General features: G+C 44.6%; 5 protein-coding genes, 1 long non-coding RNA gene and 1 pseudogene across 6 annotated transcripts; 3 read left to right on the forward strand and 4 right to left on the reverse strand.

Annotated features, from left to right (window-relative positions):
- The first annotated feature begins 61,452 nt into the window (after positions 1-61,452).
- On the forward strand, positions 61,453-279,578 carry ILDR2 (immunoglobulin like domain containing receptor 2). Its single transcript, XM_040421741.1, has 9 exons — positions 61,453-61,561; positions 151,859-152,179; positions 161,960-162,079; positions 245,547-245,603; positions 269,035-269,181; positions 273,228-273,398; positions 273,772-273,885; positions 276,248-276,443; positions 278,194-279,578. Exons 1-9 carry the CDS (start codon positions 61,516-61,518, stop codon positions 278,597-278,599), a joined length of 1,578 nt encoding a protein of 525 aa, XP_040277675.1. The 5' UTR covers positions 61,453-61,515; the 3' UTR covers positions 278,600-279,578.
- A 137,760-nt stretch (positions 279,579-417,338) lies between these two features.
- LOC120993541 (gastrula zinc finger protein XlCGF17.1-like) lies at positions 417,339-418,271 on the reverse strand. The gene has a single exon (XM_040422023.1). The coding sequence runs from the start codon at positions 418,269-418,271 to the stop codon at positions 417,339-417,341; it is 933 nt and encodes a 310-aa protein (XP_040277957.1).
- A 60-nt stretch (positions 418,272-418,331) lies between these two features.
- Positions 418,332-441,024, reverse strand: LOC120993542 (oocyte zinc finger protein XlCOF19-like). Its single transcript, XM_040422024.1, has 2 exons — positions 440,541-441,024; positions 418,332-418,378 (listed from the first exon to the last, which is right to left on the reverse strand). The coding sequence occupies exons 1-2, from the start codon at positions 441,022-441,024 to the stop codon at positions 418,332-418,334; spliced, it is 531 nt and encodes a 176-aa protein (XP_040277958.1).
- A 15,252-nt stretch (positions 441,025-456,276) lies between these two features.
- Positions 456,277-459,324, reverse strand: LOC120993544 (gastrula zinc finger protein XlCGF52.1-like). The gene is made up of 2 exons (XM_040422025.1): positions 458,241-459,324; positions 456,277-456,515 (listed from the first exon to the last, which is right to left on the reverse strand). Exons 1-2 carry the CDS (start codon positions 459,322-459,324, stop codon positions 456,277-456,279), a joined length of 1,323 nt encoding a protein of 440 aa, XP_040277959.1.
- Positions 459,325-475,716: 16,392 nt separating this feature from the next.
- LOC120996721 lies at positions 475,717-475,814 on the forward strand (annotated as a pseudogene).
- A 43,034-nt stretch (positions 475,815-518,848) lies between these two features.
- LOC120993179 lies at positions 518,849-535,010 on the forward strand. The gene is made up of 3 exons (XR_005777153.1): positions 518,849-518,983; positions 534,754-534,761; positions 534,999-535,010. It is a non-coding gene; the product is annotated as an uncharacterized LOC120993179 (long non-coding RNA).
- Positions 535,011-567,929: 32,919 nt separating this feature from the next.
- Positions 567,930-569,030, reverse strand: LOC120993545 (gastrula zinc finger protein XlCGF17.1-like). The gene has a single exon (XM_040422026.1). The coding sequence runs from the start codon at positions 569,028-569,030 to the stop codon at positions 567,930-567,932; it is 1,101 nt and encodes a 366-aa protein (XP_040277960.1).
- Positions 569,031-576,716: the final 7,686 nt, after the last annotated feature.

Below are 576,716 nucleotides of genomic sequence, written 5' to 3' on the forward strand. Positions count from 1 at the left end.
AAACCAAACCTCGACAGGGCCCGCGACATATAATGCCATCCGACCCTGTCGAAGGCCTTCTCTGCGTCCGTGCTCAACAAGGCCAAAGGTGTGGATGAGCTTCTAGCCCAATCCATAAGATGGAGAAAACGTATCGTGTTTTCACAGCCCTGTCTGCCCCGCACAAATCCCACTTGCTCGCTATCAATAAGACCCGGCAGGATCAGCTGAATACGCTGCGCTAATATTTTGGCCCACCACTTGACATCCGCATTTAGCAGTGAGATAGGGCGATAACTGCCACATTGGAGGGGGTCTTTGTTCTCTTTGTGGATTATAGTTATGTGAGCTTCTAATGTTTGGGGGGGGTAGAGATCCTCCAGACAGGAGAAAGTTACAGAGTGTCTGAAAATGAGGGGTCAAAATGTCTCTGAAGGTCTTATAATATGATATGGGAAGTCCATCTGGACCTGGACTCTTACCTGATGGTATGGAGGATAGGACCTTGTCAATCTCTTCTCTTGACACAGGGGCGACTAGCTGAGAGGCCTGGAGGGGGCTAATGGAGGGGAGCTGTAGAGTTGATAGGAACTCATCTGTGGCCTGCTCAACTGAAGTGGAACCAGGACAGTCTGGGGTGGGAAGGTTATAAAGATCAGCGTAAAAAGCGCTGAAAGCTTTTGCTATGTCATGGGTCGATTTATGCTTGTTGCCTTTTGCATCTAAAATTGCAGGGATAAATGAATCCGCGTGGCGTTGCTTAGCCATGGCAGACATCAGTTTATACCCTTTGTTCCCATGGGCATAAGCTTTAAACTTGTAGCGGAATATAAGCTTCGCAGATTTGGCATTAAACAGGTTTTTCAGTTCCGTCCTGGCCACCACCAATCCAGCAGCCACAGCCTGAGCCTGGGTTTGCTTATGAGTAGAGTTGAGCGAACACCTGGATGTTCGGGTTCGAGAAGTTCGGCCGAACTTCCCGGAAATGTTCGGGTTCGGGATCCGAACCCGACCCGAACTTCGTCCCGAACCCGAACCCCATTGAAGTCAATGGGGACCCGAACTTTTCGGCACTAAAAAGGCTGTAAAACAGCCCAGGAAAGAGCTAGAGGGCTGCAAAAGGAAGCAACATGTATGTAAATCCCCTGCAAACAAATGTGGTTAGGGAAATGAATTAAAATAAAAATAAAATAAATTAAAATTAACCAATATCAATTGGAGAGAGGTCCCATGGCAGAGAATCTGGCTTCACGTCACCCACCACTGTAACAGTCCATTGTCATATATTTAGGCCCCGGCACCCAGGCAGAGGAGAGAGGTCCCGTAACAGAGAATCTGGCTTCATGTCAGCAGAGAATCAGTCTGCATGTCATAGCAGAGAATCATGCTTTACGTCCCCCAACACTGGAACAGTCCATTGTCAGATATTTAGGCCCAGGCACCCAGGCAGAGGAGAGAGGTCCCGTAACAGAGAATCTGGCATCATGTCAGCAGAGAATCAGTCTGCATGTCATAGCAGAGAATCATGCTTTACGTCACCCAACACTGGAACAGTCCATTGTCAGATATTTTTAGGCCCTGACACCCAGACAGAGGAGAGAGGTCCCATAACAGAGATTCAGGCTTCATGTCAGCAGAGAATCAGTCTTCATGTCATAGCAGAGAATCAGGCTTCACGTCACCCACCACTGGAACAGTCCATTGTCACATATTTAGGCCCAGGCACCCAGGCAGAGGAGAGAGGTCCCATAACAGAGATTCAGGCTTCATGTCAGCAGAGATTCAGTCTTCATGTCATAGCAGAGAATCAGGCTTCACGTCACCCACCACTGGAACAGGCCACTGTCACATATTTAGGCCCAGGCACCCAGGCAGAGGAGAGAGGTCCCATAACAGAGATTCAGGCTTCATGTCAGCAGAGAATCAGTCTTCATGTCATAGCAGAGAATCAGGCTTCATGTCACCCACCACTGGAACAGTCCATTGTCAGATATTTAGGCCCAGGCACCCAGGCAGAGGAGAGAGGTCCCGTAACAGAGAATCTGGCATCATGTCAGCAGAGAATCAGTCTGCATGTCATAGCAGAGAATCATGCTTTACGTCACCCAACACTGGAACAGTCCATTGTCAGATATTTTTAGGCCCTGACACCCAGACAGAGGAGAGAGGTCCCATAACAGAGATTCAGGCTTCATGTCAGCAGAGAATCAGTCTTCATGTCATAGCAGAGAATCAGGCTTCACGTCACCCACCACTGGAACAGTCCATTGTCACATATTTAGGCCCAGGCACCCAGGCAGAGGAGAGAGGTCCCATAACAGAGATTCAGGCTTCATGTCAGCAGAGATTCAGTCTTCATGTCATAGCAGAGAATCAGGCTTCACGTCACCCACCACTGGAACAGGCCACTGTCACATATTTAGGCCCAGGCACCCAGGCAGAGGAGAGAGGTCCCATAACAGAGATTCAGGCTTCATGTCAGCAGAGAATCAGTCTTCATGTCATAGCAGAGAATCAGGCTTCATGTCACCCACCACTGGAACAGTCCATTGTCAGATATTTAGGACCAGGCACCCAGGCAGAGGAGAGAGGTCCCATAACAGAGATTCAGGCTTCATGTCAGCAGAGAATCAGTCTTCATATCATAGCAGAGAATCAGGCTTCATGTCACCCACCACTGGAACAGTCCATTGTCAGATATTTAGGCCCAGGCACCCAGGTAGAGGAGAGAGGTACCATAACAGAGATTTAGGCTTCATGTCAGCAGAGAATCAGTCTTCATGTCATAGCAGAGAATCAGGCTTCACGTCACCCACCACTGGAACAGTCCATTGTCACATATTTAGGCCCAGGCACCCAGGCAGAGGAGAGAGATCCCGTAACAGAGATTCAGGCTTTATGTCAGCAGAGAATCAGTCTTCATGTCATAGCAGAGAATCAGGCTTCACGTCACCCACCACTGGAACAGGCCACTGTCACATATTTAGGCCCAGGCACCCAGGCAGAGGAGAGAGGTCCCCTAACAGAGATTCAGGCTTCATGTCAGCAGAGAATCAGTCTTCATGTCATAGCAGAGAATCAGGCTTCACGTCACCCACCACTGGAACAGGCCACTGTCAGATATTTTTAGGCCCTGACACCCAGACAGAGGAGAGAGGTCCCATAACAGAGATTCAGGCTTCATGTCAGCAGAGAATCAGTCTTCATGTCATAGCAGAGAATCAGGCTTCACGTCACCCACCACTGGAACAGTCCATTGTCACATATTTAGGCCCAGGCACCCAGGCAGAGGAGAGAGGTCCCATAACAGAGATTCAGGCTTCATGTCAGCAGAGAATCAGTCTTCATGTCATAGCAGAGAATCAGGCTTCACGTCACCCACCACTGGAACAGGCCACTGTCACATATTTAGGCCCAGGCACCCAGGCAGAGGAGAGAGGTCCCATAACAGAGATTCAGGCTTCATGTCAGCAGAGAATCAGTCTTCATGTCATAGCAGAGAATCAGGCTTCATGTCACCCACCACTGGAACAGTCCATTGTCAGATATTTAGGACCAGGCACCCAGGCAGAGGAGAGAGGTCCCATAACAGAGATTCAGGCTTCATGTCAGCAGAGAATCAGTCTTCATATCATAGCAGAGAATCAGGCTTCATGTCACCCACCACTGGAACAGTCCATTGTCAGATATTTAGGCCCAGGCACCCAGGCAGAGGAGAGAGGTACCATAACAGAGATTTAGGCTTCATGTCAGCAGAGAATCAGTCTTCATGTCATAGCAGAGAATCAGGCTTCATGTCACCCACCACTGGAACAGTCCATTGTCAGATATTTAGGACCAGGCACTCAGGCAGAGGAGAGAGGTCCCATAACAGAGATTCAGGCTTCATGTCAGCAGAGAATCAGTCTTCATATCATAGCAGAGAATCAGGCTTCATGTCACCCACCACTGGAACAGTCCATTGTCAGATATTTAGGCCCAGGCACCCAGGCAGAGGAGAGAGGTACCATAACAGAGATTTAGGCTTCATGTCAGCAGAGAATCAGTCTTCATGTCATAGCAGAGAATCAGGCTTCACGTCACCCACCACTGGAACAGGCCACTGTCACATATTTAGGCCCCGGCACCCAGGCAGAGGAGAGAGGTCCCATAACAGAGATTCAGGCTTCATGTCAGCAGAGAATCAGTCTTTATGTCACCCACCACTGGAACAGGCCACTGTCAGATATTTTTAGGCCCCGGCACCCAGACAGAGGAGAGGTTCATTCAACTTTGGGTTGCCCCGCAATATAATGGTAAAATGAAAATAAAAATAGGATTGAATGAGGAAGTGCCCTGGAGTACAATAATATATGGTTAAGGGGAGGTAGTTAATGTTTAATCTGCACAAGGGATGGACAGGTCCTGTGGGATCCATGCCTGGTTCATTTTTATGAACGTCAGCTTGTCCACATTGGCTGTAGACAGGCGGCTGCGTTTGTCTGTAATGACGCCCCCTGCCGTGCTGAATACACGTTCAGACAAAACGCTGGCCGCCGGGCAGGCCAGCACCTCCAAGGCATAAAAGGCTAGCTCTGGCCACGTGGACAATTTGGAGACCCAGAAGTTGAATGGGGCCGAACCATCAGTCAGTACGTGGAGGGGTGTGCACAGGTACTGTTCCACCATGTTATTGAAATGTTGCCTCCTGCTAACACGTTCCGTATCAGGTGGTGGTGCAGTTAGCTGTGGCGTGGTGACAAAACTTTTCCACATCTCTGCCATGCTAACCGTGCCCTCAGAGGAGCTGGCCGTGACACAGCTGCGTTGGCGACCTCTTGCTCCTCCTCTGCCTTCGCCTTGGGCTTCCACTGGTTCCCCTGTGACATTTGGGAATGCTCTCAGTAGCGCGTCTACCAACGTGCGCTTGTACTCGCGCATCTTACTATCACGCTCCAGTGCATGAAGTAAGGTGGGCACATTGTCTTTGTACCGTGGATCCAGCAGGGTTTCAACCCAGTAGTCCGCACACGTTAAAATGTGGGCAACTCTGCTGTCGTTGCGCAGGCACTGCAGCATGTAGTCGCTCATGTGTGCCAGGCTGCCCAGAGGTAAGGACAAGCTGTCCTCTGTGGGAGGCGTATCGTCATCGTCCTGCGTTTCCCCCCAGCCACGCACCAGTGATGGGCCCGAGCTGCGTTGGGTGCCAGCCCGCTGTGAACCTGCTTCATCCTCATCCTCCTCCACCTCCTCCTCGTCCTCCAGTAGTGGGCCCTGTCTGGCCACATTTGTACCTGGCCTCTGCTGTTGCAAAAAACCTCCCTCTGAGTCACTTCGAAGAGACTGGCCTAAAAGTGCTAAAAATTACCCCTCTTCCTCCTCCTCCTCCTGGGCCACCTCCTCTTCCATCATCGCCCTAAGTGTTTTCTCAAGGAGACATAGAAGTGGTATTGTAACGCTGATAACGGCGTCATCGCCACTGGCCATGTTAGTGGAGTACTCAAAACAGCGCAACAGGGCGCACAGGTCTCGCATGGAGGCCCAGTCATTGGTGGTGAAGTGGGGCTGTTCCGCAGTGCGACTGACCCGTGCGTGCTGCAGCTGAAACTCCACTATGGCCTGCTGCTGCTCGCACAGTCTGTCCAGCATGTGCAAGGTGGAGTTCCACCTGGTGGGCACGTCGCATATGAGGCGGTGAGCGGGAAGGCCGAAGTTACGCTGTAGCGCAGACAGGCGAGCAGCGGCAGGGTGTGAACGCCGGAAGCGCGAACAGACGGCCCGCACTTTATGCAGCAGCTCTGACATGTCGGGGTAGTTGCGAATGAACTTCTGCACCACCAAATTCAGCACATGCGCTGTTAGGAGTTATACATGTTAACATGTTTACTGCCACCTGTAGGCTATATAGATATGACAGTTGTTAACCTTTGTCATATTGTTTGTGTCTGAATAAAGTTTATTGAATTACCTCACATCGCCTCAGGAAACATGGTGTCAGAAGTGGAGAGGGCTTTGGTGTTTTAGAAACCACTAAAGTCCTAATATCAGAACAAGAATAGTTTCTCTGGTAATTTATTAATAAGAGACACACCGTGTTACAGAAAATGGCTGCAAACAACTTCCCTGTGCCGTCTCCCATGGACTGTAAAGGGGACCTGGCAGTTAACTGGACATATTTCAAATCCCAGTGGGAAGATTATGATGTGGCAACTGAACTTGATAAGAAAGACCCCAAGGTAAGGACAGCGACACTGCGCTCAGTGATGGGGAGAGACGGTCTGCGTATTCATCAGCACCTCTCACTCTCTGATGCCGACAAGCAGGACATAGAGAAAACTCTGGATGCATTACAGAGCCATTTTATGCCTTCACGTAACATCATTTATGAGAGGTACATATTCAATACCACAAACCAAGGCCCATTGGAAACTATAGATCAGTATGTGACTAGGCTGAGGCAGCTAGCCGCTACATGTGAGTTTGGAGCATTACATGATGAACTTATCAGAGACAGAATAGTTCTGGGATCAAAAGACATTAATGCTAGAAAGAGAATGCTCAGAGTACCAGACCTGAACCTACAGAGAGCCATGGACATGTGGAGAAGCCATGAACTTACAGAAATGCAAATACAAGCAATGCAAGAAAGCAAAAGTGAAACTGAAGCTGTACATTATACTGCTAAAACATATAAAAAGCCCATGAAAGAAAGCAAAGTAAAAACAATCAGATGTAGATACTGTGGAAACAACCACCCCTGGGGCAGAGACCACTGTCCTGCATATGGAGAAACCTGCAGTAAATGCAAAAAGCAAAACCATTTTTCTAGAGTCTGCAGGCAGAAAGCACATGGCAGAATACATATGGCTGCACAGATCGAGAGAAGCAGCTCAGAAGAATCCGTATTCACTATTATTCATCAAATAGGAGCAGTAAGCAGTCCGGGGTCACAGTGGTTTGTACCACTAGAACTCAGCACTGACAGAGAAGCAGGGGAAAGGTTACACTGTCAGTTAGACTGTGGGGCCACCTGCAACCTTATGACATACAAAGACTATTGCAAAATTGTTAAAGAAGGAAAGCCAACATTACAGAAGAGTAATGTCAAATTAAAATGGTACAATGATACCTATATGATACCTATGGGCCAATGTAATCTAAATTGTACATATAAAGATAAAACATATACACCGCAATTCCAAGTTGTCCAAGGTAAACACAAACCACTTCTCTCAGCAGAAACATGTCAGAAAATGGGCCTCCTTACACTGAATGTAGAACATAATGTATTATTACATGATGACCAGCAAACAACTACAACTTCACCCTTTTCTTATGAAATGATCACAACTGAATATAGAGACATTTTCAAAGGACTAGGGTGTCTACCTGGAGAGTATCACCTAGAAATAGATGAAGCAATACCTTCTGTTCAACACCAACCACGTAGAGTGCCGGCTCCACTTAAAGCAGACTTAAAGGCGAAAATAGAGAGATTAGAGACACTGGGAGTGATAAAAAAGGTCATAGAACCTACGACATGGATAAGTAATATGGTTGCTGTTAAGAAACCAGGCAAGCTGCGAATATGCATTGATCCCAAAGACTTAAATAAAGCACTAAAACGCTCACATTATCCAATGCCCACTATAGAGGAAATCCTACCAAGTTTAACAAATGCAAAAGTATTTTCTGTCTTAGATGCTAAGGATGGCTTCTGGCAAGTAAAACTGGACACTAAAAGCAGTTATCTCACTACATTCTGGACTCCCTTTGGGCGTTACCGATGGCTACGCATGCCTTTTGGGATTGCTACTGCACCAGAAGAATATCAACGTAGACAACATGAAGCAGTAGAAGACCTGCCCGGAGTGGAAGTTATTGCAGATGATATATTGGTGTATGGCTGTGGTGACACTACAGAGGAGGCCACAAAGGATCATGACAAGAATTTGATTGGACTCTTAGAGAGAGCACGAAAGTTGAACCTAAAATTCAATAAAAAGAAGCTGAGATTGAGGCTATCGTCGGTACCATACATGGGACATTTACTCACAGCAGAAGGCCTGCGTCCTGATCCAGAAAAAGTCAGAGCAATTTTAGAGGTACCAAAGCCTGACAATGTACAAGCAGTTCAGAGACTGCTAGGGTTTGTAAACTACCTTTCAAAATTCTTACCACATCTTTCGGATGTATGTGAACCACTACGCAGACTGACAGACAAAGACAGCTTGTGGGCCTGGCAATCCAGCCATGATGAAGCCCTCAAGCAAATTAAAGATATTGTTACTAAACATCCAGTTTTGAGATACTACAATGTCAATGAAGAAGTAACAGTCCAATGTGATGCCAGTGAAAAAGGTCTTGGAGCAACACTTTTGCAAGGAGGTCAGCCAGTGACATTTGCATCACGTACACTGTCTTCAACAGAACAAAGATATGCCCAGATTGAAAAGGAATGTCTTGCCATTGTATATGCATGCCAGAAGTTTAATCAGTACTTACATGGAAAAAATATTATTAACATTGAGACTGATCATAAGCCTCTAGAGAGCATTGTTAAAAAACCTCTCCTAGTAGCACCAAAACGTCTACAGCGCATGATGCTACAGTTGCAAAAATACAACCTTAATGTGGTTTACAAAAAAGGATCAGAAATGTATATTGCAGACTTCTTATCAAGAGCAGCATTACCTCACAGAACAATGGACAAGGACACCCCAGATTATGAGATTTTCTTGATGCAATCAGAGGATGCCTTTTCTAAGGAACTGGAAGAGATAAACTTTGCAGAATATCTACGAGTGTCTGATTTGCGCCTACAACAAATTCAGAAGTTCACAGAACAAGATGAAGTCTTGCAAGCATTAAAAACTACTGTTCTTACAGGATGGCCAGACCAGAAAGAAAAAATACCGATTTGTATCAGGGACTACTGGGGCTTTAGAGATGAGATAAGCATACAAAATGGAATTCTGTATAAAGGACACAGAGTCATCATACCAAAAAACATGCGCCCAGAAATGATTGCGAGGACTCATTCTAGCCACTTAGGAATAGAAGCATGCCTTCGCAAGGCCAAGGATGTCATCTTTTGGCCACACATGGGCCCAGAGATTATAGAGGCAATAAAAAACTGTAATACTTGCAATGAGTATATGCGTAAACAAACAAAAGAACCTCTGATGACTCACAAATTGCCCACTCTACCCTCGAGCAAACTAGGCATGGACTTATTTTCCTTAACAGGACAAGATTACTTAATAATTGTTGATTATTATTCAGATTTCTGGGAAATTGATTTAGTTTCTGATACCACCTCTAAAACAATTATAGATTGTTGCAAAGCACATTTTAGCAGACATGGAATCCCTGATTCTGTAATTACAGATAACGGACCACAGTTTGTCAGCTCAGAGTTTGCACGATTTTGTAGAGAATGGGAATTTGAACATCTTACCTCATCCCCATATCACAGTCAGTCCAACGGTAAAGCTGAAGCTACTGTAAAAATAGCACGTACTAGAACTAGGGTTATTAGAACACCAACAAGATATAAGGATTTTGTATGCTAGATGCATTATAAAAAAACATTGTCACCTTTGGAATGTATTGTGGTATCCAATCATCTTATGTTATATATTACTTGATTTCACAAGAAAGGGAGGATGTTAGGAGTTATACATGTTAACATGTTTACTGCCACCTGTAGGCTATATAGATATGACAGTTGTTAACCTTTGTCATATTGTTTGTGTCTGAATAAAGTTTATTGAATTACCTCACATCGCCTCAGGAAACATGCGCCAGGCAAGGGATGTGCGTCAAACCGGCTAGTCCCAGAGCTGCAACGAGATTTCGCCCATTATCGCACACCACCAGGCCGGGCTTGAGGCTCACCGGCAGCAACCACTCGTCGGTCTGTTGTTCTATACCCCCCCACAACTCCTGTGCGGTGTGGGGCCTGTCCCCCAAACATATGAGTTTCAGAACGGCCTGCTGACGTTTACCCCGGGCTGTGCTGAAGTTGGTGGTGAAGGTGTGTGGCTGACTGGATGAGCAGGTGGAAGAAGAGGAGGAGGAAGCTGAGTAGGAGGAGGAGGAGACAGGAGGCAAAGAATGGTGCCCTGCGATCCTTGGCGGCGGAAGGACGTGCGCCAAACAGCTCTCCGCCTGGGGCCCAGCCGCCACTACATTTACCCAGTGTGCAGTTAGGGAGATATAGCGTCCCTGGCTGTGCTTACTGGTCCACGTATCTGTGGTTAGGTGGACCTTGCCACACATGGCGTTGCGCAGTGCACACTTGATTTTATCGGATACTTGGTTGTGCAGGGAAGGCACGGCTCTCTTGGAGAAGTAGTGCCGGCTGGGAACAACATACTGTGGGACAGCAAGCGACATGAGCTGTTTGAAGCTGTGTGTGTCCACCAGCCTAAATGACAGCATTTCATAGGCCAGTAGTTTAGAAATGCTGGCATTCAGGGCCAGGGATCGAGGGTGGCTAGGTGGGAATTTACGCTTTCTCTCAAATGTTTGTAAGATGGAGAGCTGAACGCTGCCGTGTGACATGGTTGAGATGCTTGGTGACGCAGGTGGTGGTGTTGGTGGACATCCCATGTTTGCTGGGCGGCAGGTGCCAACGTTCCTCCAGAGGCAGAGGAAGAGGCCGAGGCGGCGGCAGCAGCAGCAGAAGAGGCCGAGGCAGCAGCAGAAGAGGCCGAGGCGGCAGCAGCAGAAGAGGTAGCAGGGGGAGCCTGAGTGACTTCCTTGTTTTTAAGGTGTTTACTCCACTGCAGTTCATGCTTTGCATGCAGGTGCCTGGTCATGCAGGTTGTGCTAAGGTTCAGAACGTTAATGCCTCGCTTCAGGCTCTGATGGCACAGCGTGCAAACCACTCGGGTCTTGTCGTCAGCACATTGTTTGAAGAAGTGCCATGCCAGGGAACTCCTTGAAGCTGCCTTTGGGGTGCTCGGTCCCAGATGGCGGCGGTCAGTAGCAGGCGGAGTCTCTTGGCGGCGGGTGTTCTGCTTTTGCCCACTGCTCCCTCTTTGTCTTTTGCTACGCTGTTGGCTCGGTCTCACCACTGCCTCTTCCTCCGAACTGTGAAAGTCAGTGGCACGACCTTCATTCCATGTGGGGTTGTTAAAGATGTGTGAATTTTATTCTATATTTTGTATATCTAGGACTGTAATGAGTTAAACTTTTTCTTCTTCAAGTGCCTCCCACCCCTCTCTTTGTTTCAAGACTGTAGAAGAGAGGGGGGGGGCAAAGTGCTGCGGGCAGTGTCTGATTTCTCATCTTTTTACAGGTGTCCCATAGAGTGTGGTGGAGATGCGTAAGCCAATCATATGGCTTGATGATATATATTATTCACTGCCTATAGAGAAGCACCTCTTTGAAGTGTCACATATGACGTATGCAGTATTATTGTTAGATTGTCAGCCATTACAAAATGGTGATGGTAACGAGATGTTTGCATTAGTTCACATTCCAAAGTGGTATTCTCTGCGCAGATGCAGGTGTATTATCGCCTCTCTCTTATCTCTTCTTCCTTTTTGACCAATGAAACAATGTTTAAGCCTCAGAGAGGACTGCCCTCTTCTGAAGATGTATAATACGGCTTACCTGATTTAAATAAAGTTAGAGATTGCTTTGACCAACTTCTGTGTCAGTGTTCAGTCTCTCAGCCACGCGTGGATATTAACCCCTGGGGGGGTACATTGATCTGGAACACCAGAGTGTATCTAAAATGCCCTAATTTAGGGCTGCTTTAACAGGGTCTAGGACCTCATCGTCCCCTGAATCGTCTTCCACCCAGTCTTGATCCCTGACCTCCTGTTCAGTCTGCACACTGCAGAAAGACGCAGCAGTTGGCACCTGTGTTTTGTCATCATCAGAGACGTGCTGAGGTGGTATTCCCATGTCCTCATCATCAGGAAACATAAGTGGTTGTGCGTTAGTGCATTCTATCTCTTCCACCTCTGGGGAAGGGCTAGGTGGATGCCCTTGGGAAACCCTGCCAGCAGAGTCTTCAAACAGCATAAGAGACTGCTGCATAACTTGAGGCTCAGACAGTTTCCCTGATATGCATGGGGGTGATGTGACAGACTGATGGGCTTGGTTTTCATGCGCCATCTGTGCGCTTTCTGCAGAAGACTGGGTGGGAGATAATGTGAACGTGCTGGATGCACTGTCGGCCACCCAATTGACTAATGCCTGTACCTGCTCAGGCCTTACCATCCTTAGAACGGCATTGGGCCCCACCAAATATCCCTGTAAATTCTGGCGGCTACTGGGACCTGAGGTAGTTGGTACACTAGGACGTGTGGCTGTGGCAGAACGGCCACGTCCTCTCCAAGCACCAGAGGGTCCACTAACACCACCACGACCATGTCCGCGTCCCTTACTAGATGTTTTCCTCATTGTTACCGTTCACCACAATAAGAAAAATATTATTCGGGCCAATGTATTGAATTCAAATTCAGGCCTTTTTTTAAAGACACCTAACACTATCTGGCTATCTATTTAGGTACCGTATTACACTAATACAGGCACACCAGTAATGACAGATTTAGCTGAATACAAATTTGAGGCCTATTATTTAGGCGCTGGGTGACAGGTATACGTTTGCAGACAGAATTAGACTTGGATCTGCACTGTAGCGTGTGTGTGAAGTTCTTGAGAATGAGCCTATCAGCACCTTGAATCTAATATACCCTTTTAGGGATAGATTTAAAGTAGGCCTGATACAGCAGAAACCACTAATTTTGAGAATTGCAAAAAGAATTGGGAATTGTTTTTCAACCCAGAACAAAAACTGTGCTTTGACGGACACTAAATGTGAAGCCTATTTTTTAGGCGCTGGGTGACAGGCTCAACTTGCCCCTGATGTAGTATATGGCCAAAAAATAACCACACTATTGATGGTTAAATGCACTTGATGACAGCTTGACCCTGATGTAGGATATAGCAAAAAATAACCACACTATTGATGGTTAAATGGACTTGGTGATAGCTTGTGCTGGCGCACCACAAGCCACAAAATGGCCGCCGATCACCCCAGAAAAAAGTGACTGAAAAACGCTCTGGGCAGCCTAAAAACACTGAGCAATTGAATAGCAGCAGTTCAATGATCCACAGCTGTAGATCGATCACTGAATGAAGTCTTTTGGAGGAGTTAATCTGCCTAATCTCGCCCTAACGTCGCAGCTGCAACCTCTCCCTACGCTTGTATCAGCAGAGTGACGTGCAGCGCTACGTGACCCAAGCTTATATAGAGGCTGGGTCACATGCTGCACTGGCCAATCACAGCCATGCCAATAGTAGGCAAAGCTGTGATGGCCTCTTGGGGCAAGTAGTATGACGCTTGTTGATTGGCTGCTTTGCAGCCTTTCAAAAAGCGCCAAGAAAGCGCCGAACACCGAACTCGAACCCAAACTTTTATGAAAATGTTCGGGTTCGGGTCCGTGTCACGGACACCCCAAAATTCGGTACGAACCCGAACTATACAGTTCGGGTTCGCTCATCCCTACTTATGAGTCAATTCTAGACTTGCTATGCAGGACAACATGTCGTCCACAGCCTTGGAGCGCAGTCTTTTAACATGCGAGCCCAGGGCTATTAGTTCTCCTCTAACTACTGCTTTATGGGTTTCCCACAGAATGGAGGGAGAGGGAGGGGGGTCGCCCGCCGTATTAAGAGAGAAGAATTCAGACATAATCTGGGAGATTTTAGTTGCATTAGCGGGGTCAGAGATCAAGGTGTCATTAAGACGCCATATTCTTTCCCTTTTAGGAAGAGCGGTCATAGACACCCGGAGAAATACTGGAGCGTGGTCAGATAGCGTGATGTTCCCAATCCTCGTATCTACCACCTGAGAAATATGGGGGAAGGATAGAAATATGTAATCCAACCTATGGAAGGACTTTTTTGCATTGGAATAGAACGTGTAATCCCGACTAGAGGGATGCATAGTGCGCCAAACATCTATAACCCGCAGTTTCTTCAGCGCAGTCTTCAGACGACGTAGAAGTTTGTGGGATAACTCAGATCTCTGGGAGGACGAGTCAAGGTCAGGCTCCAGGGTCACATTAAAGTCACCTCCTAGTATAAGCATACCCTCACTAAAAGCTGATAATTGAGCAAGAGTCCGAACGAGCCAGGGGATCTGACCCCTATTAGGGGCGTATATGTTAGCCAGGGTGACAGGTGTGTCAGCGATGTGCCCTTTCACAAACAAGAAGCGACCGTCTGTATCCGCAAGTACAGCGGAGTGTTTAAAGGGCAGTCGCTTGTGGATGGCCACGCTGACACCCCTGCAAGCTGAGGCATATGAGCTGTGAAACCATTGTGAGAATACTTTTGGGGACAGTTTCGGGAGTTTTCCCGTCTTAAAATGAGTTTATTGAAGAAATGCAATCGAAACATCATCTTTCTGTAACAATGAGAGCACCTGAGACCGCTTACATGGCTCGTTCAGACCCTTGGCATTCAATGAGGCAACTACAATAGAGGCCATAGTAAAGACTGAGGAGGCCAGTCGGCCCACAGCAGAAGGACATCTAGTCTGGAAAGCAACGGACGGAGTAAGGAGAAGGAGGAGGGGGAAGGAGATTAAAGGGAAAGTCAAAGGAAAAATACAAGACATAACAGATAAGACATAGACACTATACATGTAACAAGGCATGTCTCCCCATGGACGGGGAGCTCGTGGTCCCACCCAGCATCTGATATGATGGAGATACTTTTTCATAGCGGCGGACAGCCGGGATCTATCAGAAGGGGGCTCCTGTGGGGCCACTAGGGGGTTTAAGGAGGGGTGTGGGGTAGAGGGATTAATCAGTAACATTACCGACATAAAGGCAAACATATAACCCCAGCAAAGTTATCAGTGCTAACAACCACAACCTGTATCTTGTGCAGGAAAGTTAGCGATAAAAAGGGGCAAATCCCAAAGCCCATGGAAACGGGGCAGTGGGCTAAGACCCTGATCAAGGCCACAAATAGGTAACAAACAGGCAATAAACAGCTCGGACAGAGCAAACAGAGATCCTTCAGCCTGAAACTCAGAAATGTCCCAGGACAATGGACTCAGTAGTGAACAGACATAAGAGACTTCAGCTTCTCACAGAGCAGAGTCACGTGACAGCAACTTGAGAACGGCCTTTTCCTCGCTTCTCTGGTCTGGATGGCGAGACTTGCTGCCACGAATCCACACCCGGAGGGGAGGGCAGGGGATCCCCTTGATCAGCTGGCATCCAAGAGGGAACTGCGATGGGTGCAATCCCAAGAGGGCCCCATATAGCTTTAAGGTCTCCCGGGGTCCGCACCGTGTACTGCCTTCCATTTTTCAAGATGGCCAAGCCGAAGGGATAGAGCCACCGGAATGGCGTGGCTGTGGCTTTAAGGGCCTCCAGGAGTGGCCTTGTGATGCGCCTCTTGGCCAAGGTGGAGGGGGCCAGATCTTGAAAGAATAGGATGGGGGTCTCCCCATACATGATGCGGTCAGCCTCTCTTCCTGCCCTAAGCAGTGCCGCAGTATCCACGTAGCTGAGGATGCCACATACTACATCCCGCGGCGGCTCACCAGGTTTAGGCTTGGGCCTCAAAGCCCTGTGAATGCGCTCAATTACAATCGGAGCTGCTCTTTCAGCACCTAGCAGGGAGGAGAAAATTTCGCATGCTTCCGAATTAAGCGCATCGATCGCGATATTTTCGGGAAGACCGCGGATGCGAATATTTTGCCGCCGGCTCCGATTTGCTCCGATTTTCTTGCTCTTCAATGCGCAATAGTGCATCATTTAGCAAGTCTCTGTGAGTTTGCAGGGCCGCGCTCGTCTTACCCTCATGCACCAGGATGGCTTCCTGTGCGAGCTCCAGGGACTCCACTCGGTTTTCAATGTGTCGCAGGTCTCCTTTTATTTCTTCCAAATCCTTCTTCAGAGGTGCAAGTGCAGACTCCAGGACATCCCTGAGGACTGCTTTGGAGAGTGAGGAGCTTTTTCGCATAGGTCTGCGATTTGATACATCGGAGGCACTTCCTGCCTCTGAACCTTCTTCTGCATCAGAGAGCTGCCGCGCCATCTTGGACACTTCAGCAGCAGGGGTCCTGGATTGTTTCCTGAGATATTTATCCATCTCAGGCTGTCTGGAGCGAGCCCCTGTCGGCTCTGGTGTCTCAGGGTGACGATCTTTACCTGGTTTCCCCATTTGCACAATGTAAGTAGCCAGTAAAAAGGGTTATAATAGCTGCCAGGGAGAGGAGCTCAAGAACAAGCAGCCATTCAGCTCCAAGGTCAGGCTCCGCCCCATAGTAGTTATATTCTTGTACATAGGAGCAGTATTATAGTAGTTATATTTTTGTACATAGGAGGCAGTATTATAGTAGTCATATTCTTGTATATATGAGCAGTATTATAGTAGTTATATTCTTGTACATAGGAGCAGTATTATAGTAGTTATATTCTTGTACATAGGAGCAGTATTATAGTAGTTATATTCTTGTACATAGGAGGCAGTATTATAGTAGTTATATTCTTGTACATAGGAGGCAGTATTATAGTAGTTATATTCTTGTACATAGGAGGCAGTATTATAGTAGTTATATTCTTGTACATAGGAGCAGTATTATAGTAGTTATATTCTTGTACATAGGAGCAGTATTATAGTAGTTATATTCTTGTACATAGGAGCAGTATTATAGTAGTTATATTCTTGTACATAGGAGCAGTATTATAGTAGTTATATTCTTGTACATAGGAGCAGTATTATAGTAGTTATATTCTTGTACATAGGAGGCAGTATTATAGTAGTTATATTCTTGTACATAGGAGCCGTATTATAGTAGTTATATTCTTGTACATAGGAGCAGTATTATAGTAGTTATATGCTTGTACATAGGAGGCAGTATTATAGTAGTTATATTCTTGTACATAGGAGGCAGTATTATAGTAGTTATATTCTTGTACATAGGAGACAGTATTATAGTAGTTATATTCTTGTACATAGGAGCAGTATTATAGTAGTTATATTCCTGTACATAGGAGCAGTATTATAGTAGTTATATTCTTAATCAAATTTATTTTTATTGAAGAAAACGCAAATAGTCATGTGACAATTCAATCACTTAAATACCAGGCGCAGCTGGACAAATGCTTATTCACTAAGCGCATCAATTCAAGTGCAGTGGCGACATGACTCAATAACACATTAACATGTGCATAAAAGTAATTAATACGGAAAAGTAAAGACAAGACATGGGAAGAGGGGAGGGGGAAAAGGAGGTAAGGGGGGGGGGTAATAGATGTCTATCATATGCTTCGTGTGAATCTAGAAGTTACGATAAAGCTTCCAAGGGGACCATGTTTTGATAAACTTTGCTCTAGAGTGAGTCTCCCAGTGTGCAAGCTCTTCAAACCGGTAAAGCTGATCCACCTTCTCGGTCCACATCAAGAGGGATGGAGGAGAATCATTTCTCCATAACAATGGAATCAATAGGCGAGCTGCTGTTATAAGCATAGTCGGTAGATTTAACCTTGAGGGGGTCAGCGTGTCATTAGGACACCATAACATTAGGAGTTTTGCGTCTATTCTAACCTGGTTTTTACAGGTCTTATTTATAATAGTTTCGATCTGTATCCAGAAAGGCCGGATCTTTTCACAATTCCACCATATATGAGAAAGAGAACCAACATCTCCCCCGCACCTCCAGCAACGGTCGGGGATATCAGAATTGATCTTATGAAGATATTCTGGTGTTTTATACCATCTTGTGAGCAATTTGTAGGAGTTAGCTTGTATCTTAATGCAACGGTTGAATCCGTGTGAGTGTGTGAGGATAAAAGCTTTCTCAGGTTCTGACAAAGTTATGGATAACTCCTTCTCCCAAGCTGAGAGAAACCATAGATCTGGAGGGGCGGAGGAGAGCAGCTCCTTGTATAATGTGGAGAGAGGCTTCCGCGGGCGTTGGCCTACTGAAATCTTCCCCTCCATCCATGAGGGATCATTTGTGGGTCGTGGGACCTTTTCAATAAGCTTTAGGTCCTTTTTAAAGGCCATAACTGCCAAAAAGGAAGCCTTTTGGACCTTTGGAAGAGCGAAAACATCACTCCAATTTAAAGCACCAGACTCAGATATAATATCTTGTAACCTTAAGCTAGATAGTAGGGCCCAAATTCCTGATGGTGCAGTGGTGGCGGGATGAATATGGGCCTGAAGCAGGTGCAGGGGGATATATAGTAGTTATATTCTTGTACATAGGAGCAGTATTATAGTAGTTATATTCTTGTACATAGGAGCAGTATTATAGTAGTTATATTTCTGTACATAGGAGCAGTATTATAGTAGTTATATTCTTGTACATAGGAGCAGTATTATATTAGTTATATTCTTGTACATAGGAGGCAGTATTATAGTAGTTATATTCTTGTACATAGGAGGCAGTATTATAGTAGTTATATTCTTGTACATAGGAGTAGTATTATAGTAGTTATATTCTTGTACATAGGAGCAGTATTATAGTAGTTATATTCTTGCACATAGGAGGCAGTATTATAGTAGTTATATTCTTGTACATAGGTGTAAGGGTCAGCCCCTAGAATACTGTTTTTCATGGATATCTGCGATATTGTGCTACATAGACTGTAATGACTTATTTCAGCCACTAAAGGCCACTGTGGCTCTGAGAATGAGGAAGCTGAACTGTTTCTGAGATGCACAAGAGGTAGGAGGAGCCAGAAGTTCCCAGGGTTGGAGTCCTGTCTGGAGGTGTGTGTGTGCCCGGAGAGCTGTGAGTGGATGGCTGCCATGTTATGAGCCAAGTAAAGGCTAGTGATGTGACATGGAGCCTGACTGATGGAGTCCTGAGAAGCTGGCTGTGCTGGAGACTGGCCAATATACAGTAGACGCTGAACTGAAGTGCTGCAGCTGTGACTCAGAGAAAGAGACTGTACTGTGTGTTCCAGAGGAGTGGACCGTGTGTCATAGACCAGTACAAGCCGGATCCTTCCTGCCAGAGCTGAAGAAGATCTGCATCTGCTGTAACCAGAGAGAGAAAGACAGACAAGCAAGCGACCGGACCTGGAGCCAGACTGCTTCTTATTGGATCAAGGAGAATCTGTAGAACTGTGAGTGGCACCGGTGCTTATCTGTGATAGGTTCTAGAGTCAGGGAATTAGTCAGTGCGCTGTAGAAGCGTCCCCTGGGTAGCAGGGCTAGATAAGAGTATATTATCTGAGTGTAGCCTGCACTCTGATGTGTTTGCTGTGGAACGCAGTTATTCTAACTCTTGTTCAAGTATCCTGTGTAAACCTGTTTATACTGTTAATCCGATTTTCCGGCAGTTACATCTTGTTCTTTAATAAAGCCGGTTTATCTTCAGTCTCCTTGTCTGCTGTACTGTACTTGAATCCGGCCTTGCGGTCTCTCCCTCCCCTGACTGCTACATAGGAGCAGTATTATAGCAGTTATATTCTTGTACATAGGAGGCAGTATTATAGTAGTTATATTCTTGTATATATGAGCAGTATTATAGTAGTTATATTCTTGTATATATGAGCAGTATTATAGATAAAATGCACAGGTATCAGCATTTCCAATGCAAGTTGTGCCCTAACAATCATGATTGCAGGATAACCCTATGAGCTTTGGAAAGCTCTAATGCGGTTACTGTAAAAATGTCAGTGATAACGCCCCTTTCTGTTCATACATTGGTTATTGTGGCACATAAAGGGCCACAACAACACAGCACAAACAAAATTTTTTTTTCTAGTTTGCTTCAATTATGAAGCCCTGAAAATGTTGTTTACTCCAGAATGTTAACCTGCAAACCTGATCTCCTGGATTATATTTTTACTCCGTCAATCAGTAATTCAGCAGAGACTGTGGAACCAATTAGCACAGTGGCTGCTGGCGTCATGTTAGAAGATGTTGTCATTCACATTCTATTCCTTTGTGCGGAGCAGAGGGCAGAGTCGGTTGTCAGAAACTCAATTATGACATTTCTTATGGTTGGCATTCAAGTGAAAATTACTATGTCAGACTGAGAGGAAATTCTGTTACCGTATTGCGCCAAATATGACAGCCGCTCACTCATCTTTCGTTCAGGGTGTATTTAATTTCCACCTGTTTTCTATGAGAAAGGTGATCTAGAATGTATAGTGTTACAAATATCCCTTTCTTATCAACGTTCTTCAGTCTTGAATTCTGCTCTTAAATGGCATACATTATATTACTTATCCTGTACTGATCCTGAGTTACATCCTGTATTATATCCCAGAGCTGCACTCACTATTCTGCTGGTGCAGTCACTGTGTACATACATTACATTACTTATCCTGTACTGATCCTGAGTTACATCCTGTATTATACTCCAGAGCTGCACTCACTATTCTGCTGGTGCAGTTACTGTGTACATACATTACTTATCCTGTACTGATCCTGAGTTACATCCTGTATTATATCCCAGAGCTGCACTCACTATTCTGCTGGTGCAGTCACTGTGTACATACATTACATTACTTATCCTGTACTGATCCTGAGTTACATCCTGTATTATACTCCAGAGCTGCACTCACTATTCTGCTGGTGCAGTCACTGTGTACATACATTACTTATCCTGTACTGATCCTGAGTTACATCCTGTATTATACTCCAGAGCTGCACTCACTATTCTGCTGGAGAAGTCACTGTGTACATACATTACATTACTTATCCTGTTCTGATCCTGAGTTACATCCAGTATTATACTCTAGAGCTGCACTCACTGTTTTGCTGGTGGCGTCACTGGGATTACCAAGGGAGGGGTTGCAGGAAGCTATTGGGAGTTGAGTTTTAGAGTCTAAAGGGACCAGACATGGTGCAGTAAGTGGAGCATTTCGCCTTCTTGCTGCAGGAGTCTACCAGGGAGAGCAGCTTGGAGAGCACCCTGACTCCTTGCAGTTCATAAACTGAGTATTACAAGGGGGTCAACAGCCAAGGCTCAATGGTACAAGAACTACTAGAAAGTCCAGTAACCAGACTGAAGCCAGGGATTAGCACAGCAGAGACAGAGAAAGCAAAGTATTGAAGCTTGCCTGCCACATCACCACTCGGCATTCCTAAAAACTGGGACTCGATCGCCGCAAATGGCGTTACGAACAGGATATTTACTTCTGTGCCTTACTTATGATGGCCACAACGTCTGTAAAACCCCTACAAGTTACTTTATTGCATTTACTTGCTGCTGAAGAGTGTGAATCTGAATCAGTTGCAGCACTGTGGCAAAATAAGAGTTAATCAGCCATCTTGGATTTGTGCCTGATGTATTGAGGGAAAAGACTGTTCCACTAAGCACAGGGGCAGGAAACAAACAGCCCGCTTCCACAGAGGAACCATCCTTACAGCAGGAGTGCTTAGTTCAAGTTCCCAGGGGGGACAAAGAAACTAGCTGTACCCCTACAGGAAGTAGAGGCAGCAGCCATCTTGGAAAAAGGAGTGCAGAGCTGCAATACAGTTCCAGCTTCACCGGACCTTGAGATTCCACGCCCAAAGAGGTCTGAGTTAGTACTGCTGCGGAAACTAACCCTGCTAGAGACTGTTTAGGGCCATAATCTGTCTTACAGAGCACCATACTCCCCTATATTGGTCTGTCGTTGCAACTCTTAAAGGGGCCACACACCTTTTCTGCTGGCGTTGGCCAAAGCAACATCCTCCCAAATTGCTATATTGCCTTCCGTTGACCTAACTAGTTGGGAGGAGCCTCAGCTCGGATTGGAGAGCCTTTATGTGTGGCGACGAACCTGAAGTGCTCCTCAAGGTGAGAGAAATACAGACTGCCAGGGAGAATCCACAGCTCCCAGCTACTTCATCGCGCCCTTCACCAGGCTGTGCGGTGGACATAGCTGGAGCTCCTGCACTGCAGCACCAATGGACGTAGGCCAGGATCTAAGAATCTCTGCATGTGTGTTGGTCTATACTGATGACCCCTGACACTACAAGACCTCTCTGCTATCATTTCTGGAGCTAGAGATACTCTTTACTCAAGCTCCAGAAGAATTATCTGGGTCATGTGTGTCCTCTTTATTAGATCAAGCAGTTCCAAGTGTAGTGTCCCACTAGTAAGGGTGGGCACTACACACAGGGTTAACATGTCTATTGCATTAATGTGATGTTTAATGTTCATTTCCCTGTGTTATCTGGGTGTCAGGCCTGTTAGGGTGTAGTTCAGCCTCTTAGACGTTAGAGGGAGCTAGAGAGCCCTGAGTATATATAGGTAGGCCCAAACAGGGGGAGAGTTAGTGTAGTCCAGGTGGCTAGAAGTGCAACCTAGTCAGCCTGAAGTTCCTGAGTCTAAGCTTAGCTCAGAAGAAGTCACCCCAGTAGAAGAGAATTTGACTCCTGGGAGAAACCTGCAGTACCCTCAAGCCAAGCAGGGCCAGTGTATCCAGCTAAGACAAGTAAGCTGATGGGCAGAAGAATTATAAAGTTAGTGCAAGGATAAATACGGGAGGAAGATCATTTGCCAAGGATAAAAGCCAGCATTTAGGCATACGGGCCTTGGGATACCAGGGATCTCAAGTCTCCCGGAGGTTCAGGGAGTCTCCTGCTATTAGATAGCGGCTCCCTGACACCCGCATGTGAGACAATATATCCCGGAAAGGTTTACTGATAGCAGAACAGAGAGATAAGAGAAGTGACAGATGACACAGAGTTTAGATTACAGGTTGAATTAACCCTTTAGGGTCAAATTGGCTTCTCGAGGAGATATCTATGTTAAAGGCATCCCTTCCTCTGTCTCATTCAGTAGCTATAGAACTATTGAGAGAGATGTATTTTTTAAAATACATTTACACATTTAACCCTCCATTTTAATTATACTATTTACCCCAGTGTTAAATTCACACCCCCTGGATGCTTGTTTTTTTCCTACAGTGGGGTAGATAATTACACACAGGGTTTTAAAGAATAAACTTCCTGACTCAGACCAAGAGCCGACTCAGCGACTCAGCAAGTGAATCGAAGCATCTGCGCATGCGCATTGCGCAACCTAAGCTTCGGTTCACTTGCTTCTTGTCAGCTCAGCGAATGAACCGATTCATGTGAAAGATCCGAACTTCCCATCTCTAGTTTACTCGCAGTAAACCTTTCCGGCAACCTGTAGCAGTGTCCCCTTCTCGGCGCTTGCGCACAGTGCAAGAAGAAGCCGATGCCAGCAGTCCGCAATGCCGCATCAGGCTGAGCCTGTGCGCACGCGCGGGATCTCAAAGCGGGGGGAGGGAGAGGCGGCACTGAGGAGTAGAAGGCGGCGCTGGGCACGAATGGCGATGCGTGCGGCCGGGCACCATGCATCCACAGACCTCCCCTGCTTGGGCACCTTAATTCAATGATTGACAGGTTAGTAAACCTGTTTTTCCGCAGAATAAAGCCACAAATAGCTTTTATAAGGCCACCTTAGAAATCAGAATGCTACCCTGGACATGAGCAGATGTTTAGCTCACAGGGCTTATAGGTGGTGACAGAATCCCTTTAATCATATACATAAATATGATAATTTGGGGCAGGGTAATGAGCCCAGTCCTCCACACCATAGAGCAAAGTGTGCAGATACTGCATATGTATGGAAAATGTCATAAAAGGTTTGTGAAAGAAAAAAAAATGAAAACCTCCCTGGAATGAGTTTTTGCAGGTTGGGATGTCTGGGATACAGCCAGCCAGAATATCTGTGAAGTAGTGCAGCCTGGTCTGAGAAGCATTGGTCGTTTATCCTCTGAGTATCTTACAAGGAATATACCTGCCATTGTTGATGTAAGCCTGCTTGTGAAGCACTTGATGCAAGGGACTGTATTATCATCTTATTGTACAAAGTTGGACAGTTATCCAGTAAAGCAAAGTTTGGTTCACCATACCATCTGTGTACCTCACTTATTACTGCTATAAATCGTTACAGGCACTGGCGTCACGATTCTTAAAGGGACCTTGCCTCAGGCACTCAAAACACCTGCAACATCCAGGGCACCTCATCCACCATCAGGCCTGGTCCCTACATACAGAGTGTGCCCCAGAGGAACTTTGTGTCAGCCTCTCCTTCACTGTCGCATGCCTGCCCAGGGTTCTCCTATGAACAGTGAGTAACCCTCGATTGCCCATAACCGTGACCTCACTTCGCAATACCCTGCAGGTCCGGCGTGCTGCACAAGTTCCACCACAAGAGGAACACAGATGAAATTTCTACTGGAATTGCAGCTGCAGAGAGCACCATAGCCAGAAATGAACATTTCACATCTCCGGATCCAGTTGCTGCAAAAGAGGCCATGGCTCTAACCGGGCCTGAAGTTCTGCAATAAAGCTGGAAGACCTAGGAGCCAGATGAACTTCAGGAGGGTGAGATACATGAGACTTGTCTGTCTGTCTTAATGTTTGGGCCCTCCACAGCCACCCTCCTGCCTCTTACCTACAAAAGGGACTCCCTTTGTCTATTTCAAGTTGGCGTTTATTGCGCTTTATCTTCTCAGGTTAACCAAAGAAGACCCACCTGGGATCTGTTATGCAACCTTAGATGCCAGCACCCAAAGAATGGACTCAAACGAGTACCTGAGCTCTTTGTTACCTCAACTGTGACTTTACGTTTTTGCAACGTTCAAGCACTTTAGCCCATTGTATGGACTCTTTTTGATTGGAGCAACAATGTGATTTTTGATGCACTTTTTGAATGGACTTGGGTGAAATAGCGCTGTTAGCGAGATAGTTAGCTGCCCCTTGCTCCATTGCTCTTATGGACTGCCTCTGAGGACTCAGAAGTATAAAATGGTCATTTTGTCCTGTTTTAGTTTAGAAAGCCTCGGTATTGCACTGTGTTTGCATATGTGCAACAGACCATGTCCTACCAGGGGTCCCTTAAAGTGAAAGAGTCCCTGGCCTGTCGTGTAGTGGACGGTTGACAGCGTCTGGGGTATCCCTTGCCCCTTAGGAGGTTTCTACGAAATATGTCCTTCTTATAGAGCAAGTAAGTGTGACGCCAGCTGCGTTAATCAGCGGAAGCACAGGGCTCCCTTTTGTAGATGGTAATGTTGGTAACCAGGGTAGGATTGCTAGAGTTGTGCAGGGTGGCCTACAGTCTCTGTAGATGTTATGTACATGTGTCATGGTGTTCCTACCTGGATATCCTTGGATCCCAGACGTGAGGGAAATTACATTATAGGAGGGGAAGATAGTGCAGATAGAGACCGGGGGCAGGTAGTGGGACTGATGGAGGAATGGAAGGAGGGACTAGAACAGTCCAGAAGGAGAGGTGTAGGGTAAAAAATATACATAAACCTCTCAAATGTATGTATACTAATGCCAGAAGCCTGACTAATAAACCGGGGAGCTGGAATTAGTGATGTGTGAGGAGGACTATGACATAGTGGGAATAACTGAGGCATGGCTGGATGATAGCTATGACAGTGGGAATAACTGAGACATGGCTGGATGATAGCTATGACAGTGGGAATAACTGAGCCATGGCTGGATGATAGCTAGGACAGTGGGAATAACTGAGGCATGGCTGGATGATAGCTATGACAGTGGGAATAACTGAGACATGGCTGGATGATAGCTATGACAGTGGGAATAACTGAGACATGGCTGGATGATAGCTATGACAGTGGGAATAACTGAGACATGGCTGGATGATAGCTAGGACAGTGGGAATAACTGAGGCATGGCTGGATGATAGCTATGACAGTGGGAATAACTGAGACATGGCTGGATGATAGCTATGACAGTGGGAATAACTGAGACATGGCTGGATGATAGCTATGACAGTGGGAATAACTGAGACATGGCTGGATGATAGCTATGACAGTGGGAATAACTGAGACATGGCTGGATGATAGCTATGACAGTGGGAATAACTGAGACATGGCTGGATGATAGCTATGACAGTGGGAATAACTGAGACATGGCTGGATGATAGCTATGACAGTGGGAATAACTGAGACAGGGCTGGATGATAGCTATGACAGTGGGAATAACTGAGACATGGCTGGATGATAGCTATGACAGTGGGAATAACTGAGACATGGCTGGATGATAGCTATGACAGTGGGAATAACTGAGACATGGCTGGATGATAGCTATGACAGTGGGAATAACTGAGACATGGCTGGATGATAGCTATGACAGTGGGAATAACTGAGACATGGCTGGATGATAGCTATGACAGTGGGAATAACTGAGACATGGCTGGATGATAGCTATGACTGGGCAGTTAATGTACAAGGTTACAGTCTGTTTAGAAAGGATCGTCAAAACCGGAGAGGGGGAGGGGTCTGCTTTTATGTAAAGTCCTGTCTAAAGCCCACACTCCGTGAATATATAAGTGAGGGACATGAACATGTGGAGTCTCTGGGTAGAGATACATGGAGCTAAAAACAATAAATTACTAATAGGAGTTTACTATAAAACCACCTAATATACCAGAGTCCACAGAAAATCTACTACTAAACGAGATAGACGAGGCGGCAAATAATAAATGAGGTGGTTATTATGGGGGACTTCAACTACCCAGATATAGACTGGGAAACCTGGGAGACCTGTACATCTCATAAAGGAAACAGATTCTTGGCAATAACCAGAGACAATTAACTTTCCCAACTGGTTCAGGACCCGACTAGAGGGACGGCCATACTGGACTTAGTATTAACCAATAGACCTGACAGAACAACAGACGTGCAGGTCGGGGGACACCGGGGAAATAGTGACCATAAAGTAATAACCTTCCAATTATCATTCAAAAGAGCGTTTCTACAGGGAGGAACAAAAATACCAAACTTCAAAAAAGCTAAATTTAGCCAACTAAGAGAGGCCATAGGCCTAACTAACTGCGACAAAGTCCTCAAAAATAAAAATACAGCCACAAAATGGGATATCTTTAAAAACATCCTAAAATCTCATTGTGAGAGGTACATACCGTATGGGAATAAAAGGTTAAGGAACAAAAAGAAACCAATGTGGATAAACAGAACTGTAAAGAAAGCGATAAATGACAAAAAGAAAGCATATAAATCACTAAAACAGGAGGGTAGCACGGAAGCACTGAAAAACCATAAGGAAAAAAATAGAACATGTAAAAAACTAATAAAAGCGGCCAAACTAGAGACCGAGAGATTAATTGCCAAAGATAGTAAAACTAACCCTAAAATGTTCTTGAATTATATAAATGTTAAAAAGTATAAATCTGAAGGTGTCGGCCCTCTACAGAGTAATGAGGGGGGAGTCGCAGAGAGCGACGAGGAGAAAGCAAAGCTGTTAAATATTTTTTTCTCCAATGTATTCACTGAGGAAAATAAACTGTCAGATGAAATGCTGAATGTAAAAATAAATTCCCCATTAAAAGTGTCCTGTCTGACCCAGGAAGAAGTACAACAGCGACTTAAAAAGATTAAAATAGACAAATCGCCAGGACCAGATGGCATACACCCCGTATCCTAAGGGATATAAGTAATGTCATAGCCAGACTCTTATTTCTGATATTTGCGGACTCTATACTGACAGGGAATGTCCCACAGGATTGGCGCAGAGCAAATGTGGTGCCAATATTCAAAAAGAGTCCAAAAACAGAGCCGGAAACTATAGGCCGGTAAGTTTCACATCTGTTGTGGGTAAACTGTTTGAAGGTTTTCTGAGAGATGCTATCTTAGAGCATCTCAACGGAAATAAGCAAATAACGCCATATCAGCATGGCTTCGTGAGGGATCGGTCATGTCAAACTAATATAATCAGTTTCTATGAGGAGGTAAGTTCTAGACTTGACAGCGGCGAATCAATGGATGTCGTATATCTGGACTTCTCCAAAGCATTTGACACTGTACCACATAAAAGGTCAGTATATAAAATGAGAATGCTCGGACTGGGAGAAAACGTCTGTAAGTGGGTAAGTAACTGGCTGAGGGATAGAAAACAGGGTGGTTATTAACGGTACACACTCAGATTGGGTCACTGTCACTAGTGGAGTACCTCAGGGGTCAGTATTGGGCCCTATTCTCTTCAATATATTTATTAATGATCTTGTAGAAGGCTTGCATAGTAAAGTATCAATTTTCGCAGATGACACTAAACTGTGTAAAGTAATTAACACTGAAGAGGACAGTATACTGTATATATACTACAGAGGACAGTATACTGTATATATACTACAGAGGACAGTATACTGTATATATACTACAGAGGACAGTATACTGTATATATACTACAGAGGACAGTATACTGTATATATACTACAGAGGACAGTATACTGTATATATACTACAGAGGACAGTATACTGTATATACACTACAGAGGACAGTATACTGTATATATACACTACAGAGGACAGTATACTGTATATATACACTACAGAGGACAGTATACTGTATATATACTACAGAGGACAGTATACTGTATATATACTACAGAGGACAGTATACTGTATATATACACACTACAGAGGACAGTATACTGTGTATATACACACTACAGAGGACAGTATACTGTGTATATACTACAGAGGACAGTATACTGTATATATATACTACAGAGGACAGTATACTGTATATACTACAGAGAACAGTATACTGTATATATACTACAGAGGACAGTATACTGTATATATACTAAAGAGGACAGTAGACTATATATACATACACACTACAAAGGACAGTATACTGTATATACACTACAGAGGACAGTATACTGTATATACTACAGAGGACAGTATACTGTGCATATACTACAGAGGACAGTATACTGTGCATATACTACAAAGGACAGTATACTGTATATACACTACAGAGGACAGTATACTGTATATACTACAGAGGACAGTATACTGTACATATACTACAGAGGACAGTATACTGTATATATACTACAGAGGACAGTATACTGTATATACTACAGAGGACAGTATACTGTATATATACTACAGAGGACAGTATACTACTACAGAGGGATCTGGATAGATTGGAGGCTTGGGCAGATAAGTGGCAGATGAGGTTTAACACTGATAAATGTAAAGTTATGCACATGGGAAGGAATAATGCAAGTCACCCGTACATACTAAATGGTAAAACACTCGGTAACACTGACATGGAAAAGGATCTAGGAATTTTAATAAACAGCAAATTAAGCTGCAAAAACCAGTGTCAGGCAGCTGCTGCCAAGGCTAATAAGATAATGGGTTACATCAGAAGGGGCATAGATGCCGGTGATGAGAACATAGTCCTAACACTTTACAAATCGCTAGTCAGACCACACATGGAGCACTGTGTACAGTTCTGGGCTCCTGTAAACAAGGCAGACATAGCAGAGCTGGAGAGGGTCCAGAGGAGGGCAACTAAAGTAATAACTGGAAAGGGGCAACTACAGTACCCTGAAAGATTATCAAAATTTAAGGTTATTTACTTTAGAAAAAAGACGACTGAGGGGAGATCTAATTACTATGTATAAATATATCAGGGGTCAGTACAGAGATCTATCCCATCATCTATTTATCCCCAGGACTGTGACTGTGACGAGGGGACATCCTCTGCGTCTGGAGGAAATAAGGTTTGTAAACAAACATAGAAAAGGGTTCTTTACGGTAAGAGCAGTGAGACTATGGAGCTCTCTGCCTGAGGAGGTGGTGATGGTGAGTACAATAAAGGAATTCAAGAGGGGCCTGGATGTGTTTCTGGAGCGTAATAATATTACAGGCTATAGCTACTAGAGAGGGGTCGTTGAACCAGGGAGTTATTCTGATTGCCTGATTGGAGTCGGGAAGGAATTTTTTATTCCCCTAAAGTGGGGAAAATTGGCTTCTACCTCACAGTTGTTTTCTTTTTGCCTTCCTCTGGATCAACTTGCAGGATGACAGGCCGAACTGGATGGACAAATGTCTTTTTTCGGCCTTATGTACTATGTTACTATGTTACTATGATGTGGTCCGAGGCAGTGCAAAAGGGGTAGGTGAACTTGGATGATGAGTAGGTGGAATAAATGGAGTCCAGACTTTGTAGTAACGCTGAACAGTTGCTTTTACTTGGCATAAATTGGTAATCCAAACAGCTTTCAAACGGTATCTTGGTCATCAGCAGGTATTGGCTTAACTTTGGCAGGCAAATACTTCTCTGCAACAATCTCAGCTCTGCTGTGTGTGGCTGGCTTTAATAGGAACTTTTCTCTTCTACTGGAACTTAGTTTAGCTATAGTCTGTCTCTTACTTATATCCTAGGAACTTCTTGTCCTGGCTTCAAGCTCTGTAAGCTTGGGAGGCAATGCAAGCCCAGGAGGGGACAAGCAACCATGTAGACTTCAGAGGCGGGGCCTCTGGGGCCTAGCAGAGCAGGCAGTGCTCTACTAGCTGACGCACAACCTCTCCCCAAAGAGGGTAGACTAGACACTCCAGCACTAACTAAACTCCTCCCTCTCTAACGAGGGCTGGGAGGAACCAGAAGGTTCCTCTCCAGAGAAACTAACTCTGCCAATGCTGCCGCCATCTGCTGGTGGACCAGGTAATGACATGAACATAAACAGTTTTAGGACTAAATATGCACATTATCAGGAGATGACATGTAGTACATTAGCACATAGGAGATGGTAGCAAGGTGCCAAACAGGAGTGGTAATGGCACTCCGGGACATTACATATGCCCTTAACCGCTTTCTCTCCACAAACTTGGTACGTCTTGTGTCTTTGGGATCATGCGCTGTTGCTACACAGGGAGGACCATGACATAGAGTGGTCCCATAGCTACAAGCAGCACCAGTGCGTTAATACTTTAAAAGATAAGCCTGCTGCCTGAGATATGTGAGTTAAGCTATTTATTACAGAGGCTCAGCCCTCACAGGAGCTAAGGAAGGTGGGCTAGTCCAAGACATCATGCGCCCTCTATAGGCTATCGAAAGGGCATCTGTCTGCAGACTTGCACCCAAGTTCAGTCACTAGAATTACAGGGAGGCATTTATACAGTATGTGAGGCTACATTTACACGGCCATATGTGTTTTGCGGTCCGCAAATTGCAGATCTGTAAAAAAAAACTAATAACGTCCGTATGGCATCCGTTTTTTTTTTTTTTTTGCGGATCTATTGTAACAATGCCTATCCCTGTCCGCAAAACGGACAAGTATAGGACGTGTTCTATTTTTTTTTTTTGCGGAGCTACGGAACGGACATACGGATGCAGATAGCACATAGTGTGCTTTCTGCATTTTTTGAGGACCCATTGAAATTAATGGGTCTGCAGCCTATCGGCAAAAGAAAATGGAACAGACGTGGAAATACAATACGTTCATGTGAATGTAGGCCATAGACTTCTATTATGACGGAATGAAAAACGGAATGCCTCTAAAGGCATTCTGTTATGCATTCCGTCATAGAATTGCGTTATGGTCTGTGGTAACGGAATCCATAACGCAATTCTGCTTTTACCACCAAACGAAGCGTGAACGAATTTCATAACATGAAATTTGCTCATCTCTAGTCTTCAGCCTTAACCCCTTAGTGGCCAGCCTTTTTTGGGCCTTACTGACCAAGCGGTTTTATTCCTTTTTTCACCGTCGTCTTCCAAGAGCTATAACTTTTTTTTTTTTTTTACATTTTACTACTTTTGTGCAATAAACTCCCTTTTTTAAAAAAAAAAAAAGAAGAAAAATTATTTGCATTGCTGCTTCCCAATCTACCCATAACTTTTTTATTTCTTGAGTAATTTATGCTTTTTGTTCACTTGTTATTACGTTTGTTTCGGCGGCAACTAAAAATAAATTAACAATGTCATCTTTTTTTTCTTTTTTTTCTTCTTACGGTGTTCACTGTAGGGGATATTTTATATTTATGTAGTGCGGTGTAGCTGGCCAGCTAAGACCTGTCCTAGGTTGCTAGTATAGCTTATATGTGTATACAGCTAGACCTGCCAATAACCTTAATACAGTTCCTATGTTTATGTGTTAAAGACAAAAGCAGAGTTATTTACAGTGATATCATGTTTTGGATGTCATATTACTGTTATATTTTGTGTTCACAGAAGCAGAAAAAGATAATATGCCTTTAAGATTCATTTTGTAATGTAAGGTAAACTCAGTGACACAGCAGAAACAACAGAAAGCATGGTGTTAATCTGTTGTTGCTGGGCAGAAGTCTAGACCAATCACAGCCAGCTTCTCACACAGCAAGAGTTTTCACCTATCACAGCCAGCCTCACAGACAGCCTGTCTAGGAATTCCCCCAGCTCCTGCTGCTAGAATCATTATTCACCAGAGACAGGAGATGAAGAGACATTCACTCCACTAAGAGCTGAGTTTTATGGGAACAAGAGGCCAATATAGGTATTTAAAACAGTTATATAATGTTCATATTGTTAGTATTGTGTTTATAACTGTATACTGAACTAGATATATATGTGTTGTAAGGGGTTACACTCTCAGGTAGGGCGGCGATGACAGATTATTTTGCAGATCACAGGGTTAAAGTCCAAATGTTGCTTTATTTATCACACCCCGGCAATACAGGCACCCCAGTTATAATTCACTGGGTAAGCTGAAGGTCCAGCACCACAAAACATAAACCAAAATAAACACCTGCCCGTCTGGCCTCTGGCTAATACAGTGAAGTTCCTAACTCACCTATTGAACACAGTTCACACAGAGAACTCGGCTTCTCTAGCCAGCAGGGCAGCCAGCTTCCCAGATTTTCTCCAGGCCTCACTCTCCTAGACTGACAGCCTGGACTATGCTTTATTTCCCCTTGACGATCCCAGCTGGCTTCAGCTGGGGATCCCTCAGGCTAGGGGAAAACCTGTCCCGGAATGGGGTGGACTGGGGAGGTCCCTCTACCAATCCTACCTTCTCCCAGTCCAATAAAATCCAGCCCATAAACTTAACAAAACTGTCTCAGCAACCTACACATTGCTGAGACCATTTTAACCTTCTGGATTTTATTTACCTCACCCAGTTGAGGAAGCTGGGTGGGATATACACCCCTTCCAGGACTCTACCATACACTTTTCTGTTCACCTTACCACATATCCCCCCCCCCTCTTCTCCAGACCGGCCAACAAGCAGTGTATCCTGGACAAAGCATCTGCGTTCCCCTGTAATTTCCCCGGCCTATGTTCAACCTTGAAATTAAAATTTTGCAGGGAGAGAAACCACCTGGTCACTCTTGCGTTTTTCTCCCTGTTTTGTTTCATCCAAGTTAAAGGAGCGTGATCTGTTACCAACTGAAATTTCCTACCCAGCAGGTAATATTTAGGTGACTCCAGAGCCCATTTAATGGCCAGACACTCTCGTTCTACTATGGCATAATTTTTTTCTGCCGGGGTCAACTTCCTACTTAGGTACATCACTGGGTGCTCCTCCCCATTTATCACTTGTGACAGGACCGCTCCCAAGCCTGTCTCAGATGCATCAGTCTGGACCAGAAACTCTTTTCTGAAATCCGGGGAAATGAGCACCGGCTGTTGACAGAGAGCGGACTTTAGGCTTTGAAAGGCCTTTTCTGCCTCTGGGGTCCACTTCACCATTACTGACTTAGGGTTATTCGTTAAGTCAGTCAATGGTGCTGCCATCGAGGCAAAATTCGGTACAAACCGGCGGTAGTACCCTGTTATGCCAAGGAAGGCCCTGACTTGTTTCTTCGTTAAGGGCCTAGGCCAGTCTTGTATCGCCTCTACTTTATTGATTTGGGGTTTAACTAGCCCTTTACCAATAATGTAGCCCAGATATTTAGCTTCCTCCAGACCCACTGCACATTTCTCAGGGTTTATGGTTAGTCCAGCATCACCAATGGAGTCTATAACGGCCTGTACCTTCCAGAGGTGACCTCTCCAATCAGATGAAAAAATTACCCCATCATCAAGGTAAGCGGCTGCATAGTCACGATGTGGCTTCAAGATCAGGTCCATCAACCTCTGAAATGTAGCAGGGGCTCCATGTAACCCGAACGGCATCACTGTGTACTGGAACAGTCCCTCTGGAGTAGAGAATGCTGTCTTTTCTTTTGCATCATCTGATAATGGTATCTGCCAATACCCTTTTGTAAGGTCAAGGGTCGTGATGTACCTTGCTTTCCCAAGCCCTCTCAATTAGTTCATCTACTCTGGGCATGGGGTACACATCAAATTTCGACACCTCATTTAGCTTCCGGAAATCATTACAAAATCTCCAAGTCCCATTAGGCTTCGGGATTAGGACAATAGGGCTTGACCACTCACTGGTAGATTCCTCAATGACCCCTAACTCAAGCATGCGCCTGACCTCAGAGGATACCGCTTTTCTGCGTGCTTCTGGTATCCTGTAGTCAGTGGCGACTCTAGGAACAATATATAGGGGGGGGCCCAAAGATACCACAGTCAAAAATAGGGGGGCAAAAACAAAATAAGTATATATAAATAAGATTACAAAATACAAGAGAATTGCGGTCTGCAGGGATACATTTATAATAAAACAATTTACTTACAAAAGAAGCCATTCAGTCGTCTGCTGTGCCGTCCTCTGCTTGCTTCCGCGGATACTTTCCCCTTCTTTCTGTCTCTTGTCAGTGCGCAGGCCGCAGTGTTATGGTGGATCTGTGGAAGACACACTGTTATGGGGGCATCTGTGGGTGACACTGTTATTATGCCTCTCATTAGCCCTCATTATGCCTCTCATCACTCCCATATCAGCCCCTTATGCCTCTCATTAGCCCCCATATCAGCCCTTATGCCTCATTAGCCCCCAATATTCCTCTTATTAGACCCATTATGCCTCTTATCACCCCCATGCCTCTCATTAGCCCCCATATCAGCCCTGATGCCTCATTAGCCCCCATTATAAGCCATTATGCCTCATTAGCCCACATTATGCCTCTTATTAGCCCCCATATGCCTCATTAACCCCCATATGCCTCATTAGCCCCATTATGCCTCTAATAGTTTAATTAGCCCCCATTATGTCTCTAATTAGCCCCATTATGCCTCTCATTAGCCCCTATTGTGCCCCCAGCAGCCTAATTTTTTATAAAATAAAAAAACACTTACCTCTCCTGCTCCTGGACGCCGCCTGCAATTTTCTTTCTCCTCAGTCGACTGTGCTCTGAACTGGTGCGCACAGCGTGAGGTCACAGAGCGCCCTCACGCTGTGCACAGCCCTGCACAGCCGACAGCCGAGGACCAGGAAGCGGTAAGTACATAGCATTCACCACTTCCTAGTCCTTCGGTACTAATGAGCGCTCATTTGGGAATCAGCGGGGGGCGGGCATCCGGGGGGGGGGGGCAAAGAATAACATAGGGGGGCAATTTCCCCCCCTCGCCCCCCTGTAGCGACGCCACTACCTGTAGGGCTTTAGATTCACCTTACTGTGGGGCTCAGTTCTCACGGAATGTTTTATCAGGTGGGTACGACCTGGTAGGTCAGAAAATCTCTCTCTATTTTTCTGCAGAAACTCCTTTACTTCTTGTTTCTGAGGTAGAGGTGCAGCGTACTCAAGTTGTGTGTAATAGAGTTTCTGGGTGTAGTAGTGCAATAGACACTAACCTGAGACGGCTGACTCTCTGCATAGGCAGGTGATGGTAAGAAATTGTTCGTGACGCCAGTGCCAATTAAACGGTGGCACGCCGTTTGCTGATAGCAGGAATAAATGAGGAACACCGTGATGTTAAAACAGAACTCCAACTTTAGTAGTTTTCATAGAGACATTCACGGAAGCACAGTTCCTTTGCGTACAGTCGATTTTTCAATACGGTTGATGCAGGCAATACAGATTGAGCAAGGTGACTACAGAGTGTTAAACACACAGGACTTGCAGTACAGGAGCTTGCACTCTATCTCTGACTGATCCTGGAACATAGCAAATCTTCTCCAAGGCCCAATACCTTAACTCTGGCGTATATCCTTGGTTTTAGCTTTATAAAGTACCTCCTCTGTTATCTTGAGTACCTCTTGCTTCTCTGGATTTTGCCTCTGTCTCTCTCCCTCTTTCCTCAGACTCTAGAAGCTTCTGAACAGTGGTCTTCCTGCTTCTGCATATATATATATTCAGGAGGGGAACCTTCTCCTTGGATTCGGAACCCGGTTACAGGGACTGCAATACCCTCTCCTGGTCCGCAGGCTTCAGGCCTGGACTTGTCTCGGACATAGTCTAAGCTCCAGCTTCAGACTACAGGCTGCAGCTTTAGACAGACACTTAGACTAGACTCCCTCTCACTTCCTTGACTGGGCCTTATATAAACTAGGGCTCTCTAGCTCCCTCTAGTGACTAGAAGCTGGAATGACACCCCTAGCAGGCCTGTACATGCAAGGATAATAGTAACAGGGAAATACATAGCATTACATTACATGACAATTTATAAAGATGACATATACCAACTTCCCCATAAATAAGGGGGGACGACAGCACACTAAGTGACACTTTTGTAGTGACGGGCATTACAGTCCCCGTACACTACACTGACAATGCCTCACAAATTTTTACCGGAGGAATTGGTGGTGACACCTCCTTACTCATGGTCTGTGCGGCCACCAATGACTCCCGATCTTTCCATGGCTTGATCAGATTTACATGGTAAATCTGGTAGGGTCTTCTCCTTCCTGGTTGGTGCACCTTATAGTTCACCTCGCCCACTTTTTCCACAACCTCGCAGGGACCCTGCCACTTTGCCAGAAACGTACTTTCTACAGTGGGAACTAGAATCAGGACCCTGTCTCCGGGATTAAAGTACCTTACCTTGGCAGACCTGTTATAAATTCTGCTTTGAGACTCCTGGGCATCACTGTCGCTATCCTGTCTTGCATATCAGCCACATGTTCAATGACGCTCTTATAGGGAGTAGCCTCAGCCTCCCAGGTTTCTTTAGCTACATCGAGTAAACCCCTTGGGTGACGGCCATATAGTAACTCAAATGGTGAGAACCCTGTAGAAGCCTGAGGCACCTCCCTAATAGAGAACATAAGGTAGGGTAGGAGGCAGTCCCAGTCCCGACCATCCTTTTCGACCACTTTTTTTAACATCTGTTTCAGCGTCTTGTTAAACCTCTCGACCAACCCATCTGTCTGTGGGTGGTACACCGAGGTACGTATCTGGGTGATTTTGAACAACTTGCACAACTCTTTCATGACCTTCGACATAAAGAGGGTACCCTGGTCCGTGAGAATCTCTTTAGGGATCCCCGTGCGGGAGAACATGAAATATATCCAACACATTTTCCCCAGTTGGGGAAGCTTCATCTTCGCCAGTTAACACCTGCAATGGAAGATTGTCATTATCAGGTACGTCACATAACCCCACATTTTCAGACATTTCAGTTAACAATACATCTTCATTTTGCACCTTATCGGCACCATTGTCTTCAATGGTCTCTTCCATTAAACCATTGGATTCAATGGGCCACTCATAGCAATGATTATTTAAAGGAGACGGCACAGATTCTGCAGGAGTGTTTCTCCTCTCCCACAACTTCCAAAACAAGGGGAAGACCCGGCCCAATATCATATCATGCATAAGTCTTTTGACGACCCCAACTTCATAGGATACAGTCCCAGCTGGAGTCTCCACCTTAACGCAAGCCACCGGGTAGGATTTTGCATCCCCATGGATGCACAACACATTAACTCTTTTGTCCGGCACATAATTCCCAGCCACGAAGCTGGCATGTACTAAGGTGACCAGACTACCAGAGTCCAACAGAGCCCTGACGGAGCAGTCATTTATCACCAGGGTACACATCTGCGGCTCAGTCTCTAGTCCTGTGGAGGCCGCACACACTGGCACCGCATACAGTGACTGTCTCCGGCTCCCGGCACACTCCATGGGCTCTGAGGTCAGAGGGCAATAGGCAGCAACGTGTCCCCACTCACGGCACCTCCAGCACTGGGGCGCCCCGGGTCTCCTAGGTGAGAAGACCTCTCCGGGTCCGAACTGCCCGGGAGACTCAGCCTTATGCCCACGCCCAACCTCTAGAGCCTTATTTTCTCTTGCACCCTTCCACACCCCCCCAACAGCCGGAACTCTCTTACCCACAGAGGACACGGGTCGGGCACTCCGGGGAGGTGTTGGTGTGGTAGGGACATCACTGAGGTAGTCCTCAGTCGACAAGAACCTTTCCACCAGGTTTACGAGCTGATCCGCAGTTTTGGGGTCTCCATGTCCGACCCGCCGTTGCAGCTCCGCTGGGAGGGCTCTAAAGTAGTGATCCACCATTACTTTCTCTACAATCTGGTCTGGTGTAGAAGTCTCAGGTTCCAGCCACTTCCGTACAAGATGGAGGAGGTCAAACATCTGAGATCGGGCAGGCTTGTCCATGGTGTAGCTCCACCCTCAGGGCACGAACCGCTGGTGTAACGCCCAAACGAGCCAGGATCTCCATTTTTAATTTGACATAGTCCCGGAGATCCTGCTCCCTGAGGTCATAGTAGGCCTTTTGTGGTTCGCCGCACAAAAAGGGCGCAAGGATCTCTGCCCACTCTGCTACTGGCAGCCTTTCCCTTTCCGCCACCCTCTCAAATACGGTCAGGTAGGCCTCGATATCATCAAGTGTCAGCTTTTGTAAAGCCCGCTGCACAGCCCTCCTCACATTAAAAGTCTCTGGGGGGCTTACCTCCACACGCGGGGTTGGAGCTACAAAAGTCTCTCTCAATACAGCAATCTGCTCCACCAGTAAACGATTGGTTTCCTGCTGCCGGGCCTGGGCCTCCTCGTGTCTCTTTTTATCCTCAGCATGTCTTTTTCTTTCCTCCAGATTGGCCTGTAAAAACATCTTCTTCATTTCCTCCATGGTATTCGGTAAACTTTGCAAAGCTGCAGCAGCTTTCACCCAGGACATTAAATCATCAACTGTCACGCCGTTGCCCTTAGCAACCTGCTATTGCCTTTTCAGCAGGAACACTTGCTCGCATCCACCACCAATTGTAAGGGGTTACACTCTCAGGTAGGGCGGCGATGACAGATTCTCTTGCAGACCACAGGGTTAAAGTCCAAATGTTGCTTTATTTATTACACTCCGGCAATACAGGCAACCCCAGTTATAATTCACTGGGTAAGCTGAAGCTCCAGCACCACAAAACATAAACCAAAATAAACACCTGCCCGTCTGGGCTCTGGCTAATACAGTGAAGTTCCTAACTCACCTATTGAACACAGTTCACACAGAGAACTCGGCTTCCCAGACTTTCTCCAGGCCTCACTCTCCTAGACTGACAGCCTGGACTATGCTTTATTTCCCCTTGACGATCCCAGCTGGCTTCAGCTGGGGATCCCTCAGGCTAGGGGAAAACCTGTCCCGGAATGGGGTGGACTGGGGAGGTCCCTCTACCAATCCTACCTTCTCCCAGTCCTATAAAATCCAGCCCATAAACTTAACAAAACTGTCTCAGCAACCTACACATTGCTGAGACCATTTTAACCTTCTGGATTTTATTTACCTCACCCAGTTGAGGAAGCTGGGTGGGATATACATCCCTTCCAGGACTCTACCATACACTTTTCTGTTTACCTTACCACAGTGTTTACTTACAGTTCCACCAATTGCATACCACAAAGTTCACAAATTAAATTGCAACCATACAATTGCAAATACAATTGCAACCAATCTGCAAATAGTCACTGCTAACTGCATACTGCAAGTGAACTACTGATTAGACCTCAGATATACATCTCAGAGAGATCATAAAGTGCTTAAATAACTTAAAGTGAGATTACAGATACTCAAGAGAGAAATATATCCACCATTTTATGTTGAATGACAAGATTAAACAGTTGAACCACCATTTTATGCATACCGCCATTTTGTGATATCTTTTCAACATGTGTTTTGTACATGGACTATCTTGAAGTTAATAAAGAAGTTATTTCAAGCATTTGGTGTGCTCTTTAAACCTACTGTTTCCATAGAACGGCGCTAGAGGAATTACAGAGTAATAGACAGTCTGGATAGACTAAAAGTCAGAGATATCAAAATTCTTCTAATGCCACAGCGCAAAAGGCACTTCATAGTGCTGCACCTGCCATATGTGGGTCGTTACAGATGCTGCGCTTAGAGATGGCCTTGGGGTTCACCCGGCGGTCGTTTCAAGGCTAACTTTGCTCGTTCGCGATTCGCCGAATGGGCGAACATATGACAATGTCCGCCAGTGCCATATTCTTTTACATTGTGAAGAACTTTGACCCATGACACATCCATCAGGTGGCACAGGACAGCCAATTGAGACGTTTCAGCACATGGACACACTCCCTACCTTATAAATAAACCTGATCTGGCCGCCATTTTACATTCTGTTTTTTGCTAGTGTAGGGAGAGGTTACTGTGTGGAGCAGGGACAGGCTGTTAGGGACATCAAACGCTGGCTAATAGGGCCACAAAAGTCCTTTTAAGGACTGGTATAGGTGTGCTATCGATAGGTGTGATTTAATGAGTGGTGTGATATACTTACATACTTTCTATGTTAGAAAGTATATTATAATAGTGCATTTGTATTGTGCAGCAGTTGTGTGCGGTTCTGCTGTGATACCGCAGCTACACAGAGTGCCAAACGCTATTGGAGCAAATCATTTCTACAGGTGTGATTTACCTGTTGCCCCCCAAATAAAAAGATTGAAACAGGGGTGTTATATACCAATAATATACTTTCTATATAGTGCATTTAGGTAGTGCAGCAGTTGTGTGAGGTTCTGCTGTGATACCGCAGCTACACAGAGTTACAAACGCTATTGGAACAAATAATTTCTACTGGTGCGATTTATCAGTTGCCCCCCAAAAAAACGGATTGAAGCGGGGGTGTTATGTCCCAATAATATACTTTCTATATAGTGCATTTGTATTGTGCAACATTTGTGTGCAGTTCTGCTGAGATACCGCAGCTATACAGAGGGACAAACGCTATTGGAACAACTAATTGCAACTGTTGTGATTAGAGATGAGCGATTCAAAGCTGACGAAGTCGAATTCGTTCCAAATTTCAGGAAAAATTTGATTCTGAACAAATGCGAATTTCCTCACGCTTCGTGGTAGCGAATCGCATTATTTCCTAAAATGGCGGCTAAAATGGCGGCTACACGTGTGAGGACATGGGGCAAGGAACTCTGGGAAGGTGGGATAACCCATAATGCCATGCATGCAGCCAGTCAGCAAAAAGGAAAGACGCGATTTACTAGTGCAGGAAAAAGGATAAGTGAGATGAATCATTTCACAGTCAGGGAGAGACGTGTGCAGATGCTAGGGAGAGTTATAGTAAAATCCTCATTGCGAAAACAATCGATTTACAAGTGCAAGGAAACATTACATGGGATCCAGATAGTCTCATAATACAGCTCTGTTATTCCAGCAATTAGTTATTGGGGTGCAAGTGCTATGTTGAAAAGCCTTTAGTGGCTTTTATCTGTGGAAAAAGATAAATATATACGCAGGTCACTTTTGCTGTTATTTACGCTAAAATCACTTGCAGTCATTCCTGGTGAAAGAGCATGGGGCGGTATTTCAGTAATACACAAAACATTGAAACGCACTGCACGGTTGCATTCATTTCTGGTGAAAGAGTATAGGGGGTTATTTCATTAAAAAAAAAAATATACATATGCACTGCTGGTGAAAGCGTATAGTGGCCTATTTCAGTCCAAGAAGAAATATATATTTTCAGTTCACTTTTGCAGTTATTTCTCTTGAAAGCGTATAGTGGCCAATTTCAGTAAACGAAGAAAAATATATTCTCAGGTCACTTCTGCAGTTATTTCTGGTGAAAGCGTATAGGGGTGTATTTCTGTACTACAAGAAAAATATATTCTCAGTTCACTGTTATATCTTGTAAAGCCTTTACTGGCGTATTGCAGTATAAAAAGAAATATACATTCGCCATTCGCTGCTGCACTTATATGTCGAAAAACCTTTATTGATATATATCAATAGTAAAAGAATTATACATTCGCCATTCGCTGCTGTACTTATATCTTGAAAAACATTTATTGACGTATATCAGTAGAAAAATATAAATATATTTAGCGTTCACTGTTGCAGTTATATGAGGTAAAGCCTTTAGTGGCGTATTTCTGTACAAAAATCAAGATATATTCAGCGTTCAGCGCTGCAGTTATATGTGGGAAAGTCCTTTTTGCGGTATGGACTGAATTACGTTGTGTTGAAATTTTTTATTTACGTTTCACACAGTGCGCACTTACGTGACGACATCCATAAGAGCGGTGCACCAATACAGGTGAATACACTGTGCACTAACCCTGCACAAAAATGAGAAATAATTCACACCAGCCCGCATCTATCTACGGTATTGCTTACTGGACAGTACGGAGACTTTTCTGCAGCAGAAACCGCACGAGGTCTGCGTCTCGCTCTTCCAGCGAGGACCTACTTTCTCCGCTACGTCCCGTTCACTTCCGAAAAAAATCTTGTATTCTGCGTTAAGCGCTGCACTGATGTGCACTAAAATCTCTTTTTAAATATTTGGGTGGAAAAAAAACTTGTATTCTGCGTTAAGCGCTGCACTGATATGCGCTAAAATCTTTTGTGAATTATTTCGGTGGAAATAAAAATTTCCACCTTCTCCATTAACTTCCTCATCTCTTCTTTAACATCGGACACAATAACTTTACACCCCCCCCCCACCAGCTATATATCTAAGTGGTGCCAGCAGCACCACCTAGGAGCGAATAAAGGTAAATGATACTGCCAGCCTGGTAAAGGGAACTACAGCATGATACCACAATACATTTGATATGACATTTAGCAAGAGTTTACAGTGCCCACATATAGCACATAGTGGCACACTGCATCAAGATGAATCAGGCGTGGATCTGCCAGGATTTCCACACACCAATGCCTGATGCATCAGACTAGATCATCCATGGTGCCGCACCAACATTTTGACAAAAGAGATCGTTTTCTTCTGGCTACCTGCCTCAGCTACTATTCTGATGCTGTTACCCGCCTGATGCCAAACATCTGATGCCAAGTGCTCCTTCTTTCACCCACCATCTTCAGCGAGTACTAGTATTGCCACGCACCTCCACACTATGTCACCTTGCCACTCTGTGGCCTACTAATGCTGCCATGTCCACACTATGTCACCTTGCCACTCTGTGGCCTACTAATGCTGCCATGTCCACACTATGTCACCTTGCCACTCTGTGGCCTACTGATGCTGCCATGTCCACACTATGTCACCTTGCCACTCTGTGGCCTACTGATGCTGCCATGTCCACACTATGTCACCTTGCCACTCTGTGGCCTACTGATTCTGCCATATCCACACTATGCCACTGTAACGGACCGTTTCAGCAGACAAGGGGTTAAAATCCGTTTAGGCGATAAGCCCCTTTCTGAGAGACAGGCACAGCTACTGCACGATACACCAAACTCCCGAACTGGATACAAAATAGCACTCCAAACTGGAACCTCACGAATAGCTGCTAGCAGACGAACAGGGATCAGCTTACACTTCTGGCAATCGGTCTTCTAACAGCATACAGCGGATCCCCCCAATAACGAGACAAGGTTCCGTGTTGAGGGTCAAGCAGTGGTCTGACTGTACTTCACGTACAGCCTCTTTTATTCACAAACCACAAACATAGTACTGCCCACAGGGGTTTGAAATACAACCAATCAGTAATTTACAACACATACAATGTAACTACAGCAACCAATCGTTCACGCCCCCAGAGGACCAGAATGAAGACTGTGACATAGGACAACATATCCCCACAATGCATCATGGTTTCCTCCTCTCTGTCCCGGAGACAACCTGAGGAGCAATCCAATTATCTCTGAGGACAAAGGGAGATCGCCAATACACATGTGAGGACAACAGAACAGACATCACCATTTAAACACACAATGGGACAATGGCACAATAGAAACACACCCAGCATTTTCCTCCCAAGCTGACAAGTTACACTTATTATAAATTGTTACAACTTTGTGAGTTTACATTGGCCATACATATAACTTACATCAATTTAAACAGTATAACTTTGGGACAAACCTATCCAAAATTCACTTGAATAGGTTCAGGGGTTTAAAAGTTAGTATATGGCCCATAATCCAGGGGCAAGAGGCCAGCAGCCAGTCCTCTCCAAAACCCAGTGGCGAGGTTGGTTTCGCCACACATCTCCCCCCCCCAGGGAAGACTAACCAGATACGTGACCTCACGCCGGTCGGTACCTGAGTTAGTCTGGCAGCCCACCCACAACCAAATACTGGACCTGTTGACTTTAGTAGCCTGTCTCTGTCCAGTGAGTCCACCAAGGTTATGTTGGAAGCTGGTACTCCCGGTCTCTGTGTTGCTCCCTGGCTTGGAGTGGAGGTTGCTTTGTGGGCAGGGATCAGCGGTACTCTGCCCTGGTGCCAGCGCTACCACGGAAGAAGCCTGGTTGGAGCCTGGTTGTTGGAGGGGGAGACCGACTGTCTCTACCCCCTGTGCTGTAAGTGCAGAGACCACGGTCCCATCTGCACTGTTGTGGGGCTTACTGTCTTCCCCTGGTGCGTTAAGCTGCCGCTGGGGAGAGGGGGTAACAAGCTCCTCTCCCATACATACTTCCAGCCGCTGGGGAGGGCGACCGACCGTCTCCACTCCCAATACAGTGTCCTGTTGCTGGGGAAAGGAGACTGGGCTCTCTATTCCCTGCTGGACACTCTGCCGCTGGGGGACAGGACCGACTGTCTCTGCCCCCTGTAACTCCGCCTGCCGCTGGGGAAAGGAGACTGGGCTCCCAATTCCCTGTACATCACACGGCCGCTTGGGAATGGAGACTGGGCTCCCAATCCCCAATAATTCATACGGCCGCTGGGGAATGGAGACTGGGCTCCCAATTCCCAAAAAGTCACTCTGCTGCTGGGGGGCAGGAACAACTACCTCTGCCCCCTGTAACTCTGCCTGCCGCTGGGGAGGGAGGACGCTGATCTCCTCTCCCTGCATTTCACACTGCCTTCCCGGCATATCACTCTGCTGCTGGGGGGCAGGAACAACTACCTCTGCCCCCTGTAACTCAGCCTGCCGCTGGGGAGGGAGGACGCTGCTCTCCTCTCCCTGCACTTCACACTGCCGCTGGGGAATGGAGACTGGGTTTGTCACCTTACTGTCCTGCTGAGCCTTCTCACTGGCGTGGAACAGCTGCTGGTAGCCCTGTTCCAGCTCCATCTCCCGGGTCACCAGGTGGACCAGGTCCTGCTCAATCTCATGAGTGTCGTCCCAGTCATACCTGCTCTCCCTCCATTCCAAGAGATCATGGAACCGGGCTTGTGTAGGGCTCCCAAACTCCAGCTCTGAAAAAGTCTCCCATAACAAGCCAGGACCATCAAACTCCTCTCCCTCCGGCTTGTCATGCTCAGCTGTCCTGGGTAGGTACTGTGCCCCATACCACCAGAGCGCCTGGTAGGCATCTTCCAGCCACAGCTCCCGCCATGCTAGGAGTTCCAATTCCTTTACCCATTCCTTCCGGGGCTGCTCTCCCAGGAAGGGCATCCGCAGGGCTACTCGCTTCTGCAACCGCTGGTCTTCCGTGGGGAGTCTCTCGTCCTGCATATACTCCACAATACCCAGTACCTGGTACCAGATGCCTTTGCGGACTGCATCTCGGTCATCCATGACACCCTCATCGTACTCCACTGCTGTTTCCATTCTGGTGCTGTCAGGGTCGCTGTACTGGGACATGCGTTGCCCTCAAATTGTAATTCCAGGGAATGATGTTTCTTTGTAGCTGTCCTTCTGGGCTGTGGGAACGATCCCACTGCTGCCACCAATGTAACGGCATACAAGGGAATGCTCCAAACTCCGAACGGGATACAAAATAGCACTCCAAACTGGAACCTCACGAATAGCTGCTAGCAGACGAACAGGGATCAGCTTACAATTCTGGCAATCGGTCCTCTAACAGCATACAGTGAATCCCCCCAATAACGAGACAAGGCTCCGCGTTGAGGGTCAAGCAGTGGTCTGACTGTACTTCACGTACAGCCTCTTTTATTCACAAGCCACAAACATAGTACTGCCCACAGGGGTTTGAAATACAACCAATCAGTAATTTACAACACATACAATGTAACTACAGCAACCAATCGTCCACGCCCCCAGAGGACCAGAATGAAGACTGTGACATAGGACAGATACAACATATCCCCACAATGCATCATGGTCTCCTCCTCTCTGTCCCGGAGACAACCTGAGGAGCAATCCAATTATCTCTGAGGACAAAGGGAGATCGCCAATACACATGTGAGGACAACAGAACAGACATCACCATTTAAACACACAATGGGACAATGGCACAATAGAAACACACCCAGCATTTTCCTCCCAAGCTGACAAGTTACACTTATTATAAATTGTTACAACTTTGTGAGTTTACATTGGCCATACATATAACTTACATCAATTTAAACAGTATAACTTTGGGACAAACCTATCCAAAATTTACTTGAATAGGTTCAGGGGTTTAAAAGTTAGTATATGGCCCATAATCCAGGGGCAAGAGGCCAGCAGCCAGTCCTCTCCAAAACCCAGTGGCGAGGTTGGTTTCGCCACAGCCACCTTGCCACTCTGGCCTCCTGATGCTGCCATCTCCACACTATGTAACCTGGCCACTCGCTGGCCTCCACATACTGCTGCCAACTACATACTCTGTGATTGTGCCACTCGGTGGCCTCCTCATACTGCTGCCACCTCCACACTGTCATTGTGCCACTCTGTGGCCTCCGGATGCTGCCGCCATCTCCAGACTTTGTCATCGGGCCACTGTGTGGTCTCCTCATGCTGCTTCCACCTCACCACTCTGTCATAGGGCCATTCTGTGGACTTCTAATGCTGTTCCCACCCTCCCCATGACTGGCCCACTATTTTGCCCTTCGGCCTGGCTGACATCATCATTTATTTGACCCTTCTGATCTGTCAGAAGGAAGGAAAAATGAGACGCACAACGGATCCTGTCTGTGTAACAGCTGTAAGGCCTGTATGGTCCCATCAGAATTGGCTTATGATTTGGCAGCCAAAAGCAGGAGTGGGTAGAAAACACAGAAGAGATGAAAATATTCCATTCACATGTCATCTCTGTTTTAGATTCACTCCTGTTTTTTTGGCATTAGCAATACTGATGGATTACTGAGCAAATGCTGACCGAGTGAAGGCGGATGCTCCACAGACAGGATCCGTTTTTTGGCGGATGTTGTTCTAACGGATCAGAGGAAGGGCAAAATAATCAGTGACGTCAACACAAACTTACTGCTGACACCTTCTCCACTCTGTCGGGGGCTCTACTTGTATAAGCGTTTAATAGAACAGGTTCTGTAGACATCTATGTGGAATCAGCTGATGAGGGTGTAAAAGAAGTGTTCTTCTTCTTGGCACTAACATCGACCTGTAAGGTAGAGTTCATACTTGAGTTATTAGGCCAGTTTTGGCAAATTTAAGTATACTTTCTTATAATTTTAATAAAGTTTTGGTTTAATAAAATGAATGTTAAAGTATTTAATACATTTAATAATAAAAATTGGATGTTGCGTAAGACAGGAGAGAATCGGCAAGTCTTCTGTTTATTACCCACCTCAGCCCCCTTAGCTTAAACACCCTGAATGACCAGGCCACTTTTTACACTTCTGACCTACACTACTTTCACCGTTTATTGCTCGGTCATGCAACTTACCACCCAAATGAATTTTACCTCCTTTTCTTCTCACTAATAGAGCTTTCATTTGGTGGTATTTCATTGCTGCTGACATTTTTACTTTTTTTGTTATTAATCGAAATTTAACGATTTTTTTGCAAAAAAATGACATTTTTCACATTCAGTTGTAAAATTTTGCAAAAAAAAACGACATCCATATATAAATTTTTCTCTAAATTTATTGTTCTACATGTCTTTGATAAAAAAAAATGTTTGGGTAAAAAAAAATGGTTTGGGTAAAAGTTATAGCGTTTACAAACTATGGTACAAAAATGTGAATTTCCCCTTTTTGAAGCAGCTCTGACTTTCTGAGCACCTGTCATGTTTCCTGAGGTTCTACAATGGCCAGACAGTACAAACACCCCACAAATGACCCCATTTCGGAAAGTAGACACCCTAAGGTATTCGCTGATGGGCATAGTGAGTTCATAGAACTTTTTATTTTTTGTCACAAGTCAGCGGAAAATGATGATTTTTTATTTATTTTTTTCTGACAAAGTCTCATATTCCACTAACTTGTGACAAAAAATAAAAACTTCCATGAACTCACTATGCCCATCAGCGAATACCTTGGGGTGTCTTCTTTCCAAAATGGGGTCACTTGTGGGGTAGTTATACTGCCCTGGCATTCTAGGGGCCCAAATGTGTGGTAAGTAGTTTGAAATCAAAATCTGTAAAAAATGGCCGGTGAAATCCGAAAGGTGCTCTTTGGAATGTGGGCCCCTTTGCCCACCTAGGCTGCAAAAAAGTGTCACACATATGGTATCTCCGTACTCAGGAGAAGTTGGGAAATGTGTTTTGGGGTGTCATTTTACATATACCCATGCTGGGTGAGATAAATATCTTGGTCAAATGCCAACTTTGTATAAAAAAAATGGGAAAAGTTGTCTTTTGCCAAGATATTTCTCTCACCCAGCATGGGTATATGTAAAATGACACCCCAAAACACATTGCCCAACTTCTCCTGAGTACAGCGATACCACATGTGTGACACTTTTTTGCAGCCTAGGTGGGCAAAGGGGCCCACATTCCAAAGAGCACCTTTCGGATTTCACCAGCCATTTTTTACAGATTTTGATTTCAAACCACTTCTCACGCATTCGGCCCCTAAAATGCCAGGGCAGTATAACTACCCCACAAGTGACCCCATTTTGGAAAGAAGACACCCCAAGGTATTTCGTGATGGGCATAGTGAGTTCATGGAAGTTTTTATTTTTTGTCACAAGTTAGTGGAATATGAGACTTTGTAAGGAAAAAAAAAATAAAAAAATCATCATTTTCCGCTAACTTGTGACAAAAAATATAAAATTCTAGGAACTCACCATGCCCCTCACGGAATACCTTGGGGTGTCTTCTTTCCAAAATGGGGTCACTTGTGGGGTAGTTATACTGCCCTGGCATTTTCCAGGGGCCCTAATGTGTGGTAAGTAGGTAAATGACCTGTGAAATCCTAAAGGTGCTCTTTGGAATGTGGGCCCCTTTGCACACCTAGGCTGCAAAAAAGTGTCACACATGTGGTATCACCGTACTCAGGAGAAGTTGGGCAATGTGTTTTGGGGTGTCTTTCTACATATACTCATGCTGGGTGAGAGAAATATCTCGGCAAAAGACAACTTTTCCCATTTTTTATACAAAGTTGGCATTTGACCAAGATATTTATCTCACCTAGCATGGGTATATGTAAAATGACACCCCAAAACACATTGCCCAACTTCTCCTGAGTACGGCGATACCACATGTGTGACACTTTTTTGCAGCCTAGATGCGCAAAGGGGCCCACATTCATTTTATGAGGGCATTTTTAGACATTTGGATCCCAGACTTCTTCTCACGCTTTAGGGCCCCTAGAATGCCAGGGCAGTATAAATACCCCACATGTGACCCCATTTTGGAAAGAAGACACACCAAGGTATTCAATGAGGGCACAAGTTAGCGGAAATTGATTTTATATTTTTTTTCTCACAAAGTCTCCCTTTCCGCTAACTTTGGACAAAAATTTCAATCTTTCATGGACTCAATATGCCCCTCAGCGAATACCTTGGGGTGTCTTCTTTCCGAAATGGGGTCACATGTGGGGTATTTATACTGCCCTGGCATTCTAGGGGCCCTAAAGCGTGAGAAGAAGTCTGGAATATAAATGTCTAAAAAATTTTACGCATTTGGATTCCGTGAGGGGTATGGTGAGTTCATGTGAGATTTTATTTTTTGACACAAGTTAGTGGAATATGAGACTTTTTAAGAAAAAAAATAATAATTTCCGCTAACTTGGGCCAAAAAAATGTCTGAATGGAGCCTGACAGGGGGGTGATCAATGACAGGGGGGTGATCAATGACAGGGGGGTGATCAGGGAGTCTATATGGGGTGATCACCCCCCTCTCATTGATCACCCCCCTGTAAGGCTCCATTCAGATGTCCGTATGTGTTTTGCGGATCTGATCCATGTATCAGTGGATCCGTAAAAATCATACGGACATCTGAATGCAGCCTTACAGGGGGGTGATCAATGACAGGGGGGTGATCAATGACAGGGGGGTGATCAATGCCAGGGGGGTGATCAGGGAGTCTATATGGGGTGATCACCCCCTGTAAGGCTCCATTCAGATGTCCGTATGTGTTTTGCGGATCCGATCCATGTATCAGTGGATCCGTAAAAATCATACGGACATCTGAATGCAGCCTTACAGGGGGGTGATCAATGACAGGGGGGTGATCAATGACAGGGGGGTGATCAATGACAGGGGGGTGATCAGGGAGTCTATATGGGGTGATCACCCCCCTGTAAGGCTCCATTCAGATGTCCGTATGTGTTTTGCGGATCCGATCCATGTATCAGTGGATCCGTAAAAATCATACGGACATCTGAATGCAGCCTTACAGGGGGGTGATCAATGACAGGGGGGTGATCAATGACAGGGGGGTGATCAGGGAGTCTATATGGGGTGATCACCCCCCTGTCATTGATCACCCCCCTATAAGGCTCCATTCAGATGTCCGTATGTGTTTTGCGGATCCGAACCATGTATCAGTGGATCCGTAAAAATCATACGGACATCTGAATGCAGCCTTACAGGGGGTGATCAATGACAGGGGGGTGATCAATGACAGGGGGGTGATCAGGGAGTCTATATGGGGTGATCACCCCCCTGTAAGGCTCCATTCAGATGTCCGTATGTGTTTTGCGGATCCGATCCATCTATCAGTGGATCCGTAAAAATCATACGGACGTCTGAATGGAGCCTTACAGGGGGGTGATCAATGACAGGGGGGTGATCAATGACAGGGGGGTGATCAGGGAGTCTATATGGGGTGATCACCTCCGTCATTGATCACTCCCCTGTAAGGCTCCATTCAGACGTCCGTACGTGTTTTGTGGATCCGATCCATCTGTGGATCCGTAAAATTTATACGGACCTCTGAATGGAGCCTTACAGGGGGGTGATCAATGACAGGGGGGTGATCAGGGAGTCTATATGGGGTGATCTGGGGTGATCAGTGGTTCATAAGGGGTTAATAAGTGACGGGGGGGTAGTGTAGTGGTGTTTGGTGCTACTTATTACTGAGCTACCTGTGTCCTCTGGTGGTCGATCCAAACAAAAGGGACCACCAGAGGACCAGGTAGCAGGTATATTAGACGCTGTTATCATAACAGCGTCTAATATACCTGTTAGGGGTTAAAAAAACACATCTCCAGCCTGCCAGCGAACGATCGCCGCTGGCAGGCTGGAGATCCACTCTCTTACCTTCCGTTCCTGTGAGCGCGCGCGCCTGTGTGCGCGCGTTCACAGGAAATCTCGCGTCTCGCGAGATGACGCACGGATGCGTCCAGGAGGAATGAATCAACCACCTTCCGGACGCATCCGTGCGTTAGGCGGTCCGGAGGTGGTTAAACAACGTGGTGTTGCGATGGAGAAAGCATTCCAAAAAAAATTACTCTCCACCTGGAGCCGAATCCTGTCAAGATTGATGCAAGTGGGGTATTGGCTGCTCATCCAGCAAGATACTTCTGGGGGAACCTGCATGGCAGGCTTAGGCCTCTACTACCGACAGACAATGAGAAGAAGACAAAGCTTCAAGATTGCTTGGAGCCCGGAAGAGTTGCGAAGTTAATCAAGATTCAAACCAACCAGGGCCCCGGTCTCTTCGTCAGGGGTTCCCAGACATCATGGAATGGAAATTTCATTTTTCCTAACACAGGAGAAGGAGGACATCCTGTGGTGCACGGAGATAGAGATGGTCTTCGGATTCCCACACAGACGTCTCAGAAATGAACTGCGGCTCCCAAAAGCAGCTCCTGGGAAGATCATGGAGCGTCCCGATCATCCGTCATCTATTCGCCCCACTTTATTTTGGAAGTGTGTATTATCCTTCTCTGGAGCCCAGTAACTCCCCCGTACAGTGCCCAGCCCGCCTTCCTTTAGAGCCCAAGCTTGCCTCTTCTAGCATAAGTAACTGCCCACACCCAAACTCTTTGCCGCAGCCACCCCCCTCTGCTATGTGAAATCTCACGCAGGCGCAGTACCGTGGACTGCCTGCGCGATGTAGAAGCTCCTGAGGGCAACAGCTTCAAATGTGTCACTGGGCATGCGCCGAGGGCGGCGGCAAAGAGTGTGGGCAGTTACTTATGCTGGAAGAGGCGTGCTTGGGCTCTAAAGGAAGGCGGGCTGGGCACTGTACGGGGGAGTTACTGGGCTCCAGAGAAGGATAATAACGCCCCTCTGAGCACCTTGGACACTCATTTGCATAACAGAAAAAGTGGATTTTATCGCTAATGAAACCATTAAACAAAAAATTAAGACTACAGCAATAAATAAGGTATTTTATTGTACATGGCAGTAGTAACACTTTAATATGTTCAAACCATGCGACAGATTCCCTTTAATAGTCTCACAAAGGGATTATAACAGGCAACATTCTGATTGATTTTAAAATACAATGAACTTTCCCTATAGTATACTGCTTTACTGACATTGACCAGCAGGATGCGCTAGAGAGGCACAGCCTGCTGGAAAACACTCAAGGCTAGCTTGGGGCCTATATCAGACCCCAGCCAGTCTTTACACCCATCGGCACCCTGCAATTTCATTTGCGAGGTGCCGATGGACTTGAGCAGAGTAAAGTGCTTGATCTGATAACACTGGATCTGTTCATTACATAAGAACATACAAAGATACCATGACAACAGTGGACTGACTGACAAATTATTGTCAGCAAAATTACAACATACCTGGACGGGCCGGCTATATATGCTATTTTTTGGGACAAGTTCTGAATAATCATACTAACAAATATATGTGTGACTACTAATGAACTATTTAACGCATCTCTAATACCATCAATGTATACAATATCAAGACTGAAGTAGTCAGAATCACGACACTTCACATTCAGTCGCTGCATGTACTTTTATTGCTACTCTTTATACTTATTATAGTATATCTCCTAGATTTTTATGTCAAATGGTCCATGTTTTGTTCGATGTTGCATGTTTTTTAATCATCTTTTATGATAGATTATATTCTATGGATTTTTAAGATTATCTTCTATAAATAAACCCAATATATGTATGAAATACAGATGGTGAGTGCCTGCTAATCAATTATACAAGTTTATTATAAGGAAGTGACCAGGTGAACCACTTTTTAGCAGAGCACCATTACCATAGTGACAGGAGGGGTGAGCCACTTTAAACAAAAGTGTTACCAAATGATATTCATGCTCGATTGGGTTGAGATCTGGTGATTGACTCGGCCATTGCAGAATATTCAAATTCTTTGCCTTAAAAAAAACTCCTGCATTGCTTTCATAGTATGTTTTGGGTCACTGTCCATTTGTTCTGTGAAGCGCGGTCCACTCAACCTAGCTGCATTTGGTTGAATTTGAGCAGAAGGTCTATCCCTGTAGACTCCAGAATTCATCCGGCTGTCTTCAGTCACATCATCAATAAACACTAGTGACCCAGTGCCATTGGAAGCCATGCATGCCCATGCCATCACACTGCCACCACCATGTTCTCCAGAGGATGTGGTGTGCTTGGGATCATGAGCCTTTACAAGCCTTCTCCATACTTTCTTCTTCCCATCATTCTAGTACAGGCTGGCTTCTTTAGATGTTTTTTTTTTTGGCAAAGTCTAATCTGGCCTTTCTATTTTTGAGGCTGATGAATAGTTTGCACCTTGTGGTGAACCCTCTGGATTGGCCTTTCATTAAGTCTTCTCTATGGTAGACTTAGATACTGATGCACCTACTTCCTGGAGAGTGTTCTTCACTTGGGTGGATGTTGTGAAGGATTTGTCTTCCGTGGACGTCCATGCCTTTTTGAGTTCCTTAGCTCCCCAGTAAGCTCTCCTTTTTATTTTTTTAACCAGAATGTACCAAACCATTGCTTTGGCCACTCCTAACATTTCCGCTATGTCTCTGATCTATTTCTTCTTCTTTTTTTCATCCTAATGATGGTCTATTTCACTTCTATCGAGTGCTCCTTTGACCGCATTTTGTGGGTTTACAGCAACAGCTTCCAAATGCAAATGCCACACCTGGAATCAGCTCCAGACCTTTTACCTGCTTAATTGATGATGGATTAACAAGGTAATAGCCTATTGAATAGCTTTTGAGATAATTGTCCCTTGAAAAAGAGGCAGCTACATATTAAGGCTGGTTTCAAACGAGCGAGTGTCACGCTCCGGACTTGCAGCGCAGCTCCTATCCTGAACTTCCAGCACTGAGGGGGTCGCATAGCATTATATTGATTTATGATGCTATGTAACCCTTACAGTTCTGGAATGTATTGGATAACACTGATAAATCAATATAATGCTATGTGACCCCGGCAGTGCTGGAAGTTCAGGATGGGTGCTGCGCTGCGAGTCCGGAGCGTGACACTCGCTCATGTGAAACCAGCCTAAAGGGTAGTAATTCCTAAACCCTTCCTCCAATTAGGAGGTGAATATCCTCAAATTAAAGCTGAGATTCTGCACTTTAAGCCCATATTGATTGTATAACTGCAGGGACCACTATTAAAGGGGCAGGCCACTGTGGAGGTCACTGTTAAAGGGGCGGGCACTGTGAAGTTCACTGTTAAGGGGGCAGGGGCCACTATTGAAGGGGCAGGCCGCTGTGGAGGTCACTGTTAAAGGGGCGGGCACTGTGGAGGTCACTGTTAAAGGGGCGGGCACTGTGGAGATTCTGCACTTTAAGCCCATATTGATTGTATAACTGGATCTTGAATATGTTTTGGTTAACAGCTAAAATGCCAAAACTTGTGTCTATATCCAAATATTTCTGGACCTAACTGTATATTATACTTGCCTACTCTCCACAAATGCCCAGGGGTGAAGAGGACTATAAGCTGCGTAAATCAGGAGAGGTAGGTATCTGCAGTGCTCGTCTGATGAGGAGGTTGAGCGAAGTGCGCGCATGCGCACTTCGCTCAATGAGGCTGATTGTAAATGTCCGCACGGGCGCATCAGGCACAGGCCTGTGCGCACGCGCGGGATCTTTGAAAAGGAGGAGGGGGCACTGAGCGAGAGCCGGAGGCGTATTTCATTACATTCAGGCGGCGCTGAAAGCATCAGGGGAGGAGCTGGGCACCAACGGCGGCGGCGGCGGGCGGCAGCTTGAGACCAACAGAAACGCCCTGGGCACCTTATCAAGAAGATTGACAGGTTAGATAAAAGCTCTTTTTATCAAAAGGAGACGGCGAATTTATCTTCTAACAACACCTTTGTAATCACAGGGGCGCCATGGAGATAACAATACTTTTAAAAGGGGGGGTTAGAAAGTGGTGACAGAGTCCCTTTAAGGGGTCTGGTTTGGGGTCTGTATTTTACTAACAATCTGGTCTGAGGACTGTTTTTTTTAAAGGGCTTAGTCTGGAGTTTTAATAGTTTGCGGATTTATGAGATCTGGGGCCTCTATTAGTTTAGGATGTCTGGTATGGGATCTGTATTCATTTAGGGGGTCTGTATTAGTTTAGGGTCTGGTATACGATCTTTATCCAGGGGCGGACTGGCCATAGACCTTACAGGGAAATTTACCGGTGGGCTAATGCCCAAGGGGCCGTCTGAGACTTCCTCATGGCCGGCCAATGGAAGTTTTTGGGGATGTATTTTGCGCTGATGGGGGCAGTATTTTGTGAGGGAATGTGGTATTTGGCTCTGTTGGGGTGGTATAGTATTGCTGGCCCTGCCTTCCATCAATTTGTACCCGACTACAAAACGGGGCCACATTTAGTTCCCAATCCGCCCCTGTGTGTATCCATTTAGAGGTCTGGTCTGGGGTCTGTATTTGACCTATACCCATCTATATACAGTATATAAAGAAGGACGTATGTACAGTATGTTCCGCGATCACTCCAAAATGCAACCATCGATTTCAACGAAACGTGGTATACACATCCCTTGCAACCTGGAAAGAAATCTTGTGGGGGTCACAGCTCTCTAGGACGTACCGTTCCTGAGATATTCCCATAAAATGCATTAGCCAATAGAAGCCTGCAGGTCTTTCTCTTCGTATATCAACTGCCATACACATGGTCACATGTCCCCTATCAGCCAATAGAAGCTCGCAGGCCTTAGTCTCCACATACACACAGTTTTACTGCAGGTTTCCATAACAACCCGGCCATTTTTCTTCACTGCTGTAGGTCAGCTTTAGGCTAGGGCTGCACAACGACAATAAGTCGCACGACACATAGGGCACAACTGCGCTGCTACATGCATCCATCTTGGATGAATTTTTTGCGACTGTCGTGTCGCAGTCGCAGCATGTAGCAAGTGCAACACCATAGCCTATCATTATCAAAATTGTCGTGCGACACATGTCGTCATGTAGCCCTAGCCTTAAAGGTCACTGCTAAGGGGGCAGGAGCCACTATTAAAGGGGCAGGGCGCTGTGGAAGTCACTATTAAAGGGGCAAGCCTCTGTGGAGGTCGCTGTTAAAAGGGCGGGCACTGTGGAGTTCACTGTTAAGGGGGCAGGGGTCACTATTGAAGGGGCAGCTGCTGTGGAGGTCACTGTTGAAGGGGCGGGCACTGTGGAGGTCACTGTTAAAGGGGTGGGCACTGTCGAGGTCACTGTTAAAGGGTTGTTCACTGTGGAGGTCACTGTTAAGGGGGCAGGGGCCACTATTAAAGGGGCAGGGCGCTGTGGAGGACACTGTTACGTTGGAAGGGGCCACTATTAAAGGGGCAGCTGCTATGGAGGTCACTGTAAATGGCGCAGGGGCCACTATTAAAGGGGCAGGCCACTGTGGAGGTCACTGTTAAAGGGGTGGGCACTGTGAAGTTCACTGTTAAGGGGGCAGGGGCCACTATTGAAGGGGCAGGCCGCTGTGGAGGTCACTGTTAAAGGGGCGGGCACTGTGGAGGTCTCTGTTAAAGGGACATTCACTGTGGAGGTCTCTGTTTGGGGGAGGCAGGGAACAGTGGAGGACACAGATAAGGGGATGGTCCCCTATGGAGTTCAGTGTTAAGGGGCGGGGTGCTGTAGAGGTCACTGTTAAGATGGGTTGCTGTGGAGGTCCCATTTTAAGAAGGCTGGGCACTGTGGGGGGGGGTCAGTGTTAAGGGTGGGGGGGGGTACCGTAGATGTCACTGTTATGGGGGATACTGTCGATATCTTTTAACGACACACAAACATTAGGTGAAATAGATGAAACATACCCGTGCGAAGCCGAGTCCTTCTGCTAGTCTTCTATATTGATGGGAGTTTTGATGTTCAGAGGTCTGGGTGAGAACTCTTGCACAGTAAGAGAAGGTTGTCAGTTGTCACCAGCATTTTCAGAAACAGACAATAATGACAATCACTAAGCAGCCACCACTAACACCCTGCTGTCACAGAAGAAGGCATTAGGATTATAAATGGCACATGGTAGGTGAGGCCCAGAGATTTGGCATTTGGGGCCCAGGAAATTCAAGTTACGCCTCTGTATCTGTGGTCATGTTCTGCCTGCACGTAGACCTTGCTGCCACTAGAGGGCTCTACAGCCAAACAGGACAATAGCTGTGCTACTAATAGCCATAAGGTTGACCCCGGACAGGACTATTTGCCCCCTCTCGTTATCATCCTTTCGCTGGGTCACTCAGTGATTTAAACCTACATCTTTTTACAACCTAATTTCCATCGGTTGGAACCAATAAAATTGGGGCAAACACATAGCAAATGTCCTCGACATTTATGAAACATTCGTCTATCGTGGACGATCATTTGGTTAATTTTTTATTTTTTTTAATCAATAAAGGTTAAGGTAGAATAAGGTTTCTTTTCACTGACAGCAAGCAGAAATCATGAAAATGAGTAAAAGTATATTAGAGAGTCTCAGAGCTTTAGGTACACTTGTCAAGAGAAGGGTCCAGATTAGACACGTGGACATCTTTTTCGGGGGGAGGGGGGGGGGGGGCAGGAGCAGACACGCATTAACCAGCTATCTAGTTAGGATTACACCTCTCTAGGGCCCCATTAATCATGCTTTATCATCCCGCTCCAGTCCATTACATAGTGATCTGTCTGTGCTATCAGCGAGAATAAAATCAATGGACTCATATTAAAGTGTGCGGCAGATTACACCGCCACATAACCGCCGGCTCATCCTTTATTTGAAGAAAAAAAAGAGCTATGAGCTGGAAAGGGAGAAGGGAGACAGGACCCCAAAGTTTTAAAAGAGTTCTGCACCTTAGGCCTTATGCACATGACTGGTCTGCAAAAAATGGATCCGCAAAAAATACGGATGACATACGTGTGCATTCTGTATTTTGAGCGACGGAACAGCCGGCCCCTAATAGAACAGTCCTATCCTTGTCCGTAATACGGACGATAATAGGACATGTTCTATTTTTTTGCAGAACTGAAATACGGACATACGGAAACGGAATGCACACGGAGTAACTTCCGTTTTTTTTTTGTGGATGCATTGAAGTGAATGGTTCCTCATACGGTCCGCAAAAAAAAACAGAACGGACACGGAAAGAAAATATGTTTGTGTGCATGAGCCCTAATAATGCAGACTGAGATGGAGGAATGACAAACTGGTTCTTCTTCTTGATTAATGCCAATCCAAGGGGGCGGCTGGGAGAGCGCAGAAAGGAGGCTGGACCCCCAAATTATTTAAGGAGATTCCGCACTTCAAAGTATTCTAATGAGAAATCTGGTTAATAATGCGCTGAGACGAGGGAGTAACTGCTTCTTCTTCTTCACTAATGCGCATACAGCTAGAAACACAGCCATAGAGAAGGGGGGCAGCCGGAGAGCACAGACGGGAGGCAGGACCCCCAAATTGTTTAAAGAGTTTCTATACGTAAAGATATTCTCATGAAAAATCTGGTTAATAATGCAGACTGAGATAGTGGGATAACTATGTCTTCTTCTTCTTCTTCTTCATTAATGCCAATCCAGCTAGGAATGCGGCCATAGAGAAGTGGAGCAGCCGGAGATCACAGACGGGAGGCAGGACCCCCAAATTATTTACAGAGGTTCTACACCTAACAGTATTATAATGGATGCAGACTGAGATAGTGGGATAACTGCATCTTCTTCATTAATACCAATCCAGCTGGGAACTGAGCCGAAGAGAAGAGTTGTAGGTGGAAGAATATAGAAAGGAGGCAGAACCCTGAAATTACTTAAAGGAGTTTTACATCTAAAAGTATAATAATGGAAAATCTGGTTAATAATGCAGACTGAGATAATGGGATAACTATTTCTTCTTCTTCTTCTTCTTCTTCTTCTTCATTAATGCCAATCCAGCTAGGAATGCGGCCATAGAGAAGTGGAGCAGCCGGAGAGCACAGACGGGAGGCAGGACCCCCAAATTATTTACAGAGGTTCTACACCTAACAGTATTATAATGGATGCAGACTGAGATAGTGGGATAACTGGCTCTTCGTCATTAATGCCAATCCAGCTGGGACTGAGCCGAAGAGAAGAGCTGCTGCTCGAGAAGGATAGAAGGGAGGCCGGACCTCCGAATTATTAGAAAATGATCTACACCTAAAAAAGTGTTCTAAAGACAAATCTGGTTACTAATGCAGGAGATGATGGGGGATGATAGCCGGGTGTTTGTCCAGCTGATTATCTCCCTCTTTGATGCCCGCTGGTCCTATGCCCAGCTATAACTGCAGGTAGAGCCATTTGGGACAGACTGGTTGCTATACAAACTCTACCTAGTAACGACAGGGTCCCGCTTCTAGTGCATGTCCTTAGATCCAGAGAAGGGGCGAGAACGCCTTGTGATAGCACTAGTGCAATGTCTTACCGCTGTAGTAATCAGACTTTTCTACATGTCCATGTCCGTGTCCATGACACAATACAGAGGATACAGTCCATACCCAGTGCTCTTGGAGGTCACCGAGTTTATCACTTCGAGGGATTCTGCTCCAAAATGTAGTTATGAAAAATCTGATTACTACAGCAGAGACGAAGCGAGAATCTTAAAGGGGTTGCGTCATGAAGTCCAACTTCAGAAAAACAAGGGGGTCACATCTGGGAGAAGCTCCCCCCTCCCCCCCTTTAGGTGTCATGAGACAATCCCCAATCCTCTTGAGCCTCCCCCATAGTTTACAGGATATGAGCCCACCCAGAATGTCTACACCATCCTCCTAGTGGGGGGTCCCCTCTTCTCGCAGGGGCTCACATGTTGGCAGACCTTGCCCCTCCCCGGAAATAACTGCGGATCTCTGGAAGTTTCAGGGACAGCTACGGTCACTGTGCAAGATCTCTGCTTGGTGTCAGTAAATGGAACCATCCAGAGTCAGAAATTCTGATCAGACCTAATCATTTTCACAGCTGAGGGTTTGTTACAATAGTATCCAGTGCAGACAATCTTCTATGAGCTAAACCCATCAGATGCCTCTCCTGTCTTGATAGATTGTTACAATGTATCAGTGCAGGTAAAATATATTTCCTTTCAATGACAGCAAGCAGAGGTGGCGAGGAATCGCTGCATAACGTATAGCAGAAAGCTGCATAAGGTCCGTTACAATGTATCAGTCTGGAGTCACAGAGGATTTGTTCAGACTGGATACAATTGTAACAAACCTCAGCTGTGAGACCTGTAGAGCAGGTCCTTTCACTGACAGCAAGCAGAGCTATTGAACATGGTGAGGAATTTCTACATAAAGTATAGCAGAAAGCTGAATTGCTCCAGTCGTTACAATGTGTCAGTCTGGTTTGGATACAATTGTAACGAATCTCCTCTGCCAGATCTGTCGAGCAGGCCTCCAACCTTGGTATGGTCCTTTCACCGACAGCAAGCAGAGCTATTGAAAATGCTGAGGAATTGCAAGTAAAGCTGAAAGCTGATAAATTTTATGTGCGTAAAACCCGCTCCAGTCGTTACAATGTATCAGTCTGGAGTCACAGAGGATTTATTCACACTGGATGCAATTGTAACAAACCTCAGCTGTGAGACCTGTAGAGTATGGTCCTTTCACTGACAGCAAGCAGAGATATTGCACATGGTGAAGAATTGCTTCATAAAGTATAGCAGAAAGCTGAAGCACATTACAGGCATAAGCGCCAGTCGTTACAGTGTATCAGTACAGGCACAACGCATCTGCCTGGAGGATTGTTCACATTGTCCTTTCACTGACAGCAAGCAGAGATATTGAAGACGGTGAAGAATTGCTACAGAAATGACATTAGAAAGTTGCAGCCCTGAGGGATGGGCCGAGTCTTCCCTGGCGGGGGGCACTGCCCACCCAGCCTGGCACACACTGTGGGGGGCACAGAGCTGTGACGAGCTGGCACCACGACCCAGCACAGCCGCCTGTACCACCCCGCCGGGGAGGGGAGAGTCTCCCACCTGCTCGCGCACGCTCCGTCCCCCCCTCCTCGCAGCTGCAGTGGTAGAGTCCGCCCTGCTCCTCATTCTTCTGCTGGAGCCCCCGCAGACAGCGGAGCCAGTGCCAGGTGCTGCCCGGGCTGTGCGCCTGCTCTGGATGGAAGCTGCCCCAGGACTGGGCTATGGCTGCCACTATACTGGGCTGCATCGCTCTGCTTTGTGCCACAGGTAAGTGCCGCATGGAACTTTGCTCCCCTGCAGACTGGCATCTGCCCAGGGACACCTGGGGGGATGGGCATTGTCCTGGGTCACCCCCTCCATTGCCCATCATTGAGTCTTCTGTAATGCAGATGGCATAATGAGGCTGCTGACGGAGGGGACAATAAGGCATGGCTGGGGTCTTGTCACTGGCAGGGTTCGGTGGGCAGCGGGGTCATCTGTCCTTTGCTCTGGGCATTGTCATGGGCCTTGTTTGCAGGAATGCCAATCATGTATGGGGGCATGTGCTCACTGTGGGCATGACCTGAGGTCCTGTGACAAATGCCGGAATGTGCCAGCGCTGTATTGTATGGGCACCGCATGTGGTGTGACCGTAGGGATTTCTGATTACTGCTGTGGGCATTTTTATGGGTATGACCCCTGGGGGCTTGTCATGGATCCCTGGGTGTGGGCACAGCATAGTTCATGCAATATGTGTTCTGTAAATCAACAGATTGTTGGCACCGCGTTCCCTGTTATGTGTATCCAAGGTGACAGTGGAGTGTGGGCACAGTGTAGAAAAAATCTGCACATTGCTGTGCCCATGGATCTGGGGGGCTGCACGTACCCATCGTTATCATTGCATTGTGGTCACTGCATGGAGTGGGCACCACTCCTAGTGTCCTGGGTATGATGAGCCATCTAGTGTCACTTCCTGAGATCATTTCGTGTCTTACGTTGGCACCGTAATGAGTACTGGGCATCCCTAAGAAGGTGCCCACACTGGGCACAGGCACTAGAAAGTATTAAAGTTTGTGCTCAGGTGGGCACCCAGGCTGCCAGCATTCCCAGTGAAATCATGGCACCGCTGAGGTTCTTGTGGTTGTGGATTTGGGCTGTTGGCATTGGGTCCCCAGCAGTGACCTGAGAGCGACATGTGGCACCGATCTGCAGCTGTGGATGCCCTGGAACTGAAAAGTTGTATTGTTATAATGTATGATCCGATCGTAAGAAGATGCCACGTACAGCTGGGTAAACCCATACAGTGCGACCATGTGTATGACGGGGTGCCATACAAACAACCATACACACGACTCTGCGCTCGTACCCACAGCACTGTGCCCATACATACGACTCTGCGCCCGTACCCACAGCACTGCGCCCATACATACGACTCTGTGCCCGTACACACAGCACTGCGCCCATACATACGACTCTGCGCCCGTACCCACAGCACTGTGCCCATACATACGACTCTGCGCCCGTACCCACAGCACTGCGCCCATACATACGACTCTGCGCCCGTACCCACAGCACTGTGCCCATACATACGACTCTGCGCCCGTACCCACAGCACTGCGCCCATACATACGACTCTGCGCCCGTACCCACAGCACTGTGCCCATACATACGACTCTGCGCCCGTACCCACAGCACTGCGCCCATACACACAGCACTGCGCCCATACATATGACTCTGTGCCCGTACACACAGCACTGCACCCATACATATGACTCTGCGCCCGTACATACGACACTGTGCCCGTACACACAGCACTGCACCCATACATATGACTCTGCGCCCATACATACGACTCTGCGCCCATACATACGACTCTGCGCCCATACATACGACTCTGCGCCCATACATACGACTCTGCGCCCATACATACGACTCTGCGCCCATACATACGACTCTGCGCCCATACATACGACTCTGCGCCCATACATACGACTCTGCGCCCATACATACGACTCTGCGCCCATACATACGACTCTGCGCCCATACATACGACTCTGCGCCCATACATACGACTCTGCGCCCATACATACGACTCTGCGCCCATACATACGACTCTGCGCCCATACATACGACTCTGCGCCCATACATACGACTCTGCGCCCATACATACGACTCTGCGCCCATACATACGACTCTGCGCCCATACATATGACTCTGCGCCTGTACACACAGCATGGCACCCATACATACGTCTCTGCGCCCATACATACGACTCTGCGCCCGTACACACAGCATGGCACCCATACATATGACCAGGCATCCTCAAACTGCAGCCCTCCAGCTGTTGCAAAACTACAACTCCCAGCATGCCCGAACAGCCTACAGCAGAGCATTGTGGGAGTTGTAGTTTTACAACAGCTGGAGGGCCGCAGTTTGAGGATGCCTGCATATGACTCTGTGCCCGTACACACAGCACTGCGCCCATACATACGACTCTGCGCCCATACACATGACTATGCGTCCGTACACACAGCACTGCGCCGAAACATGCAACACTGCACCCATGCTTACAACTCTGCAGCCATACATACGAGTTGGCACCCATACACACAGCTCTGTACAGATACGTACGACTCGGCACCCTTACACACAGCACTGCACCCATACACATGACTTTGCACCTATACACACATCACTGTGCCCATACATACGACTGTGCACCAGTACACACACAACAGTGCCGATACACGCAACACTGCGCCCATACACACAGCACTGTGCCCGTACACATGACACTGCACCCATACAAATGACACTGCGCTCATACACATGACACTGCACTAATACACATGACACTGCGCCCATACACATGACACTGCGCCCATACACATGACACTGCGCCCATACACATGACACTGCGCCCATACACATGACACTGCACCCATACAAATGACACTGAACCCATACACATGACACTGCACCCATACAAATGACACTGCGCCCATACACATGACACTGCGCCCATACACATGACACTGCGCCCATACACATGGCACTGCACTCATACACATGACACTGCACTGATACACATGACACTGCCCTCATACACATGGCACTGCGCCCATACACATGACACTGCGCCTATACACATTACACTGCACTAATACACATGACACTGCACTCATACACATGGCACTGCACCCATACACATGACACTGCGCCCATACACATGACACTGCACTCATACACATGACACTGCGCCCATACACATGACACTGCGCCCATACACATGACACTGCGCCCATACACATGACACTGCGCCCATACACATGACACTGCACCCATACAAATGACACTGCGCTCATACACATGACACTGCACTAATACACATGACACTGCGCCCATACACATGACACTGCGCCCATACACATGACACTGCGCCCATACACATGACACTGCGCCCATACACGACACTGCGCCCATACACATGACACTGCGCCCATACACATGACACTGCCCCTATACAGTGCACCCATTGACACAACACTGCTCCCATATATAACGGCCCCCTAACAGACAATACAGTGTCCATACATTCACACTGGAGAGCGGCCATAGTGGGTGCAGAGGCTGTACTTGCACTGAGGCCGTAGAACTTAAGGGATCCCAAAGGTACCATGTGGAAACCAGTACCAGGGATGATGCTTCCCAGATGGGGGCCGGTTACAGATTTTACATTGGGGCCCAGGAGTTTTGAGTTTCTCTTCTGCAACTTTACACCCGCAGCTCCCATACACACCGCACTGCAGCCATAAGCACAGCACTGCAGCCATACACACTGAGCCCATACACAGTGCACTGCAGCCATACACACTAAGCCCATACACAGTGCACTGCAGCCATACACACTGAGCCCATACACAGTGCACTGCAGCCATACACACTGAGCCCATACACTGCATCCATACACACTGAGCCCATACACTGCAGCCATACACAGTGAGCCCATACACTGCACTGCAGCCATACACACTGAGCCTATACACTGCACTGCAGCCATACACACTGAGCCCATACACTGCACCCATACACACTGAGCCCATACACTGCACTGCAGCCATACACACTGAGCCCATACACAGTGCACTGCAGCCATACACACTGAGCCCATACACACTGCAGCCATACACACTGAGCCCATACACTGCACTGCAGCCATACACACTGAGCCCATACACTGCACTGCAGCCATACACACTGAGCCCATACACTGCACTGCAGCCATACACACTGAGCCCACACACTGCACTGCAGCCATACACACTGAGCCCACACACTGCACTGCAGCCATACACACTGCACTGCAGCCATACACACTGAGCCCATACACACTGCACTGAGCCCATACACACTGCACTGCAGCCATACACACTGCACGCAGCAGCAGCCACTTTACTCTTGCTTTGTGTTGCAGACTGAAAAGATCTTGTAAAGCAACAGGAGTGGGGTCTGCACAGCTGGGGGAGGAGGGGTGGATGGCGCTGGTTTGGCATGGAGCCTGGCACACCTCTAGGTACAGCCGGCAGTAGTATTATAGCATGTTATGTGCCCGGGTGCCCGCGCTCAGGCTGGCGTGCCCTGTGACGGATCCTCTCTGTGAAGCCTCATAATAAGACAGAGAGATTATTATGCGTGACACCATCCCGCCTGACATCCGCACCTCCAGCCAGCGCCGCGCATCACATTTGTATGTTATCATTCCTGCCTCCCGCTGACCGGAATATTAACCAGGAGGATTGATCCGCGCCCGGAGAAGGCTGTGATTGCTTTATGCAAATATTACATTTCAGATCCCAAAGGGGGTGATTAACGTGCCGGGCGCTGCGTATTGGCAGGAGGCGCGAGTTATCGGGCATTGCACCACTGTGTCCGCTCAGCAGCCCCCGAATCCAGAAGCAGCTTTTCTTGTAACTCTGCATTTCCTCTGCGTTCCTCTCTTATTCCCCCTGGAAATGTATGAATACATTTAGAACTGAGAGTTAACCTTTCCTCTGGTCAGTAGGGGGCGTCCCTACACGGAGTGATGCTGTGATTGGAGAGTGTGGAGAGCGGTAACGCCCTTCTGCATTTCCAGGAGGAGGAAAAGAGGAACAATAACTGCATGCCCTCCACTATGTGACAACCACTGCAGTTCCTACAGGGGGCGCTCACCCAGCATTTCCAGTCTCCTAAATGGCAGACGTGCCGGTCACAGTCAGCAGGGTGGGAGGAGGGGGTCGGGTTTTTTAGGCAGATTTGCAGGGTCTGCAGTTCTGTCCTGTGGGAAAGGTCTCCTCGGGTTATCTGGAGGAGGAGGCTGCCTTGTCTCATTATGTAGCAGATGCAGGGGGTGCAAGAAGCCGTGACCTCCCCCCCCCCCCCCCCGCAGAACAAAGCCCTGCCCTCAATATGGGGATGGAGGGATTTACACGGGCGCTGTTCACACAGGACACAAAAAGACTAAAAAACAGAGGTTATATGGCAGTTATGTGATCACAGTGATTGTTATGGGGGCACTACGTCTGTTATGTGATCACAGTGATTGTTATGGGGGCACTGCGGCTGTTATGTCATCACAGTGATTGTTATGGGGGCGCTGCGGCTGTTATGTGATCACAGTGATTGTTATGGGGGCACTACGGCAGTTATATGATCTCAGTGATTGTTATGGGGGCACTGCGGCTGTTATGTGATCACAGTGATTGTTAAGGGGGCACTGCGGCTGTTATGTCATCACAGTGATTGTTATGGGGGCACTGCGGCTGTTATGTGATCACAGTGATTGTTATGGGGGCACTGCGGCTGTTATGTGATCACAGTGATTGTTATGGGGGCACTGCGGCTGTTATGTAATCACAGTGATTGTTATGGGGGCACTGCGGCAGTTATATGATCACAGTGATTGTTATGGGGGCACTGCAGCAGTTATGTGATCACAGTGATTGTTATGGGGGCACTACGGCTGTTATGTGATCTCAGTGATTGTTATGGGGGCACTGCGGCAGTTATATGATCACAGTGATTGTTATGGGGGCACTGCAGCAGTTATGTGATCACAGTGATTGTTATGGGGGCACTACGGCTGTTATGTGATCACAGTGATTGTTATGGGGGCACTGCGGCTGTTATGTGATCACAGTGATTGTTATGGGGGCACTGCGGCTGTTATGTGATCACAGTGATTGTTATGGGGGCACTGCGGCTGTTATGTAATCACAGTGATTGTTATGGGGGCACTGCGGCAGTTATATGATCACAGTGATTGTTATGGGGGCACTGCAGCAGTTATGTGATCACAGTGATTGTTATGGGGGCACTACGGCTGTTATGTGATCTCAGTGATTGTTATGGGGGCACTGCGGCAGTTATGTGATCACAGTGATTGTTATGGGGGCACTGCGGCTGTTATGTGATCACAGTGATTGTTATGGGGGCACTGCGGCTGTTATGTGATCACAGTGATTGTTATGGGGGCACTGCAGCTGTTATATGATCACAGTGATTGTTATGGGGGCGCTGCGGCAGTTATGTGATCACAGTGATTGTTATGGGGGCACTGCGGCTGTTATGTGATCACAGTGATTGTTATGGGGGCACTGCGGCAGTTATGTGATCACAGTGATTGTTATGGGGGCACTGAGGCTGTTATGTGATCACAGTGATTGTTATGGGGGCACTGCGGCTGTTATATGATCTCAGTGATTGTTATGGGGGCACTGCGGCAGTTATATGATCTCAGTGATTGTTATGGGGGCACTGCGGCTGTTATGTGATCACAGTGATTGTTATGGGGGCGCTGCGGCTGTTTTGGGGGTATCACGACTTTGCAGTGATGCCCTGTTGAGATTTTGGTGAGGACACGGGCACATGGCTCGCTGCCCGCCTGATAATAGGGGCCGTGTGGCACGGCCGAGCGATCACACAGGACAGGACGGTATTTGTAATGTCTCTGTGTAAAGGTCAAGTCTGAGGAAAAGCAAAAAAGTTAGCAAAAGGACAGAAAGCGTTGTGTGGTATCACCCAGCTTTCCTGCAGTCCGGCACGGCACCGGTAGGCAGCAGTATAGGAGAAGACGGTGCGATAGTAACTGTAATGTCAGCCATACTGACCGCCACCAAGTCTTCTCCGAAACAGAGGAAAACAACTGGGGTTTTCAGTGAAGTCAGTAGAAATGAGATGCGGACTGGGAGAACGCCCCCCCCCCCTTCCCGACCAGTACCATGGGAGGTCGGCCTCAGGAGCGGGTGGATCTCTCCTCCGAAGATTTCCAGCCGGGAACATAAACAGGAGTGAAGTGTTGATGATGAGCACTCCCTGAAATTACAGACATAGCTGAGTGTGAGGGGAACACCCCATCCGGAAAAGAGGAGAGATCAGTGATGACTGCCAAGCTATAAATGGATGGGAGGCAGTATTATATCAGTTATATTCTTGTACATAGGAGGCAGTATTATAGTAGTTATATTCTTGTACATAGGAGCAGTATTATAGTAGTTATATTCTTGTACATAGGAGCAGTATTATAGTAGTTATATTCTTGTACATAGGAGGCACTATTATAGTAGTTATATTCTTGTACATAGGAGCAGTATTATAGTAGTTATATTCTTGTACATAGGAGCAGTATTATAGTAGTTATATTCTTGTACATAGGAGGCAGTATTATATCAGTTATATTCTTGTACATAGGAGGCAGTATTATAGTAGTTATATTCTTGTACATAGGAGCAGTATTATAGTAGTTATATTCTTGTACATAGGAGGCACTATTATAGTAGTTATATTCTTGTACATAGGAGCAGTATTATAGTAGTTATATTCTTGTACATAGGAGCAGTATTATAGTAGTTATATTCTTGTACATAGGAGCAGTATTATAGTAGTTATATTCTTGTACATAGGAGCAGTATTATAGTAGTTATATTCTTGTACATAGGAGCAGTATTATAGTAGTTATATTCTTGTACATAGGAGCAGTATTATAGTAGTTATATTCTTGTACATAGGATGCAGTATTATAGTAGTTATATTCTTGTACATAAGAGCAGTATTATAGTAGTTATATTCTTGTACATAGGAGGCAGTATTATAGTAGTTATATTCTTGTACATAGGAGGCAGTATTATATCAGTTATATTCTTGTACATAGGAGCAGTATTATAGTAGTTATATTCTTGTACATAGGATGCAGTATTATAGTAGTTATATTCTTGTACATAAGAGCAGTATTATAGTAGTTATATTCTTGTACATAGGAGGCAGTATTATAGTAGTTATATTCTTGTACATAGGAGCAGTATTATAGTAGTTATATTCTTGTACATAGGATGCAGTATTATAGTAGTTATATTCTTGTACATAAGAGCAGTATTATAGTAGTTATATTCTTGTACATAGGAGGCAGTATTATAGTAGTTATATTCTTGTACATAGGAGGCAGTATTATAGTAGTTATATTCTTGTACATAGGAGCAGTATTATAGTAGTTATATTCTTGTACATAGGAGGCAGTATTATAGTAGTTATATTCTTGTACATAGGAGCAGTATTATAGTAGTTATATTCTTGTACATAGGAGCAGTATTATAGTAGTTATATTCTTGTACATAGGAGCAGTATTATAGTAGTTATATTCTTGTACATAGGAGCAGTATTATAGTAGTTATATTCTTGTACATAGGAGCAGTATTATAGTAGTTATATTCCTGTACATAGGAGCAGTATTATAGTAGTTATATTCTTGTACATAGGAGCAGTATTATAGTAGTTATATTCTTGTACATAGGAGCAGTATTATAGTAGTTATATTCTTGTACATAAGAGCAGTATTATAGTAGTTATATTCTTGTACATAGGAGGCAGTATTATAGTAGTTATATTCTTGTACATAGGAGGCAGTATTATAGTAGTTATATTCTTGTATATAGGAGGCAGTATTATAGTAGTTATATTCTTGTACATAGGAGGCAGTATTATAGTAGTTATATTCTTGTACATAGGAGGCAGTATTATAGTAGTTATATTCTTGTACATAGGAGAAGTATTATAGTAGTTATATTCTTGTACATAGGAGCCGTATTATAGTAGTTATATTCTTGTACATAGGAGCAGAATTATAGTAGTTATATTCTTGTACATAGGAGCAGTATTATAGTAGTTATATTCTTGTACATAGGAGGCAGTATTATAGTAGTTATATTCTTGTACACAGGGGCAGTATTATAGTAGTTATATTCTTGTACATAGGAGCAGTATTATAGTAGTTATATTCTTGTACATAGGAGCCGTATTATAGTAGTTATATTCTTGTACATAAGAGCAGTATTATAGTAGTTATATTCTTGTACATAGGAGCAGTATTATAGTAGTTATATTCTTGTACATAGGAGGCAGTATTATAGTAGTTATATTCTTGTACACAGGAGCAGTATTATAGTAGTTATATTCCTGTACATAGGAGGCAGTATTATAGTAGTTATATTCTTGTACATAGAAGCAGTATTATAGTAGTTATATTCTTGTACATAGGAGCAGTATTATAGTAGTTATATTCTTGTACATAGGAGGCAGTATTATAGTAGTTATATTCTTGTACATAGGAGCAGTATTATAGTAGTTATATTCTTGTACATAGGAGGCAGTATTATAGTAGTTATATTCTTGTACATAGGAGCAGTATTATAGTAGTTATATTCTTGTACATAAGAGCAGTATTATAGTAGTTATATTCTTGTACATAGGAGCAGTATTATAGGAGTTATATTCCTGTACATAGGAGGCAGTATTATAGTAGTTATATTCTTGTACATAGGAGCAGTATTATAGTAGTTATATTCTTGTACATAGGAGCAGTATTATAGTAGTTATATTCCTGTACATAGGAGCAGTATTATAGTAGTTATATTCTTGTACATAGAAGGCAGTATTATAGTAGTTATATTCTTGTACATAGGAGCAGTATTATAGTAGTTATATTCTTGTACATAGGAGCAGTATTATAGTAGTTATATTCTTGTACATAGGAGGCAGTATTATAGTAGGTATATTCTTGTACATAGGAGCAGTATTATAGTAGTTATATTCTTGTACATAGGAGCAGTATTATAGTAGTTATATTCTTGTACATAGGAGCAGTATTATAGTAGTTATATTCTTGTACATAGGAGCAGTATTATAGTAGTTATATTCTTGTACATAGGAGCAGTATTATAGTAGTTATATTCTTGTATTTTTATTTTTTTTAGCTCCAATGGTAATGAGAATTTCAGGTTTGTGGTTCATCCACGGACACATTTGCATTATTTTGCCTGCTCTGTCTATAAATATATATGATATGACTGATATAAGTGTTATTTCCCTTGTTGAGATGTAATTTTTGCCTCTTTAGAATGTATTACATTGTCCTTGTGGAGCTTTTATGACGTGCTTTTGGTTTATATTTGCTATTAGCCTCTGTATGTTGCCGCTGTGTGTACTGTATATGGAGGGAGACAGATTGCAGGTCAGAGATGGTGGACAGGCGCTGCACTTCTAAAGAATTAATGTCTCATAATGTTTTCTAACTCTACGACTTCTTTCACTCTTTTGGTGATGATCTTTGGCATCAATATGCCAATCACAGCAGCTAAGTGGCGTTCATTACTGCCCTGACAGCTAATCCGAGCTGCAGCTGCTGTGACGCATTGTGGGAGATGTCCTCTCTCTAAGGCCTCATGATCGCCACCATATTTTTGGTTTGCATCAGATCCACCTTTTTGGTGGTTTCTGACCCATTCATTTCTATGGGGCTCCAAAAATGCGGACACAACGCCGTGTATTGCCTCGTTGTCCGTATTGCAGAGAAGAATAGGCATTTCTACGATAGTGCGGGGCTTCCAAAACGGGAAAGTGCGGACCGCAAAACGCTTACGTTCATGTGCATGAGGCAAACGTCTTCTACAATGATGAGAGTTCCTGGAGGGGAATATAAGGCACAAAGTCATGTGTTGTGAATGTAACAAGAGGAAATCACTTATGTACGTAGATAACTACAACACCCAATATGCGATGACAGGTGACGATGAATGGCCGCGCTACGAGTTGCAGTATCGCTAAAGCGTTGAAAAGCCAGCGGTTGTAAACCAATGATTGTAATCATCTCCCTACCTGAAGCCTGACGTATTCCCGCTGAAGGTTTGCTACAGTGTACTCTGAGAAAGCAGCCCCCGGTAACTAATCCCAGCAGCAGTACACTCCTCTCTCCGTTCCATGACTCCTACCTGATACCTGTATTGAGCTGCGGAAGCAGGACCGGGTCAGGACAGCAGACAGATCTGTATTGCTGATATTCCGGATGCTGCATCCAGACAACCTTCTGCCAGGATAATACATCAGAAGCACAGACCTCTGTTCTGTTGCCATTTTGTTACAATGTGTCAGTGCAGGTAGAGCTGGGGGATATGGCCTTATACTGTATTAACCTGGCGGTTCCCAATTTTAGTCTCTCTTTTATTTATTTATTTTGGCTAATTGGATACAAGAAATTGAAGCCTACAATGTTCTCTGTGCTCCGCGAGATCACAACTCACATCAGACTGTGGCCCATCTGTGGGAGTATCCTGGCTGTGACTGCGCTGTGTTATGGGGGGAGCCTGATGGTGACTGGTGCACTGTTATGGAGGAGCCTGATGGTGACTGGTGCACTGTTATGGGGGAGCCTGATGGTGACTGGTGCACTGTTATGGGGGAGCCTGATGGTGACTGGTGCACTGGTAAGGGGGAGCCTGATGGTGACTGGTGCACTGTTATGGGGGAGCCTGATGGTGACTGGTGCACTGTTATGGGGGGAGCCTGATGGTGACTGGTGCACTGTTATGGGGGAGCCTGATGGTGACTGGTGCACTGTTATGGGGGGAGCCTGATGGTGACTGGTGCACTGTTATGGGGGAGCCTGATGGTGACTGGTGCACTGTTATGGGGGAGCCTGATGGTGACTGGTGCACTGTTATGGGGGGAGCCTGATGGTGACTGGTGCACTGTTATGGGGGAGCCTGATGGTGACTGGTGCACTGTTATGGGGGAGCCTGATGGTGACTGGTGCACTGTTATGGGGGGAGCCTGATGGTGACTGGTGCACTGTTATGGGGGAGCCTGATGGTGACTGGTGCACTGTTATGGGGGAGCCTGATGGTGACTGGTGCACTGTTATGGGGGAGCCTGATGGTGACTGGTGCACTGTTATGGGGGGAGCCTGATGGTGACTGGTGCACTGTTATGGGGGGAGCCTGATGGTGACTGGTGCACTGTTATGGGGGAGCCTGATGGTGACTGGTGCACTGTTATGGGGGAGTCTGATGGTGACTGGTGCACTGTTATGGGGGTGCCTGTCTAAGGGTCGGCACAGTTTTATAGGGGGAGCCTGGCTGTGGGCCGCGCCCTGTTATGACTGATGGTACATAATATATGATGCACTCACACACTCTTCCTATGGCATGGAGATGCCACCCTGTGCCTAGGGGCATGGACAGGGCGGGCAGCGGCCTCCTCAGCTCCTCTCAGCCTCTGTAGATCTACTGCTTCCACCTGCGGAGGCGCTCTCTCCCATGGTCAGCGGTTGTCTGCAGGACTTTCGAGCTCTGGACCGCCGCTGCCCCCGATGTGGGGCAGAGTTAGCACAAGACACCTCCATTAATCCGTAAACTCGTGCAAAAGTTGGCGAGTCAGGGGAGGGGGGTGGGTTTCGGAAGCCCCATTTTTTAAATATTAAGGACCTGAAGCACAGCTCGTAGTACGTTTACAGGGCTCCGTCAGCGCTCGTTATCTTTTTTGGGGCAGAGATATTCATCACGGAGCTGTCTATTAGAGAGCGCTGCCCCTCCGGGGACCCTCTCCGTGGGGCCGTGTGGTGACGCTTCATTACCATTAATAATTTACACATTACGTGTTTAGACCACGGAGATGGTAGAGACTGCGGGGGGTCCGACCTGGGGTTAGAACCAGCACCCCTGAGTGCCCTGTGTGAATGGAGCGCTTTACATTCTTCTCCCGATGATGTAACGTTTCCTCGCCGAATCTCTTGACTGATGGCGAGGACCGAATGTGTGAATTGCAGATTTCCATATTTTTTTTTAAACAAATGAATTCGTTAATGAAACGCGCGACTCATCCTGCCGGCAGCCGCCGCCGCGGAGAATGCAAATCAGCGCCGGAGGGACGGAAGACAAAATCCCGCCCCGGTGATATCAGGCCGGATCTCCTCCAGCTGTGAGGTCTGCTCCCCGCTCTCATTGTGTGCCATTGGTAATCGACTTTACTTTCAGGAGGGCTTAGTAGAACCAAGTGCCTCTCACAGCTGAGGGTTTGTTACAGTTTCATCCAGTCTAGACAATGCCCTGAGCGCTAAACCGCCTGGACATTTTACCTGCGCTGATACGTTGTAACAAACGCTCAGAACGAACAGGAGAAAGATTTGTGCGTCTGATGTGTTTAACTCGCAGAAGATTGTCTAGACTGGATGCGATGGTAGCAAACTCTCAGCTGCGAGGAGTGAGCAAGAGGTTTCCAATCACTGACAGGAAGCAGAGATCTTTCGAAATGCAGGCGTTGAGCTCGCACAGGATTGTCAAGGCTGGAGGCAAGTGCTGCAAAGCCTCCTCTGTGAGAAGTGTGTGGGGCGTGCTTCCATTCACTGACAGCAAGCAGATACGTTGAAAATGGTAGCGAAGGAAACGGTACGTGTATTAGAAAGTTCCGATTTTTTTTTCGTCATCCGCTTTCTATCATCCAGAACCTGACGCCAGACTAAGGGCTCATGCAGACGAGCGCGTGCGCCCAGTGCCCGTGCTGCGGACCGCTACTTGCGCGGGTGCCGGCCGAGTGCGCGCCATTTGTGAAAAAAGACCAATTCACTTGAATGGGTCCGCGATCCGCAAGAGACTACAAAATAGAACTGGAATCCGTGCGTTCGCATCGTTCCGTATCTTTTGGGGGTATATGCTAGCGATATGCCCCCCAATCTCTGAGGTGAGACAATCCCTTTAATAAATGTGGGTTATAGAGTTCAGTGGTAAATGCAGCCACCACTAGGGGGAGCTGTGTTCTTTGTTCAGATGTGTGCAGTGAGCTCCCTCTAGTGGTGGCCGCAGGAACACACAATGTTATTCTTTATGCAAGTGACTCTTAGGGCATCTTCACCTTCCAGGAGTCAATTTACAGGTCTGTAGTGTATTGTCGGAGCCGCAAATTGCGAATCCGCAATACACCGGGCCGGAACCCTTATAGAAATGCCTATTCTTGTCCGCTATTGCGGACCGGGAAGTACGGAGCCAGGGACCGGAAATGCGGATGCAGAGAGCACAATGTGTGCAGTTCGCATCCTTTCCGTCCCCATTGAGAATGAATGGGTCCGCACCCGTTCCGCAGAATTGCGGACGGGATGCGAACCCATTCTACGGACGTGTGAATGGACCCTTATTCATAGGTTCAGGAATGAGGAAGGGAGGGGGGGGGAGGAAATTTATCAAGACTGATGTTTGGTACGTCTTGTGCGCCAAAGTGAGATCCGTCCAATTTTTTTTTAAGGGGCCCCACAGTGCGCCGGGAAGTGAAAACTATGCCAGAAAGGAGCTGGCAAAGATCGGGACTACTATAAATTATAGGAAATTTGCCGGGTACAAAGGCCTCGCCCCTAAGTGCAGTGAGCAGGGGAATCCATCAAAAAGTAAAAAAACATTTTTTTGCATCCAACAAAATTTTACATTTTTCAAGATGCGCGTGCGCCAGGGAGGGGCGTAGTTCTGGCCCAGACTGGAAACCTGATAAAGGACGTGACGTGGGAGGAAGCCAGATCCCGGGAGGCCGATCCATGCAACTTAGAGGACATTAGAAATAGTTTTTTTCCACTAGCGAGTTATGAGAAATTACGGTGGGATGGCAGATCCATTTGTACCCGAAAAACTCCTCTACAGAAAACAAAAAATTTGATAAAATGTGGCATTGCGCGGACATTTCTAGCCACAGTGCCCGCTGGGATCTTTCTGGGCCAACCTGAAATAAAAATGACAAAAGATCCCGTTCATATCGAGCTGCAGGGCATGTGTTCCATAATAAGGTGAAATGCGTTGTGCGCAGCCACACAACAGCTTCATAAACCTCTCTGTGTGCATTGTACCGTAATATGACAGCGCACAATCCCTTCTCCTGGCCGCCACCTGTCATGTCTGATTAATGGGAGTTCTGCCTCTGTGCACCCGACTCATTTCACATGGAGATGGTTCCGGAAGCTTCCGGGTTTTCTAAAGTTTCTAATTTATTATTGGAAGTTATGCACTGTTTATACCAGTTATATTCTTGTACATAGGAGCAGTATTATAGTAGTTATATTCCTGTACATAGGAGGCAGTATTATAGTAGTTATATTCTTGCACATAGGAGCAGTATTATAGTAGTTATATTCTTGTACATAGGAGCAGTATTATAGTAGTTATATTCTTGTACATAGGAGGCAGTATTATAGTAGTTATATTCTTGTACATAGGAGGCAGTATTATAGTAGTTATATTCTTGTACATAGGTGTCACGGATGGTGTACAGGGAAACAAGACAATACAATATAATCTATGAGTCACTGGATCCACAACTAAGGAACAAAAGGGAGACCCCTGCATGAGACCTGCCACTCTCCCTGACTACTCAGCCTATGCGAACACCCCAAAGGTGGATGGGCGCATATCCACGTACCTCGACTATCTTACAGCTGAAGACCCTACAATAGTGAGGGGACAAGACCACCGGCCCCCTACACAGACACGGAGGGAGCCAGGGTCACCTGGATCCAGCAAACAGAAAATCACAAATACATAAACAGTACTTATCTTGCAGACGACTGGGAACTAGGAAAGGCATGCACACACACTCCAGGAAGTTGTATAAGCCGCAACCTAATGCATCATGGGGAGGAACTTAAAGGGAAGCAATCAGTCCAACTGCATGACAGCTGAGATAGACTAACGAGATGAGAAACTTAAATCAAAACAAAGAAACTCAAGGAGGAGGTTCTGGACGGCTCCTGTCAGAGCTTCTCAGCTGTCTGGTTGTGACAGTACCCCTCCCTCTACGAGTGGACTCCGGACACTCAGAGCCCACCTTCTCAGGATGGGACCTATGGAAAGCCCTGATGAGACGAGTGGCCTTAATGTCCGTCACTGGGACCCACATCCTCTCCTCAGGACCATAACCCTCCCAATGAACGAGGTACTGGAGGGAACTGCGGACAAGACGAGAATCCACAATCCTAGAGTCCTGAAATTCAAGATTTCCATCAACCATAATCGGAGGAGGAGGCAAAGGCGAGGGTACAATAGGTTGAACATAAGGTTTCAATAAGGACTTATGAAAAACATTATGGATCTTCCAAGTCTGAGGAAGATCAAGACGGTAGGCAACAGGATTGATGACAGACAGGATCTTGTAAGGCCCAATAAACCTAGGACCCAACTTCCAGGAGGGAACCTTCAATTTGATATTCTTGGTAGACAACCACACCAGATCACCAACATTCAGGTCCGGACCAGGCACACGTCTCTTATCCGCCACACGCTTATATCTCTCACTCATGCTCTTTAGATTATCCTGAATCTTTTGCCAAATAGATGACAAAGACGAGGAGAATCTGTCCTCATCAGGTAAACCAGAAGACCCCTCTCCCGAGAAAGTCCCAAACTGCGGATGAAACCCATATGCACCAAAAAATGGTGACTTATCAGAGGACTCCTGACGGCGGTTATTTAAAGCAAACTCAGCAAGGGACAAAAACGAACACCAATCCTCCTGATTCTCCGCCACAAAACAGCGCAGATATGTCTCCAGATTCTGATTGACGCGCTCCGTCTGGCCATTCGACTGCGGGTGGAAAGCAGAAGAAATTGACAACCGAACCCCCAAGCGAGAACAGAAAGCCTTCCAGAATCTGGAATCAAACTGCGTGCCCCTATCAGAGACTATGTCTGAAGGGATACCATGCAATTTGACAATGTGGTCAATAAATGCCTGCGCCAGCGTCTTAGCATTGGGCAAACCAGGAAAAGGGATGAAATGCACCATTTTGCTAAAACAGTCCACCACCACCAGAATCACAGTCTTCCCCGAGGAACGAGGCAGGTCTGTTATGAAGTCCATAGACAGATGTGTCCAAGGACGGGAAGGAATGGGTAAGGGAAGGAGAGGACCTGATGGCCAAGAATGAGGGACTTTGGCACGAGCGCAAGTCTCGCAGGCGTCCACAAAACCCTCAACCGACTTACGAAGCGCAGGCCACCAGAATCTCCGAGCGATGAGATCCAGTGTGGCTCTTGCCCCCGGGTGCCCAGCAAGGACCGTATCGTGGTGTTCCTTAAAAATCTTGTGTCTCAAAGCGAGAGGCACAAACAACCTCCCAGGAGGACAAAGATCAGGAGCCTCCGACTGGGCTGCCTGCACCTCTGCCTCCAATTCAGGAAAAAGAGCAGAGACCACCACACCTTCAGCCAAAATGGGACCCGGGTCTTCAAAATTCCCACCTCCCAGAAAACAACGTGACAGGGCATCTGCCTTCACATTCTTAACCCCAGGGCGGAACGTGACAACAAAATTAAACCTTGAAAAGAACAAAGACCATCTGGCCTGTCTCGGGTTTAGACGCTTGGCTGACTCCAAGAAGGCCAGATTCTTATGGTCAGTAAACACGGTAATAGGGTGTCTGGCTCCCTCTAGCCAATGGCGCCATTCCTCAAAAGCTAACTTGATGGCCAACAACTCCCTATCTCCCACATCGTAATTTCTCTCTGCGGAGGAGAGTTTCTTCGAGAAAAAGGCACATGGTCGCCATTTGGCAGGAGAGGAACCCTGAGACAAGACCGCACCCACACCCACCTCAGAAGCATCAACCTCAACTATGAAGGGTAAAGAATTATCAGGTTGTACCAGGACGGGAGCGGAAGCGAAACTCTCCTTGATATTAGAAAAGGCCTTACGCGCCTCTACCGACCAGGAAGAAAAATCTACCCCTTTTCTGGTCATATCAGTGAGTGGTTTAACAACAGAGGAATAATTCAAAATAAATTTCCCGTAATAATTGGCAAAGCCCAAAAACCGCATCAGCGCCTTCTGATTCTCAGGAAGCTCCCACTCAAGCACAGCGCGGACCTTCTCGGGGTCCATGCGAAAACCAGAAGCGGAGAGAAGAAACCCCAGAAATAGAATTTCTGGAACCGCAAACACACATTTTTCCAGTTTCGCGTATAATTTATTCTCCCGCAGGATGAGCAAGACCTGACGTAAATGTTCCTTATGAGTCTTGAAATCAGGAGAAAAAATCAAAATGTCATCCAAATACACTAATACAAATTTTCCCATTAAATGATAAAAAATGCTGTTCACGAAATGCTGAAAAACGGCTGGGGCATTCATCAAACCAAAAGGCATAACCAAATTCTCAAAATGGCTCTCAGGGGTATTGAAAGCCGTCTTCCATTCGTCTCATTCTCTGACCCTGACCAGGTTGTATGCCCCTCTTAGGTCTAATTTGGAAAAGACTTTAGCCCCAACAACCTGGTTAAACAGGTCCGGAATCAGAGGAAGCGGATAAGGGTCACGAATAGTGATACTGTTCAGCTCCCTGAAATCCAGACAAGGTCTTAAAGAACCATCTTTTTTCTTAAAGAAAAAACCAGCGGCAACAGGTGACTTCGAGGGTCGTATGTGTCCTTTTCTCAGACTCTCAGAGATATAAGCACGCATAGCGACCCTCTCAGGTTGGGAAAGATTGTATAAACGAGATTTAGGCAGCTTGGTGCCTGGGATGAGATTAATAGGGCAATCGTACTCCCTGTGCGGAGGCAAATCCTGAACTCCACTCTCAGAAAACTGCCTGAATCTCCTAGAGGGACACACATTTGCCAAATGATTTATACCTCCACAACAAAAACAAACCCTCCCATGCTGGCTGAATCTTCTATTGTCGGAGGCAATCAACCCCAGCTGCATGTGCTCCTGCTCAGAAGGGGCTGACAGCGACTGAGGCCCCTGTGCACAGAATGAGACTGCTGCACTGTCCCGGGACTGAGCATGACAGGAAGGAGAGATCTCTCCTCTCTCTCTAAGACGCCTGTCAATACGAACGGCCTGAGACATAGCAGAATCCAAGGAGGTAGGTCTCTCATGAAAGGCAAATGCATCTTTCAATCCTTCTGAAAGACCATGGCAAAATTGACTTCGGAGTGCAGCATCATTCCAACCAGTATCAGCTGCCCATCTCCGAAATTCTGAGCAGTATATCTCTGCGGATTGTTTACCCTGGCATAACAGACGTAGTCTAGACTCAGCCAGAGAAATACGATCCGGATCATCATATATCTGACCCAGGGCTAAAAAGAATTCATCCACTGAACGGAGGGGCCGTGCCCCCTCCGGCAGCGAAAAGGCCCAGGACTGAGCGTTACCCCTGAGCAGCGATATAATGATCCCCACCCTCCGTTCCTCATCACCAGAGGAATGGGGAAGAAGGCGAAAATGGAGTTTGCAAGCCTCTCTAAAACGCACAAAATTCTCACTACCCCCGGAGAACGTATCCGGGAGCGAGATCTTAGGCTCAGAACAAACTCCATGAACGCAAGCTGAACCGGTCACTTGAAACTGAGAAAAAGTCTTACGGAGATCAGCTACCTCCAATGAAAGACCCTGGAAGCGTTGAGCCAAACGTGAAACCGGATCCATGCTTGAGACGGTTTTGGCGGCTTATAATGTCACGGATGGTGTACAGGGAAACAAGACAATACAATATAATCTATGAGTCACTGGATCCACAACTAAGGAACAAAAGGGAGACCCCTGCATGAGACATGCCACTCTCCCTGACTGCTCAGCCTATGCGAACACCCCAAAGGTGGATGGGCGCATATCCACGTACCTCGACTATCTTACAGCTGAAGACCCTACAATAGTGAGGGGACAAGACCACCGGCCCCCTACACAGACACGGAGGGAGCCAGGGTCACCTGGATCCAGCAAACAGAAAATCACAAATACATAAACAGTACTTATCTTGCAGACGACTGGGAACTAGGAAAGGCATGCACACACACTCCAGGAAGTTGTATAAGCCGCAACCTAATGCATCATGGGGAGGAACTTAAAGGGAAGCAATCAGTCCAACTGCATGACAGCTGAGATAAGCTAACGAGATGAGGAACTGAAATCAAAACAAAGAAACTCAAGGAGGAGGTTCTGGACGGCTCCTGTCAGAGCTTCTCATCTGTCTGGTTGTGACAATAGGAGACAGTATTATAGTAGTTATATTCTTGTACATAGGATTGTACATAGGATCAGTATTATAGCAGTTATATTCTTGTACATAGGAGCAGTATTATAGTAGTTATATTCTTGTACATAGGATCAGTATTATAGTAGTTATATTCTTGTACATAGGAGCAGTATTATAGTAGTTATATTCTTGTATATAGGTAGCAGTATTATAGTAGTTATATTCTTGTATATAGGTGGCAGTATTATAGTAGTTATATTCTTGTACATAGGGGCAGTATTATAGTAGTTATATTCTTGTACATAGGAGCAGTATTATAGTAGTTATATTCTTGTACATAGGAGCTGTATTATAGTAGTTATATTCTTGTACATAGGAGGCAGTATTATAGTAGTTATATTCTTGTACATAGGAGCAGTATTATATTAGTTATATTCTTGTACATAGCAGTATTATAGTAGTTATATTCTTGTACATAGGAGCAGTATTATAGTAGTAATATTCTTGTACATAGGAGGCAGTATTATAGTAGTTATATTCTTGTACATAGGAGCAGTATTATAGTAGTTATATTCCTGTACATAGGAGCAGTATTATAGTAGTTATATTCTTGTACATAGGAGGCAGTATTATAGTAGTTATATTCTTGTACATAGGAGGCAGTATTATAGTAGTTATATTCTTGTACATAGGAGCAGTATTATAGTAGTTATATTCTTGTACATAGGAGGCAGTATTATAGTAGTTATATTCTTGTACATAGGAGCAGTATTATAGTAGTTATATTCTTGTACATAGGAGCAGTATTATAGTAGTTATATTCTGGTACATAGGAGCAGTATTATGGTAGTCATATTCTTGTACATATGAGCAGTATTATAGTAGTTATATTCTTGTACATAGGAGCAGTATTATAGTAGTTATATTCTTATACATAGGAGCAGTATTATAGTATTTATATTCTTGTTTAGTGGTTATATTGATTGGTCCACGTACGTATACTAAGGGACCCTGCAGTGTCACCTTAGGTCTCTAACAGGATACATTGCATTCTGTCTAACAGTGAAGTTTTGTTTAGCTTGCATGTCGTTGCTGTAATGTGTTTTTTTTTTAGATCCTCGAATTGTGTGAGAAATTCATTAAGGAGAAAAGAACAAGTCAGACACCCACAGATTTAAATGGCACTTATGTAATGTGCGTCATGTGGCATCGCGGCCTTGGCTCCTTATATACACACGTGGCCTCTATTTCTGTTTTATTAAGTTCCTGCAAGTTTCATGAGACCATCATCTACTTATCTGTTCTATCTATTTTTCTCATAGCTATCTGTCTGTCTGTCTTTCTGTCTGTCTCATAGCTACCTCTCTGATACCATCTGTCAGGTTAGAACATAAAGTCAATTAGTGAAGCGTGTACAAGACCCTTCTTAGTGTAATAAGTCTGGCGTTTTTTCAGGCTGCATGTAAACAGCTAAGGCTACAGTCACACTCGCATTTGGTGCGGATCCGTTCAGATAATACAACCGTCTGCATCCGTTCAGAACGGATCCGTTTGTATTATCCTTAACCACCTCAGCCCCCAGTGCTTAAACACCCTGAAAGACCAGGACACTTTACACTTCTGACCTACACTACTTTCACCGTTTATTGCGCGGTCATGCAACTTACCACCCAAATGAATTTTACCTCCTTTTCTTCTCACCAATAGAGCTTTCATTTGGTGGTATTTCATTGCTGCTGACATTTTTACTTTTTTTGTTATTAATCGAAATGTAACGATTTTTTTGCAAAAAAATGACATTTTTCACTTTCAGTTGTAAAATTTTGCAAAAAAAACAAGATCCATATATAAATTTTGCTCTAAATTTATTGTTCTACATGTCTTTGATAAAAAAAATGTTTGGGTAAAAAAAAAATGGTTTGGGTAAAAGTTATAGCGTTTACAAACTATGGTACAAAAATGTGAATTTCCGCTTTTTGAAGCAGCTCTGACTTTCTGAGCACCTGTCATGTTTCCTGAGGTTCTACAATGGCCAGACAGTACAAACACCCCACAAATGACCCCATTTCGGAAAGTAGACACCCTAAGGTATTCGCTGATGGGCATAGTGAGTTCATAGAACTTTTTATTTTTTGTCACAAGTTAGCGGAAAATGATGATTTTTTTTTTTTTTTCTTACAAAGTCTCATATTCCACTAACTTGTGACAAAAAATAAAAACTTCCATGAACTCACTATGCCCATCAGCGAATACCTTGGGGTGTCTTCTTTCCAAAATGGGGTCACTTGTGGGGTAGTTATACTGCCCTGGCATTCTAGGGGCCCAAATGTGTGGTAAGTAGTTTGAAATCAAAATCTGTAATAAATGACCTGTGAAATCCGAAAGGTGCTCTTTGGAATGTGGGCCCCTTTGCCCACCTTGGGCTGCAAAAAAGTGTGTCACACATCTGGTATCTCCGTATTCAGGAGAAGTTGGGGAATGTGTTTTGGGGTGTCTTTTTACATATACCCATGCTGGGTGAGATAAATATCTTGGTCAAATGCCAACTTTGTATAAAAAAATGGGAAAAGTTGTCTTTTGCCAAGATATTTCTCTCACCCAGCATGGGTATATGTAAAATGACACCCCAAAACACATTCCCCAACTTCTCCTGAATACGGAGATACCAGATGTGTGACACTTTTTTGCAGCCTAGGTGGGCAAAGGGGCCCATATTCCAAAGAGCACCTTTCGGATTTCACTGGTCATTTTTTACAGAATTTGATTTCAAACTCCTTACCACACATTTGGGCCCCTAGAATGCCAGGGCAGTATAACTACCCCACAAGTGACCCCATTTTGGAAAGAAGACACCCCAAGGTATTCGCTGATGGGCATAGTGAGTTCATGGAAGTTTTTATTTTTTGTCACAAGTTAGTGGAATATGAGACTTTGTAAGGGAAAAAAATAAAAATAAAAAAATCATCATTTTCCGCTAACTTGTGACAAAAAATATAAAATTCTAGGAACTCGCCATGCCCCTCACGGAATACCTTGGGGTGTCTTCTTTCCAAAATGGGGTCACTTGTGGGGTAGTTATACTGCCCTGGCATTTTCTAGGGGCCCTAATGTGTGGTAAGTAGGTAAATGACCTGTGAAATCCTAAAGGTGCTCTTTGGAATGTGGGCCCCTTTGCCCACCTATGCTGCAAATAAGTGTCACACATGTGGTATCGCCGTATTCAGGAGAAGTTGGGCAATGTGTTTTGGGGTGTCTTTTTACATATACTCATGCTGGGTGAGAGAAATATCTCGGCAAAAGACAACTTTTCCCATTTTTTTATACAAATTTGGCATTTGACCAAGATATTTATCTCACCCAGCATGGGTATATGTAAAATGACACCCCAAAACACATTCCCCAACTTCTCCTGAGTACGGCGATACCAGATGTGTGACACTTTTTTGCAGCCTAGATGCGCAAAGGGGCCCACATTCATTTTATGAGGGCATTTTTAGATATTTGGATCCCAGACTTCTTCTCACGCTTTAGGACCCCTAGAATGCCAGGGCAGTATAAATACCCCACATGTGACCCCATTTTGGAAAGAAGACACCCCAAGGTATTCAATGAGGGGCATGGCGAGTTTATAGAATTTTTTTTTTTTTGGCACAAGTTAGCAGAAATTGATATTTTTTTTTTTTCTCACAAAGTCTCCCTTTCCGCTAACTTGGGACAAAAATTTCAATCTTTCATGGACTCAATATGCCCCTCACGGAATACCTTGGGGTGTCTTCTTTCCGAAATGGGGTCACATGTGGGGTATTTATACTGCCCTGGCATTCTAGGGGCCCTAAAGCGTGAGAAGAAGTCTGGAATATAAATGTCTAAAATTTTTTACGCATTTGGATTCCGTGAGGGGTATGGTGAGTTCATGTGAGATTTTATTTTTTGACACAAGTTAGTGGAATATGAGACTTTGTAAGAAAAAAAAAATAATTTCCGCTAACTTGGGCCAAAAAAATGTCTGAATGGAGCCTTACAGGGGGGTGATCAATGACAGGGGGGTGATCAATGACAGGGGGGTGATCAATGACAGGGGGGTGATCAGAGAGTCTATATGGGGTGATCACCTCTGTCATTGATCACCCCCCTGTAAGGCTCCATTCAGATGTCCGTATGTGTTTTGCGGATCCGATCCATGTATCCGTAAAAATCATACGGACATCTGAATGCAGCCTGACAGGGGGGGTGATCAATGACAGGGGGGTGATCAGGGAGTCTATATGGGGTGATCACCCCCCCTGGAAGGCTCCAGGGAGACGCCTGTATGTGTTTTGCGGATTCGATCCATCTATCAGTGGATCCGTAAAAATCATGCGGACGTCTGAATGGACCTTTCACGGGGGTGATCAATGACAGGGGGGTGATCAGGGAGTCTATATGGGGTGATCACCACGGTCATTGATCACACCCCTGTAAGGCTCCATTCAGTTGTCCGTATGCGTTTTGCGGATCCGATCCATCTATCAGTGGATCCGTAAAAATCATGCGGACGTCTGAATGGAGCTTTACAGGGGGGTGATCAATGACAGGGGGGTAATCAATGACAGGGGGGTGATCAGGGAGTCTATATGGGGTGATCACCACAGTCATTGATCACGCCCCTGTAAGGCTCCATTCAGACGTCCGTATGCGTTTTGCGGATCCGATCCATCTATCAGTGGATCCGTAAAAATCATGCGGACATCTGAATGGAGCTTTACAGGGGGGTGATCAATGACAGGGGGGTAATCAATGACAGGGGGGTGATGAGGGAGTCTATATGGGGTGATCACCACAGTCATTGATCACGCCCCTGTAAGGCTCCATTTAGACGTCTGTATGCGTTTTGCGGATCCGATCCATCTATCAGTGGATCCGTAAAAATCATGCGGACGTCTGAATGGAGCTTTACAGGGGGTTATCAATGACAGGGGGGTGATCAATGACAGGGGGGTGATGAGGGAGTCTATATGGGGTGATCACCACAGTCATTGATCACGCCCCTGTAAGGCTCCATTCAGACGTCCGTATGCGTTTTGCGGATCCGATCCATCTATCAGTGGATCCGTAAAAATCATGCGGACATCTGAATGGAGCTTTACAGGGGGGTGATCAGGGAGTCTATATGGGGTGATCACCACAGTCATTGATCACGCCCCTGTAAGCAGGGCCGGGCCGACACAGAGGCTGGGGAGGCTCCAGCCTCAGGGCGCAGGCCAGCTCTCCAGCCTCTGGGCGGCAGGCAGGCCACTGAGTTAGAAGATCCGATTGTATATTCTAACCCCCAGGCGTTCCCATGGTGACAGGGAGCTTGCCTGGGGGTTAGAATATACCATCGGATCTGAGTTTTCACGAGTGTTAAAACTCAAATCCGATGGTATATTCTAACCCCCAGGCGTTCCCATGGTGACAGGGACGCTTGCCTGGGGGTTAGAATATACAGGGTAACGCCGCCCCGAGGAGCACATTTATAAACTAATCATTAACTTTAACTTTATTAAAGTTGCTGATCTCTTTATTAAAGTTGCTGATCTAATCATTGCTGATCTCTTTACTTGAATATCTTACTCTGTCTCAGCTCCGGTAATAGCAGGCAGTGCGGGGGGCGGTGCTCACTCACTGACGTCACGCGCCTGCTCCTCCCACTAGGCGGCGCAGGCACGTGATGTCAGTGAGTGAGCGCCGCCCGCACGTACTTACTGCTGTAACCGGAGCTAAGACAGAGTAAGGTATCCAGTAAAGAGATCAGCAATGATTAAAGTTGAAGTTACTGATTAGTTTATAAATGTACTCCTGGAGGCGTCGGAGAGGGGGATCTGTGGATGGCACTGCTATGGGGAGGGGGATCTGTGTATGGCACTGCTATAAGGAGGGGGATCTGTGTATGGCACTGCTATGGGGAGGGGGATCTGTGTATGGCACTGCTATGGGGAGGGGGATCTGTATATGGCACTTCTATGGGGAGGGGGATCTGTGTATGGCACTGTTTAGGGGAGGGGGATCTGTGGATGGCACTGTTTAGGGGAGGGGGATCTGTGGATGGCACTATTTAGGGGAGGGGGGATCTGTGGATGGCACTGTTTAGGGGAGGGGGATCTGTGGATGGCACTATTTAGAGGAGGGGGATCTGTGGATGGCACTGTTTAGGGGAGGGGGATCTGTGGATGGCACTATTTAGGGGAGGGGGATCTGTGGATGGCACTATTTAGGGGAGGGGGATCTGTGGATGGCACAATTTAGGGGAGGGGGATCTGTGGATGTCACTGTTTAGGGGAGGGGGATCTGTGGATGGCACTGTTTAGGGGAGGGGGATCTGTGGATGGCACTGTATAGGGGAGGGGGATCTGTGGATGGCACTATTTAGGGGAGGGGGATCTGTGGATGGCACTGTTTAGGGGAGGGGGATATGTGGATGGCACTGTTTAGGGGAGGGGAATGTGTGGATGGCACTGTTTAGGGGAGGGGGATCTGTGGATGGCACTGTATAGGGGAGGGGGATCTGTGGATGGCACTATTTAGGGGAGGGGGATATGTGGATGGCACTGTTTAGGGGAGGGGGATATGTTGATGGCACTGTTTAGGGGAGGGGGATCTGTGGATGGCACTATTTAGGGGAGGGGGATCTGTGGATGGCACTATTTAGGGGAGGGGGATCTGTGGATGGCACAGAGGGGGGGGGGATCTGTGGATGGCACTGTTTAGGCGAGGGGGATATGTGGATGGCACTGTTTAGGGGAGGGGGATCTATGGATGGCACTGTATAGGGGAGGGGGATCTGTGGATGGCACTGTTTAGGGGAGGGGGATGTGTGGATGGCACTGTATAGGGGAGGGGGATCTGTGGATGGCACTGTATAGGGGAGGGGGACCTGTGGATGGCACTGTATAGGGGAGGGGGATCTGTGGATGGCACTGTATAGGGGAGGGGGACCTGTGGATGGCACTGTATAGGGGAGGGGGATCTGTGGATGGCACTGTATAGGGGAGAGGGATCTGTGGATGGCACTGTTTAGGGGAGGGGGACCTGTGGATGGCACTGTATAGGGGAGGGGGATCTGTGGATGGCACTGTATAGGGGAGGGGGATCTGTGGATGGCACTGTATAGGGGAGGGGGATCTGTGGATGGCACTGTATAGGGGAGGGGGATCTGTGGATGGCAATGTATAGGGGAGGGGGATCTGTGGATGGCACTGTATAGGGGAGGGGGATCTGTGGATGGCACTGTATAGGGGAGGGGGATCTGTGGATGGGACTGTATAGGGGAGGGGGATCTGTGGATGGCACTATTTAGGGGAGGGGGATCTGTGGATGGCACTGTTTAGGGGAGGGGGATATGTGGATGGCACTGTTTAGGGGAGGGGAATGTGTGGATGGCACTGTTTAGGGGAGGGGGATCTGTGGATGGCACTGTATAGGGGAGGGGGATCTGTGGATGGCACTATTTAGGGGAGGGGGATATGTGGATGGCACTGTTTAGGGGAGGGGGATATGTTGATGGCACTGTTTAGGGGAGGGGGATCTGTGGATGGCACTATTTAGGGGAGGGGGATCTGTGGATGGCACTATTTAGGGGAGGGGGATCTGTGGATGGCACAGAGGGGGGGGGGATCTGTGGATGGCACTGTTTAGGCGAGGGGGATATGTGGATGGCACTGTTTAGGGGAGGGGGATCTATGGATGGCACTGTATAGGGGAGGGGGATCTGTGGATGGCACTGTTTAGGGGAGGGGGATGTGTGGATGGCACTGTATAGGGGAGGGGGATCTGTGGATGGCACTGTATAGGGGAGGGGGACCTGTGGATGGCACTGTATAGGGGAGGGGGATCTGTGGATGGCACTGTATAGGGGAGGGGGACCTGTGGATGGCACTGTATAGGGGAGGGGGATCTGTGGATGGCACTGTATAGGGGAGAGGGATCTGTGGATGGCACTGTTTAGGGGAGGGGGACCTGTGGATGGCACTGTATAGGGGAGGGGGATCTGTGGATGGCACTGTATAGGGGAGGGGGATCTGTGGATGGCACTGTATAGGGGAGGGGGATCTGTGGATGGCACTGTATAGGGGAGGGGGATCTGTGGATGGCACTGTATAGGGGAGGGGGATCTGTGGATGGCACTGTATAGGGGAGGGGGATCTGTGGATGGCACTGTATAGGGGAGGGGGATCTGGATGATAATTAATAATAACAAACATACATATCTAAATGGCGGCGACTGGGAAGGGGCGCACTTGGGCAGCTCAGCCTCTGTTGGTGGTGGACCTTGTCCCAGCCCTGCCTGTAAGGCTTCATTCAGATGTCCGTATGCGTTTTGCGGATCCGATCCATCTATCAGTGGATCCGTAAAAATCATGCGGACATCTGAATGGAGCTTTACAGGGGGGTGATCAATGACAGGGGGGTAATCAATGACAGGGGGGTGATCAGGGAGTCTATATGGGGTGATCAGGGGTGATCAAGGGTGAATAAGGGGTTAATAAGTGACGGGGGGGGGGGTGTAGTGTAGTGGTGCTTGGTGCAACATATTACTGAGCTACCTGTGTCCTCTGGTGGTCGATCCAAACAAAGGGGACCACCAGAGGACCAGGTAGCAGGTATATTAGACGCTGTTATCAAAACAGCGTCTAATATACCTGTTAGGGGTTAAAAAAAATCACATCTCCAGCCTGCCAGCGAACGATCGCCGCTGGCAGGCTGGAGATCCACTCGCTTACCTTCCGATCCTGTGAACGCGCGCGCCTGTGTGCGCGCGTTTATAGGAAATCTCGCGTCTCGCGAGAGGACGCACCGGCGCGTCCACCCAGAAGAGCAGGGCTGCCGCAAAGACGCAATCCTGCGTACAGCGGTCCTGAGGAGGTTAACATAGCCAAGTCGGATCCGTCTTGAACACCATTTAAAGTCAATGGAGGACGGATCCGTTTTCTATCGTGCAAGATTATTTCATGAAAAACGGATCCGTCCCCATTGACTTACATTGTGCGTGAGAACGGATCCGTTTGGCTCAGTTTCGTCAGACGGACGCTGCAAGCAGTGTTTTGGTGTCCGCCTCCAAAGTGGAATGGAGACGGAACGGCTCGTGGGCAGCAGATCGCGTGGTCTAGAGAGCGATCTGCTGCTCAGAACCCGTGATTCTGTATGAGGATGATGGATCGCAGTAGCAATCTCTCGTCCTCATACTTTTATGACCTATCCTAAGGTTACGTTTTCAGTGGGGACAAATGGCGCCGTTTCAGTTTAAAGGGGTTTTCTAGGATTTTGATATTGATGGCGCCTCCTCAGGATCGGTCATTTGTATCTGATCAGTGTGGATCTGACCCCTGGAATCCACTGTCGATCTGCTCCCTGAACGCTCCATCCTTTTCCTAGGCCATGTGATATCACATACGTCGGTCACATGGCCTAGGCACCAATCAGTCCCATTCAAGTGAGTGGAACTGAGCTGCAATACCAAGCACAGCCACTATCCAATGGAGGGCGCTGAGCTGCGAGGAGGCCATGCTGCTCACTGAAGCTCGATGGAGCGCTGCGGCTTCCTCAAACAGCTCGTCGGTGGGGGTGGCAGGAGTCGGACCCCCGCCAATCTTTTCTTAGGAAAATCCCAGAAAACCCCTTTAAGAAAGGGTCTTACAGTTTCACAAATCCAAACCTTATAACAGAATTGAATTAATCGAATCATTCCTGGAGGGAAGGACTCATTGTAACCGGCCGCGGTTATATGGCCTCCCAAATTCACACTATTGGTTCTGGCCGCTGTATTGTGGGGAGGGCGCGTTTTTTACATCTGGACGTTGTCACATCCGCAGCGTCCTCCTAGCAAGACAAAATATATTGTCAGATCCAATATTGTTTTGGAAAGCCCCCACGTCCCCCTGTTCTATAAGGATGTCACGTCCGCAGATATTCATTGAAGGCATCACTGGTGCTTCCGAGCCCAATGAGACTTGACAACCGCGAATCCGTGTGACAATCCGCTTGTTATTGTGCACTCCCAAAGCAACCATTGTCTGACAATGTTATGTTCCGTGCAAAGCCCCCATGGCCTTAACCCATTCAATTCCCATTAAAGGGCTGTTCCCATATCACTAGTTTAAAGGATATGAACACCTTTGGGGGCAATTTTTTTATTGTTACATTGTACCAATTTTGAGCTAAAAATATATATTTTTTAATTGGTCCTTATTAAATATGGAGCCATTTTCTCTTTACAGAGCTGAGATGCTTTAGTAGCAGCCTGTGGATTTTCTGTCTTTTCCGTCAGACCAGGAGCTGACGGCTCCTTATCTCTGCTCTCTGACATTATAAACACTTATTATAGCTCAGTCCTTATTTTAGGGCTCTTTCACACCTGCGTTGTTTTCTTCCGGCATAGAGTTCCGTCGTCGGGGCTCTATGCCGGAAGAATCCTGATCAGTTTTATCCTAATGCATTCTGAATGGAGAGAAATCCGTTCAGGATGCATCAGGATGTCTTCAGTTCTGGAACGGAACGTTTTTTGGCCGGAGAAAATACTGCAGCATGCTGCGCTTTTTGCTCCGGCCAAAAATCCTAAAGACTTGCCGCCAGGCCAGATCCGGAATTAATGCCCATTGAAAGGCATTGATCCGGATCCGGCCTTAAGCTAAACGTCGTTTCGGCGCATTGCCGGATCCGACGTTTAGCTTTTTCTGAATAGTTACCATGGCTGCCGGGACGCTAAAGTCCTGGCAGCCATGGTAAAGTGTAGCGTGGAGCGGGGGAGCAGCATACTTACCGTCCGTGCGGCTCCCGGGGCGCTCCAGAGTGACGTCAGGGCGCCCCAAGCGCATGGATCATGTGATCGCATGGATCACGTGATCCATGCGCATGGGGTGCCCTGACGTCACTCTGGAGCGCCCCGGGAGCCGCATGGACTGTAAGTATACTGCTCCCCCGCTGCCCGCTCCTACTATGGCAACCAGGACGCTATTAAATTATTTAATAGCGTCCTGGCTGCCATAGTAACACTGAACGCATTTTGAAGACGGATCCGTCTTCAAATACTTTCAGTACACTTGCGTTTTTCCGGATCCGGCGTGTAATTCCGGCAAGTGGAGTACACGCCGGATCCGGACAACGCAAGTGTGAAAGAGCCCTTACTGATAAGAATGTGGCTTAAAGGGGTTGTCCGAGTAATGAAAAAAGTATATACACTCACCTAAAGAATTATTAGGAACACCTGTTCTATTTCTCATTAATGCAATTATCTAGCCAACCAATCACGTGGCAGTTGCTTCAATGCATTTAGGGGGGGGGGGGTCCTGGTCAAGACAATCTCCTGAACTCCAAACTGAATGTCCGAATGGGAAAGAAAGGGGATTTAAGCAATTTTGAGCGTGGCATGGTTGTTGGTGCCAGACGGGCCGGTCTGAGTATTTCACAATCTGCTCAGGGACTGGGATTTTCACGCACAACCATTTCTAGGGTTTACAAAGAATGGTGTGAAAAGGGAAAAACATCCAGTATGCGGCAGTCCTGTGGGCAAAAATGCCTTGTGGAGGCTAGAGGTCAGAGGAGAATGGGCCGACTGATTCAAGCTGATAGAAGAGCAACGTTGACTGAAATAACCACTCGTTACAACCGAGGTCTGCAGCAAAGCATTTGTGAAGCCACAACACGCACAACCTTGAGGCGGAGGGGCTACAACAGCAGAAGACCCCACCGGGTACCACTCATCTCCACTACAAATAGGAAAAAGAGGCTACAATTTGCACGAGCTCACCAAAATTGGACTGTTGAAGACTGGAAAAATGTTGCCTGGTCTGATGAGTCTCGATTTCTGTTGAGACATTCAAATGGTAGAGTCCGAATTTGGCGTAAACAGAATGAGAACATGTATCCATCCTCTGATGGCTACTTCCAGCAGGATAATGCACCATGTCACAAAGCTCGAATCATTTCAAATTGGTTTCTTGAACATGACAATGAGTTCACTGTACTAAAATGGCTCCACAGTCACCAGATCTCAACCCAATAGAGCATCTTTGGGATGTGGTGGAACGGGAGCTTCGTGCCCTGGATGTGCATCCCTCAAATCTCCATCAACTGCAAGATGCTATCCTATCAATATGGGTCAACATTTCTAAAGAATGCTATCAGCACCTTGTGGAATCAATGCCACGTAGAATTAAGGCAGTTCTGAAGGCAAAAGGGGGTCCAACACCGTATTAGTATGGTGTTCCTAATAATTCTTTAGGTGAGTGTATATAGCACTGAAAATCTGATGGGCAGCAATATATAACTAAGCTAAGGCTACTTTCACACTGCCGTTTCTGGGTCCGCCTGTGAGATCCGTTTCAAGGCTCTCACAAGCGGTCCAAAATGGATTAGTTCAGCCCCAATTCATTCTAAATGGATAAGGATCCGTTCAGAACGCATCAGTTTGCCTCCGTTCGGCCTCCATTCCGCTCTGGAGGCTGCTTGCAGCGTTTTGATGTCCGTCTGACGAAACTGAGCCAAACGGATCCGTCCTGACTTACAATGTAAGTCAATGGGGACGGATCCGTTTTTACTGACACAATATGGTGCAATTGAAAACGGATCCGCCTCCCATTGACTTTCAATGTAAGTCAAAACGGATCCGTTTGCATTATCCGTTTTTTTTTTTTCATGGTAATGCAAACGGATCCATTCTGAACGGACACAAGCGTTTGCATTATAGGTGCGGATCCGTCTGTGCAGATACAAGACGGATCCGCACCTAAACGCAGGTGTGAAAGTAGCCGAAGCAAGTTTTATGCAAAAAAAATATATATATATTTCCTCATTTCCCTGGTTCTTTTCTGGCCCTTTGTTTACATGCAATAAAAACAATCTCTGCCCCTCCCCCTGCTCTGTGAAGGGAGTGGATACAAGAGCTGCCCTGAGTGACATGTCTGCAGCATGTTGTATGTGTAGAACTATAAGTCCCAGCTGTATAATGACACTGCTAATACACACAGGATCTTCCCCCTACCTTCTTGTGCAATGCTCTCTCTAGTCTGTCAGATCCTGTGCCCAGAATTGTCACTGCTGCAGATACCCAGTGTGTGCAGCTGAAGGGGTTAAGCATCCTAGAGAGAGCAGACGGCAGTGAAGGGGGGCGTGGCCAGCACAGGCTTGTAAGACCTTTATCAGAGCAGGGAGAGAAGCTGACATCACAGGTCATGTGACCCTCAGTGAAATCTGAGAAACCAGCCACCGGAGATAAAGTGAGTTAAATTGGAAAGCTGTTACATTTACCCAGTTAGGAACATAGAAAGAACAAAGAAATGACTCGGATAACCCCTTTAAATAAATGTTTATGACCTCTCAGTAGTTTAGAGATGAGGTTTATTAGATGACCGGCGAAAGTAAAAGTCACACAGCTAGAAAACAGTTAACTTTGTGACAGAACGGCTCAATATTTTCAATAAAGGCCAATTGAAAATAATGCCTACGTTTTGCTGGAGTTGAGGTGGTCCCACCCTTGACACAAGGAGGTGATAGGCATCGTCTCCTGATACAGAAAGAAGCGCGATGGATAATTCGCACGGATGCCATGGGACCCCTAGGTCTAAATGATCGCAACGATCTTAGGGTATTTATTTGAGATGTTACTTGATTGCTGGGAATGATTTGTATTTGAATACGCACACAGGTGATGCCTATTTTCGCGTTTGAGAATCATATACCTCTCATGGGGTTAATCTCGCGCTCCTCCTTAAATAGGCTGGCACACCTGTTGGCGTCACACAGGTAGCCGGAAGAAGCACAATCGCGTGAAACGGCCGTCGCTGCCGTATACCGCTCAGGCGGTTGTTGTTCTAAGTGAATGTTTTGTCGCCTCCGCCCTGATGCTCTTGTGCACGAATTGTAAACTGCAATAAAGAATGGAATGACGATATCCTGCAAGTGGCGAGTGCCGCTGATTTACTTATCCTCTTCACATGTGGATATGGTTTTTAGCCAAACGTGAGTAAAATACAATCATAAACAAAATTTGCCTCGGAGGTGTACATAGCCTTTAAGGCCTGTCCACATGATATGTGTTATCGGTGAGTAGAAGCCACTTTTTCATATTTAGTTTTCCGCTGGATTGCCCTGTTAAAGGGTTGTCCGGGTTCAGTGCTGAACCCGGACATCCCTCCATTTTCGCCCAGGCAGCCCCCCTGACAGGAGCATCGGAGCAGTTCATGCTCCGATGCGCTCCTTTGCCTTGCTCTAAATCGCGCAGGGCAAAGGTATTTTCAGGAGTTCCGGTGACGAACCGGGCTCTCCATGGGGCTGCCAGGAAACCCGGTGACATTACCGGCACTGATGGGCGGGCTTTAGCGCTGCCCTAGCCAGTAAAACAGCAAAAAAAGCCCTTGCCCTGCGTGATCCAGCGCAGGGGCAAGGGAGCGCATCGGAGCACGCGACACTCCGATGCTAACATCAGGGGGGCTGCCTGGGTGAAAATATGGGTATGTCCGGGTTCAGCTTTGAACCCGGACAACCCCTTTAAGCGGACCTTTAGCGGATGCAAAGTGTTTTTTTTTTTTTTTTCTAAAAGGCCCAGAAAGGGTTAAGAATAGAAAATAAATATTATTAACTTTCCCGAATCCCCGCTGATGCTGTTCCAGTGGAGCGGATTGTAAATTATGTCTGAATCTTACCAGGTGAGGGCGGGCACGTAGTTTGAGGTTAGTAGGTAGGGGTGATGGATTTTTTGACCCTTCTATGACCCATTTAAAAGTCTCCCCTGGAAACCCCCTGTGATATGTATGTTTTTTTGGGTGAACCATAGTGACCGGTCCTCATGTCTTAGCGCGGTGGTTTCCCTATAAATAATTTATGTTCCACTTCTTCTTCTGGGTTTTCATCTTTTGAAAATTTGCTTTAGAAATTACAGAAGCGATGCCTTGGCTGTTCTGCGCAGCGTCTTCTAACGCGTCTCACAGTCAATGTATCATATTCCACCTTAAGTAATCTCCTGTTTATTCAGCTGGGAAAGCTGGGTGGCCATAATGGCTGCTACATGGGTTAACCCTCATCATTCCTGGAGTTCTTCACTACGTATTTTCCCAGGTAGGCAATGGCATAGACCAGGGATCAGCAACCTTCGGCACTCCAGCTGTTGTGAAACTACAATTCCCAGCATGCTCCATTCATTTCGATGTGAGTTTTAAGAAGAGCAGAACAAGTTTGCATGCTGGGAGTTGTAGTTTCTCAACAGCTGGAGTGCCGGAGGTTGCCTACCCCTGGCATAGACCATGTTCCCTCAATGCAGCATAACTTAAAGGGCACCATCCACCGTATTAAATCAGGCAAACTGCCTGGTAGGGTTGACCCTGCTGATTAAAATGATATCTGTCTTGTGAAAATCTGTTGCAGCGTTCCCAAGAAAAAATACTTTTATTCTTTAAGCTCATGGAGACTTTAGTGCACAGAGGGGTGTGGCCTGTATGGGAAAGCTAGGCCCCGCCCTTCAGGGGACTGAAGCCCTCATTTGTATGAAGAATAAAAGTCTCTTTTTTTTTAGGAACGCTACATCCGATTTTCACAAGACAGGTAACATTTTATTCAGCAGAATCAACCCTGTCAGGCAGCATGTCTGGTTCAATAGTTTGGATCCTGCTGACAAGTTCCTTTTAATGTATTTTGCTGAGGACTGGGAAAGCTGGGTGATTACTACTTGTAGGACTTTCCTGGAATCCTGAGTTAGAACTCTTCTCATGGGTTAGTTAGTGATCCCTTATCGCCACATTTGGGAAAGTTGGGTGGGAGATGTATTGGTTGTCACTCAGCTTTGCTGGAGTCCTGAACTGCGAATGGTGCCGCAATAGGTAGATTCAGTCACCATTCAGAAGACCGGGAGAGCTGTGTGATGACCTCTGTGTGGGTTGTTGTGGTTTTTAACCAGTTTTTAAGAAACGGAGCCTAATGTTTACCAGAGAAAATGGCGCCATACGGGGTCGCGTCACTGCGCTGACTGCTATCGAGATGATGCGGTTTCTTCCTGCGCACTTGTTATAACAGTTTTTCTGGATGTGTGAAGATGTCCTCGTGTATTAGGAAGAATGTGATTTTTTTTCTTCTTGCAAGTAGCAGTGACTCCCACTTACTGTACGGCTGATGGTGAGTCAGAGGTAACGCCCCCCCCAGGTGAGAACAAGCACCACAATCAGCGGAAGCGCAGTGTCCCCTCTTTCACATGTGATCAGATATGGACCGGTCATCAATAAGTAAGTCCTGGAATAACCCAAATGTACAACTAAAGGGCGTCTAAACCTTAGGCTACATTTGCACAACCGTATGCGTTTTGCGGTTTATGCGTTTTTTGTATTTTTGCAACTCCATTGTAACAATGCCTATACTTGTCCTCAAAACGGAAAAGAATAGGACATGCTCTATATTTTATGGGGGGCTACGGAACGGACATACGGTCTGCTGTCCGCATTATTTGCGGACCCATTAAAATGAATCGATCCACATGCTATCCGGAAAAAAAAAAAACGAACGGACACGGAAACAAAATGCATATACTCTAAGGGCTCTTGCACACGACCGTATGTATTTTGCGGTCCGCAAAAACGGATGCGCAAAAAATTCGGATGACATCCGTGTGCATTCCGTATTTTGCGGAACGGAACAGCCGGCCCCTAATAGAACAGTCCTATCTGTATTGCGGACAATAATAGGACGGACACATACGGAAACAGAATGCACACAGAGTAACTTCCATTTTTTTTTTGCGGACCCATTGAAATTAATGGTTTTGCATACGGCCCGCAAAAAAACGGACACGGAAAGAAAATACATTTGTGAGCCCCAAGGTGTCAAAAAATAGTACGAAGGCTTCTCACCCATCCGACCAAGCACCTGCTGTGTAAGAACCCCCGAAACAGTCGTCTGCGCTACTATGAGCGCTGGTGTCTTCTCAAACAGCTGATCGGTGGGCGCCCCGGGCGTCGGACCCCCCGCCGATCACCTATCCAGGGGATAAGTCATCGGTTACAATATGTCGGAAAATATCCACTAAAACTTCTCACTAGGGCTGGATGCAACTGTAACAAGACCTCAGCTGTGAAGAAGTACGAGGTCAGGACTGTGGATGTTGAAGTAGAAGGTTCCCATTCACTGACTGCAAGCAGAGATCTTGAAAACGCTGAGGGAACCGAACCACAAAGTGTGCAAAATGTTTCATTATAGGAGAATGGATGATAGGCTCTGGGGCCCCTGGAATCTCCACTAATCCGGCATACCGCCTGGCGCTGGATCAGGTCGGGGGGATGGCGGAAGGTCCCGGATCGGGGGGATGGGAGAATGGAAATGAAATCAGAAGTCTTTGGAGAGGATTGGAAAGGACTTCACGGTCTCATCTGCTCCAGTGACGAGGTGCTTTACGCCGCTCCGGCAGCCGCCTGGCATGGAGCATGCCGGTCTTAGGCCTGATTGTCGCTGTGGGTGAACCTATCGGGAGGGGGTCCACATACTTATGGCCACGCGGCGCGTTTTGACATCCACATGGAGGATATCCCTCCTAGATCACTGTATATGCACCTCACGTAGCAACCATAGGAATGTCATCCTGTTCTTCCTGATTCATGAATGGAATGCCAGGACTACAGTCAAGACTGTCACGTCATTGCATTAGGTACTGTGAAGGGTTAGAACATAGAAGGACCTGTCGGTAGCAGTAATATGGCGGTAAAATCGCATCATGTCGCAGTTTCGGTCTCCCCCTGCGGTGTAAGTGACCATTTTACCCATTTTACACCAGGTTGCGGGCGGGTGGTTGTCGCCCAGCGTAGATCTCAGTACAGGATGCTGGTAAATCCGTACCAAGGGTTAAAAAGCGTCCGTCACGTACGAGATCCGGAGAAATGGCAGCCCCAAGCCTTGGCGATGGCAGCGCAGTTAATGAGTCCTTTGTTTAGGAGGGTACCGTGCCAGGCGCTCATTAATTTATGCGCACACACAATTACGAGACGGATGAAGATTTCAGCGCGGCAGAGCGCAGACTAAACACTGCGCAGACACAGGATGGGCACAGTGGCGGGCGGGCGCTGTCAGGGGGCGAACCCTTCATGTACCAAGCCTGTTTTCAGTGGAAAGGACGAGGTTGGCCCAAAGCAACCAATGAGATCGCTGCTCTCATGTTCCCAAGGGCCTCTGAGAAATGAGAGCCAGAAGCTGATTGGCTGCTGTGAACAGTGGCAGTGACAGTAGAGGCACCAGTGACCAGTGTAGACCGTGGTATGTGAGCGCCACTTCCAAACTGTAGGGAGGCACCTTGGGTGGCGAAATTCCTTGCCCCTTACTGTATGGGTCAGACCTCCATCAGTCGTGACAAGTGTTTCCCAAAAAAGAATATAACAGTGCCAGCCAAAAGGCCAACATAAGACTGCCAGCCACAGTGCCCCCTATATTAATGCCAGCCACAGTGCCCCCTATATTAATGCCAGCCTCAGTGCCCTCTATATAACTACCAGCCTCAGTGCCCCCTATATTAATGCCAGCCACAGTGCCCCCTATATTAATGCCAGCCACAGTGCCCCCTATATTAATGCCAGCCACAGTGCCCTCTCTATATTAATGCCAGCCACAGTGCCCCCTGTATAAATGCCAGCCACAGTGCCCCCTATATTAATTCCAGCCACAGTGCCCCCTATGATAATTCCAGCCACAGTGCCCCCTATATAACTACCAGCCTCAGTGCCCCCTATATTAATGCCAGCCACAGTGCCCCCTATATTAATGCCAGCCACAGTGCCCTCTCTATATTAATGCCAGTCACAGTGCCCCCTGTATAAATGCCAGCCACAGTGCCCCCTGTATAAATGCCAGCCACAGTGCCCCCTGTTGTATAAATGTCATCCAGTCCGCCTATATAACTGCCAGCCTCAGTGCCCCTTATATAACTGCCAGCCTCAGTGCCCCTTATATAACTGCCAGCCACAGTGCCCTCTATAAAACTGCCAGCCACAGTGCCCTCTATAAAACTGCCAGCCACAGTGCCCTCTATAAAACTGCCAGCCACAGTGCCCTCTATAAAACTGCCAGCCACAGTGCCTCTTATATAACTGCCAGCCACAGTGCCCTCTATAAAACTGCCAGCCACAGTGCCCTCTATATAACTGCCAGCCACAATGCCCCTTATATAACTGCCAGCCTCAGTGCCTCTTATATAACTGCCAGCCACAGTGCCCTCTATATAACTGCCAGCCTCAGTGCCCCTTATATAACTGCCAGCCACAGTGCCCTCTATAAAACTGCCAGCCACAGTGCCCTCTATAAAACTGCCAGCCACAGTGCCTCTTATATAACTGCCAGCCACAGTGCCCTCTATAAAACTGCCAGCCACAGTGCCCTCTATATAACTGCCAGCCACAATGCCCCTTATATAACTGCCAGCCTCAGTGCCTCTTATATAACTGCCAGCCACAGTGCCCTCTATATAACTGCCAGCCACAATGCCCCTTATATAACTGCCAGCCACAGTGCCCTCTATAAAACTGCCAGCCACAGTGCCTCTTATATAACTGCCAGCCACAGTGCCCTCTATAAAACTGCCAGCCACAGTGCCCTCTATATAACTGCCAGCCACAATGCCCCTTATATAACTGCCAGCCTCAGTGCCTCTTATATAACTGCCAGCCACAGTGTCCCTTATATAACTGCCAGCCACAGTGCCCTCTATATAACTGCCAGCCTCAGTGCCCCTTATATAACTGCCAGCCACAGTGCCCCTTATATAACTGCCAGCCACAGTGCCCTCTATATTAATGCCAGCCACAGTGCCCCTTATATAACAGCCAGCCACAGTGCCCCTTATATAACTGCCTGCCACAGTGCCCCTTATATAACTGCCAGCCACAGTGCTCCTTATATAACTGCCAGCCACAGTGTCCCCTCTATATTAATGCCAGCCACAGTGCCCTCTGTATAACTGCCAGCCACAGTGCCCTCTGTATAACTGCCAGCCACAGTGCCCTCTATATAACTGCCAGTCAGTGTCCCCTCTATATTAATGCCAGCCACAGTGCCCTCTGTATAACTGCCAGCCACAGTGCCCTCTATATAACTGCCAGCCACAGTGCCCCTTATATAACTGCCAGCCACAGTACCCTCTATATAACAGTGCCAGCCACAGTGCCCTCTAAATAACTGCCAGCCTCAGTGCCCCTTATATAACTGCCAGCCACAGTGCCCCTTATATAACTGCCAGCCACAGTGCCCTCTATATAACTGCCAGCCTCAGTGCCCCTTATATAACTGCCAGCCACAGTGCCCCTTATATAACTGCCTGCCACAGTGCCCCTTATATAACTGCCAGCCACAGTGCCCTCTATATTAATGCCAGCCACAGTGCCCCTTATATAACTGCCAGCCACAGTACCCTTTATATAACTGCCAGCCTCAGTGCCCCTTATATAACTGCCTGCCACAGTGTCCCCTCTATATTAATGCCAGCCACAGTGCCCTCTGTATAACTGCCAGCCACAGTGCCCTCTATATAACTGCCAGCCACAGTGCCCTGTATATAACTGCCAGCCAGAGTGCCCTGTATATAACTGCCAGCCACAGTGCCCCTTATATAACTGCCAGCCACAGTGCCCTCTATATAACTGCCAGCCACAGTGCCCTCTATATAACTGCCAGCCACAGTGCCAGAGGGTCCTGGTAAATAAGCAGCTGATGCGTTGTGTCAGTCGTATCTAATAACCAGATTGGTTGTGTCACAGAGAGAGCGCCCCGGACGCCTGCCAGAGACTGATGGAGTGATGCTGTATACCGCCTGCTCCAGAATAAGAATTACCCGTGTGCGGTGCTGAGGGACGCAGGGGGCGGTCAGATTGATTTATGAGAGGGCGAAGTGTAAAAGTAATGAATGAAGAAGAGGTGACGTCATAACTGCAGAGGGGCGATCAATAGCGGAGTCCGAAACGCGTCAGTATCTGACCATGAGAGAATGTACATGTAAAGTATCTATCTATCTCATATCTATCTATCTATTATCTATCTATCTATCTCATATCTATCTATCTATCTATCTATCTATTATCTATCTATCTATCTCATATCTATCTATCTATCTCATATCTATCTATCTATCTCATATCTATCTATCTATTATCTATCTATCTCATCTCTATCTCATATCTATTATCTATCTATCTATCTATCTATCTATCTATTATCTATCTATCTATCTATCTATCTATCTCTCTCATATCTATCTCCTATCTATCTATCTATCTATCTATCTATTATCTATCTATCTATCTATCTATCTATCTATCTATCAATCAGATTATCTATCTATCTCTCATATCTATCTATCTATCTATCTATCTATCTATCTATCTATCTTTCTATCTTTCTATCTATTGATGATTTACTCATCTGAAATACTCCTAAATGTGACTTGTGTCTGACAAATGATGCAACAAAGCTCCCGCAATGCTTTGCTCTCTGCTATCAGCAAACTAACAGACTACATCTTTGGATGTGACTAGAGTAGAAGATATTACGTAATGAAACTCCCACAATACACTGTTTGATAAGCACAAACTGCAAGTGCAGCTCTGGATGTGACTAGAAGATGATGATTTGCTCAGTTCTCGCAGAGCTTTCTTCTTAGGTAATAGAAAACTAACATAATTTGTCTCTGGATGTGACTGGAGCATAATACAAGATGCAGGTAGACTCCCACAATGCACTGCTCTTTGGTTATAGCAAAGCGGTAGAGTTATGAATGCAGCTCTGGTGGTTACTGGAGTAAATGACACAAGGGGGGGGATCATCATGTGCAATATTTTTTAAATGAGTTTTGCTGAAGGGAACATTGCCGTATTTGTGTCACATTTAATAAATGTCACACGATTCTGTGACGGGAAACCTGAGTGCAGCTCTGGTTGTGTCTAGAGTATAAGACATAAAGTGACTAAGCTCACACAATACGCTGCCCTTGTAACAGGAAACCAGCGGTATTCTGAGTGCAGCTCTGGTTGTGTCTAGAGTATAAGACATAAAATGACTATGCTCACACAACGCACTGCACATGTAGCAGGAAACCGGCTGATTTGCAGCTCTGGTTGTAACTAGAGAATAACACATAAAGTGCTTAAGCTAACACCGTGCACTGCCTTTGTAATCAGGAAACCAACAGCCTTTTTTGTGCAGATCTGACTGTGAGTAGAGTTTTAAGACACAGTGTACTGCTCTTATAGCCGAAAAGCAGCAGCATTCTGAGTGCAGCTCTGGTTGTGACTAGAGTTTTAGACATAAATTGACTAAGCTGACAGTGCAGTACCCTTCTAATAGGAAACCAACAGCCTTTTTAGCGCAGCTCTGTCTGTGAGTAGAGTTTTGACAAAGTGACTAAGCTGATACAGTGTAGCAGTAGACCAGCAGCATTCTGAGTGCAGCTCTGGTTGTGACTAGAGCTTTAGACATAAATTGACTAAGCTGACAGTGCAGTACCCTTCTAATAGGAAACCAACAGCCTTTTTAGCGCAGCTCTGTCTGTGAGTAGAGTTTTGACAAAGTGACTAAGCTGATACAGTGTAGCAGGAGACCAGCAGCATCCTGAGTGCAGCTTTGAATGTGACTAGAGTATAAGACATGCATCAGATGCTTTCAGGAAACTAGTCAAATTCTTAGGAACACTTTGTAAAGGAACTGCGTTTTCATGTAATCTTTCCGTTAACTGTGTCCAAAAAAATAGATTGTGAGCTCTGCGGGCAAGTGAACGTGCAGCTGAACATTGGAGAGACAGCGGCAAACACCAAGTGTGTAATTTCTCTGACGAGGTCACTGAGCGATTGCCCGGTAATTACGGGAGAAGACGACTGAAGACGTGGCTTTGTTGTCTTGCGGGCAGCGAAATTACATCTAATCCCCGACGTGCAGGCGGCGGCTCAGAAAGACAGGCGCCGATTATCATTCTTCGTCTGCCAAGCCCGCATTATTTGGGGGCCACTGCACAGCGGGGGGCGCCATCAGTAACCCCGCACATAATCACATTACTGTGGGTAAGTACTGCGGCTGTCACACGAAGGTCCCACAGGCCCTGGACGCTGAGTATTGGCTTCTCCTCTCCAGGTGTCACCCATCTTTCCTGGACTCCTCTACGATTATAGTTACATCCGTCTATAGGAAAGCTGGGTGACAACTAGTTAATTCCTCGTTACAACTGTTATAGGGGTTGTCAGCCTGCTTTCCTGGACTCCTTTGCAATAATAGTTAAAGCCGACCATAGGAAAGCTGGGTGACAACCAACATGGTCGCCATTACAGTTCCTACAGGGTTGTCAGGCAGACTGAATGTCAAGGGGTTTAGAAAGGCTTGGTGACAACCCCTATGATAGTTGAAATGACGACTCTACTAGTTGTCACCCATCTTTCCTGGACTCCTTACAATTATAGTTACATCTTTCTCTGGGAAAGCTGGGTGACAACTAATAAAGTCATCATTACCACTATTATAGGGGTTGTCGGCCTGCTGTCCTGGACTCCTTGACATTTAGGGCTCATGCACACAACCGTATTTTGCGGATGACATCCGCGTGACGTCCAAGTTACATCCTTTTTTTTTGCGTATCCATTGTAACAATGCCTGTCCTTGTCCGCAAAACGGACAAGAGTAGAACATGTTCTATTTTTTTGCGGAATAGACTTGCGGACATACAGATACAGAATGCACACGGAGTCATTTCCGTTTTTTTTTGCAGCCTCATTGAAATGAATGGTTCCGCATACGGGCCGCAAACAGAACGGACACGGACAAAAAATACGTTCGAGTCCTTAGTCTGAGTGACAACCCTGCATGAACTGTAATGGTGGCCATGTTGGTTGTCACCTGGCTTTCTCAGTAACTAAGAGCTAAAAGATTTCTATTTACAGAGGAATTTTATTATTTGGCTTTCGTCCCATTTTTAATTTTCACATGGCACAGAGATGCCTAATGTGTAGCTATGGACAGTGCGTTTTTTAAAGGGGTCCTCCACCTAAATTTGTATTAAAAAATCTGATTACTATGGCCTCCGTGTCCAGTGATCTGTGACAGACTGCCTGACAACCCCATATAAAAGACTGCAGTTGCTAGGTAGCGTGTTCCCTAGTAACCAGAATGTCAGTTCAAATCAGAGACAATCTCGGCAAATGTCCAGTTTTGAAAATGGGTGGGGCTTCTGTGAACCGCGACCCAGATGTGGGCGTTCCACGACAGGGTTATGGCAGCCCAGGCGGTGGGGCTTGAATATGTCCAATTTGCCACCGCAAAAAGGTGAATATACACCTGCGGAGCAGCGGAGATGCTGCAGATAATCGTAAAATATGTCGCCATCATTCAGCCAATCACAGGCTGCGGTGGTCACGTGTGACGACACGTTCTGGCCGGAGGTTTTTCTGAGTGGATTTCCTCCCAGTGAATACTGCCTAGCCACCTCCTACTGGTTCCAGTTGGAAAACCGATTTGTTCCTTCCTGGCCCGAATTTTGCGGGGAAATTTCCGTTGAAATCTCTGCGGATTTGCTACGGAAAATCCGTTAAATGTGAACACGCTCTAACCTTAACAAAAAGACACTGGGGGAGATTAATCAAAAACTGGTGTAAAGGAAAAACTGACTTAGTTGCCCATAGCAACCAATCAGATTCCTCCTTTCAGTTTTCATAGCTCCATTGGAAAATGAAAGGATCAATCTGATTGGTTGCTAGGGGCAACTAAACCAGTTTTCCTTTACCCCAGTTTTGATCAATCCCTCTCCATTATATCAAATGGGATGAGAACTGTCTTTGTTGCCCATAGCAACCAATCACAGCGCAGCTTTCATTTTTCAAGAGCGGAATATCAAATGAAAGCTCTGCTGTGATTGGTTGCTATGGGCAACATAGGCAGTTTTTTTTCTTTCAGACAGTTTTATTAATCTCCTTGATGACATTTTGTGCGTCATTTAGTCAAAGGGTCGCCCAGGCTTCATAGGAAACCATAGTCCCCACTGTCCTCACATTCCCTTCTCCGTTTTCCCATTTTACGCTGTATTTCATCCACTTCCTGATCCTCAGTGCGTTTAATGCCCGTCTTTCTATAAATTAATAGCAGGGTTGTTGCATCAGCGAGGCGAGGTGGAACCGTCCCTTTAAATCTAGGGCATTGAAGGCGCCTATACACATTCACCTTATAGCCGCGGGGCATTGTTATATTAATGACAAATCCGGCTGCTCCATAGAAAGCCTGGGGAGGTTATCTACTAGTATCAGGCACATGGAAGGAGCCCAGGTGCTTAAACGTCTTTGTCACACACACTACTCAGCGCCGTAATCTAGTGTTCACGCCAGCAAGGCGGCAGATGCCGGGCGCACGTGTCCGGAACAATTATTTCGGCTCATTTGTAAAGCGTTCACCGTCCCACTGTGCAGCTTCTCGGCGTTAAACGGATCTCGGAGCGGCGTTATAGAACAGAAAAAAATAACGCTTTATTAAAAGGTTTATTGGAGCAGTGAGATTATAAAACTGGCGGCAGGAGGAGGCGCTGGCCGGCGGCGGAGCAATCTGCCTCTGAGCTTTGATTTCTACGCGCCGTTTGAAAATCGGTCAAGTTTGGCGGCGGTTATTGTTTGTCCCCCTTTGTAGAATGAGAACCATAAATTGCAAATTGTCGTGGAATGGAATATTTAAAAGAAATATACATCCCAGTGTGTCATATAATATACATCCCAGTGTATCATATAATGTACATCCCAGTGTGTCATATAATATACATCCCAGTGTGTCATATAATATACATCCCAGCGTGTCATATAATATACATCCCAGTGTATCATATAATATACATCCCAGTGTATCATATAATATACATCCCAGTGTGTCATATAATGTACATCCCAGTGTATCATATAATATACATCTCAGCGTGTCATATAATATACATCCCAGTGTATCATATAATATACATCCCAGTGTGTCATATAATATACGTCCCAGTTCACCTGCTTCTTCCACCCATTCATAGAGAAGCCTGTGAGACCTACTTCTTCCAAACACTAATAGGAAAAGCCTGTGAGTCCTGCTCCCCCCACTCATAGAGAAAGCCTGTGAGTCCTGGTTCCTCTACCCACTCACAGAGAAAACATGATAGATGAGTCTGAGTCATGCTCCCCTCACTCAGAAAAAGCCTGTGAGTCCTGACCCCCCTCCCCCAAACTCATAGAACAGCCTGTGAGTCCTGGTTCCTCTACCTATTCACAGAGAAAGCATGTGAGTCCTACTTCCCCTCACCCACTGATAGAGAAGCCTGTGAGTCCTGCTTTCCCAACCCAATGATAGAGTTGTCTGTGAGTCATGCTCCCATCACTCAGAAAAAGCCTGTGAGCTCTTACCCACCTCCCCCACACTCATAGAGAAAGCCTGTGAGTCCTGCTCCCCCCACTGATAGAGAAGTCTGTGAGTCCTGCTCCCCCCACTAATAGAGAAGTCTGTGAGTCCTGCTCCCCCCACTAATAGAGAAGCCTGTGAGTCCTGCTCCCCCCACTAATAGAGAAGCCTGTGAGTCCTGCTCCCCCACTGATAGAGAAGCCTGTGAGTCCTGCTCCCCCCACTAATAGAGAAGCCTGTGAGTCCTGCTCCCCCCACTAATAGAGAAGCCTGTGAGTCCTGCTCCCCCACTGATAGAGAAGCCTGTGAGTCCTGCTCCCCCCACTAATAGAGAAGCCTGTGAGTCCTGCTCCCCCACTGATAGAGAAGCCTGTGAGTCCTGCTCCCCCACTGATAGAGAAGCCTGTGAGTCCTGCTCCCCCCACTAATAGAGAAGCCTGTGAGTCCTGTTTCTTCATCACACAGTGGTTGATAGCTCTACACGATATAAACTCCTCCAGGAAGACTCTCAATATGAAGTTGTGTCTCCACTGTCTCACTATATAATTTAGGTCGCTGGCCCCTTTAAGGACAGCGAGTGATTGAGTACGAGGTGACCCCAGCCGGGCCGATGTTGAGTGACAGCCGCTCAGTGTCGCTTGCAGTCATTCAATTTAGTTGTAGGCTCCAGTGTCTTCAGGGCACTGCCTCCCCATTCTCATTTATCTTGAGAGGCACTGTAAATCTCCTGACCCCCATCATATGGCCGGAGATCTGAGGGAATGAAATTATACTGCCGAGAAATCGTCCTCCTGGGGCTTTTATTGGTCTCTTCAGCAATCTTTGAATGATCTTCATCTCTTCTTCAGGCGTCAGATGCTGAGGGACAGTCACCCTTGGCCTCCATTGCAGCGCCTCTACCTTAGGCCTCTTGCGCACGACAGTATGTATTTTGCGGTCCGCAAAAAATACGGATGACGTCCGTGTGCATTCCGTATTTTGCGTAACGGAGCAACTGGCCCTAATAGAACAGTCCTATCCTAGTCCGTAATGCGGACAATAATAGGACCTGTTCTATTTTTTGGCGGAACGGAAATACGGACATACGGAAACGGTACCCTACCTTTGATTTTTTTTCGCTGATCCATTAAAATGATTCCGTATACGGTCCGCAAAAAAAAAATGGAACGGACACAGAAAGAAAATACGTTCGTATGCATGAGCTCTTACTACTCAAGGGAACTGGAGGGGATGCGGTGGGGGCTAATGTCACTTACCTAAAGGCAGTTTAATATGCGCTCTGCTTTACCTCCGCCAGCAAGTACTGTGGTCCATGATAAGTACATGTAGCATACCTCTAAGTATAAGTAATACCGCCATATAAACCCAGTTATCAGCAATATGTACTGGACGGTTAAATACTGATTAGTCAGAAAATGACTCACCGGTGGTGACGGCTCCTCTGATTGTACCTGTCTACATTCCCTGTCTTGGCACTGACTGGCATGAAGGTTTATGCCAGCTTTGACATGCCCCTGCGGATGTTGCTGCCCAGACTCCTCGCTTTTCCACCACATCACAGCCACAGATTGCCCCCGCGACAACCACAGTGTCCATTATGCCAGCCACAACACCCCCATGTCAATATAACGCGGTCAGTGTCCATATGGCAACCATAATTCTATACATGACCCCCTTATGCCAGCCACAATACCCCCATGAGAGCCACAGTGCTCTTATGCCAGCCAGGATGCCTCATGAGAGTCCCGATGCCCCCTCCTCAGTAGCAGCCACACGGTCCCTATGACGGCCTCAATGTCGTCAATGCCAGTCTCAAAACCCCCATGAAATCCACGACTCCCCTAAATGACTCCTATACCAGTCACAGCACCCCCACGGCAGCCCCAATTTTGTCAGTGTCTCTTACGCCTGCCACAACCCCGCTATGCCAGTCACAGTGCCCTCATGTCAGCCATAATGCCCATATCACAGGCAGAATGTGTCACTTGCCTCATACAAGTCACAATGCCCCCGTAGCAGCCACAGTGCCCCTATGACAGTTCCAATGTTGTCGCTGTCCCTTATGCCTGCCACAGTGCCTCTGTGCCAGTCGCAATGCCCTCGTAGCAGCCACAGACTGCACCATACCGGCCACAGTTACCATATAAATGCCACATCTTATCAGTGCCCTTTTTGCCTGCCACAATGCTCCTATGCCACGACACGGACCATACCAGTCACAGTGCCCCCTTAACAGCCACAACGTGCACTATACCAGCCGCGGTGCCTCCTTAACAGCTGCAGTGCCCCTATGAAAGCTAGGGCGGCACGTGTTGCCATCCTGACTGTCCAAACAGATTACATATAACATTCATTATAGCGCTACGTGTGGGCGGGGCCACAGGAACTCTCAAATGATTACAATATTGATACATTGTAACAACCTGTGAGGGCACTGATGTGCTTACGTAGGATTGGCATGCGATGCAATAGAAACAAACCTGCAGCTGTGTGGGCAGGATTAGGTCAGGATGGGTTTTCAGCCTCTAAATGGAAATATCAATGTGCCTGTTCACTGACAGCAAGCAGCGATGGTGAAGAATTGAAACACAATATCATTTAGAGTCTTCGAGAACTTTTGATCGTCTGCAGTCACAGGCATATGTTTCCTTCCAAACCAGAACATAAAGCTCCTGTGCAGATCTGTTTGTCTCCATGGCGACAGACTACAAACCAGCCCTCTGTAGTCTGACTGTGCAGTGATACTGCCATTCATGTATTGTCTCCATGGCGACAGACTACAAACCAGCCCTCTGTAGTCTGACTGTGCAGTGATACTGCCATTCATGTATTGTCTCCATGGCGACAGACTACAAACCAGCCCTCTGTAGTCTGACTGTGCAGTGATACTGCCATTCATGTATTGTCTCCATGGAGACAGACTACAAACCAGCCCTCTGTAGTCTGACTGTGCAGTGATACTGCCATTCATGTATTGTCTCCATGGAGACAGACTACAAACCAGCCCTCTGTAGTCTGACTGTGCAGTGATACTGCCATCCATGTATTGTCTCCATGGCGACAGACTACAAACCAGCCCTCTGTAGTCTGACTGTGCAGTGATACTGCCATTCATGTATTGTCTCCATGGCGACAGACTACAAACCAGCCCTCTGTAGTCTGACTGCGCAGTGATACTGCCATTCATGTATTGTCTCCATGGCGACAGACTACAAACCAGCCCTCTGTAGTCTGACTGCGCAGTGATACTGCCATCCATGTATTGTCTCCATGGCGACAGACTACAAACCAGCCCTCTGTAGTCTGACTGTGCAGTGATACTGCCATTCATGTATTGTCTCCATGGCGACAGACTACAAACCAGCCCTCTGTAGTCTGACTGTGCAGTGATACTGCCATCCATGTATCGCCTATTTCTACATCAGTATGATGGGGGCAGAAGAGGGTTTGTCGTCTGTAACCATGGAGACACATGGGAGTTGTGTACCCAAAACGGTAGGAGATTTGTAAATGAAAAGTAAATATTGCTTCATTTTTCATTTTGGGGAACCATTCAAAGTTGCAAAGCTGGAGTTTCCCTTTAAGTTTTCTTCTGTTAGAGGGCGGCCAGACCCCGGCGATGTGCGGCATTAGGCTTTTTCCTGCGCTGTCAGGTGTGGAGAATCTACTCTCCGACCAGGGACAGAGAACTGCTGAGGCCGGTAATAAAGTTACTCTGGCAGCTGACGCCCTCGCTCAGCAGAATCGGATGATGAATTTTCTATTTGCATTTCTAAATTGAGGTAGAAGGAAATCCAAACTGTCCAGAATCAGAGGGAGCGGCGGCCGCCTCACACCGCTTATAGACTTACCGGATTTCTGCTGTGACAAGAATTAGAAGTCTAAGGCCGAGTTCACACTTCTGTTATTTGATCAGTTATTTTCCATCAGTAAGGGTCCATTCACACGTCCGCAATTCTGTTCCGAATTTTGCGGAACGGAATTGCGGACCCATTCATTTCTATGGGGCCGCACGATGTGCAGCTCCGGATCCGGAAATGTAGACCCGCACTTCCAGGTCCGCACTTCTGTTTCCGAAAAAAATAGAACATGTCCTATTCTTGTCAAGATTAGGCATATTCTATAATAGTGGCGGCGATGTGCGGTCCGCAAAATGCGGAACGCACATTGCCGGTGTCCGTGTTTTGCGGATCCCCAAAACACACATGGATGTGTGAATGGACCCTTATTGTGAGTCAAAACTAGGTGTGGGTCAGGCTACTTTCACGCTGGATCCGTCATGGATCAGCAAAAACGCTTTCGTCACACTCATACAAACAACCGTCTGCATCCGTCATGAACGGATCCGGTTGTATTATCTCTAAAATAGCCATGACGGATCCGTCGTGAACTCCATTAAAAGTCAATAGGGGACGGATCCGTTTTCTATTGTGTCAAAGAAAACGGATCCGTCCCCATTGACTTACATTGTGTGCCAGGACGGATCCGTCTTGCTCCGCACCACATCGTGGACAGAAAAACGCAGCTTGAAGCGTTATTCTGTCCGCGATGGGAGAGCAACCAAGCAGAAGGGATTGCATTATGGTGCTCTCCGTTCAGTTTTGTCCCCATTGAGGGTCCATTCACACGTCCGTTGTTTCTTTCCTGATCTGTTCCGTTTTTTGCGGAACAGATCTGGACCAGATCTGTACCCATTCATTTTCAATGGGTCCTGAAAAAAAATCAGACATTGAGCTGTCCGATTTTTTTCAGGACCCATTGAAAATGAATGGGTACAGATCTGGTCCAGATCTGTTCCGCAAAAAACGGAACAGATCAGGAAAGAAACAACGGACGTGTGAATGGACCCTGACTATGACGGATCTCAATGGCGGAAAGGAAAAGCGCAGATGTAAAAGTAGCCTCAGAAACGCAGAACAGGAGCCGATCTTTCCCTTATCCCTTGTCTCTCAGTAGGCTTCACTACCGGTTGGGTTAGGAATTCCGTTATGGATTCCGTTATAATGGAATTCGTAGACGGAATGCAAAACAGAAGCCTTTAAGAGGCACTCCGCTTTGATCCGTCCTAATAGAAGTCTATGGGCAGCATAACGGATCCGTCCGGTTTCCATTATGCAGGAACGGAAAACAAAGTCCTGTCGACAGGAAACCGGACGGATCCGTTATGCTGCCCATAGACTTCTATTAGGACTGATCAAAGCGGAGTGCCTCTTAAAGGATTCTGTTTTGCATTCCGTCTACGAATTCCGTTATAACGGAATCCATAGCGGAATTCCTAACCCACCCGAGCCTGTAAAGTTTGGGTTGGCTCATCCCCAGTAGGGAGCTCTTTACCAGGGCCCACACATGGTAGAGCATTAAAGGGGTTTTCCATCTTCGGGGGGCATTTTGGGTAGACCCCTTCTCCCATGTGGCTGGACCTGCAGACCTTGTGTCACCTCAATGGGTCGTTGACACGCTGGTGGAGGAGCAACCGAGTCAGAGTATGTTTCCCTCCGCAGGTCCGGACGAGTGTCTGGGGGGGGGGGGTTCTGCCCAAAAGACCTCCAGAGATGGAAAACCCCTTTAATATTTGTTGCAATTCTCCCTTGACTTTGCTGAGAGAAAAAAAAAATCAAAAAAGTAAGAAAACGTTGTAAAAATTGTATGAATTAAAGGGGAGCTCCATGAAAACATTCCACAGCTTCCCGTCACTGACCCTTAGTGATGGCGGCCATCACTGACCCTTAGTGAATGCTTCTTGTCTGTGCTCTTGGATGAAGAGGGTCCCAGATCTTCAGGTCACTGGTTAGCGGCAGAGGGTACGACAATTCTCCTGACTTCCTGTTATGGGGAGCAGTGCATTGTGGGGGCTCAGGTAGTTCAGCTGATAGGTCACATGCCTCACAGGGGGGCGGGGCTAAACTTGTCTGTGGCAGAATTTTGAAAGCAGCTCTGGATGTGACTGGAGAACGGTATGGGGATAGTTTTGCGTGCTTTGTTTGTGGCCACGCTCACACGCCCGCCGCCGCCTCTACGTAAAGACGTGTTTTATTTGGGAAGTGTGATAAATGGGCTCCGTGAAGCTAAATATAAGCTGCTCAGCAGCGCTCCACGCTTTCAATTCCAAAAAGATAATTCCGACATAGAGCCCGGACTCCGTCTCCGAAATTCAATTTGTTTTGTGCTCTTCAGTAAATAGAAGGAGTCAGAAGGAATGATCTGCGGAGTTAACTGTCCTGACCAGAGCGGGGGAGGGGACGGCGCCGTCGGTCTACGGTGCAAAATGCTTATTTTTTTACTGTCGCCCCTGTACGGTTTGTCATAGAGAGGCTTCAGTTCATCCCGGTGCCTGCGCCAGCACCGCCGCTGTGAACAGGACAGACGTGCGCCTCCCCCGCTGCGGTGTTCTCAGACGCATCTAACTTACCGTAAGTGGTGGTAGGTCACACTGCGGTGAAATTACGTGTTTAAGTCAATCATGTGTGATACCGTCTGCTGAGCTGTGTATCTAAGCCTATTGTGTATAATCTGCTCAGCTGGGATACCTGAGACTACCATGTGGGATAATGTTGACTGAGCCACGTATCTAAGCCTGCCGTATCCGATACTGTACGCAGTGTTGGTGTATCTCGGCCTACCGTACGTGACACAGTATGCTGGGGCAATGAAGCCAATATGTCTGACATTGTATGCTGGACCAATGTATCTAAGCCTGTCATGTGAGATACTGTCTGCTGAGCTGTGTATCTAATCGTCATCATGTGTGACATTATCTGCTGAGCTGTGTATCTAAGCCTGTCATGTGAGATACTGTCTGTTGATCTGTGTATCTAAGCCTCTTTCATGTGATAATGTATACTGTGCTGTTGAATGTAAGATTTTCATGATGAGCAATGTATCTAAGCATACCATGTGTGATACTGTCTGCTGACCTATTGTATCTAAGCTTATTGTATGTTTTATGTTATGTTGAGCTGTGTATCGAAGCCGTTCATGTGTGATACAGTCTACTGAGCTGTGTATCTAATCCTATCGTGTGATACTGTCTGCTGATCTTCTGTATCTAATCCTATCATGTGTGATACTGTTTGCTGATCTGTGTATCTAATCCTATCGTGTGTGATACTGTCTGCCGATCTGTGTATCTAAGCATGTCATGTGAGATACTGTCTGCTGAGCTGTGTATCTAAGCATGTCATGTGTGATGCTGTCTGCTGAGCTGTGTATCTAAGCCCATCATGTGTGATACGGTCTGCTGAGCTGTGTATCTAAGTGTGACGCTGTGTGCTGAGCTGTGTATCTAATCCTATCCTGTGTGATACTGTCTGCTGATGTTCTGTATCTAATCCTATCCTGTGTGATACTGTCTGCTGATCTGTGTATCTAAGCATGTCATGTGTGATACTGTCTACTGAGCTGTGTATCTAATCCTATTATATGTGATACTATCTGCTGAGCTGTGTATCTAATCCTATCCTGTGTGATACTGTCTGCTGATCTGTGTATCTAATCCTATCCTGTGTGATACTGTCTGCTGTGCTGTGTATCTAAGCATGTCATGTGTGATACTGTCTGCCGATCTGTGTATCTAAGCCCGTCATGTGTGATGCTGTCTGCTGAGCTGTGTATCTAAGCCCATCATGTGTGATACGGTCTGCTGAGCTGTGTATCTAAGTGTGACGCTGTGTGCTGAGCCGGGTATGTAACTTACTGTCTGCTGGGCTAGTCGCTAGTGAAGCTTTTCATGTGTGGGACGATTGAGCTTGTGTATCTAAGCCCATGGTGTGTGATACAGTCTTAGAAAACCACATGGCTAGAGCCAAATCAAGGGTTTGGACAAAAAGAAATCCTAATTTTTAAAGAGAATTAAAGTAATCCTAATATTAGAATACCGCCCTGCACCAGCATGCTTACGTAATACCACCACGTACCATACAGTCCAAATGTATCTGTGTACTGTCCCTACTTGGTACCTGCTTAGTGCCTATATAATACTGCCATATAGTACTACATGAATGAAAATACAGGTGTTGAGTGCTCTCAGTCACCACTAGGGGGAGCTCACTGCATACAGACCATTGATTTCAATGAGATCTGTGTAATGTGACGGCGCTGCAGATACGCGGGCCCTTTGCTGTTCCCACCACAGATGGTAGAAGGTGCTCGGGGCGCCCTGTGACCAGATTCTCGTCATGGGTTTTGAATTTCCGTTAGAAGTGAATGTAAATTTGCCGCATAAACGGCGGGATGTAAATTTCCTGATCTGTCGTGTTTTCAGGCACCTTCAGTCTATTTGCCTATAGAACGGCTGCATCAATCATCGTCAGTGTCGGAGCCGCTGCCTGTAAGTTATAGCTGCGGAGTGGCGTATTATAGTACGAGAGTGTATAGCATTTTACTGGAGCGGGTTAACCCAGGCTTTATAGGTTCTTATCTGCCGACACATTCTATGTTTCTATAGGTTAAGCATGCATGGGATAGGCATAAGGCCACCCTTCATATAAGATAGGGCCGGGGGCTATCCATAGTATTCAGTATATTGGGCAGACTGGATGGGCCAAATGGTTCTTATCTGCCGACACATTCTATGTTTCTATGTGGATTAATATAGATTTTCAGATAAATTCTGCCCTGCAGTGTAAGTAATGTGTTACTGCCTGGAAACCATCAGCAAGCTGAATTATTCAAAGGAGCAAAGTGTATATATATATATAGGGAAGAAAACGCCTGCGATCACCGGATCACCGAGGGTCCAACTTCAGAACACTCAGGGGAAATGTCCGATTACATGCCAGGATTTTATGTAAATGACTAACCAATTGTTCGCCCCATAAGACGCACTTCCCCCCGCCCCAAAGTGGGGGGAAAATGCCCAAGCGTCTAATGGGGCGATTACTAATGAAGCGCTTCATTAGTACCGGAGGACCAGGAAGCGGTGCAGGCTCTGTACTCACCGCTTCCTGGTCCTTGGCTCGGCTATCGGCTGTTCAGGGCTGCGCACAGCGTGAGGGCGCTCTGTGACCTCACACTGCGCGCCGCGATACACAGCCGACAGCAGGATGAAGAGGATCGCAATGGTGAGGAGCAGTGGCGTCCAGGAGCCAGAGAGGTAAGTGAGGTTTTTTTTAATTTTGTTTGCACTGGGGGCTGATGGCTGAATATATGGGGGCTGATGGCTGACATATAGGGCCTGATGGCTGACATATGGGGGCTGATGGCTGACATATGGGGGCTGATGGCTGACATATGGGGGCTGATGGATGACATATAGGGGCTGATGGCTGACATATGGGGGCTGATGGCTGACATATAGGGGCTGATGGCTGACATATGGGGGCTGATGGCTGACATATTGGGGCTGATGGCTGACATATGGGGGCTGATGGCTGACATATGGGGGCTGATGGCTGACATATGGGGCCTGATGGATGACATATAGGGGCTGATGGCTGACATATGGGGGCTGATGGCTGACATATGGGGGCTGATGGCTGACATATAGGGCCTGATGGCTGACATATGGGGGCTGATGGCAGACATATGGGGGCTGATGGCAGACATATGGGGGCTGATGGCAGACATATGGGGGCTGATGGCTGACATATGGGGGCTGATGGCTGACATATGGGGGCTGATGGCTGACATATGGGGCCTGATGGCAGACATATGGGGGCTGATGGCTGACATATGGGGGCTGATGGCAGACATATGGGGGCTGATGGCAGACATATGGGGCCTGATGGCAGACATATGGGGGCTGATGGCTGAATATATGGGGGCTGATGGCTGACATATAGGGGCTGATGGCTGACATATTGGGGCTGATGGCTGACATATGGGGGCTGATGGCAGACATATTGGGGCTGATGGCTGACATATGGGGGCTGATGGCTGACATATGGGGGCTGATGGCAGACATATGGGGGCTGATGGCAGACATATGGGGGCTGATGGCAGACATATGGGGGCTGATGGCAGACATATGGGGGCTGATGGCTGACATATGGGGGCTGATGGCTGACATATGGGGGCTGATGGCTGAATATATGGGGGCTGATGGCTGACATATAGGGCCTGATGGCTGACATATGGGGGCTGATGGCTGACATATTGGGGCTGATGGCTGACATATGGGGGCTGATGGCTGACATATGGGGGCTGATGGCTGACATATGGGGCCTGATGGATGACATATAGGGGCTGATGGCTGACATATGGGGGCTGATGGCTGACATATAGGGGCTGATGGCTGACATATGGGGGCTGATGGCTGACATATTGGGGCTGATGGCTGACATATGGGGGCTGATGGCTGACATATGGGGGCTGATGGCTGACATATGGGGCCTGATGGATGACATATAGGGGCTGATGGCTGACATATGGGGGCTGATGGCTGACATATGGGGGCTGATGGCTGACATATGGGGGCTGATGGCTGACATATAGGGCCTGATGGCTGACATATGGGGGCTGATGGCAGACATATGGGGGCTGATGGCAGACATATGGGGGCTGATGGCAGACATATGGGGCCTGATGGCTGACATATGGGGGCTGATGGCTGACATATGGGGGCTGATGGCTGACATATGGGGCCTGATGGCAGACATATGGGGGCTGATGGCTGACATATGGGGGCTGATGGCTGACATATGGGGGCTGATGGCAGACATATGGGGGCTGATGGCAGACATATGGGGCCTGATGGCAGACATATGGGGGCTGATGGCTGAATATATGGGGGCTGATGGCTGACATATAGGGGCTGATGGCTGACATATTGGGGCTGATGGCTGACATATGGGGGCTGATGGCAGACATATTGGGGCTGATGGCTGACATATGGGGGCTGATGGCTGACATATGGGGGCTGATGGCAGACATATGGGGGCTGATGGCAGACATATGGGGGCTGATGGCAGACATATGGGGGCTGATGGCTGACATATGGGGGCTGATGGCAGACATATGGGGGCTGATGGCAGACATATGGGGGCTGATGGCTGACATATAGGGCCTGATGGCAGACATATGGGGGCTGATGGCAGACATATGGGGGCTGATGGCAGACATATGGGGGCTGATGGCAGACATATGGGGGCTGATGGCAGACATATGGGGGCTGATGGCAGACATATGGGGGCTGATGGCAGACATATGGGGCCTGATGGCTGACATATGGGGGCTGATGGCTGAAAATATGGGGGCTGATGGCTGACATATGGGGCCTGATGGCAGACATATGGGGGCTGATGGCAGACATATGGGGGCTGATGGCAGACATATGGGGGCTGATGGCAGACATATGGGGGCTGATGGCAGACATATGGGGGCTGATGGCTGACATATGGGGGCTGATGGCTGACATATGGGGGCTGATGGCTGACATATGGGGGCTGATGGCTGACATATAGGGGCTGATGGCTGAATATATGGGGGCTGATGGCTGAATATATGGGGGCTGATGGCAGACATATGGGGGCTGATGGCAGACATATGGGGGCTGATGGCAGACATATGGGGGCTGATGGCAGACATATGGGGGCTGATGGCAGACATATGGGGGCTGATGGCAGACATATGGGGGCTGATGGCAGACATATGGGGGCTGATGGCAGACATATGGGGGCTGATGGCAGACATATGGGGCCTGATGGCTGACATATGGGGGCTGATGGATGACATATGGGGGCTGATGGCTGACATATGGGGGCTGATGGCTGACATATGGGGGCTGATGGCTGACATATGGGGGCTGATGGCTGACATATGGGGGCTGATGGCTGACATATGGGGGCTGATGGCAGACATATGGGGGCTGATGGCAGACATATGGGGGGTGATGGCAGACATATGGGGGCTGATGGCTGACATATGGGGGCTGATGGCTGACATATGGGGGCTGATGGCTGACATATAGGGGCTGATGGCTGACATATGGGGGCTGATGGCTGACATATGGGGGCTGATGGCTGACATATGGGGGCTGATGGCAGACATATGAGGGCTGATGGCTGACATATGGGGGCTGATGGCAGACATATAGGGGCTGATGGCTGACATATGGGGGCTGATGGCTGACATATGAGGGCTGATGGCTGACATATGGGGGCTGATGGCTGACATATGGGGGCTGATGGCTGACATATGGGGGCTGATGGCTGACATATGGGGGCTGATGGCTGACATATGGGGGCTGATGGCTGACATATGGGGGCTGATGGCTGACATATGAGGGCTGATGGCTGACATATGGGGGCTGATGGCAGACATATGGGGGCTGATGGCTGACATATGGGGGCTGATGGCTGACATATGGGGGCTGATGGCTGACATATGGGGGCTGATGGCTGACATATGGGGGCTGATGGCTGACATATGGGGGCTGATGGCAGACATATGAGGGCTGATGGCTGACATATAGGGGCTGATGGCTGACATATGGGGGCTGATGGCTGACATATAGGGGCTGATGGCAGACATATGAGGGCTGATGGCTGACATATGGGGGCTGATGGCAGACATATGGGGGCTGACTGCAGACTTATGGGGGCTGATAGATGGCTGATATATGGGAGTGATAGATGGCTGAAGATTGGGGGTCTGATCTGAGGTCTGATTGACATTGGGGGTCTGTTTGGGGCTGTAAGCTGAGGTCTGATTAACTTTGGGTTTGATTGCTGGTCTGACCTGAGGTGTAATGGAAAATATTTTTTTTCTTATTGTTTTCCTCTAAAACCTAGGTGCGTCTTATGGTCCGGTGCGTCTTATAGGGCGAAAAGTACAATAATAGACAGATGGTCTAGGTCAGATGGGAACCTCTATTACACCTCCTTTCTAGGGCACACGGATGAAGTTTTTTTTACAAAGTGATCCCTTTAAATTGATGCACCACCTTTAATTAACATAGGCTCTTAAATGTAAGAGTAGAATCAGATTCAGGTTCATTTGTAGTGCCCTAGTCCACCAGGGATCCTGACATTGATTCCTCCTGGGAATTATGACTCATTGATGTTGATATTTACCCCTTATGGCCCTAGACCAGCAGAGATCCTGACATTGATTTCTCCTGGGAAGTATGACTCATTGATGCTGATATGTACCCTTTATGGCCTGAGGCCACCAGAGATGCTGACGTTAAGCTCTTACTGCTCTAGACATCAGGGATCCTGACATTGATTCCTCCTGAGAAATATGACTCATTGATGCTGATATGTACCCTTTATGGCCCTAGACCACCAGAGATGCTGAATTTAAGCTCTTACTGCTCTAGACCCTCAGGGATCCTAACATTGATTCTTGGTGGGAAGTATGATTTACTAATGCTGATATTTCCCCTTTATAGCCCTAGGCCACCAGGGATGTTGACATTAAGCCCTCACTGCTGTACACCACCAGGGATCCTGACATTACCCTCTACCCTAAACCACTAGCAGTCCTGTCATTAACACCCTTACTACCATAGTCCAGCAGGGATCCTGGCATCAGTCAAACCACTGGGCATCTTGGCATTAATTCCTTATTTTGGTACTCACTTCAACACATTAGACAATTGTTGATGTTGGTATTGACCAGGTACTGGGTTAATGTGAGCATGAGTGAGACATGCTGCCCACCAGGAGGTAATGTCCTATTCCATGGGGGTCTAGGGCAGTAAGGACATAATGTCACCTTCCTTGGTGGTCTATGGCAGTAATGTCAATGAGCCATGCTTCCCACCAGCTGAGAAGGCTTCTGGGTGCCTGGCTCCTTGGCTTCACTCAGTTACCTTAAGAGGTCACCAGGGATCTTGACATCAACCTTAGGCTGCCCTAGACCACCCTGGATCCTGACATTAACTCCTGACTACCCGGACTTTTGGTGGTGGCTTTAGTACACTAGACAATCCTGGATGTTGGTGTTGACACCTTAACTACGCTAGACCATTAGGTGTGTGGGCATTAACCCTTTCCCTACCGTACACTCTAGGGATGATCAATGACCTCATAGTGTTGCTCTAGTTTTTTTTTAATTTGGCTTAGTTTGGTAGCAAAGGTAGCAGCCCTCCAGGGGTTGTCCCCCACCACTTACTGCCCTCTGAATGCTACGTCTACACTTCTGTGCGGATGTGAGAACATGATCTCCTGCATGTGTGCGCATACATGTATAAACCAGCACCCACGTCTTGTAAGGAGCTGGTTGACTTCTGCATAGAGTTCACCTCCAGTCTGAACGGTTCTAATTATCCCTTCATTTGTACTGTTTCCTGACTATTGACTTCTGGTCACTTTGGTATCTGCAGAGGGTATGATTGATGACGGTGATTCCCGTGCTCAGCTTTCTCCATCTATGAGGGCTCCATCCCAATAATTAACGCGTTCTTCAATATAAGAAGGCGTGACAAGACCAGACTTAATAGCGAGCAGAGCATTTTCCTTGGAGAGAGGTCAGCGAGTGGCCATATTAGACCTAATGAGCTACCGGCTTAAGAGTCACGGAATCTCTTTCCATCCATGTTCTGATGGGCGCGACAAAATATAAAAAGAAAAAAATAATAATATTCGTACATAGCCGTGTCTCGCGAGCAGTTTTTTTTTTGCATGGCTTCTTGTAAAAAAATAAATAAATAAATAAATAAAAAGAATAAAAACGATCTAAATAAATAATAATATAAAATAAATAAATAATGATACAAATAGTAATGCATGATAACTAATAATAATAATATAAAACAATACAGTAATTAAAAATATTAATTAATCACAATAGTAATACATAATTAGTAATAATACTAATAAATAATAATAATAATAATAAAATATTTTAAGATTATGAAGTCTCACAGCACTCCCTGCTTTTTTTTGCGAAAAATTTTATTAGAAGAAAAGAAGGACAGTTATTACCATACAAAAATTAATCAACAACATTATTGCGTTCCCTCTTTCCCCCCCATTTAAATCTTAAACCCCCCTCCCATTGCGATGCGTCTCCTATCCCCTCCATCAACAAGATGGAGCAGGATACCGATGAGGTGAAGGGAGGGAATCTTAAGACTTCCAATTTCCCCCATATCCTATTCCATTTCTTCTCGGTATTCCTTTCCCTATATAAAATATTTTCGTATCTCTTGATCTTATTAATCAAATTTAGCCAAGTAGATATAGTAGGTGTGTTTCGTGAAAACCAGGCCCTTGTAATCAAGAGTCTGGCTATAAACATTAATTTAATTAACAAAATCTTTTTATATACTTATAGCAATTGACCAGGGAAAGATCGCCAAGTATCCAACATTGTTCCGTAAATGGAATCACTACTTTCAATATTTGGGTAATGTAGTTATTAATTGCCCTCCAATATTCTAATAATCCTCTACAGGACCAAAACATATGTAAGTAATCAGCTCCAGGTAAATCACACCGTGGACAATATATATAAATTCTATGTAAAATATTACATTGAACCACCACATGATTGAAATTATGAGACACTAGTCTTTAATTAGCTAATATATTTTCCCACCCACCTAATTGAATCGTTGAACAGTCCACTCCCCAAGCCCTTTGTCCAGGGGAGCGTGTATTATTATATAGTCCTTCCAGTAACAATTTATACAATTGAGAAATCTTGACCTTCTGCCCCAGATTTCCCATCAGATCATTCAAAGGTGTAGAAGTGTCTATCTGAAGCAAAATATTTCCCTGTAAACTAGAAAGTGCCGAACGTTACTGAAAATACCTAAACCATGATAGATATCAATATGTGCCCTTTGTGCAAGTTCCAAGAATGGGAGTGTAACGGATCTCCTAGCACCCCGACCGGGTACCTCCGTCGATAGATGCTCCTAGTGCTTTCCGAGGACTCCAAACACTCCACTTGACACCGTAAGCGCTGCAGACCCCACGAACCGCCGAAGCTTGGTTGAGGTCTCACCGTCTCCTACCCACCCTGGACCTATGACAAGGCTCCAGGCTCCAGTGGGTGAACCTCTCCTTAATCCAGAGAGCAGGAACAGCTCTTACAAGAGCTAGTAGTTATGCCAGGGGAGTATAGCAAATCTTCAGCGTATAGCAATCCCCCAGTGTCGATCAGTTACCCAAACACCAGCCTCAACTTGGTAAAGGGTAAAACAGGAACTCTTTATTGAGGGCTACCCGCCCGTATTTATGCAGGTCCCCATCTGGTGGACACTCCCCTAGGGGACCAGATGGAAGACTGTGACACAGGACAGATATGCAGCAATTCAGGATACACAGACACAAGACATCCCCACAATGCATCATGGTTTCCTCCTCTCTGCCCTGGAGACACCCGAGGAGCAATTAAATTATCTCTCAGTACAAAGGGAAATCGCCAATACACATGTGGGGACAACAGGACAGAAATCACCACCCAAACACACAATGTCACAACCCTTACAGTAAACACAGACATTTAACATATGCCCAGATAGCTCAAGTCTGAGTGCAATTAACTAACACACTGGCATTGTCTGAGACGCAATCCACAAAATACAATTACCAAACGTAATGGGCTAACTTAATCACTCACAGACAGAAAACACAAATTTTTCCCAAAACACAGAAAACACCCCAAAACCCCACATATCCCCATAATGTATACATCCATGGATAGCTCTGATCTGGGTGAACAACATATCCAAAAATCACCCAGATCCGAGCAGGGGTTCCCGAATTCCATGGAAGTCACATTTGGCCGGCCGCAAGCATGGCTTTCCTGCCCAAAACAGTTCCACAGATTTAAGCTGTGCGGCCGGTCTGTCTTCTCCTTCAAAGTTAGTATGGGCCATAATCCTGGGGCAAGAGGCTGGCAACCCGGCCCCTCCAAAACCCAGTGGCGAGGTTGGTTTCGCCACAGGGAGTACCACCCCATTTCCCACCACCTGTGCGAAGATATAGTTTTTTTGCCAATACTTTTCCCCATCTAAATTACTTAGTTCCTGTAGACCGTGATTTTTCCAAAGGGGTGTACAATAAAGAAATCCCTTTATTTCAAACCACCCTTTAATGGTGTTCCACGCTTTAATAAATGGCTTCCTAGACACTCTCTATAATCCTGTTGGATAATGGATAATCGCCCGGACTCTAATAGCGTAAACATATTGTTGTATAATGAATTCCTAACCAAGGTCCGACAGAGTAGACTTTTCCCCCACATAAAAAAAAAAACATAACTGTGCGGCTATAAAGTAGCTTTTAAAATATGGAAGGTTCAAACTTCCCTGTTCAATTAGTTTGTAAAGGTATTCCAACTTTAACCTTACTGTCACGGGGTAGAGTCACGGGTATAAAGATAGAGCGGAGGTGCACCCCCTGAGCTGCCACCCGGTCCCCTGTCCCTGCCTACTTGCACCACCCGCCCTAGGTGACGGGGCGCAACTGGGCGACAGTCCCTGACCTGAGTAAGTGCAAGCAGAGAGATAGAGACAGCAGGGAAGCGGACAGCCAATGAGAGGTAGCACTAGAGCGGACAGAGAGGTAAAACAAGCAAGGTACCACCAAAAACGGAAGGGCAAGGCGGGTCAACTAGCCAGGGTCAGTCCAGGAGGTCACGTCAGTACAAGGGAAGAGGCAAAGAAAAAATCCAAAAGCAAGCCGAGGTCAAAACCCGAGAGGTAGCGTCAAGGTTCAGGGAGCAGGCAGAAGAGGTGTCAGGAAGCAGATCAAGGGTCAAATCCAAAGGTAAGCTAAATAACAATAATAATACACAGCCTAAGGGACCAAAATCACAGGCAACCTGTAGCCAGCAGGTTGCCTGTATTTATAGTGGGGAGTGAGGGTCATGTGACGTGGCCAGCGTCACATGACCAACAGACAAACAAGTCGAGCACCGAGTGATCAGCTCGGCGCTCAAGGCAGACCTAGGAGCAGGGAGCCTCCCAGCTAGCAAAAGCCGCCCTGGGAACGAGGCCGAACACAGATCCTCGCTCCCAAAGCTAAGCAGCCGGTCTGCGGCTGATGGGAGACGGAGTGCGCCTTCGGCGCCCCATTACACTTACCTGCTTTCTTCCCCAAAGTAAATCATTAATAATTCTTTCAATTATTTAGAAAAACTTATCTTCAATCCACATTGGAGAGTCCCTAAGGATAAAGGAGTTGGGGTAATATCACCATCTTCACTAGGGATATTCTGTCAGCTCTAGATAATGGAAGTCAAAGCCATACTGTAACTTTTGACCTCAATTTACTAATCAATGGGATCAAGTTAAGTTGTAAAAAGTCTTCTGTTCAGGACACCACTGCTCCTGAGATCCAGTGCTTTACCTGCACAGAGTAAGGTCACAGAGCGCGCCGATGTCCTTGGGACATCTCAAGGGCCCATCAATAGAATATCCAGGTCTATCTAGCGGCATGAGAGTTGTCTTTGACCAATTAATATCCAGGCCCGAGACAACACCAAAAAGGTTGACTATTCGATTAAGTTCTGGAAGTACAGTATTACTATGATTTATGAAAAACAGTACATCGTCGGCATATAGAGAAATGCGGTCATCTACTCCTGATAGCCCAAACCCTTCAATCCTAGAGTCTTGCCTAATAACCCTAGCAGCAAGAGGTTCAATATAAATATCAAATAGTGATGGAGAGAGTGGACATCCCTGTCGGGTTCCCCTACTCAGAGGGAAACTCTTTGTCAAACTCCCATTAATGTTCAATCTAGCCCTAGGAGACTTCTACAAGAGTTTAAAGAGGACCTTTCACCAGTTTAGCCCTAGTCTAATTATGGTCTTACCTTATAGGGCGGCCCCCACTGATGCCATGACACTTTTTTTTTTTCCGTTCGTTTGCTGTTGGCCGCGTTGATTTTGGCGCCTTATATTATAATGAGCCGACTCAGTTATACTAGGCGGAGACTCGCAGTTTCGCAGGGGGCGGTTCTCTTCTCCCTGGCTGTGAGCGGTGCGCTCTGATTGGATGCGCTCACAGCCAGGGCGAAGAGAGCCGCCCCCCCCCCCCCAGCGTACCAAATCCCATTCTCACTAGAACCCTCCAGAGGAATTCCCACTCCACCCTGTCAAATGCCTTAGAGGCGTCCAGAGACAGAATGGAGAAGACTGTATGTTCGCATATAGCCGACGCAGATTATAATGAGTGCCTTTATTGGGAATAAACCCATTCTGATCGGGATGTAAAATTGAGGGAATAACCCCAGATAACCTAGTGGTCAAAATCCTTGGAAAAAAAGCTTCATATCTGTGTTTAATAGGGAAATTGGCCTATATGATCCCATATCTAAGGGGTCCTTGCCCTTTTTCAATATTAATATTATTACAGCCTCTGTCATTGATTCTGGAAACCTACCCTCCTCCAATGATCCGATAAACACCTCCAAAAGCCGAGGAGAAATCACCTCCCTGTATGTACGGTAATTTTATATGGGAATCCATCGGACCCATCTGTTTCCAGAACATGCCTTCAGAGATGCCTCTAGGGTCAAATCTGCATCTAGGGATTCTCTTTGGATGTCTGTAAGAGCTGGAAGAGAAGTAGAATCCAAAAATAGGTCTATATCTTCGTCTCGAATGGTCTTATCTGAATCGTATTATTCTGAAAAGTGCCTGATGCACACGACTGTTCCGTTTTTTTGTGGTCCGCAAACCGCGGATCCACAAAAAACGGAAGCCGTCCGTGTGCCTTCCGCAATTTGCAGAATGGAACGGGCAATATAAATGCCTATATAAATGCCTATTCTTGTCCGCAAAGCGCGGGAAAGAATAGGACATGTTATATTTTTTTAGCGGGGCCGTGGAACGGAGCGACGGATGCGGACAGCACACGGAGTTCTGTCCGCCTCTTTTGTGCCCCCATTGAAGTGAATGGGTCCGCATCCGAATCACCAAATCCGGCGGCTCGGATGCGGATCCAAACAACGGCCGTGTGCATGAGGCCTAATCTAGATCTCCAGTAATTATACCCTAGGGTGAGCGAATACTAACTATCTCGCCAGAAGTTCACCTGGTCTGCCCGATTCTGAGAAGTATTTTTGTCCCTGGGCCTTTTCCAAGAGAAAATCTGAACACAACTTGCTTGCATTCTGCATAATTTCCCTATTTGCTGTTGTTTTATTCCTAGAAAATTCCTTCATACCATCTAGAGCACAAATAGCACAAAACTATTTGTGATGATTAGTATTTAGGGAAATGTCAGTTTTAGACCCAAAACTGTACGTTTACCTTATATAAGAAGAAATTAAAGGGGGTTCTCCGGGCTACAGATATTGATGTCCTGTCCTCAGGATAGGTCAATATCAGATTGGTGGGTTCCCGTACACTTTATACCGTATTTTCGCCCTATAAGACGCACCTCCCGTAAGACGCACTTAGGTTTTAGAGGAGGAAAATAAGAAAACAATTTTTTTTTAAATCAGCCCTCAAATCAGACCCCCAGCCTGACTCCCAGTGTTAATCATACCGCAGCTCAGACACCCAATGTTAATCAGACCCCCAAACAGACCTCAGATCAAACCCCCAATGTAAATTAAACTGCAGCTCATACCCCCGATCAGACCCTCAAACAGACCTCAGGTCAGACTCCCAATCAGACCTCAGGTTAGACCTCCAATGTAAATTAGACTGCAGCTGAGACCCCTAATTTATATCAGACCTCAGATCAGACAAAAAAAAATAATAATCACCTCACCTCCCCTGTTCAGGACACCACTGCTTTTCCTGCACTGCGATCCGACGTTGCACAGAGTAAGGTCACAGAGCGCGCCGATGTCCTCAGGTCTCAGCACATTGTGTGGCACCGGTAGAAGAAGACCAGGGAGCTCCCTGGTGCTACTGTACTAATCAGCGCTTTCTATAATGTCATTTGCCTTATAAGAAATATCATATTTTTTGCCCCATAAGACCCATTTTTCCCCCAAAAGTGGGGGAAATATGCCCCTGCGTCTTATGGGGCAAATACTAATGAGCTCTTCCATTATGGAAGCGCTCATTAGTATAAGAGGACCAGGAAGCGGTGAAGGCTATGTACTCACCTCTTCCTCGGCTGACGGCTGTGCTGTGGCTGTGCACAGCATGGGGGCGCTCTGTGACCTCACGCTGTGCGCGCCAGTTCACAGGACAGCCGACAGCAGGAGGAGGAAGAAGATCACCGGAGGAGAGGAGCGGCGGCATCCGGAGCAGGAGAGGTGTTTTTTTATAGGGGCTGCTAGGGGCTGATCTGATGCAATGGGGGCTGCTGGGGGCTAACATGACAGGCAATGGGGGCTGTTGGGGGTTAATATGAGAGGCAATGGGGGCTACTGGGGGCTGATATAAGGCAATGGGGTTTGCAGAGGGCCAATATGAGAGGCAATGGAGGCTACTGAGGGCTGATATGAGGCAATGGGGTCTGATATGAGACTGCTGGGGGCTGATGAGAGGCATGGGGCTCTTATCTGAGGTCTTATTGGGGGTCATTCACGTTTGGGTCTGAGCTGAGGTCTGATCTGAGGTCTTGTTGGGGTCTTATTAACATTGGGGGTCTGATTGGGGCTGTTAGCTGAGGTCTGACCTGAGGTCTAATGAAAAATATTTTTTTCTTATTGTCCTCCTCTAAACCCGAAGTGCATCTTAGAGGGTGAAAAATACGGTACTGACATTTTTACCCTTTTGGGGGAAAAAAGTGCTTCTTATTGGGCAAAAAAATGGTGGTAGTTTCCTGCTCCACAGCTGCCCAAAACAGCTGACCGTGGGGATGTCGGGTGTCAAGTCCCCAAAGGCGACCTTTTCTGAGGATAGTTCATCAATATCTGTCACTTGGAGCACTTTAACGTTTCTTCTCCATATCTCATAGGAGTCTACGCTGTTAGGGATGTGTCTGACAACAGCCTTGCTGATAGTGTCCATCCTCAGTAGAATTTTGACAGAGCAATATTTTTGTTGTTATGATTGTAGGAATATCAAATCTGTATATTTAAAAAAAAATATATGAAATACATTTAAAAAAAATTGTGAAAGTTTTTTTTGCATTTCATTTTTTTTAAATAAACACAGTTTTGTGAAAAATATATTTCTTAGCTTTTTTTGCTTTGCAGTTTTTTGATGAATTTTGTTGGAATTTTTTTAAACTTCTTTATCTGTGATTCCTTATTTCTTACATGATACATTTCAGTCTCTTTTATTTCAGTGTATTACACTTACTGAGAGTACCGATTGATTGTAGGAGGGAGGAAGTCAAACACCGACCAGAGATAGAGCTCCCCCTAGTGGCCGATAATATTGTGTCTTTTCACCATAAAGCGTTATTGCTGAAAAGATTCCGACCATAAAGTGTTGTTGCCGAAAAGAACGAGGGGGGAAAGGGGTTTCATAAGGTGAATTCGGAGAACCGGAGAATCGGGATTAACCAGAAGGATTTGCAGAATTATGCTGCTAAAGTGAAAAACTCTATTCTCCCTTTGTGTATGAAATCTTAATAAATTCCTCTTGTTGGGCCGTCATTAGCTGAAGCCTTTCCGTCTAGTAATTATCACTTGCCGCTCATTCTGAATAATTCCTAGCGCTAAAAGGTGTAATTATTGATGTCACCCTGCCTGGCGGTGACTGTCTGCCCTTCATAGAATGGGGAAGAGCAGAAAGGAAGAAGAAAAACTCATCATTGTGCATGCGATGTAGGAGTGCAGCGACGCGGGGGGCACTGGTGCTGGACGGGTTACGGCTAAAGGCGTTCAATCTTGGGAGATCTCAAGAGGTTAATGTGCCAGTCGCAGCTGCCCGACCTTGCCCCTCACAGTGTGCAACCACTTTGTTGTAATCCGCACTGGAGAGTCTGGGCTGCCTGCCATGCACCTGAAACCCATTGAACTAATTAGGTTAAACAGACTTCATTTACATAGGGGGCTGCGATGGAGCGGGAATGTGTGGGGGGGGGGGGCATGAGGGTCATTGTCTGGAGGTGACTTCCCAGGTCTTCAGCGGGTCTTCAGACAGATTACAGACGATGGTTGACCATCACTTTAGAGTTGAAATCTAGGCGGGTAAACCCCGGTCGCCAGGTTGCCATGGCAACTAGGAAAATAGCGCCGATAACCGGTTTTGCTCCCGGCAACTCATGCGTTCCTTGGTTGGATTATATAACCGGGTGCCAAATGCATTGGGGTTGGAGGCCGTCACTCATGGCATCCCACTCCATCTCTCTTGGAAGCAGCCATCACAGACCACTCCTGCCGGGCAGAGAAAGTACAAAGTGGCCATCTACCCCGTAATGTAGTATCGTGACCGTGACCAATGCAGAAGGCAGGTAATAGGCTTGTATGTAGTTTCCTACCAGCAGAGGGCGCATCTTGGGAGCATCGGTGAAGGGAAGAAGACTGCTGTGATTATTAGGGTTGTTCTGACTATTGAGAAATGTACTGCTGTGACTACTGGGTGGAGACTACTGTGACTACTGGGGGGAGACTGCTGTGACTACTGGGGAGAGACTACTGTGACTACTGGGGGGGAGACTACTGTGACTACTGGGGGGGAGACTGCTGTGACTACTGGGGAGAGACTACTGTGACTACTGGGGGGAGGCTACTGTGACTACTGGGGGGAGACTGCTGTGACTACTGGGGGTCAAACTTCATGTTTGGATAAAAAGTGGATTCTGCTATGACTACTAAGGGTATTAAAGAAGGCAGTTGTGACAACTGGCAAAATGGGAATTTGTTCTGAATAATGGCGTAGTGTACTGCTGTGATTTTGGGGGGAGATTGCTATGACTACATTACTGGAAAGATGTGTCCATGGGGTAGGGAAGCCCCCTATGTTAATACTGAGGGGCACTGGGGGCGACTTCTATGACTGCTGGCGAGGTAGGGTGCTATTGTTATTACTAAAGACATTAATGGGCTGCTGTGACAAATCACAAAATGGGGTGTAGTGACCGAAAAAGGAACCTGCTGTGACTGTTGTGGAAGAGAAGGGACTGTGCTGTGACTAGTGGGGAAGCGTAGGGGACTGATGTGACTGGCAACTACTAAGATAGCGGATACAGAGTTGCTTTGCCTACTGGGGAGGTGAGATGATGGAGACTAGATTGAGGACCTGCAGTGACTATTTGGGAAAAGAAGGAGATCTACCGTAGCTGTTGAGACAGTGGAGGAAGCACAGCTATGACTACAGGGAAAGTGGGGGGATACTGACTTTATTAGAGGGTCTATTGTGACTATTAAGTGAAGAGAAGGGAATCTGCTCTGACTAGTAAGGAAGTGTAGGGAACGGCTGTGACTACTGGAGAAGTTCAGGAACTTAGACTAGACCAGAGCCTGATATGACTACTGGGGAACAGAAGGAGGTCTGTCTTAGCTGTTGAGAGAGTGGAAAAAGTGAAGCTATGACTTCTGGGAAAGTGGGGGAATGCTGACTTTTTTAGGGGGTCTGCTGTGACTAGTAGGGGAAAAGAAAGGAGTATTTTCTGACTAGTGGGGAAGTGTAGGGAACGGCTGTGACTACTAGAGAAGTGAGGGAGTTTAGACTAGCTTCAGGCCCGGTGTGACTATTTGGGAGGGGCAGCTGTGACTTCTGGAGAAGTAGGACGATGGTTGCTAGTTTGAGGGGGCCTGCTGTCACTATTGGTGAACAGAAGGGAGTCTTTTCTGACTAGTCGGGAAGCCTAGGGGACATCTGTGACAACTGGGGAAGCGATGCTTGTGGGGGATGTGGATGTCTACAAAAGTAGGGATTGAAAGAGAATTCTGCGTAGGTTCACCTCCTCCGAAGCCACTTCAGAATCTCTGGGCTTTTGGGATTTTATATATACTATATGTGTATATATATATATATATATATATATATATACTTTCCTTGTAATTTCTCCTCTCTGGCAGTTCAGTATAAATGAATGAAGCAATTTCCCAGAGTTCCATAGCTGACATTCTTTCATGGGTTTTGCATTGTATTCCTGCTCCTGACTTCCGCGCTGCTGAATCGGCAGCTTGTACTCAGAGCTTTATTATTGTCCCAAGTACAGAATGTAGCTGATTGAGAGTCGGGGGTGAATCACGTCTACATAGATGCATACCGTACAGTATATTTCACGGTCAGCATCTTCTATTGGTTGTTGCTATCTACAGTGTACTGAGTAAAAGGAGACCTAACTGAACATCTTCTGTAGGGTTTCTTCTATTTCTAGAAAGATCCATCCTTGTTTTTTCCCCCCAGAAAAATCATGTATCAGAATGGAGGAATGGTGGCTCATTGGTTTGTTCTGAGGTCCTGGGTTCGAATTTGGCGAGGGGAAAAAGTTTGCATGTGTTCCAAACCTTGGGCTTCTTCCCAAAACACTTAGATCACCACTGGGTTCTAAGTTTGGTTCAGTAGATGATGGAATTATCTAAACATATTGGATATGAGTGTATAGGTAAAACTACCAAACGATGAAAACAATACATACAGTATAGTAACCTACATAATTATCCGGATAGTCTAAATTATAGACGTAACAATGGACATAGAGTTTGATGACAAAGGGGTTGTAATGGGGTCTAACGCAACCCCACGCTACCACATCCCTCTATCTTTTTGTCTGTGCAGAGGTGAATATACATTTTTTGTGTCTTCAAGTATCCTTAGCTGGTATAGTATGCCACCGTTTCATTATCAATAAGCAGCCATATAAGTTGTGCGGCCTTAGTTGCTGGCAGGTACCAGCAGTCTTCAACATATCCCCAGCACCCTTCAGAAAACCCCAAGCTCCCTTTAACATGCCCCAGCAACCTTCAGCAGAACTCCAGCACCCTTCAACATGTCCCAGCAGTGTTCAGCAGACTACCAGCAAAAGACCCTTTGTACCCTTTAACGTGTTCTTTAGTAGACCCCAGAAACCTTCAGCAGACCACCAGCAACCTTCAGTATGCCCCAGCACTATTCACCAGGCTACTAGGAACAGACTGTCACTACCCCTCAACATAGCCTTCAGAAGACCACTAGCACCATACTTGTACCTCCAGCACTGTTCAGCAGACTACCAGCACCCTTCAGCAGACCCTGAACACTGTTTAACATGCCCCCCAGTAGACCCCCAGCAACCTTTAACATGCTCCCATCACCCTTCAACAGACACCCAACCCCTTTCAACAAACCCCAGCATCTTTCAACAGATATAAGCCCCTTTCACCAAACCCCAACCACCTTTGGCAGATCTCAGACCTCTTCCAGACTTCAGCATCCTTCAACAGGTTTCAGATCTTTGTACCAAAGCTGTAGCATCCTTCAACCGACCCCAAGACTCAAGGAACCTTCAGCAGGCTCGATCATCTTTCAGCAGACCTTATTTCCCACAGAAAGACTTGAAAACTCTGCAGCAGATTCCTGGAACCTTTCAACACACCTCATCCTCCTTCAGCAGACCCGACACCCTTCATAAGATCCTAGCACCCTTCAGCAGACCTCAGCACACATATTGGAACCCTGGTAGTCAGTAGGATTCTGTAGGGTGAGAAGTCAGAGATGGAGAATCAGGAAGCGCTGTAGAATATGTCATAGAATGGCCTTGATTTCCACCAAGGAATCATCTCCAGATGTTCTGAACGTGTAAATGCTCTTCAGATGTCTTTGGCTGAACAATGACGCAATTCTACATCATCGTCTTTGGGACCTTTTTGTCCTTTCTTGTCTATTTCTGTGCTGGTTTTACGATTCTAGACATTTTAATAGTTGTTCTCTGTTTTATCATCCGGATCTTTTATTTTTTTGTTAACGTAAAGCGATGATTCACCGGAGAAACAATGTAAAAGTCACAGCGGCATAGAAAATGTAATGTGTAGACTGGGGCATACATGCATATGGACAGCTGGGGTCCAGATAAAGGGGTTGTCCAGCTTTTTTTTACCTTATGGACTATCCTCAGAATAGGCCATCACTAGCTGATCAGTGGGGCTGGAAGCACCATCAACAGTGGAGGGAGGTCGCTACTACAGCACTGCTCCCACGGACTTCAGTTAGAGCAGCGGTGTAGTAAAGTGCGGCCTCCACTGATGCTGATCAGCAGGGGTGCTGGACCACCGATCTGCTAGTGATGGCCTAACCTGAGGGAAAAAAGACTTTAAAAGGAGATTGTCCTCTTCCCTGGACCACATGGGATCTTTTAATGACCCCATTTTGAACATACTTAGGGAGTTTTACTAGTACATAGAATTACCCAACCAGATGAGTTGAAAGCATTCCGTTAAATTAAATAATTCTCTGTCGCCACTAGGGGGAGCTCACTGTATACAGATTTTGTATTGAACTGTAGGTGAGCGCCATCTAGTGTTAGCTGATGTATAGTAGTGCTTGGCTAAGTTGGCAAAGTGAGTATAGTCCAAGGAATGTTGCCATATCTGTCATTGTCACCAGTGTTTTTTTGGCAATGTCCCCTTAAAAACACCATGTTTGCCCCTGGTGGAGGTGGAGGAGGCCCCATAGTGAAAGAAGAGGATGAAGAAGTGGTGTCTGATGGGGCCCAACTTCATTATCACTATGTGGCCCACTCGTTTCTCTAGATTAACCTGTTGGCTCATTTTACCTCATGGAGATAAGCGGTGACAGATGTTTCTGGCAGCCTCTTTTTAGAACGGCTCCACAAGCTGATCACAAGGTTGCCCCACTGCTGGAATTCTGATGGCAGGGGAACCCAGCATCATAGAAACATAGAAACATAGAAACATAGAATGTGTCGGCAGATAAGAACCATTTGGCCCATCTAGTCTGCCCAATATACTGAATACTATGAATAGCCCCCGGCCCTATCTTATATGAAGGATGGCCTTATGCCTATCCCATGCATGCTTAAACCCCTTCACTGTATTTGCAGCTACCACTTCTGCAGGAAGGCTATTCCATGCATCCACTACTCTCTCAGTAAAGTAATACTTCCTTATATTACTTTTAAACCTTTGCCCCTCTAATTTAAAACTGTGTCCTCTTGTAGCAGTTTTTCTTCTTTTAAATATGCTCTCTTCCTTTACCGAGTTGATTCCCTTTATCAAGTGTTCAGTTCCCCCACACTGCCACCGCAGGATGTCAATGGGCTGTTGGTGTAATGCATGGATATGTCGGGTCCTCCAGTTTGAGAGACGCTCTTTGTAATCGTTCTTTGCTCCAGATTATATATTGTAAAACAGGCTTTCAAGACCAGACATCCCCTTTAATTCAGTTATTCTTCAGTTATCTTTGTTTCTTACATGACAGAGACTAAGGCCTTCAATGAAAGCGCGCATAGGGGCTGTCACTTATGGCACATTGCCTGTTATCAGTCCCCCTGTACTCTCCAGCATTCTGTTCTTCCAGTGTGTCGGTCTTATCTGTCATTCTGGCATTCTATTCTTCCAGAAAGTTGACTAGTGCAGTTCAGATATATTTATACAGTACAGACCAAAAGTTTGGACACACCTTCTCATTCAAAGAGTTTTCTTTATTTTCATGACTATGAAGGCATCAAAACTATGAATTAACACATGTGGAATTATATACATAACAAACAAGTGTGAAACAACTGAAAATATGTCATATTCTAGGTTCTTCAAAGTAGCCACCTTTTGCTTTGATTACTGCTTTGCACACTCTTGGCATTCTCTTGATGAGCTTCAAGAGGTAGTCCTCTGAAATGGTTTTCACTTCACAGGTGTGCCCTGTCAGGTTTAATAAGTGGGATTTCTTGCCTTATAAATGGGGTTGGGACCATCAGTTGCGTTGAGGAGAAGTCAGGTGGATACACAGCTGATAGTCCTACTGAATAGACTGCTAGAATTTGTATTATGGCAAGAAAAAAGCAGCTAAGTAAAGAAAAACGAGTGGCCATCATTACTTTAAGAAATGAAGGTCAGTCAGTCAGCCGAAAAATTGGGAAAACTTTGAAAGTAAGGGCTATTTGACCATGAAGGAGAGTGATGGGTGCTGCGCCAGATGACCTGGCCTCCACAGTCACCGGACCTGAACCCAATCGAGATGGTTTGGGGTGAGCTGGACCGCAGAGTGAAGGCAAAAGGGCCAACAAGTGCTAAGCATCTCTGGGAACTCCTTCAAGACTGTTGGAAGACCATTTCAGGGGACTACCTCTTGAAGCTCATCAAGAGAATGCCAAGAGTGTGCAAAGCAGTAATCAAAGCAAAAGGTGGCTACTTTGAAGAACCTAGAATATGACATATTTTCAGTTGTTTCACACTTGTTTGTTATGTATATAATTCCACATGTGTTAATTCATAGTTTTGATGCCTTCATAGTCATGAAAATAAAGAAAACTCTTTGAATGAGAAGGTGTGTCCAAACTTTTGGTCTGTACTGTATATATAAACTGATGCACATGATAGTAATCAGTAATGCCATTCCGCGTACTCCGTATTACCGCAGGTTTACCCAACTTTTTAGCTTTCTCTGAAAAGCTCTTTTGGCTCCTGGTGAATGGCCTATCTGAGAAATAACAGGCTCCTAGGTGATTCTTTCCAGGCCGCAGCTGTTCTGTTCTGTGGAGATCCCTGGAAGGAACAGATAACACTCGAGGATGGACGCCGCCACTGGAAGTCAATCGGTCAGCACCTTGTGGAAACAGCTTGATAGCAGAGAGTCCTCCGCAGCATGTGAGGGGGGAGAAGTGGGCTCCGAAGGACAGTTATGGAGAAGTAAAAGAGCCTGGTCCGAAGGCGCAGAACCTTATGTCAAGTCTTCAGATATTCTGGTCACATATTATCTCCTACACACACACTGGGTGACAACCTCGCAGCCATTGTGGCGCCCCCTGGGTTGTCATCTAGTTTTCCTTGAAATTCACTTCCTTTCCTTCCATGTGAGATCTGAGGGTTATCTTCCGGTTTTAGTGAAGTACAGAGAAAACCTGCTGCAGACAGTCCGCAAGAGACCCGGGGAGAGCTTACTCTATCTATCTATCTATCTATCTATCTCATATCTATCTATCTATCTATCTATCTATCTATCTATCTATCTATCTATCTCATATCTATCTCATATCTATCTATCTATCTATCTATCTCATATCTATCTATCTATCTATATATCTATCTCATATCTATCTATCTATCTATCTATCTATCTATCTATCTATCTATCTATCTATCTCATATCTATCTATCTATCTATTATCTATCTATCTATCTATCTATCTATCTATCATCTATCTATCTATCTATTATCTATCTATCTATCTATCTATCTATCTATCTATCATCTATCTATCTATCTATCTATCATCTACTATCTATCTATCTATCTATCTATCTCCTATCTATCTATCTATCTATCTATCTATCTATCTATCTCCTATCTATCTATCTATCTATCTATCTATCTATCTATCTATCTATCTATCAATCATCTATTATCTATCTATTTATTATCTATCTATCTATCTATCTATCTATCTATCTATCTATCTATCTATCTCATATCTATCTATCTATCTATTTATTATCTATCTATCTATCTATCTATCTATCTATCTATCTATCTATCTATCTATCTATCTATCTCATATCTATCTATCTATCTATCTATCTATCTATCTATCTATCTATCTAATATCTATTATCTATCTATTATCTATCTATCTATCTATCTATCTATCTATCTATCTATCTATCTCATATCTATCTATCTATCTATCTATCTATCTATCTATCTATCTATCTATCTCATATCTATCTATCTATCTATCTATCTCATATCTATCTATCTATCTCATATCTATCTATCTATCTATCTATCTATTATCTATCTATCTATCTATCATCTATCTATCTATCTATCATCTACTATCTATCTATCTATCTATCTATCTATCTATCTATCTATCTATCTATCTATCTATCTCCTATCTATCTATCTATCTATCTATCTATCTCCTATCTATCTATCTATCTATCAATCATCTATTATCTATCTATTTATTATCTATCTATCTAATTATCTATCTCATATCTATCTATCTATCTATTTATTATCTATCTATCTATCTATCTATCTATCTATCTCATATCTATCTATCTATCTATCTATCTATCTATCTCATATCTATCTATCTATCTATCTATCTCATATCTATCTATCTATCTATCTATCTATCTATCTATCTATCTATCTATCTAATATCTATTATCTATCTATTATCTATCTATCTATCTATCTATCTATCTATCTATCTATCTATCTATCTATCTATCTAATATCTATTATCTATCATCTATCTATCTATCTATCTATCTATCTATCTATCTATCTATCTATTATCTATCTATCTATCTATCTATCTATCTATCTATCTATCTATTATCTATCTATCTATCTATCTATCTATCTATCTATCTATCTATCTATCTATCTATCTAATATCTATTATCTATCATCTATCTATCTATCTATCTATCTATCTATCTATCTTTCTATCTATCTATCTATCTATCTATCTATCTCATATCTATCTATCTATCTATCTCATATCTATCTATCTATCTATCTATCTATCTATCTATCTATCTATCTATCTATCTATCTATCTATCCAGGAGGAATATCTCCTCCGCTCTGGAGGGCGATCACTTGCAGATGTTCTGGCCCCATAGATAATTCTTTCAGATGCACACATCTACGGAATATAAAGTATTCACCCCCCGCTTCCTTTCTGTCTGGCCTGCAGCACAGTTTGACTCGCCCCTGTCAATATGACACATCCATGAACAGTCCGGATGCAGCCGTGGATTTTCATGACAACGTACAGCAGCGTGTGGGACTCCTACGACTGTGTGAAGACTTTGCGGTAGTACGTGTGAAAACCGTACGACTACCGCATCATGGAAAGAGACCCAAGACGGTCATATTACTGCGCACCTTGTCACGGCTTCATCCTAGAACTTAAAATCGAGACCACAGAGGGTTAACAAATTGAAAAGGCCCAGAGGGAGGGGGTGAATAATTATGCAAACTGTAAAAGATGCTAATTGCCTTCCTTAGGTATATAATGGCAGCTTTATATATACTATTTATGACGGTATTTCAAGGTAACGATCCCGACAGTGCGCCGCGTAGAGAGCTCATTAAATTGGCGCAGATTGTGTGGGCTCCGCGCTGCCAATCACATCTTGGCTTTGATCATGGCGGTGATCCGATGCTCGTTAAGCTGCCGTGTGCCCGAGGCCCCATTGTGTCTCCCCGTCCCGTCTGTGACTGAAGGGGTTAACCCAGAGGGAAGGGGGCTTACGCTAAAACCCTTAAGCTAATCGGGACATCACCATGGCTACCTGCGAGGGGGGCGAGAGGGAATTCATCATCTTCGGGTCTTCTTTAGTTACCTGTAATGTATTTTCCTAATGTCTCGTCTTCCTACGACGTATGTGATAATACCGCCACATGGGGACCACCGGCTCGAGCGTCGCCGCTCAATAAAGGTTTGTACAGCGGGAGAAATCGCATGCTCGACAAAAAAATAAAAACAAAAAATGACATAAATTGCAGTTTGCAGCTGGTTATGCTGCCATGCGTTCCCTTAAAGGGGTTGTGTGCTGTGGACTGTTCCTTTAAGGGGTCCCCCACCCCATCAGGGACCTACAGTCAGCCCCATAGCTGGAGGCCATTATGCATGGATGGCAGTGAAGGGGAGGCAGCGCTAAACTGGCACTATGGCCCCTTCGTTCTCAAGTTCAGTGGTTGGAGCCCCGACGATCGTAAAGTGACAGCATGACCCCGCGTTGTGCAACCTCTTTACATTAACCCCTTTAATTAACCAGTGCCCCCCGGGACCACCAGACATCATCTGTGATCTGTGGGAGAATCTGGCAGCAAGTGTTCAGTTTATCTGCAGCACCCCCACAGGAGAGATGAAGTATTACATCCTGGGGGCCGGGTGGTGAGCGGGGTCAATGGAGCCACTCTGTAGGGTTGATTACAATAGGCAGCAGTGCTCACTGTAAACGGGAATACTTCGATTTACTGACAGCAAGCAGAGGTCTTGAAATTGATTAGGAAATGATACACAAAGTACCTTAGAAGGTGCAAGACGCAAGAACAAGAGAGATGTCTGTGATACACTGTCACACACTGTGCAGCGGGGTGAGCAGCATGTTCACAGGGCGGCAGTCAGCCTCAGAGAGTGACTGCTTCCATTCACTGCCAGCAAGCAGACACCTCCAGCACAGTGCAGTTTTGAAACCTTATATAAGAAAGTTGTGAGTTACATTATCTGTTATACTGCAGTTACAGCCAGAGCTGCATTCAGGATTCTGCTGGTGGGAATGCATCTGCGGTCCATCCTGTGACCCGTATCTGCTGCACCTAATGATCCGGTAAAGTCTGGCAGTGGGGAACCAGCAGACATTTGAATGCAGCTTTGGGTGTGACTGGAGCATAACATAGAATTCCATGTTTCTAGGCCATGTACAGTAGATAAGAGAATTCTGGGTGTCTGTGTTTCGTGTTGTGATGCTCCGCTTGTGGGGTAAGGCAGGACCCTTTGCTTCCGGCGCTGTAGGAATGTGGGTTACCCCAGGACAGCTTGTAATACTCTGCTCCGGCTGTCTCCATGTATAATTCCAGGTGGTATGTCTATAAATAAGGCGGTGAATGTGCCTTTAAGGATGGCTCGCTCAATTTAGAAAGTAGGTTATGACGGGGGAGCGGGCCATTAGGAGGAGGCGTAATTATTTCCTAGAGGTTCCTTTGTCTTTTGTGATCCCGGGGGAGAGGGACGCCCCCATGTACCGTGTCCATGTCCTGCCTGGACCACATAGAAATCTCCCCGTGGGCCCATCAGTAATCATGACCCATTTTCCTTCCAGCGACCCAGATCTTTGTAACGTGGACCAGGCTTCAGAGCATCGCTCCTTCCGTCACTAGGCTTATTTTCGGCTTTCTTCCTGCAGTTACTTTACTAGAAAATACAGAAAATCTGATAATCCGGCGATGGATACTGGACTAAAGGAATTTTACCGTATGTACTGTGCATTCCGAAAGTCTTCAGATCCATTCTAATTTTTCACATTTTATGTTGTTCCTTGTGATAAAAAAAACTAAACAAAACATAATTCTACACTCAGTAATCCCCCCTCCCCCCATGAGAAAGTAAAAACAGAATTTTTATTTTTTTTTGCAAATTTATTAAAAAGGAGAAACCAAAATTCCTCCTGAACATAAGTATTTAGACCCTTTGCTATGACACGTGACACTTGGGCTAGGGCTTCACGGCGACAAAAGGGGTACAGCTACATTGCAACATGCGTCGCACCAATGTCACGCAACATTGATTGTAATAATAGTCAGTGGCGACTTGGATTTATGTGCGACTGTCGCCTCGCAGTGTGACACCATTGACTATCATTATAAAAAACGTCGCGCAACAAGAAGTCGCGTGACACCTGCCGCCGTGTAGCCCTAGCCTTAGATCTGGGGCATCCCATTTCTCTCGATCATCATTTCTCTCTGAGATGTTCTACACCCTGATTTGAGTCACCTGTAGTAAATTTAGTTGATTGGACATGATTTGGAAAGACACAGTCTTGTCTATATAAGATCTCACCACTGACAATGCAGATTAAAGCAGAAACCAAGCCATGGGGAGGAAAGAACTGCCTGTAGAGCTCAGAGACAGGATTATGTGGAGGCACAGATCCCGAGAAGGAGACAGAAAAACTCCTGCTGCGCTAAGTAATCGGGGGAGAAGGGCCTTGGTAACAGAGGTGACCAAGAACCCAATAGTCACTTTGGTTGAGCTCCAAAGATCCTGTGTGCAGATGGAAGAAACTTTCAGAAGGTCAACCATCACTGCAGACTGGCAATCTGGGCTTTATGGTAGAGTGGCCAGAAAAAAAACTCTCCTCAGTAAAAGACACATGAAAGCCTCCTGAAAAAAACTGACTGTGAGAAACAAGATTCTCTGGTCTGATGGAACCAAGATTGAACTTTTTCACCTCAATTCTAAGCACTATATCTGGAGGACACCAGGCCCTGCTCATCACCTGCCCAATACCATTCCTACAGTGAAGCATGGTGGTGGCAGCAGGGAGACTAGTCATGGTGGAGGGAAAGCTGAATGTCCACAGATATTCCTAATGAGAACCTGATCCAGATCTTGGACCTCAGACTGGGCTGAAGGTTCACCTTCTAACAAGACAATGAGCCTAAGCACACAGCCAAGACGACACAGGAATGGCTTAGAGACAACTCTGGGAATGTCCTTGGGTGGCACAGATCCTTGAACCCAATTGAACATCTCTAGATAGACCTGAAAATGGCTGTCCACCGACGGCCCCCATTCAACCTAACAGAGCTGGAGAGGATCTGCAGAAAGAAATGGCAGAAAATGCCCAAATCCAGGTGTGCAAACCTTGTGGCATCATCCCTAAGAAGACTGGAGGCTGTGATCACTGCCAAAGGGGCTTCAAGTCAGTCCCAAGTAAAGAGGTTGAAGACTTATGTCAATGTAAGGAGAACATAGCACAAGAAGCAAGAGAACAAACTGAAAAAAGTGAAAGGGTCTGAAGACATTCCAAATACACAGTACGTCTATGTGGTATAGCACTCGTGATCTATGTGACATGCAGCTCATGGGGTGCTATGTGGTATGACAATTATGGGGTGCTATGTGGTATGACAATCATGGGGGGCTATGTGATATGACAGTCATGGGGGGCTATGTGATATGACAGTCATGGGGGGCTATGTGGTATGACAATCATGGGGGCTATGTGGTATGACAATCATGGGGGGCTATGTGGTATGACAGTCATGGGGGGCTATGTGATATGACAGTCATGGGGGGCTATGTGGTATGACAATCATGGGGGCTATGTGGTATGACAATCATGGGGGGCTATGTGGTATGACAATAATCATGGGGGCTATGTGGTATGACAATCATGGGGTGCTATGTCGTATGACAATCATGGGGGACTATGTGGTATGACAGTCATGGGGGCTATGTGGTATGACAATCATGGGGGGCTATGTGGTATGACAATCATGGGGGGGCTATGTGGTATGACAATAATCATGGGGGCTATGTGGTATGACAATCATGGGGTGCTATGTCGTATGACAATCATGGGGGACTATGTGGTATGACAATCATGGGGGCTATGTGGTATGACAATCATGGGGGGCTATGTGGTATGACAATCATGGGGGGCTATGTGGTATGACAATCATGGGGGGGCTAAGTGGTATGACAATAATCATGGGGGCTATGTGCTATGACAATAATCATGGGGGCTATGTGGTATGACAATCATGGGGTGCTATAACAATAATCATGGGGGGCTATGTGGTATGACAATCATGGGGTGCTATGTCGTATGACAATCATGGGGGACTATGTGGTATGACAGTCATGGGGGGCTATGTGGTATGACAATCATGGGGGCTATGTGGTATGACAATCATGGGGGGCTATGTGGTATGACAATCATGGGGGGGCTATGTGGTGTGACAATCATGGGGGGGCTATGTGGTATGACAATCATGGGGGCTATGTGGTATGACAATCATGGGGGGCTATGTGGTATGACAATCATGGGGGGGCTAAGTGGTATGACAATAATCATGGGGGCTATGTGGTATGACAATCATGGGGTGCTATAACAATAATCATGGGGGGCTATGTGGTATGACAATCATGGGGGGCTATGTGCTGTTGCACTCACTGATACTGTGGTGGACACTTATTGGGAAGTCTCTGTAATCATTTATTGGGGTCACAATTCCTTGCCCTGTTGGCTGGCACTGTTTGGGGACACTATGGAATTTGGTGGGCTGTGGCTGCTCCGGAGTAGTAGAATGTGGCACTCTTTTTAGAGTCCAATGTGGAGGTTAGGGGGTTGGGGGTAGCAGTCTTGAAGATCCTCTGTTTTTAAAACGTTCTGACCAGCGAGACAATTGTTGCATGTAATGTGGCCCCACAGTAACGAGGCTGGGCGTCAGTGCACCATCTTGATGAGATGACATGCCCAAGGAGGCTCAAGAAGTCACAACCTCTTACACTGGTTACATGGCATGGAGTGGAACGCAATGGTGTATTGCCACCCTGTGGGCCGGGTCTGCTGGGAAACTAGAAGGAAATATTCGTCTTCTCCTCGTTACTAAGCTCCCAGAGGAAGAATTTCTGATGTTTTATTCAGTCCTGATATTTAATTCATAAAATCTGTTTAGTGAAACGAGTCGAAGCCGAGAACAAGTCATCTCCGAGCCGCAAACAAATACTAATGCTTTAATTGGGAAATCGTTACGAGCCATGAAATTCACAAGCAGTTAGGAGACAAAGTCAGCAACACATGTGACTCCCCACAAGATGCTAACTATTGATCTGACAACTCCGCTGTAACCAGTCCAGGGGTATACCCACCATAGTTACTGACAATGGGTGACTGTATTGAGGCCCTGGTGGGAAGGGACCCGCTAGTGAACTGCTTCCCCTATTTTCCTGGCATAATGGCTACCTGCAGCCAACACTAGAGGGAGCTCATATCATACTGATTTATACAGCTCCCATTGACTTCTGTACTACTTATACACATCTTTATGCATTAAGCTCCCCCTAGTGGTGGCTGCAAGAAGCCAGAATTACATGATTTATCAAACAAAAAATAGAGTTCTATTTGCAGACTGTGATCCAGGCTGAGTTTTTTTTCCCCCATCATTCTGCACTCAATCACGAGAAAGTGAAGACAGAATTTTAGACATTTTTGCAAATTTATTGAAAAGGAAAAACTAAAATTCTGCCTGGACAGAAGTATTCGGACCCTTTGCTATGACAATTGACATTGAGCTCTGCGGCTCTGAGATGTTCTACACCTTGATTGGAGTCACCTGTAGTGGATTGGACATGATTTGGAAAGACGCAGCCCTGTCTATATAAGATCTTACAGCTGACAATGTATATCAGAGCAAAAACCAAGCCATGGGGAGAACTGCCTGTAGAGTTCACAGATCTGAAGAAGGGGACAGACACATTTCTGCTGCACTTAAGTTTCCAAGAACACAGTGGCCTCCATAATTCTTACAAAGAAGAAGTTTGAAACAACCAGGATTCTTCCTAGAGCTGGCCGCCCCTCCAAACTACGTAATCAAGGGAGAAGGGCTTTGGTAACAGAGGTGACCAAGAACTCAGTGGTCATTCTTGCTGAGCTTCAAAGATCCTGTGTGCATATGGGAGAAACTTCCAGAAGGTCAGCCATCACTGCAGACCTCCACCAATCTTGGCTTTATGGCAGGGTGGCCAGAAAGAAGCTTCTCCTCAGTAAAATAAACATAAAAGCTGCCTAAAGTTTATAATAGAGCACCTGAAGGACTCTCAGACTGTGAAAAACAAGATTCTCTGGTCTGATAAAACTAAGATTGAACCTTTTGACCTCAATTCTAAGCATCATGTTTGGAGTAAACCAGGCACCGATCATCACCTGCCCAATACCATCCCTACAGTGAAGCATGGTGGTGGGAGCATCATGCTAGGGGGGACATGGACAGTGGTCAGGGTGGAGGAGAAGCTAAGTACAGAGATATTCTGAAAGAAAACATAATCTAGAGAACTCTAGACTCTCATTCCAACAAGACAATGACCCTAAGCACACGACCAAGACACACAAGAGAGGCTTAGGGACAACTCTGAATGTCCTTGAGTGGACCCAGCCAGAGCCTAGCTTGGAGAGGATCTGCAGAGAAGAATGTGGAAAATCCCCAAGATTCAGGTGTCCAAACCTTGTAACATCACCCCCAAGAAGACTGAAGGCTTTAATCACTACCAAAGAGGCTTCAAGTAAGTCCGTAGTAAATGGTCTGAATACGTATGCCCATGTGAAAGGGGCTGAAGAGTCTGAAGACTTATGTCCCGGGTAAAGGGTCTGAATACTTATGTCAATGCAAGATTTTAGTTTTTCTTTTTTAATAAATTAGCAAAACTGTTTAAGTAACATTCTGTTCTCACTTACCCATTATGGGGGACTGAGGGCAGAATAATGGGGGAGCATAACAAAATGTTAAAAAAGTGGAATGGTCTGAAGACTTTCCGAATGCCTTGTGTGGGATCAGGTCATGTATATGGATAGTTTTATGGAATCTCGACGGTAACACAAGGACGGTAATTAGTTTGCTTTTATTTTTCCAAAATAAACATCAACAACAAAGCATCACTCAGTATGTTTACCCGTATATATCGAGGCCTCGCAGAGAGACTTATTAGGAGCTGGAATCTCATGTACTTCACAAAATTACCCAGAAATACAAACAATGAGCAAGAAAAATAAACAGCTTAATGAGAAAATAATGATCAGACATCTCCCCAGTGATCTGACAAAGCCGCCACATACCGAACACAATCCACTAATGGAGGCTAACACGACACATCGCACCATGAAACCACCAACTGGGGTGTGCTTAACGAAAACAGTCTGTTCACTTCTATATTCCGGTCCATAGGAGGCAGTATTATAGTAGTTATATTCTTGTACAGAGGAGCAGTATTATAGTAGTTATATTCTTGTACATAGGAGCAGTATTATAGTAGTTATATTCTTATACATAGGAGACAGTATTATAGTAGTTATATTCTAGTGCATAGGAGGCAGTATTATAGTAGTTATATTCTTGTACATAGGAGCAGTATTATAGTAGTTATATTCTTGTACATGGGAGCAGTATTATAGTAGTTATATTCTTGTACATAGGAGCAGTATTATAGTAGTTATATTCTTGTACATAGGAGGCGTATTATAGTAGTTATATTCTTGTACATAGGAGCAGTATTATAGTAGTTATATTCTTGTACATAGGAGCAGTATTCTAGTAGTTATATTCTTGTACATAGGAGCAGTATTCTAGTAGTTATATTCTTGTACATAGGAGCAGTATTATAGTAGTTATATTCTTGTACATAGGAGGCAGTATTATAGTAGTTATATTCTTGTACATAGGAGCAGTATTATAGTAGTTATATTCTTGTACATAGGAGCAGTATTATAGTAGTTATATTCTTGTACATAGGAGCAGTATTATAGTAGTTATATTCTTGTACATAGGAGCAGTATTATAGTAGTTATATTCTTGTACATAGGAGCAGTATTATAGTAGTTACATTCTTGTACATAGGAGCAGTATTATAGTAGTTATATTCTTGTACATAGGAGCAGTATTATAGTCGTTATATTCTTGTATATAGGAGCAGTATTATAGTAGTTATATTCTTGTACAGAGGAGCAGTATTATAGTAGTTATATTCTTGTACATAGGAGCAGTATTATAGTAGTTATATTCCTGTACAGAGGAGCAGTATTATAGTAGTTATATTCTTGTACATAGGAGCAGTATTATAGTAGTTATATTCTTGTACATAGGAGCAGTATTATAATAGTTATATTCTTGTACATAGGAGCAGTATTATAGTAGTTATATTCTTGTACATAGGAGCAGTATTATAGTAGTTATATTATTGTACATAGGAGGCAGTATTATAGTAGTTATATTCTTGTACATAGGAGCAGTATTATAGTAGTTATATCCTTGTACATAGGAGCAGTATTATAGTAGTTATATTCTTGTACATAGGAGGCAGTATTATAGTAGTTATATTCTTGTACATAGGAGCAGTATTATAGTAGTTATATTCTTGTACATAGGAGTAGTATTATAGTAGTTATATTCTTGTACATAGGAGCAGTATTATAGCAGTTATATTCTTGCACCTAGGAGCAGTATTATAGTAGTTATATTCCTGTACATAGGAGTAGTATTATAGTAGTTATATTCTTGTACATAGGAGCAGTATTATAGTAGTTATATTCTTGTACATAGGAGGTAGTATTATAGTAGTTATATTCTTGTACATAGGAGGCAGTATTATAGTAGTTACATTCTTGTACATAGGAGGCAGTATTATAGTAGTTATATTCTTGTACATAGGAGCAGTATTATAGTAGTTATATTCCTGTACATAGGAGTAGTATTATAGTAGTTATATCCTTGTACATAGGAGCAGTATTATATTAGTTATATTATTGTACATAGGAGCAATATTATAGTAGTTATATTCTTGTACATAGGAGGCAGTATTATAGCAGTTATATTCTTGTACATAGGAGGCAGTATTATAGCAGTTATATTCTTGCACATAGGAGCAGTATTATAGTAGTTCTATTTTTGTACATATAGAACAAAGGACCGGCACTTCACTGGAGAACAAATTTGTAGCTTTATTGAAGCATGGAGGAAATAGCGCTGATGGCTTTGTCAAGCATGCTTGACAAAGGCATCAGCGCTGTTTCCTCCATGCTTCAATAAAGCTACAGATTTGTTCACCAGTGAAGCGCCGGTCCTTTGTTCTATATTGTGAGTGGGCTTTCATACCCTGGACACGAGCACCACGACCCTGCCAGAGGAGTGCCGACCGTCTTCAATTTTGTATTTTTGTACATAGGAGTCAGTATTATAGTAGTTATATTCTTGTACATAGGAGCAGTATTATAGTAGTTATATTCTTGTACATAGGAGGCAGTATTATAGTAGTTATATTCCTGTACATAGGAGCAGTATTATAGTTGTATATTCCTGTACATAGGAGCAGTATTATAGTAGTTATATTCTTGTACATAGGAGCAGTAATATAGTAGTTATATTCTTGTACATAGGAGCAGTATTATAGTAGTTATATTCTTGTACTAGGAGGCAGTATTATAGTAGTTATATTCTTGTACATAGGAGCAGTATTATAGTAGTTATATTCTTGTACATAGGAGCAGTATTATAGTAGTTATATTCTTGTACATAGGAGGCAGTATTATAGTAGTTATATTCTTGTACATAGGAGCAGTATTATAGTAGTTATATTCTTGTACATAGGGGGCAGTATTATAGTAGTTATATTCTTGTACATAGGATCAGTATTATAGTAGTTATATTCTTGTACATAGGAGCAGTATTATAGTAGTTATATTCTTGTACATTGGAGCAGTATTATAGTAGTTATATACTTGTACATAGGAGGCAGTATTATAGTAGTTATATTCTTGTACATAGGAGCAGTATTATAGTAGTTATATTCTTGTACATAGGAGCAGTATTATATTAGTTATATTCTTGTACATAGGAGCAGTATTATAGTAGATATATTCTTGTACATAGGAGCAGTATTATAGTAGTTATATTCTTGTACATTGGAGCAGTATTATAGTAGTTATATACTTGTACATAGGAGGCAGTATTATAGTAGTTATATTCTTGTACATAGGAGCAGTATTATAGTAGTTATATTCTTGTACATAGGAGCAGTATTATATTAGTTATATTCTTGTACATAGGGGGCAGTATTATAGTAGTTATATTCTTGTACATAGGATCAGTATTATAGTAGTTATATTCTTGTACTAGGAGGCAGTATTATAGTAGTTATATTCTTGTACATAGGAGGCAGTATTATAGTAGTTATATTCTTGTACATAGGTCAGTATTATAGTAGTTATATTCTTGTACATAGGAGGCAGTATTATAGTAGTTATATTCTTGTACATAGGATCAGTATTATAGTAGTTATATTCTTGTACTAGGAGGCAGTATTTTTGTTAGCCTCCATAATGAGCTGACCATTGAGATTGCATAGAGGGCTATTTGTATTTGTAGAGTATTTTGGCTTTCTTGATGGTTTGTATGTTTTATTGGAGATGATTTGCTATATATATGGTAAAGTATTCCCATACACACTGATGTATTCAAGTTTTCTGTCTGGGTAACAATTATTTGTAATAGGCTTTGAACATTAAAACTGTTAAAAAAGAAATGGAGTCATAAATCACCTCCCCAGTCCCCCCCATCAGTCTGTCATTACTGGTCCCCTTTTAAAGTAAGAAATGTCAGCACTTGGCGAGTGATTGGCTGAACAGTCATTTCCCTTGCATCACGAGGAACCCGAAAGGAGAGATGAAGGAGTCCTGGAACAGTTAGGCCCCTTTCACACGGGCGAGTTTTCCGCGTGGGTGCAATGTGTGAGTTGAACGCATTGCACCCGCACTGAATCCGGACCCATTCATTTCTATGGGGCTGTGCACATGAGCGGTGATTTTCACGCATTCCATTGTGCGTTGCTTGAAAATTGCAGCATGCTCTATTTTGTGTGTTTTTCACGCAACGCAGGCCCCATAGAAGTTAATGGGGCTGCGTGAAAATCGCGATTTTCACGCACGGTTGCTAGGAGACGAACGGGATGGGGACCCGATCTTTATTATTTTCCCTTATAACATGGTTATAAGGGAAAATAATAGCATTCTTAATACAGAATTCATAGTACAATAGGGCTGGAGGGGTTAAATAAAAAAAAATAAAAAATTTAACTCATCTTAATCCACTTGATCGCGCAGCCGGCATCTCTTCTGTCTTCTTCTTTGAGGAATAGGACCTTTGATGATGTCACTGCGCTCATCACATGGTCCATCACATTATCTTTTTATCATGGTGATGGATCATGTGATGGACCATGTGATGAGCGTAGTGACGTCATCAAAGGTCCTATTCCTCAAAGAAGAAGACAGAAGAGAAGCCGGCTGCGCGATCAAGTGGATTAAGGTGAGTTAAATTATTTTTAAATTTTTTTTAACCCCTCCAGCCCTGTAAAGAAGTTCGGGTCTGGGTACCACATTCAGTTTTTTATCACGCGCGTGCAAAACGCATTGCACCCGCGCGATAAAAACTGAACAACGGAACGCAATCGCAGTCAAAACTGACTGCAATTGGGTACCTACTCGCGCGGGTTTGCCGCAACGCATCCGGACCTTATCCGGACACGCTCATGTGAAAGAGGCCTTAGGGGATTGTAGATTTCATTATCGCGTCTGTTATTTATTTAACCCATTCTGAATATCCCCTTTAGGTATAATATAATTTTAAGGTGTCTATTAGAGAGAAGCCTGTGAATTGTACTCCTGGCACTAGACTTCGCCCTTTTATACTAGTAATAATGGCGCCTGCTCGATTTTCGTCATTGACCTGGTTTTCTTCTTGTTGTTCCTCAGGACTGTCCCACGCAGTGCAAGTGACGATGCCTGACCACAAGAAAGCCGTCATGCTGTTCCAGTCAACCTTGTTGCGGTGCCATTACGCCACCACCTCGTCTCAGCCTGTCCTCGTCCAGTGGAAATACAAATCGTTCTGCCAGGATCGTACAGAGGAGGCTTTAGGCATCGGGAAAGCTCCCAGCAAGGCCAACATGGGTGGAAACCAGTATCTGGACTGTGCTGACGGTAGCAGGACGGTGCGACCCGTGGCCTCCAAACTGGGAGACAGCGTGACCCTGGGCGACTTCTACAAGGGACGGCCCGTCACCATCGTTAATGGTAAAGTGGTTAGATAGTTTAAAGGATGCAGATTCCTTGCATAGCACAGAGTTAAATCATATATTTCGGATGTCTGAATCCACCACTAGGGGGAGCTTAAGAGCTTTCTGCATTCTGCATATTGTTTTACCATTATTCTTCAATTCATAAGCTGTATGCAGTGAGCTCCCCCTAGTGGTAACTGCAGGTCGAAAGGATTTTACCATTTAGCTCTATTTCTGTGCAGGGGATTTGGTGCTCTGTATCAGAAAAAAGCTTTTCTGGGCCCTGAAAAAATATTTTAAAGGAAAATTTTAGAGGTTAAAAAACTTAGAGTGAATGGACGTTCACTTTAAGCCTCAGAAACTAGGATTGAGTGGTCAGTGATGTCATAGCACCAGCTTTTTTTTTAGCTCTTAAAGGGGTCATTCACTTTTGAAGTCAGTTATTTCCTGTATATCATTTCATACTTGACGGTCGGGTGAGAAATAATGAAATTTTTATTATATTTTTTCATTCTGGAATGTGGACGTTTTGTACATTGTTTCTTTTCATATACTGCACCCGCTTTCTTATAAGTAACGTAGCCAGCCGCGGCCTTGACCCTCGCCGCCAACCAGCCGTAAACCTTCAGAGCTGAAGTCGATGAATGAAACCAAGATAACAAGCTGCTCTGCACAGGCGACTGACCTGAATATTAAATACAAGGCCTTTTGGAAGTGTCAACCAGATTTCTTCTAAGGCAAATATACCGTACGGGGGAGCAGGAGAGGTGTCCCAGCATAACTTTGGTATGGGTGTAAGATCAGGTTCAGATGTAGCAGAGCTGTTGTTGTCATTCACCACTTTAGTTATACATTGTTTTATATTATGCTGATACAATGTAATATGATTACCCGTTGCCTGGTAGGAAACACCCTAGTACCAGGATAAACACATTACTGCTACATCAGCCAATTAGTCAGGAACCATTACAGTTCTACAGGTTTTCTCCCAGATTTCTCAAAGACAGATGTGCCTTTTATATACAGTATTTCTTACTGTAGTATCAGATAGGAACTGTTATTAAGATATAGGACCTGCCGTATATAAAGCTCCAGAGAACACACCTTGGTACCATGGTAAACACAGCTACATCCGACCAAACACAGCGCTGCTACATCCGACCAAACACAGCGCTGCTACATCCGACCAAATACAGCGCTGCTACATCCGACCAAACACAGCACTGCTACATCCGACCAAACACAGCGCTGCTACATCCGACCAAACACAGCTCTGCTACATCCGACCAAACACAGCGCTGCTACATCCGACCAAACACAGCGCTGCAACATCCGACCAAACACAGCGCTGCTACATCCGACCAAACACAGCGCTGCAACATCCGACCAAACACAGCGCTGCTACATCCGACCAAACACAGCTCTGCTACATCCGACCAAACACAGCGCTGCTACATCCGACCAAACACAGCTCTGCTACATCCGACCAAACACAGCTCTGCTACATCCGACCAAACACAGCGCTGCAACATCCGACCAAACACAGCTCTGCTACATCCGACCAAACACAGCGCTGCAACATCCGACCAAACACAGCTCTGCTACATCCGACCAAACACAGCTCTGCTACATCCGACCAAACACAGCGCTGCTACATCCGACCAAACACAGCTCTGCTACATCCGACCAAACACAGCTCTGCTACATCCGACCAAACACAGCGCTGCAACATCCGACCAAACACAGCTCTGCTACATCCGACCAAACACAGCGCTGCAACATCCGAACAAACACAGCGCTGCTACATCCGACCAAATACAGCGCTGCTACATCCGACCAAACACAACGCTGCTACATCCGAAGAAAACACAGCTCTGCTACATCCGACCAAACACAGCGCTGCAACATCCGACCAAACACAGCACTGCTACATCCGACCAAACACAGCGCTGCTACATCCGACCAAACACAGCTCTGCTACATCCGACCAAACACAGCGCTGCAACATCCGACCAAACACAGCGCTGCTACATCCGACCAAACACAGCTCTGCTACATCCGACCAAACACAGCGCTGCTACATCCGACCAAACACAGCGCTGCAACATCCGACCAAACACAGCGCTGCTACATCCGACCAAACACAGCGCTGCTACATCCGACCAAATACAGCGCTGCTACATCCGACCAAACACAACGCTGCTACATCCGACCAAACACAGCTCTGCTACATCCGACCAAACACAGCGCTGCTACATCCGACCAAACACAGCGCTGCTACATCCGACCAAACACAGCGCTGCTACATCCGACCAAACACATCGCTGCTACAAACGAATTTTACCTTAAAATGCAGATATACAGTAGAATCAGAGAAATGGTTTATCGGAAGGTTTTTCTTGAAGGACCTTTTTGTGTTGGCCACCCAGCTTTCTGAAAAACAGATAACCAAAAGCAGTTGTTTTGCAAACCTTCCCCCTGTCACCTTTTTAAAGGGGTGTAGATTATGTAAAGGGATGTTGCTATATATAATCAAACCCCCTGTATAATTAAGATCAGACCCCCTATATTAATATCAGACCCCAGATCAGACCCCCTATATTAATATCAGACCCCAGATCAGACCCCCTATATTAATATCAGACCCCAGATCAGACCCCCTATATTAATATCAGACCACAGAGCAGACCTCCTCTATTAATATCAGACCCGAGATCAGAACCCTTATATTAATATAAGACCCAGACAAAACCACTCTATTAATATCGGACCCCAGATCAGACCCCCTATATTAATATCAGACCCCAGATCAGACCCCCTATATTAATATCAGACCACAGAGCAGACCTCCTCTATTAATATCAGACCCGAGATCAGAACCCTTATATTAATATAAGACCCAGACAAAACCACTCTATTAATATCGGACCCCAGATCAGACCCCCTATATTAATAACAGACCCCAGATCAGACCCCCTATATTAATATCAGACCACAGAGCAGACCTCCTCTATTAATATCAGACCCGAGATCAGAACCCTTATATTAATATCAGACTCAGACAAAACCACTCTATTAATATCGGACCCAATATCAGACCCCAGATCAGACCCCCTATATTAATATCAGACCACAGAGCAGACCCCTTCTATTAATATCAGACCCCCTATATTAATATCAGACCCGAAATCACCCCCCCCATATTAATATCAGACCCCCTGTATTAATAATCCCATGGATTTAGATTTTAGAAAAACAGACTTTTCTAAAATTAGATTAGTGGTATACGAGTCCCTATCAGATTGGAACAGTTTCATTGGAGTCCAGGAGAAATGGGACTACTTAAAAGTGGCACTATTGAAGGCAACAGAAAATTTCATTAGGCTTGTCAGTAAAAGCAAAAATAGGAAGAGACCACTGTGGTACTCAGCAGAAGTGGCCAAAATCATTAAAAACAAAAAGATAGCATTTAGTAATTATATTTTTTTTAAAAACGAGGATGACAGGCAAATCTACAAGATTAGGCAGAGAGAGGCCAAACAAGTTATAAGAGCTTCTAAAGCACAGGCAGAAGAGAAATTAGCTCAGTCAGTGAAAAAAGGCGATAAGACATTCTTCAGATACATAAATGAAAAAAGGAAACTAAAACAAGGAATTACCAAATTAAAAACAAAAGAAGGAAGGTATATGGAAGAAGATAAAGAACTAGCTGACTGCCTCAATGAATACTTCTGTTCAGTTTCTACAAAGGAAAATGAAGGAAAAGGACCTCAGTTAGGAAAGACTAATGAATGTTTTGATGCATGTGTCTTTACAGAGGAAGAGGTTCTAAGTCAGCTGTCTAAAATTATTACAAATAAGTCACAGGAGCCTGATGGGATACACCCAAAGCTATTAAAAGAGCTTAGCGGTGAACTAGCAAAACCATTAACAGATTTATTTAACCAATCACTGGCAACAGGAGTCATCCCAGAAGATTGGAAATTAGCAAATGTTGTGCCCATTCACAAGAAAGGTAGTAGGGAGGAATCGAGCAACTATAGGCCAGTAAGCCTGACATCAATAGTGGGGAAATTAATGGAAACCATACTTAGGCCTCATGCACACGGGCGTTTTTTTTTGCGGTCCGCAAAAACGGTTTCCGTTGCTCCATGCTCTGTGTCCGTTTTTTCATCCGTGGGTCTTCCTTGATTTTTGGAGGATCCACGGACATGAAAAGTGAAAAAAAAAAAAAAGTCAAGTTTGCATTGAAAATGATAGGAAAAACGGACACGGACACGGATCACGGACGCGGATGACTATCTTGTGTGCATCCGTGATTTTTCACGGACCCATTGACTTGAATGGGTCCGTGAACCGTTGTCCGTGAAAAAAATAGGACAGGTCCTATTTTTTTCACGGACTGGATAAACGGATCACGGACGCAGAAGCCAAACGGTGAATTTTACGATTTTTCCACGGACCCATTGAAAGTCAATGGGTCCGCGAAAAAAAACAGAAAACGGAACAACGGCCGCGGATGCACACAACGGTCGTGTGCATGAGGCCTTAAGGAGAGGATTGTGGAACATCTAAAATCCCATGGATTGAAAGATGAAAAACAGCATGGGTTTACTTCAGGGAGATCATGTCAAACTAATCTTATAGATTTTTTTGATTGGGTGACTAAAATAATAGATGGCGGAGGTGCAGTAGACATCGCTTATCTAGACTTTAGTAAGGCTTTTGATACTGTCCCACATAGAAGGCTTATCAATAAACTGCAGTCTTTGGGCTTGGACTCCCATATTGTTGAATGGATTAGGTAGTGGCTGAGGGACAGGCAACAGAGGGTTGTAGTCAATGGAGTATATTCAGACCAAGGTCTTGTTACCAGTGGGGTACCTCAGGGATCTGTTCTGGGACCCATATTGTTTAATATCTTTATCAGCGAAATTGCAGAAGGCCTCGATGGTAAGGTGTGTCTTTTTGCTGATGACACAAAGATATGTAACAGGGTTGATGTTCCTGGAGGGATACACCAAATGGAAAAAGATTTAGGAAAACTAGAGGAATGGTCAGAAATCTGGCAACTAAAATTTAATGTTGATAAATGCAAGATAATGCACCTGGGACGTAAAAACCCAAGAGCAGAATATAAAATCAGTGACACAGTCCTGACCTCAGTATCTGAGGAAAGGGATTTAGGGGGTCATTATTCCAGAAGACTTAAAGGTAGGCAGACAATGTCATAGAGCAGCAGGAAATGCTAGCAGAATGCTTGGGTGTATAGGGAGAGGAATTACCAGTAGACAGAGGGAGGCGCTCATGCCGCTCTACAGAGCACTAGTGAGACCTCATCTGGAGTATTGTGCTCAGTACTGGAGACCATATCTCCAGAAGGATATTGATACTTTGGAGAGAGTTTAGAGAAGAGCTACTAAACTGGTACATGGATTGCAGGATAAAACTTACCAGGAAAGATTAAAGGACCTTAACATGTATAGCTTGGAAGAAAGACGAGACAGAGGGGAGATGATAGAAACTGCTAAATACATAAAGGGAATCAACAAGGTAAAAGAGGAGAGAATATTTAAAAGAAGAAAAACTACCACAAGAGGACATAGTTTTAAATTAGAGGGGCAAAGGTTTAAAAGTAATATCAGGAAGTATTACTTTACTGAGAGAGTAGTGGATGCATGGAATAGCCTTCCTGCAGAAGTGGTAGCTGCAAATACAGTGAAGGAGTTTAAGCATGCATGGGATAGGCATAAGGCCATCCTTCATATAAGATAGGGCCAGGGGCTATCCATAGTACTCAGTATATTGGGCAGACTAGATGGGCCAAATGGTTCTTATCTGCCGACACATTCTATATTAGACCACAGAGCAGACATCCTCTATTAATATTAGGCTTGAGATCAGAACCCTTATATTAATATCAGAACCAGACAAAACCACTCTATTAATATCGGACCCCATATCAGACCATCTATGTTAATATCAGACCCCAGATCAAACCCCCTCTATTAATATCAGACCCGATATCAGAACCCTTCTATTAATATCAGACCCCAGAGCAGACCCCCTCTATTAATATCAGACCCCAGAGCAGACCCCCTCTATTAATATCAGACCACAGAGCAGACCCCCTCTATTAATATCAGACCACAGAGCAGACCCCCTCTATTAATATCAGACCCGAGATCAGAACCCTTATATTAATAGCAGACTCAGACAAACCCCCCTATATTAATATCAGACCCTCTATGTTAATATCAGACCCCAGATCAGACCCCCTATATTAATATCAGAGTACAGATCAGACCCCCTATATTAATATCAGACCCCAGATCAGACCCCCTCTATTAATATCAGACCCCAGATCAGACCCCCTCTATTAATATCAGACCCCAGATCAGACCCCCTCTATTAATATCAGAGTACAGAGCAGACTCTTGCATTAACTTCAGGTCCTAGACAAGACACCTCCACACTCCAGACCTAATTTAATTTTTTTATTTAGACCCCCTAAGTATTTCCAGGCCGCTATGTTACTATCAGACCCCAGACCAGATTGTACACTTATCTTACTGGCTCCTGGCCTTTGTACAGCTGCGGTGCTGCTGCACTGGGTCACGTAAGGACCCTTTGTAGCGGTTCCAGTAACATAGTAATCGGATCCACGGACAAAAAAAATACGGTTGTGTGAATGAGGCCTTAACTCCATTAGGCAGGGTGTGATCTGCTGCAGGTCCAGACTGGTGTTTACTTTCTCACTATTTGGCTACACGCACACGACCGTTCCGTTTTTTGCGGTCCGCAAATCGCGGATCCGCAAAACACGGATGGCGTCCTTGTGCGTTCTGAAATTTGTGGAACGGCACGGACAGCCTTTAATATACAGTAACTGCCTATTCTTGTCCGCAAAGCGCGGACAAGAATAGGACATGTTATATTTTTTTGGCGGGGCCACGGAACGGAGCAACGGATGCGGACAGCTGTCCGCATCTTTTGCAGCCCTATTGAAGTGAATGGGTCTGCATCCGAGCCACCAAAACTGTGGTTTGAATGCGGACCAAAACAACGGCCATGTGCATGAGGCCTTTTAATGTTCTCTGCTTGCTGTCAGTGAATGGGAACATTTTTGTTTACATCTTGAAGCTGAAAACCAGTACTTTCCTAATAGGTAAGGGTTTGTTACAATTGTATCCAGTCCAGACCCTAAAACTGCCTGGACTCCAGACTGATCCGCACTGATACTTTGTAACAAACTGTCAGGCCAGGAAAAAGGTTTGTGCTGCTGAGGTTTGTAGTGCACAGAGTATTATCTACACTGGATACAACTGTAACAGACTCTCAGATCTGAGGTGTATTATGTACATGTAGCCATTCACTGACAGCAAGCAAAAATCTTGAAAATGGTGAGGGCTTGAAGGGCTATTCCAGTTGTTTGAAGTTATCCCTTATTTACAGGAAAACTATTTGATCAGTGGGGGTCCTGCCGCTCATGAGAAAGGGGGACCTGTACCTCCTGCGGCTCCCCTGAAATGAACAGAGTGGCCGGTGGCTCGTGTGTGTGGCCGCTCCATTCATTTCTATGGGAGTTCTGGATATAGGTGAGTAGAGTGCTCCACTATCTTCGGAATTGCCATAGAAATCAATAGAGCAGCTGCACGCATGCCTGACCGACCACTCCGTTCATTTCAGGGGGGCTGCAGGCGGTTCGGGACCCTAGTTTTCGTGAAAGGTAGGGGTCCCATCGCTAGGACCCCCACCGATCTGACAGTTATGCCCTATCCTGTGGATAGGGAATAACTTCAAACAACCGGAATACCCCTTTAAAACAATGAGTCAGGAAATTGCAGAAATGAATGGTGGTCATACTAACCAGAGCTGCCCCATCACACCTCTAAGCTCCTCCCCATCACACCTCTAAGCTCCTCCCCATCACACCTCTAAGCTCCTCCCCATCACACCTCTAAGCTCCTCCACATCACACCTCTAAGCTCCTCCCCATCACACATCTAAGCTCCTCCCCATCACGCCTCTAAGCTCCTCCACATCACACCTCTAAGCTCCTCCCCATCACACATCTAAGCTCCTCCCCATCACGCCTCTAAGCTCCTCCCCATCACACCTCTAAGCTCTTCCCCATCACACCTCTAAGCTCCTCCCCATCACACCTCTAAGCTCCTCCCCATCACACATCTAAGCTCCTCCCCATCACGCCTCTAAGCGCCTCCCCATCACACCTCTAAGCTCCTCCCCATCACGCCTCTAAGCTCCTCCCCATCACACCTCTAAGCTCTTCCCCATCACACCTCTAAGCTCCTCCCCATCACACCTCTAAGCTCTTCCCCATCACACCTCTAAGCTCCTCCCCATCACACTGATACGCTCCACCTCCATCAGCCTAAACTCCGGCCTCAGTTTAGCTGTGCAGCCTGGGCCTTCTGCTGCTGGAACTGGCGCCAATATGTCCGCCTCCTTAGTCGTTTTTTTTTTTCCAGCCAGCAGGTGGCCCACTATTCTCTTGGGCCCCAAGTATTTGACTGCTTTGTATCTTGGTAAAGTCTGCCCCTGCCCATTGGACATCCCCTTTAAAAAATGAGAAATCCCTTTTAAAAAATGAGAAATCTCATCTTAACCCATTAATCACAGAATGCGTTAATCAGTGGTTTACCTAAGATGGAGGCAGACCACGGGGGAATGAAAGCCAGGTGTTGAACTGCTTTTCCCGTTTCTGATGTAGAGCCACTGCATTTCTCAGTGCAAACAGATTTTTTTTTTTTTACAGCTTCCATTGATATAAATGGTAACTATATTTCCTATGCACTGAGCTCCCTCTAGTGGTGGCTGCAGGCAAGGAGTTTTATAATACACTGTGTGAAGGGAAGCAGCAGATCTATAATGTGTTTATGCCACGCAAGTGACTGCTCTAAATACGTGGAAGAATATAGTATACAGGATGAGCTCCAGATTTATGAAGCACCTCTTCCTTTTTTTCCCCCACTTGTTTTTTAATAAAAAAATTTAAAAAATCAGAGGAGTCTCGTTTTGCATTGCCATATCTGTTCCATAAATGTACAGCTCTGGGCGGTAGAAGGGTTAACCTATAGAATATGGCGCAGAACGGCTCGGACTCCGTGCTGTACAGATGTCATTATTTCACCTCTTTTCCATATGATCACAGCATTATAATCTAATCATCTGGCTCTGAAGAGGCTTTTACGGCATAATTACAGGATCTGTGACATCAGCAGGTCGCGGCCGAGCTCTTGCTTTTAGCCTCCGCTCAGCACAGATCTAACTGCTATGGACTTTCTACCATTACACATATTACCCAGAATGCGTAGGCTGTAGCAGAGGGCTTGCACTTAGGCCCCCTATGTCATAGGCAGTATGGCGGCATAACAGAGCAGGGATGTGTTGACGATGATATAGGTCATACACGTTGGAGCTTTTCTCCAAATTCCCTGCATAGTCCTCTAGGGAAATGTATCAAAGTCTACGCACCAGCTATCGGGAGTACAAAAGTTGCAAAGAGCTCTCCGTCTGCATCCACCACTAGAGGGAGCCCAGGAGCTTACTGCAGACAGTGTATACATTGTGCTCAATAATAACACACTATGCCATGAGCTCCACCTAGTGTTGACCGCAGGAAGGGAGAACTTTATCATTTCACTCCTCTGGTAGTAGCTCATTGTATCAAGGCCAGATTTTCTTTCAGACCTCTTGATAAATGAGGTGTAAACGTGTTCTCTGAGATGCCCCACGGGTCGGTAACTCTGCTGCTCTTTGTGGTTGGTTCTAGATGCGGATCTTCAGTTTGGCACTGTGCAGTGGGGAGACAGCGGCCTCTATTACTGTCTTGTTGCCGTCTCCGACGATCTGGAAGGCAAAAATGAGGATCGCGTCGAGGTCCTTGTAATGGGTGAGTACTAAAATCCAATGCTGATGTTGGGGGGTAGTGATCATTTGTGATGGAGGATATGTCTACAGGACAATGCTGAATATAGAGTCTTATCTTATCTGCATTTGTTGTGTTTTTGAATACAAACTGTTGTTCTCTGTTAAACTGAGGAGAAACAGATTCTAGAGCTGTTAAAGGGATTAACGTAATTTCTTGATCATCTTTATAGGGTTGAAGCTCCAAAACGGCTGCTTCCCATTTACATGACAAAACTGTGTCTCCTTGTAACCACTAGAGGGAGCTAACTGAATTCAAGTTTCTTATGCAATGTGAACTCTAAAACTCGGTATGCAGTGAGCTCCCCCTAGTGGTGACTGAAGGCCGGCAGATTTTTATAATTAAATGGGTTGTATCATCTGATACATTGGGGGCATATCGCTACAATTTGCCCTCAATGTCTGATAGGTGCGGGTCTCACCTCTAGGAACCCATAAAGTGAATGGGAGCGCCGAAAATATCTGAGTGCGGCTATTTTCGTTGCGCTTCCCATTTGTTTCAATGGGACCTTCAAAAAATAGCCAGTCGCTCTGCTCCGTAGAAATTAATGGAAGGCAGCTGAGCATCCGCGGTACGCCCTCCTTCACTTAACGGGCTCCATCCTTAACCACCCCAGCCCCCCTAGCTTAAACCCCCTTAATGACCAGGCCACTTTTTACACCTCTGCACTACACTACTTTCACCGTTTATTGCTCGGTCATGCAACTTACCACCAAAATGAATTTTACCTCCTTTTCTTCTCACTAATAGAGCTTTCATTTGGTGGTATTTCATTGCTGCTGACATTTTTACTTTTTTTGTTATTAATCGAAATTTAACGATTTTTTTGCAAAAAAATGACATTTTTCACTTTCAGTTGTAAAATTTTGCAAAAAAAAACGAGATCCATATATAAATTTTGCTCTAAATTTATTGTTCTACATGTCTTTGATAAAAAAAAAATGGTTTGGGTAAAAGTTATAGCGTTTATAAACTATGGTACAAAAATGTAAATTTCCGCTTTTTGAAGCAGCTCTGACTTTCTGAGCACCTGTCATGTTTCCTGAGGTTCTACAATGCCCAGACAGTACAAACACCCCACAAATGACCCCATTTCGGAAAGTAGACACCCTAAGGTATTCACTCATGGGCATAGTGAGTTCATAGAACTTTTTATTTTTTGTCACAAGTTAGCGGAAAATGATGATTTTTTTTTTTTTTCTTACAAAGTCTCATATTCCACTAACTTGTGACAAAAAATAACTTCCATGAACTCACTATGCCCATCAGCGAATACCTTGGGGTGTCTTCTTTCCAAAATGGGGTCACTTGTGGGGTAGTTATACTGCCCTGGCATTCTAGGGGCCCAAATGTGTGGTAAGGAGTTTGAAATCAAATTCTGTAAAAAATGGCCGGTGAAATCCGAAAGGTGCTCTTTGGAATGTGGGCCCCTTTGCCCACCTAGGCTGCAAAAAAGTGTCACACATGTGGTATCTCCGTACTCAGGTGAAGTTGGGGAATGTGTTTTGGGGTATCTTTTTACATATACCCATGCTGGGTGAGATAAATATCTTGGTCAAATGCCAACTTTGTATAAAAAAAATGGGAAAAGTTGTCTTTTGCCAAGATATTTCTCTCACCCAGCATGGGTATATGTAAAATAACACCCCAAAACACATTCCCCAACTTCTCCTGAGTACGGCGATACCACATGTGTGACACTTTTTTGCAGCCTAGGTGGGCAAAGGGGCCCATATTCCAAAGAGCACCTTTTGGATTTCACAGGTCATTTTTTACAGAATTTGATTTTAAACTCCTTACCACACATTTGGGCCCCTAGAATGCCAGGGCAGTATAACTACCCCACAAGTGACCCCATTTTGGAAAGAAGACACCCCAAGGTATTCGCTGATGGGCATAGTGAGTTCATGGAAGTTTTTATTTTTTGTCACAAGTTAGTGGAATATGAGACTTTGTAAGGGAAAAAAATAAAAATAACAAAAATCATCATTTTCCGCTAACTTGTGACAAAAAATATAAAATTCTAGGAACTCGCTATGCCCCTCACGGAATACCTTGGGGTGTCTTGTTTCCAAAATGGGGTCACTTGTGGGGTAGTTATACTGCCCTGGCATTTTCCAGGGGCCCTAATGTGTGGTAAGTAGGTAAATGACCTGTGAAATCCGAAAGGTGCTCTTTGGAATATGGGCCCCTTTGCCCACCTAGGCTGCAATAAAGTGTCACACATGTGGTATCGCCGTATTCAGGAGAAGTTGGGGAATGTGTTTTGGGGTGTCTTTTTACATATACTCATGCTGGGTGAGAGAAATATCTCGGCAAAAGACAACTTTTCCCATTTTTTTATACAAAGTTGGCATTTGACCAAGATATTTATCTCACCCAGCATGGGTATATGTAAAATGACACCCCAAAACACATTGCCCAACTTCTCCTGAGTACGGCGATACCAGATGTGTGACACTTTTTTGCAGCCTAGATGCGCAAAGGGACCCACATTCATTTTATGAGGGCATTTTTAGATATTTGGATCCCAGACTTCTTCTCACGCTTTAGGACCCCTAGAATGCCAGGGCAGTATAAATACCCCACATGTGACCCCATTTTGGAAAGAAGACACCCCAAGGTATTCAATGAGGGGCATGGCGAGTTCATAGAAATTTATTTTTTTTGGCACAAGTTAGCAGAAATTGATTTTTTTTTTTTTCTCACAAAGTCTCCCTTTCCGCTAACATGGGCCAAAAATTTTAATCTTTCATGGACTCAATATGCCCCTCACGGAATACCTTGGGGTGTCTTCTTTCCGAAATGGGGTCACATGTGGGGTATTTATACTGCCCTGGCATTCTAGGGGCCCTAAAGCGTGAGAAGAAGTCTGGAATATAAATGTATAAAAAATTTTACGCATTTGGATTCCGTGAGGGGTATTGTGAGTTCATGTGAGATTTTATTTTTTGACACAAGTTAGTGGAATATGAGACTTTGTAAGAAAAAAATAAATAATTTCCGCTAACTTGGGCCAAAAAAATGTCTGAATGGAGCCTTACAGAGGGTGATCAATGACAGGGGGGTGATCAATGACAGGGGGGTGATCAATGACAGGGGGGTGATCAATGACAGGGGGGTGATCAATGACAGGGGGGTGATCAGAGAGTCTATATGGGGTGATCACCCCCCTGTCATTGATCACCCCCCTGTAAGGCTCCATTCAGATGTCCGTATGTGTTTTGCGGATCCGATCCATGTATCCGTGGATCCGTAAAAATCATACGGACATCTGAATGCAGCCTGACAGGGGGGGTGATCAATGACAGGGGGGGTGATCAATGACAGGGGGGGTGATCAATGACAGGGGGGGTGATCAATGACAGGGGGGTGATCAATGACAGGGGGGTGATCAGAGAGTCTATATGGGGTGATCACCCCCCTGTCATTGATCACCCCCCTGTAAGGCTCCATTCAGATGTCCGTATGTGTTTTGCGGATCCGATCCATGTATCCGTGGATCCGTAAAAATCATACGGACATCTGAATGCAGCCTGACAGGGGGGGTGATCAATGACAGGGGGGGTGATCAATGACAGGGGGGTGATCAATGACAGGGGGGGTTAATCAATGACAGGGGGGTGATCAATGACAGGGGGGTGATCAGAGAGTCTATATGGGGTGATCACCCCCCTGTCATTGATCACCCCCCTGTAAGGCTCCATTCAGATGTCCGTATGTGTTTTGCGGATCCGATCCATGTATCCGTGGATCCGTAAAAATCATACGGACATCTGAATGCAGCCTGACAGGGGGGGTGATCAATGACAGGGGGGTGATCAGGGAGTCTATATGGGGTGATCACCCCCCCTGGAAGGCTCCAGGGAGACGCCTGTATGTGTTTTGCGGATCCGATCCATCTATCAGTGGATCCGTAAAAATCATGCGGACATCTGAATGGAGCTTTACAGGGGGTTGATCAATGTCAGGGGGGTAATCAATGACAGGGGGGTGATGAGGGAGTCTATATGGGGTGATCACCACAGTCATTGATCACGCCCCTGTAAGGCTCCATTCAGACGTCCGTATGCGTTTTGCGGATCCGATCCATCTATCAGTGCATCCGTAAAAATCATGCGGACATCTGAATGGAGCTTTACAGGGGGGTGATCAATGACAGGGGGGTAATCAGGGAGTCTATATGGGGTGATCAAGGGTGAATAAGGGGTTAATAAGTGACAGGGGGGGGGGTGTAGTGTAGTGGTGCTTGGTGCATCATATTACTGAGCTACCTGTGTCCTCTGGTGGTCGATCCAAACAAAAGGGACCACCAGAGGACCAGGTAGCAGGTATATTAGACGCTGTTATCAAAACAGCGTCTAATATACCTGTTAGGGGTTAAAAAAAATCACATCTCCAGCCTGCCAGCGAACGATCGCCGCTGGCAGGCTGGAGATCAACTCTCTTACCTTCCGTTCCTGTGAGCGCGCGCGCCTGTGTGCGCGCGTTCACAGGAAATCTCGCGTCTCGCGAGAGGACGCACCGGCGCGTCCACCCAGAAGAGCAGGGCCGCCGCAAAGACGCAATCCTGCGTATGGCGGTCCTGAGGAGGTTAAGATAGGTGCAGGTCCTAGAGGTGGAGACCCTCACCTATCAGACATTGGTGGTACTCCTATCTGGGACCCTCACCTAAAGGGAGAACTTTCATAGGTCTCCCAGTCTTCAGAGGAGATGGTTGCAACCACCTCTCCATTGCAACAAGTCTCTTCTCCCAATAGGTGAACATCCCAGAGGTTTTATTTGGTGGATGTACTGTAAATATTTTTGCTAGGAGTTCCCCTTTAAGGCCCTGTCTGCCCGTCTTTAGGCTGCAAAAAGCTCTGTTGATCCCATTGCGTCATCAGAAACCCCTCTCCTCAGAGCTGAGGACCACCTTCTACTGTGAAAGATGCAGGGAGGAAGCAAAAGAGACATATCATCCACGAGTATCATTATCACTTCTGCAATGTAACAGCGCCACACTTGTCCACAGGTTAGGTGTGGTATTGCAGCTTAGCTTTTATTAAGTGCCAAGTGCAACTATGGGCAGGTGTACCGCTAGAAGAAAGTAGCCATGTTAAGTAGCCCCTTTAAGTTTGCAATGCCCACGGTAGCATGTAGATCAAAAGTAGTCACCTAGACGGGGTTCCCCAATGCCGTGTGAAGGCATTTCCTAATGGATAATTGCACCGAGGACTCCCTTTCTCCGTGTAGGAGGAGGATGGGGGAGGTGTTGGGCGCTCGTACAGCTGAATGTGAATTTTCCCCGCCTGGCTTGGAGGTATAATTTTGGCTTAAATGCTGTGTTTAAAATGTGATTCATTAAGGAAGACTTCATTACTGCGGCTGGTGACAGAGGGGCGATTAAACTTTTAATATTTGCACCTCTCGGGAATAAACCCTTAGCTGTGAGCGCATCGTCTGTGAGATAATTCCGGCTTCTTGACGTCTCCGGGGGTCCGCCATCTCTAGATACGGAACTGCAACTGTAGCAACTTCTCCAAAAATGATTAGCATATTAATTAGCCCCATCCCCTCCCTGGTGACATCACAACCAGGGTTAATTGCAGAATAGTTTTATGCACTGGAATTCATTAGGCGTCAGATACAGGATACGGTTAGAAGGCAGCCGCGTGGATATTGATCCCCCGCCATTGGGTACTTGTATAGCGTCTGCGGAGCGATATATATCAGCTGGAATAAATGCAAGAAATTAAAAACCTTAAAAAGCGCCCGTCAGCAGAATACACTCTGTTAAACCAGGCATACTGCTTGGTAGGGCTGATCCTGCTGATTAAAATGATACCTGTCTTGTGAAAATCAGTCGTGGCGTCCCCGAGAAAAAAGAGCTTTATTCTTTATACAAATAAGAGCTTCTGTTCACAGAGGGGCGGGGCCTGTCCACTCAGCTTTCCAGTGCAGGCCACGCCCCTCAGTGACCTGAAGCCCTCACTTGCATAAACAACAAAAGTCTTTGTTTCTCGGGAACGCCTCAACTGATTTTCACAAGACAGGTATCAAATTAATCTGCAGGATCAACTCTACCAGGCAGTATGCATGGCTTAATAGAGTTGATCCTGCTGACAGGTGCTGTTTAAAGGGACCATGTGTGTAGACATAACATCTTCGAGGTACTATAGCATTATGGTTGAATAATCCCAATTTTGCCCTGAAAATCCTGAAAAATGGACCTCAAACGGGGGTAGGGTTTATCACTCCAGGTGTTCCAGGGGGGTGGGATTGATGAGTTACTATGGCATAGTAGCCTACAGTCTTAATTGGGTCGAATATTCTCAGGCCAGAAACTGGGGTGGGGTTTATGTTTTTAGGGAGTTCCCATGGGCGGTGCTTTAATGACCGTAATAGCAAAGTTATACAGCACCCATGTCACCCATCCAGTTGACCCTGTGACAGAACTCACAGCCCCATGAGAACAGCTACCTTTCACAGCTGAGAGTTTGGTACAGTTGCATCCAATTCTCTGTGAACTAAACAGCTTGACCTGATGGGAGGATTTGTTTGGACTTTGATTCGGTCTCTAACGCAGGGGTGTGGTCCTAGTAGGGTCTGAGGCAGCATGGTTGGAGCGAGCGGCATGGGCGGAGCAATCAATGGAGGCGGAGCTCCACTTAGCGTTACATTTGTGAGCGTGCTTATGAAAATAAAGGGTGTGGTTATGCAGATTGGGTAGTCACCATTACTGCAGGGCCCAGATAGTCATCCATAAACATCTGCCACACAGCGAAGAGATGTCACACCAGGTGGTCACGCAACATTGAGCTCACGGTAATTTATTACAAAATAAAAATTCAGGGTGCAGGGGGCCCCTTTTTAGAACATCCAGCCACAGCCTGCTGCCCTGGCTCCAATACACCCCTGCTGTAAGTTTTTTTTTATCCATTAGGTGTAAAAATAATTTTTCTGATCACTGACAGCAAGCAGAAGTCTTGAAAATGGTGAGGAGTCGAAACTCGGGGTATATTTGAAAGTTGCAGAGTACATTGATTACATTTACGTAAAGCTGGGAAATCCCTTTAAAGGGCATCTGTCAGCAGGTTTGTACCTATGACACTGGCGGACCTGTTGGCAGCTGAAGGCATCTGTGTTGGTCCCATCTTCATATGTGCCCGCATTGCTGAGAAAAATGAAGTTTTAATATATGCAAATGAGCCTCTAGGAGCAACAAGGGCGTTACCATTGCACCTAGAGGCTCTGTTCTCTCTGCAACTTTCACACCCCCTGCACTTTGATTGACAGGACCTGGTGTTACAATGTTCTCACTGCCTGGCATTGCAGAGCCTGCGTCAAAGTGCAGAGGATGCGGCAGTTGTAGAGAGAGCAGGGCCTCTAGGTGTAATGGCAACGCCCCCATTGCTCCTAAAGGCTCATTTGCATATATTAAAACATCATTTTTCTCAGCAATGCAGGCACATATGAACATGGGACCAACAAAGATACCTTCAGCTACCAACAGGTCAGCCAGTGTCATAGGTACAAAGCTGCTGACAGATGCCCTTAAAATACCCAAGTTCCCCTTTAACACTGGATAACAAGATGTTCTGACCCGCTCCTCTGGCAGCGGCCTGTACCAGGGTCAGCCTTGCCCAGGATTTACGCAGCGCTCAGTAATCCTGCCCTTTGTCTTCTTCATCCTCGCTCGTTGAGCCGCACACATTCCACCCTTCGTCACGGAAAGCAGATGCAGATTGCGAGTTTTAGGCAAACACGCGGCATTCATCTGTTGTAAAGGATCACATTCATTCCGCTCCGGATACCGATACAGAAAGGTCAGGGAAATGACAACCTTAGGAAATCATCTCGCACGCGCAGCATTGCGCATTTGGCCGTGGATTAATTAGACAGAAAAACAGATGCTACCTCCTGACATTTTCTCTTTTCCCGCAGTGAATTAGGAAAATAAAAGTTTACAATCTGCAGAGAGGGCAGGGATGGAGGAAATGCTCTGCAGAGGTAAAACAGGGGAACGTTACTTAGAGGGGTCGCAAATTTGGAGGTGCAGCTATCAAGAACCTATTCTGTTGCTTTACTTGTCCTGCCCATTGATTCGACAGATAACTGTGTAATACTTATTTTCACCAGTGGTGGCACTGCAGGGAAATTGAACACTTGCTTCCAGGTTCCACACAGCTGATCGCTGGAGATCTCAGCAGGAGGACACCCTGTGATCAGCTTGTTCTTGGTAAACCTTTCTCATCCAAAGGAGGAGATGTGGCCTTTAGGCTAGGATCCACCATAACTTTTGGTCCCCCGTTGGCTGTGGTGAAATTACAGGGTAAGACAGCCATCTCATGACCTTGTTGTTTTCCCGAGGGGGACAGCGTTGCGGTTTGAATGATGAAGAATAGACATTTTTGAGGCTAGTTGCCAAAAGTTTTTGAAATTATTGAGGGTGCAATCAAGTCATACTAATGCCTCATTTTTTACTAAGGTCCCCGGGTTCTTAACCCATCTGGATCGGTCATTATTCCTCCCTCCCCTGGGGCTCTGGGAATTGTATTTATACATACAGAACGCGCAGCTTGATCCTCTGTAAATTGATTGGATAATAGCATTCTTATCTTCTGAATCTCCCGGAATTAGGCCATTGAGCAGAAGATATTTCTTCAAAAAGACCCTTGAGATTCAACAAGACCCTTGAAATTAGAGAGCTTTCCTTAAAAGACGATTTGCTGTATCGCAGTCACTGAACGTTTTTTTATGTGTTCAGATCAGATATCTAGATGATGAGAGGAACACAGAAGGTTTTCCCATTAAAGGGGCTTTCTCCTTTGGACAATCCCTTTCTTGCGGGGAAAACTGTCAGCAAGTGTTCAATTTCCCCCGCAGCTCCACCACAGGGGTAATGGAGCATTACACGGTGCCCATTCACATGTTTTCCTAGTTTTTCGGGACCCAGAAACCCACCTCAATGAATCATATAGTGTCTGCAAACGAAAGCTTCTAATACACCTACCATCTTACAGTTATGTAGATTGACCACTCTGGAACCCGGTCACATGAGCTCTTCAGAAAATCCTGCATCTGCTGAAGCCAGTCTCCAGTCTGGATGGGGACGTCACTCCAGCATCCCAATACAGTGGAGATGCTGTGGATGGGGCAAAAACAAATTGTCTCCATGGTGCACATGCAGACTGCTGAATCCACCTCATCTGCACATGCACCAATGAGACTAATAGTTCAGGTCCTGTCCACAGCAGAAGTGATGTCCTCATCCATCGACTGGACTGGAATCCTGGTATAGGATGTGACATTTGGATTTTCTGAAGAGAAGCGTCAGGTTACTGGGTGGCCAATCCACATTCTCTTCTGCAGGCAAAGCACGAATGCTAAAGGTGGGTTGCTGGGCCCCAGAAAACCTCTTTAGAGGGGTTATCCAACTCTTTGCAACTTATTCAGCATCTGATCGGTGGGTGTCCGACACCTGGGATCCCCGACAATCAGCTGTTTACGAAGGCCCCAGGTACACCTGTGAGCACTACTGCTTTCTCGTTGCTTACCCTAGGTCAGCCCTGTCACTTGAATGGGGCTGAACTGCACCTAGGCCACTTGACCAGTGGTCGTGATGTCACTGGCCTAGGGTAAGCAGTGAGAAGGCTGATCAGAGGATAGGTCATCAGTTGCAAAGAGTCGGATAACCTCTTCTAAGTATGTGAGGTCCACAATTCCTTCATCCTTGTTAGAGACATATAGATCAGTAGAGATCTGACCACTAGGACCCCACAGATCGCTAGAATGGAAAACCCTAGTCCCCAGGTCTTACCTCATCAGAAAAACTGGAAACAACTGAACACTTTCACATGGTCATTTCCATATCTCTGCATGTTCAACCAAAACTCCATAAAAACTCCTCATTGGCACAGTCTGCTAGAACAGGGTATCCTATTCCCCTGCCCTAAGCAGGGTCCCAGCAGTTGGAAGTGGATAGGTGATACATGTTTTCATCTGGAATTCCGCCTCAACAAATATTATCATATTTGTTTCAGGACTTTGTTTGTCCCCCTGAATAGAGCTTCCATTCTTTTTGGGAGACTTGTTTTTAAGTCTTTCAGAGAGATCTACTGTAGACATCTCCAGAGATCAGTCTTAGAAGTTGGAGGCATTTTCTGCTTCTCACCATCCAAGTCATTTCGAATACCTATATTGACATTGAGGCCTGGGCTCTGGAGAGGGCTGCTCCATGGTGCTGAGGACAACATCAGCTTCTTGGCTTGATATGTTCATCTTGATCTTTAAGGCAGTTACTTAGAGTCGGTTTCTTGAGTAGAATGATGTCAGCCAAATGTTCTCCAGATGTTATAACATGGGTACTAAATTGTCCATGATGTCGTCAATAAATCACTATCTTAAGATGCTGCACTTTACCCGACCTGCACTGACTCTTCAACAGGCTGTACTCTTGATTGTGTTTTTTTTTGCTTTAATGGTCTACAATCCTGCTTTGTGATATTTCCAAAGGCCTCAGACTTTTACACTCTCATCTCAGATATTTAGTTCCAGTTCAGTAAATCCATTCTACCAGGTTTTAGAAGTTACAGATTCATGACAGCCCTTTCAAAACCATGAAGTTGTCTTCTCATGGTGGAAGGAAGGTCAAACAAACCCGTGGAGCTTGATGTTCCCCCAGTTTATCAAAGATAAAGGTTTTAAAGAAATTGTCTACTTTTTACAATCTCCTTTCTGTATACAGTTGCAAGAAAAAGTATGTGAACCCTTTGGAATTATATGGATTTCTGCACAAATTGGTCATACAATGTGATCTGATCTTCATCTAAGTCACAACAATAGACAATCACAGTCTGCTTAAACTAATAACACACAAAGAATAAAATGTTACCATGTTTTTATTGAACACACCATGTAAACATTAACAGTGCAGGTGGAAAAAGTATGTGAACCCCTAGACTATTGACATCTCCAAGAGCTAATTGGAGTGAGGTGACAGCCAACTGGAGTCCAATCAATGAGATGAGATTGGAGGTGTTGGTTACAGCTGCCCTGCCCTATAAAAAACACACACCAGTTCTGGGTTTGCTTTTCACAAGAAGCATTGCCTGATGTGAATGATGCCTCGCACAAAAGAGCTCTCAGAAGATCTACGATTAAGAATAGTTGACTTGCATAAAGCTGGAAAGGGTTATAAAAGTATCCCCAAAAGCCTTGCTGTTCATCAGTCCACGGTAAGACAAATTGTCTATAAATGGAGAAACTTCAGCACTGCTGCTACTCTCCCTAGGAGTGGCTGTCCTGTAAAGATGACTGCAAGTGCACAGCGCAGACTGCTCAATGAGGTGAAGAAGAATCCTAGAGTGTCAGCTAAAGACTTACAAAAGTCTCTGGCATATGCTAATATCCTTGTTGGCGAAACACTAAACAAGAATATATTTCATGGGAGGATACCACAGAGGAAGCCACTGCTGACCAAAAAAAACCATTGCTGCACGTTTACAGTTTGCACAAGAGCACCTGGATGTTCCACAGCAGTACTGGCTTCACTGCCTACTGACCATCACCCAATTCTCTCATCTCCAGGTATGTCTGCATTGAATCTAACTGCTGCACCCAGCTTTTCCAACGTCTGATATTGTCCACCCCCTCTCATCTCTCCTTATAAATCCTGGTATGTCTTTTCTGAAGCATTAATGTCTCCTTCCCTGCTGGATTTATTGAGTATTTGTTTACATTGACTATTTCACCCCTGTATCTGGTCCTCCTTGATTAGGCCATATGTAGCTCCCTCCCCTCTTGGTCACACCTGATTGAACACTGAGTGGTATAAATCTAAGGTCCTAGGTCCATGGACCATGGTCTTTCCAAATGCCACATCTCTCAAGTGCCACTCTTAAGTGCACAGACTGAATTATACCAGAATTGGACCAGAAGGGGACCACAGGTAAATACAGACATTAGTTAATGCAAACAATGTTTCAATTTTTCCTCTTACTCGTCCCACTTTTCCAACACCTCCTGAAATACCCCCACATCCATTCACCCACCAAGGAACTATTCATCTCTTCCTACATTTTACCTTCTCATCTGACCGCTTGCACAAACCTGTTTGCCAACATAAAACACTTCCTTCCCAAACACACACACACGCCTCATGCCCTCTCTTATTCTCATCTATTAACACTTTCTCTGCTTCTCCTTACTGCTGGTGATATCTCTCCAAACCCTGGACCCCCTCAGCAAATCCCCACTATCACCTCTACATCCCACTACAAATCTTCTTCTACAAATTTCTGCAACCCCTTAAACCTAATAACTATTCCTCTGACCCCTGCTCCTTTGGTTCCTCTTGCAGGAGCATTATGGAACGCGCGCTCTGTCTGTAACAAACTGTCGTACATTCATGAACTGTTCATCTCTCAAAAACTTTCCTTTCTGGGTCTCACAGAAACATGGCTGACACCCTCTGACACCTCCTCCCCTGCTGCACTCTCTTATAGTGGATTTCAATTCACTCACACCCCCCGCCCCGGCTGCAAACATGGTGGAGGAGTTGGTCTTCTCCTATCAGACACCTGCTCCTACAGCCCAATTCCACTGCCACCCTCCATTACGCTCACCTCATTTGAAGTACACTCTGTTCGCATCTACTCTCCCTCTAACCTTCAAGTAGCCGTCATTTACCGCCCTCCAGGCCCAGCCACCATCTTTCTTGACCACTTTAACACCTGGCTACTACACTTTCTTTCTGCCGACATCCCCACGATCATCATGGGTGACTTCAACATCCCTATTGACACATGCCACTCGGCCGCCTCTAAACTCTTATCGCTCTCTTCCTCCTTCGGCCTATCACAGTGGTCTTCAGCTCCCACCCACAGAGATGGTCACACTCTGGATCTGATCTTTACCCGCGTCTGCTCCCTATCTAACCTTTCTAATTCGCCTCTCCCCCTATCCGACCACAACCTACTCACCTTCTCTTCACTGGTCTCTTCTGCTGCTCCCCCGGTCCACACACTAACACACCCCCGCAGGAACCTTAAACATCTCGACTTTTGCTTGCTTTCTGACTCTCTTCTCTCACTCTCTACCATATGCTCCCTCCAAGACCCAGAAGCTGCTACCACCCTATATAACAACACAATAAGTACAGCTCTGGACACTGTTGCCCCCCTCACACACAACAAAACCTGAAAAATCAACAGACAACCCTAGCACACCAACCTGACCAAAAAACTCAGACAAGCTTCCAGGGCTGCTGAGCGGCAATGGAAGAAATCCCATTCTAAAGATCATTTCACCGCATACAAGCAATCCCTCCTCATATTTAAATACTCACTCGCTGATGCAAAACAGGCCTACTTCTCATATCTCATATCTTCCCTGTCACACAGCCCTAAACAACTTTTTAGCACTTTTAACTCCCTTCTCCGTCCCCCAGCGCCCCCACCCTCTCCTCTCTTCTCAGCTGAGGACTTTGCCAAATACTTCAAACAAAAGATAGTCAACATCAGGGAAAGCTTCACTACACAGTCCCCACAGACCCTCTACACAACTGCTCGGTCCTCTTCTCCCAAAACCTGCTTCTCCACCATTACAGAAGAAAAACTCTCCACTCTACTCTCCAAATCTCATCTGACCACCTGTGCACTTGACCCAATCCCATCCCACCTCATCCCTAACCTCACCACAGTGTTTATCCCAACCCTAACTCATCTCTTCAACCTATCACTCAACTCTGGTGTCTTCCCCTCTGCTTTTAAACATGCTACCATTACACCCATCCTCAAAAAGCCTTCACTTGACCCATCTTCCTTGTCCAGTTATCGCCCCATATTACTTCTTCTGTATGCCTCAAAGCTACTTGAACAACATGTCCATTCAGAACTGTCCTCCCACCTCTCCTCCTGCTCCCTCTTTGACCGCCTACAATCTGGCTTCCGACCCCACCACTCGACCGAGACTGCCCTTACCAAAGTCACCAATGACCTGCTGACAGCCAAAACCAAGAAACAATACTCTGTCCTCCTTCTCCTTGACCTGTCCTCTGCCTTTGACACTGTTGACCACTCCATTCTGTGCAAACTCTCTCATCTCTTGGCATCACCGACCTGGCCCTCTTCTGGATCACATCATACCTCACAGACCGGACGTTTAGCGTCTCCCACTCTCGCACCACCTCCTCGTCTCATTCCCTCTCTGTTGGTGTCCCGCAAGGCTCTGTCCTAGGACCCCTGCTCTTCTCTATCTACACTTTTGGCCTGGGACAGCTCATAGAGTCCCATGGCTTTCAGTATCACTCCTACGCTGACGACACACAAATCTACCTCTCCGGTCCAGACATCACCACCTTACTATCACGAATCCCACAATGTCTATCTTCTATATCATCCTTCTTCGCCTCTCGCTTTCTAAAACTTAACATGGATAAGACAGAATTTATAATCTTTCCCCCATCTTGTTCAACCCCCTCAGCAGACCTATCTATCATGATCAATGGCTGCACACTCTCCCCGGTCAACAAAGTCCGCTGCCTTGGAGTGACCTTTGATTCTGCACTTTCCTTCCGACCGCAAATCCAAGCTCTTTCCACCACCTGCCGCCTCCAACTCAAAAACATCTCCTGCATCCGTGCTTTCCTTAACTTTGACTCTGCGAAAATTCTTGTACATGCCCTCATTATCTCCCGCCTAGACTACTGCAACATTCTCCTCTGTGGCCTTCCATCTAGCACTCTCGCACCCCTCCAATCTATCCTCAACTCTTCTGCCCGACTAATCCACCTCTCACCCTATTACTCCTCTGCCTCTCCCCTCTGCCAATCCCTTCACTGGCTCCCCATTGCCCAGCGAATTCACTTCAAAGTACTAACAAATACATACAAGGCCGTCCATAACCTGTCCCCTCCCTACATCTCGGAGCTACTTTCCCGATACATCCCCACACGCACTCTCCGATCCTCACAAGACCTCCTTCTCTTCTCTCCTCTTATCGCCTCTTCCCACAATCGACTCCAAGATTTCTCCCGTGCATCCCCCATACTCTGGAACTCGCTACCCCAACATATCAGACTCTCACCTACATTGGAATCCTTCAAAAGAAACCTGAAAACCCACCTCTTCAGACAAGCCTACAACCAGTGACCCTGCTGCCTCTATACCGCCATGACCAACTTAACTCGCACCTACTGTGTCCTTCTCCCATACCATGTAGATTGTAAGCCCTCACGGGCAGGGCCCTCTCTCCTTTTGTACCAGTTTGTAACTTGTCTTGTTTATGATTAGTGCAATTGTCTGTATTATATATGTGCACCGCTTATCACATGTACAGCGCTATGGAATGAATGGCGCTTTAATAATAAATAATAATAATAATAATACTGGCAAAATATTCTGTGGACAGATGAAACCAAAGTTGAGTTGTTTGGAAGAAACACACAACACTATGTGTGAAGAAAAAGAGGCACAGCACACTAACATCAAAATCTCATCCCAACTGTGAAGTATGGTGGTGGGGGCATCATGGTTTGGGGCTGCTTTGCTGCGTCAGGGCCTGGACGGATTGCTATCATCGAAGGAAAAATAAATTCCCAAGTTTATCGAGACATTTTGCAGGAGAACTTAAGGCCATCTGTCCACCAGCTGAAGCTCAACAGAAGATGGGTGTTGCAACAGGACAACGACCCAAAGCATAGAAGTAAATCAACAACAGAATGGCTTAAACAGAAGAAAATAATTCCTGACCTCAATGAGTCCTGACCTCAACCCGATTGAGATGCTGTGACATGACCTCAAGAAAGCGATTCACACCAGACATCTCAAGCATATTGCTGAACTGAAACAGTTCTGTAAAGAGGAATGGTCAAGAATTACTCCTGACCGTTGTGCACGTCTGATCTGCAACTACAGGAAACATTTGGTTGAAGTTATTGCTGCCAAAGGAGGTTCAACCAGTTATTAAATCCAAGGGTTCACATACTTTTTCCACCTGCACTGTGAACGTTTACATGGTGTGTTTAATAAAAACATGGTAACATTTAATTCTTTGTGTGTTATTAGTTTAAGCCGACTGTGATTGTCTATTGTTGTGACTTAGATGAAGATCAGATCACATTTTATGACCAATTTGTGCAGAAATCCATATCATTCCAAAGGGTTCACATACTTTTTCTTGCAACTTGTAAGTGTCCACCAGTGATACATTGATCACAGGTTGCCTTGATACCAGAAACTCCAGAGAGCCAAGCAGCAAGCATTAGATTCCTCCGCAGTGCCTCCACAGGGGGAATAGAGTATTACAATGTTGGGTCCTCCACAGAGAGTGAGGGAATCTGTTTCTAGTGACACTCGGCTGTGAAGTCTCTCAGTTCCATGTCCTCTCTGGGAGAAAAGACTCAGGTTGGTTCTCTCTGCAAGTCCCTTAGACTAGAACGGAGAAAGCCATGGACATTTGCGGCAAACGGGGAATCTTACTGGTGGGACCCCAACGTATATGACCTTTATGGCATATCCTGTGGATAATCATGTATGGTTTGGATCACAAGTTGAAGACCACAGATTTGCATAGATCTTATGCAGATGGTCACAGAGGCTTCTAGCAGTGAGAGAAGCTATTCGGAAATTAACATTCTGTGTCTGTACAACTCTAGAAAGGCCATAAAGTCAAGTTATAAAAATTCACATCACGAAGGCCATAACTTAGAATTACTGAACGTACAGACAGGAAAGAATCGAGATGGAGATACTGGTCTGCTGAAAGGCACGAGCGGCTGTACTCCTGTGATAACGTCACTTATCTTCCAGGCCGGGCATGGCACTCGGTGTGTATAGCTCTGCAGCAGGAGTCTCATCAATAATCATAGCGACAGGCAGGCTGTCACTGGTGCGTTTAAGGCAGCTGAGTCTTTTGGTGTCACTAAAGTAATGTCACTTGTAGCGAAGCGTGGCAGCTGCGCCTAAAGGACTATACCAGGCCATTCATAGATTGCAGCTATTCGATTCACCAGCAGAATAGTGAGTACAGCTCTGGAATATAATACTGGATGTAACTCAGGATCAGTACAGGATAAGTAATGTATGTACACAGTGACTGCACCAGCAGAATAGTGAGTGCAGCTCTGGAGTATAATACAGGATGTAACTCAGGATCAGTACAGGATAAGTAATGTAATGTATGTACACAGTGACTGCACCAGCAGAACAGTGAGTGCAGCTCTGGAGTATAAAACAGGATGTAACTCAGGATCAGTACAGGATAAGTAATGTAATGTATGTACACAGTGACTGCACCAGCAGAATAGTGAGTGCAGCTCTGGAGTATAAAACAGGATGTAACTCAGGATCAGTACAGGATAAGTAATGTAATGTATGTACACAGTGACTGTACCAGCAGAATAGTGAGTGCAGCTCTGGAGTATAATACAGGATGTAACTCAGGATCAGTACAGGATAAGTAATGTATGTACACAGTGACTGCACCAGCAGAATAGTGAGTGCAGCTCTGGAGTATATCACAGGATGTAACTCAGGATCAGTACAGGATAAGTAATGTATGTACACAGTGACTGCACCAGCAGAATAGTGAGTGCAGCTCTGGAGTATAATACAGGATATAACTCAGGATCAGTACAGGATGACTAATGTATGTACACAGTGACTGCACCAGCAGAATAGTGAGTGCAGCTCTGGAGTATAATACAGGATGTAACTCAGGATCAGTACAGGATAAGTAATGTAATGTAATGTATGTACACAGTGACTGCACCAGCAGAATAGTGAGTGCAGCTCTGGAGTATAATACAGGATGTAACTCAGGATCAGTACAGTGTAAGTAATGTATGTACACAGTGACTGCACCAGCAGAATAGTGAGTGCAGCTCTGGAGTATAATACAGGATGTAACTCAGGATCAGTACAGGATAAGTAATGTATGTACACAGTGACTACACCAGCAGAATAGTGAGTGCAGCTCTGGAGTATAATACTGGATGTAACTCAGGATCAGTACAGGATAAGTAATGTATGTACACAGTGACTGCACCAGCAGAATAGTGAGTGCAGCTCTGGAGTATAATACAGGATGTAACTCAGGATCAGTACAGGGTAAGTAATGTATGTACACAGTGACTGCACCAGCAGAATAGTGAGTGCAGCTCTGGAGTATAATACAGGATGTAACTCAGGATCAGTACAGGATAAGTAATGTATGTACACAGTGACTACACCAGCAGAATAGTGAGTGCAGCTCTGGAGTATAATACTGGATGTAACTCAGGATCAGTACAGGATAAGTAATGTATGTACACAGTGACTGCACCAGCAGAATAGTGAGTGCAGCTCTGGAGTATAATACAGGATGTAACTCAGGATCAGTACAGGGTAAGTAATGTATGTACACAGTGACTGCACCAGCAGAATAGTGAGTGCAGCTCTGGAGTATAATACAGGATGTAACTCAGGATCAGTACAGGATAAGTAATGTATGTACACAGTGACTACACCAGCAGAATAGTGAGTGCAGCTCTGAAGTATAATACAGGATGTAACTCAGGATCAGTACAGGATAAGTAATGTATGTACACAGTGACTACACCAGCAGAATAGTGAGTGCAGCTCTGGAGTATAATACAGGATGTAACTCAGGATCAGTACAGGATAAGTAATGTATGTACACAGTAACTGCACCAGCAGAATAGTGAGTGCAGCTCTGGAGTATAATACAGGAGGTAACTCAGGATCAGTACAGGATAAGTAATGTAATGTATGTACACAGTGACTGCACTAGCAGAATAGTGAGTGCAGCTCTGGAGTATAATACAGGAGGTAACTCAGGATCAGTACAGGATAAGTAATGTAATGTATGTACACAGTGACTGCACCAGCAGAATAGTGAGTGCAGCTCTGAAGTATAATCCTGGTTCTAACTCAGAATGTAACCAACAGAAAAATTCACATTTGCCACTTCCTTGCCCTAAGCCACTAGAGGTACTTAAACAAACCTGTGGCCATCAGGGAGGCTGTCATTAACCACTTCCCTATCCCAGACGTCAGTGATGTTGAGTCATTTAGTACACGAGACCCCAGGGACATTAGATAGTAAGCAGATTTCAGGTCACTTCCCCAAGAACGCCAACCTTTATTTTTACAGTATTTTTGGTAGCAAAAATTGGCAACCCTATGTGTGCTGCAGACTGATTTATAGACCAGATCGATGCATTTAGGGTTTGGAGAGCTGATTTGAGAGATGAAAAGGGGTTTGACAACTGATTGAGTCCCCACTCACTGCTTACAATACCCTGCTACTAATAAACCCTGATCCCTCATCCTTGTAAATTATGTAATGTCAGGCAACATTTATATTAGGTAAAAACCTTTTCTTATTTTTTTGCACTTAAGAAAATTGACAGAAATAGTCCCGAAAAAATATAGGTTGCCTTGACAACTTCTTCGCGGCACCTTTCATCTCATAATACCTAAAACCCACATCACAATGCAAACGAGAGAGGAGGGGGTACATGCAACCGAAAAACAAGTGCTGCATTGTCTGTTTACACTGTAAGTGGTTCACACATTCAGGATTTCATCATTCAGCGTCAGCGAGGTTCATTGTTTCTTTAAGAAAATGGCAAAAAGACAGACAAGACAAATTATCTCTAATATGCATCGAAAATCTGAACGAAGTTAAAGAAAATCAAATGAATGATGCAGCAATTATTCCAGAGATATTTAATTTGTGATAATAATCTTTGCCAAATGTTATAATTTGTATTCTACATATTCCTCTTATCATGCCTCAGGAGGGAGCACAAAATGTCATATCGTTGTTACAATAATACTGCTCCTATGTACAAGAATATAACTGCTATAATACTGCTCCTATGTACAAGAATATAACTACTATAATACTGCTTCTATGTACAAGAATATAACTAATATAATACTGCTCCTATGTACAAGAATATAACTACTATAATACTGCTCCTATGTACAAGAATATAACTACTATAATACTGCCTCCTATGTACAAGAATATAACTACTATAATACTGCTCCTATGTACAAAAATATAACTACTATAATACTGCTCCTATGTACAAGAATATAACTACTATAATACTGCCTCCTATGTACAAGAATATAACTACTATAATACTGCTCCTATGTACAAGAATATTACTACTATAATACTGCTCCTATGTACAAGAATATAACTACTATAATACTGCTCCTATGTACAAGAATATAACTACTATAATACTGCTTCTATGTACAAGAATATAACTAATATAATACTGCTCCTATGTACAAAAATATAACTACTATAATACTGCTCCTATGTACAAGAATATAACTACTATAATACTGCCTCCTATGTACAAGAATATAACTACTATAATACTGCTCCTATGTACAAGAATATAACTACTATAATACTCCTCCTATGTATAGGAATATAACTACTATAATACTGCCTCCTATGTACAAGAATATAACTACTATAATACCGCTCCTATGTACAAGAATATAACTACTATAATACTGCCTCCTATGTACAAGAATATAACTACTATAATACTGCTTCTATGTACAAGAATATAACTAATATAATACTGCCTCCTATGTACAAGAATATAACTACTATAATACTGCCTCCTATGTACAAGAATATAACTACTATAATACTGCTCCTATGTACAAGAATATAACTACTATAATACTGCTCCTATGTACAAGAATATAACTACTATAATACTGCTCCTATGTACAAGAATATAACTACTATAATACTGCTCCTATGTACAAGAATATAACTACTATAATACTGCCTCCTATGTACAAGAATATAACTACTATAATACTGCTCCTATGTACAAGAATATAACTACTATAATACTGCCTCCTATGTACAAGAATATAACTACTATAATACTGCTCCTATGTACAAGAATATAACTACTATAATACTGCTCCTATGTACAAGAATATAACTACTATAATACTGCTTCTATGTACAAGAATATAACTACTATAATACTGCTCCTATGTACAAGAATATAACTACTATAATACTGCTCCTATGTACAAGAATATAACTACTATAATACTGCTCCTATGTACAAGAATATAACTACTATAATACTGCCTCCTATGTACAAGAATATAACTACTATAATACTGCTCCTATGTACAAGAATATAACTACTATAATACTGCTCCTATGTACAAGAATATAACTACTATAATACTGCTCCTATGTACAAGAATATAACTACTATAATACTGCCTCCTATGTACAAGAATATAACTACTATAATACTGCTCCTATGTACAAGAATATAACTACTATAATACTGCTTCTATGTACAAGAATATAACTACTATAATACTGCTCCTATGTACAAGAATATAACTACTATAATACTGCTCCTATGTACAAGAATATAACTACTATAATACTCCTCCTATGTATAGGAATATAACTACTATAATACTGCCTCCTATGTACAAGAATATAACTACTATAATACCGCTCCTATGTACAAGAATATAACTACTATAATACTGCTCCTAAGTACAAGAATATAACTACTATAATACTGCCTCCTATGTACAAGAATATAACTACTATAATACTGCTCCTATGTACAAGAATATAACTACTATAATACTGCCTCCTATGTACAAGAATATAACTACTATAATACTGCTCCTATGTACAAGAATATAACTACTATAATACTGCTCCTATGTACAAGAATATAACTACTATAATACTGCCTCCTATGTACAAGAATATAACTACTATAATACTGCCCCCTATGTACAAGAATATAACTACTATAATACTGCTCCTATGTACAAGAATATAACTACTATAATACTGCTCCTATGTACAAGAATATAACTACTATAATACTGCTCCTATGTACAAGAATATAACTACTATAATACTGCTCCTATTTACAAGAATATAACTACTATAATACTGCTCCTATGTACAGGAATATAACTACTATAATACTGCCTTCTATGTACAAGAATATAATTACTATAATACTGCCTCCTATGTACAAGAATATAACTACTATAATACTGCTCCTATGTACAAGAATATAACTACTATAATACTGCTCCTATGTACAAGAATATAACTACTATAATACTGCTCCTATGTACAAGAATATAACTACTATAATACTGCTCCTATGTACAGGAATATAACTACTATAATACTGCCTTCTATGTACAAGAATATAATTACTATAATACTGCCTCCTATGTACAAGAATATAACTACTATAATACTGCTCCTATGTACAAGAATATAACTACTATAATACTGCTCCTATGTACAAGAATATAACTACTATAATACTGCTCCTATGTACAAGAATATAACTACTATAATACTGCCTCCTATGTACAAGAATATAACTACTATAATACTGCCTCCTATGTACAAGAATATAACTACTATAATACTGCCTCCTATGTACAAGAATATAACTGCTATAATACTGCTCTTATGTACAAGAATATAACTACTATAATACTGCTCCTATGTACAAGACTATAACTACTATAATACTGCTCCTATGTACAGGAATATAACTACTATAATACTGCTCCTATGTACAAGAATATAACTACTATAATACTGCCTCCTATGTACAAGAATATAACTACTATAATACTGCCTCCTATGTACAAGAATATAACTACTATAATACTGCTCCTATGTACAAGAATATAACTACTATAATACTGCTCCTATGTACAAGGATATAACTACTATAATACTGCCCCCTATGTACAAGAATATAACTACTATAATACTGCTCCTATGTACAAGAATATAACTACTATAATACTGCTCCTATGTGCAAGAATATAACTACTATAATACTGCTCCTATGTACAAGAATATAACTACTATAATACTGCTCCTATGTACAAGATTATAACTACTATAATACTGCCTCCTATGTACAAGAATATAACTACTATAATACTGCTTCTATGTACAAAAATATAACTACTATAATACTGCTCCTATGTACAAGAATATAACTACTATAATACTGCTCCTATGTACAAGAATATAACTACTATAATGTGTGTCAGATTGATAATACATGTAATGTTTCTTAATACTGTAACATAGTAACATAGTACATAAGGCCGAAAAAAGACATTTGTCCATCCAGTTCGGCCTGTTATCCTGCAAGTTGATCCAGAGGAAGGCAAAAAAAAACCTGTGAGGTAGAAGCCAATTTTCCTCACTTTAGGGGAATAAAAAATTCCTTCCCGACTCCAATCAGAATAACTCCCTGGACCAACGACCCCTCTCTAGTAGCTATAGCCTGTAATATTATTACGGTCCAGAAATACATCCAGGCCCCTCTTGAATTCCTTTATTGTACTCCCCATCACCACCTCCTCAGGCAGAGAGTTCCATAGTCTCACTGCTCTTACCTTAAAGAATCCTTTTCTATGTTTGTGTACAAACCTTCTTTCCTCCAGACGCAGAGGATGTCCCCTCGTCACAGTCACAGTCCTGGGGATAAATAGATGATGGGAGAGATCTCTGTACTGACCCCTGATATATTTATATGTAGAATGTTGTTACAAAATATTATTTAATATTTGTCCAGTCTTGGAGCGAAGAGCCCCTGTTGTCCTAAGCTGTGTCTCTGTACCTCGCTCTCTTGTCCTCTGTCCCGCAGCTGCTGTATCCATGGCTACCTCTAGTAGACTTGATAGCAGCTTGGTCCTGTGACTACTGCAGCCAGTCACAGGTCTCAGTGTTCAGAGTGTTCAAGCCACTGTGACCATTGAAGCTTGTAAATGGACAAAGTGGTCATGGGACTGCATACAGGTGTTTTTTTGTTTTTTTTATGTTCAAGGGCATAGGTTAGGTCCCCAGGGGTTGTAGGCTACGAGACTGAAAAACTCTTTTAAATTGGTAAGAATAGTCAGAAATAATAGGCATTGTGCCTAATGTTATGATGGCCTGGACTTAGAGAACTTAGTAAATTCAGGAAGACTTGTTGCTAGGATGTGTGGTTAGAAATGTCCTGCAGTTATGTCACAGGCAGATATGCAAATGATTACAGGTGATGGCCAATCAGACACTGAGACTTGCCAAAAGGGCATAAAAGTGCTTCCGGCGCTGCCCTATGAAAAGGCTCTCAGAGGCTACTTTTGGGCAGTGGACCTCTTGGTAAGAGATCATTAACTTCTAGACAAGCCTTTATAACTCACCGGAAGACATTTTACCCAGTTGCCTGGCTTTGAGAGGGGGCACATCCTTGGGCTGAGAGAAGCAGGATGGACCTTTCTATGAATTGCCGTCGTCTGATCCGTTCTGACCTGGGAGATGTTGGGAGTTGTGTTTGCATGAGGGCACACATGGAGAGCAGGCGTCAGACAGACACTACTAGAGAGTATCATTTGATCCTCCATCAAACATGAGCAGCTCCCACAGTTTCGGTGTCACCATCCAGACATGGGTGGCCCCTTCATTACACCCCTGTCTCTGCCCGGACTATTACCTGGTGCTTAGGATAAGGAAATTTGGTGTCCCGGCGCCCATTACGTGTCAGCTACCCTCACGTTTGTTTGCAGTGGTGTTGTGACCGATAAACCTGGACTGCTCCAGACTGGAATGGTCTCAATTTTAATGTTGAATCCAGGTTCTGTTTGGGATCCCACAATGGTCGGGTCGGAGTATGGAGGCTTCATGGTTAGCACTTCAATTCCGACTTTGCTGTGGAGCCACACAATGCCCCAACTGTTGGTGTGATGATCGGGGGAGCCATCGTATATGACAGTCGGTCACCCCCACTAGTGATATGAGGGACGCTAACAGCTCAGAGATATGGACGTCCTGCCGCCACATGTGCTCCTCTCATGGCAGGATTATGCTCGCCCGCACACAGAAGGCAGGGCTCCAGATGGCGACCAAAATGGTCGCCAATGCGACTTAGAATTGCAAAATGGCGACAAGACTTTGTTGCCTCGTCGCCATTTGCGCCTAGACCCTCCACTGCTCTGCCTCTTTGAACAGGGGGCCTCACAGCTTGGAACCCTGAAACGTGAAAACCACTGCAAGCGGGAGAAACCGGGCCCAGACCAGCCGCGGCCTCCCCTCAACCAGACTATTCGCTTCGGACTGATATTCTTCCTGTGCCGCCCGTAATCGCTGGTACTCCCGGCATCACAGCGCCAGCGGCGGGATACCTGTAAGCTCCTGCCTGCGGGGGGCGCTGTGGTCGGGATGGTTATGCTGCCTGCCAGTAAGGTGAATGGCCAGGAGGTGATAACGGAGGATGGCCCCGGTGTGCGCCAGGTCTGCGGTGTCCGCTCTACTCTCCCTCCTCCGCGCCGTCTTCCCGGTGACCGCTGAAGTCCGGGCCGCCGCGCTCACATCGGGACAGGAGGAGAGTCGGCGACAGCTCCAGGTGGCGGCGTGTGAGGCGCTCACTGCGGCAGGTAGGAGAGGACGGTTAGCAGTTGCCCTTGGCAACCAATCGGACCCGTTCATGTTCTCTGAGCTGCAGGCTGACTGGTTGCTATGGGCAACTGCCGCACAGAGGATATGACGCCCCAAAATGTTCTTGTCTGGTAGAATAATTGGGGGGGACTGTTTAGGCTGGACACCTGCAGTTTTTGGTGCACCTCAGCGGGGATACAGCCTTATGAAGGTTTTTTTTTTTTTTTTTTTTTTATTGTTTTCATTTATCAAACTGATGTAAAGTAGAACTGGCTGAGTTGCCCATAGCAACCAATCAGATTCCACCTTTCATTTTTGACAGCTCCTTTGGAAAATGAAAGGAGGAATCTGATTGGTTGCTATGGGCAACTCAGCCAGTTATACTTTACACCAGTTTGATGAACCCCCTTAGCTCTTAGTAAACCCTTTACAGTAATTCTGGTGTCTAAGGGGGTGTTCACACGTGGCAGATTTATTGGAGACATTTCTGTGACTGTCCCATTCAACTGAAGGCAGTAAACGATGCACCTGCTGCAGGAACAACCCCATTCAGATGATTAGAAGTGCGTTTCGGTCAGAGAAATTTCTAGAACAAATCTGCTGCGTGTGAATATACCTTTAGGCTACATTCAGACAAACGTATTTTGTTTTCGTGTCCGTATGTCCCTTAGGTAGCCCTGCAAAAAAGATAGAAATTGTCCGTTTTGCGGACAAGGATAGACATTGTTGCAATGGATCCGCAAAAAAACAGATGCCATTTGGACATCATCCGTTTTTGTTTTGCGGATCCGCAGTTTGCGGACGCCAGTGCTGCAGATGCAATTTAATAGAATTGCAAAATGGCAACAAGACTTTGTTGTCTTGTCGCCATTTGCGCCCGGACCCTCTGCTCTGCTCTGGCTTTCATCCAGCAGACACACGCTGCAGACGTCTGCTGGGTGATGATCCGCCCCTCACACTGTGGCCAGCGATTGTCTTGATGCCACTGCAGCCAAACGTTTTCGTGGAGAAACCCAAGACAAGCAGCGGAGGTCGGGAAGCGAATGAGCCCAGGACCCAGCACCTAGGGATTACCAACGCAAATCCGGCTAGTCCGACAGGTCATGGAAATGAGTGCACAACCCCTTTAGCTGCGTGGGCTGTAGCTTAGACCAGTGTTTCCCAACCAGTGTGCCTCCAGCTGTTGCAAAACTACAACTCCCAGCATGCCCTCACAGCTTTGGCTGTGCGGGCATGCTGGGAGTTGTAGTTTTGCAACAGCTGGAGGCACACTGGTTGGGAAACACTGGCTTAGACAACCCCATGCTCCTAAGCATCCCAGCTATATTATACGTATTTTAAGTTTGGCGACTAAAAATTTAATTTGGCTCCTATATTTTTTAGGTTAGAAGCCAATGGCTCCTTGATATTTTTTTTAGTCCGGAGCACTGGAAGGGTTTTCCAGGAATGTCTCCTCCAGATTACAACACTTCCTTGGCGCCCGGTCACCAGATTTATCTCCAATCCAGCAATTATAGGACCAGCTGGGATGCCAGCTTCACCTACCTACAGTGCCCATGTGGGCAAATGTGCTGCAGGATACCATACAGAAGCTGTATGCCTCCATGAGCTTAGAGAATCCATGGTGATCTGAGTAAACATGCATCCAACTGTCTCACCTTAGAGCCCACCTGTACCTGGTTCTTGTCTGCCTTATTAATCAGATTTTTCTAAAAAAATATATGTATGTGGAGGACTTCATTAAGCATATTTTTCAAATGTAAATTTTGACTGGGTTGATATGGACTTACTGCTTAATAATCCCACATAAAAGTCGGGTGGTTAAGCGCTATACCTGTAGCAACCAGATCAGCACTAAGCAAGCCTAGGGAGATGCCAAGGTCTAGTTTTTTTTTTTAGCATTCTCAATGTTTATGAAGCTGGTGATCATTTTGTCTCCCCGAGGCCCCGATACACCTGATGGTAGCTGTTTGGCTTTATTAATCAGATTTTATAATGATCTAGATAGGTGGATCATTTCTTGAAACCTGGAGGACTGCGTGGATTAGACTGATTGCTAGGGTTATGCTGATAAAGAACTGTTCTCGTCAGGCAGTGTATCCATAGTAACCAGATTTATCTTGTCTTCTAGGCAGGAGCATACCTTGCCAAATTCCAGGGCCTACTGGACTTGGAGGGCCCAAGGTGACCTGGGTTAACATGTACATTTTTGTGAAGCTATGAGTGATGTAAAAGGGAGGCTGTCTTTGACTTTGTCCCCAAAGGGCCCACCTGCTGCAACTTCTCCCTGCATTATTAATCAGATTTATATAAATTTACTAGCAGAAGGAGCCGGCTTCGCACGGGTATATTTCATCTATTTTATTTAATGTTTGTGTTTGTCGTTAAAAGATAACGACAGTATCCACTATAACGGTGATCTCTACAGCCTCCCACCCCTTTAACAGTGACCTTCACAGTGGCCGCCCCTTTATTAGTGACCTCCACAGTACCCCGTCTTGTTAAGTGATTTCCACAATAACCCGCCCCCTTAACAGTGACCTCTACAGAGCTCTGTTCCCTTAAAATGTGATCTCCAAAACACCCCACCCCCTTAACACTGACCTCCATAGTGGACCGTCCCCTTAACTGTGACCTCCACAGTTCCCTGTCCCCTTAACGGAGACTTCCACAGCATCCCACCCCCTTATCAGTGACCTCCATAGCAGTCCGGCCCTATAACAGTTACCTTGACAGCAGCCCGCCCCCTTAACAGTGATCTTCACAGTGGCCGCCCCTTTATTAGTGGCCTCCACAGTACCCCTTCTCCTTAACAGTTATTTCTACAACACCCCGCCCCCTTAACAGTGGCCTCTACAGCAATCTGCTCCTTAACACTGACCTCCATAGCGGATCGGCCCCTTAACTGTGACCTCCACAGCAGCCTGCCCCTAGGGTGGCCAGAGGTCTGGTTTTAGGCCGGACAGTCCGGCTTTCAGACTCCCTGTCCTCCGTCCGGCGCAGGGCCTGGACAGACACAGGGATGTCCTTTTGAACAGCTCACTCTCAGACAGCAGCACTTTGCTGTCTGAGCGTGAGCTGCAGGGAGAAAGTCACCCTCCCTACCACCCCTGTAGCTGACAGAAGTTGATCTTTACCTTCATTTTTTTAATCCCCGTCAGCTGCGGAGTGGGAGGGGGCGTGGCTTAGTGGGGCCTAGGGGCTGAGTTTTTAAGTCCGTCTTTTGAGGGTGGCCTGAATGGCCACCCTACCTGCCCCCTGAACTGTGACCTCCACAGCACTCCACTCCCTTAGCAGTGTCATCCACAGCGCCCTGCCCCTTTAAAGCTGACCTGCAGCAGTGAAAAAAAATGGCTGGGTTGTTATGGAAATCTGGTGTAAAACTGTGTGTATGTGGAGACTAAGGGCCTGGGAGCTTCTATAGGCTGATAAGGGTCATGTGACCATGTGTATGGCAGTTGGGATATGAAGAGAAAGACCTGCAGACTTCTATTGGCTAATGTAGGTCATGTGATGTGCCATATTTGCATTTTTTGGGAATATCTCAGGAACGGTACGTGCTAGAGAGCTGAGACCCGGTCTAAAACCTTCCCGGACACCTGATGTACCTGTGTGCCAAATTTTGTGATTGTAAATGCGACAGTGCGGATTCCTTTAGCGGACACACACACACATACACTCAGCTTTATATATTAGATATTAAGATGGAAAAGTTTGAAAAAAAATAAAAAAATTTAGGATCTTCCAGTTTTTTAAAGGTTTTGTCTCAGTTCAGTAAGTGACATTTATCATGTAGAGAAAGTTGATACAAGCCACTTACTAATGTATTGTGATCGTCCATATTGCTTCCTTCGCTGGCTGGATTCATTTTTCCATCACGTTATACGCTGCTCGTTTCCATGGTTACAGACCACCCTGTATCACCGGGGAGAATCTGGTGACCTTTTGCTTGCGCAAACTAGACAAAATGAAAACACAACGAAAAGGTCAGTGAAAACGGAGGACGCGCGGCGCTGCCTTGTGGATTTCAGAAGTAATCCACGCTCCCGAGCGTCTTCGTGTTCTTTTACTTACAGACAGTGCTACATTCATACATATATATATATATTTAAAGGGGTTGTGCAGCTGTTACAATGACCCATCTTCAGGGTAGGTCATCAGTATCCGATCAGCGGGGTCTGACACCCAGCACCCCTGGAGTCGGCCGTCCATGTGAGCGCTGCTTCCTCGTCATTACACTACGGCCCCATAACTGTCTAAGCCACAGTGCCCCCTTGTCTCCTGCCGAGCGGTGGCGTACTATAATTACAAGCACTCGCTCCAGTCACTTGAATTCACTTGCAACCTGAAGATAGGTCATCAATATGAACGTCTGCACAACCCCTTTAAGGTTGAAAAAAAATCACAGTTTTTTTTTAGTATTTTTTATTTATTTTTGAAACCTTACCCGCAGCGGCAACAAGACAGACATAGTATAGTTAGTGCAAAGAAAAAATGTGGGGGATTCAGTCAGCACAACCTGTATGTAGGTGCACATCGCTATGGCGAAATACATATACAAACGCAAAATACAAATGCAATGGCACTCTGCATCCAGCACTCTGCCCTGCCTCCATGCTGGATGAGACATTGGTGTACATTTTGGCCAAAGCGTAATAAGCCACTCACCGCGTCAAGGTCGCCTCTATGAGTGGTCCCTAACACTAGTACCTACCTGTCATGGCCCATAACAGGTAGGAACTAGTGTTAGGGACCACTCCATAGAGGCGACCTTGATGTGGTGAGTGGCTTATTACGCTTTGGCCAAAATGTACACCAATGCCTCATCCAGCATGGAGGCAGGGCAGAGTGCTGGTTGCAGAGTGCCATTGCATTTGTATTTTACGATAGTATAGTTAGTATTTAAAGAACGTATGTTTATTCCTCTACTAGGAGCACCCATCTTAATGTTTGTGACTACTATTTCATTACTTACCCATACATTTTTAGAGCAAAAAGAAAGGTGGATACATGTGTCCCGTGGAGCCACATTACCTCCATAGAAGTGACTCCATAATAGGGTGAAAACAGTGAAAATCCTTGTGATATAGTTTGACACAGTGCCCCCATAACAGTTACATCCACAGTGCCCCCATAACAGTGACATCCACAGTGCCTCCCATAATAGTGACATGCACAGTGCCTCCATAACAGTGACATCCACAGCGCCCCCATAACAGTGACAACCACAGTGCCCCCATAACAGTGACATCCACAGTGCCCCTATAACAGTGACATCCACAGCGCCCCCATAACAGTGACACCCACAGTGCCTCCCATAATAGTGACATCCACAGTGCCCCTATAACAGTGACATCCACAGTGTCCCTATAATAGTGACATCCACAGTGCCCCTATAACAGTGACATCCACAGTGCCCCCATAATAGTGACATCCACAGTGCCTCCCATAATAGTGACATCCACAGTGCCTCCCATAATAGTGACATCCACAGCGCCTCCATAACAGTGACATCCACAGTGCCCCCATAATAGTGACATCCACAGTGCCTCCCATAATAGTGACATCCACAGTGCCTCCCATAATAGTGACATCCACAGTGCTCCCATAATAGTGACATCCACAGTGCCTCCCATAATAGTGACATCCACAGTGCTCCCATAATAGTGACATCCACAGTGCCTCCCATAATAGTGACATCCACAGTGCCTCCCATAACAGTGACATCCACAGCGCCCCCATAACAGTGACATCCACAGTGCCCCCATAATAGTGACATCCACAGTGCCCCCATAATAGTGACATCCACTTATACATGTAAAATAGGAATCAGAAGTGGGCTTTGGTACTGGCTGGTACCTTGGTATCAAACTCTACTTCAGATTCATATTTTAAATAATTTTTAAAGACGCAAATATAAATACCGTAGTAATTCACCAAAGTCTCGCACGACTTCCGGTAAGACGAAGTTTGGCTCTACGGAGCCAATGCATATTAATGCTGTACAGAAACAGAATTAAAATCGAGGTATTTGAACAAATCGGCTCCGGATCTATGATCTATGATCCGAAGCTTTGCTGAAGCCTATTTGCAGGAGCTGCTGTCCCTGGTTACTGCAGCGCTGCTCCCATTCAAGTGAAGGGAGAGAGACCTGCAGTACCATTCATGACCACTACACAGTGTATGGCGCTGTGCTGGTGCCTGGTTTCAGTTCTAAGCAGCTCCTGCAAACAGCTGGCTGGTGGAGGTGCTGGGGGTCGGACCCTCACCGATCTGATAGCGGTAACCTTCCTAATGATAGGTCATCAATAATAAAGTGGGCCCCCCCCCCCCCCCCCCGATGCTCTTGTCAGGGGGGCTGCGTGGGTAAAATTCTGGGTATGTCCGGATTCAGAGCCCCTTTAACAGTACCAGTCAGACTGGTGACCTTGGACCCCAATAATGAACATAGGAGCATCCTACTGCACGTCTTCTGCACCTCACAGACTTGGTTGACCTTTACTGTGTGGAATATATCACAACGGCGTGATCCGTCAGACATCTGATGAGTGGAGCCCTGTCATTTTGCGGGCTCTCACGGATGTAGACAATGAGTCTAGAGACTATTATGGGGGTCTTTTGAACCAATATTAAAGGGGCATTCCAGTTTTACGTAAATACAGCTTTATCTCTGTACACATGGAAAGTTCTGCAACCTTCTAATATACTTTGTGTTTCCATTTCTCTCCATTTTCAAGATCTCTGCTTGCTGTCAGGGAACGAGAACACTCCTCAGTGATCCTGTCCGCAGCCGGTCCTGCTGTCAGTGGATACATTTGTATCCGGTCTAGACAATGCTCTGTGAGCTGAACGCAGCAGCTGCTCAGGCTTCCTTCTGGTTTGCTACAATGTAACGGTGGAGTCCCGACTGTTCCGCTTCCAGACTTTTTGGACTTGGCAGGTGAATCCTGGCCTCCTGCCCAATTCCTAGCCTCGTAATATTTCAACCAAGATATGATCTCACTCGGTAGTGTTCTTAGAAGGATTTATGTATCCGCAGCTCTTCTCACCTCCTGACAGGCGATAGAGAAATATTGCAACAGTGACGTCATCAGGTTCATTAAGCCTCGAGATGCGGTCGACTCAATGATCCAGATTGAAGCTTTCAATATCTCATCCTAGAGCGCAACTTAATCACAGGGCAGGGTCCATCCAGATGAATTACCAACGGCGCCTCGCCGCGATACTTACATGTAATCAGTCTTTACCATTGATTTTGACTGGGAATTGACTGCTTATAATGTCTTACGGTCCCTGCAGTCTCTTCTGCGAGACTGCTCCTCGCATATAGAGGTGTGCAGATCTCCGTGGCCGTTCCAGTTCATTCCGCAGTGATTGATGGGATTCATTTGGTAAGGCTTGTGCATATGTATCGGGAGGGGGGGGGGGGGGTTGTCAAGTATAATGGATGGCTGTTCATTGAATTTCGAGTGGCTCAGATCCAGTTGAATAGGTCTCCATGTAAAGCCGTGGGCTCCGTCCTGCAGCCATGCTTGCTCCATAGCCACTAAGTAGGCTTGACCTGATGAAGATGGAGGTCTGTCTCCAAAATGTGCTTCATCTGTAAATATAAGGTACAGATTTGTCTTGCCGCATTGCAACCTGAAATCTGTGGCTTTGCTAGACTCGCGCTTGGTGGTTACAATGATGGCACAAGAGGCACCAGGCTTGATGGTTGCAAAGAATCTCTTCATAAGCAACGGTCTTATTCTTCTTTCTGGTATTGCGCCTAACTTTGCGGCCCTATTTGTGGCAGTGATGAATATGGCTATATGCCGCTTTACCCCTTCATGCGGCACACATACGTGCTTACAGTACTCCGACTGTCTTGATGAATACAGTCTGGTGCTCCCCTACGCAGGCTGGTCTGTTCTTCCTGACCTGAGCCATCACAGGACCACTGAACGCTCATAAATGTTAGGGCTAGGAAGCACAATGGTTGACTTTTCCTGCTGAACTCCATCCATCTGCTGTGGGCGTCACTGCTCTGGACTCTATCTTGGACCCCATTGTGGTGCGCCAATTTGTGAGCGTCACTCACCTCCACTTGGTAGCTAACTACCACTCAGTGCACCTGGTCCTCTCTATGCCAGCAGATGCAGCATTCTCTCTACTTACTGCATACTTTGACCACAAGTTCCTCCTGGGCACCTCTGTTTAACAGCTACAGGAACGTGCTACATGTGGTGGTGAAGTCATAGGCATACCCTCTATGCTGACCCCAGTTATGTAGCATTCAAGGCCACTTTTTTTTTTTTGTAATCAGTCACTTAACAGTCCACCAGTTTAACATGGGTGATATTGCCACCCTAACAGAGTCATTGTAAACCCATAGGCATGCAACAGTAACCGGTCATTAGTGTCTTTTACCTGTGAGGGGTAATTTCCAATCTTCCTAAATGTAGACCACATCGAAAGGTATGGTTATTAACAATGCGGCCAGTGTCCTTTTCCTTGCCTTCACTGGGTTTCCCTTGTGGTGCATGTGTCATCTTAAAAGGTCAGGTACACAGGTGTCTGAAGCCATGCTGACTGCAGTGCATCCCAAAGCTCCTGGAGGGGGCCTGGGTGGAGGATCCATAGAGAGAACACAACCATCGAGGTGGTCCCACAGATGCTAAGTTGGGTTCAGGTCTGGGAAATTAGGGGGCTAGGGTGGTACTTGGAAGGCCTGGGTCAAGCTCTTCCAACCAATGTCAGACATGTCTAGCCATGTTACGTGTCCCATTGTCTTGCTGTTGGTCTTTGGGGATCATTTATTAAGACCGGCATTTTAGACGCCGGTTTTAATAAGCCCCTTATCTGGCGGTGTAGGCACCGAACTCTACATAACTTTGGCTCATCCACTTAAATGTAAGACCGCATCCTTGCTGGCTAAAATTTGGACAATTTTCTACGCCTAAAACAAGCATAGAAAATAATGAATGAGACGGGCCCTCCGGCCCGTTCCGTCCCCTTCCCTACCTAATACCTATGCCATGGAGCAGGGGACTGCAGACTGTGGCGCATATAACCTTTGCGCTGCAATCTGTGCCAGAAATACGCCTAATATAGGAGTATTAACCCCTTTATCTCTTTCTCAAGGCCGTTTCTGACCCAGTGGGTCTAGTACCAATCTTCTGGCCTAACCATGACAGTCCTCTCGCCATACCTCATCCCATATTCAATCATAATAGGAAATACAAAATCTATATCTTGTAAAAAATTTAATGTTGGAAGTAATTACAGGGAGCAGAAATCTCATTGATATTCCTGGTTGTTCCGTCAACTTGTACTTTAAATCATGCGTGTGAACACAAAGTTGTAGTGTGGCGCTACTGCTGATTTCTGGAATATGAATATTTATTGCTTATTAGTGCTCCGATCTCTCATATTCCTATTGTGCATACAATGCGTCCGTGATGCCCATTCCCAGCCCATCCCCCACCCCTCACTCATCTGCCACAGAGATGTAGTATTTTCAGTTTTTGAATAGGTTTTGTTTGGAATTCTGGAGCATCAGAGGATTGTGTCTCGGGGGCTCCAGTGTATTTTCTCATTTTCAAGGAAACGTCACAGAATCATTTAAAACCTGAATGCAAAAATATCATAAAATACAGGTAAAAGGTGCCTAGAAAATAAAATAAAAACTAGGAGGTTAAGGATAGAAATAATTCCAGTGTCTGGAATTCAGGAGGAGTGTGGTGTAACTTGGCATTGTGGGACACTTTGGTGCCATATGGTGGTGGGATAGGGCGGTAAGGGCTCAGGTGTCATGGTCTTACCTGCTTGCTGCTCTCCTTCGTTTGACATGTGCTGGCGGCCATCTTGGTTTCTGGGTTTCTTGTAGCCTTCCACCCTGCGGCTCCTCCTTCCCCTGGGAGGAGCTGGATGCCTAGCTCATATATATAGGAGGTCTGTGGCTTCAGTTCCTTGCTTGGTCCTCTTGTGTTCACATGCTTCTAAGACTGCTGCTGCTTCTGGTTCCTGATCCTGGCTTCGTCTGACTACCCTGCTGGTTCCTGATCCTGGCTTCGTCTGACTACCCTGCTGGTTCCTGATCCTGGCTTCGTCTGACTACCCTTCTGGTTCCTGACCTCTGGCTTCGCAAAGACTCTGCTCGGTTTCACCATCCGTTTGGACTTTTGCTTTACAGCTTTATTTTCAATAAAGCCTTCCTATTTTCACTTATCTCTTGTTGTACGTCTGGTTCATGGTTCCGTGACATTAGGACCAAGCCATGAATTCTGACGGTACAGGGCCATCCTCGCTACCCACGCTGGTTGCCAGACTTGATCAGCAGGATCACCTGTTGGGTCGGTTCGCTGTGGCGTTGCAAACCCTGCTTGAACGCATGGCTCATTTCGCTCCCGTTGCCGATGGGTCGGTTGTCGCTCCTGGGCTCGCTCCTACTGCCGCTCCGGTTGTTGCGCCAGAGTCTACCCCGACACCTGTTGTTGCGCCTGCGGTGTTTCGGGGTATGACCGGTTCTGCCCCTCTTCCACAGCGCTTTGGGGGAGAGCCAACTCAGTGCCGAGGTTTCCTTAACCAGGTGGGCATTTATTTCGAGTTGCTGCCACATGCCTTTCCCACTGAGAGATCAAAGGTGGGCTTCTTGATCTCGCTGCTCTCGGACAAGGCCTTGGCCTGGGCCAGCCCTTTATGGGAGAACAACAATCCGGTGGTTGCCGAGTTTTCCGGTTTTGTTGCTTCTCTTCGGAAGGTATTCGATGTGCCGGCTCGTGCTGCCTCTGCTGCAAAGCTCCTTATGTCCATCAGACAGGGTTCACGATCCGTAGCTGAATACGCCATTGAGTTTCGTACCCTGGCAGCAGAGGTGGGCTGGAATAATGAGGCTCTGGTCGCTGCTTTCTCTCATGGTCTCTCGGATGCCTTGAAGGACGAGGTTGCAGCTAAGGACCTACCAGTTGAGCTCGAGTCTCTTATTTCTTTCCTGATTTTGATTGACACCAGACTCAGGGAGAGACCTTCCTTTAAGGAGAACCTGCGGAGGTCTTCTAACAGATTGGTGCCTACGTTTGCTGTCCCACCCGTGCCTCCCTCTCCTCCCACGCTTCCTGGGGATGATTTGTCTGGGGGTGAACCCATGCAGCTGGGGTTTGCTCGCCTGTCCGAGGGGGAGAGGGCACTCCGGAGACGCGAGGGCCGATGCATGTACTGTGGTCTCGGTGGGCATTTTCGGTTGGCATGTCCGAACCGTCCGGGAAACGCTCGTACCCTGAGATCCTGTCGGGGGCAGATCTTGGGTGGAGTCTCCTCGTCCCCGGTTTCCCGTGTTGACAAACCACTGATCACTGTTGTCCTCTCCTGGGTCGGGGGCTCGGTGACGACCCAGGCGTTGGTGGACTCTGGTGCTGGTGGTTTGTTCATTGATAGTGTGTTCGCTGCCGCCAATTCCATTCCTCTGCAGGCTCGAGGTTCCCCACTGGCTCTTGAGGCGATAGACGGCAGACCCCTTCTGCCGCCACACGTGACTCATGAGACCCTTCCAGTGGGGATAGCCATTGGTGCCGTTCACAGAGAGTCGGTCTGCCTCCAGGTTATTTCGTCTCCACACTACTCGGTGGTCTTGGGGTACCCCTGGCTCCAGAAGCATAATCCGACTTTCGATTGGAGATCGGTCGAGATCCTCTCGTGGTCACCGCAGTGTGGGGCTAGTTGCATCCACGGGTCTGTCAAGTTGCTGTGTACTTCCTCGGACTCTCTGTTGCCTCCTGAATACGAGGAGTACCGGGATGTATTCGATAAGGTGCGCGCGGTTGCCCTTTCCTCCGCACCGCCCATACGATTGTGCCATAGAGTTACAATCTGGTGCCGTTCCTCCTCGTGGCAAAGTCTATCCACTGTCGGTAGCGGAGAATGAGGCCATGGAGGAGTACGTGAGGGAGGCGCTTTCACGCGGACACATTCGCAAATCTTCGTCCCCGGCAGGGGCTGGATTTTTCTTTGTGAAAAAGAAGGGCGGTGAGTTGAGGCCTTGCATCGATTACAGGGGTCTCAATCGCATCACGATCAAGAACGCTTACCCGATACCCTTGATTTCCGAGCTGTTCGATCGCCTTAAAGGGGCCACGGTCTTTACCAAACTCGACCTGAGGGCGGCATATAACCTGGTAAGGATCAAGGCGGGCGATGAGTGGAAGACCGCGTTTAACACCAGGACCGGTCATTACGAATCCTTGGTTATGCCCTTTGGGTTGTGCAATGCGCCCGCAGTCTTTCAGGAATTCATCAACGATGTTTTCCGTGAGCTGTTGCAGCAGTGTGTGGTAGTCTATTTGGATGACATCTTGGTATATTCTGAATCCATGGAGGCCCACATTCTGGATGTCAGACGAGTGTTGCAACGGTTACGAGAGAACAAGCTGTTCGGTAAGCTTGAGAAATGCGAATTTCACCGATCCCAGGTAACCTTCTTAGGTTACATCATTTCCGCTGAGGGGTTCTCCATGGATCCTGAGAAGGTTTCGGCTGTCTTACAGTGGCCCCAGCCCAGTGGTCTTCGTTCCCTGCAGCGCTTTTTGGGCTTCGCCAATTATTATCGGAAGTTCATCAGGGACTTTTCCATGCTGGCCAAGCCTCTCACGGATCTGACCAGGAAGGGCAGTAATTCCCAGGTCTGGCCGCTCGAAGCCATCCGAGCTTTTGAGGCCCTAAAGTCCGCCTTTGTGTCGGCTCCGATTCTGTCGCATCCCAACCCTGGGTTGCCCTTTGTCCTCGAGGTGGACGCGTCTGAGACGGGAGTAGGCGCCCTTCTGTCTCAGCGTAGAACACCAGAGGGTCCTCTGCTTCCTTGTGGGTTTTACTCCCGGAAACTGTCTTCCGCGGAGTGCAACTATCAGATTGGTGACAGGGAGTTATTGGCCATCGTGCAGGCCCTTAAAGAATGGAGGCACTTGCTCGAGGGTTCGGTGGTTCCGGTTCTCATCCTGACGGACCACAAGAATCTGACCTACCTTTCTGAGGCCAAGAGATTGACACCACGTCAGGCCAGATGGGCTCTGTTCTTGTCACGTTTTAATTACGTGGTCTCCTACCTACCCGGTTCCAAGAACATCAGGGCGGATGCCTTATCACGGCAGTACTCCGAGCTGTCCAGGGAGGAGTCGATTCCGACTTCGGTCATACCTCCGAATCAGATCCTGGCCGCCATTCGCACCAGCCTGACCTCTCCCCTGGGTGAGCAGATTTTGGCGGCTCAATCTGGTGCTCCCTCTGGGAGACCCAACGGCAGATGTTTTGTGCCTGAGGAGTTGCGCACTCGGTTGTTGCGAACCTACCATAACTCCAAGACCGCGGGGCATCCTGGAAAGAATCAGCTGTCCTGGGCTGTTTCACGTCTGTTCTGGTGGCCTTCCCTACGTTCCGACATCGCCGCATATGTAGCGGCATGCTCCGTTTGTGCCCAGAGTAAGTCCCCTCGGCACCTTCCGTTGGGCCTTCTGCAACCCATAGCCACCGGGGAGCGCCCATGGTCACACCTGGGGATGGATTTCATTGTGGACCTCCCTGCATCCCGAGGCCATACGGTCATTCTCATGATTGTGGATCGGTTTTCCAAAATGTGCCACTGTGTTCCTCTCAAGAAGTTACCCTCTGCACAAGAGTTGGCCACGATTTTTGCCAGGGAGGTCTTCCGGTTGCACGGTTTGCCTAAGGAGATTGTGTCGGATCGGGGGAGTCAGTTTGTGTCCAGGTTCTGGCGCGCCTTTTGCTCCCAGTTGGGGATTCATCTCTCCTTCTCCTCGGCCTACCACCCTCAGTCCAATGGGGCCGCAGAACGAGCCAATCAGGCCTTGGAGCAATTCCTTCGTTGCTATGTCTCCGATCACCAAGACAATTGGGTTGACCTCCTGCCTTGGGCTGAGTTTGCCAGGAACACGGCGGTGAACTCTTCCTCTGGGACGTCTCCCTTCATGGCCAATTATGGGTTCCAACCTGCCGTGTTACCGGAGGTATTCTCTCCCCAGGATATTCCGGCTGTGGAGGATCACCTTTCCGTCCTACGTGCTTCTTGGGTACAGATCCAGAAGTCCCTTGAGGTCTCTGCGCAGCGCCAGAGACTCCAGGCTGATCGCAGACGAGCGCCTGCTCCTTCCTACCAGGTCGGAGACCGTGTATGGTTGTCCACCCGCAACCTCAACCTTCGAGTGCCCACTCCCAAGCTGGCGCCTCGCTTTGTTGGTCCCTTCCGAGTGCTTCGCAGGGTAAACCCGGTAGCCTATGCCCTTGCGCTTCCTCCTGGCATGCGGATCTCCAACGTGTTTCATGTCTCCCTGTTGAAGCCACTGGTGTGTAATCGTTTCACTTCCTCGGTTCCTCGGCCTCGTCCGGTCCAAGTGGGCAATCGTGAGGAATATGAGGTGAGCAATATCCTGGACTCACGCCTGGTCCGCGGTCGGTTGCAGTTTTTGGTCCATTGGCGTGGTTATGGTCCAGAGGAGCGTTCCTGGGTTCCCTCCGCAGATGTCCATGCTCCTGCCTTGCTCCGAGCCTTCCACGCACGCTTCCCTCAGAAACCGTTTTGTGCTCCGCGGAGGAGGGGCCCTTGAGGGGGAGGTACTGTCATGGTCTTACCTGCTTGCTGCTCTCCTTCGTTTGACATGTGCTGGCGGCCATCTTGGTTTCTGGGTTTCTTGTAGCCTTCCACCCTGCGGCTCCTCCTTCCCCTGGGAGGAGCTGGATGCCTAGCTCATATATATAGGAGGTCTGTGGCTTCAGTTCCTTGCTTGGTCCTCTTGTGTTCACATGCTCCTAAGACTGCTGCTGCTTCTGGTTCCTGATCCTGGCTTCGTCTGACTACCCTGCTGGTTCCTGATCCTGGCTTCGTCTGACTACCCTGCTGGTTCCTGATCCTGGCTTCGTCTGACTACCCTTCTGGTTCCTGACCTCTGGCTTCGCAAAGACTCTGCTCGGTTTCACCATCCGTTTGGACTTTTGCTTTACAGCTTTATTTTCAATAAAGCCTTCCTATTTTCACTTATCTCTTGTTGTACGTCTGGTTCATGGTTCCGTGACATCAGGATAAGTACTTACTGTATGGTGCCTGGGAAAAAGCTGGCAAAAGTGCCTGCTATCGTTCAAGTGGTGTGTGGCCCATCCCTGGTGTCTAGTGGTTTTTTGTTTTCTCAAACCAACTAATTAGAACTATAATCCTTGTTTACCAGTGATTTGTTTGTCCCAGTCCCTGGTGTCCATGGGAATTTTGGACCTCAGTTCCTTGTTTTTGTTGAGTCTAAGTGCTCAAGTCCCTGGTGGACTCGTGGTTTAGTTCCCTGGTGTCTAGTATTTGAGGCTGCAGTTGTTATTAGTATTTAGTGACTTAGTGCCCAATTTTTGGTATCTAGTCTTTGACTTGACTACTGAGGACGCAAAATCAGAACTTGGTTCTAGAATGAAGGAAAACATTTCTGTATGTAGCACAATTTGTGATCACACTGCTTGGCCCTGCGGCTTTAAGATTTGGTCTGACAGATGTAAATAATTAGCAGGAGTTTTATGGGTTGATGGTCTACAAAGAACAAAATATAGGCATATGTAGTCTTCCTGTAGATTAGTAAGCTTTTTTACATTGAAGAACCTTTGGAAAAAATGTCCTCCTCTAGGGAAAACTCTATGACTATCTCACGCCTTTCGTAAACGGGTTGGCTCTTGCTGTTGCCAGGTTCTGGGGAACCCCTAACCACAGAACCCTGTGTTGAGAAAAACAGAAGTTTATACTTTTGGTGGAGCAGTCATCCTTTAGGCACCGAAGACAATTCCACCACCTAGGCAACTGCTTCTAGTGCCCTGCTCTGGTTCATAACACGTTGGCCTTTCTTCTTATTTTCTTTGTTGACCAGAAGATATAAAGTAGATTATTCGCCGTAGAAAGCCTTACTTGTTAGAAGGGTCCCTTAAATGGGTTGTCTGGTGGGTTACATTTTTTAAAGTAAGGGGCAGAATCAGTTAAAAAATGTAAAAGATATCCCCTCATCTATCCCTAACCACTGCCATTCCAACTGTTACTGGGTCCCACCTCCTCGTCTTGGATTACCACACAAGAAATAGTAGAAGATACCCACTCTACGAACCACTGGCTAAAGAAGGTCATTGATGTGGCCAATGATAAGCTCATCAGGCATGTCCTGGGGACTTGGTAAGAGTATGCTGCTCTTATAAAAAAAAAAAAAAAAAAGGTCCGCCAAATAATCTTTCAACATTAAGCAGATTACAAAGTGCCTGTCTACTGAGAAACCTAGCGATCAGATGGAGAAACCTGGCAGTATGTATACAGTGTCCCTGCAGCACCACCACAGGAGAAATGAATTATTACACAGTGTCCATTCACATCAAAGGGTTGTCTGTGTAATGCAGGACAAGACAGGTCCTCCAGAGCGAGAGACGCTTTTTTAACCACTCTCCACTCGGTCAAGAGATAAGAATCCTGAACAGAAGATCCCCACCCATTCACTCTTAACTGAGAATTTCTTAACTGTGTATATGAAAACGGGTTTTCTAGACTTGAGATGACCACTTTCATAACCCCTCAAGTTCAGATCTTTGGAAATGCTGGTGACGGTCAGTCATCTCCCTTTCTCCTCGGGTGGGAGTCAGATGTGACATTTTGGTTGGTTGTCCTTTTTAATTTCCTTAAGGTCTGCAGTGTTTTCGTCTCTGAACTGCCTTACTTGTGTTTTCTGCTTAGATTTCGAAATGCTAAAAGCAGATGCACTGGGGGAATAGTGAGTGGGCAGACTCATCCTGCAGAGCAATGCTAAAAACGCGCTCCTCATCTTTATCTAATAGCAGAAATAATATTCTGTGGTTGAACATAAACCCCATTGTGTCTAGTTTGTAGGACAATGCGGGAGACAGCAAATTATTCCAACCCCTGATAAATCCTTCTTGTAATGCCGGTGGTAATTGGAGCAGGGGACATCACTAATGAACGCTCATGGGATATGGAACTACGTCAACATTTATAAACCACACAGCATGAATCTGCTGAAATTTGTAGTATAAAATCACAGCCAGTGTGTCCGGTGATATCAAAGAACTTAAAGCGTACCTGAGATTTTAAAAAAAAGTTTGAATATTGGCTGTGCTTCTTTGTGAAGGAATACATCTTCTTTGGGCTTCCCTAATGTCTTTTTAGCCTAATTATTTCCAGTTTCAGCTGCACATATAGATGCATTTCTCTCACAAGCTGGGGACATCTGCCTTCTGTGAAATGACCCAGCGCTTTACTGCCGTGACGTCCTTTCTCTTACTTTCCATTATGTTGGTTTTCAGCTCCGGAGCTCCCAGAACAGTTAAGAAGGAGGAGATCACACCTACAGAAAGGCAGGACATTCCTGTGATCTTCAGAAGCAGTGTAGTAGCAGTTCTTTTATCAGGCTCAGGATCTCAGCTAGTGCTGACATGCCCCCACTTCCTCTCTGCTGTATTCTGTGTCTCTGTTATTATGGACGGATCTTTCCTGACAACATGCAATGGACTGCAAATTAGGTGGAAGTGAGACCCGTAGTGGCCATGACTTTATAGTTTTTTTTCAGGTGGATGCAGGATCCAACCATTGTGCAGTAAAGAACATTGTAGTGTTTGAACTGTTTCAGGTATGGGAGTCTGCTGCCTGTTTCTAGTAACCAGACAGAATAGTGAGTGCAGCTCTGCAGTATAATACAGGATGTAACTCAGGATCAGTACAGGATAAGTAATGTAATGTATGTACACAGTGACTGCACCAGCAGAATAGTGAGTGCAGCTCTGGAGTATACAGGATGTAACTCAGGATCAGTACAGGATAAGTAATGTATGTACACAGTGACTGCACCAGCAGAATAGTGAGTGCAGCTCTGGAGTATAATACAGGATGTAACTCAGGATCAGTACAGGATAAGTAATGTATGTACACAGTGACTGCACCAACAGAATAGTGAGTGCAGCTCTGGAGTATAATACAGGATGTATCTCAGGATCAGTACAGGATAAGTAATGTATGTACACAGTGACTGCAGCAGCAGAATAGTAAGCGCAGCTCTGGAGTACAATACAGGATGTAACTCGGGATCAGTACAGGATAAGTAATGTAATATATGTACACAATGATTCCATCAGCAGAATAGTGAGTGCAGCTCTGGAGTATAATACAGTATGTACCGTAACTCAGGATCAGTACAGGATAAGTAATGTAATGTATGTACACAGTGACTGCACCAGCAGAATAGTGAGTGCAGCTCTGGAGTATAATACAGTATGTACCGTAACTCAGGATCAGTACAGGATAAGTAATGTAATGTATGTACACAGTGACTCCACCAGCAGAATAATGAGTGCAGCTCTGGAGTATAATATAGGATGTAATTTAGGATCAGTGCAGTATTCTTGTTTAAAAGCTAGATGCATTGATGTGCTTTTCTTATGGCCACCACATCATGTGCAGTTGGCATATAGACTCTGCCATTGAATGAGGTCACATGAGCACCACGTCTTTATATTCAGCTCACTGTTAAGAAGTTGACCCTAAATCCTTCATTTCTCTAGTGTCCTTTAATTTGTCCCTAGACAATGCAGCGTATAAAAAGATCCATGTCATGGGGAAGCGAAAGCAAGTTCTTTATTCATGGCACGTAACCTAAGACAGAGAGGAGACATGTAAAGGACAGGACAAGAATTGTGTTCAATTCGTTTTATTGTAGTCAATGTCAATTGCGTCTGGATCCTTTTAGAACGGTAATGGGAAATCATTAAGAATCACCGAACGGACGGCTGTGCCTAAAACGTAACCTAATGGATTGTCCCTTATTACGTCTCATTGATCTTCCCGTCTCTGCGGATGTTGTGTAGTAACCCGGTGGTCCCTCACCATTTGTTATTCCCAAACTAAAATATATCGAAACAGAACATTACAGTTACGGTTTTCAACCACCAGTTGGGTTCTGTCAATGTACATTTTCCCTCTACATACTTTAGTGGGCGTGCTCTTTCCCATGTGATTTTGTTTGCTATGTTGCCCTTTTTGCTCCTCCTCCTCAAGCTGCAGATGCATCTCCCTCCTCTCCTTCTTGCCTTCTGTTTGCGGTTTTACACTAGATGGATTTTTTTGGGGTAGACTGAGGAGGTTTTTGACATTTACATAGATCCTGCAGGGACGGAAAGGAGAACCCCAGGTGAGGAAGATGTCAATCCCCCAATAAGATAAGATCATACATTTTTATATATATAAAAAAAAAATTTTTTAATGCAAAAATGATTTAAAATAATAAATTGCTGCAGGGGATACATTTCTGTAGCAGCAGCGTTGCCTCTTAAAAACTATTTTCCATCATTTATTTTTTTGTACTTTTTTTGCCTGACTTGTAAATCTTGCCAAACCAGGCATCAGACTCGCCCAACCGTATAAAACCTCACTCTCTCCATTACAGACTCATACGGCTTAACACAATAATGTCCATCTGTGGCCTGACAAATAGATGCATGTGTCAGCTGAGAAACGAGCGTCTCCACAGCAGAAATTGCCCGCAAGTGACTGATGGCTGCAGTTTTATGTACAACAGCCAAGTATTGATTTAGAATTTTTTATTATTTTTTGTAGCTTGGCTGCAGAATGAAATGTCCACCCCGCCCAGTGATGGTCAGAGTTCACCTCACCAGAGCAAAGAGTAAAATAAAATTCCAGGATGATAAGAAGATCTAGCAGAAGGTTTAGGAGAAGCTCTTTATAGGAACATTCCAGCTGGAAACATTTGTCACCCATCCACCGGTCGGTGTTGGTCAGTGTGTCACTGATCTTTAGAACGGAGGAACCCAGACCCAGAAGAAGTATTCCATCTTAGGCTTTTATGGTAGGTCCATGCCCCACCTCTGAGACCCCTCACCTTCCACTTTACTGGAAGAGTGGCTGCTCTTGAGCCTATGAATGTGGCTGATGGAACTAATGCAGACCCAGTTCTTCTGATCGCTGAGTGTTTCATTAGTGGGACCTGAACCTATTAGTAACATCCCTTTAATGAGGATCTGAGGACCTGATTAGATGTGTATGTGGTCATGTGATGCCCAGGGGATGAAATTTCTAAGAGCAGTAGTCTACAACCTATAGCTAAAACTATACCTTCTTAGAATACCCTGACAGTGGCAGGTTGTCAGGGCTTGTTTGGATTCATAGTCTCATAGCAGCCTGAGATCCACAGGTTGGAGACCATTGCCAAGGAGCCTCATAAACAGTACATGCTAGTCCCTAAAAACACTCATTACGCGTTACATTGACAGTCCATTTAATGAGAACTGTCTAATTCCTTATTGTGCCTGTGGCGGCGCTGCAGGTAAATTGAGCAGTTGTTGCTTGGTTCCTCACCAGATCATAGTTGATCACTGGAGGTCCCACCATCAGGAGACCATGTGATCAGCTTATCTCTTCTTTAAAGTGGTATTGTCCAAAGCAGGCAACCCCCATTTAAAGGGTTTTGTCCTGTTCACTAATTCCCTTTAAGGGACTTGTCTCATGACAAGCATAGAGTCTCTCAACATTAAAGCAGGGAGATGTAAGAGCTGCTTCCACCAGACCCAGCCCTTCATTTCATCACATTGTTGGAAATGGATTGCCACATCCTGCCTAAAGGGGGTCCAGAGGAAACAGAGCTGTAGCGATCAGTGATCAATGGTCTGGCTCCTATTTTAAAAGGACATTTCCCTTGGATCCAAAAAGTTGGCTGACAACCCCCATGGGGGCTTCAGTAATTTCCGTATTGGTTGTTACCAAGCTTTCCCACAAATATGTCTAGCAGCAGCAGAAAGAATCTACCGTACATTTTCTATCATCTCGACTTGTATTTACTGTAGATTTCTTGATGTTCAGAAGATTTTCTTTAAGTGTCTTCTCGCTGAAATATAATCATCTTAAAATGAACATTTTCAGAACGGCTCAGTTAAACAAATATCACATTTTTGTCGGGTAAATCTGACGGCGATCGTTTCATTTCATGCGAGTCCCGGCTGTCTGCGTTCGCTACTGAGGACGGTAAGTAATCATTTCAGATTAGGCAGATTGAAATTGCTTTGACAGGCGACGCACAGGTTCATTTTCCTAATCCAACTTTGAATTCTTGGAGCAGATTATTCCCATTTATTGAGTGCATGGGTAATCTTCCAGAGCCGCTGCCTTCCCCGGCATAATGGAATATGTTGCAGACTAACAACACAGGGGAAAGAGACCTTGGTGCGAACCCGATCGGCCGAGCGGTGGGTCGGAGCCCATCACATGCCCTCTGCAGTCTTGTTTTAGGATTGTATACAATGCGTTTAAAAAGTTTTGCACACAACTTACAAAAGTCTTAAACATAAGTTTTCTACATAAAATTAAAGTTTATAGACTAGTTGCTAGAGCAGATACAATTTGCAAATATGTGACAGCTTTGCTGTATGGACTGTGACAGTATGAACTAAGTCATCTCATTGTCACCAGAGGGTGGATCTGGTAATGACAGCTTTGTTCTACTGATGAAGCCTAGAGAGTGCGGGATACACTCTGTACATGAATTAGGCTGTGTCTGGAGCTCCCCTTTCAATGCCTGACCTCCACAGCAGTGCCAGCTATCACAGTGCAGCACAAAATACCTCCTCAGCAGTGCCAGATATCACAGTGCAGCACAAAATACCTCCTCAGCAGTGCCAAAGATCACAGTGCAGCACAAAATTCCTCCTCAGCAGTGCCAAAGATCACAGTGCAGCACAAAATACCTCCTCAGCAGTGCCAAAGATCACAGTGCAGCACAAAATATCTCCTCAGCAGTGCCAAAGATCACAGTGCAGCACAAAATACCTCCTCAGCAGTGCCAAAAATCACAGTGCAGCACAAAATACCTCCTCAGCAGTGCCAAAAATCACAGTGCAGCACAAAATACCTCCTCAGCAGTGCCAAAGACCACAGTGCAGCACAAAATACCTCCTCAGCAGTGCCAAAGATCACAGTGCAGCACAAAATTCCTCCTCAGCAGTGCCAAAAATCACAGTGCAGCACAAAATTCCTCCTCAGCAGTGCCAAAGACCACAGTGCAGCACAAAATACCTCCTCAGCAGTGCCAAAGATCACAGTGCAGCACAAAATACCTCCTCAGCAGTGCCAAAAATCACAGTGCAGCACAAAATACCTCCTCAGCAGTGCCAAAGATCACAGTGCAGCACAAAATACCTCCTCAGCAGTGCCAAAGATCACAGTGCAGCACAAAATTCCTCCTCAGCAGTGCCAAAAATCACAGTGCAGCACAAAATTCCTCCTCAGCAGTGCCAAAGACCACAGTGCAGCACAAAATACCTCCTCAGCAGTGCCAAAGATCACAGTGCAGCACAAAATTCCTCCTCAGCAGTGCCAAAAATCACAGTGCAGCACAAAATTCCTCCTCAGCAGTGCCAAAGACCACAGTGCAGCACAAAATACCTCCTCAGCAGTGCCAAAGATCACAGTGCAGCACAAAATACCTCCTCAGCAGTGCCAAAAATCACAGTGCAGCACAAAATACCTCCTCAGCAGTGCCAAAGATCACAGTGCAGCACAAAATACCTCCTCAGCAGTGCCAAAGATCACAGTGCAGCACAAAATATCTCCTCAGCAGTGCCAAAGATCACAGTGCAGCACAAAATACCTCCTCAGCAGTGCCAAAAATCCCAGTGCAGCACAAAATACCTCCTCAGCAGTGCCAAAAATCACAGTGCAGCACAAAATACCTCCTCAGCAGTGCCAAAGACCACAGTGCAGCACAAAATACCTCCTCAGCAGTGCCAAAGATCACAGTGCAGCACAAAATTCCTCCTCAGCAGTGCCAAAAATCACAGTGCAGCACAAAATTCCTCCTCAGCAGTGCCAAAGACCACAGTGCAGCACAAAATACCTCCTCAGCAGTGCCAAAGATCACAGTGCAGCACAAAATACCTCCTCAGCAGTGCCAAAAATCACAGTGCAGCACAAAATACCTCCTCAGCAGTGCCAAAGATCACAGTGCAGCACAAAATACCTCCTCAGCAGTGCCAAGGATCACAGTGCAGCACAAAATACCTCCTCAGCAGTGCCAAAGATCACAGTGCAGCACAAAATACCTCCACAGCAGTGCCAAAAATCACAGTGCAGCACAAAATACCTCCTCAGCAGTGCCAAAGATCACAGTGCAGCACAAAATACCTCCTCAGCAGTGCCAAAGATCACAGTGCAGCACAAAATACCTCCTCAGCAGTGCCAAAGATCACAGTGCAGCACAAAATACCTCCTCAGCAGTGCCAAAGATCACAGTGCAGCACAAAATACCTCCTCAGCAGTGCCAAAGATCACAGTGCAGCACAAAATACCTCCTCAGCAGTGCCAAAAATCACAGTGCAGAGCAAAATACCTCCTCAGCAGTGCCAAAGATCACAGTGCAGCACAAAATACCTCCTCAGCAGTGCCAAAGATCACAGTGCAGCACAAAATACCTCCTCAGCAGTGCCAAAGATCACAGTGCAGCACAAAATACCTCCTCAGCAGTGCCAAAAATCACAGTGCAGAGCAAAATACCTCCTCAGCAGTGCCAAAGATCACAGTGCAGCACAAAATCCCTTCTCAGCAGTGCCAAAGATCACAGTGCAGCACAAAATCCCTTCTCAGCAGTGCCAAATAGCTCTATGCAGCATGAAGTACCTCCCCAAACAAATACAGTGATACACATAAGGAATGTATGATAGGTTGGTTCATATAAGGAAGAATGGATAGGATGGCACGTAATGGGAAAAGAGAGGGGTAAGTGAGCCCACAGGGGAATGATGAGTAAACTGTCACACAGAGGTGTGGCTATATAGCCAAGTGGTGTCCAATGCTGCCTGTTCCCTTTTTATCTGCGGTTTACTTACCTGCTGGGGTGTAGCTTGGTCCCGATGGGTGGCACTGGTAGGGTTCGCTTCAGAATTTAATGAGAATGGCAGCTTTGCAGCGTTATGTGGTTTTCTGGTAGCCCGAGCACTGCTGCCACCATGACAGAGGTTCCTAAGAACGTCACCAGCTTGGACCCGTGACCTCTGTGGGCAGTCACTGGCATGCGTTAAAACGTCACGTCACCATCAGTGCACATTTTTTAGCACATGTGACCTCCGAGGCCAGTGTTTGGTCGCAGTGGTCACAGGACCAAGCCATTTCCAGTCTGGACTGTGGACAGATGAATGTTTTTGTTTTTAATTGGGTACAGGTTCTGGGGATTGGGTTGGTTGGCTCCTAGGCTGGACAACCCCTTTAACATTATAGTCACACCAAAATTTTGGTGCAAAATAAGTTAGACAATTTTTTTAATCATTGGCACCAAAAGGAACAGATGTATGCCCCTTGTAAAGACTTTCCAAAACGTTGTTGTGTCAGACGTTCGGGCATGCAGCATATACTGCGCTAAAGTATATCAAAGAGGTGCCCGATTTGGCCCATCTTCTGACTGCCTGGTCTAGGTTTATACTGTCTAAATATAAAGCATTGTTAAACCTGCCCCATTGTTCATGTGGAAGGGTAAGGGGTGACATGGGTCTGCCCAGGACCGCATAACAGTGGTCGTCACTATGCTACATATACCCATGTTGCTCTGAAGTAATCATGTATTACCACATTGCCCACATAACTGTGTCAACAGCAGTGCCCCATAACTGCACCAGCCATACTGACACATGCAACAGTGCCCCCATATGTGTCTGCCACAGTGCCCCAAAAGCAAATGCAACCAGGGTGCCCCCATAACCTTATCAATCTGAGTCTCCCATAACATTTACAACCACAGTGCCACCATAATCATGTCAGCCACAGTGCCCCAAAACAGATAAAACAAAAATTCTCCCACAACCATGTCAGCCTCAGTGCCCCCATAACTGTGCCAGCCACACTGCCCTCAAAGCAAATGCAACCAGGGTGCCCCCATAATCTTGTCAGCCTTGGTCCCCCATAACATTTACAACCACAGTGCCACCATAATCATGTCAGCCGCAGTGCCCCAAAACAGATAAAACCAAAATGCTCCCACAACCATGTCAACGTCAGTGCCCCCATAACCGTGCCAGCCACACTGCAGAGACAAATGAGTAACTAGATTTATATTGGTTGGTAGTAAGGATTGTTTATTATAAATGCCCCAGATTACAGGTAGCTTGGTTTCATCAGCCAGGGGCAATGCAGGATTGACAAAAGTTGGTTTTCAAGTGCGTTGGTTCCTAATTCCCCTCATTTTACTAAGTTTGACAGCTTTGTACACCATTTTCATTGCAAATTTTGCATATGGTAGTTTAGAGGTATATAGATAGTATCTCTAGCTTTCTCCTGATGGTCTATGATGATAAAGTGGCTAATATCTAATATCGCTGGTGGTCTAGGGTGATGAAGTGGTTAGTACTGTATCTAATATCTCTGGTGGTCTAGGGTGATGAAGTGGTTAATACTGTATCTAATATCTCTGGTGGTCTAAGGTGATGAAGTGGTTAGTACTGTATCTAATATCTCTGGTGGTCTAGGGTGATAAAGTGGTTAATACTGTATCTAATATCTCTGGTGGTCTAGGGTGATGAAGTGGTTAATACTGTATCTAATATCTCTGGTGGTCTAAGGTGATGAAGTGGTTAGTACTGTATCTAATATCTCTGGTGGTCTAGGGTGATAAAGTGGTTAATACTGTATCTAATATCTCTGGTGGTCTAGGGTGATGAAGTGGTTAATACTGTATCTAATATCTCTGGTGGTCTAGGGTGATGAAGTGGTTAATACTGTATCTAATATCTCTGGTGGTCTAGGGTGATGAAGTAGCTAATATCTCTGGTGGTCTAGGGTGATGAAGTGGTTAATACTGTATCTAATATCTCTGGTGGTCTAGGGTGATGAAGTGGTTAATACTGTATCTAATATCTCTGGTGGTCTAAGGTGATGAAGTGGTTAGTACTGTATCTAATATCTCTGGTGGTCTAGGGTGATAAAGTGGTTAATACTGTATCTAATATCTCTGGTGGTCTAGGGTGATGAAGTGGTTAATACTGTATCTAATATCTCTGGTGGTCTAGGGTGATGAAGTGGTTAATACTGTATCTAATATCTCTGGTGGTCTAGGGTGATGAAGTGGTTAGTACTGTATCTAATATCTCTGGTGGTCTAGGGTGATGAAGTGGTTAATACTGTATCTAATATCTCTGGTGGTCTAAGGTGATGAAGTGGTTAGTACTGTATCTAATATCTCTGGTGGTCTAGGGTGATGAAGTGGTTAATACTGTATCTAATATCTCTGGTGGTCTAGGGTGATGAAGTGGTTAATACTGTATCTAATATCTCTGGTGGTCTAGGGTGATGAAGTGGTTAATACTGTATCTAATATCTCTGGTGGTCTAAGGTGATGAAGTGGTTAGTACTGTATCTAATATCTCTGGTGGTCTAGGGTGATGAAGTGGTTAATACTGTATCTAATATCTCTGGTGGTCTAGGGTGATGAAGTGGTTAGTACTGTATCTAATATCTCTGGTGGTCTAAGGTGATGAAGTGGTTAGTACTGTATCTAATATCTCTGGTGGTCTAGGGTGATGAAGTGGTTAATACTGTATCTAATATCTCTGGTGGTCTAGGGTGATGAAGTGGTAAATATCGATATACATTATACTCAGTGTTCCACAGTAGTTATGATTCATTAATATCCCTGGTGATCTCGGGTGGTTTAGTGGCTAACTCTTAATGTTATATAAGATATAATTGTTTATGGTTATTTTTCCCACATCCATAAGAGCAGCATGATAAAACTCTGTCTTCCCACAAATGCCACTAGAGGGAGCTCACTGTCTAGAGATCTGGATATGCAGTCAGCCTCGCCTAGTGGTGGCAGGAAGCATTTTAACATCTACCAGATGCCTGAAATATCCTTTAAAGGGTTTGTCTGGTGGGTATTAATTATTTTTTACAACAATTAAGAAAAAAAAAAAAAGAATACCTGCCTCATGGATCTCCTGCTCACAACCATTCAGATGTTGAGTCCCTTGGGTTCCTGGCCCCTTTCAGCAAACAGAGAATGATTTCTCAGCCAATCCCAGGCCTCTGTGGTGAGATGCCTAATTCTGTGCTTGACTGAGAGGTCATTTACTGTGGAGTGAGAGGGGCCGGGAAGAGATCAGCGGAGGGCCCAGGAGGCGTCAGAGCAGTAGCGAGGTGAGTATAGTTTATTTCATTTCTTAACCCATTGAGAGCCTTTTGAAAAAAGAAAAAACCCAAATGAATGAAATAAATGTCTGTTGAAGTTTTCGGAGCTGGCGGAAAACACTTTCTGATAGGATATTCATCTTGTCGTAATGTTTTCATGCCAGAGTAGGTGCCAAAGGAAAAAAAAAAATCATTTTTCAACTTAAAGGCAATGTACACCTTCAGGGCATTTTTTATGATTGAATTTTACTCATTTTGGGCTAAAAATATTTTTTTTATTGTTTTTTTTTTAAAAAACAAATGTTCAGCTGTTTCTGAGAGACAAGAGTTAAAAAATCAGTCTGTTTGGAAGCTGTGACTGTTTTCTTTGAATCCCATCATCTGACGGCTCATGTTTATCTCTGATCTCCTGACCTCATAAACACTCATTACAGATCAATTCTTATCTTACTGATATGAATATAGCTCTCATAAGTGTTTATGAGGTCAGGAGATCAAAGGTAAGAGCTACACATGAGCCGTGAGATGACGGCATTCAAAGAAAACAGTCACAGCTTGCAAACAGACTGATTTTTTTTAACTCTTGTATCTCAGAAACGGCTGAGCATTTTTTTTTTTTAAAAACATCAATTAAAAAATTATTTTAACCCAGAATGAGTAAAATGCAATAATGAAAAAAATGCCTTTTTAATAACCCAGCCATTGCTTCTACGAAAGCTTCTCCCAAGAGAATCTTCCCGCCGGGTGGTGGAAACCCCTCACATAAGATGATCGGAAGTCCCTGCTGAGGCCCTGGTGACTCGTGTAGGTGGAGGCCATGAGAGAAACCTCATCTTTCGTCATTATAGACTCCGCCACTTATCTTATCCCTCAGAAGATGATGCCGTTAACGTTAAGTTGGAAAGTGTTTCGGAAACGAGAAGTCTAAAACCGTTCTCCAGTCATCGTGGCTTGATTCTGTCAGCGTTACGATGGATCTTTCAGTTTTTTTTCTACCTATCTTTGTGTCTCCTAAAAATATTCTCTCTCACGTCGTTGTTACCTCAGCGTGAGTCACTGAGCTCTGCGTCGCCGCTGCTTCCACTCATACTTTTCAAAATGCTGCTGCGTTGCCAAGGATTTTCCACCCTCCCGTTCAGGTTTTTTTTTTTTTTTTTTATCGAGCGGCGCGCGGCTCACAACGAACGTTTTTTTTTTTTCCCATTAAAGACCTCGACTACTAGAGTTTCTATGGCAACACCCTTCCAGAGGTCTTGTTGCCTGCTAGGCCTTTGATCTTTCAGAGCTCCTGCCACCCCGTCACTCTAACATTTACAAACACGGTGTGGAGCAGAAGCAATAGGAACATACACATGTACAAAAAAAACTTTATGGTTGGCAGAAATCAAAAAGTTTCGAGGAGAATGACTCCGGACACACTTGGCTTATAAATCTTGTAGAGCCACCATGGCCGCCTCCGTGTTATGTTTGTTTGGTGTCCTACTTGTTGCTCTCCCATTCTTTTCAGACACAATAACGAGCGGCTGCCTCCTAATTACTGTCACTGCATTTGTGGTTGTCTTGTTAGAAGGGCTCCCTGCCCTCCGCCCCGTTGGCATGACAACCATTCATGGAACTGAATGGCCCTTTTGAGGCTTAGTGAAATAGGCTTATTAAAATATGGCATAAGAGGAAAGGCGCTTGTAGAGGTCGGAGCCTTCGTGAGAATTTGCAAGCTCATGTTGTCTATATATACTCTCATTGACCAAAAAAATCCCACGCCAAGAAGGAGATGTTGGAACGAAACCTTCTCTGTGTGACTGTAATGATGATAAATGGAAGTGACCTCAATATTAGAGGAAGGGAGAAGGTTATGGGGAAACCTTGTCGGGGGAAGGGGGGGGGGGGTAATAATTCAATTAAGAATTATTAATTATGGTCATAAAAATAATTAACCATAAAAAAATAAAATGTATAAAATTTGTCATAAATTCTTAAAATCATGACCTGGTGAATTGTAGACAACCTAATTGATGCAATTCACATCTGAGTCCGACTATTTCCTCAGATAAATAAGTTATTTTTGACGTGAGATGACGTTAATGATAAAATGTAGTTCTGCATTATATAATAATACACAGGTTTATTGGTTACAAGGTTATAAACATATATAAGTAAATAAACACAATGATACATGCAAATGAATATATTCAGCGTTAATATAAAGCATCACAAGCTTAACAATACATCTGAGTGGAAGTAACTTGTCACATTATAACCAAGCTATTATTAGGTTAGGATATCAAAGTAGGGACATAAGGCTACTTTCACACTTGCGTTCGGGGTTCCGCTTGTGAGTTCCGTTTGAAGGCTCTCACAAGCGGCCCCGAACGGATCCGTACAGCCCCAATGCATTCTGAGGGGGGCCGCACTGGCAACCAATGAGTTAAATACAGGGGAGGTAGGGGGGGCCGGCCGCACTGGCCACCAATGAGTTAAATACAGGGGAGGGAGGGGGGGCCGCACTGGCCACCAATGAGTTAAATACAGGGGAGGGAGGGGGGTTTGACCCCTGCTGCCTGGCAGCACCCGATCTCTTACAGGGGGCCATGATACGCACAATTAACCCCTCAGGTGCGGCACCTGAGGGGTTAATTGTGCGTATCATGGCCCCCTGTAAGAGATCGGGTGCTGCCAGGCAGCAGGGGGCAGTCATGTACACAGTTCTTTTAGTATATTCTAACTTGAAGCGTCCCCATCACCTCTGTGTTAGAATATACTGTCGGATCTGAGTTTTCACAAAGTGAAAAATCAGATCTGAAAAAAACTGTTATGCAGATGGATCCGCTCCGAACGCAAGTGTGAAAGTAGCCTAAGTTATATACATCACTTCTGTTCAGAGAAATCCTCATGATATCAGGACGGGCATGTCTAATCCTAGACCTCAATATGGAATGCTAAATACATTCTGCCCCCCTCTAACCAACTACACAACGCGGACCTTTTACAGAGTGTGTATGAGGTCTAACTGTCGCTGCCCGCCGAGGTCATGATCCGAGTGACGTCACGTAGTCAGTGATTGATAGCCGCTTACTGGAACCGCAGAGATAATAATGGGTATCAGCGGCTGCAGACCATCTCTATATCACCGCAATCCTTCAGACCTCAGATCAGCAGACATTTATGTAGATTTTGACATGACAAATCGTTCTCCCATGGGTGCGAACCTTCTTTTATTATACAAAGCCTTAAAAAAAAAGGTGTTAACGCTCCTTGATTGGAGGTCTTCCGAAATGAGGGCCATCCTCTGTCTTGTGGGAGCGAGCAGCATATGTTGCCTTTATAGAGTGTTGTAAAAATATGTGTATTGAGCTCCCCCTAGTGGATGCTGCAGGCAGTCAGAATATTATCATTGAATTCTATGGCATTCTGCTGGCAATAGGGGGCATAATTACAGATCCTGCAGGCTCCTCGTCTTGCTTTCAGCTTTTCCAAGTATTGAGATGTCTTGTAGGCTGAAGTCATGATACAGTCCTGATCAAAAGTTTAAGACCACTTGAAAAATGGCAAAAAATCATATTTAGCATGGTTGGATCTTAACAAGGTTCCAAGTAGAGCTTCAACATGCAACAAGGGAGTGAGACAAAACATTTTTTGAGCATTCAATTAATTGAAAATAACGATTAAACTGAAACAGGCTGTTTTTCAGCTGATCCAAAGTTTAGGACCACATGCCTTTAAAAGGCCAAATCTGTGCAAAGATGTGGATTCATTGTCATTTTCTGTCAGGTAGTCACACGTTGTGATGGCAACAGGCAAAAAAACTCTCCCTTTTTGAACGAGGTCGGGTTGTTGAGCTGCATAATCAGGGTCTCTCACAGCGCGCCATCGCTGCTGAGGTGGGACGCAGTAAGACAGTCATTTGGAATTTCTTAAATGATCCTGAGGGTTATGGAACAAAAAAGTCCAAAAAATTTCATCAGCACTGAGCTGGAGGATCCAATTGGCTGTCCGTCAAGACACTGGACGATCCTCGACCCAAATTAAGGCCCTTACTGGTGCTGACTGCAGCCCCATAACCATCAGACGGCATCTGAGACTGAAGGGCTTTTAAAACAAAAAACGTCTTCAAAGACCTCGTCTCCTTGAACGCCACAGAACTGCTCGTTTGGACTTTGCAAGAGAGCACCAAACATGGGACATTCAAAGGTGGAAGAAAGTTTTATTCTCTGATGAGAAAAAATTTAACCTTGATGGTCCTGATGGTTTCCAACGTTACTGGCATGACAAGCAGATCCCACCTGAGATGTTTTCTACTCGCCACAGTGGAGGGGGCGCCATAATGGTCTGGGGGGCTTTTTCCTTCAGTGGAACAATGGAGCTTCAGGAAGTGCAGGGGCGTCAAACGGCCGCTGGCTATGTCCAGATGTGGCAGAGAGCATTCCTCATGACTGACGGCCCTCGTCTGTGTGGTAACGACTGGGTTTTTCAACAGGACAACGCTACAGTAGACAATGCCCGCAGGACAAGGGACTTCTTCCAGGAGAATAACATCACTCTTTTGGCCCATCCTGCGTGATCCCCTGATCTAAATCCAATTGAGAACCTTTGGGGATGGATGGCAAGGGAAGTTTACAAAAATGGACAACAGTTCCAGACAGTAGATGGCCTTCGTGCGGCCGTCTTCACCACTTCCCACTCACCTCATGGGAACGCTTGCATCAAGCATGCCGAAACAATAACGGCGGAGCTACTCATTACTGAGTTCATATTTGGAAGTTGGATTTCTGTTTTGGGGGGGTTTAGTTTTTTTTGGAGGTGTGGTCCTAAACTTTTGATCAGCTGAAAAACAGCCTGTTTCAGTTTATTCGTTGTTTTCATTAAATTGAATGCTCAAAAAATGTTTTGTCTCACTCCTATTTCTTCTTGTTGCATGTTGAAGCTCTACTTGGAACCTTGTTAAGATCCAGCCATGATACATAGGATTTTTTGCCATTTTTCAAGTGGTCTTAAACTTTTGATCAGGACTGTATAAGCTCTCCCAAAGCTTTAATGGGTGATTACGATGTCCGGGCTCTGGGATGGCCAGGCTGTAGTTCTGTCTCTCTGTGTCAGAATGTTCAGTATTGGCTTTTCAGAGGTACCTTTTATTGGAAACAGTCAGCAAGCCTGTGAAGAAACACCCCCCAAAAGCCTGGCAGAGCCCTTATAATGCATTGGCTGCGGAAATTAGTTATAAAATGAGTGTACGGAGCCTGGTATAAAGATGACACTTCCCAGAATGCAAATCACTAGGGATATCCTTTTGCAGACCCTGAACAAGCAGGGGACGCTAGAAGATCTCAGCTCTGAAGCCAGCGGAATTGTGAAAGGCATGGTCTTGGTCAAACATGTGAGAGGTTGTGTGCTCTCTTGGACCAGCTGTAGACTCCCTTGGTACAGATGGCAGTGGGGCCCTGTTACACAGGCACACTAGTGTATGATGACATGATTGTAGGATGTCCCGTGGGTTTGGGCAGCAGCGGGTGCTCCACTACGAATCAGACAGCCTGGCATTGTTCATTCCCGCAAAGTGAACAGTTGTATGATGATGCGTGGTCCACGGCGCGTTGACAACGTGGCGGCGATACCAGGCCGGTAAGGGCGGCGGATGCTCGGCAGATGCCACGCTCGCTGCTCCGCACCTCACCGAGCCGCTTCTCAGTTAGGATCAGTCATCTGTGATCTCCAAGCAATTTCATTTTAATGCAGGACGGAGCGAAGAGCTTGTCAGGCGGACAGCGCTGAGCAGAGCCGGCATTGTTTGTGTGCACACAGGGGATTGACTTGGGAATAGCTGAGCCGCTCTAGTGGAGCGCTGTGCACGCAAATAATAACAAAGGTGACAAGAAGATGAATCGGTCGCACCGCCGCCGTCCTCTGTCGCGCCAGAGCCTCTTAATCAAGGTATAAAGGACATTGTATATAAATGTTCAAGATCTCTGCTCGCTGTCAGTGAACGGGAGCCGTCTACATATCTATCACAGCTGAGGGTTTGCTACCATTGTATCCAGTGTAGACACCTCCTGTCCTGATTGTTACAAAATGTAACTTTCCAGAAATGTCCCATGTGCCCCTAACCTGGCGCCCCTCTCGGCTCATGCAGCGGGCTGGCAGGCCCATGTAAATAACAGACTGTGGCACTGGTCTAGTATTAGGCACCAGTCCACCGGATCCTCCTGTGAGCAGATGGGGAGAGCGGTAGTCCTTATTAGTCATCTAGTACCGTAGTACTTGACATTTCTCTCTCCCCTTGGTCGGGGATCGCTGAGGACAGTTCGGTTACACACTTAGCTCTGCTACATATGTAATTTTCAGGGAGGCTATAAATGACGGTGGAGACGTGAAGCGGTTGCTCTCTGTTGGCGCCCGCTCTCTTCCATTATTCATAGGTGATCCTCGTGCTTTGTTAGTTCAAGGTGAGCCTTGATGATCCCCGCCGCTCCCCGCAGGACCCTCCTGGTAATATATACAGACCTTGAACACGTCCTTATACCCAGAGCAAGATGGAAGAAGAGGAACGAGGCGACAGCGGGAGCCTACGGCTACCTACAGATCAGAGATGAGCTGGTCACATGTGGTAGAGCTGATCAGGTCATACAGTGCCTTTCAAAAGTATTCACCCCCCCCCCCCCTTGACTTTTTTCATGTCTTGGTGCCTCACAACCTGGAATTAACATGGATTGTTTGAGGATTTGTATCATGTAATTTACAGAACATGCCCACAACTGTGAAGATGTCTGTTTTTATTTATTGTGAAGCAAACAACAAATAGGACAAAATAACAGAAAAGGTCAATGTGCAGAACTAGTCACCCCCTAAAGTCAATACTTTGTAGAGCCGCCTTCTCCGGCAATCACAGCTCCAAGTCGCTTTGGATAAGTCTCTGTGAGCAGTCGCCACATCTTACCCCTGGGATTGTTGCCCTTTCCTCCTTGCAGAACTGCTCCAGCTCCTTCAGGTCGGATGTTTGTGCTTGTGAACAGCGATCTTTACGTCCGACCACAGATCTTCTATTGGATTGAGATCTGGGCTGTGACTCGGCCATTCCAACACATTTACATGTTTCCTCTTAAACCACTCAAGTGTTGCTTTAGCCGTGTGTTTGGGGTCATTGTCCTGCTGGAAGGGGAACCTCCGTCTGAGCCTCAGATCACGTTTTTCTCAAGAATATCCCTGTATTTAGCACCGTCCATCTTTCCCTCAGCTCTGACCAGTTTCCCATTCCTATTCCCCCAGTATGATGCTGCCACCACCATGTTTCATTGTGGGGATGGTGTTTTTTTGGTAATGTGATGTGTTGGGATTGCACCAGACATAGCGTTTTCTTTGATGGCCGAAAAGTTCAATTTTAGTCTCCTCAGACCAGAGCCCCTTCTTCCATACATTTTGGGTCTCCTCAGACCAGAGCCCCTTCTTCCATACATTTTGGGTCTCCTCAGACCAGAGCACCTTCCTCCATACATTTTGGGTCTCCTCAGACCAGAGCACCTTCCTCCATACATTTTGGGTCTCCTCTGACCAGAGCCCCTTCCTCCATACATTTTGGGTCTCCTCAGACCAGAGCACCTTCCTCCATACATTTTGGGTCTCCTCAGACCAGAGCCCCTTCCTCCATACATTTTGGGTCTCCTCAGACCAGAGCACCTTCCTCCATACATTTTGGGTCTCCTCAGACCAGAGCCCCCTACTCCATACATTTTGGGTCTCCTCAGACCAGAGCCCCTTCCTCCATACATTTTGGGTCTCCTCAGACCAGAGCCCCTTCCTCCATACATTTTGGGTCTCCTCAGACCAGAGCACCTTCCTCCATACATTTTGGGTCTCCTCAGACCAGAGCCCCTTCCTCCATACATTTTGGGTCTCCTCAGACCAGAGCCCCTTCCTCCATACATTTTGGGTCTCCTCAGACCAGAGCCCCTTCCTCCATACATTTTGGGTCTCCTCAGACCAGAGCCCCTTCTTCCATACATTTTGGGTCTCCTCAGACCAGAGTCCCTTCCTCCATACATTTTGGGTCTCCTCAGACCAGAGCACCTTCCTCCATACATTTTGGGTCTCCTCAGACCAGAGCACCTTCCTCCATACATTTTGAGAGTCTCCCACAGGCCTATTCACAAACTATTGTTTTTAACTGAAAGTAATGGCTTTCTTCTGGCCATTCTGCCATAAAGCCCAACTCTATGGAGCGTACGTCTTATTGTCGTCCTATGTACAGATCCTCCAGTCTCTGCTGTGGAACTCTGCAGCTCCTCCAGGGTTACCTCAGGTCTGTCAGTTTTGGTGGGCGGCCGTCTCTTGGCAGGTTTGCTGTGGTGCCATGTTCTTTCCGTTTGGTTATGATAGATTTGATGAAGCTCCTGGGGATCATCAAAGATTTGGATATTTTTTTTATAACCTAACCCTGACTTGTACTTCTCAACAACATTATTCCTTACTTGTTTGGAGAGTTCCTTGGTCTTCATGGCAGTGTTTGGTTAGTGATGCCTCTTGCTTAGGGGTTGCAGCCTCTGGTGTGTATATGTAATGACTGATCATGTGACACTTAGATTGCACACAGGTGACATCATCTCACTAATGATGTGACTTCTGAAGGCAATTGGTTGCACCAGAGCTTTTTATGGGCTTCCTAACAAAAGGGGGTGAATACATACGCACAGGACAATTTTCTGTTCTCTATTTCTAAACAGTAGTTTTATTTATATATTTTTCTCATTAGACTATTGTGTTCTCATCCATCACATAAAATTCAGATTAACAAAACATTGCACTTAAGGCTGTGATGTAACAAAATACGAAAAAAGTCAAGGGGGTGAATACTTTTGCAAGGCACTGTAGCTGGGTTGATCAAATGTAGTAGAGGATGACGGTGTCTGATGTAGCAGTGCTGATGATGCAATGGAAGAATTTGATGTAGTGGGGCCGAGTTGATCAAATGTAGCAGAGTGAATCTGGTCGCATGTAGCAGAGGATGAGTTTTCCTGATGTAGAAGTGCTGCGTTGATCAAATGTAGAAGTGTGACTCTGGTCTTATGATGCAATGGATGTGTTTGATGTAGTGTGTACCCGGTCATAAAACTGCAGAGGATGTGTTTGCTTGATGTAGTAGAGTAGATTTGGTGTTAAATGTAGCAGAGTGAATTTGGTCTTATGTAGCAGAGAATGAGTTTGTCTGATGTAGCAGTGCTGCATTTATCAAATGTAGCAGAGTGGTTCTGGCCTTATGATGCGATAGATGAGTTTGATGTAGTGGGCCGACTTGATCAAATGTAGCAGAGGATGAGTTTGTCTGATGTAATAGAGCAGATTTGATGCTAAATGTAGCAGAGGGAAATCTGGTCGCATGTAGCAGAGGATGAGTTTGATGTAGCAGTGCTGCATTTATCAAAAGTAGCAGAGTGGTTCTGGTTTTATGATGCAATAGATGTATTTGATATAGTGTGTACCCAGTGACAAAACAGAAGTGGATGTGTTTTTCTGATGTAGTAGAGCAGATTTGCTCACATGTAGCAGAGAATTAGTTTGCCTGATGTTACAGAGCTGAGTTGGTCAAATGCAAATGAGTGGATCTGGTTATGTGTATCAGAGGATGTTTGCCCGACTTAGCAACCTTGAGTTGATCCAATGTAGCAGAGTGGATCTGGTCACATCTTGCAGAAGATGGGTTTGTTGTAGCAGAGCTGAGAATGATTAATCATAGCAGAGTGAACCTGTTCACATGGAGCAGAAGTTTTTTTTTTTTTGTAGAGCTGAGTTGATTAAAAGTAGCAGAGTTAATCTGGTCACGTGTAGCAGTGGATACGTTTGCTGTAGCAGAGTGAACCTGTTCACATGTACTGTTTGCCGAGGAGATCTTGTTTACTGCCAAAGGCTAAAAATCCAACCCCTGATCTAGACCTTCTAATACTTCTCACAGCTGAAGCATTGTTACATTTGCACCCAATCTAGGCAATCCCGACTGATACGTTTCTTTCCTGCACCGATACACTGTAACAAACTCTCAGGCCAGGTTAGACATTTGTGCTGTTGATGTGTATAGCTCACAGAGGATTGTCTCCACTGACTGCAGACAGGAATGATCCCATTCACCGACAGCAAGCAGAGATCTTGATGCATTTATATACAAAGTATATTAGAAAGCTGGGAGGTTTGTGCTGCTGGTTGGACGGTCGCTTTGCACGTGTTATCCTGCTTTTTAAAACGCCGTTGCGATTCGGGTGGTAGTCATGACAACCAAAGCGATGTCACGGTGATTTCTGACTACCGCTCCCCGGCAATATGTGATCAGATGTCAGCACAGTGTAGGCGGATGGAGCATGCAGGCTCAGAATCTGCCCGCTCTCTCTGGCTTCAGTGGGGCAAACACTGCTGGTTCGCTACAATGTATCAGTCTGGAGTCCCAGCTGCCTATATCACAGAGCATTGTATCCACTGAGAGCAGGACTAGCTATGGACAGGATGCCTGCCTGTGAATGGAAATTAGATTGTTCTCATTCACTAGCAGCAAGCAGAGATCTTGAAAATAGGGAGGAATTGAAATGCAAAGTATATCAGAAAGTTGAAAAACCTCTTCAATCCGCCCCATTGGAGTTCTCTGCTCAGAACTGGATAGATGGTAGGAAACCCTCAGCTGTCAAATGTAGCAGATGGGCTTTCAGCCTCAAGTACTAGGTTCCGTTCACTGTCAGCAAGCAATGCTGAGGAAATGAAACGCACAATAAAACTTTTTTCCACAGCTGTGGTCGCAGGCATACATTGTATTGTATTAAAAATATACATAAAAATACTTTTTAGGAGTTGTGCCAAATGACAACCTCTTCTCTACTGATAAGGGAATATACACTGCTCAAAAAAATAAAGGGAACACAAAAATAACACATCCTAGATCTGAATTAATTAAATATTCTTCTGAAATACTTTGTTCTTTACATAGTTGAATGTGCGGACAACAAAATCACACAAAAATAAAAAAAATGGAAATCAAATTTTTCAACCCATGGAGGTCTGGATTTGGAGTCACACTCAAAATTAAAGTGGAAAAACACACAACAGGCTGATCCAACTTTGATGTAATGTCCTTAAAACAAGTCAAAATGAGGCTCAGTAGTGTGTGTGGCCTCCACGTGCCTGTATGACCTCCCTACAACGCCTGTGCATGCTCCTGATGAGGTGGCGGACGGTCTCCTGAGGGATCTCCTCCCAGACCTGGACTAAAGCATCTGCCAACTCCTGGAAGTCTGTGGTGCAACGTGACGTTGGTGGATAGAGCGAGACATGATGGCCCAGATGTGCTCAATTGGATTCAGGTCTGGGGAACGGGCGGGCCAGTCCATAGCATCAATGCCTTCGTCTTGCAGGAACTGCTGACACACTCCAGCCACATGAGGTCTAGCAATGTCTTGCATTAGGAGGAACCCAGGGCCAACCGCACCAGCATATGGTCTCACAAGGGGTCTGAGGATCTCATCTCGGTACCTAATGGCAGTCAGGCTACCTCTGGCGAGCACATGGAGGGCTGTGCGGCCCTCCAAAGAAATGCCACCCCACACCATTACTGACCCAATGCCAAACCGGTCATGCTGGAGGATGTTGCAGGCAGCAGAACGTTCTCCACGGCGTCTCCAGACTCTGTCACGTCTGTCACATGTGCTCAGTGTGAACCTGCTTTCATCTGTGAAGAGCACAGGGCGCCAGTGGCGAATTTGCCAATCTTGGTGTTCTCTGGAAAATGCCAAACGTCCTGCACGGTGTTGGGCTGTAAGCACAACCCCCACCTGTGGACGTCAGGCCCTCATATCACCCTCATGGAGTCTGTTTCTGACCGTTTGAGCAGGCACATGCACATTTGTGGCCTGCTGGAAGTCATTTTGCAGGGCTCTGGCAGTGCTCCTCCTGTTCCTCCTTGCACAAAGGCTGAGGTAGCGGTCCTGCTGCTGGGTTGTTGCCCTCCTACGGCCTCCTCCGCGTCTCCTGATGTACTGGCCTGTCTCCTGGTAGCGCCTCCATGCTCTGGACACTACACTGACAGACACAGCAAACCTTCTTGCCACAGCTCGCATTGATGTGCCATCCTGGATAAGCTGCACTACCTGAGCCACTTGTGTGGGTTGTAGACTCCGTCTCATGCTACCACTAGAGTGAAAGCACCACCAGCATTCAAAAGTGACCCAAACATCAGCCAGGAAGCATAGGAACTGAGAAGTGGTCTGTGGTCACCACCTGCAGAACCACTCCTTTATTGGGGGTGTCTTGCTAATTGCCTATAATTTCCACCTGTTGTCTATCCCATTTGCACAACAGCATGTGAAATTGATTGTCACTCAGTGTTGCTTCCTAAGTGGACAGTTTGATTTCACAGAAGTGTGATTGACTTGGAGTTACATTGTGTTGTTTAAGTGTTCCCTTTATTTTTTTGAGCAGTGTATGTGGTATGAATAGGGCATTAATAACGGATCAGTGGGGGTCCAACTCCCAGCAGTATGCCAAGAATAGCACCATACATTGGATAGTGGCTGTGCTTGGTATTGCAACTCAACACCATTTACTTGAATGGGACTGAGCTGCACCTAGGTCATGTGACCAGTGAATGTGCCGTCACTGGCTGAGGTAGAGGCGGCAATTAGAAATGGAGCACCTCGGACCCACCCAACAGCTGACTGGCAGGGGTGCCAGAAATCTGCCACCCACCGATCATATATTGATGCCATCAATATTTAAAGTCCTTAAACTCCCTTTAACAAAATAATACCAGGGTTCCTCTAAAAAAAGATTAGTTTATCAAATGTAGCAGAGTGAATCTGGACTCATGTAGCAGATGATGAGTTTGCTGTCACAGAGTGAATCAGTTTACATGTAGCAGAGGATTATTATTATTTTTTTTGTAGAGTTGATTAGATGTAGCAGAGTGCATGTGGTCACATGTTTGATGTAGCAGAGGATGAGTTTGATGTAGCAGAGGATGAGTTTGATGTAGCAGAGGATGAGTTTGATGTAGCAGAGGATGAGTTTGATGTAGCAGAGGATGAGTTTAATGTAGCAAAGCTCAGTTTAGGAAATGTAGCAGAGTGGATCTGGTCCCATGTAGCAGAAAATCAGTTTGTTTAAGGCTACTTTCACACTAGCGTTAGGCTTTTCAGGCAGGCTGTTCCGGAAGACGGGCGGGAGATTCGGCTGCAGCGCGGCAAACCGAGAGGTAGCAGGACAAAAAACGGTGCATGCTACAGCCCACCGGAAAAGCCTAACGCCAGTGTGAAAGTAGCCCTTAGAAGGGCTAAGTTGATCAAATGTACGTAGTAGTGTGGATCTGGGCGAATGTAGCAGTGGATGGGTTTGTTTTAGCAGAGCTGATCAACATTAGCAGAACTGTGTTGATCAAATGTAGCAGAGTTAGCATAGTGAATGTGGTCACATGTAGCATAGGTTTGCTGATACAGTAGAGATATCTATAATTGTGATTCTAGTCCCATGTGCCAATGAATGTGTTTTTCTGATGTAGTAGGGCTGAGTTGCTCAAATGTAGCAGTGTGGATCCAGTCACATGTAGCAGAGGATGAGTTTAATTTAGCAAAGCTGAATTTATGAAATGTAGCAGACTGGATCTGATCCCATGTTGCAGTGGATGTGTTTGTAACAGCAGAGCTGATCAAAATTAGCAGAGCTGTGTTGATAAAATATAGCAGAGTGGATATGGTCACATGTAGCAGAGCATGAGTTTGCTGTAGCAGAGTGGATCTAGTCGCGTGTAGCAGAAGGCAAGTTTGCTGATATAATAGAGTTGATCTACCTGTGGGTGAGTGTGAACCATGTAGCAGAGCTGAGTTGATCACATTGTGGATCCATCACATGTAGCAGAGGATGAGTTTGATGTAGCAAAGCTGAGTTGATGAAATGTAGCAGAGTAGATCTGGTCAAATGTAGCAGTGGATTAGTTTGTTTTAGCAGAGCTCATCAAAATTAGCAGGACGGTGTTGCTCAAATGTAGCAGAGTGAATCTGGTCACATGCAGCAGTCCATGAGTTTGCTGTAGCAGAGTGGATCTGGCCGCATGTAGCGGAGGATGAGCTTGCTGGTATAGTAGATTTGATTTAGTCAAATCCACCATTGTGAATCTGGTCTCATGTGCCAGTGGATGAGTTTGTCCCATGTAGCAGAGCTGAGTTGATCAAATGTGGATGAGCTTCTCTGATGTAGCAAAGTTGAGTTGATCAAACATAGCAGTGGATCTGGTCACATGTAGAGTGAGCTTTATTAGTTCACACTGTGGGGATCGCCTGCGCCCCAATACCTCCCACCCCCCAATCCTACAGCTGGCATTCTCCTTTTCCCGTTACTTTGAATTCATCACGGATGGGAAATCACTTTTATTTGCCTCCTGAGTGATTGCGTTCATTCTGCCAAGATGGGAAAACCACCAACTCCATTATCTTTCCCGTCCTTATCTGACCGGCAGGAAGCGGAGCCAAATCCGTGCCAGACTCTGGGCACAGAAACATCCACCAACACAGCGCGGCGGGAACTTGTCCTCCTTTTTCATGTTCTCAGACTGCGATTCCGTTCCAAGTTTCCTCTGTGTTAGTAAATCTATCTTGTATGGCCGTGGTTTGTACATTTGGGAAGATGGCGAGGCGCGATCACGGGAAATATACCGCCATCTAGTGCAACAAAGATTTACATCATCATAATGTGTGTTCCATTGGGACAGACCCTGAACCAGCAGGAGGTGATGGATGAGCTGCTTGAAAGCAGCAGGATGGCGACATTTTGCTGCCACATCTACATGCAGTGTAAGAATGGAAAGGTTCTCTCATGCAGATGAATAAAACGAAAGTCCAGCAGACGTCATCTTTATGGTCTGTGAGCCGGGGGGGTCTCGTAATTCTATGTCCAGGCTTCTTGTAGGGCCATAAACAATATATCAGAAACTGTACTTATATAGGTCACCCTAAAATTTTAAGCAGGAAGCAGGTGTAAGTCCAAAGCCCAGGAGAGGCAGCAGACTGTGCTGTGTGCCGCAGCGTGCAGCATGTCACAGGCATATTTTATCATAACCTTACACAACTATCCTGACATTACGGCTACATCCCTGCCCTTAGAGCACCACAGAGCACTCACTGAAGCAGTAGGGGGTAGCTGTCACAGTCGTTACCTTTGGCTGTGACCTTCTGTCTATGCTCTCGCTGCAGCTCCGTTCCTGTGTGTCATTTGTGGTTCTTTATTGGTTAACTCCCCTGTGTGCCTGTTAGGAGTTAATCCTCTGTCTGCTCCATGGGTGTGGCCTCTCTGCTGCACCCATGGAACCTGTATATAAGGCTGAGGTTTCCTCAGTTCTGGGTCAGCTCTCCTGGTGTGTGTTGTCTTGTCCTGCTCCTGGTTTGTGCTCTCTCCCATGCTGCTACCCATGGGATCTGTGTCTGTCTGTGCTCTGTGGGTTTCCCTACTTGTTCTTGATGTCCTTTTTCCTGTCTTTCTGTTATCTGTTCTGCCAGTTATGTTTTAGTTGCTTGTGTGTATTCATATGTCTGTGTTCAGCAAGCCTTTGCAGCAGAGTGGTATGCGCAAGGCCATGCAGTTTACTACTGGTGGAGCAAGTCCTTCTCTGCTCATTGCCACTCCTGCTCCCTTGCGTGAACTCCTGCTTGTATTATTAGTTGCCCTGTTTTGTATTTGCCTGTCAGTTATGTATGCCTATGTGCCGTCGGTACCTTCTGGTACCTGTTGTCCATTCGTTCCTGCTGTCACTGTCTAGTTCACGCTCCAGAGTGGACCCTGGCAACTTCCTGCGGCAAAGTCTAACCCTACCATCTAGGGCTCTAGTGAATACCAGGAGTTGCTTAGTCACGCCCCTCTGGAGTATTACTAGACAGTGGCGCAGTGGGGGTTTTCTCCCACTGTGATGACGGTACATAGAGCTCATGTTTTGTCTTTGCTGCCTTCCATGTTTTTGTTTGTGCAATAAACTCTTATGTGTCTGTACCTGATTTTTGTTTATTGCTTGACGACGCGGTGGTCTCTCCTGGGACCTCCTACTCGTGACGGTAGCACATAGATGCAAGGTCATACAGCCTGACCGTTAAAAGCCGTGTGCAAGTTTCTTACCAGTTTCTTTATTAATTTAATACATAAAAAAAAAAAAAAGAAATTTCCAAATAGTCTTGAAGGGGAAAAAAATAAATACCGTTTTGTGTTTACAGCTCCCATGCAGTCCTATGTATTGTGATTCTGCGGATGTGTTACCCCCGTTGACCCCCTCTTTATTAGACGTTAGTAATGTCAGAACTAAGACAATAATTTTTGCCCTCAAATCTGATTTTATAGTGACCGCCAGAAGCGAACACAGACCCCCAGGGCTGCCCTGCAAGAAAGCCTTTTTTTTTTTTTTCTTGTCCCCTTTTTCTGTCAGAAAGAGCGGCAGCAGAAATATATTAGCACATAATTGTAGGATCTGACTACACAAGGTTTCTTTGTAGTCTGTAACCATGGAGACACGAAGATCTGCATAAGGAGCTGCGTAGAGAACACGGTAGAAGATTTTTAATTACAACTATTTACAAAGTTGCTTCCTTTTCCATTTTGAATTTATTCTTGCAATAGTTAAGAAATGAATAATGGAGCTTTTTTTGCCGCTCCGCTTCGCCGTATACGGTGTCGCCCGTGACTCACCGGCATTAATATCTCCGCTGGACTCTCAGGGAACTATATATAGGAATTTCATCTCACGCGGCTCTCGGGCGGATGGAGCGTCAGAGCTCTCGTGTAAGATTGGTCTCCGGGGCCATAAATCATATCTAGACCATTACTAATACAGGGATGATTGTCCCAGCGCCGCGCCAATAACACAGGGGGTTTTCTGCCCATATTCCTCCCTGGCTCGGAGCATGTTTTGCCCCCCCCCCGGGCGTGAAGATCTGAAGTGATATCTTTCATTATTGGTTTATTGTTCTGCAGAGGATGAGAAATTGTGTTATACAGTTCTTATTTTATTTTGCGCCTGGGATTGTCTCCGGCGTCCTAACGCTTGTTATGTGTGCCCTGTGGAGTAGAAATGGGATTATCTGCAAAATGTGCACAAAACCTGCCGCAAGGGGTTCTGGGAAAAGTCTGAAAATGACTAAAGTAGAGTAGAAACCTGGACAGCGCTTCATTTGGATGATAGACTGTGGCCCCCACAGAACCAACATTATGGGTCTGTCCTTAGGATACACCGGCGGTATCTCAGTCCCAGACAAGTCCTTTAACATTTATTCCGTTTTATATCGTTATATACAGTTTGTGCTGGTGATTTGCATTGTGATGTAGGAGCTTCAGCTGGAATCATTTAAAAAAAAATTCCACCTGTAGAATAGTGAGTGCAGCTCTGGAGTATAATACAGGATGTAACTCAGGATCAGTACAGGATAAGTAATGTATGTACACAGTGACTGCACCAGCAGAATAGTGAGTGCAGCTCTGGAGTATAATACAGGATGTAACTCAGGATCAGTACAGGATAAGTAATGTATGTACACAGTGACTGCACCAGCAGAATAGTGAGTGCAGCTCTGGAGTATAATACAGGATGTAACTCAGGATCAGTACAGGATAAGTAATGTATGTACACAGTGACTGCACCAGCAGAATAGTGAGTGCAGCTCTGGAGTATAATACAGGATGTAACTCAGGATCAGTACAGAATAAGTAATGTATGTACACAGCGACTGCACCAGCAGAATAGTGAGTGCAGCTCTGGAGTATAATACAGGATGTAACTCAGGAGCCGTACAGGATAAGTAATGTATGTACACAGTGACTACACAAGCAGAATAATGAGTGCTGCTCTGGAGTGTGGTATAGGCTGTATTGTACACTGATTATTAAAGGTTCAAAGATAGAACATGCCCTATTAGAGTCCATTCAGACGTCCGTAGTGCATTGCGGATCTGCAAATCGCAGATCCGCAATACACCCGGCCGGCACCCCCATAGAACTGCCTATTCTTGTCCGCAATTCCTGCACATCTGCTGTATACCACAGCTCAGACCCATAGGAGTAATAAAGTCCACTATCAGGCAGCATGCTGTTTGTAGCCGGGGGTCTCCTTGTTCACCGCTGAAATGAATGACGCCATGATATAATAAATATTGCAGTAGATGAGGCCTGGGTGTAATGCTCTGCCCTATATTCTCTGGGCTGCCGACTGTGAGCAGATAACGGTATAGATTTAATTGAAGATGATTTAGTAAAGATCGTCTCTCATATTTCTGGAGGTTTATAGATTGATAGAAATGGTTGATGACAGAGATCAGCTCCTCTACGTGGTGTTTCTATCTATGTAACCTGCACTCCTTTACTACAGATGTGCGCTGTGCTGTATTCCGTTTACTTGATTCTATTCTATGGTTTATGTCCTGCCCTTCTCCTTTCTCTGATCCTTCATCACCTTTTCGGTTCTCTTCTCCGGATCCTGTGTGTTCCTTCTCCGTCTTCAGCTCTCATGTATCCCTTCTTTGCCCTTCACCCTGTGACTCGTGCACACAAACGTATTTTTTGCAGATCCAGTTGTGTGCATGAGCCTTTATCCTGTGTCCACCTACTTCCTCTTTAATCCTCTATCCAACTTCTTCCTCTCTAATCCTGTGTTCCCCTTCTACCTCTTTTTCGAGTGTCTCCCTTCTTTCTCTTTAATCCTGTGTCCACCTTCTCTTTAATCCTGTGTCCACCTTCTCTTTAATCCTGTGACCACCTTCTTCCCCTTTAATCTTGTGTCTACCATCTTCCTCTTTAATCCTGTGCCCACCTATGCCTCTTGAAACCAGTGTCCACCTTCCTCCTGTTTAATCCTTTCCACCTTCTTCCTCTTGAAACCCAGTTTCCACCTTCTTCCTCTTTAATCCTGTGACCACCTTCTTCCCCTTTAATCTTGTGTCTACCATCTTCCTCTTTAATCCTGTGCCCACCTATGCCTCTTGAAACCAGTGTCCACCTTCCTCCCGTTTAATCCTTTCCACCTTCTTCCTCTTGAAACCCAGTTTCCACCTTCTTCCTCTTTAATCCTGTGTCCATCCTCTTCCTCTTTAATCCTGTGTCCATCTTCTTTCTCTTTAATCCTGTGTCCATCTTCTTCCTCTTTAATCCTGTGTCCATCTTCTTCCTCTTTAATCCTATGTCCTGCTTCTTCCTCTTTGATCTTGTGTCCAGCTTCTTCCTCTTTGATCTTGTGTCCAGCTACTTCCTCTTTAATCCTGTGTCCAGCTTCTTCCTCTTTGATCTTCTGTCCATCTTCTTCCTCTTTGATCTTCTGTCCATCTTCTTCCTCTTTAATCCTGTGTCCAGCTTCTTCCTCTTTGATCCTGTGTCCAGCTTCTTCCTCTTTGATCCTGTGTCCAGCTTCTTCCTCTTTGATCTTGTGTCCAGCTTCTTCCTCTTTGATCTTGTGTCCAGCTTCTTCCTCTTTGATCTTGTGTCCAGCTTCTTCCTCTTTGATCTTCTGTCCATCTTCTTCCTCTTTGATCTTCTGTCCATCTTCTTCCTCTTTAATCCTGTGTCCAGCTTCTTCCTCTTTGATCCTGTGTCCAGCTTCTTCCTCTTTGATCTTGTGTCCAACTTCTTCCTCTTTGATCTTGTGTCCAACTTCTTCCTCTTTGATCTTGTGTCCAGCTTCTTCCTCTTTAATCCTATGTCCAGCTTCTTCCTCTTTGATCTTGTGTCCAGCTTCTTCCTCTTTGATCTTGTGTCCAGCTTCTTCCTCTTTGATCTTGTGTCCAGCTTCTTCCTCTTTGATCTTCTGTCCATCTTCTTCCTCTTTGATCTTCTGTCCATCTTCTTCCTCTTTAATCCTGTGTCCAGCTTCTTCCTCTTTGATCCTGTGTCCAGCTTCTTCCTCTTTGATCTTGTGTCCAGCTTCTTCCTCTTTGATCTTGTGTCCAGCTTCTTCCTCTTTGATCTTCTGTCCATCTTCTTCCTCTTTAATCCTGTGTCCAGCTTCTTCCTCTTTGATCCTGTGTCCAGCTTCTTCCTCTTTGATCTTGTGTCCAGCTTCTTCCTCTTTAATCCTATGTCCAGCTTCTTCCTCTTTGATCTTGTGTCCAGCTTCTTCCTCTTTGATCTTGTGTCTAGCTTCTTCCTCTTTGATCTTGTGTCCAGCTTCTTCCTCTTTGATCCTGTGTCCAGCTTCTTCCTCTTTGATCTTGTGTCCAGCTTCTTCCTCTTTAATCCTATGTCCAGCTTCTTCCTCTTTGATCTTGTGTCCAGCTTCTTCCTCTTTGATCTTGTGTCCAGCTTCTTCCTCTTTGATCTTGTGTCCAGCTTCTTCCTCTTTGATCTTGTGTCCAGCTTCTTCCTCTTTGATCTTCTGTCCATCTTCTTCCTCTTTGATCTTCTGTCCATCTTCTTCCTCTTTAATCCTGTGTCCAGCTTCTTCCTCTTTGATCTTGTGTCCAGCTTCTTCCTCTTTGATCTTGTGTCCAGCTTCTTCCTCTTTGATCTTCTGTCCATCTTCTTCCTCTTTAATCCTGTGTCCAGCTTTTTCCTCTTTGATCCTGTGTCCAGCTTCTTCCTCTTTGATCTTGTGTCCAGCTTCTTCCTCTTTGATCTTGTGTCCAGCTTCTTCCTCTTTAATCCTATGTCCAGCTTCTTCCTCTTTGATCTTCTGTCCATCTTCTTCCTCTTTGATCTTCTGTCCATCTTCTTCCTCTTTAATCCTGTGTCCAGCTTCTTCCTCTTTGATCCTGTGTCCAGCTTCTTCCTCTTTGATCTTGTGTCCAGCTTCTTCCTCTTTGATCTTGTGTCCAGCTTCTTCCTCTTTGATCTTGTGTCCAGCTACTTCCTCTTTAATCCTATGTCCAGCTTCTTCCTCTTTGATCTTCTGTCCATCTTCTTCCTCTTTGATCTTCTGTCCATCTTCTTCCTCTTTGATCCTGTGTCCAGCTTCTTCCTCTTTGATCTTGTGTCCAGCTTCTTCCTCTTTGATCTTGTGTCCAGCTTCTTCCTCTTTGATCTTGTGTCCAGCTTCTTCCTCTTTGATCTTGTGTCCAGCTTCTTCCTCTTTGATCTTGTGTCCAGCTTCTTCCTCTTTGATCTTGTGTCCAGCTTCTTCCTCTTTGATCTTGTGTCCAGCTTCTTCCTCTTTGATCTTGTGTCCAGCTTCTTCCTCTTTGATCTTCTGTCCATCTTCTTCCTCTTTGATCTTCTGTCCATCTTCTTCCTCTTTAATCCTGTGTCCAGCTTCTTCCTCTTTGATCTTGTGTCCAGCTTCTTCCTCTTTAATCCTATGTCCAGCTTCTTCCTCTTTAATCCTATGTCCAGCTTCTTCCTCTTTGATCTTCTGTCCATCTTCTTCCTCTTTGATCTTCTGTCCATCTTCTTCCTCTTTAATCCTGTGTCCAGCTTCTTCCTCTTTGATCCTGTGTCCAGCTTCTTCCTCTTTGATCTTGTGTCCAGCTTCTTCCTCTTTGATCTTGTGTCCAGCTTCTTCCTCTTTGATCTTGTGTCCAGCTACTTCCTCTTTAATCCTATGTCCAGCTTCTTCCTCTTTGATCTTCTGTCCATCTTCTTCCTCTTTGATCTTCTGTCCATCTTCTTCCTCTTTGATCTTCTGTCCATCTTCTTCCTCTTTGATCCTGTGTCCAGCTTCTTCCTCTTTGATCTTGTGTCCAGCTTCTTCCTCTTTGATCTTGTGTCCAGCTTCTTCCTCTTTGATCTTGTGTCCAGCTTCTTCCTCTTTGATCTTGTGTCCAGCTTCTTCCTCTTTGATCTTGTGTCCAGCTTCTTCCTCTTTGATCTTGTGTCCAGCTTCTTCCTCTTTGATCTTGTGTCCAGCTTCTTCCTCTTTGATCTTGTGTCCAGCTTCTTCCTCTTCGATCTTGTGTCCAGCTTCTTCCTCTTTGATCTTGTGTCCAGCTTCTTCCTCTTTGATCTTGTGTCCAGCTTCTTCCTCTTTGATCTTGTGTCCAGCTTCTTCCTCTTTGATCTTGTATCCAGCTTCTTCCTCTTTGATCTTGTGTCCAGCTTCTTCCTATTTGATCTTGTGTCCAGCTTCTTCCTCTTTAATCCTGTGTCCATCTTCTTTCTCTTTTGGAGAGAAAGCTAATTTGCATAACGTTGGGTTTCTGGAAAGCCATTCAAATTAGCTTTCCTTCCAAAAGGAAGTAAAAGCTAAGCCTGTCTGCCAGCAGAAGAAAGAAATGCTAGTTGGCATATATTTTCCAAGAAACCCAGAGCAGCCTTGCCTGGCCTACAGTACTCCTCATGCATGTTAGGTGCTCTCCATAATGAGAAAGAGTACACATCACCATTCAGCCCTTCCGTTCTCGGGGCAGGAAAACGGAAAGGACGGATTTGGCACATAACGGAGCCCACGGGCCACATAGACTATAATGGGGTCCGTTAGGTTTCCGCTCAGAAGATTTTTGAAGCGGAGACAAAAGTCATACATGCACAACTTTTGACAATGCTGACCGCTTCTACAATGAAAGCTGTGTATGTCAGTCCTGAGTTCATATTTTGTCCGTTCCTCAGATTCCTGTTCCAACCTGCGCTGGCCACCTTAGGCTGCTTCTTTACCCCAGAAGTTTCTGTCCTCTGCACATCTGAACACTGTCCGTATGGTGCGAGTCCAGCGAGGATGCTGGAGACAGCTTGCCTTGGGCCAGTAGCGGGGTCTGGGAAGTGTCCTGCCCTCACAGCATGTTGCCCTACTTAACAAGCTGTTGGACGAGTTGAAGGCTTTATTTTGGAAGGAAGAGATGGAGCTCACCCTGGTTGGGCTACAGTACTCTGGGAATGTATGGGGCCTGGTCAGGGAGGAGAGGCCTGCACATCCTCACAGACGAGGTGGAAGGAATATGGAGTGAAGGTGGTTTACCTTGGATTGTACAGTTCACACATTTATCTAATATATAAACTAAGTGTATGTATGTATGTCCGCTAAAGGAATCCCCACCGCCATATTTACAATCACGAAATTTGGCACATAGGTACATCAGGTGTACGGGAAGGTTTTAGACCGGGTCTCAGCTCTCTAGCACGTACCGTTCCTGAGATATTTCTAAAAAATGCAATTATGGTACCATCACATGACCTACATTAGCCAATAGAAGCCTGCAGGTCTTTCTCTTCATATCCCAACTGCCATACACAGATCACATGACTCTTATCAGCCAATAGAAGCTCCCAGGCCCTTAGTCTCCACATACACACAGTTTTACACCAGGTTTCCATAACAGCCCAGCCATTTTTCTTCACTGCTTTAAGTCAGCTTTAAAGGGGCAGGGCGCTGTGGATGACACTGTTAAGGGAGCGGTGTGCTGTGGATGACACTGTTAAGGGAGCGGTGTGCTGTGGATGACACTGTTAAGGGAGCAGAGTGCTGTGGAGGTCACAGTTAAGGGGGCAGGCTGCTGTGGAGGTCACAGTTAATGGGACGGTCCGCTATGGAGGTCAGTGTTAAAGAGGTTGTCCGGGATTGTGGACATTGGTGTAATAGTACTAGAGTGACATACATATTACATACATCCTTGTCCTACCTTTGCCACATATTTCTGAAGCCCCGTTTTCATATAGGATATTCTTAGCCGGAAGTGACTGTTTTCTTATACTCGGTGACGTACCGGGTGTCTTGCAGGCGAGCTGAAGCCTCTTCTACTGGCTGCTCAGGTAGCCCGGTGACGGCACTGATGGCCGGGCTTTAGCGCTGCTGTAGCCAGTAAAAGCCTCCGCCCGGCAGTGTGTTAGTGTAAACAAAAGAGCCTTTGCCCTGTGCGATTTAGCGCAGGGCAAAGGAGAGCATCGGAGCATGAACTGCTCCGATGCTCAAGTCAGGGGGCTGCCTGGGTGAAAATGGATGTATGTCCAGGTTCAGCTCTGAACCCGGACAACCCCTTTAAGGGGCAGATTGCTGTAGAGGCCACTGTTAAAGGGGCGGGGTGTTGTGGAAATCACTGTTAAGGAGATGGAGTACTGTGGAGGTCACTAATAAAGGGGCGGCCGCTGTGGAGGTCACTGTTCAAAGGGCGGTCCTCTGTGGAGGTCACTGTTAAGGGGACGGGATGCTGTGGTGGTCTCTGTTAACGGGGCTGAGAATGGTGGAGGTCAGAGTTAAGGGGACTGTAACCTATGGTCAGTGTTAGGAGGCAGTCAAGGGGGTGGGGTGCTGTGGAACTCACTGTTAAAGGGGCAGGCTGCTGTAAAGGTCAAAGTTAAGGGGTTGGGCTGCTGTGGAGGTCCCATTTTAAGGAGGCGAAGCCAGGTCCTTCTGCTAGTTAATTATATATTTCCAAAGGGCCTCTGAAAAATCAGACCAGAAATCTGGTTGTTGTGGGAAACTTCATCTCTTTTCCTTTACATCAGTTTTGGCTGAAAGGGTATTCCCACTAGGACAGTATAATCTCTCCTTGTGGCTCCCATACAGTATAATCTCTCCTTGTGGCCCCACACAGTATAATCTCTCCTTGTGGCCCCCATACAGTTTAATCTCTCCTTGTGGCCCTCACACAGTATCATCTCTCCTTGTGACTCCCATACAGTTTAATCTCTCCTTGTGGCCCCCATACAGTTTAATCTCTCCTTGTGGCCCTCACACAGTATCATCTCTCCTTGTGACTCCCATACAGTTTAATCTCTCCTTGTGGCCCCCATACAGTTTAATCTCTCCTTGTGGCCCCCATACAGTATAATCTCTCCTTGTGGCCCCCATACAGTATCATCTCTCCTTGTGGTCCTGTCACGGCCATGGCTATGACCGTGACTCCTGAACCGCATGCGGTTGTCAGCGGTTTACTTTGGTTGTCAATCACAGGTGAGGGCTGTGGTATTTGCCTCACCTGTGGTTGCCGCTGGCAACAGTATGTATGTGGCAGCGTAGCAGTCTGAGCTGTGCCATTGCAGCTTGCTATGTTGTGCATGCGGTTTTGTGTGATGTGTGTATGTGTGCACTTGGTTTTATGTTATTGTGTGCACGTCCCCTTTAAGTGGTGTTTTCCCTTCCCTGGTGTTGGAAGGGTTAACCTCCTTCCTAGTGCGTGTGTGCACTGGGTGTGTCTGACTGTGGGTGTGGCTACTTGGCCCTATATAGCCTCGCTGTTAGCATGGCTCAGGGGGTTGTTTCAGCCATGCTTGCTGGAGCAGCCTCCTGTGTTATTATCTGCCTGTGAGAGCCACCCCTGTGGTCATAAAGAAAATGTCACTTTCTGTTTTATGTCATGTTGTGTGAGATGTCCATCTGATGTTCTGTTGGGTCCTTCCTTCGTTTGGTTTGTGCAGCTAATGGTTCTGGATTCTGTGTGTTCTCAGGGATCCAGTCAGCAAGGCTGTGGCAGGTTGGTTGAACTACTTAGTTCACCTGCCATTTCCGTTAGTCTGTTTTGGTTCCCCTTTTTCCCAACAGCTTGGCCAGTGAGACTCCTGCTCCTCCGTGCCTAGGAGGAGTAGGTTGTCTTACCCTGACTCCTAGCGCAGGGACCGGACGGAGGGTGAGTTAGGGATCTGAGGTTCCTGCGCATGGGTCCTCCTACCTTTAAGGTCGGCCCATGCAGTTAGGAGTTAGGGTCAGGGTAGGGACGCTGTTAGGAGGTGACCTGCTCCCTATCCTGTTCTCCTGGCCGAGTAGGCCTACAGCACATGGCATCTCACGGCTGAGGGTTTCCCCATCCTCAGCCGTGACAGGTCCCCATACAGTATAATCTCTCCTTGTGGCCCCCACACAGTATAATCTCTCCTTGTGGCCCCCACACAGTATAATCTCTCCTTGTGGCCCCCACACAGTATAATCTCTCCTTGTGGCCCCCATACAGTATAATCTCTCCTTGTGGCCCCCATACAGTATAATCTCTCCTTGTGGCCCCCATACAGTATAATCTCTCCTTGTGGCCCCCACACAGTATAATCTCTCCTTGTGGCCCCCACACAGTATAATCTCTCCTTGTGGCCCCCATACAGTATAATCTCTCCTTGTGGCCCCCATACAGTATAATCTCTCCTTGTGGCCCCCACACAGTATAATCTCTCCTTGTGGCCCCCATACAGTTTAATCTCTCCTTGTGGCCCCCACACAGTATAATCTCTCCTTGTGGCCCCCACACAGTATAATCTCTCCTTGTGGCCCCCATACAGTATAATCTCTCCTTGTGGCCCCCACACAGTATAATCTCTCCTTGTGGCCCCCACACAGTATAATCTCTCCTTGTGGCTCCCATACAGTTTAATCTCTCCTTGTGGCCCTCACACAGTTTAATCTCTCCTTGTGGCCCCCACACAGTATAATCTCTCCTTGTGGTCCCCATACAGTATAATCTCTCCTTGTGACTCCCATACAGTATAATCTCTCCTTGTGGCCCCCACACAGTATAATCTCTCCTTGTGGCCCCCACACAGTATAATCTCTCCTTGTGGCCCCCACACAGTATAATCTCTCCTTGTGGCCCCCACACAGTATAATCTCTCCTTGTGGCCCCCACACAGTATAATCTCTCCTTGTGGCCCTCACACAGTATCATCTCTCCTTGTGGCCCCCACACAGTATAATCTCTCCTTGTGGCCCCCACACAGTATAATCTCTCCTTGTGGCCCCCACACAGTATCATCTCTCCTTGTGGCCCCCACACAGTATCATCTGTCCTTGTGGCCCCCATACAGTTTAATCTCTCCTTGTGGCTCCCATACAGTATAATCTCTCCTTGTGGCCCCCACACAGTATAATCTCTCCTTGTGGTCCCCATACAGTATAATCTCTCCTTGTGGCCCCACACAGTATAATCTCTCCTTGTGGCCCCACACAGTATAATCTCTCCTTGTGACTCCCATACAGTATAATCTCTCCTTGTGGCCCCCATACAGTTTAATCTCTCCTTGTGGCCCCCACACAGTATAATCTCTCATTGTGGCCCCCACACAGTATCATCTCTCCTTGTGGTCCCCATACAGTATAATCTCTCCTTGTGGCCCCACACAGTATCATCTCTCCTTGTGGTCCCCATACAGTATAATCTCTCCTTGTGGCCCCCATACAGTTTAATCTCTCCTTGTGGCCCCACACAGTATCATCTCTCCTTGTGGTCCCCATACAGTATAATCTCTCCTTGTGGCCCCCATACAGTTTAATCTCTCCTTGTGGCCCCAACACAGTATCATCTCTCCTTGTGACTCCCATACAGTATAATCTCTCCTTGTGGCCCCTATACAGTATAATCTCTCCTTGTGGCCCCCATACAGTATAATCTCTCCTTGTGGCCCCCATACAGTTTAATCTCTCCTTGTGGCCCCCATACAGTTTAATCTCTCCTTGTGGCCCCCATACAGTATAATCTCTCCTTGTGGCCCCCATACAGTTTAATCTCTCCTTGTGGCCCCCACACAGTTTAATCTCTCCTTGTGGCCCTCACACAGTATCATCTGTCCTTGTGGCCCCCACACAGTATAATCTCTCCTTGTGGCCCCCACACAGTATCATCTCTCCTTGTGGTCCTCCCCACACAGTATCATCTCTCCTTGTGGCCCCAAGTGTTTCTTCTAAGTGGGTATATATCACAATACATTTTTTAATATCCTGAGAATATTTTTGATATCGCCCAACCCTAGACCCAAATGTGCTCATCTCTAATCTGCATTTTAAGCAACGACTCATCTACATCTGAATAAACCCCTATTTCTCGGCGGTGCTGATCCAGTCCTACCGGGCGCAGTGCCGGTTTGAGATCACCATCGCTGATGACGATGCCCTTTAAACCCTGTGTCTTGGTTTTGCTGCTTCCGATCCTTTGTCTTTCTTCCGTCTTCTCGCGTTTATTGCGTCTTATTTTTATGAACCCATTAACCATGAAATTAAAAGGTGCCTTCAGGGACTCGTGACTCAGACTTGTAATCACAGATCTTTTACTTGGGTTTTATGAAACTTGGGTTTAAGGAAAGTAAACAGATTTTCCGATGACTTGTGTTACTGGACCGATGGCGTTTATGGCTTTTTAATGGGATCTGCGCAAAATTTATCATTAAGAAAAAAATCACTGTTGATCGCTGTAAATGATATAATTCTTAGGGCTCATGCAGATGAATCAATTTTTTTTCTCTGTCCCTTTTGTTTTTTGTTTTTTTTGCGGTCTCTATGCGGAACCATTCACTTCAATGGGGCAGCAAAAAAAATGGAATTCACATTTCTGTTTTTTTTTTGCGGCCCCATTGAAGTGAATGGTTCTGCAAAAATAAAAAACGGAAGTGTGCATTCCAGGTCCACATGGCCGCTCTGTAAAAAAAACAGAACGTGTCCTATTATTGTCCGTATTACGTGTTCTATTAGAGGCTGGCCCTTCTGTTCCGAGAAAATGCGGAATGCACGCGGTCAGTATCCGTGTTTTGCGGTGGAACTCAAAACACTCAACTCGTGTGCATGAGCCCTTAAACTGGGAAGGAAGGGACCAATGAAGAGCAATAAATACTGACGCCGGAGGATGTGGCCCCACCCTGGAGGATGTTTCGGTGCCGTTTTGGTGAAGTTGTAGGGTTTAAAATCGCCCTGAGAACCCCCATCACTAGGCGATTTTTATTTTATTTTTTTTTTAGTAGGTCACCATTTACTTTTTCCCCAGAGGGGGAAGGGGGATAATCCAAGTTAATAATGATAGTTTAATAATAGTATCATTCTTCCTGATCCCACTAGGGGAAGCTCACTGCAGACTGTGCTGTTATGGGGTTGGATGAGCGCTGTATAATTCTCAGTGCAGGGAGCTCCCCCTAGTGGTGGCTGCTGAATGTTATCACGTTATTCTATAGCTGCATGCAGGGGTTGTAGAATCTGTACTAAAAAAAAATAGAGCTCTCACTACTATAAAATGTTTTGGTCCTATTAAAGTTAAATAGGAATTAAATTATAGGCAAACAGTTGTGCCCTAAACCTCCCCCATTAACACCTTCACATATGTAAACCTCCAGTAATATTTAAGAAGACTCGTCCCCTCTTCGGACATGATTTTAGTAACATGATTCCCTACATAAAAACAATTCTGGAGCATCTATTCTTGTGACATTATCTTGGGTCATTCCCCTGCTATTCCTACTACTAGTTCCTGAATGAATTGCCAGAAGTCTGCAATGAAGGTCCAGATGGGTGCTACCAGCTGGGTGTGTGTCCCTGCACAGTCTGACACTGGCAGCACTGATTGGATAATGTCAGACTATGAAGGGACTTCCCCCCCCCCCCAATTGAGTAACACCCAGTTGGACCTTTATTGCGGAGTGCTCACAATTCATTCATAAACATCTAGTAGGCATAATGGAGGAATGGTACGACATAGAGACATAAGAATAGATGCTCCAGAATTCCTATTACATAGGGAAAGCAAATAGTTACTAAGACATGTAAGGAAATGATGCAGGTTCTCTTTAGGTGTTAACCGTGGTTACCAATCATCCAGAAAATCTTGGACAGTATTGGGGAGGTCCTAGTTCTCCTTGTGCGGATTCAGCTGGTGTAGGAAGTCTTATATCCAGTACTCCTTTGGGGAAAAACTATGCAAATTAGGTCTCATCCAGAAGGAAGTAAAGTGTAGACATTATGTATAATAGGGGGCACTTTGCAGCAGCCATATTTGGAACCACAATTTAAAGCAACAGATGTCTCTTCATGTATAACATTTATTTATCTCATGACCTTGATTGGTCCCACTTGTAGGGTCCCATGATCCCAATTGGTTTTCACTGGAGAGGTTGCTGGTTTGCTCTCCAGTAATCCAGTTCCAGGAAATTGTGAACCATACAACTTCACCAACACTCTTTGAAAGGCTCTTCCAGGGTGGACCCAGTATTCCTTCAGAAATCTTTTTAAGACAGTCAGAAGTCATTGATGATCTAGTATAACATGTATTTATCTAGAGGGGAGTGGTGGGAAGCCAATGGTAGAGAAAGGTCTTCTCCTATGTGTCGGGATCTCATCTTCAGGAATGTTTGATATAGATGTGTTTCATCATCAGAAGTCATTGATGACCCAGTATAACATGTATTTATCTAAAGAGGGGCAGTGGGCAGCCAATGGTGAAGGAAAGGTCTTCTGCTATGTGGTAGGATCTCATCCTCAGGAAAGTTTGACATACAGAAGATGGGTTTCGCTCTCAGAAGTTATTGTTGACCCATTATAACATATATTTATCTAAAGAGGAGCAGTGTGCCGCCAGTGGTCGAGAAAGGTCTTGTCCTGTGTGGTGGGTTCTCATCTCCTGGAAAGTTTGACATAGATGGATTTCACTATAAGAAGTCATTGGTGACCCAGTATAACTTGTATTGATCTAAAGAGGAGCTGTGGGCAGCCAATGGTTGAGAAAGGTCTTCTCCTATGTGTTTGGATCTCATCTTAAGTAAAGTTTGATGTAGATGGAGTTCACCATCAGAAGTCATTGATGACCCAGTATAACATGTATTTATCTAAACAGGAGCAGAGGGCAGCCAATGGTCAAGGAAAGGTCTTCTCCTATGTGGTGAGATCTCATCTTCAGGAAAGTCTGACATAGATGGGTTTCACCATCAGACGTCATTTGTGACCCATGATAACATATATTTATTTAAAGAGGAGCGGTGGGCAACCAGTTGTTGAGAAAGGTCTCCTCCTATGTGGTGAGAGCTCATGTACAAGAATGTTTGACATCTGTCTGGTGTTACTGGCTCCTGACCAGTTCTGCCCCAGAAATGTCTTCCTCCACCGTGCTTTTCTTCTCACTTCTGCCCATTCTCTTCTAGGGATGATTTTCGAGAACTAATTCTAATTTCTGTCTTTTCTTTCCTCTTTCTCTCTTCCAGGCAAGACAGGGGTGCTTGCTGATCTGTTGCCCAGTTTTGAAGTGGAATTTATGCCAGGTACCCAGTGTCATCTTCTAAGTGTTTCTACAGATCTGTTATTCATCCATCTGTCTCTTCCATCTGTCTCCACTCTCCTCCAGGTCAGGTTTTCCTAATAGGACAAACTCTGTATTACTCCGTTCATGTCTGAGGAAGGTCGACAAATTGTCACTGGGCTGATTCTATAGCATTTTGGCTACGATTAATATATTCATGATCCTGGGCAGACACAGACAACAGAGGGCCCCATGTAAGAGCACCTGGGGCCCCTATAGTCTACCAGAGCTGCCAAGGAAGCAAGAGGGAAGTTCCTCTCATAGAACTCCCTAGGAGGTGTCTCTACCGCGGGGGGTTAATACATTTTTGCCGTTTTTGTAGCTCTCTGCTTCTTTGTAGAGAAATGTTAATGAGCTGTGAGACACATACAACACGCACATACACGCACATACATGCACACAGAGATATATATGTACATTCACAGAGGCACACAGATATATAGACAAACATACCCATAGATATATATGTACAGACATAAGTATATGCAGATAATTGCATGCACGTTTTCAATATTCACGCATGCATTCACACATACATGTAGTGTACATACATGCATACATACCTGTATACTCGACTGTGTCTGCCCCAATACAGATAGGCACATCCATATGGACAGACAGACATTATATACACATTCTCATACATCTATATACAGTGTCACACGGACTATTTCATACATGGATACATACATACAGATACATTCATACATGTATACATACACAAATATTCCTAAACACATCAGGCTATTTAATAATGGGGTTATCCAGGATAGGTCATCATTATCACATCGGTGGGGGGTCCCCCACCCATCAGCTGTTTCACCGGAGATCTGATGAACGCAGCAGCTCACCAAGCACAGCGCCGCACATTGTATAGTGGCTGTGCTTGGTACTGCAGCTCAGCCCCATTCACTAGATCCAAAGTCGCTTCTCCCAAAACTTTAGTTTAAGGCCATATGGAGATCCGTCTCCGTACAGCGTTAAAATGTACGGCCTCTGATGAGGCGAAGTGAGCTTTTCCCGAAATCTTGCAGTATATGATTTTTAAACTGTCTAAAGCTTGGATCCAAACTGGGCTTCGGTTCCGAAGTACCAGTCGGAACCAAAGCCGAGTTTGGATCCAAGTTTTAAAATGGTTTATCAGTTTAAAGGCTGTGTACACCTTTGGGGGAAAGTTTTTTAAATTATTGCATTGTATTCATTATGAGCTATTCTGTCTTTTCCGTCATCTGGGGAGCAGACAGACTCTTTATCTCTATTATAAACACTCATTACAGCTCAGCTCCTAACTGATAATAATGTGCCTTAAATAAGTGTTTATGACCTCTCAGTAAATTAGAGATGAAAGTGAAAGTACCAGTCACACAGCCAGAAAAACAGTTAGCCCTTTGTGACAAAATGGCTCAATATTTTTAATAAAGGCCAATTGAAAAAAATAATTTTAGCCAGAAATGAGTAACGTGCACTCATAAAAAAAAAATTGCCTCCGAAGTTGTACATAGCCTTTAAAGATCAACCAAAGTTATTCACCAAAATCTCGCAAAACTTCAGGAATAATTCACTTCGCCTCTTTGGTGGCCATACATTTTAATGTTGTACGGCGATCTCCGTACAGCATTAAACCAAAGTTTTGAGCGAAGCGACTTCGGACCTAGGATCTGAAGTTCGCATCGCTCATCACTACCATTGACTTCAATGGGGCTGAACTGCATGTAGGCCATGTGACTGATGTACAGTGTCATCGCATGGCCTAGGAAGAGGCCGCCCATGGAGCACTCCACCTCTTCTAACAGCTGGGTGTAGGACCCCCGCTGATCTGATAATTATGACCCTTTAAGACCTGTCAGCTACTTTGGCTGTATATAATTAAAGCCAATGTAAACGCCCGAAAATGACGTTTGTTAGTTTTCTTAAGCCAATGGGCCTCAAAGTGCAGTGTTCCCGGGGCCCAAACCCTCCTCCTGTAGCTTCACTGAGTCAGATGCCCAGCGTAGGGAGAGCACAGGCGCAGGCAGTTGCTTGTTAAGCTCGATTTCATAGAGGGACAAGGTGACCAGGCGGATGGAGTTTAAAGATGATGGTTTCATCACAGAGGAGAGAGGTGGAAGGGGAGGAACTGGGCACAAGTTTAGTGGCAGGCTTAGAGTCTTGGAACTCGCTTTCAGACGAGCGAGTGTCACGCAGAGTTTTTATGCAGCAGCCCCCGTCCTGACCTCCCAGCACTGTCGGGGTCACATAGCATTATATTGATTTATGATGCTATGTAGCCCTTACAGTTCTGGAATGTATTGGATAACAGTGACATAATGCTGTCACTGTTATCCAATATATTCCAGAACTGTAAGGCCCCTTTCACACGGGCGAGTTTTCCACGCGGGTGCAATGCGTGAGGTGAACCCACTCTCAATTGGGGCTGTGCACATCAGCAAGTGCGGATGTGATGCGATTTTCACGCATGGTTGCTAGGAGACGATCGGGACCCGATCTTTATTATTCTGAATGCTATTATTATGGAAAATAATAGCATTCAGAATGCTAAGTAAATTAAGGATGGAAGGGTTAAAAAAATAAAAAATCAAACTCACCTCATTCACTTGTTCGCAAAGCCCGGCTCGTCTTCATTCTTCTTCTTTGAGGACCTGGGAGGAAAAGGACCTTTGGTGACGTCACTGCACTCATCACATGGCCCATCACCATGGTGATCGACCATCACCATCTCTAATTTACTTAGCATTCTGTATTAAGAATGCTATTATTTTCCCTTATAACCATGTTATAAGGGAAAATAATAAAATCTACACAACACCGATCCCAAACCCGAACTTCTGTGAAGAAGTTCGGGTCTGGGTACCGAACATGCCGATTTTTCTGATGCGCGTGCAAAACGCATTAAAACTCTATGCACTCGCGCGACGCACCCGCATCTTGTCCGGCCCTCACACGCAACGCCCGTGTGAAAGAGGCCTAAGGGTTACATAACATCATAAATCAATATAATGCTATGTGACCCCGGCAGTGCTGGGAGGTCAGGACGGGAGCTGCTGCATACAAACGCTGCGAGTCTAGAGGGTGACACTCGCTCGTCTGAAAGGGGCCTTAGCACTTTGAATCTGATTGGCATAATTCAAAAAAAAAACTCCCCCCCCCCCCCCCCCCCCAAAAAAAAAATAAAAAAAAAAATCATACATTTTTGCACACGTGGGACTTCATGTACATTTCTCGGAGGCCTCTCGTCTATTTTTTAGTTCTTCTTAGCCGCTTGCTCGTGGACTGACAGAACAATATACTGTACCTACACTGTATGTCCCCCCGCACACCCTCAGGCTCTTCTGACAACACAACCATTGCATCGCAGCTGCCTTATTTGATGTATTTTGTAGCAGTCATAGCATGGTCTCTTCTGGCTAATTCCAGGTGCAGGAACAGTACAGAGGCAGAGGAACCACTTACCCCCAGGTGGTATGTCCTCCCTGTTAGTTATGATTGGTTGTATAAGATCAGAAAAACTTTCAGAAACAGCACCTCACGTGTGCACAGGCCTCTTCCAGTACTGCAGCTTAGCGGTGTTCAGTAGAACAGCAGTGCCAGACACAGCCTGTGGAGCGGAGTGCTGCGGTTTCTGAGAGAACCGAACCTGGTCATCGGAGGTACATGAAGGGGCCCCAATGCTGCCTACTTACATAGTAGCCACGCCCTGGGAACATCCTAAGCCAGTCTGGTACCGCCAACTTATGGGCAGGGTTTGCATTAGCCCAATTCAGTTTCGACCAGTTTCGGATTTTTAATGGAGTGTCTCGGAAGATCAGAAACAGTCCCTGTAACTTAGGGGCAGGTGGTAGCAATTTTATTCATTTTACAAAAATATTTTTTTTATTTAGTAGAATGAGGGTAGACGGCATCCCTGCTGACTTATAAAAGCGGTCTGAAGACATTCTTTTGATGTTTTTAGACACATTTCAGAAGGGAAACCTCCCGCCATCCGTGCAGGATGCCTCAAAACCGAGGAACGATCCCTTACTGACTGACTAGGGATGAGCAAATCCATCTGTAAGAATCAATTCGCACATCTGAACAAGTTTTACATCTCTGAGGGAGAATCCCCACCGCTGTAGACGCCCCCGCAGCCGCTAGAGCACAGAGCTGGACACCTGGTGCTTCCGTGACATTCTCATGCCTGTGTTGCAGCGAGTGGTGGCGCATGCGCCCAAGCTCTGCCTACCAATCCTCAGAAATGAGTTCACCTGCACCGCTAAACGAAATTTAGCAATGCATGCACAGTGAGTGCCTTGTAATGATGGCAGAGACTCTGCAAACGCTCCGCTGCTCACAGTAATGGTGCCTGCGTGGGGTTGTCACGGCTGCACAAGGTGTCCGGTCCTGTCAATCAACCGGCAGGATGGAGATTTTGTCTGCGGAGGGACAGCCCCTCACAGACGCAGAATTCATTCAGATGAATGAATCGTTTCGTATGAATCAATTTGCTCATCCCGACCTATCTCGTTCAGACGAGAAGGATGAACCCGATTCGTTCATCATATTATTGTTATTGTAGCCCAGGAAATACCTTATCTGCGCTGTTAGAATGTATTCATGCGCGGCTGCTCTCCATTCATTTCTATGGGGCAGCCGTCACCGAATTAACTGGGGTAATCTCAAATCCCACAAGGTTTAACTGCAGTAGGAACGAGAGGCAGGCAATAAAGGAGCTATCGAAAGACACTAATATCATGATTAAACCTTCTGACAAAGGGGGAAACGTCATCATCCTAGACACCCCAGTCTATCGTGATATGTGTCTAACAATACTCACTGATAGACAAGGCTATGAGGTCTTACCATCTGACCCTACCCCAAGATTCCAGCTGGAACTGAGACAGATTCTGACAAAAGCTAAGACGGACAAGCTCATTAATAGCGATGAGTTTGAGTTCCTCTACCCATCATACCCAATAATGGCAACTTTTTATTGCCCACCCAAGGTCCATAAGGGCACATTGCCCCTTAAGGGTCGGCCGATTATCTCAGGGGTAGGGAGTCTGCCTCAGAACAGCGGAATCTACGTCGATCGGATATTGGGGCCGTTTGTACAATCCCTACCCTCTTATGTGAGAGACACGGGTTATTTACTCTCCAAACTAGATAACCTCTGCCTAGAACCCAGCTGGCATCAATTGATGTTGAGGCTCTGTATTCTTCCATCCCCCACGATAAGGGTCTTCTAGCTACAGCACACTTTTTGAGAGCTAGGGGCCGGCAGTTCTCCGCACACAATGAGTTAGTCCTCGATCTTCTGAGCTTTGTGCTGTCTAGCAACTGCTTTCTCTTCGATGGTCAGATATACCACCAGCTCAGGGGCACCGCTATGGGCAGCTCATGTGCGGCGTCTTATGAGAACCTGCTCCTGCGCTGGTGGGAAGAGACCATCGTATTTGGTGATACACCTAGTTGGTACGCTGAATATATCATCCTCTGCGCCCGTTACATAGATGATTTTTTCATTCTGTGGAGCGGGTCAGAGGAGGACTTCAAGAGGTTGGTGGAGGAGCTCAATCACAACACCATTAACCTCAGGTTTACCTCGCTAATTTTACGTAACAATCTCCCATTCCTGGACATATCTACTGTATATCCAGGGACACTAAGGGGGGTTTGCAGACCACGATCTATCGGAAAGAGACATCTACGAATTCACTGCTTAGATGGGACAGCTGTCATCCTATCCCACTAAAACAGGGGATCCCCGGTGGTCAATATTTAAGGCTGAAACGTAATTGCTCGGAACAACGGGAGTTTAAACGTCAGGAAAATGAGCTGAGAAGACGTTTCCGGGCACGAGGCTACCCCGATAACACACTGAGACAGGCCTACCAGAGAGCACGGCATGAGACATGCACTACACTTCTGCATCCCACTGGGGGCCTCAAAAAGGAGCCACAAAAAAGACTACGAGTCATAGGCACATTTGACTCAGCGGCCACTCAAATTAAAGAAATCCTTGGACGCAACTGGGATACCCTCCTGATGGACCCGGATTTGGCCGATGTGGTCAGTCCTCACCCTTCAGTGACCTTCAGGAGAGGTACCAACCTCAGAGATCAATTTGTCCATAGTCATTATAGTCCACCGAAAAAACGGACATGGCTGGACAAACCAGTCAATGGATGCTTTAAGTGTGGCCGCTGTAGCTTTTGCAAGTTTGTTACCCAGGGCAAATCACTAGTATTGGACTCCACGGGCTATACCCATTACATACGTGATTTAATCAACTGTCGCACCACAGGAGTTGTTTATCTCCTTACCTGCGAGTGCGGAATAAGATATGTAGGCAAAACCCGCAGGGAATTACGGGTACGTATGGGTGAGCACATTGGCGATATACGTAACAACAGGGATACCCCGGTGGTGAGACACGTTCACTCCACTCACGGCGGACGGGCGTCAGCCGTCACATTTTTAGGCATTGAATTAATCAGGAAGCCACCACGAGGGGGGGATTGGGATAAACGGATCCTCCAGAGAGAATGTTGGTGGATATTCAAACTTAAAACCACCAACCCCCATGGTCTGAATGACCAGCTACAATTCAGCTGTTTCCTGTGACCCGGAACGATGCCTTTTACCCAATAGTGCTCTCTGCCCACGTACAAGATTGAGTGGTCAATTGAGTGGAATATGGGGCAACTCTATCATCTTCACATGCCCCTTTCCACTATCTATTCACCCCTTTACCTCCAAGCTCCCCTTCTTCTCCTATTTACGTTATGATTTATTAATAATCATTTACTGCTCATCGTTCACTTTCCCTATCTAGATCTATAGGTTTGACTGTCAATAATGTCCCCTTTCGGGTCCCATGCAGGAGGGGACGCGTATTGACCCCTCTAGCCCTAGCACGAGTGTAGTTGCAGGAGCCGATATGGTTAAACTAATAGCTCCTCCCACTCCGGCTACTTTACACTGACAGCCCGTGCTGCGCTTTGCCCCGAGGACGCCCTTACGTCGTGACGCCAGGTGAGGCTGCGCTCTGTCTGCGCTGCCCTACAAGTTGGTGCGCATGCACTAATTTATACGGAGCGTGCCGCATCACGTGACATATGCATAGTCATGTGAACGGCGGCTACGTCTACGCGCATGCGCATACCAACGTCATCCCTCCCCTTCCATTTAAATCACACAGCGCGCCTACTCGCGCTGTCAGACGCCGGCAGACCGGCAGCACATTTCTCCGCTCTGCCGCACTCCCTGGTAAAGGCCATACACGCTCCAAGGAAACAGTAAGTAATTATTTTGGCATGCTACTATAATGTGCCGCAGCCAGTCCTTCACCCTGATTGGATTCCTTTTGATGTTTTCCACTCTACAGGTGCCTAGGTTGAATAGGACTAAACGTCCTTCAAAGTCTGCGCCACTACAATTTCTCCCCCCCCTCCCCTCTGCCTAACCATATAGTTGTTGTAGGAGTGGGGGTTCTCCCTCTATTTAAGACCCTTGTCCCCTGATGAGCTATGGGGTCTTCCACAGTTAGAGGTTTTTTCCTTTAGATGCAGATATATTCCCATATGAAACGCGTAGGGACATCGAGTATATCGCCATATAAGCTTTTCACCACCTTTACCTATTGTCACACCCCGGGGTCCAATTTCCCTGCCCCTGACAGGGCCACTTTCCCTGTCCCGGACAGGGCCAACTAGGGTAATTAGTTTAGGGTCAGGTTCCGGACGGGGCCACCCCTTGCGGGGATAGGACCCCGTGTTAGGAGGCTTACTTTAGGGCACAACAGGCCAAGTAGGGCATAAACAGGGATAGATTCTCCCTGTGGCCCTCCATCACAGAGTAACCACCCACCTGAGGATTCGTTCAAGCTTAAGAACTACCTCTGTTTGCGTACCACACGAGTGGGTCCAGATTGTCCTCCACTGGTAAGACCTACCCTTTTCTTTGCCTATTGGCATATCTACAGACCTTTAGACACACCGCCATGGTCTTATCTTTATTTATGTTTATTGGTCTATCAGTCCCACTTCCGCCCTGTTCAGAGGCGGCATTGTGGACTCGACCAAAGGCGACCTGGCACACCAGGTTCCCTGCTGTTGTCTGTATTGTTTGTCTGTAAGGGGTCCTTTTTCCCATTATAGGGATCTTAATCTTTAACATTAAAAGTTAGGTTTTAAAACGTTGCTGCCCCCTTAATTTCACATAGTCTAAACTGCCGAGCAGTATCGGGGTTGGGTGCCACTGCCACCACCCTCCATATTTCTTTAGCATCCAAAAATAGCCAAGAGCTGGCTCGGCTATTTCCGTCGGCCCCATAGAAATGAATCGGGGCGGTGGCCGCGCAAGCGGGGTGCGCTCCCATTCGCTTCTATAGGGAGAGTGCTTGGTGGTGGTCGGACCCGGGGAAACCCAGGGACCTCCAGCCACCACTTTCCCCGTACCATCCTAGCAATATGCCCCCATCGTTACTAATACATTCTATCAACACAGTACCGATTATACGATGAATGAACCGGATTTATCTGTTACGGGACGAACCGATTCACTCATTGCTAATTCTGATGTAAAAATATTACCTCTGGTTCTTTCCAGAAGACTGACTGAGGAGATCTAACCAGTAGTGGTCCAGGAGCAGAACGGGCTCATGCCGAATGAAAGCACAACCATTGATTTGCGTCATCCTTTTTTTAATGTTCATATAGTCCCAAGAATGGTGGGGCGACCACTCGATACCGACACTGGATGCAGTGGGGGTTCCTCTGGGCTCTCGTCAAGACGATGGGCCTCCTGGATTATTCTTTGAACTCGTTAAACTCTTGTATCGGAGCTCCTGTTATCTCATTGAACGGTTTGATGTCTCTTCCAGAAGACACGGTCGCCCCCTGCATACTCTTCTGTTCTCCTTGGCTGCCTTAGGGCTCATGCACACGAACGTATCTTTTGTCTGTGTCAGTTCCGTTTTCTTTGCCATTGACTTTAATGGGGCCGCGAAAAAAAAATGAATGGAAATGAAATGCATGCCTTCCGTGTCCATATGTCCACATGGCCGTTCCCGCAAAAAAAGTGTCCTTTTATTGTCTGCTTTACGGACAAGGATAGGGCCAGAAGTACCGTTCCGCAAAATGCAGAACGCACGCGGCCAGTATTCGTGTTTTGCGGATCTGCAATTTGCAGACTGCAAAACAGCAATGGTCGTCTGCATGAGCCTTTAAAGGGAACCCGTCACCACATACCTGGAAATGAAACCTTCTGAAGATGCGCGCTTGTCAGTTGAAACTCTCTTGGTCCCATGTTGATATGTGGCAGCAATTTGGAGAAGTAAGCCTTTGTAGTTTATTTTTTCAAGACTCCCATAGCAGTGAATGGTGGGTGGCCGCACGTAGAAGAGGAGAATTAAAGGGGTTATCCAATAGTACAAATACCCCCTACAATGCCCAGGCCCCTCCTATAGACAATACTTACCTGGTACCCGGCACCCGCGTCCCTCTGGATCCCTGCAAGGCCACTGGAGACGGGGGATCGGCCAATAGCAGATGGTGACAGTGACCAGCCTCCCTAGCATCGTGGGTGAGATGCAGGGATCCAGAGGGACATGGGTGTCGGGGACCATGTAAGTATCATCTATCGGAGGGGCCCGGGCATTGTGGCTGGTATTTGTACTATTGGATAACCCCTTTAATTTTTCTGTAATTTTATTTATTTTTTGTCTCAGGGGGAAGGGTTAAAGGGGTAATCCCATCTGAAACAATGGGGGCATATCGCTAGGACGCTGCGGGGAAAGTGGTGGCTGAAGGTCCCTGGGTTTCCACCACCAAGCACTCTCCCCTGGGTTTCCACCACCAAGCACCCCGCTTGCGCGGCCACCGCCCCCCATTCATTTCTATGGGGCCGAGCCAGCTCTTGGCTATTTTTGGCTGCCCCATAGAAATGAATGGAGAGCAGCCGCGCATGCACGGTGCGCCCTCCTAGACTTAGCCAGCTGTGTTTACGAAATAGGTGGGTTCCTAGCGATATGCCCCCATTGTCTCACATGGGAATACCCCCTTATATTGGTTGTGCAGAGCTAGTATATGACCTATCCTCGGAGAAATAAAAAGTCATGGCTCTTGGAAGGTGGGGATAAAAAAAACTGCAGCAGAAAAAGAAAACCGGGCAGCGGTGCCAAAGGGTTAAAGCTCTACACGTTATTGATTTCACAGAGCCGCTTAGCAGCAGCATGTGGTCTTCAGTCACGGCTCCCATCCTCCCCCCCATCCATATTACTGCACATACATCACTGTGATTAGAGAATGATGATGTAGATCTCCTAATTAGACTCGCTGGATGATGCTCCCGGGGATTAAAGTCGGGGTGACGGCTTCAGAAAGTTGCAGAGTCTGAGGTGTCCCCCCATTGTTCATTCTCATAGGGGGAGACTTGAGTAATTAGTTCCTCCAGATTACAGGTAGCAGGAGGGGTCAGTAACAGGCATCAGGGTGAGGGATCGGTAGCAGACAACACGGTAAGGAAATTAAAGGCAAAGGTCGGTACATGAGTAGTCGGAGAAGCAAGATCAAACTTACCTCTAGGGCTGACCATGCAAGGAAATTAGGAAAATTCTGGACCAGGTCTTCTCTAAAGGTCCCCACAGGCAAATGGAGCATCACACTGAAGTATTAAAATTCTTACATGGACCTCATTCAAACAGGGGGGTCTGACTATACACCCTAATAGAGCGTATGGATATCATATGGAGTTCCCATAGGCCAGATCATTTTTATAGGAGGCCTGTAGTAATACTTTTCTCCTGTAGTGGCCGCTGCAGAACAACAGTATCACAGATCAGGAGCCAGATTTGTGGCGATCACCTGATCGCTGCGACGGTTGTCTTTAGAGAAGGGGTCGTGTCGATTAGATTAGTTATTTTGGGATGTGTGGGTTTAAAAAAATAACATTTTCTAACAGTTTGGGGCATAAAAAACCTGTCTTAGGCTGCGTTCACATCACATGATTGCGTTAGGTGCGTGCATCGGGAAAACCTTTGACACATACGCCCAAATGTAGCCGTAAGTGGGGGAGGGCTCCTGCTTCAGCCAGTTGCCTTACAGGCAGACTCAGGTTGGTCAGAAAGGGAGAGGAGACACAATACAAGGTGTCACCTCTCTAGTCACCTGGGGTCCAAACGACTTCCGACTTTCAGTCCCGTAGACGGCGGTTAGAGATCCTCGCTCACGGTTTAGTATTCTGATTTATATTTTTGGTTCATCATTTCATTAAATATTAAGAGGTGGATAACTGATTGCGAGTGAGTCACGCACGGAGTCAGCATTTCCTCTCGTCTCTTGCCCAGATTTCTCAGAGTCCCCACAACATTTCACAACAAAACAGCAACATGTGCATTTGCCTTTAGGTTACTTCTGCTTGTACTGTTTTAGTGCCTTTTTTTGGTGTGTATTTTGTAATTTAGGATAATATTTGTGCCAAACCTGCAGTTAACGTCAAGATTTGCTCTTCTCTGCTTTACTTGGCTTCTACCGATCTTGATTGATCTCATGTCTTATACTCTAGTTATAGCCGAAGCTGCATTCTAAATTCTGAAGCATGCAGTCATGTATCACCGCCCCTCTGTCAGACATAGGACGTAACGGTTTAGCGCTGTGTCAGTTATCTGAGCTCCCACAATCCAGCAGCAACATTGCTGAGTACTAAATGTAGCTTCGTATGTGAATAGAGTAGAATATAATTCAAGATCGGTGAAAATATATAAGAAAAGCAATCTGATCATAAAAGATTCTAAAGATTGTATACAGATGTCCTTGGTGGGAAGGTCAAGTGCATGGTGAATGTCCCCTTTAAATATGCACCATGGCAGCTGGAGGGATTGACCCTTTGTGCGCTGGCTAAAGGAAATGTAAAGCAAATATTTGATCTCCAAATGTTATTCTTCAGAAATTTATTTAATCAATTCCCTATAAGCCATCCGCCTGAAATCATGAAGAGAGCGGACTGGTGAATAATGTATGCTATGGATTGTTACACTTCATCATTCATGCCGGCAATTAAATATTCATTAAAGGAACAGGCACACCAGTGGAGGGGGGGAGAAGCATTAGAATTGGACTGGAGGGTTCGCAAAAATATTCTGACCTAAAAGTGAACAAAAGTGGATGCAGATAGCTCTGTCCAGTATATGAGGGAGCACTGAGCAGCCAGGAAACCTGTGGCCCACCCACTCCCTTACTCTCCACTGTTACTCCCATTCCTCTTACTGGGGGTTCTGTGCCTGTTACTGAGAGTCTTGTGCCTGTTGCTGTTATTGAGGCCCTTTGGCTTCCGTTAGTACTTGGGGTCCTTTGCCTGATGCTGTTACTGAGGGTCTTGTGCCTGTTGCTTCTAATGGGGGTCCTGTGCCTGTTCCTGAGGATCTCGTGCCTGTTGCTGAGGCCCTTTGGCTTTTGTTAGTACTGGGGGTCCTTTGCCTGTTGCTGATACTGAGGTTCTTGTAGCTGTTGCTGCTAATTGGGGTCCTTTGCCTGTTCCTGAGGATCTTGTGCCTATTGCTAAGGCCCTTTGGCTTTTGTTAGTACTGTGGATCCTGTCGCTGCTACTGAGGGTCTTATGCCTGTTGCTGTTACTGGAAATCCTGTGCCTGTTGCTGTTATTGGCAGCCCTGTGCTTGTACTGTAGCTGTTACTGAGGATCTTGTGCTTGTTGGTGTTACTGATGCCCTTTGGTTTTCATTAGTACTGGGGGTCCTTTGCCTGTTGCTGGCATCCCTGTGCCTGTTACTGTTATTGGCAGTCCTGTGCCTGTTACTGTTATTGACAGCCCTGTGCTTGTTGCTGTTACTGAGGCCCCTTGGCTTTCGTTAGTACTTTGGGTCCTTTGCCTGTTACTGAGGGTCTTGTGCCTGTTGCTGTTACTGAGTCCCTTTGGCTTTCGTTAGTACTGGGGGGCATTTGCCTGTTATTGGCAGCTCTGTGCTTGTTGCTGTTACTGAGGCTCTTTGGATTTCGTTAGTACTTGGAGTCCTTTGCCTGTTGCTGTTACTGAGGGTCTTGTGCCTGTTGCTGTTACTGGCAGTCCTGTGCTTGTTGCTGTTACTGAGGGTCTTGTACCTGTTGCTGTTACTGAGGGTCTTGTACCTGTTGCTGTTACTAAGGGTCATTAGTCTATCACTAAAATAGTGATAAAAACATCACTACTCCCCCCTTCTTCTGCTATTGAAGGTGAAGCAGTGTCTCTGAAAAGGGGAGGGGCATAGACCTACTTTATAGCTGGGAGTCAGCTTTCTACAACAGAAACCACCACCCTGACTTCCTCTGCTATGGAGACCTGTGAACCCAAAACACCCCCTTTACTTAAGCCCCACCCTTTCCAAGCATTTTTTATTTTTTTTTGCAGAAATGTGCCCTTCCCTTCATCTGAATGGGCCTTACAGAAATCCCTGTGCATAATGCAGAAAACAGCCCATTTATATATCCGGAACAGATTTTCGGTCTGACTTAAATTTCAAATTTCAGTTTAAAAAAATTGAAAGGTCTAATATTCTTAATATATTTTTATATACAGACGGGAGCTCCACTTTACTGACTTCCAAATCTCCTGCATGGACATATAAACTCTACCTGAAGTCACCACTAGAGGGGGCTCACTGCTTATACTGTTATACATTGTAAATCTAGATGTACTAGGCTCCTGAGCTCCCTCTAGTGGTGACTGCAGGCAGCAAAATTGTATCACTTACCTTTATATTCATGCAGAGACAGCCAGGGAGTTGATTTGACCATTAGTGTTGGGTCACTTTTTATGGTCTTGAATAGGAAACCTCCATGCTTTATAGCAGCGAGCTGCATTCAGACTCTGTATAGTGTGGGGGTCGGTCTTCCATTTGGTTGCATATGGGAAGTGAAATAGATAAAGCTTATTGTCTGGTGGGAAACAGATCAACATCAAAAACATACTTAAAATATCAACCTGCCCCTGCGAAAATCCCCATATCCACCAAACACCAATCACCTTCAGGTAGGGCTTACATAAGGCCTACCCATTTTTGACCCAGGACAGCCCAAATTTGCCCGACCAGTGGCTCAGGAGCCACATTATAGCTTTTGACCCCCCCTGTCCCCATTTATTGTGGCTTATAAGTTACAAATGGTTGAGAGATGAAGAAGCAGCAGAGCGGGCGTACATGCGGGATGAAAGGACTGCACTTCCCTCCACGCTGAGTCGGTATTATTGAGCCGGTCCCAGCTGTGTATTATGTAGTTGGAGCGACCTCGCTGCTCAGCACAGTCACGCTATAATGAGTTTGTTGTAAGAACCGCGGGCTTCATCGAGCCGTGGTCAGGGTCAGGTGTATATTCACCCCCGCTGAGTCACAGCATAGCCAGATACCTAGAGAGAGTCCGGCCCTTTATCTGTCCAGGCACGACAATATCCTCCACCTCACCTAACACAGAAAATGTCAGCGCGATAATTAATCGGATATTACCGGAGTCTGAATAACAGAAGAATATCCCATTATCTACACTAGCCCCTGACCCCCGACTAATGAGCATTTAGACTGCAGTTCCAGTCATATTCTCAACGACAGCATCTTCTCTTATAGTTATATTCTTGTACATAGGAGCAGTATTATAGTAGTTATATTCTTGTACATAGGAGCAGTATTATAGTAGTTATATTCCTGTACATAGGAGCAGTATTATAGTAGTTATATTCTTGTACATAGGAGCAGTATTATAGTAGTTATATTCTTGTACATAGGAGCAGTATTATAGTAGTTATATTCTTGTACATAGGAGCAGTATTATAGTAGTTATATTCTTGTACATAGGAGCAGTATTATAGTAGTTATATTCTTGTACATAGGAGGCAGTATTATAGTAGTTATATTCTTGTACATAGGAGCAGTATTATAGTAGTTATATTCTTGTACATAGGAGCAGTATTATAGTAGTTATATTCTTGTACATAGGGGCAGTATTATAGTAGTTATATTCTTGTATATAGGAGCAGTATTATAGTATTTATATTCTTGTACATAGGAGGCAGTATTATAGTAGTTATATTCTTGTACATAGGAGGCAGTATTATAGTAGTTATATTCTTGTACATAGGAGCAGTATTATAGTAGTTATATTCTTGTACATAGGAGCAGTATTATAGTAGTTATATTCTTGTACATAGGGGCAGTATTATAGTAGTTATATTCTTGTATATAGGAGCAGTATTATAGTAGTTATATTCTTGTACATAGGAGGCAGTATTATAGTAGTTATATTCTTGTACACAGGAGGTAGTATTATAGTAGTTATATTTTTGTACATAGGAGCAGTATTATAGCAGTTATATTCTTGTACATAGGAGGCAGTATTATAGTAGTTATATTCTTGTACATAGGAGGCAGTATTATAGTAGGTATATTCTTGTACATAGGAGGCAGTATTATAGTAGATATATTCTTGTACATAGGAGCAGTATTATAGTAGTTATATTCCTGTACATAGGAGGCAGTATTATAGTAGTTATATTCTTGTACATAGGAGCAGTATTATAGTAGTTATATTCTTGTACATAGGAGCAGTATTATAGTAGTTATATTCTTGTACATAGGAGCAGTATTATAGTAGTTATATTCTTGTACATAGGGGCAGTATTATAGTAGTTATATTCTTGAACATAGGAGCAGTATTATAGTAGTTATATTCCTGTACATAGGAGGCAGTATTATAGTAGTTATATTCTTGTACATAGGAGCAGTATTATAGTAGTTATATTCTTGTACATAGGAGCAGTATTATAGTAGTTATATTCTTGTACATAGAAGGCAGTATTATAGTAGTTATATTCCTGTACATAGGAGCAGTATTATAGTAGTTATATTCTTGTACATAGGGGCAGTATTATAGTAGTTATATTCTTGTACATAGGAGTAGTATTATAGTAGTTATATTCTTGTACATAAGAGGCAGTATTATAGTAGTTATATTCTTATACATAGGAGGCAGTATTATAGTAGTTATATTCTTGTACATAGGAGGCAGTATTATAGTAGTTATATTCTTGTACATAGGAGCAGTATTATAGTGGTTATATTCTTGTACATAGGAGGCAGTATTATAGTAGTTATATTCTTGTACATAGGAGGCAGTATTATAGTAGTTATATTCTTGTATATAGGAGCAGTATTATAGTAGTTATATTCTTGTACATATGCGCAGTATTATGGTAGTTATATTCTTGTACATAAGAGGCAGTATTATAGTAGTTATATTCTTGTACATAGGAGGCAGTATTATAGTAGTTATATTCTTGTACATAGGAGCAGTATTATAGTGGTTATATTCTTGTACATAGGAGGCAGTATTATAGTAGTTATATTCTTGTACATAGGAGGCAGTATTATAGTAGTTATATTCTTGTATATAGGAGCAGTATTATAGTAGTTATATTCTTGTACATAGGAGGCAGTATTATAGTAGTTATATTCTTGTACATAGGAGCAGTATTATAGTAGTTATATTCTTATACATAGGAGGCAGTATTATAGTAGTTATAGTCTTGTACATAGGAGCAGTATTATAGTAGTTATATTCTTGTACATAGGAGGCAGTATTATAGTAGTTATATTCTTGTACATAGGAGCAGTATTATAGTAGTTATATTCTTGTACATAGGAGGCAGTATTATAGTAGTTATATTCTTGTACATAGGAGGCAGTATTACAGTAGTTATATTCTTGTACATAGGAGCAGTATTATAGTAGTTATATTCTTGTACATAGGAGCAGTATTATAGTAGTTATATTCTTGTACATAGCAGTATTACAGTAGTTATATTCTTGTACATAGGAGCAGTATTATAGTAGTTATATTCTTGTACATAGGGGCAGTATTATAGTAGTTATATTCTTGTACATAGGGGCAGTATTATAGTAGTTATATTCTTGTACATAGGAGCAGTATTATAGCAGTTATATTCTTGTACATAGGAGGCAGTATTATAGTAGTTATATTCTTGTACATAGGAGCAGTATTATAGTGGTTATATTCTTGTACATAGGAGGCAGTATTATAGTAGTTATATTCTTGTACATAGGAGGCAGTATTATAGTAGTTATATTCTTGTATATAGGAGCAGTATTATAGTAGTTATATTCTTGTACATAGGAGGCAGTATTATAGTAGTTATATTCTTGTACATAGGAGCAGTATTATAGTAGTTATATTCTTATACATAGGAGGCAGTATTATAGTAGTTATAGTCTTGTACATAGGAGCAGTATTATAGTAGTTATATTCTTGTACATAGGAGGCAGTATTATAGTAGTTATATTCTTGTACATAGGAGCAGTATTATAGTAGTTATATTCTTGTACATAGGAGCAGTATTATAGTAGTTATATTCTTGTACATAGGAGGAGTATTATAGTAGTTATATTCTTGAACATAGGAGGAGTATTATAGTAGTTATATTCTTGTACAAAGGAGCAGTATTATAGTAGTTATAATCTTGTACATATGAGCAGTATTATAGTAGTTATATCCTTGTACATAGGAGCAGTATTATAGTAGTTATATTCTTGTACATAGGAGGCAGTATTATAGTAGTTATATTCTTGTACATAGGAGGCAGTATTATAGTAGTTATATTCTTGTACAAAGGAGCAGTATTATAGTAGTTATAATCTTGTACATAGGAGCAGTATTATAGTAGTTATATTCTTGTACATAGGAGCAGTATTATAGTAGTTATATTCTTGTACATAGGAGCAGTATTATAGTAGTTATATTCTTGTAGATAGGAGCAGTATTATAGTAGTTATATTCTTGTACATAGGAGGCAGTATTATAGTAGTTATATTCTTGTACATAGGAGCAGTATTATAGTAGTTATATTCTTGTACATAGGAGCAGTATTATAGTAGTTATATTCTTGCACATAGGAGGCAGTATTATAGTAGTTATATTCTTGTACATAGGAGCAGTATTATAGTAGTTATATTCTTGTACATAGGAGCAGTATTATAGTAGTTATATTCTTGTACATAGGAGCAGTATTATAGTAGTTATATTCTTGCACATAGGAGGCAGTATTATAGTAGTTATATTCTTGTACATAGGAGCAGTATTATAGTAGTTATATTCTTGTATATTGGAGCAGTATTATAGTAGTTATATTCTTGTACATAGGAGCAGTATTATAGTAGTTACATTCTTGTACATAGGAGGCAGTATTATAGTAGTGATATTATTGTACATAGTAGCAGTATTATAGTAGTTATATTCTTGTACATAGGGGCAGTATTATAGTAGTTATATTCTTGTACATAGGAGCAGTATTATAGTAGTTATATTCTTGTACATAGTAGCAGTATTATAGTAGTTATATTCTTGTACATAGGAGCAGTATTATAGTAGTTATATTCTTGTACATAGGAGCAGTATTATAGTAGTTATATTCTTGTACATAGGAGGCAGTATTATAGTAGTTATATTCTTGCACATAGGAGGCAGTATTATAGTAGTTATATTCTTGTACATAGGAGCAGTATTATAGTAGTTATATTCTTGTACATAGGAGCAGTATTATAGTAGTTATATTCTTGTACATAGGAGCAGTATTATAGTAGTTATATTCTTGCACATAGGAGGCAGTATTATAGTAGTTATATTCTTGTACATAGGAGCAGTATTATAGTAGTTATATTCTTGTATATTGGAGCAGTATTATAGTAGTTATATTCTTGTACATAGGAGCAGTATTATAGTAGTTACATTCTTGTACATAGGAGGCAGTATTATAGTAGTGATATTATTGTACATAGTAGCAGTATTATAGTAGTTATATTCTTGTACATAGGGGCAGTATTATAGTAGTTATATTCTTGTACATAGGAGCAGTATTATAGTAGTTATATTCTTGTACATAGTAGCAGTATTATAGTAGTTATATTCTTGCACATAGGAGCAGTATTATAGTAGTTATATTCTTGTACATAGGAGGCAGTATTATAGTAGTTATATTCTTGGACATAGGAGCAGTATTATAGTAGATATATTCCTGTACATAGGAGCAGTATTATAGTAGTTATATTCTTGTACATAGGAGCAGTATTATAGTAGATATATTCTTGTACATAGGAGCAGTATTATAGTAGTTATATTCTTGTACATAGGAGCAGTATTATAGTAGTTATATTCTTGTACATAGGGGCAGTATTATAGTAGTTATATCCTTGTACATAGGAGGCAGTACTATAGCAGTTATATTCTTGTACATAGGAGCAGTATTATAGTAGTTATATTCTTGTACATAGGAGCAGTATTATAGTAGTTATATTCTTGTACATAGGAGCAGTATTATAGTAGTTATATTCTTGTACATAGGAGGCAGTATTATAGTAGTTATATTCTTGTACATAGGAGGCAGTATTATAGTAGTTATATTCTTGTACATAGGAGCAGTATTATAGTAGTTATTTTTTACATAATCGTTACATTTTTTTTTACTTAGAAAGCAGTACTATAAGATAGGATTAATTGGCTGATTGTCATGTTGCAAGGGTCATACGGACCCCAGAACATCTCACAGGCATACCGAGGTGGACAACAGCCCAGAGACAAAACAGAATACTTTATTAATCAGTACATGACCATAAATAACAGTAAGACCTGGACTAACAGTTAAGGGCACCGTGGCAGATGGAACACCCCTGGACCAAGTGCACCTATTTGACCTGGGAGTATAAGTGAGCCCTGTTCTTCACAATACCCCTGATGCTGAGGATAGGCTTTTACCAGGGCTCACCAGGTCGCACCTCCGGGATGGTCCTGGTGCACTTGGCCACCTACCTGCAAGGGACAAAGGCTAATGCAAGCACCAGCGGCCCAGGTAAACACAGACAAAGTCTGGAATGGCAAATGAACTGGAACCCAAACATACTAGAACACAGGACACTGTTCAGACATAACTGACATGGAACTTGCAGATGTCTGAACCCCATGCGAACACTGCTACACAGCGGTCGCAGAAACAGCTGCAGACATAGGCTAGGCCAAGATACGGATACCGAACAAGCAGGACATAGAGAGAGTGGCGAAGCACAAACCCAAGAAGGCCAAGGTAACATAAAGCATGTTAACATCTGTCCCGGGAGACATCGCTCAAGGAGACATCGATGTTTTACCAGACGACCGCACAGAAAGGGCAGGTGGCATAGATCCTGGAGACAGCCTAGTCTTAGGCCCACAGCTCATAGGTATTAATAGCTGAGTACTGAGGGCGCCTGACCACGTGGTAAACCAAACCCAGACCAAGGAACATTAACCCCACATGAACCAGGACAAACAAGAACATAGAGCATCCATATACACTGGCCCATGTTCACACACCTAAGGCCACAGCCAGTACGCAGAGTGGCACCAGTGTCAGGATCTACGCAGTGATATGGACACGGGGAGACACAGGCCACAGTTCACACACAGAAGGCTGCAAACTACACGTAACCCAAAGCAACTAACCTACACAAGAGGAACCTGCAGCGAGTAGTCCACAGCGACTAAAGCGAGTACAGGGATCTGCCCTGTGACACTGATGAAGGTTCTCCGAGCACGCACACACCCCGACAGTGGAGACCCTCGGCCTGCATACTCTGGCCTTGTCTCATAACAGATGAGGTTCTAGTAGACATAGAATTGTAGTTTTTTTGGGGGTAATATTTCTTTCTGCCATACATACGGAGAAGAGTAAAATTAAAAGATAAACATTCTCTTCATATGGACAGTAGTGCTTTTCTCCAAAATAGATTCCAAGTGCCCCCCTTCCCCTCGCCCTTCTTGTAATTCCTTCTTACAGTCTAATAGGAGTTTTATTTGCATTCATCACTCGGTGTACAGCTTTCAGGACACCATCGCTCTGTACCAGACTGGACCATGGGGTTGAGGAACACTGTCCGTGCTGAGAGTGCACAGAGTACTGGTGAAGAGGAGCGTATTCAGTACAAGGCGTCTTCCATAAACAGCGCAGTTACTCTGGAGTGTATAATAAGCAGATATGGCAGTGTTACCATAGTGAAATGAGCAGCATTCCCGTACTGCCGAGTGCAAATAAACCTCTAATGCATGGCAGGCTTGGTGTATAAAGCTACCTGAAGGCGGCTGTAATAATGTGTTGTCAGCGGCGTAGGTAGTTGCTCCTGTCTTCTGACTCCCTCTCCCCTAAACTAATGGCTCATTAGCGGGGGTGGGGTTTAAAGGGGTTGTCTCATCTGAGACATTGGTGTTATATCGCCAGGATATGCCACTAATGTTAGATTAGGTGCAGGTCTCAACTCTGGGACATACCCCTATCTCCAGAATGGGACCCCCTGAAGTGAGACGAGAGCAGCCGCTCATGCGCCTCCATCCTCCATTCACTTTTATGGGAGTTCAGAAAATAGCAGGGTGCTGGCTCGAATATTTTCGGCAGTGAATAGTGCGGTAACCGCGCTTGTGCGGTGTCCAGTCACTCCTACGGGTCTTGATTTCCTTTGGGAAGCCAGTTAAAAGATGAACTTTGTGAGCCTTCAGGCTCCACTAGGGAGAACTCACTGCATTAATCATACAGCTGTTTTCGAGCTCAATTGGAGCTGTTTGAACCTGTATGCAGTGAGCTCCCCCTAGTGGCAGCTTTAGGAAGCCTGCAATTTATCGTTCAGGTCTTTGACTTGGCGCACGAACCGATACTGGCCAGGCCGCTATATGTCCTGTATCTCATTTTATCCAGGGGATTCAAAAGAAGGTGCACTTACCCTTTAACTACTAGGTGGATGATCATAGAGGGTTGTTTCCTAATTCTTCCTAAATACAGACACTCACAGTCCATCCATACCACTCTGTGCTCCTCCAGATCACATTCATCACCCCCATTTTGTGTCCATCACCTTTTCAGTTTTCTGAAGGTTAACTCTAACTTGTCGTAACCTTTCTCATGCAATATAAAAGTTCTGGATTCGGGTGGTTGTCTTCTAAAGGTAGAAGAGATTTTATAGTCACTGTTTTTATATACTGTGCAGAGTACCAGAAGTACTAATTCATAATGAAACCTTGCATGGAGACCTAACCTTTGGATGATGTCTCTGAGCCATTTACCATGCTATAAGCACCCATGATGGTCCATTGGTTTGGCCACAAATTATCATGATCACATAGATAGAGCCCTCACATTTGGAGTCGTTTTAGATAAGTATACAATGAGAGAGTTTGGCATGTCTAAGCTGAACCAAAATCCAAAAAGTTTTGCCCAAGTTTGTTAGTCACGTTTAGAATACTTCTGAAAATCTTGTTTCCAGCCCATTCAAAGCCGTCCTCACTTCTGTCACTCCCAACAGCTGCTAAAGTCTCTGGGTGGTGCCAAAGGTATTCATGGTCTCTATCGAGTGCTGCAGCCACTTTTGCTCATTGGTGGTCTGAGCTCGCAGAGTCCATGTATTGAAGACTTGTGAGAAGATTACCCTTCGGTAGGACATCTCGTTGAGTCCTCATGCACACAACCATATCTGTTTTCTGGTCTACAAACTATTGATCCGCAAAATACGGATACCGTCCACGTGCATGCCACAATTTCATTACAGAAATGCCAAAAACGTACAAGAATAGGGTGTGTTGCATAGTTTGTGGAACGGCCATACGGATGCGAACAGCACACAGATGATCCGTATTTTTTTGGAAATGAACTGGTCCACCTGCTATCTTCAAAAAATGCCTTTAGAGACAACCATTCCTGCTTTGAGTGGGTTGTGTCATCAAAATTGGTCTAGCCATCAACATTGTGGTTGGGGCCATGCAGTGACCATTACAGAGCTCATAGAAGGGAGTACTGAGTAGAGACCCCCTCCATCCTTCTATGAGAGAAGGAGTTACTTTAGTGAGACAACCCCTTTAAAGGGACTTTCCAGGGTGAAAAAACTGGCAGCGGGCTCAGGAGTTAGACAAGATGAAAGAACCAATACTCCCCACTCTGATCCCCCAACGCTTCTGTTCCGATACTTACCGGGTGCCTGCTGGTGTCTACTTCCTGGTCCTTCCTGGCCACGGCAGTGACCCACAGTGATTGGCTGAGCAGGCATTTCCTGTGCATCAAGACAAGACCAACAAGAAACCAGCAGGGAATCGGGCAGCATGGGCATGGTTGGTACTGTAGGTATTGGTTCTTTTATTTTGTTAACCCCCTTTGAGCTGAAAAATCCCTTTAAACAATGTAATTACATAGAAAGGCAAACAGAAAGTCATGTTCCTTTAACTCATACTCGCAGGAAGGCACAGAGAGATCTCACGATCGACTGATCAGAATTTTACCCTGGCAGCACGGTATCTTGGTATTGCCACATCTTCCCTGCTGTACACTGATCAGCATATCTTCTTTGTCATTTGCAGAATGGGTGTTTGTCTGCCTGGTCATCGTCGGCACATTCCTCTTCTTCGCCATGGTGGGCATTTGTTGGTGCCAGTGCTGCCCCCACAGCTGTTGCTGTTACGTTCGCTGTCCTTGCTGCCCGGAAACCTGCTGCTGCCCAAGAGCCTGTGAGTATCACAACTGTCCCTGCTGTACATCCTCCTATGAGTAAGTGGAGAACTTTTAAGTAGACCTGCTAATGCCCAGAAGAATGACCCCTGACCCCCTCATTATAATCCACCCTCTTTTTCATTAAAGCGTGTCACACCATTAAAGTTAATATATATTGCTTTAAACTAGGGCTGCACGAAATGGGAGTTTTGTGCGATTGCGACTAGGGCCCTAAAAATTGCAATAACGATATGCGATATTTTAAGGGAATTGTGCTAGAGGTCTATTTGCTTAGATTTTTCCGTATGAGCCGCTGATGCCGCCACAGGAGCCCCTGCCGTGACCCGTCACCCAGGTACCGTCATTTTTTGCTTTATAAGATGCACCTGATTATAAGACGCACCTAGGCTTTTGAGGAGGAAAATAAGAAAAAAAAGATTTTGAACCAGAAGGTGTGCTTTTGGTGGATTTTAAACTAATGGTGGTCTGGGTATGACATTGTTATGGGGGATCTGTGGATGGCACTGTTATGGGGATCTGTGGATGGCACACTGTTATGAGGGATTCTTTGGATGGCACTGTTATGGGGGACCTATGGATGACGCACTGTTATGGGGGATCTGTGGATGGCACTGTTATGGGGGATCTGTGGATGACACTGTTATGGGGGATCTGTGGTTGACACTGTGGTTGGCACTGTTATGGGGATCTGTGGTTGGCACTGTTATGGGGATCTGTGGTTGGCACTGTTATGGGGATCTGTGGTTGGCACTGTTATGGGGATCTGTGGTTGGCACTGTTATGGGGATCTGTGGTTGGCACTGTTATGGGGATCTGTGGTTGGCAATGTGTTGGGTATCTGTGGTTGGCACTGTTATGGGTATCTGTGGTTGGCACTGTTATGGGGATCTGTGGGTGGCACTGTTATGGGGATCTGTGGGTGGCACTGTTATGGGGATCTGTGGGTGGCACTGTTATGGGGATCTGTGGGTGGCACTGTTATGGGGATCTGTGGGTGGCACTGTTATGGGGATCTGTGGGTGGCACTGTTATGAAGGATTCTTTGGATGGCACTGTTATGGGGGACCTATGGATGACGCACTGTTAGGGGGATCTGTGGATGACACTGTTATGGGGGATCTGTGGATAACACTGTTATGGGGATCTGTGGTTGGCACTGTTATGGGGATCTGTGGTTGGCACTGTTATGGGGATCTGTGGATAACACTGTTATGGGGATCTGTGGTTGGCACTGTTATGGGGATCTGTGGATGACACTGTTATGGGGGATCTGTGGATGGACCTGTTATGGGGGATCTGTGGATGGCACTGTTATGGGGGATCTGTGGATGGCACTGTTATGGGGGATCTGTGGATGGCACTGTTATGGGGGATCTATGGATGACGCACTGTTATGGGGGACCTATGGATGACGCACTGTTAGGGGGATCTGTGGATGACACTGTTATGGGGGATCTGTGGATAACACTGTTATGGGGATCTGTGGTTGGCACTGTTATGGGGATCTGTGGTTGGCACTGTTATGGGGATCTGTGGATAACACTGTTATGGGGATCTGTGGTTGGCACTGTTATGGGGATCTGTGGATGACACTGTTATGGGGGATCTGTGGATGGCACTGTTATGGGGGATCTGTGGATGGCACTGTTATGGGGGATCTGTGGATGGCACTGTTATGGGGGATCTGTGGATGGCACTGTTATGGGGGATCTGTGGATGGCACTGTTATGGGGGATCTGTGGATGGCACTGTTATGGGGGATCTAGGGATGGCACTGTTATGGTGGGGGGGGGGGGGGATCTGTGGATGATGCACTGTTATGGGGGATGTGTGCTATGACACATAGGGCCATGAGGGGGACCAGCATATTATGCTGTTCCCCCTCATGGCCCTATGTGTCACAGCATTACTTTATTAATGTCCCCTCATGTGTCCTAAACCGCGCACATAACTGTCTTTGTGAGCAAAGTCTTTCTTTACTGCTGAAACAATCGCTCTCCTATTGATAAAATCACCAGCCTCTGTAGTCACTATGAATGCACTGCAGCGAGCGGGCCGGCCGGCGCATGACTTCAGTCAGTCACGCTCCTCCCACTTCATTAATGAAGCAGCAGCGTGACTGACTGAAGTCATGCGCCGGCCGGCCGGCCCGCTCGCTCGCTGCAGTGCATTCATAGTGAGTACAGAGGCTGGTGATTTTATCAATAGGAGAGCGATTGTTTCAGCAGTAAAGAAAGACTTGGCATACAAAGACAGTTATGTGCGCGGGGCCCGCCGCGACTTTCCCCCAGCCCCTCCCTGCACTGTAACTGATGTATCGCCGGCCGAGCTGTGCAGCATAGCGGCCGGCGATACATCAGTGTCAGCCACGTAAAAAGTCAATTATCGCTTTATGAGACGCACAGTGTGTCTCATAAAGCGAAAAATAATCGCAGCATTTTTGGGTCGGCCAAATCGCCATAGCGGCGATTATCGCGATACGATTGCTTTGGCGATATATATCGTGCAGGCCTTCTTTAAACCTATATGCATTTAAAGTCTATGGACAGTTTTGACATGAGTAAATAAAGTTGCCCTGTTTCAGTTTGCAGTCTTCATACTTGCATTCATAGTCAGACCTCCTGATGTTCAGTTTGCAGCCTGCTTCTAGTTTCAGACGTTTCTCATGTGGTCGTGTCCCTCCCAGTAATACATGCTGGATCTGTGTGTCCAGGATGCTGCTGTCTTCCCTTGCAATGCCTTGTTTTATGCTTTCCTCCCTACTGACAGCCTGTGTGATCTGCCCTCCCCTCTCTCCACACTCTGATCTGTGATATGCAACCTCCTCCCCCTCCCTGCTGCTGTCTCTAACACCGAGAGAAGTGAGAGTAGAGAGATAGGTGAACGCAAAATGGCAGGAAATTTTAATGAGGGCAGTTTAGAAAGTTGCGTAATTTTGCATTTAGGACACAAATGAACAATTAAAAATAAAAATTTGCCTTTAAAAAGTCCATTCGATATGAGTTCCCCCCCCCCACCAGCTGATTTTTTATTATTTCCAATGGAGACTACCACTAGAATCCACCAGATGTACATGACAGTCCTAGAGGATCACAGTGCTCAGAGTCATTGAAGTCATGCAAGGTCTTCTGAAGCAATCCTTAGTTTTGCAGACAACGAACCTCCAGAAGCCCAGAAGTGGAGCTCTGCTGTTCTAACACGGAGCTCCATATTCACTGTATAGACTTAAAGGGGTTTTCCCATCCCAGACAATGTGGACATATCGCTAGGATAAGCCCCCGTCGTTTGATAGGTGTGGGTCCCACCTCTGCGACCTGCACCCAGAGCCCCGAAATATGTGGAGTGCACACTGTGCCTTCCATTCATTTCTACGGAGCCACAAAAAATAGTGCTGGCTCGGCTATTTCCGTCGGCCCCATAGAAATGAATGGGAGCGGGAAACTTGGGGTCCTCCGGCCACCACCTTCCCCGCTCCGTTCTCGGTGTAGATGTGGGACCCGTACCTATCAATGGGTTAATATCCTAGCGATATGCCCCCATTGTCTCAGATGGGAATACCCCTTTAAATATTAATAATAACATTCTGGTTGCCTATAGCCGCCACTAGAGGGAGCTCAGGAGCCTACTGCATATTGTTTATACACTGTCCTCGGGGATAAAACAGTAGTAAGAGCTCCCCCTGGTGGTAATTCTGAATTTCTGACTGCCTGCAGCTAACACTGTATGCTGCTTATACATTGGCTTCAGTAATAAAACGGTAGTAAGCTCCTCCTGAAGGTAAATGATACAGTTCTGTCTGCCTTCAGCCACCACTAGAGGGAGCTCAGGAGCTTACTGCATATTGTTTATAGACTGTCCTCAGGGATAAAACAGTAGTAAGCTCCCCTTGGTGGTAAATGATACAATTCTGGCTGGCTGCAGCCACCACTAGAGGGAGCTCAAGAGCTAACTGCATACTGGCTATAAACTGCACTTAACCTTTGTAAAAATTGTTTTTCCAGAGTGTTTTGTGCCACCCTATTTCATTCTTTCTCTTCTGCAGTATATGAAGCGGGCAAGGCTGCAAAGGTTGGCTATCCTCCCAATGTTCCCACCGCCTGCCCTCCATATTACATCTCCACAGTTCCTGTTGCTCCAGTCCCGGCACCGATGCTCATGGAAAAACAGCACGTTCCGCCGCTAGTGCAGAGCGACTCGTTAGGAGGACAAAATGGTAAATCCAACATCTCTCATGGAGTGAGGAGGTGGATGGGGACAAGCGGGAGTTCACATACTGAGGGGTATGTAGTAGAAGGGATAGCATTCCCCAGCTGCACAGAGTATTTCAGGAGTTCACCTACTGAGGGTTATATCATAGAGGGACCACGTTCACCAGAAGAGTGGATTGTGCTGATCTTGTAGGTGGGGGGATGTGGGAGGTTTTATGAGGGGCAGTGTCATCATCTGAGATAGAGACAAGTGGAAGGTCACTGCAGCAGCACAGAGTATTTCAGCAGAGCAGTGACCTGTCCACCTATATGAAGCCTCACACTCGGTGGTCAGAGACTTTTTCCTACAGTAACATAATGTGTCTGTGTTTTCGTCAGTACGTAAAGGCTACCGCATCCAGGCGGACAAGGAGCACGACTCGATGAAGGTTCTGTACTACGTGGAGAAGGAGCTGGCTCAGTTTGATCCGGCGCGCCGGATGCGAGAACGATGTAAGTGCTCCATGCAGAACGTCTCCTCTTCTAACTCCTTCTCAAGAGCCGGGGATTTAATCTAAGATTTCAGAATCTGTTCAATTGAGTCATTTTTCTGTGAACTTGGCGGCCACCTACACAGTGAGTCACCAGTTACGAGCTGTCACTTCCAGCCTCGCATTGTCCCAGCGCAGAAATATATTATACTCTGTTCAGCCGAGAGGAACGTAGACACAGACGCATTAGCGGGATCTCAGGATTAGCTTTTCTATGGGCTGATACATGGCTGTGTACTTGTGTCTAGTTCTAGGATAAGGCCCTGTTCACATTGGCGCTGGGTTCTCTCCCACCAGAGGATAGATTACCAGAGCAAATGGAAATATGAGGGACTCCATTACAGGTAAATAGGGTAGTGCAGGCCACAGACCAGATGCCCTAAATGCAGACCACAGACCCCAGAATAAATACAGACCAAGACCCACTAAGTACAGATCCCAGACTAGACTCCAATGTAATACAGACCCTAGACCAGACCCCCTAAATGCAGACCACAGACCCCAGAATAAATACAGACCAAGACCCACTAAGTACAGATCCCAGACTAGACTCCTATGTAATACAGACCCTAGACCAGATCGCCTAAAACAGACCCCAGGCAAAGCCCCCTCAATAGTGGATTCCAAACCACATCCCCTAAATACAGACCCCAGACCAGACCCCTATGCAAATCCACTAAATAAATATAGATGCTTGGCCAGACCCTCTAAATACAGACCCCAGACCAGAACTCATAATATATACAGACCCCATAACCCCCAAATGCAAACCCCAAACAAGACTCTTAATTATAAATACCAGACCCCCTAAGTACAAACCCCAGGCAGGAATACCTAAATACAGATCTCAGGCAAAGCCTCCTAAATAATAGAATCCAGACCAGAACACAAAATAAATACAGCCCCCCCCCCCCCCCCCCCAAATACAGATACATGTAATAAAACACAGACCTCGGAGTAGGCCACCCAAATGCAAACCCTAGACAAGACCCCTAATTATACAGACCCCAGACCAGACCCTCTAAATGGAGATCCTAGACAAGACCCCTAAATAAGTATATATCCCAGACCAGACTCCTAATCGATAGAGATACCAGATCATCTAAGTATAGACCCCAGGCAAAAGCCACTAACTAATAGACCCCAGACCACATCCCCTAAATACAGACCCTAGACCAGAACACTAAATAAATACAGACCCCAGACCAGAGTGCAGACCCCTAAATACAGACCCAGACCCCCTAAGTACAGATCCAGACTCGTATATAATACACACCCCAGACCAGACCCCTAAATACACACCGCAGACCAGACCCTTAAATACAGACCTAGACCCCCTAAGTAGAGATCTCAAACCAGGCTCTTATATAATACAAACCTCAGACCTGATCTCGTAAATATAGATCCCAGACAAAGCCTCCTAAATAATAGCTCCCTCACCAGACCCCCTAAATAGATAGGCTCCACACCAGATCCCTAAAATAATGCAGTCCCCACTGAAGATCCCTAAATAAATTTAGACCCGGACATGGTAAACAAACACAGACCCCAAACCAGACCATGCAGATACTCAGCCCCTTCTTTTAGCAGTGAGCATGGGTTACATTATGGTAGAGATATGCCTAGTATCGGGCCATACACAGAAATCGTGTGCCCCACCGAGACCTCCGACCAATATACAGCTTTTTGTAATGCCTGTTTCATGGCAGATCTATGTAGAGTTTGGAGCCCCCGACATTGGGGGAGCCGATGGAGAGACATTGTTACATCTGCCCCACAGAGCTCCACATTCCCTGCACACATTAAATCATCAATGCTGTCTGCTTGCAGCCACCACTAGAGGGCGCTCGCTGTATGTAAATTTTTATAGATGGAGGTTTATGAAACTGTCTACAGCAGCCAATCACGGCACATCTTTTATTTTAATCTTCTGCTCTTTGAAAATGAAAGATGAGCTGTGATTGGTTGTGTTGGGCAGCAGTTTTTCTAATAGACAGTTTTCATAAATTTCCCCATAGAACTCAATGGGAGTTTAAAAAATCTATATGCAGGGAGCCCCACCTAGTGGTGATTGCAGGAAAAAACTTTGTCCTATGTCCTGCCTCTGTGGTAGGTTCTTTCGTAGTATTATCTGCTTCTGGGAAAGTTGGGTGACAATCTATGGCCACTACTGCAACCCCCACCCAGCTTTTCCTGACTCCTAAATGGTACATCTGCTTTTGGTGGGGATTTTTATTTTTTCATTTTTTTTTATTTTATAAGGCTTCTTAAATTTCTGCTCATTGATCTTGTTATCACTTTCCATATTTTCACGTCTTCTTCAGACAGCCATACAATCTCAGAGTTAAGCTCTCTGCACGAAGACAACACTCACTTAAACCGCTCCTATCGGCAAGTCCGCAGAAAGCCGTTACCTGCCAGTTGCACCATTGATGGAGATAAGGAATACTGGTCAGGGGTGGTCGGGGCCACAGCCAGAGCCTCAACATGTCCCAAATTCCGAGATGACTTCAGGAGTAGGTAAGTTATTTCTTAGGCAGATACCAACATATTAACCCCTCAGAGATACAGAATGTAACTCAGGATCAGTACAGGATAAGTAATGTATGTACACCGTGACTGCACCAGCAGAATAGTGAGTGCAGCTCTGGAGTATAATACAGGATGTAACTCAGGATCAGTACAGGATAAGTAATGTAATGTACACAGTGACTGCACCAGCAGAATAGTGAGTGCAGCTCTGGAGTATAATACAGGAAGTAACTCAGGATCAGTACAGGATAAGTAATGTATGTACACAGTGACTGCACCAGCAGAATAGTGAGTGCAGCTCTGGAGTATAATACAGGAAGTAACTCAGGATCAGTACAGGATAAGTAATGTATGTACACAGTGACTGCACCAGCAGAATAGTGAGTGCAGCTCTGGAGTATAATACAGGATGTAACTCAGGATCAGTACAGGATAAGTAATGTAATGTACACAGTGACTGCACCAGCAGAATAGTGAGTGCAGCTCTGGAGTATAATACAGGAAGTAACTCAGGATCAGTACAGGATAAGTAATGTATGTACACAGTGACTGCACCAGCAGAATAGTGAGTGCAGCTCTGGAGTATAATACAGGAAGTAACTCAGGATCAGTACAGGATAAGTAATGTATGTACACAGTGACTGCACCAGCAGAATAGTGAGTGCAGCTCTGGAGTATAATACAGGATGTAACTCAGGATCAGTACAGGATAAGTAATGTAATGTATGTACACAGTGACTGCACCAGCAGAATAGTGAGTGCAGCTCTGGAGTATAATACAGGATGTAACTCAGGATCAGTACAGGATAAGTAATGTAATGTACACAGTGACTGCACCAGCAGAATAGTGAGTGCAGCTCTGGAGTATAATACAGGATGTAACTCAGGATCAGTACAGGATAAGTAATGTATGTACACATTGACTCCACCAGCAGAATAGTGAGTGCAGCTCAGGAGTATAATACAGGATGTAAATCAGGATCAGTACAGGATAAGTAATGTATGTACACAGTGACTGCACCAGCAGAATAGTGAGTGCAGCTCAGGAGTATAATACAGGATGTAACTCAGGATTAGTACAGGATAAGTAATGTAATGTATGTACACAGTGACTCCACCAGCAGAATAGTGAGTGCAGCTCTGGAGTATAATACAGGATGAAACTCAGGATTAGTACAGGATAAATAATAAACGTACACAATGGGGATCATTTAGTAAAGACTGCTATTTCACACACCAGTCTTGGTAAAAATCGTGTTGACATAAAATGTTAACAGTTTATTAGGAAGCAAAGAACTCTTAATAGATTTGTCGCATCGTGACTCCTGTGCTCCAAAAACTGAAACCTGTGCCGACTAGGGGCTGGTGTACATTTCACTTATAATTTCTGCCAGTTTTCTGGTGTAAAGTATGGTGAATGTTTTGTGCCATTGTGGCCCTACCCCTTCAGCTAAGCTCTGCCTACTCTTAAATAAAGCAATGAGAGCAGTATGAAAACTGAAAAACGTAACAATTTTGGGGCAAAATGCATTTTGGTCAAAAATTGTGACTTTTTCATACTAATAAACTAGCATGGTGGTTTAGTGAATGACCCACAGTGACTCAACTTTTTATGTTGATCCTCTCTGTATATTAACGTATTTAATTATAAATGATGTATAAAAATATTCATTAAGTCAAGAAAAAAGTTCCCATTTTATACATGTGACTCCATTCTAATTTTTGCTTACTTTCACAGTCTTCAAAGACCAACATCAGAGGTCTTAGAAAGGAAAGCGTTCCCAATGGCAGTCCAAGCCACCTCTACGGACGAATTAGCTGTATTTGCAGACTCATATAAACAGAGGTCCCGTCGGACTGACAGCCGAGGTCCTGGGACTGGGCCAAGGTTTGAGAGGTCTGAGTTGAGAGGAAGATCTCTATATCAGGATAGCTCAACCGATGACTACTATGGAAAGAGAAACCACGGCAGGGAACTGTTTTCAGACAACGAAAGAGGCTGGTCGTTCAGTCCGTCTCGGATACGAGCCCCAGAGGACAAGCTTCTGCCCAAAAGGATATCCCGAATGGGACAGAGTTACGACGATGCATACCTTAGCAGTGTTCTTGAAAGGAAATCAAGGGTATTGAGGAAACCAGCATAACACCCATCCAAACTGAGCTTGCGGCAAAATTCAAGTCGCGGCTATGGTCGATCTCCAACGTTCAAGACAGGAGACAGCAAAGATCACAAAGTTGAGGAAGAAGATTCACTTCCTCCGTACAGCGAGAGAGAGCTTGCCAGGGCTCTCCCGTTTCGCTCAAGAGAACACTCCTATCTCAGCGCCTCAGACAAGAGGAAGAAAAAGGACCACCAACCAAGTAAAACAGTGAGAAAAGCCTTCTTTTTTTACATGAATGGGTCACAGGCCAAATGGGGTTGGCGGGCTTTGTCAAAAATTTAAAAAAAGTGGGTAGAATGCGTGTGAGGACACTATTATACGATGTTGGTGGACCATTAACATGATACTAATTGAGAAACGCATGCTGTAGAAAGGCAGCTCCTGTTTGGTCACATTTCGAAACAGGGACTTTTTTGGTCCTCTTTTTCGGGTTTGTCAAAATAATCAAAAATAACACAAGAAAAACTTGGGCTGTTTGGACAATTCTCCATGCTATGGACAATGGGTGGTCAATTATGTCTTTTTTATATATCTATTCTGTATATTCGGCTCCAGATGTAACTTGTCTTGTGCAGGCATGGTTGAAATCGGGATAAATGTTGAGTTGAAAATCTTTGTAAACAAATAAAAAAAAAAATTGCAATGTGGGCGTGCGGGTGGTTCCACCCTTTTAGATTTCTGTGGTTATTCTATTGCTGTTATGGAACATAAGGACGAACTGTTGTAGAAACAAAAACAAAAAAGTCAAAAAGTGAATACCGCATTGTCTGTGCAGTTTCGAAAAGCTGCTCCAAAAAAGACTTTTAAATTCAGCTGACCAGAAATCTATTTTTTTTTGCCACAGTAAAAAACAAAAACATTCTAGACTTGTACAGATATGAAAAATGTTTGTGTTGCTGCTGCTAATTATTTTTGTTCCTAAATTAATTTACATGAATCTGTAAATGTGGGCAGCTTTTTATTAAATGTATAAAACTTTTTGACATGTATTAAATTGAAACGAAAAAAAAAGTAAAAATCAAAAACAGATGGGTGGTTTCCTTTATTCTTCAATAATTATCTTCTCTCTCCTTGTAGTTGTGTTTTTTATGAGAAGTTTGAGGGAAACATCCAATGAGGAACAGAAATAAAAATTTATATATATCTATATATATAATCCAAAAATTATCATCCATTTGATATATGACATTCCACTTCATATGTCACCATGCCCCCCCCCCCCCACCTATGCATGTCATGAATCTTGTGTTTGACATCCGTCCAGTCTAAGAACAGCCCTGTGTTACCTGTTTGTTTTTGTGACGGTCTCATTTGGGTGGCTAGGTTTATAATCGTAATTTAGGATATCCTATTTTGAAATTTAGCAAATAAAATAAAAAATGGGTCCATCAATTGGGGGTGCCAAGTTTCTTTCCCCAAAGACAGGGAGAGGTTAATCATTTTGTTCTCCATTTTGTCATGTTCATATCTTACTGTTTATTATTTTTCACAGGGTGATTTTCCAAACAGGATGTCCCTCGTTGTCTGACACCGTGAAAGACTTAAGGAAGATTCTCTTTGGAGGAGGTACTGAGGCAGTCCTGGTTACAAGAGGCAGAGCCATTAGCCACTGTGCTCCAAGGAACCCGTTCTTGACGTGGAAGATCTTTTAAGTAGCTAGTAGACCATATGCATTGGGCCTTAAATTCGAAGCAATGGTCTCCTACTGGGTATACAACCCAACCAGTAATGGACCTCAAAAATAAAACAAAATAAAATAAAAATGTGGATTATAGCGGGGCATCACAACTTGCCACAATTTTAGATTGTGTTAGGACTAGCCTTAGTATACTTTATCTTACTCCTGTTTTAAAAAAAAACTTAACAGGGGTGGAAATTGCCTCCATTCTCCAACATTCCTTATGTCTCACACTCAAACAGTGTTATTTTTGTACCATCCAACCTATTTGTGCCTCTCATTCACAGTGTCTAAGGAAAGGACGAGTGATGTCTTTGTGAAAAGTGGGCGGAATTCACAGACACAAGTGAACGTTTTTACAAAATTAAGGGGGGAAAAAACAAAAAAATTTGCAGAAATTTTTAATTTAAATTATATTTACAAAATTAGTTTCATTTAAAATTTTGAATTTTACAGACTGTGCCTGGAAAGTGTCTTGATTTGCACCAGAATTTTTGGCAGACACTTTATGTGCCGACATTTTAGAAACTTTTTAGACTAGTCCTATTTTGAGCTTTGTTTTGTCTTAGTCTTCGACAGATTTTGGCACATTTTGTGAACAAAAACTATGCTGGCTCCAGGGTGGTATAGAATTATGATAGTATAAATCTCTACGGTGCATTGTGTGTTAAATAGGAGTTGTTGTGGTGCATTGTGGCATTTTAGACACATTTAACACTCCAAATACATACTGGTCTTAAATTGGCCACTAAATAAAAATGGAGCAAGCACAATATTCTGGTGCAAAAATAAACTAATTTTAATATATCGTCCCCTATGTCTTAAATTTTTTTTAATCCATTATGGAATATTGTCATGAATTGCTTAGATATTCAAAGAAAAACATTTAATAACGCATTTTCAAATTAGACCTGTTTCACACTTGAGTTGTGTTTTTCCGGTTTTGATTTCCAGTAGAGGATCTCAAAACTGGGCTAAAACGGATCAGTTTTGTCCCCATCCATTGTCAGTGGGGACAAAACTGATCAGGATGCATTTCGTTCCGCAAGCTGCGGTTTTGTGTTTGGTCTGCGAGATGGAACAAACCAGATCCGGCATAAAAATCAATGTAAGTCAAGGGTGCCTGGTTGTTTTTTTTTTTGTTACTTACAATGATTTTTATACCAGATCCGGTTTGTTCAGGTTAAATTTAATACAAATGGATCTGTCCGAATCAGATACAAATACAAATCCGTTTAATTCTGGTTTTGAGAACCTCTGTCGGATCTGAAAACCGGGAAAGCCACAACACAGGTGTGAAACAGGCCTTAGAAATTGTAAATCCATGTTGTAAAAATTTGTAAATCCAAATTGTAGCAATTTTCCAGAAATTTGTAAATCCAAATTGTAGCAATTTTCCAGAAATTTGTAAATTCAAATTGTAGCAATTTTCCAGAAATTTATAAATCCAAATTGTAGCAATTTTTCAGAAATTTGTAAATCCAAATTGTAGAAATATAATTCTCCATTTTATATTTTATAGTTTCAATCCTTAACAGTGGAATAAAAATAAAAAAAAGCATTAAAATCTTTACATTTTTCAAATATTATTAATTTTAAAATGTTGATGGCTCTCCAATACTCCTATGGTCCTGTCTGTGAATTCCGCTAAGAGTCCCCTTTGTTTACCTAGAGAAGGTGGCTACTTACGTACCGTTTTTATTTCAGTTTACGTAATTTTTTTTCTCTGCTGCCATGTATCTGTTCTCATCCCCCTTGTATCAGTTTTTATTACCGTACATCACATTTACCTTTAATGCAAGAAATATTTTTGCGTTCTATAAGGAAGAACAATACATGTGATTTTTTGTAACTATTTTTAGGAACACTACTCTTTCCGTTTTTGTAAAATCGATTGGATCTTGCCAACCGAGAGCAAATTCGCCGAAGGGGTGAATGTACTGTGAATGTATTGTGTTGCTTTTTGACTATTATTTTTTTTTAGGATTTTTTTTTTTTTTGTTTTTAGAAGTAATTATTTTATAGTAAAGTGTTATTGCATTAGTATTTTTATGATAATAGCTAAAAGTTTAGATTTTTTCAAAATCTTGTTGCATATGAGAAAAACTGTTGTTCTTTTGCCTTTGCCGTTTCTGTTCAAAAGATGTAACTTGCATGGACTTATCCAAATGTAGCTCACACATTTTACTTTTAGATTTATAATTCACATCATTGCAAAGCGTCATGCGTCACTAGATTTTTACTGTGGGCTGTTATCTCATAAGTCAATGAGAAAAAAAAATTGCAAAAACTTCTAAATCTTTTTTCGAATATCATGTTATTTTGTAAATTGACACACAGGCCCCGATTTACTAATGTTTCTATGTCAAAAATCTGTCTAAAAAGTGGCACAATTTGGCACATCTAGGGTTTCTACAATTTTTTCTGACATGCTTAACAAGGGGTTGGGGGCTTAGCGGAAGGAGTGGGGCTTTGCGTGAAAGTGGCCAGTGCTACGGTGCACCATTTTGTGCCAAAATTGTACCAGAAAATCTGTCTCTAAATAGTAGTCAACCAATAGTTGACTGCACCATGTTTATCATCCAGCATGAGCCAATGTGATAAATCTGGTGCAGGTCTAGACACCCTGTCTAAGCTTAATAAATCTGGGGCGGACCAGAGTCCTGTAGTGCACCATCTATGGAGATGCAAGTGGACCATTCTAAGATTTCTTTTCTATACAGTTCGATATGCCTCTGTATGAAATCTGAGTTTATTGGAATGTGCATGTGCCCATAAAGGGGCTTTCCAGTTCTTTAAAACTCATGGCCTATCATTAGAAGACTCAAAGTGGTGGCCCATTCTCTGTACAGACCATCATTTTTAAACAACTAGAAGCTCTTTGAAAGCAGTATATTGAGGAAAAAACGTGAAAAAAAAAAACTGTGAAGTCTTTGAAAGCTTTCCACATTTTTAAATATTTCCCAAAAATATGTATTAAAGGGTTTGGAGGGTAATTTTTTTTTCTTTTTTACAAAAACGCTCGGAATAGCTTAAAGGGGTTTTCCCATCTCAGACATTGGGATCATATTGCTAGGATATGCCCCCTTTGTCTGATAGGTGCGGGTCCCACCTCTGGAACCGGCACCTACATTGAGAACTCAGGCCCGAAGGTTGTGGAGTGCGCACCGTGCATGCGCGGCTGCCCTCTATTCATTTCTATGGGGCCGCCAAAAATAGCCAAGCACTGGCTCGGCTATTTCCGTGGGCCCATAGAAATGAATGGGAGTGGTGCGCTTTCATTCACTACTATGGGGAGAACGCTTGGTGGTGGCCGCACCCCTGAAAACCCGGAGTCCTTCGGCCACCACCTTCCCCGCTCCGTTCTCGGACCCGCACCTATTAGACAATGGGTGCATATCCTAGATATATGCCCCCATTGTCTCACATAGGAAAACCCCTTTAAAGGAATAATGCTTCCTGCATCCCCTGCCTGTGTCTCCTTCTCGGTCACTCTCAACACATAGGGAATGTGCGCTGACGGGCAGAGCAGAGGCGGGTTTCCACCGTGGCCAGTGATTGGTTGAGCAGGCATTTTCTTTGTGTTCAGAGGGACCACAGCGGACAGACTTTCGGGGACCCAGAAAATGTCAGAACATGATTGGTAAAGGAACAGTGAGACAACCCTTTGCTTTGAGAAGCTAAAACACTGGAATCTGAAAATAATATTTTTTGAGTGATTAAAAAAATATAAAATAATTTAAAAAAAATTAATTTATGAGAATATGCCACGCAGTAAAAATCTAGATGAATCAGCTGATGTAGCATCCAATTTACTGTTATCATGATGCTTATAATAACTGCCTGTTGTTACATTGTTGTCCAGTAATATTTAATAGTTTTGTATGATTTTTTTTCTAGAAAATATTGTTACTTAAAGGGGTTTTCCGGGAATTAAATACTGATGACCTGTTCTCAAGATAGGTCATCAGTATCTGATCAAATCACAGAATTAAAGGTAGTAAAGGTATTGTATCATCTCATACATTGGGGGCGTATGGCTAGCATAAGCCTCCAATGTCTGATAGGCGCAGGTCCCACCTCTTAAAACAAAGCCTGCAAAGTGAAGGAGGGCGCATGCGCGGCCGGCCTCCATTCATTTCTATGGGAGTGTCCTGAAAATAGCCGAGTGGCGTGCTCGACTATTTTCAGAAGTCCCACTGAAATGAATGGGAAGCGCATCGAGCAAGAGCGGCCTCCGCTCCATTCACTTCTGACGGAAATAGCTGAGCCGGTGCTCGGCTATTCTCTGCACTCCCATAGAAATGAATGGAGGGCGGCCGTGCATGCGCGGTGCACCCTCCTTCTTTTTGCGGGCTCTGTTTTAAAGATAGGCGCCGGTCCCAGAGGTGGGACCCACACCTATCAGACATTTGGGGGCATATCTTAGCGATATGTCCCCAATGTATGTCAGCCATCGACGCCCTTTTTCGGGGATCGGATCCATACTGATCTGATATTGATTGACTTATCCTGAGGATGGGTCTTCAGTATGTAATTCCTGAACAACCCCTTACATTTTTTTAAATTACATTTTTCAATCACATTTTTCTTTATATTAGAAGTATGAAGAGAACGATTCACTCAGACTTAAAACTTTATTAGAAATGGATTTTGATGGTACCAACCACCGCATGGTAGAATTGTTTTGTTTTCAAAAATTCCACTGATCATGACCTCATGTGCATCAGCTATAATTTGATTCTCGGCTACGACCGGCTGTTTTCTTTTCAGCCACTTGCTCCAAAGACGGACACTATATGTCTATATCAGATTCAAAATATTTTTGTATTGGTCAGTGGTGCTGACATTACCTTCAGCACTGCATGATGGGACATGCACTTACATTGTTACGTGGGGTAAGTACTATAAACCGAGAGCGTACAAGGTCGGCCCTTGCTTGATCTTAATGTATATACAGCTTCTTTGAATTTCTGGAAGGGCTTGTAAACTACTGTGAACAGAATATTATGCTGCCTTTCAAATGATTCGTTGTCTCTTATGATTTTGTTATTAAAAAAAAATTGTGATATAAATATGGTTGTATCTTTCTTATCAGCCTCCATGTCATAAAATTTGTTGCAGAAAATTTGGGCTCTAATGTTTTATTTTTGCACTTTTACACATTATAATAGTAAAAATAATATTACAAAGCAGAAATTCTTTTTTCATAAAATTTTTGTTTTTTTAGTTTTATAATAGAGCTTAAAGGGGTTGTCTACCTTTATTGTGCTGTTTTTTTTTTTTAGATCCCCCCCCCCCACCCCGTGGCTGGTTCCACGATGGTGAGCATACTTACCTGATCCCTGCTGTTGTATTCCGCCTCCATTGCATTCCAGTGTGGTCCTATAGCTACCCGCGTCAACATCCTATGTGATGCTACTGCAACCAATGACCGTAGAGGTGACATGACCTGTGTCAAACAGGATGTTGACGTGGGTAGCTGCAGGACCAGTGGCACAAGAGAGGGAGCGATAGAGCCGAAACTCCACCGTTGGGATCAGGTAAGTATGCTCACCACACAACACAAAAAAAGTGAACAATCCCTTTAAAGGGGTTGTTCAGGTTCAGAGCTGAACCCAGACATATCCCCTTCTTCTACCACTCAGTCCCCATGACACGAGCATTGGAGCATTTCATGCTCTGATGCTATCCCTTGCCCTGCGCTGTATCGGGCAAGGGCTTTTCTTTACATTTTTACACTGCTAGGTGGAGGCTTCTCCCTAGCATTGTTCCTGATGATGTCACCGGCACTAATGGGTGGGTTTTAGTGCTGCCTTAGCCGTTTTACAGGCTAGGGCAGCGCTAAAGCCACCAATTAGTGGCGGTGATGTCATCAGGCTCACTGCTAGGTGGAAGCCTTTCTCTAACTTACCCATGGAGAGCCCGGTACATCACTGGATCTCCAGAAAAAGCCTTTGCCCTGCGTGATTCGGCGCAGGGTAAGGAAGAGCATCAGAGCATGAAATTCTCCGATGCTCATATCATAGGGGCTTAGTGGGGGAAGAAGGAGATATAACCCCTTTCACTGATAGATTTTGTTGTAGAAATATTTACATTATGATCATCTACTTTTGGTATTAGTATTAGCGCAGAAGAAATATAATCCTCTGGGAAAAAAAAGAAATGTAATAGGCCAACTCATTCTCTAGAGCCAAACCTAATACGGGTATGGTGGGGTCTTTAACTGACCTATATTTTCACCACTCTTCTATAAATCCGATCATTGAGAGGCACTGGGACAGTAACAGACTGAAATTGACCAATATCTGCTGAAAGGGTCAAGTGATACCCAATAGGAAAAAAAATTGGTGAATTATGTCACGTAAAATTAGAGTTTCATCCTGTTCTTCAAGACCCTGGGGACATTAACTGTGGAGGAAAAAAATCTATTGTATCTTTTCTATAACCTTGGGACTTCTTTATTGGTCATGACAGTTTTTCCCTTAGATGTACAGCTAAAGCGGACAATAATTGTGGAACCACTGTTCCAAGTAACTGGTGTAACGTGGTGCCAAACCCTAAGAGCATTATTCCAACACTCCCCCTTCAACCCCTGTACAGGAATGTGGACTTTGCTGCAGGGAAAAACTAGACCATTAATTCCTAGGATGGTCCCAATGTACTTGGCAACTGACCCACTGGGGTCGAAGGCACTAGTGCAAAGCACAAGAACCACAGAATAGGCACTAGATCAGAACCAGGTAGAATACAGGCAAATCCAAAGCAAATATTTAATATAACACAGAGCACTGGCAGAGGCACAAACTTCAGGAACCCAGACATTCAGATTACAGGAACCCATTCACACATAGCAAATACATAGTGCAGTAACAGAACAACGCTGACTTCAGAATCCCATTCAGATATATAGCGAATACATATGCAGTGACTAAGCAAGACTGACTTCAGGAACCCATTCAGACAAAGTGATCAAGACGTCTAGGTGTAAGGACACAAACAACGCTCATACTGTCGCAACAGGACTCCGTGGTACAGGACTCTAGCAGAAAACATACGATCCATGACAAGGTCAACAGAGTACATAGAATGTTTAGAACAGACAGAGGGTAATGGCATTCAACACTAGGTCAGAATACAGACACGGAATGATCCAAAAACAAGCTTCACCTATGTACAAGAATATAACTACTATAATACTGCTCCTATGTACAAGAATATAACTACTATAATACTGCTCCTCTGTACAAGAATATAACTACTATAATACTGCTCCTATGTACAAGAATATAACTACTATAATGCTGCTCCTATGTACAAGAATATAACTACTATAATACTGCTCCTATGTAAAAGAATATAACTACTATAATACTGCTCCTATGTACAAGAATATAACTACTATAATACTGCTCCTATGTACAAGAATATAACTACTATAATACTGTTCCTATGTACAAGAATATAACTACTATAATGCTGCTCCTATGTACAAGAATATAACTACTATAATACTGCTCCTATGTACAAGAATATAACTACTATAATACTGCTCCTATGTACAAGAATATAACTACTATAATACTGCTCCTATGTACAAGAATATAACTACTATAATACTGCCTCCTATGTACAAGAATATAACTACTATAATACTGCCTCCTATGTACAAGAATATAACTACTATAATACTGCCTCCTATGTACAAGAATATAACTACTATAATACTGCTCCTATGTACAGGAATATAACTACTATAATACTGCTCCTATGTACAAGAATATAACTACTATAATACTGCTCCTATGAACAAGAATATAACTACTATAATACTGCTCCTATGTACAAGAATATAACTACTATAATACTGCTCCTATGTACAAGAATATAACTACTATAATACTGCTCCTATGTACAAGAATATAACTACTATAATACTGTCTCCTATGTACAAGAATATAACTACTATAATACTGCTCCTATGTACAAGAATATAACTACTATAATACTGCCCCTATGTACAAGAATATAACTACTATAATACTGCCTCCTATGTACAAGAATATAACTACTATAATACTGCTCCTATGTACAAGAATATAACTACTATAATACTGCCTCCTATGTACAAGAATATAACTAATATAATACTGCTCCTATGTACAAGAATATAACTACTATAATACTGCCTCCTATATACAAGAATATAACTACTATAATACTGCTCCTATGTACAAGAATATAACTACTATAATACTGATCCTATGTACAAGAATATAACTACTATAATACTGGCCCTATGTACAAGAATATAACTACTATAATACTGCCCCTATGTACAAGAATATAACTACTATAATACTGCCCCTATGTACAGGAATATAACTACTATAATACTGCCTCCTATGTACAAGAATATAACTACTATAATACTGCTCCTATGTACAAGAATATAACTACTATAATACTGCCTCCTATGTACAAGAATATAACTACTATAATACTGCTCCTATGTACAAGAATATAACTACTATAATACTGCCTTCTATGTACAAGAATATAACTATTATAATACTGCTCCTATGTACAAGAATATAACTACTATAATACTGCTCCTATGTACAAGAATATAACTACTATAATACTGCCTCCTATGTACAAGAATATAACTACTATAATACTGCTCCTATGTACAAGAATATAACTACTATAATACTGACTCCTATGTACAAGAATATAACTACTATAATACTGCCTCCTGTGTACAAGAATATAACTACTATAATACTGCCTCCTATGTACAAGAATATAACTACTATAATACTGCTCCTATGTACAAGAATATTACTACTATAATGCTGCTCCTATTTACAAGAATAAAACTACTATAATACTGCTCCTATGTACAAGAATATAACTACTATAATACTGACTCCTATGTACAAGAATATAACTACTATAATACTGCCTCCTGTGTACAAGAATATAACTACTATAATACTGCCTCCTATGTACAAGAATATAACTACTATAATACTGCTCCTATGTACAAGAATATTACTACTATAATGCTGCTCCTATTTACAAGAATAAAACTACTATAATACCGCTCCTATGTACAAGAATATGACTACTATAATACTGCTCCTATGTACAAGAATATACCTACTATAATACTGCCTCCTAGCTGTGAGGACATGTGTTAGTGCTCTCCTGATGTCTGGAGAAAGCCCAGGGAGTGGCCAGCCAAGGCGGGGAACTTCCCCCAGCAAGGCCAAGGCTTCCAGGCCTACTCTGGGAGAAAACTCCCAAACCATTTCTAAAGTGAATACTAATCCCAAAGTTTCCAGTCAGCAGCAGAAGTAAAAGAATGGAAGTAACGTTGTTATGAAGAAAGAAGAAGAAAAGAAGGTGAGTGCAGTGAAGATTGCAGCAGTTTCCAGGCCCAGCCAGCAAGGTGCAGAGGTGATGATGAGCACAGGTCATGCAGCAGGTGAGCAGCTCCCCCTCCTGGACACAGACAGAGACGGACATCTCTGGAGAAACAAACATTGCGAGAGAACTTAAAACAACAAGTTGTGGTCTCCAGCCTTGCCTGCCAAGGTTACACAAGATCTGCAGCAATGCCTCAAAGAGTTCTCAAACATCTCATGTCTGCAAACACTGCAAAGTGTTAACAAGCCTCAGCAGATGCAACGGCAGGTACAAGCAGCAAAAGATGGAAAAGGAAAGCTGCAGGAGACCAGTGAATCCACACTGCGTGGAACCCTGCCCCAACCAGGACAGCAGGTGAAGGAGACCATACGAGCACCTGAGCTGCAATTGGCGGAGGAGATCCCGGCACTGGTAAGGAGAATGGGGGAGTTAAAGCACCACAAACAACTACTGCAGATAGACTGTGTAAATAACCTGAAAACCGCGCACCCCGATAGTAACACCTTGTATGATAACAAGCTGCACTCACTGAGCATAGAGCTGGCGGAGGTGGTGAAGGAGATGGACTGTGTCCTGGAGAGGATGGGGCCCCTGGCCGAGTCCCACAGAAACCAGGAACGTTTCTCACAGCAGAGACAGAACAGTGACTCTGGATCCCGCTCCTCTAGAGCACAATCAGGGTCCGTGTCCCCAGATGAGCCCCGGCGTGTGACACAACCAATACTGAAGCCTGCAAGTTTCTCTTTCAGAAGGAAGGTGGGCAAGAGCAGCCGCAAACACCTTCAGCTGTCCCTGAGCAAGATCAGTGCCAGCAGAGACAGTCCAACAGCAGGACAGTGGACATGCATCCATGGGTCAGAGTAATGTGGTGATGCAGCAGAGCTCTATTACTGGGGAACAGACCGGGGACAGTGATAATGTACCTGAGGGGTCGGGGGCTGGTGATAATGTACAGCCTGTGTGGGATATGCAGCCATCTGAGGTGGACGGGGAGCAGGAAAGTGTACAGAATGATGTGTGTAATTTCTCCCCCTTAACAAAATCTACACCGGATGAGACGAGCCCCTCTAGTGCAGACACGCAGAAAAGTGAGCCCCGTCAGAATCCTCCCAGAAACACCTGGAGCTCCGGCGCTCCATCTTTCACCTCCAGTGCAGGAGGAACGTGGTGAGGTTTAAACACCGAGGCACCAAAGAAGACCTCCCTGATAGGAGGTTTGTGGTGAGGGAACTCCTGTGCCACCAGATGAGGTTTTCTCCAGAGGACATACTGGCAGTGATAAACCTACCAGACAGGCAGGGCTATGATGTCTCCTTTAGGCTCATGTCTAGTCTGGATAGGTTCTGGGCAAACTTTGCCAGGTTTAGGGACACAGAGGGCTAGAATAAATTCATTTTCATTCCAATTTCCAAGCCAGACACAGTTATTATCAATATCATTTTCTGTAATGAACCTGTTCCTCCCCAGGACATTGTGGTGTGGCTCCGGAGGGACCTCGTGTCTGACCTCACCAAAAACAGGGACGACGATGGTTTCTGGACTGGAGGGTGGAAGATGCTGGTGAAGCTGCGCCAGCACAATAACATCACCTTACATCTCCCTAACTCCGTCATTGATAGAGAAAAAGGCGTCTGTTTCTATCCTGGGCAACCTAGAAAGTGCTTCAAATGTGGCAAAGTCGGTCATGTGGCAAATGTGTGCACAGCGGTCAAGTGCAACCTGTGCGGTGAGCTCGGCCATCTAAGTGCCACATGTAAAAATGTTAGATGCAATCTCTGCTGACAGGCCACTCTCATAAGGATTGCCAAGATGCCTGGCATAACGTATGCAGGGAGCTTCCAGATGAGGAATTAGTGGAGGTCGCAGATGCCATAGAGGAGGAGGCTTTGATGTCAGGGACCATACTGACAAGGCAAGAGGTACAACAGGGTTCAGGTGAGACAGCACCTGAACCTCAGCCTTCAGAGAACACACAGGGCACCATGGAGGTGGTCCCTCAGGACCAGTCTCAGGCAGCCGCCTCTGTATCACCTTCTGTATATGAAGAGGCGAAGAGAAACAAAGGGAGGAAAAAAGATAAGTCTTCCCGTAAGTCTGAGGAAGAACATAACCTGGGCCAAAACACCAGGGAAAAAGTCAATAACGTTGCAGGAGTCATGGTCTTCTCAAACAGATATGAGGCGTTATCAGAGTCTGATGGGGATTATGTGCAAGAGCTGCAGAGAATAGATAACGAAAGTGAAGCAGACACAGGGGACCCCCCAACAAAGAAGAAGCCCCTTCCTGTAGAAGCCCCTATAGAGTCAGATATGGAGACTGGAGGTAGGTAGAGATGCTCTGATTCTGACCTATGATGATGGGAGTCGCTTATCTGCTCTTTCTCTGTAGTCTTAGGATGGCTGGGTTTTCTTTAACCCCTTAAGGACACAGCCTTTTTACACCTTAGGACCAGGCCATTTTTTGAAAATCTGACCAGAGTCCCTTTAAGTGCTGATAACTTTAAAACACTTTGACTTATCCAGGCCGTTCTGAGATTGTTTTTTCGTCACATATTGTACTTCATGACACTGGTAAAATGAAGTCAAAAAAATTATTTTTTTTGCACCAAAAAATACCTAATTTAACAAAAAATTTGGAAAAATTTGCAAATTTCGAAGTTTCAGTTTCTCTACTTCTGTAATACATAGTAATACCCCAAAAAATTGTGATGACTTTACATTCCCCATATGTCTACTTCTTGTTAGAATTGATTTGGGAATGATATTTTATTTTTTGGGGATGTTATAAGGCTTAGAAGTTTAGAAGCAAATCTTGAAATTTTTCAGAAATTTACAAAAACTCAATTTTTAGGGACCAGTTCAGGTCTCAAGTCACTTTGCGAGGCTTACATTATAGAAACCACCCAAAAATGACCCCATCTAAGAAACTACACCCCTCAAGGTATTCAAAACTGATTTTGCATACGTTGTTAACCCTTTAGGTGTTGCACAAGAGTTATTGGCAAATGGGGAGGAAATTTGAGAATTTCATTTTTTTGTCTAATTTTTCATTTTAACCCATTTTTTCCACTAACAAATCAAGGGTTAACAGCCAAACAAGACTGTATCTTTATTGCCCTGACTCTGCCGTTTACAGAAACACCCAATATGTGGCCGTAGACTACTGTACGGCCACACAGCGGGGCGTAGAGTGAAAGGTGCGCCGTATGGTTTTTGGAGGGCTGATTTTTATGGACTGGTTTATTTACACCATGTCCCATTTGAAGCCCCCTGATGCACCCCTAGAGGAGAAACTCCCTAAAAGTGACCCCATCTAAGAAACTACACCCCTCAAGCTATTCAAAACTGATTTTACATACATCGTTAACCCTTTAGGTGTTGCACAGGAGTTATTGGCAAATGGCGATGAAATTTGCGAATTTCATTTTTTTGCCTAATTTTCCATTTTAACCCATTTTTTCCACTAACAAAGCAAGGGTTAACAGCCAAACAAGACTGTATCTTTATTGCCCTGACTCTGCTGTTTACAGAAACACCCCATATGTGGCCGTAAACTACTGTACGGGCACACAGCGGGGCGTAGAGTGAAAGGTGCGCCGTTTGGTTTTTGGAGGGCTGATTTTGCTGGACTGTTTTTTTGGCACCATGTCCCATTTGAAGCCCCCCTGATGCACCCCTGGAGTAGAAACTCCCTAAAAGTGACCCCATCTAAGAAACTACACCCCTCAAGGTATTCAAAACTGATTTTACAAACTTTGTTAACCCTTTAGGTGTTGCACAAGATTTAATGGAAAATAGAGATACAATTTCAAAATTTCACTTTTTTGGCAGATTTTCCATTTTAATATTTTTTTTCCAGTTACAAAGCAAGGGTTAACAGCCAAACAAAACTCATTATTTATGGCCCTAATTCTGTAGTTTACAGAAACACCCCATATGTGGTCGTAAACTGCTGTACGGGCACACGGCAGGGCGCAGAAGGAAAGGAACGCCATACGGTTTTTGGAAGGCAGATTTTGCTGGACAGTTTTTTTTTTACACCATGTCCCATTTGAAGCCCCCCTGATGCACCCCTAGAGTAGAAACTCCAAAAAAGTGACCCCATTTTAGAAACTACGGGATAGGGTGGCAGTTTTGTTGGTACTAGTTTAGGGTACATATGATTTTTGGTTGCTCTATATTACACTTTTTGTGCGGCAAGGTAACAAGAAATAGATTTTTTGGCACGTTTTTATTTTTTGTTATTGACAACATTCATCTGACAGGTTAGATCATGTGGTAATTTTATAGAGCAGGTTGTCACGGACGCGGCGATACCTAATATGTATACTATTTTTTTTATTTATGTAAGTTTTACACAATGATTTCATTTTTAAAACAAAAAAAATGTTTTAGTGTCTCCATAGTCTAAGAGCCATAGTTTTTTCAGTTTTTGGGCGATTATCTTAAGTAGGGTCTCATTTTTTGCGGGATGAAATGACGGTTTGATTGGCATCTATTTTGGGGTGCATATGACTTTTTGATTGCTTGCTATTACACTTTTTGTGACGTAAGATGACAAAAAATGGCTTTTTTTACACCGTTTTTATTTTAATTTTTTTACGGTGGTCATCTGAGGGGTTAAATCATGTGATATTTTTATAGAGCCGGTCGATACGGACGCGGCGATACCTAATATGTATACTTTTTTTTTATTTATGTAAGTTTTACACAATGATTTCATTTTTGAAACAAAAAAAATCATGTTTTAGTGTTTCCATAGTCCAAGAGCCATAGTTTTTTCAGTTTTTGGGCGATTATCTTGGGTAGGGTATGATTTTTGCGGGAAGAGATGACGGTTTGATTGGTACTATTTTGGCGTACGTGCGACTTTTTTGATCACTTTTATTACCTTTTTTGGGAAGTAAGGTGGGCAAAATTTCAATTTCATCCTAGTTTTTTATTTTTTATTTTTATGGCGTTCACCGTTCGGGTAAAGTAACATAACCGTTTTATAGATCAGGTCGTTACGGACGCGGCGATACCAAACATGTGTAGGGAATTTTATTTTTTTCATTTTTAATCAGTGATAAATGTGTTTTTTGATTTTTACTTTTTTTTTTCACTTTTTTTAACTTTTTTTTTTACCCAGACCCACTTGGTTCTTGAAGATCCAGTGGGTCTGATGTCTGTATAATACAGTACAGTACAATATATATTGTTCTGTACTGTATTTTACTTACACTGAACAGATCTATGCTTTCAGCATAGATCTGTTTAGCACCATGGACAGCAGGACGCCTGAGCAGGCGTCCTGTTGCCATGGGAACCTTCCCCGTCTGCTCAGAACTGCGCAGACGGGGAAGGGTAAGCACAGGGCTGAGGGGGGCTCTCTGGGGGCTCTCTCCCATCGGGGGGCTGCAAAGGCACAGCAGCCCCCCGATGGGAGAGGGAGGGAGCTCCCTGCGCTGTTAACCTTTTCCATACAGCGGTCCGTACGGACCGCTGTATGGAAAGGGTTAACGGCTGACATTGCATCGCAGATGTCAGCCGTTTATACCAGGGTGCCAGCAATGTGCTGGCACCCTGGTATCCCCACTATAAACCAACGATTATACAAGGGGAGGCGGGCGGGGGATCGCCTCCCGCACCGCCCACACTGCCCGCAACCCTCCCCCTGCACCTCCCACCGGGCTAAAATCACTCGGGGGGTGCAGGGGGAGGGATACAGATCTATTTTAGGAATACTAAAGTTTCTGATCCCCGCGGTCAGGGACCGCAGGGATCAGAAACTGCAGAAATCGCAGCAAACCGCAGGTCTGAATTGACCTGCGGTTTGCCGCGATCGCCGACATGAGGGGGTCACGGGACCCCCCCGCGCATTTAGCCTAGGTGCCTGCTCGATGATTTGAGCAGGCACCGGGTTCCGATCACTGCCGGCCGGGCGGCAGTGATCGGAACAACACATGACGTACCGGTACGTCATGTGTCCTTAAGTACCAGGACATCATGACGTACCGGTACGTCATGTGTCCTTAAGAGGTTAAAAGTTGCTTCAAGCAATGTGAACATCATCAAAGTAAGAAGGCCCAGACACGCGGTATACGAACACCTCAGATATCTGCATGCAGATGTCATCTTTTTACAGGAGACACGTTTGACTTTGCATCTACGAGAGGCTGAGAGTGAATGGCGGTCTGGTCTTTCTTACTGGTCACTGGCTGTGGAGCCTTATGCCGGGGTGGACATATTGTTTAATACAAATGACCTGACTGTGCACAGGTTAACAGCGGTAGCTATAGGAAGGTGCCTGATGCTAGAAGTGACCATTTATGGTAGACGGCTCCGCTTCATTAACATCTACGGCCCACAGACAGTGGCTGAGAGAATCCAGCTATTTAATGACATGAAGCAGTATCTTTTTACCTCTATACCTGTGGTGATGGGGGGACTTTAATGTTACTTTGTCATCAGGTGATAGGTCCTCGGACAGAGCGGTGGTCAGAGACTCCAGAGTCTTACATAACATGATATTGCAGGCTAGCCTAAGTGATGTCTTCGCACAGGATGGTAGGGTGACACATTCAGGGTTGACTCAACAAGAAAATTTAGACTAGAACCTTCTGAATCAAAGGTGCATATCCATGAAGCAAACATGATGGTAAAAAAGAAAATGGCTGCACACCATTATACATATAAACAATAAGGCTAAGAAATGGGGGTCATTCTAAATAAAAGTGGTATGATACCTACTATAAATGAGTCAATGGAAGCTCTTAGCGCACATATTTGTTCAAACGTGTGTCGGGCCCATCCACCAGACGTCAAGGTGGCTTCCGCAGATGTGTCTCTAACACTAGTATACTGCCTCTCTTTGGACTTACCTAAGCCTACAATATTCAGGGCAGTGCAGGAGCCTCTTTTAGACTGAACACGCTCATCTACCTGGGACTTCTGAGCAGAGTACGTATGTAGCTGGTCTCTACACTGCCCCTAATATATTGTAGGCTTAGGTAAGTCCAAAGAGAGGCAGTATGCTAGTGTTAGGGACCCATCTGCGGAAGCCACCTTGATGCCTGGTAGATGGGCCCGACACACGTTTGATCAAATATGTGCGCTAAGAGCTTCCATTAACTCATTTATAGTCGGTATTGTACCACTTTTATATAGAATGATCCCTATTTCTTAGCTCTATTGTTTGTAAGTATAATGGTGTGCAGCCATTTTCTTTTTTATATATTTATATTTATTACATTACAGGGGGGACACAGGGTTGCCCACTGAGTCCACTCCTGTATGCATTTGCCTTAGACCCGTTCCTGAGATCACTGCAGCGGTGTGATTTTCAGGGGGTGCCGGTCCCCCATTGCTTGCCCCTGGATGTTGTTGCCTATGTGGATGATGTGACGGTGGTGATATCTGAACCTCGCGAGGTGGAGATGTTTGCTGCCATCAGAAGTTACTCTGAAGCCTCAGGGTCTCTGGTCAACCTTGAGAAGAGTCAAGCTTTCTGGACATTGGGTACTGACCCTGATTTTGATCTGCCCCAGTTTGCGAAAGCCTCCACCTATATTAAAATCCTTGGGGTTAAATTTGGTAGGGAAGATAATGCCAGGCTAAATTGGGAGGAAAAGTTGGATGCCGGAAATGTAAAGGTTCAGTGATGGAAGAACTGGAGGCTGACCTATAAAGAAAGGATTACTATGTTGAAGACTAAGGCTACTTTTACACCGGCGTTTCTGGGTCCGCTTGTGAGATCCGTTTCAGGGCTCTCCCAAGCGGTCCAAAACGGATCAGTTCAGCCCCAATGCATTCTGAATGGATAAGGATCCATTCAGAATGCATCAGTTTGGCTGCGTTTGGTCTCCGTTCCGCTTTTGAGGCGGACACCAAAACGCAGCTTGCAGCGTTTTGGTGTCCGCCTGACGATGCGGAGCCAAACGAATCCGTCCTGACTTTCTTTTTTTAAAGAATAATGCAAACGGATCCGTTCTGAACGGATACAAGGATCCGTCTGTGCAGATACAAGACAGATCCGCACCGAACGCAGGTGTGAAAGTAGCCTAACCTGGTCCCTGTCTTCTTGTACATCTCTGTCATCTTTCCTTTGCCAGAACCTTTCTCGGCTAGGCTCGTTAGCCTGTTCTTCCAGCTGTTATGTGGGAACAGGTTGAACCCAGTAAAAAGAGCATCACCTACCTACAGAGGAGAGAGGGTGGGCTGGATATGATAAATCCAAGGGTTTTCTTTGACTCCATGTTTCTTAAAGTAAATTTTGGTGACCTGGACTCAAACAACAGTCCCCTGTGGGTGAATAGTATCAGGGATTGGATATCACCTTTTGTAGAATCTTGGATGCGATGCGGGGGAGATGGACGAGTGACTACCTCTCCCAGTACCTGGACTATGGCATAAGATGTCTGAAGAAGTGGGCTATAGACAAGTCTTTCATTGAGAGTAAAATCAGGAATGATCTATACTCCAGAGTATGTAGGACTTTCTATTATTTATGGCTAGCACTTAGAGACTGTCCAACCACAACCTTACAGGATAGTCTGAGGTTTCTTAATGGACCAAGGCTGCCCCCTAAGTTCTGTGATATCGCCTGGCTCTCATTGCGGGCAAAACTGTTTGTCACGGGGAATCTAAAATTCCTCAGTGTGTCAGATCGCATGTGTCTCTTAGGTTGTCAGCAAGAGGATACTATGCTAAAAATCCCGTCATTATAGTCTCTAAAATACCCAGAAATCCTTTATGGGGTCATATCTCAAACAGCATTGACCGCCCGGGGTATCATGTATCTGATAATCACTGTCATCAAATATTACCATTGGCAAACCAGAACCCGAGTGTCCATCCATAGCGAGCCATTCCATCATACCACAGCTATAACCCTCATCATGTCAGTACTCAGGTGGATCCGATCATTAGAGGTCAGGAAAAAGGGGGAAAATATAAAACTACATCTAGACTGACGGTTCAATTGTATGATGTGACTGTTTTCTTATTTTATTTTACTTTTTTATTTATTTCTTTTTCTTTACCTGCTTTAGCTAAAATGTACTTTTAAGTTACAGTTAATATACATTTTATTTTCTTATGAACATATATGATTTATACTGAATGATCTTTATTATAATGAAAAAGTATTTCTGTATTTATGTTTGTTTTATACCAATAAAAATTGCCTCCTATATACAAGAAAATAACTACTATAATACTGCTCCTGTGTATAGAAATATAACTACTATAATACTGCTCCTATGTACAAGTATATAACTACCATAATACTGCTCCTATGTACAAGAATATAACTACTATAATACTGCTCCTATGTACAAGAATATAACTACTATAATACTGCTCCTATGTACAAGAATATAACTACTATAATACTGCTCCTATGTACAAGAATATAACTACTATAATACTGCCCCTATGTACAAGAATATAACTACTATAATACTGCTCTTATGTACAAGAATATAACTACTATAATACTGCTCCTATGTACAAGAATATAACTACTATAATACTGCTCCTATGTACAAGAATATCACTACTATAATACTGCTCTTATGTATAAGAATATAACTACTATAATACTGCTTCTATGTACAAGATTATAACTACTATAATACTGCTCCTATGTACAAGAATATAACTACTATAATACTGCCTCCTATGTACAAGAATATAACTACTATAATACTGCTCCTATGTACAAGAATATAACTACTATAATACTGCCTCCTATGTACAAGAATATAACTACTATAATACTGCTCCTATGTACAAGTATATAACTACTATAATACTGCCTCCTATGTACAAGAATATAACTACTATAATACTGCTCCTATGTACAAGAATATAACTACTATAATACTGCCTCCTATGTACAATAATATAACTACTATAATACTGCTCCTATGTACAAGAATATAACTACTATAATACTGCTCCTATGTACAAGAATATTACTACTATAATACTGCCTCCTATGTATAAGAATATAACTACTATAATACTGATCCTATGTGCAAGAATATAACTACTATAATACTGCTCCTATGTGCAAGAATATAACTACTATAATACTGCCCCTATGTACAAGAATATAACTAGTATAATACTGCCTCCTATGTACAAGAATATAATTACTATAAGATAACTGCTATAATACTGCTCCTATGTACAAGAATATAACTACTATAATACTGCTCCTATGTACAAGAATATAACTACTATAATACTGCTCCTATGTACAAGAATATAACTACTATAATACTGCTCCTATGTACTGTACAAGAATATAACTACTATAATACTGCCTCCTATGTACAGGAATATAACTACTATAATACTGCCTCCTATGTACAAGAATATAACTACTATAATACTGCTCCTATGTACAAGAATATAACTACTATAATACTGCCTCCTATGTACAAGAATATAACTACTATAATACTGCTCCTATGTACAAGTATATAACTACTATAATACTGCCTCCTATGTACAAGAATATAACTACTATAATACTGCTCCTATGTACAAGAATATAACTACTATAATACTGCCTCCTATGTACAATAATATAACTACTATAATACTGCTCCTATGTACAAGAATATAACTACTATAATACTGCTCCTATGTACAAGAATATTACTACTATAATACTGCCTCCTATGTATAAGAATATAACTACTATAATACTGATCCTATGTGCAAGAATATAACTACTATAATACTGCTCCTATGTGCAAGAATATAACTACTATAATACTGCCCCTATGTACAAGAATATAACTAGTATAATACTGCCTCCTATGTACAAGAATATAATTACTATAAGATAACTGCTATAATACTGCTCCTATGTACAAGAATATAACTACTATAATACTGCTCCTATGTACAAGAATATAACTACTATAATACTGCTCCTATGTACAAGAATATAACTACTATAATACTGCTCCTATGTACTGTACAAGAATATAACTACTATAATACTGCCTCCTATGTACAGGAATATAACTACTATAATACTGCCTCCTATGTACAAGAATATAACTACTATAATACTGCCTCCTATGTACAAGAATATAACTACTATAATACTGCTCCTATGTACAAGAATATAACTACTATAATACTGCCTCCTATGTACAAGAATATAACTACTATAATACTGCTCCTATGTACAAGAATATAACTACTATAATACTGTCTCCTATGTACAAGAATATAACTACTATAATACTGCCTCCTATGTACAAGAATATAACTACTATATTACTGCCTCCTATGTACAAGAATATAACTACTATAATACTGCCTCCTATGTACAAGAATATAACTACTATAATACTGCCTCCTATGTACAAGAATATAACTACTATAATACTGCCTCCTATGTACAAGAATATAACTACTATAATACTGCTCCTATGTACAAGAATATAACTACTATAATACTGCTCCTATGTGCAAGAATATAACTACTATAATACTGCCCCTATGTACAAGAATATAACTACTATAATACTGCCTCCTATGTACAAGAATATAACTACTATAATACTGCTCCTATGTACTGTACAAGAATATAACTACTATAATACTGCTTCTATGTACAATAATATAACTACTATAATACTGTCTCCTATGTACAAGAATATAACTACTATAATACTGCCTCCTATGTACAAGAATATAACTACTTTAATACTGCTCCAATGTACAAGAATATAACTACTATAATACTGCTCCTAAGTTCAAGAATATAACTACTACTATAATATAACTACTATAATACTGCTCCTATGTACAAGAATATAACTACTATAATACTGCTCCTATATGCAAGAATATAACTACTATAATACTGCTCCAATGTACAAGAATATAACTACTATAATACTGTCTCCTATATACAAGAATATAACTACTATAATACTGCCTCCTATGTACAAGAATATAACTACTATAATACTGCCTCCTATGAACAAGAATATAACTACTATAATACTGCTCCTATGTACAGGGATATAACTACTATAATACTGTCTCCTATATACAAGAATATAACTACTATAATACTGCCTCCTATGTACAAGAATATAACTACTATAATACTGCTCCTATGTACAAGAATATAACTACTATAATACTGCTCCTATGTACAAGAATATAACTACTATAATACTGCCTCCTATATACAAGAATATAACTACTATAATACTGCTCCTACGTACAAGAATATAACTACTATAATGCTGCTCCTATGTACAAGAATATAACTACTATAATACTGCTCCTATGTACAAGAATATAACTGCTATAATGCTGCTCCCATGTACAAGAATATAACTACTATAATACTGCTCCTATGTACAAGAATATAACTACTATAATACTGCTTCTATGTACAAGAATATAACTACTATAATACTGCTCCTATGTACAAGAATATAACTACTATAATACTGCCTCCTATATACAAGAATATAACTACTATAATACTGCTCCTACGTACAAGAATATAACTACTATAATGCTGCTCCTATGTACAAGAATATAACTACTATAATACTGCTCCTATGTACAAGAATATAACTACTATAATACTGCTCCTATGTACTGTACAAGAATATAACTACTATAATACTGCTTCTATGTACAATAATATAACTACTATAATACTGCTCCTATGTACAAGAATATAACTACTATAATACTGCTCCTATGTACAAGAATATAACTACTATAATACTACTCCTATGTACAAGAATATAACTACTATAATACTGCCTCCTATGTACAAGAATATAACTACTATGGGGCGGAGCTTGACCTTGGAGCTGAATGGCTGCTTGTTCCTGAGCTCCTCTCCCTGGCAGCTATTATAGCCCCTTTTATTAGCTATTTACTCAGTGCCAATGGGGAAATCAGGCAAGGATCGACACCCTGAGACTCCAGAGCCGACAGGGGCCCGTTCCAGGCAACCGGAGATGGATAAATACCTCAAGAAACAGTCCAGGACTCCTGCTGCTGAAACAACCAGGAGGGCGCAGCAGCTCTCAGAAGCAGAGGAAGGTTCAGAGGCAGGAAGCACTTCTGATGTATCAGATTGCAGACTACTGCGAAATAGCTCCTCACTTTCCAAAGCAGATCTCAGGGACATCCTGGAATCTGCTCTTGCACCTCTTAAAAAGGACTTGGAGGAGATAAAAGGAGACCTGCGGCAGATTGGGAATCGTGTGGAGTCCCTGGAGCTAGCACAGGAAGCCATCCTGGTGCATGAGGGTAAGACCCGTGCAGCCCTGCAAACCCACAGAGACTTGCTAAATGACGCGCTGATGCGCATAGAGGATCAGGAGGACCGGAGCCGGCGGCGAAATATTCGCATCCGCGGCCTACCCGAAAATATTGCGATTGACGCGCTTCATTCAGTCGCATGCGAAATTTTCTCCTCCCTGCTGGGAGCTGAGAGAGCAGTTCCGATTGTGATCGAGCGCATCCACAGGGCCTTAAGGCCCAAGCCAAAACCTGGTGAGCCGCCGCGGGATGTTGTTTGCGGCATATTAAGCTACATGGACACTGCTGCACTGCTCAAGGCGGGAAGGGAGGCCGACCGCATCATGTATGGTGAGACCCCAGTCCTATTCTTTCAGGATCTGGCCCCCTCCACCTTAGCCAAGAGGCGCATCGTGAAGCCGCTCCTAGAGGCCCTTAAAGCCACAGCTACGCCATTCCGATGGCTCTATCCCTTCGGTCTGGCCATCTTGAAAAACGGGAGGCAGTATACGGTGCGGACCCCGGGTGACCTGAAAGCTATTTGGGGCCCTCTTGGGATTGAACCCATCACAGTTCCCTCGTGGATGCCGGCTGATCAAGGGGATCCCCTGCCTACCCCTCCGGGTATAGATTTGTGGCAGCAAGTTTCACCTTCTAGAGCTGGGAAACAAGGAAAAGGCCGGTCGCAAGCACCTGTTACCTGACTGTTCCGGGAGGCGCTGAAGGCGCTTTTGTTCACTCTTCACTGAGTTCAATGTTCTGTGACTTTGCTGGGTCCCAGGACGTAGGAACTCTGTCTGGCTCTGTTTGAGCTGAATTTTCATCGTTTGTCCATTGGTTTTGGACTTATTTTAGGTCTTGGCCCACTGCCCCGTTCTCATGGGTTTTGGGCCTGACCCTATGCTTTACTACCTTGCCTGCATGAGATGCAGGTTACGAGCTGTGCATTAGAGCACTGAATGCACTGTTAGTTATGCGGGGGTTATATGTCTGCACTGTTGTCAGTTATGTTACTGATTATGTCCTCTCCCTCACCCCCGGTGGCCCCACAGGAGCCCCCCTCTGATAGATCCCGGCTGTCCGCCGCTATGAAAAAGGATCTCCATTGTGTCAGATGCTGGGTGGGGTCACGCGCTCCCTGTCCATGGGGAGACATTCTTTGTTATTTGGGTTGTGTTACTGTCTCATTTGTTATGTCTTTTATTTTTCTTTTGACTTTCCCTTCCTCCTCATTCCTCCCTTTCTTCTCCTTACTCCGTCCGTGGCTTTCCAGACTGGATGTCCTCTTGCTCTGGGCCGACAGGCCTCCTCTGTCTTCACTATGGCCTCTGTTGTAGTTGCCTCACTGAATGCCAAGGGTCTGAACGAGCCATGTAAGCGGTCTCAGGTGCTCTCCTTGTTACTGAAAGATGAGGCCTCCGTTGTATTCCTCCAAGAAACTCATTTTAAATCAGGGAAGATCCCGAAATTGTCCCAAAACGCATTCCCACAATTGTTCCATAGCTCTTTTGCCTCGGCTAGCAGGGGTGTCAGCGTGGCCGTCCACAAGCGCCTACCCTTCAAACACTCCGCTGTCCTTGCGGACACTGATGGTCGCTTCTTATTCGTTAAGGGGCACATCGCTGACACGCCTGTTACCCTGGCTAATTTATATGCCCCCAATAGGGGTCAGATCCCCTGGCTCGTTCGGACTCTTGAGCAATTACAGGCTTTTAGTGAGGGCATGCTTATACTAGGAGGTGACTTTAATGTGACTATGGAGCCTGGCCTTGACTCGTCCTCCCAGAGGTCTGAGTTGTCCCACAAACTTCTGCGACGTCTGAAGACTGCGCTGAAGAAGTTGCGGGTTATTGATGTGTGGCGCACTATGCATCCCTCTGGTAGGGATTACACGTTTTATTCAAACGCTAAAAAATCCTTCCATAGGTTGGACTACTTGTTTTTATCCTCCCCCCATATTTCTCAGGTGGTAGACACGAGGATTGGGAACATTACGCTTTCTGATCACGCCCCAGTATTTCTCTGAGTGTCTATGACAGCTCTTCCTAAACGAGAGAGAATATGGCGTCTTAATGACACATTGATCTCCGACCCTACCAATGCAGCTAGAATCTCCCGGATTATGTCTGAATTCTTCTCTCTTAATGCGGCGGGCGACCCCCCTCCCTCTCCCTCCATCTTGTGGGAGACTCATAAGGCGGTGGTTAGAGGAGAATTAATTTCCCTGGGCTCGCATGTTAAAAAGTTGTGCTCCAAGGCTGTGGATGACCTGCTGTCCCGCATAGCGAGTCTTGAACTGACCCATAAGTAAACCCAGGCTCAGGCTGTGGCTGCTGAATTAGCGGAGGCCAGGACGGGACTGAAAAACTTGCTCAACGCCAAATCAGCGAAACTTATATTCCGCTCCAGGTTTAAAGCTTATGCTCATGGGAACAAAGGGAATAAACTGATGTCTGCCATGGCTAAGCAACGCCACGCGGATTCATTTATCCCTGCTATTTTAGATGCAAAAGGCAATAAGCACAAGTCGACTCACGATATAGCGAAAGCGTTTAGTGCTTTTTATGCGGATCTATATAACCTTCCCACTCCAGACCGTCCTGGTTCAGCCTCTATTGAGCAAGCCACAGATGAGTTCCTGTCCACTCTGAAGCTGCCCTCTGTTAGTCCCCTACAAGCTTCCCAACTAGTCGCCCCTGTTGCAAGAGAGGAAATTGGCAAGGTCCTTTCCTCCATTCCTTCAGGTAAAAGTCCAGGCCCGGATGGACTCCCTATATCGTATTACAAGACCTTCAAAGACGTTTTGACTCCTCATTTTCAGGCACTCTGCAATTTCCTCCTGTCTGGAGGTTCTCTACCCCCCCAAACGTTAGAGGCCCACATAACTATAATCCATAAAGAAAACAAAGACCCCCTCCACTGTGGCAGTTATCGCCCGATTTCACTGCTAAATGCGGATGTCAAGTGGTGGGCCAAGATTCTGGCGCAGCGAATACAGCTGATCCTGCCGGATCTTATTGATAGCGAGCAAGTGGGGTTTGTGCGTGGCAGACAGGGCTGTGAAAACACGATACGTTTGCTCCATCTTATGGATTGGGCTAGAAGCTCCTTTACGCCTCTGGCTTTGCTGAGCACGGACGCGGAGAAGGCCTTCGACAGGGTCGGTTGGCATTATATGTCGCGGGCCCTGTCGAGGTTTGGTTTCCCAGATTCGTTTATATCTGCGATCTTCACTCTGTACTCAGCCCCGTCTGCCAAACTCAAAATAAATGGTACGCTTTCTCCCTCCTTTTCCATATCCAATGGGACGAGGCAGGGGTGCCCCCTCTCCCCATCTCTGTTTGTCATAGTGATGGAGACTTTGCTGTGTAAGATCCAGCAGGATCCTGCGGTTAGGGGCTTGACCATTGATTCTCGGACCCTCTTGACAGCCGCATTTGCAGATGACCTACTTATCATGACCTCCAATCCCGAAACATCCTTCCCTAGGCTTTTGTCTCTTTTTGAAGAGTTTGGCTATGTGTCAAACTTTAAAATCAACTATAGCAAGTCAATGGCCCTAAACGTTACTTGTCCAGAATCGGTTAAAGAGGCCCTTCAGATTACTACCCCCTTTCACTGGGCTACAAAAGACATAGTATTTTTGGGAGTGCACGTCCCGGCTCAGGCGAAGGACTTATTTGCTCTGAATTATGCCCCCTTATTGTCCTCAGTTAGGAAGCAGCTGCACTCTATTAGACTGCCGTTTATTTCCTGGTGTGGCAAGAGGAACTACCTCAAGACCTTTATAGCTCCTAAATTTTTATACCTTCTGCAGGTGTTGCCTATCTGGCTGCCGCACTCATTTTTTGTAGACATCCGCAGAGTTTTCTCCCTCTTTTTGTGGGGAAGTAAACCCTCCAGAATTGCTTATTCGGTGCTGACCAGAGAGAGGAGGTTTGGCGGCTTTGGTCTGCCCGACATACGTTCCTACTATGTGGCCTTTCAACTATTTAGAGGTCTATCCCTCCTCAATAGCACTTATAGTGCTCCATATGTGTGTCTTGAGTGCTCTCTGCTCTCCACTAGAATGAAGCGGATTCTCTGGGGGTTGTCCCCTTGTTCTCCGGGTAGTTCCTCTTTGCCACTCCTATGGAAGGGTATGTTTGTTGAGTGGGCCAAGCAGTTTAAGGATAGAACACTTGAGTTTCCCATACCGGGTACTCCGCTTTCCTCTTTACAGTTTTATGTCCATCCGGAAGCCGAGAAGCCCTCAGGTATCTGGCCTCTTTTGGCCGAGATCACTTTAAGTGAGATTAGGTCCCCGGATGGGTCCCTGGATTGGTCCACGGTCTTGAATGACCCTAAAGTCAAAAAAGCTTCCTTCCTACAGAGTTTTGCCCTGCAGAAGGAAATTAAGATTATTAAGCTACCACCCCCCACCACCTCTGGAACCCCCTCTTGGCTGTCTAAGAGACTATCAGATCCCCCTAGGATCCCTAAACCGCTGTCTACTATATATAAGGAGTTACTCTCAGCCTCCCCTCCTGAGCTACATTTCCTTTCTTCATGGGAAAGGGAATTGTCCATCCACCTTACAGACCCGGAAAGGGCTTTTGTCCTTACACACTCTCACGGCTTTAGCCGCTGTATTAAGGTACAAGAAAACTTGTATAAGCTGCTTACGAGATGGTACAAGTCCCCGGAGTTCTTGCATAGGCTTAATGCAGATTTCCCAAGTGAGTGCTGGAGGTGTAGAAAAGACGTAGGCTCTCTGTCACACATTTGGTGGCACTGTGAAAAGATTAAAGCGTTCTGGACCAGTATAGAAGCTCTGATAAATGAGGTGTGTGATAAGCAGGTTAAGCTGGATCCTAAACCGATTCTGCTTTGGTGCCCTAATGACTCGCTTTCCCCCTGTAGATCTGATCTTCCTACTATGCTCATCACGGCGGCGAGACTGCTCATCCCGCTGCTTTGGAAGGATACTGAACCTCCCACTGTTTCGATGTGGAGGGATAAGGTGGATCAGATCTACAGGTTTGAAGAGCTGGCCCACTGGCAATCTTGCACGCGTTCCCGCTTTCTGAAAATCTGGTCGCCCTGGAAGACATATAGGAAGTCCCCCTGACGGAGTTGGGGAAAACTCCCCTACCCCCCCCCTTCCTTTTCCTTCCTTTCCCTCTCTTCTTCTTATTTGTGTTATATTTGATTTTTATTGTCTGTCACATTTGATGTATCATTTTGTACAACATGTGTTGCACTGACATGCATTTGTGGTCACTTCCATGACCGATTTGTGACCTTGCCTTACCAGTGATGCTACGATGGTTTGTGATCGATTGATATGCCTTACTTTGAATAAAAATAAATTTGGTTAAGAATATAACTACTATAATACTGCTCCTAAGTTCAAGAATATAACTACTACTATAATATAACTTAATGATTTTCCTATTTCATGACGTAAAGTCATAGTTTTATTAAAGACACGGAGGCGAGTATTGCTTACTCCTTCTTTACTTCCACCAATAGCAGCAAAGGAGAAATTAACATAATCAAAACAATAAAGGACCCTCCCCTAACAGATCCTATAATAAGCAGTGTCCTCTTCATATCTTCCTCTTTCTTTGAATCCACGACACCAACCGCCAAACAATAACCGAAAACGAACCGAACTGGAACTGGTTCCGACACCGACCATTCTGGTCCCTCCAACTGAAGAACTCAAGCCAACATGGCTAACATCTCAGGAAACCTGGAACAACACGGAATTCCATCTGCCAAGGAGTTTTCAACCTGAAACAGAACAAATAATATAGCCAGTGTAAACACATGGGTACAAATACTCAATCTCGACCCTATAACGGTCGTACATTAAAAAGGTCGCTGAAACAGAACCATAATAAACCTTAATGGTAAAAACGCCATAAATAACCACAGAGACAGTGTAATAGTCAATAATAATACAATAACAGTAATAATAATAATAATAGGGGGGGCAGGAGAAAACCTAGGGCGGGCAATACTCGCCTCCGTGTCTTTAATAAAACTATGACTTTACGTCATGAAATAGGAAAATCATTAAGTTTTACATCAAGACACGGAGGCTTCGTATTGCAAGTTCAAAGCTGCTCAATAATAGCTGAAAACACATGAGGTGGCGGACGGAAATAAAACTCTGTGAACGTCGTGGCCCTAGACCAGTCAGCCAGACGCAGAATGTCCTCCAAACGAGCCCCCGAAACTGCAAGGGCAGTAGCAGCCGCGCCCCTGGCCGAGTGAGCGGTAAAGATTGTCGTATCAATCCCGGAAAGGGACATGACCCACTTCATCCAACGCGCCAAAGTGGGACTGGTAACCGGGCCAAAGGGATGGCGAATAGAGAGGAAAAGCTGCGGAATGTCCGCAGAACGGTGAGACCGAGTGCGCAACTCATATTCCCGTAGACAAGCTACAGGACAGAGTGCCGGCGAAGACGGAAAACTGGGATAGGACACAGACCGAATATTGGTCTTGGTACGCCGCGTGATGTTAAAAGTAACACCCTCGGGAGTAAAGGATCTGGCATCATGATCCAGAGCCCTGACATCAGAGACCCTCTTACAGGAAATCAAGCAAAAAAGGGTCAGCAACTTGGCTGACAGTTGACGGAGGGAAAGAGCCGCGTTGTCGGGCCAGGAAGAGAGGAAAGACAGGACCAGGGAAACATCCCACGTAGTGGTGAAACGTGGCCGAGGAGGACGAGCCAAGCGTGAGCCCCGTAAAAGTCGGGACACCAAAGGGTGTTGACCAGCAGGAACACCATCAAAGCCCTGATGAGTCGAGGAAATCGCAGAACGGAACAAATTGATGGTCCGATAAGCTTTCCCTGCTTCAAAAAGAGATGTCAGGAATTGCAATAAATGGGTTACAGATGCCGAAACGGGATCCAGGTCCCGTTCCATGCACCAGCTAACCCAAGATCCCCAAGCTGCCCGGTAAGATTTTCGGGTGCCGGGCGCCCAAGCGTTGTCCAGGAGGCGTCTAGTTGCCTCCGAAATTCCCTCGACCTCTCCTGGAGTCCTGAGATTCGGCACGCAAGAAGTTGAAGGGAGCCTTCGACCAGCAGGGGATGTGGGGCACCCAGAGGGTCCTGGAGGAGATCCGTCCGCGTCGGGAGTAGGAGAGGCACATCGACCAGGAGTTCTAGGAGGATCGGGTACCAGGCTTGAGATCCCCAAAAGGGAATCACCACCAGTTCCGCCACCTGACGCCGAGTCTGTAGCAACATCCTCGGAATCATGGCAAACGGAGGAAACGCGTAATGTAGGGCTGAGGACCAGTCCTGTAGAAACACATCCACCGCTTCTGCTTCCGGGTCCGGCCGCCAGCTGAAGAACCTGGGCAGGTGAGTATTGAGCCGGGAGGCAAAAAGGTCTATGGAGCAAGGACCCCAGATGTCCGAGATTGAGGAGAACATTTCCGGATTCAGCCTCCAGTCGCTGCCGTCCGTGAAGCATCGGGAACTCCGATCCGCTTTGTAGTTGTGAAGACCCGGCAGGTACTCCGCTTGAATCATGATGTCCCTGGACAGACAGTAGGACCAGAATTCCTTCGCCAGTCGGGCTAAGGTGGCCGATTGAGTGCCGCCTAGGTGATTGACGTAACGGACCGCCGACACATTGTCCATGCGTAGACGGATGCATGCATGAGCTATGCCCTTGGTGAAACTCCTGATGGCAAACGAACCCGCTAGAAGTTCCAGAGCGTTGATGTGCAGATGGGTCTCGGACTCCGACCATCGACCCCCAGTGGAGATACCCTCGCAGTGGGCACCCCAGCCTTGGAGACTCGCGTCCGACTCTACCGTGAATTCCGGTTGGAATCCGAAGATTGCTCTGCCGTTCCAGGCTTCCAAATTGCTCAACCACCAACGAAGTTCCTCCTGAGCTTCCTGATCCAGAATCACCGCGTCTGCAAACGAGGCCCCGGCACGGAGGTGGGCGATCTTCAGGCGCTGTAAAGCCCGATAATGGAGCGGAGCGGGGAAGACTGCCTGGATAGAGGAGGCTAGTAGCCCAATGATGCGAGCCAGGTGGCGTAGGGATAGGGAGGGAGTTGAGAGAGCATGTCTCAACTCCTTCCGTATCGTCCGCAATTTCTCTGCAGGAAGACTGAGAGATTCCGCAACAGAGTCCACCGTGAAGCCCAGAAACTCCATACGTCGAATCGGTGAAAGGCAGGATTTCTCGAGGTTGAGTAGAAAACCCAGACCCGTCAGAAGATCCGAGGTCCACTGGAGGTGTTGTAGCAGGGACGACTGACATTGGTGCATAATGAGGATGTCGTCCAGGTAAATGACAAGACGAACCCCACGGCTCCGCAGCCAGGCCATGACTGGGCGCAGTAACTTGGTGAAGCACCAAGGCGCTGAGGAAAGACCGAACGGTAGGCAAGTGAAGCGCCATACTTCGCCCTTCCACAGGAAACGAAGAAGATCCCTGGAGGAGGAGGCAATCGGGACCGTTAGATAGGCATCTTTGAGGTCCAGCTTCACCATCCAGTCCCCCGGAATCAGCAAGTCCCGAAGGAGGTGAATCCCCTCCATCTTGAAGTGGCGGTAGCGCACCACAGAGTTCAGTGCCCGGAGATTTATGACCGGACGAAATTGTCCCCCTTTTTTCTGGACTAGAAAAATGTGGCTGAGAACGCCCCTTTGGGTAGGAGGGGCCCTTTCTATCGCATCCTTGTGCAAGAGGGAAAAAAGTTCTACGTCCACTAGCTCCCTGTCCGGTAGTGCCAGGGGAGGGGGAGAAGGGACGAGATCTGGCGAACTCGTAAGTTCTATGTGGAACCCCTGCACAGTGTTCAGCACCCATGGATCTGATGTGATGCTGGACCAAACGTGGGAACATAGACGGAGTCTGCCCCCTACACAAGGAGTGAAAGAAGTCCCCACTGGGGAAAGACCTACCGAAAGATTTTCTGTAGTTCGGATTTCCTCTAACCGACCTGGAACGCCATTGGCCGCCTCTGGCCGGGAAGAACGAGGGAGGATTCCTTTGGTCCTGGAAAGGAGGCCTCTGGTTGAAGGAGCCTCTGCCCGAGCTGCGGGCTTGATAACTGGAGCGGCCGGACAGACGGCCCCTACTACTGCCGGCCCTAGTGGAGACCCGTCCCTGAAATACCCTTTTCATGGAGGACTGGGCCTTGTCCAAAGCGGTAAATGCTCCAACGTACCTGCTGAGGTCCTTGATGAAGGAATCCCCGAACAGTTGACCATGAGCATCCTTCCCTGTCTCAGTAAGTGCCAGGTTGGCCAATTTTGGGTCAATTTTAAAGAGAATGGCTTTACGCCTTTCAATGGACAGGGAGGAATTGGTGCTGCCCGCAATGCAAATGGCTCTTTGTATCCAGCCAGTAAGCTCCTCCGGGTCAATCGGAGAGCCGTCCACTCTGGCCGATTCGGCCATTTCAAAGATTTTGGCGAGGGGGCCAAAAATGTCGAGGAGCTTGTCCTGGCAGCTCTTAATTGCGGAATCTAACCCTTTACGGGGATTCCAGCCGGTTTTGGCCAAAAACTGCGTCATCTTTTGATCCACAGATGGCGTTTCACAGACCTTGTTTGGGATTAATGGTCTCGGGCATTCCGCACGGAGCTTGCTACGCGCCTCTTTGCTGAGAGGACGACGCACCCAATGCTCCAAGTAGTCGCTCACATGAGCTACCGGCAACCACTCCGCCGACCTAGGGTGGTGGAGGGCATCAGGGTCAAATAGTGGGTTGCCAGAAGGATCCACCAGGGTAGAAGCCGTGTTAGGGGCGGTGGTGGATGCGCCCACGGACCCAGATGTGGAAGGCCTAGGGCCTGAAGTGCTTGGGAACTCAGGTTCCATCTCCAACTCTCCATCAGAGTGGTCACTTGCCTCCGCATAAGCCTCCATATCAGATTCATTATCAGAATCTATGTCATTAGTTTGTGCTCTAGCACATTTCCACGTTCGCGCCCTTTCTGCCTGGCGCGGTAAGGCTCTTTTGCGCGATCTAAGCGCGCTATCATGGGTGGCTTGGATCACACCAGTCAAAGTCTCCTGGGCAGGAGGTTCAATGGTAGGCTGCGGGTTATTGGGTGTAGGCATTAGATTAGAAGGGTCAGGAGTATGGGCAGATAAGGCCTGAGATATGGTCTGAGAGATCATGGAGGACATGGAGCCCATGGCCTCTATAATGGCACTAGACACTGAGCGTTGTAGCTCCAGGGCCTGTGCACTCATGGCTGGCAAGCTGGGGTCCCCAGTGGGTGGGGGGGGATTAGGCCCAGAGGGAGAGCGGTCTGAGGACATGATCTCGTCTATTTAGATAAAATATCTAAGTGCAGAGTGACTGATGGGGGTACCTAGTCTAATGAAGCCTAAACTGTGGCAGAAGACTAACCTAAGCAGGGGTTAATCACCCCAAGCGCCGCAGTGTAGCAGGAGCCGATCCGGAGCCGAGTGGAGCAGCAAGGCACTGGTGAGCGCTCCGAAATCCCGCGAGAGGACGGGCGGGAGCTCCCAAGATGGCCGCCGAGATCTCGCGAGATCTCGGAGCCGCGGGAGACGACAGAAAATATGCCGCCGAAAACCTATGCCGCCGGGGACCAGCGGGGAGGAATCAGAGCGGCAACGAAGGTAGTGGGAGAGGAGGGGGGTCAACGAATACACCCCAAAAGGAAAGGATTAAACAGGCAAGCGCCGCAGTGGGAAAAAACGCTGATGAAGTCAGGCAGAGGGGAAAGAGGGGGAGGGGGGAACGACCCCCAGATAAAGGTCGCAATAGGTGTATGGGGAATACAGAAGTGCTGTGATAAAATCTCCACAAATGCAGGGAACAGGGAGACCCTGTTAACGGTCAGAATAGTATAAATGTACTAGGCAAGTCTTAAAACAGCATGCAAAGGCAAAATTGCTTCAAAATCTAAATCACATAATCGAATATATAAATAACTTAGCTTTGGTGGAGCAGCAAAGAAAGAGGAAGATATGAAGAGGACACTGCTTATTATAGGATCTGTTAGGGGAGGGTCCTTTATTGTTTTGATTATGTTAATTTCTCCTTTGCTGCTATTGGTGGAAGTAAAGAAGGAGTAAGCAATACGAAGCCTCCGTGTCTTGATGTAAAACTACTATAATACTGCTCCTATGTACAAGAATATAACTACTATAATACTGCTCCTATGTACAAGAATATAACTACTATAATACTGCTCCTATGTACAAGAATATAACTACTATAATACTGCTCCTATATGCAAGAATATAACTACTATAATACTGCTCCAATGTACAAGAATATAACTACTGTAATACTGCTCCTATGTACAAGAATATAACTACTATAATACTGCTCCTATGTATAAGAATATAACTACTATAATACAGCTCCTATGTACAAGAATATAACTACTATAATACTGCCTCCTATGTACAAGAATATAACTACTATAATACTGCCTCCTATGTACAAGAATATAACTACTATAATACTGCTCCTATGTACAAGAATATAACTACTATTATACTGCTCCTATGTACAAGAATATAACTACTATAATACTGCCTATGTACAAGAATATAACTACTATAATACTGCTCCTATGTACAAGAATATAACTACTATAATACTGCTCCTATGTACAAGAATATAACTACTATAATACTGCCTCCTATGTACAAGAATATAACTACTATAATACTGCTCCTATGTACAAGAATATAACTACTATAATACTGCTCCTATGTACAAGAATATTACTACTATAATACTGCTCCTATGTACAAGAATATAACTACTATAATACTGCTCCTATGTACAATAATATAACTACTATAATACTGCTCCTATGTACAAGAATATAACTACTATAATACTGCTCCTATGTACAGGAATATAACTACTATAATACTGCTCCTATGTACAAGAATATAACTACTATAATACTGCCTCCTATGTACAAGAATATAACTACTATAATACTGCTCCTATGTACAAGAATATAACTACTATAATACTGCTCCTATGTACAAGAATATAACTACTATAATACTGCTCCTATGTACAAGAATATAACTAATATAATACTGCTCCTATGTATAAGAATATAACTACTATAATACTGCTCCTATGTACAAGAATATAACTGCTATATTACTGCTCTTATGTACAAGAATATAACTACTATAATACTGCTCCTATGTACAAGAATATAACTACTATAATACTGCTCCTATGGACAAGAATACAACTACTATAATACTGCTCCTATGTACAAGAATATAACTACTATAATACTGCCTATGTACAAGAATATAACTACTATAATACTGCTCCTATGTACAAGAATATGACTACTATAATACTGCTCATATGTACAAGAATATAACTACTAGAATACTGTTCCTATGTACAAGAATATAACTACTATAATACTGCTCCTATGTACAAGGATATAACTACTATAATACTGCCTCCTATGTACAAGAATATAACTACTATAATACTGCTCCTATGTACAAGAATATAACTACTATAATACTGCTCCTATGTACAAGAATATAACTACTATAATACTGCTCCTATGTACAAGAATATAACTACTATAATACTGCTCCTATGTACAAGAATATAACTACTATAATACTGCCTCCTATGTACAAGAATATAACTACTATAATACTGCTTCTCTGTGTACAAGAATATAACTACTATAATACTGCCTCCTGTGTACAAGAATATAACTACTATAATACTGCTCCTATGTACAAGAATATAACTACTATAATACTGCTCCTATGTACAAGAATATAACTACTATAATACTGCTCCTATGTACAAGAATATAACTACTATAATACTGCTCCTATGTACAAGAATATAACTACTATAATACTGCCTCCTATGTACAAGAATATAACTACTATAATACTGCTTCTCTGTGTACAAGAGTTTCGATCTGAGCAGGAATGGTAATCCTGAGCTCTATAAATGTAAGTCATTTGGACAATTAGATCCCAGAATACAGAGCAGTCAGTAATTGCGGGCCGTTGTGCTGCGCGCTGTGTTATGTGTGGATGATGCTTCTCCTCCTGTATTTATTGTGGACACTCTGAAAAGACTGTTATTTGCTTTGTGTTTGTGCATTGAAATGTAAATGCAGGCAGTTATTTCTTTACATCTCCATCGACTCAATAGTTTTCGCTGCGTGATCTGTAATCTGACAAATCGTAGTTTATAGTTGGAGGAAATAGAAGCCCTACACTTGTAAAGATTGGTATTTCATCAGATGCGGCCACAGTAACAGCGACTGAAGGACGGTGCAGAAAGGAGGATAAGTATAGCCTGGTGATGTCCGATAGATATTAGAGAGATATATAATACATGGATCGGAGATACGCATGCGCTGGTGAATGATCAGTTGGCACATGCTCAGTTCGAATCCCAGCATTGGAGATGCGCATGTGCTGGTGAATGTTGAATATGTGCAGTTTAGATTAAAGTCGTCTGTCCCCGATGCTGCGATTCAACATTCTCCTGCGCATGCGCCCCTCTGTGCTCCATGCATCTAATTAGCATATTAATACTGTACAAGGCATTGCGCCTGGTTCATCTGTAATTTCATGGGGCTAGGCTTTCTTTAAAGCAACACCCCGGGCAGACTCACTGAAGCCTCACTCAGCTCTTCTGAATGTCTACGAGAACCCAGAGAGGTTGGCCATCACTTACAGAGTTTACAGGGGCATCTAAAAAAAATAAATTTATATAATCGAAAAGTAAATTTATTAATCCAAACATTGATGTATTACACACAGAGCCATCTATTTCATGCTTTAGTGCTTTCACTTTTCACTCCCCATCTTCCCAGAGCCGTAATGTTTTTAATTTTCCATACACATAAGCGTATGGGGGCTTGTTTCTTGCAGGACAAGTTGTACTTTCTAGTGGCACCATTTAGGGATCAGCCACCTCCGGCGCTTCGGCTGTTCGCAAACCACAACTCCCAGAATCCTCCTTTCACTTTTATGGGAGTTACAAGAACAGCCAAGTAAATGTGCATGCTGGGAGTTGTAGTTTCACATCAGCTGGAGCGCCAAAGGTTGCTGATCCCTGGCATATGATGTAGCTGGGAGCAGGAAAAAAAAATCCAAATGTGGTGGAATTGAAAAAAAAAAAAAAGCAATTCCTCCACAGTTTTATGAGTTTTGTTTTTATGACGTTCTCTATGCGGTAAAAATGACCGATCTCAGCCAGATAAGGCTGTTACAGGCACAGGAGCTTATACAGTAGCTCCCACATCTTCACCATTCAGATGCCGTGGTCACACTTGACCACGGCAGTTAAATGTCTGCGATCGGACTTATGGCTGATCGTAGACATTCGCCCTGGGCCTCTGCTGTTTGAAACAACAGAAAGCCGTGGCACTCACGAGGGGGCGCCATCTTTAAAGTAACGACTTCCACTGTACATATACGGCGGAGGTTGCGAAGGGGTTAATGGTGATAATTATGACTTACAGCTAATGAAAACCCAAAAAATCAGGATCTCAGAAAATTAGAATATTATACAAGACCAATTCAAAAAATGATTTGTAATACAGAAATGTTGTCCTACTAAAATGTCTGTCCAGTGTATGCCCTCAATTACTAGGTCAGGGCTCCTTTTACTTGAATTACTGCATCAATGTGACATGGAGGTTTATGGAAGCCCAGGTTGCTTTGATAGCGGGCTTCATCTCATCTGCATTGTTGGGTCTGGTGTCTCTCATAGATTCTCTATGGGGTTTAGATCAGGCGAGTTCGCTGGCCAATCAAGCACAGTGGTACCGTCGTTATTACACCAGGAATTGGCACATTTGGCAGTGTGTGCAGGTGCCAAGTGCTGCTGGAAAATGAAATCAGCATCTCCATAAAGCGTGTCAGCAGAGCGAAGAATGAAGTGCTCAAAATTTTCTGGTAGACGGCTGCGCCGACTTCAGACTTGGACCAACACCAGTGGATGACATGGTTCCCCGAACCATCACTGACAACGGAGACTTCACCCGGGACCTCAAGCAACTTGGACTGTGTACCTCTCCACTCTTCCTCCAGACTGTGTGACCTAACCTTCATTTCCAAATGAAGTGCAAAATGTACTTTCATCTGAAAACAGAACCTTGCACCCAGTGGCGTAGCTAGAAATGACTGGGCCCCACAGCAAATTTTTGAATGGGGCCAAACTTCCCCAGTAATTTTTTCTCAACCCCTTCCTTTCATGCCACCCCCATTTCCTGTGGCTAGTAAAGATCGCTCTCTCAGACTAGGCCCGGCAGCTGTTCCATCCGTTCCCTACACTGTCTATACCAGGCATGCTCAACCTGCGGCCCTCCAGCTGTTCTAAAACTACAACTCCCACCATGCCCTGCTGTAGGCTGATAGCTGTAAGCTGTTCGGGCATGCTGGGAGTTGTAGTTTTGCAACAGCTGGAGGGCCGCAGGTTGAGCATGCCTGGTCTATACTGTCACTGTATATAATTTCATTGTGTAATACTGTTGAGGGGGCCCTGACCAAATCTTTTAGTCCTCCTCCTCCTGGATGGGCCCCTTCTGGGTCAGGGCCCCAAAGCAGACGCTTCCCCTATAGTTACGCCCCTGCTTGCACCTCTGAGCAACAGTCCTGTCCTTTGTCTTCTTAGCTCGGGTAAGATGCCCCAGTCGAGTACTTGTGAGTCCCCCCCCAAATTCATGAATGGCCTTTTCTTCACAATCCTTTCAAGGCTGCGGTTATCCCTGTTGCTTTTGCACCTTCTTCTTCTACATTTTTTCCTTCCTCTCAACTTTCCATTAATATGATTGGATACAGCACTCTGTGAACAGCCAACTTCTTTAGCTATGACCTTTTGTGGCTTCCCCTCCTTGTGGAGGGTGTCAATGACTGTCTTCTGGACAACTGTCATGTTAGAGTCTTCCCCATGATTGTGTAGTCTACTGAACCAGACTGAGGGACTATTTAGAGGCTCAGGAAGCTTTCACAGGTGTTTTGTGTTGATTAGCTGATTAGAGTGTGACACCATGAGTCTAGAATGTTAAAGGGGTTCTACAGTTTGTTCTACAGCATCTGATCGGCGGGGGTCGGACATCCAGGACCCCCGCCGATCAGCTGTTTGAGAAGGCAGCAGTGCTCCAGGAACGCTGCGGCCTTCCACTGTTTACCGCAGGCCCAGTGACGTCACAACTAGTATCACTGGCCTGGGTGGGGTGGGCTAAGCTCCATTCAAGTGAACAGAGCTTAGCCCCGCCCAGGCCATTGATACTAGACGTGACTTAACTGGGCCTGCGGTAAACAGTGAGAAGGCCGCGGCGCTCGTGGAGCGCGGCTGCCTTCTCAAACAGCTGATCGGCTGGGGTCCCGGGTGTCGGACCCCCACCGGTCAGATGCTGATGATCTATCCAGAGGATAGATCATCAGTTAAAACAAACTGCAGAACCCCTTTAACTGTCCACAGGTTGTAAGTGGTATTGCAGCTTAGCCCTAGTCACTTTAATGGAACTGAGCTGCAATACCAGGCACAACCCATGGACAGGCGTGGAGCTGTTACAGAAAGAAGTTATGTTTTTTCTAATCCCCGTTGGAACAGTATGACAAGGCGTCGCAAAAGTACAACTCCCAACATGACAGCCGAGAGCAGACAGAGGAGGGCGAGCAGATCAGACTATGAGCTTTCTTTTATGAATGGGAATCCATACGCTGTGCCCATGCAGAGCGCTGTTGGGCGACAATGGCTGCTTGGTGTATACATCACGGCGTTGCCATGGCGACCATTGTTGACGAAGCATTAGCTAACAAAAGAGCGTGTCGAGCGCGATGTCTCGCGCCTCGCTTGCTCCCGACGGGAATTCAACACCATTGCTGCTGACATCCAGCATTCTGTCGGAATGAGCGGTGCACGCGGTCACAAGCACAAAACGTGAACATTTTTGGGAAATTGCAGCCATGATTGTTACAGTTTTACTGTTTCTATTCATTTGTTTAATAAACAACAGATTATTGCGGTAAAAATTTAAGGGGCAACACACCCCAGTCCCACACTCAGCAGGGTGTTGTTGAAGGAGCAATTAAAGCCAAATCTCGGAACAAGGCGTAGCCACGAGAGGAATCCGGAGGCCGAGCGTAGACGTAGCTGTCTCCCTACTGCACCATTAACCTTTCACAAAGCAAATCTGATGTGTCACTCAGGATGATCGCAGCGCCTCTAATAATCCTGAGGAAGGCACCGGGAGCAAGGCCCCATTACAAATCAGCTGTCTAACTTCTTGGACGCCATCAGTAATTCTCCGGGGAATGGCTGGAAGCGGGGACTGAGCCTGCACCATATGCACATTATTAACTCCGTGTGATCGTGGATGCTGAAGGGATAACTGCGCGGAGGATCCACATCTCCAGTTACTGCAAAAAATGGAAAAGCAGTGGAAACATCATGAAAGGGTTCTCAGAGGGGCCACATATTGATGACCTATCGTCAGTGTTGGTCATAAATATCAGATCGGTGGGCGTCCAAACACCGGCATCCCCGCCGATCAGCGGTTTCCAGCATTTGGAATGGAGCCGGAAGCACAGCACCATTCAAAGTGTAGTGGCCATGGTGGGTAACTGCGACACAGCTCTCATTTACTTAGATCCCCACCGATGGAATATTGACATTCTCTTCTGGTAGACTACCTGAATTACCGTACCTGGTATAGCTGGACACTGCGGGAGCCCGTCGGATCCCCATTCACTATAATTGGATCAGCCAGGTTTCTGGCATGAATGCCGGCTTTCTGCCGGTAAAACAATACTGCATGCATTATTTTCCCAGTAAAAAGTCGGCATTCATCCCGACAGATCCCATAGTAGTCAATGGGGATCTGGTGGGCCCTGACGGTATCCGGCTATGCCAGATAGGTAATTCCAGTAGTCTGCTCCTGTGCTGCAACAGTCTACCAGGTGTGACCCTTGACTGAGGGCACGCGCTTTATTAAAGAAAATTGTGGAAGGCTTGTAGAAATGTTTGTAACTTCAGCTAAACTTATCTCGAAAACTACCCGTTATGAAGACCACCCCTGATTCAGACATTTTCTGAGACCTCATATATAAAGTATTTTGGGCTCTTTGAGAAGGCCACCTCTCCAAAAGACTATTTTTCACTATAGTTTTTGGCTGTGGTCTCGAAGAGGTTTCACTATATGTACCTATTGACATGGTGGCTTCACACTCTCCACATGGGCTTTGAGTAACCGGAGGGGGTTTATGATCACTCATATTTCACACCACCCCAAAGTGTCTACTAAAAATGGTCATGTGGAGGTTATGATGGCTTCTATACTAGATTCATTAACTGCAGTGTCTACAATTGGTGGCCATCATCAATGTATGGAGTAAACGTCTTGTAGGCGCTCATACACATTAGATCTAAGTCCGCTAATTCGGCCAGAACCAGTATATTGAATTGATCCAATGCATAAAGGGGGTATCCAGGGACGGATCAGTCATGTTGGACTTCAACATGCACAATCCATTGTTCCCACAGGATTATTCCTCTTTCACCGTTGAGCTGTGTGTGTGTAGGTCTATGAGGAAGCCAAGAAGAATAGCTATTGATCCAACAGTTAAGCGGTGGTGAAAGCCACGTTAAAGGCGTTTTTCTTAGGACAGATCATCAATATAAGATCGATGAGGAACCAACTCCTGGAATTCCCACTAAGCTGTTTGAATGGGCTGCCACAACCCGAACAGCACAGCTTCATACACTGTGTAGTGGTTATGGATGGCGCAGTGTGCTGTGCTAATTTGGATCTAATTTTTTACAAAAACCTGCAACAGAGGCTCCTGGCAAGTCCTTACAATGCAGATGTGTATGAAGACTTCCCTGGGGTCATGAAAAGATACCCAGGGACAGGAAGGAGGATCTATACCTCTCCTCCCGCCCCTACAGCCTGTCAACGCTTCACCCACTACCCCCACCTTTCTGCATGCTGGGTGGCTGCTTCAAACTGTATTATCATATGCTGCCTAGCACCAAGATAGGAAGTTTGGAATCTAAGCTTTAAAAGAAGACCATGATTGATGTGCTAGCTGCCATACAGCCTGAGATATAGCATTTAGTAATCGGGTCACGAGTGAGAGGTCGGCAGATGTCACTTACCCGATTTCTAAGAATTATAACTTGGGCTGTTCGCTAGGTGCTATACCACAGATGTTAAACTCATGGCCCTCCAGCTGTTCCAAAACTACAACTCCCAGCATGCGCTAATAGCTGACGGATATCCAGGCATGATGGGAGTTGTAGTTTTGCAACAGCTGGAGGGCCACGAGTTTGACATCCCTGTGCTATACATTCTGAGATATGTTAGTAGCAAGGAGGTATCTTATATCTTCGTGTCTACTGAAAATTACTGGCACTTCTATGCGCTGGTAAAAATAAAATACCGCACCAGCGTCCTGATGGAAATAACAGGTGGGCCTGTCACTTACGTGCCAGGTGGCTACCCTATTGATGCCTCACGAAAAATCAACACAGAACCAATGAGTCTTAATGAGACAATCAATCGCAGTAGTAATCGTTAGTCTCCATAGAGAGGAGGTGATTGTTACATGCAAATGCCAGAACAGAGCAGGAAGGACACGAAGAGGAGAAACGCTGCAGATGGAGACATCACATGTATTAATATGGGGGCCTACTATCATTCCACCGCAATCCTCTGCCGGGGACATCTACTCTCATCCAACAACACTCTAGCTTTGAACTCACTGACTTGTATAGTAAATGTCGGGGAGGGATTTTTTTTTTTTAGGCAGAAGGTGGTTAGTTTTTTAAACTGATGTGTTAAAAGCACGAAAAATGGGCAAACATGAGGATCTGAAGGGCCGGGGACAACGGCCAAATTGTGATGGACATCTAGACTGGGTCAAAACAGCTCTAAAACAGCCAATCTTGTGGATGCTCCTGGTATGTAGTCATTAGTACCAGGGTCCGACTAGGCCACCAGAGGATCCTCCAGTAGCCCAAACTCTTACAGTAGTGGACCCCTAATAAAACAGGGTTCTTTCGGTCCTATACAGAGGGTGGGCCCTCAGAATCATTTCCTATGGTGGGCCCAAGAAACTTTATTCCGTCGCTGATTAGTAATGCTCAAATGTGGTCCAAGAAAGGACAACCAGTGACAGAGTCATGGGCACAATGGGCTCATTGATGTACATGAGGAATGAAAGTGAGCTTGTCGGGTCCGACTCCACAGAAGAGCAACTGGAGCACAGGTTGTTGAAAAAGTTTCTGCTGGCTATAAGACGCCAGGACACACAGAACTTTACAGCTTGCTGTGTACCCACAGATCGGTCAGAATGCCCATGCATCATCACCAATGGGGAGATTTATCCAAACTGGTGCAAAGGAAAACTCTTATACTCTTTTCCATAACAACCAACCAGATTTCACCTTTCATTTTTTCAGAGCTCCTTTCAAAAATGAAAGGTGGCATCTGGTTGATTGCTATGGACAACTAAGACCGTTTTCCTTTATACCATTTTTGATAAATCTCATCCACAGCGTCTGAGCATCAGAACTGGAGCAATGGAAGAAGGTGGCATGGTCTGATGAATCACGTTACATCATGTGGACGGCCAGGTGCATGTGCTTCACCTGGAGAAGAGATGGCACCAGGTGCACTATGGGAAGAAGGTGGTGTGGTCTGATGAATCACGTTACATCATGTGGACGGCCGGGTGCATGTGCTTCACCTGGAGAAGAGATGGCACCAGGTGCACTATGGGAAGAAGGTGGTGTGGTCTGGGGAATCATGTTATACCGTGAATGGTTGGTTGAGTGCGTGTCACCTGAAGAAACAGATGGCACCAGGTGAACTATAAATCTTCAGGAATAGTGTGAGGACACAAGATTAAGGTACATGTGTCCATTAACAAAAATAGCTGGTTCACCTGAGACACCAGAACGGAGATTGTGAGCCTGGCCTTCTCCTCCGACATCAGTGTCTGACACCACAAATGATCATCTGTATGAATCACCAAAGTCCCACAAAAACCTTCCCAGAAGAGCATAGGGGGTACAAACTCCATGTTAATGCCTATGGCTGTGGAATGGGAGGTTATATAAGCTTGTATAGATGGGCAGCCGTCCCGATACTTTTTTCCATATAGTACATATGCAAATATTCTGCACATCTTTACAGTTTTCATTGAAGATTTGACGGATTTACACTTTTGACCTATACTCTGGATAGGTCATCAGTATCTGATCGGTGGGAGTCCAACACCCAGGACCTCTACGGATCAGCTGCTTGAGAAGGCACCGATGCTCACCAAGCACAGCGCCGTATATTGTATAGTGGCTGTGCTTGGTATTGCAGCCCACTTTAATGGGACTGAGCTGCGCCTAGACAATGTGACCGATGAATGTGATGTCACATTGTCTAGGGCAGTGGTGCCCAACCATTTTTCGTCTGAGGGCCGCACTAGACTTGGTATAAATTTTGCGGGCCGGAACCAGGTAGCTTTGCCAGAAAGCTTTGCCAGAAAGAAATGCAAACGCTGTGAGGGGGCATTACTAAGTAGAGGGCACATATCTGGCATAATTACTGTGAGGAGGGCACATATCAGGGCATAACTACTGTGAAGAGGGCACATATCAGGGCATAACTACTGTGAGGGGGCACGAGTGAGCATTACTACTATGAGGGGGCACATATCTGGGCATAACTACTGTGAGGGGGCACATATCTGGGCATAACTACTGTGAGGGGGCATGTGTGAGCATTATGTCTGTGAAGAGGGCACATATCTTGGCATTATGTGCCCCCTCACAGTAATATCTGGACATAACTACTGTGAGGGGGCATGTGTGAGCATTACTACTGTGAAGAGGGCACACATCTTGGCATTATTACTGTGAGGGGGCATGTGAGGTATACATGTGTGTAATGTATGTGATGATCACACACTGCACTACATACATTACACACATGTATACATCACATACTGCGCTGTCACCTTCTTCTGCAGGTCTACCTTGATGTCTGGTCTTTAGGCTTCAGTCAGATCCTCCACCGCCATGCTTGCGCCATGTGTGCCCGATACCACCAAGACCTGGCCCCTCCTCCTTTCATCTCCCGCCGGCTTCTCCTACAGCAGGTGCGCTCTATCGCTCCAGTGCCCGCCCAATCTTACCAATCAGGGGCGTACCTAGAAATGACTGGGCCCCATAGCAAAAAAAAATTATGGGCCACCCCCGCTCCCGGACCTCCCACCCCTTCCAGGGCCGTAGGTTGGGCATCACTGGTCTAGGGAAAGCTGCAAGAAGATTGCTGTGAGCGCTGGTGGCTACTCAAACAGCTGATCCCGGGTGTCGGACCCCCACCGACTAGATACTGATGACCTATCCAGAGGATAGATCATCGGTAAAAATATCTTGGAAATCCCCTTTAACAGGCATCAACTAAGGATTACTAAGGCAACATTTGCAGCGGCTCAGAAGTGCCTGAACAATTAACACCCCCAAAAAGAACCCCATTTCAAAAACTACACCCACAAGGTATTCAACAGGGAATTATTGATATTCAATTGTAGGAATTAATAGGACCTAGGTGTAATAACTGATATTTTATTTTTTTTCTTTTCTGTCAATTTTTCAGGACAGGACATGTTTCTTTCAAACACAGCACCTGCCACTGAGGAAATTAATGCCTTTATGTACTGACATGTCTTTGTTTTGTTCGAAAGTTCTTCCACTTAAGCTGCAATCTATTTCTTCGCCACACGGTGGCGACAGAGCAGCACTCCGTGGCTTTCAGGACATTATATTAGTTTCAATGACTTGTTCGCCCCGCTCCTCATCTGTAAAGGATCTGAGCTGCAGAATAATGTAACTGCCCCAGAATTGACCCCATTTTGAAAACTACCCCCTTCATTTATTAATTAAGGGGTGCAATAAGTATTTTATTCTGTGTTCTGTCACAGGAATGAACGGCAAGTCAGCATAAGGCCTCATGCACACGACCGTATGTATTTTGTTCCGGAACGGAACAGCTGCCCCCTAATAGAGCAGTACTATCCTTGTCCGTAATGCGGACAATAATAGGACATGCTCTATTTTTTTGCGGAACAGAAATACGGACATATGGAAACATAATGCAAAATTGTTTTTGCGGACCCATTAAAATGAACTGTTCCGCATACGGTCCGCAAAAAAAAACTGAAAGAAAATACGTTTGTTTGCATGAGGCCTAAAAATGACATTTTTTTTCCCCCATAAAGGAGTCATTTACATGACATTAAGTTAAGGAAATGTCCCCGACATGCGTTGCCCCGTCCCTCGTGTGTTCAGAAAAACCTCCACTTACGCGGTAATTTATTTCTTGGCCACGCGGTAGGGCCTGGTACGTTCCAGGACATACGGTAATTTTTGCTTGAATGACTTATTGGTCCTGCTCCAGGCCTGCGAAGGTGGAAGAAAGGTGTAAACCCTGAGAAGTCAACTCATTTGGAAATTTTAAATATTCATCTGCCCGCCGGATTCCTCTAACGCTAGTGTGAAAGTACCCTAAGGGTGAAAGCAGTAATTTGCGCCCAGTGCCCACATACACAGAAATGACAAGGGTTTCCTGGGATTTCATATTGATTTTATATCAGGACACGGAGGCTCATATTGCATTAACTCTCTCTTTACTTCTACCATAGCAGCAAAGAAAAAATAACATTGAGGGTACAGAAACCATGGTAACAGCCCCTCCCCTCAATCCCAGTGTATATAAGGTCTGTTCCCACTGGGATCCCCCTCTTTCTTTGCTGCTACCAGATAAGTACAGAGAAAGTTCATGTTCATTGCTTATCCCTTTCAGCTTGTTTCTGTTGTGATTTTGTTGCCCTTCAGCGTTCCCCATCCTTAAGCCGGGGGAAGCTGTTGCCCTTCAGCGTTTCTCCCCCCCCTTAAGCTGACTGGGGCATCTTATGTATTGAGGTTTTATGTATAGATTCTTTTGAGTTCTACTGTTTTTCGATATATATACTTTATCTGTATAAAGTACCTACGGCATTGCGAGTGTTCTATCCGCGCCATCTTTAGTGGCATTCATTTGTTCTGTCTCCTCCTGCACCTGCCGGCCAAACTTCTAACATACTGGCCATTCGGCCGCTCGGTCTGTGGCGCCATCTTACCTCAGGGTTCTTCTCCTCAGACGCCATCTTGGTCCCCGGTTTCTTTTCCTCACCGCTGTCCTCTTGCGCCCGAGATCTTGTGAGATCTCGGGGGATTTCGTTCGATGCGCCGGCTTTTCTCCTGCATCTTGGACATTGTTGACACGCCCCCGGTCTTCCTGCGTCTATCCTCGCGCTTCTACCGCCCACAACCTCTTCCGGCCCTGCGATTGTGCTCCTGCTCTATTGCCCAGGTCGGCTCCGTTTTTCTTTCTTCTCTGTGTCAGGGTCCTTTTGTCAGCTGCCATCATGTCTCAGCCATCCCCCCCCACTACGCTGCCCTTACCAGCCCCTGCTCCAAGAAGCCAGGTTTCTCCATCCCCCAGGAGAGAAGGCGCACGGTTATGGAAGCTGGCGCGGTCACAGCCCGAGTCTGACTGCGATAGGGAGTCCGAGGAGGAGGCACAATTGCATTCTCTGCATGATTCAGAGGAGGATTTGGCCGATATTGAGGTGGATCCGACTCCCCAAGCTAACCCTTCCCCGAGCCGGCCACCTACTGGCGCCTACCCGGATGTAGCGTCAGGATCTGCTGTTTCCCTTATGGATCCGGCAGGGGAACTGCTATTTGATCCGGACTCCCTACACCATCCCCGGTCCTCCGAGTGGCTCCCGGCTACACATGTGGCACATTATATGGAGGCCATGATACGTAAGCCTCTTAATAAAGAGGCCTGTAGCAAATTACGGGCTGAATGCCCACGGCCACTTATCCCGCATAAAATATGCGACACGCCAGTAGTGGATCCCAAGATGGTACAGTTTTTGGCCAAAACTGGTTTTAACCCTTGCAAGGGTTTAGATTCCGCGCTGAGGGCATGTCAGGACAAGCTCCTGGACATTACTGGCCCCCTTGCAAAGATTATTGACATGGCCGAGTCCGCTAAGGCTGGCGGCAAGCAAGTGAACCCTGAAAAACTCAGGGGATGGATACAGAGGGCTATCTGTATAGCCGGAAACGTAAACACGTTGCTCGCCATAGAAAGGTGGAAAGCGATTTTGATGAAGATTGAGCCTAAACTGGCCAATCTGCCACTATCAGAGGTTGGCAAGGATGCCCACGGTCTCCTATTTGGGGATTCTTCCATTAAGGAGCTGGGCAAATACGTTGGTGCCTTTACGGCTCTCGACAAAGTGCAGACATCTATGCGCAAGGTGTTTCCCAATCGTTTCTCCGCCAGGGCCGGCAGTTCCCGGGGCCGCCTGTCTGGCCGGTCCTCTGTTCACACCCGAGGTTCGGGTAGAGGCTCCTACGCACACTGGGCATCTCTCCAGGATCAACGCCACCAGCCCGCTTTTTTCCCATCCCGGGGCGGACCAGGTTGATCCAGAGGTTTCCGTGGAAATCCAGGTGCCAGACGTTCATATGGTGAGTCCCAAACCTCGACTTTTTTCTGTCGTTTGCATCGGGGGCAGACTCAGTTTCTTTTCGCATGCGTGGGCAGGTGTCACCTCCGACCCATGGATACTGTCCACGGTCAGAGGTTTCGAGATAGAGCTCATAGCCAACCCGGTAGGCCTGTCTCCTCCACACCCCATAGTGTTATCTGTGCTGGGCCGGACACTCGTTCACAGGGAGCTGACAGAATTATTTCACAAAGGGGCGATAGAACTAGCCCCCACGAATCACATGGGAGTTGTCAGCAACATCTTTTTAGTGCAGAAGAAAGGAGGCCAAATGCGCCCGGTGATGAACCTCAAATCTCTAAACGCGTTTGTTCAGTACTGCCATTTCAAAATGGAGGAAATCCACCTCCACCTAGAGATTGGATGGCCAAACTGGATCTCAAAGATACGTACCTTACGGTCCCCGTAGCTCCCTGCTCCAGAGATCTTCTACGTTTTCTCTGGAACGACCAGGTTTGGCGTTTCACGTGCCTCCCATTCGGACTCTCCTCCGCTCCCTGGTGCTTTACCAAGATAATGCGCCCAGTAGTGGCTTGGCTTCGCAGCCGGGGAGTGCGATTAATTATCTACCTGGACGATATTCTGTTCATGGCTCACACTCCCTCTGTCCTCCAGGATCATTTAGAGATGTCTATTACGCTCATCACCAACCTGGGTTTCATTATCAATCGGGAGAAATCATGTCTAATTCCCTCCACGTCCATGGAGTTTCTGGGGTTCACCATAGACTCCGTTGCTCTGACACTCAGTCTTCCCCAGGTGAAGGTGCGAGCTATTCGCAAGAATTTAAGACACTCCCTGACGCTGACGCAGGTATCCCTGAGACACCTGGCATGGATAATAGGTCTTTTGGCATCGTCCATCCAAGCGATTTTTCCGGCTCCTCTTCATTACCGGGCGTTACAACGCCTCAAAATTGCACATCTACGAGCGGGGGCGTCTTATGCAGACACCCTCGTTCTAGACGAGGAAACCAGACAAGAATTGATGTGGTGGATCCACAATCTCTCGGTGTGGAATGGCAGGGCGATCTTCGGTCCCCAGCCAGACCTCATTATAGAGTCAGATGCCAGTCTTCATGGCTGGGGGGCTCATTGCAACGGCGTCTCCACCGGAGGGCCCTGGTCTCTGGACGAATCGCGACTCCACATCAACGCTCTGGAGCTCCTGGCGGGCTCTTTAGCGATCCGGAGTTTCGCCAACGACACAGTCAGAGCCTGCATCAGGTTCTGTATGGACAATGTGTCGGCGGTCCGATACGTGAATTGCATGGGCGGCATGCGCTCCTGCGTACTGACACACTTAGTGAGAGATTTATGGGAGCATTGCTTGTCCAGGAACATCATGGTGGTCGCGGAGTACCTTCCGGGCCTCCACAATACTCAGGCAGACTGGAGTTCGCGTTTCATGACCGACTCCAGCGACTGGAAATTAAACGTGACAGTCTTCTCTGCCGTTTCATCTCGATGGGGCCCTTTCTCCATCAACCTTTTTGCATTACGTTTGAACGCTCAACTTCCCAGGTTTTTCAGCTGGCGACCGGATCCGTGGTCAGGGTCCCTCATGTACGCGTTCCCGTCGTTCGCGCTCATCCCGAGGGTTCTGCTCTAGATTCGGCGCCAATCTTCCGAACTGGTCCCGATTCTGCCTTTTTAGAGAACCCAATCGTGGTTCCCCCACCTGTTAGAATTGCTCATCGACGAGCCGATCCTCCTGCCCGCTCACCCTCACTTACTCAAAGGACCAGCCGGTCAGCTGCACCCGTTGCTTCAGGTAGGGGTTCTACAACTCCTCGCATGCAGGGTGTCGGGGGTCCCTGGGACGTCACAGGCATTTCGGACACTACTAAATTCTTACTGGAGAGTGGATGGGCTCCCGGAACTAGACGAGCCTATCGGGCGGCCTGGGATTCCTGGTGCTTCACTCGGGATCTGGATCCCGTTGAGGCACCTGTAAATGCAGTGTTGCTTTTTCTGTCGTTTTTGTTCGAAGAAGGCAAAGCGTACCGTACTATCAACCTTTACAGGTCCGCAATCTCGTCTCAACATAGTGGTTTCGATAGATGCCCGGGGGGGCAGCACCCTCTAGTCTGTAGACTGCTCCGAGGTTCTCGTCTTTCTCGACGACCTGGGATGTGTCTACGGTTTTGAACTTTTTCATTGCATGGCCGTCTAACGAACAGTTGTCATTACGACAGTTGTCCGCGAAACTGGTCACATTGTTTTGCCTGATCTCTTGCAAAAGAGTGTTGGATGTGCGGGCTTTGGACCATGACGCCCGTGCGTTTACTCCAGAGGGAGTTATGTTTAATATCTCCCGACGTACGAAAACTAACATCCGTTCTGTGTCCTATCCATTTTTTCCCTCTTCACCGCAGCCGTGTCCTGTGGCTTGCCTACGAGAATATGAATCACGCACGCTTGGATTACGCTCTCTTTCCGCAGACCTTTCTCCCCAGTCGCTAGTGTTACACTCTCACGCTGGGTCAAGTGGATATTATCCCTCTCGGGGGTTGATACTTCCATTTTTACCGCACACTCGCTTCGGAGCGCGGCAGCCATGTCCATGACTGTCTCTGGTGCGCGCTTGGAAGATGTCATGAAGCTAGCAGATTGGTCTAGGGTCTCCACCTTCCGTGAATTTTATTTTCGACCACCGTCTCATGCTTTTTCCTCTGTGGTGGCTCAACTTTAAACTTGCAATATGAGCCTCCGTGTCCTGATATAAAATTACATGATTTTCCTATTACATGACGTAAAGTCATGATTTTATGAAGGACACGGAGGCGAGTATTGCCCCACCCCTCTTGCTGACCCTCCCTGGTTGTCCTTCTTGATTATCGGTATAACTCCTCAGCTAATTTGAACCCTGTTAACCAGTAACAGTGCTATATGTGTGATATTTGTCCCACTCAATTTCTCAATGCTTCCTTATCAATTGTTTTTCTTCATAGGTTGAAGATGTCAGGTCTTTGAGGACATGCTCCAGCATTCTTTGCTTCTAGTTCCGGTTTTTACCTGTTCTTGCTTCCAGTTGAGGAGGTCTCGGACGAAGTTCTCCAGTCGATCCGGTTGAGTTGTCAAGAAGATGTTATTTCTCTTCCAGTTGGTCTCAGTTGGAATTCCTGGCAGTACACAAAGAAAGAGGAGGATCCCAGTGGGAACAGACCTTATATACACTGGGATTGAGGGGAGGGGTTGTTACCATGGTTTCTGTACCATCAATGTGGTTTTTTCTTTGCTGCTATGGTAGAAGTAAAGAGAGAGTTAATGCAATATGAGCCTCCGTGTCCTTCATAAAATCATGACTTTACGTCATGTAATAGGAAAATCATGTAATTGTCTATCATCAGGATAAGTCATCAGTATGACATCAGCGGAAGGTCCGAAACCCGGTTTCCTCGGCGATCAGCTGTAGGAAGAGGCTGCAGAGCCCAGTGAGCGCTGTGACGTCACGTTCATCGGACGGTCACATGGCCAAGGTGCAGAACTTCAATTCCCCCGACAATCTCATATAGATGATCATACTGAGGACAGGTCATCAATATGTACATCCCGGAGAACCCCTTTATATAGGTACAATACTGGCACATGATAAGGGGGGACTACTGGGCTGGCACATGATAAGGGGGGACTACTGGGCTGGCACGATAAGGGGGGACTACTGGGCTGGCACATGATAAGGGGGGACTACTGGGCTGGCACATGATAAGGGGGACTACTGGGCTGGCACATGATAAGGGGGGACTACTGGGCTGGCACATGATAAGGGGGGACTACTGGGCTGGCACATGATAAGGGGGGGTTACTGGCACATGATAAGGGGCGGCTACTGGCACATGATAAGGGGCGGCTACTGGCACATGATTGGGGGCACTTATTACTGGCAGATTATTGGGTGGCACTATAGGGGCATCTAATGAGGCTAAAAAGAAGGGGTATTTTATATTGGCACATTATTTGAACATTAGCTCAACTGGGGGCATTACAAAGGGGTATGTTTTGCACATTATAAGAATTATTACTACTGGGGGGCATTAAGGTGGGCTTTATTACTCCCCCAAGGTATGAGCCCCTAGTAGCAGCACCAGCCTCTCCCTGCTCTGCTATCCCTCTGCCCCTTCTCCAAATTCTTATTATGAAATCTTTCTCATTAGGATAAACACAACATCAGCTCCGCCGAGCACCCGGCCAAGAGTGGAAGTGGTGTCCGAGATCCCCAAGGGCCAAGCCAAGTAACTGTAAGTTTTCATGTGAAATATGTTTGTTTGTAGTTGATCTTTATTATCGATTTTACATTGCAGATTTTTTATTTTTTGCAGCATATGGGTGAGATTTTATAAATATTTTTATTATTTGGTCGAAAGGCTCATTGGGGGGGATTGTAACAGGACTGCCATAGAATATCTAAAATAGCTGGTCAAGTAAAATGTTGCATGCAACAATCATTAAATAGGTGGCCAACAAAAAAGGGGCGGGTCAAAGGCGTGGTAAAACACTGAGCATGCTGAGAGTTGTAGTTTTGCAACAGTTGGAGGCATCCTGGTTGGGAAAACACTGTGATAATATGAACAATGGGGGTTCTACAAAAGAGCTATCGAGGGGCAAAGTTCATATTCGTGTTTACACACGTGTTTTAACCACCTCCGGACCGCTGTACGCAGATTCGCGTTCCGGAGGTGGCAGCCCTGCGCTCAGCGACGCATATACGCGTCATCTCGCGTGAGCCGGGATTTCCTGTGAACGCGCGCACACAGGCGGCGCGCTCACAGGAACGGAAGGTAAGAGAGTGGATCTCCAGCCTGCCAGCGGCGATCGTTCGCTGGCAGGCTGGAGATGTGTTTTTTTTAACCCCTAACAGGTATATTAGACGCTGTTTTGCTAATTCCCTGATCACCCCCCCTGTCATTGATTATCCCCCTGTCATTGATCACCCCCCTGTAAAGCTCCATTCAGACGTCTGCATGATTTTTACGGATCCACTGATAGATGGATCGGATCCGCAAAACGCATCCGGACGTCTGAATGAAGCCTTACAGGGGCGTGATCAATGACTGTGGTGATCACCCCATATAGACTCCCTGATCACCCCCCTGTCATTGATTACCCCCCTGTCATTGATCACCCCCCTGTAAAGCTCCATTCAGACGTCCGCATGATTTTTACGGATCCACTGATAGATGGATCGGATCCGCAAAACGCATCCGGACGTCTGAATGAAGCCTTACAGGGGCATGATCAATGACTGTGGTGATCACCCCATATAGACTCCCTGATCACCCCCTGTAAAGCTCCATTCAGATGTCCGCATGATTTTTACGGATGCACTGATAGATGGATCGGATCCGCAAAACGCATCCGGACGTCTGAATGAAGCCTTACAGGGGCATGATCAATGACTGTGGTGATCACCCCATATAGACTCCCTGATCACCCCCCTGTCATTGATTACCCCCCCGTCATTGATCACCCCCCTGTCATTGATCACCCCCCTGTCAGGCTCCATTCAGACATTTTTTTGGCCCAAGTTAGCGGAATAATTTTTTTTTTTTCTTACAAAGTCTCATATTCCACTAACTTGTGACAAAAAATAAAATCTCACATGAACTCACCATACCCCTCACGGAATCCAAATGCGTAAAATTTTTTAGACATTTATATTCCAGACTTCTTCTCACGCTTTAGGGCCCCTAGAATGCCAGGGCAGTATAAATACCCCACATGTGACCCCATTTCGGAAAGAAGACACCCCCAGGTATTCCGTGAGGGGCATATTGAGTCCATGAAAGATTGAAATTTTTGTCCCAAGTTAGCGGAACGGGAGACTTTGTGAGAAAAAAATAAAAAATATCAATTTCCGCTAACTTGTGCCAAAAAAAAAAAAATTCTATGAACTCGCCATGCCCCTCATTGAATACCTTGGGGTGTCTTCTTTCCAAAATGGGGTCACATGTGGGGTATTTATACTGCCCTGGCATTCTAGGGGCCCCAAAGCGTGAGAAGAAGTCTGGTATCCAAATGTCTAAAAATGCCCTCCTAAAAGGAATGTGGGCCCCTTTGCGCATCTAGGCTGCAAAAAAGTGTCACACATCTGGTATCGCCGTACTTAGGAGAAGTTGGGGAATGTGTTTTGGGGTGTCATTTTACATATACCCATGCTGGGTGAGAGAAATATCTTGGTCAAATGCCAACTTTGTATAACAAAATGGGAAAAGTTGTCTTTTGCCAAGATATTTATCTTACCCAGCATGGGTATATGTAAAATGACACCCCAAAACACATTCCCCACCTTCTCCTGAGTACGGAGATACCAGATGTGTGACACTTTTTTGCAGCCTAGGTGGGCAAAGGGGCCCATATTCCAAAGAGCACCTTTCGGATTTCACAGGTCATTTTTTACAGAATTTGATTTCAAACTCCTTACCATACATTTGGGCCCCTAGAATGCCAGGGCAGTATAACCACCCCACAAGTGACCCCATTTTGGAAAGAAGAGACCCCAAGGTATTTCGTGATGGGCATAGTGAGTTCATGGAAGTTTTTATTTTTTGTCACAAGTTAGTGGAATATGAGACTTTGTAAGAAAAAAAAAAAAAAAAAAAAAAAAATCATCATTTTCCGCTAACTTGTGACAAAAAATAAAAAGTTCTATGAACTCACTATGACCATCAGCGAATACCTTAGGGTGTGTACTTTCCGAAATGGGGTCATTTGTGGGGTGTTTGTACTGTCTGGGCATTGTAGAACCTCAGGAAACATGACAGGTGCTCAGAAAGTCAGAGCTGCTTCAAAAAGCGGAAATTCACATTTTTGTACCATAGTTTGTAAACGCTATAACTTTTACCCAAACCATTTTTTTTTTACCCAAACATTTTTTTTTAATCAAAGACATGTAGAACAATAAATTTAGAGCAAAATTTATATATGGATGTCGTTTTTTTTGCAAAATTTTACAACTGAAAGTGAAAAATGTCATTTTTTTGCAAAAAAATCGTTAAATTTCGATTAATAACAAAAAAAGTTAAAATGTCAGCAGCAATGAAATACCACCAAATGAAAGCTCTATTAGTGAGAAGAAAAGGAGGTAAAATTCATTTGGGTGGTAAGTTGCATGACCGAGCAATAAACGGTGAAAGTAGTGTAGTGCAGAAGTGTAAAAAGTGGCCTGGTCATTAAGGGTGTTTAAGCTAGGGGGGCTGGGGTGGTTAAAATGAACGCTTTCTCCTATGATAAACAAGTAAATAATGACGCAACGCTGTGGGGCTGGTATGCAACTTTTTCCAGGGCTGGTTTTTATCCCCAGTCCGGCCCTGGTTACGGAAGCTGCGCGGCTTGTTCTATGCTGCTCTCATAGCTCCAATGTACTACAACCGGACAGAAACAGAAGCGTGCCGGCCCACCCGAGTGTCCCCATAAACTGGCGCCTAGTCCCATCTTGCTGTGTAAAGCCAGGATAAAAAAAATGTGTATTTTTGTCACAAAAATAGTAATTTACCATACCGCGCTGTACAGCCGCTTTACTAGGCGCGGGCCGCGCTGTACAGCCGCTTGCAGCGCTCACATACAACTTACGCACCTCCGCACAATCATAGCGCTCTCACAGACGCTTCTGTAAACTTCACATTAGGGACAATGTAGTCTTTCCGAGTGAGACGCAATCGCTACTGGTTGACACTGAAACTACATTTCCCGGCAAAGTAATGGCCGATAGCTGGGAATGTGCTTAGCTGCTTTTTGGTACAGGACGGGTAAGTGACTGGCAGGTGTGGTACATGCTGTCCTGTGGGAGGCGCTGCAGTAGCTGACAGAACCTGCTGGGTCAGAAGGAGCTTCTAGTGACAGCTATAGGGGACGCAGTCTGGAAACAGCGGTGGATATCATCAGCCTTGCAGTACTATGAATGACACTGACATATGCCGGCGGGTGACCACGGAGCGCCAGTAATAGCAAGCGATTCACTCACGCTCCGTGGTCACATGACAAACGAATCCTCGATGCAAAAAACTTCCATCGAGGATTTTTTTTGTCTCCAGTAACTCGATTTAATCTACAAACTACAAAAAGGTTATAGGGGTCAGAATATGGTGAGGAAAAGAAAAAAACTTTTTTTTTTTTTCAAGGTGCTAAAACGCAAGAAAACCTATACGTTGTATCGCCGTAATCGTACTGACCTGGAGAATGAAACTAACTGGTCAGTGTATAGGGAACGCCATTAAAACAAAATCCGTAAAACTGTGGCAGTGGGGGGGGGGGGGCACAGCCACTATCTCATGCTGCATAGTGGCTAGAGACATGAGCCAGGTATTGCTTTAAGATCTACAATTCTAAAAACCGTGACACAGTCAGAGCGAGCGCCTATAGGGTGTAACCTGTAGCGCCTATAGGGTGTAACCTGTGGCGCCTATAGGGTGTAACCTGTGGCGCCTATAGGACATGGGCCGGGAGTGGTCATTAGATTTTCTTTAAACCCAAATCCTGAAGCGTGCCCCCTGCTGCTCGCACCATCTCGCGCAGATCAGCGGTAGAGTCAAAAACAGGATTGAGGGAATGAAGTGACTGCGGCACAGACAGGAGAATCGCTGCAGCGTCAAAGCAGTGTCTGCAGATATGTTTGCTTCAATAGGAATTCCACTTGAAAGGGTCGTTCTGCAGAACCCTGTAATAGGTCACCTCCATCTCTCACACACAGTCCACCCTGCAAAACATCACCCCCCTCAACAACATACAGTCCCGTGTAAAAACATCACTCCCTTTCCTCCAGCACACAGTCCCATGTAAAGCACCTCACCCCCCTGCGGCATACAGTCCCATGTAAAGCACCTCACCCCCCTGCGGCATACAGTCCCATGTAAAGCACCTCACCCCCCTGCGGCATACAGTCCCATGTAAAGCACCTCACCCCCCTGCGGCATACAGTCCCATGTAAAGCACCTCACCCCCCCTGCGGTATACAGTCCCATGTAAAGCACCTCACCCCCCTGCGGCATACAGTCCCATGTAAAGCACCTCACCCCCCTGCGGTATACAGTCCCATGTAAAGCACCTCACCCCCCCTGCGGTATACAGTCCCATGTAAAGCACCTCACCCCCCTGCGGTATACAGTCCCATGTAAAGCACCTCACCCCCCTGCGGTATACAGTCCCATGTAAAGCACCTCACCCCCCTGCGGCATACAGTCCCATGTAAAGCACCTCACCCCCCTGCGGTATACAGTCCCATGTAAAGCACCTCACCCCCCTGCGGTATACAGTCCCATGTAAAGCACCTCACCCCCCTGCGGTATACAGTCCCATGTAAAGCACCTCACCCCCCTGCGGTATACAGTCCCATGTAAAGCACCTCACCCACTCCAGCACACAGTCCCATGTAAAGCACCTCACCCACTCCAGCACACAGTCCCATGTAAAGCACCTCACCCACTCCAGCACACAGTCCCATGTAAAGCACCTCACCCACTCCAGCACACAGTCCCATGTAAAGCACCTCACCCACTCCAGCACACAGTCCCATGTAAAGCACCTCACCCACTCCAGCACACAGTCCCATGTAAACCACCTCACCCCTCCAGCACACAGTCCCATGTAAAGCACCTCACCCCCTCCAGCACACAGTCCCATGTAAAGCACCTCACCCCTCCAGCACACAGTCCCATGTAAAGCACCTCACCCACTCCAGCACACAGTCCCATGTAAAGCACCTCACCCCCTCCAGCACACAGTCCCATGTAAAGCACCTCACCCCTCCAGCACACAGTCCCATGTAAAGCACCTCACCCCTCCAGCACACAGTCCCATGTAAAGCACCTCACCCCTCCAGCACACAGTCCCATGTAAAGCACCTCACCCCTCCAGCACACAGTCCCATGTAAAGCACCTCACCCACTCCAGCACACAGTCCCATGTAAAGCACCTCACCCCTCCAGCACACAGTCCCATGTAAAGCACCTCACCCACTCCAGCACACAGTCCCATGTAAAGCACCTCTCCCCTCCAGCACACAGTCCTCCTAGGACTCACACGCTACCCCTTCCCATCCTGAGCTCAGTCCTAGACCGAGTCCTGGGAAGCCCCGCCCCTTTCAGTGACGTCATACTTTCCAGCAGCAGTGAGCGAGTGTGATGCCTAGAATGTATGAGCTGCCGGGAGGTTAAGGTCACGTGGCTCTGGTCATGTGACTGTGAGGTCGGCTGTGGTGACAGGTAGTCCTCAGGTCAGCGCTCTGTTCCGGGGGCTTTTCTCCAGTGTCCTGTGAGGGGGGGGGGGATCATTAGTTCTTATATATATTCATTCAGGGGGATGAGTGTGGAGGATCAGCTTGTGACTACAACTCCCATCATGTTTCATCTGGTGCATAGAGTGGGTGATATCCAGCACTGTCCTTTACCTCCCACAGGTCGGCGGATTCTCGTATCGTGACGTTTCTTGTCCAGACGCCGAATCGCAGACCGGTCGCAAGTGACCAACAATCCAGCAAGGTATGGCAGTATAAGGGTGCCGCAGAGGGACGCCGGGCCGCAGGGATGAAGGGTACGGCTATACGAGTCGCCGCGATTTGGCCGTGAAAACACATGTAAGTCACAGACGGGTCGCGTGTTCAGCGCGAATCCCATTAAAGTCAATGGAGGTAAAGTTCAGGCACAAAATCCGCCAAATCTGGATTTTTTTAGACTGTCGCTGTGTAACCGAACCCTTCAGATGGCCATGTGCTGTCCGCAAAAATGTGAAACCCTTTTTTGTGGATTAGATGCAGACCCATTCACTTCTATGGGGCCCTTTTCTTCTGTTCCATGGCTCCGCAAAACAGATGAAACGCGTCCTCTAGTGAAAATCAGGACGTGGCTCCGTTGAAGTCTATGGGTCCGCAAAAATGTGCAATGCAATCCGTTTTTTTGTGGACGTGCTGAACGGTGAAGTTACAGCGAAGACTGGATTACCAATGTGGTTCCCGTTTGTTAATATGGCCCCTGCGGTCACGCGGTTCTCTGCTGCACCGTGGACTCGTCCCAGTGACACTAAGACTGAAGGGGTTAAAATCTGCTTTTGATTTCTCCTCGGGGTGCAGCCCCGTCTCTGACACCCTCACCCGCTCCTCCTAGACTGCCGGAGCTTTAAGCCTCATTCACACTTCCGTGTCCAAATCCGTGAACAGGCGGTTAGTGATGCCTCCGTGAAGATGTCCGTGATGGGTCTGCGTGTCATCCATAGGGTAACAGTGGGAGGGGGCTCCCTCTCTCTCATCGGGACACTGCATCCAGGCTTGCCATGTATCTTAGGGCTCATTCACACGGCCGTGGTTTGGATCCATATCTCAGCCTAATTTTTTGCGGCTTGGGTGCGGACCCATTTACTTCAGTGGGGCCGCGAAATATGCGGAAAGCACTCAGGGTGCTGTCCGCATCTGTTGCTCCGTTCCGTGGCCTCGCAAAAATTCTAGATCATGTCCTATTCTTGTCCGTGTTGCGGACAAGAATAGGCATTTCTATAGTGGGCCGTCTGTTCCGTTCTGCAAAAGGCACACGTGTGCTGTCCGCGTTTTTTGCGGACCCATTGAAATGAATGAACCCCCCCTCCCTCCCCTGTAGTTAACTCATTGGTGGCCAGTGGGCCCCCCTCCCTCCCCTGTAGTTAACTCTTTGTTGTCCAGTGCGGCCGCCCCCCCCTCCCCTGTAGTTAACTCGTTGGTGGCCAGTGGGCCCTCCCCCCTCCCTCCTAATTAAAATATCCCCCCCTATCATTGGTGGCAGCGGAGAGTACCGATCGGAGTCCCAGTTTAATCGCTGGGGCTCCGATCGGTAACCATGGCAACCAGGACGCTACTGCAGTCCCGGTTGCCATGGTTACTTAGCAATTTGTAGAAGCATTATACTTACCTGCGAGGCTGCGATGTCTGCGTCCGGCCGGGAGCTCCTCCTACTGGTAAGTGACAGATCTTTAAGCAATGCGCCGCACAGACCTGTCACTTACCAGTAGGAGGAGCTCCCGGCCGGACGCAGACATCGCAGCTCGCAGGTAAGTATAATGCTTCTACAAATTGCTAAGTAACCATGGCAACCGGGACTGCAGTAGCGTCCTGGTTGCCATGGTTACCGATCTGAGCCCCAGCGATTAAACTGGGACTCCGATGGGTACTCTCCGCTGCCACCAATGATAGGGGGAGATTTTAATTAGGAGGGAGGGCCCACTGGCCACCAACGAGTTAACTACAGGGGAGGGAGGGGGGGCCGGCCGCACTGGACAACAAAGAGTTAACTACAGGGGAGGGAGGGGGGGGTGGCCGCACTGGCCACCAATGTGTTAACTACAGGGGGGGGGGGGCCTTCCCCCTGCTGCCTGGCAGCACCTGAGGGGTTAATTGTGCGGATCACAGCCCCCTGTAAGAGATCGGGTGCTGCCAGGCAGCAGGGGGCAGTCATGTACACAGTTCGTAGTATATTCTAACTAGAAGCGTCCCCATCACCATGGGAACGCTTCTGTGTTAGAATATACTGTCGGATTTGAGTTTTCACAAAGTGAAAACTCATCTCTGAAAAAGCTTTCATACAGACGGATCTTCGGATTCGTCTGTATAAAAACTAACCTACGGCCACGGATCACAGACACGGATGCCAATCTTGTGTGCATCCGTGTTCTTTCACGGACCCATTGACTTGAATGGGTCCGTGAACCGTTGGCCGTGAAAAAAATAGGACAGGTCATATTTTTTTCACAGCAAGGAAACACGGATCACGGATGCAGCTGCAAAACGGTGCATTTTCCGATTTTTCCACGGACCCATTGAAAGTCAATGGGTCTGCGAAAAAAACCTGAAAACGGCACAACGGCCACGGATGCACACAACGGTCGTGTGCAGGAGGCCTAATGAGCAGCAGCACTTGTCTGCAGTCTCCATTACCACGGTGGGTCCTGTCCGTCCTCTCTGTACTTCATGTCTCCTCCATTCCTACAGAGATTCAGCTGAAGATCTTATCATCTGTATTCAGGATCATAATCCCTGACAAGCAGAGCAGAGAGGGGGGATGAGGCAGCTCTTTAGTTCAGGGTAAAGTAAACTTGTCCTCCTGTGTGATTAGGACAGGTTTTGTGTGCACTAATAGGACGGCGGCCATTTTATTTCGTCGAATGTTTGCTCCCTAGACAAAATGAACCGTTATAGCTAATGACATATATTTTTATACTAAAGTAATATTTAAGTATTTTAATTTTCTTAATTCCCGGAGAACCCCTTTTAAACTTGTGAAGTTCAGGTTCCTGTCGCCATCACCCTATATATTAAAAGGAAAATGAATGAATTTGAAACCTTGATTCCCCCTGAAAGGAATAGCCGAGAACAGTCTGCACGTCACTGACACCCAGTGGTAGAAGGAGGGTAATACACATAGCTGGGCTAAAGAAAAAAACTATATAAAACATTAGCCTAATACTATCAAAATAATGTACAGTATTTTGATATTCAGCAAGGGACACGCACCCCCTGGGCTGGAGCATAGGAGAATGGCTATTACATTACTATTACTACTGTTATTATTGGAGTAAAATCCAATGTATATTCAGGTATCTTATTAACTCTTTACATCCTGGAGTACAAATACCCAGGGACTGTTCCTTCAGGATTATTATTAATGTGATATATTTTTATTTTATTTTTTTACTATTTTTGGAAGTAATGATTATCTGTAAAGTCTTGTATGTCTTATGGTAATTCTCAAGAAAAGAAGGAGGACCACAGCAGGACCTCTGCATCCTGACTCATTTAATAACGTGCGATGGAAAACTGGCACACATGACACCAGACGTCTACTCCGGCTCCAGGCTGAAGTAGATTTCAGCTCTGGCACATTGTGCAGTCTGACATGCGACACGTGAATTGTGGTAAATCTCGAGCGCAGGAAACCTTAAGACCAACGTACAACAACCCGTACTTAAGAAATCTCCCCTCATAAATAGTCCTTTTATTTCCCAATTAGTGATGTTCTTCCAAATGTGAGCTCGTACTCAATCCTCCTCGTTGTCCCCCAGGTTCAGCTGGTTTTCTTTGGGAAGATGATAGTCCTTTCCAATCAGTGACCCACCAGTGATGGACAAGGACAGAAACCTCATGGCTGCGAGGATGTTAGACCTCACCCTGGAGATCATCTACTTGATAACTGGAGAGGTGAGAGTCTCACATGACATCACTCGTATCTCTATTAATAATACAGGTAAATGACTGGAAAGGTGAAGGACTCTTAGAATACATGTAGTGATCGGCGTCTCCCCATACACAGGATTACACAGTAGTGAAGAAGTCGTCTGGTGAGTGTGTGACACCCCGTGTGTCAGGAGAATGGAGCAGGACCCCGGGAGTCATCACTGAGCGTCCACCTCATTCACTGATACATGAGCAGAAGATCCTAGAACTTACCACCAGGATCACTGAGCTGCTGAGCGGAGAGGTGAGCGCTGCTGGGAATGCTGGGACATTATACAATAACGTCAAGGAGGTGTCTGGAGGATGACTGTATGATTGTGTTGTCAGGTTCCTATAAGGTGTCAGGATGTCTCTGTGTATTTTTCCATGGAGGAGTGGGAGTATTTAGAAGGACACAAAGATCTGTACAAGGACTTCATGATGAAGGATCACCAGCCCCTCACATCACCAGGTAAGATGAGACCTTCCTTCATTATAGAGGAGACCAGGTTTGAGGATCTCCTAGATTTACCCATCTTCAGATCATGATATAAACAATCTACAGTAACACCTCGTTGAGAAGATCACTCCCTTATTCAGGCTAGATATGCTTTGACAGATTTTCAGTTTCACCATGTATTATGCATCCTGCCATCTTCTTTGAGAAGACCACTCACCTAGAAGATGACTTTTCAGTGCAATTTTGGGTGTTTGTGGCCTAACTTTATTCAGTCACTAGTTTTTCCCCCCTATAGATGAATCCAGTAGAAGAAATCCACCAAATAGATGTCCCAGTCCTCTATATTCCAGGGATGGTCCAGAGGAAAAGCAAAATGATGTCCAACTGGATCACCAGGTGAGATTTCTGGAAATCCTCTACAGATGGACATAGTGAAACCTTCTTGTAAATGTCTCCAGCAGCTGCAATGGAGCATACACTATCAGTCATACCATGAAAACCGCTGAGAGAAGTGGCTATCGTTGATGGCTTGGTGATGATGGCACCTTTCAGGGTGGGACATGTTAGACAGTAAGTGCACAGATAGTTCTTGAGGTTGTTGTGTTGGAAGCAGGAAAATGGGCAAGCATGAGTATCTGAGAGAGATTGACAGGGGTCCAAATTGTGAAGACTAGATGACTGGGGGTCAGAACATCTCCAAAATGGCTGTTCTTGTTGGGTTACCCTGGTATGTTGTGGTTAGTATCTACCAGAAGTGGTCCAAGGAAGGACAACTGACGAACCTACGACAGGGTCATGGGTGACCAGGGCTAACTCACCGGTGGAGGAATGTGCTGATGTCCCAGCTTGAAAAAATGTCTCAGATTGATAGCCCAAAAAGTTCTCGTGATGTACATGATGCACAGTTTGTGGCTGAAGGAATAAATGTAGATGGGAACAATATCTCTACACAGTGTGACCTTTCAATAGCATACAATGTTCAGGGCTCACTAATGCAGGGCTTGACAAATTTCCTTGGAATCTAGGAGCCAGCTAAAAAAGTTAGGAGCCAGGCGGAGCCGCGTCATAAAGCCCCCAGTAGGTGCCCCCATAGTGCTTCCCCCCCACTTCTCCATAGAGCCCCCCCAATAATGCTGTATACCATGTTACATATACCGCCGCTCCGTCCCCGGACCCTATTGACTATAATGGGGACGGGGGTGGAGCTCCGGCGCAGCACGGCAGTTCGCGGTGAGAGGCCGCCGGACTAAAAAGTTGGACATGCAGTACTTTTACCATGCACTGCCGTGCTGCGCCAGAGCTCTGCCCCCATTATAGTCAATGGGGACAGAGCTGCGGTCCGGCGAAACAGTGGAAGGACGGATCTGACAGGGTGAACCGCCTGCCAGATCCATCCTGCCGCAAGTGTGAAAGTAGCCTTAGTTCTATAGCTACTGAATGAGACAGAAGAAGGGATGCCTTTAACATATAGATCTCCTTGAGAAGCCAATTTGATCCTAAAGGGTTAATTCACACTGTAATCTAAACTGTGTCCTGTCACTTCTCTCATCACTGCTGCAAAAGCATCAGCGACAGTCTCACTGTTCTAGAGTCTGACTGACTGTTCTTTTAACTCAAAGAATCGAATGAGTCACTAACTAAGTCGGATCTTTAGATTCTTTTAACCTGTGACTCATTCGATTCTTTCTTACTTAGACTCCCTCCTGTACTTGTGTCAGTGACTCAGAGCTGCTAGTGCTTGCCTTTTCTCAGCTCTGATTGGTTGGTGGGCGGGGAGGGGAGGGGCTGGCAGAAGCAGCTTCCACTCTAGGATCAGATTACACTCCTCCCGAGTCCCTCCCCTCCCTGCTGCCAGCGTCTCTGCTATTGTGTGCTGTGACGGAGCTGTTTCAAACGGTGCTGCCTCGGGACAGAACGGCAGCTCCGCACCCATCGCCTGGGCACCTTTGAAAACGGGCTGACAAATACCCAAGCGCCAGGACTAAATTCCTGGTCGCCATGGCGACCTGGCGCCTGGGATTTGTCGAGCCCTGCACTAATGCACTGTCACGGATGATGAAGCAGAAAGCTGGAACTTATAAATAAACATCCGACTGGCTTGATCACAAACTAAGGAGCATATGGGTGAGCCCTATAAAACCCCTAGAGCTCTCCCTGACTGCTATGCCCATGCAAAGGTCTTTATGGTAGACGATTGCATGCCCACGTACCTTATACTGTGTGACACCTGAAAACCCTATAATAGTGAGGGGACACGAACACCGGCTCCCTGCACTTAATACGGACGGAGTCAGGGTCACCTAGAATCAAGCCAGTAAGGAAACACAAATAAAGGAAAAGGACTTATCTGAGGGATCAGCAGTAGGAGCCTCCAGCAGTGAACAACTCATACAGGAAGAAGTATAAACCGCAAAGTAAGGCAGTATAGGAGGGAATATAAAGGGAGACAATTAGTGTAAATAGGTGACAGCTGGGAGAAGGAAAGGAGATGACAAAGTGAAACCAAAACAAAGAACCTCATGCAAGAGGTAGAGAAGAACGGATGCCAGACCTTCTCACAGAACTGGCAGTGACATACACCCAGGGAGCCGTCTGGTCCAATCCCACAGAAGACCTACTGTTGTTAAATTGCTGACAATGTTCCTGCTGTCGATGATGGAAAGGTGTCAGCTTGCTGTGCATGGGGCTGTGTAGCCACGAACTAGTCGGAGCGCCCATGCTGACCCATATCAACTGGCGAACGTGCCTACAATGGGCTTGTGAGTGTCTGAACTGGAGCACGGAGCAATGGAAGAAAGGTGGCCTGGTCTGAGGAATCTAGTTTACTTTTGCATCCTATGGGTTAGGATGTGTGTGTGCCTAATCAGTAGGTAGTGGTTACTAATTCGAGATTCATAAAAGATTGCATTAAAATTCCCCCATTATTAAAGGGGTTGTCCGGGTTCTGAGCTGAACCCGGACATACCCATATTTTCACACAGGCAGCCCCCCTGATGTTAGCATCGAAGCATCTCATGCTCCGATGCGCTCCCTTGCCCTGTGCTAGATCGCGCAGGGCACAGGCTCTTTTGTTTGAAATAACACACTGCCGGGCGGAAGACCCCCAATCTGACCTCAGCTCAGATCCCCAATGTTAATTAGACCTCCGATCAGATCACATGTTAATAAGACCTTCGATCAGAATTACACAGGGCAAAGGCTTTTTTTTGGAGATCCAGTGACGTACTGGCTCTCCATGGGGACTGGTAGGCTAAAGCACGGCCGTTAGTTCCGGTGATGTCACCGGCAGCACTGCTAGGCGGAAGCCTCCGCCTAGCAGTGTGAAAATATAAACAAACAGGTCCTTGCACTGTACGAAGGGACAGCATCAGAGCATGAACCTGGACAACCCCTTTAATAGGACCCCATTCAGACCTCAGAACAGACCCAATGTTAATAAGAGCCCCAACCAACCAGACCCCAGATCAGACCCCCAATGTTAATAAGACCCCATTCAGACCTCAGATGAGACCCCTATGTTAATCAGACCTTAGATCAGACAAAAACAAAACAATAAATCAACTTACCGCTGCGGTTCCTGAGATCCAGCGCTCTTCCCTGCAGGAGAAGACCAATAAGCGGTGAGTACAGAGCCAGCACAGGAAGAGCTACATTCAGCGCTCAAAAAAAAAACGAGCCTTCACACAGCTCTGGTGTAAGAATATGACGACCTAAAGAAGAAAAAAAAGAACTGTTTAAAAGTAATACAACATAAACATTATTCTCCATTTAGGGCAGATTGCTTTCATGTTTTTGATCTTCTCCTCGATATACAGAATAAAGTAGGATCCTTAATTTTATTTCAGGTCCTTCATGTGGGATCCTTCCCGGAACATTTTGGTGGAACAACGAGTGGACTCAAAAACCCCATTTCAGTGTCAGTGAACGGTAAGAGCCTTTCAAAAGTCTTATGTCCATGTACCATTCTCCACAGGGTAATGATGTAAATGTACCAGTTTCTAGGAGGTATTGGGGTCAATGCACCAGTCTCCAGGAGGTATTGGGGTCAATGTCCCAGTCTCCAGGAGGTATTGGGGTCAATGTCCCAGTCTCCAGGAGGTATTGGGGTCAATGTCCCAGTCTCCAGATTATTAGGGTCAATGTACCAGTCTCTATAGGATATTTGACGTTTTTGTTTATTTTTACTTAAAACTTTTAATTTTTTGGGGGGAAAACTTTATTTTTTCAACTTTTTTTTCACTTTATTTTTTGTCCCACTTTGGGACTTGAACTTTTGGGGGTATATTCCTTTACAATGCATTCCAATACTTCTGCATTGGAATGCATTGGCTGTATGAGTAATACTGTGTGTATTACTCATACAGCTTCCGGGGCCTAGATCTCACAGGCTCTTCACCGGAAGGCAGCGCAGATGCCTCAGGAAGGCATCGCGCTGCCTTCCATGCCATCGGGTCCCCCCCACAGCCCCATGGGGACCCGATGGCACTGCCGCCGCACCAGGTAAAAGCCTCAAACCGCAGGTCTGAATTGACCTGCGGTTTGCGGCGATCGCCGAGGTGCCTGCTCAATGATTTGAGCAGGCACCTTGTTTCGATCACCGCCCGCTGGGCGGCGGTGATCGGAACAACACATGACGTACCGGTACGTCATGTGTCCTTAAGGACTCGGGAAACATGCCGTACCAGTACGTCATGTGTCCGTAAGGGGTTAAAGTACTCACCGGACAGGTAGGATTTGATTGGACTCCAATCCTTCTTCTGTCTCCTTCTTGGACCCCAGGATTTGCTGTGCTGTCCTGCTCCTCCTGGGAGGTTCCTGTGAGAGAAAGGTAGACTTCGATCCTCTGATGAGCTGCCATCTGCCTTCCCATATGCCCTTACGTACTCCATACTGCCACCACACGTTATGCATGCATCCATGCTCAACGACATTGAGTTGAGGTCTTACTCTGTGTTTGATTTTAACTTTGCAAAGTTGTGGCATCTGCCTTTTAAAATAACTCTGATCTGCTTCTACATAAGTTTTTTTAAATTCCTTTCTTCATCATGTTCACATGGTGGATTTTTTTCCACCGATTTTTTTATTTTATTTTTTTTCATAAAAAAATTTCTAGACTGCACCAAGAACGAACATAGGAAACCACGGTGCAAGTCTGCCCGTGGTTTGTCCCCATTCAGTGGAGCTGTCGAGACTAGGACCTCAGCATTTCAAATGAAAAACCACGGCAGACAGAGCGGCGGTTTCTGGCGTGGGACACATGGTGGATTTTGACAGGGTGGATAAAAATCAATGATATAAAAAAAAAATAATAATAAATCCGATTTTTTTGATTTAAATCTGATTTTTTTTATATAAAATGCTTTTTGAGGAAATACACTGCTCAAAAAAATAAAGGGAACACAAAAATAACACATCCTAGATCTGAGTTAATTAAATATTCTTCTGAAATACTTTGTTCTTTACATAGTTGAATGTGCTGACAACAAAATCACACAAAAATAAAAAAATGGAAATCAAATTTTTCAACCCATGGAGGTCTGGATTTAGAGTCACACTCAAAATTAAAGTGGAAAAACACACTACAGGCTGATCCAACTTTGATGTAATGTCCTTAAAACAAGTCAAAATGAGGCTCAGTAGTGTGTGTGGCCTCCACGTGCCTGTATGACCTCCCTACAACGCCTATGCATGCTCCTGATGAGGTGGCGGACGGTCTCCTGAGGGATCTCCTCCCAGACCTGGACTAAAGCATCTGCCAACTCCTGGACAGTCTGTGGTGCAACGTGACGTTGGTGGATAGAGCGAGACATGATGTCCCAGATGTGCTCAATTGGATTCAGGTCTGGGGAACGGGCGGGCCAGTCCATAGCATCAATGCCTTCGTCTTGCAGGAACTGCTGACACACTCCAGCCACATGAGGTCTAGCATTGTCTTGCAATAGGAGAAACCAGGGCCAACCGCACCAGCATATGGTCTCACAAGGGGTCTGAGGATCTCATCTCGGTACCTAATGGCAGTCAGGCTACCTCTGGCGAGCACATGGAGGGCTGTGCGGCCCTCCAAAGAAATGCCACCCCACACCATTACTGACCCAATGCCAAACCGGTCATGCTGGAGGATGTTGCAGGCAGAAGAACATTCTCCACGGCGTCTCCAGACTCTGTCACGTCTGTCACATGTGCTCAGTGTGAACCTGCTTACATCTGTGAAGAGCACAGGGCGCCAGTGGCGAATTTGCCAATCTTGGTGTTCTCTGGCAAATGCCAAACGTCCTGCACGGTTTTGGGCTGTAAGCACAACCCCCACCTGTGGACGTCGGGCCCTTATATCACCCTCATGGAGTCTGTTTCTGACCGTTTGAGCAGACACATGCACATTTGTGGCCTGCTGGAGGTCATTTTGCAGGGCTCTGGCAGTGCTCCTCCTGTTCCTCCTTGCACAAAGGCGGAGGTAGTGGTCCTGCTGCTGGGTTGTTGCCCTCCTACGGCCTCCTCCACGTCTCCTGATGTACTGGCCTGTCTCCTGGTAGCGCCTCCATGCTCTGGACACTACGCTGACAGACACAGCAAACCTTCTTGCCACAGCTCGCATTGATGTGCCATCCTGGATAAGCTGCACTACCTGAGCCACTTGTGTGGGTTGTAGACTCTGTCTCATGCTACCACTAGAGTGAAAGCACCGCCAGCATTCAAAAGTGACCAAAACATCAGCCAGGAAGCATAGGAACTGAGAAATGGTCTGTGGTCACCACCTGCAGAACCACTCCTTTATTGGGGGTGTCTTGCTAATTGCCTATAATTTCCACCTGTTGTCTATCCTATTTGCACAACAGCATGTGAAATTGATTGTCACTCAGTGTTGCTTCCTAAGTGGACAGTTTGATTTCACAGAAGTGTGATTGACTTGGAGTTACATTGTGTTTGTTTAAGTGTTCCCTTTATTTTTTTGAGCAGTGTATATTACCATCCAAAGGTTATTCCATCATGAGATAAAGATTAGTTTTTTAATTATGTAGAATAAGGCTGTACGTGGACTCCCATATTGTTGAATTGATTAGGCAGTGGCTGAAGGACAGACAACAGAGGGTTGTAGTCAATGGAGTATATTCAGACCATGGTCTTGTTACCAGTGGGGTACCTCAGGGATCTGTTCTGGGACCCATATTGTTTAATATCTTTATCAGCGAAATTGCAGAAGGCCTCGATGGCAAGGTGTGTCTTTTTGCTGATGACACAAAGATTTGTAACAGGGTTGATGTTCCTCGAGGGATACACCAAATGGAAAAGGATTCAGGAAAACTAGAGGAATGGTCAGAAATCTGGCAACTAACATTTAATGTTGATAAGTGCAAGATAATGCACCTGGGGAGTAAAAACCGAAGAGCAGAATATAAAATCAGTGATACAGTCCTAACCTCAGTATCTGAGGAAAGGGATTTAGGGGTCATTATTTCAGAAGACTTAGGCTACTTTCACACTTGCGTTTAGGTGCGGATCGGTCTGGTATCTGCACAGATGGATCCGCACCTATAATGCAAACGCTTGCATCCGTTCAGAGCGGATCCGTCTGCATAACATCTTTTTCAGACAGCTTTTTCAGATCTGAGTTTTCACAATCGTGAAAACTCAGATCCGACAGTATATTCTAACACAGAGGCGTTCCCATGGTGATGGGGACGCTTCAAGTTAGAATATACTAAGAACTGTGTACATAACTGCCCCCTGCTGCCTGGCAGCACCCGATCTCTTACAGGGGGCTGTGATCAGCACAGCCCCCTCTCCAGTATTAAAGGCATTGGTGGCCAGTGGCCACAGGCTAACAACCCCGGTCCCCCCCCCCATCATTGGTGGTAGCGGAGTGGCATTTCTGATCGGAGTCCCAGTTTAATCGCTGGGGCTCCGATCGGTTACCATGGCAGCCAGGACGCTACTGCAGTCCTGGCTGCCATGGTTACTTAGCTTATACTTACCTGCACTGTCTGTGGCCGGCCGGCGCTCCTCCTACTGGTAAGTGACAGCGATTAAACTGGGACTCCGATCGGAAATGCCACTCCGCTGCCACCAATGATGGGGGGGGGGTTTGTTAGCCTGTGGCCACTGCCACCAATGCTTTTAATACTGGGTATGGAGGGAGCGGGGGGGGCCGCACTGGCCACCAATGCTTTTAATACTGGGGAGGGAGGGGGGTCTGGCCCCTGCTGCCTGGCAGCACCGGACCAGGGGGCTGAGATCCGCACAATTAACCCCTCAGGTGCGGCACCTGAGGGGTTAATTGTGCGGATCACAGCCCCCTGTAAGAGATCGGGTGCTGCCAGGCAGCAGGGGGCAGTTATGTACACAGTTAGTAGTATATTCTAACTAGAAGCGTCCCCATCACCATGGGAACGCCTCTGTGTTAGAATATACTGTCGGATCTGAGTTTTCACGATCTAACTCAAATCCGATGGTATATTTTAACATAGAGGCGTTCCCATGGTGATGGGGACGCTTCAAGTTAAAATATACCATTGGATTGGAGAAAACTCCGATGGTATATTAATAGGGACTTTACATTGAAAGTCAATAGGGGACGGATCCGTTTGCAATTGCACCATATTGTGTCAACGTCAAACGGATCCGTCCCCATTGACTTGCATTGTAAGTCAGGACGGATCCGTTTGGCTCCGCACGGCCAGGCGGACACCAAAACGCTGCAAGCTGCGTTTTGGTGTCCACCTTCAGAGTGGAATGGAGGTGGAACGGAGCCAAACTGATGCATTCTGAACAGATCCTTATCCATTCAGAATGCATTGGGGATGAACTGATACGTTCGGGGCCGCTTGTGAGAGCCCTCAAACGGATCTCACAAGCGGAGCCCCAAACGCAAGTGTGAAAGTAGCCTTAAAGGTAGGCAGACAATGTCATAGAGCAGCAGGAAATGCTAGCAGAATGCTTGGGTGTATAGGGAGAGGCATTACCAGTAGACAGAGGGAGGTGCTCATGCCGCTCTACAGAGCACTAGTGAGACCTCATCTGGAGTATTGTGCTCAGTACTGGAGACCATATCTCCAGAAGGATATTAATACTTTGGAGAGAGTTCAGAGAAGAGCTACTAAACTAGTACATGGATTGCAGGATAAAACTTACCAGGAAATATTAAAGGACCTTAACATGTATAGCTTGGAAGAAAGAAGAGACAGAGGGGAGATGATAGAAACTGCTAAATACATAAAGGGAATCAACAAGGTAAAAGAGGAGAGAATATCTAAAAGAAGAAAAACTGCTACAAGAGGACATAGTTTTAAATTAGAGGGGCAAAGGTTTAAAAGTAATATCAGGAAGTATTACTTTACTGAGAGAGTAGTGGATGCATGGAATAGCCTTCCTGCAGAAGTAATAGCTGCAAATACAGTGGAGGAGTTTAAGCATGCATGGGATAGGCATAAGGCCATCCTTCATATAAGATAGGGCCGGGGGCTATCCATAGTATTCAGTATATTGGGCAGACTAGATGGGCCAAATGGTTCTTATCTGCCGACACATTCTATGTTTCTATGTTTCTATATGTGTAATTTTTTTGGTAAATAAATTCCATTAATCCATTCACAATGTCCGGCTCTTCCAGAGGTTTTTGTAAGATTATTGGGCAGTTTCTCTGCCTACAAGATATTATCACAGATGCTTGATTTACTTTTGCAGCTCTCAAAACTGAATTTGACTCAGCAGAGATCACATGCCTCTTCTTCACAGCAAAAATGTTATAACCTGAACAGAGTTGAGAAAAAGACCTTAATCCTAACTTCTACAAACCTATGAATGCAGAATCAACCTAATCAAACTAATATGAAAAGTTGTTATTCTAAAAATCTTCATCTACTTGCATATTATAAGTTATACCAGCAAGAATTAGTCTTTATGTAGAAAACTATGATTTAAATCAAGCCTTACTGACTAGTGATTTAAATCGTGATTTAAATCAGTTTGATTTAAATCAAATCCACCCTGATCCTTAAGTCGAAGGTCTCTCCTCTCACCCTTAAAGGGTGCATTCACATTACAGTTTTTTCAGTCTACATTTTTGGCGGACCTCACACCGACCCATTTATCTGTGTGCTGTCAATCTTGTGTGGCTGAGCCACAAATTATAGAACATGTTCCAGTCTCTTCCATTTCATGTACAAGACATGGGCATATATACGGATACGGTTGTGTGAATACGCCTTTAAGCTACTTTCACACTTGCGTTGTTAATTCCGCTACTGAGATCCGGCAGAGGATCTTAATTACTGGCATTAAACAGATCCGTATTGACTTTTCACTTTAGAATGCATCCGTTCCGTTAGGATGCTGTTGTGTGAAATCAAAACGGAAAAAAACGGATCCGTCACTAAATACATTGAAAGTCAATCTTCCTTTGATACCTTGTGTTTTTTTTCCATGTATATTGAACTGTTGTATTTTTTTTTTCTCTCCTTTATAACAAATAAAAAAAACGTATGCTTCAAAAAAAATAAAAGTCAATGAGTGACGGATCTAGTTTTTTAGGCTCCTAAAAAAATTGATCCGTCACCATTGACTTACATTGTTTTCAGTGAGTGATCCGATTTTATGACCGGACACAAAACCACAGCTTGTAGCGGTTTTGTGTCCGGTGATAAAACGGGATGCTCGTGGAACGGAAGACATCCTGCTGCATCCTGAACAGATCTCTTTCTATTCAGAATGCATGAGGACTAATCGGAAAAATTACCGGAAAACAACAACGCAATTGTGAAAGAAGCCGAAATCTGCAGAACACAAGTTAAATACCAGCCCAGTAAGTCTTTTACTAGGGGTTGTATATTGGCTTGTAATTGGGCGACAGGCATGACCCCCAAAATATATCAAGGAAAAGTTCACAAAATTGCCGTCTGCTGCGTAAGTTGCCTTCTGTAGACTCCCTGTTAGGATATATGAACACCATGTGTATTATGTGCAGAGTTTCCGCAGTGTAATAAGGTACCATCTAAGCGGATGAGATTTACAAGACCTCATGTACGCAGTGTGGATATTTTCCCTGCGGAAATGGACCTGCAGTTCGGATTTTGAACTCCGCAGCTTGTCAATTGTTTGTGTGGGTTTGCAGTTTCCGATTTCAGCCTTTGCAATGTAAAGGGTGAGATCCTTGGGAAATCCTCGACAAAATCCACAAGTAACACATGCGGGTTTTGGTGTGGAAATCAAATGAAAACCAAATGAAAATCTGTGCAGGAAATCCCCTTAACCTGCACTGCCATGTGCGTGTACAGAGAAAAGTGTTAGAGAGGGGCCACCCCCCATTAAGACATTTAGGGTGCGCCCACACGCTGCAAGGCGAATTGAACTGTCTTTTCAGGCTTGAAAATTTTTGCAAGAAAATTAAACAAGGGCGTGTCAAGAGATCTCTTGTGTCATTCACCTAACTAATTACCCATTTAGTTGTGTTCCTATTCCAAAAACACCAGAAACATTGTGCTACAGTAGATGAAGACTTAGACTGGGGGGTGGGGGGGATACCATGTGTCTATTCCAGAAGAAAATGTTAAAGGGCATCTGTCAGCAGGTTTGTGGCTATAAAACTGGCTGACCTGTTTTATGTGCTCTTGGCAGCTGAAGGCATCTGTGTTGGTCCCATTGTCATATGTGCCCGCATTGCTGAGAAAAATGATGCTTTAATAAGTGCAAATGATCCTCTAGGAGCAACGGGGGCGTTGCCTTTACACCTAGAGGCTTTGCTCTCTCTGCAACTGCCACGCCCCGTGCTCTGTGATTGATAGGGCCATGTGTGATGACGTTTTCACTGCCTGGCCCTATCAATCAGAGGGCAGAGAGTGCGGCAGTTTTAGGGAGAGCAGAGCCTCTAGGAGTAATGACAACGCCCCCGTTGCTCCTAGAGGACGCAGGCCATTAGAGATGAGCGAATCGAAGCTGACTAATTGGAATTCAGGAACAATTTGATTTGCAACGAATGCGAATTTTCTCACGCTTCGTGGTAACGAATTGCAATTTTTCCAAAAATGGCAGCTACATGTGTGAGGACATGGGGCAACAAACTTTGGGAAGGCGTGTTGACCCATTATGCCATGTATGCAGCCAATCAGCAACCAGCCAGCCCTGTGATGTCACAGCCCTATAAATACGGCAGCCATTTTAGATTCTGCCATTTTTCAGTGCAGGGACAGACGGGAGAAGGCGCTAGGTACAGCAATTGTAAAAACCTCATTGTGAAAAAAAACTTGAAAAAACGAATTATAAGTGCAGGGAAAGGATAGGGAGGAATCATTTCACAGCATCTTAGTGCAGGGAGAGACGTCAGAAGGCGCTAGGGACAGTGCTATAAAAGCGATTTACAAATGCAGGGAAAGATTATTTGGGGATCCAAATAGCCATTATACAGCTCTGTCCTTCCAGCTATTTGTTCTTGAAATGCAAGTGCTGTGTTGAAGGGCCTTTAGTGGTTAAATCTGTGGAAAAAGAAAAATATATTCTCAGTTCACTTCTGCAGTTATATGTGTTGAAAGCGTTTAGTGGCCCATGTCAGTACAGAAAGAAAAAAATATATGCACTTCACTGGTGCACTTATTTGTGGCAAAAGCGTTTAGTGGCCTATTTCTGTACAGAGAGACAAAAATATACGCACTTCGCTGGTGCATTTATTTCTGCTAAATGCATTTACTGGCCTATTTCAGTACAAAAAGAAAAATATATTCTCAGTTCACTTCTGCAGTTATATGTGCTGAACACGTTTAGTGGCCTATGTCAGTACAGAAAGAAAAAAATATATGCACTTCACTGGTGCAGTTATTTGTGGCAATAGCATTTAGTGGCCTATTTCAGTACAGAAATAAAAATATATACACACTTTACTGGTGCATTTATTTCTGCTAAAAGCGTTTACTGGCCTATTTCAGTACAAAAAGAAAAATATATTCTCAGTTCACTTCTGCAGTTATACGTGGTGAAAGCGTTCAGTGTCCTATTTCAGTACAGAAAGGAAAAATATACATGCACTTCACTGTTGCATTTATTTGTGGTGTAAGAGTTTAGTGGCCTATTTCAGTACAAAATGGAAAATATATTCAGCGTTCACTTTTGCAGTTATACGTGGCAAAACCTTTAGTGACGTATTTCGGTCGAAAAACAAATTTGATTCTGCGTTCAGAGCTGCAGTTATATGCTGTAAAATCTTTATTGACGTATTTCGGTCGAAAAACAAATTTTAGTCAGCGTTCAGCGCTGTAGTTTTGTAAAAAGGTACAATGAATCATTGTGGATGATAGGTATGTGACACCGAGGTTCCTGGCCTCGGTGGAGTAAGAGACAGTTTTCATGTGTCAGCAGCAGTTGCTGTTTGACACTTTGCTATTTAGTATGGCTGTAAATAGCTTATCCGGGATGGCTCTTACTGGGAGTAGTCAAAGTACTGGGTGGGTGACTACTCCCCACGTTCCAGGCAGGGTTTTGTCAGGCCTTTAAAAAACAGCCAGCAGTGTCAGGTGTGGGGATTATCTCTCTCTGACATTGGAGCTCTGGCAATCTCAGCATCGGGATCTGAGCCTTGTGCCAGGCTGGAGGCCTGAATTCGGGAGGACTGCTCTGTTCTGAGCTATGACCGTTGGGTGTGGTTTAACACCCAGGATAAATGGTGACTGTTTTGCTTTTTGAGCTATCTGGGAGTGAACTAATACCAATACTGCAAATGAACTGTCGTACTGTGTACTTGCAACAAGTGTCAATAAACACTGAAGTTTTTGAGTTATAAACTGCTCTTTGCCTCTATACTGCATCCGCTTGTCCTGACTACCAGAGCGAGTCCCCACAAGTTATATGCGGTAAAATCTTATAAGACGCATTTTGGTCGAAAAACACATTTTATTCAGCATTCAGGGCTGCAGTTATATGTGGTAAAATCTTTTGTGACGTATTTCAGTCGAAAAACAAATTTTATTCAGCGTTCAGCGCTACAGTTAGGCTACTTTCACACTGCCGTTTCTGGGTCCGCCTGTGAGATCCGTTTCAAGGCTCTCATAAGCGGCCCAAAACGGATCAGTTCAGCCCGAATGCATTCTGAATGGATAAGGATCCGTTCATAATGCATCAGTTTGCCTCCGTCTGACGAAACTGAGCCAAACGGATCCGTGCTGACTTACAATGTAAGTCAATGGGGACGGATCCGTTTTTACTGACACAATATGGTGCAATTGAAAATGGATCCGCCTCCCATTGACTTTCAATGTAAGTCAAAACTGATCCGTTTGCATTATCCGTTTGTTCATAGTAATGCAAACGGATCCGTTCTGAACGGATACAAGCGTTTGCATTATAGGTGCGGATCCGTCTGTGCAGATACCACCTTTGTTCAGCGCTGCAGTTATATATGGTGAAATCTTTATTGACATATTTCGGTTGAAAAACTAATTTTATTCAGCTCTCAGCACTGTAGTTATCAGCGGTAAAATCTTTTGGGACGTATTTTGGTCTAAACAAATTTTATTCAGCGTTCAGCGCTGTAGTTATATGCGGTAAAATCTTTATTGAAGTATTTTGCTCGAAAAACAAAATTAATTCAGTTGTCAACACTGCGGTTCTTTGCGATAAAATCTTTATTGAAGTATTTCGGTAAAAAAACTAGATGTATTCAGCGGCCAGCACTGCGGTTATATGCGGTAAAATCTTTATTGATGTATCTTGATGAACTTTGCGACTCTTCCGGGCTCAAAGCTATCTTGACGCTTTGTCTTCTCATTGTCTGTAGCTACTAGAGGCCTGTTCATGCCAGGCAGGTTCCCCAGAAGTATCTGGGTCGATCGACACGTCATTGTGCCATTCTGTGGCTTCCTCATACTGCTGTCACCTGCAGACTCTCTCATTGTGCCACTTTGTGGCCTCCTCCTGATGCTGCTGCTGCCGCAACCTCCAGACTCTGTCAGTGTGCCGCTCTGTGGTCTCCTCATGCTGCTGCCACCTCCAGACTGTTATTGTGCCACTCTGTGGCTTCCTCCTGATGCTGCTGCCGCTGCCACCTCCAGACTCTGTCATTGTGCCACTCTGTAGCCTCCTCCTGATGCTGCTGCCACCTCCAGACTCTGTCATTGTGCCACTTGGTAGCCTCCTCATACTGCTTCCACCTCCAGACCCTGTCATTGTGCCGCTCTGTGGTCTCCTCATGCTGCTGCCACCTCCAGACTGTTATTGTGCCACTCTGTGGCTTCCTCCTGATACTGCTGCTGCTGCCATCACCTGCAGACCCTGTCATTGGGCCACTCTCTGGTCTCCTCATGTTTCTTCCACCTCACCACTATGTCATAGGTCCACTCTGTGGACTCCTCATGCTGTTCCCACCTTCCCCACTTCATGACTGTCCACTATTTTGGCTTTCGGCCTGGCTGACATCATCATTTATTTGACCTTTATTCTGATCTGTCAGAAGAAGGGAAAAATGAGACGCACAATGGATCCTGTCTGTGTAGCAACTGTAAGGCCTGTATGGTCCCATCAGAATTGGCTTATGATTTGGTAGCCAAAAGCAGGAGAGGGTACAAAACACAGAAGACATGCAAATATTCCATTCATGTGTCATCTCTGTTTTGGATCCACTCCTGTTTTTTTGGGCTTTAGCAATACTGATGTGATGCTCCACAGACAGGATCCGTTTTTTTGTGGGTTATTGTTCTGACGGATGAGAGGAAGGGCAAAATAATCAGTGACGTCAACACAAACTTACTGCTGACACCCTCTCCACTCTGTCGGGGGGGCTCTACTTGTATAAGAGTTTAATAGAACAGGTTTTGTAGACATCTATGTGGAATAAGCTGACGACGGTGTAAAAGGAGTGCGCTTCTTATTGACACTAACATCTACCTGTAAGGCTGAGTTGATGCTTGAGTTATTTGGTCAGTTTTGGCCCCGTGACTGCCCAAATGAGTAAAGTGTTCAGTGATTCTAGGAATATTTGGGATGGTTTAATAATGCAACTTTACTATTTGGAGGGGGACTTTATTTGTGCTGATCACAATAATAGGACTGTGATTCCACTTGTGTTAATTACATTAATGGGGCGGCATGGAGAAATTTACTAATGGACTGCTTGAGATATAACTGTAAAGCTGCCATATTTATATTATTGGAGGAGAATTTCTTTGGACTGTGTAAATATGTATGGATACAATTTTCCAGTAGTCTGTGACCGGCTGCCCATTAAGCAAAAGGAGGACTATTTTTCATTAATTGAGTACACCTATTTTTAATGCTTGTGGACGTCCTGTCACATTGGGCCTGAATAATCAGGCAAGACATTAGCCTGATATTGTAAAAAATTGGGACAATTGTTGGAGCTCATGGGTATGAGGGATAGTCTAGACATTAACTACTGATACTAAAAGGAAAAAGGGAAAAAAGGAAAAGAAAGGAGAAAGGGGGAAGGGAAAATAAGAGGAAAGAAGAAAAGGAAAAGAGGGAAAGGAAAAAAAAGGGGAAGAAAGGAAAAAGGAAGAGAAAAAAAGTCTAGACAGGGGGTAGGAAAAAAGGGGAGAACCCTTGCAGAATTAAATACCTCGATCTCTCCTATGTTTAAGAGAGCAGACCCCCCGAAACAACAACTGCTGATTAACACAAGTGGACAGATTAGTCCCCCTAGGAGAAAGAAGGACGATATAGCTCAAATTCCTGAGGGGGAACCTACTTGTTTAATAGAGAAATCTAATGTGATACCACTGGTAGATAAACTCCAGTCTGGAGGGAGCGGTAACAATCAGTTAAAAGAGGTGGAGAGAATTACCTCTGCCCAGGAGGAGCAGGGGCCAAACCTGCAGGATATATTCCAAGAAATAAAAAAATTTAACCTGGCAATACAGGATCTTTTTCTCCAGACTGGAAATATCAAGGAAACGGTGGGACTCCTTAGGACAGATTTACAAAAATATAAAGACAGGTTGGTAGAAGTAGAAAAGAGAACATCTGATGCTGAGGACCTGTTACAGACAATAGCAAAAGAAAAAAGTGTACCAAAGGAAGAAAATAGAGAACTTAAAAATAAACTATTGGATTTGGAAAATAGATCCAGGAGGCTTAACTTGAGATGTTTGGGGTTTCCGGAGGGGGTGGAAGGACGGGATCCTTGCAGCTTTATACAAACCTGGTTAAGGGAGCAATTGGGCGAGGATATTTCAGATTATAAAAACTTTATAGAGCGAGTTCATAGATTGACGGCAAGGCTGCCCACCCCTCCCGGGAATGAGACCACGACCAATTATAATAAACTTTTTGTCGATTAGAGATAAGGAGGAGGTTATACGCAGGTCAAGAGTTAAGGGCAAACTAGAATATGCGGGTATAGCAATAATGTTGTTCTCTGATTATGCACAAGAAACAGTAAGAAAAAGAAGTCAATTTATTGACATAAAAAAAATGTTGCGCTCAAAAAACATAAAGTATTAAATAATGTTTCCAGCTAAATTGAGAGTTGAATGGGAGAATAAAACTTGGTTCTTTGACACATCCAATCCTAGGGATTATGTACAGTTAAATGTACTCCCCAAAATTCACGAGATATGTAAAAAGGATAGAGGTTTGGAAAAAAATACACATTTCGATGGCGGGTCGTAGTTCGCTTGTGAAAATGTGTATATTGCCCTCCTTGAACTATATGCTTTGGAATGCACCGATAATAATCCCTAAGAGAATTTTTAAAATAATAGCCACTTTAAAAACTAATTTGATATGGAGAGGGAAAAAAACGAGAATAAGAGCACAGTTATTGTATATTCACGAGAAAGAGGGTGGACTATCAGTCCCCGATTTGGACCTTTTGCTTTATCGCTGGACAGATCAAAAATATGATAATGTGGAGTCAGTCACATAGCTATAAGAGTATGATAGCGGGGTTCAATAAAAACTTTGTAGCATTTTTCAATTATTAGAAGCAGATATTTTATCACAACAACAAGCCAACAAACAACCCTTATTTGAGTTGTGGATTAAATCCTGGAATAGGGTAAAGGAACTGTGGTCCCAGAAGGGAATACATTCAGATACGCTGCTATGGGACAATATTCATCTAAGGGAATTGAAATGAATAGAACAAAAAGTCTGGTGGAAATATGGAATTTTTAAACTGGGCCAGATATGGAAAGAGGGAAATATAATTACTTATCAAGACCTTAGGAGTGAATATTTATTCGGAAATAGAGACTTGAGTTTTTTTTATTATCAATTAAAACAAGCTGTACGAGCAGAGATAAAAAAAGGAACGCAAATTGTCCCCCTCCCATTACCCTTAGCTAATATCACCAAGCTAGTTGCAGGGAACTTGGTTTCCAGGATATTTAGAGGTTTACTTCATCAGAAGACAAAAAAAAGAGCCGTTACTACTCTAAATTATAGATGGCAAGAGGTACTTAATTTGCATGGCAAGAGGTACTTAATTTGCAACAGGAAGAATTTTGGGAAAACGCTATACGGTCCAAAAATAGTGTGTCAAATAATTTTTCTTATAGAATTATGCAATTTAACATACTATATCGTCTATACTACTCCGCCAAGATATTAATGAAATGTTACAAAACTAAACAATTTAGCTGTAAAAAATGTGGGGAAGAGGGAGTAGATGATGTCCATATACTTTGGACATGTATAAAAACTCAGCAGTTTTGGTGATCGAAAAAATAGAGAGGTACCATGTGTTTAAAGTCCCGACTTGCTTTGAGGTTTGTGTTTTGGGAGTGATGGACAAAGTAGCTGTTGTTCAAGATCGAGAAGTAGCAGCCAAACTTTTATTTTTTGCAATAAAATGTATTGTAGCACATTGGGGAGCCATAACAACACCAACAGTTAATGAATGGGAGAATTTGACCAGACACTCGCTTGTCAGAGAGGAATTTTACTTGGTATCAATTAAGAAAAAATATACATTTTCTAAAAAATTGCAGAAATGGCTGAAATAGCGGGCTTGGCTGGTGGTGGACTCGGGGGGCGGGGGGGGGGGCGGATACGTGGTGGGTGTGGGAGATGGGAGGAGTAGGAGAAGCAAGGATGAATATATATAATTCCCCCCCCCCCCACCTCCTCCAGGAGAGGACCAAGCAACAGGGAAGGTACAATGGGGTATGTAATTGTATATTGACGTTTACTATTTATACTGCAACGAATCAGGAAATGGGAAAAAGAGTGTTTTTTTATATATCTGTATTTAATACAATTAATAAAGATTAATATTAAAAAAAATAATAATAATATATAAAAAAAAGTGTGCAGTAATTCTAAGAGCAATGCCTGTCATCTGCATGTCATACGGACTCACAGTATTATTTCACTACCACAGCAGACTCCCTATGCGTGTTACTGCAAGGCACAGTGTTCTACACCACTATACAGGCTCTCTGCAGCCCGGAAATAGCCGTTTTTTTATGTAATTCGCCACGAATAAATTCGGATCGAACTGAATTTTTTCTTAAAATTAGGTGAATTGGCCGAATCTATTTTTGAAAAATTCGCTCATCTCTACAGGCCATCAACAGCCCTAGTTTTGTTTCGGCCTAATCTTTCATGCTCCTTTTTTGTGGAGGTAGACATATCTGGTTTAATTTTATGGTGACTTACGGACCTGGGTCTAAAAATATTATAGGGGTATTCCGTTATATCACAGGATAGGGGCAAACTATTAGACCAATGGGGTTCTTCCACCGGGACCCCCACCTATCGTGAGAACAGGGGTCTCAAACCCTATGGAGTTCCCCTGAACTGAGGGGAGCATGTAGTCGGAAAAGCGTGTGACTGCTCCATTAATTTCTATAGAAGTTCCGGAGATAGCCAAGTGCAGTACAGTACCTGTGTACACAGCTTGGTTCTGTTACTGTATCTATGTACACAGCTTGGTTCTGTTACTGTATCTGTACACGCAGTCTGGTTCTGTTACTGTATCTGTACACGCAGTCTGGTTCTGTTACTGTATCTATACACGCAGCTTGGTTCTGTTACTGTATCTGTACACATAGTCTGGTTGCAGTCCTGTATCTACAGTTGCAAGAAAAAGTATGTGAACCCTTTGGAATGATATGGATTTCTGCACAAATTGGTCATAAAATGTGATCTGATCTTCATCTAAGTCACAACAATAGACAATCACAGTCTGCTTAAACTAATAACACACAAAGAGTTAAATGTTACCATGTTTTTATTGAACACACCATGTAAACATTCACAGTGCAGGTGGAAAAAGTATGTGAACCCCTAGACTAATGACATCTCCAAGAGCTAATTGGAGTGAGGTGTCAGCCAACTGGAGTCCAATCAATGAGATGAGATTGGAGGTGTTGGTTACAGCTGCCCTGCCCTATAAAAAACGCACACCAGTTCTGGGTTTGCTTTTTACAAGAAGCATTGCCTCATGTGAATGATGCCTCGCACAAAAGAGCTCTCAGAAGACCTACGATTAAGAATTGTTGACTTGCATAAAGCTGGAAAGGGTTCTAAAAGTATCTCCAAAAGCCTTGCTGTTCATCAGTCCACGGTAAGACAAATTGTCTATAAATGGAGAAAGTTCAGCACTGCTGCTACTCTCCCTAGGAGTGGCCGTCCTATAAAGATGACTGCAAGAGCACAGCGCAGACTGCTCAATGAGGTGAAGAAGAATCCTAGAGTGTCAGCTAAAGACTTACAAAAGTCTCTGGCATATGCTAACATCCCTGTTAGCAAATCTACGATACGTAAAACACTAAACAAGAATGGATTTCATGGGAGGATACCACAGAGGAAGCCACTGCAGTCCAAAAAAAACCATTGCTGGACGTTTACAGTTTGCACAAGAGCACCTGGATGTTCCACAGCAGTACTGGCAAAATATTCTGTGGACAGATAAAACCAAAGTTGAGTTGTTTGGAAGAAACACACAACACTATGTGTGGAGAAAAAGAGGCACAGCACACCAACATCAAAACCAAGAAGATGGGTGTTGCAACAGGACAACGACCCAAAGCATAGAAGTAAATCAACAACAGAATGGCTTAAACAGAAGAAAATACGCCTCCTGAAGAGGCCCAGTCAGAGTCATGAACTCAACCCGATTGAGATGCTGTGGCATGACCTCAAGAAAGCGATTCACACCAGGCATCCCAAGAATATTGCTGAACTGAAACAGTTCTGTAAAGAGGAATAGAAAAATCCGGCTCTCTCCAGGTGAAAAAATGAATAACTTTATTCCAGCGAATTAAAATCCGTACAGGTGTACATGAAACAGTCAAACAGTCACGTTTGTCATGAGGAAGGACCCATATTTCTCAGAGGTCTGAAACGCGTTGACTGTTTCATGTACACCTGTACGGATTTTAATTCGCTGGAATAAAGTTATTCATTTTTTCACCTGGAGAGAGCCGGATTTTTCTCTTTCTTATATTGGATTTTACCGCACCCAGGAGCGGCATCCGTGCACCTCAGGTGATTCTACTACTGCAGGTGAGAGCTGCCTTACGTTTTCTTGTAAAGAGGAATGGTCAAGAATTACTCCTGACCGTTGTGCACGTCTGATCTGCAACTACAGGAAACGTTTGGTTGAAGTTTATTGCTGCCAAAGGAGGTTCAACCAGTTATTAAATCCAAGGGTTCATATACTTTTTCCACCTGCACTGGGAATGTTTACATGGTGTGTTCAATAAAAAACATGGTAACATTTAAATCTTTGTGTGTTATTAGTTTAAGCAGACTGTGATTGTCTATTGTCGCGACTTAGATGAAGATCAGATCACATTTTATGACAAATTTGTGCAGAAATCCATATAATTCCAAAGGGTTCACATACTTTTTCTTGCAACTGTATATACAAAGCTTGGTTCTGTTAACGTAACTATATACTCAGCTTGGTTCTCTCATTGTATCTATGTATACTGACTCTCCTTGCATTGACTCCTTGGCTTGTTTCTAGATTAACCCCTTCTCTACTGTTTAGGCTACTACTGATTCTCTTGGTTTTGACACCTCAGCTTGTTTCTGGATTAGCCCCTTTTCTACTGTTTGGGCTTCTACTGACTCTGCTGGCTTAGACTCTGGTTTGTTCTACTACTCTTTGGCATCTGCAACCTGTGAGCTTTCACCTTTTTTCTTCCGCATTACTCCGCAGGCGTAACTTGGGCCCTTTAGCGAAAAAAGTACAACCTGCCTTCGAGGCAGGCTCTCGGGGTCACCTAGGGGTAGCCTTAGATCTACTAAAAGGATTGGTGAAGGAAGATAGGTAGCAGATTAAGAATCGGCTCTGTATTCATAACAAGACTCTGAATATCTGAAAGGGGGCTGAAAATGCTCTTACCCATCTTACAAGAAAATGTGTTCTTTGACTGTTCTGCTCAGTTCATGTTCCTTTGTTAAGGGTTATTGTTGACCCTCTTATTGTGTCAGTTCTACCAATATGTCGTGTGTGATACGTAATGCACCTTACTGTGGTCAGAAATATGTCTACATGCTTGGAGAACACTGAAAGCCACTTGCCTAGGGAAGACCAGCTGCACTGTGTGGTAGTTATCTAGCAAGTGGCAGCTGAGTGATTCTCGTCAATTGTTGCTTCACCCTGGGGACCTATAGAGATGATAGAGCAGTGATACAGGTGGCAAAAGATAATCGTTGAGCAGGGGCAGATGACCAGATCGCTGCTGTAAGGTCACCTGTATAGTGAGTTGTGTACTGGATTGTGATAAGTAGATCAACTTAGAAGGTGCAGAGAGAAGTTGCTGAGGGTATGCCACACTTTTGTGTGTCATGTGACCTAAAGCAAGCAACAGAGCCATGTACATCACCATTGACACCAGAGGGAGACTCCAGGTCGGGGTTGTCAATGCGTTGGGTGCAGCGCCAAATCAGAAAGTAAGCCTGTTTCCAAATAGAGACTTTGATATCGTCAAGCCTGTTGCCTCCAAAGAGTGTGTTTGTAACCAATGAACCTGTTGCCTCATGTAAGAACTGTAACCATTAAGTTCATTGCCTCTTGGTGTGAGACTGTTATAACCATTAAGCTTATTCCCCCACATAAGCTCAGTACATCTGATTCCTTCTGATATCCTTAAGTGGTGAGGCATACATACATACCTGTCCTGTCCCAAAAAGATCCTAGTAAGTTGTGCCCACTTACATGTCCACAGTTGTTCAAATGCTGGTACATCTCTGAACTTTGAAGGAATGATCAAAATATTTTTATTTACAGTAGTTTGAGGGAACCAACAAAGAAAGACCAAAGATACCCTAAGAAGGATGTTAGTGAGGCTTAGATATCCCAAAAGATAACCCAAAGGATCTATCAAGCAGATTTGCAAAGCTGCTACATGGTTGATTCCTCATACCTTCTTGTTACACTACAGATTGGATCTGCTGTCAGTGAAAGGTCTTTTGTTGGGGAAAAAGTTCTTCTAGCTCTTGTCCCCCCTTGTATTCTACTTTGGTGCTGTCATAGAGGAAGAACTGAAAAATATACCGTAATTATTTCTTAGAAGTAATTTGTTTTCTAGGAATGCTCCATGACAGATCGCCTATTTCTCTCCCTATCCTCATATATTCTTCCAGGGAAATTAATGAAGGCTTATATGCCTGAGTGGGTATTTGTAAATCACTGTTGGGTAAGGCTGAGAGGACCTTCCAACCTCTCTGTGTTTCCTTTGCCTATTAGGGTGTGGAGTTAAACTCCTGTGGGGCTGTTATAGAGGATTCCTAGAAAGCAAATTGATGAACATTTTTCTCTTTTTTATGTGGTTTATTCCTGAATCTGGCAGCAATTTTGTTGACCACTGTATTTTTTATTCCTGGTAAATGAAATAGGAATTCTTGCATTGGGAGGATATATGTATAATTAGGCAAACAACTGTGTTACAAAATGGATGTGGATCTGCTGTATCATTTGAACAGATTTGGCTTGGGGCCAGAGGTCGCAATAACGCCTGTACAAGCGTCATAGACGCCTGTTCAGGCCATTTTACTCCCTGGAAAAAGTCTAAGGCGTACCGATACGCCTTAGACTTTTCCCTGCCATTCATCAGCGCAGTGAGCGCTATGAATGGCACAGGCAGCGCACCGATGCTGCTGCTGCCTGAAACAACCAATGACAAAGCTCCTTACAGTGAGGAGCTTTGTGATTGGTCAGTTTGAGTGGCTGCCGGAGCTTATGACACACTGCTCTGAAGTAAGGAAGGAGGCGCACGCGATTGTCACTGGCAGGGTAAGTGGCCTTGCTGTAGCGCCTTGTTTTAACTTGTTCAGCCTCACATGCTGTATGAGGCTTATCTGGCTGTGAACACATATGGATATGTGAGCTATGTGAGGTCTTGTTCTTGGTTATCCTTGACAATATTGCCTCCACCTCTACCGAATTTATAGGAACTTCTAGGCTTTCTCTTTGATCAGCTGTTACCATGGAAATAGTAATTTTACCTAAAAACTGTTGTAATACCCCCCCACTCTTATTTATCTTACTACTGTACATGTCTTCAAAGTGTTCCTTAAGGAGAATTATTTTAGCTGATTGTTCCGTAATTTTATGGCCGGATTTATCTGTCAGGCAATGTATGTATTTATTTTTTGTAGGGGTTGCCACCAAAGCTGCCAACTTTTTACCGGGTATATGTGCATATATGAAATTGGCCCTTACATAGTTCTCTTTCTGTTGTTTTGCCATTAGAAGCAACTCTGTTTTGCCATTTGCCATTAGAAGCAACTCCGTTTCCAATTTGGACGTTTTATCTGTCCATTCTTTATAGTTTTGGACTATGGGGTCGTCAGATTTTTCCACCTCACTTTCTAGGTCAATAATTTTTTTTTTTTTTTATGCTCTTCCTATATATCATAGTGATAATCCCTCTTATGAAAGCCTTTGCGTCATCCCATACTATGTTATTTTCAGTTGACCCCTCATTGATCTCAAAATATTCCCTAATCTCTTTTAATATCTTATTGTGAGTGTCCATTATATTAATCCATCCTATACTTATATTCATCCCGCTATTTTTTTGTTTTTGTTTTTATCTTTATAATAATTGAATTGTGATCCGAAATCCCTCGTCATCCATACTTAACCTGTTCAATATCCTGTGCAAACTCATTTATTTTTAATAAAACATCTGATCTAAAAGGGGGGCGGGTATATATACATTAGCTATAATCCATGGTCTGCCTTCCAATATACAATCAATCAGAACATATCGACCATCCTTATCTATAGCTGTATTTACTATTTTAATGTCTATATTTCGGTGAATTAATATACTTACTCCTCTCGCATATGATGAAAAAACCGAATGAAAAGCATATTGTACCCATGGCCTATTAAGCCCTGTTATCGTCTCGCCTGTCAAATGTGTTTCTTGTAAGCAGACTATGGCGGGAAGAATCCTATGTATTGAATCAAAAACCGCAACTCTCTTAATTCCCCTACTAAGTCCACTAATATTCCATGAGATTAGTCTCATCCAATCTCATTATGGCGGCTGTCTATCATATGAACCCGGGGGGGGGAACGGGACACCAGGGGGAGCACAAGAGGGAGGAAAAGGGGGAGCACAAGAGGGAGGAAAAGGGGGCACAAGAGGGAGGAAAACATAATCAACCAAAGTGCTAAAGAGGTAAAGTGCAAAAATAAATAGAGGAGTCCCTGAATGTGACATCCAATGAGAGAAAATATCCATACAAGACCATTCAAGAAGAGGTGTGTAATGACCCGATGTAGCATGGAGCTCTTATCCATGTGTATGACTGATAAAATGTGGAGCTTTGTCAGGGGATGTCAGCAGTGATAAGTGTGGGAAAGCAGGTTACATATATTTATGTATTTGTAGCATTAATTAAGTACCAAAGAAAATAAGGACCTTTTATGTTATATGTTCTTCTTTCTCCAGGTGAGGACGGGATAAGAGGCTACCAGAGATATTTTTTCTCTTCGTCTTATGAAGTAGAAGATAATAAAGTACAACTTGGACATAGAGTGGGTGAAATGTCTGCAAGTTCTAAATGTAGGACACATTTTGAAAATAAATCTAAGAAAATTTGCAAAGATGAAAGGCCATTTACATGTTCCGAATGTGGAAATTCATTTACTCGAAAAGCAAATCTTGTTAAACATCAGAGAATTCACACAGGAGAGAAGCCTTTTTCATGTCCAGAATGTGAGAAGTCTTTTTTTCAGAAATCAATTCTTGTTGAGCATCAGAGAATTCATACAGGAGAGAAGCCATATTCATGCCCAGAATGTGGAAATTGTTTCAAATGCAGATCGCATCTTGTGAAACATCAGAGAATTCACACAGGAGAGAAGCCATTTTCATGTCCTGAATGCGAGAAGTGTTTTAGTCAGAAATCAAATCTTGTTAAACATCAAAAAACTCACACAGGAGAGAAGCTGTTTACATGTCCTCAATGTGAGAAGTGTTTTAGTCAGAAATCAACATTTGTTGGACATCAGCGAATTCACACAGGAGAGAAGCCATATTCATGTTCTGAATGTGAGAAGTGTTTTAGTCAGAAATCAAATCTCATTGAACATCAGAGAATTCACACAGGAGAGAAGCCATTTTTCTGTCCTGAATGTAAAAAGTGCTTTAGTAAGAAGTCAAATCTTGTTGAACATCAGAAAACTCACTCAGGAGAGAAGCCATTTTCATGTACAGAATGTGGGAAATGTTTTACTCATAAAACAGGTCTTTTGAATCATCTAAAGGTTCACATGAAGAAGTAGCCATGTGTATTCATAGTATCAGGAAACAGTGGCATAAAATTGGAGCTTGTCAGAGCTGACAAGTCAGAAGCCCATTGTAGTGTTCAGATTGTATGGAATGTGGCAGGTTTGGAGCTCCATTGTAGGACTTGCCACCTTATGATGTGTTCTTTATTTTTATTTTTTTCAACTTTGATAATACATTTTACAATAAGTGAATACTGTCAGAGTAACATCTCTTGGCTGCAATGTTCATAGAAAACAATATAAACTACGCAATTGAATTTCAAAACATCTCTGTGGGAAGCTCCCTTTAACGCATTTATTTAAACTATCAAGGTTCTATTCAGTTCAGGTTCATAACATTTTTCCAAAAGTTTGGTTTGCCCAAATCAGATTGGCTCCAATTTCCCTGGAAATTGGTATATAACACCCATTAGTCTCTTAGGACTCAGAACTTGTAAGAAAACATGCTATCTCGTTTCGTTTATTTTTATGAATTTTTGCTTTTTCTCCACCCCCACCCTCCTCCCTAAGCTCTTGAATGCAATGGCAGCAATAATTAATCATGTCTGAGTGACACTAACATACTGTCACGGGTGGTGTTGAAGAAAGCTGGAACTTATAAATAAACATCCGACTGGCTTGATCCCAAACTAAGGAGCATATGGGTGAGCCCTATAAAACCCCTAGATCTCTCCCTGACTGCTATGCCGATGCAAAGGTCTTTATGGTAGACGATTGCATGCCCACGTACCTAATACTGTGTGACACCTGAAAACCCTATAATAGTGAGGGGACACGACCGCCGGCTCCCTGCACTTAATACAGACGGAGTCAGGGTCACCTAGAATCAAGCCAGCAAGGAAACACAAATAAAGGAAAAAGACTTATCTGAGGAATCAGCAGTAGCAGCCTCCAGCAGTGAACAACTCATCCAGGAAGTAGTATAAACCGCAAAGTGAAGCAGTATGGGAGGGAATATAAAGGGAGGCAATTAGTGTAAATAGGTGACAGCTGGGAGAAGGAAAGGAGATGGCAAAGTGAAACCAAAACAAAGAACGTCATGCAAGAGGTAGAGAAGAACGTCTGTCAGACCTTCTCACAGAACTGGCGGTGACACGTACATAGATATGGGTAAATGCACGTTTGACGACAATAACATACAGCATGTTTAAAAAAACACAGTGCTGGTACATGTGTTCTGCTTTTACATATTCCAAAGCTTCCAATCATATTGAGGGCAGATGGTGTTTAAACACAGTGTTATAGCATACCAAAAAAAGTTACTTGCTGGAGGACCAAGCATCCAAACATTATGCCTTCAAAGGGTGAGAATGTCTGCCAATATAACACGCACAAGTGTTGATTGTCAGAAGAAAAAGTAGCTCCTTGCGAATGACCCTATAAACATTCTCCCTTTTAATTGGGAGCAGCAGCATTGCAGTGTGGATGTGGAAAGGGTACGAATATAGTGGCATGTGGCAGCAGAAACAGCATAGCATAAAAAAACAAGCCAGTAGGATGGCTGTCTATGGGTTGTAGTAGTAGGGTCAGATGCTTTGCATTAATACTGGTGGCAGTAGGTGATTAGCAGAAAGCAGCAAAAGCTAAGGCAGCAGCAGCAGCAGCAATATGGTACATGTTGGCAGGCAACAGAATGAGGTAGCAGCAGCCATACGAAACATTATGGTAGGCAGGCAGCAGCAGTGGTATGATGGCAGCAATGCCTTGAGGCAGCAGCAACCTTACAGAACATTATGGTAGGCAGGCAACTGCAGTGGCACAACAGAGGCAGCAGCCATATGGAACATGTTGGTAGACAAGCAGTGGCATGATGGAGGCCGCAGCCACACGAAACATGAGGGTAGTTAGGCAGCAGTAGTGGCATAAAGGCAGCAGTTGCATGATGGAGACAGCAGCCATACGAAACATCATGGTAGTAGGTAGGAAACATGATAGGCAGGCAACCATAGTGGCAAGATGGGTTACCGTCATCAAAGCCAAGATTTGGCCTCAGCAGTTGGAGTGTAAAAATCCTCTCGAATACAGGCTTGGTTAATTTTGACAAAAGTGATGTTTTGATACTGGCAGAGGAAAACTTGGTCCATTTTGGTGTCACCACACCCGCTGCGGCACTGAAAACCCCTTTCCGAAATGACACTGGAGGCTAGGCAAGAAAGAAGAAAGAAAAAGCTCTTTGGCAGTTCGGGCTACTGTTTCAGTCTGCCTGCCCAGAAATCCATGGGGTCAGAAAACAGGGTATGTGCCAGAGACTGGCCAGAGTGTAGGTTTGGTTTGATAGTGATGGTCTAAAAGCATGGCTATGGAGTAATCATCAGACTGCATGATGTCACTAATCCGGCTGCCACTAAGTAAGAAAGAAACGGGAAGCTGGACTTTACGTCGAGCGTGTGGACCTTAGGGGGCGCACTAACACAACCGGTTGTAGACAATATTTCGGTTTCAGCTATTTTTCGCTTTATTCATAGACAACGTGTTTCGGGGTACTGGGGACCCCTTTATCAAGTCTGAGTCGGATCAGCAGAGTGGGTGCCGCGGCTGAATCCGAATGAGTCACCATTCTGGCCAGAGTGCCTGAGGAACCAGTTCTTTCCAACTTTGCCCCATTGAGACAATTAGGTGTTGTAGACATAGTCATCTTCCTCCTCTATGGCAGTTTCTCCTTGTGGGTCCCCAACAGCTACAGGGCAAGCAGAAAGATGCATTAGCTGTTCTTCCTCCATCACCCCCTGCTGCATGAGCGTCAGTGTCTGTTTTAAGATACACATGAGAGACAACTGCAGCATGAACGGCATGAGCAACCACTGCCCGACCTAAAAACAACACATGCTCCCTGCGGTCTGGTGCATGACAAAATTGTTCAAAGCTTTACATTGCTTGTACAGACACTCCAGCATGAGCAATATTGAATTCCAGCGAGTTGGAACGTTATGGATTAAGTGTTGTAACTGCAGAACGTTCAGTCGCTACAAGTCCAGGAGAGCATTCCTCACCACGTGAGAATGGCTGAAAAAAAGTCAGTCTCCTGGACATTGCCAGCACCTTGTGCAACCCAGTGTACTTTTTAAAATGTGTCATTTCCCCCATGTTCAGGGTGGCCATGATGTTGCATCCATTGTCGCTGACCACCTTGGCCAGTTGGAGTTGGCGGGGTGATGGGATGTGTGCTGCTTGATGTACTGTAGCAACTGCTCACCTATGTGGCCCAAGCCGATCAGCTCCAACACTGCGTGGCAACAATTGATGTATGTGATAAGAAGGCAGGAGAGTGGGAGCAATGCTGTTGAAGACTGGAGCGCGTCAATGGTACAGGAGGTGCAGAAAGCAGATATGTGCCTGTTGTGGGAGACAGCCCAATGAAATCATTGGGGGGAAGTATCTGGCCATGTTGCTAGAGTGCTGCATCTCCGCTGCCTCAAAAAAACATTGACCCAGGCTGTACAGCCTTCCTTGACACTCTCAAGGGGCCTTTCCTCCACTTGGGGATAAGCCACAGTAGTCTCTATTATTTTCCTGCTGCCATGCCTGGGCCTCCACCTGTGCCTGCTGTTGTGCCTGTAAAGCCTCTTCATGCCTCCTCGGTTAGTCTGCACCAGCTATTTTAACAGCCTCTTCCATGGCAGGTGATAGAGTTTGCATAGCAGATACAGCCTTCATCCAAGACATTCCAGTTCTACCCCTTACGGACCCGCGTCGTACATGTACGGTGCTGGTGGACGTGAATTAAGGACCAGCGGCGTACATGTACGATCAGCAGCAGGGGTCCGACAGTCACTTATAGCCGGACCCCTGCTGCATACGCCAGCATCGGTGAAAACACAGATGCCAGCGTATTAACCCCTTGTATGACCGCAGCATGCATGAGGTATGCGGAGGGTATTGCAGTGGCGGGGACCCGATAGCAGAGAACGCAGACCGATGCCTTCCATAGGCATCGGGGCTTGCCTTCTACGGAAGCCTGTGTGATCCAGCCCTTAGGCTGTGTCTTGCAGGCAGGCTGTCAGCGTACAAGCTGACATGCAATGCATTACAATACACAATGTATTGTAATGCATTGTAGAGGGGACCAGACCCCAGAGGTTGAAGTCCCAGAGTGGGACAAAAATAAAAAGTAAAAAAACTGTGTTTTTCATAATAAAAGTTTCAAGTAAAAAAAAAAACAAAACACCCCTTTCCCAAAATAAAACACATAAAATAAAAAAATATAGAAAAACAGAGATATTTAGTATCACCACGTCCGTAATGAATATCACATGACCTAACCCCTCAGATGAACACTGTCAAAAAAATAAAATAAAAACTGTTCTAAAAAAACATTTTCTTGTCACCTTACATCACTAAAAGTGCAACACCAAGCGATCAAAAAGGCATATGCCCCCCAAAATAGTGCCAATATCACCTCATCCCACAAAAAATTAGCCCCTACCTAAGACAGTCACCCAAAAAAATAAATAATATGCCCCTCAGACTATGGAGACACTAAAACATGATTTTTTGTTTTTGTTTCAAAAATGCTTTTATTGGGTTTAATGTAAAAAAAGTAAACAGTAGACATATTAGGTATTGCCGCGTCCGTAACAACCTGCTCTATAAAAATACCACATGATCTAACCCCTCAGATAAACACCGTAAAAAAATAAAAACTGTCAAAAAAGCCATTTTTTGTCACCTTACATCTCAAAAAGTGTAATAGCAAGCGATCAAAAAGTAATATGCACCCCATACTCATCTCATCCTGCAAAAATTATACTCTACCTAAGACAATCGCCCAAAAAATAATAAAACTATGGCTCTCAGACTATGGAGATGCTAAAACTTTTTTTTTTTGTTTCAAAAATGATATTATTGTGCAAAAAGTATACATATTAGGTATTACTGCTTCCGTTACAACCTGCTGTATAAAAATATCACATGATCTAACCCCTCAGATGGACACCGTAAAAAAAAAATTATGTGAACAATTAAAAAGCAATTTTTGGTCACTTTACATCACAAAAAGTGTAATACCAAGCGATCAAAAAGTCATATGCACCCTAAAATAGTACAAATCAAACTGTCATCTCATCCTGAAAAAAATGAGCCCCTACATAAGACAGTCGCCCAAAAAAAACAAAAATCTATGGCTTTCAGAATATGGAGACACTAAAAAAAAAGAATATTTTTCAAAAATGCTTTATTATGTAAAACGGAAACGACCAACCAAAAAAGTAGTCATATTTGGTATTGTCGGGTCTGTAACAACCTTCTCTATAAAAATAGCACATGATCTAACCTGTCAGATGAACATTGTAAATAACAAAAAATAAAAACAGTGCCAAAACAGCAATTTTTTGTTACCTTGCCTGATGAAAAAGAGCAACCAAAAATCATATGTACCCTAAAATAGTACCAATAAAACTGCCACCTTTATCTTAAAGTTTACAAAATGGGATCACTTTTTTGGAGTTTCTACTCTAGGGGTGCATCAGGGGGGTCTTCAAATGTGACATGTCAACTTAAAATTATCTCAGTGAAATCTGCCCTCCAAAAACCATATGGCGTTCCTTTCCTTCTGTGCCCTGCCGTGTGGCTATACAGCAGTTTACGATCTCAAATGGGGTGTTTCTGTAAACTACAGAATCAGGGTAATAAATATTGAGTTTTGTTTGGCTGTCAACCCTTGCTTTGTTACTGGAAAAAATGGACAAGTGGTGGGTCGGCAGCGGCAGACTTTAAGAGAGACAACAGGTTAAAAAGTCCAAACAGTTTATTTTCTAGTACGTAGCACAGGTACAAAGCAGCATCCAAGTTATAACTTCACTTGGTGGGGTAAAGCTATGGCACCAACATAAAATAAACAACAAAATAAACCGCTTGTCTGGGCGCTACCTAGACAAGTCGTCTATGTGTCACGGTTACTGTGCAGTTTACACAGGGGGATTCAGGATCTAACAGCTAACAGGTCAGCTAGCTTCCCAGGCTTTCTGACCTTGACTGACAGTCTGAGACCTCTTTTTATTCACCAGTAATGATCCCAGAAGCCACACCTGGGATCACCTCAGGTTAGGGGAAATAGGCGTGCTGGTTCCAATTTTTATAAATTTTTTTTGTTTGTTCATGTTCATTAACTCCTTAAGAACCGGGCTCATTTTTACCTTAAAGGGTTTCTGTCACCCCATTAAACCGTTTTTTTTTTTTTTTCTTTACTAATAATCCCTATAGTGCGATCTCATGATACATAAGCAAATTAATCATTTTGGTTCAGTAGAATTTGCTAAAAATCGATTTTTAAAATATGCTAATTACCTTGCTACCAGCAAGTAGGGCGGCTACTTGCTGGTAGCAGCCGCATCCTCCGATCGTAATAACGCCCCCTCGGCATGCTGATTGACAGGGCCAGGGAAGGGAATCGTTCTCTGCTGGCCCTGTTAGAATTTGAAATCTCGCGCCTGCGCCGTACCTGTCTTCAATCGGCGCAGGCGCACTGAGAGGCGGCCACTCGCTCGACCGCTCCATCCTCAATGCGCCTGCGTCGATGACGTCATCAAGTACACCCGGAAGAGATTTATTATTAATAATCGTTGGTGGTATAGTGTTAATAACTGTCATTTTTATAAAATTATTTATTCCCATTTCGTTGGTGGTTTTTGTGGCAGCATGCTTATTATGTACATACTTACCTGATTCGAGCATCCAGCGACGTCACCAGACTCTCCGCCTCCTTCCAGCGATGCCGGCGTCTTCTCTTCCGGGTGTACTTGATGACGTCATCGACGCATGCGCATTGAGGATGGAGCGGTCGAGCGAGCGGCCGCCTCTCAGTGCGCCTGCGCCGATTGAAGACGGGTACGGCGCAGGCGCGAGATTTCAAATTCTAACAGCGCCAGCAGAGAACGATTCCCTTCCCTGGCCCTGTCAATCAGCATGCCGAGGGGGCGTTATTACGATCGGAGGATGCGGCTGCTACCAGCAAGTAGCCGCCCTACTTGCTGGTAGCAAGGTAATTAGCATATTTTAAAAATCGATTTTTAGCAAATTCTACTGAACCAAAATGATTAATTTGCTTATGTATCATGAGATCGCACTATAGGGATTATTAGTAAAGAAAAAAAAAAAAAAACGGTTTAATGGGGTGACAGAAACCCTTTAAGGACCAGGCCATTTTTTGCAAATCTGACCAGTGTCACTTTATGTGGTGATAACTTTAAAACGCTTTGACTTATCCAGGCCATTCTGAGATAGTTTTTTCGTCACATATTGTACTTCATGACACTGGCAAAATGGAGTAAAAAAAATAAATCTTTTTTATTTATAAAAAAATACCAAATTTACCAAAAATGTGCAAAAATTAGCAAATTTCCAAGTTTCAATTTCTCTACTTCTATAATAAATAGTAATACCTACAAAAATAGTTATTACTTTATATCTCCCATATGTCTACTTCATGTTTGGATCATTTTGGGAATTAGATTTTATTTTTTGTGGCCGTTACAAGGCTTAGAAGTTTAGAAGCAAATCTTAAAATTTTTCTGAAATTTTCAAAAACCCACATTTAAGGACCAGTTCAGGTCTAAAGTCACTTTGTGAGGCTTACATAATAGAAACCACCCAACTACACCCCTCAAGGTATTCAAAACTGATTTTACAAATGTCGTTAACCCTTTAGGTGTTCCACAAGAGTTAATGGAAAATGGAGATAAAATTTCAGATTTTTTGGGCAAATTTTCCATTTTAATCAATTTTTTCCAGTAACAAAGCAAGGGTTAACAGCCAAACAAAACTCAATATTTATTGCCCTGATTCTGTAGTTTGCAGAAACACCCCATATGTGGCCGTAAACTACTGTACGGCCACACAGCGGGGCGTAGAGGGAAAGGTGTGCTGTGTGGTTTTTGGAAGGCAGATTTTGCTGGACTGGTTTATTTACACCATGTCCCATTTGAAGCCTCCCTGATGCACCCCTAGAGAAGAAACTCCATAAAAGTGACCCCATCTAAGAAACTACACCCCTCAAGGTATTCAAAACTGATTTTTACAAACGCCGTTAACCCTTTAGGTGTTCCACAAGAGTTATTGGCAAATGGAGATGAAATTTCAGAATTTAAATTTTTGGGAAAATTTTTCATTTTAATAATTTTTTTCCAATAACAAAGCAAGGGTTAACAGCCAAACAAAACTCAATATTTATTGCCCCGATTCTGTAGTTTGCAGAAACACCCCATATGTGGCCGTAAACTACTGAACGGGCACACGGTAGGGCGTAGAGGGAAAGGTGTGCCGTGTGGTTTTTGGAAGGCATATTTTGCTGGACTGGTTTATTTACACCATGTCCCATTTGAAGCCCCCCTGATGCACCCCTTGAGTAGAAACTTCATAAAAGTGAACCCATTTTGGAAACTACAGGATAAGGTGGCAGTTTTGTTGGGACTATTTTCAGGATACATATGATTTTTGGTTGCTCTATATTACATTTTTGTGAAGCAAGGTTACCAAAAATAGAAATTCTGAAATTTCATCTCCATTTGCTATAAATTGTTGAGGAACACCTAAAGAGTTAATAAAGTTTGTAAAATCAGTTTTGAATACCTTGAGGGGGTGTAGTTTCTTAGATGGGGTCACTTTTATGGAGTTTCTACTCTAGAAGTGCGTCAGGGGTTCTTCAAATGGGACATGGGGCCAAAAAAAAAGGCCATCAAAATCTGCCTTCCAGAAACCATACGGCATTCATTTCCTTCTGCACCCTGCCGTTTGGTTATACAGCAGTTTACGACCACATATGGGGTGTTTCTATAAACTGCAGAATCAGGGTAATAAATATAAAGTTTTGTTTAGCTGTTAACCCTTGCTTTGTTACTGGTAAAAACGGTTTAAAATGAAATATTTGCCCAAAAATAGCTGTTTTGGCACCGTTTTTATTTTATTTTTTTGACCGTGTTCATCTGAGGGGTTAGGTCATGGGGTATTTTTATAGAGCAGATTCTTATGGACGTTGCGATACCTAATATGTCTACTTTTTTATTTATTTTAGTTTTACAAAATAATATTTGTTTTAATGTTTTAAGTCTGAGAACCATAGTTTTTTTCCGATTGTCAGTGGCTAAATGGAATTAATATTGGGGAAGGGGAATATAAATTTAGTACTCCATGGAAATGTGGTACTCCCTGAAGCAACCAATAATGCAGAGACCTGGATGATCGGGGCACGTGTCACACCGAGTGGTGGTGTCCTTCCGTATCCCCCTCCTGTTACACACTCTGTACTTTTTTTGGGACCGTCCCTTCTTTCCAGTATGGGGGACCACACCTGGAAAGTGTTGGCCAGGGACGATCCGGGTGCCTCCAGTTCCCAAGGTACTCCGGCCTGCTCTTTCCCGGTCAGAAAAGATCAGGGCCTTGAGAACTGCCTCATAGAACTGCAGGAATTTCCCTGTGTTGCCAGCGCTCCGGGACAGCACAAAAGAGTTGTACAAGGCAACCTGTACCAAGTAGACCGCAACTTTTTTGTACCATGCCCGGGTTTTGCGCATGGCATTATATGGCTTGAGGACTTGATCAGAGAGATCAACTCCTTCCATATACCGATTGTAATCGACAATACAATCGGGCTTGAGGACGCGGTACCTCGCACAGGGACAGGGTTGATGCCATTACCGTGAGTTGTGGACAGTACAAGGACATCCCTCTTGTTCTTATATCTGACAAGCAACAGTTTTCCACTGGTAAAGGCACGGGTCTCACCCCTGGGGATAGGTACCTGGAGGGGTTGGGTAGAGAGGCCGCGTTGATTTTTCCGCACGGTCCCACAAGCGGATGTGGATCTGGCGGCGAGGGTCTGGAACAAGGGGATACTAGTATAAAAGTTATCCACGCACAGGTGGTAACCTTTATCTAACAGTGGGTGCATAAAGTCCCACACAAGTTTCCCGCTAACACCCAGAGTGGGGGGACATTCTGGGGGTTGAATACGGGAATCTCGCCCCTCGTACACATGAAACTTGTAAGTGTACCCTGAGGTACTCTCACATAGTTTGTACAGCTTCACGCCATACCTCGCCCGCTTAGAGGGAACATACTGGCGGAAAAGGAGTCTCCCCTTGAAAGCAATGAGAGACTCATCCACCGCAACCTCCCTTCCAGGTACATAGACCTCCAAAAATTTGGCCCCAAAGTGATTGATGACCGGCCTGATTTTGTACAGGTGGTCATAGGCAGGATCACCTTGGGGGGGACATGCTGCATTATCTGCATAATGCAGGCATTTACGGATGGCCTCAAACCGGGTACGTGTCATGACCGTACTGTAAAGTCGGGTCTGGTAGAGGACGTCCCCACTCCAGTAATGCCTGACACTAGGTATTTTGACTAGGCCCATGTGTAGCATGAGGCCCCAAAATGTCCTCATCTCGGCTGCACTGATCGGAGTCCAGCCACCGGCCCTAGCCAAAAATCAGCCTGGGTGTTGAGCAATGAACTGTTGGGTGTACAGGTTCGTTTGCTCTACCATCATAAAATAGTCGTATTCAGTGAAGCCCACTGTGGGAATCTGGATTCCTGGTTGACCAACAAAATCAGGAATCACAGGCTCAAAATGATCTGGGGTACACCATGCAAGTTCACCGGTAGGGGGCTCAGGTGGACTTATCTGGTGGGCCGGAAAACTAGTACGAGCCCCAGAGCTGCTCGTACTAGTGTGGGCCACAGGGTCCCTAGCATGGCGGTCCCCTTGCTCCGACACCTTGGGGGCTCATCATCATCGCTAGATGACAAAAGGAAAGTGGGGTCATCCTAGTCCTCACTGGGGCTCTTGGAGTCGGAGGCAAGCAGGGCATATGCCTCCTCGGCAGAGAACGTCTGGCGGGCCATAGGGGAGTGTGTGTGTGCGCGTGGAAAACTTTATTCAGTGTGCGTGTGTGTGGGGGACGGGTGTTCACTGACTTTGCCCTACACCTAACAGAAAAAAAAAAGAACTCACAAAAAAAATGTGAAAATCCCAAAAAGTGTAAAAAAAAAAAAAAAAGATTCAAATGCGCTGATCAGCGGTTGGGTGGGCGATGCGCTAAGAGTGACGGCCACAGTCAGCGCATGCAAAAAAAACAATAAACAAAATGTGTGGGGGGGGGGCAAGCTGCAGCACCCCTGGGGGGTCTAGGGTCAAACAGCTGAGTGCTGTGGACCCCAGACACCCAATCTGGTGCTACAACCCAATAAAAAAAATAAAACATTTCCTAACTCTCCCTCACTATCCCTGCCTAATCTACCTCTCCCTACCTCACCAAAAAACACAGATTTGTGCCTGATTGCACAAAAAAACTCACACAACAGCCGGGATCCTCTCTCTGCCGCTCCACAGACCGGTATGAGCGGGGAGAGGAGCTCCGGCAATTCAAAACTGCCTCTCCGCCCGCCCACCGTGACCATCACCGTCCTATTCCGGGTTATCAGGTGACCAGAGATCCGAATAACCCGGAAACACAGCAAACCGCAGGTCTGAATTGACCTGCGGTTTGCTGCAATCACCGACACGGGGGATCACAGGACCCCCTGGGCATTGACCCAAGGTGCCTGCTCAATGATTTGAGCAGTCACCTTGTTCCGATTACCGCCCGCCGCGCGGCGGTGATCGGAAATACACAGGGCGTACTGTGTCCTTAAGTACCAGAATATCAGGTCGTACCTGTACGCCCTGTGTCCATAACAGGTTAAACAAGCACATTGGTGATTATTACACCAATACACATGGTAGCGCACCAAATTATCTTTGAGTGAAAACTTGATATTAAACATCAGGTCTCAATGATCCGTTTCCATTTATTTCTTTTTCTGCACAGTTCAAATTTTTTGGGGGTTGTTCAGTTTCATTAATCAAGCATATAGATGATCATTACACTAATACACAGGGTAGCGTACCAAATCTCCTGTGAGTCTTAACGTGATATTAAGTGTCAGGCCTCAATCATCCACAAAAAAAAAGATTTGTGGGTGCCAACACCACTATCCGTGTATAAGCCAGGCTGTGTATATACAATGCACTAAAAGCTTGCTGAAAGCACAATTCAGTGAGTCACATACAGCTTCTGAAAGATAGAGGCATAGTTATAAACATAGCTGTACTGTATATTCATAATGCAATAGATCACTGTGACCTAATTCTGAAGATAGTCCCTGGACTTCAATGGAGGCAAATGTTCATTTATGTCCAACCTACTTTTTTTTGTACTGAAAAATAAGGGGGGCATCAATGGGCTGTAATGTGGCACCAACGTTTGCCATCATTTTCATGAATGATTTTGAAAACTGCTTTATTTACAATAATCCACTGTACTGTACTTGGTGCATGCAATCATTTGTCTCAGGTTTATTGATGATGTGTTCTGTTTCTGGCAGGGCTCTGTCGACTACCATCTAGACTTCACCATTATGCCAATACATGTGGGGAATCCATTTCCTTTTCACTCAAATATAACCATGAAAAAATCTCTTTGTGGGTGATCAACTTACTTTTGATCTTTTTTACAAACCCATAGATTGGGATACTCTTCTGAGATATGATAGTGCAGAACCACCCTCACTCATTAAATCTTTACCACAATCACAATTTATGAGAGCCAAATGTATTGTCAGATCCAGCACCGCCTATCAAAGATGGCTGATAAATTCACCATCAGGGGCTACCCCACTAAATGACCATATATCAAAGATTACATCTAGAGATGTTCTATTATTTCCAAGGCCAAAAAACTAAAATTCAGGACATATACTATACATTACCAGTGATGGTCAGTTCGCAGTGTTCGCCAGCGAACACATGCGGGCTGCCATCTTTAGTAAGGTAGACACCCGTCTGGCGATGCACAGGTAAGCCCTTACCTGTGCCTGTGTCGGGAGCCGGTCTGAAATCAAATGCAGTCACCGGGAGCAGGCAGTTCCGAGAACAGCTGCCGGGGGCCTTCATCGGGCTGTTCTCGGAACTGCCTGCTCCCGGTGACTGCATTTGATTTCAGACTGGCTGCCGGCACAGGCACAGGTAAGGGCTTACCTGTGCATCGCTGGACCGGTGAGTCTACCTTACTAAATATGGCAGCCTGCATGTGTTTGCTGGCGAACACTGCGAACTGACCATCACTGTACATTACCACATTCAAGTCAACAGATGAGAAAAATCATAGTTAAAAGGGTTTTCCAGCAGTTTTTTTTTACTGATGACCTATCCTCTGGTGTTTTACTAATGACCTACCCTGGTGTCAGACCCCACCGATCAGATACTGATGACTTACCCTCTGGTGTCTGGTGTTTTACTGATGACCTACCCTGGTGCCAGACCCCACCGATCAGATACTGATGACCTGACCGGATGATAGGTGATCAGTAAGAAAACCCCTTATGAACATTGGCCTATTTTACAAACTTGATTTCCAGAGATATTTCCTGAAAAACCCATAATGGCTTCCCCCCACTAACTTAAGAGACCGTTTGGTGCGTTCCGACACTGGCTCCCTAAAACGTACCATATAGAAAACCATACACCAAACCATGGCACGTTCCTTGTCAGTGCAATAACATCACCAAGGGCCCTTATTTCAGTCATCCGACTAGTGGCAGAAAATTCTTCATCAGATGCCACTTCTCTGGTTTATGCAGTTATGTAGTCTACTGTATCTTCTCAAATGCTACGTGGGTGAAACCACACAGAAGCTCAAAGACAGGGTGTCAAAACATAAATCCAACATTTGGGGTAATAAAATGGATGAACCACTAGTGGAACACTTCAAGACCAGCAACTGCTACATAAGTCAACTGAAAGTTCAGGTCATTGATTGGATTCCACCTCCCAGTAGGATGTGCTTCTGGGTGTGCTTTGGATCCCCTGGGTAGAGATCAGGGGAGCCGGATGCATTGTGTGGCAGCTTGAGTCCTTTGGAATGAACTGAAGCTGCCACACATTAGTTCCTATGAAACCCCTGCCTTTGACAGGGCTCCCTGCATGAGAGAAGCAATCTGATGATTGCTTTTTATATTTACCTATGGGAACTGTAAAATAGTGTAAAAAATGTCAAAAATTGAAAAAATAAAATAAAATTCAAATCACCCCTCTTTCCCCAAAATGTAAATTAAAAAAATGGAAACCGTACTATTAAAATCTAAAAATATTTTTCCCATATGTCAAACGAGGAAACAGAGAAATGATGATTACACTTACTGGTAATTGGATTTTCCAGACCCCACGACAGCACCACAGAGAGAGGATCCGCCCCCAGAGACAGGAAACCTGCAGAATAAAAAGGTGGAACCTCTCTCGAACCTCAGTGGTTTACAGAGCATGAGAGCGACTCCGACCTAGGTTAGTTCATCTAATTATGTGTGTATATACACTGCGTGCAGAATTATTAGGCAAATGAGTATTTTGACCACATCATCCTCTTTATGCATGTTGTCTTACTCCAAGCTGTATAGGCTCGAAAGCCTACTACCAATTAAGCATATTAGGTGATGTGCATCTCTGTAATGAGAAGGGGTGTGGTCTAATGACATCAACACCCTATATCAGGTGTGCATAATTATTAGGCAACTTCCTTTCCTTTGGCAAAATGGGTCAAAAGAAGGACTTGACAGGCTCAGAAAAGTCAAAAATAGTGAGATATCTTGCAGAGGGATGCAGCACTCTTAAAATTGCAAAGCTTCTGAAGCGTGATCATCGAACAATCAAGCGTTTCATTCAAAATAGTCAACAGGGTCGCAAGAAGCGTGTGGAAAAACCAAGGCGCAAAATAACTGCCCATGAACTGAGAAAAGTCAAGCGTGCAGCTGCCAAGATGCCACTTGCCACCAGTTTGGCCATATTTCAGAGCTGCAACATCACTGGAGTGCCCAAAAGCACAAGGTTTGCAATACTCAGAGACACGGCCAAGGTAAGAAAGGCTGAAAGACGACCACCACTGAACAAGACACACAAGCTGAAACGTCAAGACTGGGCCAAGAAATATCTCAAGACTGATTTTTCTAAGGTTTTATGGACTGATGAAATGAGAGTGAGTCTTGATGGGCCAGATGGATGGGCCCGTGGCTGGATTGGTAAAGGGCAGAGAGCTCCAGTTCGACTCAGACGCCAGCAAGGTGGAGGTGGAGTACTGGTTTGGGCTGGTATCATCAAAGATGAGCTTGTGGGGCCTTTTCGGGTTGAGGATGGAGTCAAGCTCAACTCCCAGTCCTACTGCCAGTTTCTGGAAGACACCTTCTTCAAGCAGTGGTACAGGAAGAAGTCTGCATCCTTCAAGAAAAACATGATTTTCATGCAGGACAATGCTCCATCACACGCGTCCAAGTACTCCACAGCGTGGCTGGCAAGAAAGGGTATAAAAGAAGAAAATCTAATGACATGGCCTCCTTGTTCACCTGATCTGAACCCCATTGAGAACCTGTGGTCCATCATCAAATGTGAGATTTACAAGGAGGGAAAACAGTACACCTCTCTGAACAGTGTCTGGGAGGCTGTGGTTGCTGCTGCACGCAATGTTGATGGTGAACAGATCAAAACACTGACAGAATCCATGGATGGCAGGCTTTTGAGTGTCCTTGCAAAGAAAGGTGGCTATATTGGTCACTGATTTGTTTTTGTTTTGTTTTTGAATGTCAGAAATGTATATTTGTGAATGTTGAGATGTTATATTGGTTTCACTGGTAAAAATAAATAATTGAAATGGGTATATATTTGTTTTTTGTTAAGTTGCCTGATAATTATGCACAGTAATAGTCACCTGCACACACAGATATCCCCCTAAAATAGCTAAAACTAAAAACAAACTAAAAACTACTTCCAAAAATATTCTGCTTTGATATTAATGAGTTTTTTGGGTTCATTGAGAACATGGTTGTTGTTCAATAATAAAATTTATCCTCAAAAATACAACTTGCCTAATAATTCTGCACTCCCTGTACAAAGGGGAATGACAAGACTTGACACACTAGGGTTAGGATGGGTAAGGTAAGGTATAGCTTCATTCAATTTGAGACATCAAACACCATGTCCCATTGCTTCCAAACCTGATCAAATTTATCAACCGAGGCAAGCAATGTAGCCGACATATGTTCTAGGCTTCTAACTTCTAATACACTTTCTACGAGTTCAGCCCGTGATGGGCAATCTATTCTTTTCCAGAATCTTGCCAGCAAGCGTCTAGCCGCAGTCAAGATGTATAACATTAACTTTAATAAATGTTTCTTCAAAGGTATGTGTGGAATATTTAGCAAGTATATGTAAGGGTCTAAGGGAAATCTTATTTCAAACAAGCTGTATAGAATTTCCTGTACCATACTCCAGAATGGATTTAAAATCCGGCATTCCCAAAAAATATGGATATGTGACCCCACCTCCATGTTGCATCTCCAACAACGATCCGAAACATCAGGGTTAAACTTATGTAATAACTGGGGGGTGTGGTACCAAAACATCATTATTTTGTAAGTGTTTTCTCTATGAATAGCACACGTTGATGTCATCGCAGCTCTCTGCCAAATTATCCTCCAATCATCCACTGAAATAGAACGGTGCAAGAGCGATTCCCACTTAGACATATATGAATGACGGATAGATGCTGGAGAGGCCGGGGAGGAGAGGAGCACATATATTTCAGATATAAGACCCTTAGTAGACTCCGAAAGCTTACATGTCTTCTCAAAAGACGTGGGGACAGATACCTGTTTTGAGTGGAACAATGTAGTGAACAAATGTTGTATTTGCAAGTATTGATATCTAGTGACTTCCGTAAGTGACCTAGAACTTCTAAGCTCATCAAATGAAAGTAATTGTAGTGTTCTATAATCAATCATATCCGCAAACCTAAACATCTTCTTGGAAAACCAAGGTTTAAAAAAGGAGACTTCTAATCCAGCATCAAAAAGCGGTGTAAACAGAAAAGATGTCATGGAAGATTTCTCGGAAACCAGGGAGAAACAGTGTTTACAATGCTGCCATATTTTGTACGTATGTAACATTGGTCCTAATAATTCTGGCAATTGAGCGTGTGGAATTGGGGACCATAACAAAGAGTTAGGATGTATCGGAGCAATCCACAATTTTTCAATTTCCATCCACCTGGAATAAGCATAGAGTTTAGACCATGCTGGTATCCATCTAAGATGCGTGGCCCAATAATATTTGGTAATGTCTGGGACTGCCAACCCCCCTTGAGATTTCAGGGCCATAAGGGTACTACTAGCTATCCTATGTCTCTTCCCATTCCATATGAATTTAAATATACCAGCCTGCAGTGCCCGTAGTTCCGTCCTTGGTACATGTACCGGGAGGGTCTCAAATAGGTAGAGCAGTTTTGGCAAAATGGACATTTTAACTGCCGCTATGCGGCCAAACATGGATATGGGAAGAGACATCCATTTAGCCATCAGACGTTTAAGCTCTAGAAAAAGGGCGGGGAAATTATGGGAATATGTAGAAGAATACGTTGCTGCTAAATTCACACCTAAATAACGCAAGGCAGCATCTTGCCAACGAAAGCGATAGTTAGACCGTAACGGAGCTAATACAGCCACTGGTAAGTTTAAGGGAAGGGCTTCTGTTTTCGAGGAATTAATCTTATATCCGGAAAGTCGACTATACAGTGTTAACATGCCAAATAAGTTGGGCAGAGTAATATGCAGGTCTGATAAGGTAAGCAGAACATCATCCGCAAATAATGATATCTTATATTCAACTTGGTTAACCATGATTCCATGAATATCCGGGTGGGACCTAATTGCTGCGGCTAAGGGTTCAATGCAAAGCACAAACAGGAGAGGGGAAAGCGGACATCCCTGCCTGGTGCCGTTTTTAATCGGGAAAGGAGCTGAGTTTGCATATGGTAATTTAATTGTCGCTGTAGGATGGCTATATAATGAGTGGAGGGCTGAGAGAAAGGGACCAGAGAATCCAAAGGCCCGCAGGGTGGAAAACATAAACGGCCAGCTTAAGCGATCAAACGCTTTTTCAGCGTCTAGGCTCAATAGTAGTGCCTGTTGATGTTTCCTATTGACAATATCTATCAGATTAATAAGTCTTCTCGTGTTATCCCCCCCCTGCCGGCCCCTCACAAAGCCAACCTGATCCGAATGTATCAATCGCGGGAGCCAATACGCCAACCTATCCGCCAATATCTTGGTGAATATTTTCAAATCAGAGTTTAGAAGAGCAATAGGGCGGTAATTTGCGCAGTCTAGGGGATCTCTTCCCGGTTTCGGAATGAGAGTTATATGGGAGTGAAGCATGGTTTCTGGTATAGCTGAACCTTGTAGAAATGAGTTAAAAAGCTTACATAAATGAGGTGTGAGAAGAGATGAAAAAGTCTTGTAAGAATATGGTAACCCATCCGGCCCAGGTGACTTGCCATTAGGTAACTGGGAAATTACACCTTGAATCTCCTCAGTCGTGATCTGGGCATTAAGTGCAGATCCTGCTTCTGATGATAATTTGGGTATATTACTTTGAGCCAAAAAAGAGTCAAATAGTGTTTGGCGATCAACTGGGTCAGTGGGTGTCTGTGATGTAAGGGAGTATAAGGAAGCATAGTATTGCTGAAATTGGTCAAGTATCGCTTTGGGGTCATATACCATGTCTCCACTGCTCGTTCTCAGAGACATTGGAGTAGTAGTCGCGGTTGACTCCCGCAACTGACGAGCTAAGATAGTATGTGATTTATTCCCCCACATATAAAACCGTTGGCGTGAGTATAATAGGAGTTTACCAGTTTTTTCAAAAGCCATTTCACGTAATCGAGCACGGAGAAGTACTATACGCCGTAGCAAGTGACAGGAGCGATGAGTCCCTAAACGGGTTTCTAATTGTTTTAATTGGGCAAGGGTGTTATTATACCGGAGATTGTAATCCCTTTTCAATCTAGTGCTAACACTAATACATTTGCCTCTAAAAACGGCCTTATGCGCTTCCCACAGTATAGCTACAGACGGGGCCGAGGGTTGATTAAAGGTAAAATATTCCTCCAAGGAACTTCCCAATTCCTGTCTAGTCTGCAATTTAGTTAATAAAGATTCATTAAGTCGCCAGTGGCATACCCTAGAACGAGCACCCCTTGGATTAAACGTGACCGATATTGGTGCGTGGTCTGACCACGTGATATTTCCTAATTCAGCATCTGTCAGCATCCTAAGGGCAGGTGTATTCCCAAAGAAATAATCTATACGAGTATGAGTTCTGTGAGGGTGGGAATAAAACGAATATGTCCTAGCCAAAGGATTATTGACCCTCCACAGATCATATAGGGCATATTGTCTAATGAGCTTTCTAAAGAGACGTGATAATTTTCGCTGGGCTCTAGACGGTGGTGTGTCTCCGAGGGTCAATCTATCCCAATATTCTGAAAAAGCAACATTAAAATCTCCGCCTATAACAAGCGCTGCCGGCAAATATTTTTCCAGTTCCCGAAAAACCCTCCTCAGGAATGGAATCTGGTTCGAATTTGGGGCATAAATATTGCATAAAATAAGTGGAGCACCGTGGAGGGAGGCCTAGAGTATTACATATCTACCCTGATCGTCAATCTGTGCGGATTCAACTTGTATAGGACATGTAGTAGATAAAAGAATAGCAACCCCAGCAGTTTGTGTCAGCGCTGGCTGAATATATTCGTGGATAGGATCTGGCCGCAAACTTAAAGGAGCCCTCTCTGTCAAAATGTGTCTCCTGTAGGAAAACAACTTCTGCCCTTTGAGATTTACATTCAGTGAGAGCTAGACGTCGCTTTGCGTTAGAGTTGAGACCTTTAACATTCAAGGAAATGCACTTAATCATGAGTGTATGTGGTGTAACAGTACTTGCCAATGACCAGAGAGGTACCCCCTAATGAGCATCCGTCTCCATATATTGAAATTCGTCCCAGTGTAACATCAATAAGGAACCTAGGAGGAAGAGACATAAGGGAAAAGGGAAAGACAAAGGACAACATATACGACAAAGAACATGATATACAATTCTGAACAATGGGTGTGATCACCCAGTCAAGACTCAATATAACGTGAGCAAAAATGAAAAATAAAGCCCACGTCTGTCCCACCTCAAAATCTAGAGTGAGGGAAAGAGAGAGGGCAACAAATAGAGTCCTGTTGGTAGGGACCTGACTGGACGCCATAGCAGGCGAGGCCAGAATGGTAACTCAGGGAATATCTGAGATCAAATAAAAAAAGAGAGAAACAATGCAATGAAAACACTTGCACTAATTCTAAGAGCTGCTGCTCAAAAAATAATTATCTGAAGGCCTCAGAGGGATTCAATCCCTCAAAAATAAACTTTCAAGGAGGCGCGTCACGTAGGGGAGATCCATATGCTCCCGGTTGGGATGGAGGTCGGTTTCTTTTCCGCTGGACTGTGTGCCATGATGGAGCAGGAGCTGAGGGAGGGTCTGGAATCTCCCAATTATCAAGGGCCGGAGTGTTAAGGCCCAAAGAGGAACAAAAACGGGATAAGTCCGCGTGTGTGCGCAATACAGAGGACTTGCCATTCTTCGTAGCAATCAAGGCAAAGGGGAAGCCCCAACGATATGGGATTTTGAGATCCTTCAAACATGCTAATAGAGGTTGAAGGCTTCTCCTTTTCTGTAGGGTCAGCCAAGATAAGTCCTGGTATAGGTGGACACTCGAGCCTTTAAAAGAGATCGTACGTAGAGTGCGCGCCTTGGCCATAATGGATTCTTTCAGGCGGAAGTCATGCAGACAACAAATCACATCTCGTGGTTGTGACATAGTATTTTTCGGCCTAAGCGCTTTGTGGGCCCTATCAAGTTTAATGGCCAGTGGTGTTTGGGGCGCCAAAATCAGATTAAACAGTTCGTTCAATATAATGTCCAAGTCCTCATCATACTCCGGTTCTATCAGACCCCTAACCCGTATATTATTACGGCGTCCTCTGTTGTCCAGATCCTCCAGATGATTAGTATTTTCTTTAATAGCTTGGGATTGAGTGGCTATAATAGACTGTAATTTGGACACATATCTTCTGGTGTCATCATGCTCCGATTCAATCTGATCTACACGAGCAGACACTTGCTGAAAGCCCACTCTTAGAGAGGAAATTTCTGCTTTAAAGGCATCATGTACCCCGGCCACCATTACTTTAAAATCCTCTTTTGTGGGCATCTGTTGCAATGCTTGCTGCAGGGATTTCATATCTTGGGAGGCACAAGGGGGCTCATCCCCATTCTCATCCCCAGAAACTGAACGTTGGCTCCATATATTTATTTCTTCAGGGGGGTGCAAAGGGGCAGAAGCTGTGTCTGCCTCAATATCAGGGCTATCTCCCCACTCACGGCGGCGTGCCGTTTTAGGCGGCATGTTGGTGTATATACACTGGGAGCCCTGTAACCAGCCAGGGGACTCCAGGCCCAGGTCAGGGGCGTCTATGGGCCTCTCCGGTAAAAAATCCACAGCCAGGGGGCAAAGAGAAGGCTCCCCTGTTATCGTGCTGCTGCGCTCACCTGCCGTGACAGAAAATGCAGAGGCCGTCTGCACTGTAATGGCGCCTGTAACTGACCGTTGGAGAAGGCCGCTCTGGGAGGACGGAAGCTGGGAGCCGCGGGTAAGGTAGGTGTCCAGGGTTCTTTCCCCTCGGGAGAACGGGTGGGTAATAGGCTTCTTTAGGGGTAACTTTTTCCCCATGTGACGCGCCGCTGTAAGCAGATTCAGCCCGATTTAGGAGCAAGAGCAGCGGAGCTCAGGGATCACGCTGCCATCTCTGCAGACGTCCAGGCCACGCCCCTCTGCCTGGTTGGTTTTGGTGGTCGATATGTACAGCGTGAAGTGACTATCGTGTCAGATGAGATGTCGCTTGAGGAGGGTGGTGCGACTAACAGAGCTGCAGGTGAATTCCCCGGGTCTAAGGAAACCATAGAACCCGAGGTACATGGCTGCTTTGATGGTGATGCTGGCCGAGTGGCTAATGTCCAGGGCTAATGACAATTTGCAGCTCACTTGAAACCGGTTGTCTGCGTACCTGAACACCCGTGTTATTCTTTTGGATACCCCTAAGAGTAGCTTTGATGGCCTGATTTGACATGATGGACTTGCTGGTGGGGTCGCTGAGCATATGGTGGTGCTGTATTCCGGCTAGATACAATTTGATTGTATTAAATCAGAGGTGCACAACCTGCGGCCCGGGGGCCACATGCGGCCCTTGATACCATTCTGTGCGGCCCCCAACCATCTGGTAACAGACATGTATGCCTATGTCTTGTGGCTGCTCACATGTATTTTTCATATTTCTCCCATTAGATGGGAGTCCTGGAAGTGTAACTAGACATTAATGGTATATAATGTGTGTTCAATATGCCATAAGTACAATATTTCAGTTGTTAATACACCTTAAAATTTTAATTTCGGCCCTCGTCATTGGTTCAGTCTGGCAATGTGGCCCCCAACCAGGAAACGTTGTGCACCCCTGTATTAAATGATAGGTGGCGGTGGGAATGACAATAGGCTATAAACGCCACCTTGTGGATGGACGTCTATGAACCGTTGAAAAACCTTGAATCCTGCTTTGTAGTTCCTGGCAGTATTGGCTGCTAACGAACGTTGCACCAAAATCTTTGCAGAAACTACCAGGGACCCTAGTCCATCAGGAGGGAGCTGAATGGTGGGGATGGAGTTCCGACGGGGTCTGCATCTGGTAGTTCCTGGAAGAAGATGGTGTAATTAAAGCGGGACAAGGCATCGGCCGCAACGTTCTTTCCCCCTTGAATGTGGAATGAGAAAAAATGGAAGTTAAACTTCAAGGACAGCCAAACTAATTTACGTAAAAGGGACATCATTTTCTGGGACTTGGCCCTACCTTTAGTGATTACATCCACTAAAACCTGGCTGTCTGTCATGAAAACTACCGATTTATTGGCCCAGAGTGAGCCCCAGGCTTGGGCGGCTGCCACTATCGGGTACAGCTCTAACAATGGGGATGACCTCAGAGAAACAGCGTTGGAGATGAATTCCACTGGCCAACTGCCAACGAACCAGTGGGGATGGAAAATGTCGGCGAACCCGCGAGAGGCTGCAGCGGCTGAAAAGACTGTGGGTGAAGCGGAATCCGGAGAAGGCACGAACAAAGAGATGCCGTTCCAATTGGTGAGAAACGATTGCCACATCCGTAAATCAGCCACGGCGTGATTGTCCAGTTGGATGATGGAATCCTGATCCGGATCTGAAGGGAGGAGACTGAGGAGCCTGGACATGAATGATCTGCCTTGGGGCATGATCCTGAAGGCGAAGTTTAGCGAACCCAACAGGGACTGGAGCTCCCGCTTGGAGAGGACCCTGGAAAAAGCTGCTGATGAGACTGCGGCCCGAATCCTGGACAGCTTTGCTACTGGGAGGCTGGCCTCCATACGGACAATCAAGGACAATGCCCAAGAAGGTAACCCTGGTGCCCGCCCCCTCAGTCTTCGCTGTTGCTACGGGGACTTCTAACTTAGCTAAAAGTTGTAGCAAAATCCCTAAACCCGTAGGTTCACCATGCAGACTTTCAATGATCAAGAAATCATCGAGGTAATGAATGACCATGTCCAGCCCCCCATTGAGAACCAGAATCCAATGTAGGGCGCACGCGAATCGATCAAACAGCCATGGGCTGCTCTTAGACCCGAAAGTAATCCGGTTGGCGAAATAGAATCTATGCGCCCAATGTAAGCCATAATACTTCCATAACTGGGGTAAAATGGGTAGCAATTTAAATGCATCAGCTATGTCAGCTTTAGCTAACCATGCCCCTTTCCCTGCTAGCAAGATGTACCTGATAGCCTCATCGATGGACGAGTAACTCATGGCGAATTCTTCGGACGGATTTCAAGAATTCAAACTAGGAATGGATGACATGTGAGGAACTGACAAGTCATAAATTAAGCGCTTTTTATTGGAGGACTGCTTGGTTACAAGGCCAATAGGGTTTAACCTCCAAGTCTCGAAAGGGATCGACTGGAATGGACCCAACAGGAAACCTTTCTGGACCTCCGACTGCCACAAGGTATCTACTGCGGCCGGGTCCTGAGTAGCTGACAGCAAGTTCCTTTCCTCCCAGGAAACTTGAGGGACGGCAATGAATCCAGTGTGGAAACCCCTCTCGAATCCAGAGAGAAGGAACTGAGCCAGCTAACGATCAGGGTGATCCTGCAACAGAATGGCTAATAGCTCGATATTAATGTCGGCTAGTCATAACGTTTTGTTCTGTTTTTTTCGGGCAGCTGGAACGAGGATGGGCCCTGAAACAAAGGGAGCAGACATGCAATGCTCTGCAACTGCTAAATCTGCATCCCCTAAATTGAAATTATTACATATTTGGCTCTGTCCCAGATAAGTGATTGGTCTACCCAGCTTGTCCATTGTGGCCTGATACCGCTGGGCGCCGGAGGAACCTGATAGGGAACCCTCCCGGCCCGGAGTGGCCAGATTGGGGCACCAGTCTGCAGTATGCAAGATTGACTGGCACGCTGCGCAAGTAGGAGCTCTTAGACCAGCGAAATGCAGACAGAAGAGTTCCATGTCAAGGTTCGCCCAGTTAGTGATAAACTGGAACTGGGCGAGGGCTGCCTTGGCCGAAAATGACCTATGGTAATCATAGAAATTTGTGCCACCGTACTTATATCCCAAATCAGTAATGCAGTATAAATAAGTGTCTAATTCCTCTCGCCTGTGGGGTTGCGCCGAGCAAATGGTGTCTATGTACAGGCTGAACGCCAGCACAAATTCCGGAATTGAAAGCTTCCTATTCAAACAAACATCCTTGGCTCTTAGCACGACTGACACCCCCCTCACAATTGATGATCTTATTTTCTGAAACGTCCTGGGACGCAATGAGGATGGACGCTAAGTTAACATCTTTCCCCGCTAAGATATATTTTTTTAAGTTATCCGGGATGAAGTGTGATGGGGCGATTTGGGGACTGGCACAGGCCGTACCTGAAGCCGAATCCTGTGAAGTGGAAGGGATAGGCGCCGGAGCCGGCGACTGTGACACCACCGGTGACCGAGATTCCAACTCCACCATTCTGGATTGGATATCTGCCACTGATCTGGCCAGGCTGCCAATAGTGGACTGCAGCTGAAGCAGGGACAGCTGGATAGACGAGAGAGAGGGTTACTCGCTTGAACCCCCTGACTCCGTCATCAGGAGACGGTAGAGTTCTGCCTTCCTCGCTGATGCGGGATGATGAATCCCTCTCTTATTGAGCTCCGAGATGAGCTTAGGTATGGTCCAGCTCCTAAGAGACTGGTTACTGGTGCATCCTGACACCGAAGACCCGGGCACTGACATGTTATCCTCCACGTCTGACGCTTGAGACATCTTCCGCCTGTATGGGAAAACAAGTATGTGTGTGTATATATATATATATATATATATATATATATATACAAACCCAATTCCAAAAAAGTTGGGACACTAAACAAATTGTGAATAAAAACTGAATGCAATGATGTGGAGATGGCAAATGTCAATATTTTATTTGTAATAGAACGTAGATGACAGATCAAACGTTTAATCCGAGTAAATGTATAATTTTAAAGGAAAAATACGTTGATTCCAATTTTCACGGTGTCAACAAATCCCAAAAAGTAGCAATAAGAGGCTGGAAAAAGTAAATTTTAGCATAACGAAGAGCTGGAAGACCAATTAACACTAATTAGGTCAATTGGCAACATGATTGGGTATAAAAAGAGCTTCTCAGAGTGGCAGTGTCTCTCAGAAGCCAAGATGGGTAGAGGATCACCAATTCCCACAATGTTGCGCAGAAAGATAGTGGAGCAATATCAGAAAGGTGTTGCCCAGCGAAAAATTGCAAAGACTTTGCATCTATCATCATCAACTGTGCATAACATCATCCGAAGATTCAGAGAATCTGGAACAATCTCTGTGCGTAAGGGTCAAGGCCGTAAAACCATACTGGATGCCCGTGATCTCCGGGCCCTTAAACGACACTGCACCACAAACAGGAATGCTACTGTAAAGGAAATCACAGAATGGGCTCAGGAATACTTCCAGAAACCATTGTCAGTGAACACAATCCAACGTGCCATCCGCCGTTGCCAGCTGAAACTCTACAGTGCTGAAAGGAAGGCAGACGTGCGTGACACGGGAAGATGTGTGCCCCGAATGATTCAGGAAACGAAGCACACACGGAAATGAATGAGACCTGTGGGACACAGGTCAAACCTGGAATCGAATGATCTATGACCTGAGTGATTCGGGTAACCGCACATGACACCAAGCAACTTGGTGAAAACACTGAAAGATACATGGCCTGAGCTTTAGGAACCCTAATAACACCAGGCGAGCGAATAGTAGAATGTAGGCTGGGGGAATGTGAAAGTAAACCTGGAGAGGATAGATGAGCGTTCAGGAGATGAACGAATCCTGACACATGGTGAATATGCACGCCGAGCCAGGAGTGATGCAGGGCAGACACTAACTGGAAGACAGCCGAGTACTGTGGAAAATAAGCCCAAACACCTGTATAATTTGAGGGATAGAAGGAGGAGATCGTACAGAGAAAATAAGCAAGACCGGAGAGGACCATAGTACACCACCTTGAAATGCGATTGTCTGCCTGTTACCGGCAGCATCCCACCTGCCTCCTTTTTAATCTGAAAACGATTTGGTTATAATTGGTTGAAAAATTATTGTATACATCATGATGGAGATGCATTAATGAGGCCTGCTTATTATCATATTAATTATTTTAATCGCATAGTAATACCTACAAAACAAATTCATACCTATCACCAACCTGACCACAAAAGGGAAGGTGTGTGTGTGGAATCCTTGTGACAGGGCCAGGCGCCTCCAGCGGCGGATGCCCCCGACCAGGCTGCAGGGCGTGTCAGTTCCGCGGGACTCGTGCCGGCTGGGAGGCAAGCGCTGCTGCTTTGCTACGGGGAGGCTGGGGCCAGGGCCGGAAAACCTGACGAAGCTACTCACTGCGGCCACTGCACGCTGCGAGAAGGAGCCGGAAGAGCCGGAAGTGACGTCGCACTTGACGTAGCGCTTGCTGCACGAGACGAACGTCGGGGTAAAGCACGAGACGACCGCCCTCAGACTCCCGGCCGCTGGGTATAAGTAGTGGAGGCAGCCCCTCCCACAAATACAGGCTGTGAACAGCCTTCACTATATATATATATATATATATATATATATATATATATATACAGTATATATAATTTATTTTATTATTATTTTTTTTACACCCTGTGCAACTCAAGTCAAGAAACCAGAAACATCAGGGAGGGAATAAGTAAGGGTGCTGTCGTTGGGTCTGGAAAATCCGATTACCGGTAAGTGTAATTATAATTTTTCCCTCCCCCCACAACAGCACCACATAGAGGATTTACAGAGAAGAATACCCCTTCCTTACGGGGGGGAAGGGGGGGGGGGCATCACTTGCAGAACTTCTTACTGACAGAATAACAGAGGCAGAATTTAGCTGTAGCCAATAGTGACGGTAAGGTAGAAGGAGAAGACCATGTGACAGCCTAACAGGATTGCACAATAAAAACATTAGCCCTCCCCTCCCAAGAGGTAGACTGCGCAAGTAGAAAAAGTTTCCCTACCTTCTCACTATTGCCTTTGCTGAATGAATATCAACATCTATCTTTTACCTATGATCAACTGGTGTTACAAAAAATTGTTGGACACCAGGTTGGGTCATTTGTGAAATAATACCTCTGATGCCTATCTAAATACTGCATCTATGTCCCCTGATGAGCCCACTTTGGACACTAGGGGAAACGCGTTGGGATTAAGGGACCTATAAATTAATTGCGATGACCTCTGCAAACTGAAGTTTTTTTGTGTTAATCAGGATACAATTCGATATTGCAGAAATTGTACTGAACATCTATTCATCGTTATGTATTGAGCAATGACTCACCTTGATGTATTCAGCACTTTTTTACTCTGATGTACTCAACATCTATCTATTTTGATGTACTTAGCATTTTTTGTGTTTTGTGTACTCAGTGTTTATTCATTTTTGTAATTATAGTAGGGTATCTAATAGACCCACCTTAGGGCACCTTATTTAGGTGCCTTGCATATCTGTCTTCAGGGCCATCCGAGGGCTTGTAGGAGGTTCCTGAATACGGGGCGGCCATTCCGTTCTATAGGCAGGGATCGATAGCATAGGGTGAGAATCAGGGAAAAGTCCCCCATCAGACCATCACCATCCTGCCTAGAAATCTGCCCTATCCCATATTGTGGAATACGAATGACTGCGTTTACACAGCTTTTCATTTTATTTAATATTTCTTTTTTGTTTTGCATATTTTGTGTTGGGTAATTTTAGTGCTTTGAATAAAGGCTACGTTTTAATTAGGGTGGTACTCTGTGAATACTCCATACTTGACTTTATACTACCTTGGCATACTGACCCTCTGACGGGCTACTGTGTTAGCTGTGATTCCAGAAGAGATGTAAGCCAGAGAAAAAATGACCTAAGCTATCTGGCTAGTGAACTCTTCGAGGCTGCCTTACCCTTATTTATGCCAAAAAGGAAACAAAAGCGTGGAGGACTTTTCCAATCCGTAGTTACCCCTAGGTAGCGTATAAGGCATCTCCGAAAAGTCTGGACAGTGGCAACTAATTCCTTTAGATTCCTGGATTCCTGGGCTTATCAGAAGTGCTTGAAAAGTAATGAAAGGTAAGGATACCCAGATGGAAGCATAGGGAATCTAAGAGCTAACTAGAGGTCCGAACCTAAAGAAAAAAGGGTCGGATAAATAACATTCTAGGAATTTTTAATACTGGACATTATACTTAAATCTAGCATAATCTTCTAAAAGAAATCTCAAATGGGTTTCTCATCAAGAGTTTATCAAAATAATCGTAACAAATTTTAACAAAACATCTTAGAGAAGTATTTATCTTGACAAGGAATGACCAACTGAAGATGATTACTGAACACCGATTCCTTTGGTGCAAAATATATTGCGAGACAGATGCTTTGATCCAAGATCCACTGGAGGCCTTGTGTTACATCTACCAGAAGAACTTTAGATGTCAAATCTCCTGCCTCGCAATCTGGTATCCATGATGGAAAACTACTGTGGCCTCCATCCCCCGGGGGAGCTCACGGGTCTGCCGCCAGAGGTCCAAAGAGCACACTGGACCCTTCAGTTTGGGAATTCTAGAGTTTGCTGGTGCGCCATACCTCCTGTAGACCATCCAGACTAAATGTTCCAGTCCATCTTATTACTCCCCACCAGGAGCCATATAGGGCTCTGTTGATATGCCATACATACTGTAGGCCATTCAAGCAATATGGTCCAGCCCATTTTCTCACTCGTCATCAGGAGTATTATAGGGATTTGTTGGAGTGCTATGCCTATTGTAGACTATTAAACTACAAATTGACAGCCAAACATAGGCACAGAACTAGTTCACCCTGCATGCATAGCCATCAAGATAGATTGCCACAAAGACTTGGCGGCACCCCAGGCACCGCTGGACACATAGATACTCACTCAGAGCCAAGTTCATTCATCCAGACACTGCTGCATGAGTGGTCCCCTATTTAGACATGGCAACAGAAGACACCAGCCATGCAGACACGGCCGCCAGTAGCCGTCCCTCATGCCGACACAACCATAGAAGCCGTCGGCCATGTGGAGCTGTCCGCTGATCAACACACTAGATAAACTCAGCAGCAGGAGGAGACAGCAAGAGCAGTCATCCCAGCAAGCATAAACACAGAAGCAAACAGCTCCCTAGGTACATGAGGCCAACCAGGCAAATACCAAAATGTAGCCAGCCTGCCAGGCACGAATTCCAAAGCAGTCAGCCAGACAGTTAAAGACTCAAAAAAAGGCAGTCAACCAGCCAAACAGGTATAGGCTCAAAGAAAGCCACTTATACAGGCACAGTCTCAAAGGTAACCAGCTAGATAGGCACAAACTCAACGGCAGCCAACAAGAAAGGCACAGGCTCAAAGGCATCCAGCCATAGAGGCATAGGCCCAAAGGCGGCCCTGCAGACCGGCACAGGCTCAAAGGCAGCCAGCTAGACAGGCACAGGCTCAAGGCAGCCAGCTAGACAGGCACAGGCTCAAAGGCATCCAGCCATACAGGCACAGGCTCAAGGGCATCCAGCCATACAGGCATAGGCCCAAAGGCGGCCTTGCGCACAGGCTCAAAGGCAGCCAGCTAGACAGGCACAGTCTCACAAGCATTCAGTTGACCAGGCACAGACTCTACAGGCGTTTAGGTGACCAGGCATAAAATCTACAGGTATTCAGCCAACCAGTCAGATTCTGTAGATTCAAGCCAAACAAGTATAGACGCAACAGGCGTTCATCCCACTCAGCCGACCTGGCAAGAAAATGCTACAGGCGTTCAGCCTACAGGAAAAAATGCAAGGCATTCCACCAAGCAGGCATATATGGAAAGACCTTTAGCCATACAGGCATCAGTAATCAGAAAAACCAACATAACAGAGACGTTCAGGCAAGAGGGCCTGAAGACGGTCATTTAGTCCTCCCTAAGCCAAGAGGCAGACAACCAGGTCCTAAAGCCAAGAGGCAGACAACCAGGCCCTAAAGCCAAGAGGCAGACAACCAGACCCTAAAGCCATGAGGCAGACAACTAGGCCCTAAAGCAATGAGGCAGACAACCAGGCCCTAAAGCAATGAGGCAGACAACCAGGCCCTAAAGCCATGAGGCAGACAACCAGGCCCTAAAGCCATGAGGCAGACAACCAGGCCCTAAAGCCATGAGGCAGACAACCAGGCCCTAAAGCCAAAAGGCAGACAACCAGGCCCTAAAGCCAAGAGGCAGACAACCAGGCCCTAAAGCCAAGAGGCAGACAACCAGGCCCTAAAGCCAAGAGGCAGACAACCAGGCCCTAAAGCCATGAGGCAGACAACCCAAATATTTGCTGTGTAACTTAAGTAAAGTCATTATAAGGAGTACCTTCTTTCACAGCCATGGCTACTTCTTCCTCGTCTGAGCTGCATGCCGAAGACTGCACCGGAATACATGTTCCCTCCATGGATCCGTGCTGCATGCGGTGGAATGCAATACCCCTCTGGGCTGCTTCCTCTTACCCATGGATCTGGGCTTCAAACGTTGCGTGGCCTTATTCCCCAGAGGGACCCACCCACCTGCCGCATAAACCGGACAGAGGGCCCGGACCCCCCCGGTTCCTAGGGTCCTGTAAGCCCAAAACTATGGCGCGATAGACCCTGGCAGGTATAACCACATAGCCTTCCAGAACATTTCTGGGATCTCCTAGGCTAGTGGTACCTGAAAGGAAAACTGCAGGTCTCCCGCTCCAGGGACAGGAAACCACTGAGGTTGGAGAGAGGCTCCACCTTTTTATTCTGCAGGTTTCCTGTCCCTGGGGCCGAATCCTCTCTCTGTGGTGCTGTTGTGGGGGAAGGGAAAAAAAAGATTTGCCTTTTTGGTCACTTCACCTCCCACAAAAGTGAATACACACCCCAGAATGGGGTCAATGAAAAGTATAGATCTTCCCACAAAAAAGAGCACTCACACAGCAACGTAAACTTAACTAACAAAAAGTTGTAGGGGTCAGAAAATGGCGATAAAAAGAAAAAAAATGTTTTTTTCAAAATATATATTTTTTTCATTATAAAAATTCAAGAAAAACTATACATATGTGGTACCGCCATAATTTTACTGACCTGGAGAATGAAAGTAACAGGTTAGTTTTACCATATAGGGAACGTCATAAAAACAAAACCCATAAAACAGTTTTAGATTTATGTCTTTTTTTTCAATTTCAACCTATTTGGATTTGTTTCCAGCTCCCCACTACATTGTATGCATTAATAAATGATGGAATTAGAAATATGAATGGAAAAATAAATTTTTTATTGCATCAGAATGGCAGGGAGTGAAAAACGAAAAGCAAAAACGAAAAACCCTCCAGGGTTGAAGAACGTGAAATTATATGGATGAAAACACTAAACACTCCATTGGGTCTGAACAAGGAATATTCTTTCTTGCTGTAGTAATATAAGATTGACCTCTCTTCTTTATTTCCAATAGGCTAAGAATATCTAGTCTCGGGTGGGTAACCCTCCGCCTTCATGATGCTAGCTGTACCCTGGATCTTCTTGCTTACCTATGATGTCACACACCCTGTGAGATGCAACTAGGGTTGCCACCTGGCCGATATCTCACCGGTAAGGTCGGTATTTTAGTGGCCCTCCCAGTGCCAGTAACTTTTTTTTCTACCGGCAATATTAATTGCCGGTATTTTCCTCGAAGGACTGTTACTTATGAGCGCTTCTATTGCGGAGCGCTCATTTGTGCAGCCTTTACCTGGGCCCCCCCTTGTGTTAGAAAAAAAAAAAGCACTCACCTCCTCCATTTGCTCGCTTCTGACTGGAGGAGAGGACTTGTGAGACGTCATCACGCTGGAGGCAAGTCCTGTCCTGAGCTTTCAGTCAGCAGTGAGCGTTCACAGCGGGCGAGCAAATGGAGGAGGTAAGTGCTTTTTTTTGGCAGAAGCAGAGAAAGGGGCACTAATGGGCATTATTCTTACGAGGGGCACTAATTGGGGGCATTATTCTTACTAGGGGCACTAATGGTGGGCATTATTCTTACAGGGGGTACTAATGGGGGGCATTATTCTTCCTGGGAGGCACTAATGGGAGCATTATTCTTCCTGTGGGGCACTAATGGGGGCATTATTCTTCCTGGGAGGCACTAATGGGGGCATTATTCTTATTGGGCGCACTAATGAGGGCATTATTCTAACTGGGGGTACTAATGAGGGCATTATTCTAACTGGGGGTACTAATGAGGGCATTATTCTAACTGGGGGTACTAATGAGGGCATTATTATTCCTGAGGGGCAATAATGGGGGCATTATTCTTACGGGGGCACTAATGGGAGCATTATTCTTACGGGGGCACTAATGAGGGCATTATTCTTATTGGGTGCACTTATGGGGGCATTAATTTTACTTGGGGTACTAATTGGGGCATTATTTTTATTGGTTGCACTAATGGGGCATTATTCTTCCTGGTGGCACTATGGGGGCATTATTCTTCCTGGGGGGGCACTAATGGGGGCATTACTCTTACTGGGGCGCACTAATGGGGGCATTATTTTTAATGGGTGGCACTAATGGGGGAATTTGTTTTCCTGGTGGGCAATAATGGGGGCATTAATATTACTGGGGGCACTAATGGGGCCAGTATTAATTCTGGGGGGCGCTAATGGGGGCATAACTATTACTGGGGGCACTAATGGGGGGCATTAATTCTGAGAGGCACTAATGGGGGCATAATTATTACTGGGGGAACTAATGGGGGCATTATTTTTACTGGTGGGCAATAATGGGGTCATTAATTTTACTAGGGGCACTAATGGGGACAGTATTAATTCGGGGGGGGGGGGGGGGCGCTAATGGGGGCATTATTATTATTGGGAGCCACAGTCTGACAGCGGCTTATAGGGGTAGTCTCATTTCAGCAAGTGGCATTTATCATGTAGAAAAAGTTAATACAAGCCACTTTCTGATGTATTGTATGTGATTCTCCATATTGCTTCCTTTGCTGCCTGGATTCATTTTTCCATCACATTATACACTGCTTGTTTCCATGGTTACAGACCACCCTGTAATCCAGTAGTGGTGGTCTGCGCTGTGTTCTCAGGCTGTATGTGACTTTTTGCCCTGTGCTCTCTGTTATTATGAATAATCTATTACATTATGCAGATACAGCCATACTTATAAGCTAACCTATTGTGACCCTTTGTGGCCCACCACACTATGTGCAGATACATATACTTGGGTTTTACTGCTCCATACTTATGTACATATACTTGGGGGCCACACCCATAGCTAGACTATTATCCTGCCAGTATGTTGCCTGGAATCCTCTATGTTTACCCTGCCGGGTGCCTCTGGGTGAAGATCACGGGCCACTGCAGTGTTTCAGATGTGACGGCTGCCCACTCAAAGCGACCAATAGCAAAGCTTCTTTCTGTAAAGAGCTTCCTTATTGGTTGTTTCAGGCAGCAGCAGCTGGTGGTGGACAGTAAATTTTTCATTAGTGACCAATGCCAGGAGGCTGCTGCCAGTGCTACTTCCGCTCTACCCTACCCAGCCAGTTAATCGAAAAATCAAGATGAACATATTTGTATCTCCATGTGTTCCTCAAATCTCACTATCTGGTCAATCATATGGCGTGAAGAAGGTCTCCTGACTGAAAATGTTTGCACCTTGAAACATGAGAAACCAATAGAAATGTATTGAATATATGAGTTTGAAGTCTGTAAAAGTCTGAATTATTAATTGTTTTGCAGATTTATGAACCTACTACGTGCCCCTCCCGGATAGAAAGAGGACCATGACTTTCATGTCTTAGATCTATTGAATAAGCCATCTCATAAAAAAAAAAACTCCCCCACAAGGGACTAATAAACTATAATCAAGGTCTGTATCATGGTACTAGCCCGGGGATAACGCTACATAGCACATGGGCCAAAGTGTAAAGTTCATATAGAAATAATATTACAGTGCAAAAAAAGCTTTATGTGAACACAATGGTATAGACTGGTCTGCAGGATTAATAATCAACCAAAGTGCTAAAATAAATAGAGGAACATACAGTTGTGTTCAAAATTATTCAACCCCCACTGAAATTGAGTGTTTTGGCCAGTTTGACATTGATTTTGATAATTTTAGTCATCTTGTTTACAATTAAATCAAAGAGGCACTTGTAAGTCAGACAAATATAACATAGCATGCTCACATCATTATCAGTTTTATTCAACCCCCAAGTGACATTCAATCTTAGTACTTAGTACAACATCCTTTTCCAGTTATAACAGCTTTTAAACGTGAAGCATAGCTTGACACAAGTGTCTTGCAGCGATCTACGGGTATCTTCGCCCATTCTTCATGGGCAAAAGCCTCCAGTTCAGTCACATTCTTAGGCTTGCGCGCTGCAACTGCTTTCTTTAAGTCCCACCAGAGGTTCTCAATCAGATTTAAGTCTGGTGACTGCGATGGCCACTTCAAAATGTTCCAGCCTTTAATCTGCAACCATGCTCTAGTGGACTTGGAGGTATGCTTGGGATCATTGTCCTGTTGAAAGGTCCAACGTCTCCCAAGCCTCAGGTTTGTGACGGACTGCATCACATTTTCATCCAATATCTCCTGGTACTGAAGAGAATTCATGGTACCTTGCACACGCTGAAGCTTCCCTGTACCTGTAGAAGCAAAACAGCCCCAAAGCATGATTGACCCCCCACCATGCTTCACAGTAGGCAAGGTGTTCTTTTCTTCATAGGCCTTGTTCTTCCTCCTCCAAACATAGCGTTGATCCATGGGCCCAAACAGTTCTAATTTTGTTTCATCAGTCTACAGAACACTATCCCAAAACTTTTGTGGTTTGTCCACATGACTTTTGGCATACTGCAGTCGACTCTTCTTATTCTTTGGAGACAGCAAGGGGGTGCGCCTGGGAGTTCTGGCATGGAGGCCTTCATTACGCAGTGTGCGCCTTATTGTCTGAGCTGAAACTTCAGTACCCACATCTGACAAATCTTTTTTCAGTTCCTCAGCAGTCACACGGGGACTTTTCTCCACTTTGCGCTTCAGGTAGCGCACAGCAGTCGAAGTCAGCATCTTCTTTCTGCCACGACCAGGTAGCGTTTCAACAGTGCCCTTTGCCTTGAATTTGGGAATGATGCTTCCTATGGTGTCTCTTGGTATGTTTAACATCTTTGCAATCTTCTTATAGCCATTGCCCTTCCTGTGAAGAGAAATCACCTCTTCTCTTGTCTTCCTGGACCATTCTCTTGACTTCACCATGTTTGTAAACACACCAGTAAATGTCTAGAAGGAGCTGAGTATCACAGTCCTTTTAAATCTGCCTAATTGGTGCTTATTATGCTTGATTGCTGCTCGAAAACACTTGAATGAACCTCTGTTCTTAAGAGTGGTAGTCTTTAAGGGGTTGAATAATTGTGTCAATGAAGAAATCACAAAAAAAAACATTTAATACTGTATTACAAAAACAATTGATGTCATTTTAGTTGCATTTGGTTCTTTAAAAAGTCCTTGAAAGATTTCATTCTGAACACAATTACAAATGTACACTAAATTCCCTAAAACCCTTTACAGCATTGGGGGTTTAATAATTTTGAACACAACTGTAAGTCCCTGAATGTGACATCCAATGATTGAAAATCTCCATACAAGACCATTCAAGAAGAAGTGTGTAATGACCCGATGTAGCATGGAGCTCTTATCCATGTGTATGACTGATAAAATGTGGAGCCTTGTCAGCCGTGATAAGTGTGGGGAAGCAGGTTACATATATTTATATACTAGCTAAAGAATATGGCTTCGCATATATTCGCATCTTTATATTTAATCTATTTCATTTAATGTTTGTGTGTCGTTAAAAGATATCGACAGTATCCACTATAACAGTGACCTCCACAGCCCCCCACCCCTTAACACTGCCCCCCCCACAGTGCCCCGTCTCCTTAAAATGGGACCTCCACAGCAGCCCACCCCCTTAACTTTGATCTTTATAGCAGCCTGCCCTTTAACAGGGAGTTACACAGCACCCCAGCCACTTGACAGTGATCTCCACAGGGGCCGCCCCCTTAAGTGACCTCTACAGCATCCGCCCCTTAACACTGACCATAGGTTACAGTTCCCTTAACTAACCTCCACCATTCCTGACCCCTTAACAGAGACCTCCACAACAACTGCCCCTTTAACAGTGACTGCCACTGTACCCCACTCCTTTAATAGTGGCCTCCACAGTCCCATCCTCCCTTAACAGTGACCTCCACAGCGACTTGCCCCCCTAACAGTAACATCCACAGCACCCTCCCCTTTAACAGTGACCTCCACAGCGGCCGCCCCTTTATTAGTGATCACCACAGTACCCCGTCTTGTTAACATTGATTTTTACAATAACCAGCCCCTTTAACAGTGACCTCCACAGAGCTCCGTTCCCTTAAAATGTGACTTCCACAGCATCCTACCCCCTTAACAATAACCTCAACAGCACCCCGCCCCTTAACACTGACCTCCATAGCGGACCGTCCCCTTAACTGTGACCTCCACCATTCTCTGCCCCCTTAACAGAGACCTCCACAGCAGCCTCCCCTTTATTAGTGACCTCCACAGTACCCCATCTCCTTAACAGTGATTTCCACAACACTCCGCCCCCTTAACAGTGGCCTCTACAGTAATCTGCCCCTTAACGCTGACCTCCATAGGGGACTGTTCCCTTAACTGTGACCTCCACAGCAGCCTGCCCCTAGGGTAGCCAGAGGTCCGGTTTTAGGCCGGACAGTCCGGCTTTTAGACTCCCTGTCCTGGACTGACATAGGGATGTCCTTTTGAACAGCTCACTCTCAGAAAGCAGCACTGTGCTGTCTGAGTGTGAGCTGCAGGGAGAAAGTCACCCTCCCTCCCACCCCTGCAGCTGACAGAAGTAGATTTTTACCTGCATTTTCTCAATACCCGTCGGCTGTGGAGTGGGAGGGGGCGTAGCTTAGCGGGACCTGGGGATGGGGTTTTTAAGTCTATCTTTTGAGGGTGGCCTGCATGGCCACCCTACCTGCCCCCTGAACTGTGACCTCCACAGCACTCCACTCCCTTAACAGTGTCATCCACAGCGCCCTGCTCCTTTAAAGCTGACCTACAGCAGTGAAGAAAAATGTCTGGGTTGTTATGGAAACCTGGTGTAAAACTGTGTGTATGTGGAGACTAAGGACCTGCGAGCTTCTATTGGCTGATAAGGGTCATGTAACCGTGTGTATGACAGTTGGGATATTAAGAAAAAGACCTGCAGGCTTCTATTTGCTAATGTAGGTCATGTGATATTGCCATATTTGCATTTTGTTTTGGGAGTATCTCAGTAACGGTACATCCTAAAACCTTCCCAGACACCTGATGTACCTGTGTGCCAAATTTTGTGATTATAAATGCGACGGTGCAGATTCCTTTAGCGAACATACACGCATACACACATACATACACTCAGCTTTATATATTAGATTTGTAGCATAAATTAATTAATAGCAAATAAAATAAGGACCTTTTATCTTATACAAATGTTCTTCTGTCTCCAGGTGAGGATGGGATAAGAGGCTACCAGAGTAGAATAGATTGGGTGTAATGTCTGCAAGATCTGAATGTGGGTAACATTTTGAAAAGAAAATCATTTACGCATTCAGAATGTGGGAAATCTTTTACTATGAAAACACATCTTGTTGAACATCAGAGAATTCACACAGGCGAGAAGCTGTATTCATGTCCTGAATGTGAAATGCTTTTTAAGAAAAAATATCTTCTTAACCCCTTAAGGACTCAGCCCTATTTCACCTTAAGGACTTGGCCATTTTTTGCAAATCTGACCAGTGTCACTTTAAGTGCTGATAACTTTAAAACGCTTTGACTTACCCAGGCCGTTCTGAGATTGTTTTTTCGTCACATATTGTACTTCATGACACTGCTAAAATTGGGTCAAAAAGTTAATTTTTTTACATAAAAAAATACCATATTTACCAAATGTTTTGAAAAATTTGCAAATTTCAAAGTTTCAGTTTCTCTACTTTTGTAATACATAGTAACACCCCCAAAAATTGTGATGACTTTACATTCCCCATATGTCTACTTAATGTTTGTAGCATTTTGGGAATGATATTTTATTTTTTGGGGATGTTGCAAGGCTTAGAAGTTTAGAAGCAAATCTTGAAATTTTTCTGAAATTTACAAAAACCCAATTTTTAGGGACCACTACAGTTCTGAAGTCACTTTGCAAGGCTTACATAATAGAAACCGCCCAAAAATGACCCCATTCTATAAATGACACCCCTCAAGGTATTCAAAACTGATTTTACAAACTTCGTTAACCCTTTAGGTGTTGCACAAGAGTTATCGGCAAAAGGGGATGAAATTTGAGAATTTAATTTTTTTGCCTAATTTTCCATTTTAACACATTTTTTCCACCAACAAAGCAAGGGTTAACAGCCAAACAACAACTGTATCTTTATTGCCCTGACTCTGGCGTTTACAGAAACACCCCATATGTGGCCGTAAACTACTGTACGGGCACACAGTAGGGCGTAGAGTGAAAAGTGCGCCGTATGGTTTTTGGAAGCCAGATTTTGCTGGACTGGTTTTTTGACACCATGTCCCATTTGAAGCCCCCTGATGCACCCCTAGAGTAGAAACTCCATAAAAGTGACCCCATCTAAGAAACTACACCCCTCAAGGTATTCAAAACTGATTTTACAAACTTTGTTAACCCTTTAGGTGTTGCACAAGATTTAATAGAAAATAGAGATACAATTTCAAAATTCCACTTTTTTGGCAGATTTTCCATTTTAATATTTTTTTCCAATTACAAAGCAAGGGTTAACAGCCAAACAAAACTAATTATTTATGGCCCTGATTCTATAGTTTACAGAAACACCCCATATGTGGTCGTAAACCGCTGTACGGGCACACGGCAGGGCGCAGAAGGAAAGGAATGCTATATGGTTTTTGGAAGGCAGATTTTGCTGGACTGGTTTTTTTGACACCATGTCCCATTTGAAGCCCCCCTGATGCACCCCCAGAGTAGAAACTCCAAAAAGTGACCCCATTTTAGAAACTACAGGATAGGGTGGCAGTTTTGTTGGTACTAGTTTAGGGTACATATGATTTTCGGTTGCTCTATATTACACTTTTTTGTGCGGCAAGGTAACAAGAAATAGATTTTTTGGCACTTTTTTTTTTGTTATTTACAACATTCATCTGACAGGTTAGATAATGTGGTAATTTTATAGAGCAGGTTGTCACGGACGCGGCGATACCTAATATGTATACAATTTTTTTTATTTATGTAAGTTTTACACAATGAATTCATTTTTAAAACAAAAAAAATGTTTTAGTGTCTCCATAGTCTAAGAGCCATAGTTTTTTCAGTTTTTGGGCGATTATCTTAAGTAGGGTCTCATTTTTTTGCGGGATGAGATGACGGTTTGATTGGCACTATTTTGGGGTGCACATGACTTTTTGATCGCTTGCTATTACACTTTTTGTGACGTAAGATGACAAAAAATGGCTTTTTTTACACCGTTTTTATTTTTATTTTTTTACGGTGGTCACCTGAGGGGTTAGGTCATGTGATATTTTTATAGAGCCGGTCGATACGGACGCGGCGATACCTAATATGTATACTTTTTTTTATTTATTTAAGTTTTACACAATGATTTCATTTTTGAAACAAAAAAAATCATGTTTTATGTCTGAGAGCCATAGTTTTTTCAGTTTTTGGGCGATTATCTTGGGTAGGGTATGATTTTTGCGGGATGAGATGACTGTTTGATTGGTACTATTTTGGCGTACATGCGACTTTTTTGATCACTTTTATTACCTTTTTTGGGAAGTAAGGTGGGCAAAATTTCAATTTCCTAATAGTTTTTATTTTTTTATTTTTATGGCGTTCACCGTACGGGGAAAGTAACATGACCGTTTTATAGATCAGGTCGTTACGGATGCGGCGATACCAAACATGTGTAGGGAATTTTATTTTTTCCATTTTTAATCAGTGATAAATGTGTTTTTTGATTTTTACTTTTTTTTTACTTTTTTTTTTACCCAGACCCACTTGGTTCTTGAAGATCCAGTGGGTCTGATGTCTGTATAATACAGTACTGTACAATATATATTGTACTGTACTGTATTTTACACTTCTGCCTTTTAGCACAGATCTGTTCAGCACCATGGACAGCAGGATGCCTGAGACGGCGTCCTGTTGCCATGGGAACCTTCCCCGTCTGCTCAGTACTGGCCAGAACTGCGCAGACGGGGAAGGGTAAGGAGGGGATCTGTCGGGGGGCTGTCTGGGGGCTCTCTCCCTCCCCATCGGGGGGCTGCAAAGGCACTGCAGCCCCCCGATGGGAGAGGGAGCTCCCTCTTACTGTTAACTTTTTCCATACAGCGGTCCGTACGGACCGCTGTATGGAAAGGGTTAAACGGCTGACATCGCATCACCGATGTCAGCCGTTTATACCAGGGTGCCAGCAATGTGCTGGCACCCTGGTATACCCACTGAACATCAACGAATTTTCAAGGGGAGGCGGGGGATCACGATCCCGCCTGCCGCACTACCCCCCCCCCCCTGCACCACCCGCCGGCAAAAAATCATGCAGGGGTGCAGGAAGGGGGGGTGTAAAATCAGTTTGAGGGACACTAAGGTTTCTGATCCCCGCGGTCAGGGACCGCGGGGATCAGAAACTGCAAAAAGCGCAGCAAACCGCAGGTCTAAATTGACCTGCGGTTTGCGGCGATCGCCGATAGGGGGGTCACATGACCCCCCCTGGCGTTGTCACAGGATGCCGGCTGAATAATTTCAGCCGAAATCCCGTTCTGATTAACCCCTAGGGCACCGGAATACTGATTTCAAGTTAGGACGTACCGGTACGCCCTGAGTCCTTAAGGACTCGGGAAATAGGGCGTACCGGTACGCCCTGCGTCCTTAAGGGGTTAAATTACACAAGAGAATTCACACAGGAGAGAAGCCATATTTATGCTTAGAATGTGGGAAATGGTGAAACATCTGAGAACTTACACAGGAGAGAAGCTGTATTCATGTCCAGAGTGTGAGAAGTGTTTTATTCAGAAATCACTTCTTGTGGAACATCACAAAATTCACACAGGGGAAAAAACGTTTATATGTCCTGAATGTGAAAAGTCAATCTTGTTGAACATCTGAGAACTCACACAGGAGAGAAGCCGTTTCCATATCCTGAATGTAAGAAGTCAGAAATAGGGTTGAGCAAACCCGAACTGTAAAGTTCGGGTTCGTACCGAACTATAGGATTTTTGGACTCCACACCGGAACCCGAACTTTTCAGTAAAAGTTTGTGTTCGGTGTTCGGCGAGTTAATGGCGCTTTTTGAAAGGCTGCAGAGCAGCCAATCAACAAGCGTTTAACTCGTGTGCCTACTAATGGCATAGTTGTTATTGGCCAGTGCAGCATGTGACCCAGCCTCTATATAAGCTGGAGTCACGTAGCGCTGCACGCCACTCTGCTCTTACTAGTGTAGGGAGAGGATGCTAATGCTGTGAGGGAGAATCATTGGTTCTTGCTCACGTCTGATCAAAAATTGACACCTTATGTGAATAATAAACCGAAGATTATTGCACGCAAGGCACCCTCCCTTAAGGACCAACTTGTATGGAGTCATTTCCAGCGCCCTCTACGGGGGATGAATAGAGGTGTCAAATTAAAGGGTACACATCCGTGTGGCCAATGCAACGTTTGTCCATTTATGCTGGGCAAGGACAATTTCTCAAATGTTAAGGAGTGTATACACATTAACCAATACATTAACTGCCGTACCAGAAATGTTGCCTATGCAATCATTTGCCCATGCAAAAAACTGTACGTGGGACAGACCTTACAGGAATTGCGGAAACTGATCCAACAACATATGTCAAACATTACTCTGGCTGCTCAGGACAGGGTTGAAAAGGAGAAACCACTTACTTCCTGGACCACCATGGAGGCAAGTATAACGGCCTGCAGGTGGTGGGTCTAGAAAAGGTTCACTATAATATTAGGGGTACACATATGACACAATGTTTGCTTAAAACTGAATCCCGATGGATTTATAATTTGGAATGTTTGTCTCCACAGGGTCTTAATGAAGAACTTTTGTTAACTGATTTTTATACTAGGTAATGCACTGTAGGTTTTATTTACACAATTATTATGATTTTTTATTTATTTTTTGTTTATTATATTTTTTGCAGATGACTTTTTCTTGCACGTGAATGATTGGATTACCTCACTTGGAGTACTTAGCACATTTTTCTCCTTCTCTTCTCCGGAACATCTCCATATTGACTACCTCCTGGATCGTTTGTTGAACCCCTGCTTGGATACACAGTGGAGGACACCCCTCATTCGTCCTATGTACACTTCTTGGACTGCACTAATTTGATGAATGATCTGTCCCCTTTATGCCTTAATACGCCTAGCATCCTCCTCTGGTTCTCAGCTGAGAACTTTTTCTCTGTGGGCGACAGGACAAAACAATTTCTTGTTTTTTTTCTCTGACCAATCCTGCTGTCCTTGAATAGTTGACTCGCTCTTTAACATCATCTCAACTAACATCAGATACAATTAGCCAGGAGTCGGTGGATTCCTCTGACACCACACTTAGTTGGCATGGCCCAGGAACAAGCTCTTTGCCCTCACTTGTCTTGAACCTGCCTCTTTCCTTTGCTGCTCCTTCTGCCTGTGCTGCCAACACTGCTTTTCAGCAAGGACCACCTTTTTGAGGACAGTGAGCAGCTACTGGCCAGCCCAGATTTAGAGGAGAGATCTGCTGCTTCCTCCTATTGACAGTCGCATGGAATCAGGTGTTGTGAACATTAAGGCTGGGTTCAGACCTGAGCGTATTTGATATGCGCGTTTAACGCGCGTTTTTGTCGCACGTTTTTATGCGCGTTTTTTGCAATAGTAAACGCGCGTTTGACGCGCGTTTGTGTGATTGACTGCAGTGTCCTATGGCCATAAACGCGCGTCAAAACGCCCCAAAGAAGCTCAAGAACTTGTTTGAGCGTAGGGCGTTTTTCAGCGCGTTCAAACGCGCTGTAAAACGCTCAAGTGAGAACCAGGGCCATAGGAAAGCATTGGTTTTCATGTGTTGAGCGTTTTACAGCGCGTTTGAACGCGCTGTAAAACGCTCAAGTGTGAACCCAGCCTTAGGGACGCGACCATGAGACTGGTGAAGGTGACATAAGTGACGAACAGACAGTAGTGGATGATTATGTAGCCGATCGCACATGGGAGCCAGGTAAAGAGGGGCTTCATGATTATCATCAGGGGTGAGATGGCAGCTTGCCCATGAGACAGCGGCAGGGTGGCAGCATGCCTCTGAGCCAGCAGGGTGCAAGTATGGCTGTTAGTCAGCAGGGTGGCACCGGTGTGAGATCTGGAACCTAACGTGCCCGGGGTAGACGGTCTGCTAATCAGCAAGAAAAAACTAAAAATTTCTGCCGGACACCCCAGAGAGGGATTTACTTATACATAGGGTGCACAGATTCCCTAAACCCAAATCTATGCCGGCCAGGACTCCAAAGGGATGTACTAGCTCGCCTTCACTTTCTACATTTTAAAAACAAGCTTCACAGGGAAGCAGGAAGAAAAAAAGACATTCCTGAGCATTTTAAACAAGTTTCTTTCTTTGCTGATTTCTCTCCAGCAACTCTAGTCAGGAGGAGGGAGTTTTCTAAATATACCACATTCCTGAGAGAGAATGGAATCCCATATCGCTGGCGTTTACCAGTGAAACGTATTTTCAGTAGAAATGGCACTAACTTTATTTTACTTTCTCCATCTCAAGCTACAAACCTTCTGGAGAGGTGGTCCTTACTCCAGCCACAAGAGGGAGCCAGATCTCCAGGGAAACAGAAGCCACCCACGCTGACCCATGAATGGACTGTGGTGAAATCTACAATGTGATAATCTCCATAGGTGACAACCACCTGCCTACACCATTCTACATTGGGTCTGCTTTCTTCCACTCTTGACCCATCCATATATCTAGAAACAAACAAATGTTATAGTCCTTTAGAGACTCCTCCATATAGGAGCTGTTGGTTGCTTGTTGGGACATCCAATAAGTCATGTCTTGGCTGTGGCTGTTGGACGTCCTCTGTTAGATAAAATTCAGATTTTTTTGCCACGTATTATTTTGTTTTTTCATTTTTGATATTTTTCTTTTTCTCAGCTGATGTAGGTAGACAAGACACTTACTAATAGATTGTTATTATGGATATTGCTTCCTTTGCTGGCTGGATTCATTTTTCCATCGCATTATATACTGATTGTTTCCATGGTTACGAGCACCCTGCAATCCATCAGCAGTGGTCATGCTTGCACACCATAGAAAAAAGCACCAGCATATGTGCGCCTCCAGGTTCCTGGCCAACAGCATGGTACCATTAAAACCGTCACCTTACTCTCAAAAAATGAGCCCCTACATAAGACAATTGGTAAAAAAAAATAAAAAAATGACAATGGAGAAACTAAAATAGGATTTTTTTTTGCTTTAAAACTGCTATTATTGTGTTAAAGTGTATTGTCGCGTCTCTAACAATCTGCTATATAAAAATATTACATGACCTAACCCCTCAGGTGAGCACTGTAAAAAAAAAATAGACACTGCCAAAAAACACTGCCAAAACATTTTTTTTTGTCACCTAATATCACATAAAGTGCAACACCAAGCGATCAAAAAGGCATATGCTCCCCAAAATAGTACGAATCAAATCGTCACCTCATCCTGCAAAAATCGAGACCCTAACTAAGACAATCGGTCAAAAAATAAAAAAAAAGCTATGGCTCTCAGACTATGGAGACACTAAAACATTATTTTTTCTGTTTCAAAAATACTAATATTGTGTAAAACTTAAATAAAATAAAAAAATCATACATATTAGGTATTGCCACGTCCATATCAATTTTCTCTATAATATCTCATGATCTAACCCCTCAGGTAAACATTGTATAAATAAATAAAAACTGTGCTAAAAACACAATTTTTTTTTGTCACCTTGCCCCATAAAGTGTAATAATGAATGATCAAAAAAATCATATGTATACAAAAATTGTACCAATAAAAACGTCAACATTTCCTGCAAAAAATGAGCCCCTGCACAAGACAATCGGCAGAAAAATTAAAAAAAATATGGCATTCAGAAAATTGAGACACAAAAACATAATTTTTTTTCAAAAATGCTTTATTATCTAAAACTGAAACAAACAAAGAAAGTAGACATATTTGATATCATTGCATCCGTAATAACCTGCTGTATAAAAGTAGCACATGAACTACACTGTCAGATGAATGTTGTAAAAAAAAAAAAAAAAAAGTGCCAAAACTGGCACCTTATTTCATAAATCAATAAACTAAAGGGGGCAGTAACTACTAAAATATCACTTTTAATAAATTTAAGGAGTAAACGACGGCCCCTACAGACACACAACAAGTAAGACAAATACATACACAAACTGGTACATGGATGGTGACCAGTAAATTAAGAAATTGGTAGGTGTGAGTGGTGGACTGGACCAAGGTGGCAGGCCGAGCACGGCTATGTCAGATGAAAATTGGCAAGCCCTAGTGACTCCCTGCTTGGCCTGGTCCGCCCTATAACCAGTATCCTCGGGACGGGGTCCAAAAAGCCCCGCAAGGGGTGGCCCAGACAGGAACTCTTAACCTATATAGATGACCCTAGTAAGGCCCTCGCACGTAAGGAAGAGAAAAAATATATATGTCCAGAGGAGCAAAAACACACACCAGTTTACCAAAATAAGCGTAACCCCACCACAGAATTATCCACAAGGGAGGATAGGGTGAAAGGAATATTCAAGTGTCCCGACGCGTTTCTTCACACAGAGTATGCCCCAGGATTCATGGGAGTTTCTACTGTAAGGGTGCATCAGGGGGGCTTCAAATGGAACATGGCATCTAAAACAAGTCCAGCAAAATCTGCTTTGCAAAAACCATATGGCGCTCCTTTTCTTCTGCGCTCTGCCATGTGCCCTTATATCAGTTCACGACCACATGTGGGGTGTTTATTTAAACCGCAGAATCAGGGTAATAAATATTAAGTTTTGTTTGGCTGTTAGCCCTCGATGGGTCATTTATAGGAGGTTGCCCCTATGTAAGCCCCACAAATTGACTTCAGAACTGAACTCATCCTTAAAAATTTGACTTTGGAAAATTTCTTTTAAAATGACAAATATTGCTTTAAAAATTCTAAACCTTCTAACGTCCTAAAAAAATAAAATTACATTACCAAAATGATGCGCACATAAAGTAGATATATGGGGAATGTTAATTAATGAATATTTTATGAGGCATCACTATTTGTCTTAAAAGCAGAGAGATTCAAATTTAGAAAGCAGTGACATTTTAAAAATTTTAATTAACTTTTAGATTTTTTTTAGAAATAAAGGTAAAACATATTGACTCAAATTTACCATTAACATGAAGTACAATGTGTCATGAGAAAACAATCTCTGAATGGCTTGAATGAGTAAAAGAGTTCCAAAGTTATTACCACATAAATTGACATGTCAGATTTGCTAAATTAGGCCTGGTCAGGAAGGGGGTAAATGGCTCGGTCTGGAAGTGGTTAAGGGGGTGAGCCACTAGGGAGGTCACTGTTAAAGAGGCGGGAACTGTGGAGGTTACTGTTAAGGGGGCATGGGACTTTGGAGGTCACTGCTAAGGCAGCGGGGTACTCTAGAGGTGGGGTACTGTGGAGATCACTGTTAAGGGAACGGGTACTCCCTCATAACAGTTTTCAGATGTCTCACTAGAATTGATCCATAACTAAAACGTTTCCTACATTCTGTATATTAAAATGTCTTTTCTTCTGTGTGACTTCTCAGGTGTTTCACAAGGCCTGATTTTTTAGCAAAACACTTTCCACATTCAGTACATGAAAATGGCTTCTCCCCTGTGTGAGTTCTCAGATGTATCACAAGAGTTGATTTCACAGTAAAACACTTTCCACATTCAGTACATGAAAATGGCTTCTCCCCTGTGTGAGTTCTCAGATGTTTCACAAGACTTGATTTCTCAGTAAAACACTTTCCACATTCAGGACATGAAAATCGCTTTTCTCCTGTGTGAATTCTTTGATGTTCCTCAAAACTTGATTTTCTGCTAAAACACTTCCCACATTCAGAACATGAAAATGGCTTCTCCCCTATGTGAATTCGGAGATGTTTAACAAGACAACCTTTGTCAGCAAAATATTTTTCACATTCTGAACATGAATATGGCTTCTCCCCAGTATGAGTTCTCAGGTGTATCTTAAGATGATGTTGACTCTTAAACCACTTCCCACATTCCGTACATAAAAATGGCTTCTCTCCTGTGTGACTTCTCATATGTGGTTCTAGATGATGTTTACGCTTAAACAACTTTCCACATTCCTGACATGAAAATGGCTTTTCTCCTGTGTGAGTTCTCTGATGTGCTACAAGTTGTGATTTCCGACTAAAACTTTTCCCACATTCTAAACATGAAAATGGCTTCCCTTCTGTGTGAATTCTGAGATGTTGAAGAAGACGTGATTTTACAGTAAAAGTTTTCTCACATTCTGAACATGAGTAAGGCTTCTCTCCTGTGGGATTTTTCTGATGTTGAGCAAAACTTGATAACACATTAAACATTTTCTCTCTTTCTGAACATGAAAATGGTCGTTCATCTTTCAGAATTTCTTTGTGCACAGAAAGATTAAATTTGTTTTTCAAATCTCTCCCATATTCAGAACTTGCAGACATCTCACCCAGATTATGTCCAGATGGGTTATTGCTAAGCTGTGATTGATTATTTTCTATGTTTTAAGTTACAATTAGATGACCTTGGGAGCCTTTCATCCAGTCTTCACCTGGAAAAACAAATCATTTTTATAAGATAAAAGTTTCTCTTTTTCCTAATTACACACAAAAAGTTAAAATATAAAGGTAACTTACAGATAAACAATGTACCAAAGTTCTAAATACTAATTGCTAATAAGAAATTAAATGCATTGATTAAGAGAAATCTGTCAGCAAATTCTGTTTAACACATGCAGAAGCATCATTGGCAGGAGCATTGGCATTGATTGCTAAAGTTATGTTTACTCTGCACCAATATCCAATATTTTTTATGGCAGTTTTATTAATTGATTAATTAGTTATTACATACTGCAGAAATTGTTCTCTTGTACTAGGTTCACAACTTTACATTTGTCTGTAAACTTCATATACAGCTTCTTGGCCTAAGGCTCCTGCTTCCCAAATGTCTAACACCCAAACTACAGCAGAACAACAATATTGTGGTTGCAGATTTTGGGAGAAATTTATCAAGCCCGGCACTTTGGAATTTTTTCTTTTTGCAGTTGTTAGAAAATGTGACTTTTTGCCTTTTTAAACTTCTCACGTCACTTTTGAACAATTGATGGAACAAAGTGGTTAGCAATGTTAATGAGCTTTACTTCAGATTTATCACTCTGAATTCTTTTTAAGGCACAAAAAAGTCCCAAAGCCCCTCCAGTAGAAGGGCGGTGTAGAAATCTGGAGTAGAATTTCTAGACAAGAGCGTTAGGTTTAAAGATTAGCTAAATTTATCAAACAATGTATGACATTTGAGATGTTTGGTGCAAAGTACTCCAACTCCGACTCAAGGAAAACTGAATTCAAATATGACCGTCTTCCACTTCTCAGCCTTTTGGCTACGATCAAGTGTGGTATCTGTTCTTATCAGTCCCTGTAATCCGGTGCACTAGGATGGGTGAAGCAGAGAATCACATGGAGGACCCTAGGGAGTATGCCTTTGGCCATTATGCAGATGATAGTTAACCAAAGGCCTCCGGATAGAAATCTTGGGCCTAGATGTTTGAAAGCCTGAGGTGCAAACGTGCCCCAGGAGGGGTGACCCTGGGGTGCTTGAACTCACTGGGGGTAGGGAGCCCACTAAGTGATGGCACATTTGCACATACTTTACTTACTCCCATTTTGAGCGTGCTCATCTCTATCTTTGCCAACTTTATGGCTGGGCGTAACAAGGGGTGACAGTTAGGTGGAAGCTAGAGCAAGATTGGTGCTTCTTCAGCTTTAGTTGAGTGATGGCCACTAGTCCCAGACCCTTGTAGGAGTATTCCGGCCCAGGGAGACTGGGATTGGTTTATGGGGGTTCCCTTTTCTTATGGAGATGGCTTGCGATGGATCATGTCCTTGTGCACATTTTTGTGTGGCATGCAGCACGATTTTGATGCACGGGTGTAGAAAGCATGTTTCTTGGGCTTTCATAAAAAAAAAAAAGATTAAGCAGACCTGCCTCAGCCTCCTCTCTGCTCTACCTGTTAGTGATCCGCATCCTCCATACAACTGGTGAGATCTTAGCTAGGAACGGAGCTCATGAAGAGATAGCAGAAGTGCGGAGAGGACAGCGACTCAGTCTACCATTATAAATAATGAGAAATATCTGGATTTATAATAAAGTAATATTTCAGTATTCTCAATAATTTTATTTTATTAATTTTGGACGATGAGGAGTTACAGATTGGTGCATGGATCCCAACAGCCCCTAGAGACTGGCACATGGACCCAATGAGGACAAATACTATAGGTGGCGAAATGAGGCTTTGAAATATAATTTTGTACTGGAAAATCACTACAACCTGTTTTCTGATTAAATTTGGTTATTTACGCCATTTTATAACATTTTATTTCAGATTGTTCTAGTGCCAGGATGTAATGTAAATCAATTATTAATAATAATAGTCATAATAATCACCATGAAGCCCATTTCGTCATTTACTTTTTACCTTAGTTTTATATCATTCCAAATTGGGAGATTGTCCTTCAGTAGCTCCTGTTCTTAATTCATTTAAATGAAAAGGCAACATTTTGGGCTGCTTTCTGGTCATTTTTAAATATAATGTGCAATTGTTTATTTTGGGACTACAGTATATACACTCAGGGGCGTAGATAAAGGCTCATGGGCCCTAGTGTAAGAGTTCAGCTTGGGCCCCTCTTCCCTCAGTGCTTGGTGGCCGGGGCAGGGAAGCACATAACCTTCGTGCCTGTTACTGGGTCTGATTCTAAGGTTCAGTGCAAAAAATGAAATTCAAGAAGTGTAGAAAATGTGTATTGTAAACAGTGGAAAATCAGTGTCCAGTTATGATGGGAGTTATATGGAGATCTACATGGAGATATACACAGGAGACATTACAGAGACACATTGTCCTTATACACAGCACAGATTACAATATCGTATAATTCCTTACCAGACATGGACCCTCCACACACTCAGGACTAGATCTCCAGTCAATGTCTTCTCCTCAGCAAGTCAGTGATCCAAGTAAATTCCCTTTGTAGAATTCCATGTTTCTGAGCCATGCTTGGGTCTTTTATACCCCTTTGGTTGCTATATCTATCTGCTCCTCCTCTTCCCCCAGGAGACGCCCAGTCCCACCTTCATAATCATTGAATCCTTTCATCATCAGATCTGGCTTCCCTTATTACAATATGTAATGGAAGAACAATGGCCACACCTTCTCATCAACAAGTTTAGCATTTTCTGGTCCCCTGTGATGGTCCTTCATTATACACATTGTATTTGCAGGGTGGAACCTATTGTTCACACTCCTATTTAGCATCTGTAAGAGATCCCTGGGATACTCCGAGACCTTTTCATGTGAGAATCAGTGTAAACAATGTGCATTTTACATCCTGATGAGATACATTCCATCCAGACCTACAACCACATGACTATCCATCTATAATTCACATATGACATACTCCTTATTATATCCAATAGAACAGATTATAAGACTTGTATTATTCAAGTCCTTATTCCTTACAGATCTCACCTAGAGGATGAATGACACTAAGGCCTCATGCATATGGCCGCTGTGCGGCCGTTCCATGCATTGGAGACCGCAATTTGATTGGGTCCGTCATCCGTCCGCACTGGAAAAAAATAGAACATGCTCTCATTCAAGGAAATAGGTCCGCGAGGATGAATGACTTTAAAACAACGAACCCTCTTTGGTTTTACATTTTTTGTTTATAGGAGTGTCAGGCTGATACTTTTCAGCTGGAAATCATACTATTTAATGCGAATCAAAAATATAGAGAAATTCCGGGTGGAGAAGGATGCATAACTAAGCAGAAACACCAAAAGGAGAAAAAGGCTAGCACAACTGGCAATAAATATAAACTTTATTATAATATCAGAGAAGAAAATCCAATAAAAAACAACGATAGACAATACAATGGTGGATGGAGGACACACAGGATGAAAAGGGATCACAAACTGGGCAAAATGTAAAACAAGACTGACAAGGTCACAGAGGTACTAAATGGTAAATAAATAACCCCAAATGGGCATATAATAAAATGACCCGGTCAACACCGTGAACAGCATTATAAGGGTCCATTCACACATCTGTAGTGTATTGCGGATCCGCAATACACCCGGCCGTCAACCGCATAGAACTGCCTATTCTTGTCCGCAATTGCGGACAAGAATAGGACATGTTCTATTTTTTTCCAGCGTCGTGGACCGGAAGATTGGGCGTCACACTCCGGAAATGCGGATTCGGACAGCACACTGCCCCATAGAGAATAAATGGGTCCGCACCCGTTCAGCAATTTGTGGAACGGATGCGTACCCATTCTACTGACGTGTGAATGGACCCTAAAGCACCCCAGAGGCACCCAAACTGCGCTGTAGCAGATCCCTCTCCACCCACTCACCCCCAGAAAGACACTGGAGATGACGAGGATGAAAAAAAACCCTGGTTCAGCCACAAAACTTGTCTTTTTTCTTCACAGTAGCACCAATCCAAGATGGCCCCCGGCACATGCAGGATTCAGCACAGACACCAATGAACTCCAGCAACAAGCGCACCACGAGGCAGCAGGTCCATGAGGAGCTGATAGGACATATTTCCCCTGCAAATAAAACTAGTTATGTGAGTGGGGGGTCTGCCCAAAGCTCTCTAGCAGGGGCAAAGTCTGACTTTAACATGAGCCCTAATACAAGCTCTGGACATGATAGGATCACCCTGTCTGCTATGCAAGATTTAATGGCAGACCTAAAAAGTTCTATACACTCAGATATTCAGTCAGCCTTAAACACTATAAGGGCAGACATCACGGCCATTGGGGATCGCACTGCGCACCTTGAGGAAAAGATGGAGGAATGTAAGGAAGCACACAACTCCCTAGTGGATTTCTATAATGAGACACAGGATGAGGTTGCTGCCATGAAACTGCAATTAGTAGACTTTGAGGATAGGTCTAGAAGGAATAATATCAGACTCAGAAATATCCCTGAAGACATTAAATAAGACTCTCTCTAGGATTATCTGATAGATCTCTTTATATCAATCCTGCCGGACTCCCCAGAGAGGGATTTACTTATCGATAGGGCGCACAGAGTCCCTAATCCCAAATCTGTGCCGGCCAGCACGCCAAGGGATGTACTGATTCGCCTTCACTTCTTCCATTTTAAAAACAAGCTTCTCAGGGAAGCAAGAAGAAAAAAATACATTCCGGAGCGTTTTAAACAAGTTTCTTTCTATGCTGATCTCTCTCCAGCAACTCTAACCAGGAGGAGGGAGTTTGCTAAATATACCACATTCCTGAGAGAGAATGGAATCCCATATCGCTGGTACAAGAAGAAGTGTAGAAAATGTGTATTGTAAACGGTGGAAAATCAGTGTCCAGTTATGATGGGAGTTATATGGAGATCTACATGGAGACATACACAAGAGACATTACAGACAAAGACACATTGTCCTTATACAAAGCACAGATCACAATATCTTATAATTCCTTCCACTTACAGTCAGTTCAGTGAAACTTAGCAGACATGGACCCTCCACACACTCAGGACTTGATCTCCAGTCAGTGTCTTCTCCTCAGCAAATCAGTTTTCCAAATTTCCTTGGTGAATTCCAGCTTTCTGAGCCATGCTTGGGTCTTTTCTACCCTTTTGGTGGCTATAGCTATCTTCTCCTCGTTTTCCCCCAGGAGACACCCAGTCCCACCTTCATAATCATCAAAACCCTACATCATCATATCTTACTTCCCTCATTGCCATATGTAATGGAAGAATACTGGCCCCACCTTCTCATCAACCAGTTTAGCATTTTCTGGCCTCCAGAGATGGTCCTTCATTTACACATTGTATTTGCAGGGTAGAAACCTATTGTTCACACTCCTATTTAGCATCTGTAAGAGATCCCTGGGATACTCCGAGACCTTTTCATGTGAGAATCAGTGTAAACAATGAGCATTTTACATCCTGATGAGATACATTCCATCCAGACCTACAACCACATGACTCTCCATCTATAATTCACATATATGACATACTACTTATTATATCCACTATAACAGATGATAAGACTTTCATTATTCAAGTCTTATACAGATCGCACCTAGAGGATAAATAACTCAATGAACCATCTTTGATTTTACATTTTTTGTTTATAGGAGTGTCAGGCTGATACATTTCAGCTAGAAATCATACTATTTACTGCGACTCAAAAATATAGAGACATTTGGGGTGGAGAAGGATGCAGAACTAAGCAGAAGCAGCATAGCTGAGCTCCAGCAGCCACAGCCAAGTACAGCATTATAAAGTGCCCCAGAGGCACCCAAACTGTGCTGGCGCAGTGCCCCACTCACCACCAGGAAGACACTGGAGATGATGAGGATAAAGAAAAACCCTGTTTCCCCACAAAACTTACCTCTTTCGTCACAGTAGGATCCAAGATGGCCCCCGGCACATGCAGGAGGCAGCACAGACACCAATGAACTCCAGCAACAAGCGCACCATGAGGCAACAGGTCCACGAGGAGCTGGTAGGACATATTTCCCCTGCAAGTAAAACTAGTAATATGAGTGGGGGGTCTGCCCAAAGCTCTCCAGCAGGGGCAAAGTCTGACTTTATTATGAGCCCTAATACAAGCTCTGAACATGATAGGATCACCCTGTCTGCTATGCAAGATTTAATGGCAGACCTGAAAAGTTCTATGCACTCAGATATTCAGTCAGCCTTAACCACTTCCCGCCACGCTAACGCCGAAAGGCGTCATCGCGGCGGCTCTCCCAGGTCACACTAACGCCGATTGGGTCGATTGGGTCGGAAGGTAACGCGCTCACAGGGTCGGAAGGTAAGCGAGTGGATCTCCAGCCTGCCAGCGGCGATCGTTCGCTGGCAGGCTGGAGATGCGATTTTTTTAACCCCTAACAGCGTCTAATATACCTGCTACCTGGTCCTCTGGTGGTCCCTTTTGTTTGGATCGACCACCAGAGGACACAGGCAGCTCAGTAAAGTAGCACCAAACACCACTACACTACACCCCCCTGTCACTTATTAACCCCTTATGAACCACTGATCACCCCATATAGACTCCCTGATCACCCCCTGTCATTGATCACCCCCCTGTCATTGATCACCCCCTTGTAGGGCTCTATTCAGACGTCCACATGATTTTTACGGATCCACCGATACAAGGATCGGATCCGCAAAACACATACGGACGTCTGAATGGAGCCTTACAGGGGGGTGATCAATGACAGGGGTGATCACCCCATATAGACTCCCTGATCACCCCCCTGTCATTGATCACCCCCCCTGTCATTGATCACCCCCCTGTAAGGCTGCATTCAGATGTCCGTATGTTTTTTACGGATCCACGGATACATGGATCGGATCCGCAAAACACATACAGACGTCTGAATGGAGCCTTACAGGGGGGTGATCACCCCATATAGACTCCCTGATCACCCCCCTGTCATTGATCACCCCCCTGTAAGGCTCCATTCAGATGTCCATATGTTTTTTACGGATCCCGGATACATGGATCGGATCCGCAAAACACATACGGACATTTGAATGGAGCCTTATAGGGGGGTGATCAATGACAGGGGGGTGATCAATGACAGGGGGGTGATCACCCCATATAGACTCCCTGATCACCCCGCTGTCATTGATCACCCCCCTGTAAGGCTCCATTCAGATGTCCGTATGTTTTTTACGGATCCACGGATACATGGATCAGATCCGCAAAACACATACGGACATCTGAATGGAGCCTTATAGGGGGGTGATCAATGACAGGGGGGTGATCACCCCATATAGACTCCCTGATCACCCCCCTGTCATTGATCACCCCCCTGTAAGGCTCCATTCAGATGTCCGTATGTTTTTTACAGATCCACGGATACATGGATCGGATCCGCAAAACACATACGGACATCTGAATGGAGCCTTATAGGGGGGTGATCAATGACAGGGGGGTGATCACCCCATATAGACTCTCTGATCACCCCCCTGTCATTGATCACCCCCCTGTAAGGCTCCATTCACACATTTTTTTGGCCCAAGTTAGCGGAATTATTTTTTTTTTTCTTACAAAGTCTCATATTCCACTAACTTGTGTCAAAAAATAAAATCTCACATGAAGTCACCATACCCCTCACGGAATCCAAATGCGTAAAAATTTTTAGACATTTATATTCCAGACTTCTTCTCATGCTTTAGGGCCCCTAGAATGCCAGGGCAGTATAAATACCCCACATGTGACCCCATTTTGGAAAGAAGACACCCCAAGGTATTCCGTGAGGGGCATATTGAGTCCATGAAAGATTGAAATTTTTGTCCCAAGTTAGCGGAAAGGGAGACTTTGAGAAAAAAAAAAATAATATCAATTTACGTTAACTTGTGCCAAAAAAAAAAAAAAATTCTATGAACTCGCCATGCCCCTCATTGAATACCTTGGGGTGTCTTCTTTCCAAAATGGGGTCACATGTGGGGTATTTATACTACCCTGGCATTTTAGGGGCCCTAAAGCGCGAGAAGAAGTCTTGGATCTAAATGTCTAAAAATGCCCTCATAAAAGGAATGTGGGCCCCTTTGCGCATCTAGGCTGCAAAAAAGTGTCACACATGTGGTATCGCCGTACTCAGGAGAAGTTGGGCAATGTGTTTTGGGTTGTCATTTTACATATACCCATGCTGGGTGAGATAAATATCTTGGTCAAATGCCAACTTTGTATAAAAAATGGGAAAAGTTGTCTTTTGCCGAGATATTTCTCTCACCCAGCATGAGTATATGTAAAAAGACACCCCAAAACACATTGCCCAACTTCTCCTGAATACGGCAATACCACATGTGTGACACTTTTTTGCAGCCTAGGTGGGCAAAGGGGCCCACATTCCAAAAAGCACCTTTAGGATTTCACAGGTCATTTATCTACTTACCACACATTAGGGCCCCTAGAATGCCAGGGCAGTATAACTACCCCACAAGTGACCCCATTTTGAAAAGAAGACACCCCAAGGTATTCCGTGAGGGGCATGGCGAGTTCCTAGAATTTTATTTTTTTTTGTCACAAGTTAGCGGAAAATGATGATTTTTTTTTCTTACAAAGTCTCATATTCCACTAACTTGTGACAAAAAATAAAAACTTCCATGAACTCACTATGCCCATCACAAAATACCTTGGGGTGTCTTCTTTCAAGAAATATTTCCCATTTTTTTATACAAAGTTGGGCAATGTGTTTTGGGGTGTCTTTTTACATATACTCATGCTGGGTGAGAGAAATATCTCTGCAAAAGACAACTTTTCCCATTTTTTATACAAAGTTGGCATTTGACCAAGATATTTCTCTCACCCAGCATGAGTATATGTAAAATGACACCTCAAAACACATTGCCCAACTTCTCCTGAGTACGGCAATACCAGATGTGTGACACTTTTTTGCAGCCTAGGTGGGAAAAGGGGCCCACATTCCAAAGAGCACCTTTCGGATTTCACCGGCCATTTTTTTTTACAGATTTTGATTTCAAACTACTTCTCACGCATTCGGGCCCCTAAAATGCCAGGGCAGTATAACTACCCCACAAGTGACCCCATTTTGGAAATAAGACACCCCCAGGTATTTCGTGATGGGCATAGTGAGTTCATGGAAGTTTTTATTTTTTGTCACAAGTTAGTGGAATATGAGACTTTGTAATAAAAAATAAAAAAATCATCATTTTCCGCTAACTTGTGACAAAAAATAAAAAATTCTAGGAACTCGCCATGCCCCTCACGGAATACCTTGGGGTGTCTTCTTTCCAAAATGGGGTCACATGTGGGGTATTTATACTGCCCTGGCATTTTAGGGGCCCTAAAGCGTGAGAAGAAGACTTGGATCTAAATGTCTAAAAATGCCCTCATAAAAGGAATGTGAGCCCCTTTGCGCATCTAGGCTGCAAAAAAGTGTCACACATCTGGTATCGCCGTACTCAGGAGAAGTTGGGCAATGTGTTTTGGGGTGTCATTTTACATATACCCATGCTGGGTGAGATAAATATCTTGGTCAAATGCCAACTTTGTATAAAAAATTGGAAAAGTTGTCTTTTGCCGAGATATTTCTCTCACCCAGCATGAGTATATGTAAAAAGACACCCCAAAACACATTGCCCAACTTCTCCTGAATACGGCGATACCACATGTGTGACACTTTTTTGCAGCCTAGGTGGGCAAAGGGGCCCACATTCCAAAAAGCACCTTTAGGATTTCACAGGTCATTTACCTACTTACCACACATTAGGGCCCCTAGAATGCCAGGGCAGTATAACTACCCCACAAGTGACCCCATTTTGAAAAGAAAACACCCCAAGGTATTCCGTGAGGGGCATGGCGAGTTCCTAGAATTTTTTTTTTTTTGTCACAAGTTAGCGGAAAATAATGATTTTTTTTTTTTCTTACAAAGTCTCATATTCCACTAACTTGTGACAAAAAATAAAAACTTCCATGAACTCACTATGCCCATCACAAAATACCTTGTGGTGTCTTCTTTCAAGAAATATCTTGGCAAAAGACAACTTTTCCCATTTTTTTATACAAAGTTGGCATTTGACCGAGATATTTATCTCACCCAGCATGGGTATATGTAAAATGACACCCCAAAACACATTGCCCAACTTCTCCTGAGTACGGCAATACCAGATGTGTGACACTTTTTTGCAGCCTAGGTGGGAAAAGGGGCCCACATTCCAAAGAGCACCTTTCGGATTTCACCGGCCATTTTTTTTTACAGATTTTGATTTCAAACTACTTCTCACGCATTCGGGCCCCTAAAATGCCAGGGCAGTATAACTACCCCACAAGTGACCCCATTTTGGAAAGAAGACACCCCCAGGTATTTCGTGATGGGCATAGTGAGTTCATGGAAGTTTTTATTTTTTGTCACAAGTTAGTGGAATATGAGACTTTGTAATAAAAAAAATAAAAAAAAAGAAATCATCATTTTCCGCTAACTTGTGACAAAAAATAAAAAATTCTAGGAACTCGCCATGCCCCTCACGGAATACCTTGGGGTGTCTTCTTTCCAAAATGGGGTCACTTGTGGGGTAGTTATACTGCCCTGGCATTCTAGGGGCCCTAATGTGTGGTAAGTAGTTTGAAATCAGAATCTGTAAAATATGGCCAGTGAAATCCTAAAGGTGCTCTTTGGAATGTGGGCCCCTTTGCCCACCTAGGCTGCAAAAAAGTGTCACACATGTGGTATCGCCGTACTCAGGAGAAGTTGGGCAATGTGGTTTGGGGTGTCATTTTACATATACCCATGCTGGGTGAGATAAATATCTTGGTCAAATGCCAACTTTGTATAAAAAAATGGGAAAAGTTGTCTTTTGCCAAGATATTTCTCTCACCCAGCATGGGTATATGTAAAATGACACCCCAAAACACATTGCCCAACTCCTCCTGAGTACGGCAATACCACATGTGTGACACTTTTTTGCAGCCTAGGTGGGCAAAGGGGCCCACATTCCAAAGAGCACCTTTCGGATTTCACCGGCCATTTTTTACAGATTTTGATTTCAAACTACTTCGCACGCATTTGGGCCTCTAAAATGCCAGGGCAGTATAACTACCCCACAAGTGACCCCATTTTGGAAAGAAGACACCCCAAGGTATTTTGTGATGGGCATAGTGAGTTCATGGAAGTTTTGATTTTTTGTCACAAGTTAGTGGAATATGAGACTTTGTAAGAAAAAAAAATCATCATTTTCCGCTAACTTGTGACAAAATATAAAAAGTTCTATGAACTCACTATGCCCAACAGCGAATACCTTAGGGTGTCTACTTTCCGAAATGGGGTCATTTGTGGGGTGTTTGTACTGTCTGGCCATTGTAGAACCTCAGGAAACATGACAGGTGCTCAGAAAGTCAGAGCTGCTTCAAAAAGCGGAAATTCACTTTTTTGTACCATAGTTTGTAAATGCTATAACTTTTACCCAAACCATTTTTTTTTTTTTTACCCAAACATTTTTTTTTTTATCAAAGACATGTAGAACGATAAATTCAGAGAAAAATTTATATATGGATGTCGTTTTTTTTGCAAAATTCTACAACTGAAAGTGAAAAATGTCATTTTTTTGCAAAAAAATCGTTAAATTTCGATTAATAACAAAAAAAGTAAAAATGTCAGCAGCAATGAAATACCACCAAATGAAAGCTCTATTAGTGAGAAGAAAAGGAGGTAAAATTCATTTGGGTGGTAAGTTGCATGACCGAGCAATAAACCGCTAAAGTTGTGGAGTGCCGATTTGGAAAAAAGGGCCTGGTCACTAGGGGGGTATAAACCTGTGGTCCTTAAGTGGTTAAATACTATAAGGGCAAACATCATGGTTATTGGGGATCGCACTGCGCACCTTGAGGAAAAGATGGAGAAATTTAAGGAAGCACACAACTCCCTAGTGGAAAAAAGGAAAAGGAAATTAGCAGACCTTGAGGATAGGTCTAGAAGGAATAATATCAGACTCAAAGATATCCCTGAAGACATTAAAGGGGACTCTCTCTAGGATTATCTGATAGATCTCTTTATATCAATCCTGCCGGACACCCCAGAGAGGGATTTACTTATCCTTAGGGCACACAGAGTCCCTAAACCCAAATCTGTGCTGGCCTGCCAGCGCGCCAAGGGATGTACTAGCTCGCCTTTACTTCTTCCATTTTAAAAACAAGCTTCTCAGGAAGCAAGAAGAAAAAAAGACATTCCTGAGCGTTTTAAACAAGTTTCTTTCTATGCTGATCTCTCTTTAACAACTCTAGCCGGGAGGAGGGAGTTTGCTAAATATACCACATTCCTGAGAGAGAATGGAATCCCATATCGCTGGGGTTTCCCAGTGAAACTTATTGTCAGTAGAAATGGCACTAATTTAATTTAACTTTCTCCATCTCAAGCTGCAAACCTCCTGGAAAGGTGGTCCCTACTCCAGCCACAAGAGGAGCTGGTAGGACATATTTCCCCTGCAAGTAAAACTAGTAATGTGAGTGGGGGGTCTGCCCAAACAAGAGGGAGCCAGATATCCAGAGAAACAGAAGCCACCCACGCTGACCCAAGAATGGACTATGGTGAAATCTATGAAGTGATAACCCCTATCATGTAAGGTATCTCACCTGCCTACACCATTCTACATTGGGTCTGCTTTCCTCCAATCTTTACCCATCTATATATCTCGGAACAAACAAATGTTATAGTCCTTGACTTTCTCATCTACTTCGGAGACTCCCCCATATATGAGCTGTTACTTGTCTGTTGGGACATCCAATAAGTCATGTTTTGGCCGTGACTGTTGGACATTTTTGCTATTTTTGTTCTTTTTTTTTCTCAGCTGAACTGGATCTCCCACCCTACACATGGCAATTGTGACTGGGTTTGGTGATTTACTAGAACAATAAAGTACAAAGAAGCGGGTAATGACATGTCACCTTAAAAGTATGCTTAAAAGTATGCTTTCTTAAAAGTTTTACTCTCCTTGTTTTTTCTTTTTTTTTTTTTAAGGTGACATGTCATTACCCACTTCTTTGTACTCTATTGTTCTATATATACTGTACATTTTATATGGCACTACAGGGTTTTATGAGCATGTTCTTAGGTACCTGATATGGCATTAAAGATCTTATCCCTAAATGACAAAGGGTTGAAAGATGAAAAACAGCATGGGTTTACTTCAGGGAGATCATGCCAAACTAATCTTATTGATTTTTTTGATTGGGTGACTAAAATAATAGATGGCGGAGGTGCAGTAGACATCGCTTATCTAGACTTTAGTAAGGCTTTCGATACTGTCCCACATAGAAGGCTTATCAATAAATTAGAGTCTTTGTGCTTGGACTCCCATATTGTTGAATGGATTAGGCAGTGGCTGAGGGTCAGACAACAGACGGTTGTAGTCAATGGAGTATATTCAGACCAAGGTCTTGTTTCTAGTGGGGTACCTCAGGGATCTGTTCTGGGACCCATATTGTTTAATATCTTTATCAGTGAAATTGCAGAAGGCCTCGATGGCAAGGTGTGTCTTTTTGCTGATGACCCAAAGATTTGTAACAGGGTTGATGTTCCTGGAGGGAAAAGGATTTAGGAAAACTAGAGGAGTGGTCAAAAATCTGGCAACTAAAATTTAATGTTGATAAGTGCAAGATAATGCACCTGGGTCATTATTTCAGAAGACTTAAAGAGGACCTTTCACTAGAATAAAACATCTAAACTAACTATACAGACATGTAGAGCGGCACCCAAGGATCTCCCTGCACTTACTGTTATACCTGGGCGCCGCTCCGTTCTCCCGGTATAGCCTCCGGTATCTTCATAGTTAGGCTCCATCCAGGGGAACCTGCCAGCGTCTCATTCTCCCAGGCTGTAGCGCTGGCCAATCGCAGCGCTCAGCTCATAGCCTGAGAGGCTTTTTTTTCTCTCAGGCTATGAGCTGAGCGCTGCGATTGGCCAGCGCTACAGCATGGGAGAATGAGACCCCGGCAGGTTCCCCTGGGTGGAGCCTAACTATGAAGATACCGGAGGCTATACCGGGAGAACAGAGCGGCTTCCAGGTATAACAGTAAGTGCAGGGAGATAAGACAGAGGGGATATGATAGAAACTTCTAAATACATAAAGGGAATCAACAAGGTAAAAGAGGAGAGAATATTTACAAACCGGATTCCCAAAAATTTGGGACACTAAACAAATTGTGAATAAAAACTGAATGCAATGATGTGGAGATGGCAAATGTCAATATTTTATTTGTAATAGAACGTAGATGACAGATCAAACGTTTAATCCGAGTAAATGTATCATTTTAAAGGAAAAATACGTTGATTCCAATTTTCACGGTGTCAACAAATCCCCAAAAAGTTGGGACAAGGAGCAAAAGGGGCTGGAAAAAGTAAATTTGAGCATAACGAAGAGCTGGAAGACCAATTAACACTAATTAGGTCAATTGGCAACATGATTGGGTATAAAAAGAGCTTCTCAGAGTGGCAGTGTCTCTCAGAAGCCAAGATGGGTAGAGGATTACCGATTCCCACAATGTTGCGCAGAAAGATAGTGGAGCATCATCAGAAAGGTGTTACCCAGCGAAAAATTGCAAAGACTTTGCATCTATCATCATCAACTGTACATAACATCATCCGAAGATTCAGAGAATCTGGAACAATCTCTGTGCGTAAGGGTCAAGGCCGTAAAACCATACTGGATGCCTGTGATCTCCGGGCCCTTAAACGACACTGCACCTCAAACAGGAATGCTACTGTAAAGGAAATCACAGAATGGGCTCAGGAATACTTCCAGAAACCATTGTCAGTGAACACAATCCACCGTGCCATCCGCCGTTGCAAGCTGAAACTCTACAGTGCAAAGAAGAAGCCATTTCTAAGCAAGATCCACAAGCTCAGGCATTTTCACTGGGCCAGGGATCATTTAAAATGGAGTATGGCAAAATGGAAGACTGTTCTGTGGTCAGACGAGTCACGATTCGAAGTTCTTTTTGGAAATCTGGGACGCCATGTCATCCGGACCAAAGAGGACAAGGACAACCCAAGTTGTTATCAACGCTCAGTTCAGAAGCCTGCATCTCTGATGGTATGGGGTTGCATGAGTGCGTGTGGCATGGGCAGCTTGCATGTCTGGAAAGGCACCATCAATGCAGAAAAATATATTCAGGTTCTAGAACAACATATGCTCCCATCAAGACGTCATCTCTTTCAGGGAAGACCCTGCATTTTTCAACAAGATAATGTCAGACCACATTCTGCATCAATCACAACATCATGGCTGCATAGGAGAAGGATCCGGGTACTGAAATGGCCAGTCTGCAGTCCAGATCTTTCACCTATAGAGAACATTTGGCGCATCATAAAGAGGAAGGTGCAACAAAGAAGGCCCAAGACGATTGAACAGTTAGAGGCCTGTATTAGACAAGAATGGGAGAGCATTCCTATTTCTAAACTTGAGAAACTGGTCTCCTCGGTCCCCAGATGTCTGTTGAGTGTTGTAAGAAGAAGGGGAGATGCCACGCAGTGGTGAAAATGGCCTTGTCCCAACTTTTTGGGGATTTGTTGACACCATGAAATTCTGATTCAACATATTTTTCCCTTAAAATGGTACATTTTCTCAGTTTAAACTTTTGTTCCGTGATTTATGTTCTATTCTGAATAAAATATTAGAAGTTGGCACCTCCACATCATTGCATTCAGTTTTTATTCACGATTTGTATAGTGTCCCAACTTTTTTGGAATCCGGTTTGTAAAAGAAGAAAAACTGCTACAAGAGGACATAGTTTTAAATTAGAGGGGCAAAGGTTTAAAAGTAATATCAGGAAGTATTACTTTACTGAGAGAGTAGTGGATGCATGGAATAGCCTTCCTGCAGAAGTGGTAGCTGCAAATACAGTGAAGGAGTTTAAGCATGCATGGGATAGGCAGAAGGCCATCCTTCATATAAGATAGGGCCAAGGGCTATTCATAGTATTAAGTATATTGGGCAGACTAGATGGGCCAAATGGTTCTTATCTGCCGACACATTCTATGTTTCTATGTTGAACAGCCCTTTCAAAAGAGCATGCTTCTGGAAAGAAGTATCTAACCTACATTGTGACATTCTAGGTGTCCAGGAAACCCATTTATTGCCTAAAGATAGTTTCAACATTCAAAATAAGCTCTTTCCTCATACTTTTCACTCCCACCCTGAAAAGAAAAAAGCAGGGGTGATGCTAGCCTTTAACGATACAGTCTCTTTTAAACTTATATCTACTACTACAGACAGCCAAGGCCACTACATTATCATTGTCTATCTAATCAATAATCAGCTTTACACTGTAGCATCCATATATGCGCCTAATAAATCACAGATTTACTTCCTTCACCGCTTCTTCAACAAACTGACACCAATAAGACAGGGGTTTGTAATACTCTGTGGCGACTATAATAAGACACCCGTGGACAGAGACTTCTCATTAGGAGAGTTATTGCACAAAGAGGAGATTTTTGACCCATGGCGTATATTCAATGTGTCTGATAAAGACTACTTTTTTATCAAGCCCTCATAACTCATACTCTCGCATAGATATGGTATTAGTGAATAAAAGACTACTACAAAATATAATTTCATCAGATATCGGTACCATAACTTGGTCCGACCATGCTCCTACCTCTAAACTCATTAACCTACAATACTCTCCCTCGCGAGCACCGTGGAGATTGAATATATCCATTTTGAATAACCCTGGATACTTCACTCTATTTTGCATCGCTCTGCACAAATATTTTACTCCTAATTACTCATTTGAGGTATTCCCACGTCCGTGACGGCCGTCTCTATAAATATATTACATGATCCACCCCGTCCAATAAACACCATAAAATACAATAAATAAAACTGTGTCAAAAAAAGCTATTTTTGTCACCCTACAAAGTGATCAAAAAAGCGTATGTCCTACAAAATGGTACCAATAAAACCGTCACCTCATCCCGCAAAAAATTAGATCCTAACTAAGACAATCGTCAAAAAATAAAAAAGCTATGGCTCTCAGACTATGGAGACTAAAACATCATTTTTTTGGTTTCAAAAATGCTATTATTGTGTAAAACTCAAATAAATAAGAAAAAGTATACATATAAGGTATAGCCACGTCCGTAACGATCTGCTCTATAAAAATGTCACATGACCTAACCCCTCAGGTGAAGGCTTTAAAAATAAATAAATAAAAACTGTGCTAAAACAACCAATTTTCTGGTTGTTTTCACCAAGTGTAATAATGAATGATCAAAAAAATCATATGTTTTTTGGAGGAAAGAGTTGACATTTTCATTGGTACCATTTGTACCAATGAAAATGTCAACTCTTCCTCCAAAAAACCAGCCCCTGCACAAGACAATCGGAAAAAAAATAAATATGGCGTTCAGAAAATGGAGACAGAAAAACATACTGTATTTTTCGCCCTATAAGACACACCGGCCTATAAGACGCACCTAGGTTTTTGAGGAGGAAAATAAGAAAAAAATATTTTTAACCAAAAGGTGTGCTTTTGGTGGATTTTGAATTAATGGTGGTCTGTGCATGACACTATTATGGGGGATCTGTGGATGACGCACTATCATGTGGGGGATCTGTGGATGGCACTGTTATGGGGGATCTGTGGATGGTACTGCTATGGGTGGGAGATCTGTGGATAGCATTGTTATGGGTGGGAGATCTGTGGATGGCACTGCTATATGTCATCCACAGATCCCCCTCCTGCTCGCCGAATTATTTATAAACATGAATCCTTATCCTGTTAAGTTTAACTAACGCTGCACTCTCCCATGTTCCCATGTCCCCCCTGTATCCCCACAGCACTTACGAACATGCTTCCATAGCAGGCAGAGCGGACGGCAGCAGTAACGTCACTCACTGATGTTGAGCGCCTGCTCCGCCTGCTTCATTCATAAAGTGGGCGGAGCAGGCGCTCGACGTCAGTGAGTGACGTTACTGGTGCCGTCCGCTCTGCCTGCTGCGGTGAGTACAGTGACTGCACCGGGCCCCGCCCCTAGTTACGGACTCCAGGCCCTTCTCTCTCCCAGCTCATAAATCCCAGTCTGCGATGCTGCAGCGTCGCAGACTGCGATGTAAAATGGAAGCATTCGCCCCATAAGACGCAGGGGCATTTTCCCCCCACTTTTGGGGGGGGGGAAAAGTGCGTCTTATGGGGCGAAAAATACGGTAATTTTTTTCCCCAAAAATGCTTTATTATGTAAAACTGAAACAAACAAACAAGAAAGTAGACATATTTTATATCATTGAATCCGTAACAACCTGCTATATAAAAATAGCACATAATCTACCCTGTCAGATGAATGTTGTAAAAAATAAAACCAGTGCCAAACATTTTTGGGTTACCTTCCCTGACAAAAAATTTAATATAGAGCAATTAAAAATCATCTGTACCCCAAAATAGTACCAATAAACTGGCACCTTATTCCCTAGTTTCCAAAATGGGACCACTTTTTGGGAGTTTCTACTGTAGGGGTGCATCAGGGAGGCTTCAAATTGGACATGGCATCGAAAAACCAGTCCAGCAAAATCTGCCTTCCAAAAACCATATGGCGCTGCTTTTTTTCTGCGCTCTGCTGTGTGCCCTTACATCAGTTTACGACCACATGTGGGATGTTTATATAAACTACAGAATCAGGGTAATAAATATAAAGTTTTGTTTGGCTGTTAACCTTCGATGTGTTAAAGAAAAAAAAAAATTATTAAAATGGAAAATCTGCCAAAAAAAGTGAAATTTAGAAATGTCATCTCCATTTTTCTTTAATTCTTCTGGAACACCTAAAGGGTTAACAAAGTTTTCAGGATGTAAAAAGTGTGGGAATGGTTTAAACGGATATGCCCCAAGAGGAAGCGAGGTGAAACGTCCACCTGTGTTTGGTAGTTATACCTTCATTTAGCATGTCTATGCCCCTGTTGGACCATATTTTGATGCTTATTATTATGTGAATTTTTTTTGCACTGTAGACTATATAATATTTTGGGATTCAGCCATAACAGAGGTTGTACATAAGATTCTGCATCAGGTGGTTTTAGAGATACACTTTTATCTGGATAACTTACTGCTTATACATAACACTACCCCATTTATGTATGTAAGGGGATCCTAGATAATGGGGCAGTGCAGACTCTGTGTCTGGTTGGGGCACTACCATACATAGTGCCAGGGCTGCCATCAGAAATTTAGGGGCCCCTTACACAGCTGGATGACACACTGTTATGGGGATCTGTGGATGACACACTGTTATGGGGGATCTGTAGATGACACACTGTTATAGGGGATCTGTGTATGACACTGTTATTGGGTGGAATCTGTGGATGGCACTCTTATGGGGGGGATCTGTGGATGACACAGTGTTATGGGGGATCTCTGGATGACACACTTATGGGTAATCTGTGGATGACACACTGTTATGGGGGATCTGTGGATGGCACTGTTATGGGGGATCTGTGGATGGCACTGTTATGGAGGGGGATCTGTGGATGGCACTGTTATGGAGGGGGATCTGTGGATGGCACTGTTATGGAGGGGGATCTGTGGATGGCACTGTTATGGAGGGGGATCTGTGGATGGCACTGTTATGGAGGGGGATCTGTGGATGGCACTGTTATGGAGGGGGATCTGTGGATGGCACTGTTATGGAGGGGGATCTGTGGATGGCACTGTTATGGGGAGGGGGATCTGTGGATGGCACTGTTATGGGGAGGGGGATCTGTGGATGGCACTGTTATGGAGGGGGATCTGTGGATGGCACCGTTATGGATATGCTATGTGTCATTCACAGATCCCCCTCCATAACAGTGTCATCCACAGATCCCCCCATAAGTGTCATCCACAGATCCCCCTCCCCATAACAGTGCACAGACCATAACAGTGTCATCCACAGATCCCCCCATAAGTGTCATACACAGACCCCCCTATAACAGTGTCATCCACGGATCCCCCTCCCTATAACATAGCCGTCATCCATAGATCCCCCTCCCCGCCGCTCACAGTAGTATACATTTATAAACTGTAATCGGTATCCTGCAGGCTGCAGACAGTACCTTTAACTTTAAATCAGCGCTCATCTCTTTACTACCTTACATTCAGCTCTCTCCAGTAACAGGCAGTGCGGGCGGCAGCGCTCACTCACTGCAGTCACACGCCTGCACCGCCTAGTGGGAGGAGCAAGTGCATGACATCAGTGAGTGAGCGCCGCCCGCACTGCCTGCTGTTACCGGAGCTGAGTCAGTGTAAATAGTAAAGAGATGAGCACTGATTTTAAAGTTAACACACTGACACAAAAAAAAATATGGCTCGGGACGGGCCGGGCCCCTTACTGGGGTATCGGCTTTACCCCCCTGGCCCTGCATAGCGCTTACCCATGGCCCTGCATAGCGCTTATCTGTACTGCAATTTCTAATTGATTTTATTAATTCACTGTATGTCTATTTTGAAATTATGTAATAAAGTATATATTTGAAAGAAAAAAAAAAGGGTTAACAAAGTTTGTAAAATCAGTTTTGAGTAAATTGAGGGGTGAATGTTTCTACAATGGGGTCATTTATGGGGGGTTTCCACTATGTAAGCCCCACAAAGTGACTTCAGAACTGAACTGGTCTTTAAAAATCTGACTTTGGAAATTCATAAAAATTTCAAAAATTGCTTAAAAAATTCAAAACCTTCTAACGTCCCAAAAAAAATAAATTACATTACAAAAATGATGCCCACATAAAATAGATATATGGGGAATGTTAATTAATGAATATTTTATGAGGCATCACTATCTGTCTTAAAAGCAGAGAAATTCTAATTTAGAAAACAGTTTTTTCAAATTTCCGTTGACTTTTGGATTTTTTTTTATAAATAAAGGTAAAACATATCGACTCAAATTTACCATTAACATGAAGTACAATGTGTCACGGGAAAACAATCTCTGAATGGCTTGAATAACTAAAAGCGTTCCAAAGTTATTACCACATAAAGTGACACGTCAGATTTGCAAAATTAGGCCTGGTCAGAAAGGGGGTAAATGGCCCGGTCTGGAAGTGGTTAAGGGGGCGAGCCACTGCGGAGGTCACTGTTAAAGAGGCAGGAACTGTGGAGGTTCCTGTTAAGGGGCAGGGGTCTTTGGAGGTCACTGTTAAGGCAGCGGGGTACTCTGGAGGTCATTGTTCAGGAAGTGGGGTACTGTGGAGATTACTGTTAAGGGAACTGTATTCCCTCATAAACGTTTTAAGATGTCTCACAAGACTTGATCCATAGCTAAAATGTTTCCTACATTCTGTATATTAAAATGTCTTTTCTCCTGTGTGACTTCTCAGGTGTCTCACAAGGCTTGATTTCTCAGTAAAACACTTTCCACATTCAGTACATGAAAATGGCTTCTCCCCTGTGTGAGTTCTCAGATGTTTCTCAAGAATTGATTTATCATTAAAACACTTTTCACATTCACAACATTGAAATGGTTTCTCTTCTGTGTGAGTTCTCAGATGGGCCTCAAGATGATGTTTAAGTTTAAATGACTTCCTACATTCAGGACATGGAAATGGCATCTCTCCTGTGTGAATTTTCTGATGTTTCACAAGATTTGATTTCTGATTAAAATATTTCCCACATTCTGGACATAAAAATGGCTTCTCTCCTGTGTGAATTCTCTGATGTGTCTCGAGACTTGATTTCTCATTAAAATATTTCCCACATTCTGGACATAAAAATGTCTTCTCTCCTGTGTGAATTCTCTGATGCACCTCAAGAATTGATTTTCTACTAAAACACTTCCCACATTCAGAACATGAAAATGGCTTCTCTCCTGTGTGAATTTTCTGATGTTTCACAAGACTTGATTTCTGATTAAAATATTTCCCACATTCTGGACATAAAAATGGCTTCTCTCCTGTGTGAATTCTCTGATGTGTCACAAGACTTGATTTCTGATTAAAATATTTCCCACATTCTGGACATAAAAATGGCTTCTCTCCTGTGTGAATTCTCTGATGCATCTCAAGACTTAATTTTCTACCAAAACACTGCCCACATTCAGGACATGAAAATCTCTTCTCTCCTGTGTGAATTCTCTGATGTTCCTCAAAACTTGATTTTCTACTAAAACACTTCCCACATTCAGAACATGAAAATGGCTTCTCCCCTGTGTGAATTCGGAGATGTTTAACAAGACAAGCTTTGTCAGTAAAATGTTTTTCACATTCTGAACATGAATATGGCTTCTCCCCAGTATGAGTTCTCCGGTGTATCTTAAGATGTTGTTGACTCTTAAACCACTTCCCACATTCCGTACATAAAAATGGCTTCTCTCCTGTGTGACTTCTCATATGTGGTTCTAGTTGATTTTTACGCTTAAACAACTTCCCACATTCGTGACATGAAAATGGCTTCTCTCCTGTGTGAGTTCTCTGATGTTCTACAAGTTGTGATTTCCGACTAAAACCTTTCCCACAGAGATGTTTAAGAAGACTTGATTTCACAGTAAAAGTTTTCTCACATTCTGAACATGAATAAGACTTCTCTCCTGTGGAATTTCTCTGATGTTGAGCAAAACTTGTTAACACATTAAACATTTTCTCTCTTTCTGAACATGAAAATGGTCGTTCATCTTTCTGAATTTCTTTGTGCACAGAAAGATTACATTCATTTTTCAAATCTCTCCCATATTCAGAACTTGCAGACATCTCACCCAGGTTATGTCCAGTTGGGTTAAGCTCTGATTGATTATCTTCTATGTTTTAAGTTACAATTAGATGACCTTGGGAGCCTTCATCCAGTCTTCACCTAGAAAAACAATTTTTATAAGATAAAAGGTTCTCTTTTTCCTAATTACACACTAAATATAACACATAAAATATAAAGGTAATTACAGATTAAAAATGTACCAAAGTTATAAATACTAATTGCTAATAAGAAATTAAACGCATTGATTTAGAGAAATCTGTCAGCAATCTCTGTTTAATGCATGCAGAAGCATAATTGGCAGCAGCCACCTTGCATTGATCGCTAAAGTTATATTTTTTATGGCAGTTTTCTTGATTGATTAATTAGTTATTACATACTGTAGAAATTATTCTCTTGTACTAGGTTCACAGCTTTACATTTGTCTCTAAACTTCATATACAATTTCTTGGCCTAAGGCTCCTGCTTCCCAAATGTCTAACACCCAAACTCCAGCAAAACAACAATATTGTGCACCTCAGTGGTTGCAGATTTTGGGAGAAATTTATCAAGCCCTGCACTTTGGAATTTTTCCTAAAAACTTTTTGCTCTTTTTGATCAGTTTTGAAAAATAGATGGAAAGCAGGGGAGTAACTACCATAGCGGCAGACCATGTGACTGCTATGGGGCCCAGAGTAAGAGGGGTCCCAGTCTTAGTTGGGATTATCTCCTCTTCTCCTGGTGGTGAAAGAACAACTTTTAGCAAATGAAGCAGAGGAAAAATGGCCCATGGGTCATTGAAAAGGGTTTAGGCAGAAATCTGGAGTAGCATTTCTAGACAAGAGCGTTAGATTTAAAGATGTGATAAATGTATCAAACAATGTATGACATCTATCTTTGCCAGCTTTATGGCTTGGCATAAGAAGAGGAATTTTTATTATTCTGGTGGAATGTCCAGGCTGTAACTGGCACACATTCGCTTATTTATCTTTTATGTTCATTTTCCACATTTTGTTTTTAACTAGGACTTTTCAGATTTGCTTATGGGTATTCCTCCCTGAGGTATGGAGGGAGGGCATCTGGTTCCTCACCCCCTGCAAAATCCCTTGGCCTCTCTTGGCTCTTGGACAACAACCGGCGTGACAGTCAGGTGAAAGCTAGAGCAATATTGGTGCTTCTCCAGCTTTGGTTGAGGGATGACCACTAGTCCCAGACCCTTGCAGAAGCATTCTGGCCAAAATAGACTGGGATTGGTTTATGGGTTCCTTGTCTTATGGAGAGGGCCTGCGATGGACCATGACCTTGTACACTTTTCTGTTTGGCACGCAGCACAATTTTGATACACGAGTGTAGAAAGTACATATCTCAGGCTTTCATAAAAAAATATAAAAGATTAAGCAGACCTGCCTCAGCCTCCTCGCTGCTCTACCTGTTAGTGATCCTCATCCTCCATACAAATGGTGAGATCTTAGCTAGGAACGGAGCTCATGAAGAGATGAAGAGAGGAACCCAGCTCACAAGACTGCCATTATAAATAATGAGAGGGATCTGGTAATGGATTTATAATAAAGTAATATTTCAGTATTCTCAATAATTTTATTTTATTAATTTTGGACAATGAGGAGTTACAGATTGGTGCATGGATCCCAACAGCCCCTAGAGACTGGCACATGGACCCAATGGGGACAACTACTATAGGTGGAGAAATGAGGCTTTGAAATATAATGTTGTACTAGAAAATCACTACAACCTGTTTTCTTATTAAAATTGGTTATGTACGCCATTTTATATACATTTTATATCAGATTGGTCTAGTGTCAGGATGGAATATAATAATAATAATCACCATGAAGCCCAGTTTGTCATTTACTTTTTACCTTAGTTTTATTTAATTCCAAATTGGGAGATTGTTCTTCAGTAGCTCCTGTTCTTAATAATTCGTTTAAATGAAAAGGCAACATTTTGGGCTGCTTTCTGGTCATTTTTAAATATAATATCCAATTGTTGATTTTGGGACTATAGTATATACACTGTTATGGGTGCTTTCTGTATAGAGACCTTCATTATAAAACTATATACAGATACCTTCAGAGGTGCTGGAAATAAAAGTATCTACTGTAAAGATAACATGTGAACAAACCAGACAATATATTATAGATTATCCCTAACACTAAGCCTCTTTCCATCTATTATTTATAATTTGGTGTGATCCAGTGATGGCAATCAGGATTGTCTGTCTTACCGGCACAGTTACAGGTATGTACTATCACATGTATGGACACTGCGTGTACAATCACTTACACACTACTGTGCGGACAATCACCAGTCACTGCTGCCATCACTGAACCTCCAGGAAAGAGTTATTCCCATTGTAAGAATTTCCTCCCTCTTACTGGGTCTGATTATAAGGTTCAGTGCAAGAAATGAAATACAAGAAGTGTAGAAAATGTGTATTGTATAAGGTGGAAAATCCGTCTCCAGTTATGATGGGAGTTATATGGAGATCTACATGGATACATACACAGGAGACATTACAGACAGAGACACATTGTCCTTATACACAGCACAGATTACAATATCTTATAATTCCTTTCACTTACAGTCAGTTCAGTGAAACTTACCAGACATGGACTCTCTAAAACACTCAGGACTTGATCTCCAGTCAGTGTCTTCTCCTCAGCAAGTCAGTGATCCAAGTAAATTCCCTTTGTAGAATTCCATGTTTCTGAGCCATGCTTGGGTCTTTTATACCCCTTCGGTGGCTATAGCTATCTGCTCCTCCTCTTCCCCCAGGAGACGCCCAGTCCCACCTTCATAATTAATTATTGAAAACTTTCATCATCAGATCTAACTTCCCTCATTACCATATACAATGGAACAATACTGTCCCCACCTTCTCATCAACCAGTTTAGCATTTTCTGGCCTCCTGAGATGGTCCTTCATTTACACATTGTATTTGCAGGGTAGAGACCTATTGTTCACATTCCTATTTAGCATCTGTAAGAGATTCCTGGGATACTCCGAGACCTTTTCATATGAGAATCAGTGTAAACAATGAGCATTTTACATCCTGATGAGATACATTCCATCCAGACATATAACCACATGACTCTCCATCTATAATTCACATATATGACATACTCCTTATTATATCCAGTAGAACAGATTCTAAGACTGTCATTATTCAAGTCCTTTTTCCTTACAGATCTCACCTAGAGGATGAATGACACTAAGGCCTCATGCATTTGGCCGCTGTGCGGCCGTTCCGTGCATTGGAGACCGCAATTTGAATGGGTCCGTCATCCATCCGCACTGCAAAAAAATAGAACATGCTCTCATTTGAGGAAATAGGTCCGCATCCGTGATGCAGGGAGCACATGGCTGGTGCCCACATATTGCAGACCCACTTTTGGCTGGCCACAATAAGGCCACGGCCGGGCAACAGCTGTGTGCATGAGGCTTAAAATAACGAACCCTCTTTGATTTTACATTTCTTGTTTATAGGGGTGTCAGGCTGATACTTTTCAGCTAGAAATCATACAATTAATTTGACTCACAAATATAGAGAAATTCGGGGCAGAGTTGGATGCAGAACTAAGAAGAAGCAGCATAGCTGAGCTCCAGCAGCCACAGCCAAGTACAGCATTATAAAGCACCCCAACTGTGCTGGAGCAGACTCCTCTCCCCCCACTCACCCCCAGGAAGACACTGGAGATGACGAGGATAAAGAAAAACCCAGGATCCCCCACAAAACGTACCTCTTTCTTCACAGTAGCACTGATCCAAGATGGCCCCCGGCACATGCAGGAGGCAGCACAGACACCAATGTGGAGACACTAAAGAATAATTTTTTTTTAAATGCTTTGTTATATAAAACTGAAACAAACAACAAAAAAAAGTTGTCATATTTGGTATTGTCGTGTCCGTGACAACCTGCTCTATAAAAAAAACACATAATCTAACCTGTCAGATGAATGTTGTAAATAACAAAAAATAAAAACGGTGCCAAAACAACTATTTCTTGTTACCTTGCCTCACAAAAAGTGTAATATAGAGCAACCAAAAATCATATGTACCCTAAAATAGTACCATCAAAACTACCACCCTATTCCGTAATTTCTATAATAGGGTCACTTTTCTAGAGTTTTTTTTTACTCTAGGGGTGCATCAGGGGGGCTTCAAATGGGACATGGTGTCAAAAAACCAGTCCAGCAAAATCTGCCTTCCAAAAACCGTATGGCACTCCTTTCCTTCTGCGCTCTGCCGTGTGCCCGTACAGCAGTTTACGACCACATATGGGGTGTTTCTGTAAACTACAGAATCAGAGCCATAAATATTGAGTTTTGTTCGGCTGTTAACCCTTGCTTTGTAACTGGAAAAAAATTATTAAAATGGAAAATCTGCCAAAAAAGTGAAATTTAGAAATGTTATCTCTATTTTCCATTCATTCTTGTGGAACACCTAAAGGGTTAACAACGTTTGTAAAATCAGTTTTAAATACCTTGAGGGATGTAGTTTCTAGAATGGGGTGGTTTCTATTATGTAAGCTTCACAAAGTGACTTCAGACCTGAACTGGTCCTTAAAAAGTTGGTTTTTGAAAATTTTGTAGAAATTTCAAGATTTACTTCTAATAAAATGTCATTCCCAAAATGATCCTAACATGAAGAAGACAAATGGGGAATGTAAAGTAAAAACTATTTTTGGAGGTATTACTATGTATAGAAGTAGAGAAATTGAAAATTTTTGGTAAATTTAGTATTTTTTTTATAAATAAAAATGTTTTTTTTTTTTTACTCCATTTTACCAGTGTCATGAAGTACAATATGTGACGAAAAAACAATCTCAGAACGGCCTGGATAAGTAAAAGCGTTTTAAAGTTATTCACACATAAAGTGACACTGGTCAGATTTGCAAAAAATGGCCTGGTACTTAAGGTGAAAATAAGCCCGGTCCTCAAGGGGTTAAAGATACAGTCTCTTTTAAACTTTTATCTACTACTACAGACAGCAAAGGCCGCTACATTATCATTGTCTATCTAATCAATAATCAGCTTTACACTATAGCATCCATATATGCTCCTAATAAATCACAGATTCACTTCCTTCACCTCTTCTTCAACAGACTGCCACCAATAAGCCAGGGGTTTTTAATACTCTGCGACGACTATAATAAAGTTATTGACCCTACGATTGACAAAAAAATTATTGTGCAAAAGACAAAAAATACAAAAAACTGTAGGAATTTGAAGTATAAGCATCACACTAGGCTACGTTTATAAGATTTTAAAAGATCATATAATTTGATAAATAAAACACAAACCTGTGGTCAATAAGACAAATGCAAATAAAAAAAATCCCCAAAATATGCAACCATTGCTCCCATGTAATGTGTAGATGAGTCCGCGCCTTGTGTATCATCTACCACATTTACAGAGACGTGTGATTGTTCACACAACTATAGAGATCCTCGTCTGGACATCCTCCCCTCACAATGACTACTACTCCAGTCATTCAGATGGAAATTGTGCTCCTACCACATAACAGTGCAGGGGTTTAGGGGGAAATAAAGCAAAAACAAAAGTATTTACTAACTATTCCGCCGGACTGTGCACTATTAAATTTAAATTTCTTTCATATGTTGTTATTTTTATTGTTTTTTTAGAAGTTTTTATTTTGCCGCATTTTTTTTGTCACACGGTTTTAACATTTTGTTTTTATATAGAAGCCTCTGGTATAACATCTGAAAAAAGCAAATTCTACATTCTGAAAGCTTCACTATGGACCCAAAAACACTGCAAAAGTAAAAAAAAAAAAAATCACAAAATATTTTTGTGACTGCTAGCAAACATCTGGCCACAGTGTTTTTTGCAAGAAAACTGGTAAAAATGCCAATAAAATACTGCAAAAAGCGATTGATTGGATAAAAGCACTGGGAATAAATCCTCCCTAATGGTAGCGGCGCATGTTATGGGCGCAGCATCTTTTTTCCTTGCAGATTCGTGTACAGCACCGGCAGAGTGTATGAGATCACACAAATGTCACGGACGCTTTTCTTGTTTCTTCCGTGCAGAAATTGATCTGCTGTGTGGATATCTGCATTATGTCCATTCTGTGTCAGATTTTTTTTGTGTGTGTATTTCACACTTTTAATTGAGGAGAGAGACCTGCGAAGAAAAAACGCATCAAATTTGCACCAAGAACCACAAGTAACACATACATTATTTGGTGCAGATTGTGTGTGGAAACACAGAAATCCACATGGAAATATCTGCAGATTTTCTGCTTCTGTAGCCTGAAGGTATTAGCACACGGTGCAGATTTGTATGTAGAAAATCAGCATGAAATCCTTGATAAAAACTGCACATAAATCCGCACTATTTATTTCACTTTGGTGCAGTTTTATTTGCTGATTTTAGTGAGGATTTTCTCTGTATGTAAATAACGCCCATTGATGTCTATGGGGAAACCACTCTACAGAGGCTGCGGAATCACACAAACCATTGACTTGCTGCAAATGTCAAAATCCACCTGACAGGTCAATATCTGCTGAGAAGAAAAAAGCAAATTGTACATGAGATTTATGAAATCCGCATGGAATCTGCAATGTGTGCAGTTCCACTAATGGCCGGTTACAGATAGGGCTGTAATGGCATTGTTGTGCACTTCTACTGTAGCCATCAGAAGTAGCAGCAGAAGAAGCAACTGCAGCAAGAGCTGGCAGTGTCATCCAACGATCGTGTTTTGATGACCAATCCTGCTCTACTTGAATGGCTGTCTCGCTCTTCAACATCATCTCAACTAACATCAGATACAATTAGCCAGGAGTCGGTGGATTCCTCTAACACCACACTTAATTGGCATGGCCCAGGAACAAGCTCTTTGCCCTCCCTTGTCTTGAACCTGCCTCTTTCCTTTGCTGATCCTTTTGCCTGTGCTGCCAACTCTGCTTTTCAGCGAGGACCAGCTTATTGAGGGCAGTCAGCATCTCCTGGCCAGAGATCTGCTGCTTTCTCCTGTAGACATGCAACGATGACAGTCGCATGGAATCAGGTGTTGTGAACAGTCAGGGACGCGACCTTGAGACTGGTGAGGGTGACATAAGTGATGAATAGACATTAGTGGATGATGATGTAGCCGATTGTACATGGGAGCCAGGTGAAGAGGGGGTTTCATGATCATCATCAAGAGGATGGCAGCTTGCCCATGAGACAGCGTCAGGGTGGCAGCATGCCTCTGAGCCGGCAGGGTGCAAGTATTGCCGTTAGCCAGCAGGGTGGCACCAGTGTGAGAGCTGGAACCTAATGTGCCCGGGGTAGACGGTCTGCTACTCAGGAGCCTACTATTCCAGAAACAACTAAAAATTCCTGCCGGACACCCCAGAGAGAGATTTACTTATACATAGGGCGCACAGAGTCCCTAAACCCAAATCTATGCCGGCCAGGATACCCAGGGATGTACTAACTCGCCTTCACTTCTTCCATTTTAAAAACTAGCTTCTCATGAGCATTTTAAACAAGTTTCTTTCTATGCTGATCTCTCTCCAGCAACTCTAGCCAGGAGGAGGGAGTTTGCTAAATATTCCACATTCCTGAGAGAGAATGGAATCCCATATCGCTGGGGTTTACCAGTGAAACTTATTGTCAGTAGAAATGGCACTAACTTTATTTTACTTTCTCCATCTCAAGCTGCAAACCTTCTGGAGAGGTGGTCCCTACTCCAACCACAAGAGGGAGCCAGATCTCCAGGGAAACAGAAGCCACGCTGACCCAAGAATGGACTGTGGTGAAATCTACGAAGGGATAACCTCCATAGTTGCCAACCATGTAAGGTAGGTCACCTGCCTACACCATTTTACATTGGGTCTGCTTTCCTCCACTCTTGACCGATCTATTTTCCGATGTAGTAGAGTTAACACTCATGCTTTCTGAGATTTCTGAGATTTGTTATCTAAACTAAGCAAACACCTTCAATTGCTTTTCAATGGCTTTTATTTCAAGATAACACAACGATTTAAGAAAGTTGAGGTAAGAGTTTGAGTGCTAACCCTGCTACATCTGTATCTGGAAACACACAAATGTTATAATCATTCAGAGACTCCCCCATATAAGAGCTGTTGGTTGTCTGTTGGGACATCCAATAAGTCATGTCTTGGCGGTGGTTGTTGGATGTCCACTGTTAGATAAAATTCTGATTTTTCGCCACATATTATTATTATTTTTATTTATTTTTTGCTATTTTAGTTTTTTGCTATTTATATGGCATTACAGGGAGATCACTAATAAAGGGGAGGCAACGGTGGAGGTCACTGTTAATGGGGTTGTCCCACTTTAGCAAATAGCATTTATTATGTAGAGAAAGTTAATATAAGACACTTACTTATAGATTGTTATTATCAATATTGCTTACTTTGCTGGCTGGATTCATTTTTCCATCGCATTATATACTGATTGTTTCCATGGTTACGGCCACCCTGCAATCCATCAGCAGTAGTCATGATTGCACACTATAGAAAAAAGCACCAGCATATGTGCGCCTCCAGGTTCCTGGCCACAGCATGGTACCATTAAAACCATCACCTCATCCCTCAAAAAAGTGAGCCCCTACATAAGAAAATCGCTCAAAAAATATAAAAACTATAGCTCTCAGAACTAGAGTTGAGCGAACACCTGGATATTAGGGTTCGACGGGTTCGGAAGAACTTCATAAATAAGATCGAGTTCGGGACCCGAACTTGACCCCGAACCCGAATCCCATTCAAGTCAATGGGGACCCGAACTTTTGAGCACTAAAATGGCTCTAAAAAAGTCATGGAAAGGGCTAGAGGGCTGCAAATGGCAGCAAAATGTGGTTAGGAGCATGGCAAGTGCTCTGCAAACAAATTTGGATAGAGAAATGACTTAAAATAACATAAAATACGTAAAAATAAAAAATAATAATCTTGATCTAGGAGGAGGAGGTCCATATGGAGTAAGAGGTTGAGGAGGCGGTGGATGTGGCGGTGTAGGTGGAAGCGGCGGTGGAGGAGGTAGCCAACACTGGTATTTGGTTTTAATTTTTTTTTTTCATTAAATTAGGGTACACCCCAAAACATTGGGAAATATAACCTATAATAACCCCCTCCAGCCGTGCTAAACACACGTTCAGACAATACACAGGATGCAGGGCAGGCCAGCACATCCAAGGCATAAAGGGCAAGCTCAGGCTATGTGCCTAATTTGGAGAGCTAGAAGTTGAAGGGGGCATCCTCATCAGTCAGTACATGTAGGTGTGTGCACACATACTGCTCAACCATGTTGCACGTCCCTGTGACGTCCACGATCCAATTGGATATCTTCTCTATCAACTTTCGATGTTCTTTTATGCGCCTACCATGGTGATCGCGGGTAACGGGGAATCATGTTTCCAGGCCGGTGAGGGAGCCTGAGAAAGGGATACCACATCCAAGGGAGTTCAATGGATGAAATTGAATGTGATCGAGCGGAAATGTGGGACAAATTATTGAAGGAGAAGCTTTTTCAAGTAAAGGAGGGGGCGCGCGGCAATTATCCACTCCCGACTCGGGGAGGTAGTGACGATAAATAACAATACAGGACTCTTAAGATGCCCTGTTATTGAAATGATTAATAAAAAATTACAGGGATTGTCACTGGGATATTTGGGATTTGGAAACATTAGACAGGAGAGGTCCTGCTGCCGCTTTGTTGACTCTAGATAACTTCTGCCTGATCGCACGTTCCCGTGACGTCCATGATCCAATTGGATATCTTCTCTATCAACTTTCGATGTTCTTTTCTGCGCCTACCATGGTGATCACGGGTAGCGGGGAATCAGGGTTCCATGCTGGAGAGGGAGCGTGAGAAAGGGATACCACATCCAAGGGAGGTCAATGGCTGAAATGTGATCAAGCGGAAATGTGTGACAAGTTGTTAAAGCGGAAGGATCGAATGGAGAGGACGCGCGTCAATTAAAGACGAATTTTAGAAATTTAGGTCTATGTCACCTATGCAGAGCAGTTGTTTTTCATCGGCAAAAGTGGGTTAATGTCACCCCCCAATGGAACAGACGGTTTTTAAAAATTTCGGTTCCTGTCAACTATGCAGAGCAGGGGTTTATTCACGGCAAAACTGTGTTTATGTCACCCATCAATTGAACAGTAGATTTTACTAAAATTAGGTCCATGTCACCTATGCAAAGCAGGGGTTTGTTTAAGGCAAAATTGGTAAAATGTCACCCGACAATGTAACAGACGATTTTTTTAAATTTAGGTCCGTGTCACCTATGCAGAGCAGGGGTTTATTCATGGCAAAAATGGTAAAATGTCACCCAAGAATGTAACAGACGCTTTTGCACCCTGCTCCCTCTTTTGCTATGCTGGTGCCTCTGTGCGACCACCGCCTCTTCCTCCGAACGAGACAGGTTTCTTGCATGACCTTGATTCCATGTGGGGTCTAGAATCTCATCATCCTCCACCCACTCTTTACCCCTGCCCTCCTTGTCGGTCTGCAGATTTCAGAAAGCAGCAGCAATTGGCACCTGTGTTTTGTCATCATCAGAGATGTGCTACGGTGGTCTTCCCATGTCCTCATCCTGAAACATAAGTGGTTGGGCATCAGTGCACTCAATCTCTTCCACTTCTGGGGCAGGGCTATGTGAATGGTCCACAGAAACCCTGCTAGCAGAGTCATCAAAAAGCATACCAGACTGCGCTTGACTTGGGGCTCAGACTGCTTGCCTGATTTGCAAGGGGGTGAGTTGAAAGACAGATGGCCGTGGGCTATAAGTGCCAACTCTGATCTTTCAGCAGGGGACTGGGTGGGAGACAATGCAAAGGAACTGTAGGCACTGTCATCCCCACAATCTACTATAGTCTGTACTTGTTCTAGTCTCACCATTCGTACTGTCCTAAATGCAGTGTAGGCCGCAAATGTACTTTCTAGCGCAAAAAATGAACATTTGTCACCCAACAATGTAACAGACGAATTAGTGAAATGTATTTCCCTGTCTACTAGGTAGAGCAGGGGTATATCACAGCCAAAAATTGGTGAATTTCACCCGAAAATGTAACAGACAAATTAGTGAAATGTATTTCCCTGTCTACTAGGTAGAGCAGGGGTATATCAAAGGCATAAATTGGTGAATTTCCCGCGACAATGTAACAGACAACTTAGTGAAATGTATTTCCCTGTCGACAGTACTTTGTCCTTGTAACGGGGATCCAGCAGCGTGGCCACCCAGTAATCAACACAAGTTAGAACGTGGCCAACTCGGTGTCATTGCGGAGACACTGCAGCATATAATCACTCATGTGTGCCAGGCTGCCCAGAGGCAACGACAAGCTGTCCTCTGTGGAAGGTGTATCGTCTGTGTCCTCTGTATTCCCCCAGCCAAGCACCAGTGATGGCCATGAGCTGGTTTGGGTGCCACGCTGCTGTGAACACGGTTCCTCCTCCTCCATCTCCTCATCCTCCACCTCATCATCCTCCAGAACTGTGCCCTGGCTGGACAGTTCTGTACCTGGCGTTTGTTGGTGCAGGAACCCACCCTTGGAGCCACTTGTGCATGACTGACCTGAAACCCTTGGAAATGATCCCTCTTCCTCCTTCTCCTCCTGTGCCACATCCTCTTCCATCATCGCCCGAAGCGTTTTTTCAAGGAGGCATAGAAGTGGGATAGTAACGCTGAGAACGGTATCGTCGGCACTGGCCATGTTGGTGGAGTACTCAAAACAGCGCAACAAGGCACATAGGTCTCGCATTGAGGCCCAGTCATTGGTGATGAAGTGGTGCTGTTCCGCAGAGCGACTCACCCATGCATGCTGCAGCTGAAACTCCACTATCGCTTGCTGCTGCTCGTACAGTCTGGCCAGCATGTGCAAGGTGGATTTCCAGCTTCTGGGCTCTTCGCATATGAGGCGGTGAGCGGGAAGGCCGAAGTTATGCTGCAGCGCTGACAGGCGAGCAGCAGCAGAGTGAGAACGCCGAAAGTGCACACAGACGGCCCACACTTTCTGCAGCAGCTCTGACATATCAGAGTAATTTTTAAGGAACCTCTGCACCACCAAATTCAGCACATGAGCCAGGCAAGGGATGTGCGTCAAAGCAGTTAGGCCCAGAGCTGCTACGAGATTTCGCACATTATTGCACACTACCAGGCTGAGCTTGAGGCTCACTGGCACCAACCACTCGTCGGTCTGTTGTTCAAGGCCCGTCCACAACTCCTGCGCAGTGTGGGGTTTGTCCCCCAAACAGATACGTTTTCAAACTGCCTGCTGTTGTTTACCCCTGGCTGTGCTGAAGTTGGTTGTGAAGGTCTTACACTGACTGGATGAGGAGGCGGTAGAGGATGAGAAAGCGGAGTAGGAGGAGGAAGGAACAGAAGGCAAAGAGAAGTGCCCTGCAATGCTCAGTGGTGAAAGGACATGCGCCAAACTGCTATCCGCCTCAGGCTCAACCGCCACTGCATTTACCCAGTGTGCTGTTAGGGAGATAGAACGTCTATGACCGTGCTTACTGGTCCATGTATTCGTAGTTAGGTGGACCTTGCCACAGATTACGTTGCGCAGTGCACACCTGATTTTGTCCCCCACTTGATTGTGCAGGGAAGGGATGGCTCGCCTGGAAAAGTAGTGGCGGCTGGGTACAGCCACCTCCATAAGGCTTTTAAAACTCTTTGTCTCCATCAGACGGAATGACAGCATTTCAAAGGCCAGTAATTTTGAAATGCTGACATTCAGGACCAGGGATCGTGGGTGGGTAGGGGGGTACTTCCTCTTTCCCTCCAGTGTTTGGGAGATAAATAGATGAACGCTTCCATGGGACATTGTGGAGATGCTTGGTGACCGAGGTGATGGTGTTGCTGGCAGATGCTCTGTTTGCAGGGTGGAAGGTGCCACTGGGACTCCAGAGGGGGATGAAGAGGCCGAGACTGCAGCAGAAGAGGAAGCAGGAAGAGACAGAGACCTTTCCTTGTTTTTGAGGTGTCTACTGCACTGCAGCTTGTGCTTTGCACTTAGATGCCTGGTCATGCAGGTTGTGCTCAGGTTTAGAACGTTTATGCCTTGCTTCAGGCTCTAATTGCACAGCGTGCAAACCACTCGTGTCTTGTCGTCAGCACATTCTCTGAAGAACTACCATGCCAGGGAACTCCTTGGAGCTGGCTTTGGTGTGCTCGGGCCCTTGGTGCAGTAGCAGGCGTACTGTCTAGGAGACGTCCACTCCACTTTTGCACCCTGCTCCCTCTTCTACTGTGCTGGTGGCTCTGTGCGACCACCGCCTCTTCCTTCGAACTACACAGGTCACTCGCATGACCTTGATTCCATGTGGGGTCGAGGACCTCATCGTTTGCCATATCTTCCACCCAGTCTTCACCCCTGCCCTCCTTGTTGGTCTGCACACTGCAGAAAGCCACAGCAGTTGGCACCTGTTTTTCGTCCTCATCCGAGACGTGCTGGGGTGGTCCTCCCATGTACTCATCCTGAAACCTAAGTGGTTGTGCATCGGTGCACTCAATCTCTTCCACTTCTGGGGCAGGGCTTGGTGGATGGCCCTAGGAAACCCTGCTAGCAGAGTAATCAAAAAGCAGAAGAGACTGTTGCATGACTTGGGGCTCAGACTGCTTCTCTGATTTGCAAGGGGGCGAGGTGAAAGACTGATGGACATCGGCTGCAGGTGCCAACTCTGACCTTTCAGCAGGAGACTGGGTGGGAAACAATATGAAGGAACTGGAGGCACTGTCAGCCACATCTACAATCGCCTGTACTTGTTCTGGCCTCACCATTCGTAGAGCCGCATTCGGCCCTACCAAATAACGCTGAAGGTTCTGTTGCCTACTCGCACCCTAGGAAGGTGTTTCACTTGTGCAAAATCCAGAGTGAATTGATCATTTGAGGACATAGGGTATACATTTGTCTTCAACTTAAGTTGACTCAAATTATGTTGACTCAAAATGTGTATTGCCTCGATGGAGGGCCCTCACCTATTGACTATACACATTTTGATTCAACATAATTTGAGTCAACTTAAGTTGAAGACAAATGTATACCCTATGTCCTCAAATGATCAATTCACTCTGGATTTTGTGCATTTGTACCATATTCTTTTATAATCTCGGCATATTTTTTAAAAACATTATTGTAATTTTTATTGTATTTAGTGAAAGCAATAGTTTTAATAGAAAATGACCCATCAGTTTTGATATATAGGAAAATTATGGGCCATACAACCAAAAAACGCATCAAACATAAAAAAAAGTCTTAAAAACACATAAAAACCGCAACCTCATTTATAAGCGTTTTTGAATTGGAATCCAGTCCACTTTTTGTAAGGAACTCAGGAAGGAGGGATATAAAGGCAGCGAACACGCTATGCAAGCATTACCACTGAGGAAGGAGTAAAGTAACACTCCGAAACGCATTTGGTGCTCAACGTATTGACTTGCATAGTAGGGATATCATCATAATCCACACTAACTGGACTTTATATATTTGAAGAAAAAAGACTAAGGAGTACGAACTCTAATCACCCAAAAGACACAGAACCTGAAGAGGAACACCCACAGGATCAAGGAAGAGACAAGCACCAGCTTTTACTGTACCCGAAAAAGATCAGTTAAATGTGCGGGACTCAATTATTGTAGTGTCTGGGTTGAAAACTACCGAATCCATGTTCGAAGATAGTGATACGTGGGATGCCGAAAGTTAAGCCTGATACACGTGGGACGCCAAACACAAAAGGTTTACACCCTACAGCGTACAGCCTGACTGCTACTACAGTGATTACCAGCAGAAGGCCGCATACAAGCTCCTATGCACAAAGATAAGTAAAGATTTCTATATATAATTTCGTCGATTATTGCTGCTGTGCAGATTTTATTACCATTCGAAAACATGGGCCGCCACAAAATGGTTTTAACATAGACGGCTTCAGAATATACGACTATTCACTTCAATATACGATGTTATTATAGGTCCTCACACCTTCAGATTTAGGACTCAAGTCTGGATGTGTTACTGACCTGTACACTGTTGCAGTTGCGTTTTTGTGGAACTGGACATTTTAATTGAAACCCCTTTTTTATTGAAAACAGTATCTATATTCCCTATCAATTGCCATTCTGTTTTATGTTTCTATGATACATCGTTTATTGTTGCTGATTTTATGCTGCCATTGTTGTCTATTTTAGAGCATGCTCAATAAATCGTAATATTTATTCGAATCCTCCGGTTTCGTTGTGACTCCTTATGTTGAGTGCCCTTCTACATACTCCAGTGTTTAAATCAAGTGTGGAACAGTCTAAAGTCCAAGCTTGGGACAAAGCATAGTCCTTTCACCAAGATCCTTATCTGCTCCACAATTAGAACTGTAGATGTTAATACAAGAACACTATCCATGATTTCTTGCAGATATACAGCTTCTTCTTCTGGTATGGATATCTTCTTTTCTCCTCTTTCCTCTTGATAATTTCCTTTATGTTCAGTTTCTTGAGAGGACTCAATCAGTCTTATATTGTCAACAGCTTATAGCAAATGAAATGAACTTAAGAACATTTTTCAAAATATATTACCAATATTATATCAGGATGTCATCTTACTGAAAATTGTTGAAAAGGGAGATAAATATGTAGATAGACAAGAGACGACTTCGAAAGATTTGTTAAAACCAAATTTCTTACCCAGCCAAGAACTCAAAAAACCTGGCTAACCATAGAGGTTCAAGTTGCAATGTGAGCACCTATGTTCAGACAAGAGGAACTTTAATGCTTCTTATAATAAAGAACATGTATGACATTAAAGAATTTATCCGTTGTGTCAACAATCTGCAGTTTATAAAATGTATTGTACTGATTGCAATAAATTATATGTAGGATGTAGAAACAGGAAAATAAAAACTAGAATTTCAGAACGTACATCAGATATCAGTAAGAAACACAGAGCTACATCTGGCATAGTGAACATTTCATTTTAAAAAATTCAAAAATTCCCTAAAACTATTTTGCTTCTATGGAATGAGTACAAAAACCATTAGAGAAGATTATACAAAAATGTATTGAATCAGGAAGCATATTAGATCCTTTGCTTGGATACAATTTTTTTTACTGATTTAAATTACAAAACTGCTTTATTGTATATTATATTTAGGATCTTACTTATAAGTAATGGTTTATCTGATTTATGATCAAAATCATATTATAGTATCACTCACTTCGAATTCCACCAAACTTTTGAATATGTCTCTGCTGCAAGATGGGGATGTGGTCAGTAAGGCTGGTATGGTGATAGGTCTAAGTTGGTTTTAAAAGTGAAATGTAAGCTCTGCATGATCTTAAAACTCGCAATCGAGAAAGACTGCATTATATTACTTTTATAAATATAACTAATAAGTAATTTTCTTAAGCGCTGCAGAATCTGTTTCTTTGAAATATTTTTATGGCTGGTCAACAGACTCTATATAATATATTTTTATAGGTGTCTTAAAATGAAGTGGAAGTATACAAATTTTATATCTCTGTAACCATGCTCACCTATAGAAGGAGAACAGGTTAATTTTACCATATAATCAAACTTATATAATTTTTTCTAGCTTCCCACTTTGTGTGAAGTAATAAATGGTGCCATTAGAAAGTACAACTTGTCCTGTAGAAAACAAGCCCTCATATGATCATGTTAATGGAAAAATAAAAATATGATGGCTGTGGTAAATCAGAAAGCAAAAATCAAAAATACAAAAATGGAAAATTACCCGGTCCTAAAGGGGTTAAACTTACAATGAAAATGATGAGAATAATCTCATATTACATTGTCTTGTAAACACCTTACTATTGTTTTACTATAAGTAAATCAGTTAAAGGGAGTTTCCCACAGAGCTCTTTTGAAATTCAGTCGTTGGTTTATATCGCTCTCTGTGGACATCACAACCAAGGGGAGACTCTCTGAGTTTAAAGAGACATTACTCTGTCAGTATTCACTCATTGTAAAATTTATTATAAAAGAAGTTTGGCAGAAAAAATAAAGAACACATCATAAGGTAGCAATTCCTACAGTGGAGGTCCACACCTTCCACATTTCAAACAGTCTAAAAATTGCAATGGATTCTGACTTGTCAGCTCTTTCATTTGCCACAAGACCTGATTTTATACTACTGTTTCCTCATACTATACATACACATGGTTACTTCCTCGTGTGAATTTTTAAATGTTTTAATAGACTTGATTTTTTAGTAAATCCTTTCCCACAATCTGTACATGTAAATGGCTCTCCTGTGTGAATTCTCTGATGTTGAGCAAGAGTTGACTTCTGACTAAAACACTTCTCACATTCAGGACATGAAAATGGCTTCTCTTCTGTGTGAGTTTTCTGATGTTGAACAAGATGTGATTTCTGACTAAAACATTTCATACATTCAGTACATGAATATGGCTTCTCTCCTGTGTGAATTCTCTGATGTCGTACAAGTATGTATTTCTGACTAAAACACTTATTACATTCTGAGCATGAAAATGGCTTCTCTCCTGTGTGAATTTTCCGATGTCCATCAAGATGTGATTTCTGACTAAAACACTTATTACATTCTGAGCATGAAAATGGCTTCTCTCCTGTGTGAGATCTCTGATGTTTAAAAAGACCTGATTTATGACTAAAACACTTCTCACATTCAGGACATGAAAACGGCTTCTCTCCTATGTGAATTTTCTGATGTTGAAAAAGTTGTGATTTCAGACTAAAACACTTCTCACATTCAGGACATGAAAACGGCTTCTCTCCTGTGTGAATTTTCTGATGTCGAACAAGATGTGATTTCAGACTAAAACATTTCTTACATTTAGTACATGAATATGGCTTTTCTTCTGTGTGAGTTCTCTGATGTTGAACAAGACTTGATTTGTTACGAAAACACTTATCACATTCTAGGCATGAAAATGGTTTCTCTCCTGTGTGAATTTTCTGATGATCTACAAGATATGCTTTCAGACTAAAACTCTTCTCACATTCAGGACATGAATATGGCTTCTCTCCTGTGTGAATTCTCTGATGTCCAACGAGAAGCGATTTCAGACTAAAACACTTTTCACATTCTAGACAAGAATATGGCTTCTCTCCTGTGTGAATTCTCTGGTGTCTCACTACTGCTATTTTTGAAGTAAAAGATTTCTCACATTCTGAGCATGAATATGGCTTTTCTCCTGTGTGAATTCTTACATGTTCAGCAAGATGTTCTTTTCTAATAAATGATTTCTCACATTCTGGACATTTAAACAACCTTTCACCTTGGTGAATTTTCTTAGATCTCTTTTCAAAAAGTTTACTATATTGAGATCTTGTCGACATTTCACCCAGTCTATGTTCAGTACTATTACTGACAAGTCGTACTTGATTATCTTCTACTTTATAAGAGGAAGAGAAAAGATAAGTCCAGTAGCCTCATATCCTGTCCTCACCTGGAGAAAGAAAAACATATTTATAAGATAAAAGGTCCTTATTTTCTTTGCAAATAAAAAAATTATGCTATCAATACATAAATATATGTAACCTGCTTCCCCACACTTATCACTGCTGACATCTCCTGGCAAGGCTCCTCATTTTATCAGTCATACACATGGATAAGAGCTCCATGCTACACTGGGTCATTACACACTTATGTTTGAATGGTCTTATATGGAGATTTTCTCTCCTTGGATGTCATATTCAGAGACTTATGTTCCTCTATTTCTGCACTTTACCTTTTTAGCACTTTGGTTGATTATTAATCCTGCAGACCAGTCTATACCATTGTGTTCACATAAAGGGTTTCTTTGCACTTTAATATTATTTCTTTATGAACTTTACACTTTGGCCCATGTGCTATGTAGCATTAACCCCGGGCTAAACAATTTTTTTTTAGATTACTTATTAAATAAATTAAAAACATGACAATCATATCTCTTTGTCTATTAGGTAGGTGCTGGTAGTTCATAAACTGGCAAAACAATTGATAATTGAAACTTCACACTATAAACTCAATACATTTATATTGGTTTTTCATGATTTAAGAGGCAAACCAGTTTATAGATCGCAAGCATTTTCAGTCAACAGTAGTGATGAGAGAAAACAGAAAGAATGTTGGCTTCTTCCTCCACCTCCTCTGCCTCTTTCACCTATACCACCACATCCACAGCCTCCTCAACTTCCTATTGCACCCCCTCTTGCCCTTTCGATGACTTTTTTACAGCCATTTTTCAGCCCCAAATTTTGAGTCCCCATTGACTTCAATAGAACTCGTTGTTCAGGGTTAAGTTCAGAACCCAAACCAAACTTTGAATCTAAATTCAGTCGAACCCTTCGAACTCGAACAGCCACCGGTTCGCTCATCACTAGTCAAGAGACCTTTTTCATGTCACCTGATTTTATTCAAATTATGTTGACTCAAAATGTGTATTGCCTCGATGGAGGGCTCTCACCTATTGACTATACACATTTTGAGTCAACTTAATTTAAAGACAAATGTATGCCCTATGTCCTCAAATGATCAATTCACTTTGGATTTTGTGCATTTGTACCATATTCTTTTTTAATCTTGGCATATTTTTATTGTAATTTTTTTTTTTTGTGAAAGCAAGTTTTAATAGAAAATGACCCATCAGTTATGATATATAGGACAATTATGGGCCATACAATCAAGAAATGCATCAAACATAAAAAAACGCATAAAAACCGCAACCTCATTTATAAGCGTTTTTGAATTGTTATCCAGTCCACTTTTTGTAAGGAACTCAGGAAGGAGGGATATAAAGGCAGCAAACACTCTAAGCAAGCATTATGACTGAGGAAGGAGTAAAGTAATACTCCGAAACACGTTTGGTGCTCAACTTATTGACCTGCATAGTGGGGATATCATCACAATCCACACTAACTGGACTTTATATATTTGAAGAAAAAAAACTGAGTACAAACTCTAATCACCCGAAAGAGACAGAACCTGGAGAGGAACGCCCATCAGTTGAATGTGTGGGACTGTATTATCGTAGTGTCTGGGTTGAAAACTACCAAATCTGTGTTCGAAGATAACGACACGTGGGACACCGAAAGTTAAGCCCGATACATGCGGGACGCCAAACACAAAACCTGCTGCTACAGTGATTACCAGCAGAAGGCCGCATACAAGCTTCTATGCACAAAGATAAGTAAAGATTTCTATATATAATTTTGTCGAATATTGCTGCTGTGCCGATTTTATTACCATTCGAAAACGTGGGACGCCACAAATTGGTTTTAACATAGACGGCTTCAGAATATACTATTATTCACATCAATATACAATATCATTATAAGTTCTCACACCTTCAGATTTAGGACTCAAGTCTGGATGTGTTACTGACCTGTACACTGTTGCAGTTGCGTTTTTGTGGTACTGGACATTTTAATTGAAACCCCTTTTTAATTGAAAACAGTATCTATATTCCCTATCGATTGCCATTCTGTTTTATGTTTCTATGATAAATCGTTTATTGTTGCCGATTTTATTGTTGCTGATTTTATGCTGCCACGGTCGTCTATTTTAGAGCATGTTCAATAAATCGTAATATTTATTCAAATCCTCCGGTTTCATTGTGACTCCTTATGTTGAGTGTCCTTCTACTGTACATACTCCAATTCTGCAACTTTCATAATCCATTGATTTGGGTGCATCAATCTCAGTAGGAGCACCTTAGAAATCCTAAATCAGGTTGATCCGTCCCATTCACTTTATACATACAGCTTCCTGCCTGTGAGATCCAGGAAGCTTGATCTCACAGGCTCTCCACCGGAGGGCAGCCCTGATGCCTAAGGAAGGCATCGGGCTGCCTTCCATGCCATCGGGTCCCCGTCACAGCAGCACGGGGACCCTATGGCAGCTCTGATCCCCGCCCGACATCGCACGTGCCGCGGTCAGCGCTGACCGCGGCACATGAAAGGTTAATGCGCCAGTATTGGCGATTTCACCAATGCTGGTGCATGCAGCAGGGGTCAGGCTATCAGTGACTGCGGACCCCTACTGCTGATCGGGCGAGCGCAGTTCCTGCACCTGCCCGATCACCATGAAGTACATGTGCATCATGGGTCCTTAAGGGGTTAAATTACGCACATCAGTTTTAAACAATAGATGGAAAGTGGTTAGCAATGTTAATGAGCTTTACTTCAGATTTATCACTCAGAATTTTTTCTAAGGCACAAAAAAAGGCCTCCGGATAGAAACCATGGGCATAGATGTTTTAAAGCCCGAGGTGCAGAAGTGCCCCAGGAGGGGTGACCCTGGAGTGCCTGAACTCACTTAGGGTGGGAGCCCACTTAGTAATGGCACATTTGCACATACTTTACTTACTTCCATTTTGAGCGTGCTCACCTCTTTGCCAACTTTATGGCTTGGCGTAACAAGCGATGAAAGTCAGGTGGAAGCTAGAGCAAGATTGGTGCTTCTTCAGCTTTGGTTGAGGGATGGCCACTAGTCCCAGACCCTTGTAGGAGCATTCTGGCCCAGAGGGACTGGGATTGGTTTATGGGTTCCCTTCTCTTATGGGGAGGGCCTGCGATGAACCATGTCCTTGTGCACGTTTTTGTGTGGCAAGCAGCACGATTTTGATGCACGGGTGAAGAAAAGCACGTTTCTCGGGCTTTCATAAAAAAAAGAAGAAAGATTAATCAGACCTGCCTCAGACTCCTCTCTGCTCTACCTGTTAGTGATCCCCATCCTCCATACAACTGGTGAGATCTTAGCTAGGAACGGAGCTCATGAAGAGATAGCAGAAGTGCGGAGAGGATGGCGGCTCAGACTGCAATTATAAATAATGAGATATCTGGTAATGGATTTATAATAAAGTAATATTTCAGTGTTCTCAATAATTTTATTTTATAAATTTTGAACCATGAGTGGTTACATATTGGTGCATGGATCCCAACAGCCCATAGAGACTGGCACATGGACCCAATGGGGGAAATACTACAGGTGGCGAAATGAGGCTTTGAAATATAATTTTGTACTGGAAAATCACTACAACCTGTTTTCTGATTAAATTTGGTTATTTACGCCATTTTATAACATTTTATTTCAGATTGTTCTAGTGGCAGGATGGAATCTGAATCAATTATTAATAATAATAGTAATAATAATCACCATAAAGCCCATTTCGTCATTTACTTTTTACCTTAGTTTTATATAATTCCAAATTGGGAGATTGTACTTCAGTAGCTCCTGTTCTTAATTCATTTAAATGAAAAGGCAACATTTTGGGCTGCTTTCTGGTCTTTTTTTTATATAATGTGCAATTGTTTATTTTGGGACTACAGTATATACACTCAGGGGCGTAGCTAAAGGCTCATGGGCCCTGGTGTAAGAGTTCAGCTTGGGCCCCTCTTCCCTCAGTGCTTTGTGGCCGGGGCAGGAAAGAACATAGCCTTCGTGCCTGTTACTGGGTCTCATTCTAAGGTTCAGTCAAGAAATTGTCACGGATGATGTTGCAGATAGCTGGAAGTTATGGATAAACATCCGACTAGCTTGATCCCAAACAAAGGAGTATAAAGGTGACCCCTATAAAACCCTAAGAGCTCACTCTGACTGCTAAGCACATACAAGGGTCTCAGAGGTAGACGATTGCATGCCCTCGTACCTAGACTGTGTGACACATGAAAACCCTATAATAGTGAGGGGACACGACCACCGTCTCCCTGCACTTAATACGGAGGGAGTCAGGGTCACCTAGAATCAAGCCAGCAAGGAAACACAATACATGAAAGGAAACATAGAAACATAGAATGTGTCGGCAGATAAGAACCATTTGGCCCATCTAGTCTGCCCAATATACTGAATACTATGGATAGCCCCCGGCCCTATCTTATATAAAGGATGGCCTTATGCCTATCCCATGCATGCTTAAACCCCTTCACTGTATTTGCAGCTACCACTTCTGCAGGAAGGCTATTCCATGCATCCACTACTCTCTCAGTAAAGTAATACTTCCTTATATTACTTTTAAACCTTTGCCCCTCTAATTTAAAACTGTGTCCTCTTGTGGTAGTTTTTCTTCTTTTAAATATGCTCTCCTCCTTTACCGAGTTGATTCCCTTTATGTATTTAAAAGTTTCTATCATATCCCCTCTGTCTCTTCTTTCTTCCAAGCTATACATATTAAGGTCCTTTAACCTTTCCTGGTAAGTTTTATCCTGCAATCCATGTACTAGTTTAGTAGCTCTTCTCTGAACTCTCTCTAGAGTATCTATATCCTTCTGGAGATATGGCCTCCAGTACTGCGCACAATACTCCAAGTGAGGTCTCACCAGTGTTCTGTACAGCGGCATAAGCACTTCACTCTTTCTACTGCTTATACCTCTCCCTATACATCCAAGCATTCTGCTGGCATTTCGTGCTGCTCTATTACATTGTCTTCCCACCTTTAAGTCTTCTGAAATAATTACTCCTAAATCCCTTTCCTCAGATACTGAGGTCAGGACTGTGTCAAATATTCTATATTCTGCCCTTGGGTTTTTACGCCCCAGGACTTATCTTAAAAGAAGCAACAGAAGTCTCCAGCAGAGAACACTTCAAATCCAGGAAGTAGTATAAACCGCAAAGTGAGGCAGTATGGGAGGGAATATAAAGGAAAGAGGATTAGTCTAAATAGGTGACACCTGGGAGAAGGAAATGAGATGACAAAGTGAAACCAAAACAAAGAACATCATGCAAGAGGTAGAAAAGGATGTCTGTCAGACCTTCTCCCAGAAGTGGCGGTGACAGTACCCCTCCCTCTACAGGTGGACTCCGGACACTCAGAACCCACCTTCTCAGGATGAGACCTATGGAAAGCCTTGATGAGACGAGTGGCCTTAATGTCCGCCACTGGGACCCACATCCTCTACTCAGGACCATAACCCTCCCAATGAACAAGGTATTGGAGAGAACCGCGGATAATGCGAGAATCCACAATCCTAGAGACCTGGAATTCAAGATTACCATCAACAAAAATCGGAGGAGGAGGCAAAGAGGAGGGTACAGTGGGTTGGACATAAGGTTTTAATAGAGACCTGTGAAAAACATTATGGATCTTCCAAGTCTGAGGAAGATCAAGACGGAAGGCAACGGGATTGATGACGGACAAGATCTTGTAAGGCCCGATAAACTTAGGACCCAACTTCCAGGAGGGATCCTTCAGTTTGATATTCTAGGTAGACAACCACACCAGATCACCCACATTCAGGTCCGGACCAGGCACGCGTCTCTTATCCGCCACACACTTATATCTCTCACTCATCCTCTTCAGATTACCCTGAATCTTTTGCCAAATAAATGACAAAGACGATGAAAATCTCTCCTCATCAGGTAAACCAGAAGACCCCTCTCCAGAGAATGCCCCAAACTGTGGATGAAACCCATATGCACCAAAAAATGGTGACTTATCAGAGGACTCCTGGCGACGTTTATTTAAAGCAAACTCAGCAAGGGACAAAAAAGAATACCAATCCTCCTGATTCTCAGCCACAAAACAGCGCAGATATGTCTCCAGATTCTGATTGACGCGTTCGGTCTGACCATTTGACTGCGGGTGAAAAGCAGAAGAGAACGACAACCGAACCCCCAAGCGAGAACAGAAGGCTTTCCAAAATCTGGAAACAAATTGCGTGCCCCTATCAGAAACAATGTCTGAAGGAATGCCATGCAATTTAACAATGTGATCAACAAACGCTTGCGCCAACGTCTTAGCATTGGGTAACCCAGGAAAGGGAATGAAATGCGCCATTTTGCTAAAACGGTCGACTACCACCAGAATCACAGTCTTCCCCGAGGAACGAGGTAGGTCCGTAATGAAGTCCATGGACAGATGCGTCCAAGGACGGGAAGGAATGGGTAACGGGAGGAGAGAACCCGATGGCCGTGAATGAGGGACCTTGGCACGAGCCTAGGTCTCGCAGGCTGCCACAAAACCCTTAACCGTCTTACGAAGAGCCGGCCACCAGAATCTCCGAGCAATGAGATCTACTGTGGCTCTACTCCCTGGGTGCCCAGCAAGGACAGTATCATGGTGCTCCTTAAAAACCTTGTGTCGTAAAGCGAGAGGCACAAACAACCTCCCAGGAGGACAAAGATTAGGAGCCTCTGCCTGGGCTGTCTGAACCTCTGCCTCCAAATCAGGATAAAGAGCAGAGACGACCACCCCTTCAGCCAAAATGGGACCCGGGTCTTCAAAGTTCCCCCCTCCCGGAAAACAACGTGACAGGGCATCCGCCTTCACATTTTTAACCCCAGGGCGGAATGTGACAACAAAATTAAACCTAGAAAAGAATAAAGACCATCTGGCCTATCTCGGGTTCAGACGCTTGGCTGATTCCAAGTAGGCCAGATTCTTATGATCGGTAAACACGGTAATAGGGTGTCTGGCTCCCTCTAGCCAATGGCGCCATTCCTCAAAAGCTAATTTGATGGCCAAAAACTCCCTATCTCCCACATCGTAATTTTTCTCTGTGGAAGAGAGTTTCCTTGAGAAAAAGGCACACGGTCACATTTGGAAGGAGAGGGACCCTGAGATAAGACCGCACCCACACCCACCTCAGAAGCGTCCACCTCAACAATAAAAGGTAGAGAGACATCAGGTTGTACCAAAATGGGAGCGGAAGCAAAACTCTCTTTGATACTAGAAAAGGCCTTAAGCGCATCTACCGACCAGGAGGAAAAATCTACCCCCTTTTTAGTCATATCAGTGAGTGGCTTAACAGAGGAATAATTCAAAATGAACTTTCTGTAATAATTGGCAAAACCCAAAAACCGCATCAGCGCCTTCTGATTCTCAGGAAGCTCCCAATCAAGCACATCGCGGACCTTCTCAGGGTCCATGCGAAAACCAGAAGGGGAGAGAAGAAAACCAAGAAATTGAATCTCCGGAACCGCAAACACACATTTTTCCAGTTTAGCATACAATTTATTCTCCTGCAGAATGAGCAAGACCTGACGTAGGTGGTCCATATGTTTTGAAATCAGGAGTAAAAATCAAAATGTTATCTCGATACACCAGTACAAATTTCCCCATTAAATGATAAAAAATGCTGTTCACAAAATGTAGGAAGACGGCCGGAGCATTCATCAAACCAAAGGGCATAACCAAATTCTCGAAATGACCCTCAGGGGTATTGAAGGCCGTCTTCCATTCGTCCCTTTCCCTGACCCTGACTAGGTTGTATGCCCCTCTTAAATCCAACTTAGAAAAAACTTTAGCCCCAACAATCTGGTTAAACAGGTCCGGGATCAGAGGAAGCGGATATGGGTCACGAATTGTGATACAGTTCAGCTCCCTGAAATCCAGACAAGGTCTTAAAGAACCATCTTTTTTCTTAACAAAAAAAAAAAACAGCGGCAACAGGTGACTTCGAGGGTCGGATGTGTCCCTTTCTGAGGCTCCCAGAGATATAAGTACGCATAGCGACTCTTTCAGGTTGGTAGAGATTGTATAAACGTGATTTTGACTGCTTGGCGCCTGGGATGAGATTAATAGGGCAATCGTACTCCGGTGAGGGGGCAGCTCCTGGACACCACTCTCCGAAAACACATCCGAAAATTCAGAGAGAAAAGATGGTACAGTCTTGGTAGAAACCTCTGAAAAAGACGCTGTGAGGCAATTCTCTCTGCAAAAGTCACTCCAACCATTTATTTGCCTTGCTTGCCAATCAATGGTGGGGTTATGTTTAGTGAGCCAGGGTAGCCCCAACACTAAAGGAGTAGGTAATCCGCTTAGGACGAAACATAACATATCCTCAACATGAGCATCACCCACAGTCAAACTTTGTGAACTATGCCCTTTAACGATTTTTGAGAAAGTGGAGCGGAATCGATAGCAAAAACAGGTATATCCTTTTCCAAAGTGCATACCTGGAAACCATGTGTTATAGCAAATTGATTATCAATGAGATTGACAGCTGCTCCACTATCTACAAAAATCTCACAATGTTCTTGCTATCTAGCGCCACCCTGGCAGGTAGGAGAAAACGGGAACTACAAGCAAACGGCAAACCTTCAATTTCCGCATCAACCTTGCCAATAGTAGCAAATGGAAAGTTTTTAGAGGGTTTTTTCTTTTTGTTTCTTTATTACCCTCAGAAAACTCCCTGAATCTCCTAGAGGGGCAAACATTAGCCAAATGATTTATAGCCCCACAACAGAAACAAACCCTCCTCTGAGAGCTGAATCCTCTACTATCAGAGGCAAGCAAACCCAGCTGCATGGCCTCCTGCTCAGAGGGGATTGAGAGAGACTGAGGCCCCTGCGCACTGAATGAGACTGCCCTACTGTCCTTGGACTGAATATGACAGGAAGGAGTGGTCTCTCCTCTCTCTCTAAGACGCCTGTCAATACGAACAGCTAGAGACATGGCAGACTCCAACGAGGCAGGTCTCTCATGAAAAGCAAATGCATCTTTCAATCCCTCCGAAAGACCCTGGCAAAATTGACTTCGGAGTGCAGCATCGTTCCAACCAGTATCAGCTGCCCATCTCCGAAATTCAGAACAATATATCTCTGCGGACTGTTTACCCTGGCATAAAAGACGCAGTTTAGATTCGGCCAGAGCAATACGATCCGGGTCATCATATATCTGCCCCAGGGCTACAAAAAATTCTTCCACCGATCGGAGGGGCCGTGCCCCCACCGGCAGCGAAAAGGCCCAAGACTAAGCGTTATCTCTGAGCAGCGAGATGATCCTTACCCTCTGCTCCTCATCACCAGAGGAATGGGGAAGTAGGCGAAAATGGAGTTTGCAAGCCTCTCTAAAGCGAACAAAATTCTCACTACCCCCAGAGAATGTATCCGGAAGCGAGATCTTAGGCTCGGAACAAACTCCATGAACGCAAGCAGAACCGGTCACCTGAAACTGAGACACAGTTTTTTACGGAGATCTGCTACCTCCAGTGAAAGACCTTGCATGCGGTCAATGAAGGCTGAAACCGGATCCATGCTTAAGACAGTAATGACGGTTTATAATGTCACGGATGATGTTGCAGATAGCTGGAAGTTATGGATAAACATCCGACTGGCTTGATCCAAAACTAAGGAGCATAAAGGTGACCCCTATAAAACCCTAAGAGCTCACCCTGACTGCTAAGCACATACAAGGGTCTCAGAGGTAGACGATTGCATGCCCTCATACCTAGACTGTGTGACACATGAAAACCCTATAATAGTGAGGGGACACGACCACCGGCTCCCTGCACTTAATACGGAGGGAGTCAGGGTCACCTAGAATCAAGCCAGCAAGGAAACACAATACATGAAATGACTTATCTGAACAAGCAGCAACAGAAGTCTCCAGCAGAGAACACTTAAAATCCAGGAAGTAGTATAAACCGCAAAGTGAGGCAGTATGGGAGGTAATATAAAGGAAAGAGGATTAGTCTAAATAGGTGACACCTGGGAGAAGGAAATGAGATGACAATGTGAAACCAAAACAAAGAACATCATGCAAGAGGTAGAAAAGGATGTCTGTCAGACCTTCTCACAGAAGTGGCGGTGACAGAAATGAAATTCAAGAAGTGTAGAACATGTGTATTGTAAAAGGTGGAAAATCATTGTCCAGTTATGATGGTAGTTATATGGAGATCTACATGGAGATATTACAAACAGAGACACATTGTTCTTATACAAAGCACAGATTACAATATCTTATAATTCCTTCCACTTAAAGTCAGTTCAGTGACACTTACCAGATATGGACCCTCCACACACTCAGTACTAGATCTCCAGTCAGTGTCTTCTCCTTAGCAAGTCAGTGATCTAAATAAATTCCCTTGCCGAATTCCATGTTTCTGAGCCATTCTTGGGTCTTTTATACCCCTTTGGTGGCTATTGCTATCTGCTCCTCCTCTTCCCCCAGGAGACGCTCAGTCCCACCTTCATAATCATTGAATCCTTTCATCATCAGATCTGGCTTCCATCATTACCATATGTAATGGAAGAATAATAACCACACCTTTTAATCAACAAGTTTAGCATTTTCTGGCCTCCTGAGATGGTCCTTCATTTACACATTGTATTTGCAGGGTAGGACCTATTGTTCACACTCCTATTTAGCATCTGTAAGAGATTCCTGGGATAATTCGAGACCTTTTCATGTGAGAATCAGTGTAAACAATGAGCATTTTACATCCTGATGAGACACATTCCACCCAGACCTACAACCACATGACTCTTCATCTATAATTCACATATATGACATACTCCTTATTATATCCAGTAGAACAGTTTATAAGACTTTAATAATAAAAGTCCTTATTCCTTACAGATCTCACCTAAAGGATGAATGACTTTAAAACAACGAACCCTCTTTGGTTTTACATTTTTTGTTTATAGGGGTGTCAGGCTGATACTTTTCAGCTGGAAATCATACTAGTTAATGCGACTCAAAAATATTGAGAAATTCGGGGAGGAGAAGGATGCAGAACTAAGCAGAAGCAGCATAGCTGAGCTCCAGCAGCCACAATCGATTACAGCATTATAAGGGTCCATTCACACATCTGTAGTGTATTGTGGATCTGAAATACACTTGGCCGTCACCAGCATAGAACTGCCTATTCTTGTCCGCAATTGCGGACAAGAATAGGACATGTTCTATTTTTTTCCAGAGCCGTGGACCGGAAGATTGGGGGGGGCACTCCGGAAATGCGGATGCGGACAGCACACTGCCCTATAGAGAATGAATGGGTTCGCACCCGTTCAGCAATTTGTGGAACGGATGCGTACAAATTCTACTGACGCGTGAATGGACCCTAAAGCACCCCAAAGGCACCCAAACTGTGCTGGAGCAGATCCCTCTCCACCCACTCTTCCCCAGGAAGACACTGGAGATGACGAGGATGAAGATAAACCCTGGTTCAGCTACAAAACTTGTCTTTTTCTTCACAGTAGCACCAATCCAAGATGGCCCCCGGCACATGCAGGATTCAGCACAGACACCAATGAACTCCAGCAACAAACGCACCACGAGGCAGCAGGTCCATGAGGAGCTGGTAGGACACTGCAAATAAAACTAGTCATGTGAGTGGGGGGTCTGCCCAAAGCTCTCTAGCAGGGGCAAAGTCTGACTTTATTATGAGCCCTAATACAAGCTCTGGACATGATAGGATCACCCTGTCTGCTATGCAAGATTTAATGGCAGACCTGAAAAGTTCTATGCACTCAGATATTCAGTCAGCCTTAAATACTAGAAGGGCAAACATCACGGCCATTGGGGATCGCACTGCGCACCTTGAGGAAAATATGGAGGAGTTTAAGGAAGCACACAACTCCCTAGTGGATTCCTATGATGAGACACAGGATGAGGTTGCTCTCATGAAATGGAAATTAGCAGACCTTGAGGATAGGTCTAGAAGGAATAATATCAGACTCAGAAATATCCCTGAAGACATTAAATAGGACTCTCTGTAGGATTATCTGATAGATCTCTTTATATCAATCCTGCCGTACACCCCAGAGAGGGATTTACTTATAGATAGGGCGCACAGAGTCACTAAACCCAAATCTGTGACGGCTGGCCGGCCAGCTCGCCTTCACTTCTTTCATTTTGAAAACAAGCTTCTCAGGGAAGCAAGAAAAAAAAAAAGTCTTTCCTGAGCGTTATAAACAAGTTTCTTTCTATGCTGATCTCTCTCTAGCAACTCTAGCCAGGAGGAGGGAGTTTTCTAAATATACCACTATCCTGAGAGAGAATGGAATCCCATATCGCTGGGGTTTCCCTGTGAAACGTATTGTCAGTAGAAATGGCACTAACTTTATTTAACTTTCTCCATCTCAAGCTGCAAACCTTCTGGAGAGGTGGTTCTTACTCCAACCAAAAGAGGGAGCCAGATCTCCAGAGAAACAGAAGCCACCCACGCTGACCCAAAAATGGACTGTGGTGAAATCTATGAAGTGATAACCCCCATCATGTAAGGTACCTCACCTGCCTACACCATTCTACATTGGGTGTGCTTTCCTCCACTCTTGACCTATCTATATATCTCGGAACACACAAATGTTATAGTCCTTGATTTTCCATCTACTTCAGATACTCCCCCATATACGAGCTGTTACTTGCCTGTTGGGACATCCAATAAGTCATGTCTTGGCGGTGGCTGTTGGACATCCGCTGTTGGATAAAATTCAGATTTTTCGCCACGTATTTTATTTTTTTGCTATTTTTGTTCTTTTTTTTTTTCATTTGCACAAGATTGGATGCCAAGCTACTCATGTCCCATTCCTCGTCCTCACTGATCTCATTGAAGGTCTGTTCTTCCCCCCAGCCATGTACAACACCACGGGTACCAGATAGGTGACAACGATCACCCTGGGATGCCTGTTATGGTTGGTCTTCCTCCTCCTCAAAGCCACATTCCTCCTCTGACTCCTCTTCCAGCGTTGCCGCAGGTCCAGCAAGCAATGCTGATAAGGCTGTTTCTGGTGGTGATGGTGGCCACAACTCTTCCTCTTCCTGCTCATCTACGGCCTGATCCATCACTCTTCGCAGGGCACGATCCAGGAAGAAAACAAATGGGATGATGTCGCTGATGGTGCCTTCGGTGCGACTGACTAGGTTTGTCACCTCCTCAAAAGGACGCATGAGCCTACAGGCATTGCGCATGAGCGTCCAGTAGCGTGGCAAAAAAATACCCAGCTCCACAGAGGCTGTCTTAGCACCCCGGTCATACAAATACTCGTTGACGGCTTTTTCTTGTTGGAGCAGGCGGTCGAACATTAGGAGTGTTGAATTCCAACGTGTCGGGCTGTCGCAAATCAAGCGCCTCACTGGCATGTTGTTTCGCCGCTGAATATCGGAAAAGTGCGCCATGGCCATGTAGGAACGCCTGAAATGGCCACACACCTCCCTGGCCTGCTTGAGGACTTCCTGTAAGCCTGGGTACTTATGCACAAAGCGTTGTACGATCAGATTCAACACATGTGCCATGCACGGCACATGTGTCAACTTGCCCAAATTCAATGCCGCCAACAAATTGCTTCCGTTGTCACACACCACTTTGCCGATCTCCAGTTGGTGCGGGGTCAGCCACTGATCCACCTGTGCGTTCAGGGCGGGCAAGAGTGCTGGTCCGGTGTGACTCTCTGCTTTCAGGCAAGTCAACCCCAAGACGGCGGGACACTGTCGTATCCGGGATGTGGAATAGCCCCTGGGGAGCTGGGGGGGGGGGTGCAGTTGATGTGGAGCAAGATGCAGCAGCAGAAGAGGACTCAGCCGAGGAGGTTAGCGAAGAGGATGGAGTAGAAGGAGTAGAGGAGGTGGCAGCAGGCCTGCCTGCAAGTCGTGGCGGTGTCACCAACTCCTTTGCAGAGCCACGCATTCCATGCTTGGCAGTCGTCAGCAGGTTTACCCAATGCGCAGTGTACGTGATATACCTGCCCTGACCATGCTTTGCAGACCAGGTATCAGTGGTCAGATGGACCCTTGCCCCAACACTGTGTGCCAGACATGCCACGACTTCCTTTTCCAAAATAGAGTACAGGTTGGGGATTGCCTTTTGTGAAAAAAAAATTCGGCCGGGTACCTTCCACTGCGGTGTCCCAATAGCTACAAATTTTTTGAAGGCCTCAGACTCCACCAGCTTGTATGGTAAAAGCTGGCGGGCTAAGAGTTACGACAAGCCAGCTGTCAGATGCCGGGCAAGGGGGTGACATTGGCTTCTTACAGTCAAAAATTTCCTTGACAGACACCTGACTGTGGGCAGATGAGCAGGAACTGCTGAAGGTGAGAGGCGGAGTGGTGGGTGGTTGAGAGGGGGCAAGGAGGACAGCAGTGGTTGACATGGCTGAAGATGCTGGACCAGGAGGAGGATGGTGGCTTTGAGTTTGTGTGTTGCTTGTACTCATCATGTGTTGATCCCATAGGCGTTTGTGATGTGAGATCATGTGCCTTCGCAAAGCAGTTGTACCTAGGTGGGTGTTGGACTTCCCACGACTCAGTTTCTTTTGGCACAGGTTGCAAATGGCATCGCTGTTATCAGAGGCAGACACACAAAAAAAATGCCACACTGCTGAGCTTTGCAATGACGGCATTCTGGTGGTGGCAACAGCATGCGTTGATTGGCGTGCTGTCTGGCTGACCCTGGGTGCCGATACATGCTGTCTGACTGTGCCACTAGCTCCTTGCGACGACCTCCCTCTGCTTCCAACTCGTCTCCTCCTCCTCTCTGTCTCCCCATCTGAACTTTCCCCCTGTTCTTCTTCTCTTCGAGCGGGCACCCACGTGACATCCACGGACACATCGTCATCATCAACCACTTCATTTGTATCTGACAACTCAGCAAAGGAAGCAGCAGCGGGTACAACATCATCATCATCACACCGTACGTCCATGTGTGTATTGCTGCCTGACTGAGACATATCCCTGTTATCTACATCCTCTGGCAATAATGGTTGTGCATCACTCATTTCTTCCAACTAATGTGTAAATAACTCCTCTGACAGATCAAGTGAAGCGACTGTGGTGCTAGTGTTAGTGGTGGCGGCAGGCGGGCGAGTGGTAACTTGAGAGGTGCCCGAAGCTGAGCTGGAGGAGGATGGTGCGTCAAGGTTCCGAGCGGAAGCTGTAGAAGATTGGGTGTCCTGTGTTAGGCAGTCAACTATGTCCTAAGAACTTTTCGAGTTCAGAGTACGTGGCCTCTGAACACTGGGCATTATTCTAGGGCCAAAGGAAATCACAGCACCACGACCACGACGGCCCCTGCGGGGTTGCCTGCCTCTGCCTGTCATTTTTTTTTTAGATTAGTGGTACTATGCGTGCAAGGTACTGTGCCACCCGATATGAGTGGTGGGCACTGGCAGTGAGCACAGTACACCCTGTGGGCCTGATACACACTGGCAGGCAACTGCAATTATATTAGAGGGGAAAAAAAAAAAAGTAGACTAATGTACTAGCCCTAAAAAGGGCTTTTTGGGGTGCTGTCAGGACGCTGTCCTTATAGCAGATCAGATGAATCTTTGAGGACTGGAGTGGACACAGAACACTGTCCTAGCTAACGAAATCAGCAGCAGCAGCACTCTCCCTGCTCTCACTAACACTGCAGCTTCAGAATGAATCTAAGATGGATGCTGTCCTTGCTTTTTGATTGGAGGTGGGAGGGTCTGGATGGGAGGGTATGCTGCTGATTGGCTGGAATGTGTCTGCTGACTGAGGTACAGGGTCAAAGTTTGCTCAATGATGACGAATAGGGGGCGGACCGAACATCGCATATGTTCGCCCGCCGCGGCAAACGCGAACAAGCGATGTTCGCCGGGAACTGTTCGCCGGCAAATAGTTTGGGACATCTCTACTTCTTGGCCTAAGGCTCCTGCTTCCCAAATGTCTAACAGAACAACAATATTGTGCACCTAAGTGGTTGCAGATTTTGGGAGAAATTTATCAAGCCCTGCACTTTGGAATTTTTTCTTTTTACAGTTGTTAGAAAATGTGCCTTTTTGCCTTTTTAAACTTCTCACATCACTTTTGAACGATAGATGGAAAGTGGTTAGCAATGTTAATGAGCTTTACTTCAGATTTATCACTCTGAATTCTTTTTAAGGCACAAAAAAGTCCCAAAGCCCCTCCAGTAGAAGGGCGGTGTATAAATCTGGAGTAGAATTTCTAGACAAGAGCGTTATGTTTAAAGATGAGCTAAATTTATCAAACAATGTATGACATTTGAGATGTTTGGTGCAAAGTACTCCAACTCAGACTCAAGGAAAACTGAATTAAAATATGACCGTCTTCCACTTCTCTGCCTTTTGGCTATGATCAAGTGTGGTATCTGTTCTTATCAGTCCCGGTGATCCGGTACACTTGGATGGGTGAAGCAGAGAATCACATGGAGGACGCTAGGGAGTATGCCTTTGGACATTATGCAGATGATAGGTAACCAAAGGCCTCCGGATAGAAACCATGGGCCTAGATGTTTGAAAGCCCGAGGTGCAAACGTGCCACAGGAGGGGTGACCCTGGGGTGCCTGAACAAACTGGGGGTAGGGATCCCACTGAGTGATGGCACATTTGCACATACTTCACTTTCTCCCATTTTGAGCGTGCTCACCTCTATCTTTGCCAACTTTATGGCTTGACGTAACAAGGGGTGACAGTCAGGTGGAAGCTAGAGCAAGATTGGTGCTACATCAGCTTTGGTTGAGGGATGGCCATTAGTCCCAGACCCTTGTAGGAGCATTCTGGCCCAGGAGAACTGGGATTGGTTTATGGGGGTTCCCTTGTCTTATGGAGAGGGCCTGCGATGGACCTTATCCTTGTGCACATTTTTGTGTGGTACGCAGCACGATTTTGATGCACAGGTTTTTCATAAAATAAAAAAAAGATTAAGCAGACCTGCCTCAGCCTCCTCTCTGCTCTACCTGTTAGTGATCCCCATCCTCCATACAACTGGTGAGATCTTAGCTAGGAATGGAGCTCATGAAGAGATAGCAGAAGTGCGGAGAGGATGGCGGCTCAGACTGCCATTATAAATAATGAGAGATCTGGTAATGGATTTATAATAAAGTAATATTTCAATATTCTCAATCATTTTATTAATTTTGGACGATGAGGAGTTACAGATTGGTGCATGGATCCAAACAGCCCCTAGAGACTGGCACACGGACCCAATGGGGACAACTACTATAGATGGCAAAATGAGGCTTTGAAATATAATGTTGTACTGGAAAATCACTACAACCCGTTTTCTGATTAAATTTAGTTATTTACACCATTTTAACACATATTGGTCTAGTGCCAGGATGGAATCTAAATCAATTATTAATAATAATAGTAATAATAATCACCATGAATTCCATTTCGTCATTTACTTTTTACCTTAGTTTTATATCATTCCAAAGAAAAAATGTGGGTGATTGAGTCAGCACAACCCTGTATGCAGGTGCACATCACTATGGCGAAATACATATACAGGGAGTGCAGAATTATTAGGCAAGTTGTATTTTTGAGGATTAATTTTATTATTGAACAACAACCATGTTCTCAATGAACCCAAAAAACTCATTAATATCAAAGCTGAATATTTTTGGAAGTAGTTTTTAGTTTGTTTTTAGTTTTAGCTATTTTAGGGGGATATCTGTGTGTGCAGGTGACTATTACTGTGCATAATTATTAGGCAACTTAACAAAAAACAAATATATACCCATTTCAAATATTTATTTTTACCAGTGAAACCAATATAACATCTCAACATTCACAAATATACATTTCTGACATTCAAAAACAAAACAAAAACAAATCAGTGACCAATATAGCCACCTTTCTTTGCAAGGACACTCAAAAGCCTGCCATCCATGGATTCTGTCAGTGTTTTGATCTGTTCACCATCAACATTGCGTGCAGCAACCACAGCCTCCCAGACACTGTTCAGAGAGGTGTACTGTTTTCCCTCCTTGTAAATCTCACATTTGATGATGGACCACAGGTTCTCAATGGGGTTCAGATCAGGTGAACAAGGAGGCCATGTCATTAGATTTTCTTCTTTTATACTCTTTCTTGCCAGCCACGCTGTGGAGTACTTGGACGCGTGTGATGGAGCATTGTCCTGCATGAAAATCATGTTTTTCTTGAAGGATGCAGACTTCTTCCTGTACCACTGCTTGAAGAAGGTGTCTTCCAGAAACTGGCAGTAGGACTGGGAGTTGAGCTTGACTCCATCCTCAACCCGAAAATGCCCCACCAGCTCATCTTTGATGATACCAGCCCAAACCAGTACTCCACCTCCTCCTTGCTGGCGTCTGAGTCGGACTGGAGCTCTCTGCCCTTTACCAATCCAGCCACGGGCCCATCCATCTGGCCCATCAAGACTCACTCTCATTTCATCAGTCCATAAAACCTTAGAAAAATCAGTCTTGAGATATTTCTTGGCCCAGTCTTGACGTTTCAGCTTGTGTGTCTTGTTCAGTGGTGGTCATCTTTCAGCCTTTCTTACCTTGGCCATGTCTCTAAGTATTGCACACCTTGTGCTTTTGGGCACTCCAGTGATGTTGCAGCTCTGAAATATGGCCAAACTGGTGGCAAGTGGCATCTTGACAGCTGCACGCTTGACTTTTCTCAGTTCATGGGCAGTTATTTTGCGCCTTGGTTTTTCCACACGCTTCTTGCGACCCTGTTGACTATTTTGAATGAAACGCTTGATTGTTCGATGATCACGCTTCAGAAGCTTTGCAATTTTAAGAGTGCTGCATCCCTCTGCAAGATATCTCACTATTTTTGACTTTTCTGAGCCTGTCAAGTCCTTCTTTTGACCCATTTTGCCAAAGGAAAGGAAGTTGCCTAATAATTATGCACACCTGATATAGGGTGTTGATGTCATTAGACCACACCCCTTCTCATTACAGAGATGCACATCACCTAATATGCTTAATTGGTAGTAGGCTTTCGAGCCTATACAGCTTGGAGTAAGACAACATGCATAAAGAGGATGATGTGGTCAAAATACTCATTTGCCTAATAATTCTGTACAGGGTGTACAAACGCAAAACACAAATGTGATAGCACTCTGCAACATTTTGGGCTTCTTTCTGGTAATTTTTTAAATATAATGTGCAATTGTTTATTTTGGGACTACAGTATATACACTCAGCGGCGTAGCTAAAGGCTCATGGGCCCTGGTGTAAGAGTTCAGCTTGGGCCCCTCTTCCCTCAGTGCTTTGTGGCCAGAAGCAGGGAAGCACATAGCCTTCATGCCTCAGGCAAAAATCAAAACGCCCCCCCCCCCCCCATGCCAAATTCTTGACCTAACCTCTTCCCTCCAGCCAGATGTGTAACTTTACCAGCATGCACTTTCAATAATACCAGTGTCTTCTTATGTGGCACAAGGGTCTTTGGGCCCCTTCAGGCTCCTGGGCCCGGTACCGACTGCTACCTCTGCATTCCCTAAAGTTACACCCCTGTATACACTGTTATGGGTGCTTTTTGTTTAGAGACCTTCATTATAAAACTATATACAGATACCCATAGATGTGCTGGAAATAAAAGTATCTACTGTAAAAATAACATGTGAACAAACCAGATAATATATTCTAGATTATCCCTATCACTAAGCCTTTTTCCATCTATTATTGGTATTTGGTGTGATCCAGTGATGGCAGTCAGGATCGGTGATTGTCCGTGTTCCCTGCTTAGTTACAGGTATGTACTATCACATGTATGGACACGGCTTTTTGCTTACTGGGGTGAAAAAACCCCCCATCTGTTTCATATAGTGCACATCTAGGATTAAACGTGCATAAGTGAGTGTCACATTTATGCCAGAAATATAGCTTTTTGGTTACTGGGGTGAAAAAAAACCTCTGATATACTGCACATCTGGGATTAGACGTGCATAAGTCACTGTGAAATTTAGGCCACTAATACGGCTCTCTCATACTGGGGCATACTGGCGTGAAAAAAACCCATCTGTTTCATATAGTGCACATCTAGGATTATAGGTGCATAAATGAGTGTCACATTTAGGCCACAAATACAGCTTTGCTTACTGGGGTTAAAAAACCCTCTGATATACTGCACATGTGGGATTAGACGTGCATAAGGGAGTGTCACATTTAGGCCAGAAATACAGATTTTTGCTTACTGGGGTGAAAAAAAACCATCTGTTTCATATAGTGTACATCCAGGATTAGACCTGCATAAGTGAGTGTCACATTTAGGCCAGAAATACAGCTTTTTGCTTACTGGGGTGAAAAAACCCATCTGTTTCATATAGTGCACATCTAGGATTAGACGTGCATAAGTGAGTGTCACATTTCGGTCACAAATACGGCTTTCTGCTTACTGGGGTTAAAAAACCCTCTGATATACTGCACATCTGGGATTAGACGTGCATAAGTTACTGTGAAATTTAGGCCACAAATACCGCTGTCATATAGAGTTAAAAAAAAATTAAATTTGTGCAATACCTTACATCAGGGTTTTTATTGGCGGTTAATTATTTAACAGACTTAACCACATTTTACTTTGCTTGGTGAATGCTAACTATGAGGCAAACATCTAATAAGGGACGCGGTCATGGTCATGGTGGTGGTGTTAGTGGAACCTCCGGCACAGGGAGAGGACGTGGCCGTTCTGCCACAGCTACACATCCTACTGAACCTACTACCAGTAGCCGCCAGAATCTACAGCGATATTTGGTCGGGCCTTATGCCGTTCTAAGGATGGTAAGGCCTGAGCAAGTACAGGCGCTAGTCAATTGGGTGGCCGACAGTGGATCCAGCACGTTCACATTATCTCCCACCCAGTCTTCTGCAGAAAGCGCACAGGTGGCGCCTGAAACCCATGCCCATCAGTCTGTCACATCACCCCTGTGCATATCGGGGAACCTGTCTGAGCCTCAAGTCATGCAGCAGTCTCTTATGCTGTTTGAAGAGTCTGCTGGCAGGGTTACCCAAGGGCATCCACCTAGCCCTTCCCCAGGGGTGGAAGACATCGAATGCACTGACGTACAACCACTTATGTTTCCTGATGAGGACATGGGAATACCGCTTCAGCACGTCTCTGATGATGACGAAACACAGGTGCCAACTGCTGCGTCTTTCTGCAGTGTGCAGACCGAAAAGGAGGTCAGGGAGGAAGACGATGCAGGGGACGATGAGGTCCTAGACCCCACATGGAATGAAGGTCGTGCCACTGACTTTCACAGTTCGGAGGAAGAGGCAGTGGTGAGACCGAGCCAACAGCGTAGCAAAAGAGGGAGCAGGGTGCAAAATCAGAGCAGCCGTCGCCAAAACAGTTCGCCTGCTACTGGCCACAGTCACCAGGGACCGAGCACACCAAAGGCAGCTTCAAGGAGTTCCCTGGCATGGCACTTCTTCACACAATGTGCGGACGACAAGACCAGAGTGGTTTGCACGCTATGCCATCAGAGCCTGAAGCGAGGCATTAACGTTCTGAACCTTGGCACAACCTGCATGACCAGGCATCTAGATGCGAGACACGGGCTGCAGTGGAGTAAGCACCTTCAAAACCAAGAGAGGGCTCAGGCCCCTCCTGCTCCCTCTTCTGCTGCTGCCTCGGCCTCTTCCTCCGCCTCTGGAGGAACGTTGGTACCTGCCGCCCAGCAAACAGAGGATGTGCCACCAACAACACCACCTCCGTCACCAAGCATCTCCACCATGTCACACGGAAGCGTTCATCTCTCCATCTCACAAACCTTTGAGAGAAAGCGTAAATTTCCACCGAGCCACCCTCGATCCCTTGCCCTGAATGCCAGCATTTCTAAACTACTGGCCTTTGAAATGCTGTCATTCAGGCTGGTGGAGACGGACAGCTTCAAACAGCTCATGTCGCTTGCTGTCCAACAGTACGTCGTTCCCAGCCGCCACTACTTCTCCAGGAGAGCCGTGCCCTCCCTGCACAACCAAGTATCGGATAAAATCAAGTGTGCACTGCGCAACGCCATCTGTGGCAAGGTCCACCTAACCACAGATACGTGGACCAGTAAGCACAGCCAGGGACGCTATATCTCCCTAACTGCACACTGGGAAAATGTAGTGGCGGCTGGGCCCCAGACGAAGAGCTGTTTGGCGCACGTTCTTCCGCCGCCAAGGATCGCAGGGCATCATTCTTTGCCTCCTGTTGCCTCCTCTTCCTACTCGGCTTCCTCCTCCTCTTCTACCACCTCCTCATCGGTCAGCGACAGACCTTCACCACCAACTTCAGCACAGCCAGGGGTAAACATCAGCAGGCCATTCTGAAACTGATGTGTTTGGGGGACAGGCCCCACACCGCGCAGGAGTTGTGGCGGGGTATAGAACAACAGATCGACGAGTGGTTGCTGCCAGTGAGCCTCAAGCCCGGCCTGGTGGTGTGCGATAATGGGCGAAATCTCATTGCAGCTCTGGGACTAGCCGGTTTGACGCACATCCCTTGCCTGGCGCATGTGCTGAATTTGGTGGTGCAGAAATTCATTCACAACTACACCGACATGTCAGAGCTGCTGCATAAAGTGCGAGTCATCTGTGCGCGCTTCCGGCGTTCTCATCCTGCCGCCGCTCGGCTGTCTGCTCTACAGCGTAACTTCGGCCTTCCCGCTCACCGCCTCATATGCGACGTGCCCACCAGGTGGAACTCCACCTTGCACATGCTCGAGAGACTATGCGAGCAGCAGCAGGCCATAGTGCAGTTTCAGCTGCAGCGGGTGAGTCGCACTGCGGAACAGCACCACTTCACCACCAATGACTGGGCCTCCATGCGAGACCTGTGTGCCCTGTTGCGCTGTTTCGAGTACTCCACCAACATGGCCAGTGGCGATGACGCCGTTATCAGCGTTACAATACCACTTCTATGTCTCCTTGAGAAAACACTTAGGGCGATGATGGAAGAGGATGTGGCCGAGGAGGAAGAGGGGTCATCTCTAACACTTTCAGGCCAGTCTTTTAGAATTGGCTCAGAAAGAGGATTTTTGCAACAGCAGAGGCCAGGTACAAATTTGGCCAGCCAGGGCCCACTACTGGAGGACGAGGAGGATGAGGAGGAGGAGGATGGGGGTGAAGCATGTTCACAGCGGGGTGGCATCCAACGCAGCTCGGGCCCATTACGCCTCCCACAGAGGACAGCTTGTCCTTACCTCTGGGCAGCCTGGCACACATGAGCGACTACATGCTGCAGTGCCTGCGCAATGACAGCAGAGTTGCCCACATTTTAACGTGTGCTGACTACTGGGTGGCCACCCTGCTGGATCCCCGTTACAAAGACAATGTGCCGTCCTTAATTCCCTCACTGGAGCGTGATCGGAAGATGCGCGACTACAGGCGCACGCTGGTAGACGCGCTCCTGAGAGCATTCCCGACTGATGCCGGGGGACAAGTGGAAGCACAAGGCGAAGGCAGGGGAGGAGGAAGAGGTCACCAACGCAGTGGTGTCAGCGGCGGCACCTCAGAAGGCAGGTAGCATGGCCGACATGTGGAAAAGCTTTGTCACCTGGCCGCAACAACCGGCCCCAACTGCTTATATGGAGCGTGTTAGCAGGAGGCAGCATTTGAACAACATGGTGGAACAGTACCTGTGCACACGACTACACGTACTGACTGATGGTTCTGCCCCTCAACTTCTGGGTCTCCAAATTGTCCACATGGCCAGAGCTTGCCCTTTATGCCTTAGAGGTGCTGGCCTGCCCTGCAGCCAGTGTACTCTCTGAACGTGTATTTAGCACGGCAGGAGGCGTCATTACAGACAGACGCAGCCATCTGTCCACAGCCAACGTGGACAAGCTCACATTCATTAAAATGAACGAGTCGTGGATCCCACAAGACTTGTCTGTACCTTGTGCAGAATAGACAGTTCTAACAGCCTCAACCATCCATCCTTGTACTTAAGTGCACTTATTCCTTTTTTTTTTTTTTTTTTTTTATATGTCCCAATATTTTGGGGGATACCCCTATGTAAAAATGCAAAATAACACATCTGTGTTGGCTACCTATTCCTCCTTCGCCGCCGCTTCCACCTAGACCGCCACGTGAGCCTACACGGCCACATCCACCCATTCACTGCCTCCTCAACCTCTTCCTCCTACATCATTCCTAATTTTTATTTTTTTTAAGGTCTTTTATGTTTTTTAAATTAATTTCCCTATTCACATTTGTTTGCAGAGCATTTGCCATGCTCTTAAGCACATTTTGCTGCCTTTTGCAGCCCTCTAGCTCTTTCCGGGGCTATTTTATAGCCATTTTAGTGGCCAAAAGTTCGGGTCCCTATTGACTTCAATGGGGTTCGGGGTCAAGTTCGGGTTCCGAACTCAAACTTTTTTTTCCAAGTTCGGCCGAACCTGCACATCCAGGTGTCCGCCTAACTCTAATCACAGATGCAGCAAAGTACTTTGCCCAAAATGGGTGTTTTTTTAAAAACAGAATAGCACAGCAGTATCTAAAGCAGGGGTGCACAACCTTTTCTGGTTGGGTGCCATATTGTCAGCCTAAACCAATTCCAAGGGCCGAAAATAAAACTAAGAGAGGTATTACCAACTGAAATACTATATTTTTGACATATTGAACATACAGTTTATATTATAAATGTTTAGTTACTCTTCGAGTACTCCCTTCTAATGGGAGAAAACATGAAAGATACATGTGAGCAGCCGTAAAACATAGATATACATGTCTGTCACCAGATGGTTGGGGGCCGCACAGAATGGCATCGAGGGCCGCATGTGGCCCTCGGGCCGCAGGTTGTGCACCCCTGATCTAAAGCGTGTATCTCACACTAACAGATGCAGACAAGGCTGCAAATTAAGTATTTTGACCAAAAAGGCTGTTTTTTTAATAACAGAATATGACAGCGGTATCTAAAGGGTGTATCTCACACTGACAGATGCAGACAAGGCTGCAAATTAAGTATTTAGCCCAAAAAGAGTGTTTTTTGTAATAACAAAATAGGACAGCGGTATCTAAAGCGTGTATCTCACACTGACAGATGCAGCAAGGGCTGTAAAATTGAGAATTTTGACCAAAAATTGTGTTTTTTAAAACCAAGAATATTATAGCTGTATTTCTAGCTTAAATTGCACACTGACTAATGCGGCAGAGGCCCCAGATGGAGGGTATTGCCAAAAATTGGTGTTTTTTAAAAGCCAGAAAATTATTGAAGTATATCAAGCTTGTTTTTAACAATCACAGATGCAGCAAAGGCTGAAATGTTAAGTACTTTGCCCAAAATTGGTGTTTTTTTAATAACAGAATATGACAGCGGTACCTAAATTGTGTATCTCACACTAACAGATGCAGAGAAGGCCGCAAATTAAGCGTTTTGCCCAAAATGGGTGTTTTTTTAATAACAGAATAACACAGCAGTATCTGTAACAGATGCAGACAAGGCCGCAAATTAAGTATTTAGCCCAAAAAGAGTGTTTTTTGTAATAACGGAATATGACAGTGGTATCTAAAGCGTGTATCTCACACTGACAGATGCAGAAAGGGCTGTAAAATTGAGTATTTTGCCTAAAAATTGTGTTTTTTAAAAGCCATAGAATTATTGAAGTATTTCAAGCTTGTTTTAACAATCACAGATGCAGCAAAGGCTGCAATATTAAGTACTTTGCTCAAAATGGGTGTTGTTTTAAAACCAGAATAGCACAGCAGTATCTAAAGCGTGTATCTCACACTAACAGATGCAGACAAGGCCACAAATTAAAGGGGTTGGCCACCTTATGCATAAAAATAAAAAAAATGGCCCCAGATAATAACTAAAGCCAAGAGATATTAGTATAATGATAGATATACTGTGTATGTATAATTTTTCTAATGTGTTCAGCATAGTATGCGCCCATAGACGAGAGGCTGTGTGGGCGGAGAAGCTGCAAAGTGAAAGTAAAAATCCCAGCATGCATCACAGCAAGCATCTTCAGAGGAGCGGTCACATGACATCCCTGGCCAACTGTGATACCATAGTAACAACAGCACCTCAGGTGTCATTTCATCAAGTCAGCATCTATCTAATATCTATCTATTATCTATCTATCTATCTATCATCTATCTCATATCTATCTATCTCATAGCTATCAATTCAATTTTTGGGATACTGTCTTATGTAAGGGCTCTTTTTTATTTTTTGAACAATTGTCTTATGTAGGGTCTCATTTTTGGCGGGATGAGATGGCAGTTTAATTGGAACTATTTTGGGGGGCATACGCTTTTTTGATAGCTTGGTATTACACTTTTTGTGATGTAAGATGACAAAAAATGGCTTATTTTACACCGTTTTCATATATATTTTTTTACAGTGTTCACCTGAGAGGTTAGGTCATGTGATATTTTTATAGAGCAGGTTCTTACAGACTAGTGGAAAAATACTCAGGGTCAGGAAGTCAGTAGTTGTGGCCCAGTGTATGATTACTCAGAGGTGTCATTAATTTTCACTATTAAACCTAGTTTGCCTTATTGTAGTTATTTAAAACATAACTTTTATTTCATCTAATTTTTAGAATATTGTGACACTATACTAAAACAATGCTGTTATTTCACTGCTTTATTGGAAGTGTGTATAGCTGGCAGCTCTAGTCCCATTGGTCAGGCGGCAGTATGTCAGAGGGGTCGCCTTCAACAAGGTATTGCTCGGCCTAGGTTCTATCCCTAAATAAGCTAGTCGTGGAGAGCTGGGAGAACCCTAACAGGATGTATTCCGGGCACCCGCCCTTAAAAGGGCGACCCACATCCGCTGGAACCTCGGATCTATTGCTGCTAAGCCCTGACAAAATTATTCTTCCTCAAAGATGTCCGATGCGTTTCACCACAAAGAGTAGTGGTTCTTCAGGGACACAGAATGAAACGCCGGGGCGCCTGGTGCAGTGGCAGCGCTCCCGCACGTACATAAAGGCAGTGGCAACTAACTGAATCAAAGTGTCCATTTTTTATAGCGTCTCAACCCTGCCCACCTGGTTAATTAACCTATGGTTGCAGGGTGAGCGCTTTCTGAACCCCTCCCACTCATTCGTCATATCATCCCAGAGCGAGGACGCACATTCATTGGGCCGTTACCTTATCTCTCGCCCAGTCAGCAGCGCTTCGCTTACATCCGGAAGTGACGTCGGTGGGGGGCGTCTCGGTTGTTATGGGGATCTAATACCGCGTCCCCAACACACTTAATACATACGTCCACGGAGGCGAGCATATAGATCAAGAGTCATATTTTAAAATGTTTATAGTCTGCCGAGTGCGCGCATGCACTTTCTCGCAGACTTATATGCGATCTATTCCACATATTCCACAAAGAGTACTTTAGACTTCGAGATGTTAAACCATACAAAGTTACAGGTCCTTGCAGGTCACACGTTCCTTTTGTGTTTATACTCCTCAGTAAATTTACATTTACAGTGATCTGTAATACTTGAGGAGTGAAGTAAACTGCCAAGTGGGCATTAGAGTATTGCCACCTCACTGGTCTTTGTGGTGAAACGCGTTGGACATCTTTGAGGAAGAATAATTTTGTCAGGGCTTAGCAGCAATAGATCCGAGGTTCCAGTGGATGTGGGTCGCCCTTTTAAGGGTGGGTGCCCGGAATACATCCTGTTAGGGTTCTCCCAGCTCTCCACGACTAGCTTATTTAGGGATAGAACCTAGGCCGAGCAATACCTTGTTGAAGGCGACCCCTCTGACATACTGCCGCCTGACCAATGGGACTAGAGCTGCCAGCTATACCTGACACACTTCCAATAAAGCAGTGAAATAACAGCATTGTTTTAGTATAGTGTCACAATATTCAAAAAATTAGATGAAATAAAAGTTATGTTTTAAATAACTACAATAAGGCAAACTCAGTTCAATAGTGAAGGTTCTTACAGACGCGGCGATTCCTAATATGTTTTTTTTTTTTTTTTTTTACTTTAACACAATAATAGCATTTTATAAAAAATAAAAAAAAGTTTTAGTGTCTCCATAGTCTGAGAGCTATATTTTATTTATTTTTTGGGCGATTGTCTCATGTAGGGCTCATTTCTTGCGGGATGTGGTGACTGTTTGATTGGTACCATTTTGGCGTATATGCGACTTTTTTGATCACTTTTATTATCTTTTTTGGATATTTCATCATAGTTTTATTTTTATTTTTTATGGCATTCTGGGAAAGCAACATGACCCTTTCATAGATCAGGTCGTTACGGACGCGGTGATATCAAACGTGTAGTGTAGTTTTTTGTTTTTTTTTATAATCGGTGATAAATGTGCTGCCATAAGAAGAATTTTTATTTTTTTTACTTTTATTCACTTTTTTTTTCTTTCTTTTTGATCCAGACCCACTTGATTCTTGTAGATCCAGTGGGTCTGATGCCTATATAATACACTACAGTACATTATATAGTGTACTGTAGTGTACTGTGACTTTACATACAGGCTGATCAAGCTGCTGCTGCCTTTAGCAGAAGCCTGATCCAGCTTAGCTATACCATGGCAAGCCGAAAGCCTGTGAAGGCGTCAGGTTGCCATGGTAACCATCAGTGGCTGCCATAACAGAGCAGCCGCTGATGGCCACTGAGGAAGGGGTGCATGACCCTGAAACGCGTCTGGCAAAGACAGAGTGAGCGTGGATTCTGGAAAAGAACAAGAAAGCTCTTCACTTGAAAGATACTGACATACGAGATTCGTCTCCGGCATTGTACCGGAGCTCAAGTCGCATACCAGTGACGTCATCTCAGCGTCCAGTCGGCACCCTAGACTACCAGGTCTCGTGGGACGCCACGTCTTGTCCGTGTACACTACGCGGGACGCTGTGAGTGTACGGCCGCCTGGAAAATCAGCACTGCGGAGAGTCAGCCAGAAGGGTAAGACCGGAACATCGCAAGCGACAAGAGATTGTGAGTACTGAACTTGTCCTACATCTCTGTATGTCCAGAATATCGGATAAAGGGACATTAACTCTATCATCGCTCCACTAGGACTGTGCCACAGGGCCGGCAGTGATTGTATCATTATTGTTTTACGTCATTGGCTTTAGTGCTATTCCTACACCTGTGTGGAACAGAACGTTTTGGGACACTCATTTTTGCCATCATATTGTTACATATTGTTGGCATTCTCATATTCACATCCAGAGTTGGTGGTAGGAGCATCACCAGTGACGTTTTGCACATTTGTTTTATGTATGTTTTAATGATTTTTAAGGGTTTGTTCTTAATATTATAATAAATATCTGATTATATCAAGTGATCCCTTTTGAGAGTGCCCCCTCATTTCCATATCTTTTCACTTGATGTAATACCACCCAAGTTTCCTGCTGTCCAGCATGGCACATGTGCAGAGACATGAGAAAAGTTTGAGGAAGGGAGTGCCCCCCTTCCCCCCATCGTCTGTGTCATGCAGGACAGCTGGGAGACAGTGACATTACTCGCTATCCTGCATGACACATGTGCAAAGACATGAGTCTCTGGGAAAGCTGAGTGAACGCCTCCCCCTGCCTTTCCATGTTCTTATTATCTGCATTTATGCCTTGCAGAAAATCAGAGTGACATTGCATGATTAGTGGCGACTCTAGGATCAATATATAGGGGGGGCACAGAAGACACACAGTCAAAAATGGGGGGGGGGGGGGGCACTAATAATTTTCACCAGCTAATCATACTACTGAAAAATACAATTTACGTTATAGTTCATACACCATGCTGTACAGTATATATAGGATTATAATGTATATTGTATGGCATGGTACAAGGATTATAATGTATACTGTACATCAAATGTATGAAGGTTACACCATGCCGGACACCTTGGGGGGCACAGTGTAGCGGTATACCGCACCTTGGGGGGCACAGTGTAGCGGTATACCGCACCTTGGGGGGCACAGTGTAGCGGTATACCGCACCTTGGGGGGCACAGTGTAGCGGTATACCGCACCTTGGGGGGCACAGTGTAGCGGTATACCGCACCTTGGGGGGCACAGTGTAGCGGTATACCGCACCTTGGGGGGCACAGTGTAGCGGTATACCGCACCTTGGGGGGCACAGTGTAGCGGTATACCGCACCTTGGGGGGCACAGTGTAGCGGTATACCGCACCTTGGGGGGCACAGTGTAGCGGTATACTGCACCTTGGGGGGCACAGTGTATCCTATATGTGTATAACAAACATACTCCACATGAAAACTTACAATTACTTGGCTTGACCTTGGTGATCTCTGATGCCACTTTAACACTTTGGCTGGGGGGCTAGGTGTAAGAAAATGCCGTCCCCTGGGCAGTATGGTGTTTGGGTTCTTCCTCTTCGGACTCTGTACAAGCTGTAACACATAAGAAAGGATGTTACACGTCTGGATCCATCTGCTCACTTACATCTCTATTCGCTTCATGGAAAACTATGGAAACAATATAGTCCAGGTTTCTACACAAATGGCAGATGCTGAGGCAGACAGCCCGGTGAATGTCTCCTGCCCCATAACAACCAGATGCCGGTCCAGCCAAACCCAGGGACGGTCACAGACTGAAATGTCCCAGTCCCCATGGCTAGTTAATCCCATTACATGACCAGGCCCGGCAGCTGTTCCATCCTTTTCCTACTCTGTCTGTACTATCTGGATATTTCATAGTGTAATACTGTTGAGGAGGCCCTGACAAAATATTTTAGTCCTCCTCCTGGATGGGCCCCTTCTAGGTCAGGGCCCAAAAGCAGCCGCTTTCCCTGCAGCTACGCCCCTGACGCCGGGGTAATAAAATTAAGGGGTATCAGGGTACATTGGGTGTAATATAACTGAGGAGGGCTATCAGACATTATAAAGGGGTAATAGAGCTTACATTACCCCTGTATTACGTCCCTGATAGGATAGAACTCCTCAGTTAGGCCTCATGCACACGACCGTTGTGTGCATCCGTGGCCGTTGTGCCGTTTTCCGTTTTTTTTCGCGGACCCATTGACTTTCAATGGGTCCGTAGAAAAATCGGAAAATGCACCGTTTTGCAGCCGAGACCGTTATCCGTGTATCCTGTCCGTCAAAAAAATATGACCTGTCCTATTTTTTTGACGGACAACGGTTCACGGACCCATTCAAGTCAATGGGTCCGTGAAAGAACACGGATGCACACAAGATTGGCATCCGTGTCCGTGATCCGTGGCCGTAGGTTACTTTCATATAGACGGATCCGAAGATCCGTCTGCATAAAAACTTTTTCAGAACTGAGTTTTCACTTCACTTCGTGAAAACTCAGATCCGACAGTATATTCTAACACAGAGGCGTTCCCATAGTGATGGGGACTCTTCTAGTTATAATATACTGAGAACTGTGTACATGACTGCCCCCTGCTGCCTGGCAGCACCCGATCTCTTACAGGGGGCTGTGATCCGCACAATTAACCCCTCAGGTGCTGCACCTGAAGGGGTTAATTGTGCGTATCATAGCCCCCTGTAAGAGATCAGGTGGTGCCAGGCAGCAGGGGGCAGACCCCCCTCCCCAGTTTGAATATCATTGGTGGCCAGTGTGCGGCCTCCCCCGGCCCCCCCTCCCTCTATTGCATTAATAACATTGGTGGCAGTGTGCGGCCTCCCCTCCCCCCCCCCCCCCCGATCATTGGTGGCAGCAGAGTTTCGATCGGAGCCCCAGCGATTAAACTGGGACTCCGATCGGAAGTCTATGCCAGCCTCAGTGCCTCATCACATCTCCTGCCACAGTGCGCCGTGATTTGCCAGCCACACTGCCTCAACACATTGGAAGCCATAATGCCCCCTGACTATACCAGCCATGATTCCGAATCAAATTTACAGCCACAGTGCCCCCTGACTTTGCTAGCCAGATTGCCTCATCACATTAGCAGCCATAATTCCCGCTCACTATGCCAGTCTCAATGCCACCTGGCAACCACAGTGTCTCATCACATTAAACACTGTCGCTTGCAATCACAGTGCCCGCTGACTACGCTAGCCACAGAGCACTATCATAAGTAGGGCCAGTTCACACCACTTATTCTCTCCCCCCCCCCCCATCATTGGTGGCAGCGGAGTTCCGATCAGAGTCCCAGTTTAACCGCTGGGGCTCCGATCGGTAACCATGGCAACCCCAGGACGCTACTGCAGTCCTGGTTGCCATGGTTACTTAGCAATAGTAGAAGCATCATACTTATCTTCTGGCTGCTGCGCAATGTCTGTGTCCGGCCGGGAGCTCCTCCTACTGGTAAGTGACAGGTCTGTGCGGCGCATTGCTGTCACTTACCAGTAGGAGGAGCTCCTGGCCGGACACAGAGATTGCAGCAGCCAGCAGGTAAGTATGATGCTTCTACTATTGCTAAGTAACCATGGCAACCAGGACTGCAGTAGCGTCCCGGTTGCCATGGTTACCGATCGGAGCCCCAGCGGTTAAACTGGGACTCTGATCGGAACTCCGCTGCCACCAATGATAGGGAAGGGGGGGGGGGGGGGGAGAATAAGTGGTGTGAACTGGCCCTACTTATGATAGTTCTCTGTGGCTAGCGTAGTCAGCGGGCACTGTGATTAAACACTGTGGCTTGCAATGTGATGAGACACTGTGATTGCCAGGTGGCATTGAGACTGGCATAGTGAGAGGGAATTATGGCTGCTAATGTGATGAGGCAATCTGGCTAGCAAAGTCAGGGGGCACTGTGGCTGTAAATTTGATGAGGAATCATGGCTGGTATAGTCAGGGGGCATTATGGCTTCTAATGTGTCGAGGCAGTGTGGCTGGCAAATAACGGCGCACTGTGGCAGGAGATGTGATGAGGCACTGAGGCTGGCATAGACTTCCGATCGGAGTCCCAGTTTAATCGCTGGGGCTCCGATCGGAACTCTGCTGCCACCAATGATGGGGGGGGGGGGGGGGGGAGAAGGGAGGCCGCACACTGCCACCAATGTTATTAATGCAATAGAGGGAGGGCGGGGGGGGGGGGCGCACACTGTGCCACCAATGTTATTAATGCAATAGAGGGAGGGGGGGGGGGGGGGGGGGCGCACTGGCCACCAATGAAATTTAAACTGGGGAGGGAGGGGGGTCTGCCCCCTGCTGCCTGACAGCCCCGGATCTCTTACTGGGGGCTATGATGCGCACAATTAACCCCTTCAGGTGCGGCACCTGAGGGGTTAATTGTGATGATCACGGCCCCCTGTAAGAGATCGGGTGCTGCCAGGCAGCAGGGGGCAGTCATGTACACAGTTTGTAGTATATTCTAACTAGAAGCGTCCCCATCCCCCTGGGAACGCCTCTGTGTTAGAATATACTGTCGCATATGAGTTTTTATGATGTAACTCATATCCGACAGTATAGTCTAACATAGAGGCGTTCCCATGGTGATGGGGACGCTTCAAGTTAAAATATACCATCGGATTGGAGAAAACTCCGATCCGATGGTATAAAAGAGACTCCAGACTTTACATTGAAAGTCAATGGGGGACGGATCCGTTTGCAATTGCACCATATTGTGTCAACGTCAAACGGATCCGTCCCCATTGACTTGCATTGTAATTCAGGACGGATCCGTTTGGCTCCGCACGGCCAGGCGGACACCAACACGACTTTTTTTTCATGTCTGTGGATCCTCCAAAAATCAAGGAAGACCCACGGACGAAAAAACAGTCACGGATCACGGACCTACGGACCCCCTTTTTGCGGACCGTAAAAAAACGGTTGTGTGCATGAGGCCTTATGTTACCCCTGTATAATGCACCCTGATACCCCTTAGTTATATTATATAACTAAGGGATATCAGGGTACATTACACAGGGGTAATATAACTGAGGGGTATCAGGGTACATTATACAAGGGTACTATAACTGAGGAGGGGTATCAGGGTACATTATACAGGGGTAATGTAAGCTATATTACCACCGTATAGGCCTCCTGAGTTATATTACCCCTGTATAATAATGTACCCTGATACCCCTTAGTTTATTGACCCCGCCGGGATCATATAACTAAGGGGTATCCGGGTACATAATTATACAAGGGTAATATAAGTTACTCAGGAGGCCTATCAGGCATTATACGGTGGTAATATAAGTTATATTACCCCCTGTATAATGTACCCTGATACCCCTTGGTTATATTACCCCCTGTATAATGTATCCTGATACCCCTTGGTTATATTACCCCCTGTATAATGTACCCTGATTACCCTCAGTTATATAACTGAGGGGTATCAGGGGACATTATGGGTAATATTATAACTTAGGGGTATCAGGGTACATTATACAAGGGTAATATAACTGAGGAGGACTCAGTGCTATCAGGGGACATTATACAGGGGTCCTTAGTTATATTACCCCTGTATAATGTACCCTGATACCCCTAAGTTATCAGGGTTGAGGAGGGGCTGGGCACAAGTAGGCAGGCCATGAGGCGAGGTAGTGGGGGTACATAGTTTGTTTTCTCTAGGGCCGGGGCCGGCCAGGGCAGAGTTGGGAAGTTGCCACGCACAGTCACAGTCAGTAGTCCTCCTCTCCTGTCCGACAGTCCGAAGCTGGGGCCTGGGCTCGGCAGTGGGCACAGACAGAGACAGGCTCACTAAGTCACTAGACTAGCAGAAGATGAAGCAAACGTTCGCGTGGGCGGGCAGGCACGCAGCTTTACGTGGTGACGTCAACTCGTCTCTGCGGCTGCCTCACTCCCAGCCTGCGCCCGCTCTGCACGCTCTGCCTCCGCTGGGTCCGAATGCCGGTCCCACCCCCATCTGTCATGTCATGTGACTCATGTCTGTGTATCTGTGTTGTCTGTAGTGTGTACTTGAATCACTGAGTCACTCAGTAGTGCGGGCGGCCGGCTGGGAGTGAGGCAGCCGCAGAGACGAGTTGACGTCACCACGTAAAGCTGCCTGCCTGCCCGCGCGAACGTTTGCTTCATCTTCTGCTAGTCTAGTGACTTAGTGAGCCTGTCTCTGTCTGTGCCCACTGCCGAGCCCAGGCCCCAGCTTCGGACTGTCGGACAGGAGAGGAGGACTACTGACTGTGAGTGGCAACTTCCCAACTCTGCCCTGGCCGGCCCCGGCCCTAGAGAAAACAAACTATGTACCCCCACTACCTCGCCTCATGGCCTGCCTACTTGTGCCCAGCCCCTCCTCAACCCTGATACCCCTATAACTTAGGGGTATCAGGGTACATTATACAGGGGTAATATAACTAAGGACCCCTGTATAATGTCCCCTGATAGCACTGAGTCCTCCTCAGTGGTATAGGGGTATTCTCATCTTAATGATCATATCTTATTTCATTAAGTATGTGCCTGTCCTGTTCTTACAACATGTACCCCCGGGGTCTGTATGCAGTTCAACAGGCAGATATCACCATTCTACTAGTTAATAAGATGAGACTTGTTTCTGTAGTCTGTGGTTTTTATTAACCAGCAGTAGATAAGGTAAACTATAAGAAAATGAACATACAAGAACTGAATATACAGCACAATGTGCACAAAACTTAAGCAAAAACATGAATTAATCCCTTACCGACGATTCTTTAATAAGAGACACACAATGTGCAGCTTCTCCTTCCATGAGGTGAAGGGAAAAGGAAGAAGGAGCCTGTCTCTTTCCCAGAAAGCACTGTGAGCAGGAAGTCAGGTGACCTAATGAATATGCATAGTTTAACAAGGCAGAAGATGCACTTATAGCTAAAGGTCACTAGATGGTGCTGAAGGCACACATATGAACACACACATTAACCACGTCATCTCCCCTAGCTTAAACCCCCTTAATGACCAGACCACGGTTTATTGCTCGGTCATACAACTTACCACCCAAATGAATTTTACCTCCTTTTCTTCTCACTAATAGAGCTTTCATTTGGTGGTATTTCATTGCTGCTGACATTTAAACTTTTTTTTGTTATTAATCAAAATTGACCGAAATTTTTGCCAAAAAATGAAATTTTTCACATTCAGTTGTAATTTTTTTTTTTTAAAACTACACTTCTATATAAATTTTTCTCTAAATTTATTGTTCTACATGTCTGATAAAAAAAAATGCAATAAGTGTATATTTATTGGTTTGCGCAAAAGTTATAGCGTTTACAAACTATGGTGCAAAAATGTGAATTTCCGCATTTTGAAGCTCTGACTTTCTGAGCACCTGTCATGTTTCCTGAGGTTCTACAATGCCCAGACAGTAGAAACACCCCACAAATGACTACATTTCGGAAAGTAGACACCCCAAGGTATTCGCTGATGGGCATAGTGAGTTCATAGAACTTTAAATTTTTTGTCACAAGTTAGCGGAAAATGATGATTTATTTATTTATTTTTTCCTTATAAAGTCTCATATTCCATTAACTTGTGACAAAAAATAAAAACTTCCATGAACTCACTATGCCCATCACGAAATACCTTGGGGTGTCTTCTTTCCAAAATGGGGGGTCACTTGTGGGGTAGTTATACTGCCCTGGCATTTTAGGGGACCTAAAGCGTGAGAAGAAGTCTGGAATCCAAATGCGTAAAAAATGCCCTGTGAAATCCTTAAGGTGCTCTTTGGAATTTGGGCCCCTTTGCCCACCTAGGCTGCAAAAAAGTGTCACACATGTGGTATCGCCGTACTCATGCTGGGTGAGAGAAATATCTCTCTAAGTCAACTTTTCCCATTTTTTTTATACAAAGTTGTCATTTTACTGAGATATTTCTCTCACCCAGCATGGGTATATGTAAAAAGACACCCCAAAACACATTGCCCAACTTCTCTTGAGTACGGCGATACCACATGTGTGACACTTTTTTGCAGCCTAGGTGCGCAAAGGGGCCCAAATTCCTTTTAGGAGGGCATTTTTAGACATTTGGATTCCAGACTTCTTCTCACGCTTTAGGGCCCCGAAAATGCCAGGGCAGTATAAATACCCCACAAGTGACCCCATTTTGGAAAGAAGACACCCCAAGGTACTCCGTGAGTGGCATGGCGAGTTCATAGAATTTTTTTTTTTTTGGCACAAGTTAGCGGAAAATGATTTTTTTGTTTTTTTTTTCTCACAAAGTCTCCCTTTCCGCTAACTTGTGACAAAAAATAAAATCTCGGTCAGACTCAATATGCCCCTCAGCGAATACCTTGGGGTGTCTACTTTCCAAAATGGGGTCACATGTGGGGTATTTATACTGCCCTGGCATTTTAGGGGCCCTAAAACATGAGAAGAAGTCTGGAATATAAATGTCTAAAAAATGTTACGCATTTGAATTCCGTGAGGGGTATGGTGAGTTCATGTGAGATTTTATTTTTTGTCACAAGTTAGTGGAATATGAGACTTTGTAAGAGAAAAAAAAAAAAAAAAAAAAAAAAACAATTTCCGCTAACTTGTGCCAAAAAAAAAAAAAAATCTATGAACTCGCCATGCCCCTCAAAAGTGATATTTTTATAGCGCCGTAGCGATTTTACGGTGTTTTTGCAGTGATCAGAAAAAAATAATTCTGTCACTGCGGTGGGGCGGACTGAACGCAAGTGTGCGCACAAGATCAGGCCTGATCGGGCGAACACTGCGTTTTTTGTAGAGCCTTTGCGGACAAGAAAAGGCATTTTCTATATAGTTCTGGCAATGTGCGGATCCGCAAAATGCGGAAAGTACATTGCCGGTGTCCGTGTTTTGCAGATCCGCGGTGTCCGTGTTTTGCAGATCCGCGGTGTCCGTGTTTTGCAGATCCGCGGTGTCCGTGTTTTGCAGATCCGCAAAACACATACGGACGTCTGAATGGAGCCTTACAGGGGGGTGATCAATGACAGGGGGGTGATCAGGGAGTCTATATGGGGTCATCACCCCCCTGTAAGGCTCCATTCAGACGTCTGTATGTGTTTTGCGGATCCGCGGATCCACAAAACACATACGGACGTCTAAATGGAGCCTAACAGGGGGGTGATCAGTGACAGGGGGTTGATCAGGGGTTAATAAGTGACAGGGGGGGGTGTAGTGTAGTGGTGCTACTTTACAGAGCTGCCTGTGTCCTCTGGTGGTCGATCCAAGCAAAAGGGACCACCAGAGGACCAGGTAGCAGGTATATTAGACGCTGTTAACAAAACAGTGTCTAATATACCTTTCAGGGGTTAAAAAAAAAAATCGGATCTACAGCCTGCCAGCGAATGATCGCCGCTGGCAGGCTGTAGATCCACTAGTTTACCTGCCGATCCTGTGAACGCGCGCGCTTGTCGCGAGATGACGCATCGGCGCGTGAAGGAGGAATGAATCAGTCGCCTCCGGAACGCGATCCTGCGTTAGGCGGTCCGGAGGCGGTTAACAAACTATGCAATAATTAGTGAAGAGAAGACAGTACACTCCCTGCTTTACATCAGCCGATGTCACTATTGGAGTCCTCTACGGATAACAGTAGGATTAGTTCGGAAGTAGGTCTGATAAACAGTTTGGTCTCATTTTGTTTGAAAATCTTGACCTCAACTTTACGGACATGTCCATCCTCACTTGGGAACACTTTAGTAATGAGGCTCAAAGGCCAATGATTTCTTTGAGCCTGAGAGTCTTTAACAAGAACAATGTCATCCGGTTTCAGGTTGGGCTTAACTGTGTGCCGTTTGGTTCTTGTCTGTAAGGTGGGACGATATTGCTTCTTCCACCTATTCCAGAAAGTATCGGCAAGGCCTTGCACTTGTCTCCATTGGCGTTTGTAGAGATCTTTGGTGCCAAACTCTCTGGAAGGAGCACTCACTATACCAGTATTTTGGGTAAGTAGAGAGGCAGGCATAAGCAGTATTGGATCTCCTGGGTCATTTGATATCGGAGCCAAGGGTCTGGCATTGATAATGGCCGAGACTTCGGCCATAAAGGTTGTAAGGCATTCATGAGAGAGTCTATCTTTGCCCACTTGTAGGAAGATAGAGTTCAAGATTCTGTGGGCTGTGTGCGCTAAGCAGGTGATAGCTCGCACAAGGCTGAAAACCTGATGAAACAGTGGCTACCAAGCTGATTGTATGAATTTACAGTAAGTAAGTAGCACAGATACCTGGGGGCGGATTTCTTTGTCAGAATCTGCATCTAACAGCTCATAGTCACAGGCAGAAGAATGTTCTGAGTTGTATAGAAAAGCAGGACCCGTGAACCAAACTGTGTCCTTAAGATGACTGGCAGCAACTGACCTGGTTGCTAAGTCTGCTGGGTTATGGTCAGTAGGTACAAAGTGCCATTGTTTTGGGAAAGTGGACCTCCTGATTCTTAACACTCGGTTGTTAACGTAAACGTAAAAACGCCTAGTTTGGTTGTAAATGTAGCCAAGGACCACTTTACTGTCTGTATAAAACTCTGTGTCTCGAATCTCTAGGTTTATCTCTGATGTAATTAATTCAGCTAGTTCAACAGCTAGTACAGTGGCACAGAGTTCTAGCCTGGGTATTGTATGTTCGAGAAGTGGTGCGAGTTTCGCTTTGCCCATGACAAACCCTTCGTGGCACTGACCTTTGTTGTCTACAGTTTTCAGATAAGCTACAGCGACAATTGTTTTGACGGATGCGTCAGAGAATATGTAAAGTCTTTGTGTTTTTACTTCTGTGGATGGCACAGGAGCGTAAGAACGTGGAACATACAGGCTAGATAAAGTCTTTAGAGAGTTTCTCCACTCTATCCATAGGTTTCTTTTTTCAGGGGAAAGTGGGTGATCCCAATCCAATGTCTCCTGAGTTAAGTCTCCAAGTAGTGATTTGCCCTGGATTGTAACAGGGGCCGTGAATCCTAAGGGATCATAAAGACTGCTTACTATTGGAGGCTATTTTGTGGAGTCTCAGGTTCGAGCATGCAAGCATTTCTTGAGCTCTCTTAAGGAGACTTATTGCACCCTCAACAGTGGGTAGTGATTTTAGACAGTCATCTACATAAAAGTCTCTTTCTACAAATTGTCTGACGTCTGACCCATATTCTAGTTCGCCTTCCTGAGCAGAGTGTCTGAGACCAGCAACTGCAGGGGAGGGGCTGTTACCAAAGATATGTACCCGCATACGGTACTCCGCGATATCTTTGGTGGGGTCATTGTCAATAAACCAAAGAAATCTTAAGAAGTTTCTGTGTTCCTCTTTAACGAGAAAGCAATGAAACATCTGCTGAATGTCTGCCATGAAGGCAACAGAGTCTTTGCGAAAACAAAGCAGTACTCCTAGGAGCCTGTTGTTAAGATCTGGACCTGAGAGCAGGACGTCGTTTAAGGAGACGCCTTCATATTTTGCACTAGAGTCAAACACTACTCTAATTTGACCCGGTTTCTTTGTGTGGTAAACCGCGAATATGGGTAAATACCAACATTCTTCCGAGTTTTTAAGGGTGGGAGCTACCTCCCCATGACCATTCTCAAATCTTTTCCTCATGAAAGTAAAGAAGTGATCTTTCATTTCTGGCTTCTTGTGGAAGCTACGTCTTAGAGAGACAAAAGGTCTGTAGACTTGCTCTCTGTTGTTAGGGAAACGTTGCCTTTGAGGCCTGAAGGGAAGGGGTGCGACCCAACTATTTGTTTCATCCTTACTGATTTCCTTTTTCATGGTCTCTGAAAACAATCTGTCTTCATGGGACATTGCTATCTGATTGTCCTCCTTGGTCCTCTGGAACACTGAGCAACCTATGTGGTCTTTGTCACTGTCACAGGCTATGTCGTGGTCTACAGAGTCTATGAAAGAACAAGGTAATTGAGTACTATGTGGCATTTCCTTTATGAGGAAGTTGTTTTTACATGGTTGGAAGATAGAGGGACGTCTATTATCTAATGTGCTTGTAAGCATGCTATTAATGGTTTGTGTATGCTTCCTAAGCAGACATCTCCTACTATCACCCATCCTAGGTCATGCCTTTGGGCATAAGGAGCATGATGAGGGCCATTAATCTGTTCTCTAGTTTTATGGACTTGTAAGATATCTCTCCCTAGGAGTAGGATTATCTGAGCGTTAGGATCGAGTTTTGGCAAGAGATGGGCTATATGCTGTAAATGGGGGTGATGTATGGCTACCTCTGGTGTAGGGATCTCGTGTCTATTATCAGGGATTTGGTTACATTCAGTAATAGTTGGTAAGGAAAGACACGTTTTACCATCTATGGACTCAATTAGGTAGCCACTATTCCCCCCTTCCCCAGCTGTTTTTACAGTACCTGCACAAGTCTTTAGAGAATAAGGAGTGTTGGGCCCTTTGATGTTGAAAATGTCAAAGAAAGTAGATTTGGCTAGGGACGCATTACTTTGGTCATCTAGGATGGCGTAAACATTGATGGCTTTGTCTCTGCAGCCCTTTGGGTATACTTTTGTTAAGCAGATTTTTGAGCAGGACCTGCCGCCTATGAGTCCTTTACAGTGCATTGTGAAGTAACTTCTGGTGGGTTAGCTTCAGAGTTACTTTCCTCCCCGCTATGCTCTATGGCACTGTTACTCTGTGATGAGGTCCATGGGAAAGGCCCAGGATGTAGGGCCGTGTTATGATCTGAGAGTGTTGACGGACGTACTCTGAAGTGCGTTGTACAAGATCTTTCTGGCCGAGTTCTGGACTAAGCACACTGTGGTGACTTTCGGTTTTCGGGTATTCCATTGCTTCCAAGAACTCTGCTTCAGCTACGGCGGCTGCCGTTTATTTCTCTACGGCGAGCTTCTCTAGCTTTGCATCTAAGAGGACCTGTTGCTTTGCTTTCTCAGCCCTTTCTTCTTTCATCTTCATTTCTTGTTCGGCAAAGGCTGCTTTGACCTTCGCGGCTTCTGCCTTTGCGCGGGCAATGGCGGCTGCATTGCTAACGGAAGACGACTTGGTGGAACCATCCTTCCCTGATCTTGTCTTGTAGCTTGATACTGTGCTATGTGACATGGTGTTGGTAAAGCAGTGCTTCTCAAATAGTGGGGCGCCAGGCTCCGTAAAGGGGGGCTCGTTCAGGGCGCCGGGCGGCCGACAGCTCGCAGTGTAATATGCGGCAGGGAGATGAGCGCTTCCATTGTGGAAGCGCTCATCTCCCTTCCTCTGATCAGAGGCCGGCGCAGGCGCTGGACTCGATGTACAGAGCGGGGGCCGGGGGAGGGGCGGTGCGGTCACTGTACTATAGCCCCGCCCCACCGCTCCCTCCGGTATACTAATATAAAATGTATTATTTAATTAAAAGTTATTAAACATGCCCCCCTCACTCCTAATAGTACCGTATATCCGAATTTCTTCTGTATAATGCCGGCAGGCAGGCCGGGCGGCCGACGCGTCCCTCAGTGATGTCACGTGCCTGCGCCGCCTGCTTTATGAATGAAGCAGGCGGCGCAGACAAGTGACGTCACTGAGGGACGCGCCGGCCGCCCGGCCCGCCTGCCGGCATTATACAGAAGAAATTCGGATATACGGTACTATTAGGAGTGAGGGGGGCATGTTTAATAACTTTAAACGGCGGCGGCGGGCACACGGAATCTGTGGATGGCACAGTTAAGGGGTGGGGGTCTGTGGATGGCACTGTTATGGGCTGGTGGGGGCACTATGGATGGCACTGTTATGGGGTGGGGGGTCTGTGGATGGCACATATATAACAGTGCCAGCCACAGATCCCCCCCATAAGTGTCCGTCATCCACAGATCCCCCCATAAGTGTCCGTCATCCACAGATCCCCCCCATAAGTGTGTGTCCGTCATCCACAGATCCCCCCATAAGTGTGTGTCCGTCATCCACAGATCCCCCCATAAGTGTGTGTCCGTCATCCACAGATCCCCCCATAAGTGTGTGTCCGTCATCCACAGATCCCCCCATAAGTGTGTGTCCGTCATCCACAGATCCCCCCATAAGTGTGTGTCCGTCATCCACAGATCCCCCCATAAGTGTGTGTCCGTCATCCACAGATCCCCCCATAAGTGTGTGTCCGTCATCCACAGATCCCCCCATAAGTGTGTGTCCGTCATCCACAGATCCCCCCATAAGTGTGTGTCCGTCATCCACAGATCCCCCCATAAGTGTGTGTCCGTCATCCACAGATCCCCCCATAAGTGTGTGTCCGTCATCCACAGATCCCCCCATAAGTGTGTGTCCGTCATCCACAGATCCCCCCATAAGTGTGTGTCCGTCATCCACAGATCCCCCCATAAGTGTCCGTCATCCACAGATCCCCCCATAAGTGTCCGTCATCCACAGATCCCCCCATAAGTGTGTGTCCGTTATCCACAGATCCCCCCATAAGTGTCCATCATCCACAAGCGGCGTCCCACACGGCGTCGGTTGCCTAGCAACTCTACGGCTGGAGAGAGGGAGCCCCAGTAGCAGTACTTATAGCAATTTTATAGACAAATGATACCATTTACAGTCGCGCAAAATGTTTTCTTCTTCCTAGGGGGGGCATGACAGAAAATAATTGAGAAGCACTGTGGTAAAGACACTTAACTGCGTGGAGACTAGTGTGCTGTGGAATGCCGGTCGCTGTGCTTAGAGAGCGGTCACAGTATGCAATCAAATGTATCTACATTGCTTGAAGCAGCTATCCCCTTGCAGCACTGGACTGTATAGAAGTTGCTGTGGTGTCCGTTTGCAGATATTGCGTGGACCGTAACAGACTTCTGTGTAGTCAGGTGCATCTCTCTCGCTAGAAGTCGTCGTTTACTGTCCTGTTCTCACAACATGTACCCCCGGGGTCTATATGCAGTTAAACAGGCAGATATCACCATTCTACTAGTTAATAAGATGAGACTTGTTTCTGTAGTCTGTGGTTTTTATTAACCAGCAGTAGATAAGGTAAACTATAAGAAAATGAGCATACAAGAACTGAACATACAGCACAATGTACACAAAACTTAAGCAAAAACATTAATTAATCCCTTACCGACGATGCTTTAATAAGAGACACACAATGTGCAGCTTCTCCTTCCATGAGGTGAAGGGAAAAGGAAGAAGGAACCTGTCTCTTTCCCAGAAAGCACTGTGAGCAGGAAGTCAGGTGACCTAATGAATATGCATAGTTTAACAAGGCAGAAGATGCGCTTACAGCTAATGGTCACTAGATGGTGCTGAAGACAGTACATGCCAATGATCATTTTTGCCAATATAAACTATCAGCGCATGCCCAGAGCGTTGCCGCTTTACAAACAGTGCCGCGCATGCTCTGTGTGCAGCGGCCGTAGAGGCGACATGAAGCGCACGTACAGCGGCGACATGAAGCGCACAGCGTCATAGCAACCAATGACACCATACATACAGTGTACTGCAGTGTATTATAGAGGCATCAGACCCACTGGATCTTCAAGAACCAAGTGGGTCTGAGAAAAAAAAATTATGAAAAAGTATTAAATAAAAAATAAAGTGTTTTATAAAAAAAAAGTTTCACATGTAAAATAAAAAATCCCAAGTAATTTAAAAAATGTTAAAAATAGAAACAAATAAATAAAATAGACATATTAGGTATCACCACGTCCATAAAAATCAGCTCTATAAAAATATCCCATGAACTAACCCCTCAGATGAACACTGTAAAAAAAATAAAAGAAATGCCAAAAAAGCCATTTTTGTCACCTTACATCACAAAAAGTGCAACGCCAAGTGATCAAAAAGGCGTATGTCCCACAATTTGGTACCAATAAAACCATCACCTCATCCCGCAAAAAATTAGGCCCTTCATAAGAAAATCGCAAAAAAAAAATAAAAAAACTATAGCTCTCAGAACATTGAGATATTAAAATTATAATTTTTTTGTTTCAAAAATGCTATTGTGTTAAAGTGAAATAAATAAAAAAGTAGACATATTAGGTATCACCGTGTCTGAAACAACCTGCTCTATAAAAATATCACATGACCTAACCCCTCAGGTGAACACCATAAAAAAAAACAGTGCCAAAAAAGCCATTTTTTGTCACCTTACATCACAAAAAGGTTAATACCAAGCGATCGACGTATGCCCCCCAAATTAGTACTAATCAAACAGTTATCCCATACTGGAAAAAATGTATACAGCGCGGAATCTGGATCCAGCTGCGCATAGAGGGAGTGTGCATTGGAGTGATCGGAGGAGAGTGCAGGGACACGGGGACAATTTTATTTAGTGGCAGAGCTGTATTGAAAGCTGTTCAATGACTTGTGGGGGAGGGGGAAGACAGATGTAGCAGTGCTGTATGTGCTTGGGGGAGAGATAAATAGACAAATGTAGAAGAGCTGAATATGCTGCAAATCTGACACAGTGCTGGATGGAATAGAGAAACACAACTGATGTAGCAGAGCTGTATATGCCGCAGATCTGACACAGTGCTGGTTGGGGAGGAGAAGATAGATGTAGCAGAGCTATATATGCATCTATACTGATAAAAGGTCTATGGTTTATACATAGGGATGAGCGAACCCGAACTGTATAGTTCGGGTTCGTACCGAATTTTGGGGTGTCCGGACCCGAACATTTTCGTAAAAGTTCGGGTTCGGTGTTCGGCGCTTTCTTGGAGCTTTTTGAAAGGCTGCAAAGCAGCCAATCAACAAGCATCATACTACTTGCCCCAAGAGGCCGTCACAGCCATGCCTACTATTGGCATGGCTGTGATTGGCCAGTGCAGCATGTGACCCAGCCTCTATATAAGCTTGGGTCACGTAGCGCTGCACGTCACTCTGCTGATACAAGTGTAGGGAGAGGTTGCAGCTGCGACGTTAGGGCGAGATTAGGCAGATTAACTCCTCCAAAAGACTTCATTCAGTGATCGATCTCCAGCTGTGGATCATTGAACTGCTGCTATTCAATTGCTCAGTGTTTTTAGGCTGCCCAGAGCGTTTTTCAGTCACTTTTTTATGGGGTGATCGGGGGCCATTTTGTGGCTTGTGGTGCGCCAGCACGAGCTGCCACCAAGTACATTTAACCATTAATAGTGTGGTTATTTTTTGCTATATCCTACATCAGGGTCAAGCTTTCATCAAGTGCATTTAACCATCAATAGTGTGGTTATTTTTTGGCCATATACTACATCAGGGGCAAGCTGAGCCTGTCACCCAAGTGCATTTAACCATCAATAGTGTGGTTATTTTTTGGACATATTCTACATCAGGGGCAAGTTGAGCCTGTCACCCAGCGCCTAAAAAATAGGCCTCACATTTATATTCATCCAAATCTTTCATTGCTGTTTTAGCTGGTCAAGTTATTTAGTGTCCGTCAAAGCACAGTTTTTGTTCTGGGTTGAAATACAATTCCCAATTTTGCAATTCTCAAAATTAGTGGTTTCTGCTGTATCAGGCCTACTTTAAATCTATCACTAAAAGGGTATATTAGATTCAAGGTGCTGATAGGGTCATTCTCAAGAACTTCACACACACGCTACAGTGCAGATCCAAGTCTAATTCTGTCCGTAAACGTATACCTGTCACCCAGCGCCTAAATAATAGGCCTCAAATTTATATTCAGCTAAATCTGTCATTACTGGTGTGCCTGTATTAGTGTAATACGGTACCTAAATAGATAGCCAGACAGTGTTAGGTGTCTGTAAAAAAAGGCCTGAATTTTAATTCAATACATTGGCCCGAATAATATTTTTCTTATTGTGGTGAACGGTAACAATGAGGAAAACATCTAGTAAGGAACGCGGACGCGGACATGGTCGTGGTGGTGTTAGTGGACCCTCTGGTGCTGGGAGAGAACGTGGCCGTTCTGCCACAGCCACACGTCCTAGTGAACCAACTACCTCAGGTCCCAGTAGCCAGCAGAATTTACAGCGATATTTGGTGGGGCCCAATGCCGTTCTAAGGATGGTAAGGCCTGAGCAGGTACAGGCATTAGTCAATTGGGTGGCCGACAGTGGATCCACCACGTTCACATTATCTCCCACCCAGTCTTCTGCAGAAAGCGCACAGATGGCGCATGAAAACCAAGCCCATCAGTCTGTCACATCACCCCCATGCATATCAGGGAAACTGTCTGAGCCTCAAGTTATGCAGCAGTCTCTTATGCTGTTTGAAGACTCTGCTGGCAGGGTTTCCCAAGGGCATCCACCTAGCCCTTCCCCAGGGGTGGAAGAGATAGAATGCACTAACGCACAACCACTTATGTTTCCTGATGATGAGGACATGGGAATACCACCTCAGCACGTCTCTGATGATGACGAAACACAGGTGCCAACTGCTGCGTCTTTCTGCAGTGTGCAGACTGAACAGGAGGTCAGGGAGGAAGACTAGGTGGAAGACGATGCAGGGGACGATGAGGTCCTAGACCCCACATAGAATGAAGGTCGTGCCACTGACTTTCACAGTTCGGAGGAAGAGGCAGTGGTGAGACCGAGCCAACAGCGTAGCAAAAGACAAAGAGGGAGCAGTGGGCAAAAGCAGAACACCCGCCGCCAAGAGACTCCGCCTGCTACTGACCGCCGCCATCTGGGACCGAGCACCCCAAAGGCAGCTTCAAGGAGTTCCCTGGCATGGCACTTCTTCAAACAATGTGCTGACGACAAGACCCGAGTGGTTTGCACGCTGTGCCATCAGAGCCTGAAGCGAGGCATTAACGTTCTGAACCTTAGCACAACCTGCATGACCAGGCACCTGCATGCAAAGCATGAACTGCAGTGGAGTAAACACCTTAAAAACAAGGAAGTCACTCAGGCTCCCCCTGCTACCTCTTCTGCTGCTGCCGCCTCGGCCTCTTCTGCTGCTGCCGCCGCCTCGGCCTCTTCCTCCGCCTCTGGATGAACGTTGGCACCTGCCGCCCAGCAAACATGGGATGTACCACCAACACCACCACCTGCGTCACCAAGCATCTCAACCATGTCACACGGCAGCGTTCAGCTCTCCATCTCACAAACATTTGAGAGAAAGCGTAAATTCCCACCTAGCCACCCTCGATCCCTGGCCCTGAATGCCAGCATTTCTAAACTACTGGCCTATGAAAGGCTGTCATTTAGGCTGGTGGACACAGACAGCTTCAAACAGCTCATGTCGCTTGCTGTCCCACAGTATGTTGTTCCCAGCCGGCACTACTTCTCCAAGAGAGCCGTGCCTTCCCTGCACAACCAAGTATCCGATAAAATCAAGTGTGCACTGCGCAACGCCATCTGTGGCAAGGTCCACCTAACCACAGATACGTGGACCAGTAAGCACGGCCAGGAACGCTATATCTCCCTAACTGCACACTGGGTAAATGTAGTGGCGGCTGGGCCTAAGGCGGAGAGCTGTTTGGCGCACATCCTTCCGCCGCCAAGGATCGCAGGGCAACATTCTTTGCCTCCTGTCTCCTCCTCCTCCTACTCAGATTCCTCCTCCTCTTCTTCCACCTGCTCATCCAGTCAGCCACACACCTTCACCACCAACTTCAGCACAGCCCGGGGTAAACGTCAGCAGGCCGTTCTGAAACTCATATGTTTGGGGGACAGGCCCCACACCACACAGGAGTTGTGGCGGGGTATAGAACAACAGACCGACGAGTGGTTGCTGCCGGTGAGCCTCAAGCTTGGCCTGGTGGTGTGCGATAATGGGCGAAATCTCGTTGCAGCTCTGGGACTAGCCGGTTTGACGCACATCCCTTGCCTGGCGCATGTGCTGAATTTGGTGGTGCAGAAGTTCATTCACAACTACCCCGACAAGTCAGAGCTGCTGCATAAAGTGCGGGCCGTCTGTTCGCGCTTCCGGCGTTCACACCCTGCCACTGCTCGCCTGTCAGCGCTACAGCGTAACTTCGGCCTTCCCGCTCACCGCCTCATATGCGACGTGCCCACCAGGTGGAACTCCACCTTGCACATGCTGGACAGACTGTGCGAGCAGCAGCAGGCCATAGTGGAGTTTCAGCTGCAGCACGCACGGGTCAGTCGCACTGCGGATCAGCCCCACTTCACCACCAATGACTGGGCCTCCATGCGAGACCTGTGTGCCCTGTTGCGCTGTTTCGAGTACTCCACCAACATGGCCAGTGGCGATGACGCCGTTATCAGCGTTACAATACCACTTCTATGTCTCTTTGAGAAAACACTTAAAGAGGGGTCATTTTTAGCACTTTCAGGCCAGTCTCTTCGAAGTGACTCAGAGGGAGGTTTTTTGCAACAGCAGAGGCCAGGTACAAATGTGGCCAGACAGGGCCCACTACTGGAGGACGAGGAGGATGAGGAGAAGGTGGAGGAGGATGAGGATGAAGCAGGTTCACAGCGGGCTGGCACCCAACGCAGCTCGGGCCCATCACTGGTGCGTGGCTGGGGGGAAACACAGGACGATGACGATACGCCTCCCACAAAGGACAGCTTGTCCTTACCTCTGGGCAGCCTGGCACACATGAGCGACTACATGCTGCAGTGCCTCCGCAACGACAGCAGAGTTGCCCACATTTTAACGTGTGCGGACTACTGGGTTGCCACCCTGCTGGATCCACAGTACAAAGACAATGTGCCCATCTTACTTCATGCACTGGAGCGTGATAGTAAGATGCGCGAGTACAAGCGCACGTTGGTAGACGCGCTACTGAGAGCATTCCCAAATGTCACAGGGGAACAAGTGGAAGCCCAAGGCGAAGGCAGAGGAGGAGCAAGAGGTCGCCAACGCAGCTGTGTCACGGCCAGCTCCTCTGAGGGCAGGGTTAGCATGGCAGAGATGTGGAAAAGTTTTGTCACCACGCCACAGCTAACTGCACCACCACCTGATACGAAACGTGTTAGCAGGAGGCAACATTTCAATAACATGGTGGAACAGTACCTGTGCACACCCCTCCACGTACTGACTGATGGTTCGGCCCCATTCAACTTCTGGGTCTCCAAATTGTCCACGTGGCCAGAGCTAGCCTTTTAAGCCTTGGAGGTGCTGGCCTGCCCGGCGCCCAGCGTTTTGTCTGAACGTGTATTCAGCACGGCAGGGGGCGTCATTACAGACAAACGCAGCCGCCTGTCTACAGCCAATGTGGACAAGCTGACGTTCATAAAAATGAACCAGGCATGGATCCCACAGGACCTGTCCATCCCTTGTGCAGATTAGACATTAACTACCTCCCCTTAACCATATATTATTGTACTCCAGGGCACTTCCTCATTCAATCCTATTTTTATTTTCATTTTACCATTATATTGCGGGGCAACCCAAAGTTGAATGAACCTCTCCTCTGTCTGGGTGCCGGGGCCTAAAAATATCTGACAGTGGCCTGTTCTAGTGGTGGGTGACATGAAGCCTGATTCTCTGCTATGATATGAAGACTGATTCTCTGCTGACATGAAGCCTGAATCTCTGTTATGGGACCTCTCTCCTCTGCCTGGGTGCCTGGGCCTAAATATGTGACAGTGGCCTGTTCCAGTGGTGGGTGACGTGAAGCCTGATTCTCTGCTATGACATGAAGACTGATTCTCTGCTGACATAAGGCCAGATTCTCTGCTATGGCATGAAGAGACTGATTCTCTGCTGACATGAAGCCGGAATCTCTGTTATGGGACCTCTCTCCTCTGCCTGGGTGCCTGGGCCTAAATATGTGACAGTGGCCTGTTCCAGTGGTGGGTGACGTGAAGCCTGATTCTCTGCTATGACATAAAGACTGATTCTCTGCTGACATGAAGCCAGATTCTCTGTTACGGGACCTCTCTCCTCTGCCTGGGTGCCGGGGCCTAAATATATGACAATGGACTGTTACAGTGGTGGGTGACGTGAAGCCATATTCTCTGCTATGACATGAAGACTGATTCTCTGCTGACGTGAAGCCAGATTCTCTGCTATGGGACCTCTCTCCAATTGATATTGGTTAATTTTTATTTATTTTATTCTTATTTTAATTCATTTCCCTATCCACATTTGTTTGCAGGGGATTTAACTACATGTTGCTGCCTTTTGCAGCCCTCTAGCTCTTTCCTGGGCTGTTTTACAGCCTTTTTAGTGCCGAAAAGTTTGGGTCCCCATTGACTTCAATGGGGTTCGGGTTCGGGACGAAGTTCGGGTCGGGTTCGGGACGAAGTTCGGGTCGGGTTCGGATTCCGAACCCGAACATTTCCGGGAAGTTCGGCCGAACTTCTCGAACCCGAACATCCAGGTGTTCGCTCAACTCTATTTATACACAACTGTAGTAGAGCTGTATTGGAAAAAATCTGCATCAGTGCTGGTCGGTGGGGGATGGTCATGTTTTATGGGAGTCAAAAGAACAGATCATATGGCTACTGGCTGACATGCTTGTGGGCTAATGTATAGTAGTGAATTATTGTTTTGCTGCACAGAATGGGTTTGTAAAAGATAAGACAGGTTCTTTGTGTAAAACTGTATTAGGCCTCTTTCACACTTGCGTTGTCCGGATCCGGCGTGTACTCCACTTGCCGGAATTACACGCCGGATCCGGAAAAACGCAAGTGTACTGAAAGCATTTGAAGACGGAACCGTCTTCCAAATGCGTTCAGTGTTACTATGGCACCCAGGACGCTATTAAAGTCCTGGTTGCCATAGTAGGAGCGGAGAGCGGGGGAGCAGTATACTTACAGTCCGTGCGGCTCCCGGGGCGCTCCAGAGTGACGTCAGAGCGCCCCATGCGCATGGATGACGTGATCCATGTGATCACATGATCCATGCGCTTGGGGCGCCCTGACGTCACTCTGAAGCGCCCCGGGAGCCGCACAGACGGTAAGTATACTGCTCCCCTGCTCCCCACTACACTTTACCATGGCTGCCAGGACTTTAGCGTCCCGGCAGCCATGGTAACCACTCTGAAAAAGCTAAATGTCGGCTCCGGCAATGAGCCGAAACGACGTTTAGCTTAAGGCCGGATCCGGATCAATGCCTTTCAATGGGCATTAATTCCGGATCCGGCCTTGCGGCAAGTGTTCCGGATTTTTGGCCGGAGCAAAAAGCGCAGCATGCTGCGGTATTTTCTCCGGCCAAAAAACGTTCCGTTCCGGAACTGAAGACATCCTGATGCATCCTGATGCATCCTGAACGGATTTCTCTCCATTCAGAATGCATTAGGATAATCCTGATCAGGATTCTTCCGGCATAGAGCCCCGACGACGGAACTCTATGCCGGAAGACAAGAACGCAAGTGTGAAAGAGCCCTTAGACGGCAGGACAGCGACCTTTTACTGTGTAAATAAACTGACCAGTGCTCTCTGAGTGACGATTCCCCAGCAGGGGGAGGGGCCTCACACTCTGCAGGCTGCCAGACTGATGACTCATACATTTCACATGAACGAGCACGTAGGACTGAGCTCTCAGTGTGATGTCATAAGGAGGCGTGGCTGGCTTTCACTTGAACTGGCTTAGCCCGCCCAGCCTTAGAAGCTGGGAAGCAGGAAGTGAATGCTGAGCTGCCTGCAGGTCAGTGTTAAATAGCAAGATGAGAATACCCCTTTAAAGGGACACTGACAGGCCCAATAAGCATAATTAGCTATAAATATGCATGCATAGGTCTTCTAATGTGCATTAAAAACATATAACTTTCAGCTTCTTAAAAAACACACTCACTTTTAGCTTCTGCGTATGCGCCCGGCACCCATAGCTTTCTATTGGGCATGCGCCGGATCTCGGAAAGTCGGGGACAGCAGAAGCCGCCGAGCGAAGTGAATATTGATGAGCTGGGCGGCGCTTCAAAACGGCGGTTGGGGGGGGCGGCTGGCTGGGCAGAAGTGAAGCCGAAACGCCGTCCCTTGGGCAGAAAGAAAAGCGATTACTTCAGGTTATAAAACATGAGTTTGCTGTATTTATAAGGTGGACAGGGGTTATACTTATATGTTTTTAATACACATTAGAAGACCTGTGCATGCATATATATAGCTAATTATGCTTATTGGGCCTGTCAGTGTCCCTTTAAAGACATATATTAGGAAATATCCTTTTTCCCTGCCTCCCACACAGGTGCAGAAAATACATGGAGACTGGCCAACCACTTTAAGTATTTTGCAGAATATGAAGACGGTATCTAAAGGGTGGATCTCACACTGACAGATGCGGACAAGGCCGCAAATTAAGTATTTTGCCCAAAAAGGGTGTTTTTTGTAATAACAGAATATGACAGCGGTATCTAAAGCGTGTATCTCACACTGACAGATGCAGAAAGGGCTGTAAAATTGAGTATTTTGCCTAAAAATTGTGTTTTTTAAAAGCCAAAATTTTTTAGCTGTATTTCTAGCTTAAATTGCACACTGACTAATGCTACAAAGGCCACAGATGAAGGGTCTTGCCAAAAATGGGTGATTTTTTTAAGCCCTGAATATAATTGCAGTAGTTCAAGCTTCTATTTGACTGTCACAAATGCACATATGCTGTGCTGTTGCACAGAACTTGCATAAAATGGCCACCGCCGCCCACCTAACTAACTGACGGATAAAAGTTATTTTTCTGGGACACTGGGCTCAGGGCAGGGTAAAAAGATTGTGCACTGCACCCAGAAAACAAAATCTTGGTAGATCGCTGAGTTCACAAGCACTTCTAATTAAAGCGTATGTCCTATTCTCTCCCTCACAGCAGCAGCATCCTCTCCCTACACTAATCAGAGCAGAGTGACGTGCAGCGCTATGGGACTCCAGATTATATAGAGGCTGGGTAACATGCTGCACTGGCCAATCACAGCCATGCCATTAGTTGGCATGGCTGTGATGGGTTCTAAGGGCACTGAGTTAAACGCTTGTTGATTGGCTGCTCTGCAGCCTTTCAAAAAGCTCCATAAAATAGCCGAACCCCAAATTTTACTAAAAAATGTTCGGGAGCGGGGTCCAAAAATCCTAAAGTCCTTTACAGTTCGGGTTCGCTCAACCCTATACTGTATATTATAGATTATCCCTATCACTAAGCCTCTTTCCATCTATTATTGGTAATTTGGTGTGATCCAGTGATGGCAGTCAGGATCGGTGACTGTCCGTGTTCACGGCCCAGTTACAGGTATGTACTCTCACATGTATGGACACTGCGTGTACAATTACTTACACACTACTGTGCGGACAATCACCAGTCACTGCTGCCATCACTGAACCTCCAGGAAAGAGTTATTCCCATTGTAAGAATTTCCTCCCTCTTACTGGGTCTGATTCTAAGGTTCAGGTCAAGAAATGAAATACAATAAGAGATGTAGAAAATGTGTATTGTAAAAGGTGGAAAATCAGTGTCCAGTTATGATGGGAGTTATATGGAGATCTACATGGAGACATACACAAGAGACATTATAGACAGAGACACATTGTCCTTATACACAGCACAGATTACAATATCTTATAATTCCTTCCACTTACAGTCAGTTCAGTGACACTTACCAGACATGGACCCTCCACACACTCAGGACTTGATCTCCAGTCAGAGTCTTCTCCTTAGCAAGTCAGTGATCCAAGTAAATCCAAGTGAATTCTGGCTTTCTGAGCCATGCTTGAGTCTTTTATACCCCTTTGGTGGCTATAGCTATCTTCTCCTCCTCTTCCCCCAGGAGACGCTCAGTCCCACCTTCATAATCATTGAAACCTTTCATCATCAGATCTGGCTTCCATTATTACAATATACAATGGAAGAACAATGGCCCCACCTCATCAACAAGTTTAGCATTTTCAGGCCTCCTGAGATGGTCCTTCATTTACACATTGTATTTGCAGGGTAGAGACCTATTGTTCACACTCCTATTTAGCATCTGTAAGAGATTCCTGGGATACTCCGAGACCTTTTCATGTGAGAATCAGTGTAAACAATGAGCATTTTACATCCTGATGAGATACATTCCATCCAGACCTACAACCACATGACTCTCCATCTATAATTCACATATATGACATACTCGTTATTATATCCAGTAGAACAGATTATAAGACTGTCATTATACAAGCCGTTGTGTGGCTGTTCCATGCATTGGAGACCGCAATTTGCGGTCCCTAATGCACGGGCAACGTCCGTGCGGCGGCCCAGGACGGATCGAGACCCATTCAACTTGAATGGGTCTGTCATCCGTCCGCACTGCAAAAAAAATACTTCATGCTCTATTTTTTTGCGGTGGTGAAGCACGGACAGAAACACCAAGGAAGCACTCCTTAGTGGTTCCGTGGAGTTCCGTGCCTCTGTTCCACACCGCAGCTCCAGATTGCGGACCCATTCAAGGAAATAGGTCCGCATCCGTGATGCGGGGAGCACACGGCCGATGCCCACATATTGCAGACCAGCTTTTTGCTGGCCACAATACGGCCACAGCCGGGCAACAGCTATGTGCATAAGGCTTAAAATAACGAACCATCTTTGATTTTACATTTCTTGTTTATGGGGTGTCAGGCTGATACTTTTCAGCTAGAAATCATACGTTTTGCTGCGATTCAAAAATATAGAGAAATTCGGGGCAGAGCTAATCAGAAGCAGCATAGCTGAGCTCCAGCAGCCATAGCCAAGAACAGCATTATAAAGCGTTTCAGAGGCACCCAAACTGTGCTGGAGCAGTCCCATCTCCATCCACTCACCCCCAGGAAGACACTGGAGATGATGAGAATATAGAAAAACCCCGGTTCCCCCACAAAACTTACCTCTTTCTTCACAGCAGCACCGCTCCAAGATGGCCCCCGGCACATGCAGGATTCAGCATAGACACCAATGAACTCCAGCAACAAGCGCAAGGTAGCAGGTCCATGAGATGCTGGTAGGACATATTTCCCCTGCAAGTAAAACTAGTCATGTGAGTGGGGGGTCTGCCCAAAGCTCTCCAGCAGGGGCAAAGTCTGACTTTAACATGATCCCTAATACAAGCTCTAAACATGATAGGATCACCCTGTCTGCTATGCAAGATTTAATGGCAGACCTGAAAAGTTCTATACACTCAGATATGCAGTCAGCCTTAAACACTATAAGGGCAGACATCACGGCCATTGGGGATCGCACTGCGCACCTTGAGGAAAAGATGGAGGAGTTTAAGGAAGCACACAACTCCCTAGTGGATTCCTATAATAAGGCACAGGATGAGGCTGCTGCCATGAAACGGAAATTAGCAGATCTTGAGGAGAAGTCTAGATAGAATAATATCAGACTCAGAAATATCCCTGAAGACATTAAATAGGACTCTCTCCAGGATTATCTGATAGATCTCTTTATATCAATCCTGCCGGACACCCCAGAGAGCGATTTATTTATAGATAGGGCGCAGAGTCCCTAATCCCAAATCTATGCCGGCCAGCACACCAAGGGATGTACTTATTCGCCTTCACTTTTTCCATTTTAAAAACAAGCTTTTTAGGAAAGCATGAAGAAAAAAAGACATTCCTGAGCGTTTGAAACAAGTTTCTTTCTATGCTGATCTCTCTCCAGCAACTCTAGCCAGGAGGAGGGAGTTTGCTAAATATACCACATTCCTGAGAGAGAATGGAATCCCATATCACTGGGGTTTCCCGGAGAAACTTATTGTCAGTAGAAATGGCACTAACTTTATTTTATTTTCTCCATCTCAAGCTGCAAACCATCTGGATAGGTGGTCATTACTCCAGCCACGAGAGGGAGCCAGATCTCCAGGGAAACAGAAGACAACCACGCTGACCCAAGAATGGACTGTGATGAAATCTGCGAAATTATAACCTCCATAGGTGCCAACCATGTAAGGTATTTCACCTGCCTACACCATTCTACATTGGGTCTGCTTTCCTCTACTCTTGACCCATCTATATATCTAGAAACACACAAATGTTATAGTCCTTCGGAGACTCCCCCATGTACGAGCTGTCGGTTGCCTGTTAGGACATCCAATAAGTCATGTCTTGGCGGTGGTTGTTGGACGTCCGCTGTTAGATAAAATTCAGATTTTTCACCATATATATATTTTTTCGTTTTTGCTATTTTGTTCTTCTTTTTCTCAGCTGATGTAGTTGTTTTTACATCACAAACTGGATCCCCCCCCCCTCTCTGGATTTCCCTCTCTCTCCCACTCTACACATGGCAATTGTAACTGGGTTTGATGATTTACTAGAGACTGTATGGTTTCTCAAAAGTTTTACTTTCTTTGTTGCTTATTCTTTTTTTTTTTTTTAGGGTGACCTGTCATTACCCGCTTCTGATTTTCTGACGCATTTTTGCACTCTATTGTTCTATGTAGTATTGTACATTTTACATGGCATTACAGGGGTTTATGGGTGTGTTCTTGGGTACCTGACATGGCATCAAAGATCTTATCCCTAAATGTCAAAGGGTTGAACAGCTCTTTCAAAAGAAGTATCTAACTTAGGCCTCATGCACACGACCGTTGTGTGCATCCGTGGCCGTTGTGCCGTTTTCAGTTTTTTTTCGCGGACCCATTGACTTTCAATGGGTCCGTGGAAAAATCGGAAAATGCACCGTTTTGCAGCCGCATCCGTGATCCGTGTTTCCTGTCCGTCAAAAAAATATGACCTGTCCTATTTTTTTGACGGACAACGGTTCACGGACCCATTCAAGTCAATGGGTCCGTGAAAGAACACGGATGCACACAAGATTGGCATCCGTGTCTGTGATCCGTGGCCGTAGGTTACTTTTTATACAGACGGATCCGAAGATCCGTCTGCATAAAAGCTTTTTCAGAGATGAGTTTTCACTTCGCGAAAACTCAAATCCGACAGTATATTCTAACACAGAGGCGTTCCCATAGTGATGGGGACGCTTCTAGTTAGAATATACTGAGAACTGTGTACATGACTGCCCCCTGCTGCCTGGCAGGTGCTGCCAGGCAGCAAGGGGCAGACCCCCCCCCCCCTGTTTTTAACTCATTGGTGGCCAGCGCGGCCGCCCCCCCTCCCCCTGTAGTTAACTCTTTGTTGTCCAGTGTGGCCGGCCCCCCCTCCCTCCCCTGTAGTTAACTCTTTGTTGTCCAGTGCGGCCGGCCCCCCTCCCTCCCCTGTAGTTAACTCGTTGGTGGCCAGTGGACCCTCCCCCCTCCCTCCTAATTAAAATCCCCCCCCTATCATTGGTGGCAGCGGAGAGTACCGATCGGAGTCCCAGTTTAATCGCTGGGGCTCCGATCGGTAACCATGGCAACCAGGACGCTACTGCAGTCCCGGTTGCCATGGTTACTTAACAATTTGTAGAAGCATTATACTTACCTGCGAGGCTGCGATGTCTGCGTCCGGCCGGGAGCTCCTCCTACTGGTAAGTGACAGATCATTAAGCAATGCGCCGCACAGACCTGTCACTTACCAGTAGGAGGAGCTCCCGGCCGGACACAGACATCGCAGCCTCGCAGGTAAGTATAATGCTTCTACAAATTGCTAAGTAACCATGGCAACCGGGACTGCAGTAGCGTCCTGGTTGCCATGGTTACCGATCGGAGCCCCAGCGATTTAACTGGGACTCCGATCGGTACTCTCCGCTGCCACCAATGATAGGGGGGAGATTTTAATTAGGAGGGGGAGGGAGGGGGGAGGGCCCACTGACCACCAACGAGTTAACTACAGGGGAGGGAGGGGGGAGGGCCCACTGGCCACCAATGAGTTAACTACAGGGGAGCGAGGGGGGAGGGCCCACTGGCCACCAACGAGTTAACTACAGGGGAGGGAGGGGGCCGGCCGCACTGGACAACAAAGAGTTAACTACAGGGGGAGGGGGGGGCGGCCGCGCTGGCCACCAATGAGTTAAAAACAGGGGGGGGGTCTGCCCCTTGCTGCCTGGCAGCACCTGCCAGGCAGCAGGGGGCAGTCATGTACACAGTTCTTTTAGTATATTCTAACCTGAAGCGTCCCCATCACCATGGAAACGCCTCTGTGTTAGAATATACTGTCGGATTTGAGTTTCACGATCTAACTCATATCCGACAGTATATTCTAACATAGAGGCGTTCCCATGGTGATGGGGACGCTTAAAGGTAAAATATACCATCGGATTGGAGAAAACTCTGATCCTATGGTATATTAACTCCTGACTTTACATTGAAAGTCAATGGGGGACGGATCCATTTGAAATTGCACCATATTGTGTCAACGTCAAACGGATCCGCCCCCATTGACTTGCATTGTAATTCAGAACGGATCCGTTTGGCTCCGCACGGCCAGGCGGACACCAAAACTACTTTTTTTTCATGTCCGTGGATCCTCCAAAAATCAAGGAAGACCCACGGACGAAAAAACGGTCACGGATCACGGACCTACGGACGCCGTTTTTGCGGACCGTAAAAAAAAACGGTCGTGTGCATGAGGCCTTACATTGTGACATTCTAGGTCCCAGGAAACTAATTTAATGCCTAAAGATAGTTTCAGGATTTAAAATAAGCTCTTTCCTCATACTTTTCACTCCCACGCTGAAAAGAAAAAAGCAGGGGTGATGCTAGCCATTAAAGATACAGTCTCTTTTAAACTTATATCTACTACTACAGACAGCCAAGGCCGCTACATTATCATTGTCTGTCTAATCAATAATCAGCAAGGGTCCATTCACACGTCCGTTATAACACTCTGTTTCCGTTCCGATTTAAATCGGAACGTTTTTTCGGATCCATTAATTTCAATTGCTTCTGCAAAAATGCGGACACTAATCATAGTGCTGTCCGAATCACGGAATCCGTTCCATTTTCCTATTTTCGAGTTTGTGGATCCTGAAAAAAAATTAAGCTTGTCCTACTTTCTGTCCGTTTTTCGGGTCCGTTGTCCATTCAAGTCAATGGATCCGCATAAATACGGATGACATGCACAAAACCATCCGAATGTCATCCGATTTTGCGCATCCGTTGACAGGAAAATGGATGGAGAAAAATAAATAAATAAACGGAATAGCGGAAACACGGAACGGATTCGGAAGCACTTTAGTAAAAAAACGGAAGGTTGTACTGAAAAATGGATCGGCAAAAAAAAGGAACGTTTATCTGGAAAGGTAAAAATACTGACGTGTGAATGGAGCCTTACACTGTAGCATCCATATATGCACCTAATAAATCACAGATTCACTTCCTTCACCTCTTCTTCAACAAACTGACACCAATAAGACAGGGGTTTGTAATACTCTGCGGCGACTATAATAAAGTTATTGACCCTATGATTGACAAGACAGTAAGGACAGAGACTTCTCATTAACCTCCCTGACGGTATTCCCGAGCGTGACTCGGGGTTAATTTTCGCTGCCAGGAGCGGTAACCCCGAGTCACGTTCGGGGTAACATTGCAAAGTCCCTTCACCTTCTGCCGGCGATCCGGCGATGTCCTCCGCTTGTGTTGTGCCAGATCTCTATAGCTTGAGAAAAAGTCTATACCGGAAGTGACGCGGCCGCACAGGAATCAGCTGGAGGAGGGTGTGCGCGGTGCTGCGCAAGCGCACATCCACTGGCTTAGGAAGGAATCGTTGCAGCCCCGAGATGAAGTACTTCGTGCACCGCGCGTGCGCACTTAGGGGTATAGAGATTTTGCAGCGCACAATGTTGCATCAGATCTCCCTACCCCTGAGTGCGCACGCGCACACAAATAATCAGTTGCAGTTCATCCTGATTTGATCTGATGATTTGTGCGCGCGTGCGCACTCAAGGGTAGGGAGATCTGATGCAACATTGTGCGCTGCTAAATCTCTATGTGCGGTGCACAAAGTACTTCTATTGCGGCGCTGCAACGATTCTTCCCTAAGCCAGTGGATGTGCGCTTGTGCAGCAATGCGCACACCATCCTCCAGCTGATTCCTGTCCGGCCGCGTCACTTCCTGTGCGGCCGCGTCACTTCCGGTATAGACTTTTCGCAAGGTATAGAGATCTGGCAGAATACCAGCCGGCATTTGACTTCCTGGTTCCGTTCCCTGCGAACAGCAGCTGCGCATGGGAGCGGAACTGGGCGGGAAATTCAAATAAATATAAACATTAAAAGTGACAAACACACATAAAAGAGGTTATACATTGTAATCTGAGATGATTACACTGTATAACCTCAGATCTGACATTTGATGACTGTACAGTGCCCCTTGCCTGCCATTTTACTGTCATTTGTGCCCATAAAATATTTATGCAAAAAATTGTACCACTTTTGGTACAAAATTCCTGACATAATCATACCGCCAGGGAGGTTAAGAGAGTTATTGCACAAAGTGGAGATTTTTGACCCATGGCGCATATTCAATGCGTCTGAAAAAGACAACTTTTTTCTCAAGCCCCCATAACTCATACTCCCCTATAGATATGGTATTAGTGGATAAAAGGCTAGTACAAAATATAATTTCATCAGATATCGGTACCAACTTGGTCCGACCATGCCCCTACCTCTATACTTATTAGGGCTCTTTCACACTTGCGTTGTTGTGTTCCGGCATAGAGTTCCGTCGCCGGGGCTCTATGCCGGAAGAATCCTGATCAGTTTTATCCTAATGCATTCTGAATGGAGAGAAATCCGTTCAGGATGCATCAGGATGTCTTCAGTTCAGGACCGGAACGTTTTTTGGCCGGAGAAAATACTGCAGCATGCTGCGCTTTTTGCTCCGGTCAAAAATCCTGAACACTTGCCGCATCGACGGATCCGGAATAATAGCCATTGAAATGTATTATTCCGGATCCGTCCTAACATCTTCAGTTGTTACGACGCAACGACGGATCCGGAAGTTGCACCTGCGCCTGCGCCAGGAAGTAGGGAGGGCTTGGCTGGCGCAAAAACTTCCACTAGACAGCCCGCGCGGGAGAAGACAGGGCGTGAAAGAAGCTCCTGGAGGTGAGTATTGTGTGTGTTTATCCCTTGCATATTTTATTAGTTGTAAAACAAACTAGAAATTTTCTGATAAGAAATAATTGACATACCGGATCCGCTCATCAGTACACGACGGATCCGCTGTTTCAACGGATCCGGACGACGGATCCGGCCCCATATCGGATCAGTACGATGGATCCGGAAAAAAAACGTTGATGTTGGGTTCAGGATTTCCAGATCAGTATCTTACTAAAAAACCAGGAAAGACGCATCTGGAAAGAAAAAAATTATGCGTTTTTCCGGATCCGGAAAAAGGAGTACACTACGGATCCGGACAATGCAAGTGTGAAAGAGCCCTTAACCTTCAATACTCTCCCTCGCGAGCCCCGTGGAGATTGAATACTTGCCTCTATTCCACTTCACGCTTTGCATGGATATTTTACTCTTAATAACTCATCTGGTGTCTCGTTGTCCACGATCTGGTGCACTCACAAAGCGGTCATGAGGGGTATCTTTCTAAAATACTCTGCTTTTTAAAAGAGAAAGAGAAATCAAAAGATCGAACTACTTATAGGCCAGATTAGACAAGTAGAGCGTGACAACCAAAAATTTCCCCAAATTACCTTCACAACCCATTTGAAAAATTACAGATATAAGCTACATGCGTTAATGCAATCCGGATTTGAGTTCTACCTTTACAAATCCAAATCCATGTATTACTATTGAGGAAACAGAGCTAATAAATCTTTAGCAAACAAGATTAAGGCTACTTTCACACTAGCGTTTAAGTTTTCCGATATTGAGATCCGTCATAGGGGCTCAATACCGGAAAAAAACGCTTCCGTTTTGTTCCCATTCATTTTCAATGGGGACAAAACTGAACAGAACAGAACGGAATGCTCCAAAATGCATCCCGTTGCGTTTAGTTGTGTTCCCAGACCGGAGAGCAAACCGCAACACATTGCATTTTGCTTTCAGTCCTGGGATGCGAATGCAAGACGGATCCGCCATTACCCCAATGCAAGATCCGTTTTCTTTTACACAATCTGCCACAATAGAAAATGGACCCGTCCTCCCTTGACTTTCAACGGAGTTAATGACGGATCCTTCTTGGCTATGTTAAAGATAATACAACCAGATCCGTTCATAGTGGATGCAGATGGTTTTATTATCAGTAACGGAAGCGTTTTTGCTGGACCCTGCCGCATCCAGCAAAAATTCTAGTGTAAAAGTACCCTAAGGCTAAATCTGCCAAATCTAGGATCCCCTTTTTATATAGTATAGTGGCTCTGACCTCTGGTATCAGTGGTATGTGGTGCACAACCCTTACGACCTACCCCTGGCCGCAGAGAAAGTGAAATAGCAGATATGTCAAGTGGTAGGGGGCACTCAACTATCTGGTACCAGATGGACAAAGATGTTGTAACAGTATTCAAGCAAATATTTATTCAATAAAAACTGGTATTAGTGGTATTGTGGTCCACTTCAGGGGATTCCTAAAAAACAATCATAGAGAACAATGTTATAAATAAAACATTACATCACACATATGGCGCCAGGAGAAAAAAAAAATCGTAGGAGAAAAAAAAAATCGTAGGAAAAAAAATTAAAAATGTCACTGAATGCTCCAAATAGTTGAGGCTATGCAGTAGGAGCCTGATCGTTGGAGCTCAAAGGCTCTAGTTTAGGATATAGGTCTGTTTAAGTCCGCGATACCATGAGCTGCCAAGCTTTCAGATAATCAGGGTATTTAGGTAAAACAGGAATCTCTTATATGAGATATAATGCTATGTGTCAGAACATGTAGCCTGCTACTATATATCGTTGCTCCACTAGGGGCATGCACTATAATAGGCAATATAGCAGCTAAACAATGACTTTAACATGGGTACATGTAATATGTACTTGAACCATGAGTACTTTACCCCTCCAGGAAAAGTTTGATCCGATTCTAGTTCACTTGGATGATCCGGTCTGCATGCGGTCAGACGCCAGGTTTGTATCTAGGACCTTCTGCCTTGTCCCACGTGATCCAGGTCATGTGATCGGAGAATATCCACGTGATCGGAGGGGAGAGTGCGGGTTGGCTCAGATGAGTTCGCTGCTTAGGCACGCGCCTCTTGAACTGGAAATGAAGTATAGCTGGCATTTGTAATGTTCATATCCACAAATGTAGTAGTGTTGAACCCATTAGAGGATGGTAGCTGCTAAAACCAAATGCGTTTCGGGGTCTGAACTTGCCCCTTCCTCACCACTGTGAAAGAAGCAAGTTCAGACCCCGAAACGCATTTGGTTTTAGCAGCTACCATTATCTAATCGATTCTATCTTTATACTATAAATCTGTGATACTGGCCCAACTGAAACAACAGACACTGTTCAGAGAGGTGTACTGTTTTCCCTCCTTGTAAATCTCACATTTGATGATGGACCACAGGTTCTCAATGGGGTTCAGATCAGGTGAACAAGGAGGCCATGTCATTAGATTTTCTTCTTTTATACCCTTTCTTGCCAGCCACGCTGTGGAGTACTTGGACGCGTGTGATGGAGCATTGTCCTGCATGAAAATCATGTTTTTCTTGAAGGATGCAGACTTCTTCCTGTACCACTGCTTGAAGAAGGTGTCTTCCAGAAACTGGCAGTAGGACTGGGAGTTGAGCTTGACTCCATCCTCAACCCGAAAAGGCCCCACAAGCTCATCTTTGATGATACCAGCCCAAACCAGTACTCCACCTCCACCTTGCTGACGTCTGAGTCGGACTGGAGCGCTCTGTCATTTACCAATCCAGCCCCGGGCCCATCCATCTGGCCCATCAAGACTCACTCTCATTTCATCAGTCCATAAAACCTTAGAAAAATCAGTCTTGAGATATTTCTTGGCCCAGTCTTGACGTTTCAGCTTGTGTGTCTTGTTCAGTGGTGGTCGTCTTTCAGCCTTTCTTACCTTGGCCATGTCTCTGAGTATTGCACACCTTGTGCTTTTGGGCACTCCAGTGTTACAGCTCTGAAATATGGCCAAACTGGTGGCAAGTGGCATCTTGGCAGCTGCACGCTTGACTTTTCTCAGTTCATGGGCAGTTATTTTGCGCCTTGGTTTTTCCACACGCTTCTTGCGACCCTGTTGACTATTTTGAATGAAACGCTTGATTGTTCGATGATCACGCTTCAGAAGCTTTGCAATTTTAAGAGTTCTGCATCCCTCTGCAAGATATCTCACTATTTTTGACTTTTCTGAGCCTGTCAAGTCCTTCTTTTGACCCATTTTGCCAAAGGAAAGGAAGTTGCCTAATAATTATGCACACCTAATATAGGGTGTTGATGTCATTAGACCACATCCCTTGTCATTACAGAGATGCACATCACCTAATATGCTTAATTGGTAGTAGGCTTTCGAGCCTATACAGCTTGGAGTAAGACAACATGCATAAAGAGGATGATGTGGTCAAAATACTCATTTGCCTAATAATTCTGCACGCAGTGTATTGCGGGCAGTCCATACTTTGGTTACAATTTTGTGCTGCCTTGAATTTTCCTTTTGATATATATATATATATATATATATATAGAGAAAAGAAAAAGTCCAGTGGGAGCACCAACCAGAATGTGGGTGCACGGTCCAGCGCAGGGTAGCAGCAATCCCCAATGGTATAGGAAACAAAGAAGTAGGACTGCACTCCAAGATAGTGATAAGACTCCAAGAAGTTTCGGCTCACAAGAGCCTTCCTCAAGCATGGTAACAGTGAAAGTGAGAGCATTATAAAGGCATTTACAAAGTGTCCAACCCATATGGGTGTGGTTACAATCAATTACAATTACAGACATCTGATACAAATCAATACAATAAAGTGCGTGTGCATAAAGTGAGCAGTGATATACAATTTATGACTAAGGGATGCCATCCCTTCAACGTGAATTAAAATGTATGCAATACTTCGTTTAGGTTAAGATCACAATTACATAAGTGATTATGTGATGAAAGCGGATCACAGAAATCAGACCCTAGGAAGCAATGGGGCCCGCATATACCATCACGTTCATTGCGCGTCTCCAACTCTTCATTGCGCATGACCACACTGACATCATCAGATGCGTCACAGTGCAAGGGTCAAGCGCATGCGCTCTGTGTAATCGACATAAGAGCGCCATTTTACTTAAGGGAAAAATACCCTAAAGTTACGTACATGTTGTATGCCTAACTGTTGTCTAAACAAGATAATTGTATCTGCGACCGCTGTAGGGATGATACAATTATCAGGCTTAGATATACCATGGCAAGCCGGATGCCTGTGAAGGCGTCCGGTTGCCATGGTAACCATTGGGGCTGACACATCAGCGCACGATGGGGGAGGGAGCTCCCCCTTCCAAACAGCGGTCCCTACGGACCACACGATGGAAGAGAATAAACGGCCGACATTAGTGCAGGCATGGGGTCATGGGGTTCCGCTCGGCCATCCTGAAATTGAAAGAGGGGGGGTGCGCACAGTTATACACAGCAGCGCAGCCCCGATCTCCTCACCATTCACTGAGGAGATCCGGGCTGCGCTGCTGAACGCTGAAAGCCCGGACAGCTTCCCTCCTCCTCTGCTGATAAGACACCATTCCCCCCCCACTCCCTTCTCCTTCTGTTCGGGTGGCCACACATTCGCTAAACTATATTCTTTTGTGCTGCGTTTACTATGGAGCCGCGCATGCGCGGCTCTATTTTAGACGCGACTCAAAGGAATATACAATCTGTGCATGTGCAGCCGCCTGGAGCCGTCGGAGACATTTTCTTTGAGAGGCCGGCCACTGGATCGCAGGAGCTACTCTGCGCAAGCCTGGCCCATGGATGCGGCAGGCGAGAGGTGGCCGTATCCATGGGAAACGCGCATCAACAATGAAAAGGGAAACAACTGTTTTTAATAAGAATCGTAGGAATTGGGCAAAATGTTCACTGTGGGAAAAATGTTTAAGTAAAAGATGATCCATAAGATGGGAACTCTAGCCAGGAGTAGGGAGTTCGCTAACTATACCACAATCCTGAGAGAGAATGGAATCCCATATCGCTGGGGTACCCAGTGAAACTTATTGTCAGTAGAAATAGCACTAACTTTATTTTACTTTCTCTATCTCAAGCTGCAAACCTTCTGGAGAGGTAGTCCTTACTCCAAAATTTCTTGGCCTCTCTTTTCTCTTGGACAACACCTGGGGTTACAGTCAGGTGGAAGCTAGAGCAATATTGGTGCTTCTCCAGCTTTGTTTGAGGGATGACCACTAGTCCCAGACCCTTGCAGGAGCATTCTGGCCCAGAAAGACTGGGATTGGTTTATGGGGGCCCCTTCTCTTATGGAGAGGACCTGCGATGGACCATGACCTTGTGCACGTTTTTTTTTGTGTGGCACGCAGCACAATTTTCATGCACGGGTGTAGAAAGAAAGTATCTCGGGCTTTAATAAAAAAAAATTAAAAAAAGATTAAGCAGACCTGCCTCAGCCTCCTCTTTGCTCTACCTGTTAGTGATCCTCATCATCCATACAAGGAAAGGAGCTCATGAAGAAATTGCAGAAGTGTGGAGAGGAACCCAGCTCGCAGACTGCCATTATAAATAATGAGAGGGATCTGGTAAATGATTTATAATAAAGTAATACTTAAGTATTCTCAATCATTTTATTTTATTAATTTTGGACGATGAGGAGTTACAGATTGGTGCATGGATCCCAACAGCCCCTAGAGACTGACACATGGACCCAAGCGGGACAACTACTACAGGTGGAGAAATGAGGCTTTGAAATATAATGTTGTACTAGAAAATCACTGCAACCTGTTTTCTGATTAGAATTGGTTATGTACCCCATTTTATATACATTTTATATCAGATTGGTCTAGTGCCAGGATGTAATATAAATGAATTATTAATAATAATAGTAATAATAATCACCATGAAGCCCAGTTTGTCATTTACTTTTTACCTTAGTTTTATATAATTTCAAATTGGGAGATTGTCCTTCAGTAGCTCCTGTTCTTAATAATTCATTTAAATGAAAAGGAAAAATTTTGGGCTGCTTTATGGTCTTTTTTAAATATAATGTGCAATTATTGATTTTGGGACTATAGTATATACACTGTTATGGGTGCTTTCTGTATAGAGACCTTCATTATAAAACTATATACAGATACCTTCAGGTGTTGGAAATAAAAGTATCTACTGTAAAGATAACGGTCAAAAAAAAAACCAGACAATATATTATAGATTATCCCTATTACTAAGCCTCTTTCCATCTATTATTGGTTATTATGTGTGGTCCAGTGATGGCAGTCAGGATCGGTGATTGCCTGTGTTCCCTGCACAGTTACAGGTATGTACTATCACATGTATGGACACTGCGTGTACAATTACTTACACACTACTGTGCGGACAATCACCAGTCACTGCTGCCATCACTGAACCTCCAGGAAAAAGTTATTCCCATTATAAGAATCTCCTCCCTCTTACTGGATCTGATTCTAAGGTTTAATGCAAGAAATGAAATCCAAGAAGAAGTGTAGAAAATGTGTATTGTAAACGGTGGAAATCGGTGTCCAGTTATGATGGGAGTTATATGGAGATCTACATGGAGACATACACAAGAGACATTACAGACAGAGACACATTGTCCTTATACACAGCACAGATTACAATATTTTATAATTCCTTCCATTTACAGTCAGTTCAGTGACACTTACCAGACATGGACCCTTCACACACTCAGGACTCCAATCAGTATCTTCTCCTCAGCAAGTCGATGATCCAAGTCAATTCCCTTGGTGAATTCTGGCTTTCTGAGCTTTTATACCCCTTTGGTGGCTATAGCTATTTGCTCCTCCTCTTCTTCCAGTAGACAACCAGTCCCACCTTCATAATCATTCAAACCTTTCATCCTCAGATCTGGCTTCCCTCATTGCAATATGTAATAGAGGAAGAATGGCCACACCTTCTCATCAACAAGTTTAGCATTTTCTGAAACAAAGATAACTGGGCACTCTCAGGATATCTGAACCAAGTGAAATTTATTAACATGTAATAGCATGAGTAACTGTACGTGCTGACAGTAATAATATTAAAATATACAAAACCATAAAACACAACATGCAATAATACAATATGACAAATGGAAAATGGTATACTAAAAATATAAATTCTAAAATTTGAGGAATAAAATGGAATATTCGATAATATCTCGTATGAATATTCGACAAATATTCGTATGGGAAAGTCTCGTGCTGAATGGTTGTGATAAACCAATGTCCTTTAACAACGTCCCTTTCGATATGTATCAGGGATATCCGGAAATAAGCAAAGTCCCAATGCGCAATCAAATGGACAAACTCAAGCGGCGTCCCGTTAATAGCATCCACCAGCGGCGTCCCACTGGAATATTAGTACAGTTTTTAAATAGCTGGATAATAATCGCTGGATAAAATCGAACGGTCTTACCGCCTCCCTTAATAGATCGACAAAGATGAAGTTATGGTCCTCTGAGTTTGCAGACCAATATTTCGTAATAAACTCGCACACAGGCAATTGTTTGGCACATGTGGTCAGGCCTTCCCCATGCAATCAGGCCTCGCACGTTCTTTTCCAAATATGCCCTTTGTGTGACAGATGATTCTTTCTTTGCGATTCTCCAGTCAAATCTCCAGCTTCCCAAGTGGTCCAAGATTTGGGGTCCTGTCTAGGCTAGACACGTTTCGGGGTTTAACATCACCCCTTCCTCATGCACCTCTTGGGTCATTAGCTAGTCCAGTGCGTCACATACTCCTTTTTTTTTTTTAGCATTTTCTGGCCTCCTGAGATGGTTCTTCATTTAAACATTGTATTTGCAGGGGAGAGACCTATTGTTCACACTCCTATTTAGCATCTGTAAGAGATTCCTGGGATACTCCGAGACCTTTTCATGTGAGAATCAGTGTAAACAATGAGCATTTTACATCCTGATGAGATACATTCCATCCAGACCTACAACCACATGACTCTCCATCTATAATTCACATATATTGCATACTCCTTATTATATCCAGTAGAACAGATGATAAGACTTGCATTATAGAAGTCCTTATTCCTTACAGATCTCAATAAATAAGTATATATATACAATAGTGCCTGCGCTATCGCTATTAAATTTTCTCTGTGTGCACTAAGGCAGACAGAGCCGCTGCTGAGTACCTTGGTGGATGACGGCTGCTCCGATCCAAAATGGTATGTACAAAGATAAAGATGAACAAACTAATGTTCGGTACCAGCGCTGGGGATATAATAGATTGTATTAGTTTGGTAATTACCTTATTCCGGCAGGACCAGGGGTTTGGTCAAATAAAGTATGCACCGACTGTCCGGTGTGGCAATAGGATGAAATAACTTTGCAGTGCTTCTTACTTCTTGCTTCTTGCTCAACCTCAGAGCGCGTATGCCGCCCCGGCCGGTGGCTGGCGTGCGCGCAAGGGAGCTGTGTTGGTACAGGGTTCCGGAGCGTGCGGCGTGACGTCACGACTGACCTACAGGGTGATCCAGAGGCCAAAAAGCGATCCTACGCGTTTCGAAGCCTACGGGCTTCTTCGTCAGGGAAGTTATTTCATCCTATTGCCACACCGGACAGTCGGTGCATACTTTATTTGACCAAACCCCTGGTCCTGCCGGAATAAGGTAATTACCAAACTAATACAATCTATTATATCCCCAGCGCTGGTACCGAACATTAGTTTGTTCATCTTTATCTTTGTCCTTACAGATCTCACCTAGAGGATGAATGACTGTAAAAAAACTAACCCTGTTTGATTTAACTTTTCTTGTTTTTAGGGGTGTCAGGCTGATACTTTTCAGCGGGAAATTATATGATTTACTGCGACTTAAAAATATAGAGAAATTTGGGGTAAAGTTGGATGCAGAACTAAACAGAAGTAGCATAGCTGAGCTCCAGCAGACATAGCCAAGAACATCATTATAAAGCATCCCAGAGGCACCCAAACTGTGCTGGAGCAGACCCCTCTCCATCCACTCACCACCAGGAAGACACTGCAGATGACGAGGATGAAGAAAAACCCCCGGTTCACCCACAAAACTTACCTCTTTCTTCACAGTAGCAACGATCCAAGATGGCCCCCGGCACATGCAGGAGGCAGCACAGACACCAATGAACTCCAGCAACAAGCGCATCACGAGGCAACAGGTCCATGAGGAGCTGGTAGGACATATTTCCCCTGTAAGTAAAACTACTTATGTGAGTGGGGGGGGGGGGGGGGGGGGTCTGCCCAAAGCTCTCCAGCAGGGGCAAAGTCTGTATGAGCCCTAATACAAGCTCTGAACATGATAGGATCACCCTGTCTGCTATGCAAGATTTAATGGCAGACCTGAGAAGTTCTATACACTCAGATATTCAGTCAGCCTTAAACACTATAAGGGCAGACATCACGGCTATGTACTAGCTCGCTTTCACTTATTCCATTTTAAAAAAGATGAAAAAGAAGAAAAAAAAAAGACATTCCTGAGCGTTTTAAACAAGTTTCTTTCTATGCTGATCTCTCTCCAGCAACTCTAGCCAGGAGGAGGGAGTTTGCTAAATATACCACAATCCTGAGAGATAATGGAATCCCATATTGCTGGGGTTTACCAGCAGTGATGTCGCGAACATAAAATTTTCCGTTCGCGAACGCAAATTTCTGCAAATGTTCGCGAACGGGCGAACCGGGCGAACCGCCATACACTTCTATAGGCAGGCGAATTTCTAGCCACAGTAGTGATGGATAAGTTGTTTCAAGGGGACTAACACCTGGACTGTGGCATGCAGGAGGGGGATCCATGGCAAAACTCCCATGGAAAATTATGTAGTTGACGCAGAGTTGGATTGTAATCCATAAAGGGCATAAATCACCTAACAATCCAATTTTTTTTTGAACAACGTGGTTTAAAACATCCAGTGTGTGTATACGATCAGGTATGATGTTGTATCGATCAGGTAGTGTAAGGGTTACGCCCGCTTCACAGACATTGACAGACCAAACTCCCCTTTTAATGCACCGTAAACAACCGCAAACTCCCCATTTGTTCAAGGTTGGATACCAAGCTAGCCATGTCCCGTTGATATCATTGAAGGTTTCTTCCTCAACCCAGCCACGTACAACACCAAGGGTCCCGGAAAAGTGAATTGAATAGATTTTTCGAACGGGGAGATGGTTAAAAAAACGCTGGCTCCGTCTTCTTTGTTTGAATCCACGGTCACTGCGTCTGTGCCGTGCAATTTACTGCCCCACCCGATATGAGTGGTATTTTCTGTAGTTCTCTCTTCTCATCAGTTTAATCCCTGTTACGTCCCCAATCTGGGGTCCATTTATTAAATAGATTTTTCGAACGGGGAGATGGTTAAAAAAATGCTGGCTCCCTCCCCTTTGTTTGAATCCACGCCACCAGTGGCGTAACTATCAGGGAAGCAGGGGAAGCAGCTGCTTCGGGGCCCGAGCTCAGAAGGGGCCCGGGAGCAGTCACTGTACTTTGTCACCCCGGGCCCCTTTCAGAGCAGCTGACTTCTCCTGCATGTGCACCTCTGACCTGACATCAGTGACATTGCTCCGCCTCTCCCCCTCCTCAGTTCTTATGATGGACACTGACCAGCAACAGGACGGCCCGATGTGGGCGGAACTATAATAGCCCCGCCCCCTTTTCTACCCGCGATTCCTGCAGCTTGAACCTTCCCTGCCCAGCAAGCTGAACATCAGTTGCATTGCCACAACTGCACCAGTGATGTGAGTGTCATGGGAACTGGGGTTATATTCAGCTTTCCCAGACTGTGCACATGTGACCTGCAGTACAGTAGGAAAGCTGGGTGAATTATATCATGAAATGTCACCCAGCTTCCCTGCTATCCTGCATGGCACAAGTGCAGATGCATTAGAGTATGCGGGAGAGGCACAGCAAGAAAGCTGGGTGTCTATATATGTGTATTGTATATGTGTGCGTCCATGTATGTGATGACTGTGTATGACTGCGTCCATGTATGTGAAGAGTATGTGTATGAGTGCGTCCATGTATATGTGGAGAGTGTGTGTATGAGTGCGTCCATGTATGTGGAGAGTGTGTGTATGAGTGCGTCCATGTATGTGGAGAGTGTGTGTATGAATGCATCTATGTATATGTGGAGAGTGCGTGTATGAGTGCATCTATGTATATGGTGAGCACATGTATGAATGCATCTATGTATATGTTGAGTGCGTGTATGAGTGCGTCCATGTATATGTTGAGTGTGTGTATGACTGCGTCCATATATGTGGAGAATGCGTGTATGACTGCGTCCATGTATGTGGAGAGTGCGTCCATGTATATGTGGAGAGTGCGTGTATGACTGCGTCCATGTATGTGGAGAGTGCGTGTATGACTGCTTCCATGTATGTGGAGAGTGCGTGTATGACTGCGTCCATGTATGTGGAGAGTGCGTGTATGACTGCGTCCATCTATGTGGAGAGTGCGTGTATGACTGCGTCCATCTATGTGGAGAGTGCGTGTATGACTGCGTCCATGTATGTGGAGAGTGCGTGTATGACTGCGTCCATGTATGTGGAGAGTGCGTGTATGACTGCGTCCATGTATGTGGAGAGTGCGTGTATGACCGCGTCCATGGCTGCAGTATGAAAGGTACAGAGGCTAAAATACTTGTGGATATGTAAAGGTAAATCAGACATGTCTATTACAATTGCAGCGCAGATTTTAAAGGGGTTGAGTTGAATATAAATGCCGTCAACAACTGTAAATGTTAAAAAACAAAGTCGTGCTAAAAATGACAGTAAATACTGTAAATAAAAAGTCACAAAATAGCCATATAAGAGGGGTTTGCACAGGAGGAGGCGGTTTGTGAAGAAGTGTGTAAGTGTGTGTGGGGGGCCTCGTACAAAAATTTGCTGTGGGGCCCAGTCAGTTCTAGTTACGCCTCTGCACGCCACGGTCACTGCGTCTGCGCCGTGCAATTTACTGCCCCACCCGATATGAGTGGTATTTTCTGTAGTTCTCTCTTCTCATCAGTTTAATCCCTGTTACGTCCCCAATCTGGGGTCAATTTATTAAATAGATTTTTCAAACGGGGAGATGGTTAAAAAAATGCTGGCTCCCTCCCCTTTGTTTGAATCCACGCCACGGTCACTGCGTCTGCGCCGTGCAATTTACTGTCAGTACTATTTTCTGTAGTACTATTCTCATCAGTTTAATCCCTATTACGTCCCATATCAGGGTGGGATTGCCTTTTGTGAAAAAATAATGTTATTGTTGCAGCCGCTGTTGTAGCATCGGCCGGAAAAATTGATGTTTTCAAGGCAGAAAGGTGACTAAAACATTGCAGCTTGAACCCTAGTTGGTGGCGGAGAATTCACGAAAGTCATCCGGTATGCAGACATTAAATACAGCAGCGTAGGGACCATTTTGAGGCCAAGGCATGTCATCAGGCCCTTTGTTAGTCAAACGTATCCCCCACTGTCAGTCCCTTTGGGATCCATGCCTCATTCATCTTAATGAAGGTGAGGTAATCAACACTTTTTTGACCGAGGCGACTTCTCTTGTCAGTGACAATGCCTCCTGCTGCACTGAAGGTCCTTTCTGACAGAACACTTGAAGCGGGGCAGGCCAGAAGTTCTATCGCAAACTGGGATAGCTCAGGCCACAGGTCAAGCCTGCACACCCAGTAGTCAAGGGGTTCATCGCTCCTCAGAGTGTCAATATCTGCAGTTAAGGCGAGGTAGTCTGCTACCTGTCGGTCGAGTCGTTCTCTAAGGCTGGAACCCGAAGGGCTGAGGCGATGTGTAGGACTGAAAAAGCTCTGCATGTCCTCCATCAACAACACATCTGTAAAGCGTCCTGTCCTTGCCGCCGTGGTCGTGGTAGGAGGAGGATTACTTTCACCTCTTCCCCTGTTAGATTCACGTTGTGCTGTGACATCCCCCTTATAAGCTGTGTAAAGCATATTTTTTAGTTTTGTTTTGAACTGCTGCATCCTTTCTGACTTTCGGTAAGTTGGTAACATTTCCGCCACTTTCTGCTTATACCGGAAGTCTAGTAGCGTGGCCACCCAGTACAGGTCGTTGTCCTTCATCCTTTTTATACGAGGGTCCCTCAACAGACATGACAGCATGAAAGACCCCATTTGCACAAGGTTGGATGCCGAGCTACTCATTTCCCGTTCCTCATCCTCACTGATGTCATTGACGGTCTGTTCTTCACCCCAGCCACGTACAACACCACGGGTCCCAGATAGGTGACAACAACGAGCACCCTGGGATGCCTGCTGTGGTTGGTCTTCCTCCTCCTCAAAGCCACATTCCTCCTCTGACTCCTCTTCCTCAGACTCCTCTTCCAGCGTTGCCGCAGGTCCAGCAAGCGATGATGACAAGGCTGTTTCTGGTGGTGATGGTGACCACAACTCTTCCTCTTCACGCTCATCTACAGCCTGATCCAGCACTCTTCGCAGGGCACGCTCCAGGAAGAAAACAAATGTGATGAGGTCGCTGATGGTGCCTTCGGTGCGACTGACTAGGTTTGTCACCTCCTCAAAAGGACGCATGAGCCTACAGGCATTGCGCATGAGCATCCAGTAACGTGGCAAAAAAATTCCCAGCTCCGCAGAGGCTGTCCTAGCACCCCGGTCATACAAATACTCGTTGACGGCTTTTTCTTGTTGGAGCAGGCGGTCGAACATTAGGAGTGTTGAATTCCAACGTGTCGGGCTGTCGCAAATCAAGCGCCTCACTGGCATGTTGTTTCGGCGCTGAATGTCTGAAAAGTGCGCCATGGCCGTGTAGGAACGCCTGAAATGGTCACACACCTTCCTGGCCTGCTTGAGGACGTCCTGTAAGCCTGGGTACTTAGACACAAAGCGTTGTACGATGAGATTCAACACATGTGCCATGCACGGCACATGTGACAACTTGCCCAAATTCAATGCCGCCAACAAATTGCTTCCATTGTCACACACCACTTTGTCGATCTCCAGTTGGTGCGGGGTCAGCCACTGATCCACCTGTACGTTCAGGGCGGACAGGAGTGCTGGTCCGGTGTGGCTCTCTGCTTTCAGGCAAGTCAACCCCAAGACAGCGTGACACTGTCGTATCCGGGATGTGGAATAGCCCCTGGGGAGCTGGGGGGATTCAGTTGATGTGCAGCCAGACGCCGCAGCAGAAGAGGACTCAGCCGAGGAGGTTATGGAAGAGGATGGAGTAGGAGGAGTAGAGGAGGTGGCAGTAGGCCTGCCTGCAAGTCGTGGCGGTGTCACCAACTCCGCTGCAGAGCCACGCATTCCATGCTTGTCAGCCGTCAGCAGGTTGACCCAATGCGCAGTGTAGGTGATATACCTGCCCTGACCGTGCTTTGAAGACCAGGTATCAGTGGTCAGATGGACCCTTGCCCCAACACTGTATGCCAGAGATGCCATGACTTCCTTTTCAATCACTGAGTAGAGGTTTGGAATTGCCTTTTTTGAAAAAAAATTTGGTCCGGGTACCTTCCACTGTGGTGTCCCAATAGCGACAAATTTTTTGAAGGCCTCAGACTCCACCAGCTGGTATGGTAAAAGCTGGCGGGCTAAGAGTTCCGTCAAGCCAGCTGTCAGACGCCGGGCAAGGGGGTGACTCTGGGACATTGGCTTCCTACGTTCAAACATTTCCTTTACAGACACCTGACTGTGGGCAGATGAGATGGAACTGCTGAAGGTGAGAGGCGGGTGGTTAAGAGGGGGCAAGGAGGACAGCAGTGGTTGACTTGGCTGAAGATGCTGGACCAGGAGGAGGATGGTGGCTTTGAGCTTGTGTGCTGCTTCTACTCGTCATCATGTGTTGATCCCATAGGCGTTTGTGATGTGCGATCATGTGCCTTCGCAAAGCAGTTGTACCTAGGTGGGTGTTGGATTTCCCATGACTCAGTTTCTTTTGACACAGGTTGCAAATGGCATCGCTGTTGTCAGAGGCAGACACACAAAAAAAATGCCACACTGCTGAGCTTTGCAATGACGGCATTCTGGTGGTGGCAGCAGCATGTGTTGATTGGCGCGCTGTCTGGCTGACCCCGGGTGCCGATACATGCTGTCTGACTGTGCCACTAGCTCCTTGCGACGACCTCCCCCTGCTTCCAACTCGTCTCCTCCTCCTCTCTGTCTCCCCTTCTGAACTTTCCCCCTCTTCTTCTTCTCTTCGAGTAGGCACCCACGTGGCACCCACGGACACATCGTCATCATCAACCACTTCACTTGTATCTGACACCTCAGCAAAGGAAGCAGCAGCGGGTACAACATCATCATCATCACACTGTACGTCCATGTGTGTAATGCTGCCTGACTGAGACATATCCCTGTTATCTCCATCCTCTGGCAATAATGGTTGCGCATCACTCATTTCTTCCAACTGATGAAGCGGCTGTGGTGGCTGTGGTGGTAGTGGTGGTGGTGGCGGCGGGCGGGAGAGTGGTAACTTGAGAGCAGGTGACCAAAGCTGAGCTGGAGGAGGATGGTGCGTCAAGGTTCTTAGCAGAAGCTGTTGAAGATTGGGTGTCCTGTGTAAGCCAGTCAACTATTTTCTCCGAATTTTTTGGGTTCAGGGTACGTGGCCTCTGAACACTGGGCATTATTCCAGGGCCAGTGGAAATTACAGCACCACGAACACGACGGCCCCTGCGGCGTGGCCTGCCTCTGCCTGTCATTTTTTATTAGATAAGTGTTACTATGCGTGCAAGGTACTGTGCCACCCTATATAAGTGGTGGGCAGTGGGCACAGTACAGTCTGTGTGGGCCTGACACACACTGGCTTGCAACTGGGATTATATCACCGAAAAATATTAAATAGAATTTTTATTTATCTGCGAGGTATTTGTGAGTGAGTGACACCCTGTAACGGTATAAGTGGAGGTCTAGCCACTAGCCAGTGGCCACAATACAGTCTGTGTGGGCCTGACACACGGGCTTGCAACTGTGATTAGATCACAGAAAAATATTAAATAATTTTTTTTTATCTGCGAGGTATTTTCTGTCACACCCTGTATGAATGGTGTGCACACAGTACTGTCTGTGACTGAGCCTGCAGCCTCTCACACACGGGCAAGCAACTGCAATATATCTATATATAAAAAAATTAAAAAAAGCAGACTGATGTACCAGCCCTGAAAAGGGCTTTTTGGGATGCTATCAGGACGCCGTCCTTACAGCAGATGAGTCTGTGGACACAGAACACTGCCCTAGCTAACGCTTTCCCTATTAGATCAGCAGCAGCAGCACTGTCCCTCCTCTCACTGAGAATGCAGATTCCGAAATGAATCTAAAATGGATGCTGTCCAGGAGGTGGGAGGGTCTGGGAGGGAGGGTCTGCTGCTGATTGGCTGGAATGTGTCTGCTGACTGTGAGGTACAGGGTCAAAGATTACTCAATGATGATGTATAGGGGGCGGACCGAACATTGCATATGTTCGCCCGCCGCGGCGAATGCGAACAAGCTATGTTCGCCAGGAACTATTCGCCGGCGAACTATTCGGGCCATCTCTATTTCCCAGTGAAACGAATTGTCAGTAAAAATAGCACTAACTTTATTTTACTTTCTCCATCTCAAGCTGGTGTTTTTCAACTGTTGAGTTGATTAAAACAGCTATTTCCGATTAATCAGGGTAATTAGGATGCTTTAGAACACCTTGGACTATTTGGAATGGTATAGAACTTTTGACTTTTCCACAGACTGTGACAGTTTGTGAAGGGTATGAATAATTTTGGACACTTTTAGCTAAAATGTAAATAAAAGCTGAGAAAGGTTTTTTTTTCACAATAATGCCTCTTGTACATCGTCTTATTGTCTTTTGGGAGACACCTATGTCATTTCCCATCAAAAAAATTCTTGCTGGTTGAATAAAAGTAACTTTAAGTCAAAATTTGCCAGGGGTATGAATAATTATGAGCAGCACTGTATATATCTCAAAACACACAAATGTTAAAGGCCTTGACTTTCTCATCTACTTCGGAGACTCTCCCATATACGAGCTGTTGGTTTCCTGTTCGGACATCCAATAAGTCATGTCTTGGCGGTGGCTGTTGGACGTCCGCTGTTGGATAAAATTCAGATTTTTTGCCACATATTTTTTTATTTTTTTCGTTTTTGCTATTTTGGTTCTTCTTTTTCTCAGCTAATGTAGTTGTATTTACATCGCGAACTGGATCCCCCCCCCTCTCCCACCCTACACATGGCAATTGTGACTGGGTTTGGTGATCTACTAGAGACTGTATGGCTCCTTAAAAGTTTTAATTTCCTTGTTGTTTATTCTTTTTTTTTTTTTAGGGTGACATGTCATTACCTGCTTCTGATTTACTGACACATCTTTGCACTCTATTGTTCTATGTAGCACTGTACATTTTATATGGCATTACACTAATAAAGGGGAGGCAATGGTGGAGGTTACTGTTAAAGGGGTTGTCTTACTTCAGTAAAGAGCATTTAGTATGTAAAGACAGTTAATACAAGACACCAACTAATATATTGTTATTATCAATATTGCTTCCTTTGCTGGCTGGATTCATTTTTTCATCGCAATATATACTGATTGTTTCCATGGTTACGACCACTCTGCAATCCATCAGCGGTGGTCATGCTTAAACAATATAGAAAAAAGCACCAGCATATGTGCGCCTCTAGGTTCCTGGCTAACAGCATGGTACCAATAAAACCGTTACCTCATCCCTCAAAATTTGGGCCTTACATAAGAAAATCACTCAAAAAATATAAAAACTATAGCTCTCAGAACATGAAGACATTAAAACATCATTTTTTTGTTAAAAAATGCCATTATTGTGTTAAAGTGAAATAAATAAAAAAAATGTATAAATATTAGGTATCACCGTGTCACTAACAACCAGCTCTATAAAAGTATCACATAAACTAACCCCTCAGGTGAACACCATAAAAAATAAAAACAGTGCCAAATAAGCCATTTTTGTCGCCTTTCATCGCACAAATTGCAACATCAAGCGATCAAAAAGGCGTATACCCCCAAAATACCAATCAATAGTACCAATCAAACCGTCACCTCATCTCACAAAACATGACATCTTACCTAAGACAATCAGTCAAAAAATAAAAAAAACTATGACTCTTAGACAATGGAGACACTAAAATAGGATTTTTTTTTGCTTCAAAACTGCTATTATTGTGTTAAATTGAAATAAAAAAAAGTAGACATATTAGGTGTTGTCGTGTCCGTAACAACCTGCTCTATAAGATTATCACATGACCTAACCCCTCAGGTGAACACCGTAAAAAATAAATAAAATAAAAACTGCCCAAAAAAGCTATTTTTTGTAAACTACCATCACACAAAGCAATTAAAAAGGTGTATGCCTCCCAAAATAGTACCAATCAAACCGTCACCTCATCCTGCAAAAATGAGAACCTAACTAAGACAATCGGTCAAAAAATAAAAAAGCTATGGCTCGCAGACTATGGAGACACAAAGACATCATTTTTTTTGTTTCAAAAATGCTAATATTGCGTAAAACTTAAATAAATAGGAAAAAGTATACATATTAAGTATTGCCATGTCTGTATGGATCTGCTCTATAATGTCTCATTATCTAACCTCTCAGGTGAACACTGTAAAAAAAAAGTATATGAAAACTGCTAAAACAACCAATTTTTTGGTCACCTTGCCACATAAAGTGTAATAATGAATGATCAAAAAATCATATGTACCCAAAAATGGTACCAATAAAAAAATATATATATGGCGTTCAGAAAATAGAGACACAAAAGCTTTTTTTTTTTTTCAAAAATGCTTTATTATGTAAGACTGAAACAAATAAGCAAAGTAGACATATTTGATATAATTGCATCCATAACAACCTGCTGTATAAAAATAACACATGATCTACCCTGTCAGATGAATGTTGTAAAAAATAGAAATAGTGCCAAAACTGGCACCTCATCCCCTAGTTTCCAAAATGGGACACTTTTTGGGAGTTTCTACTGTAAGGGTGCATCGGGGGGCTTCAAATGGGACATGTCATCTAAAAACCAGTCCAACAAAATCTGCTTTCCAAAAACCATATGGCGCTCCTATTCTACTGCACCCTGCCATGTGCCCTTACATCAGTTTACGACCACATACGGGGTGTTTATGTAAACCGCAGAATCAGGGTAATAAATATTAAGTTTTGTTTGGCTGTTAACCCTCGATGTGTTAAAGAAAAAAATGGATTAAAATGGAAAATCTGCCAAAAAAGTGAAATTTTAAAATTTCATCTCCACTTTCCTTTAATTCTCGTGGAACATATAAAGGGTTAACAAAGTTTATAAAATCAGTTTTGAGTAACTTGAGGGGTGTAGCTTTCCACTATGTAAGCCCCACACAGTGACTTCAGAACTGAACTGGTCCTTAAATAAATCTGACTTACATTTTCTTACATTTTTTTTATAGTTTAAAAAATTCTAAACCTTCTAACGTCCTAAAAAAAATTTAATTACATTACCAAAATGATACCCACATAAAGTATATATATATGGGGAATGTTAATTAATGAGTATTTTATGAGGCATTACTATCTGTCTTAAAAGCAGAGAGAATCAAATTTAGAAAACAGTGAATTCTTTCAAATTTTCGTTAACTTTTTTTTTATAAATAAAGATAAAAAATATTGACTCAAATGTACCATTAACATGAAGTCCAATGTGTCATGGGAAAACAGTCTCTGATTGGCTTGAATAAATAAAAGCGTTCCAAAGTTATTACCACATAAAGTGACACATGTGAGATTTTCAAAATTAAGCCTGGTCAGGAAGGGGGTAAATGGCCCGGTATGGAAGTGGTTAAGGGGGCGAGCCACTGTGGAGGTCACTGTTAAAGATGCGGGCTCTATGGAGGTTACTGTTAAAGGGGCAGGGGACTTTGAAGGTCACTGTTAAGGCAGCTGGGTATTTTGGAGGTCATTGTTCAGGGAGTGGGTGTCAAGGCCTATGGTGTGTATAGTGACATTTTCCTTCACTTGGTTGCCCGTGACTACGTTTAGTGTTGTATGCATGTGGTGGCAGTGTCTCGGCCTTCTGGCTGATCCCCAGGACATGGTTGCAACGCATGCCGTTGCCCGCGGCAACAGGTGAAGTGTGTGTTTATGTTGTACTTCCCCTTTAAGTGTCCGTCTTCCCTTGCCTTGTTTTGGAAGGGTCAACTTCCTTCCTAGTGTGTGCGCACTGGGTGTGTCTGTGTGTGGGTGTGGCTACATGGGCTATAAGGCCTCAGTTTAGATCAGTAGTCTGAGGGGTACTTCAGCCATGGTTAGCTGGAGTCATCCTCCTGTGTTATACCAGTGGGGGCCACCCTTGTGGTCATAGGTTCATGTATGGTGTTGTGAAGATGTTGCTTTGGTCTCTTTATTTATTGCAGCTTATGGTTTCCTGGGTTCCCGTGTGATGTGTGGTGTGTGATGTGTCCTTTGTGTTGTTGTGCACAGCAGCACTTGTACATGGGTTCCAGGTTGTGTGTCTGTGGCAGGTAGGTGTGGTACTAGTTTCACTTACCTGCCATTGCCATATGTCTGTTTATGTTTCCCCTTTCTTTATATAGCTTGGCCACTGAGACTCCTGTTCGTCCGTATCTAGGAGGAACAGGTAGTCTTACCCAGCTTCTAGTCCAGGGCCACCCTGAGGGCTAGCAGGAATATCAGGTTCCGGAGTATGAGCCCTCCTGCCATCAGGGTCGGCTCATACGGCTAGGAGACAGGGTCAGAATTAGGGATTGATAGGAGGTGACCTGCTCCCTGATTCCTGTCCTGGCCTTGCATCGACCATCCATCTTCTGGCATCGCACTGCTGAGGGTTTTCCCCATCCTCAGCCGTGACAGTGGGGTACTGTAGAGATCACTGTTAAGAAAATGGGGTAATCCCTCATAAGATTTTTTAAATATCTCACTAGACTTGATCTATAGCTAAAATGTTTCCTACATTCTGTATATTAAAATGGCTTTTCTCCTGTGTGACTTCCCAGGTGTGTCACAAGACTTGATTTCTCAGTAAAACACTTTGCACATTTAGTACATGAAAATAGCTTCTCCCCTGTGTGAGTTCTCAGATGGTTTTCAAGATGATGTTTAAGTTTAAATGACTTCCTACATTCAGGACATGGAAATGGCCTCTCTCCTGTGTGAATTTTCTGATGTTGCACAAGACTGGATTTATCATTAAAACATTTCCCACATTCCAGACATGAAAATGGATTCTCTCCTGTGTGAATTCTCTGATGTTTCACAAGACTTGATTCATCATTTAAATATTTCCCGCATTCTGGACATAAAAACGGCTTTTCTCCTGTGTGAATTCTCTGATGCACCTCAAGATTTGATTTCCTACTAAAACACTGCTCACATTCAGGACATGAAAATCGCTTCTCCCCTGTGTGAGTTCTCAGATGGTTTTCAAGATGATGTTTACGTTTAAATGACTTCCTACATTCAGGACATGGAAATGGCCTCTCTCCTGTGTGAATTCTCTGATGTTCCTCAAAACTTGATTTTCTGCTAAAACGCTTCCCACATTCAGAACATGAAAATGGCTTCTCCCCTGTATGAATGCGGAGATGTTTAACAAGATAAGCTTTGTCAGCAAAATATTTTTCACATTCTGAACATGAATATGGCTTCTCCCCAGTATGAGTTCTCAGGTGTATCTTAAGATGATGCTGACTCTTAAACCACTTCCCACATTCCGAACATAAAAATGGCTTATCTCCTGTGTGACTTCTCATATGTGGTTCTAGATGATGTTTACACTTAAACAACTTCCCACATTCCTGACATGAAAATGGCTTCTCTCCTGTGTGAGTCCTCTGATGTTCTACAAGATGTGATTTCCGACTAAAACTTTTCCCACATTCTAAACATGAAAATGGCTTCTCTTCTGTGTGAATTCTGGAATGTTGAAGAAGACGTGATTTCACAGTAAAAGTTTTCTCACATTCTGAACATGAATAAGGCTTCTCTCCTGTGGAATTTCTCTGATGTTGAGCAAAACTTGATAACACAATAGACATTTTTTCTCTTTCTGAACATGAAAATGGTCGTTCATCTTTCAGAATTTCTTTGTGCACAGAAAGATAAAATTTATTTTTCAAATCTCTCCCATAGTCAGAACTTGCAGACATCTCACCCAGATTATGTCCAGTTGGGTTATTGCTAAGCTTCAATTGATTATAGTCTATGTTTTAAGTTGCAATTAGATGACCTTAGGAGCCTTTTATCCAGTCTTCACCTGGGAAAACAAATAATTTTTATAAGATAAAAGGTTCTCTTTTTCCTAATTACACACAAAAAGTTAAAATATAACAGTAACTTACAGATAAAAAGTGTACCAAAGTTATAAATACTAATTGCTAATAAGAAATTAAATGCATTGATTAAGAGAAATCTGTCAGCAAATTCTGTTTAACACATGCAGAAGCATCATTGGCAGCAGCCACCTGGCATTAATTGCTATGCTAACCTGAGTTTGGGAAATGTTTTTTTTACAGTACAAATTAATTTATAAAGTTATTGTGCAAAGTCTCTCTAGCAATAACTTCGGCTCATTGGAGCCAATACATTCTAATACTGTACGGAGCTCTTGCTCCGTACAATATTAGAATGAAGTTTTATGCAAATCGACTTCGGATGTTTTATCTGAAGACAATTTGCTTATCCCTAACCATGACCTTGTGCAAGTTTTTGTGTGGCACGTGGTACGATTTTTATGCATGGGTTTAGAAAGCACACATCTCGGTCTTTCAAAAAAATAATAATGATTAAGCAGACCTGCCTCATCCTCCTTTCTGCTCTTTCTGTTATTGATCCCCATTCTCCATACAACTGGTGAGATCTGAGCTAGGAACGGAGCTCATGTGTCACGACTGAGGATGGGGGAAATCCTCAGCCGTGTAGCCTGGTCATGTTATGGCCTACTTGGCCAGGAGAACAGGATAGGGAGCAGGTCACCTCCTAACAGCGTCCCTACCCTGACCCTAACTCCTAACTGCATGGGCCGACCTTAAAGGTAGGAGGACCCATGCGCAGGAACCTCGGATCCCTAACTCACCCTCCGTCCTGTCCCTGCGCTAGGAGTCAGAGTAAGACACCCCACTCCTCCTAGGCACGGAGGAGCAGGAGTCTCAACGGCCAAGCTGTTGGGAAAATGGGGGAACACAAACAGTCCTATGGATATGGCAGGTAATGTGAACTAGTTCCACTTACCTGCCACAGCCTTGCTGACTGAATCCCTGTGCAGGCAAGCTGAAGTCCAGACAAGATTCAATGAACCCAGCAAACACACAACCACACACAGGAACCCAGATCCATAGCTGCACAAAAATACAACAGGAACAAATCAACTGATCATAACATAACATAGTGAATCACAATTTATGATCACAAGGGTGGCCCACACTGGCAGATGGAAATGACCAGGAGAGTTCCTCCAGCTTACAAGGCTGGAGTACCCCTCAGAAGTCTGTCTAAACTGAGGCTTTATAGCCCAGGCAGCCACACCCACAAACGGACACACCCAGTGCACACACACTAGGAAGGAGATTAACCCTTCCAACACCAGGGAAGGGAAAACACCACTTACATAAGGGAAAGGGCACACAATAACATACAACACAGTGCACACAACACACACACCTAACAGAAGGTTGCTAGGTGTGACCGCATGCCAGGGCAGCAAGCTACCTAGCGACGCTCAGGCTGCTCTGCTGCTAAAAACAACACTGGTTGCCCGCGGCAACCACAAGTGAGGCCACAGACAAGCGGCCCTCACCCGTGATTGAACGCCCATACAAAACCGCAGGCAACCGCATGCGGTAAAGGAGTCACGGTCATGGGCATGGCCGTGACATCATGAAGAGATGAAGAGAGGAACCCAGCTAACAGACTGCCATTATAAATAATGAGAGGGATCTGGTAATGGATTTAAAATAAAGTAATATTTCAGTATTCTCAATCATTTTATTTTATTAAATTGGACGATGAGGATCCCAACAGCCCCTAGAGACTGGCACATGGACCCAATGGGGACAACTACTACAGGTGGAGAAATGAGACTTTGAAATAAAATGTTTTACTGGAAAATCACTACAACCTGTTTTCTGATTAAAATTGGTTATGTACGCCATTTTATATACATTTTATATCAGATTGGTCTAGTGCCAGGAGGGATCAATCAATTATTAATAATAATAATAATAGTAATAATAATCACCATGAAGCCCATTTCGTCATTTACTTTTTACCTTAGTTTTATATAATTTCAAATTGGGAGATTGTTCTTCAGTAGCTCCTGTTCTTAATAATTCATTTAAATGAAAAGGCAACATTTTGGGCTGATTTATGATAATTTTTAAATATAATGTGCAATTGTTGATTTTGGGACTATAGTATATACACTGTTATGGTGCTTTCTGCATAGAGACCTTCATTATAAAACTATATACAGATACCTTCAGAGATGCGGGGAAAAAAATTGACAATATATTATAGATTATCCCTATTACTAAGCCTCTTTCCATCTATTATTGGTAATTTGGTGTGATCCAGTGATGGCAGTCAGGATCAGTGATTGCCTGTGTTCCCTGCACAGTTACAGGTATGTACTATTACATGTAGGGACACTGCATGTACAATCACTTACACACTACTGTGCGGACAATCACCAGTCACTGCTGCCATCACTGAACCTCCAGGAAAGAGTTATTCCCATTATAATAATTTCATCCCTCTTACTGGGTCTTATTCTAAGGTTCAGTTCAAGAAATGAAATACAAGAAGAAGTGTAGAAAATGTGTATTGTAAAAGGTGGAAATCAGTGTCCATTTATGATGGGAGTTATATGGAGATCTACATGGAGACATACACAAGAGACATTACAGACAGAGACACATTGTCCTTATACACAGCACAGATTACAATATCTTATAATTCCTTCCACTTACAGTCAGTTCAGTGACACTTACAAGACATCGACCCGCCACACACTCAGGACTTCAGTCAGTATCTTCTCCTCAGCAAGTCGGTGATCCAAGTAAATTCCTTTGGTGACTTCTAGCTTTCTGAGCCATGCTTGGGTCTTTTATACCCCTTTGGTGGCTATAACTATCTGCTCCTCCTCTTCAACCAGTAGTCAACCAGTCCCACCTTTATAATCATTCAAACCTTTCATTATCAGATCTGGCTTCCCTCAATACAATATGTAATAGAAGAATAATGGCCACACCTTCTCATCAACCAGATTAGCATTTTCTGGCCTCCTGAGATGGTTCTTCATTTGCACATTGTATTTGCAGGGTAGAGACCTATTGTTCAGACTCCTATTTAGCATCTGTAAGAGATTCCTGGGATACTCCGAGACCTTTTCATGTGAGAATCAGTGTAAACAATGAGCATTTTACATCCTGATGAGATACATTCCATCCAGACATATAACCACATGACTCTCCATCTATAATTCACATATATTGCATACTCCTTATTATATCCAGTAGAACAGATTATAAGACTTGTATTATTCAAGTCCTTATTCCTTACAGATCTCACCTAGAGGATGAATGACTGTAAAACAACGAACCCTCTTTGATTTTACATATATTTTAGATTTCTTGTTTTTAGGAGTGTCAGGCTGATACTTTTCAGCTGGAAATTATATGATTTACTGCGATATAAAAATATAGAGAAATGCGGGGCAGAGTTGGATGCAGAACTAAGCAGAAGCAGCATAGCTGAGCTCCAGCAGCCATTATAAAGCACCCCAGAGTCACCCCTACTGCGTTGGAGCAGACCCCTCTCCGCCTATTCACCTCCAGGAAGACACTGCAGATGACGAGGATGAAGAAAAAACCCTGGTTCCCCCCAAAAAATTACCCCTTTCTTTACAGTAGCACCGATTCAAGATGGCCCCCGGCACATGCAGGAGGCAGCACAGACACCAATGAACTCCAGCAACAAGCACATCACGAGGCAGCAGGTCCATGAGGAGCTTGTAGGACATATTTTCCCTGCAAGTAAAACTAGTTATGTGAGTGGGGGGTCTGCCCAAAGCTCTCCAGCAGGGGCAAAGTCTGTATGAGCCCTAATACAAGCTCTGGACATGATAGGATCACCCTGTCTGCTATGCAAGATTTAATGGCAGACCTGAAAAGTTCTATACACTCAGATATTCAGTCAGCCTTAAACACTACAAGGGCAGACATCACGGCCATTGGGGATCGCACTGCGCACCTTGAGGAAAAGATGGAGGAATGTAAGGAAGCACACAACTCCCTAGTGGATTTCTATAATGAGACACAGTATGAGGCTGCTGCCATGAAACTGCAATTAGTAGACTTTGAGGATAGGTCTAGAAGGAATAATATCAGACTCAGAAATATCCCTGAAGACATTAAAGAGGACTCTCTCCAGAATTGGGTCCACATCCATTTCAGTGTGCTGTCCTCATCCGCATTTCCGTCCCGCGGCCCCACAAAACATAGAACATTTCCTATTCTTGTCCGCAATAGCAGACAAGAATAGGAATTTTCTATTATAGTGCCGGCCATGTGCCATTGCGGATCCTCAAAACATTTACGTATATCTGAATGGAGCCTTATAGATAGGTCGCAAAGAGTCCAGAAACCCAAATCTATGCGGGCCGGCACACCCAGGGATGTACAGCTCGTTTTCACTTCTTCCATTTTAAAACAAGCTTCTCAGGGAAGCAAGAAGAAAAAAAGACATTCCTGAGCGTTTTAAGCGAGTTTCTTTCTATGCTGAACTCTCTCCAGCAACTCTAGTCAGGAGGAGGGAGTTTGCTAAATATTCCACATTCCTGAGAGATAATGGAATCCCATATCGCTGGGGTTTACCAGTGAAACTTATTGTCAGTAGAAATGGCACTAACTTTATTTTACTTTCTCCATCTCAAGCTGGAAACCTCCTGGAGAGGTGGTCCTTACTCCAGCCACAAGAGGGAGCCAGATCTCCAGAGAAACAGAAGCCACCCACGCTGACCCAAGAATGGACTGTGGTGAAATCTATGAAGTGATAACCTCCATAGGTGCTGACCATGTAAGGTACCTCACCCGCCTACACCATTCTACACTGGGTTTGGTGATCTACTAGAGACTGTATGGTTTCTTAAAAGTTTTACCTTCCTTGTTGTTTATTCTTTTTTTTTTTTAGGGTGACATGTCATTACCCGCTTCCGATTTATTGACGCATCTTTGCACTCTATTGTTTTATGTAGTATTGTATATTTTACATGGCATTACAGGGGTTTATGGACGTGTTCTTAGGTACCTGATATGGCATTAAAGATCTCATCCCTAAATGTCAAAGGGTTGAACAGCTCTTTCAAAAGAAGTATCTAACCTACATTGTGACATTCTAGGTGCCCAGGAAACCCATTTATTGCCTAAAGATAGTTCTGGCTTCAAAATAGGCGCTTTCCTCATATTTTTCACTCACTCCCTGAAAAGAAAAAAGCAGGGGTGACTTAACTTTTTTCTAAAGCCCCCTTAACTTATACTCCCACATAGATATGGTATTAGTCGATAAAAGACTACTACAAAATATAATTTCATTAGATATCTGAAGTCGATTCGCATAAAATATCAGGAGCTCCGTACAGTATTAGAATGTTTTGGCTCTGATGAGCCAAAGTTATTGCTTTGCGAAGTCTCGCGAGAGTTCACACAATAACTTAATAAATTAATTTGTATTGTAAAAAATATTTCCCGAACTCGAGTTTGGTTCCAAGATACCACTACAATAGGAATAACTTTGGCTCATCGGAGCTAATACATTCTAATACTGTAAGGAGCTCCTGCTCCGTACAGTATTAGAACAAAGTTTTATGTGAATCGACTTCGGATGTTTCATCCAAAGTCGATTCACTTATCCCTAATCGGTACCATAACTTGCTCCAACCATACCCATACCTCTATACTAACTATAATACTCTCCCTCGTGAGCCCCGTGGAGATTGAATCATTTCATTTTGAATAACCCTGAATACTTGCCTCCATTCTGCACCGCTCTGCAGGAATATTTTACTCTTAATAACTCATCGTTGTCCACGATCTGGTGCACTCACAAAGCGGTCATGAGGGGTATCTTTCTAAAATACTATTCTTTGGAAAAGAGAAAGAGAAATCAAAAGATCAAGCTACTCATAGGCCAGATTAGACATGTAGAGCGTGACAATAAAACATCTCCCCAAATTACCTTCGCAACCCATGTCATTACCCGCTTCTGATTTATTGACGCATCTTTGCACTCTATTGTTCTATGTAGTATTGTATATTTTACATGGCATTACAGGGGTTTATGGACGTGTTCTTAGGTACCTGATATGACATTAAAGATCTCATCCCTAAATGTCAAAGGGTTGAACAGCTCTTTCAAAAGAAGTATCTAACTTACATTGTGACATTTTAGGTGCCCAGGAAACCCATTTATTGCCTAAAGATAGTTTCTGGCTTCAAAATAAACGCTTTCCTCATACTTTTCACTCCCACCCTGAAAATAAAAAAGCAGGGGTGATGCTAGCCTTTAACGATACAGTCTCTTTTAAACTTATATCTACTACTACAGACAGCCAAGGCCGCTACATTATCATTGTCTATCTAATCAATAATCATCTTTACACTATAGCATCCATATATGCACCTAATAAATTGAGGATTTTACTAAGTCATGACGTAAAGTTATGATTTTATGAAAGACACGGAGGCGAGTATTTGCTTAACTCTTTCTTTACTGAAATTTAGCAGCAAAGACAATTAAAGAAAAAACCATCAGAGTAACCATGGTAACAACTCCACCCCTTCAGTCCCTATATAAGGAGCATCACTGGCCGGACACTTCCTCTTTCTTTGCGGTCTTCAAACAGCGAAACCTGAAACGGAGAACAGCAGCCAAAACCTCAGCCACGGAACAACCAAAACGGTACCTCTGGAAGGTGAGAATCTGGTGACAATCGTGAAATCAACCTGGAAGGGAGAAAAAAGAACACATCATGGTGGTAAACTATAAAAAGTTTTGTTTTCTCGGACAATTACAGCCAACCAACCCGCAGTGCATAAGGAAACAACAGATAAATAATATCATATATTAAACATATGAGAGAAACAACACCACAGACCAGATGGGAGGGCGAACAAAATGTAACGGGAGGGAAATACTCGCCTCCGTGTCTTTCATAAAATCATGACTTTACGTCATGACTTAGTAAAATCCTCAATTTTATATCAAGACACGGAGGCTCATATTTGCAAGTTTAAAGCTGAGCAATGACGGAGGTAAAAACGTGAGGATCAGGTCTGAAATAGAATTCCCGAAAGGTAGAGACCCGGGACCAATCTGCCAACTTCATGACATCCTCCAAACGAGCTCCGGCCACCGACATTGAGGTAGCCGCTGCCCCACACACCGAATGCGCGGTAAAAATGGAAGTGTCAACTGCAGAGAGAGAAAGAATCCACTTCACCCACCGGGAAAGTGTAACACTGGTTACAGGGGCAAATGGGCGCCGAAAGGAAATGAACAACTGAGGGGAATCCCCAGAGAGAAAGATAGGGTGCGAGACTCGTATTCCCTCAAGCAAGCAACGGAGCACAGTTGCAGGGAAGAAGGAAAAGACGGAAAGGTAACCGACTTAATACCAGTTTTTGTGCGCCGAGATATGTTGAACATAACGCCTTGCGGAGTAAAATAACGCGCGTCAATGTCCAAAGCTCGGACGTCCGAGACGCGTTTACAAGACACCAAACAAAGAAGGGTCACTAACTTGGCTGAAAGCTGCCAAAGAGACAGAAGAGAGTTGAGGGGCCGACCCTCCAGAAATCGGAGAACTGTAGCGACATCCCAAGTGGTAGAGAAACGAGGTCTAGGAGGGCGCGACAAGCGAGACCCACGTAACAACCTACAAACCAAAGGGTGTTGAACGGCGGGACAACCGTCAAAACCGGAATGCGTAGATGAAATAGCGGAGCGGTATACGTTTAAGGTACGGTAAGCTTTACCCGCTTCAAATAGTGAAGTGAGGAACTGAAGAATAGCGACTACAGGGGCATGAATGGAATCCAAGTCCAGTGAATCGCACCAACGAACCCAGACGTCCCACGCAGACTGATAGGCTCGTCTAGTGCCTGGAGCCCAAGCTGACTCCAACAGCTGCCTGGTTGCTGCTGAAAAATCTGAGGAATCCCAGGAACCCCTGAAACTCGGCAAGCTAGAAGCTGCAGAGATCCGTCCAGCAGGAGTGGATGTTGGCAACCATAAGGGTCGAGTAACAGCTGAGGAAAAAACGGTAGAAGACGAGGTACCTCCGTGAGAAGATTCAGTAACTGAGGAAACCACGATTGTGTCTGCCAGAAGGGTACCAAAAGTACTAACTGCGCCTGCTGGCGACGAACCTGAGCGAGTACACGAGGAATAAGTGCGAATGGGGGAAAGGCATAGTGGAGAGAGTTGCTCCAGTTCTGGAGGAAGGCATCCACGGCCTCCGCTTGCGGATCCGTACGCCAACTGAAGTACCAGGGTAGTTGTGTGTTCAGGCGTGATGCGAACAAATCGAAGCAAAACGGGCCCCAAAGAGATAAAATATCTCGGAAGACCCTCGGATCCAACCTCCAGTCGCTGGAGTCCGAAATGTAACGAGAACTCCAGTCGGCTAAGGTGTTGTGGAGGCCTGGAATGTATTCCGCCACCACCGAAATTCTGTTGGAAAAACAAAACTCCCAAAAGTCCTTGGCCAGACAAGACAAAACCCTGGACCGAGTTCCCCCCAGGCAGTTCACGTACCGGACAGCAGAGACATTGTCCATACGTAGGCGAATACACGCCCGAACCGAACCCTGAGCGAAACTGCGGATCGCAAAAGAACCCGCTAAGAGCTCGAGGGCATTGATGTGAAGATGAGACTCCTCCGGAGACCACGCTCCACCCGTGGAGATTCTCTGACAGTGCGCTCCCCACCCCATCAGACTGGCGTCGGACTCGATAACCATATCTGGCTGCGGGCCGAATATAGCCCGGCCGTTCCATACCGACAAATTGTGTATCCACCACACCAATTAGTCTCTGGTCTCCGTATCCAGAACCAGAGTATCTGAGTATGAGGCTCCCGCTCTCAGGTGAGCAATTTTTAGTCTCTGCAGAGCACGATAATGGAGGGGAGCCGGGAATATCGCCTGAATGGAAGAAGTGAGAAGACCGATCAGGCGAGAGATAATTGTGGGAGCAATATCGCATGATGAATCTCCTTGCGGATCGTTTTGACTTTGGATAAGGGGAGACTGAGAGATTGATCCAAAGAGTTTATGGCAAAACCTAGGAACTCTACAGTGGTGGCTGGTACGAGGCAAGACTTTTCGAAATTGAGAATAAAACCTAACCCCTGAAGAAGGGATTTGGCCATCTCCAAGTGATTCAACAGAAGAGGAGGATTCTGGGCCATGATCAGGATGTCGTCTAAATAGATGATTAGACGCACTCCTCTCGCTCTGAGCCAAGCCACTACCGGTTTCATGAGTTTTGTAAAACACCATGGGGCGGAAGATAGGCCAAATGGGAGGCAGGTAAACCGCCATGTCTGGCCGTTCCATAAAAACTGAAGGAGATTTCGAGACGAAAGAGCTACTGGGACCGTAAGGTACGCATCCTTCAGATCTAACTTGACGAACCAGTCTCTTGTAAGAAGCATATCTCTCAGAAGATGAATGCCCTCCATTTTGAAATGTCTGTAACAAACAAAGACATTCAAATGTTTGAGATTTATGACTGGTCGGAATTGGCCACCTTTCGTCTGTACCAGGAAGATACTGCTCAGTACCCCCGAGTGGGGGTCGGGAGACAATTCTATGGCCCCCTTGAATAGAAGGGATAAGAGTTCTGAATGCAGGAGCGTTTGGTCTGAAACTGGACCCCATAGAATAGTGGGAAGGTCCTTTGGGGTAGATATCAGTTCGATGGTAAAACCCCGGACCGTAGAAAGAACCCACTGGTCTGAGGTGATGCTTGACCACACACGGGAAAAGAGACGGAGTCTTCCCCCAACCCGCTGGGAAATTAGAGACGACACACAAAGACGACTTACCATATGGGCGTCTTGATCCAGAAGCGCCTCGGAACCCTCTGAAGCAAGAAGGACCTCCGCGGGACGGGAAGAAAGTAGGTTGGTACTTGGAGTCCTGCAGCGACTGATGGTAATTAAAGGAGCCACGGCCCGTACCTCTGGGCTGGAAATTGGATCGGCCGGACAGACTGCCCCTAAGACTGCCGACCCTGGAGGAAAAACGGGTTTGGAGAACGCGGCGCATGGAGCTTTGCGCCTTATCAAGGGCTGTAAAAGCACCCACATACTTTCCCAATTCTTTTATGAATGGGTCACCAAAGAGAAGGCCTTGCGCTTCTTTCCCAGATTCTGACAGGGATAAATTGGCCAATTTGGGCTCAATCTTCATTAAAATGGCCTTTCTCCTTTCTATGGCAATTGAAGTGTTCACATTGCCCGCCATACAAATAGCTCTTTGGGCCCAGCCACTGAGGGCCTCAGGGTCAACTTGTGTGCCCGCTGCTCTAGCAGATTCAGCGAGATCAAAGATTTTGGCTAAAGGCCCAGTCAAATCAAGCAGCTTGTCGTGGCAAGCCTTCAGAGCTGAGTCCAACCCCTTGCGCGGGTTGAACCCCGTCTTAGCAAGAAATTTAACCACCTTAGGGTCCACGCTTGGGGTTTCACATATCTTGTGAGGAATCAGGGGTCGCGGACATTCAGCCCGTAGCTTACTGCGCGCCTCTTTGGAGAGAGGAGTACGGATCCTTGCTTCCAGGTACCGAGCCACATGAGTGGCCGGAAGCCACTCTGAGGATCTCGGGTGGTGCAATTGGTCAGGATTGAATAGAGGGTCACCCATGGGATCTAGTATTGCGTCTTTGTCAGACTCCAGAGGGTTTAAACCCATCCCCGTTTCATTAGACGGGTCATCCTCAATAGCAGGATCAACTGCCACATCAATCAAATCATCCTCACCAGACTGGTGGGAATCATCATCATAAGCGGATTAGCTCTTTTACGCGACTTGATCGCGCATTCATTAGATGGGACAGAGCCCACATTCACATGTGTTCTGGAGGCAGGAGGGGGCATGTCAGTAATAGGTTGAGCCCTCAGGGCTTGGGATATAGAATGAGATAACGATACTGACACAGAACCCATAGCCGCTACTATAGCTTCAGAAATAGACTGCTGTAAACTAGCAGCCTGTAACTCCTGAGCAGAGGCTTCATTAACCCTATGAGGAGGGGATGGTGAAACTTGACCTGAGTGTCTCACCTGAACAGAGCTGGCTGGGGACACAGGGACGTTAGACATGATGAGGGAAAACCTGGAGGAGTAAGTCACCCCAACAGATAGAAATATAAATCGGCGCTGAAGAACTACAGTGATGTACAATCAGATCCGGAGACCGAAGTGAACGAACGGAGCAGAGCGGGGAGAAAGCAGGGACAAGACTCCTCCCTCTACACCCTAAGCGTCCAATAAGGTGACTGGGAGAACCAATATGGCGCCCGAGAATCTTTCTCAGTAGCGCGAGATCTCGGCGCCTGAAGAGATCTGTGAAGCAGAAGCCCGGGAAAACGGAGCGGGAACCAAGACAAGGTAATGAAGAAGGAGGGGAGGGGGGGAAGTAAGGAAAATGGCCACAAGACCCTCAGGGAAGCGAACGAAATCGGGTCACCGGAATGGGGAACTTAATCATGCGCGAACGGCGCGATTAGCCAGACAATAAAACCCAAGTGATTAACCCTACAGGAGGAGGGAAATAAAAGGAAATCAAAAGAAGATAGGGGACAAAATATTTGGAAAGATAGAAAGACTCCCCAGCAAGGGGTCAGAGTAGAAATACAACCCAATAAACAGGAATATCAACCAAATTCCCCACAGAAAATTACCAAAAAATATATATATATACAATCTTAAGTAAGTGAAAACAGCGTGTAAAATTGACTACTTATCTGAGCTGGAGCAGCAAAGAAAGAGGAAGTGTCCGGCCAGTGATGCTCCTTATATAGGGACTGAAGGGGTGGAGTTGTTACCATGGTTACTCTGATGGTTTTTTCTTTAATTGTCTTTGCTGCTAAATTTCAGTAAAGAAAGAGTTAAGCAAATATGAGCCTCCGTGTCTTGATATAAAATCACAGATTCACTTCCTTCACCTCTTCTTCAACAAACTGACACCAATAAGACAGGAGTTTTTAACACTATGCGGAGACTATAATAAAGTTATTGACTCTATGATTGACAAGACACCCGTTAACAGTAAGGACAGAGACTTCTCATTAAGAGAGTTATATCAGAAAGAGGAAATTTTTGACCCTTGACGCATATTCAATGCATCTGAAAAAGACTTTACTTTTTTCTTAAGCCCCCATAACTCATAGATATGGTATTAGTCGATAAAAGACTACTACAAAATATAATTTCATTAGATATCCAAAGTCGATTCGCATAAAATATCAGGAGCTCCGTACAGTATTAGAATATTTTGGCTCTGATGAGCCAAAGTTATTGCTTCGCGAAGTCTCGCGATAACTTAATAAATTTGTACTGTAAAAAAACATTTCCCGAACTCGAGCTTGGTTCCAAGGTACCACTACAATAGCAATAACTTCGGCTCATCAGTGCTAATACATTCTAATACTGTAAATAGTACATAACTTTGCAGATGACACTATTTTATCCAATCCTTCACAGTTCTTGATTGCTTGTACAGTATTAGAATGAATGTTTCATCCAAAGTCGATTCACTTATCTCTAATCGGTACCATAACTTGTTCCAACCATGCCCTTACCTCTATACTAACCTATAATACTCTCCCTCGTTAGCCCTATGGAGATCGAATCACTTAATTTTGAATAACCCTGAATACTTGCCTCTATTCCGCACCACTCTGCAGGAATATTTTACTCTTAATAACTCATCTGAGATCTCGTTGTCCACGATCTGGTGCACTCACAAAGCGGTCATGAGGGGTATCTTTCTAAAATACTATTCTTTGGAAAAGAGAAATCAAAAGATTAAACTACTCATAGGCCAGATTAGACAGGTAGAGCGTGACAATAAAAAATCTCCCCAAATTACCTTTGCAACCCATCACAGAAATTTAAGATATGCAATACATGCCTTAATGCAATCCAGATTTGAGTTCTACTTCCGCAAATCCAAATCCATGTATTACTGTTGCGGAAACAGAGCTAATAAATCTTTAGCAAACATGATTGAGGCAAAATCTGCCAAATGTAGGATCCTCTTTTTACATGGCAGAGCAGGTAAGAAAATTATGAATCCACAAGAAATAGATGATGAATTCGCCTCATACTACTCTAAATTGTATAATCTTCGCCCTAGAACTCCTCAACCTACTGAAGAGATAATTAACACCTTCCTGAATAAAATCTCTCTTCCTCAATTATTATCAGGACAATAAGATATATTAAATACAGATATCCATATTGATGAAATCACTCAAGTAATAACCTCTCTTAAACTAAACAAATCACCAGGGCCAGACGGGTTAACCAATGAATACTACAAGACATTTTCCCCGATCCTCTCTGCATACCTGAAGGGATGATTCCATCAATTCTTTGGAGGCAATCTCATTCCCAAGGAAATGCTCTCAGCCCTAACAGTCAGACTTCCCAAAGCAGGCAAACCTCCCGACACTCCAACAAATTTCCACCCCCTATCATTACTCAATTCTGATCTCAAGATCTTTTCTAAATCATTGTCCAATAGATTGGTAGATATTTTGCCTAATTTAATAAATAATGACCAGGTTGGATTTGTGAAAAATAGACAGACATCTGACGGTACCAGAAGATTTATAGACCTCCTGGATATAATATGGAGACATGGAACGCCTTTTCTGCTCCAATCGTTGGATGTGGAGAAGGCGTTTGACAGGGTTCATTGGGGCTTTCTCAGAGCTACGCTATTAAAATTTGGATTTCAAGGAAGCTTCTTTGTAGCCATCCTAGCTCTTTATTCAATCCCCAATGCAATAGTGTATAACGTACTTCGGGCTTTTTATCCTCTATGTTTGACATTATAAATGGAACCCGACAAGGGTGTCCCATGTCCCCTATTATTTTCGCTTTGATCATGGAACCCCTAGCGGAAAGCATTCAAAGGTCACCCGAGATCACTGGGATTAAATCCTTAGATGTTACTAATAAAATAGGTCTATTTGCAGATGACACTATTTTATCCAATCCCTCCCAGTTCTTGATTGCTTGTTGTATTATTAATTGCTTTAGCAAACCCTGCTATTACAAAATTAATGTGAACAAATCACAAATATTACCAATGAAAATAGACCGTAAAGTACTCTGAAATTTGAAAACACAATTTCAATTTCAATGCATCAAAATCGACTTGCCATACTAACTAATTAACTAACTAACTATCTTGCATTATTAGAGGAGGTTAAGAATAAAATATCTTCCTTGAGGCTGTATGGCATCTCAAGTTAGGGGAGAATTGCTGTGACAAAGATGATACTTTTACCAAAGATCCTATATATTTTTAGAAATGTACCAATATTTATCTCAATCTCCTATATCCAAACCTTGCAAAACTTGCTTATGCGGTTTGTGTGGGGTGGGAAGAGATCGAGGGTCAAGGCGGACATCCTGTTTTCCCATATTCCTCATGGTGGGGTGAACTGCCCATCTCTGTCTTTATGCTATAAATCTGTGATACTGGCCCAACTGAAACAATTGTGGATTGGAGATGTCTCAAAAAAATGGGTTCAGATTGAGCTTGGCCTATTAAGGGGAAACAGCATTCACACTTTCTTATGTTCCCTTTTCTATTTTGGGTTCCACAACAATTTTCCATACTTAACATCACCGATCTGAGCTATGATAGGGCTGTGGACTAACCCATCCTTCCATAGATGTTTTGACACCATAGAATTAATGGATATCCCTATATCTATTGTTGAGTTATTTGTTCCTAACTTCTCAGCATCACCCTGGTCCGAGAAAGGCCTCCAACTTCTTGAAAGATCTGGGTGTTCCTACTCTACATCAATTCCACATTTTAGCTGTCAAACATAACCTGCCATCCTCAGAGTACTTCCAGTACATGCAACTTAGACATACAGATGTAGCAGGGGTAACACACACACTCTTAACTCAAATTTATTAACGCATCATGTTATCTTGAAATAAAAGCCATTGAAAAGTAATCGCTTAACGCATTTAGTTGCATTTAGTTTAGATAACAGGTCTCATAAAGCATGTGTGTTCACCCTGCTACGTCCATATGCTTAGCTCTGGGTTTATTCCCATTGCTCAATCCTTTAATTTTCGCTCTATTAAGGCTATGTATCTCCAATTCTAACTCCAATTCCCACAACATATCCTTTTGCTACAGAAATTTGCTAATGGAGGAGGAGGACAAATTGGGGAAAATTAAAGACCACTTGCACCATGATTTAAATCAAAGCTTTACCGATGATCAATGGCAATCTGCTCTCACATCTGTTTGTAAATGTTCTAAGTGTATATCCCACTTGGAAACTCATTGAAAAGGATTCTATAGATGGTACCTCACACCGTGCCGCCTGTCATGTATTTTCCCCAACACATCAGATGTGTGTTGGATATGTGACAGTGGAATTGGTTCATATATACATGTGTGGTGGGAATGTGGATTAATACAGAAAGTTTAGCATCAGATTTTTTTCTATATTATCTGATATATGCCTATTTTAAATTGTCCCAGACCCGGCTTTAGCTCTTCTATCCCTTGGTATAGAAAATATCCCCTTTTTGCATTCTACTATAGTTTCTCATGCATGCATAGCTATGCAACAAAAAATTGCGACCAATTGGAAAACAAGAACGCCCATACACGTCTCAAACATTCTACAGTCCATTAATGAACAATGCTGGTACAAAAGGATGTCCGCCTCGGCTTTCAGCACGTGACATCAATGTCAATCTAGATGGGAAGTTTGGATCACTTCTATTTTTCATAAACCCCTTTGATTGATTGTTCTATCTGTTAATCAGATGCGCAGTATAGTCTGAGAAATGCCATATTAGCTATTAAATAGCAAAAACTACAATTTATGTAAGAACTGACATCTCGATTCCCTCAGGTTTTTAGACAGTTCTCTATGTCTTATCATTTCCGTTGTATTTTGATGTAATCTGTATAATTGAAAAGCATACCATGATACCTGTAAATCTCATGTTGCCTTAAGTATACTTGATGGTATTTCAATAAAAACTAATGTTTAAAAAAAAGAAGAGAAATTTAGCTTCCATAAAAATCTGAAGTTTTTTATGCAAAATGATAAAATGCTATGCACATATATAACAATGCTGTTCTCTGTTTTCATGTTTTTTTTTTTCATAAATAAACTACGGATTTTTATGGAAGCTGGATTTCTCTATATTTTTGTGTCGGGATTGGTGCAGTCTCATGCAGATGTTGTCCGTGCTTCCAGGAATTGTCCACAGACGGACTTGTGCTTTATATTTGATTTCCTGAGACAGACTTAATATTTATGATGCTCTATAACAAATGATTGACTTAAGGAAGTACATTATTTATGATCATGGCTCTTGGGTGAAATACAGACAGACTCTTAATTATGTATTTATGGAGAAAGACAATATAACACATCATTCAAAAACCTAAAAATATGAAATATAAATCCAGACTGAATGCAATTTATTATACCATTACTTCATCACTGATGTTTTTACTGATATTAACTCTTTCCCGTTTAATGCTGTAATAGGTAGTTGCTTTGCCCACACCACTACATGTTGGAGACAGGTATATTATGTAGCTGGTAGCCTGTTCTCACTGACAGGAGTTGAAATAATTATGATTCCAGCATTTTAACCCTTTATGTCCCTTGATAAATGTTTAACCAGATCTAATTGGTTAGAAACTTAGGAGGAATTAACCTCTGCGCCCCCATGCCCCCTCATTGTTGATATGTAGGACTGAAGGATTTCTATGGCAATCGAAAAGGCCTTAAATTGCCCACAATTTTTGCCATTCCCAATTGGCTGTGCCTTAGCAGGGCTTAATATAGTTAGTTTTTACACTAACTGCTAAACTATGCTACAATGCAACATTTCTGCAGTGCATTATATGGACAATTAGCAAATGATATGGGACTAAAAATATATAATTGGCTTTTTTGCTTGCACAAAAATAAAAAAGATGCATAACTGGTTTCGCTCATACATGATGACTCATACAATAAAATGATCAAATTTTTTATCCCATACAGTGAATTTGGCCAAAAATGACTTCCCAAAAACGCAATAACAAGCTGTCAAAATGTTGTTTGTACCACCGAACTGCACCAATGGAAACTAAAACTCATCCCACAAAAACAATCACTCGTGTAGCTTTACCGAAGGAAATATAAAAAAAAAATGTATGGGTCTTTAAATAAAAAAAGTTTAGAAAAAATTATTGTGCAAAAGACAAAAAACACAAAAAACTGTAAGAATTTGAAGTATAAGCATCACACAAGGCTATGTCCTTAAGAATTTAAAAGATCATATATTTTGATAAAAATAACACGAACCTGTTGTCAATAAGACAAATACAAATAAAAAAAATCCCCAATATATGCAACCATTGCTCCCCTGTAATATATAGATGAGGCCGCATCTTGTTTATCATCTACCACATTTAGAGAGACGTGTAATTGTCCACACAACAATAGAGATCCTCACCTGGACATTAGCCTCACAATGACTACTACTCCAGTCATTCAGATGAAAATTGTGCTCCTCCCACATAACAGTGCAGGTATTTAGGGGGAAATAATTCCGCCGGACTGTACACTATTATATTTAAATTTCTTTCATATGTTGTTATTTTTATTGTTTTCTAGAAGTATTTTTTGTTTATTTATTTATTTTTTGAATAATTATTTTTATTGATTATATAACATAGGAGGTTACAGTATAAATGTATGTCATACATATTAGGAAAAACTTGATCAAAGTTAGGGTAACAGTATGAATGAAATGTCCGGATACAAACATAGTGAAATAGAGTGATACATGCACAAATACATAGCATTGTGAAATACATGTCTTTATGATCTAATGGCAGCATTGGAAGGCAGATTACAATTGACATGGTTAAGCCATACTTCCCAATTCTTCAGAAAGGAGGCTTTAGAGTTTTGAGAGGATGCCCATATACCTGGTAGGACATATTTTCCCTGCAAGTAAAACTAATTATGTGAGTGGGGGGTCTGCCCAAAGCTCTACAGCAGGGGCTAAGTCTGTATGAGCCCTAATTCAAACTCTGGACATGATAGGATCACCCTGTCTGCTATGCAAGATTTAATGGCAGACCTGAAAAGTTCTATACACTCAGATATTTAGTCAGCCTTAAACACTATAAGGGCAGACATCACGGCCATTAGGGATAGCTCTGATCACCTTGAGGAAAAGATGGAGGAATTTAAGGAAGCACACAACTCCCTAGTGGATTTCTATAATGAGACACAGTATGAGGCTGCTGCCATGAAACTGCAATTAGTAGACTTTGAGGATAGGTCTAGAAGGAATAATATCAGACTCAGAAATATCCCTGAAGACATTAAAGAGGACTCTCTCCAGAATTGGGTCCACATCCATTTCACAGTGTGCTGTCCTCATCCGCACTTCCGTTCCGCGGTCCCACAAAAAAATAGAACATGTCCTATTCTTGTCCACAATAGCAGACAAGAATAGGCATTTATAGTGCCGGCCATGTGCCATTGCGGATCCTCAAAACATTTACGTATATCTGAATGGAGCCTTATAGATAGGTCGCACAGAGTCCAGAAACCCAAATCTATGCCGGCCAGCACACCAAGTACTAGCTCGCTTTCACTTATTCCATTTTAAAAACAAGCTTCTCAGGGAAGCAAGAAGAAAAAAAGACATTCCTGAGCATTTTAAACAAGTTTCTTTCTATGCTGATCTCTCTCCAGCAACTCTAGCCAGGAGGAGGGAGTTTGCTAAATATACCACATTCCTGAGAGAGAATGGAATCCCATATCGCTGGGGTTTCCCAGTGAAACTTATTGTCAGTAGAAATAGCACTAACTTTATTTTACTTTCTCCATCTCAAGCTGGAAAACTTCGGGAGAGGTGGTTTTTAATCCAGCGACGAGAGGGATCCAGATCTCCAGGAAAACAGACGCCACCCGCGCTGACCCAAGAATGGACTGTGGTGAAATATACGAAGTGGAGAATACAAATGTGATAGCACTCTATATCCAGCATTCTGCCCTGCCTCCATGCTGGATGAGGCATTGGTGTACATTTTGGCCAAAGCGTAATAAGCCACTCACCACGTCAAGGTCGCCTCTATTTGAGTGGTCCCTAACACTAGTTCTTACCTGTTTATGGGCCATGACAGCCACACAAAGTCCAGGGAATGCAGGTCAGCGTGCACGCCAAGCACACTCTGCTTTTAACCCCTTCCGGTGCCATTACAGCTTTCATCGGATCCAGGGATGCAAGTACCAACATGCACGCTGAGCCCACCAAATACTTCTCCTGGAGCCAAATGGCTACTGGTAGGTTCTATATAAGCAGACTCAGTTTTATACTGACTTTAAAACCAGCCTCCAGGACAGATTGACTGGTCAGGTGTGCATGACTCAAAGGAGATCGCCACGCCTCAAATACATACTACAATTCCCCAAATATACGAAGTGATAACCTCTATAGCTGGCGACCATGTAAGGTACCTCACCTGCCTGCACCATTCTACATTGGGTCTGCTTTCCAACACTCTTGACCCATCTACAGTGCTGCCCATAATTATTCATACCCCTGGCAAATTTTGACTTAAAGTTACTTTTATTCAAATAGCAAGTACTTTTTTGCCGGGAATTGACATAGGTGTCTCCCAAAAGATAAGACGATGTACAAGAGGCATTATTGTGGGAAAAAAAACATTTCTCAGCTTTTATTTACATTTCAGCAAAAAGTGTCGAGTCCAAAATTATTCATACTCTTCTCAATAATCAATAAAAAAGCCTTTATTGGCTGTTACAGCAATCAAACGCTTCCTATAATTACAGACCAGCATTTTGCAGGTCTCCACAGGTATTTTTGACCATTCATCTTTAGCAATGAGCTCCAAATCTTTCAGGTTGGAGGGTCTTCTTGCCATCACCCTGATCTTTAGCTCCCTCCACAGATTCTCAATTGGATTCAAGTCTGGACTCTGGCTGGGCCACTCCAAAACGTTAATGTTGTTGTCTGCCAACCATTTCTTCACCACTTTTGCTGTGTGTTTTTGGTCATTGTCATGCTGAAATGTCCATTGATGCCCAAGGCCAAGTTTCTCTGCAGACTAACTGATGGTGTCGTTGAGAATCCTCATGTATTGCTCTTTTTTTATGGTGCCGTTTACTGTGACTAGGTTCCCTCGTCCATTGGCTGAAAAACACCCCCAAAGCATTAGGTTCCCACCACCATGTTTGACAGTGGGGATGGTGTTCTTTGGGTTGAAGGCTTCTCCTTTTTTACGCCAAATGAAGGAAACATCATTGTGACCAAACAATTAAATTTTTGTTTCATCTGACCATAACACAGAAGACCAGAAGTCTTCTTCTTTGTCCAGATGAGTTTGTAGCCCCTTTTCCTGACTTGTGAGCAGCCACAATGCGCAGCCGCAGGTCCTCACTGAGCTCCTTTGTCTTAGCCATGACAGTCCACAAACCAACTGCAGAGAGCTGCTGTTTTTCAACTGTTGAGTTGATTAAAACAGCTATTTCCGATTAATCAGGGTAATTAGGATGCTTTAGAACAGCTTGGACTATTTGGAATGGTATAGAACTTTTGACTTTCCCACAGACTGTGACAGTTTGTGAAGGGTATGAATAATTTTGGACACTTTTTGCTAAAATATAAATAAAAGCTGAGAAAGGTTTTTTTTTCACAATAATGCCTCTTGTACATCGTCTTATTGTCTTTTGGGAGACACCTATGTCATTTCCCATCAAAAAAATTCTTGCTGGTTGAATAAAAGTAACTTTAAGTCAAAATTTGCCAGGGGTATGAATAATTATGAGCAGCACTGTATATATCTCAAACACACAAATGTTAAAGGCCTTGACTTTCTCATCTACTTCGGAGACTCTCCCATATACGAGCTGTTGGTTTCCTGTTCGGACATCCAATAAGTCATGTCTTGGCGGTGGCTGTTGGACGTCCGCTGTTAGATAAAATTCAGATTTTTTGCCATATATTATTTATTTTTTTCGTTTTTGCTATTTTGGTTCTTCTTTTTCTCAGCTAATGTAGTTGTATTTACATCGCAAACTGGATCTGCCCCCCCCTCTCCCATCCTACACATGGCAATTGTGACTGGGTTTGGTGATCTACTAGAGACTGTATGGCTTCTTAAAAGTTTTAATTTCCTTGTTGTTTATTCTTTTTTTTTTTTAGGGTGACATGTCATTACCTGCTTCTGATTTACTGACACATCTTTGCACTCTATTGTTCTATGTAGCACTGTACATTTTATATGGCATTACAGGGAGATCACTAATAAAGGGGAGGCAATGGTGGAGGTTACTGTTAAAGGGGTTGTCTTACTTGAGTAAAGAGCATTTAGTATGTAGAGACAGTTAATACAAGACACCTACTAATAGATTGTTATTATCAATATTGCTTCCTTTGCTGGCTGGATTCATTTTTTCATCGCAATATATACTGATTGTTTCCATGGTTACGACCACCCTGCAATCTATCAGCGGTGGTCATGCTTAAACAATATAGAAAAAAGCACCAGCATATGTGCGCCTCTAGGTTCCTGGCTAACAGCATGGTACCAATAAAACCGTTACCTCATCCCTCAAAATTTGGGCCTTACATAAGAAAATCACTCAAAAAATATAAAAACTATAGCTCTCAGAACATGAAGACATTAAAACATCATTTTTTTGTAAAAAAAAATGCCATTACTGTGTTAAAGTGAAAAAAATAAAAAAAATGTATAAATATTAGGTATCACCGTGTCACTAACAACCAGCTCTATAAAAGTATCACATAAACTAACCCCTCAGGTGAACACCATAAAAAATTAAAACAGTGCCAAATAAGCAATTTTTGTCGCCTTACATCGCATAAATTGCAACATCAAGCGATCAAAAAGGCGTATACCCCCAAAATACCAATCAATAGTACCAATCAAACAGTCACCTCATCCCACAAAACATGATATCTCAAGACAAACGGTCAAAAAAAAAAAAAGAACTATGACTCTTAGACAATGGAGACACTAAAATAGGATTTTTTTTTTGCTTCAAAACTGCTATTATTGTGTTAAATTAAAATAAATAAAAAAGTAGACATATTAGGTGTTGTCGTGTCCGTAACAACCTGCTCTATAAAATTATCACATGACCTAACCCCTCAGGTGAACACCGTAAAAAATTAATAAAATAAAAACTGCCCAAAATAGCCATTTTTTGTAAACTACCATCACACAAAGTGCAACACCAAGCAATTAAAAAGGTGTATGCCTCCCAAAATAGTACCAAGCAAACCGTCACCTCATCCTGCAAAAAAATGAGAACCTAACTAAGACAATCGGTCAAAAAATAAAAAAGCTATGGCTGGCAGACTATGGAGACAGAAAGACATCATTTTTTTTGTTTCAAAAATGCTAATATTGTGTAAAACTTAAATAAATAGGAAAAAGTATACATATTAAGTATTGCCATGTCCGTATGGATCTGCTCTATAATGTCTCATTATCTAACCTCTCAGGTGAACACTGTAAAAATAAGTATATAAAAACTGCTAAAACAACCAATTTTTCGGTCACCTTGCCACATAAAGTGTAATAATGAATGCTCAAAAAATCATATGTACCCAAAAATGGTACCAATAAAAAAATATATATGGCGTTCAGAAAATAGAGACACAAAAGCATATTTTTTTTTAATGCTTTATTATGTAAGATTGAAACAAATAAGCAAAGTAGACATATTTGATATCATTGCATCCATAACAACCTGCTGTATAAAAATAACACATGATCTACCCTTTCAGATGAATGTTGTAAAAAATAGAAATAGTGCCAAAACTGGCACCTCATCCCCTAGTTTCCAAAATGGGACACTTTTTGGGAGTTTCTACTGTAAGGGTGCATCGGGGGGCTTCAAATGGGACATGGCATCTAAAAACCAGTCCAACAAAATCTGCTTTCCAAAAACCATATGGCGCTCCTATTCTACTGCACCCTGCCATGTGCCCTTACATCAGTTTATGACCACATATGGGGTGTTTATGTAAACCGCAGAATCAGGGTAATAAATATTAAGTTTTGTTTGGCTGTTAACCCTCGATGTGTTAAAAAAAAATGGATTAAAATGGAAAATCTGCCAAAAAAGTGAAATTTTAAAATTTCATCTCCACTTTCCTTTAATTCTCGTGGAACATATAAAGGGTTAACAAAGTTTATAAAATCAGTTTTGAGTAACTTGAGGGGTGTAGCTTCTACAATGGGGTAATTCATGGCGGGTTTCCACTATGTAAGCCCCACACAGTGACTTCAGAACTGAACTGGTCCTTAAATAAATCTGACTTTAGAAATTTTCTTACATGTTTTTAAAATAGTTAAAAAAATTCTAAACCTTCTAACGTCCTAAAAAAAAAAAAAATTACATTACCAAAATGATACCCACATAAAGTATATATATGGGGAATGTTAATTAATTAATATTTTATGAGGCATTACTATCTGTCTTAAAAGCAGAGAGAATCAAATTTAGAAAACAGTGAATTCTTTAAAATTTTCGTTAACTTTTTTTTTTATAAATAAAGATAAAAAATATTGACTCAAATGTACCATTAACATGAAGTACAATGTGTCATGGGAAAACAGTCTCTGATTGGCTTGAATAAATAAAAGCGTTCCAAAGTTATTACCACATAAAGTGACACATGTGAGATTTTCAAAATTAAGCCTGGTCAGGAAGGGGGTAAATGGCCCGGTATGGAAGTGGTTAAGGGGGCGAGCCACTGTGGAGGTCACTGTTAAAGATGCGGGAACAATGGAGGTTACTGTTAAGGGGGCAGAGGACTTTGAAGGTCACTGTTAAGGCAGCGGGGTACTCTGGAGGTCATTGTTCAGGGAGTGGGTGTATAGTGACATTTTCCTTCACTTGGTTGCCCGTGACTACGTTTGGTGTTGTATGCATGTTGTGGCAGTGTCTGGGCCTTCTGGCTGATCCCCAGGACATGGTTGCCACGCATGCCGTTGCCCGTGGCAACAGGTGAAGTGTGTGTTTATGTTGTACTTCCCCTTTAAGTGGTCGTCTTCCCTTGCCTTGTGTTGGAAGGGTTAACTTCTTTCCTAGTGTGTGTGCACTGGGTGTGTCTGTGTGTGGGTGTGGCTACATGGGCTATAAAGCCTCAGTTTAGATCAGTAGTCTGAGGGGTACTTCAGCCATGGTTAGCTGGAGTCATCCTCCTGTGTTATACCATCTGCCAGTGGGGGCCACCCTTGTGGTCATAGGTTCATGTATGGTGTTGTGAAGATGTTGCTTTGGTCTCTTTATTTATTGCAGCTTATGGTTTCCTGGGTTCCCGTGTGATGTGTGGTGTGTGCTGTGTCCTTTGTGTTGTTGTGCACAGCAGCACTTGTACATGGGTTCCAGGTTGTGTGTCTGTGGCAGGTAGGTGTGGTACTAGTTTCACTTACCTGCCATTGCCATATGTCTGTTTATGTTTCCCCTTTCTTTATATAGCTTGGCCAGTGAGACTCCTGTTCGTCCGTATCTAGGAGGAACAGGTAGTCTTACCCAGCTCCTAGTCCAGGGCCACCCTGAGGGCTAGCAGGAATATCAGGTTCCGGAGTATGAGCCCTCCTACCATCAGGGTCGGCTTATACGGCTAGGAGACAGGGTCAGAATTAGGGATTGATAGGAGGTGACCAGCTCCCTGATTCCTGTCCTGGCCTTGCATCGACCATCCATCTTCTGGCATCACACGGCTGAGGGTTTTCCCCATCCTCAGCCGTGACAGTGGGGTACTGTAGAGATCACTGTTAACAAAATAGGGTAATCCCTCATAAGATTTTTTAGATATCTCATTAGACTTGATCTATAGCTAAAATGTTTCCTACATTCTGTATATTAAAATGGCTTTTCTCCTGTGTGACTTCTCAGGTGTGTCACAAAACTTGATTTCTCAGTAAAACACTTTGCACATTTAGTACATGAAAATAGCTTCTCCCCTGTGTGAGTTCTCAGATGGTTTTCAAGATGATGTTTACGTTTAAATGACTTCCTACATTCAGGACATGGAAATGGCCTCTCTCCTGTGTGAATTTTCTGATGTTGCACAAGACTGGATTTATCATTAAAACATTTCCCACATTCCAGACATGAAAATGGATTCTCTCCTGTGTGAATTCTCTGATGTTTCACAAGACTTGATTTATCATTTAAATATTTCCCGCATTCTGGACATAAAAACGGCTTTTCTCCTGTGTGAATTCTCTGATGCACCTCAAGATTTGATTTCCTACTAAAACACTGCTCACATTCAGGACATGAAAATTGCTTCTCTCCTGTGTGAATTCTCTGATGTTCCTCAAGACTTGATTTTCTGCTAAAACGCTTCCCACATTCAGAACATGAAAATGGCTTCTCCCCTGTATGAATGCGGAGATGTTTAACAAGACAAGCTTTGTCAGCAAAATATTTTTCACATTCTGAACATGAATATGGCTTCTCCCCAGTATGAGTTCTCAGGTGTATCTTAAGACGATGCTGACTCTTAAACCACTTCCCACATTCCGAACATAAAAATGGCTTCTCTCCTGTGTGACTTCTTATATGTGGTTCTAGATGATGTTTACGCTTAAACAACTTCCCACATTCCTGACATGAAAATGGCTTCTCTCCTGTGTGAGTCCTCTGATGTTGTACAAGATGTGATTTCCGACTAAAACTTTTCCCACATTCTAAACATGAAAATGGCTTTTCTTCTGTGTGAATTCTGAAATGTTGAAGAAGACGTGATTTCACAGTAAAGGTTTTCTCACATTCTGAACATGAATAAGGCTTCTCTCCTGTGGAATTTCTCTGATGTTGAGCAAAACTTGATAACACATTAAACATTTTCTCTCTTTCTGAACATGAAAATGGTCGTTCATCTTTCAGAATTTCTTTGGGCATAGAAAGATAAAATTTATTTTTCAAATCTCTCCCATAGTCAGAACTTGCAGACATCTCACCCAGATTATGTCCAGTTGGGTTATTGCTAAGCTGTAATTGATTATATTCTATGTTTTAAGTTACAATTAGATGACCTTGGGAGCCTTTTATCCAGTCTTCACCTGGAAAAACAAATAATTTTTATAAGATAAAAGGTTCTCTTTTTCCTAATTACACACAAAAAGTTAAAATATAACAGTAACTTACAGATAAAAAGTGTACCAAAGTTATAAATACTAATTGCTAATAAGAAATTAAATGCATTGATTAAGAGAAATCTGTCAGCAAATTCTGTTTAACACATGCAGAAGCATCATTGGCAGCAGCCACCTGGCATTAATTGCTATGCTAACCTGAATTCGGGAAATGTTTTTTTTACAGTACAAATTAATTTATAAAGTTATTGTGCAAAGTCTCTCTAGCAATAACTTCGGCTCATTGGAGCCAATACATTCTAATACTGTACGGAGCTCTTGCTCCATACAATATTAGAATGAAGTTTTATGCAAATCGACTTGGGATGTTTTATCTGAAGTCAATTCGCTTATCCCTAACCATGACATTGTGCAAGTTTTTGTGTGGCACGCGGTATGATTTATATGCATGGGTTTAGAAAGCACACATCTCGGTCTTTCAAAAAAAAAAAAAAATGATTAAGCAGACCTGCCTTATCCTTCTTGATCCCCATTCTCCATACAACTGGTGAGATCTGAGCTAGGAACGAAGCTCATAAAGAGATGAAGAGAGGAACCCATCTAACAGACTGCCATTATAAATAATGAGAGGGATCTGGTAATGGATTTATAATAAAGTAATATTTCAGTATTCTCAACCATTTTATTTTATTAAATTGGACGATGAGGATCCCAACAGCCCCTAGAGACTGGCACATGGACCCAATGGGGACAACTACTACAGGTGGAGAAATGAGACTTTGAAATAAAATGTTTTACTGGAAAATCACTACAACCTGTTTTCTGATTAAAATTGGTTATGTACGCCATTTTATATACATTTTATATTAGATTGGTCTAGTGTCAGGATGGAATGTAAATCAATTATTGATAATAATAATAGTAATAATAATCACCATGAAGCCCATTTCGTCATTTACTTTTTACCTTAGTTTTATATAATTTCAAATTGGGAGATTGTCCTTCAGTAGCTCCTGTTCTTAATAATTCATTTAAATGAAAAGGCAACATTTTGGGCTGCTTTATGGTCATTTTTAAATATAATGTGCAATTGTTGATTTTGGGACTATAGTATATACACTGTTATGGGTGCTTTCTGTATAGAGACCTTCATTATAAAACTATATACAGATACCTTCAGAGATGCAGGGAAAAAAAAAGACAATATATTATAGATTATCCCTATCACTAAGCCTCTTTCCATCTATTATTGGTTATTATGTGTGATCCAGTGATGGCAGTCAGGATCGGTGATTGTCCGTGTTCCCGGCACAGTTACAGGTATGTACTATCACATGTATGGACACTGCGTGTACAATTACTTACACACTACTGTGCGGACAATCACCAGTCACTGCTGCATCGCTGAACCTGCAGGAAAGAGTTATTCCCATTATAAGAATTTCATCCCTCTTACTGGGTCTGATTCTAAGGTTCAGTTCAAGAAATGAAATACAAGAAGTGTAGAAAATGTGTATTGTAAAAGGTGGAAATCGGTGGCCAGTTATGATGGGAGTTATATGGAGATCTACATTGAGACATGTACAAGATAAATACAGACAGAGGCACATTATCCTTATACACAGCACAGATTACAATATCTTATAATTCCTTCCACTTACAGTCAGTTCAGTGACACTTACAAGACATCGACCCGCCATACACTCAGGACTTCAGTCAGTATCTTCTCCTCAGCAAGTCGGTGATCCAAGTAAATTCCTTGGTGACTTCTAGCTTTCTGAGCCATGCTTGGGTCTTTTATACCCCTTTGGTGGCTATAGATATCTGCTCCTCCCCTTCCCCCAGGAGACGCCCAGTCCCACCTTTATAATCATTCAAACCTTTCATTATCAGATCTGGCTTCCCTCATTACAATGTGTAATAGAAGAATAATGGCCACACCTTCTTATCAACCAGTTTAGCATTTTCTGGCCTCCTGAGATGGTTCCCTTCATTTACACATTGTATTCGCAGGGTAAAGACCTATTGTTCAGACTCCTATTTAGCATCTGTAAGAGATTCCTGGGATACTCCGAGACCTTTTCATGTGAGAATCAGTGTAAACAATGAGCATTTTACATCCTGATGAGATACATTCCATCCAGACATATAACCACATGACTCTCCATCTATAATTCACATATATTGCATACTCCTTATTATATCCAGTAGAACAGATTATAAGACTGTCATTATTCAAGTCCTTATTCCTTACAGATCTCACCTAGAGGATGAATGACTGTAAAACAACGAACCCTCTTTGATTTTACATATATTTTACATTTCTTGTTTTTAGGAGTGTCAGGCTGATACTTTTCAGCTGGAAATTATATGATTTACTGCGATATAAAAATATAGAGAAATTCGGGGCAGAGTTGGATGCAGAACTAAGCAGAAGCAGCATAGCTGAGCTCCAGCAGCCATTATAAAGCACCCCAGAGTCACCCCAAATGCGCTGGAGCAGACCCCTCTCCGCCTATTCACCTCCAGGAAGACACTGCAGATGACGAGGATGAAGAAAAAACCCTGGTTCCCCCCAAAAAATTACCTCTTTCTCTACAGTAGCACCGATTCAAGATGGCCCCCGGCACATGCAGGAGGCAGCACAGACACCAATGAACTCCAGCAACAAGCACATCACGAGGCAGCAGGTCCATGAGGAGCTGGTAGGACATATTTTCCCTGCAAGTAAAACTAGTTATGTGAGTGGGGGGTCTGCCCAAAGCTCTCCAGCAGGGGCAAAGTCTGTATGAGCCCTAATACAAGCTCTGGACATGATAGGATCACCCTGTCTGTTATGCAAGATTTAATGGCAGACCTGAGAAGTTCTATACACTCAGATATTCAGTCAGCCTTAAACACTATAAGGGCAGACATCACGGCCATTGGGGATCGCACTGTGCACCTTGAGGAAAAGATGGAGGAATGTAAGGAAGCACACAACTCCCTAGTGGATTTCTATAATGAGACACAGTATGAGGTTGCTGCCATGAAACTGCAATTAGTAGACTTTGAGGATAGGTCTAGAAGGAATAATATCAGACTCAGAAATATCCCTGAAGACATTAAAGAGGACTCTCTCCAGAATTGGGTCCGCATCCATTCCACAGTGTGCTGTCCTCATCCGCACTTTCGTCCCGCGGCCCCACAAAACATAGAACATGTCCTATTCTTGTCCGCAATAGCAGACAAGAATAGGAATTTTCTATTATAGTGCAGTTCATGTGCCATTGCGGATCCTCAAAACATTTACGTATATCTGAATGGACCCTTATAGATAGGTCGCAAAGAGTCCAGAAACCCAAATCTATGCCGGCCAGCACACCCAGGGATGTCCTAGCTCGCTTTCACTTATTCCATTTTAAAAACAAGCTTCTCAGGTAAGCAAGAAGAAAAAAAAGACATTCCTGAGCGTTTTAAACAAGTTTCTTTCTATGCTGATCTCTCTCCAGCAACTCTAGCCGGGAGGAGGGAGTTTGCTAAATATACCACATTCCTGAGAGAGAATGGAATCCCATATCGCTGGGGTTTCCCAGTGAAACTTATTGTCAGTAGAAATGGCACTAACTTTATTTTACTTTCTCCATCTCAAGCTGGAAATCTCATGGAGAGGGGGTCCTTACTCCAGCCATGAGAGGGAGCCAGATCTCCAGGGAAACAGAAGCCACCCACGCTGACCCAAAAATGGACTGTGGTGAAATCTGCGAAGTGATAACCTCTATAGGTGCTGACCATGTAAGGTACCTCACCTGCCTACACCATTCTACATTGATTTTGGTGATCTACTAGAGACTGTATGGTTTCTTAAAAGTTTTATTTTTCTTGTTTATTCTTTTTTTTTTTATAGGGTGACATGTCATTACCCGCTTCTGATTTATTGACGCATCTTTGCTCTCTATTGTTCTATGTAGTATTGTATATTTTACATGGCATTACAGGGGTTTATGGACGTGTTCTTAGGTACCTGATATGGCATTAAAGATCTCATCCCTAAATGTCAAAGGGTTGAACAGCTCTTTCAAAAGAAGTATCTAACTTACATTGTGACATTTTAGGTGCCCAGAAAACCCATTTATTGCCTAAAGATAGTTTCTGGCTTCAAAATAAACGCTTTCCTCATACTTTTCACTCCCACCCTGAAAATAAAAAAGCTGGAGTGATGCTAGCCATTAAAGATACAGTCTCTTTTAAACTTATATCTAGTACTACAGACAGCCAAGGCCGCTACATTATCATTGTCTGTCTAATCAATAATCAGCTTTACACTATAGCATCCATATATGCAACTAATAAATCACAGATTCACTTCCTTCACCGCTTCTTCAACAAACTGACACCAATAAGACAGGTATTTTTAACACTATGCGGAAACTATAATAAAGTTATTGACCCTACGATTGACAAAACACCCGTGGACAGTAAGGACAGAGACTTCTCATTAAGAGAGTTATATCAGAAAGAGGAGATTTTTGACCCATGGCGCATATTCAATGCATCTGAAAAAAACTTTACTTTTTTCTTAAGCCCCCATAACTCATACTCCCGCATAGATATGGTATTAGTCGATAAAAGACTACTACAAAATATAATTTCATTAGATATCTGAAGTCGATTCGCATAAAATATCTGGAGCTCCGTACAGTATTAGAATGTCTTGGCTCTGATGAGTTCGCACGATAACTTAATAAATTAATTTGTACTGCAAAAAAACATTTCCCGAACTCGAGCTTGGTTCTAAGATACCACTACAATAGCAATACATTCTAATACTGTAAATAGCCCCTGCTCCGTACAGTATTAGAACGAATGTTTCATCCAAAGTCGATTCACTAATCGGCACCATAACTTGGTCCAACCATGCCCTTACCTCTATACTAACCTATAATACTCTCCCTCGTTAGCCCTATGGAGATTGAATCACTTAATTTTGAATAACCCTGAATACTTGCCTCTATTCCGCACCGCTCTGCAGGAATATTTTACTCTTAATAACTTATCTGATATCTCGTTGTCCACGATCTGGTGTGCTCACAAAGCGCTCATGAGGGGTATCTTTCTAAGATATTATTCTTTGGGAAAGAAAAATAGAAATCAAAAGATCAAACTACTCATAGGCCAGATTAGACAAGTAGAGCGTGACAATAAAAAATCTCCCCAAATTACCTTCGCAACCCATCAGAAAAATTTAAGATATGCAATACATGCCTTAATGCAATTCAGATTTGAGTTCTACCTCCGCAAATCAAAATCCATGTATTACTATTGCGGAAACAGAGCTAATAAATCTTTAGCAAACATGATTAAGGCAAAATCTGCCAAATGTAGGATCCTCTTTTTACATGGCAGAGCAGGTAAGAAAATTATGAATCCACAAGAAATAGCTGATGAATTCGCCTCATACTCCTCTAAATTGTATAATCTTCGCCCTAGACGCTGATACTCCTCAACCTACTGAAAAGATTATTAACACCTTTCTGAATAAAATCTTTCTTCCCCAATTATTATCAGGACAATAAGATATATTAAACACAGATATCCATATTGATGAAATCACTCAAGTAATAACCTCTCTCAAACTAAACAAATCACCAGGGCCAGACGGGTTAACCAATGAGTACTACAAGACATTTTCCCCGATCCTCTCTGCATACCTGAAGGGATGATTCCATCAATTCTTTGGAGGCAATCTCATTCCCAAGGAAATGCTCTCAGCCCTAATAGTCAGACTCCCCAAAGCAGGCAAACCTCCCGACACACCAGCAAATTTCCACCCCATATTATTACTCAATTCCAATCTCAAGATCTTTTCTAAATCATTGTCCAATAGATTGGTAGATATTTTGCCTACTTTAATAAATAATGACCAGGTTGGATTTGTGAAAAATAGACAGATATCTGACGGTACCAAAAGATTTATAGACCTCCTGGATATAATATGGAGACATGGAACGCCTTTTCTGCTCCTATCGTTGGATGTGGAGAAGGTGTTTGACAGGGTTCATTGGGGCTTTCTGAGAGCTACGCTATTAAAATTTGGATTTCAAGGAAGCTTCTTTGTAGCCCTCCTAGCTCTTTATTCATTTCCCAATGCGATAGTGTATAACGTACTTATATTCTCTAGGTTTGACATTATGAATGGAACCCGACAATGGTGTCCCATGTCCCCTATTATTTTTGCTTTGATCACGGAACCCCTAGTGGAAAGCATTCAAAGCTCACCCGAGATCACTGGGATTAAATCCCGAGATGTTACTAATAAAATTGGTCTATTTGCAGATGACACTATTTTATCCAACCCCTCCCAGTTCTTGATTGCTTGTTGTATTATTAATCGCTTTAGCAAACCCTGCTATTACAAAATTAATGTGAACAAATCACAAATATTACCGATGAAAATAGACCGTAAAGTACTCTGAAATTTGAAAACACAATTTCAATTTCAATTGGTCAAAATCGACTTGCCATACTAACTAACTAACTATCTCACATTATTAGAGGAGGTTAAGAATAAAATATCTTCCTTGAGGCTTATTGGCATCTCAAGTTAGGGGTGAATTGCTGTGGCCAAGATGATACTTCTACCAAAGATCCTATATATTTTTAGAAATGTACCAATATTTATCTCAATATCCTATATCCAAACCTTGCAAAACTTGCTTGTGCGGTTTGTGTGGGGTGGGAAGAGACCGAGGGTCAAGGCGGACATCCTGTTTTCCCATATTCATCAGGGTGGGGTGAACTGCCCATCTCTGTCTTTATACTATAAATCGATGATACTAGCCCAACTGAAACAATTGTGGATTGGAGATGTCTCTTAAAAAATGGGTTCAGATTAAGCTTGGCCTATTAAGGGGATACAGCATTCACACTTTCTTATGTTCCCTTTTATATTTTGGGTTTCACAACAATTTTCCATACTTAACATCACCGATCTGAGCTATGATAGGGCTGTGGACTAACCCATCCTTCCATAGATGTTTTGACACCATAGAATTAATAGATATCCCTATATCTATTGTTGAATTATTTGTTCCTAACATCTCAGCATCACCCTGGTCCGAGAAAGGCCTCCAACTTCTTGAAAGATCTGGGTGTTCCTACTCTACATCAATTCCACATTTTAGCTGTCAAATGTAATCTGCCATCCTCAAAGTACTTCCAGTACATGCAACTTAGACATACAGATGTAGCATGGGTAACACACACACTCTTAACTCAAATTTCTTTAGTCATCGCGTTATCTTGAAACAAAAGCCATTGAAAAGTAATCGCTTAATGCATTTATTTGAGAAAAAAGTAGTAGGAATAGCTCACTCTTATGTGACAGGGAACAGGTGCTCTAGTTCAAATGGCTGTATCACCCTTACAGAGAAAAATATTGGAATTACTTGTAAATTGTGGACTGGCACTCTGTATGTGTGGCTTTAAATGAATACACAATAATTATGGTGATCACACTCAAATTTAATAAATGAAAAACAATCGTAATGACACTATAAAACTATAA

This window comes from Bufo bufo, chromosome 3, assembly GCF_905171765.1.
Source record: "Bufo bufo chromosome 3, aBufBuf1.1, whole genome shotgun sequence".
Taxonomy (NCBI): domain Eukaryota; kingdom Metazoa; phylum Chordata; class Amphibia; order Anura; family Bufonidae; genus Bufo; species Bufo bufo.

What these genes read in the sequence shown, in the direction of transcription:
- ILDR2 (XM_040421741.1), top strand. Translation starts at nt 61,516, where the DNA reads ATGGCTGCCACTATACTGGGCTGCATCGCTCTGCTTTGTGCCACAG. An exon ending in CGTCGAGGTCCTTGTAATGG is followed by an intron (nt 162,080 to 245,546) that starts GTGAGTACTAAA and finishes TCTCTCTTCCAG; the next exon opens with GCAAGACAGGGGTGCTTGCT. An exon ending in CGAGATGACTTCAGGAGTAG is followed by an intron (nt 276,444 to 278,193) that starts GTAAGTTATTTC and finishes TTACTTTCACAG; the next exon opens with TCTTCAAAGACCAACATCAG.
- LOC120993545 (XM_040422026.1), bottom strand. Translation starts at nt 569,030, where the DNA reads ATGTCTGCAAGTTCTGACTATGGGAGAGATTTGAAAAATAAATTTTAT.
- LOC120993542 (XM_040422024.1), bottom strand. Translation starts at nt 441,024, where the DNA reads ATGTCTGCAAGTTCTGAATATGGGAGAGATTTGAAAAATGAATGTAAT. An exon ending in GCCATATTCATGTTCAGAAT is followed by an intron (nt 418,379 to 440,540) that starts GTGAAAAACATT and finishes TTGTTTTTCCAG; the next exon opens with GTGAAGACTGGATGAAAGGC.
- LOC120993541 (XM_040422023.1), bottom strand. Translation starts at nt 418,271, where the DNA reads ATGTCTGCAAGTTCTGAATATGGGAGAGATTTGAAAAACAAATTTAAT.
- LOC120993544 (XM_040422025.1), bottom strand. Translation starts at nt 459,324, where the DNA reads ATGTCGACAAGATCTCAATATAGTAAACTTTTTGAAAAGAGATCTAAG. An exon ending in CACAGGAGAGCCATTTACAT is followed by an intron (nt 456,516 to 458,240) that starts GTACAGATTGTG and finishes ATTTGCTATAAG; the next exon opens with CTGTTGACAATATAAGACTG.